Source organism: Podarcis bocagei, assembly GCF_964188305.1.
Source record: "Podarcis bocagei genome assembly, chromosome: 5".
Taxonomy (NCBI): domain Eukaryota; kingdom Metazoa; phylum Chordata; class Lepidosauria; order Squamata; family Lacertidae; genus Podarcis; species Podarcis bocagei.
The window spans coordinates 9,849,459-10,358,045 of NC_138129.1; the positions used below are offsets into that span (position 1 = coordinate 9,849,459).

Genomic DNA, 508,587 nt, shown 5'->3' on the forward strand with positions numbered 1-508,587 from the left:
CAGTACGTTTCCGAGCACAATTCAAAGTGTTGGTGCTGACCTTTAAAGCCCTAAACGGCCTCGGTCCAGTATACCTGAAGGAGCGTCTCCACCTCCATCGTTCTACCCGGACACTGAGGTCCAGCACCGAGGGCCTTCTGGCGGTTCCCTCACTGGGAGAAGCCAAGTTACAGGGAACCAGGCAGCGGGCCTTCTCGGTAGTGGCGCCCTCCCTGTGGAACACCCTCCCACCAGATGTCAAAGAGAACAACTACTACCAGACTTTTAGAAGACATCTGAAGGCAGCCCTGTTTAGGGAAGCTTTTAATGTTTGATGTATCACAGTATTTTAATATTCTTTTGGAAGCCGCCCAGAGTGGCTGGGGAAACCCAGCCAGATGGGCGGGGTATAAATAATAAATTATTATTATTATTATTATTATTATTATTATTATTATTATTATTATTATTACCTTCCTAACTTGCGCTAGCAAGTTCCTTTATGTAGCAGAGTTACAGTCCCCCTTTTTAAGTGCACAGCAGATAGCTGGTTGCAGGCTCGTGTGAGCCTCTCACTATTAGACAATTCAGTCTGTCTCAGATTGAATTGTATGTTCCTGGTAAGTTCCTTTGAATCCCCCTTAAAAGAATAAAGACACGACAATCTTATTCAAAGTCAGTAAAAGAAGTTTACTCACATCAGTTCACAGTTGGATTCCTGAAGGCAAACTTAGTTACAAATATGTACATGTGGATCTACCCCATATGGGGGAATAAGCCCAGTGCTTCTGCTAGCTAAGAGTTAGCAGAGCAGTACTGGCTAAAAGCTGGTCAAATGAAGAAGGAAGTCAAAAAAGAGAGAGGTTGCTGCGTGACTCGTCCTTTTGTTACCTGGACAGGTTAGGTCACGCCCACCTCCTATCATGTGCAAAAGGAAGGATGCTCTAGCCAGGAGGAACAGGAAGTTTTTGACTCGCTAGACCAAACAAATTTGCACTTCTGAAAATTTTACCCTGCAGTTGTTCAGCCAAGAAACGTGTACAAAAATGTATACTGTACAGTAAAATGCATAAGGTATCAGGAAACTGCTTTGTAAAAAAAAAAAGTCTAATTTAGGAGAAATTTGAACTATAATACTGGTTAATTTTCATGAGTTCTTTTTTTTTTAATTGCACATTGATGTGGATGTAGAGAACCAAATTAGAAAAAATGCAAAGCTGAGAGAAATCAAAATGGACAGATTTGCCCATCTCTACTCTGAGGTGCCTTTAGACCTTCAAGACAACTATAATCAACTGAAGAACTCTGTGTGTAAGTGAGCTGTTGCAAATTAACCACCACAGCTCAAGCACAGTGCACATCAATGGGAACAGCTCACACATTGTGACTTAGAGTCAAGCAGGGTTGCCAGCAATCAGGGTGTGAAATGGCTTGCTATTGTGCCTCTATATATATATATATATATATATATATATATATGCTTTCGTAGATTTTCACGGGTACAGGAATGTAGGTTTTGGTGTCTTCGGGTGTCTTCCCGTGTAAGAGTTGGGGTGTCTAGGCGACGTTTCGACGAGGTCTCACTCGTCATCTTCATTTCGGATTTCTAGTTTCTCGTAGGTTCTTGTCAGCTGGAAGGTTTCCTCCCCGTAGAGGTGAGATATTTGCTTTCGTAGATTTTCACGGGTACAGGAATGTAGGTTTTGGTGTCTTCGGGTGTCTTCCCGTGTAAGAGTTGGGGTGTCTAGGCGACGTTTCGACGAGGTCTCACTCGTCATCTTCAAGTGAGACCTCGTCGAAACGTCGCCTAGACACCCCAACTCTTACACGGGAAGACACCCGAAGACACCAAAACCTACATATATATATATATATATATATATGTAGGTTTTGGTGTCTTCGGGTGTCTTCCCGTGTAAGAGTTGGGGTGTCTAGGCGACGTTTCGACGAGGTCTCACTCGTCATCTTCAGGCTGGTGCTTTCGGCTTCTTGTTACTAGAACAGAGCAGGATCTCAGTGTTTGAGTTCCTATAAATACTGTTGAGGGGGTGTGGTGTATAGCCTCCAACGTTCTGGGCAGAGAGGAAGTTCCTAGGTTAATGTGCCTTTTCTTCTTTTGTTCATTAATTACTTGAGGGATATCTTGAGTGATTACTTGAGTGATATTCTGAGTACCACTTAGGAGGGTCATTAGGTGTGGATTAGTTGCTAAAGCTTTCGTGTCTTGACCTCTTGACCTTGTAAAGAGTTTTTCTGAGAAGATGGCTGTACTGCACTTAGTTGTGCTCTGGCTTGGCTTCGTGTATAGGGGCGAGCTGTGGTTTTGTGCCCTGTGCCAGCCAGATCTGTGTAGGGATTGCAGGGGGGTGCAGCATCCGGAGGTGCCGCTATGGTTTGGCTACTGGATGGTGTCTGTAATTTATCTGTGGAGAGGGTCTGGGTTTGGGTCTGGTGTGGTTGATTGGAGATGGCGTTCTGTGTGCCTCTGGTTCTGGTGTCGGTTTTTGTGGGGAGGGCTAATTTCCAGATGTCTGGCAGGCGGGACGTGTCGTCACGCTTGTTCATGTTGTGAGGGTGTTTCTCTATCTCGATGGCTTCCATGATTATTCTCTTGTGGTGATGTTCCATGTTAAAGAGCAATTTGGAATCTGCAAAATTAATTTCGTGTCCTGTTTCTTTCATGTGTTGGTAAAGAGAGGAAGTTTTTTCTTTGTAATTTGGCCACACGGGAAGGAAAAACTAGATAGCTTCCTCACACATCTCAACAGCCTACACCCCAAAATACAATTCACTATGGAAATAGAAGCCAACAACCAACTTCCCTTCCTTGACGTCCTAATCTACAAAAAACCTGATGGCTCCCTAGGACACACTATCTACCGGAAAAAAACACACACCAACCGCTACTTACATGCACAATCACACCACCACCCTGCACAAATAAACTCCGTAGCCAAGACTCTCATCTCCAGAACCAAACGCCTGGCTGACAAAGACCACTTGACAACTGAGTTACAGAATCTCTCAAATGTGTTAATCGCCAACGGATACCAGCAAAACAGGGTTACGAAGCTAATCCAAAAAGAAACACCCCCCAAAAACCAAGACACAGAAGAAAACAATGGCATGGCCCTCCTTCCTTATATCAAGGGCACTACAGATAAAATTAGCAAAATCCTCCATAAACACAATATCAAAACAGCCTTTTGCACCAACCAAAAAATAGCCAATATCCTCAGAAACCCAAAAGATAAAATCCAGTTAGAAAACCAAGGGGTCTATGAAATACCCTGCAAAGTCTGCCCAGCCACGTACATTGGACAAACAAACAGACGAATAAATGCACGTATCGCAGAACACAAGAATGCCGTCAAAAAAGAAGAAAAAACTTCCTCTCTTTACCAACACATGAAAGAAACAGGACACGAAATTAATTTTGCAGATTCCAAATTGCTCTTTAACATGGAACATCACCACAAGAGAATAATCATGGAAGCCATCGAGATAGAGAAACACCCTCACAACATGAACAAGCGTGACGACACGTCCCGCCTGCCAGACATCTGGAAATTAGCCCTCCCCACAAAAACCGACACCAGAACCAGAGGCACACAGAACGCCATCTCCAATCAACCACACCAGACCCAAACCCAGACCCTCTCCACAGATAAATTACAGACACCATCCAGTAGCCAAACCATAGTGGCACCTCCGGATGCTGCACCCCCCTGCAATCCCTACACAGATCTGGCTGGCACAGGGCACAAAACCACAGCTCGCCCCTATACACGAAGCCAAGCCAGAGCACAACTAAGTGCAGTACAGCCATCTTCTCAGAAAAACTCTTTACAAGGTCAAGAGGTCAAGACACGAAAGCTTTAGCAACTAATCCACACCTAATGACCCTCCTAAGTGGTACTCAGAATATCACTCAAGTAATCACTCAAGATATCCCTCAAGTAATTAATGAACAAAAGAAGAAAAGGCACATTAACCTAGGAACTTCCTCTCTGCCCAGAACGTTGGAGGCTATACACCACACCCCCTCAACAGTATTTATAGGAACTCAAACACTGAGATCCTGCTCTGTTCTAGTAACAAGAAGCCGAAAGCACCAGCCTGAAGATGACGAGTGAGACCTCGTCGAAACGTCGCCTAGACACCCCAACTCTTACACGGGAAGACACCCGAAGACACCAAAACCTACATTCCTGTACCCGTGAAAATCTACGAAAGCAAATATCTCACCTCTACGGGGAGGAAACCTTCCAGCTGACAAGAACCTACGAGAAACTAGAAATCCGAAGAGCCACCATCTTATGTGATCTCTTGTTCCTACGCAACTGCCGAGACAACAACTTAATTCCCACATGCTTCCAACTTAAATTCCACTCTAAAACCCCAGCTACCGAAAGGATCCTGAAACGAACTGAACTATCCCTAATCAGAAACGAACTACATAAGAAAAGATACCTACTAAACCAAACCAACAAAGATCTGCTCACTCTTCACCTCAAACTCTGTAACAAAATCCACCCTGCACTCTGGGACAAATGCAAACAACTAGCCGTTTGGAGAGCTGAAACAGAGTCCTCACATAAGACAGACATACACACCAACAAACTCCACAAACTAGAGAAACGCCAGAAGCCCAGCCACCCTCCACAACAACCCATGAAACAAACAGTACATAACATATCAGACAGGATCCTCACCTCAACTGAAACCAAAGTACTCTCCAAAGGTTTCAACTTTGCAGTCGCCCCGAGACGCATCCCCACGGAAAACATCATATGCGGAGTCGAAGCTAGCCTAACCAAAATCAACCCAGATGAAGCCAATAAAATCAGACTTGAAGTCACCAACATCCTCTGCTCCAGCAAACCACCCAGAAGCAATTTACACAAAGAAGAACAGAAAGCACTCACCAACCTGAGGAAAGACAACAACATAATCATTCTCCCAGCAGACAAAGGTAATGCCACTGTTGTGATGAACACATCGGACTACCAAGCAAAACTATCAAATCTACTCCAAGACCCTACCTACCAACCTATAAAAACAGATCCCACCACCTATCTGGAAAAAACCACCAAATCCAAAATAAAAGCCTCTCCTATCAGTGAAGAAATCCAGCTAAGAATCATCCCCAGAGAAAAATCATCCAGATGCCCCAAACTCTACGGTCTCCCCAAGATACACAAAGAAGGAACACCACTCAGACCAATAGTCAGCTCCATAGGCTCACCTCTACAAAATCTCGCTAAATTTCTCGCTAAGCAACTTCAGCCCTATGCAGAATCTATCGCTTCACACGTTACAAACTCCTTCCAGTTCATAGAAACAATAAAGAAGCAAAACCTACATCCCGATGACCTACTTGTGAGCTTCGATGTTGTATCTCTCTTCACACAAGTGCCCATTAATGAAGCCTTGACAGCCATTCAAAACAAATACAATCCCCCCGAATACATCCTGGACCTGACCAACCACTGCCTAACCAACACGTACTTCATCCACAATGGACAAAGATACAAACAGATAGAAGGAGCACCTATGGGATCACCCCTCTCACCGGTCATCGCAAATCTGTACATGGAACACTTTGAAACCAATGCTTTAGACAAGTCAGAACACAAACCCAAACTTTGGCTCAGATATGTTGACGACACCTTTGTAATTTGGCCACACGGGAAGGAAAAACTAGATAGCTTCCTCACACATCTCAACAGCCTACACCCCAAAATACAATTCACTATGGAAATAGAAGCCAACAACCAACTTCCCTTCCTTGACGTCCTAATCTACAAAAAACCTGATGGCTCCCTAGGACACACTATCTACCGGAAAAAAACACACACCAACCGCTACTTACATGCACAATCACACCACCACCCTGCACAAATAAACTCCGTAGCCAAGACTCTCATCTCCAGAACCAAACGCCTGGCTGACAAAGACCACTTGACAACTGAGTTACAGAATCTCTCAAATGTGTTAATCGCCAACGGATACCAGCAAAACAGGGTTACGAAGCTAATCCAAAAAGAAACACCCCCCAAAAACCAAGACACAGAAGAAAACAATGGCATGGCCCTCCTTCCTTATATCAAGGGCACTACAGATAAAATTAGCAAAATCCTCCATAAACACAATATCAAAACAGCCTTTTGCACCAACCAAAAAATAGCCAATATCCTCAGAAACCCAAAAGATAAAATCCAGTTAGAAAACCAAGGGGTCTATGAAATACCCTGCAAAGTCTGCCCAGCCACGTACATTGGACAAACAAACAGACGAATAAATGCACGTATCGCAGAACACAAGAATGCCGTCAAAAAAGAAGAAAAAACTTCCTCTCTTTACCAACACATGAAAGAAACAGGACACGAAATTAATTTTGCAGATTCCAAATTGCTCTTTAACATGGAACATCACCACAAGAGAATCATCATGGAAGCCATCGAGATAGAGAAACACCCTCACAACATGAACAAGCGTGACGACACGTCCCGCCTGCCAGACATCTGGAAATTAGCCCTCCCCACAAAAACCGACACCAGAACCAGAGGCACACAGAACGCCATCTCCAATCAACCACACCAGACCCAAACCCAGACCCTCTCCACAGATAAATTACAGACACCATCCAGTAGCCAAACCATAGTGGCACCTCCGGATGCTGCACCCCCCTGCAATCCCTACACAGATCTGGCTGGCACAGGGCACAAAACCACAGCTCGCCCCTATACACGAAGCCAAGCCAGAGCACAACTATTTGCAGTACAGCCATCTTCTCAGAAAAACTCTTCACAAGCTCAAGAGGTCAAGACACGAAAGCTTTAGCAACTAATCCACACCTAATGACCCTCCTAAGTGGTACTCAGAATATCACTCAAGTAATCACTCAAGATATCCCTCAAGTAATTAATGAACAAAAGAAGAAAAGGCACATTAACCTAGGAACTTCCTCTCTGCCCAGAACGTTGGAGGCTATACACCACACCCCCTCAACAGTATTTATAGGAACTCAAACACTGAGATCCTGCTCTGTTCTAGTAACAAGAAGCCGAAAGCACCAGCCTGAAGATGACGAGTGAGACCTCGTCGAAACGTCGCCTAGACACCCCAACTCTTACACGGGAAGACACCCGAAGACACCAAAACCTACATTCCTGTACCCGTGAAAATCTACGAAAGCAATATATATATATATATATATATATATATATATATATATATATATATATATATATAGGATCTTTGGAAGGTCTGCCCTCCTCAGCTTCCTCTTCCCTTCTCCCAATTAACCTCCATCTCCAGGGCTCAGCGGTGGGAGAGAGCCTATTGGATGAATCACCAGGGACCGCCCCATGACATCACCAAGAGGTTACTTTAGGTTTCAGGTTTGGGCTCTGAAATCTCAGGGTCTGAGATGCTCCTGACGTGGCTCATTCAATAGTCAATGGTGTCTAAATCTCCCTGTAAACCAATCAGGATGATGACCCAATAAGCATGTCACCCAGAAGTCCCCTTTGCTTAATAGCCACGGGAAGACAACGCCCTCACAAACAACAGACGAGATAGGAAGACCATATCGGAGTGCTACAACTTCAGACTGTGGGGGGTGGGCTCGCATGACTGCCTCTTCCTCGATTTAAAAATAAAAAAAATTAAAATCTGCACATAGAATTAAAAAAAAACAACTTTCCCTGGCGCACCAGTTTTCTGTGTGTGGAGAGGTGTATTTATTATTTTGGTACAGCCAATTGTATGTGGCCCCAAACCTGCCTGCAATATGAAGTGGTACGGTTCAGAAAAAGCCCCCCCCCCCAATTCATTTGCTGTTTGGGATAACTAGGCCTCAGGCTAAGCATGTCTCAGAATCACATAGGGTGCGGATATAAATATTTCCAGGACCGCGCCCCATAAAAGAGAGATAGAGAATTTCCATAAGGAAACACATACCGGTATATATGTTATGTATATTATACATATACATACACACACACACACACACACACACACACACACACACACACACACACATATATATATATATATATATATATATATATATATATATATATCAACAATATAAGGAGAAAAGAAAGAGCAGCTACTCCTTTAAATTATAATGTTGTACCAGGCTTTCCACCGGGAGTTGATGGATATCTAATTATTCAGGCAATCTGGCATCAAATGTCCTCATTTCCCAAATCCATGTGGGAATGAAGAATTCACTTATTCAGCCCAAACTCTGGTAGCGTCTTCCGCATTGTTCTTTTGTTCGTCTCTGCAGACTCGCAACAAGAGAGAAAACCGCTTTTGCCAGAAACCGTTCTCTCTCCCCTCTCCCCTCTCGCCTCGCTTTCCTGCTCCACCAACCTTTAATTAATTAGTTCAAGGCTCCAAAGGGAGTTGGGACATAAAGACCGCAGGTCAGTTTAGCTCAGAAGTGTCCGCACCCAATTTGTGGCTCACCAGGGTTTGGGGCGGGAGTTTTCCCCAGCCCTTCCTGGAGATGGCTGGGATTCAATTTGGGACCACCTCTACCACAGATCTAATCCCCCACCCTCCAACATTCTGTTTAGGAAACAAACACTCAAAGGATTTCAAGGGAAACTAAGAAAACCTCGCTAAAACCAGAGACATTCCTGAGGGCAGTTCAACACTTCACACATCAGTGTTATGCATACAGCTTACAGGAAAATAAGGGCAATTTGCTTTTCTCCCTCCCGCACTCCATCGTCACACTCAGAAAGGCTACACCTGTTTAATGTCTGCCTGCCATGCACTCATCCAAGGGGCAAGAGCCCCACCCAAACAAAAGGCTGACGAGTCCCATTCAAATCTCACATTCCCCTTCAAAGCCCCTAACACTCAAAGCAACTAACCCGGTAAAAATCTGCTGAGGCAAAATTTGAGAATTTAAATTTATCTCCCCGGCATCACCGCCTCTGATTTGTTTGATTTTTGGCACATATCCTTTTTTTCAAAAAATTTTTATTGGTTTTCCAAATTTAAAACAAATATATCAACAAACATAAAAAGAAAACATCAAAAAACAAGCAAACAAACAAACATATATCCTAACTGTAAGAAATCCACTTTTGTTTACCTTGTTAGGTGACTTCCTCAAATCCCCCTGGCTGAGTTTCCATATAAATCATTGTAGCAGTTTTCTAATTAATATCTTTCTTTCTTATCATTTTAACTTTTATCCATAGTATTCTACAACATCATATGTTTAAATTCTAGGCCATTTTGGTACTCGCAAGTAATTCTATTTAAGTTATCTTAACATTTTTAACTAAATAATCTTTAAATTTCTTCCATTCCTCTTGATACTCCTCCTCCTTCTGGTCGCAGACTCTTCCGGTCACGTCAGCTAGCTCCGAAAAGTCCTTCATCTTCATCTGCCATTCCTCCACTGTTGGTAGTTCTTGCAGTTTCCAGTTTTTGGCTAACAAAATTCTTGCTGCAGTTGTGGCATACAAAAACAATCTAACATCTTTCTTGGGCAATTCCAAACCTATTATTCCAAGAAGAAAGGCCTCTGGTTTCTTAATAAATGTGTATTTCAACATTTTTTCAGTTCATTATGAATCTTTTCCCAGAAGTCTTTCACCTTGGGACAAGTCCACCACATATGGTAAAATGTACCTTCTTTTTCTTGACATTTCCAACATAAATTATCACTCTTATGGTATATCTTTGCTAATTTTACAGGGATTAAGTACCATCTCTACATAATTTTCATAACATTTTCCTTTAACACTGTACATGCAGTGGGATTTTTGGCATGTATCCTAGTAAAGCCAATCACTGTTTGGACATTGCTTCCTTGATATCAGCTGCTGTTTCAGAGCAGGCTTCCCAGCAGATAATTGTTTTAAACAGATCTTTTCCCTGATCTTCTCTCCAAAGCTCCTCCACACACTAGCCTGGATGCAGAAGAGTTCATGGGCCCTTTATAAATATTCAGTCCCTATCGAGGCAATGATCAAAAACATTTAAGCACAGCCTTCTGGCCTGGCCTGCCAATAACTCACTGATTTTGCCTTTTTAGCTCCTTCAGAGTGCTGCTTTGACACAATAGCACATCTCCGATCTGGGAAGGGGCCTCGGAAGCTATTGTACCAACGCTTGTGTGATTAAGAGACCCAGTGATAAAACCTTGACATGGCAGGTCAAGGCAATCTCGGTGGAAGGGAGCAGGATTCTTTCAGCACTTCAAAAAGATGAATGTCAGTTCCTTTCTGGTGTCACTGGGAGTTCAAGGGTGCGGAACATTTCCTTGGAAAGGGATGTCAACAGACCAGGAAAAATAAACAGCATGTTCTGCTCTTCTGCAGTTTGTGCAGCAGAAATAAGGTGAGATGAAGTGAAGCTTTTCATGGCGTTGGAGACAAAGCATGCTTTCATCTCACATCTGCGCATCAAGGTGCTGCTAGTAGCTTCCTCTTCTTTCTTTGGCGATCACTCGTAGCTGAGTAAGATTGTCTTCCATCAACACGGTTTTAACAGTGAGTCCGTAAGTGACTGTGGAAGCCAATTCTGGATCCACACGTCCTTCCACAGTGGGGACACAGGTTTCCAGGCAGGAGTTGATCACGGTGAGGGTTTGCCAAGCGTGCCTTCCTCTTAGCACGTTTCTCCCTTTCGTCCTGAGTTCGAGTGTCTTCAAAGTCCATGACACCTTTAGTAAAGGCTGTTCTCCAATTGGAGCGCTCACAGGCCAGTGTTTCCCAGTTGTTGGTGTTTATACTACATTTTTTAAGACTTGCCTTGAGAGAGTCTTTGAACCTCTTTTGTTGACCACCAGCATTACACTTCCCATTTTTAAGTTTGGAATAGAGTAGTTGCTTTGGAAGACCATAATCAGGCATCTGAACAACATGGCCAGTCCAATGAAGATGATATTGAAGAATCATTACTTCGACACTGGTGATCTTTGCTTCTTCCAGTACACTAGCATTAGTTTGCCATTAGACGATGCTGGATTTTGGCATCAATGTCAGCCCTTGTGGAAAAATAACTTCCCAGATAGGAAAAGTGATTGACACTTTCCAACATCACACCATTGAGCTGGATTTGTGGCGCTGCAGAGGGGTTGTTTTGTGCTTGTTGGTGCAGCACTTTGGGTTTTTTGGATGTTGAGGGATAGGCCAAGCTTTTCATAAGCTTCTGCGGAGATATTTAGGATGGTTTGGAGGTCATCCTCTGAGTGTGTACACACTTCGTTGTCATCAGCATACTGAAGCTCTATGATGGAAGTTACGGTAACCTTACTCTTTGCTTTCAGCCTACTTTTCAACCAGCATAGCTATCATGGCTGGTTGAAAAATTGGCAACCCTGTCCTAGAAAGGCCATCTGCTCCAAGAAGGTTCTAAGTTGATTGGTGACGATGTCTGCTTGCACAAACTGCACGGCAATTCCTGGCCTCCATTCTTTCAATCTGCAGCTGAGGGAATTGCATAACTCAGGGGCAGCCAAGGAGTTCTTAGACTCCAAATCCCATCGGCCCCAGACAGCATGGCCAATGGTCAAGGATGATGGGAGTTATGGTTCAAAAAGTCTGAGGGGCAACAGACTGGGGAATGTTGACCTAATGGATATTGAAAGCTCCAGCCCTGGATGTCTAGCTTCATCTGAAGGGCAGCATATTACATATCCCTAATGCCACTGAAAGGGCTGTTTTTGATGTTTGATGTTTTATTATGTTTTTATATGTGTTGGAAGCCACCCAGAGTGGCTGTAGCAACCTAGCCAGATGCTTGGGGTATGATAATAATAATAATAATAATAATAATAATAATAATAATGCATATCTATAAATGTATATCTCCAATCCACCTCATGGCCGCAATCTGTGGATTGCCCACCTGTCTAAGATGAAGTCCTGAATTAGTTCAGGGGTGGGGCTAATGTTTAATTAGGATTTTTATTTATTTATTTTTAAAGAAAATGAATTGTCATGAAGGGAGGAGGAGACATACATCTCCTTTCCACCCCCACCCCCACCCCCAACTGACTGACAGCTAAGCGGGGAGGGCTCAATTCTGCATAGTGCTCCTTCACGAGGAGATTCTCTGCTTGTGAAACATTACCCCACAGGATTGATGCCTCCACTTTAACAGCTGTTAGGTTTTGCAGGAAACTGAAGCTTAGAGAAAGCAGCTTGCCTACGGACCCTTTGAGAGCTTTGTGGCTGAGCAAGGATTTGAACCTGCATATCCCAGATATCGAATCTGAGGTTAGATCTACAGTATGCAGGCAGCAGGATGTGGTGTGGACTGCTGGTGTGGCAAAATATACTACAGTGGTAAAGGTGAAGGTAAAGGGACCCCTGACCATTAGGTCCAGTTGTGACCAACTCTGGGGTTGCAGCACTCATCTTGCTTTATTGGCTGAGGGAGCCGGCGTACAGCTTCCGGGTCATGTTGCCAGCATGACTAAGCTGCTTCTGGAGAACCAGAGCAGCGCACGGAAACGTCGTTTACCTTCCCGCTGGAGCAGTACCTATTTATCTACTTGCACTTTGATGTGCTTTCGAACTGCTAGGTTGACAGGAGCAGGGACCAAGCAACGGGAGCTCATCCCATCACAGGGATTTGAACCACCGACCTTCTGATCAGCAAGTCCTAGGTTCTGTGGTTTAACCCACAGCGCCACCCGCATCCCTGCTACAGTGGTACCTCGGGTTAAATACTTAATTCGCTCCGGAGGTCTGTTCTTAACCTGAAACTGTTCTTAACCTGAAGCACCACTTTAGCTAATGGGGCCTCCAGCTGCCGCCGCGCCACTGGAGCACGATTTCTGTTCTCATCCTGAAGCAAAGTTCTTAACCTGAGGTACTATTTCTGGGTTAGCAAAGTCTGTATCCTGAAGCGTCTGTAACCTGAAGCAATGTAACCCAAAGTACCACTGTATAAGAAAGGCAAGTCTGATAACCCACTTTTTAAATTCTGTTCTACATATATACCACTCCCTGCAGATAGAAAACTAACACATCAAGGGGAAAAAGCTGTTGTTCGGTCCATTGTCTGAGGAGCTAGTTATCCACTTGCACAGAGTTTTTGACATAAGAAATCCCCATTTGCTGTCTAAAGAGGTACAGTCCACTCTATCACTGCCACCATATTCTGCTGCATACATAGATATTGCCTTAAATGATCAACTGTTAGATCCAGCTTTGTAGGAGAGAGATGTTCACACAAGATGCATCTCTGATGGCTAACACTGCAGATGCACACATATAAATGTGCTGAAGAAATATGTTCAGGTGGTTCCTGTTTTTCCTGCTTCTGGTGCCTCTAAAATCAATGGGCCGCACACTTGTCAAATGAGACTCTTTGCATCCCTTCGCCCCTCCTCCCCTCAACAGGTTCAAATTAATAGAGACATCTGAAGAAAACAGTGCATTTCCTTCCAGATATCTCCCCTAACATTGTTAGCATTTGCAATTGCAGGAGGCAGCTGTGTCAGGATGATGGCATTTGAGGTTGGCTTGGTTCCAAAGGCTGCGTTTCCCACAAGGGAGCTGGGACAGCAGTCTTCGAGTGTAAAATAGCTCTTCCTGGTTTCCATCATTCTAATGAACATGTCTGCAAAGATAGCTGAGTTTCTCTGCACAGCTGATGGCTTGGGTTTCTTGGCGCATGTGTCCACACATGGGGAGCATCACAGAGTGCAATCACACAGCTGCCAGCTGAATGGCAACCACTGTGAAATCTTCTGGTCTGATGGCTCAGACTGCCATTTTTAACCTCTGGCTGAAATACCTCCCTATTTTCTATTAATTTTGAAAAGCAAATTATTAACTGGCTTTCCACACATATTTTTTTTAACTGCTGCATAATACTTTCAAGTCAGTGAGTTTTAATAAGGTCAGATTTTATTTTTAAAAAATGTAGAAGGACAAGCCTGGCTGAAGAAGAACAAGCATGACCTCTGCAACAGAAAGCATTGCCTCGCTCATGTTTCAAATAAAAACAGTGTAAAATTAGAGCTAACACTGGTGAGGTGTGCCCCAATCTAAAAACAATGAATGACGAATCCTTGGTCAAACATGTGCACACTCTCTCTCTCTCTCTCTCTCTCTCTCTCTCTCTCTCTCTCTCTCACTGAAACACTGCAAATCTTTCCAAAGCAAATTACGGGATGGCATGGTCAAAAATCACTAGGGCATGAAGTGAAAGAATCAAGCAGCCAGTCCTTGTGAAGTCAACAGTGGCATAGCGTGGGTTCTCAGCACCCGGGGCAAGGCAAGTAATTTGCGCCCCCTAACCTGTGGATTTTAGCACTCGAGTCTCTTCCGCGCCCCCCCCCCAGATGTTGCGCCAGGTGCGGCAGGGCCCCCCTGCACCCCCCACGCTACGCCACTGCTCCCACCACAAGTCTTCAGGACAGCCATCCGAAGGCTGGCGCAGGGAGAAGGTCTCCCCGCCCCACCGCCAGGCTTCGGAGCAGCCTTCTGAAGGCTGGTTGCGGGGAGAAGGTCTCTCCGCCCCACCGCCAGGCATCGGAGCAGCCTTCCGAAGGCTGGTGCGGGAAGAAGGTCTCTCCGCCCCACCGCCAGGCTTCGGAGGAGGTCTGAGGACAGTGGGGTTTCTGCTTCCTCGAGGAGGGCCGGCCAAACGCGCCCCCCCAAATGTTGCGCCCGGTGCAGCCGGCACCCCTGGCACCCCCCACGCTACGCCACTGGAAGTCAATGTTTAGACAGTCAACCACCTCCCACTACTCTGCAATGGGAATTAGGACTGCCATGCATAGGAGGGGTCTCATGTGCACCCCTTCTCATTTTCTGCCTCTCCTGCTTCTCTTTATCTATCTATCTATCATCTATCTATCTATCTGTCATCTATCTATCATCTATCTATCTACTGTATTATTTGTTCAGATAGTACAGTGGTGCCTCGCAAGACGAAATTAATTCGTTCCGCGAGTTTTGTCGTCTTGCGGTTTTTTTCGTCTTGCGAAGCACGGTGTCGGGAAAGTTTTGGAAAAGCTTCAAAAATCACCAAAGTCTTCAAAAACCTCAAAAAAGGCTACCACACCGCGTTCTATGAGTTGCTCCTCGAAGTCAAGTCGCAACTGTATTAACGGTGTTAAGAAAAAGGAAACAAACTTGCAAGACGTTTCCGTCTTGCGAAGCAAGCCCATAGGGAAAATCGTCTTGCGGAGCAGCTCAAAAAACAAAAAACCCTTTTGTCTAGCGAGTTTTTTGTCTTGCGAGGCATTCGTCTTGCGAGGTACCACTGTATAAATTATGCTTGATATTAAATGTTAACATTTAATAATAAGTAAAGGTAAAGGGACCCCTAACTGTTAGGTCCAGTTGCGGACGACTCTGGGGTTGCGGTGCTCATCTTGCTTCATTGGCCGAGGGAGCTGGTGTTTGTCCACAGACAGTTTTTCCGGGTCATGTGGCCAGCATGACTAAGCTGCTTCTGGCAAACCAGAGCAGCGCACACAAATGCCGTTTACCTTCCCGCTGGAGCGGTACCTATTTATCTATTTGCACTTTGACGTGCTTTCGAACTGCTAGGTGGGCAGGAGCTGGGACCAAACAACAGGAGCACACCCCGTTGTGGGGATTCAAACTGCTGACCTTCTGATTGGCAAGCCCTAGGCTCTGATGTTTAGACCACAGCGCAACCCGCATCCCTTTAATAATAATAAGAACTAATAATTAATCCATCTATCTATCTATGAACTGTTATTTGTTCAGACAGATAGATAGATGTATTATTAATTATTAGTTGTTGTTGTTATTAAATGTTAACAATAAATATTAAGCATAATTTATAACAGCTTACAATTACAGAATCACAGAAATAAGGTGGGTTCTAAAATATACACCTCAAGTGTCAGAAGCTAGGATAAAGAGGTTCATCTTCAGCGTTTGCTGAAATCTGCGCCATGAAGGTGTCTGATGCACCTCTGTGGGGTGGGAGTTCCACAACTTAGGAGCTGCCACAAAGAAGGCCCTGTCCCAGGCCGCCACCCTGAGCCTCTGAAGCTGGAGGAACTACCAAGAGAAGAGTCTTCTGTTAATCTTAGCACCCAAAAGGTTTTGTGGGGAAGGAGGAGGTCATTCAGGTATTTGGGGGTCTCAGTCACTAAGGTCTTTAAACGCTAATGTGAGCACCTTGAATTGGGCCCATAAACAAACTGGCAACTAGTACAGCTGTTTTAAAACAATCAGGCTGCTGCAATTTGGACCAAACTGAAGTTTCTGAGTGGTCTTCTAGGGCAGCCGCAGGTAGAGTGCATTGCAGTAATCCATTCTAGATGTTGCCAGAGCATCCCTGCCTTGCTGGCAAACCAGATAGAGCTGAAAAGGCAACTATTTATCATAAATCCCATCCCTTGAGGACCAGAGGTGTCATCCGCAGTCCTCTAGGGAGGTTTACTATCTAAAGGGACCTCAGAAAAGGAAATCCCTTGTAGCAATGCACAAAGAAGGTATCTGCCAAGGAGGGTGAGAACTTTACCTGGTTGTTTCCAAAGACTTGCTTTTAACACTTTAGTGTTATTAGCATCATATTTGCAGTAAAAATTTATCACACCTTTTGCTCATGCTCTGAAGCTATTTTTCTCAACATTTCAGGGGTGGCGGGGTAGAAAACAATGCATATGGAAATGCCAGAATTGCCTCTTTCTCTTCCATGATGACTTCAGATGTATGGAAATTCAATAGGAATATGATATCATGTGAATTTGGGGTGCCTGGGAATCCCAGTTGCTTTTTCTTAAAGCTTGTACTCCTAGTATTTCTTTATCATTTAAGAATTTATTGGCTAAAATCTGCGTTGCCCCGGGCAACTTACAATGGGGGGGGGGAATACAGAAAAAGTAAAAATACACCTGCAACTTTTACGTACATCTTTGTCCTTTCCCGTCCTCTTTGGGGGTTTCCCTGGTGAAACCTAAGTAGACACCTTGAAAGCAGGAGATATGTTGGAAGCTGAGCTGGAGGTGGGAAAGTCACAAGCAAGATGTATTTTGGGAAATAAGGTCAGAAGGCAGGACAGGACCAAACAGAATCACACAGAGAGCATTCAAAGTTTCAAGGTATAGTTAAGGGATTTGCTCTGGAAGGAGAAGGCAAGTTAAATTCAAAAGACTCACGTTTTTCTGCTATTAAGGCCAATGATTTACATAATAGATAGACCTTTTTATTATTACAGTGGTGCCTCGCAAGACGAAATTAATTCGTTCCGCAATTCTCTTCGTCTTGCGGTTTTTTCGTCTTGCGATGCACGGTTTCCCATAGGAATGCATTGAAAATCAATTAATGCGTTCCTAGGGAAACCGACTTCAGACCAGGTCCGGGGACAGTCTGTCCCCGGACCTCTTCTGAAGGCTGGGGGGGGACAAGGGCTTTTCTTCCCACCCCCAGCATTTTAAAAAACCCTGGGACAGCGGAGGACTTCTCCGCTGTGCGGGGCTATCTTAAAATGCTGGCGGGCGGCATTTTAAAATCGCTCCGGACAGCGGAGGACTTCTCCGCTGTCCGGGGCGATTTAAAAGCCCCTGGGAAGGCAGGCAGGGGGGACAAAGACTTTCGCCCCCTGCCCGCCTTCAGAAGGTGTTCCCGCCCCCCGCCCCACTTCGGAACAGCTTTCCGAAGTGGGGCGGATGGGGCAGGTGTCCCCGCCCCCCCGCCCCACTTCGGAACAGCTTTCCGAAGTGGGGCAGCGGGGCCAGGTGTTCCCGCCCCCCCTCCCCACTTCGGAAGAGCTTTCCGAAGTGGGGCGGCGGGGCCAGGTGTTCCCGCCCCCCCTCCCCACTTCGGAAGAGCTTTCCGAAGTGGGGCGGCGGGGCCAGGTGTTCCCGCCCCCCCCTCCCCACTTCGGAAGAGCTTTCCGAAGTGGGGCGGCAGGGCCAGGTGTCCCCGCCCCCCCGCCCCACTTCGGAACAGCTTTCCGAAGTGGGGCGGCGGGGCCAGGTGTTCCCGCCCCCCCTCCCCACTTCGGAAGAGCTTTCCGAAGTGGGGCGGCGGGGCCAGGTGTCCCCGCCCCCCCGCCCCACTTCGGAACAGCTTTCCGAAGTGGGGCGGCGGGGCCAGGTGTCCCCGCCCCCCCTCCCCACTTCGGAAGAGCTTTCCGAAGTGGGGCGGCGGGGCCAGGTGTTCCCGCCCCCCCCTCCCCACTTCGGAAGAGCTTTTCGAAGTGGGGAGGTGGGGCCAGGTGTCCCCGCCCCCCCGCCCCACTTCGGAACAGCTTTCCGAAGTGGGGCGGCGGGGCCAGGTGTCCCCGCCGCCCCGCCCCACTTCGGAAGAGCTTTCCGAAGTGGGGCGGCGGGGCCAGGTGTTCCCGCCCCCCCTCCCCACTTCGGAAGAGCTTTCCGAAGTGGGGCGGCGGGGCCAGGTGTCCCCGCCCCCCCGCCCCACTTCGGAAGAGCTTTCCGAAGTGGGGCGGCGGGGCCAGGTGTCCCCGCCCCCCCCGCCCCACTTCGGAACAGCTTTCCGAAGTGGGGCGGCGGGGCCAGGTGTCCCCGCCCCCCCGCCCCACTTCGGAACAGCTTTCCGAAGTGGGGCGGCGGGGCCAGGTGTCCCCGCCCCCCCGCCCCACTTCGGAACAGCTTTCCGAAGTGGGGCGGCGGGGCCAGGTGTTCCCGCCCCCCCTCCCCACTTCGGAAGAGCTTTCCGAAGTGGGGCGGCGGGGCCAGGTGTCCCCGCCCCCACTCCCCACTTCGGAACAGCATTTTAAAATCTCCCTGTGTCCCCTCCCCGAACGCTTCGCTCCCGCCCGCCAGCATTTTAAGATCGACCGGGGCAGGCGGGGGGGGGAGGCAGGCGGGGGGGGAGCAAAGACTTTTTCCCCCCGCCGGCCTTCAGAAGAGGTCCTCTTCTGAAGGCCGGCTGTGGGTGAAAGTCTTTGCTCCTGACCGCCAGCATTTCCCTATGGGCTTTCGTCTTGCGATGCAAGCCCATAGGGAAATTCGTCTTGCGAAGCGCCTCCAAAACAGAAAACCCTTTCGTCTTGCGGGTTTTCCGTCTTGCGAGGCATTCGTCTTGCGGGGTACCACTGTATTTTCTTATAACTCTCTAGCCTAATGAGAGTATTAGGAAAAGGATGTTTCCAGTTAGAGTGGCCTGAATAACATCAAATTCTCCCCAATTCTTTCCAAATTTTGCAGGAAAAGGAAGATGTGCCCCTTCTAGATAGTTTATTACGGCCATAGGCCCACATTCAATACATCATACAGCAGAACAGGTGTAACAAGATAAAATTAATAAATTAAATTACGTTTAAGTCAAGTACATCTCAATCCGTAAGTTTCTAAATTCCATTAAAATAAGAACAATATAGCGCTTAAAGTATCAAAATTATCAATATAAATCAATATTATTTAGGCAAAATCAATAATCATAGAGTAATCCATTTTTCTTTTTATAGGCTAATACTGTTATCAGAAGATGTGCCCCTTCTAATCTTCTCTCGATTGGGAGTGAAATGGCTGTTTGCCAGCAACAAAAACACCATTGCCAAGAAGAGGCTGCATTCTAGTTAGAACGACCTTTCTCTCTCTCTCCCCACCCCCCTTCAATGGCCATTTTCCTGCAAACGACCCAGATGCTCTGTGGCTCCATATCATCCGCTCACCTCGACAATCTGCCCAGGGCGTTTTTAGCCCATAATGTTATGCTGAGAAGTGGGATGGAAAGGCAAGGAGGCAATTGCAGCAAGGATGGCTTCCTGCATGCAAGCAAGCAAGCAAGCTCGCCTTGCCTCTCTCGTTTCACCGCAAACAGGGAACACCAAGCCATTTGCCTCCGCCTCTTCTGTGTCAGTAACACCATAATCTCTCCTGCTCTGCCTGGGCAACAAACAGCCCGGCTTTGCTTTCAGCAGGAAGAATGGATCTGAGGACTGCAATTATTCCAGCGGGCTGGGCTGGCGTCTCTCCTTGCATTGTTAAGGGATGAGGCTGTTCCATTGTGCAAAGAGAGAAAGGCATGCCCATCTCTCCTGGCTTCTGCATCTCCTGATAACTAAAGGTGGAATGATGATGGTGTGGATGGTCCATCTTGGTGTTCCAGAAGCCTGGAATGTGCAGGTCACGCTCCCTGGAGCACACTCATAACTGGAGCAAAAGCTGAATGACGCTGCTGGTTGGGTGGGTGGTCATGTGTCCTCCTTTACAGAAGAGAGTCCTCTGTTTGGAGGACCAGGTGTCAGGAACTGGCCAGATGAAGATTGGTGGGTGCCGTTTGCCCAAGAGTCTCCCAGGGAGGAAAACAAAGATGATGACTTAAATCCAGGATCCTGGTTGTGGAGCACGGAGGAGCAGTCTGGGGAAGGGACAAACTGGGAGGTGCTAGAAGCAGGGGGTAGTGGTCAGGAGAAGGAGGGCCTTCCAGGACAGGATTAGGGACTGTCAGGAGTCCTGGTTCCCAGCTTGATAACTCAGTAAGTGTAGGTACCGTATTTTTTGCCCTATAGGACGCACCGTCCCATAAGGCGCACCTAGTTTTTTGAAGGAAATAAGGGGGGGTTATTTTTTTTCCCCAGGCGTGGGGCTGGGGCGGGGGAAGCCTGAGCTTCCCCCGACCCCAGCCCCCATAACAGGCAACTCTCCGCAAGCCGCGGGAGCCCAGCGCCAGGCTCCCGTGCCTTGCGAAGAGCTGCACGAAGCCTGGGCGCGCTGAGCTCAGCGCACCCAGGCTTCAGCATGCAGGCAACTCTCTGACCCCTCTCGCTCTCCAAGCTTCAGCAAAAGCCTGCATTCGCCCCATAGGACGCACACACATTTCCCCTTCATTTTTTGAGGGGGGAAAGTGCATCCTATAGGGCAAAAAATACAGTAATTGAAAAGGAGGATTTATTGCAAAAACAAACAGATCGCTCCAGACGGCTCTAACAAAGCCTCCGGCATCATTACTCAAGATGACCCTTCTGAAGATTCCTTCCGGCATCAACAAAAGATGTTGAACTTATGACCCTTACATCTCTTGTTTTGCTTCCTATCTAGCAGCCCTCCCATTTGCCGACTTTTGGGACTTACTGGATCAGATCCATCCTCTTCCTGTTCTGAGAGGCTATCTCTGAGTTTGTTCGCACTTCTTTGTGCTTCCTGCAAGCTTTGGCTGTGTTCTAGCCTGCTCTCAGCTACTGCCTTATCAGTCTGCCCTTCAAGGTCAGAAAGAGATGAGGTCTGCAGCTGACAGCTCTCCCCTGCCTGACTAACATCTAAGCCTCCTAACATCTAAGTTCCTGGCTGCTTTCTGCAGTTGGCTGCAAACCTTCGCTTGGAGCTGGCTCGTTCCTGACAGGGACTGAGACTGACAGTGTGAGCACAGGCAGAGAGGAGTCAGGGGTTGACCCTGCTACCCAGCAGTGGGACAGTCCCAGTCCTGCTGGCTCTTCTCCATCTCTGACACTCTGCTCGAGGAGAGTCCTGCATGTTGCTGAGCAATGGGCCGAAAAGGCCCAGAGAAGGAGCCCATCGACTTTGCCTGCTTGGGAGGGGTCCAGAGTGAGAGGCTAAAGGGGGAGGCGGGGCCAGAGGTCAGTTTCAGCAAGGTCTCTGGCCAAATGAGTCAAGTTTAAAGACAAAGAACTATGCGTTGGGAAAGTAGAGACAGACTAAGCAGGCACACACTTCCTCACAATGGCGAGATGTCTTGTGCTTCCATTTAAATTACAGTATCCCCCCACACACACACACCTCAAAAAAAAATTCAATGCTTACAAATTATTAGCCTTTGTTGGAATTAATAACACACACGCAGTCACCTAAAGTGTCAGAATTAATCGACATTGTTACAAAGAAAGTCGGAAAGGGAGAACATTGGGCTACTTTCTGCCATAAAAGTCTCTTTCTGCCATAGATGCGGCCACGATGGCCAACTATCGCCCAGTCTCAAATCTTCCATTCTTGGGCAAGGTGATTGAGCGAGTGGTTGCTGAACAACTCCAGGCACGCCTGGAAGAAGCGGACCATTTGGATCCCTTCCAATCGGGATTCAGGCCTCATCACGGGACTGAAACTGCCTTGGTCGCACTGGTTGATGATCTCCGGCGGGCTAGGGACAAAGGTGAGAGCTGTTTCCTAGTTCTGCTGGATCTCTCAGCGGCGTTTGATACCATCGACCATAACATCCTTCTGGACCGTCTTGAGGGGCTGGGAGCTGGGGGCACTGTCATACAGTGGTTCCGCTCCTTCCTCCTGGGCCGTGTTCAGAAAGTGGTGGTGGGGGATGAGTGTTCAGACCCCTGGGCTCTCACTTGTGGGGTGCCTCAGGGTTCTGTCCTCTCCCCCATGCTTTTCAACATCTACATGCAGCCGCTGGGAGAGATCATCAGGGGGTTTGGGCTGGGTGTTCATCAGTATGCGGATGATACCCAGCTCTACCTCTCTTTCAAATCAGAACCAGTGAAGGCGGTGACGGTCCTGTGTGAGTGTCTGGAGGCGGTTGGAGGATGGATGGCGGCAAACAGATTGAGATTGAATCCTGACAAGACAGAAGTACTGTTTCTGGGGGACAGGAGGCGGGCAGGTGTGGGGGATTCCCTGGTCCTGAATGGGGTAACCGTGCCCCTGAAGGACCAGGTGCGCAGCCTGGGAGTCATTTTGGACTCACAGCTGTCCATGGAGGCACAGGTTAAATCCGTGTCCAGGGCAGCTGTGTACCAGCTCCATCTGGTACGTAGGCTGAGACCCTATCTGCCCGCGGACTGCCTTGCCAGAGTGGTGCATGCTCTGGTTATCTCCCGCTTGGACTACTGCAATGCGCTCTACGTGGGGCTACCTTTGAAGGTGACCCGGAAACTACAACTAATCCAGAATGCAGCAGCCAGACTGGTGACTGGGAACGGCCGCCGAGACCATATAACACCGGTCTTGAAAGACCTACATTGGCTCCCAGTACGTTTCCGAGCACAATTCAAAGTGTTGGTGCTGACCTTTAAAGCCCTAAACGGCCTCGGTCCAGTATACCTGAAGGAGCGTCTCCACCTCCATCGTTCTACCCGGACACTGAGGTCCAGCACCGAGGGCCTTCTGGCGGTTCCCTCACTACGAGAAGCTAAGTTACAGGGAACCAGGCAGAGGGCCTTCTCAGTAGTGGCGCCCTCCCTGTGGAACGCCCTCCCACCAGATGTCAAAGAGAACAACAACTACCAGACTTTTAGAAGACATCTGAAGGCAGCCCTGTTTAGGGAAGCTTTTAATGTTTGATGTATCATTGTATTTTAATATTCTTTTGGAAGCCGCCCAGAGTGGCTGGGGAAACCCAGCCAGATGGGCGGGGTATAAATAATAAATTATTATTATTATTATTATTATTATAGCGCCTTACCGTGCGGTAGAGTGGATGTTGCCCCAATGGCACTTGCTAGGGAGTTAAGTCTCACTTTGCTCACTGGGGGTTGTTCCTGAGCGAGTGCAGTTAGCACAGAGGAGCAGTGGTGTCACCCTCTTGACAGCTGTCATCGCCTCCTGAGTGAGCAGTGCTTCAGATTGCACAGTAGGTGGCATGTTGCACATATATCTCTAGGATCTGTCTCAAGAAGATGGGGGGGAAGGAAAAACCCAGCTCAACTCTTCTTTGAAGGATGAGAAAACCAGCACGTTCAGGAAAGCTAGCAAGCAAGTGGTTCAGCTCATTGTTGCAGAAAGCCAGTTACAGGAAACAAGACTCAGCCATAGGGGAGAGAGAGCAACCTCACTGCTTCATCAAAACGACATGCCCTCCAACATTTCTCCAATGGAAATAAAGGTAAAGGTAAAGGGACCCCTGACCATTAGGTCCAGTCGTGACCGACTCTGGGGTTGCGGCACTCATCTCGCTTAATTGGCCGAGGGAGCCGGCGTACAGCTTCCAGGTCATGTGGCCAGCATGACTAAGCCGCTTCTGGCGAAACAGAGCAGCACATGGAAACGCTGTTTACCTTCCCGCTGGAGCGGCACCTATTTATCTACTTGCACTTTGACGTGCTTTGGAACTGCTAGGTTGGCAGGAGCAGGGGACGAGCAACGGGAGCTCACCCCGTCGTGGGGATTCGAACCGCCAACCTTCTGATCGGCAAGTCCTAGGCTCTGTGGTTTCACCCACAGCGCCACCCACGTCCCCCAATGGAAATAGGGATGTCCTAAGCATTAATAATAGATATATTATTTATACCCCACCCATCTGTCTTCTAAAGGTTGTATAGTTACTTATCTCCTTGGCTCAAGGGGTCGCATAACTCCATACCCTCCAACATTTCTCTGATGAGAATAGGGACTTCCTAAGCAAAAGTGAGACATTCCGGGATCAAATCAGCAACTGAGACGGCTTTTGTAAACCTGGGACCGTCCCTGGAAAATGTGGGAATGTTCAGGGTGGCAGGAGAGGATATCTTGTTTATTGATAGCCTTCCTAACTAGTGCTAGCAAGTTACTCTACTTACCAGAGTTACATTCCCCTTTTTACATGCACAGCAGATAGCTGGGTGCAGGCTCGTGTGAGCCTCTCACTATTATACAATTTGGTCTGTCTTCAGATTGAATAGTACGTTCCTGGTAATTTCCCTTGAATCTCTCTTAAAAGAATAAAATGCCACAATCTTATTCAAAGTCAATAAAAGAAGTTTACTCACATCAGTTCACAGTTGGATTCCTGAAGGCAAACTTAGTTACAAATATGTTCATGTGGATAATCCCAGTCCTAGCTAAAAAGCTGGTCAAACAATGAAGGAAGTCAAGAAAGAGAGAGGTTGCTGCATGACTCGTCCTTTTGTTACCTGGACAGGTTAGATCATGCCCACTTTCTATCACATGCAAAAGGAAGGATGCTCCAGACAGGAGGAACAAGAAGTTTCAACTGGCTGGACCAAACATTCCCTCGCGTATCTTCTCTAGCATTTCAAGGAATGTTGCACTTGACTGCCTCTCATGGATCACATCCCACAGAAAATAGGGACTGTTACGGAAAAATCTAGGTGTGAGGCTGCTCAGTCACCCAGCTCGTCGGGCAGAGCCTGCGGGTCCCTGCGGGATAAAGGAAGGAGTCCAGCTACCAACCAGAGCAAATAGCTGTAGATCAGTTTATTGCGCAACAGGTTCAAAGAGGAATTTTGAACCCCGAGGATGGGGTGACAAAGACTTTTAAAACTTTCCCACCATATCCCAGAATACAGTTCATACAGCATCATTGCTACATCATTGCTACATCACTGACATGTCACAAAAGGGGAGGGTTAGACAGGGGTTATACTAGTTTGGCAAACATGTCCAGACAAGTCCTTGGTACAAGATTAACATACTCAGACATGGCAGGGCAAGACTCAGGTATAAGATTAGCGTAGACAAATATGTCTTAAGTACCCACCACCCAAAAGTACAATAGAACTTCCTTTGCATGTCTGGAGCCTGAGGCAAGTCAGGTGATGAGATTTGGCTTCCCTTGGCTAACAATGAGCCCAGCAATTGTCACCTCTGGGAACTTCCTGGAGTCCTTTTTCAAGTGGAAAATAGCTTTGGAATGGAGGACACTGGCAAAGGAGTTGATTTTATATTATTTTTAAAGTTAGGTAACTTCCCTGAGCTTACATTCAGGGAAAACATTCAAGGATACATTCGGGCATAATATTTGTAACATTTAACTTTAAAGATGTGCCCCCCCCCATAATTTCCGTAACAGGGACACTTGGAGGGTCTGGACTCAGGGGCCACTGCCTGCTACATTCATTCTGGGGTTTAGCACCCTCCATGCAGTTACACCAGGAGTTTACAGTTTTATTTGCACTGCCCGTTAAACCACCTGTTATCCTCAGTTCTTCTTCGTTCTTAAGCCAGAAAGATGCACAGGCATGCACAAAAGTACAGCGGGAGCCTGCAAAGAATGCTCGTTTCGTTTCATTTCCCTCCCTAGATGGGCATCTATCTGGGCTTTGAAAGTTTTTCCCTCTTGTGACCGCCTGTGGCAAATAAACAAAATTCCCAGGGAAGTGGCAGCGGCATACGGCACTCAAACAGCCTCCTGAATGTTATTGTTCTCGGAGTTGTAAGGCGTTGACTACAAACAACCTCTGAATGGCAAAGGGAGAGGGCTTGCTGAAGGCAAGGTGATATTCCCTCATTAAAATACAGTTGTAAGAAGTGTCTGTGTGTGTGTGTGTGTGTGTGTGTGTGTGTGTGTGTTCAAGAGGGTAGAAAGCTCTGCCTTAGTGCAGATCAGAAACCACTTGGAAGTCCTTGTTTGCAAAAGCAGGGGGAAAAGGGAAACATGTATTGTACTTGTGCACAGAGTAACCCCCGGAGAACCGTTAATGCTGCCGCGTGTTAAAAGGAAACTTTTGTTAACTAAGTATGGATCACAACAATTGCATTTTGGGAACATTGTTCGAAATGGGCCTCCTAGGTTGTGCTTGCTGAACAACCAGCTGAAAGGAGGACGCGGAGTTTGTGCCTTGTTACATCTGGTGTTTCTGAAGTATTTTTAGAATTTCTGGTAGCTCACAATATGCCAGGCCGACTTATGCATCATGAAAACAAGGACACCGATTGGCACAATATTTACATATGCTAATATGGAGGTGCACAGAATTAGAAATGATTGCTACAATTTAAATAGAAATATATCTCACTGTAGTTGGGAAGAAGTTGCATGCAGAAAGTCCCAGATTCAGTCCCCGACAGGCAGAGCTGGGAGAAACCCGTGTCTGAAACTCTGGAGAGCTGCTGCCAGTCAGTGCAGGCAGTCCTGAGCTACATGGACCAATGGTCTAATCCGGTATAAAGCAGCTTCCTATGTTATGCTGCTATGACCTAACCTGGTGCTGCTATGACCTATGCTGCTATGACCTAACCAGGTTATGACCTAACCTGGGGAGAAAACAGCAAAGGCCTGGTGAAGAGAGCACAGCAGAGGTTATATCTTCTGAGAATCCTCCGGAAAAGCAATCTCTCAAAGGACCTGTTGATGTCATTTTACCATTGCACTGTGGAGAGCATATTAACTTATGGTCTGTGTGTGTGGTTTGGGAGCTGCACGGCCAGGGAAAAAACAATGCTGTCCAGGGTTGTAAAGACTGCGGAGAGAATAATTGGGTGCACTTTCCCCACCTTGGATCAAATCTACGATAGTGCGCACCCCGGAAATGATCTCTTTTAGCTTCTGCCTGCTGGAAGAAGGTATAGGGTTATAAAGGCCAGGACTAGCCGCCTGAGAAACAGTTTCTACGCAAATGCAATTCTGGTTCTAAACGCAACATAAGGGGTCTCTATAGTATAGTGTATTTTAAAATGGGGTTTCGGAGTTTTTAGGGGTTTTTGAATGTTTTATGTAGTTTTATGTAGTTTTTATGTAGTTCTGTAGTAGTTTTATGTAGTTTTATGCAGTTTTATGTAGTTTTTCAATTTCATTGCCCTGCATGGGACAATGACAATAAAGATATCGTATATCATATCGTATATCATATATCGTATGAAAGACCGACAGGTGAGCTGTGCACCTGCTCAGTCTTCTCTCTAGGTGCTAGCTGTTGATAGGCCCCTGTTGCTCTCTCTCCTTAGGGTGCCTTATTGTTAAATTGGACTTAGACTGAACAACCCATTGGATAGAGAACACCTTCAAATGTCCTCTGTGAAGCAGGAGAAACAGACATCCTATTTACACCTGGTCAGGTAATTTGCCCATCTAGCCCAGTACTGCCAATTCTGGCTGACAGCAGCTTACCAGCATCACAGGGTCCAGCCCCGTCACCTATTTGACCTTATATCTTGAGGTTCCAGGAGCTGAAACTGGGGACTTCTGTAATCTGTGATTCTCCAAGTTGGATCCCCAGCAGTTATTGGACTACAACTCCCATCATCCATACCTAGCAAGACCAGTGGTCAGGGATGATGGGAACACTGTTCACAGGGGTGGGTTCCCCCAGTTGTTGTCGATGGACTCTAAGACCCTCAAGTCCCAGCCAGCATGGCCAAGAATCAGGGATGATGGGAGTTGTAGTTCACCGACATCTGGATGGCCACAGGTCTCTTTCCCTTTGTCTAGCCTTGAACAGCCCTTTGCGTTGCTCAGCCAATCGGCATTTGGAAGACGTCCTGTAAGCTCTCACACAGGCGAGGCTCTTATTGAGAGCAACATGCATCAATATCTACAAAACATCCGATCATTCGTTCTTTTCTTCTGGTACTCCTCAGTTGTTGTTGTTTAGTTGTTTAGTCGTGTCTGACGCTTCGTGACCCCATGGACCGGAGCATGCCTGGCACTACTGTCTTCCACTGCCTCCCGCAGTTTGGTCAAACTCATGCTGGTAGCTTTGAGAACACTGTCCAACCATCTCGTCCTCTGTCGTCCCCTTCTCCTTGTGCCCTCCATCTTTCCCAACATCAGGGTCTTTTCCAGGGAGTCTTCTCTTCTCATGAGGTGGCCAAAGTATTGGAGCCTCAGCTTCAGGATCTGTCCTTCCAGGGAGCACTCAGGGCTGATTTCCTTCAGAATGGATAGGTTTGATCTTCTTGCAGTTCATGGGACTCTTGAGTCTCCTCAGTAGTTATGACTTAGTAACTCAGTAGTTACGACTTATTATCTCCTCAGTAGTTACAACTTATTATCTCTTCTGCGGATTCGGGCTCGGCGCTCCTATTATGCGCTTCACTCTCACTCGGCCCACCTTCTTCTTTCTATCCCATTAGTTCTGCTCCCATGACATAAATGAAGGCCTTCTGTGCCTGATCCTCGTTCTGCCATCAAACGCACATCTGTCATGTTGCTGGGCAGTTCCTGGGTGCCTTGAACGAAGAGGCGCTTAGGGAATCTGCCACAGCATTGTTACACATAACTTTGCCCTTGTGCATGGATGGGTTTTTCCAGTGCTTTCATAGAATCATAGAGGGTTGAGAGGGACCCCTAAGGGCCATCTAGCCCAGCCCCCAGCAATGCAGGAATCACAACTCAGGAATCCCTGACAGATGGCCATCCAACCTCTGCTTTAAAACCTCCAGCGAAGGAGAGTCCACCATCTTCCTTTGGAATGTGGGAATGTTCAGGGATGTAGGAGAGGATATATTGTTTGATTATAGCCTTTCCAACTTGTGTAAACAAGTTCAATTGCAGAGTAACATTCCCTTTTTTAAACTCACAGCGGATGCGTTTGCTCAGGCTCGCTAAAGCCTCTATAATAACTGTTCTGGTATTTCCCCCTTATTCCCTCATAAAAGATGAGACATGACACAGTCTTCTATAAAAGTATAAAAAGAGTTTACTCACATTCTGTTCACAATCGGATCCCAGAAGGCAGACTTAGCTTAGGAAAGTAACATACACCTGGAAACTATCTCATAAGGAGACAGTCCCTTTGACAAAGAGAGCATCTTTGGCTAAGCATTACCTGCACAGGTGAGGCCAAGCCCACCTCTAGTCACATGAAGAGGAAGTCTATCCCAGCCCAGAAGGAAACAGGAAGTTTACCTGCTGGCTGGACAAACATTCCTCCCCGTGTGTAAACATGTTCACTCTAGGAATGTTGTACTTGACTGCTCTTGTGTTTCACATCCCACATGGAAGTGGGCCCTGTCGCTTTACCAGCTTGATCCATGCCAATTCACAGTCTTTAACCATGTCATGAAAAGCTTCCTTTGCTGATTTTGTTTGGGTCGAATTTGTGTTGAGGTGCCATACGACTGAATGGCAGAGGGGGAGCTTTTCACCTGCGGCTTTCAAATGGCTACACCCAGTCTAGGTCCATTCCAAAGTACAGGGTCAAGATCCATTCGAAAGCAGCACATCACGCCACAACGAGAGTCAGCCCAAGCAAAGCCACGGCCTTCCAGTTGAGTTGCGCTTGGGTTTTCCTGGATGTTGTTAGAAATTGACAGCAGAGGGTGCAGACGCGTGTAACCCAAGACGGCGGCTGAATCAGCAGAATGAGCCCTCGTTGGTAAAGATTTATTATACGTTATCAGTAGCATCCACAATCTTTCTGTGATTAGAGCTCCATTGTGCGTAATTATCTCATAGGAATCTGGCTCTTTGATGTGTGTTTCATCCACCAGGCTGAAATACAGTTCAATTTGAGTGGCTTTTTCATGGTTGGGTGGAATTTACATTAATTCTTCTAGGCCTGCAGGGCTGGATTGGACTGTCACTTGTAAGATCATCATAAATATTCATATGTACAGCGTTCTTGCAATGCCGGCAAAGAGGCAATCAAGGAATCCCAATAATGACTAGCTCTGGCGCCATTGTAGGAACAGAAGCCTGTGTAGAACTGATGTAAAAGGTAAAAAAAGTAAAGGAACCCTGGACGGTTAAGTCCAGTCAAAGGCAACTATGGGGTTGTGGTGCTCATCTTGCTGTCAGGCCGAGGGAGCCGGCGTTTGTCTGCAGGCAGCTTTTCGGGTCATGTGGCCAGCAGGACTAAACCACTTCTGGTGCAACAGAACACAGTGACGGAAACAAGAGCACACAGAAATGCTGTTTACCTTCCTGCCACAGTGGTACCTATTTATCTACTTGCACTGGTGTGCTTTCAAACTGCTAGGTAGGCAGGAGCTGAGACAGAGCAATGGGAACTCACCCCGCCATGCGGATTTGAACCGCTGACCTTCTGATCAGCAAGCCCAAAAGGCTCCATGGTTTAGACCACAGCGCCACCCGTGTCCCTTCTGTGTGGAACTGATGTGGAAGCCTATAGAAATTGTGCCTCCCCACATCCAAGAGCAACAACACCAACCACACCATGTGACTCCAAGGTAGTCCTGTGGGTGATTCCAGTGCATGTAGGAGATTCCTAGCTCATTTCCTGGCATCTCCTGATAGGGCTGAGAGTGTTCCCAGTTAGAAACCCTGGAAAGCTGCTGCTACCAGTCAGTGTAGGCAATGCTGGGCTGGAGAGACCAATTGTCTGATTCCCCTGTTTCAATGTGGCCTGTCCATTTTAAAGGAGAAGCGTCTTAACCCAGCTCCGAGTCAGAGCAGAACTGAAACAAGCTATGAGCACTATGCCTATTAGCTCTTCAGAGACAAATAATCTGCCATTGAGAGCTAACATGGGGGAGATCAGGCTGAGCGAGCGGAGATGAAGATCACTTTAATAGCTCTTCTCAAAGCAGCAGCGATCAGGCAGCAGCACAAGACAGAGGAGGAGGAGGAGGCCTCTGTGTAGGTAAAAGCTTTGTTAAAGGGAGGCGAGGAAGAAGCTGAAACGCTGTTGTCAAGCAGTGCCGTGCTTTAATTTCATGCCACATTATGACAATTGGCTCTGCAAAGCACTCGATGTGTGCGACGGCCGAGCTGGTCTATTACAACTCGTGCCACCATGGCCAATGGGCCTGCAAGACTCGCGATAAACCTGATTAAATAGCAATGGGGGGGGGGGAGTTTGATTAATTCAATCTAGCAGCGTCTAGATCCAGTCTATGGGGAGAGCTTCACCCCGCTGCTTCAGCCCTCTGATTCAACTTTGCGAGATGGAGGAATCCTACGCTACTCTGCTTTCACAAAACAAAACAAAAACAAGCATTTGTTTTGCTTTTATTTATTTAATTATTGCATTTATTTAATTATTGCCTTTTCCTCAAAGGAGCTCCAGGTGGTGTACATAGTTGCCCCCCCCTTACTGAATTCCCATAATAATTCTGTGAGCTAGGTTGGGCTGAGCGGTCTAAGGTCACCCAGTGAGCTTCATGGCTGAGAAGGGATTCGAACCCTGGTGTCCCAGCTCCCAGTCCAACACTCCAACCCGTACGGACCTCACAGCATTTTAGGCAGCCACAGGTTGAGAGACCTGTCCAGGCTTACTAAAGGACACAAACCACCACCAGTAATAAAGGCCGGTGTGAAGCTGCAGTTTTAATAATAATAATAATAATAATAATAATAATAATAATAATAATAATAATAATGTGCAAGCAGGAATACACACCACTCAGTCACCTCTTAATTGTGTTAAGGGAAGAAGGAGACTTCTTCCCCCTTCCCACCGCCACTGAGGGATTATGGGAGAAAGTCAATCCCTCTTACTTCAGCCACATAAATCCCCTGTATCTATTTGTCTGCAATTTGGCAGGCTTAATCCGCTCTGCACTTGTAAATTTCATCCACGTTTGCCAAAGGGAGGCAGCCATAGCTGTTTTTAGATTCCACATTATAGTGAACTAGCAGAAAGTACTAGGCATTGCTCGGTAATTCTGTTTAAAAAACAAAAACCCCTGAGATTTATAAATGGGTAATGCAAAGTTTCCTGCCAAATTTTGTCAACACCAGCACAGTTTTAAAATATTCTGTCAGATTCAAAATGGCCTCTGATGTTATCCAAACAAAGACCAAAATCCTCTCCTTGATATCACAAACCATCATGTCAAATTGGGAGATAGAATGGTCAGAGGTGCTCTAATCAGCACAGTTTAAAATGGTTTAGTCTGCCATCTGGATTCAAAATGGCATCCTCCTATGCCATTCAAACATAGACAAAGCCCTGCTCCTCTATCTCAGGAACTAGCATGCCAAACTGAGTGATGATGTGTGTCAATGAATAAAGAACAGCTGACAGACAGACGAGCAGACAACTTTCCAAGGTTCTGTCTAGTTTGGATACCACTGGACGCTGTTTTGAATCAAGATGGTGGACTACATTGTTCCCAGCATGCATTTGGACACCTCTTCAGATATCATCGCCCAATTCTGCATGAAAGTTCCCTAGATCAAGGAGCAGGCTTTTTGTCTACGTTAGCTACCACGGGACACCATTTTGAATCAAGAGAGTCGATGGAATCTTTCTCAACTGCACCAATTCCTTGGTTTCTGAGTATTCCTGAGCAATGCTGAGTACAAGGCTGCTAGTCTCCCATTACATGTAGTAAGGCCGTGAGCATTCAGGCCCTGAATTTCTCATGGAAGAGATGAAGAACTGTTTGGGTACACACCTTGCGATTCAGCAAAGGTAAAAGCAGCCCATGTAGGCTGGTGGCCTGCTAAGCACTTGACAGCTGCCCCTCTTCCAAGGCCCTATGCAGAAAAATCAGGAGGTTTACTTGGGATTCAAATACAGTGGTACCTCGCAAGACGAATGCCTCGGAAGATGAAAAACTCGCAAGACGAAAGAGTTTTTTGTTTTTTGAGTTGCTTCGCAAGACGAATTTCCCTATGGGCTTGCTTCGCAAGATGAAAACGTCTTGCAAGTTTGTTTCCTTTTTCTTAAAACCGCTTGAAGAGGTGCAGTTGCGAATTGACCGTGCTTCACAAGACGAAAAATTCGCAAGGTGAAAAAACTCGCAGAACGAATTAATTTCGTCTTGCGAGGCACCACTGTACACTGTTTTGAATGCGTTATAAACATGCAACACCAGATGGCACCAGAGAGTAAAATAAAAAATTCTATGGGATTTTCTGTAGCATTTTTTCTTCTTTTGTTATAGCAATTTAATTTCTGATTTATATTGGTTTTTTCCTGGGTGTAGACTCACCCAAGAATAGCTGATGGGTTTCATTTAGCTTAATGTTGTTGTTTAGTCGTTTAGTTGTGTCTGACTCTTCGTGACCCCATGGACCAGAGCACGCCAGGCACTCCTGTCTTCCACTGCCTCCTGCAGTTTGGTCAAACTCATGTTCGTAGCTTTGAGAACACTGTCCAACCATCTCGTCCTCTGTCGTCCCCTTCTCCTTGAGCCCTCCATCTTTCCCAACATCAGGGTCTTTTCCATTGAGTCTACTCTTCTCATGAGGTGGCCAAAGTATTGGAGCCTCAGCTTCACGATCTGTCCTTCCAGTGAGCACTCAGGGCTGATTTCCTTAAGAATGGAGAGGTTTGATCTTCTTGCAGTCCATGGAGTTGTCTTAATTGTAGATTTAATGTATATAACCCAAAGTCCAGTACTTTACTGGGGAAACCCAGCCAGATGGGTGGGGTATAAATAAATTATTATTGTTGTTGTTGATGATATTATTATTTTCTGGTCATGTGTTGTTGTTTATTAATTTGTATTCCGCTCTTCATCCAAATATCACATGGCAGTTCACCACATAAATGGAGTATCTCTTTCTCCCTGGAGAGAGAGAAAAAGCAGTTTAGATTCAAAGCACTTTGAATCCAAACTGTTTCCTCTGCAGAGGAAACTGCTTCATATCCCACCCCTCCTTGCTGAGGCTTCAAAGAGGCTCCTGATCAGCAATTACAGCAAATCTTTTTTTATTGGTGCTGAAAGACTGTCTTCCGAGGAGGTTTGCTGCAGCATCTGACTGGCACTTAGTCACCTCCTTTGGCCTTTCACTGGTGTCAGTCACCTGGTTTCATTATGACATCAGATGACTGGCAGGTGGGTACTCTCGTCTACCTGTCAAAGTTGGTCTATGGGGGGTGGGGTTTAGGAACCCAGCCCATGGGCTGGACCCAGGTTGCCACCCCTCTTTTACAATGTTAAATGTTTAGTCCAGGCATAGGGAAACTCTGGCCCTCCAGATGTTTGGGACTACAATTCCCATCATCCCTGACCACTGGTCCTGTTGAAGGAGGTGAGGACAGGTGACCCCACCTAGGCCCGAAGTCACACACACCCCAACCAGGCCTCAAAACTGTCCAAAATTCCTTTCTCTCTTCTAAAAATCCACAGCTAAAGTTTTCCTCTGTTTTCTCACAAGATGCATAGGCAAAATGGGGTCTGCATAAAAGGCGGATCTACACGGATCCTCATGGATCCTCCACTTTTTTAAAAATAATTCCAACAAATGCAGTGTCAAATCACACCTAGAAAGCACGCCTACAAACTGGACTATAAAAAACGTGGATCCAACACTTTGCCGCGCTGCAGTACCATAAAAACATAGATCCGAGGCACGGATCCTCATGAATTCATATGATTTTTATATTGAAACAAAATAAAAACATCATGCTACTGTAGACCACATCTTAGTCTGTAGGAGGAACCAAAAAAATCACGCATCCACTGTTTCGTGGTGCCGCAATGGCGCAAAAACATGGTTAAAAAACACGGATCCTCATGAATCATCATGATTTTTGCACTAGATCAGCCCAAACTCACTTTCAAATTACACATCATGTCCAGGGGCACAACATCCACCACAGAAATCACGGATCCATGGCTTCCTGGCCATACCATGGCCCAAAAATGTGGTTTTCAAGAACAGATCCTCATGGATCCTCACACTTTTTGCATTGGACCAACCCAAACTCACTGTCAAATCACACATCATGTCTAGGGGCACAGCCTGCACCACAAAAAACTCGGATCCACGCCTGCCTGACCACGCCCTGGCCCAAAAACGTGGTTCCGAAGCACGGATCCTCATGAATCCTTATGATTTTTGCACTAGATCAATCCAAAGTCACCATCAGATCAAACATCATGGCCATGGGCACAGCATCCACCACAAAAATCACGGATCCACGGCTTCCTGGCGAAACCGTGGCCCAAAAACGTGGTTTTGAAGCACGGATCCTCATGGATCCTCACGCTTTTTGCATCGGGCCACCCCAAACTCACCATCAAATCACACATCATGTCCAGGGGCACAGCCTGCACCACAAAAATCACGGATCCACGGCTTCCTGACCATACCGTGGCCCAAAAACGTGGTTTTGAAGCACGGATCCTCATGGATCCTCACGCTTTTTGCATCGGGCCACCCCAAACTCACCGTCAAATCACACATCATGTCCAGGGGCACAGCCTGCACCACAAAAAACTCGGATCCATGGCTTCCTGACCATACCGTGGCCCAAAAACGTGGTTTCGAAGCACGGATCCTCATGGATCCTCACGCTTTTTGCATTGGGCCAACCCAAACTCACCGTCAAATCACACATCATGTCCAGGGGCACAGCCTGCACCACAAAAAACTCGGATCCATGGCTTCCTGACCATACCGTGGCCCAAAAACGTGGTTCCGAAGCACGGATCCTCATGGATCCTCACTCTTTTTGCATTGGGCCAACCCAAACGCACTGTCAAATCACACATCATGTCCAGGGGCACAGCCTGCACCACAAAAAACTCGGATCCATGGCTTCCTGACCATACCGTGGCCCAAAAACGTGGTTTCGAAGCACGGATCCTCATGGATCCTCACGCTTTTTGCATTGGGCCAACCCAAACTCACCGTCAAATCACACATCATGTCCAGAGGCACAGCCTGCACCACAAAAATCACGGATCCACGGCTTCCTGACCACTCCATGGCCCAAAAATGTGGTTTTGAAGCACGGATCCTCATGGGTCCTAATGCTTTTTGCATTGGGCCAACCCAAACTCACCGTCAAATCACACATCATGTCCAGGGGCACAGCCTGCACCACAAAAAACTCGGATCCACGGCTTCCTGGCCACTCCATGGCCCAAAAATGTGGTTCCGAAGCACGGATCCTCATGGATCCTCACGCTTTTTGCATTGGGCCACCCCAAACTCACCGTCAAATCACACATCATTCCCAGGGGCACAGCCTACACCACAAAAAACTCAGATCCACGGCTTCCTGGCCACTCCATGGCCCAAAAATGTCGTTTTGAAGCACGGATCCTCATGGATCCTAATGCTTTTTGCATTGGGCCAACCCAAACTCACCGTCAAATCACACATCATTCCCAGGGGCACATCCTGCACCACAAAAAACTCGGATCCACGGCTTCCTTGCCACTCCATGGCCCAAAAATGTGGTTTTGAAGCACGGATCCTCATGGATCCTCACTCTTTTTGCATTGGGCCAACCCAAACTCACTGTCAAATCACACATCATTCCCAGGGGCACAGCCTGCACCACAAAAAACTCGGATCCACGGCTTCCTGGCCACTCCATGGCCCAAAAACGTGGTTTTGAAGCACGGATCCTCATGGATCCTAATGCTTTTTGCATTGGGCCACCCCAAACTCACCGTCAAATCACACATCATGTCCAGGGGCACAGCCTGCAGCACAAAAAACTCGGATCCACGGCTTCCTGGCCACTCCATGGCCCAAAAATGTGGTTCCGAAGCACGGATCCTCATGGATCCTCACGCTTTTTGCATTGGGCCACCCCAAACTCACCGTCAAATCACACATCATTCCCAGGGGCACAGCCTGCACCACAAAAAACTCGGATCCACGGCTTCCTGGCCACTCCATGGCCCAAAAACGTGGTTTTGAAGCACGGATCCTCATGGATCCTAATGCTTTTTGCATTGGGCCACCCCAAACTCACCGTCAAATCACACATCATGTCCAGGGGCACAGCCTGCAGCACAAAAAACTCGGTTCCACTGCTTCCTGGCCACTCCATGGCCCAAAAATGTGGTTTTGAAGCACGGATCCTCATGGATCCCCACGCTTTTTGAATTGGGCCAACCCAAACTCACTGTCAAATCACACGTCATAGCCAGGAGCAGAGCCTGCACCATAAAAATTATGGATCCACGGCTTCCTGGCAGCGCCATGGCCCAAAAAGGTAGTTTTGAAGCACGGATCCTCAAGGATCCTCACTCTTTTCGCATTGGGGCTCCCCAAACTCACCATCAAATCACACATCATAGCCACGGGCACAACTCACAAATCATGAGTTGCACTACAAAAATCACAAAAATCCCCTTACCTGCACCGTTAATGTCACCACTGCAATATTATTATTAGAGCCGATAGGAGAATATATGACTACCGTATTTTTCGCTCTATAGGACAACTTTCTACCCTCCAAAAATTAAGGGGAAATGTGTGTGCGTCCTATGGAGCGAATGCAGGCTCCTTGGCTTCAGCGATAGCAACACGAAGCCTCTGAAGCGCAGAGGGAGCGCTCCCTCCGCGCTCCGGAGGCTACGCGTTGCTTTCGCTGAAGCCTGGAGAGCGAGAGGGGTCGGTGCGCACCGACCCCTCTCGCTGTCCAGGCTTCAGGGATAGCCGCCTGAAGCCTTTGGAGCGCAGCGCAAGTTCCTGCTGATCTCCGAAGGCTTGCGGATAGCCGCCTGAAGCCTGGAGAATGAGAGGGGTCGGTGCACACCGATCCCTCTTGCTCTCCAGGCTTTGCTTCTTTGGAGAGGCACTGCACAATGTTTCCTCTCTGCGCAGCGCCCCTTCAGTGAAGCTGGAGGAGAAATGGAAGGGGCTCCGTTTCTCATCCCGCTTCGCTGAAGGGGCGCTGAGCGGAGAGGGGGAGAATTTTTTTCCCCTTGTTCTCCCCCTCCTATGGTTCGGTGCGTCCTATAGAGTGAAAAATACGGTATATATTGTACCAAGATATGGTTCATCTTCAAGAACAGATCAAATACATGCCAAAGTATTAAAGAGGAGAAAAAATATGAAACTGCTTACATACTGTCAACTAATATCCAGATTCAAGAAAGACTGTATGGCAAACATACAGTGAAAATCAGTGAAAAGATAGAATCTGAGTCCATCATAACAGAGTTCTACCTTCTGGGTAAAATTTATAAACTATTACTCAAATATGACACCAAGCCCGAACAAGCAAAACCTTATATGACAAAATGGATGCAAAAATTTTAAGAGCAGTTCACAGTAGAACAGTGAGAACAATTATGAATAAAGGAATAAAATTTACTGCAAATTAAGCCCTAAAACAAAATTGGTACAGTGGAACCTCGGGTTGCAGACATAACCCGTGACTGAGGCACGTCCGCAACCCACAGCATTCGCATCCTGAAGCGCCACGTCTGCACAGGCACTGGTGCAATTTGGCGCTTCTGCGCATATGAAAGACCCAGTTCTCTGAGTGCATGTTCTGGAAGCTGGGCAATAGGGGCAGTACAGGATTCCTTTTGGTGTACCGACCTCCCCGCTGCACCAAGGATTCCCTGCCTGAGCTGCTTCAGGTCATCGCGGATGTTCTCCTGGAGATACCTAGTTTGGTTGTCCTAGGGGATTTTAACATCCATGCCAACATGACCTTACAGGGGGCTGCTTGGGACTTCGTGGAAAGCATGGCCTCCATGGGGCTGTCCCTGAATAAGTTTGGCCCAACTCATAGTCATGGACATGCCTTAGACCTAGTGTTCACCAATAGTGACATGGGTGATATGACACTAGGTAAAAGTGAAACAAAAGAAGTGCCATGGTCAGATCACTTCCTGGTGCAACTGGACTTCTCTGCGACCCATCCCCTCTGCAGGGAGGTGGGACCAATTCGGATGGTCCGCCCCCGCCACTTAATGGATCCAAATGGTTTCCAGAGAGTGGTAGGGGATGCTTTATCCCATGTTGGTGGCCTTTCAGCTGATTCCCTGGTGGCCCGCTGGAATGTGGAGTTAACCAGGGCTATTGACTGTTTGGCTCCGAAGCGCCCTCTCCGATTGCATGGAGCCCGGACAGCCCCGTGGTTTTCCACGGATCTGAGGGCAATGAAACAATCGTTGAGACGGCTAGAGCGCCGGTGGCGGATAACTCATTCCGAATCTGACCGGACACAGGTTAGAGCTCAATGTCGAGCCTACCAAGTGGCGATAGCAATGGCGAAGAAGACTTTCTTCACCGCCTCTATAGCATCTACAGAAAATAGTAGCAGGAGACTCTTTCAGGTGGTTTGCAATTTAATGGAACCACCTTTAGCACCGGGGCCTTGTAAAGACCCCAAGACCTCCTGCAACGATTTTTCAAATTTTTATGCAGATAAAGTTGCTCATATTCGGAAGGAGGTAGACACCACCGTGGGAGCAGGGGCGGGGCGAGAGAGTGCTAGAGCCCTGTCTGGTCAAGTTGCATGGAATCAATTTCAATCCGTTACCCCCGAGAATGTGGACAGGCTGCTTGGATGCGTGAAACCAACCACCTGTCTCCTTGATCCTTGCCCATCCTGGCTAATAAAAGCAAGCCGGGAAGGGCTGGGCAATGGGCTCTGCGGGGTGGTGAATGCTTCCCTCTGTGAGGGGGCATTCCCAGACCAGCTGAAAGAGGCGGTCATTAAACCGCTTCTTAAAAAAACATCTTCAGACCCGGCCAGTATGGCCAACTATCGCCCAGCCTCAAATCTTCCATTCTTGGGCAAGGTGATTGAGCGGGTGGTTGCTGAACAACTCCAGGCACGCCTGGAGGATGCAGACCATTTGGATACCTTCCAATTGGGATTCAGGTCTCCTCATGGGACTGAAACTGCCTTGGTCACGACAATCGATCATAACATCCTTCTGGACCGTCTAGAGGAGCTGGGAGCTGAGGGCACTGTTATACAGTGGTTCTGCTCCTTCCTCCTGGGCTGTGTCCAGAAAGTTGTGGTGGGGGATGAGTGTTCAGACTTACTTGTGGGGTGCCTCGGGGTTCCGTCCTCCCCTCCATGCTTTTTAACATCTACAGGAAGCTGCTGGGAGAGATCATCAGGGGGTTTGGGCTTGGTGTCCATCAATATGCGGATGATACCCAACTCTACCTCTCTTTCAGCTCAGAACCAGTGAAGGTGGTGAAGGTCCTGTGTGAGTGCTTGGAGGCGGTTGGAGGATGGATGGCAGCTAGTGGATTGAGGTTGAATCCTGACAATAATGAAGTTCTGTTCTTGGGGGACAGGGGGTGGGCTGGTGTGAAGGACTCCCTGGTCCAGAATGGGGTAACTCTGCCCCTGAAGGGCCAGGTGCACAGCCTGGGAGTCATTTTGGACTCACAGCTGTCCATGGACGCACAGGTCAATTCTGTATCCAGGGCAGCTGTCTACCAGCTCCATCTGGTACACAGGCTGAGACCCTACCTGCCCGGAGACTGTCTCGCCAGAGTGGTGCATGCTCTAGTTATCTTCCGCTTGGACTACTGCAATGTCCTCTACGTGGGGCTACCTTTGAAGGTGACCCAGAAACTACAACTAATCCAGAACGCAGCAGCTAGTCTGGTGACTGGGAGTGGCCACCAAGACCATATAACACATGTCCTGAAAGACTTACATTGGCTCCCAGTACATTTCTGAGCACAATTCAAAGTGTTGGTGCTGACCTTTAAAGCCCTAAACGGCCTCGATGCAGTATACCTGAAGGAGCATCTCCACGCCCATCATTCTGCCCAGACACTGATGTCCAGCACCAAGGGCCTTCTGGTGGTTCCCTCACTGTGAGAAGCAAAGTGACAAGGAACCAGGCAGAGGGCCTTCTTGGTAGTGGCGCCCGCCCTGTGGAATGTCCTCCCATTAGATGTCAAAGAGATAAACAACTACCTGACATTTAGAAGACATCTGACGACAGCCCTGTTTAGGGACGTTTTTAATGTGTGACTTTTTAATGTATTTTTATTTCATTTTTTGGGAAGCCACCCAGAGTGGCTGGGGAAACCCAGCCAGATGGGCAGGGTACAAATATATTTGTAGTAGTAGTAGTAGTAGTAGTAGTAGTAGTAGTAGTAGTACTTTGTAGGATTTGATAATCTTTATAGGTCTTTTAAATTTCTAATCTATCTATCTATCTATCTATCTATCTATCTATCTATCTATCCCCTCCCCCGTTTCCCTTTCTGTACTTCCTAATCCTTATAAAATTGAATATATATATATATTTAAAATTTACGGCTCCACAGTTTTCTGGGTCGCCCCATATTCATTACCCAACCACCTATGCTGCTCATGGCCAGATCACTTTGGGGCACTGCCATGCTGTAAAAAGATTCTCATGAAGCACAGATCCCCATGGATCCTTAGGTTTTTTATGTTTGGTCACCCTGAAATCACTATCAAATCACACATGATGTATATGACCACAGAATGAACCACAAAAACCACAGAGCACAGCCAAGGAACAAACACTATATTAAATACTTTAATCCTCATGGATCGGCATGATTGTTAAATGGACTCCACCAAATTATATTGTAAGATCACACCAATGTCCATGGAATGACCGAAATACAAACGCTATCTGAAATGGTTCTGCATTAGCAAGAACATTGAAATAAAATGACATTCATATTCATAGCTTCCACTGTGAAGAACTGCACCTGGAAATTTTTGACACTGCTAAACCTCAAGAATGTCCAAGGCAGAGATTGTGATGATCTTACCTGTGAATGTAAATTATCAAACCAACTAGATGAAGACCACCAAAGTAACCATGAAAAACAATCACCTGTCTTGCGTCAATTCAGCTACAAATGGTTTTGGGACAAAAGTTGGTTGCTTTGCAGGGGTAGTAATTATAAATGGAGGTTTAACTGCAAGTTTTCTTGAGAACAGATTTTGTCAGTGCAAACTTTGAAATAGGGGGTTTCCAACGTGGTGCCCATGGGAATCATGTTGCCTGCTGACAGCTTTCCTGGAGTCCACCACGTGTTTTTAGAAAAAGAACAGGATTAGTGGTGAATTGTGCCCAGCATGACTTCAGATTGTTCATGGTACATTTGATTGACTACAGGGGCATATGAAGGGGCAGCGGGGTGATGGTGCCCCAGGGTGCCATGCTGGGGGGAGAGTGACAGTAAGGTCGCTGTACTGGCTGCCGCTCTTGCGGCAACTGTACAGGCAGCCCCTCTCGCAGCGACCGTATGGGCCATACGGGCAGCTGCTCTCGCGGCGACTGTACAGGCTGCTGCTCGCGTAGCGTCCGTACAGGCAGCTTCTCTCACGGCGGCCGTACAGGCTGTATGGGCAGCCGCTCTCCTGGCGACCATACGGGCAACCATGCATGCACAGTCCGTACAGGACATCATCCAGGACTTGTTACCATATTATAGCTGCCACAAAATCTATCGGCATGCCACCAGAACCAGGGAAGCATTGCCAGTTGCAGCTCACACAGTTGAAGTGAAATAAAAGACAGAAGAGTAGATCAGGAAGAAAGTTCCCCAGACTGCAGGAAAAGATAACAGTAGCTCCAGCATCTGATTCAGTGCAGGCTGCTGAGGGGTTTGACTCCTTAAGATCACCAACTGACTATGAGACACCTGGAAAGCACTCAGCCTCAGATGACCTCCACTCCAAAAGGTGGGAAAGAGGATTTGACAGTGACCGATATTGATTATTTTGATAGCAGCCCCATATTCTCAACACAAAGTGAGAAGTGTTTGGACAAATCACTGATTTGTACATCAGTTCCCCCATGGCACAACTGTACCTTCCCCACACTCAGTCTACAAACCATGGGACTTTGGTTCAGTTGGCAACATCTGTGTGTATGACTATGACATAAACACACCGAAAGGATCAAACTGGATAAATGATCGCATAATAGATGCCTTTCTTGCCTCCAGGGTGATCCTGGCCAAAGAGCTAGGTCACAATGGAACAATTTTCCCACTTACCGTACTTGCCACTTCATGCAGATATGTCAAAGATTGCCAGTGCAAGCTCTGAAGAACTGTTTGAGATTTGGAGTGCTAAAGAAAGATGTTTTGATTATTCCAGTAAATGACAGAGAAGTCCACTGGAAACTGATAGTAATCATTTTTAAAAGGAAGACCATGCTCTATCTAGATTCCAAACATGGATTGAACCACTCTGTGATTGATGCAATAACATCCTTCTTAGCATGTCTGTATGAGATGGATTCAAAATATCCCTATAGTTTTGCGGCTGATCATTTTTTGCACCAACTGATATACCCAGGCAAGGTACCGTAATTCCAGTGACTACGGTCCTTTCACATGTACCATTGCCCATCTGATTGCTTCTGCTGCCCAATTACAGTTCATACAAAAGGATATGGCTGCCATTAGACCCTGGATTGCAAAAGAAATAATACAGTACTGTGGGAAAACCTATTTTGAAGGACAAGACAAATATTTTCAAGTGGAAATTGATGCTGTTCCTCCCAAGAAGAGACAAATCTTGAACGAGAGTTACATTACTGTGTCTCGATCATGCCCAGAGGGATGGAAGGATACACTAACCTATTGCTCAGCTATCCTTGTTTGAAGGCTGCTGGTCACTATGTTTCTTGAAGGAAGGGTGCAGGAGGCCCAGTGGTGACCTAACTATGGCTTACTGTGAAGGAAACTGCAAGGACTGGTACCACTGCTTTCGCATAGGCATTGATTCAAAAGATCTTCCAGAGGTTTTTGTGTGTCCAGACTGTCAATCCACTGTGGCCAAATAGATTTTGAAACTGCGAACTGTCATATTCCACAGGTTGGTATAATACAGCAAAATCCAAACATATAGTTTTCATCATCATGGCAGGGATGGTCCTTTTCCATAGAATTCTTATTTATGGAGTTAGTTTTTATATCCTGCTTTTCTCTACTTGAAGGAGTCTCAAAGTGGCTAAAAATCTCCTTTCCCTTCCACCCCCACAACAGACACCTTGTGAGGTAGGTGGGGCTGAGAGAGTTCAGAGAGAAGTGTGACTGGCCCAAGGTCACCCAGCAGCTGCATGTGGAGGAGCGGGGAAGCGAACCCAGCTCACCAGATTAGAGTCCACCGCTCTTAACTACTACACCACAGAAACGTATCTCTTAAAACTCTGGAGCAAGCTGTTCAGTTCAGCCTCATAGTGATACTGATTTGTGGAGGAAAGGTTGGTGATGAGCAATATCTGTTCCCATTTCCCAACACAGAGACCATAGAGCAGTTTCTTTTGGGGGCTGAACCTGCAGAGTGTTTCTGTTCAGAATTTCCGTGGCAGAAATTGGCTAAGTGCCTTTATAAACATTCAGCTTCTCAAATCGAACCCCATCATGAAACTTTCAGGTGTAGCTGTTGGAGGTGGAGGGCAGAGAAGGTGCTAGTCCTTACCTCCCTCCTCCCAGCCCCATGATCAGTTGCCCAATGGGCTGAATTTCAGGGCTTTTGCATGCAAAGGGCAAGCTTGTTCTTTACTTGTTTAGACTCTTTAAACTTGGAAACAGATATTTGGCTCCATGACCAAAATGACCAAAAGGGTCAGCTTCTAGAGGACTGGAAAGATCATAATTGTACTTCCCCTACCCTCAGCCCTAACTCCGTTGAGTATTTTTCATTATGAGACTGAGTGTTTGGGGCTGATGCTGTAGCATTCTTATCTGGGGGCTTGGTGGAAAAACAGAAAAGTGACCCTCACCTAACTCTCCAATGCCCTTCAACAAGAATGCTGTAGGAAATATTGCTAAGCCCAAAGGGAGGCAAGAATTTGCTTCAGCTCACCTTGTTAATGGCAGAGCAAAAGCTATGCGTGTGTCATTCTCAATCAGTCTACTTTCAGGACTGATTTTAGAACCCTCTTATATCAGGCCACATGGTCACTGGAGCACATGGTCACCCCATTATGCAAACATGACTATCCACACAGGGACCATCTATTTTTGTTTTTTTTCCTGATACTGGATTTTAAGTTACAGTTACATCTTTTAAAACAGCTGTCAGTATATCACACTGTATTCCACTTGCCTTCCAAAGGAACACGTGGCTCTCCCCACATAGCGGGTTAGGTTGAGACTGCTGATCCAAAGTAATCAGTAACTTTTACGGTAATTACAATCCTGCTTTCCCTTGTACCAGCTTACCTTGACTTCAGTAAGGCCTTTGAAAAGGTCCCCCATGATATTATTGCAAAACAACTAGTAAAATGTGGGCTAGACAAAGCTACTGTTAGGTGGATTTGTAATTGGTTGATGGGCTGAACCCAAAGAGTGCTCATCAGTGGCTCACCTTCATCCAGGAAAAAAATGACTACTGGGGTTCCACAAGGTTCTGTCCTGGGCCTGGTGCTATTCAATATTTTTATAAATGATTTGGATGATGGAATAGAGGGTGTGGCTAATCAAATTTGCAAATGACTGCAAACTGGGAGGGGTTGCTAATACACCAGAGGACAGGGTCAGAATTCAAAATGACCTGAATAGCCTAGAGAGCTGGGCCAAAATAATTTCAGTTTGGTTTGCCAGCTCCCAGCTCTTAATGGGGCGGAATAGTCACCTGTAGCCGCTATCAGGAGTTCCGGTGTGATCCTGGATGCTTCTGTCTCTTTGGAGGCATTGGTCACAAATGTAGCCAAACTGGAATTTTTGAATCTATGTCAGGTTAGGAGATTGGTACCGTACCTGTCCCTTTCCAACCTAGCCATGGTGATCCATGCAGTACAACCAACAACCAACTGAATGTGGGCTCTCCACAAAGTCCAAGTAAGAACTCATGCATCTGCATTTTAGACCATTTGGAGTTTCTGGAGCAGTCTCAAGGGTAGCCCTGCATATCTCTCTCTCTCACTCTCTCTCTCTCTATCACATTTATACCCTGCACTCCCCGGCTCAGGTGTACAGCAACTTAAAGTAGTCTAGTCTGCAGGTGACTACTGCATGGATCACCATGGCTAGGTTGGAAAGGGACAGGTACGGTACCAATCTCCTAACCTGACATAGATTCAAAAATTCCAGTTTGGCTACATTTGTGACCAATGCCTCCAAAGAGACAGAAGCATCCAGGATCACACCGGAACTCCTGATAGCGGCTACAGGTGACTATTCCGCCCCATTAAGAGCTGGGAGCTGGCAAACCAAACTGAAATTATTCTGGCCCAGCCATTGGACGCCCATCTTTAATGGATAGAGATTCAGCCGACTCCGTTTCCTCCATCCCAGCACACCCACCTAAAAATTGGCCAATATATCCAGGGTAGCATCTGGCAGAAGATCCATGATGTTTGTGGTCAGATCTGTGGTTATGTACAAGATATTTGAATAAAGGGTGAATTTGGGGTTCCCCAATGCAAAAAGTGTGATGATCCATGAGGATCCGTGCTTCAAAACCACGTTTTTGAGCCATGGAGTGGCCAGGAAGCTGTGGATCCGTGTTTTTTGTGGTGCAGGCTGTGCCCATGGCCATGATGTGTGATTTGACAGTGGGTTTGGGTTGGCCCAATGCAAAAAGCGTGAGGATCCATGAGGATCCGTGCTTCAAAACCACGTTTTTGGGCCACGGTATGGCCAGGAAGCCGTGGATCCTATTTTTTTGTGGTGCAAGTTGTATCCCTGGCCATGATGTGTGATTTGACGGTGAATTTGGGCTGATCTAGTGCAAAAAGTGTGAGGATCCATGAGGATCCGTGCTTCAAAACCACATTTTTGGGCCACAGTATGACCAGGAAGCCATGGATCCATGATTTTTGTGGTGCAGGCTGTGCCCCTGGACATGATGTGTGATTTAACGGTGTGTTTGGGTTGGCCCAATGCGAAAAGTGTGAGGATCCATGAGGATCCGTGCTTCAAAACCACGTTTTTGGGCAGTGGTATGAACAGGAAGCTGTGGATCCTAGATTTCTTTGGTGCAAGTTGTATCCCTGGACATGATGTGTGATTTGACAGTGAGTTTGGGCTGGCCCAATGCAAAAAGTGTGAGGATCCATGAGGATCCGTGGTTCGGAACCACGTTTTTGGGTCACAGTATGGCCAGGAAGCCGTGGATCCATGATTTTTGTGGTGGATGCTGTGCCCCTGGCCATGAAGTTTGATCTGATGATGACTTTGGGCTGATCTTGTGCGAAAATCATGAAGATCCATGGGAATCCATGCTTCAAAACCCACGTTTTTGGGCCACGGTATGGCCAGGCAGGCATGCATCCAAGTTTTTTGTGGTGGATGTTGTGCCCCTGGCCATGATATGTGATTTGACAGGGAGTTTGGGTTGGCCCAATGCAAAAAGCGTGAGGATCCATGAGGATCCGTGCTTCGGAACCACGTTTTTGGGCCACGGTATGGTCAGGAAGCCGTGGATCCGAGTTTTCTGTGGTGCAGGCTGTGCCCCTGGGAATGATGTGTGATTTGATGGTGAGTTTGGGCTGATCTAGTGCAAAAAGCGTGAGGATCCATGAGGATCCGTGCTCCAAAACCACGTTTTTGGGCCATGGAGTGGCCAGGAAGCCGTGGATCCGAGTTTTTTGTGGTGCAGGCAGTGCCCCTGGACATGATGTGTGATTTGACAGTGAGTTTGGGTTGGCCCAATGCAAAAAGCGTGAGGATCCATGAGGATCCGTGCTTCGAAACCACGTTTTTGGGCCACGGTATGGTCAGGAAGCCGTGGATCCGAGTTTTCTGTGGTGCAGGCTGTGCCCCTGGGAATGATGTGTGATTTGATGGTGAGTTTGGGCTGATCTAGTGCAAAAAGCGTGAGGATCCATGAGGATCCGTGCTCCAAAACCACGTTTTTGGGCCATGGGGTGGCCAGGAAGCCGTGGATCTGAGTTTTTTGTGGTGCAGGCTGTGCCTCTGGGAATGATGTGTGATTTGACGGTGAGTTTGGGGTGGCCCAATGCAAAAAGCGTGAGGATCCATGAGGATCCGTGCTTTGGAACCACGTTTTTGGGCCATGCAGTGGCCAGGAAGCCGTGGATCCGAGTTTTTTGTGGTGCAGGCAGTGCCCCTGGACATGATGTGTGATTTGACGGTGAGTTTGGGTTGGCCAATGCAAAAAGCATTAGGACCCATTAGGATCCGTGCTTCGGAACCACGTTTTTGGGCCATGGAGTGGCCAGGCAGCTGTGGATCCGAGTTTTTTGTGGTGCAGGCTGTGCCCCTGGGAATGATGTGTGATTTGACGGTGAGTTTGGGGTGGCACAATGCAAAAAGCGTGAGGATCCATGAGGATCCGTGCTTCGGAACCACGTTTTTGGGCCACGGTATGGCCAGGCAGACGTGGATCCGAGTTTTTTGTGGTGCAGGCTGTGCCCCTGGGAATGATGTGTGATTTGACGGTGAGTTTGGGCTGATCTAGTGCAAAAAGCGTGAGGATCCATGAGGATCCGTGCTTCAAAACCACATTTTTGGGCCACGGTATGGTCAGGAAGCCGTGGATCCGTGATTTTTGTGGTGCAGGCTGTGCCTCTGGACATGATGTGTGATTTGACGGTGAGTTTGGGGTGGCCCGATGCAAAAAACGTGAGGATCCATGAGGATCCGTGCTTCAAAACCACGTTTTTGGGCCACGGTATGGTCAGGAAGCCGTGGATCCGTGATTTTTGTGGTGCAGGCTGTGCCTCTGGACATGATGTGTGATTTGATGGTGACTTTGGGGTGGCCCGATGCAAAAAGCGTGAGGATCCATGAGGATCTGTGGTTCGTTTTTGGGCCACGGTTTCGCCAGGAAGTCGTGGATCTGTGATTTTTGTGTTGCATGCTGTGCCCATGGCCATGATGTTTGATCTGATGGTGACTTTGGGCTGATCTAGTGCAAAAATCATGAGGATTCATGAGGATCCATGCTTCGGAACCACGTTTTTGGGCCAGGGCGTGGCCAGGCAGGTGTGGATCCGAGTTTTTTGTGGTGTAGGCTGTGCCCCTTACTATGATATGTGATTTGACGGTGAGTTTGGGTTGGCCCGATGCAGAAAGCGTGTGGATCCATGAAGATCCGTTCTTGAAAACCACGTTTTTGGGCCACGGTTTCGCCAGGAAGCCGTGGATCCGTGATTTTTGTGGTGGATGCTGTGCCCATGGCCATGATCTTTGATCTGATGGTGACTTTGGGCTGATCTAGTGGAAAAATCATGAGGATCCATGAGGATCCGTGTTTTTTAACCATGTTTTTGCGCCCCTGCGCCCCCCCGAAACAGTGGATGCGTGATTTTTTTGATGCTTTCTACAGAGTAAGACATGGTCTACAATATCATGGTGGTTTTATTTAATTTGAATGAAAAAATCATATGAATTCATGAGGATCCGTGTAGATCCGCCTTTTACCTTTTTCCGGCAAAATGTTATTCTTTTATCAGTACGAGAAGGCTTCAAAAGCTAATGAATAGACTCTGCCAGAGCAAGCCTGAGAACTGACTCTTATCTCACTCTAGCTGCAACATCTTGAACACGCTGAACCGCAAGGCTCCTCAGCCCCTTGGCTTCTCATCCCCTCCTGGGAAGGGCGCCAAGAGAGTCTCAAGAGTCCCAAGACAGGAGCTTTCTGTTCATGCTCAGGAAACCCATCATGGGGCAGGACTCTTGAGGAGGAGGAGAAAGGGGAGGGAACTGGAAGGGGAATATATGCTCTGTGCAAATGGCTGTGAACTCGTGCTTGTTTTGTGAATCTATCACACTTGCTCCTTCTACCAGCCGGATGGTAGAATAAAGCTTTTTCTCTGAAACTATTCCTTGAGTGTCTGTTGACTCCCATTTCCCTCTCCCGGGCGCAAAGCTCTTCTCACCCGAGGCTAAAAAGGCTACACTGTTAGCTAGGGATGATGGGAATTGTAGTCACAAACATCTGGAGGGCCAGAATTTTCCTATGCCTGGTTTAGTCCATACCTAAGGATTCCCAATGCCTTGCTCAGCTGATACCTGCACCTCGGAGCCCTATACGAGTTATCAGAGCTTCTAGGACACAGCAGTCACCAAGATTGGAATTCGCTTTCCTAGAAAGCTATAAATAATGGTAAATAGAAACTATTGCCGCTATCCTCCCCCCCCCCCGCCTCTCTGTTTTAGTGCAGTTCAGATCCTTCGCTTTAAACGATGGCAAGGCAGATTTGCTCCAAATCAGTTTGTTTATGAAAGCAAGCTTTAAATAAATTGCTGGTAATGAAACAAAGAGGGGGAGGGGAGGAAACAGGGTGGCTTTTTTTCCCCCTCCTGCGCTTATGGAACGCTTGTTGCTAAGGGGGGGGGTTGTTTTGTTGTTGTTTTTTAGATCTTTCTTTGAAAGCTGTCATTCCTCCCGGTAAAAAAAGAAAACGCATTTCCCTATCCATTTGTGCAAGCTGTAATTTCCTGCTGTTCTCGCTGCAAATGCATAATGGGAATTGCAAAGGGAGAAACCCATCTTGGAATTGCAAGAGAGAGAGAGAAGCTAAGCCCTTATTGTGCATTTGCCACCAGGGAAGCAGCGATGGGGAGAGCGGGGTGAGTGTGTGTGTGGAGCGACTTGCCTTCTGAAATACATACGAAGGCCTACCGCTGGCGCTACCGTGGTCAAATCAGTTTCAATTTAGGAGGGTCATACCATTATCCCCCCCCCCCCAATCTTGTGCAGATAGGAGCCGGTGGGTAGCTGCAAAACTGTGGACAGCAGAAGCGGCCGAGTCTGCAGGAAGCCACTTTGCGTTTGGGTTTTGCCGGCTCTTGTCAAGCCACGGCAGTGATGAAAACCAGCAATAATTTAATATCACTCAACGCTCGGCTGTGTTAACAGTAATATTGCAAGTAATGCTATTAATATAACGATGCATTAGGAACCGCGTCGCTTTCAAATACGGTTGGCCTCGGAAAATTGGAAGCAAAAGGCCCAAAATAACCTTTAACAACGAATTCTCGGCACTTTGCAAAGCCGCAAAAAACAAGAATCATTGTTTGTGTGTGTGTCTTTGCAGGGAACAAAGCCGTGGCAGTTAAGCTGGTGTGAAACGGAGACAAGTTTGTAGTCTTTGGGCCTACTTCTACCACCTAAAAAAAACCTACTATTCCCAGCTTTGTTCTTCAGCAGAGGTGGGGAAGCTCTGCACAAGCCCATCTGTTGGGCAGGATGAAGCACATGCCTCAGGAGATGGAAGCATAAGAGGGAGTGCCCTGCCTACCCTACTCCTGTGGTGTAGTGGTTAAGAGCAGTGGACTCGTAATCTGGTGAACCGGGTTCGCTTCCCCGCTCCTCCACATGCAGCTGCTGGGTGACCTTGGACTATTCACACTTCTCTGAAGTCTCTCAGCCCCACTCACCTCACAGAGTGTTTGTTGTGGGGGAAAGGGAAAGGAGATTGTTAGCTGCTTTGAGACTCCTTAAGGGGAGTGAAAGGTGGGATATCAAGTCCAAACTCCTCCTCCTCCTCCTCTTTTTCTTCTTCCACTCCCACAGGAACACACACACCCCTTCCAGCAAGAGGGAAGCTTTCCATTGTGTACCGTATCTTCACAATGTATCTACCGTACATTGTGTATCTTCACCACCTCTTGATATCGAGAATCCTTGATAACTTCAGCAGTGGGGTGTGGTAGTTCGAGCGTTGGACTTTGACCTGGGAGGCCAGGGTTCAAAACCCCACTCGGCCACAAAGCTCAATGGATGGCCTCGGCTGGGCAATGTCTCTGGGCCGAAACTTACCTCTCAGGATAGCTGCAAGGATAAAAATATGAGGAGGTGGAAGAACTGTGTACGTGTCAGGCTTCAGGGAATCAGATTCCTTCCCCCTGCCCCCCGCTTCCAGTGGCAGTAGATAAGCAGAACAAAGGAAAAGGAGTCTTCTTACCAGTTAGGAACTTTAATAATCACAGCCAGAGAACAAAGAATCCATTTCCTAGAAATGGCGGTGCTCCCAATTAAGTTTGCTCCCCCCTCCGTACCCAGGGCCGCCTTTACCCGGGGGTGCAAGGGGTGCAGGGCACCCGGGCGCCAAATTCTGGGGTGGTGCTGGGCACCCACCGCTGAAGCCACCTAAGCACATTGTATTGAGCTGCTATGTGGCAGCAGGGTCAGTAGGATCTTTGACACAACTGATCTCGCACCACCTGCCTGCCGGGAGGAGGAGGAGTGACAGGAAAGAGGGAGAGACAGATAGAAAGAGAACTTGCCTATCTAGTGACGGGAGCATAGGCTCTAGAAGAAGAACTCGTATATGCGCGCTCGCAAGGGCCCTCCCAGCTCCTCTAGAAATAAGGCTGCTCCCACAATGAAAGGCTGCCTGATATGGCTCTCCCATGCATGCGCACAATGCCCACCCGTCTCATCTTTCAGACACCTCCCTATGACCGTAAGCGCATGCATGGAGTCTTTACACCGACTCCCAATGTGTTCTTTGTCTTCTTTAGAAAAGCTGGATTTAAAGAAACAAAACAACTCCTTTGGGAGTCGCGCAGGCGTGAGCGCTATTTATCAAATGATAATAGTGACATCAGCATAATAAAAGTTAATTTGGGGGCTAAACTAAATTTGGAGGTGCTGGGTGGATCTTTGCACCCCGACGGAGCATATGCTAAAGATGGCCCTGTCCATACCTATTAATCTACCTCACTCCTACGTCTTCTAATCTGAGTTTGTAGCCTCTGTGTTTTCTGTTCTGCCACTTTCTGAGCTCTCCGGGACTTTGGAGAAAGGGGGTGGATGCTATCCAGAGACTGTGAATCTGTTAACTCTATCTCTCTCGCAGTGTTTTTTCTCCTAGCTGTTCCCCTCTAGTATTTCCCAGCTTCTGCCTTCTGAACTGTGCCCCTCTGCAAACCACTGTTCCAAATCTATGCTGTCCTCCTGCTCCTGGGAATATTCAGGATCAGGGAGAGGGGGAGGCTCCCACCATTCCTCCCCAGTGCAGCCCTCCTCAGCACAGTTCCTGACAGTATACCACCTTGAGCTCCTTTGAAGGAAAGGTAGGGTGAAAACATTGAATAAATGAATGTATAAGAGTTGCAGCCACAGACCTCTAGAGGGCATCACATTACCAATTCACTGGATGCAGTGGAGCTTTGTTCAAAGACAGCCTGTGCAGCACTGTGCTGCTTTCTGTTTGCAAGAACAGTAACCAGATTCTTGCTTTGCAATGACCACGTTCATCACTTATTGGCCTTTTGGCTAAGATCAAGTGTAGGACCACATTTATGTTTTGCAAGGGAAATCAGCGCTGGAAGAACAGCCGGTGTGTTTGTGCGTGTTTGTGTGTGAGTGCAAAGGACCATCGCTCCCATCTTGCTGTCAATAATCCACACCAGAACTACATAATCATGGCGTTTAATTAAACAACAGAGGGGAAAGGCCCATGTATTAATAATGCAGCCCAGCATGTCGGGCTAAATACTATTTTCAAATTCGTAAAGGAGCGCCTCAGCATTTGCAAGAAAACAAAATGTTATTCGCAGCTTAACAAAGTCCTTTCTTCGCTCAGAGTTCTTGCATCCCAGGAGCGAGAGGACGAAAGGGTATCTGCAGGTGAGGGCGGTGGAAAGGAAGGATGGATTTTCAACCCCATTTTTCCTTAGCTGAACAACCAGGGAGGTAAAGTGCCAGATTACCAAACAGGTAGAGTAAGCACCATCCTATGGGCCTCATGCCTTTTAGGGGGGGCCAAGGGGACGCGAGTAGCACTGTGGTGTAAACCACAGAGCCTAGGGCTTGCTGATTGGAATGTCGGCGGTTCGAATCCCTGTGACAGGGTGAGTTTCTGTTGTTCAGTCCCAGCTCCTGCCCACCTAGCAGTTCGAAAGCATGTCAAAGCGCAAGTAGATAAATAGGTACCACTCCAGCGGGAAGGTAAACGGCGTTTCCGTGCGCTGCCCTGATTCACCAGAAGTGGCTTAGTCATGCTGGCCACATGACCCGGAAGCTGTCTGCGGACAAACACCAGCTCCCTCGGCCTATAGAGCGAGATGAGCACTCAACCCCAGAGTCGTCCACGACTAGACCTAATGGTCAGGGATACCTTTACCTTTATGGGCCTCACACCTTTTGGGGGAGGCCGTGACAAGGAATCAAAATAATATTGATTTGATCTTAAAAGAAAATTACAGTCAAGTATTGGGAGATGTTAGGTGTTGAGCGTTATTGTACCTTTCTGTTATTGTCTCTTTCTGTTGTCTTTCTTTCTGTTATTGTCATCTTTCTGTCTCGAGAGACAACGCCTCCAGGGGTGAAGTCAACCCGAGTTGTTTTTGCTATGTTAGCAGCACCAAAGTGAACTCTTCAGGAAAATGCTATTCCTCTCACGGAGCTACAATTCCCAGGGTGCTTAATCAATCATTCCCTCTCTGAGGGATCTCTGGGAATGTCTTACAAGCTGGCGTAGGTGTTTGAGCTGGAAGACCGGATAAAAATAAAGGTATAAATAATGCCAAGGCAACCAGATTGATATAAGTGCTATTTAGTGCCAAGCTGCAGTTGACGCTAAATACACCGTTATTCGCTTATTTACTTAAATTATTTCTAACCTGCCCTTTATTGAAAAACGATCCCAGCATGGGGTACGATGAGAATCAAAACACAGAGCTTAAAACCCACAAATAACATTTCAGTCCCCGTAACTATAAGAAGGGATTAAAAATGCAGTAAATAACAGTGATCATCAAACGTAAAGAGCAGGTTCATCCTTCAAAATAAATTCACAACAACTAACATCCTATAAATGCCCGAGAAATTAGAAAAGGAGAGGGAGTGTCGGTGCCAAATGTACTTCGGAGAAGAGGGCTTTCAGTTCTGGTTGCCTTACTTCAAAAAGGATATTGTAGAATAGGAAAAGGGCAACCAAAGTGATCAAGAGGATGGAGGAAAGGCTGTGTCATAGACTCATAGAATTTGTAGAGTTGGAAGGGACCACAAGGGTCATCTAGTCCAACCCCCTGCAATGCTGGAATATTTTGTCCAGCTTTGGACTCGAACCCGGTGTTATGTATTCAGTGGTCTGTGTTTGCCTGAGCTGGAGTCTGGACTAAGGATTCTGAGCTCCTGTGTTCTGATTCGATACATAATGTCCAATCACAGAACATTTCTGGATTTGGGCCCCTGCCATTGGCCTTTGAACTCTGAATTGTGATTCGCAGCTTGGAAGCTTAGACAGCCATTCACATTGGGAGTGGGAGTGGCCCAGGCTTTCAGGAATGAAATATTTACCCCTGTTTTCCAGTTATGTAGTTCAATAAAGGTTCTTACTGTTATTGCTGTGTCTTGTCTCGTGGGAACCCACCTACACTTCACCCACAACCCTGAGATTAAGGGTCTCATGTTCCACCAACCGAGCTACCCCCTGTCATTTGAGACTTTTTAATTTAGAGCAGGCATTGCCAAACTTGGCCCTCCAGCTGTTTTGGGACTACAACTCCCATCATCCCTAGCTAACAGAACCAGTGGTCAGGGATGGTGGGAATTGTAGTCCCAAAACAGCTGGAGGGACACCACTGATTTAGAGGAAAGTTTGGCCACCAAGTTTGGCCACCACTGATTTAGAGGAAAGCCAAGTTAAAGGTGACAAGATAGAATCAGGGCCGTCTTAAGTATATCCAGCACTGTGGCGCAAAGCTCCCTCCGGAGCCTGCCCCCCCTCCGTTTCCCAGAGTTTTTTAGGGAGGATGGCGTGGCCGGCGGGGCTGAAGGAGGTGGTCAGCGGCTGGAAGGCGGCTCCTCTGGCAGGGAAGAGGCGGAGGCTGGACGCGGCGCCTCCCGGCTCAGCTGGCCACTTCGTGCCGCGGTGGCCACGGCAGACGGAGGCTCCGGGCATGGTGTGGCGTGGCGGAGGCGGGCGAGGGCAGCGAGCTGATGCCAGGAGGCGCCGCATCCAGCTTCCGCCTCTTACCTGTCGCCCTCCAGCACTTGGCGCCCTGCTGCCCCGTGCCTCTAGCCTCTATAGGTAAGACGCCCCTGGATAGAATTACACCTGGCATGGAGAAGTGGACCCAGAAAAGTTTTTCCCCTCTCTCTCTTGAATTCATAAACATCCAACGAAGCTGAATGTTGAAATATCCGGGACAGGCAAAAGAAATTGCTTCCTCCTGCAGCACATAGTTCAGCTAGGAGACTCACTTCCACAGGATGACCGCCAACCTAGATGGCTTTGAAAGAGGCTATGCTCTGCCTCCATGTTCAGAGGCAGCCATGTTTCTAAGTACCAGCCGCTGGAAACGGGGGGGGGGGGGAGAGAGAGAGAGAGACCTTGTGTGACTCCTCTGGTTCCGAGTCCAAGCCCGAGTCCCAGGCCATCACACCTGTGTTACAACCAGTCTAGAAGCAACTGAAAGGAGAATTAGCCAAGGTTTTAAAGGGAGGTAGCATGAATTCCTGAGAAAATAGAGAGAAGGCACAAGATGGGGTCAACAGCATTCTTTATAGCCTTGCTGGTTGGTCAGAGCCAGTGTGGTGTAGTGGTTAAGAGCGGTAGACTCGTAATTTGGTGAACCGGGTTCGCGTCCCCGCTCCTCCACATGCAGCTGCTGGGTGACCTTGGGCTAGTCACACTTCTCTGAAGTCTCTCAGCCCCAATCACCTCACAGAGTGTTTGTTGTGGGGAAGGAAGGGAAAGGAGAATGTTAGCCGCTTTGAGACTCCTTCGGGTAGTGATAAAGCAGGATATCAAATCCAAACTCTTCTTCTTGTGAACTAATCCTGCTTGCGAGTTTCTCACAGTCTTCTGGTTGGCCAGTGTAAGAACCAGAAGAGCCATTGGCCTGATCGAGCAGGTTCTTCTTTTGATCAATAACTGCAGAAAGTGTCTCACAACACTTGTGAGTTCCAAAGAGTAACAACAAGTAGAAGCTAGAGACTGCGCACAGTCGCCGGTGGCATTATCTTGTTGTTGTTGTCGTTTAGTCGTGTCCGACTCTTCATGACCCCATGGACCAGAGCATGCCAGGCACTCCTGTCTTCCACTGCCTCCTGCAGTTTGGTCAAACTCATGCTGGTAGCTTCGAGAACACTGTCCAGCCATCTCGTCCTCTGTCGTCCCCTTCTCCTTGTGCCCTCCATCTTTCCCAGCATCAGGGTCTTTTCCAGGGAGACTTCTCTTCTCGTGAGGTGGCCAAAGTATTGGAGCCTCAGCTTCACGATCTGTCCTTCCAGTGAGTGGTGGCATTATAATGCAGTGCAAAAATGAACTTGCCAGGCTAAGAGACAGGGGCTAATGCTAGACAAGATATTTAAAGCGACCAACCAGCAAGGCTACAAAGAATGCTGTTGACCCCATCTTGTGCCTTCTCTCTATTTTCTCAGGAATTCAAGCTGACCTCCCTTTAAAACCTTGGCTAATTCTCCTTTCAGTTGCTTCCAGAATGGTTGTAACATAGGTGTGATGGCCTGGGACTCGGGCTCAGACTCAGAACCAGAGGAGACTCAGTCTGCACCGAATCCTTTGCCTCAAGCATCATCTGAACTGAGTCTGGGGCCTGATCCTGAAGAGTCCCAGTCTGCACAGGTTCCCCTGCAACAAACACCAGCTGGGCCGAGTCAGGGGCCGGAGCCTGCCCTGGCTCCAGATGCAGGGATGACCTTGTTGCCTTCAGCTGGGCCATCACTTACAGCTGCTCCACTACCAGTTGGGTCAGGGGAGGCTGAGGCGGCCCCTGGGTCTAGTAACATCTCCTGAGCTGCAGAGACTAAGGTCTGAGAGAAAGAGAGACCTGAGTACTCGCAGGAGGAGTGCTCGCCTTCGGGCGAAACAGGGAGGTGAGTCACTGGGGGATCAGGACCGGCCGTTACCCCAACAAATATAAAAGGCTGTCGGACCCCGCCCCAGGTTGCGGGAGCAACGTTGCTGTGTGCTAGATCCTGCCTGAAATCCTGTACCTGTCCTTGCCTGGTTTCCTGCCTTGGCCCTGTCGGACTGACTCCCAGCAGAACCTTCGGATTCTAGTCCGGTCCTGGACCATGTTTCACAGGTTACCCCCAGGCCCAGCGCAACACTGGAGAACGGGGGACTGAGGAGGATGCCCATTGCAGACCTTAAAGGCTGGTGCAGGAAGGGAGGGCACTTTAAGTACAGTCATACCTCCACGAATGTCTGCCCCCTCGATCGTCCATTTCGGTGGACGTCCGCGGCAAACCCGGAAGTACCGGAACAGGTTACTTCCAGGTTTGCCACTTTGTGCATGTGCAGAAGCTCTAAATTGTGTAGAAGTGTGTGCGCAGAAGTGCAAAACTGCTCCACGCAGACGTGCAGAGCGACGCTCTTTCGAGCATCTCTTTCGTCGAGCGTGTGGGGCTCCGGAACGGATCCCAGACGCTCGGCGAGGTACCACTGTATCTAGTTCTCAAGTTGTATGGGTTTTAGAAGTAATTTCTCAGGGACACATCTAAATTATCCATCCATTACTTTCACTTACTTCATATGACTAATATTTCTAATCACATAGTCGTATATCTTGCATCCTGTTTACATTAACAGTGTCTTTCTTGTCCCTAAAAATGTATATACATTAATTGCATCTTGTGCCTTATTATTACATTATATTATAAATAAACTCCATTGTGCAGCAAATTCATCAGCCGGTGGATTTTTGTGAGGACTTAAAGAAACAATTGCAAACTGCTGCAGAAATAAGGTGAATTAAGCTTAACATTGGAGAAATGAGGAACTGATTCAGCCATCCCTAGAGGATAGATTTAATCTATGCATTCCAACTAAAATTGTGTCCCCCTCGCACATGCATTTAGCCCCAGAAGCAACGCTTCCATTGACAATATAACAAACACTGACAATATTCCGTTGTTGTTGTTTTTTATTATGACAATGGATTAAATTGTATTGGCTGCCTCTGAAATCAGTAGGGGTGCAGTGCCTCAATTAACCAGCAGAGGGCTCGGCGACGTGTTTGGCTCTTATCCTTTCTTTCCAATTAGAGGCACACTTCAAAATACTGTACGGGTTACAATGTTGCATTATGACTCCAAATGCATGTATTCAAACAACAACAACAACAACCTGACTCTGCAATTCTCCTTTCCCCTCTCTGGGCAGGGGAACTAGTCCTGGCTGTTTTGCACTTCCCTGGGTTCAACAGAGAGGACAGGGCAATGGTTGCCCAAAATGCGACGCTACAGCTCTTGCTTGAGCTGTGAAAAGAACAGCACAGCTAAGGATCATAGATGCTGTAATGCTACCACCTAGTGAAGGAAAAGGAAGTTGCCATAGGCTTCTGGCAAGTATATCCAGAAGAGACAAAACTATGTGGTTTGTGCTCCAACTGCCACAAGTCGTGAGACAGTATGGTGTAATGGTTAAAGGACTAGGACTGGGGTGGTGGTGGGAAGGTTCATAGTCCTACACAGCCAGAAAGCTCTTGGGTCCCTGTTGCACTCTCTCTGCTTAATGCCTAACCTACTTCGCAGGGTTGTTGTGACAATAAAAATGGAGATGGGAGAGAAAATCCTGGGTTGCATCCACAGTGGTGCTGAGTAACATGTCCCATCAGCGCAGGAAATTGTCTTACATGATCTTCTGGAATTATAGATTTGGAAGGCAAACCAACGGTCATCTAGTCCAACCCCCTGCAATGCTGGATATATACACATTACGATCCAAAATATCACTTTGTGGCCAATTTTCACTGGAGGGTTATTCCACAAAATCAGCTCCATGTGAGTCAAAGGGTCAAAGCATGCAATGCACCTAATGATCCCCAAGCATTTCTGGTTTATTTTAAATGAATGAGATATATATGGATATTATGGGACATCCATTTGTAAGAGCCGGGTCATCCACTGGTCATCTGCACTAACAACCTTGTCAACAGGAATGGAGAACCTGTGTCCCTCCAGACTGGTTGCTGCACCACAACTCCCATCATCCCTGACCATTGGCTTTCCTAACTGGGGCTGATGGGAGTTGTGGTGCAACAATATTTGGAGGACCACAGACTCCTCATCCCTGAACTATAGGATTCCATCTGTCCACACCAGGTGAACAGAGTAATCCTCTAGCTGAGCTGTTCTGTTGGGAGAAACTAGCATGGGGAGGGGAAGAAGGAAACATTATTTTATATATCAAACGTGCCTTAAAAATCATCCTCATTGTGGGGGAAATCTGGGTGAAAATGCCAGTTTATGTTTACTGTACACGTGTATAAAAGAGTTTGTTGTTGTTTAGTCGTTTAGTCGTGTCTGACTCTTCGTGACCCCCATGCACCAGAGCACGCCAGGCACTTCTGTCTTCCACTGCCTCCCACAGTTTGGTCAAACTCATGCTGGTAGCTTCGAGAACACTGTCCAACCATCTCGTCCTCTGTCGTCCCCTTCTCCTAGTACCCTCCATCTTTCCCAGCATCAGGGTCTTTTCCAGGGAGTCTTCTTTTCTCATGGGGTGGCCAGAGTATTGGAGCCTCAGCTTCAGGATCTATCCTTCCAGTGAGCACTCAGGGCTGATTTCCTTCAGAATGGAGAGGTCTGATCTTCTTGGAGCCCATGGGACTCTCAAGAGTCTCCTCCAGCACCATAATTCAAAAGCAAAAAGCAAAAAGAGTTAAGACTCACAAAAGGCTGAATTCCTAGATAGAACACATCTGTGATGTCATTTCCTTTGAACTTCTGTGGCGGGAAACTCAGACAAAGGATTTTAATGCTTAGTATTTCCTCCTTGCCTCAGATTGTCCTCTTCTTCATCTGCCTGCTGATGAAGATGGCTGTGTCATTTGTTCTCTCCTGAGAGCAAACGTCATCTTAGGACATTTTACTATGCAGGAAGTAACTTAAAAGTATCACTGCCTGCCTCGTATTTTTCACTGTACGTTGCTGAATCCTGGCAAGACTTAAATGTAAGTAAACCTATTTTCTTATGCTTCCTATAGTCTGTAGGAGGAAAAGAGGGTGAATCCAGACTGCTGGGGCAATCCGGATAAGCATATTTAAGGCTAAGCAGCCTAGTCTCAAGTTTCCGTTTTACTCTGCAAAGGGATGGTAATATTTTAACTCAGAAAAAAGATCTAAACCTCACTCGAGGGAGAGTGGGGAGATAAATTAGGTTTGATATACCCTCTCCTACTTCTCAAAATCCACCCAAAACTCATAGCCCCTTCAAACAGTGCTAGTTTAATAAGCTCTACCACTGGCTATAGGGACGCGGGTGGCGCTGTGGGTTAAACCACAGAGCCTAGGACTTGCCAATCAGAAGGTCGGCAGTTTGAATCCCCACGACGGGATGAGCTCCCGTTGTTCGGTCCCTGCTCCTGCCAACCTAGCAGTTCAAAAGCACGTCAAAGTGCAAGTAGATAAATAGGTACCATTCCGGCGGGAAGGTAAACGGTGTTTCCGTGCGCTGCCCTGGTTCACCAGAAGCGGCTTAGTCATGCTGGCCACATGACCCGGAAGCTGTACGCCGGCTCACTCGGCCAATAAAGCGAGATGAGCGCCGCAACCCCAGAGTCGTCCGTGACTGGACCTAATGGTCAGGGGTCCCTTTGCCTTTATGTGCTAACAGGAATCTTGGAGTGGAATCTAAGGGTGGAATGTCAGCAGCAGGATGTCAGGGTAGAATGATGCAGCAGGATGTCAGATGCATCCTGTCATGTCTCCCACACCCTTTGGTCTGAGATGCTCTGACACTGCCCACGCTCCCTGTACCACCTTCCCACTTTAGCCAAGATACAGCTATGAGCTGGGGCTTTACTGGGTATTTCACAACTCCTGCCGCCACATTTATTCCTGCTGCCACCACAGATAACTCTCATCTGAACACTTCGCTCCTAACGTAGCCAAGAAGGAGTGTAATGCAACTGATTTATTAAAACCAAACACGGGGTTCAGGAGAACTTTGTGTGGGTTTCAAATGTTTCTATGCCTTCTTTGTTACTTCATTCCAACCAAAACGATGACTTTTGTTCCTATGATGCTAATCTAACCAACCCAACTTCATATTCACCAACTTTCACGGCCATCCTGCACATCTTGGTACTTGCAATTCCACCCTCCGAAACACAATTCCAGCTCTTTCCACTAGTCACCAAAACTCAACCGGTGCATCACTCACTGTCAGGGCGCTTGTCAGCAGCTCCCGGCTGGTTGCCCAGGAAAGTATAAAGATAAGGAAAAGTTTCTTACCGTCCTTTTTTATTTCAATCTTTACAGAAAGAGGCTATAGAGGGCCAGGGACTTCGGTTATAATATACAATTTGATGATTGGGAAAAACTATGGAAAGAAAACTTAAAATTTACTGCATGCACAACGTTAAAGGAAAACGTGATGAAAATGTTTTATAGATGGTATATGTCACCAGTAAAATTGGCAAAAATGTTTAAGACGTGTAACAAGTGTTGGAAATGTAAAGAAAAAGAAGGAATGTTTTATCATATGTGGTGGGATTGCAAGAAAGTGAAAAGTTTCTGGGAGTTGATATATAATGAGCTGAAAAAGATGTTAAAATACACATTTGTAAAGAAACCAGAGGCTTTTCTTTTGGGGATTACAGGAAACGAGATAAGAAGAAAAGACTGTAAACTTTTCCAATATGCAGTTACAGCGGCAAGGATTTTACTGGCCCAGAAATGGAAACAAGAGGAAATACCGACGATTGAAGATTTGAGACTGAAACTGACAGACTATGCAGAATTGGACAAGTTAACTGGGAAAAGTTCATCGAAGACTGGGGGAAATTTGTAGAATATCTGAAAAATACATGTGATGTGCAAACAACGTTAGTGGGATTTCAAGAAGCACTGTGAAATTTGAGGTGTATTGTTAAAAAATAATAGAAGTGGGAGGTAAGACTAATGACAATACTAAGGAGAGGGAATGCGTAATTAAGAGGCAAAGATGGATGATTGTCAGAGAAGCTGAAGGAAGTCAAAAAAGAAAGAATTTGTTTGTTAAAAATTGGATAAAATTGTATATTTGTGTTGTAAATCAATAAAAAATTATTTTTTAAAAAAAAAGAAAAGAAAGAGGCTATAGAACCCAGCCTCTTGAAATAATGACGTTGTCCCGAGTGAATCTTTACCCCCGTCTCTCCCTCTCCCTCATTCGTCATTCCCATCATCTCCTCTATGGGTGCTGACAAGTGCCCTCTGTTTTTGAGCTCTTTGCTCTCCTACTTTCAAGGCTTGCCAGGTTCTGGGAGATGGAGGGTCTGGAATGCTGTCTAATGACAACCTGTCAGCTGGGTGTTGTTCTGGCTCTCCCATGATTTCCCAGCTTTCCCCCTCAGCTGCCTCTAAGCTGCGACCTTCCTCAAACACCTGTTGTAAATCTAAACTGTCTTCCTCTTCCTCGGGATGGGGAGGTGGTCTCCACCATTCCTCCTCTGCTCACTCCCTGACACTCACATTCAAACCTTCACTCACCTGCCATCAGTCCAGACTCACTCTCTTCCCCATCTCACATACCTTAATTTTGCTAGTCTAAATGTCATTATTATATTTTAACTGGAATACATTTTGGTTTAATACATGTGTACGCGACTTTGTATTCAAGCACTAGAACAGGGATCAGCAAACTTTTTCAGCAGGGGGCCAGTCCACTGTTCCTCAGACCTTGTGGGGGGCCAGACTATATTTTGGGGAACAACATGAACAAATTCCTATGCCCCACAAATAACCCAGAGATGCATTTTAAATAAAAACACACATTCTACTCATGTAAAAACACAATGTTTCCTGTGGGCCGGATTTAGAAGGCAATTGGGCCGGATCTGGGCCCCGGGCCTTAGTTTGCCTACCAATGCACTGGAACAGCCTTTCTCAACCTGTGGGTCCCCAGATGTTGTTGAACTACAACTCCCATCACCCCTAGCTAGCAAGGACAGAGCTCAGGGATGATGGGAGTTGTAGTCCAACAACATCTGAGTAGTCCAACAACATCCCCGCCCTCCCCAGCCAAGACCGGGCTCAGGGCGGCTAACAACCAATAATAAAAACAAGTTGATTAAAATACAACTTAAAAAACAAGATTAAAATATAACATTAAAACATTAAGATGCAGCCTTATAAAATAAGTAATAAATGTTGGAACTGTAAGGAAAAGGAAGACACTTTTTATTATCTGAGGTGGGAATGTAAGAAAGTGAAAGGCTTCTGGGAAATGATTTATAATGAGATGAAAAATATGTTGAAATATACCTGTATTAAAAAAAACAACCAGAAGCATTTTTACTTGCTATTGTAGGCACCGACATTAAAAGACAGGATAAAAAACTGTTTTTATACGCAGCAACTACAGCACAACTATTGGCACAGAAATGGAAGCAGGAAGAACTACCGACGAAAGAGGAATAGCAGGTAAAACTGATGGACTACGCAGAATTGGATAAAATGACAGGGAGAATTCGAAACCAGCGGGACCAGAAATTCTTGAAAGATTGGAGTAAATATACGAGTTATCTGAAAGACAATTGTAACCAACTGACTACGCTTGTAGCACTACAAGAAGTTTTGTAAGGAGAACTATATGAAATATTGCAGAAGAGATTTATGTGAATGGATTTTAAGTTATGGATTATTAAAAGTAACAGTTAGGATAACAAATGTAAGATTAAGAGATGAGGTTTGAAAATCATTAGACGTGGTTGGTGGAAGTCTCAGGCTAAAATAGCCAAAATGTTGTATAAGATGAGATGAGGTGATATGTTCTGTTTGGAAAATATATGTAAAAACTAATAAAAAAGTATATTTAATAAAAACTTTGACATAACTAGATTTTCTATAGCACATTGTCCAGAATGAAAGAGTGCCTGTCACCAACCAAACCTCCCCCTACCTTAAGATCTCTAATGGGAGGCCTTCACCCTCTGAGGCAAGATGACGGAGGGTCTACCAGAAGCAGGGCCTTCTCAGTGGTGGCATATTCTCCCAGAGTGTCTTTACTGCACTAGGCAAAGGCCGTTTGATTTTCTGAGCCTTTCAGATACAAATTTTACCTTGCTTACTGTTTTATGCTGTTTTTGTGATTGTCACCCTAGATTTAATTTAAAATTATTTTATTGTTTCATGTGAACCACCCTAAGAATGTAATTGAAGGGTGCTTTTAAAGAAACTTCTAATAAGTAAATCATGCCCCCCTCCCTTTAGCCCTCTTTTCAAAATGCATTTTCCTACAATGCCAGTAGATGTCAGCATGTGACTGCAGATATAGGGAGAGAGCTCTAGGTAGAGAAAGAAAACAGCATTGAAAGCTGGTTTTGCCCATCACTTTGTGAGTAGCCGATAAAGCGTTTGCCTAAGGCAGCATAGATTTGCAACAGCAACTTTATTGCTGGCTGCACCACTGAGCCCAAAAAAGGATGAATTTCACTTTGATACGGAACGGAAGGGGGGGGGGCTCCTTTCCCCTTCCTTCTAGGAACATCCGAGGCCCCGCTTATTCCTATGGCCCTGCTTTAGCCAATCACAGCCATGCATTCGTCCTGCAGAAGCTAGCTCAGGGAGCCCCTGCACGCCTCATGGCCCCCCACGGCGAGAACAATGGATCCGAAACCAGGGACCTCGTAAAACTGTCAAAATCCTGTTACAATGTATCCATTCTGTTTCTGCTTTTGCCCTATAGTACAGAATGGGTTTGAAATCATTGAAATCTTTAGAAATTGATATAAAATCAACCGTAACTCCAATTTCTTCGCTCTCAGTGTCATTCAACTCAGTTCCCCGTGGACTCCATGATGCTATCCCTACTTCCATAATCCCCGAAGCGGCAGGTCACGTACGCAGGAACTTCTTAATCCTGTCAGATCTTTCCCCAAACCTTTCCTCTAGGCAATATTAGGTGGCAGACGATGCATATCTCTGACCCATTGTCTTGCCACCACCGGTACTCAATAAATGTGTATCTATGTATATTTCCCGCTCCGCATGTCCCCCCCCCCCCGTCCCTCATCCGAAAATGCTAATTAATGTAATCCCACCTTTTCATAATGTATTCATGACGTGTAAAGTATATTCATGATGTAACTTGCGAAACCCAACCTTCCCATAATGTATTCGTGACGTTTCATCCACTGTATTCTGGGATATGGAGGGAAATTTCAAAAGTTCATGTCACCCCTTTCTCTCTGTTCAATCTCGCCTTGAACCTGTTGCGCAATAAACTTGGACCTTCTGCAGTTTGCTCCTGTGTCCGGCTGAGCTCATTTTCTTCCGCAGGGACCCACGGACTTAGTCCGATGAGCTGGGTGGCAGAGTAACCCCGCACCCAGATTTTTCCGTAACAACTTCTACACAGCTACCAAAAGTATGGAAGCGTTGCCTTCTTTTGCATCTGATCACTAAACACACACAAAGAGAGGGGGGGATTGCATTGGCCTTACAGCTGTCAATATCTTAGGAACATACAAACACAAAACCTTCTTTATATTGAATCAGACAAATGCTCTGTTTAGCAGAGTAGGGCTTACACTTTCTTTCCCAGCCCTGGGATAAAGGTAAAGGTAAAGGGACGACTCTGGGGTTGCAGCGCTCATTTCACTTTACTGGTCGAGGGAGCCAGCACTTGTCAGCTGACAGCTTCCGGGTCATGTGGCCAGCATGGCAAAGCCGCTTCTGGCGAACCAGAGCAGCGCACAGAAACGCTGTTTACCTTCCCACCGGAATGGTACCTATTTATCTATTTGCACTTTTATCTATTTGACTAAGCTATCCAGCCTCACTTTCCCTCCCAGACAGGGAGGTCCATGCATTGGTAACTTCAAGGTTGGATTACTGCAATTTGCCCTATGTGGAGCTGCCCTTGGGTCTGGTTCAGAAGCTCTAGCTGGTGCAGACTGTGGCGACCAGACTGCTGAAGGGGGTACCTGGCTGACAGCATGTGACATCATTGCTAAATCATCTGCCCTGGCTGCTCATCTACTGCCAAGCCAGGTTCAAGGTTCCTTGCGTTAATTGACCAAGCCATGAACAACTTAGCTCCAAGGAACCTCGGGAATCTTCTGAACCCTTAAATCTCAGCTCAGTCACTGAGATCATCTGCAGGAGTATCGCTGGCCATTCTGTTGATGGGGCTCGTCTGACAGCAACAAGAAACTGAGCTTTAAGAGCCATCAACCCAGTATTGTGGAATACTCTGCCAATAGAGGTTCAGCAGGTGTGTCAAGTTTCAAACATTTGTTCTATTCCTTCAGGCTTATGCAGGTGATTAAGAACACATCTTTCCATAATAGTTCACTGATTTCTGGTTTTAACGTTTTAGTATGGGTTTTATTGCATGGTTTCATGTATAACTCTTGTAAACCACTCTGATTTATTTTTTTAATGAATAGTGGTCTATAAATAAAATAGAAAATAGAAAATACATTCATCAGAGGAAGCTCCAGCAATCTATTATTATTATTATTATTATTATTATTATTATTATTATTATTATTTTAAAAATATACCTTTCAAATTTATACATTTCACTAATTTTATACATTTCACAATCATTTTGACATTTCAAAACTTGACTTCCTTCCCCCTCTTTCTGCAGTTCCTTAAATTTTTAATATCTTCTGCATATCAAAATTAACATAATTTGCTCATTTATTAATCTTCTTTTTTAAAAAAAACAGCTTGCAGGTTATTACAATAATCCAGCCAATGTTTTTAATCTGTTTACAATTTATCTGTAAATATTCAATAAACCATTTTCATTTTTTTATTTTAAAAAGTTTGTTATTTTTGATTTCTTATTCTTTGGGCAAGTTTCGCCATTTCTGTATATTCCATAAGTTTTTGTATCCATTCTTCCTTTGCTGGGACTTCTGCTTCTTTCCTGCAATCTTGAAACTGGTTTTATAGCACACATGTGTTCAAAGCCAGTGGTGACCAGTGGGGTGGGAGGCAGGAAGCTCAGTGGTAGCTAAAATTGAAACCAATGATAGGTGGGTTGGACTAGATGACCCTCAGAGTCCCTTCCAACTCAACCATTTTATGATTCCATATCCATTTCTTTGTTTGGGGCCTGCTTCTTGGGAGAAAAGCAATGACAAACCTAGACAGCATCTTAAAAAGCAGAGACATCACCTTGCCAACAAAGGTCCGTATAGTTAAAGCTATGGTTTTCCCAGTAGTGATGTATGGAAGTGAAAGCTGGACCATAAAGAAGGCTGATCGCCGAAGAATTGATGCTTTTGAATTATGGTGCTGGAGGAGACTCTTGAGAGTCCCGTGGACTGCAAGAAGATCAAACCTATCCATTCTGAAGGAAATCAGCCCTGAGCACTCACTGGAAGGACAGATCGTGAAGCTGAGGTTCCAATACTTTGGCCACCCCATGAGAAGAGAAGACTCTCTGGAAAAGACCCTGAAGTTGGGAAAGATGGAGGGCACAAGGAGAAGGGGACGACAGAGGATGAGATGGCCGGACAGTGTTCTCGAAGCTACTAGCATGAGTTCGACCAAACTGCGGGAGGCAGGGGAAGACAGGAGTGCCTGGCCTGCTCTGGTCCATGGGGTTATGAAGAGTCAGACATGACTAAAAAACAACAACAGCCTCCCTGCTGAGTTCTGCAAGGGGGAAAACTGAGCCTAAGGAGGAGGAAGCTGAGAGCCAGGGCCACCCCCTAATCCACTACCCTGTGTAGTAGTTTGAATTTCCTGGCAAGCAAAGGATCTGCGAGTGGTTCACAATATAGTATGATGAAATACCACCACCCCAATTATTGGAAGCTTTAAACTTATCCCATAATTTGGGCATCCCAAACTCACTTATGCTGGGAAAACTTTTCTAAAATTCTTTAACTTCCCATAATTGATCTTCGGTCAATTGTGGTTAAAGGTAAAAGGTAAAGGTACCCCTGACCGTTAGGTCCCGTCACAGACGACTCTGGGTTGTGTGCTCATCTCACTCTATAGGCCGAGGGAGCCAGCGTTTGTCCGCAGAGAGCTTCCGGATCATGTGGCCAGCATGACTAAGCCACTTCTGGCAAACCAGAGCAGCGCATGGAAATGCCGTTTACCTTCCCACCGGAGTGGTACCTATTTATCTACTTTGACATGCTTTCAAACCGCTAGGTGGGCAGGAACTGGGACCGAGCAACGGGAGCTCACCCTGTTGCGGGGATTCAAACCGCCGACCTTCTGATCTGATCGGCAAGCCCTAGGCTCTGTGGTTCAGACCACAGCACCACCCGTGTCCCCTTCATTTGTGGTTACAATAGATTAAATACTATAGTGTGTGTGTGTGTGTGTTTTGATGGTTGCTAGGAACTGCTGCTCTATGATGAGTGAACTACAGAGCCCAGAATTATCTAAGAGAAAGAAAATACTTGAAAGGTATACAGTGGTGCCTCGCAAGACGAAAAGAATCCGTTCTGTGATTCTCTTCGTCTAGCAGTTTTTTCATCTTGCGAAGCAAGCCCATTGACGGATTAGCGGATTAGCGCTATTAGCGGCTTATCTGCTGATCGGATCAGCTGATAAGCGGCTTAGCGGCTTAGAAAAAGGGCGGGGAAAGGGGAAAAAACCAGCAGGAACTCACAAGACATTGTCGTCTTGCGAAGCAAGCCCATAGGAGATTCGTTTTGCGAAGCACCTCCAAAATGGAAAACCCTTTCGTCTAGCGGGTTTTCCGTCTTGCGAGGCATTTGTCTTGCGGGGCACCACTGTAGTGTGTACACAGCCTTAGATAAGAAATGTTTTAATCCAAGTCTAGAGCAGAAAATAGCAGTTATATCACAAGGATAAAGGAGGATACATTTTTTCTATTTCCTAGTCTGGATTGGTGCCCATTGAAAAGCGAGTGGATTCCTGAGGATGCCCCTACCTTGAAGTCTTAACGGGAAGCCCGATGGGGATATGAAATCACCATCCTAAGTAATATTTGTCATTCCCTGCAGACAAGGCCAGGCCCTACAGAGCAAAGCGGTCATTTCAGACAACAGTTGCAGCAAAATGTCTTGGGTTGGCCCTGCCTGAGGAATGTGGCTTGGCTCACTTACTTGCGCAGGGGCCATGCTAATCTTCTCTGTATCGTTCCAATTTTAGTATATGTGCTGCCGAAGCGAGCACGGCTTGGCTCACTTACTTGAGTCATGCGGAACAATTTGCTGCATGAGCATTGCAGTGCGACGTGCTTGCTCTCTGTATACACAGAAGTAAAGGAGGACGCCACAAGCCATACAACCGAACCATGTTATATGGTGACCCAGTTTGCGTCTTGGTGGGCTTCTCAAAAGCTGCTGCATGGATGGTCTCGGAATTGTGCTAAATGTTTTCTCAGCCCCTTCTAAATCTGTGTTACCGTTGATTCTCTGTTACGGCCACAAATGTCACACTTTTCCAAAGAAGGTAAAACTGTCAAATTGCATCGAGGCAGCTAAGAGCCGACTGACTTTGCAAAGGTCTGTTTCAATTTAGATCTCAGTGAAAGCCAGGAGTCAACAAAAAGGCATGAATTAAATGGGAGCAGACAAGGCCCCGCTTCAGACGTTCCTCTCCAACAGCCAACCACCATCACTAAGCCTCTCCTAAATTGAGATGATCTTGCCAGCTCTCTAGCATTGCTCACTTCCAGTTCCTTCATACGTATCATGAAGATAGTTAGAAAAAGACTTTTCAGTATGGAGCTCAGATTCCCCCAAACTCTCATATTTCTTTTAAATATATATATATATATATTCAATTTTACAGTATACAATTGAATTAAAACATTAATCATAATCATCAGCATTTAGGATTCCGTGAATGCTTAGACTTCCTTCCACCACTCCATGGTTTCCAGTATCAAACTTTTTCTATTGCAACATATATTTTCTCTGTTTTTCTTGAAATAATCCATTTTCACCTAAGTTTTTAATACATTACAAGCGTTACCCAATTCCTGCCAAGGTTTTTAATTGTCTACAGTGTACCCTTAAGTAAATTGTAATTTTTCCCCCATTCCTTATTAAAGCTTCTATTTTTCTGGTTTCTGACTTTCCCGGTCATTTTTGCCATTTTATCGTAGTTCATCATCTTCATCAACCATTTGTCTCTGGTCAGGACTTCATCTTCTTTCCATCTTTGGGCCAGTATCATTTGCGCTGCTGTCATCAATATACATCAATAAACGTTTCTGCTCCTTTGGTATCTCTGCATCTAAAATTCCTAATAAAAAAGCTTCTGGTTTTTCCACAAATGTTATTTTAAACATTATTTTCAACTCATTATGTATCATTTCCCAGAATGCTTTTGTTATCTTGCACATCCACCACATCAAACTCTCATATTTCTGTTACTCAAACTATTGCAGTCACCGAAGAATTGATGCTTTGGAATTATGGTGCTGGAGGAGACTCTTGAGAGTCCCATGGACTGCAAGAAGATCAACCCTATCCATTCTGAAGGAAATCAGCCCTGAGTGCTCACTGGAAGGACAGATCCTGAAGCTGAGGCTCCAATACTTTGGCCACCTCATGAGAAGAGAAGACTCCCTGGAAAAGACCCTGATGCTGGGAAAGATGGAGGGCACAAGGAGAAGGGGACAACAGAGGACGAGATGGTTGGACAGTGTTCTCGAAGCTACAAACATGAGTCTGACCAAACTGTGGGAGGCAGTGGAAGACAGAAGTGCCTGGCATGCTCTCGTCCATGGGGTCACGAAGAGTCGGACACGACTAAACAACCAAACAACAACAACAACAAATCATTTTCCTTGCAATTCTTCGAGATAGAGCAGAATCCACTGGGAAGTTATCCAGTTCAACCACAGCGCATTTCAATGGGGCCTGCATAGAAGAAATTATTGCCCTCCTTGTCCTACTTTTGATGTCAGCTACCAAAGGGAGGTTATGCTTTTCAAACCCAGTCACAAATGTTACAGGAAACCTTCCATGCTGACTCTTACCTTTGTACAGTAGGCTACATTCTAAGGGCACACCTTTCTATTCTCCATCCAGGGAAGAGTGAGTCGCGATCGGATATTTCAAAAACACTCAAGGATGTGAACCAAGGCCAATAAGAGGCATGGCTAAGGAGAGACCTGAGGACCAGGCAGAGGCTTGGAGGGCCATATTTGGCTCCCTGGCCAGATGTTCACCCTGCATGACAGTCAACATCTGAAATTTAGCAAACGTCAACATTGCCCCCTTGTTCTCTGAACACAGCCACAAAATAGACCCTTAACCAAACCAGTTTTGAAGCCAGGTTAGTAAGACCCCTTCCTTTGACTGCAATAGATGAGGAAGTCATTACAAAACACCTGCCCTCTCAGTCCCCACCTAGACTGCAGTGAAAGGGCTTAGGAAGTGTGGTAGCTTTGCTACAGGAAACCACTACAAATCCAGGGTGTGGAAGCTAGAGTGGTGACTGGGAGTGGCCGCCGGGACCATATAACACCGGTCCTGAAAGACCTACATTGGCTCCCAGTATGTTTCCGAGCCCAATTCAAAGTGTTGGTGCTGACCTTTAAAGCCCTAAACAGCTTCGGCCCTGTTTACCTGAAGAACTGTCTCCTCTCCCATCATTTAGCCCGGACGCTGAGGTCCAGTCTTCTGGTGGTACCTTCGCTGTGAGAAGTGAAGTTACAGGGAACTAAGGGCCTTTTCGGTAGTGGCACTCACCTTGTGGAATGCCCTCCCATAGATATCAAGTTGCATAGATACCTATACAACTTTTAGAAGACATCTGAAGACAGCTCTCTGTTGGGAGGTTTTTAATGTTTGATGCTTTATTATGTTTTTATGTGTGTGGGAAGCTGCCCAGAGTTGTTGTTGTTGCTGCTGCTACTGTTAGAATAGTGACAAGCTCATAGGCGCCGACTCCATGGGGCCTGAGGGGGCCCGAGCCCCCTCAAAAATTCGTTTGGGGGGCTCCGCCCCCCCAATAATCTCGGGCGCCCCTCCAGCAGAGCGCCACCGCCGCCCCTCCCCCAGCCCAAAATGCACAGGGTCGGGCTGCATGCCTCCTGCCCTCCCTCCCGAGCAAAAGCTCCACCCAATTTCCTTCGGAGCTGATTAATAGGCGCAGCACGCTCTCCCCTATTCGCTCACGAGGAGGCGGCGCCACTTTATCTGCATATTCATGAGCTTATTTATTATTCATGAGCTTTCCCGGGGCCCCCCAATATTTTTTAGAAGTCCGCGCCCCTGGACAAGCTGGAATGTGTGCAAACTAGAGCAACCAAAATGATTAAGAATTTGAAAAAACAAGCCTTATGAGGAATGTTTGAGAGAGTTGGCTATGTTCAGTTTGGATAAGACAGAGATTAAAGCCATCTTCAAATACCAAAAGGGCTGTCACATGGAAGAGAGAGTAAGTTTGTTTTCTCCTTCTCTGGAGGGAAGGATTCGAACCAATGGCTTCAAGTTACAAGAAAGGAGATTCTGACTAAACATCAGGAAGGACTTTCTGACAGTAAGAACTGTTCGACAATGGAAGGATCTCTCTCAGGAGGTTATGGACTCTCCTTCCTTGGAGGTTTTTAAGCAGAGAAGTTGGATGGCCATCTGTCATGGATGCTTTAGCTGAGATTCCTGCATTGCAAGGGGTTGGACTGAATGACCCTTGGGGTCCCTTCCAATTCCACTGTTCTATTATTCTGTTATTCATATTCCTATACAGTGGTATCTTGGGTTAAGTACTTAATTCATTCCGGAGGTCTGTTCTTAACCTGAAACTGTTCTTAACCTGAAGCACCACTTTAGCTAATGGGGCCTTCTGCTGCTGCCGCGCCGCCAGAGCACGATTTCTGTTCTCATCCTGAAGCAAAGTTCTTAACCTGAGGTAATATTTCTGGGTTAGCGGAGTCTGTAACCTGAAGCGTATGTAACCCGAGGTACCACTGTACTAGTTTACCTAAAAAGAGATCATGGGTTCACTGACCAGGCCAGTAAAATGCTACCTGGGTTTGTAATTCTAATTAAGCTGTAGGGTATTTAAAGAAATACAGTTTAAAAAAAAACTCAGGAAAGCTCTTGGCTGCAGGTCGCAATTCTCCACCGAGATAGGGGGGTCTCTGCTTAGCGCAAGGAAGGCGAGTCTTCAGTTTCTGGGATGCGGCTAAATGGCACTCCTCCTTGACCAGACACTTTTGCCTTCTCTTTTCCTGATGATTTTAAAATGCCATTAATTAAGCAGCTCGCTCTGATTGGACGGCTGCTGAGTCCCGGCGGGCCCCTCGCTGCCATATAATGGGCAACTTGGGCAATGATTAATATCCCGCCCCCGGTCAGGGCACCGCGCGGTGCCAGCTGGCTCCGGAACGAGCGAGCGCATCCAACAGGACCAGCCTTTCTCTCTGTTAGGAGAGAGACAGCAGAAAGCGCGACGAGCCGCCGCCGCCCCAAGCTGGGCAGAGAAGTGGGGAGGCGAAGCGGAGAGAGACACCCCACCCCCGCAGCAACCACCCAAACACTCCGGTTTGGATCCAAGAGGGAATCGGGCGAAGCGAGAGCGCCGCGAAGCCCCCGGCTCCGGATCCCAGACGGCAGCAGGAAGGAAGAGGGAAGCGCGCGTCCGGAGCGCAGGAGCGGTGCGCACAGCTTACAAAGGCGGTCAGCGCCCGATCCCGGGAGAAGACCTCAGCACCTGGACGATCCTCGAGTGGGGCACAAAACCAGCCCTGGAAGGGGCGTGCAGGACTCTCCCTGCCCCGAGGTGAGGCACGGAAAAGCGAAGGGGGCGCACGTCTTCTTCGCCCATCCCGGCGCAAGAGCGCACGCCCCGGGGTCCCGTAAGAGGGCCGCGGGGCTCTGAGCGGAGCAAACCGGGCACCCTCCTGCTCTTCTTCTTCGCGCAAAGGGGTGCACGTAGCTTCCCTCCGGTCCCCGGCCGGCTCGGCGCTGTGGAGAGAGCTCCGACGGGCGGCGCCGCCGATGAGCGTGGCTCCGGGCGCGCAGCTCTTCGCCAGCTCGGCGGAGCTGCCGGAGAAAGCCATGGCCGAACTCAAGTCCTTGGGCGGAGAGTCGTACCTGGCTCTGGCGCAGAGCTACAATCAGACGGCGTTCGCCTACGGCGCAGTGCGAGGCGGCGAGGCCGGGCGCGGGTACCCCGGCGGCGCCGGCGGCCTGGACTTCCATGCCGCGCAGTTGGGGAAGTCGGCGGAGAGCAGCGGCGAGCAGAGCTGCGACGAGGAGGACGCCTTCGACGGCGCCAAGGAGGGCAGCCCGGCGTTTGAGCGCGACGGCAAGCTGAAGGCGCCCGGTGCCCTCGGGGGGACCAAGAAGCCCAAGGAGCAGCGCTCGCTGCGCCTCAGCATCAACGCCCGCGAGCGGCGCAGGATGCACGACCTGAACGACGCCCTGGACGGCCTGCGCTCCGTCATCCCTTACGCGCACAGCCCGTCGGTGCGCAAGCTCTCCAAAATCGCCACGCTCCTCCTGGCCAAGAACTACATCCTGATGCAGGCGCAGGCCCTGGAAGAGATGCGGCGTCTCGTGGCCTACCTCAACCAAGGCCAGACGCTCAGCACGCCCATCCCGACCGCGCTGGCCCCCTTCGGACAGTCGGCCGCCGTCTACCCTTTCACGGGCGCTGCTTTGGCCAGCTGCCCCGAGAAATGCACTGCCTTCCCCGGGGCCACCTCTGGCCTTTGCAAACACTGCAACGAAAAACCTTGATGTAGCCGTTTGACCTTAGAACAAACTCCAAAAAACCCCACCCGACTTCCCTTTTCACTCCATCAGCCCCGCCTTCTTGCCATCAGTTAAGTTGCAATTTTTTTTGCTTCAGCTGCTTTCCCGGCTTCTTTTGCTTTCCATCGTCTCCCCTGTGAAAATAATCCGGATTCTCCTTCCTCACCTTTCCATACACACATGCAAACCATTTCACCGTCTTCCTCAAACTCTCTGTAGATTCCCCCTCCCCCCTTTCCTCTCTCAGATCTGTCATGGATTAATTTTGTGCATAACTTTTTATTGCTACTACTATTATTATTATTCTCGTTTTGAGGCTGCCTTAAGCCAGGCTTTGAAATATGTCTCTATACCTAGAGTAAAAGAGAAGGGGAGGTTTTGGAAAGGAAACTGCAGTGAGAGTCTCTCTGGAATGAACCGACTTGTGTACAAACTATGCAATGTTTACAGAATGCAAAAGTTACTAAAAATGGAAAATATCCTCCAGATATAATTGGCAGTATTTGTACAATCAGACATTCAAATGACACCTAATCTTTCTATTTTATTTTATTTTCATTTTCATTTTGGGTGCCGCTTGTGAAATTCAAGAACGCTTCTTAATGGGTTGGTCAACTTATTTATACACACACACATATTTTTAAGCATTGAACCCATTCTTGGACTTTTGACTACAGTCTTTCTATTGTACGCTGTTGCCTGCTCTCTCTCTCTCTCTCTCTCTCGCTTTTTCTCTTTTTTGCCTGTTTCTGAGCTTTGGCAGGACCACTTTTCAAAGTCGGCCACACATCTTGGTAAACAAGGAAAATAAAAATTCATTGAGCTTATTTATATGTATTTATAATAAATAAAAAGGACATCAGCTAACTTGGGTTCTGTCCTAAATCTCTCAGAAGGTCAGTTTGCTAAGCAAACCAATCCTAAAAAGAGACATGGATGGCACTGAACTGAGTAAATCTTGCACCCTCTTCTTAAATACTGAGGGCATAACCTGGCCAGATTTAAGCCCTCTTGTTGATTTCAGTGGGAGACAATTAAAATGAAGAGTTGATTCTTCCACTGAAAACGAAGAAAATTATACCTGTGCATGCTTACACCCAAGTAACTCCCATTGAACTGTGGAGGACTGGCCGCCTCTTGAGTGAACAGTCATGTAAAATTGTCTGTGTGATTGCATAAATTTGGATTCTGCCCGTAGGAAGCAATTTTTTTCCTAGTAGTTGGTAGTAAGTTTTGCTGATTTTAAGTGAAGTTTTATTGCAAGGAAAAGATATTTTGAATTGGAGTGGGACAGATTTGGGGGGTAGAATGGGACTGAGGATTCTTAACCCCCTGCTCCTTTGCATGGGAAGGGTCCACAGGTCCCTGGCAGCACACCTGCTGTGCATGTAGAAGTTCCCAGGTTCAATTCCCGGCTTCACCAGGTAGGTCAGGGAGAGATCTCTGCCCCAAATCCTGAAGATTTTGCAGTCAGTGTAGAGACAAAATTGGACCAGATGGACAGCTTCCTATGGTCTTACTCAGCAGTAAGTCCCACTGAAGTTTTTAGTTAATGTGCTTATCTTAGCTCTGCACCCTTATTCAGAAACGTTGCACTGAAATCTATGGAGCATCCTTCTAAGTAACTCTGTTTAACACTTGAGTATATATGTTTAAAAAAATCTGTTTCTCTCTGCATTCAAGATCTTTAATCTTCCACAGCTGTACAACCTACAAACCTCAGAAATCCAACGTAAGTACATTTGTGTGACCTTTGTCCATTGGAAATCAACAGTGATTGGACTTTGGGTCAAGTTGCGTCCGAGTGAGAAGCACTGCTTATTTACCTCCCCAACCCCACCCCTTTGCAACTGAGAATGAAACAGAAGTGAGGGTTGAACTTGATGGATCGGCACAGTTGACCAGCAAGTTCTTCCTCCTGGAAGCTGCAGGGTACGTGGAGGAAAAGGGAGATGGAGTTGGATTTTAAGGAGATGGAAACCAACGAGGTGGTGTCCAGTGTCTTAAGAGTACGATCGAGTGATCTACAGGAGGGAAGGCAGGAAAAGATTATGCAGTTCCGTGTGGGGAAGAGCAAGACTTGCACAGCTAAACGTGCGCCATCAGCTGTGCAAAACAGGTTTTTGTGCATAGGAACCAATGATCTTGTTACAGTGCACATTGCTGGGAAGGTTGCATTTCCTTGCAACTCTGTTGTATCTGCAATTTGTTTAACCAACAGTCATGAATGAAGCCTGTAGATTGGGCTGCTTACCTAGATACGCTGCCCAGCCTACAGTTGCAGTCTTGTGCACACTGATTTGTGCTGAATTCAGTGAATCTTTTTCCCAGACTTCCAGCCTTAGACTTGATCTAGTTCATTTAAAGGGACGGTCTCCCTAATCAATACAGCTCAAGGCTGCTGGCAACTGTATTTTTCTTCCTTTACTTGAAATACCATAGTTCTCATTGAAGTCAGGAGGACTTAGGCTTGGCTAATATCTTGGTTTTGAATGGTTTCTTGGACTTCAGGCACACGAGAAATGGCATGTATTACTAGCAAATCGACGAGGCAGTCGATTCAGCCCATTAAAGACTACTATGATTAGCATGTACTTAAATGAGCTGAAATAGTTGGTGCACCCAATAGTCGTGTCTTTGGTCTTTCAGGTCTTAAGACGTGGCTGGTTTGTGGGTCATTGTGTTACCGCCTTTCTAGTATTTGCCTCATTGATAAGTGATGTCGAGTGAACTTTTGAGTGGGGAAAGCGATTGCCGGGATTTGGGGGGATTTTCTGGGGTTTCCAGTGCAGTCATAATAAATACACACTTTGCGATTTGTGTTCAGATAGGAGAAATCTCACCATTCAATGTCAGAGCAGCCGCACAAATTGGTACAATGGAAGCCTCGGGGGCTTGATCTGTCCAGGGCTATTTAAGTTAGAGGTGGGGGGTGTAAGTATTTAAGGTTATTAAACCAATTTCCTGGGCTGTCGCAAATGTTATGCTAATGCAAAAGGGACTCGCAGTGCCTCCAAACCTGCTTGTCTCAAGCATTTAATTTTAATTAATACACTTTTTTTTCCAGAAGCCCTTTTTTTTACCTCATGTGTTTGCAAAAAAAGGAATATGTGATTAACCCTCATTCAGAAAGACATATGGTTTCAAATTGGTTCTTCTCATTTCCATTTTAATTTCTTCATTTTATTCTTCAGAAGCCTAGTTTATCTACATTCTGCCCCACAAAGGCTATATTAAAACAACAAAAACTGGTGGGGTTTTTTTTTGGGGGGGGGGTGTGCAATATCAGATACGTCCATAAAAGAAAGGAAGTGAGAGAAAGGGAAAGAAAGGCAGTAATCATTTTCAATATTGCAGACTGCTGAGATGCCAGAAACATTTGTGTGTGTTTTAAATAGAGGTTTAATTTAGGAGTGAATCATGATGTTCAGATAAACGTTTATTAATTCTGGCACAGAGCCCTAGAAATTAGAGTTAACTGGGATTATTTAAATGCAGAATGTTATTAATTGTTCAACTTTCACTCTTCCCACCCCCTCCCCGCCAAAGAACCGCAGAGTAAAAAGTATTTAAAGAGCCTGGTTTTTAAAAAGAAACAAGCTCTTCTTCTTTTTCAAATCAGCGACTTCTATTAATAACAATGGGATTTTATAATTGCTCTCTTTTTAGATAATAATGACTGAAAAGCTTCGATTCTTCTACAACTGCCAGCTTATGAAAAAACCTCCCATATTGTTAAAAGATGTACTGTCTGCGGCAGAGGTAAAATGGGGTTTTACCATTACATTATTGCAAGCAGAAATGTTGACTGAGTCAAATGCTACTCTGGTCTGGTGGATGTTGCGATCCAGGCAAAATTGAGCCCATTACGTTCAGCTGAAGTAGTTAGGTGAAATTTCTCCCAGTAGAATAAATGGGACTTAAATGTGCTTATCTTTGCAGGTGGATTTCACCTGCCCCAAATTTTCAGAGAGGGGGGAAAGCCTCACATACCTTGACATGCCAGTCTTTCAATGTGAAACCATTTTCCACAAGCAGACCCATGTTCTATGAGAGAATCGTGGTGAGACCTTGGAAGGGAGAATTGGTGATGGATGAGCGAAGGTTCCTCCATTTTCTCGTTGTTCTCTACGAATACCTGTTCTCAGATCTCTTTCTTGCTTTTTACCCAGCCGGCCAGGCTCCAAACCAACTGGTGTAGAAGCAGTGAGGGACTGTGGGTGTGCTTGCAAGGGGAAATCAGAAGGTCTGGGATTTAATCGCTCTCCGTTCCCACCTACTAATTCTCCCAAGCCCACGTTTATCTTGGCAAATGTTTTGGGAACTTCCGTTTGCTCAGAAATAATGTCCTCCTGCTCTGAAGCTGCAGCTTTCAAATTGGTCTACTCTGGAAAAGTCCTGCAGACCTTGCAAGCTTGCCTATGTCTGCTCCAAAGTGAGGCCCATTGAATTCAGTGAGCTTTGCAACCGCTAGTCACTTTGTGCATTTTTTCAGTGGAAATAGCTTTTTCTTAGTAACAGTAAAATCAGTCTCAGCAAAGTCTGAATGAAACAATGGTTTGGGTTTCAGCAAAAAAAATTCAACCATGCTGATGCTGTGAGCTGGTTTTATTTGTATAAATATATCACTGGAACTTGATTAGAATATGAAATGTATTACTGAACATATTGGCAAGATTTGTGTGTGTTTATCTGTGTGTATAGATATGGATTATGTTGTTTGCCCCTCATGTGGTAAATATCAACATTAACATGTGAATGTGGATAATCCCAAACAATTTTTCTGAATGCCCCCAAATACATATATATCTCCCTACTTTTTTGGACATGAACCACTGAAAGGGAATAATTGCTAGCTGTCCACATTCACTGGTATATTGCTTTGTTTTTTTGACATTTGCATAATTCATATTGCGGAGACTAACATATAGTCTTCTTGTTCTCCGTGATGCAGTACAATGCAATATCTGCAATCTTCATTTAGACAGCAATTGCCCAAACTAACATAGAAGGAGGTTTGGGGTGTAACTGCAACTACAGGTAGCTGAAATTGGGACTGTGCTGGATGTGGGCCCCTCAGTTTTTTGACAGAGCCCTCTTTTAAATAAGGCTACAGCCCTATATGTTGGGAGTGTAAGAACTCTTGAATGCTTAGGGTTAGGTGACTTTCTTCCAAATGAACATTCATAAGATCGGGCTTAGATTATGTTTCGGTTTAAGGTAGTAAATGTTTAGTAATGTACTATTGGAGATGCTGTTGCATCCGGCACTGGGAGCCTCCCATCACCCCCAAATAATATTATTATTCAAATTTATATTCCTCCCAAAGGAACCCAGGGTGTCACAGAAATGGTAAAACATCCGAAAGCAATTCCAATGCGGATGCAGACATGGGACATGGTGGAGGAGGGCCAGACTAGGAGGAAACCACAGGTTCCCCATCCCTGAAGTCCATGGTTGTGAATTTCTTTGCACTGCTCTGTTAGCACAGGAAATAGGTGTATTTAAACAAAACAGGCAAGTGTTTTCTGCTATCACACTTTACAGGGCAAGCTTTATCAGGTGGGAAGGTAAAGGAAGGTAAATTTTAAGCATATACCGTATTGGCCTGAATATAAGTCGCACCTCCCTTCCAAAAAAAATTCTGACCTTGACCCGCATATTTGTGAGTGCGGCTTATATTTGGGCCAATACGGTGCTGGAGAGCAGCCAATAGGGAGTTGGCCTCCTTGTTTGATTAGAGCTACTGTTCATTTTGACAACCCTTTGGTCAGGATCCAAAGAGATGGCGATTGTTTATAGGATTAGTATTTCCCCCTTTTTAAAAACCTGCTGTTCTCCATAAGGTTCCAGAGCAGATTGCAATAATTTTTAAAAATGCAATTTTAAAATAAGTTACAGTGATTTGCAGAATAGGGTGGTTCCAGGGGAAAAAAACACAGATTTGCACATCTGGTAGGATTTTTAATCTCTCCCTGGCATGTTGCAAACTGGGTTTCTTTATTTGTCTGTTTGCCATTAGTAAGGAGGACTTGGTGATTTAGCAACAAGAGACCAAAGCACCCCACAATTCCTAAATGTATAGAATAAGTTTTATAGTCTACTGTTTCTAGGGTTTCCTTTTTGTATTATGGGTAGAGAACGGACTAAAAGAAGGCGTATTTTAACACTTAAAAATTAACGTTATTGCAACCAGTTATTGCTTAGTTAGGTGCGTTTGCAGCACCAGAATAATAATGACATATTTTGTGATGGTGTAACGGCTCTTTTTTCCTGTCTTTTTTGCTTGTGCAGTACATCAGGCCAAAAGAGACTGAAGTGCAGCCAAAAAATGCTTCTGATACCCAGTTTAGAGTTTTCGCTTGCGTCCTGATTCCAAACACACTTGCTTTGAAGTGCTGTATTTTTCGCTCCATAAAACGCACCTAGTTTTTAGAGGAAAAGGGGAAAGCCCTGTTTTGGGGGGAATCAGCTCACAGTTGTGCAGCTTCTTTTGCAAAGGGGGAAAGCCCCCTTTTTTGAGGATCAGCTCAAAGTTGTTGAGCTTACTTTGCAAAGGGAAAAAAATCCTGTTTTTATGGGGTTCAACTGACAGCTATGCAGCTTCTTTAGGAAAGGAAAGGGAGCCGTTTCTACAGTTTCCAGACAGATCAGCCAGTCACATGTTGCTGGGGAAACAAACAGCCTCTGTCTGCAGAACATTCAACAATGGAGGACTGACCAAGGGGGCAGGGCTGGAAAGGGGGCCAGCGATCGACCACACATTTGCTCCATAAGATGCACAGACATTTCCCCTTACTTTTTAGGAGGGGAAAAGTGTGTCTTATGGAGCGAAAAATACGATAGGTCCCAATGATTTCAGTGGAGCTCCCTGCCAAGCAAGTATTTGGGGGACCACAAGCTTTTGAAAGGATGCGCTACACAGATGTTTAGCATTGGAAGACTCAAGCAGTGGACGGGCTTCTTCAGATACTAGCTTTCAGATCCGCAGGGTTGTCTCTGTGGATTCTTATTGAAAGCGGTGTCAGCAGATCTATTTCAGAAGTAAAGAATCCCCTCTTCTTTCTTGATAGCTAGTCTTGCTTCTTTCTTGAAGTCCACCAGCTTATGGCCACAGTTTTAGAAAATAACAATAAATGAGCAAGTATCAGGTGCAAGAAGCTGGATTGGGAGGCAGGGGAACGAGATGGGGTCCTAAGGTCTTTTAATCTTTTCACCTTCCTGTGGTACCACTCCAGATCCAGCCTCCTGTGCCTGCAGTTTCCATTGGAACGAACATTCATAGCAATGTTCCCTCTCCTTCCAGGGCAAATAGCAGGCATGGGGTGACACTGAGGTGAATCTGGACTTCTGTGTGTGGAAACAAATAATTGAAGACCCCCGTCCCCATGTCAGTGCCTTTACTGGGACAGCCCTCAATGGCTTCACGGGGGACTGATTGATCAGGAGCTGTTGGCCATGCTAACAAATAGAACTTCCATGTTCAGCAACAGTATATCTTTAAATGCCAGATACAGAGGACAAGCAACAAGGCATGGCCGTGCCCTGTTTATGTGCTTTTCTGTGGCATCGCACCGGCCAAAATTGGAAGCAGGATGCGAGATGGACCTTTGGTCTGAAGACTCCAGCAATACTCTTTATTATAGTCATGTATCATACTTAGCCAGAAGAAAGGAAACTTTTGTTCAAATTATTCAGTAGTGGTCAGACAGCTGGTTAGTAGTTGCTTTGTGCAAATAATTTCTATATTACTGATCCCAGAGAATATGAACTACAAATTAGTAAGGTGGCCTTTCCTACCTGCCTTCTGCTGGTAAAGGAATGTGCAAGCTTCTGAATTACACAGAACTCTTCCTTAGCCTGAGGAAGAGTTCTGTGGGCATATACCTCTTTAGCACCAGGATCTGGGCCAAGCTATTTAGAATGGTTCAGCTGAGTTATATTTAATTGTGACAGATGGAAGTACTCAAAACTTCTTGAAAGACGTGGATCTAGAAGGCCCTGGTTTTTATTTCGTTCCATTTTCTTGCTAAGCCAAAATAGCATATTTTGGCTTAACTTTGAACCTTCTTTCTGTGGGTACTGTACTTGTTAGGGAAGGTTTTGATGTGTTCAAAGGCCACGACACTAAGATTGCTTCCTGTGGAAATGGGTCACCGTGATACAAAAGACATGATTTCACGAGGTTCCCATTGTCTGCAAACACAAAGATCGGCATATGACTCAGTGTGGATACAAACCTTTGACTTTTTAACAACTGGCTGCACATTTGTTAAACCCATTTGCACTTTGGAGCCTTCTAAGCTGGAATCACTGCGTTTAGACAGGAAGAACAGGCTCAAATCTCCCCATCTCATAAAGGATACTGTAGAAGGACGACTGAAATGATAAGAGGGATGAATGCAATGTTCTAGGATGAAAGAATAAAATGTTTCTTGGGGGGGTCTTTTCAGTTAGGAAAAGAAAGGGACTTGGTAGATTTTTGTACTGTAGAATGATGCACATTATAGAGAAAGTGCATCGAAAGAAGTTTTCCTACTTCTCCATAATTCAAGAACTTTGGGTCAGCCAAAACATGGATTAGCAGTAGATTCCTGGTGGACAAAAAAATAAATTAATTAAAATCATGACGGTGTAATTAATTGTTGCCACCACGTGGTGATGAAGGCCACTCACTCAGATGGCTTTAATCATAGAGTTGCAAGGGAAGGTCTTCTAGTCCAGCCCACTGCAGTGCAGGAATCCTACCCTCAGCTGTCCCTGGTTGAGCTTGAACCATCAACCTTCTGGTTAATAGCCAGACTCACTGACCCATTGTGCCGCTGAGACTGTTAAAAGGGGATTGGGCAAATTCATGGAAGGAAGCGCAGTCTATAGGAACTGAGGAAGTTGCCTTATACCGAGTCAGGTCACCGGTCCACCTGGCTCAATATTTTCCACGCTGAGTGGCAATGGCTCTCCAAGATTTAAAGCAGGGTGTGTCTTCCAGTTCTTCCTAGAGATAACAGGGATTGAACCTTCTGTATGCAAAGCAGGTACTCTCCTGTGGAGCTACAGCCCTTCAGTCAGTGATTTCAGTTAGTTCAGGATGATGCTAGGCTAGAACACCCTTGATTGCATGCGTTTTGCATTCCACTGTCACAAATGCACTAACTGGATTCTCTAGGTTGCACCTGCAAAGGTTCTGTTTCATGCCTTCCCTGTTACATGAGGCTTGCAAATAGTCACTGGCCTGTGGCAAGTAAGCCTTGTTTTCAGCTGAGCAGGTGAGGTGGTGCTCCTTTTCTAATTATATGAGAATGAACTACAGGTAAGCCAGAACTGGGTTTTGTGGGCTAGTAAGAATTGATGCAGGCAAGGTTTCTTGAGAGCCAGTGTGGTGTAGTGGTTAAGAGCAGTGGACTCGTAATCTGGTGAACCGGGTTCGCTTCCCCGCTCCTCCACATGCAGCTGCTGGGTGACCTTGGGCTAGTCACACTTCTCTGAAGTCTCTCAGCCTTACTCACCTCACAGAGTGTTTGTTGTGGGGGAGGAAGGGAAAGGAGATTCTTAGCCACTTTGGGACTCCTTAGGGTAGTGATAAAGCGGGATATCAAATCCAAACTCTTCTTCTTCCTCCTCCTCCTCTTCTTCTTCTTTCAGCAATGATATTTTATATAGCGGTTGGTTGGTTGGCTGGTTGTTGAAAGTGGTAGGTTACATAGCTCATATCACTTAAAAACCCAAATAAGGGTTAACTAGCAGGTAAGAAATAAAATTATAAAAGCAAATGGGTCCATAGTGTTACTACCAATTCTTATGACATTTAGGGTTGCCATATTCCCAAAAATGAAAACGTTTTTTGCCTTTTCATTGATTGATTGATTTTTTAATTGTCCAACTTGCCATACATCTGGATTTTCTTGGACATGTTGCCAATTCAGCAAAAATCTGCATGGACACCATTTTGCTGCCCGATTCTCAGACGTATGGCAGCCCTAAAAACGCAAAAGCAAATAAACGTACCTGGCAATTACAAGGATCCAGAAATTAAACATCAGATACTTGCTTTCTGCTGCCTGCTTCCTCTAGTCTTAAATTAATTTATTTGAAGAAAGTACCAAGCAAATCAAAGATGAAGAATTGGGGAGATGTGGGCGCAAACCAGTTCCCGTCTCTCAACCCCTCAAAAATTACAAGAGTGAGAGGGTTTTGTTTTTTTAAAAAAAAACTTTTAAGTGTTTATTTCTGTTGTTTCTTATTCAGGTGGTTTGCACAGTGTAAAGGTAGTTTATTTTTGCTAGGTAAAATCAGTGCTTTTGATGCCGTCTTACAGGAATGTGTATTTCAATTCTTATTGTTGCATACATGGTAAAAAATTGGGGGGGGGGAGAATCAGGAGGTGGATGACCCAGAATGAATTTACTTTAATGAGCTTTTAAATTCCACTATTCAACATGGTTAACTCATGTTGTTGGTTTGAAATTGATTTGTCTATTAACAATTGCTTTCCCTTTCAATTTAAATTCTTTTTTGGGGGGGGAGCCCACTGAATTCGCCCCTTAAAATGGATAGCAGTTACTCAGTAATCCCATCTTGAGAACTTTAATAACTGCCACTGTTGAATAGCTTTAGGGAGATAAGCAAAGGAATAGATGAAATTGTTTAGTAACTACTGCTGGTAAAAGATTTAATCAGGTAGACAAAGAAGAAACTTAAAAGAAAAATAATAACGCAAAAGTGAGTGGCGGGGGGGGTTGTACTTTTGATTTGTAATATGATTCAAGCCTGCAAATCTTTTCGATGCAATTTTTAGCAGGTAATGAGATTAAAGGAAATTCATAATCATAGATGTGGATGGAGAAACTGGTTTCAGAGGATCCCTTGACTTTGACCTGCTTTTTTTTGTAACAGATTTGAGCTGGCTAGGTTCTGCTGCTGCTTCTTTGAAAGAAGATCTGTGTGTACTCCTTAATTGCCACAATCTGCTTCTCAGATAGAAAAAGTGTGTGTGTGTAGAGATTTAAACTTGTTTAAAAGCACCCTTCGAATAAGGAGATAACACCCCCTCCCCAATCCCTGGGAATTATAGGTCTTTAAGGAGGAGTTGTGGATTCACCCAGTGCTTTGTTTCCTGAAAAAAATGTTTAGAGGTACTGCACTCTCATTTCCTACTCATATTGAAATACAGGCCCTCAATGAGGCCAAACTTAGATTCACAAAATGTTTAGGGGTATGCGTACCCCCAGAAAAAAAGCACTGGGTTCACCTCCATCGAAGGAATCACAAAGTATTGTGACAAAGGTAGTTAAAATGAGGCAAAGTATGTCATGGTGGAAGGGACTTTAAAAGTGCTTTCAGAAGGATGTCATTTAGGAGAGGTGGGACGTGTTTTTATCCTTGGTTCGTTATTTCTGGAAGCAGTTAGAAGTCTATGCATGATGTGTGTTGAAGGAGCAAGACTTTGCCTTCTAAGATTACTGCCGTGTTCTGTGTGTGGGTGTGCCTTAGAAGGTGGTTCAGAATTCAGCTGGGGCCTGCGTCTATGCAAGGACTGGCCACAGAACACATCACACCAATTTTTCTATTATTATTATTATTCATATGCACTAGCTTCCCATTTGCTTTCAAGATTACTTGGATACTTGCAAGCTAAGGTTACTTCCAGTTCAAAGTTACTAGAGTAGCCAATGCAGTGTCCTCCAGATCTTCATGGACTCCCATCAGCCCCAGCCAGCATGGTCAATTATCAGGGATGATAGGAACTGTAGTCCAAAACATCTGGAGGACAACATATTGACTATCCGTACCTTAAAGACACCTGCTTCTTGGAGAAAAGCAATGACAAACCTAGACAGCATCTTAAAAAGCAGAGACAAAGGTCCGTATAGTTAAAGCTATGGTTTTCCCAGTAGTGATGTATGGAAGTGAGAGCTGGACCATAAAGAAGGCTGATCGACGAAGAATTGATGCTTTTGAATTATGGTGCTGGAGGAGACTCTTGAGAGTCCCGTGGACTGCAAGAAGATCAAACCGATCCATTCTGAAGGAAATCAGCCCTGAGTGCTCACTGGAAGGACTGATCGTGAAGCTGAGGCTCCAATACTTTGGCCACCTCATGAGAAGAGAAGACTTCCCTGGAAAAGACCCTGATGTTGGGAAAGATGGAGGGCACAAGGAGAAGAGGACGACAGAGGACGAGATGGTTGGACAGTGTTATTGAAGCTACCAGCATGAGTTTGACCAAACCGTGGGAGGCATTGGAAGACAGGAGTGCCTGGCGTGCTCTGGTCCATGAAGTCACGAAGAGTCGGACACGACTAAACAACAACAACAACCTTAAAGCCAGGGCCCTCCACACCTAAGGAGCACCATTTCTTCAATGATCAGTCCTTTGTTCAGTGATCACTCTTCTGAGATAAGGCTATCAAAGGCAATTATACATGATGGCTATGTTCTACCTTCACATTTGGATGCAGGATGTCTCTGGGTGTCAACTGCTGGGAATCAGAAGTGAAGAGGGTGCTGTTATGCTCAGTTCCAACTTGCAGGTTTCTCATGGGTGGCAACAGGGTGCTGGACCATATGGACCATTGGCCTGATTCTGCAGCCAGGCCCTTCTTATGTTCTACAGAAGTGAAATCTGTTGGGGGCAGGAATTTTGCCATTGTGGTACCCATGGCAGAGGAATATCGGCTTAAGGAGATCAACCAGGTTGTTTCCATTATCCAGTGAGTTCTGAGTTCCTTATATCTCGTGCTTTAAGATATAAATGATGCTGTTTAAGGGTTTTTAATACTGATTTTCCAGCTCTGTTCAAGAGAGCTGCTTCCTTGGACGCTTATCATGGTTTTGTTTGTTCTTCATTGAGAAGATAGTAGTGGCATATGAGCTTCTCTGAAAGATGATTTGCCCACTACTGCTGATGTTCCACCACAGTGTGTAGCCACAGGAGAGCACTGGGTGTGCTCTCAATAGACACAGGGCATCCATGTTGCCCAATGGTCTAGGCCAGCACTTTGTAAGAATTCTGTCTGCTCTATAATCTGGAATTTGCTCTAGAATCAAATCAGTATGAAAGGGCTTCTCAGACATTAGCAAGTTTAAAAACTGTCTTTCTTTCTTTCTTTCCTTCTTTCCTTCCTTCCTTCCTTCCTTCCTTCCTTCCTTCCTTCCTTCCTTCCTTCCTTCCTTCTTTTTTAGATTAATGTTTATGCAAAGGTGCAAATAATAGTAAATTTTATTGTTGTTAAGGTTTAAATTTTATTTATTTTTTGCTACAAGGGTGTGTTTATAATGGTGGTTTGCCGGTGCTTATTTGGTAGCCCATGTAGAATCAGTTTAATTTATTAGTGGCGCAAAATGCACATTTACTACTAAATAGATTTTGGACTGGAAGGCATGCAGTGCAGTGATGAGGAGCTTTGACATGTACCATTGAAAAATGACAGTGTGCATATGCATATAATATTCAAAGTGCCGGTTTTGACCTATAAAGCTTCAAATGGCTCAGGTTGCAATACCTCAAGGACCGCCTCTCCCCATATGAACCACACACCCCCGGACCCTGCAGCCATCATCTGAGACCCTTCTTCGTGAGCCCTTTTTCCATGAGAGGTCTGGATGGTGGCAGGGCCTTTTCTGCCCTGGCTCCCCGTTGGTGCAATTCTCTCTCCAAGGGGGTTTGACTGGCTCCTTCCCTCCATATATTTAGGCACCAGGTGAAAATGTTTCTCTATAACTAGACCTTTGGGTGATTGAATATTCTATGGCTTTTTAAATGTGTTTGTGGGACGAAGGTTATTGGTTTGTGCTTGTTCTTGCTTTATTATGTATGTTATGCTCTCATTTTGTATTTTTATGCTGTGATCTTTGGATGAAGGGCAGTATACAAATAATAATAATAATAATAATAATAATAATAATAATAATAATAATAATAATAAATAATTATGGAGATTCCCCAGTACAAAATGCAGTATGCAATGATGTCCATGCCGCAGGATCTGGGCATTGCTGCATGCGCTGTAGTGTTGGCAGGGCGCAAATTTTACATCTTAGAAGAGGCTTTCAGTCGCGCACACTGGAGTGTGCAGGCGCATGAGAAACTTGCACTGAAGCCCCAGGGCGCACAAGGCCTTTGGGGACAGCTGGGTGTATATATTTAATGCTTGCATGGACTGCTGCACTGGAGCTCCCACAGGAGGACAGATCATGTTCGTAAAGCACCAACCGATTATATCAATGAGAACTTCCGGCCTTCTCCCTACTTGATTTCAGTTTCGGCCCAGTTTTCATTTTTGCCAGTCTGCGGCACACGACTAGAATTCCGCCTGCCCCACTGCCTGCTTCCAGGACAGAGCATCCCAGAGAGTCACATGCCTAACCTGTTGTTCCATGAGACACAAAAATATGTTTGACAATTGACAGTTAACAGGGTCACCATTTATCACTGGGCATAGGGAACACAGCATCTTTGGGCAGCTGTTCCTCCTAAGCCCACCGTTCCCCTTTGGGTGCTGCCCCAGATAGAGCTCTCTGCACCCCCTGAGCTAGCCTGCTTGGCTCAGGTGCTGTGAAGGATGGCACCCCATTGCTAATAGCACTGAAGCCAGAGTCAAGCTACCTGTCTGATGACTTTCTGTACATGCAGCGGGAGAGCAACAGCTTGTCTTGCACCCCAGGCCCAAAGATGTGTTGGGCCAGCCCTGACAACTGGGACATTTCACACCCAAGCAGTGGCCCTGGTGAAACTCCTCCAGTTGATATTAATGGCCTGGCTCACATCATTGCCAGTCTAGCGTCATTCTTCACAGGATGGAGGAGTAAGGGTTGCTGAAATAGTCCGCCCAGCGGTTTTAAGCCTGTTGTCTGGAGCAACAGAGAATAGGCCTGCTGCATTGTCTGTGTGACAGCCCTTTGGATATTTTTTGACTGCTGTCATGTCTCCTATTTAGCTTCTCTTCTCCAGGCTAAACATAGCCAGCTCTTCAACTGCTTTCCAAATCCCCCTTCGCCATCCTGGTCATCCTCCTCTAGGCACACTCCATTTTATCAATGTCCTTCTTAAAATATGGTACCCGGAACTGTACAGTGGTGCTTCAGATGTGGACTGTAAAAGGTAAAGGGACCCCTGACCATTAGGTCCAGTTGTGACCAACTCTGGGGTTACGGCGCTCATCTCACTTTATTGGCCGAGGGAGCCGGCATACAGCTTCTGGGTCATGTGGCCAGCATGACTAAGCCGCTTCTGGCGAACCAGAGCAGGGCACGGAAACTCCATTTACCTTTCCGCCACAAATAGGACCTATTTATCTACTTGCACTTTGATGTGCTTTTGAACTGCTAGGTTGGCAGGAGCAGGGATCGAGCAACAGGAGCTCACCCCGCCACGGGGATTCGAACTGCTGTTTAACCCACAGCGCCACCCGCGTCCATAATGGAATAGAATTACTTCTTCCCATGAGCTCAGCATTCTGCTGTTTCTGCTAGCATGGCCAAGATTGCACTAGCCTTTTCAGCAGCCACATCACGCTGCTGGCTCATGTTCCTTAAGACTCACGCAGTGGTGTCCAAACTTTTTTCAAAGAGGGCCAGATTTGATGAAATGAAGGGCCGTGAACTGCCACAGGGCCGGATTAAACCAACCGGCAGGCTGGATTGGGCCCCTGAAGTGGACTTTAGACATGCCTAAGAGGAACAATAACAGCACAGTCCTGTGTATGCTAAACTCAGAAGACAAACCCACTGTTCAGCTGGGCTTATTTCCAGGCCAATGTATGGGACTCCAGCCTGAATGCCTTTCTGAATTCAGCCCTTAACTCCTTCTTCCTCTTCAAACTATTGTGATTTGCAAATCACAGCCAAAAGCAACCTAACTATACTGTCTAGGAACCAGGGCCATAGGCAAACAAACCTATTTTTAGGCCCCTTGTGCTACTGTGGAATTCCTTTTTTATCCCCTAGAGGCTTAAAGAAGATGGAGTCAAGAGGGATCTTTTCCATTTTCCCCCTAAAATAATTTTTGAAACTTATCTCTTATTCTAAAGCTACAGCCCTGAGAACTGTAGACCCGGGTGCAAGACAACAGAGGCATTTTGAAGGCACCATCTTTGAAATGCTTAGTGACCTTTTTAAGAGGGCCGGATTTATTTTGTCAAAACTCTCACCTTTAGGGTTTTGCTCTTTGCTGAAATATGAGATGCTGCATCTGTGTTGGCATTCTGCCAGCTTTTGAAGATTTACCCAGGCATTTCCTTATTCTATTAACTCCTGTGTTTGTTGCTGTGTTGTTTAGGATGGGATTAGTTTATTGTGTCTTTTTATTTATTTAAGGCATTTCTATGGCACTTATTTTAAGGGATGCAGGTGGCGCTGTGGGTTAAACCACAGAGCCTAGGACTTGCCGATCATAAGGTCGGCAGTTCGAATCCCCGTGATGGGGTGAGCTCCCGTTGCTCGGTCCCTGCTCCTGCCAACCTAGCAGTTTGAAAGCACGTCAAAGTACAAGTAGATAAATAGGTACCGCTCTGGTGGGAAGGTAAATGGCATTTCCGTGCCCTGCTCTGGTTCGCCAGAAGTGGCTTAGTCATGCTGGCCACATGACCTGGAAGCTGTTCGCCGGCTCCCTTGGCCAATAAAGCGAGATGAGCGTCGCAGCCTCAGAGTCGGCCACTACTGGACCTAATGGTCATGGGTTCCTTTACCTTTACTATGGCACTTATTTATTTGCATTTTTAAGCAGTGTATATAAAAAGCAATGCACTGGATATGGGACGATAGCTGAAAGAAGGGATTCAATAGCATTTTAGTTTCGCTTTCAAAGAATCCTGATTTGCTGCGATGCACAAACCAGAGATCACAGAGACCACACTGGAAGACACTGTAATCCTGGATTGTAAAGCCAAGGTTTATAACATAATAGTTCAACATTACATGTGGACCAGATCAGTGTCTATATCTGCCAGCCATACAGTTTCCTAAAGGTGCAAAGTGTCCATTGTTAAAAAAAATCATCCATCAGCTGACATTGTCTCTCTATCAAATAATAACCCGAGAAAGCTTAGAGGTTCCATTGTTTGGCATTCAATGCTGTTGGTTATTGAAACATACAGTGAGCATATAAAGATCCCTCATTGGTCCATTTTGCCCGGTAGCAGATTCCCAAGATCCTGTGGAGGCTTTTCTTCGTCTTGCTGACCATCATCTCATTAGCTGGAGATGTTGGGGATTGAACCAGTGACCTTACGTTTTACAAGGCATATGCTCAACCACTGATCTACAGGCCCTCCCATTGAAAATCCCATGAATGGTACTCCATTGTCCTGACATTATCCTTAGTAGCACAATTAAAATAAGGGGGTAAATTTAGAAATGCTACTTAACTAAATGAAAGCAGCAAGCAAGCAATTTTGATTGATGCTATTCTAAACTGAAGCAGGTTGTTGTTGTTGTTACTTTTACAAGCATTAGCAAAACTTATTTGAATATGTATGGATTTAAATTTCCTTTGCTAGCTATAGCATTTTTGCAAGGGAAAAGCACCTTGGCAATGCATTTGGGTCCCAGGGGAGTGCTGTGCTGTGCTGTATTTTGTTTTGTTTTTAATTGCTTTAATGCAGAGAACAATTTTAATTACTTTGTGCAATTCTGTACCTGACTACTCAGAAGTAATCCCCATTGAGTTCAATAGCACTTACTCCCAAGTATAGGATTGCAGCCTAAATCTGTTTGCTTTTTTGTAGTCTTTCCATTGTGCATTACAAAGCAGAAAAGTTCCTAAATCCTGGTTAATGCTGAAAACACTCTGATTACAGTAATTTTGGTAATGTAAATTTATTTGTGATAGGCCTTTTGTTTTTAATCGCCTTTGGCAGTTTGTTGTGAGGGAGGGGAGGGTGGAATATGTTGAAGGATTTGTTGTGCTTTAAATCGCCCGTTTTATCCTTCTCATTCAGTTCCTTTTGTGTAAAGGACCAAAGCATAAATACTCATTGGCAAATCTAATTGAATATTCTCCTTCCAAATGAGGAATAACTACAATGGCAAACTTAGTCAGAGGATAGGGAACCTTTTTTAGGGGGACACTGCATTCCCTGTGGGCAACTTTCTAAGAACTGCATGCAAGTGCTGGGCGGGGCCTGATGAAAAGTGGGTGGAGCAAAGGATGTGACTCTTTGTTGTTGTTGTTGTTTAGTCGTGTCCGACTCTTCGTGACCCCATGGACCAGAGCACGCCAGGCACTTCTGTCTTCCACTGCCTTCCGCAGTTTGGTCAAACTCATGCTGGTAGCTTCTAAGACAGTATCCAACCATCTCGTCCTCTGTTGTCCCCTTCTCCTTGTGCCCTCCATCCTTCCCAACATCAGGATCTTTTCCGGGGAGTCTTCTCTTCTCATGAGGTGGCCAAAGTATTGGAGCCTCAGCTTCACGATCTGTCCTTCCAGTGAGCACTCAGGGCTGATTTCCTTCAGAATGGATAGGTTTTATCTTCTTGCAGCCCATGGGACTCTCAAGAGTCTCCTCCAACACCATAATTCAAAAGCATCAATTCTTCGTCGATCAGCCTTCTTTATGGTCCAGCTCTCACTTCCATACATCACTACTGGGAAAACCATAGCTTTTAGTATACGGACCTTTGTTGGCAAGGTGATGTCTTTACTTTTTAAGATGCTGTCTAGGTTTGTCATTGCTTTCCTCCCAAGAAGCAGGCGTCTCTTAATTTCGTGGCTGCTGTCACCATCTGCAATGATCATGGAGCCCAAGAAAGTAAAATCTCTCACTGCCTCCATTTCTTCCCCTTCTATTTGCCAGGAGGTGATGCTTTGTATATTTCACTACGTTCCAGGGATTTCTGTATGTCCCCTAAGGCAGGCACGTCCAACAGGAAGATCACCAGATGTCTGTAGTAGATCACTGGCAGATCACTGGCTCCCTCCAAAGAAGCTCAACAGCTTTGACCTGAACCCCACCAAAGGGGGTACATCACTGCCGGTTTTTAACTGTGAGTAGATCACAGACTCTTGGGAGTTGGCTACCCCTGCCCTAAGGGAAATGAGTGAAGCCTGGGGGTGGGGCCCTGAGAGCATCTTTTGATCAAGCATGCTCTTCATTTCAGATTAAAGTTTAATGCTCTTTAATATCCCAGCAAGAGACCAGAAGAGATGTTGGGTTGAATCCGTTATCTCCCATGAACAGAGTTCCTGCAGATGCAGGGGCAGCCAATGTGATGTCTTCCCAATGTTGCGGGATCACAACTCCCATCATCCCTGGCCATTGGCCATGTTGACTGGGGGTGATGGCATTGGTCCAAAACATCTTAAGGCTACTAGGTTGGCCACCCCCACCCTAATGGAGCACTCCATTGGAGGAGATGAGCGAAGCAGTTATCAGATTCCTCCAGAACCCTGTGTGCTACCTAGAAAGCTTTTTCTGAGTTTTGAGGGATCCTCCACAACAACATGAGAATTCCTATGCTGGTGCTACAAGGAGAAGGTGGGCTGGTCAAAAACAGCCTCCTCCAACAGAAGCCGCTGTTGGATTGGAGTCCCTTTTGTGAATAGAAGGAGACTTTCCATTCATGGAAGGAAATGTCTGGATCCAGCCTATTATTATTATTATTATTATTATTATTATTATTATTATTATTATTATTATTTTGTTGGTTTAATTGCATATATCATCCTCCCTCCCTCACTTCCAGATTGGATGTGCAAACATGAATAACATCGGCCCAAGAATTATCTGACTGCCAGCCATTGTTGTTACTACAGTGGTACCTCGGGTTACAGACGCTTCAGGTTACAGACTCTGCTAACCCAGAAATAGTACCTCGGGTTAAGAACTTTGCTTCAGGATGAGAACAGAAATTGCGCGGTGGCAGCAGAGGGAGGCCCCATTAGCTAAAGTGGTACCTCAGGTTAAGAACAGTTTCAGGTTAAGAACGGACTTCCGGAACAAATTAAGTTCTTAACCTGAGGTACCACGGTATTATTTTACCTTTTATTTAAACAGCACGACACGGAGGTACCAAATACGTATCAGGGATTTTTCTATGTTGCCGCAACTCTTACAAAAGGTATGCTGATCTCCTTTCTGCCTTTCGTTCATGCATATAGGTATACAGGTAACTTGCAACTTTTGTGCATTTAACTTGTGCACATACAGCTTTACACACACTTGGCACAAAAGAAAAGAAAACCCAAATAAATTTAAAGGGCGGGGTCTGGAGGAAATGACTTTGACAATCCTACCCAGCATTGAACCCGATGTGTTTTGACTTGATGCAGTTTTGGCTTTCCACCCCAGAACGAGCCTGCTGTTAAAATTAAATCTAAATATCAAAAGCATCTGCATTCAATTAAGTTCCAAAGCCAAAGTGAATGCATTTAAGTGGCTGGGAAATCCCATACCTTTGATTTGCATTGGGAGAGAGAATTTGAAACATAGCAGGACCCACCCCCATTCTGCAGGTCTGGTAAGGAGTTGCCATCCTTTCAGCCTTAAGTATGTGAAAGAAACAAGGCTGAAGAAAAGGCATCTCCACCATTTCTCTTCTCTCTCTCCCCCCCCCCCCCCGCCCTCCGAGCCCACTTTTGTCTAAAGTAATGAGGCTATAGTCAATTGCTTCGCAAACGCGTTGTGATTTGGTGTGACGTACAGCCAGGCACTGCAGATCTGTTTAGACTGCCTGCGTTGCTTTAATGAGACGCAGGCAAATCTGGGGTTTCTGTGGCCGCAAACTGCAAGATGCAAAGCACAACGCGAAATGTTTGCTGATTGCCACAAGGCAACTGACATTATAGATTCTTATCGCCACCATTGCAGTGGCATAAGATTCCCCCCACTTTCTAAGATACTCCTTCCCCTCCTCTCCCCCACCTTCTCCAGCTACCGCAAATGACACCGTAGTTGCAAAATCTAAGAAGGAAGCATATTTTAAGCTTCTGTGCTTAAAGCGCAGAGACCTACGCAATTACCATGCTAATACGTTTGCCCCACAAAAAACGGGAAGAAGGAGATATGGGGGCAAGGGGAGAAGGGAAGCCACCATGCTACAGAACCTGAATGCAGTCACCCAAAAAGGTCACCCTCAATTGGGCGACATCACCAGTAGGGAGCTACCAGCATTGGCTTGACGTAGTATGAGAAATGACAAAGAGGCAGGCATATCTCTGCACAAACACTAATCACAGTAATGGTGTTCTTTAAGACTTTACGTGGGGTTGAACTTTTGCAGAGACTGTAGAAATATTTCCCACTTCTCTTGTGATCACCAGCAAAGGGAGGGGTGGGGAATTGCTGTGCACTCATTTGCCTTGAAGCTAGAGGCAGGTCAGTCCATGGTGGGGAAGGGACTAAGTGATGTTTATTTATAACTGCAAGTGCACTTGCATGTGCTGAACAGAAACTGTGTTTAATGCTATGCAAATCGCATAGTCAGGTGAGAAGATGCAAGGCCTTCTCAGTAGTGGCACCCTGTTTTTGGAATGCCCTCCCCCCGGGAGATTCTATTGGCTGCCTTCATGTTGAGTTTTTGGCAAAGCTTTAAGATACAGCTCTCCACTCAGGCCTTTTGGGAGAGCTTTTTGTGGTTTGAGGTCAGCTGCATTGCTGTGGTTTGACAACTGCAGGATTTAGGTTTTCAGTTTCCAATATTCATGTGGTTTTATTTTATGTATTGTGTTAGCCTGCCAGCCTGGGATCTTGAGACTGATAAACAGAATAAACAAACAAAATGAATCGTTCCATGGATAAAGCTAAGCATGGATTTGTGCGTAGAGGCCTGTGTCTGACCACGAGTGACCCGATCCAAATTTCTGTGCTTCCTCTTAATGTGTGCAGAGAGTTTCTGATTGCACACGACTGCCTGTTCCCTTTTTGGAGGGAGCTTTGTGATGCTTTGAGCTTATAGTGCTAGTACTCTTTTTGAAGTGAACGGAGGAAAGCCATGCATGAATGGGAATTGAATTGAATGGTGGGATTTATTTATTACCGGGACTGGGCAACATGTGGCTCAAGATGCTGCTGGAACACCATCCTCCACGACCATCGATCATGTTTGCTGGGGATCCTGGGATCTGCACTCCAACAAAACTGGAGGGTGGCGAGTTCTCTATCCTTGCTTTATGTGCAGAACCGCTGGTTTGGGATGAAGGATCCTTCTTCATCTTTCTTTCACCCACCCCCTCCTCCAAAGTTAATGATTAGGTGTGTCCATCACAACTACCTTTGGTGGCTGCCTGGGGCAGCACTGTGCAAAGGGCACCACGTTTGACTCTTCAGCCAACATAACAGTGGTGAATGGTGCCCATGGGGACTGATAGGGAGTAAGGCAGAGAGACTGACAGTGGGTGGAGGCATAGCCAACTGGAAGTGTAACCCTGGGACTAAGGAAGAGGAGGCTGACAGCCATGCCCTCCCTCTGTGCTGGTTGTAAGTAAGAAGGCATGAGAACATAAGGAGAACCTCCTGGACTAGACCAATGGCCCATCTAGATCGGCCTCCTGTTCTCACAGTGGCTAACCAGGTGCCTGTGAGAAACCTGCAAGTAGCGGACAGAAGAACGCTCTACCCTCCTGTGGTTTCTGGAAATTGGCATTTGAAAGCACTACTGCAACCAACCCTGGAGGCAGAGGTAGCTTTATCCACCATGAATTTGTCTAATCCTCTTTTAAAGCCATCCTTGTTGGTGGTCATCACCAGGATTTAGGTTTGATGAGGCCCTAAGCTACTGAAGGTAATGGGGCCCTTTATATGTCCAGCTGTCCTTTGTCAACAACAAATTGCCGCTGGTTTTTGTGTTGAATATATGCTATATGGTAATTTATGGACCTAATAAGTATCTAAAGCCATTTGCATGTGTTGCCATGCAGCCTGTCTGTGCAGAATGTAGGCACCCTATACAGTGGTACCTCGGGTTAAGTACTTAATTCGTTCCGGAGGTCTGTTCTTAACCTGAAACTGTTCTTAACCTGAAGCACCACTTTAGCTAATGGGGCCTCCTGCTGCTGCCACGCAGCCAGAGCACAATTTCTGTTCTTATCCTGAAGCAAAGTTCTTAACCTGAAGCACTATTTCTGGGTTAGCGGAGTCTGTAACCTGAAGCGTATGTAACCCAATGTACCACTGTATATAGAAATGAGCAAACCAGTGATCTTTTAGGGAGCAGGCTAGCAAGCGGGGCCCATTACTTACATCATAGGAGCCTACACAACACAAATTGTTGTTGCTGTATGTAGGTTTTATTTTATTTGTTTTTTATCTTACATTTTGGAAATGTATATTCCAGTTTTTTTTCTTTAATTTTTTTTTTTGAGGGCCCCAAGAGAGTAGGGCCCTAAGCTATAGCTTGTTTAGCTTATACGTTTTGCTTAGGTCATCACTGCCTCCCATGGGAGTGAGTTCCAGTTTTAATATGTGCAGCATGAAATACTTTTCTTTATCTTTCTTGAATCTGTCCAGACAGGTAGGGGCAGGCTGAGGTTGGTGGCGCGATGCCCCGTTTGCCCGGCCTGCACTACAACAGAAAATACCTGCTTTTTCTGAGCATCACCGGGTGCTTTCAGCTTGAGAACATCAGAGGAGGGATCAGTTGTGGGACTCCTGCCTAAGGTAAAGGAATCAATCCTAAGCGATCAGAAGAGCAGGATGTGAGGCCAGGATGAATGGGGAATAGCTGTGATTCATGGCGCTTACCTGATCTCTCATCACCAATGCCAGGCCTCTCTGAATAAGGTTTCTAGTGGCTGAGTGTCAATTTTCAGAGCCACTCCTTGACCATCTTCAAGGCTATCGGAAGCAGAATGAATCATGCAAAAATCATAAACATTGCAGAATACATTGTGCAAAACAGGAAACATTATTTTGCAGAGCACCTTGTGCGAAACAGGGGACATTGTGCCCATGCTTGTCGTTCACAGTGTTCTGATGTGTGCAGCTTGAAGAAAGAAGCTTTTATTTTGTGACTACAGATATACCTGCATGCATATATGCACACATTCATGAATACGCTGTTCACATTCCTTCTCTCCTTTGATGCACAGTATCAACAGCGTCTGCTGGCACTCTTGAAAATTAAATAAGGGGAAGCTACAGTCTGGGTGGGGGGCAGGAGGATGGGGAAACTCTTGCTGCAGAGGCTGCCGACTTGAAGGCCTCTGGCTGGTCTACGTGCTTCCCAGTGTCCAAGAACAATGCAAATATTCCAAACAACAAGATTTTCTCCTCCAGGGGCATTTTTTTGTTTTTATTGCCATCTTCCCTCAATCTGTTCCTAAAAGATTTGAGGAGAGAAAACAATTTTTCTTCCAGAAGCTCTGTTACTCCTAAAACGCGGTTTTGTGATTCACTCTGGCAGGGTGACAACTAATACAATGCCAGGAGACTGGTTTGAACAAGGAGAGCTTATTCCGGCAATGCTCAGCATCAGACGCTTGCAAAGAGAACAGCCGTCTTCGCTTCCAGCGGTGGCTGGTTATAATATGCCGAGTTTCTCCTGGTATGGTTGGTTTCCTCCCAGAACAACTTGACTGGCTTTTTGCTCTCTTTTTTCCCCTTTCTCTCCTAGGGCCTGACAGCTGCGCAGGCACTTTTTAAGGTCAGAATCCTGCTTTCTCTGCTTGTGGAGAGCAGGGCACAGGGTGGTAAAGTCCTCTCAAAGCAAGCTACCTTCACACCAATTCCTTTCCTTGTTTACTATTCTTTGGCCTGAGAGTGGTGCAGGGAAGGCCAGTGTTTCAGGACATTGGAGAGCTCCATGGGAGCCACTACAGTGGTACCTCTGGTTGCGAACGGGATCCATTCCAGAGGCCCATTCACAACCTGAAGCGAACACAACCCACATCTGCGCACACATGGGTCGTGATTCGCTGCTTCTGCGCATGCGCGTGACGTCATTTTGCGCATCTGCGCATGCGCGAGCAGCGAAACACGGAAGTAACCCTTTCTGGTACTTCCGGGTCACCGCGGAATGCAACCTGAAAACGCGCAACCTGAAGCAAACGTAACATGAGGTATGACTGTATTATGGTGGCGTACACACTAAACATTGAAAGCACATTTCCCCTCCACCCCAAAAATATTAAAAAGCAAACAAACCAGGAGCTAGGGATTGTAGCTCTGTGACAGTAAACTACAGCTCCTTAGGTTTCTGATAAGTGGAGGATGCGCTTTAAATGTATGGTGTGTATGCAACCTATAATGTGCAAATCACAGAACTGTAGAGTTGGAAGGGAGGACCCCAAGAGTCACCTAGTCCAACCCCCTGCTGTACAGGAACCACAGCTAAATAATCCCTGACAGATGGCCATCCAACCTCTGTTTGGAAATCTTTCCCATTTTCTTACTAGTCCATTGCTTGCACTGGTGATCTAGCGATGGGGAGAATGAGGTCTCAGGTGAGGAGGCAGCCAGTCGTGGTCTCTCAGGATCTCAGGAAAGGGTGGTAGCTTCCAAGAGGCGGTTGCTGTGCCTTATCTTTCCCCAGCAGTGGTAATTACAAAGAGGATATTTCTGGGCTCTGGGACAGTGGAAATGGGTGATGGGAAATATAGGTTCATGAAATCATAAAATTGTAGAGTTGGAAAGGACCCTGAGGGTCATGCAATGCAGGAATCACCACTAAAGTATCCATCCTAGGTGATCATCCAACCCGTTTAAAAATCTCCAATGAAAGAGAGTCCACCACCATCCGAGGGCATCCGTACCACTGTAGATTTTTAACTCCATGATCTGTAGGTTTTTAACTCCATGATCTGGGAACTAGTAGTAGTAGTAGTAGTAATATAATTTATTATTTGTACCCCGCCCATCTGGCTGGGTTTCCCCAGCCACTCTGGGCGGCTTCCAACAAAGACTAAAAATACATTAAAATGTCACACATTAAAAACTTCCCTGGATAGGGCTGCCTTCAGATGTCTTCTAAATGTCAGGTAGTTGTTTATCTCTTTGACATTTGATGGGAGGGCGTTCCACAGGGCAGGAACCACTACCGAGAAGGCCCTCTGCCTGGTTCCCTGTAGCTTTGCTTCTCTCAGTGAGGGAACCACTAGAAGGCCCTTGGCGCTGGACCTCAGCATCTGGGCAGAACGATGGGGATGGAGACGCTCCTTCAGGTATACTGGGCCGAGACCGTTTAGGGCTTTAAAGTCAACAGCAACACTTTGAATTGTGCTCGGAAAAGTACTAGTAATCTTGCATATACTTCCACAATCCAAGCCGTAACAGCAAAGTGCTAAGTCACCCAACTTTTCTGAGAAGATGGTTTCTTAGAAAGGTCTTCTCCATGTCAATGAGGTGAGCTGCATTGCCACTATCAATTTTGAAAGGTAAGTTGAAAAGCGTCTTGCCTCTTTGGCACTGCAAGTGCCAAGCTTCTAAAAGGGTGAAAGGATGATAGCTAGAACCCAGTAGACAGAATCAAGGTCCAAACCGAAGCATAATTGTTGCTGTTAAGTACTACAATTTATTGAGCAAGCAATCTACAGTCACCTGTTTAATAAACAAACAGCAGTGGTGAGAGGAGCAACGGCAGGGATAGGAGGTTCTGGTGGTCAGCAGTGGGTCTCGGAAAGTTCCCCTATATCCCTGGAATGAGGATACAAAGGAGCCGTGCATTTTAACTATTAAAAAGGGGAAATATTGAGTGTCAAAGCCAATGTTCTGAACTCGAAGACAGCTAGAAATAGGATGTCAGCTAGTTAGCTGGGGTACAAGCACTGCTTTTGCAACATCTCTTTCTGAGAGCTGATAGGACTGTGCCATTTTGCATGCAATGTAGACAAGGGCAGGCAGCGAAATGCAATGAATTCTGGCTGGATGTACAGGACTCTCCCAAATTGGAAAATGATAGGTTAGGGGGAGAGAAGCAAATGAAAGGTAAGATTAATAGCATTTATCATGGCAGAGAGACTAGCAGTTTGCTAATTAAAGATGTTAGAACATAGAAGCAGCCAAGGATCAGTGGCTTTTAATGAGGATGGTGTATGGTGATTTAGGTCTAATTTTCTGCTTAATAAGGCTGGTTTAAAAAGTAATTTTGTTGGGATGTGACTCTCCTAAACCTGTTCATTATCAGTGCCGGGGCTTCACTTCAACACTTCAGGAAATGTTGTGTTTAATTAATATTGTGTCGGCAAGTGGACATGCTGACAGATGAAGGGGGGGTGGAATTGATGAAGAACTTTCAAGGACATTGACTTCATTAAGCGGCTTCATTATGGCCCTGAATAACTAGCTAAATATGTCGTTTAGAGAGATAATGTGCAGCTCTTCAAGTACGGGGGGTTGTACTTGTTGTTGATAAAGAATGTTGCCCAAATAATTGCTAATGCAAGGGAAACTTATATTCAGGTCATGGCATAGTAAAAGCCCAGCTGCTGGAACTGGCCAAAGGCCCATCTAGTCCAGTATGTTCTCAGAGTAACCCACCAGATGCCCATGGAAACTCGCAAGCAGGTCCTGAGTGCAAGACTACCCTCTCCAGCTGTGATTCCCAGCATCTGGTGTTCGGATGCATACCAAGAGTGGAGGAGGAACATAGACATTGCGGCTAGTAGGCTTGGATCGCTTTGGCTCTGTGGCTTCCGTCTGAGCCCAGAGATGCAGCCTGTTTTGGATGGGGTGGGGGCTGGCCTTGAAGCATCAGGTTCAGTGTGGGGGCTGTTAGTTTCTGTGTGTTGCCACTGAGCACTGCTTTGGAGTCACAAGACTCTGTTTACATTCCACACGTTCCATTCTGTTGGAAGTCTCACCGATGTGACGTTAGTGGTTTCCTGTTCCTTTGTTCCTTTGTTGTTCAGTTGCTCTCTGCTCTCACAGAGAGAGGGTGTGTTTTTTGTCTGCGTAGTTAGGAAAATAAAACTCCTAGCAATGTAGCCCAAACCTCTCGTCTCTTCCCTGTGCTGGAAACTCTGCTGAATGGGGGGTGTGCCTGGAGCCTTATCAGAGGCTCAGGTCGTCAATCACATCGAGGGTGATTCCGAAGCACTCAGCCAGAGGAGGATGAGCTTTAGCAGCTCGGTCGAATGGAGATCCCGACAGGGGAACCCCTGGATTCAGCCTCACACCCGGATATATTGGTGGCGTGGAATGCTATAATAATAATAATAATAATAATAATAATAATAATAATAATAATTTTTATTTATACCCCGCCCTCCCCAGCCAAAACCAGGCTCAGGGCGGCTAACACCAAATATAAAAACAATTGATTAGAATACAGCTTAAAAAACAAAATTAAAACACAACATTTAAACATTAAAATGCAGCCTCATTTCAGCGGAACTCAATCAAAAACTTTTTTGGGGATAAAAACGTCAAGTCTTCACCAAGGCTAACTATCCAGACTGGTCCTACATGGGCCAGAAATAAGCCAGGGAAGTCCCCAAATAGGAGTTCCAACACAGAAGGAGAAAGTAAAAAAGAAAGAGGGGGAGGGAATCAAATTAATTCCAAGCCAAAGGCCAGGCGGAACAACTCTGTCTTACAGGCCCTGCGGAAAGAAATCAGATCCTGCAGGGCCCTGGTCTCATGAGACAGAGCGTTCCACCAGGCCGGGGCCAGTGTTGAAAAGGCCCTGGCTCTGGTTGAGGCTAATCTTAGGCTGGTGTACCAGCTGCACCTGCTCCTGAGGAGGTCATAAAATCACAGTTAGAAGGGACCCTGGGGGTCATCAAGTCCAGCCCCCTGCATTGCAGGAACCTCAGCTAAAGCATCCATGACAGATGGCCGTCCAACCTTTGATTCCCCTTTAGTCCCAATAACTCAACACTCTCCCTTTGGCACAGCGGCCGAATCAGGCTCATTTGCTAGGCAGGAAACAGTGGGATTACAGAAACTCAGAGACTTCTACACTAATCAAAACAGAAACAAAAAACCCTTACAGCTCCAGAAATAAGTTTTATATTGGGAAATATACCATGTGGCTGGTTAGGGATACACCAGATTGTATATTTTCTAAATCAGCCAAGGATTCAAGAATTAATGCAGCTTAAATAGTTCTAAGCAACTACTCAACTCAACCCACTGGGAAAGGGAATCATCTCCCAACTATATAAAATCCTTGGGGGCCAGATTTGTTGACCCTGTGGCTCCTGCTGCCCAAGGCGATTGACTCACCTTGCCTTGTGGATGGGCTGACCCTGGAGGGGGGGCGAGCCAGAGGGATGGAAGGAGGGCTAGCAATGAGCTCAGACTTCTAGAAACAGACACCTGACCCTCCCCTGGGCAGAGAGGGAAGGAGAGAGAGAAAAGGAGGTGGCAGAAAGAGAGTAAAAAAGAGTGTGTACCTCCCACTTTTTGCTCCTCTCCCTCCCACCTCTTGTGAAAGCCCTAGGGGTAGTCAACATTTGGGTGCCAATGGGCATAGTCAGAATTTTGAGAAAGTCCCACAGGGGTGTAGAATAGTGGCATCAATGCAGGAAAGGATGAGCTGGTGCATGTTAGAATTCCTGCTCCATGATTGCAGTCATGGGATTTTTGTCTCCACAGAGTGGGAAGTGACAGAGGCAGGATGTTTGTGTTACTGTGTTCCGTGAAGTGGTACTATTGTCCTTTGTTCTTTTTCTCTTTGCTGCCTGATGCTAGAGAGAGAGGGAGCCATGTTGCAGTGCTCCGTGTGTGTTTATATGTAAATAAAGTAGATTAGCCAAAATGCTGAGTTCTGTCACGCGCATGATGCACAAACTCTGCGGATCCCTAAGTGTGCCAGTGTCTGTTGGCATCGGTCGCTGTGATGTTCAGGCTGAAGAAAGCTTTTGAAGCTCCCAAACGAAAGACCAGGAGGGAGAGAAGATGCCAGTCGGGCATATGACTCTGCCAGGGTCCTACTCGAGTGTAGGCTGAACTCCTGACAATGCAAACATGAGCTGAGCAGGAATTGCAAACAGCCTGCCATGCAGTTTGAATTTTTTCTCCAGTGAATATTTTCCAAGACCTTTTGTGGGCCCCAGAGAAGGTTCTGTCAGCCTCGCTGGCGCCCATGGGCACCATTTTGGTTACCCCTAGACAGTTTGCTCCCAAGGGAAGGCATCCCTCCAGAGAAAAGTTCCCCCACAATGTTTTGCAAGCCGGGGGGTGCTTGCAACGTTGTTTTGATGGTTCCCAAAGTTAAACACAACACGGATGGCAAGAATTTGAGGCAAAGTTTGCCTGTCGCAATAATAATAATAGCAGGCACAGAATTATAATGGACCCCATTGGAAATAGTCATTATTAATTTACAAAACATCTAAAAACATGTGAGACCAGAAAATTGCTACATAATTTGAGACAGATTTTAGTTCATAGTTAGCCTTTCCTTTAGTGTGTACCAGAATCTCAAGAGTCAGAAAGAAAAGGGAGGTAAATACTGGGTTTTCTCTCTCTACGAAGCTCCCAGTGGAGATTCTTGTAAGCAAAGTGTATGTACATTATTAAAAATCATATTTTATGTTACCCACCGGACATAAAGATAATCAGAAAGCTATCTCCATAAACAGAGGGTTATTCATAATCCCTAGCATGGCATTTCAATTATCAGCCGATGACGATGTGACATTATGGATGGGGTTGTGATTAAATTTTCTTGTGTAATGACCCTAAGTAAATCTTTGCAATTTTCATTTTGTGGAGATTTAATATAGATCAGTGGCCTGTTGTTTGGGCCCCCCTCGTTTAATCCGAAATCACTCATTAAATTGGGACCAGCAACCCTCTGATTGCATTTCATGGGCCTGAGCTATGAACTTAACATATTAAATCTGCATTCCAGATGGATGTAAACATCTGTTCTCATTATGGTTATTGGTGTTAATCTCAAATGCTGACCTGCTTCTCCTAACATTATGCATATTAAATTTGATACAAAGCGGGAAGAAATCAAGAGTCGTGTCAATACATCAGGACATGAGGTAGTTAACATACCTTTGCAGCAGCGTCTCCTGACATGGAACACAGAAGTGGAGAAGTCTTAGGAAGCAGACTCGGACTCCCATGGAACAATGTGCTTACTTGCTCGTCCGCTGCAACCGCCTTGGCTTTGCAGGATAACGGAGAGCTTGAAAAATTGCACGGGAGCCAATTCTTTTTCGATTGGCTAATAAAGATCGAGGGTCATATTACAATGTGGAGCAGCGCTGTGGAACTTATCTGTGTGCTGTGATTAGCTGTAATTATTAATCCCAAGGAAAGCAAGATGAATCGATTCTGTGCCTTTTGAGAGGGAGGGTAATCAGTGTTCGAGCCTTTGCAACGTCCCTGGCTCAACTTCAAGGCAACCCATTTTATTTCAGCACTGGCTGAGTGTCTAAACTGGGGCATGGCCCCTCTTGCCCCCCTCCCATCGGCCAATACAATTACTTGCACCCATTTTACAGATCCACGGTTATGAAGCACCCATTTTGCCCCAAACAACTTGGTTACGCCCAGTGCGTGAACCCAGTTTACCAGATCCAATGCTTCTTAAGCCGAATATCGACAGTGTTTCAGGAGGAGGCGCAGTCATTAGTAAACCCGTCATTAGTAATTAAGACAACTTCATTCAGAGGAGAGCCACCACCCATAATATGCAGCGCAGCTAATGATCACGGATTGTTTTTGCTTTTGGAAAAAGTTCTCATCCAGATTGGCTCAACATGCCACCGCACAGCCAGATTTGGCAGCGCATCAGATGGAGCAGTGTGACTGAGCTGCTTGTTGCCTCGAAAACGGGTGCTGAAGACAGTCGCTGCTATCAACGCATCCGCTTCAAAGGAGATGAGAGAATGGGGAAAGGGGGAGGGAAGGGAGGTGCAGCGAAGTTTGCCCATGAGGGCAATGCCGGATCATTCGTCTTATGAACTGGTCTGGCCGCTTGACTTGTTAAAGAGATTTTTTGCACCGCAGTCTTAGTCTGCTCAGAAGTTAAGCCCCATTGAGTTCAATGGGGTTACTCCCAGGTAAGTGGGGACAGAATTGCAGCTTTAATCAGGCAGGCATTGGCTTGTTTGCTACGTTTATCTGTCACCTCGCCTTAAAACGCTCAAGGTGTAATCTTGTCATTTGCTATATCGTACGGCGCTTTTCTTATCGCTTGCTTCTACGTGGCTTTCCATAAAGGCCCCCAAGGAAGCTCGTAAAGGTTAAAATGCATAATTTTGAACTATGCAATCAAATGTGACTTGCCGCAAATTAATTTGAAACAGTGACGTGGATCTGATACCTGTTGTTTTTTTTCCTAAGGGAGAGATGCCGCATGAAGGTCCACTACAATCCACTTAGCTATCGTAAGAAGCTCAGTGAAAAAGAATGATCTGTACCATGTCAGAAGCAGGAAGAAGCCTCATGTGCCTTCTGGGAGAGGGGGAGAGGAGTTGCAAAACCAAGGTGCCACCGCAGAAAAGTCCCAGTCTTGTATTCCCACCAGCCTATCCTAAAACAATGGCAGGAACTACAAAATGATGCCCCTGGCAAATATCTCAATTGGCTGACAGTCTCATATGGGGCAAGCTAGGAAGCTATCTTATACTGAGTCAGGCCATTGGCCATTTTTTTCCTACAAAGCATGTGGTCTCCTGCTGAGCCACAGTCCTTCAGTTCACAGCCCAGGCTTTTGGTGAAGTGAGATAAGGTGGTGTCTTTCTTTAGTTCCACCCCTTGCCACTGGACCATAATCTTATACTACTGCTTATATATAATTTGTACTGTGGGTTTATATTTTTAATGGCTTTGCACTGACCCTAAGACTGGAGTGAAGGGCAGAAAATGCATTTTCAAAAACGACTAAATTCAAATACGTGGAGGCTCCCAGCAATGTAGGGCTCGAACAAGACAAACCAGGAACCAACGTCTCTCCAGTAGCATAGGAGTGATCCGTTTTAAAAACTTAATCTTATCAAGCTGGAAGTACTTTCTAAAAGTTTTTACTGTCTGGTAAAGGTAAAAGCTGATGGGTCTTTATGGGTGAGGATTCCTAGTCTTTTGGACTTGTAGTTCGAATATCTCTACACATTAATACGCAGAGCAGTGCATCATCCCAGATCTTAAAGCCCAGGAAGGAATGTTGCAGGTTTCATATGGTACAGTGGTCCTTGGCTGCAGAAAAGGGTTACATGATTGAGTGCAAAAACTCCCTTCCTTTGGAAACTCAGCACATCAGGGACACAATCTGTATAGCCTAGACTTCTCCTTGACATTCTGTTGCTATATTTCTTTGGGCAGGAACATTTTTATATATGTATGTGTGAATGCACAAACACAAACACACACACACACTCATGGGCTGCATCCAACCTTTATACTCTTAAAAAAAAATAGACTCCTATCCTATCTCCCACATATCACACGGTTGGGGTGTTATGCTACATTTATACAGATGCTGCTGTTGATCCAGTTTGGCTCTGAATCTTGGGGTAGATCACGGGGGGCGGGGAACACCGTAAGTAAGTCAGAAATTAAATTGTTATAACAAAAGAAAAAAACGTTATGTAAAAATGGCATAGAAGTTTTGTTTTCTCTATGGCACCACCTGGTGGTGCATGTCTATAACGAATTCAGAATGTCGTCTTTTGACTAATGTAGCTGAGTCTTTGGTCTCTCCAGACCAAGTGCAAAACAGCATCCCCTACACTACTCTGGCACTCGTTAATCAACTAAAGCAGTGGTTGATTAACCCACCCGTTGAAGTTTGCAGTCTTCCTGCTTCTTCTCTCACGTCTGCCTTCCACAAGCCCCGTCTTGCTCTATATACCTTTGTCTCATCTGTTTTATGTAGATCGCTTCCTCACCAAATGAGAGCACATCACTTCTCTATTCTGTTCCGTGCTAAGTAAATGTTAAAGACCCAGTTGCAGCGGTGATGAAATACACTCTGTCTGTGCGCTGTCACCTGGCATCCACCACATGCACACACCAATGGTGTTGTGCGTTCAGCAATATATGCAAATGAGATGCGGATGTCGAGGTCATTGCCGGCTTCCAAGGTGGCTGCAGGCCAGAACAAATTGCCCAGCCCTCCTTGACAGCATATGGGGGAGGAAAACCAGTTGAGAGACAATAAACCAACAAACAAGCCTTGGAAAGAGTCGCTGGCCACTTCCCAGAATCGGTTGCCAGGGAGATCCCAGCCGACAGAGCCTTTCTGTGTGTGGGAAAAGGTTCTTGCTGCACCTTCAAGGGCAGCTAGTGAATCTGTCTTCCTCCGTTAGATGACAAAGAAGAGGTTGCAATTAAGTGTTAGTCCAAAGGAGCCTTTGTAGCTGCCGGCAAAATGGATTGGAAAAGGCTTTAATTGGTTGTTAACGACTATTGTGGCTCGGGAGCTAAGAAAGCCGAAGCTGTCAGGCGTAAATCAAATGTATCAGCCCAATAAATCTCCCCTCTATGTGACAGTTCGGGAGCCAGCACTAAATTAGAACGGCCACTGCGTGCAACTTCGCTCGGCGGCTGTTGGTGGCAAAGCAGAGAGGGCGGCCGTTGCTCCAACCAAAACACTTGCCATTCTGCTAATGCCTATCATTATTGTGATGGATAGAGCCTTCCGTATCATGTTTTGCAGTTGCCGACACTCTCCGAGCTTCACTAAATTACCTTGCCTTCCAAATGTCATCTGCAATCAGAGGAATGAAATTATCAAGAGTCACCGGCAGGGGCAACACAAACTTTTGACATTGATAAAGACGCTCAGTAGCCGTACAATGTGGGCTACAGAGGCCAGTGGCCCAGATGTGGTTGCTGGTGCTGGTTTCTGGGCGATGGAGATAGTTTGAGAGAGCCCATGTTGCCTGTCATGGCTGTCAGGTGTGATTTCCTGTAGCCACCAGCTCTGCTATTTGAAGCAGGGGGGTCCCATGTTATTCAAACTGAGATGCAAAGACCACAAACCAACAATCCTCTGGACCTGGGAACAAGATACCCCCAAAGACCCTGTGAGCCTGTCCACTCTGTAACTTCTGCATCAGAGGACCAAATCCAGGTGCCACTGCCTTCTGAGTTAAGACGGATAGAGTCTTTTTGGTGGTGGCACCCCAGTTGCAAAATAGAACTCTCACAAAGACATTTGGGCCAGCTCCTGTTTTTCTAGCATCTTTGGCTCCAGGCAAAGAAAATTTTGTGTTCCAGCAGGCATCTTAACAATTCTGATTTTATAGAATCATAGAAACATAGAATTATAGAGTTGGAAGGGACCCTGAGGATCATCTAGTCCAACCCCCCTGCAGTGCAGGAATATGCAGCTGTCCCATTCAAGGATCGAACCTGCAACCTTGGCATTATGAGCACCACACTCTAACCATCTGAGCTATCCAGGCTTACATTATAGTTTTAACTAGAGCTGTGCGCTTAAACGGTAGTTTTAAATATATCGTGGTTGTTGTTGTTGTTTTTGAGTTACTGTACACAGCTTAGAGGCAAATGTAGTTAAGTGGGGTATAAATAAAATAAATAATAAATACCCAAGCTTTGAATGGTTAGTTTTCTTCCTGCTTTTTCTCTGTTTTTATTGCTGCTGTACTTGCTGTTTTTTTGCTATCATTGTTTTTCAAAATTGCTGAAGCCCATGTGGGATGGGCATGCCCAGTTGGTGAACACATTGTGGACTAAAGTTTTCCATGAAACTGATCCTCACACCACCACTTCCTGCTTTGACCATCACAAGCCAGGGAGTCTTCTCTTCTCATGAGGTGGCCAAAGTATTGGAGCTTCAGCTTCAAGATCTGTCCTTCCAGTGAGCACTCAGGGCTGATTTCCTTCAGAATGGATAGGTTTGATCTTCTTGCAGTCTCAAGAGTCTCCTCCAGCACCATAATTCAAAAGCATCAATTCTTCAGCGGTCAGCCTTCTTTATGGTCCAGTTCTCACTCCATACATCACTACTGGGGAAACCATAGCTTTAACAATACGGACCTTTGTCGGCAAGGTGATGTCTCTGCTTTTTAAGATGCTGTCTAGGTTTGTCATCGCTTTTCTCCCAAGAAGCAGGCGTCTTTTAATTTCGTGACTGCTGTCACCAATTGATAGCACTACCCTCCATCAATTTGTCCAATCGTTTTGTAAAGTCATCCAGTGACTGTTGACGGATCTGTTTCTCTGGAACAGCATGTCCACACTACAAATGTGAACGTGCATTGTATGTTCAGAGTTCCTTTGCTTCGTTAGGCCCCAGACAATGCCTCTGGTTCATAAACACATTTTTTAGGCTCTCAGGGATAGCTGGGGGGGGGGCTTGCATTTTGCAATTCCCCTTGACCTGCCTTTAGCGCTGGCTATGGTAAGAGGCCCTTTTACACATTGCTCCTCTGTACACCTGTCTTTGCAGTGGCAGCAGGAGTGTGAATACATATACAGATATATTGATTCTATAAATCCCCTGTTATTATCTTTTATCGGCAGTAATAAATGTCCATATTAATTAACTTAATGGTTTTAACTGCAGTAATGACTTTGTATTAAACTAGTGCTCATTTCATGTTCCCCTATAAAAGCTGCAATAATAAAAAATTTGTCTGCAGTATCTTTTTATTTTTTATTTTAAGTTTCCATTGTGCTGAAACAAAGCAAATCACCTGTTCAGATATTCCAAACTCTTAGATCAGGAGATTAATTGGGCTGGAATGAGATCTCCTTTCATTCTGAAATAAAAAGCAGGATTCGGTTTCAGAAAGTTTTCGAGCACCTTGCTAAAGGGCAGTTTTGCCATCGTCACCACCAATAATTTTCTTTTTAAAAAAAACCAAAACCCAGCGGCTGATCCTGTCTCATTAAAATCGAGGGGAATGGGCTGTTTTATGTTCAAATGAGTCAGTTTGAAATCCGAGGAAACACAAGATCTTTAGGCAGATAAGTTTTTTTTTTGTTGTGGTTGGTTGCTGACATCACAGGTTTTAATGTAGATTTACAGCAGGGATTGAGGAACCTGTGGCCCCACAGCTGTTGTTGGACTACAATTCCCATCATCCCTCACCTCGGACCATGCTGGCTAGGGCTGATGGGAGCTGTAGTCCAACAAGATAATAATAATAATAATAATTTATTATTTATACCCCGCCCATCTGGCTGGGTTTCCCCAGCCACTCTGGGCGGCTTCCAAAAGAATATTAAAATACTGTGATACATCAAACATTAAAAGCTTCCCTAAACAGGGCTGCCTTCAGATGTCTTCTAAAAGTCTGGTAGTTGTTGTTCTCTTTGACATCTGGTGGGAGGGCGTTCCACAGGGAGGGCGCCACTACCGAGAAGGCCCTCTGCCTGGTTCCCTGTAACTTGGCTTCTCGCAGCGAGGGAACCGCCAGAAGGCCCTCGGTGCTAGACCTCAGTGTCCGGGTAGAACGATGGAGGTGGAGACGCTCCTTCAGGTATACTGGGATGAGGCCGTTTAGGGCTTTAAAGGTCAGCACCAACACTTTGAATTGTGCTCGGAAACGTACTGGGAGCCAATGTAGGTCTTTCAAGACTGGTCCCCTGGCTCTCCATCACTTATTGAAATAAGATTAAATCACCCCATGTTTTATTTACAGTTTGGTGTGGTGCAGTGAAGATCCCCTGCTGGGTGACTTGCAGCCTGTGCAGTAAACTCTTTGCAGGGAACAGCAGTTTTTTGTGCAAATAGCAGCTGGGAGAGGGGCCATTCCCAGAATGAAAGCAGGGTAGGCTTCCCAATCCAGGCTGGAGGCATATTCCATTTTCACGCCCTGTGCCTGATTTTGCATCGACGTAAAAGTGGATAATTTAATCCCACTTGTTTAAAAATAAAAACCATATTTAGCACAAGATGTGATTTGGCCCTTTGATACCTTTAAAAAAAATAGTTTTATTTGGATCGCCGCGAGCCAGGTACTTACTCTGGCAGTTTTATGTAAATATTTTTTTAAGTGCTGCATCTGCCAGAATGAGAGCTATGCACTCCCGGGTTGCTAATTGTAGGTTTTAATTTGGCTGTAATGATCGGTTTGTGCAAATTAAGTAGTTGCTGTTACGCAAGCCCTAAAGAGTTGGGTGTAAACTAGCACCGTTTGGGGGCTGATGTGGGCGGGGATGGGACTGAGACGCTGTTGAATTCAAAAATGGAGAGTGTCATGACCAGATGATGATTTTCACTTGAAAGTTGATTTATTTAATCCACCTAGAGGGTTTTTTTGGTGAGTAGGGTAGGGGGCACTGGGGAGGAGTTGTTTATTATTATTACAGTGGTACCTCAGGTTAAGAACTTAATTCATTCTGGAGGTTCATTCTTAACCTGAAATTGATCTTAACCTGAGGTACCACTTTAGCTAATGGGGCCTCCTGCTGCCGCTGTGCCGCCGGAGCATGATTTCTGTTCTCATCCTGAAGCAAAGTTCTTAACCCGAGGTACTATTTCTGCGTTAGCGGAGTCTGTAACCTGAAACATCTGTAACCCAAGGTACCACTGCATTATTATTATTATTATTATTATTATTATTATTATTATTATTATAATTTATATACCGCCCTATACCAGGAGGTCTCAGGGCGGTTCACAGAAAAGATCACAATATATAAAATCAAAATAACCCAATACCACCACTCCCAAAAGACCCACATTTTAAAAGGGTATAGGATGTCCACCAGGTCAACCAAAGGCCTGATTAAAAAGAAATGTTTTTGCCTGGCGCCTAAAGGTGTACAGTGGTACCTCGGGTTAAGTACTGAATTCGTTCTGGAGGTCCGTTCTTAACCTGAAACTGTTCTTAACCTGAAGCACCACTTTAGCTAATGGGGCCTCCTGCTGCTGCCGCCACACGATTTCTGTTCTCATCCTGAAGCAAAGTTCTTAACCTGAGGTACTATATCTGGGTTAGCGGAGTCTGTAACATGAAGCGTCTATAACCTGAAGTGTATGTAACCCGAGGTACCACTGTATAATGAAGGAGCCAGGCAAACTTCCCTCAGGAGAGCATTCTGTAGATGGGGAGCCACTGCAGAGAAGGCCCCGTTCTCGTGTTGCTACCCTCTGGACCTCTCAAGGAGGAGGCACACAAAAGAGGGCCTCAACCCAAGAAGGCAGTGGTCCTACAAGGTTTGGGAACCCCTGCAATAAACAGACCCTCCAAGTGTCCCTATTTTCCAGGGACAGTCCCAGAGTACAGAAGCTGTCCGGGTTTCTGATTTGATCCCAGAATGTCTCACTTTTCCTTAGGTAAAGTTAAAGGGACCCCTGATCATTAGGTCCAGTCGTGACCGACTCTGGGGTTGCGGCGCTCATCTCGCTTTATTGGCCAAGGGAGCTGGTGTACAGCTTCCAGGTCATGTGGCCAGCATGACTAAGCCGCTTCTGGCGAACCAGAGCAACACACAGAAACGCCATTTACCTTCCCGCCAGAGCAGTACCTATTTATCTACTTGCACTTTGATGTGCTTTCGAACTGCTAGGTTGGCACAAAGCAACGGGAGCTCACCCTGTCTTGGGGATTCAAACCACCGACCTTCTGATCAGCAAGTCCTAGGCTCTGTGGTTTAACCCACAGCGCCACCCGCGTCCCTATTTTCATCAGAGAAATATTGGACTGCATGGTAGGACTGCATTTTCATTGGAGAAATGTTGGAGGTTATGGGAGGATGTCAATGAGATAAAAAATAATGTCAGCTTATATTATGGATGTATTGTTGGTCACACCCTTTGGCTAGAACAATAAACCTATGAATTCGGACTAATAATAATTCATGTTCTAGTTGTTATCTTAGATGGCCTAGTCCTTCTCTTCCCGACCCCCTCCCCAAAGAGCATGAGTATTCACTTTTCACTGACAGGCCCTTCCTAACCAATCTTCCCAAGGACCAGGTTGTGGGTCCCTTAATTGTAACGCTCCTGTCACCCTCATAAATACTGAATGCTCCTTCCGAGAGAGGCAGAGGATTCTCTTTTAAGGCACAAAGCACAGATTTCCCAGCTGAAGCTATTATATTCCACTGCCAGTGCCCACCGCAAAAGAAGCGACCACGGTTCAAAATATTTATCGACACTTTGTAGAATCGGGAGAATGCTCAGTGACAGATGGACATCCTCTTTAAAAACCTCGGCGTATGCAAATCTCCATACAAAAGAGCCCAGGACGTTTTTAATTTCACACTCTTTGCCTCGGGACATGTTTTGAAAATCCCCACTTACCCAGGTCCTTTGCCTTTTTATCAGTCAAACGCCTTAAGCGCTGTGTCAGTGTGGACATCTGGCCGCGTGCTGGGGGAGGGGTTTTTTGGAAACAGTGGTGGTGGAAAGGGGAAAGTCTTTATTTGCTAAAATATTTAGAAATGTGACAGGGGTTTTCTCTGGGGACGGCGGGCGCCCAAGGCATATGCTCCAGCCCAAACAATGGTGAGATCAATATCTGAGCGTGGTCTGGAGTTTACGAACAGAAGTATCACAAGATCCCTAATCTGTCAAGGATAACACTGGGCAACAATTTTTTACTTTTTGAATGTTGTCTAGATTTCTGCAATTGATTTAGGGTATTTTTGCACTGCTGAATCAGGAAATGGCATCCGTTTCTCTCCATCAGGTCAGGTTTTTGTGCTATGTTGATTTGAAAAAAATCAGATCTTGTGACAAAATCGATTACATTTTTGTGGCATTATCAGCTGATTTTTGTCAACATATCATCCTAAATATGTTTTTAAGAGAAAAAAATGTTTTTCCAACAACATATATTGATTACCTGATAGAAACATTGATTACTGTAAGCTGAATGGTGGGCATTGATAAAGGTAAGTACATGTAAATTGCATGTTGCTTCACCATTTTTCAAACTTCAGGGCTTGAACTTCCGTTTCTTGGAACTCCTGGAATGCTCAGCGGCAGGGAGGTCTCTCTTCAGAGTCCAACAGTAGTCAGCCATCATGACTTCGTTCACTGAGTTTCTGAACTCTGGATCTCTGGTGAGCTGACGGATCTGAGGACCGTCAAAGATGCCAGCTTTCAACTTCTCCATGGTCAATCCTGGAAAAGCCTGGCACAAGTGAAGCAGTCACCATCCTTGTCCAGAGCCTTGGTGAACGCTTGATTAAGCCGAGCTTGATGTGCAGCGGTGGGAAGAGTATTCTGTCTCTGTCCACCAGAGGGTCGTTGATGACGTTCCTTTCTCTGCAAGGCACCAATTCCTCCTGCACAGACCAGTCCTTCTTCGTGTAATGCTGAGCACGGTCCCTACTATCCCACATGCACAGAAAACATGGGTACTTGGTGAAGCCAGACTGTTGTCCCAACAAAAAGTTCACCATCTTCAGGTCAATACAAATAAACCACTTATGCTGATCATAACCAATTTTCTCCAGCACATACTTCACCGCTTCATAGTTCCCCTTCAGTGCAGTCGAGTGAGCCAGGGGTATAGAGGCAAACTGGTTGCCGTTGTGTAGCAGAACACATTTCAGTGATTGCTTGCTGCTGTCAATGAACAGTCTCCAAACTTTGGGTTCGTACTGTGGCACTCCAAGCTTGAGCAGAAGCTGCACAATATCTGCACAGTACACCAAGTCCTTCTCTTCCAAGAAAAAATGGAGGTACTCTTGATGCCTGTTGCGGAAGAAGCTGATGCGAGCACTGACAGAGAGGGGTTTTTTTCCCCTTCAATCTGGATGCCAAATCATTCAACTCCTTTTGGGAAAATGGATGTGGAGCATCATCTTCAAGAACCACTTCTTCTTCTTCGTGTCCTTCAACACTGGAGGCATCTTCGTCACTAATGTCAGGAAGTTCTCCGAAGATAGGCACTGGAATATCATAGAATCATAGAATCATAGAGTTGGAATAGACCACAAGGGCCATCGAGTCCAACCCCCTGCCAAGCAGGAAACACCATCAGAGCACTCCTGACATATTTCATCACAATGAGCTACAGGACGACGTGCTGATTGAAGATCAGAATTAACTTAGTTTTGATCCCCCAACTTTATGCTTTGCCGCACCAATTTATGGAAGATTTCGAGGTTTTATGACTTCAAACTGATCCCTTTTCGACATAATCACCCAGAACTATCGGACCTGAATACTTCTTGTCATTAAAATAATCATTTCCAATCAAAACAATTATTCAACATGGCATTTTACCCCCACCAACTTCTTCTAAAATGCTCCACACAAGCGTACATATGAACAAAAACGTAAAAAACCGACATGTGGCCATAGCTCAAAAACTTGACCTGACTGAGTAAAACCAATGTGATTTTTGGATTCAGCACATCAGATTCATCCTAAATCAACTGAAAAAAACGCAGACAACAAATTTGTTGTTGACCAGTGTAATGCATGTCCCTATTCGGGCACAAGACTGAACCTGGAGACGGAATTCTTGAGCCGAGCAAAACTAGCCTCTTAAAATCTGCCACCTCCTGCTCAGGTATCACATTTGCAGAAGTTCCTGGCCGGGCTGACTATTTGGCCTCAGATCCATAATTTCTTCTCCTGCCTTCCACCCCTGACCAATTTTTGGCTGCAGATGCAGTGATGTAGAGGAGCAGGCAGTGCCAAAGGACCGCTGCTTAGTTTGCAGCAAAAATGATGCTGCCCTCTTTTGAGATGCTATCTGTCAATCCTGTTTTTCCACCCCATTCTTTATAATCACACTTTCATCCAGGGATGTTGAAGAACTTACAAAAAAAACCATTCAGTCGAAAATCTAACAATAGCATGTATCAAAATCACCCTCCTATTAGTTATAAAAAGTTAAAAAGACCCCTGACCATTAGGTCCAGTCATGGCTGACTCTGGGGTTGCGGTGCTCATTTCACTTTATTGGCCGAGGGAGCCGGTGTACAGCTTCCGGGTCATGTGGCCAGCATGACTAAGCCGCTTCTGGCGAACCAGAGCAGCACACGGAAACACCGTTTACCTTCCCGCCGCAGTGATACCTATTTATCTACTTGCACTTTGACGTGCTTTCGAACTGCTAGGTTGGCAGGAGCAGGGACCGAGCAACGGGAGCTCACCCCGTCACGGGGATTCGAACCACCGACCTTCTGATCGGCAAGTCCTAGGCTCTGTGGTTTAACCCACAGCACCACCTGTGTATACATAACAGTATATACTTTTGTCCTCATTTTCCCCCCTTCCTCCCTCCCCTTTAACCCCTCCCCCCAAAACTTCCTCTCTTCAAATCTTTAACCATGTGCACAGATTATTCATTCTAATTTGGATGCTTGGGTTGGCTTCCCCCGTGCTATACAATTCTTATAACTTGTCCTTTTTGTTCAAAATCCTTTGACATTTGTTTTCCCATGTATCTTCCGTCATTACCTGTTCAAATATATATCAGACTGTATATATTCAAAAACATAGTCATTCCATTTTCCCATTGTCCATTTATGCTTTTCTTTCCATCCTAATGCAATAACAAGCATACCATATTTGTCAATCCTCACAACAGTCCAAACACAACACGTAGGCTAATAGTTATCATTCAATCATTCAAATTATAGGAATAAGCCAATCAAAGTTCATATGTACAGTATAACAGAGTGGCAGTGAGGACCGTCAAGCCGTGTGTTCAGAACAGATGTTTAAGGACAGTCTCACAATAGCCTTTCAAAAGTTTCAACGTAAGATGTCTCAAAGCCTCAAAAGTACGGTGTCTCCGGAATGATACTACTGTTTCGCAATAGTCTTCATCAGCTGGAAATAAGATACAAGGCATACAACCGATGAATGATAACAAAACTAAGCCACCTGCATACACATTGTAAAATAAAGCAGAATATACAAAACAGAATATATATAAAAAAGGTACATGCCCGATATTTTTCAACAGAATATATAAGTAAGATTTCAGGCCAAAGATAGAAGCTTCTCTTTTTTAAAAAAAAAGATATTTATTGAAGTTTTACAAATTATATCAAACAAAACAATACACACAAACACAAACAAGAAAAAAAAACAAGTATAATTTCAGAGCCTTATTTTCTTAAAACTTAGTTCACCGACCTCCTCATACCTCCCCTTTCTGCATTCCCATTTTAAATATTTAATTCAGCAAATCCTCACCCTTAATTTTATCTAATTGTCAACCTTTCTTTTCTTTTAACTTAATCTTTACAGCTGTACTCAATTTAATTTCTAAAGCCGCATCATTCTAGCACACATTAGATAGATAGAAGCTTCTCTCAGGGAAACAACAACAACAGCAAACAGAGGGAGAGGTGGGTTTATATATTAGCATGCACATGGGTTAAATTTCCACTTTTGTTTTTTTTTTGGGGGGGGGGAATCGCTTGGATCTCTTTTCTGTGGCCATCCGTAATGTCACAAAACAGTGAGCAAGCTTTTGAGTCCTCCAGAACTCTTCATCAGGCAGGGAGGGGGGAGGAGAGACAGAAGAAATACAGCTTTGTACTGAAGCTATAATGGCCACAAGAAGAATGGCAAAACAAGTTGATGGACTATGCTGAAACTGCAAAATTAACTGGGAAGCTTAGAAATCAAGAAGACAAAAACTTTAATAAGGAATGGAAAAAGTTTATCATTTATTTATGAGACCACAGTAAGCAGGTGGAAACGTTGGCAGGATTTTAACCATAGCTGTAAAGTAATGGAAAGTATGCATTATTTAGAAGGATTTAAAAAAATGGATAAGTATTGATATGCAGTTGTAAATAATACCATTAGGACCCATGGCAGGGATAGGGGGAAGTCAGGAGGTTCAGAGTAATCTTGATATTTGGATTCGGAACTGTTTTTTGTTGTATGTTTACGCTTTTTAAAATCAAATAAAAGAAGGAGAAGAAGCTATAACGGTCACATACACACCATACATTCAAAGCATGTTTAAAACATACAGCACCTCCGTGAATTCTGGGAACTGTAGTTTGTTATGGGTGCTGGGAATTGCAGCTCAGTTGTGGTTAAACTACAGTTCCCGGGATGGGGTTCCTATGTGCTTCAAATGCAATGTGTCAATATGGCCATGTCTGCATTGGTCAAAAGTTTATTTTGTTGTATGGTCTTAGAAATGTTTCATGAATGGTCATTTCAACCTGTGAACTGTGGACTGGTGGGCTTTAGAAACCCACGAAAAACTTACCTGCTCTGCAGTTAGAGCAGAGCTTGTGCATTTTGAACGTGTATCTTTTAACCCAGCCATGCTTTAGGAGGGAAAACCAACTAAAACACAAGGTTGGATCGTTGGAGCAGCTGGAGGGAAACCCCCCCCCAAAAAAACCCCCAACCCATTGGAGATGAAAAAGTTACGTTAGTGAAGCATTAAATCTTCTCCTAAGCAGCAGCATGAAGAATTGGGATTGAATGCTCCCAACTGAATAATCAATTTTCAGCTCTTGCCTCCTCAGTGCCTTTATGCAAAATGAGTTACCGGTAAGTCACACAAACCAGTGTTTCCAGGGTTATAGAATTGGGGGGGGGGAGGTTCTGGGGTTCTGCTCCCCCTTAAAGAATATTCAGACTGTAGCCCTTAAATATACTCGGAGTCGTACATAACAAGCCCTTTTAACTTACAAAGGGGGGGGGAGATAAAGTTTGCAGGAAATTTCTGCTCAGTTGGGGAACATTTCTGAGAAGTCCCCACCACCACCACCCAAAAATGTTTTTCTTATAATTTGCAAACTTCTATACTTCTGCCTTTGGAATTTCCAGTGTGGTTTCCTGTTTTGCTTCCAAACAGATTAATCACTAAACCGCTGGCTTGCTATTAGAGGGAATCATACGCAGCAGAGCTTTCCAAACTTTTCATGTTGGTGACACACTTTTGAGACATGCATCATCTTGTGACACAGTAATTCAGTTTTCACTAGCAAACCAGAGGTTAAGCTAACCCCTTTCCAGCCCCAGAAGGACCACGGGGAGCGTTTGTGACCACACCTACACACTGCAGTTGACACACTAATGTGTTGTGACACACGATTTGGAAAGATATACAGATAGTAGCTATGGTGGCAATGAAAGTTTAGTAAAATGGGCACAGCAGGTCACTGAAGCTGCAATCTGGAGATTCTGATTTTGTAATAGGAATGCGTTAAGTGAACAGGTCCCTGATCAAGTTTTGATATCTTTTTTCAAAATCAACTTCAGTATGAAAACCATCCACACACAGAGCTGTGCCTCAGTTTATTTATTATTTCCACTTCATTTATTTCCCACCTTTTTCTCCAAAGAGTTCAGCCAACCTGCTTATCTAGAGCTCAACTACAAAGCAACAGTAACAACTTTCTGTAACTATCCAATCACTGAAAGTCACTTTCAATTCCTTATTTGCATATGGGGACCTGAGTGAAAACTATCTACAGTATCCCCCTGCTGGCCCAGGGTGAGAACTTCAGTACATAACAGTTATCCCCTTCCTCAGATAATCCCCACAATGGCCCCAATGAGGTAGGTTAGGCTGAGGGGCAGTGACCGGCCCAAAATCTTCCAGTAAGCTGCATGACCAAGTGGGGATTTGAACCCGAGTCTCCCAGGTCCTAGCCTGACATTCTAATGACTACAAAGGGTGAGGCCGTTGTGAGTATTGTGCCATCCATAGGGTTCTGCTTGCATAGTTCCTGCAACAATGAGGGCTAGAAACACTAAAAGTCAAGATTCCCAAAAGTTGTCATGTGCAAACTGGAAGATTCCATGCCAGTTCCCAAATTCTGTGTGTGCAGAAGCATGGAAAGCCACTAAGTGTTGAGAGATATCCCAAACAGCCAAACTTACTCACTTACTTTTCCTTTAATCAAAATGTGTTTCTTTTTGTCGTTCACCCGCTACTTTTTATGTCGTATTTATCTCTGCTTTGTTTCTCCAGGACAGCTGGTCACTCTATTTTTATAAAGTATTAATATGCTACCAGTGATATTTGTGTACCCAGATCTTCTTCTTTTTTTGGTTTTACCTTTAGATGTTCAACAGCATGAATACTCTTATTTTTTATTTAAAACTAATTTGGAGTTCTTACTCTCCAAGGGGCTTCTAATCACCAAAAAGAGCCGGAGGCTAAAAATGATTGACAGGAAAACGTAGCAGCTTCTGAAAAGTAAATTGGCTATTTGACAGAGCGGTATACAAAGGAAAATGCTAAATGATTATTATTTATGAGCTATTATGGGAAATGCTATTAGCATCTGTTTCCCACATGGGCAAAAACACCTGTCAGACATCAGGAAACTATAAAATGACGCACAGTTAAATAGTTACTTTGTTTTAAAAAGCCATTAAAATTGAATGTCAGCGAAAACTTAGGCAAACATTTGTCTTCAAACAACTTTTAATCTTGAGCTTCAAAACAGAGCAACCTACCACATTTTAATTTCAGGAGGCGCAGAGGAGAAAAGATGTTTGATGGCACACTCCAATACACAACAAATACCCGATGAAAGGGAAACAGTGGCATCCCTCCCCAGAATTTCATAAACAGAAGGAAAGAGCAAGGTCAGACCTTGGCAGGATGTTTCTGTATAGACCAGCCAGGAAGTGAACATGTCAAACGATAAATGACCCTTCAGATAACTCACCTAATCTCAGCAGCCAGAAACATCATTGATAAACATTGGAGAGACCTGTCAGGAGTAAGCATGGACCAATGGTACCAAACAGTATGGGAAACAGCCTTATTAGAAAAATTAACCAATAAACTGAGACTGACACGGGGACAAATGGAAGAAGACGCCTTCACCCTGGTATGGCTCCCCTTTATCACATACACAGCCCAATAAGACAACGACAAGAATCCACCAACAGCATATGAATCAATCTGGCTAACCTGATCCAAAAACACTTACCCACCCCACTCGCACATGAAAACAAAGTCCACCACAGTCAATCACAAACGAACAACCACACCCTAGGCCAACCCCAACCTCTCTCACCACCAAAGGAACACAAGCGAATAGCAATGAGAACCTATACAAGCAACACAAAACTCCACACATACATTAAGTAAAATAGAAACATTGCCACCCCACCCCACCCCTACTCAAGATGGCCCCCTAACCTCTTTCCCCAAAGTGGTGTAGTGGTTAAGAGCGGTGGACTCGTAATCTGGTGAACTGGGTTTGCTTCCCCGCTCCTCCACATGCAGCTGCTGGGTGACCTTGGGCTAGTCACACTTCTTTTGAAGTCTCTCAGCCTCACTCACCTCACAGAGTGTTTGTTGTGGGGGAGGAAGGGAAAGGAGAATGTTAGCCACTTTGAGACTCCTTCGGGTAGTGATAAAGCGGGATATCAAATCCAAAAAAACCCTCTTTTCTTCCTAATGTAACACTAATGTCTCAACAGGTAAAACGGATTTGTAGAAAATGTAACTTGAAAAAGAGACATTGCACATACTTTTGTAAATCAAGAAATCTTTATTTTTAAAAAACAGTTTTAAAAAAATGACCCTTCAGATCTCTGTGGTTCCCCTTCGACTTTCTGGCGCACCTCAGTCTCTATGGTCAACTGAGCACAGGAAGATACTTTCTCCTGAGCCAGACCATGGGTCCATCTAGCTCAGAAGGTCTACACTGACTGGCCTTGGTGCCTCCAAGGTTTTCAAGGAGGGGACAGTCCCAGTCGTACCTGGAGATGCCAGGGATTAAACCCAAGACCTTCTCCATGAAAGGAGAGGTGCTCTACTGCTGAGCGAAGACCCTTCCCAAATACAGAAGGAGGGTGTTGCCTTCTGCATTGTCTCCTCCAACTGCAGGATTGAAGATGGCGATAATACCTGGGAGCTTCCATGTGCAAATCAGGGGATGTTCTACTTAAGAGCTGAGTCGAAATTTCCTGAAAGATATTTTCATACACTCCAATGCCTCATGGCAAAATCTGGGACACGACCTTCCCGGATTCCATCTTCCTGGTTTTTTTTCTCTTGAGAGAACGGCGGCCATTTTGGACACACTGATCTCACACAATTGCGCACTGCGATTCCACCTTATGGCAAAATCTGGGACACAGCCTTCCCGGATTCCATCTTCTTGTTTTGTTTTTTTTTCTCTTGAGAGAACCGTGGCCGTTTTGGACACACTGATCTCACACAATTGCGCACTGCGATTCCACCCTGAAAAAGCATGGGGGGTGGGAAATCACAGCATGAAATTGTGAAGATCACGGCATCCAAAATGGCCACCGTTCTCACATGAGGAAAAAACAGGATGCCCCAAGTTTTCTGGGACACTTGCATAATATGTGCTTTGGGGGAAGGGGCCCCTCAGATTTCTCTTTTTCTCATCCTCTTGAAAAAGAAGAGCAAGTTGCAAAGGTTGTGTGATACTAGATCTGGTGGTTTGTGTTTAGAATCACTGTTCTGTAGAGTTGGGAGGGATCCCAAGGATCATTTAGTCCAACCCCTGGCAATGTAGGATCCACAGCTAGGGGGCAAAATCCACATCTAGGGTGCAGCAGCAACGAAACAAACTTTGGAGTAGGGGGAATAAAGAAGCTTTTCTATTGACACTGGTAAAAGATAGCCTCACCCCAATAAACTATCTGAGAATTTCTTCTCCCTCTGGAGAGATTCTGGTGACAGGCTCCCCTCAGTTTCTTGGGCTCCAAATAAAGTGATGGATTTTGAGAGGCCATCTGCCCCCTGCTGCAGAATCCCTCAGCTATGGCACTCTCCCAAACAGCTTGTGGTACTATCTCATGCACAGAGCCCACCAGATGGAAATGTCTGGTGGGTTGAGAGATGCCACGCAAGACAGACACAGCAAACATGGTGCCCTACAGGTGTTGTGAACCACAACTCACAGGTCCACGGCACCTCAGCTTTCACCGCCATATCCAGAGCAATGTCCATTGGAATCCCGAGGACTTAAATACTATTATCTTGTGCTCTATCCGATTTTTCACTCCCAACCACCCGACATTATCCTTCGTGTTAAATGCCGCCGGCAGCATCGGAAATGGCCTTTTTTACACAAGGAGAAACCCATTGCAACACCAGTAAAAATGCCAAGGAATTACAGCATAAAATATTGCCTGTCGACTAAAATTATTTAGTGTTATTAACATTGATTGCCATTGATGGATACTGTGAGTGATTCATGCCTGTGTGTGTGTGCTCCTCCCCCCCCCCCCCACACACAACTTCTGCAGCAAAGTTTAAGCTTTAAATGAAGTGCTCTTTCCTTTTTCCCCCTTACCTTGTTGTCTTAAAGGGACGGTAACAGACAACATTGACTGGTAGCTGTTGTCACCAGCAAGTAAGCCCATGGGATGGGGAGGAACCTTGACGTGTGTGTGTGTGTGTGTGTGTGTGTGTGTGTGTCTTTTAACCCACAGCTGGCCCTGCACACTTGCTTTGCAAATTTAAGAGACATTGATCGTTCTGCCCGGACACTGAGGTCCAGCGCCGAGGGCCTTCTGGCAGTTCCCTCGCTGTGAGAAGCCAAGTTACAGGGAACCAGGCAGAGGGCCTTCTCGGTAGTGGCACCCGCCCTGTGGAATGCCCTCCCACCAGATGTCAAAGAGAAAAACAATTACCAGACTTTTAGAAGACATCTGAAGACAGCCCTGTTTAGGGAAGCTTTTAATGTTTAATAGATTATTGCATTTTAATATTCTGTTGAAAGCAGCCCAGAGTGGCTGAGGAAACCCAGCCAGATGGGCGGGATATAAATAAATAAATAATAATAATAATTATTATTATTATTATTATTATTATTATTATTATTATTATTATTATTATTATTATTATTGATGGACCACAGCATTGCTTGTGGGGAGGGGAGTTTTAAAATGTGGCAGTAAATGACTGAAGCCAGCCCACTTCTGGGTTGTACACACTGAGCTAACATCTGCGCATTGCCAGGCATCTTCAGCTCTATTAAGTTGTGGGTGAACATATCAGACGACACAGCGATTCTTCAACAGCTCTTGTTTATTCACAGGCCAGAACTGAACTGAAGGGTTCAGCCAGCTTGCTTATATAGAGCTCCACTAGAACGCAACAGTAACCATTTTCTGTAACTATCCAATCACTGAACGTCACTTCCGATCCCTTATTTGCATATGTGGACCTGAGTGAAAGCTATCTACAGTATCCCCCTGCTGGCCCAGGGTGAGAACTTCGGTACAAGCTCTCTACGTCGTTTTACAAAAACAAAGAGCACAAGCAAGAATGCAACCAATATTCTGCTCTGCCTGTGCGTCACTGGTGAAGATTGGAGGTGCTGGGCAAACTATCTTCTGTGAAATGTCTATTGTACAGTGGTACCTCGGGTTAAGAAGAAGAAGAAGAGTTTAGATTTGATATCCCGCTTTATCACTACCCGAAGGAATCTCAAAGCGGCTAACATTCTCCTTTCCCTTCCTCCCCCACAACAAACACTCTGTGAGGTGAGTGAGGCTGAGAGACTTCAGAGAAGTGTGACCAGCCCAAGGTCACCCAGCAGCTGCATGTGGAGGAGCGGAGACGCGAACCCGGTTCCCCAGATTACGAGTCTATCGCCCTTAACCACTACACCACACTGGCTCTCCAGTGAACTTAATTCGCTCCGGAGGTCCGTTCTTAACCTGAAACTGTTCTTAACCTGAAGCACCACTTTAGCTAATGGGGCCTCCCGCTGCGCCACTGAAGCACAATTTCTGTTCTCATCCTGAAGCAAAGTTCTTAACCCGAGGTAATATTTCTGGGTTAGCGGAGTCTGTAACCTGAAGCGTATGTAACCCAAGGTACCACTGTATCTGCTTTGCATGCAAAAAGTCCCTATTTCAATCCCTGACATTTCCAGTTAAAAGGGTTAGGTAGCAGGTGAGATGAAGGATTCTTGACATGAGATGCTGGAGACCCGCTGCCAGTCAGAGTGGACGATACAAGGCCAGATGGACGAATAGTCCGGTCTGGTATAAGGCAGTTCTCTGATTTGCATCCCCTGCCACAGATAGCAGCAGCTGCTGCCTCCACCTTGTCCAGCTCCCGCTGCTCCAAAGTCAGAAGTCCCCTGGGCAAAAGGTTTGGTTTGCCGCACTTGTCTCTCACTTGATCTGCTGTTTTCCCTTTCAGATGAAGCACTTCATTCATTTAGTCCAACTCCCATTTGGAACGCGGCTTCCTTTTCATGCCCTCCTATCAAGGACACCAGGGGAGTAAGGCTTAAAATCAAAACAGAAAGAGGGCATGGTGAGATTGAAGCAGCTCGTTTGTTTTAACAAACAAATAAGATCCTTTAAAGAGGGAGAGAGAGAGAAATAGAGTGCAATTTAAATACAATTAGATGGTTTTTCGATCGCTTGCATTATTATTTTTTGCTCCCATTTAGGGTTTTGCACATCAGCCTGAAGAAAGATCTTTGTCTCTATACTCTTTTGAGCTTCTGTTTTGTTTTAAATATATATGTGGTCAATATGCATGTGAGATATAACGCAGGGAATTATTTGAATGTTGCTACCTACAAATTTGGCACTAACTCCCTCTAATAGCAAACTCAGGTGGTGATGTGCTGATGCTTTGGGGAGGGACATAAAATTGCACCTCTCTCTCCCCCCCTCCCAGTCTCTAAATAGAAATAACATGGAGAAAGGGGGGGGAATTATCCCTCTCGCATAACACTAGAATGCAGGGGAACCTAATGAATGTTGGAAGATTCATATATATATATATATATATATATATATATATATATATACATATACATATATATATATATATATATATATATAAAATTTAAACAAAACCTATTATCTTAATACATATCATCCTTAATACCCCCATTTCCCCCCTCCCTCCCCATAAAGTAACCCACTCTCCCCTCCCCCCCTGACCTCCCTCAGCTCCAATCTCTGGTTTCTCTACAAATGCTATTCTCTGCATGTTACAAAACTGTATAAATCCTTAATTTATCTGACTGGTTATTGTCAATAAAAAGTTTGTGAGTGTTTATTCAAAACCTGCCAAGGAGTCCAGTTCACTTTGTTGTTTCTTTAAGTACTTTGTAAAAGGTTCCCATTCATCTTTAAAGTCACAGTTATCCCTGTCCCGTAGTTTGTGTGTCAATTTTGCCAATTCTGCATAGTCTATCAGTTTCTCTTGCCATAGTTCTTTAGTCGGGGTTTCCTCGTTCTTCCATTCTTGTGCTATTAAGACTCTCGCCGCCGTTGTCGCATACATGAAGATATTTTTCAGCTTCCTTGGCAGGTCTTTTCCTACAATCCTTAACTAAAATGCTTCAGGTTTCTTAACAAATGCTAGATGGAACATTTTCTTCAATTCATTGTATGTCATTTCCCAAAACTTTTTAATTTCATTACAATCCCACCACATATGATAAAATGTCCCCTCCTTTTCCTTACACTTCCAACACATATTTGAACTGGTTTTATACATTTTTCCTAACTGCACTGGAGTCATATACCATCTATACATCATCTTCATATAATTTTCTTTCAGCAAAGAACAATCTATAAATTTTAATTCAATTTTCCATAACCTTTCCCAATCTTCCAGCATAATGTTATGACCTATATCTTGTGCCCAGAATGTTGGAAGATTCAAGACGGCTGAAAGAAAGTACTTCTTTGTACCACCAATACTGAAACTATGGATTTCACTCCTACAACAGTCAGTGAATGCTACCAGATAAGATAAGTTCACAGGGGCGCCGACTTATAAAAAATATTGGGGGGGCCCATACCGGGGTCCTGCCGCTGGTTCGCTCGGGTAGCCGGGAGAACGCAGTTCGAGGTGGCGGTGTTGGGGAGAGACCCTCGCTCAGGGCGCCACTAGACTTGGCGGCCGGCGGCCTATCTGGGGGGTTTTGGAGCGTATTTCGGCGGAGCGATTGGGGAGGAGGGGGCTTGTTGCCGGATTCTTCAGCTGAGCCGGAGATCCGCTGCTGGGGGTCCCTGGGCCGAGTTGTGAGCACGGCCTGCTGAAGGGAGATCCAGCCGATTGCGCGACGGGGATGGCCGGGGCTCTCCGGCTAGGGCGCGCAGCTGGCTGGCTGGCGAGGGAGCAGGTGGGGAGGAGGCGGGGGTCCTCACTCTCTTAGGAAACGCACCCGCGCGCCCGATTGCCACGAAGTCCGAAGGGTGCGTGTGTGGAATTAAAAAGCAAAAACGAGATACGGGCAGGGCAGGCAAAGAGTTTTCTGCAAGAGGATGGAGGGCAGGTTGAAGAGAAAATCACTCAGGATGAGACAGTCAAATCAGCCATGATAAAATGGGCTCAGGATATTGGGTATAACATCATGTTTGAGGACTGGGAAAGGTTATGGACCACCGGAATGAAATTCACGGCATGTAATGCCTTGAAGGAAAATATTATGAAAATGATTTATAGGTGGTACATGACCCCAGTCAAGCTTGCAAAAATATATCACCTGTCTGATAATAAATGTTGGAAATGTAAGGAGGCTGAAGGGACATTCTTTCACCTCTGGTGGACTTGTCCAAAAGTGAAGACCTTCTGGGAAATGATCTATAATGAGTTAAAAAAGGTATTTAAGTATACCTTTCCCAAGAAACCAGAGGCCTTCCTCTTGGGCATTGTTGGCCAGAAAGTGTTAAAGAAGGATAGAACTTTCTTTATGTATGCAACTACAGCAGCAAGAATACTTATCGCAAAATATTGGAAGACACAAGATTTGCCCACACTGGAAGAGTGGCAGACGCAATTGATGGACTACATGGAACTGGCTGAAATGACTGGCAGAATCCGAGATTTGGGAGAAGAAACAACGGAAGAGGACTGGAAAAAATTTAAGGACTATTTACAAAAACAATATAAGTTGCATGAATGTTAAAAATTTACACGATTCGGAAACTATAGCTTCAGCAATTAGATTTGGGAAACAGGAAATTATATTTTAAGTAAGAAAAGGTCAAAATCTAAGGTAATACTATGTTTAATTTAAGATATAAGTAACTGATGAAAAGTATGTTAAATTTAGAGGTATAGTATTTGAAAAGTACAAAATAAGGTACGAAACAAGGTAATAATTTGCTGATATCTTTATTATAAAGAATGCAGGGTAAGGGAGATGCGAGGAAGTCCAGTTAGTTATATAAAAAATGTGTTGAATGGTTGGTTTTCTTTTCTTCTTTTTCTTTTTTCTTTTTCTTGTTCTTTTACTTTTTTCTTCAGTGTATGTTTCTAACTTTGTATTTGAAAACTTAATAAAATATTTATATATATATAAAAAAGAGAGAAAATCCTTTCGCTTTTCTGGGGCGCAGGGAAGTCTCAAAGCCGGAGGTTGGGGAAGGGATCCCCTTTGCTCTGCCCTCTTCTCTCGTCTTAGATTCGCATGGGGGTCCCCGCCCGAGCTTGCCTGGCCACCGGGCCACACAAGGGCCGCGCTCTACGCGGCACACCTTGCTAGCCGCGCAGCTGTCCTCCGCGGCTGCGGAGCGGCCCTGCGCCGGTGCCCAGCCCCTCTGGGCGCCCGCTGCGCTGCCAATGACAAGCGGGCGACGTCGCGGGCGGGGAAGGCGTCGCTTTCTTTCCCGATCCTGCATCCTCCCAGTCTTCCAGCCCTTTTTTGGGTTGGAAGCTCGTCTCGTTCGCCCTTCTCCTTTCTTCACCCTGCGCGCAATTTTCCTCCCTCGTCTCCCTCCCCATTTCTCCTTCCTTCCTTCCTTCCTTCCTTCCTGACTGGCTGGCTTGGGCTCGGGCTCGGGCTCGGGCTCGGGCTCGGGCTCCGGCTCCGGCTCGGGCAGCCACAGCGTCGGCGGTGTTGGCGATCGGCGGCGCGGGGGGATGGCCCTCCCGGGGGAGCCGGCGCTGCTCAATGGGGTTGCCAAGGAGACAGGCCGGCCGCCCCCCTCCCCCGGCCCGGCGCCCCCCGCCGCGCCGGTGCCCGTTATCGAGCTGGTGCGCGCCGGGCGCCCTATAAAAGCCGCGGACGCGCCCACCGCCGCCCGAGATTATTGGGGGGGCTGAGCCCCCCCAAACGAATTTTTGAGGGGGCTCGGGCCCCCTCAAGCCCCATGGAGTCGGCGCCTATGTAAGTTCATGAAGGGTAAAACTGTCATAGAATCATAGAGTTGGAAGGGACCTCGAGGGTTATCTAGTCCAACACCTTGCAATGCAGGAATCTCAGCTAAAGTATCCATGGCAGATGGCCATCCAACATCTGCTTAAAAACCACCTAGGAATGAGAGTCCACAACCTTCCGAGAAAGACCGTTCCACTGTTGAACAGCTCTTACTGTCAGAAAGTTCTTCCTGATGTTCAGCCGGAATCTTCTTTCTTGTAACTCGAAACCAATGGTTCGAGTCCTCTCCTCCAGAGCAGGAGAAAACAAGCTTGTTCCCTCTTCCATCTGACAACCCTTGAGATGTTTGAAGATGTTTGTTTAGTCATTTAGTCATGTCCAACTCTTTGTGACCCCATGGACCAGAGCACGCCAGGCACCCCTGTCCTCCACCGCCTCCCGCAGTTTGGTCAAACTCATGCTGGTAGCCTCGAGAACACCGTCCAACCATCTCGTCCTCTGTCGTCCCCTTCTCCTTGTGCCTCCATCTTTCCCAGCATCAGGGTCTTTTCCAGGGAGTCTTCTCTTCTCATGAGGTGGCCAAAGTATTGGAGCCTCAGCTTCACGATCTTTCCTTCCAGTGAGCACTCAGGGCTGATTTCCTTCAGAATGGAGAGGTTTGATCTTCTTGCAGTCCATGGGACTCTCAAGAGTCTCCTCCAGCACCAGAATTCAAAAGCATCAGTTAAGTCAGAATAGAGCAGGACTATTAATTCCCTTATCTGGACACTGTCAATGGCTTAGGCCTGTTGGCTTAGGCCGTCACTATCGCAGAGGCAGATTTAGAGCAGCGCAACCAGTTTTCTTGCACTGGGCTCTTTACATTTTTATCAGTTGCAGCTTCTGGACCAATCCCAAGGGCAGCCCCACATAAAGTGCATTGCAGTAGTCTAGCCATGAGGTTACCAATGCATGGACAACTGTGGCCAAGCTATCTCTCTCCAGGAACGGCTGTAGTAGCTGTCTTACCAACCGAAGAGTTGAGATTGTTTTTTGGCTTTGCACGGGATGAGAAGCAGAATGATGGGTTGTGACGAACGCTTTCCAAATCACTGCCTCCTCACCGAGCGGCGGTAGATCATCCCAGCGATCGGGGCTGACGGAGTCTCACTTTGAAACCCCCCTCCCTCCCTGGCTCTCTCTCTCTTTATAGACCCTAACCTTTCCTTCTCCTCGTCTTCCTTTTGCTTCTCGAAAGTTGGAAACATCTTTTGTATTCCGAAAGGCCAAAGGGCCGAAGTTTGCCTTTTAATTAAAATGCATATTCCGTAATTAAAGGCCCCATAACACATGAAGGGCATTCATTGAAATACGATGGGTGACATAGTCATTACCCCGCTGTTAATTACTAATTAATGAAGCTATTTCAATTAATAGCTTCCCCACTGTCACTCTCGCTTTGACAGGGCTCCGTGCTGCGAAGCAGTGGCAGAATCACAGACAATCATAACTCCTGGAACATCACCAAAAGGCCTCTGTTGAATATTCATGTCAGAGGACTTTAACAGTTTTCAATTAAACATAATAAAGTAAAATCTCCGTCAAAAGTGTATATCAAACATGTGTCAGCTCCCCGCCCCTCCTGCAACACCACTCTGACTTCTCTTTCGACGGCTTTCCCCCGGCTTTTCAAAAATAACTAGCAGGAAAGGGGGGGGGACTATTTCTTCACCTCCTTTGGCACCTCAGGCGGAGTGGTAAACACACTGAGCTGCCACACAGCGATTCAGTTTGGCTTGTATGGAGATGCATTTTAAAAAAACAAAACGAAAAACACCCGAGTCGCCTTGTTTTTCTTTTGCCTTATGCCAGGCTTCATCAGAAAAGCTTGTTGAGCCAAGCCCATGTAGACCAGCACCCTGTACTCACAGTGGCCAACCACATGCCTGTGGGAAACTCACAAGCAGGATTTGAGAACAATCCTGCCCTCTCCCCTCAGCGGCTTCCAGAAACTGTTTTTCAGAAGTACTACTGCCTTCCAACTGTGCAGGCAGAGCATGGCCACCATGGCTAGTAGCCTTGTATAGACTTGTCCTCCGTGATTTTTTCTCAAGCTTGGGTCTTCAGCTGTTGTTGGACTACAACTCCCATCGTCCCTAGCTAGCAGGACCAGTGGTTAGGGATGATGGTAGTTGTAGTCCAGCAACAGTTGGAGACCCAAGTTTGAGAAACACTGGTTTATTCTATTGTGGTTTTACCTTTCTGTATGATTTAAGTTACGGTTGTTGTCAGAGCTGCCCTAGGTCCCAGCTCACAGAGGACCAACGCCAGTTCGTTGTTATATACAAAAGTCTTTATTGAAGTTCATTTTCACTTCCATAGCCGCGGCGTGCAGCTCTACGTCTGAAACTCTAGACCGCTGAATCTCCGTCTGAATCTCCTCCCCCCAGACACCAGTTTAAGACTCTAGCCTTGCTCCACCTCTTCCTTTGCTCTTTCCTCCTCTGGCTCCGCCTGTCAGCTGGGGTCTCGCCCTTCCTAGACTCTTCTGACGCTGAGTCCCCTGAGTCTTCCCCCTGCCTCCGGCGGGCTTTAGGACCTGGTTCCCAATCCGGGTTTTCTGCTGTCCCACGCGCCTGTACATTCGAACTTGGCGCGCGCGCCCAGCCGGCAACCTTCCTCCTGACCGTTACACTGCTCCTGTCACTGCTTCCCCCTTCGGGGAGGCTAGCTGGACCTGACCTCCCCTCCGTTCCCCCACTCTCCGATAGAGGCGTGGTCAGCCCTGACTCACCTTCTCTCCCTGCTGGAGGAGACGCTGGCCCTGACACATGGGACTCTTCCCCCCCACTACGCTCTGGTGGGGAAGCTGGTCCTGATCTCCAGCTGCTGCTTTGGGAGTCCCCGCTGACCCCTTGTTTCTGGTGCGTCCCCCCTGGGCCCCCCCTTGCCCTGACCATCGACGCCTCCTTCTGGGAATCTTCTGATTCGCTGGAGAAGCTCATGGAATCTCTCGGGTCACTGCCATACTCCCCTACACTGCCCTCTGATTTTCCCCCTTCGCTCTCCATTTCCTCTCTCCCCTGTGCCTCTGCTCCTGAGCCCCTGACAGTTGTAAATATTTTAGCGATAAATTTAGCTGCTTCTTTTTTTTGTAAACCACTCTAAGGTTCTGTTTTATTATTGCAATTAAGCAGTATACAGTCGTACCTTGGTTTTTGAACAGAATGCGTTCCGGAAGTCCCTTTGACTTCCAAAATGTTCAGAAACCAACTGGCTTCCGATTGCACAGGTGCACTGGAAACAATAGTGGAAGCCACATCGTACGTTTGGCTTCTAAAAAAAACGTTCAAAAACCAGAACACTCACTTCTGGATTTCGATCGATTGGGAGCCGAAACGTACAAGTATCAAGGCGTTCGACAACCAAGGTACGACTGTATAATTTTTATGAAATAAATAAATATGTGTCTTTGACTGCTCAGCTGAATGTCCCATGGCCAACTCACATGCAAAGTTACCATACCAGTGGCTCAGACACACACACTCAGGAGCAATGTGGTCTTCTAGTTTCCTCTCTGTCCCTGGCCTAGGAGACTTAAAGTAGCATCTGTGTTTCTGCCGTGGCTTATCCAGTCTCAGAGAAACCCTCCTCAAATGTGGCCAAGTCTAAGTGAAGATTAAGCTAATTCTTTTCCTCTTCCCCTGCCCTGTTGGTCTCCGAGGTCTCAATTAGGTGGGACTTTGGCTTAATCTCTCCTGGGATATATTTTGCCTGTTCCGATCAATTATAGGGGGCAATTTTATCATGCGCAAGCGGAAAGCTCAGGGGAAAGCAGATTTAGTTACACCTTGCCATTAACCTCAGATGCTTCTTTCAAAGCCACAAAGGGGCTCAAAGGTTTCCCACATTGCTCTTGGGATGCAATGAGCCCTTGCAGTGCCCTGATCGATCAGGAGGCAGTGGGCCAGGCAAATTATCTTTCCAGTTCCTGGTTTTTATTTTAAGCCAGACCCCCTCCCCAATCCTTGGGTTTATTACAATCCAGGAAAAAAATGCGGGGCACATTTTCTCCTCTCCAAAATGAACCCATTCCACGATGCAAACTCCCCAGGTTTCCCTTGTTGATGTGGATGAATTCAGACAACCTTCCCTCCTTAACTCTATACCAGCTGCACGTCACTGAACATCCTAACTCCAGTGGAGAAGCTCATATAAGGAATTCTGAGCCTGAGTTGAGCAGTTCTTATAGTTCCCAGTTCTCCAGAAGATAGAACACTATCTGAGGCTGTTTCATTGTTGTTGTTGTTGTTGTTTAGTCGTTTAGTCGTGTCCAATTCCTCATGACTCCATGGACCAGAGCACGCCAGGCACTCCTGTCTTCCACTGCCTCCTGCAGTTTGGTCAAACTCCTGTTGGTAGCTTCGAGAACACTGTCCAACCATCTCGTCCTTTGTCCTCCCCTTCTCCTTGTGTCCTCCATTTTTCCCAACGTCAGGGTCTTTTCCAGGGAGTCGTCTCTTCTCATGAGGTGGCCAAAGTATTGGAGCCTCAGCTTCACGATCTTTCCTTCCAGTGAGCACTCAGGGCTGCTTTCCTTCAGAATGGAGAGGTTTCATCTTCTTGCAGTCCATGGGACTCTCAAGAGTCTCCTCCAGCACCATAATTCAAAAGCATCAATCCTTTGGCAATCAGCCTTCTTTAGAATCATAGAATCATAGAGTTGGAAGAGACCACAAGGGCCATCGAAGTCCAACCCCCTGCCAAGCAGGAAACACCATCAGAGCACTCCTGACATATGGTTGTCAAGCCTCTGCTTAAAGACCTCCAAAGTAGGAGACTCCACCACACTCCTTGGCAGCAAATTCCACTGTCGAACAGCTCTTACTGTCAGGAAGTTCTTCCTAATGTTTAGGTGGAATCTTCTTTCTTGTAGTTTGGATCCATTGCTCCGTGTCCGCTTCTCTGGAGCAGCAGAAAACAACCTTTCTCCCTCCTCTATGTGACATCCTTTTATATATTTGAACATGGCTATCATATCACCCCTTAACCTCCTCTTCTCCAGGCTAAACATGCCCAGCTCCCTTAACCGTTCCTCATAAGGCATTGTTTCCAGGCCTTTGACCATTTTGGTTGCCCTCCTCTGGACACGTTCCAGTTTGTCAGTGTCCTTCTTGAACTGTGGTGCCCAGAACTGGACACAGTACTCCAGGTGAGGTCTGACCAGAGCAGAATACAGTGGCACTATTACTTCCCTTGATCTAGATGCTATACTCCTATTGATGCAGCCCAGAATTGCATTGGCTTTTTTAGCTGCCGCGTCACACTGTTGGCTCATGTCAACTTTGTGGTCAACCAAGACTCCTAGATCCTTTTCACATGTACTGCTCTCAAGCCAGGTGTCACCCATCTTGTATTTGTGCTTCTCATTTTTTTTTGCCCAAGTGCAATACTTTACATTTCTCCCTGTTAAAATTCATCTTGTTTGTTTTGGCCCAGTTCTCTAATCTGTCAAGGTCGTTTTGAAGTGTGATCCTGTCCTCTGGGGTGTTAGCCACCCCTCCCAGTTTGGTGTCATCTGCAAATTTGATCAGAATTTGATCAGGATGGTCCAGCTCTCACTTCCATACATCACTACTGGGAAAACCATAGCTTTAACTATACAGACCTTGGTTGGCAAGGTGATGTTTCATTATGGTCACTTAATTTGGGTATGATACCACTCAAGGAAGGGTGACTATATCCATTTCCATTTCTCTCAGTGTCTCATAAGTTCAGTTCTCCAAATTTCCAAGTCAACTTGTGGGTGTGGGTGCATGTTTTTAAAGTTCTCCTGAAAATTCATCAGGATTTAAGTACAACTTTCTCCTAATACTGTATGCCATTTTGCCTAATACACATATTCCCCCCCGCACACACCTAGTGAATTTTTGTATGTTATCTTCCACTAATATATGCATTTTTAGGCACACTTTACTGTAGTACATGCAATTTTGTACTCATTACCTGACTGGAGAACAGCACTGCAGCATTTTGGCTATTGTTTGGTTCATGTGTTGTTTTTGGAAGTGCAGATTAGATCTGTTATCTTGAAGGGAAGATGGGATACAAAGGTCAAAATAATATATATTTTTTTTAAAAAAGTGGGGGGAGACAGAAAGAATAGTCAATTCCTATTATTATTATTATTATTATTATTATTATTATTATTATTATTATTATTATTATATTTCTATACCACCTTTCATCCAAGGAACAGAGGGTGGTTCGCAATACAGTGGCACCTTGGTTTAAGAACAGCTTAGTTTATGAACAACTTGGATTAAGAACGCTGAAAACCCAGAAGTAGGTGTTTTGGTTTGCGAACTTTGCCTTGGAATAAGAACATGTTTCGCTTCCTGTTGAGTGTGTTCCATTTGTAAATTGAGTCCCCCGCTGCTATGGGAAAGCACGCCTTGGTTTAAGAATGCTTTGGTTTAAGAATGGACTTCCGGAACAGATTAAGTCCGTAAACCAAGGTAAAGGTACCCCTGAGTGTTAGGTCCAGTCGCGGACGACTCTGGGGATGCAGCACTCATCTCGCTCTATAGGCTGAGGGAGCCAGCATTTGTCCACAGACAGCTTCCGGGTCATGTGGCCAGCATGACTAAGCCACTTCTGGCAAACCAGAGCAGCGCACGGAAATGCCGTTTACCTTCCCGCCAAAGCGGTACCTAGTTATCTACTTGCACTTTGACGTGCTTTCGAACTGCTAGGTGGGCAGGAGCAGGGACCGAGCAATGGGAGCTCACCCCATTGTGGGGATTTGAACCGCCGACCTTCCAGTCAGCAAGCCCTAGGCTCAGTGGTTTAGACCACAGCGCCACCCGCATCCCAAACCAAGGTACCACTGTATACAAACACAAAAATATACAACATAGTAACAAACAAAAATAATAACACACACACACAGTTTAAAAGGCCGTGGATTGTTGAATTAGCCTGGGAGAATAGGATTGTATTTGCTTGGAACCAAAAGATATGTCACGAAGGCGCCAGGCGAGCCTTCCTGGGTTGCTTATACAAAGGTTTGATCCGAAGACATCAGTAAGCCTGATAAACAAAAGATAAATCTGCAAGACAGTCATCCCTTTTAAAACCAAACTTGCACCTTAATCAAAAAATACAAAAATGCATATCGAGAGTGCAGAAAAGCAATCAATCCACTGCCTGCAAGACTTACAGTGTAAGTAGCTAATGTCCGTCTTGGTTTCCCATAGCCTTATCATCTCTTCTGATCCTTAAATGTATTTTCACTGCCTTGAGTTGTCTGTGCCTGGGTATTATTGAGCGGGGGCAGGAGAGGGCTGGCTTGGTAAATCTGGTATTAAAGGTAGCTTTCAATTGGAACATTTCACTGTTATTAAATGGGCTATGAAGAGAAGCAATTGTGCCATGCAAAATGATTTGCAGTTAATCTAATGTGTCTGACTGGTTGGTTGTTGTTGTTGTTTTTATAAAAAAAACCTTAATCTTATGCGTGGAAACAATCTAATTTCTTTGTTGGTGTGGGTCATTGTTTAGTGCAATATTTATAACGGATTCTGCTGCAAATGCCCTTCTGTGCCACAGGATACAGCGTGCACAGTAATCTAAAGGCCAAACCAGACATTTGAAACCGGACTTGAATCTACGAGAGAGTAGAAGTGACAGGCGAGGCGGTCCTCATCCCTGCTCATGTTAGTGTCTGCTCCAGGTGCACCTCCAGGTAATACTGTTTGAAATACTGCCTTCTGTTTGAAACCTGGAAAGCTACTGCCAGCCAGTGTCAACAAGCCTGGGCTAGATGGACCAATGGGCCGTCTCCGTGAAAGGCAGCTTTCCATGGCAAGAGGTAGAGCACATCCACTCTGGAGACCCACTGCCACTCAGTGTAAAAAACTTTTTTAAAAAAATATTTATGCTTTTCAAATTTATACATTTCACTAATTTTGCAGTCATTTTAACCTTTCAAAACTTGGCTTCCTTTCCCCCCTTTTTGCGGTTCCTTAAATTTTTTAATATCTTCTGCATATCCAAATTCATTTAATTTGCTCATTTATTTATCTTCTTTAAATATATACTCTTATGAAACTGCAGGTTATTACAATAATCCTGCCAATGTCCTTATCTGTTTGAAATTTATCTGTAATTATTCAATAAACCATTTCCATTCTTTTATAAAAAGACTGCTAACTTGATTTCTTTTTCTTCCGGTAAGTTTTGCCATTTCTGCATATTCCGTAAGTTTTTGTATCCATTCTTCCTTTGCTGGGACTTCTGCTTCTTTCCATTTTGGGGGCGAGTAGCATTCTTGCTGCTGTAGTAGCATACATAAATAAGTTTCTATACAGTTTCGGCAGTTCTGTCCCTATAATTCCCAAAAGAAAAGTTTCTGTGGATTTTTTTTTTTGTTTTTTTAACAAACATTATTTTAACCATCCTTTTCAATTGCTCAGTATAAATGATGTTGAGTGAGATGAGTCTGACTCTGTGACTCTGTGTAAAACGATTTCCAACATCCCACACTTTCTTCAGAAAATTTGCTCGGGAAGCGGCTTACAAGAGCTTCAACCTCAATCCATTCAACAATGGATCCATTTGGCAATAGAAGACACAGCGGGTCACTGACATTGCAGGCTCCAGGCATCTACAGCAATAATAATAATAATAATGATAATAATAATAATGATAATAATAATAATAATAATAATAATAATAATAATAATAATTTATTTATACACTGCCCATCTGATTGGATTTTCCCAGCCACTCTAGGCAGCTTCCAACCAAATATTAAAAACAATACAGCGTCAGACATTAAAAACTTCCCTAAACAGGGCCGCCTTCCGTTGTCTTTTAAAAGTAAAATAGTTGTCTATTGCCATGACATCTGCTGGAAGGGCGTTCCACAGGGCAGGTGCCACCACCGAGAAGGCCCTCTGCCTGGTTCCCTGCAACCTCACTTCTCACAGTGAGGGAACTGCCAGAAGGTCCTTGGCGCTGGACCTCAGTGTCCAGGCAGAACGATGGGGGTGGAGATGCTCCTTCAGGTATACAGGACCGAGGCCGTTTAGGGCTTTAAAGGTCAGCACCAACACTATAGACTACATAACCCATCATCCCTGGCTTTTGGCTGTGCTGGCTAGGGAGTCTGCAGGTGGAGCCCAACATCCTTTCAAGGGCACTGTGTTGGCCACCCCTGCCATAGCATCTGTTGTATGCCAGCCATTCATGGGCAGAGCCAAGTTTCCGGTGCCTGATGTGTCTGTGCTGGGAAGTTCTCGAGAAAAACCGTGCCACTCCTTTGTTTGCTTGGAAGGCCGCCCCAAGAGGAGGGTCACAACTGAGACTTCAAAAAGACCTGAAGATCCTTTCATTGACGGCGCTTCCCCCTCCCTCTGATCACAGCCATGGACTGGGAAGGTGATAAATTAACGGTTTTTATAGGAGACGTGATGGGGAGGTGGGGGGGGGGTGCAGGGAAACAACATGAAAGGAAGTGAACAGCTGCAATGAGCCTGAAAGCCAACAATGGAAAGTCCCCTGTCAATGGCTGCCTCTTTTCCATTAATGAGGATTCAGGACAGGTTCCTGGTAGCTTTATAATTCTTTGTATAGAAAGTCATAACACAGATAATTGCTACACATGTACCTTGCCGACGTCTCCTGTGATTTTAATTCTCTCCTCTCCCCCCCCCCCCGCCCCTTTTCCATCAGACCCGGAATTAACAGCAATTTGTTGGAGAACAGTTTAATGACAACGTGGTAATGTGCTACTCAAGATCTTGAGTTGACTGTGCAAGTCCTGGTGAATTTCTGCTGTGATCACCGTTCCTAAGCTCCGCATGACTTCTGAGTGTGCAAAATGCTTTAGAGCTCCTCGGTTTTATTGACTTAGGAGATGCGTCCTTGCGGCAAAACGCCCTTGACAGTCTTGAAGGTGCCGTAAGACTTGTGTCTTCTCTACAATCAAACCCACGGTCAGAGGCAGAGATGCTTCTGAATACCAGTTGCTGGAAGCCACAGGAGGGGAGAGGGCTCGTGTTCGAATCCTGATGGGGGTGGGGGCATGTTGCCACAGGCACCTGGTTGGCCACTGTGAGAACAGGATGTTGGGACTAGATGGGCCACTAGCCAGATGCAACAGGCATTTCTTATGCCCTTATGACACTAGAAGGCATAGGAAGCCACTGCAGATGTACTCAACCCTACTACAATATGTACGCGGTGAGTTGCAAAGCTTTAGCATTTAGCTTGAATTATAATGCGCTGTTTGTCCAATTATTAATAATACTGTGGCACACCACCCTGATCTCCTAATGGTGCAAGACTAAACGACAACTCTAAGCCCATAGAAAATGAGACTGTTGTTACTCCACAGAGGGGTGTTAGGAGAAGAAAAAACCTGCTCCTTTTCCCTTATGGAACCAGCTCCATCTGGTACGCAGGCTGAGACTCTACCTGCCCATGGACTGCCTCGCCAGAGTGGTGCATGCTCTGGTTATCTCCCGTTTGGACTACTGCAATGCACTCTACGTGGGGCTACCTTTGAAGGTGACCCGGAAACTACAACTAATCCAGAACGCAGCAGCCAGACTGGTGACTGGGAGCGGCCGCCGAGACCATATAACACCGGTCTTGAAAGACCTACATTGGCTCCCAGTATGTTTCCGAGCACAATTCAAAGTGTTGGTGCTGACCTTTAAAGCCCTAAATGGCCTCGGTCCAGTAGAAGAAGAAGAAGAAGAAGAAGAAGAAGAAGAAGAAGAAGAAGAAGAGGAGGAGGAGTTTGGATTTGATATCCCGCCTTTCACTCCCTTGAAGGAGTCTCAAAGCAGCTAACATTCTCCTTTCCCTTCCTCCCCCCACAACAAACACTCTGTGAGGTGAGTGGGGCTGAGAGACTTCAAAGAAGTATGACTGGCCCAAGGTCACCCAGCAGCTGCATGTGGAGGAGCGGAGACTCAAACCCGGTTCCCCAGATTACGAGACTACCACTCTTAACCACTACACCACACTGGCTCTCAGTATACCTGAAGGAGCGTCTACACCTCCATCGTTCTACCCGGACACTGAGGTCCAGCACCGAGGGCCTTCTGGCGGTTCCCTCACTGTGAGAAACCAAGTTACAGGGAACCTGGCAGAGGGCCTTCTTGGTAGTGGCGCCCTCCCTGTGGAACGCCCTCCCACCAGATGTCAAAGAGAACAACAACTACCAGACTTTTAGAAGACATCTGAAGGCAGCCCTGTTTAGGGAAGCTTTTAATGTTTGATGTATCACAGTATTTTAATATTCTTTTGGAAGCCGCCCAGAGTGGCTGGGGAAGCCCAGCCAGATGGGCAGGGTATTAATAATAATAATAATAATAATAATAATAATAATAATAATAATAATGGGGCACCCAAGAGCCCATATAGAGTCCTTTTGTAGGTTCTTTATCGGTAGGAGAAAATAACAGAGACCAACCAGAGAATATTGAGAAACAAAGCAGATAGTAAGCCTGATCTTTATTAAAGCTGTTGCAACAGGGTGCTCCCCCCAAAAAAACACACAGGAGGGGGGAAGGGACCCAGAACAAAGCTGTGCCCGCCCTTATACAGACTTTGAAATTGCCCACCCTCAAACTCCAGACCACCCCCAGAAACATCATACATACATCATAGAAGGCGTGTAGCCCAGGACCACTTCCCCCAATACAGTGGTACCTCGGGTTAAGAACTTAATTCATTCTGAAGGTCCGTTCTTAAACTGAAACTGCTGTTCTCATCCTGAAGCAAAGTTCTTAACCCGAGGTACTATTTCTGGGTTAGCGGAGTCTGTAACCTGAGGAACCACTGTACAGCATACATACATCACAGGGGGCGGTCTAAAACAGAATCCTGAGTGTGTTGTTTATCTCCTGTCTGCCATTTACCTGATTGCATTCTCTGGGTTTTGGCCACTCTTTTGTTATTATAACTACTTGATTCCTGAATCCAGATCACGGGTTCACCCTATTCATACCTTAAATGTGCCCCTTAAGGCACAGAGACAATGGGGAGATTTCCCATTTCCTTCGACCTTGCAGAGAAATATTTGAGGTCAATTTGGGAGAGAGAAAATGGTTTCAGGACTTCTCCGTGGGTTTCAGATATGTGGTTTACATATTTAATAATAATAATAATAACAACAAATTTTATTTATACACCGCTCTCCCCGGGCTCAGGGCGGCTAACACCAATAAAATCACAGTAAAAAATAAAAGGGGGGGGACAAATTTAAAATACAGATTAAAATGTAATTTAAAATGCAACCTCTTTTTAAAAGTAGCCGATAGATCAAGACCATAAGGGGAAGGAAACATAAGGGTCAGATTGAGTCCACACCAAAGGCTAGGCGGAACAGCTCTGTCTTGCAGTCCCTGCGGAAAGATGTCAAGTCCCGCAGGGCCCTAGTCTCTTGTGACAGCGCGTTCCACCAAGTCAGGGCCAGTACTGAAAAGGCCCTGGCCCTAGTTGAGACCAATCTAACCACCTTGCGACCTGGGACCTCCAAAACGTTGTACTCTGTGGGGCATACCAGGAGAGGCGGTCCTGTAGGTACGTGGGTCCTTGGCCGCATAGGGCTTTAAAGGTCAAAACAAGCACCTTAAACCTGACCCTGTACTCCACCGAGAGCCAGCGCAGTTGGTAAAGCACTGGATGAATGTGATCCTGTGGCAAGGACCCTGTAAGGAGCCTCACTGTGGCATTATGAACATCTATTTTATATATAAGGTAAAGGTACCCCTGACAATCAGGTCCAGTCATGGACAACTGTGGGGTTGCGGTGCTCATCTCGCTTTACTTGCCAAGGGAGCCAGCGTAGAGCTTCCGGGTCATGTGGCCAGCATGACTAAGCTGCTTCTGGCGAACCAGAGCAGCGCACGGAAACGCCGTTTACCTTCCCGCCAGAGCAGTACCTATTTATCTACTTGCACTTTGACGTGCTTTCGAACTGCTAGGTTGGCATTACCTTATAAGACCTTAAAATTCTTACAACAGGGGGAAACAGGAGCAAAGAAGGAACTATGAGGTGTTTGGTCACAGTGTCCTATGCCAAACTGGTTCCCTCCAGAAGTTTTCGACTACAACTCCCATCAGCCCCAGGCAGGTTGGGCTTGCTGGGAATTATAGTTCCAAACATATGAAAGTAATCCAGCTAGCAAAGGCTGCTCTAAGCAATTATCAGCTCAAGTCATGTAAATTTAATGGAGATCATCTGCAATGCAGACTTAGCCTTAAGCAGCCAGTTTGACTCTGAACTCTGTGATGTTACAGCCTTTCAGAAGGGAATTCAACAGGAGTCTTGAAATCTAGACTTGGGTTGACCCAGATCCCAGTTCTTGCAGCTCCCTCTGTTGGACTCTGCATGTAGCTGTTTCTCTGAAATGCATGGAAAAGTAACCCTCCCCTGCAAAGTAATGTGTGCATTATATAGATGTCTGTGTTGTTACAGTAGAAATGAGGAAAAGAATGGCATTCAAAGCCCCAAAAATTAGAAGAGGAAAAACAGGCTTCATATCCCCCACAGAGAGAGAGGTTGAAGCCAAAATACAGTAGCAGACACAGAGCCAACTAGGAAATGCTAGCCTGCGTCTAAAGAGGCAGAACTCCCATTTAATTGCAGTGAGATTTGTACAAAATATTTTCATTGTGAGGCACATTTGCATATCCACACACTTAAAACTGCTTTAATAATTCCATTTCCACAGGGAACCCTGGGCATTGCAACTTTCTCGGGAGAGAGGTCTCCAAACGAAAACAATCAGAGGGAATCAATGGCCGTTTAAAACCAATGAAGGTTTGCATTGCAGCTATTCCGGCAGTTTCCCAATCCTTCAATCCCAGTCCTTCTGCTGCTGTTTGCACGCAGGTAAATTTACTCACGAGGAGGCACCGCGGCACACCGCTTGAGAAAGGCATGTTTCTGTGTCTACTTTTATTAAAAAGTACAGATGAGAGATGAGGAACCTTAAGCCCTCCAGATACTGATCTCATCAGACCCAGGCAGCATGACCAATGTCGAAAGATGGGATTTGTAGTCCATCATCCTCAGAGCAGCCACCTCAACCCTGGGATAGATGCGGTACCATGCCAGTTCAACTTACAACACAGTTGTCCTTGTTCTTAAGAACATTCCCCCAAAGTACGCGTAGCGGCAATCAGTCCTGAAGGGTATAATTTGTCTGGTCTCTCACCCCTTGGCATTCCGGTTTACCGTGTGATGGGCAGAGCTCTGACACTGACTCTTGCTTCCTGAGTGGAGGACAGAGGGAGGTGTGCAAGTCTGGAAAGAAGCCAGCCAAGGTAAAATGTGCATTCACTGCTACTCCTACTTTTGCTTCTGGTCCCGCCCATCACTGCCAAGTGGCCCCTGGGAGGCTGCTTAGCAGGGTTATGCGGCCCTGAAAAAGATCCTGCACTCCTGAGGCACAGTTATAATGAAGTATCAAAAAAACAAAAGCGGCTCATTATGGGCGTCCAGATTTCGCACGCGATTCAAATTCCGCTTAATTGAATTCCTGCTTTATTATTGGCAGAGCGACACAGACCTTGCTCATTTAAAGAAGACGACGGATGGCCTGGTTTTGTCTCCTTTATTTTGGGCTGATGAGATTCAGCCAAAAACACCAACAACAACCCAAGCCTGGCGGTGGTTCTCTTTCAAAAACCACCTATGGACCAGGGGCCAAAGGATCGCTGTCTCAAAAGGTGCAGACCATATGAAACACCTGTATAGATCGCATCCATGTAAATAAATGCTACATTTGCAAAAGGAAAACAAATGAGGTCATTTGAACACAACTGGTAGCTGCCATTGAGTGTAACTGGAAGGGGACCCTTCCAAGTATAGCAACGTGAAAATACACAGGACATTGCAAGGAACAAACAGCTGCTTCTCACCCTCTCTGTCTATAGTACAACCTAGCCGCAAGTCCTGATGCACGGACATGTTGAATTTGCCCACATCGTCGTCTGCTAGTGGTGGGGAATAGGAGAAGACATGGGACATCAGGGTTTCAGGACACAGTAACATGTACTAGATGTTGCTGAACTACAACTCCCGACACCTCTGGGGATGATGGGACTTGTAGTTAATCAACATCTCAGAGACCAAAGGCTCCTCACAGCTGCACCAGATGTTACTAAGAAGTGGGCGGCACTAAGACACACAGCTGTGCATTAACCATAACATTAACTTAGGCGTTTAACAGAGCCACAGAGGTCTCTGAGAAATTCAAACTTTGCTTGTCTGCTAGTTCCTGGAACATTCAACGAGTCGTCTTGGGATCAGACTTACAAGGTAGTATTCCACCAAGTTTTACTCAAAGAAGGCCTAATAAAATTAATGGGCCTAGCTTAGTCATGTTTAGTTATTTCAGTGGGTTCACTCTGAGCAAATGCTGCCCATGCTGCAGAAGGGCACCGCCATATTAAGTTTTTCAGACGGAGCGCTGTCTGCAGAATTCTTCCCACTGCTAGTGTCAGAAACATGGGCCAAAACCATCCCTGAGCCTGACTTCCAAGACGCCCAGATTTTTGCTCCTTCCAACAACTTAAGGCACAAGAGGGTGAGTTAAGGACTAACATTCAGTTCTTTCAACATTCTCAGTTCACGTAAACACCAATAAAATATATAAACAGGCAATCTTGTAGAGAGAAAAGGTAGAGAACTCAGGATTTTACGGTGCTTTTTCCTTGACTTACACCAACACATTTTCCATCTGATCCTTGATCTGGGCTGGGGAAGAAGTGTCAAACGGCTCTCTCCCAAGAAGCCCAGGACACTATTTTATGCTGAAGGCTCAGAGCTTTCCTGCTCCTCTGCTTCTTAAAGGGACTCTCATAAGACACACTATGGATCCACATTCCTCTTTAAAATTCCTGAGGCTACTACCTCACAAACCTTGGAAGAAAGTGAGAGCCAGCAGGAAATCTATATGGCCTCACTGCATTATCTATAAAACAATCTTGCAACTACATTTTGTCTTTTGCACGAACCTCTAGCAAGCTCTCCACTAGGGGCTATGTCCTCATTTCTTTGCTTATATAACACAGCACACAACCTACAATGAACCAAAATCCCTACATCCTATTAAAATACAAATGCACACACACACACACACAACAAACAATTAGCAAAACTGAATGGTTCTGGAATGAAAGGGGGAAATTGTTGCCTATCTCTAGTGACGTTACAGGTACTAGCCAATTCCACTTCAACCTAGACCAGGGTTTCCCAAACTTGGGTCTCTAGCAGTTTCTGGACTACAGTTCCCATCATCCTTGACCACGGGTCCTGCTAGCTAGGGTTGATGGGAACTGTAGTCCAAAGACCCAAGTTTGGGAAACCCTGACCTAGACAAAAATACATTAACAGGACCAATGGGAGGAGCCAGAACCCACATGGAATCTGGCAGGTTTATGGGCAGAGTCTGGCAGAATCCAGAGTTTACTGACTTTTCAGAGCCTAGTCCTGGTTTTCTGAGAGGACATGGTTTTACCAGTCAAACCAGTTAAAATGCTGACTTGAGTGGCAAGCCTAAGTTCACATTTTCCTTAGAGATTAAAAAATAAATACTGGTGTGTGCAGGAAATATATCCTTGCCTCCCAACAACAGGAACTCTTCCCTGGAGAAAACTGTCAGGATTTAAGAACTGAGAAGAAAGAAAAACAACTAACCCATTATTGCTCACATACACGCTCTCACACAAAGCCATTATCTGGAAGTCTCGTGGTTAATGGCTGGGAAAACTCAAATTGTGTTGGGTCATTTTTGATAGGAGACCCGCCAACGAGGGTCTCTGGAACACAGAATCAAAATGGTACAGAAAAACTGCAGGTTTCACACACACTTCAGCTGTGACCTGGAGGACCAATGTTAAGGCTGCAGAAAACAATTTCTCTTTTTAACGGGCAGATCAGGCCTTGACTCTGCTCTTCTTGGGACTACATTAAGTAGCCACAACTCTGTTGCAGTGGGTGGTTGTTTGCAATTTGAACTACGTTTCCAGTAGAAAGAGAACCCGTTTGCAATAGCAACAGAAGCTTGTCAGTATCGCCATCCTTCCGGACAGCTTCAAAAGGGGAAAATGCACATCGATGGAACTGAAAATATCGGTAAGCCACTGGATATCCATTTGTCAATTTCTTCATTCATTCTTCATCCATTTCTTCATTCATAAAAACTATCTCGATGTCCAGTTTAAATTCTGTGTTCTCCCATTCCAGACTTTGTGTCCTGTCTAAATCTTGGCCCCTACAGTTCTACAAAAGCAGAGTCTGTGTCCACTCTGTGGGCTTTCCCAAAGATGAGGAAAGTGCAAAGTCCAAAGGCGTTTACTGCTGCCACGAGATTGAAAACAGATACCCATGAACCAGTGATTTCGATCAGATGTCCAGCTAGGTACACACAAACAACACCTACATGCAGAAAGAAAGGGAACAGATTGGCAATTTAAAAAAAAAATCCATACAATTAGCCTAAAGGTAAAGGTAAAGGGACCCCTGACCATTAGGTCCAGTCGTGGCTGACTCTGGGGTTGCGCCGCTCATCTGGCTTTATTGGCCGAGGGAGCCGGCGTATAGCTTCCAGGTCATGTGGCCAATATGACTAAGCCACTTCCGGCGAACCAGAGCAGCGCACGGAAACGCCATTTACCTTCCCACCGGAGCGGTACCTATTAATCTACTTGCACTTTGACGTGCTTTTGAACTGCTAGGTTGGCAGGAGCTGGGACTGAGCAACGGGAGCTCACCCCATCGCAGGGATTCGAAACGCCGACCTTCTGATCGGCAAGTTCTAGGCTCTGTGGTTTAACCCACAGCGCCACCCGTGTCCCACAATTAGCCTATTGGGGGTTTTTTTGCTCACTGGGTAAAAAACCAAACCAAAACCAAAACACCTATTGATTGGATTACACCGGCTTACCTGAAAGATCTCCTGAACCCACTCAACTGCTTTGACCTACAGAACAGTCACTTCTACAAACCTTGCCATTTCTACGTGTAACGTTATTACGTAGATTTGTTTGAAAACCGCTGATGTGATTTATATTTACATTTTAATCTGTTTTTAATGTTGATTTTTATCAGCATTTTTAAAATTAATATACCATTTCATGCAAACTGCTTGGAAGGTTTTTGTAAATTGAGTGGTATGTAAATCTCGATAAATAAAAATACAGTAAAATAATGCACTGCAAACACATTGACTATCTTTACACTTAGGCTGGCGGTCCCTCCCATCCCACACCAAGGTTTTAAGAATTGTTCAGTCCTTGATTTATTTATTTTTTACAAGGGGAGCACAGGTAGACAGGGCCCTTAAGGAATTCCACAAGCTCCAAATCCAGCTCCACTGATATTTTGGCTAGGTAATGACCAAAACCCCTTACTCCACTCCTCCAGTAGCTAAGGAGCTAACAAAGAAGTCTGGGGCTCCCTTTAATTCAATTACAGTTGTACCTTGGTTCTCAAATGCCTTGGTACTCAAACAACTTGGAACTCAAACACTGAAAACCCAGAAGTGTTCCGGTTTGTGAACTTTTTCCAGAAGCCAAACGTGCACCATTTTGAGTGCCACACTTCCATTTTGGGTGTTACACTGAGGTCTGTCTGTTTTTGCTACTAATTTTGCATTTTTGTAACTGCATGGAACCCAGTTCAGTTGCTGATTGATTGATTGATTGAGTGACTGCAGTACATTGTTTACTGCTTTCATTTTATGTATCAATGATCTCGTTAGATAGTAAAATTCATGTTAAATTGCTGTTTTAGGGGTTGTTTTTAAAAGTCTGAACGGATTAATCCATTTTGCATTACTTTCTACGGGAAACCGTGCCTTGATTTTGGAATGCTTTGGTTTCGGAACGGACTTCCGGAACAGATTAAGTTTGAGAACCAAGGTACCACTGTACATAAATTATTTGTCAAGGCTCCCTGGCCATCAGAGGGCCAAAAGCCCCAGGGTGGGTTCTTTGTGCGAAGGGATAGCTTAACAAACCAGTCCTTTGTGTGGATAGACTCAATGGAAGACTTAATGGAGCAAATTCCTGAACAATCACTTACCTAATAAGGCCCCACCGGTATTTGCCACACCTGTGGAGAAAAAGGAAACCGAGGGATGGCTTTGGGGGAAAAAATGCACAATGCATTTAATCCAGGGTTGGAGAACCCTGCAACTTTCTAAATGTTGTGTAGACTCTCAAACTCCAACCATCCTCAGCCAGCATGGCCAATGATCAGGGATGATGGGAGTTGTAGTCCAATTACCTGGAGAGCACCAGGTTGGGAAAGGGTGCGCTGTTCCTTTCTCTAACCCCTTTGTCTGGGTTGAAATTTCACTTAAAAACAAGGGATGGCCTTTTACTTGCAAGCGTATCAGTCTGTACTGCTGGGCGTGGGAAAACGTCACAAATCCCATTAATTTTTGAATGGTTTTTTTTACACAAAATCTGAATTGAAAAATATTATTAGGGGGAACCATGGAGGGAGGGGAAGTTGCAGATGGAATGATTGACTGCTAAACTTGAAATGTTGCTGAATTGCTTATTTGTTATAATAATAATAATAATATTAAAAGCTTCCCTGGACAAGGCTGCCTTCAGATGTCTTCTCCAAGTCAGATACAGTGGTACCCCGCAAGACGAACGCCTCGCAAGACGGAAAACCCGCTAGACGAAAGGGTTTTCCGTTTTGGAGGCGCTTCGCAAAACGAATTTCCCTATGGGCTTGCTTCGCAAGACGACAGCCCATAGGGAAATCTCCGGGACAGCAGGGAAGCGCAGCGTGTCTTCCCCACTGTCCTCGGACCTCCTCCCGCCGCCCGGCATCGGAACGAAGCTCCGATGCCGGGCGGGGGGGCGGGGACACCTTCTCCCGCCGCCCAGCTTCGGATGGCTTTCCTGAAGACTTGGGGTGGGAGGAGGGTTTTCCTTCCCACCGCCAACATTCAGAATGCTGTTCTGAATGTTGGCGGTGGGGAGGAAAAACCCTCCTCCCACGCAAGCCCCGGGAACAGAGAGAAAGCGCTGCGCGCCTTCCCTTCTGTTCCCGTACCTGTCCTGAAGGCTTGCGGTGGGGAGAAAAGCCCTTCTCCGCACCGCCAGCCTGGCAAGCGGTTTCCCTAGGAACGCATTAATTGATTTTCAATGCATTCCTATGGGAAACCGTGCTTCGCAAGACGAAAAACTCGCAAGAAGAAAAAACTTGCGGAACGAATTAATTTCGTCTTGCGAGGCACCACTGTAGTTGTTTATTTCTTTGACATCTGATGGGAGGGCGTTCCACAGGGCGGGTGCCACTACCGAGAAGGCCCTCTGCCTGGTTCCCTGTAACTTCGCTTCTCGCAGGGAGGGAACTGCCAGAAGGCCCTCGGAGCTGGACCTCAGTGTCCGGGCTGAACGATGGGGGTGGAGACGCTCCTTCAGGTATACTGGGCCGAGGCTGTTTAGGGCTTTAAAGGTCAGCTCCAACACTTTGAATTGTGCTCGGAAACGTACTGGGAGCCAATGTAGGTCTTTCAGGACCGGTGTTATGTGGCCACTCCCAGTCACCAGTCTAGCTGCTGCATTCTGGATCAGTTGTAGTTTCTGCAGCCCTGGGACACCCCAGTTCTCAGGAAGTCACTTAAGAAATGAGGACCTGAGGTTTATTAATGGATGGTCCTTTCTTATAAATTACTGGAATACTAACAGTAGGTAAGGCTGAACCTTTTAACTTTTCTTAACTGGGGGGGGCACAGGTGTCCCCCCCCAACTGTGGTTGAATCCTGTGCCCCACTGACCCATTTCCACTGGTTCATGCAGCTCATATGCTGACATGTGATCTGTACAAGCTCATCCCCCCCATCCCTACGCCCTGAACTGGCTTTCCCTCTTGATCTCTCAGGCTACATCTCCCCCAAGTCACTTTTCACGCAGTTCTTCTGTTATGTACTGGGTTGAATAGGATCCAAAATGCAGCAGTCTGATTGGTCCTAGAACAATAAGATTCAGAATGCAGCATTCTGATTGGTCCTAGAACAATAGGATTCAGAATGCAGCAGTCTGATGGGTCCACAGGAGCCACCCTATCCAGCTCCAGGTGGAAGTGAATCCACAACCTGATTGGCCTACAGGAGAATCCTGGAATTAGCCAATCACGTGGGGCCCATTGTGTAAATAATGTATATAAAGCAGACATTATGGGAGAACTTCCATTCCTCCTCACCACTATGAGCTGAATAAAGAGCATGAAATCCACACTCGACTCCGAGTATATTTCATCTTCTGTAACAAAGCCTTCCCTAACTTACTTTGGCTCCCCTCTGCTAGAACTTCCACGGCCGCTCCATGATCCACAAAGCTGGTGATGCTTACAATTTGGCATCTAAATGCATGAGTGCAAAAATTAGGGCTGCCATATGTCCTCTTTTCCCCGGTCATGTCCTCTTTCTCAGGATTAAAATTTCTGTTGGGGCGGTTTTTAAAAATTTGGCCAAACGTCTGGGTTGTTTTTTGTTTCGTTTCATTTATGGCAACCCAAGAAAATCTTAAAATAAAAGCAATTTTAAAAGCCCCGCGTGTCACGCCCCTTGCCGTTTTTCATGAATGGAACAGGAGCGCTCTGCAGCTGACCAATTTTCTGTCTGGTGCAGAAATGTGAAGACACCAAAATTCCTATTCATCCCTATCTAATACAGGAATGCCAGTAAATACCACAGAAACTGGTTCACTTTTCCCGGCCTCTGATATTGAAATGTGATATTTTGTTTTCCTTGTTGAATATAAAATTTATAATATATAATTTATCCTCACCAAACAGCAAGCCAGCACACGAAGGAGCCAGGTCTTGTATATTGACTGAGATGCCACTGTTCAGGGGAAGGAAAGAAGAGGAAAGAATATGAACTGAAACCAAGGCTGGGTGAAGGAAGCTGCGAATGAGACAGCTGCAATATTTGAGAAGCAGCTACCACATTTATAGCACTTTTGGTTGCAAACCCACACTTCCTGTTTCAGAGAGTGGCATGACTGAGAAAGCAAGCGACTATTTATTACAGCGGTAGGGAACCTTTTTGGGATGGACAGGCCAGATCTTTATTTTACCCATCCCTGCAGGCCAGCACTGGCAGGGGGGCAAAACTACTTACTGTATTTTTCACTCCATAAGATGCACTTTTTTCTTCCTAAAAAGTAAGGGGAAATGTCTGTGCCTCTTATGGAGGAAATGCGTGGTCCCTGGAGCTGAATTGCCCAGGGGCAAAAAGCAGATCATGGTTTTTTTTAAGAAAGAGGGAAGTGGGTATGGAAACAAAGTTGCTGATCGGCAAGCGATCAGGAGGGAGATAAGGCTGTGGGTAAAGGAGGCTGCCTGGGAGGGGGGAGGTAAAGACTGCAAACCTGCAAGGAGAGGAGACAGGAATACTAAAGCAATGAGGAGAGAAATTAGAAGAAAAGGAGGAGCAAAAAACTGCTCTAGCTAAGGAAAAGACACTAAGGCAAACAAGAGGGAAGGGGGTGTTGAAAGGAAACAGCTGATCGGCAAGCGATCGGGAGGGAGATAAGGGAGGCTAGTGATAAAGGAGGCTGCCTGGGAGGGGGGAGGTAAAAGCCCATGGATCCTCAGGATTTTTGCACTGGGTCTCCCACATTCACCACCAGATCACATAGCATGTCCATGGCTGCAGCCTGCACCCAAAAACCACATGCATCCACTGTTTATTTTTTTTCTTGTTTTCCTCCTCTAAAAACTAGGTGCGTCTTATGGAGCGAAAAATACAGCACTTTCTTTCGCATCATAATGGTGTCAGGTGATTGACAAGCAGACTGAACAACCCACTTGTCAAAGTTGGCCCATGCGGGGTGGGGAGATGTTGGAATATTCTGGAAGAAACTTGAAAAATAGTCTTGAAAAAGTTGCTAGGCAACGGATAATTTCCCCAGCAACAGGTGTCCTTATTATGATCAACTAAGTTTGGGTCAGTGTAAGTGAGCATGTGAATGAGTCAGCATTAGGTCTCTGGCTGGATGGCTAAAAGAAAGAAAAGATTATGTTTCTTTCTTTATTTTTCTTTATTCATGACCAGTGTAAAGCTTTTGTAAATAATAAAGACTCTGAGAAACAGAATCTAATAGTGTTTATTCCTGTTACGGGAATTTTACTAAGAGCATGGGTAGGCAAACTAAGGCCAGGGGGCTGGATCCAGCTCAATCTCCTTCTAAATCCAGCCCGCGGACGGTCCAGGAATCAGCGTGTTTTTACATGAGTAGAATGTGTGCTTTTATTTAAAATGCATCTCTGGGTTCTTGTGGGGCATAGGAATTTGTTCATTATTATTTTTTCTCCAAAATATAATGTGGCCCCCCACAAGGTCTGAGGGACAGTGGACCGGCCCCCTGCTAAAAAAGTTTGCTGACCCCTGATTAAGAGAGAGCTGGAATGCTGCTGCTGCTGCTGCTGCTGCAAAAAAGTAAAAGATGCAGGAAACATTTTCTGGAAAAGGAACCCTGAAGAAAGAAATGAAAACCCAGGAGTAGACGCTCACGTACCAGCAGGAGATACTATCCAAGCAGGATTGAACTCCCCACACAGTTCAATCCTGCTTTCTGCAAGCTTTGGGCAGGCCAGACCGTTCCCAGCAAGGATTGACTAGGGCAGTTGAAGCAAGCATGACCGAACTCTTCTCCTGCTCTGGAGGGTAGGACTCGAACCCATGGCTTCAAGTGGCAGGAAAGGAAATTCCGACTAAACGTCAGGAATAACTTTCTGGCAGTAAGAGCTGTTCCACAGTGGACTTCCATGAGAGGTTGTGGACTCTCCTTCCTTGGGAAGTTTTTAAGCAGAGGTTGGATGGCCGTCTGCCATGGATGTTTGGCAGAGATTCCTGCATTTCAGGGGGTTGGACTAGATGATCCTTGGGGTCCCAACTCTACGATTCTATGATCAGCTGATGCCTGGGGAGCTCAGTCCTGCCTTCTGCAGCATTGCCTCTACCTGCCCCATACCTGACGTCGCAGGTGAGGACTTGGGGAGAACAGCCTCGCAGAACTAATTGGGGAGGCCTGGTAGGCTGCAATTGTCTCGCAAAACGAAGGTTCCTGACTCATCACATCTTTCTTCCAAGAAACGAGCGCAGCAGAACCTCACAACTGCCTTGCGAGGCAGGCCAGGCTGAGGTCCAGCCAGCACGTTCCATGGCTGGCCAGGGATCTGAACTCAGGTCTCCGCAACCCAATCCCACCACAATGGCTAGCCTCTGGGGTCCCCAAGAGCGGTTCTGGACTGAGAAGGTGTTCCACTATTACCTGTGGTTGAAGGCCTGTAGTCCCACGCAGGCCGACGCAAACACAACTGCATGGCAGAAACTGTTCGTGTGACCTATGCACAGGGCAAACATGCTGGAAACCCCTGAGCCGACGACCTCAAAGGAGAAGAAAGTCAAAATACCAAATTTAGCTGGCACGGAATTTAGCACATGGGGTGACAGCAGCTTCAGCTATCGTTACCTGACCACTGTTTCCCAGCCACCATTGGGGCCAACAAGCCACTATCTGTATCAAATTCTGAACAATGGGGGAAGCCAGCTAGCTACTCCTGCGAAGGTTAATCAGAACAATGTGCCACGGGGTTCAATGGGACATAGCAAGTTTGTCAACCTAGGCCAATATTGCCAACTCGGACTGGCAGCAGCTCTTCCCCACATTTAACTTAAAGGTAAAGGTAAAGGTACCCCTAAGGACGCGGGTGGCACTGTGGGTTAAACCACAGAGCCTAGGACTTGTCGATCAGAAAGTCAGCGGTTCGAATCCCCGCAACGGGGTGAACTCCTGTTGCTCGGTTCCTGCTCCTGCCAACCTAGCAGTTCGAAAGCACTCCAAAAAGTACAAGTAGATAAATAGGTACCGCTCCGGCGGGAAGGTAAACGGCGTTTCCGTGAGCTGCTCTGGTTCGCCAGAAGTGGCTTAGAAATGCTGGCCACATGACCTGGAAGTTGTACGCTGGCTCCCTTGGCCAATAAAGCGAGATGAGTGCCGCAACCCCAGAGTCGGTCACGACTGGACCTAATGGTCAGGGGTCCCCTTTACCTTTTTAAGGTACCCCTGACCGTTAGGTCCAGTCGTGGATGACTCTGGGGTTGCACGCCCATCTGGCTCTATAGGCTGAGGGAGCCGGCGTTTGTCCACAGACAGCTTCTGGGTCATGTGGCCAGCATGACTAAGCCGCTTCTGGCGAACCAGAGCAGCACACGGAAACGCTGTTTACATTCCCGCCAGAGCGGTACCTATCTATCTACTTGTACTTTGACGTGCTTTCGAACTGCTAGGTGAGCAGGAGGAGGGACTGAACAACGGGAGCTCACAGGAATTTGAACCGCCGACCTTCTGATCGGCAAGCCCTAGGCTCTGTGGTTTAACCCACAGCACCACCCGCGCCCCCCACATTTAACTTACTACCCAGTAAAGGCCCAATTGCATATGAAGCTCACTGTATTGCTTCCAACCATGCTGTGTGTTTTGTAATTTAATTACAATGGGAATTGTGATTTTAACTAGGAAAGCAGTATATGGGGCAGGGATGTATAATCTCCCCCCAACCCATTGCAGCAAAATCCCCCTCCCCATCCTGCAGTTATGGGTTGGTGGGAGCAACTATCATGAGTGCCAAAATCAACTCCCCTCTGCATGCCTGTAATTACTTTTTAAAAAATCACAATTGGAAGGGGCGTCCTTAGACCTCATGTGTCCTGAGAAAGGCAAGCAAGAAGGTCAGAGCACCATAAGTTATTCTCTCCTACCTCCTTGCTTTTAACAGCACAAGAAATACCCTCTAAGGAAGGCCAGATGAAGAGATAAATGATTAGCCCCAGGTAATACAGTAAGTTACATGGCTGGGCCGGGATTTCTACCCAATGAAGTCACTGGGTAAGCCTATCTTCCACTTGGCCATCGGAACTTTATCTCTTCCTTCTCTGCACATCCACACCAAGGGATAGCTCAGTTGGTTGAGCACGAGACTCTTAATCTGAGGGTTGTGGGTTCAAGCCCCATACTGGGCAAACGATTCCTACTTTGCAGGGGGTTGGACTAGATGGCCGCTGTGGTTCTCCTTCCAGCTCTACAATTTCTACACCCAAAAATCTGCTCTGGGGGGTTCTGCCAAGCATTTGCGGAGGGTGCGAGGAGCACTCGGGGGAGGCAGGAAAGGAAGGGGAAGTTTCATTCCACAAGCAGAAGTTGTGAGGCTATCTTTGAAGGTGACCAGTAACTACAACTAATTCAGAATGCAGCAGTTGGACTGGTGACTGGGAGCAGCCGCCGAGACCATATAACACCGGTCTTGAAAGACCTACATTGGCTCCCAGTACGTTTCAGAGCACAATTCAAAGTGTTAGTGCTGAGCTTTAAAGCCCTAAATGGCCTCGGTCCAGTATTTCTGACGGAGCATCTCCATCCCCATTTTTCCGCCTGGACACTGAGATCCAGCGCTTAGGGCCTTCTGGCGGTTCCCTCACTGCCAAGTTACAGGGAACCAGGCAGAGGGCCTTCTTGGTGGTGGCACCTGCCCTGTGGAATGCCCTCCCTCCAGATGTCAAAGAGAACAACAACTACCAGACTTTTAGAAGACATCTGAAGGCAGCCCTGTTTAGGGAAGCTTTTAATGTTTGATGCATTACTGTATTTTAATATTTTGTTGAAAGCCACCCAGAGTGCCTGGGGAAGCCCAGCCAGATGGGCGGGGTATAAATAATAAATTATTATTATTATTAACAGTTTTGTGGGCTTCAATCCTGTGTCTCCCTGGTCCTCACTTGGCATCCTAAGCCAGAGTCAACTAACTAGTTCCTGCTAGCAGAAGCCCACACCACACAATGACTTCCACCAGGACAAGGGCCTTCTGTTTCCTCCTGTGCCCCCTCAATTGGCTCTTGGGGAGGTAGGGGTCAGGAGAGAACCCCCCGCAGAAGAGCCAGCCTACAGGAGGAGGAGAGAGGAGATCATCTCGCCCGGCAAGCAGGAACGTTTGTACCAGTGCAATGCTGAAGTCCTCCCTCCGTCTTCTGAACCACCTTGACTGTAACGCAAAGAACAGACCTTGCAGATCTCCTCGCACAAGGAAACGTGTTCCTGTCATGCCAACCTGTTTGCACATTCATGGTCTTTTTCTCTCACCTGCATGAACTTACGGACAGTGATTGCTTTATATCCTGGAAGGGGAAAGAAAGAGTGGAGCAGCTTAAAGAACTGAGTGCAGCAGCTGTCCTGAAATATCCAAAGGGCTGTTACACAGAACAGTTTCTGCAGCCCGAGGGCCACATTGCGTCGTTCAACCTGGACACGGAGGTCCAGCTCTGAGGGCCTTCTGGCAGTTCCCTCACTGCGAGAAGCCAAGTTACAGGGAACCAGGCAAAGGGCCTTCTCGGTAGTGGTGCCCACCCTGTGGAATGCCCTCCCATCAGATGTCAAAGAAATAAACAACTACCAGACTTTTAGAAGACATCTGAAGGCAGCCCTGTTTAGGGAAACTTTTAATGTTTGAAGTTTTATTCTGTTTTTAGTGTTCTGTTGGCAGACACCCAGAGTGGGCAGGGTATAAACAATAAAATACTTCTTCTTCTTATCAACTTTTTTGGGGCAGGACCGGAGGCAAAAGTGGGTGGAGATTGGATTAGAAGTTTCAAGGCATGCCTTCGCTTATTATAAAACTAAAACACCCTAAAAGAGCAATACAGTGGACGCTTGAGTTGCGAACATGATCCGTGAGGGATGCACATTCACAACCCGCAGCTGCGCACGTGCGGGTTGCAATTTGGAGCTTCTGCGCATGTGCAAAGCGCGATTTAGCGCTTCTGCGCATGCGCAACCGCTGAAACCCGGAAGTAACCTGTTCCGGTACTTCCAGGTTTCAGCATCCCGTAACCCGAAAAAACACAACCTGAAGCGTCTGTAACCTGAGGTATGACTGTACAATTGTGGCAGACGATGAAAAATTGATGATAGGTTTCTACCTGCCTCTCCTACGAGACCCCATTTCTGGCGATGGGTTATACTCTTCCTGGCAAGAGTCCTGTGCTTTTTAAGAGGCACGCAAGCCCACAACAAGCAGAAGTTCTGCAGGTGACGCTTTGGAATAAAAGCTACACCTGTTGGATTTTCATCCATGCCTCTGCCCAACCACCAGCATGGAGAGATGAAAGAGGGAAAACATCCCAAGGGATTGTTACCTTGCTTGATAAACTGGTCGGAAAGGAATCCGCTGAACAAGCTTGTCGGGATCGCCACCAGCCAAGGCACAACATTAAATACCCACCCCTGAAAGGAGAGAATAGGAAAACATGAACACACACACACACACACACACACACAGTGCCAGTCCACTAACAGAGGCCTTGAGAGTGCAAGAGAATATGGATCAAGATCTGGCCCTGAATCAGGCATCTTCGAATGTTTACAAGAACATGGCCTGATCTTGCATGGCCCCTGTGTCAGAAGCCTCTTGGGGTCGTGTGGTGCTGGCACAACAAGCAAACAGCCTCAGACCAAGTCAATTTCTTTGGCTATTTGGTTCAGCGCTGTCTCATGGCCTTAGGTTCCCATATGATGGTGGACTACAACTCCCATCATTCCCTAGCCAGCTTAGCCATTGCTCAGGGGTGGTGGGAGTTGAAGTCCAACAATATCAGGGGACCCTCGGTTGAAGAATGTCCCATCTTTTAAAAATTTAATAACTTCTATACCGCTTAATATATTTTTAAAAAATATGTTTGTACAGAAAAGCGGAAGCAACAACAAACAGCATAAACGAAAGTATTATAGGAATATGCAGTTACATATAAATATGTCGTACTACTACGAAGTGAGCAATATATAAAAATTAGGGTCCGTTCACTTTCCTTTCTGACACACCCTCCCTCTCAGCCTCTGGGTTCTCAGCCAGGGTCCAAACAAACTCTCAGCTCCGCCGCCAAAGAGTTCCTGGATCTTTACCTCAGTCAGCAAAATGTCTTCAGCTAACCCTGTTTTTAAAAATCATTGCTGATTGAGCACCCGTTTATCAGAAGAATTCATTTGCTGTGTGCACATCTGAACAGAAGGTGGTGCAGTTTTACCACACTGAGTCTTCCGACAGAGGATTAAAATTCACAGCCCCTGTATTAATACAATAGGGTTGCTATATTTCAAAAAGTGAAAATGAGGACAAAAAGAAAAATCGCCAAAATCTTGACCTATGTCCCGGTTTTCATGGACGTTTAAGCAATGCTGTTTCTGACTGCCATATTCCGGCTGTGTCCGGGTAATTCCGGACACATGGCAGGCCTAATTATACAATTATTAAGTAACAGCAGAGTGCAGACAACAGGACATTTGCAACAAATGCTTACCGGAGTGTTTTGTGAGCATGAGCCTAGTGTGATGTACACTTGTCCAATTCTGGACGCTTCTTTGAAAGCACCATGTGTGCACTAGTGCAACCGTAAAAACTAGGGCAACCAAAATGGTCAAAGGCCTGGAAACGATGCCTTATGAGGAACGGCTAAGGGAGCTGGGCATGTTTAGCCTGGAGAAGAGGAGGTTAGGGGGTGATATGGTAGCCATGTTCAAATATATAAAAGGATGTCACATAGAGAAGGGAGAAAGGTTGTTTTCTGCTGCTCCAGAGAAGCGGACACGGAGCAATGGATCCAAACTACAAGAAAGAAGATTCCACCTAAACATTAGGAAGAACTTCCTGACAGTAAGAGCTGTTCGACAGTGGAATTTGCTGCCAAGGAGTGTGGTGGAGTCTCCTTCTTTGGAGGTCTTTAAGCAGAGGCTTGACAACCATATGTCAGGAGTGCTCTGATGGTGTTTCCTGCTTGGCAGGGGGTTGGACTCGATGGCCCTTGTGGTCTCTTCCAACTCTATGATTCTATGATTCTATGTGGTTTGCAGTTATTTTAAAAGATGCAAACCTCCTCTTCTTGCAGCGCAGCTTTAGAGACCACCTGAACCCTTAAATCCCAGCTTGATCACAGAGAGATCATCTGCCAGAGCATCACTGGTTGTACCCCCGAGTTGGTAAGGCTCATACAACAGAGCCTTCCGTGTCCAACCCTCTGGAATGCTCTTCCATGAGATTCAGCAGGGAATGTCTCTACACGAACCTTGAGACAGTTGCTGAAAACTTTTCTGTGCCACCAAAGTATACGCAGACAATTTTGGATAAACACATCCTGTAATATTTGATCTGTTTTACTTTTTTGGCATAATTTTTTAATCAAAGCTTTTTTAAAAACGAAACAACAAGATAGCAAACCTAATCTATATAAAAACAAAAGCATAAAAAGAGAGCAAGAAAGGGGGGGGAAAGCAGTTTCTACTGTTATAAATGGCTCTGATTTTTTTACCCATGAAACTGTGGGTATACAGGTGTTTTTTAAATATAAATGGATAAATAAGTAAGACGCATAAGCAAAAAGAACACCACCTTAGAGATGTTGCAGAAAATAGGAATTATTATTAATTTAGAGTATTGGTTGCTTTCCATGTAAAGTGTCTCGAAGCGACTTACTGTTAGCGTAGGGGAAACTCTTTCGATTGCTACTAAGGACAAATCTCTTGGCCCCAAAGGTCATGCGTGTCCCTTGAAATTTGCTTTTATGTTTTTATGTTCCCCAGGGTCTTGGCAGCGACTGGGACAAGCGAGGGCAAAGATCTACCTCTGCGAGTCCCACCCCTGCCCAGCACACTCTGGATGGTATCATGTGACATGTCACATGGCCAGGCCCCCTCAATGTGGGAGGGGGGCAAGTCGCCACCCCTGCCAATCATCAACATTTCTCTGATGTAATTACTAAATGAAAAATCAAGGCCTTGAGACAAAGTGTGATGGCCTGGGATTTGGACTCAGATGCTGAACCTGAGGGATCCCAGCCTGCACAGGATTCCCCGCCTCCAGAACCAGCTGAACCGGGGCTGGGGCATGAGCCTGAAGGGTCCTCACCTGTGCTGGATCCTCAGGTGCAGGCATCAGCTGAGTCTGCTCTGGCTCCTGAGGTGGTAGAGGACCCATTGCCTGCAGGTGCTCCACTCTCAGCCCCGTCAGGGGAAGCTGAGGTTGCCTCTGGGTCCGGTAACCCTCCAGCCTCTCCTGAGCTGCAGAGGCTCAGGGCAGAGAGGCGGAGAGAACTACTGTATTTTTCGCTCTGTAACACGCACTCGACCATAACACGCACGTAGCTTTTAGAGGAGGAAAATCCGTAGGCATGCCACCCGTAGGCATTCTCTCCATAACACGCACAGACATTTCCCCTTACTTTTTAGAAGGAAAAAAGTGAGTGTTATGGTGCAAAAAATACGGTAAGTTCCTGCAGAAGGAGTGCTTGCCTCCAGGCCAGGAGAGGCGAGTCACCAGAGGATCAGGGCCTCCCCATGCCTTGGGGCAGATAAAAGCTGGCCAGCCCCAGTCCCAAGTTGCGGGAGCAACATTGTTGGTTACTGTCCTGCTTTCCCGCCTGAGCTCCTGACCCGCCCTGGCTCCCTACTTGCAAGCCTGTTCCTGACTTCACCCGACTCCCTGCCCTGCACCCAGCTTCAGCTACTATGGACTGCCTCCGCGTTGAACCTTTGACCATGGACCAGACTTGGACCCCGCCTCTCGGGTAACCCACGGGACCAGCACACAAAGGTTGCCTTAATGCAACAGTGATGGGGAACCTATGCTCTTCCAGATGTTTCTGGACTACAACTCCCATCATCCCTGACCTCTGGGCATCAGCTGGGGCTGGTGGGAGTTGCGTTCAACCATATCTGGAGGGCCACAGGTTCTTCCAATCCTACTTTTAAAGGGGCAGGCAGGAGTTGCCACTTGGGAATCCTACTGACAGCTGGAAGCTCTGTTTATGCTTCTGGGAGCCATTCACAACCTCTCGACTGTCCTTCTCTTTCCTTCTTATCCACAATGCCAGCTTACTTTGGAATCAGGAAAAGTCTCCTTGAAGAAAGTCGGAAGCCAGGAGAGGAGGGTGAAAAAGGAGCCAGCCGCACACAGCTGAGCTGTGATCACTGCCCTGGGGGGAGATATACAGGAGAAGCCACAGTTAGATGTGGTGGATCATTAGGGTATGCACAAAACTAATAATAATAATAATAATAACAATATTTTTTTACTTATACCCCGCCCTCCCCGGCCAGAGCCGGGCTCAGGGCAGCTAACACCAGTAAAATTACAATAAAAACATTATAGGAGAGGAAAAAAACAACAATTTAAAATACAGGTTAAAAATACAATTTAAAATGCAGCCTCATTTTAATAATAGCCCATAGATCAAAACCATAAGGGGAGGGAAACATAAGGGTCAGACTGAGTCCAAACCAAAGGCCAGGCGGAACAGCTCTGTCTTGCAGGCCCTGCGGAAAAATGTCAAGTCCTGCAGGGCCCTTGTCTCTTGTGACAGAGCGTTCCACCAAGTCGGGGCCAGTACTGAAAAGGCCCTGGCCCTAGTTGAGACCAATCTAACCACCTTGCGACTTGGGACCTCCAAAGTGTTGTCATTTGTGGACCTTAAGGTCCTCTGCGGGGCATACCGGGAGAGGTAGTCCCATAGGTACGTGGGTCCTAGACCGCATAGGGTTTTAAAGGTCAAAACCAGCACCTTAAACCTGACCCTGTATTCCACCGGGAGCCAGTGCAGTTGATAAAGAACTGGACGAATGTGATCCCGCAGCAAGGACCCTGTAAGGAGCCTCGCTGCGGCATTCTGCACCAGCTGGAGTTTCTGGATCAGCTTCAAGGGCATACACATACACGTAGTCAAGGAAACTGAGCAAGTACTATAACTGGCAGCTCAGGCACAGAGCATGTGCAGAACAGGGATGGGGAAACTTTGGCCCTCTGGCTGTTGCTGGACAACTACTCCCATCACCCCTGACCACTGGCCACATGGGGCTGAGGCTCCTGGGAGATGGAGTCCAACAATACCTGGAAGGTCCAAGGCTCTCCAGCCATGATTTAGAAGGTCTCAGGTTTGGTCCCTAGTATCTCCACTTGAAGAAGACTCAGGTACAGAGGAAGAACCTCTCCCTGAGACCCTGGAGATTTAACTGCCAGACAAAATAGATGACATGGGACTTGCTAGAAGGACAAATAGCGAGATGGGATATAAGCAGGGATGTTGGAGGATTCTGATGGAATAAGATTTCCGCTTGTTTGTTCTATGTCCAGAAAGGAAATCAATCTGGCAAACATGATTGATATTCACTGTTGTTGGTGCCTTCGGTCCACAAACAATATGCAATTGATTATTCCAACACACACACACCCACAACCGTTTGAATTATGTTTCATTTGCACTGGAATGAATGGGGTGGAGTAACATAACGACAATGTAATTTGAGTACAGTGATACCTTGGGTTACATAAGCTTCAGGTTACAGACTCCGCTAACCCAGAAATAGTACCTCGGGTTAAGAACTTTGCTTCAAGTTGAGAACAGAAATCGCGTGGCGGCGCGGCAAGCCCCATTAGCTAAAGTGGTGCTTCAGGTTAAGAACAGTTTCAGGTTAAGAACGGACCTCCGGAACAAATTAAGTACGTAACCAGAGGTACCACTGTACAGGGGAATGTTGGTTCTTGAACTTAATCCGTTCTGGAAGTCCGTTTTGACTCCCAAAACGTTTGAAAACCAAGGCGCGGCTTCTGATTGGCACCGGCGCCCCAGAAATAATAGCTGATAGCTGCATTGGTCGTTTGGCTTCTGAAAAACGTTCGAAAACTGGAACACTCACTTCCGGGTTTTCAGTGTTTGGGAGCCGATTTGATTGTCAACTAAGCCGTTCAAGAACCAAGGTTCCACTGCAATTAATTATGTAATTTCATCATAGTGGAAAGTGAGACAAATAATGGTATTTGACAGAAGATGAACTGAAGTGGAAGGGAAACAGTGCTGCATGCGACAAATCCAGGATGGAAAGGGTAACAACATCATTTTACCCCCTTGGTATAAGGCAGCTGCTGATGTATTCTGAACTGTGGGGTGGATGTGGGGTTTACTGGGGAAAGTAGAGAATCGGACAAACAGCAAGCTACCATGAGGAGAGAAACTTACTTTTAAAGAAATTGAAAGCAGAGGCAGCTGAGCACCAGTCACGGCCAGAATGGAAAAAGAAGTAAAAATGATTTGTAGGTGGAAGCAGTGCAAACGTAGCCCTGTTCACATATCTCAAAGCATAGAGGCACCAGTTGACTCTACTCCAGGCATCCCCAACCTGCGGCCCTCCAGATGTTTTGGGCCACAACTCCCATGATCCCTAGCTAACAGTACCAGTGGTCAGGGATGATGGGAACTGTAGTCCAAAACATCTGGAGGGCCGAAGGTTGGGGATGCCTGCTCTACTCTGCTTGACTTCTGCTTCTTTGCTAGCCTATCTGGAGAACTCTTCGCGTGGTCAGGAACCCCACTTGCATGAAGGGCCCCCACACATATAGCTGTATTAGCAAAGGTTGGCCTTTATGAGAACTGGACGGATGAATACATGGCAATGACTTACCATACAGGGGCCTTTTTGAATATCTGTTTCCAAGGCACTTTGGTCTGTTTGGATAAGGAGAGGCCCTTTGCTAAGTCTTCCAAAGGGATGATGAGTTCTGCGTAAAGTAAAGAAGACATATCTAAACGCAGGGCTTAATAATATCCAGAATCAATGCATACAGGGGCTGAAACGGACGTATATAACATTGAAACATTCTCCCTATCTATTTGCATTAACAGAGAACTATCTTTTAACAAGAACCTAATTCAAACCTGCCTTGTCATAGTGCTGGCTTCTTTCGATTCATTTTCTAGCAATTGCAAAGCTTATTTTGCTCATCCTTCCCACAATCCCTTATTCACACCCTGTGCCAAATGCCACTTTAGTCCACAAATGCCACTTTTCTGCTGCTCCAGAGAAGCGGACACGGAGCAATGGATCCAAACTACAAGAAAGAAGATTCCACCTAAACATTAGGAAGAACTTCCTGACAGTAAGAGCTGTTCGATAGTGGAATTTGCTGCCAAGGAGTGTGGTGGAGTCTCCTACTTTGGAGGTCTTTAAGCAGAGGCTTGACAACCATATGTCAGGAGTGCTCTGATGGTGTTTCCTGCTTGGCAGGGGGTTGGACTCGATGGCCCTTGTGGTCTATTCCAACTCTATGATTCTATGAGGTCCACAAAAGCACACTTCAGGTTTCTGATGATCAGCTGGGAGGGAGGCCTTGCACTGAAAGTGTCATTTACCCTTTCCATTCACGAGGTATTTGCGCATGCAGTAAACCCACAGCAACGTCAGGGCCCCCGAGAAGTAGAAGACACTCTTCCAGCCATACCAGTCGAGCAGCAGGGACCCGGCGGCCCCCATCATCAGCGTCCTGGAAGGGGGAGGGAGAATTAGGACAACAGGAGGGAAAATGGGAGTTTCTGCTAACCAGGCAAGGACTTTTCCCACCTGCCTGACCCCACCCTCCGGCCTTCAAAAGGGGGCTGTTTCCTCTGCGAGAGTCATGGGGGTGGGTAGAGTGAATTTTGCGAATTCAGCAGGGCTGTTTGTTCGTTAACGCTGTTAATACTGTTTTGTGGATCATGAGTGCTGTAATGCTTTGCCAGTTTTATTGTGTTTTTAATATTCTGTTGGGAGCCAACCAGAGTGGTTGGGGAAACCCAACCAGATGGGCGGGGTATAATTAACAAATAATAATAATAATAATAATAATAATAATAATAATAATAATAATAATTTTTGATGGATTTTTCGGAGCTAGCCGACCTGACCGGAAGAGTCCGTGATCAGAAGGAGGAGGAGCACCAGGAAGAATGGAAGAATTTCAAAGACTATTTACTTAAATATGCTAAGATAAATTGAATAGAAATGCTTGCAAAGAAATAGATAGGCTAAGGATTTAAATATATGAAGTTATAGAATAATATGTTTAAAGTAAAGATGAAAAGAAACAAAGATGTTAAGAGGATTAAGTAAATTTTATGAGATTTTGTTTTGGAAAACTGTTACAATGATATATAATGAAATTCAGTCAAGGGAATTTGAGGAAGTCACTTAACAATGTCATTAAGATTGGAATAAGTACAGATGATGCATGTTTGTTTGTTAGTTTAAAATTTTGGAAAATTTATTTAATAATTTGAAAAAAATAATTTATTTTTTTTATTATAATACAACTTTTCTTGCGGTTGCGCTGTTTAGCCTCTTTTTTATTTTACTGTCAGGCTGCAAAAAAAACAGACTTGGAGAGGCGGGAAAAGGAGCATGAGTAGTTCAGTCAGTAGAGTAAGTCTCAGGTTTGAGACCCAAATTGGGCAAAAGATTCCTGCACTGCAGGGGGTTGGACTAGATGACCCTAAGGGTCCCCTTCCCATTCTACGACTCTACTAGTAGAATTTATCTTGTAACTTACCCAAACTGAGATCCTGTCCCAACCGTGCTGTATGTGAATGCCCTTTCGTTCTCCCGCACTTTCCGGGAAAACAGGCTTGCCAAGGCAGGAAAGTAAACCCCTAATAAAAGGTCGAGAGGGAGGAAATTCCGTTATAATCAGCAACAGGTTTGATGCAGGTCCTGTGAACGCTACACAGCTCCTCTTTGCCACTGATTGCCTAAGAAATTTGTCTCTCTTTTTTAATTCCACACCCAACAGAGTACAGTGGACGCTCGGGTTGCGAATGTGATCTGTGCAGGATGCATGCGTGGGTTGCGATTCGGGACTTCTGCGCATGTGCAAAGCGCGATTTAGCGCTTCTGCGCATGCGCGACTGCCGAAACCCGGAAGTAACCCATTCCGGTACTTCCGGGTTTCAGCAGTCCGCAACCTGAAAAAACGCAACCTGAAGAGGACACAACCTGAGGTATGACTGTAATGGTGCTGTTTGTCAACATTCTGTTGCTGGCACCTTTCCCTCCCAAACCTTGGATATTGTGAGCACTGCCTGTCCAAACGTTTGCCAGGAGGGGCAAGCAGGGCTTTTTTCTCCACATGCATCTTTGGATAAAGGTTGACACATGCTGTGTGGGATGTGATACATAAGTAGCAGTCAAGTACGACATTCCTTGTTTTCCTAGAGTGGACATGCAGGGGAATGTTCAGTCCAGCCAGTCGAAAACTTCCTGTTTCCTCCTGGCTGGGACAGCTGGAGAATCATCTACAAAGTAACAACACCAGGCAGGTGTGGCAAGGTGTACAAGAATTAACAGGGTATAAATCCAAGGACTCCCTGGCAGACGAGGGAGGGGCATCCCTCGCAGAGGATTTGAACGCCTTTTTTGCCCGTTTTGAAGTAACATCTGCAGCAACACCTGCTGAGGCTTTACCAACACCACCACCACTCCCTGTGAAGGCTTTGCCATCATCACCACCATTACCATCATCAGTACAAAGGAATGTAGTAGTCTCTGTGGAGAAAGAAGAGATGAGGAAGGTGTTGAAGGGAATCAACCCAAGGAAGGCCACAGGGCCAGATGGGGTAGCTGGAAGGGTATTGAGAGACTGTGCAGATCAACTAGCAGGAGTTTTCACTGGGATTTTAAACCGATCCCTAGCCCAGGCTATTGTTCCATCCTGCCTAAAGTCCTCTATTATCGTCCCAATAGCAAAAAAATCTAACCCGGAAGATCTGAATGATTTTCGTCCAGTAGCACTCACACCTATAATCATGAAGTGCTTTGAAAAGCTGGTACGAAATTATGTCATTGCCTGCCTACCAGAGGGACTGGACACATTCCAATTTGCTTATAAAACAAAAAGATCGACAGAGGACGCTGTGGCGATTGCCCTCCATGCTGTCCTTGCACATTTGGAGCAGCGGGGGGGGGGGGGGTATGCCAGACTGCTTTTTTTAGATTTCAGTTCGGCATTTAATACCATTCTACCACAACGTCTGATGTCTAAACTGGAAGATCTGGGGCTTCCGTTATCACTTTGTGGGTGGATACTGGACTTTTTGTCAAACCGCCCCCAGAGGGTTCGGTTGGGCCCTTATACCTCTAATATGCTTAAGACTAACACAGGAACACCACAGGGATGCGTACTCAGTTCGCTCCTTTATATTCTCTACACGTACGATTGTGTCGCTACTCACCCTAGTAATAGGGTTGTCAAATTTGCAGATGACACAACCGTGATTGGGCTCATCTCTGAAAGGGAGGGTGAAACGGATTATAGAGATGAGGTGGAGCGGCTGACAGAGTGGTGCAGAGCTAACAACTTGCTCATAAATACAAGGAAGACAAAGGAGCTTGTGGTGGACTTCAGGAGACAGAAGAGCAACGTCCAGCCACTCTTGATTGATGGGGTCTGTGTGGAGAGGGTAACAACGTTCAGATTTTTGGGCATTGAATTACAAGAGGATCTGTCCTGGAGTGTCAACACAAGGGGGCTTGTGAAGAAGGCGCAGCAGAGACTGTACTTTTTGAGAATACTAAGGAAAAACCATCTTCCGCAGAAACTGCTGCTTGCCTTCTATCACTGTGCCATTGAGAGCGTGCTCACTTATGGCTTATGTGTGTGGTACGGAAGCTGTACTACCCAGGACAGGATGGGGTTGTGCAGGGTTGTTAAGGCAGCAGAGAGCATTGTTGGCTGCCCACTCTCCACCTTAAAGCAGATTTATGCCACAAGGTGCCATAGGAAGGCACTGGACATAGTAAAAGATCCATCGCATCCTGGTCACTGTCTCTTCGAGTTCCTGCCGTCGGGACGGAGATACAGGACGATGAAGACAAGAACGAGCCGTCTTAAGAACAGCTTCTTCTCCAGAGCGATCTCGGCCCTGAATGGGAAGCCCGGACTTTGAAAGTCATCTAATCTCCCTTGCTGTATTATACTGTATTGTTTAATTAGTGTTTTTATGGAGCAGTCAAGTAATTTCGTTGTCCCTGAAGGGGGCAATGACAATAAAGATATTATTATTATTATTATTACTTCCTTTGCATGTGACTGGAGGTGGGCGTGACCTTACCAGTCCAGATAACAAAAGGACAAGGCACGCAGCACTCTCTTTCTTTTTGACTTCCCCCATCGTTGGAGCAGCTTTTAGCTAGATATGCTCTGTTGACTTTCAGCCAACAAAGGACACTGGGATTATCCCCATATCGGAGAGCTCCACATGTATATACTTTGTAACTAAGTCTGCCTTCTGGGATCCAACTGTGAACAGAATGTGAATAAACTACTTTTATATATTTTACACAAGATTGTGGCGTGTTTATTCTTTTAAGAGGGATATAAGGGAACTTACCAGGAACCTAATAGTGAGAGGCGTACACAAGCCTGCAACCAGCTACCCGCTGCACGTTTATAAGGGGAATGTGAAGCTTTTTTAAAAAAAAATCAGTTAATATATTTGCCATCCTCCAAGAAAATAGCTGTTTACTTGGCTGTCTTCCAATAATAATAATAATAATAATAATAATAATAATAATAATAATAATAATAATTCTTCATTATTTATACCCCACCCATCTGGCTAGGTTTCCCCAGCCACTCTGGGCAGCTTCCATCAGAATATTAAAATACAATATGTCCCATGTCATGAAGGCTGAAATTTCAATTCAATGGAGCAGGGTCAAGATATTAACTGATATGCATGAAATTTCAGATATAGCTATATAATTCCTAGTGTAGTAAAATAAGTCCTTTGGAGCAGGCATTTTTTTTAAAAAAAGTTTTTTTTATGAACTGCCCTACTGCTAAGTAAAGGAACCTGCTAGCGCAAGTTAGAAAGGATATTAATAAACAATATATCCTCTCCTGTCTCCCTGAACATTCCCACATGCTGCAATGTGCATGCTGCCTGCAAGCCCTTTTTGGCAAACGGTCATGACGTGATACGAGAGGTCCAGGTGAATGAAAGAACTGGTGAAACATTTTAGTTAGGCTGCACTTTTTTGTGGGTGCACCTAAGTAAATTCATTCATTCATTTCCTTCCTTCCTTTTGATTGGCTGAGCTCCCACAGCCTGTTTCTTGGGAATTTTGGGACAGTCTTGGAAGTAGATCGTCTCACCTTGCAGCAAGCCCATAAGGAACCGGGAGAAAGCGATGAGAACCAGGTGAGCAGAGCCGACATAGGTGAGCAGAGGGGTGATGGTCGTGATGGAGCCCCAGACGGATGCAGAGAGAAGGATAACTTTCACTCCTCCTATCCTAGAAAGCAGAGAAGAGTCAGGGTACCGGCCCCAAGGGTGCTTTCTACACTCCAGGTCCCAAGTTCCCAACCTTACGCCTATGCAAAGCCCGCAAGTAGGACCTAAGTGCCACAACTGATATTCAGAAGCATGCTGCCTCTAAAAGAAGGATATAGCCTTCAGGCAGGGTGGATAAAAATCAATGATTTTTTAAAAAATTAAAAATCGGATTTTTAAAATTTAAATCAGTTTTTTTTAAATTTAAATCAGATTTATAAATAAAATGCTTTTGGAGGAAAAAGTTTTCTAAAGATAGTTTTCTATTTAAGTTACATTATAGTCCAAAGGAAATAAGGATTTGTTTTAAGTTTTTCATGTGTGCTAAAACTCAGTCTCAGTTTGTTTTTAAAAAGTTGTTTAACCACATCAGTTAACAAACATGGATATACATGAAATAATGCTATTGCTTTAGTTAAATAAGTTGTTTAAATTGTTATTAAGGAAATGATTATTTTTCTCCTTCCAATAAAGTGCAGCAGAAAAGTTGTCCAGATATAAACAGTTATTTAACCTCACAATAATTTCATAATTATCTGTCTATGTATTTCTAACAGTATAACCAAATCAGTAATTTTTGATATAACTGTAAAAACTATTATTCCAAAAATGAAACCTTCATCTGATTGTATATATTAAGATGATACCAGCAAGAATGAGTTTTTCTGTGAAAAAAATGACTTAAATCAAGTCTTACGGACTAGTGATTTAAACTGATTTGATTTAAATCAAATCCACCCCGCCTTCAGGGTTAGTAGCCACGGACAGCTGCCACTGTGGTGTAGTGGTTAAGAGCAGTGGACTCGTAATCTGGTGAACTGGGTTCGCGTCTCCGCTCCTCCACATGCAGCTGCTGGGTGACCTTGGGCCAGTCACACTTCTCTGAAGTCTCTCAGCCCCACTCACCTCACAGAGTGTTTGTTGTGGGGGAGGAAGGCAAAGGAGATTGTTAGCCGCTTTGAGACTCCTTAGGGTAGTGATAAAGCGGGATATCAAATCCAAACTCCACTCAGAATCCAAGTGGCGAAATAAAAAGTTCTAAATCTAGCGGATTTCAAATAAGCGTGGCTCTTCCCTTCGGCTCTAGAAGGGGCACAGTGCGAGACAAGGCATACCGATCGCTCAGGTGGCCTCCGACGATTTGGGTCAGACAGTAGCCCCAGAAGAAGCTGCTCAGCACGATGCCCGACTGCCTCTTGTCCCAGTCGAAGTGAGCGCTCATGGCGGCAACAGAGATGGGGAGGGCGACCCTCGTGCAGTAGAGCAAGCAGGTCCCAAGTAGCAACGCTACGGTCCATATTCGAGACTCAGGCCTGCAAACATCAAGAGAAAGGAACACTCCTTTAAAAAAAATGGCTGTTGTTGTTATTTATTATTATTATTTTATTTTATTTTTTTAAAGTAATATTTATTGAAGTTTTACAAACATTAGAAAGTTTAAACTTAAAAATTAAGGACAAAGAATAACCCTAATATAATAAAAAAAAAGAATTACAAAAATAGAAAAACAAAACACATGAAAAATACAAAATAGAAAACAGTTAACACAAAAAAAGGAAACGAAAAAGGATCAATAATTTCATATCATATACTTCATTTACTAGTTTCCTGACCTCCTCACACCTCCCTTTTTGTATTCCAGTTCAGATATTTAATTCAGCAAGTCCTTACCCTCTATCATTTATCCTTATTATTATTATTTTTTATACCCTGCCCATCGGGCTGGGTTTCCCCAGCCCCTCTGGGCAGCCGCCAACAGGATATTAAAAACACGATAAAACATCAAACATTCAAAACTTCCCTAAACAGGGCTGCCTTCAGATGTCTTCTCCAAGTCAGATAGTTGTTTATTTCCTTGACATCTGGTGGGAGGGCGTTCCACAGGGCGGGCGCCACTACCGAGAAGGCCCTCTGTCTGGTTCCCTGTAACTTCACTTCTCACAGTGAGGGAACTGGCAGAAGGCCCTCAGAGCTGGACCTGTGTCCGGGCAAAACGATGAGGGTGGAGACGCACCCTTAAGGTATACTGGAGGTATACAATTCAACACTTTGAACTGTGCCTGGAAATGCACTGGGAGCCAATGTAGGTGTCTTCCCAAAAACTCATCCCAAACTCCCCAAAAGTGTCATGGCAATCAGCAAATGCTAACGGGGGAAGGACTGTGAAATCTGGAAGCCCATAGTCATGAACCGGCACATGGGTGGTGGATACAGATTCAGTTGTTCCGACTCAAGGAATGAGGCAGTTGAGCAGCTCGGCAGCTGTATCCATGACTGAGCAGCACAATCTTACTCAGCTACCAGTGATCGCCAAAAAGAAGACGACTTGGCAATGCTTTTAAACGCCTCTGCTGTTACTTCTGTGCTGTTTGCAACTGTCTTTACTGCATTTCGAGCCTTGCCATGAGACATGTGCGTGAAAGGCGACTTAATAATTTTCCTGCACTGGAAAGAGGGGCGGACTCAGTAACCTCTGAGGTCCTTCCTGACTCTTACGACTTTGCAGAGGAACAGCCGAGGACGAGAGAGGTTGGCTTTCCAGAGGCAAGATTTGAAGCAGGGGCTTCCTGACTTGCAGGCCGGCTGTCACCTCCCCATCACCCTTTGTGCCTGTTACACTCAATCTGATTCAGATCACATAGCGCAGGCGAGGCAGGTTCCCTTCAGGGCCTCGGCAAGTCCAACTGGTCTCCCTTCCCGTAGCAGCTCCTCACATTGTCACAGGCCTTCAAAAGGCCTGCCACTCACCTGTCATCCTGAACTGAGCTGGCACGGCGGCCCCAGCAGTGGATTAGCAATCCTGACGGTAACTTGGCATGGCGCCCAAATCCTTTCCGGGAGGGCAAAATGAGAAAGCGCTCGCTCCTGCCTCCCGCGAACACAGTTCTTGGCAAGGGATGCCTTCTCCGACTCCACAGCCATTTTGAGCGAACAAAATTGATTTATAATACATTAGCAAACCTGCTAGCCAGTTAGTTGCAAATGGAATACAGGTCCGTATTTGTTTATTATTAAGCACTGTAGATTTCCCTTAATAGCCTGGGTTTCCCACTGAGGTAGAAAGGCAGAATTTAAGAGCTGGACACCTGCCTTTTTGCTTTGCTCTGCTGAATAAGACCCATCTAAATGGGGACTGCAACTAACCCAGGTCATTTGTCCCAGTTCTCATGAAAATATTTAACTCTCATCATCATCATCAAGAATTGCTGAATGCCTATAGCATACATTGCAGGCAAAATACCATGTGCAATTGACAATGATGATCACCATTAAGCCATGTAAAAATGGTGTGTATTTTTTAAAAATTTCTATGTAATGTACATTTTTAAATGCTGGTTTTATTTATTTTTTGATTTTTTACCCCAAGGACTTCCTGCTTTTAGGCTCCTGGCTTTGCATCGATCGTTTTAACGTATGTAAACTGCTTAGAGGTTGGAATGTTTTTCAGTTAAGCAGTATCCACACATTCTGTTAAATAAAAATGAAAGCAAGCAGCGAAGCCGATTTATAATGTTTAACAACCAGCAACCAACAGGACAAATATTTTTCCAGCAAGAAAAGAAGGGTCAATTCCACTCTCAGCATTAACAACTCTCCCCCCCCCTTTATTTTTTAGGGTCCATACAAGCACGTGGGGAGTTTGCTATCTGATTACCACGTCCATTATGGTGGCTTGACCCAAAATGTCTCAGAATGGGAGTCCGGGTTTTGACAAAAGAACTTTAACTTTCCTGTTCTGGCTCTAGATGTTCCCTGAATAAGCGCGTCCACCTGCAAGGATGCGGTCCAAAGGGGTTGCTTGGCAGACTGTGCAAGAGAAGCAACACAGTTCTGAATTTTGAGAAAGAGGGACAGAGGAAGACCTGTGCGCTGGCTGAAACACGGAGAGATCACAGTGAAAGAGGGCAATTACGACATAATTCTCCGTTCGAATTGCAAACACCAGCTTGACCCCTTGCACACATTTTACAGGAGGGAAAGGGGGAAATGCAAAAGGCATTATAGATTACTGTCTCGTTTTCCAAATACTCTGGGTAATAGGATCTTGGCCTTCCTTAGGAAACCAAGGCATCTTGGGTCTGTTGACAGTCTGTGGACATTGTGGCTTTAATATCATCCCTACTCCTTAGCCTTATACCCCTGTCTCCCTGCCCTTTTGCTTAACATCCAGCGCGATGAAGGGCTCTGCAGAACTCGTATGTTTGCTCACAAAAGAACTCCGGCATTTTGGTTGGTCCTCCTGTCATACATTTGCACCCTGCCTTTCCTCTGAGCATCTCAGAACGTTCGAACATGGCCTTTCGCCAATCCGCCATTTTATCCTCCTAACAACCAACACTGCAAGGTAGGCAGAGAGGTAGCGCCTGGCTAAAAGATCACTCAGCACACTTCATGGGTGAAAGTACGGCTCCACCGTCCATTTTAGATTCCGCCTCCCCATGGACCAATACAGTTGCGTATTAAGAAAGAAAGTCATTTTGTGAGAAACCAAGTTACAGGGAACCAGGCAGAGGGTCTTCTCGGTGGTGGCACCCGCTGTGTGGAATGCCCTCCCAATGTTTTTCTCTCCCAAAGAGAAAAACAACGACCAAACTTTTAGAAGACATCTGAAGGCAGCCCTGTTTAGAGAAGCTTTTAATGTTTAATAGACTATTGTATTTTAATATTCTGTTGGGTGGCTGGGGAAACCCAGCCAGATGGGCAGGGTATTTGTTTATGTATGTATGTATGTATGTATGTATGTATAAATAATAAAAGCCCATTGCTCCCAAATTCCAGGCTACAAGACACTTGGGTTCAGCGTTCAAAATTCGCCAGGTGCATTTTCCACCTTGCTACTGGCCACTTGCGACCAAGTGAAGATACCCAGGAGCCAGGAAGATGCATCTGGAGGTGCCTTCCTAGGCATAGCTGTCAACTTTTCCCTTTTCTTGCGAGGAATCCTATTCGGAATAAGGGAATTTCCCTTAAAAAAGGAGAAACGTTGACAGCTATGTTCCTAGGGACACTTGGATCTTGACTGTTTTCACATGCTAACAACCCATCCTGTAGAATTCTATCCGTTATATTTTTATCTGCACAATCGGAATGAATTTCGGGAACCAAAATGTCATATTGAAGAATACGACTTCCAAGCCGCCTGGCCACCAATTGGCAACGGGACATTCCGTTCTGGTGACTGTAACCCTGGTTTAAGGAGCCATTTGGTGATATAGATCTTGAGTTTCTAACACTGCTGGGGTTGAATGAAGGATTCCGCTGGTGCAAGAGGACTTCCTTTTACTCTTCTACCCCCCACGACCCCTTTCCAAATCTGCTCTGGGGGGTCTCCCAAACGCCCAGAAAATATTTTGAGAGGCAGGGACTGGGAGGGACAGGAGAGGAAATTCAAGTCAGCTGCGTGCAGAGAACTCTGGAGCTGTAAGCCTTTGACAAACAGCCTCCTTCCCTGTTTGTCATAACTTCTTCCCACCTTTACGCAACAATTAACTAACCAGCCTACGTATATTTATCATGTTGTGGAGAATGATTAACCAAGCCTTGACCATGCATTCAAAAACAGCTTAGAACCGCATTAGCCCTACTGGTTTGTCAGGCTCAGTCCACGTCTACAACAGAGGCAAAGGATCCAACTAAATCGCTGTATGAGTGGGAATGAGTTTTTCAAGGTCAATGGCGCCTATGCCTACACTGCTCCCAAATTTGGGGCAACCAACTATCAGAGCACATTTGTGGGGAGCCTAGGGAAGGACTGGGAGTGGGACGTTGTTCTGCTTACTCAATTATTTAGTGTTATAAGCAGTGCTTTTTTTCTAAAAATGTTTGGGGGTACTGTACTCTCATTTTTACTCAAGAAAATCACCATTTTGTAGTTCAAATCAGGAAAAATAAATAAACGGGGGGAAAGTACAAAGATTCACAAAATGTTTTGGGGTATGTGTACCCCTGCGTCCCCCGAGGAAAAAAGCACTGGTTATAAGAATTTCAAGGTCTCTGTATAGAATATTAATATATGCACACATATCTAAATATATGAACCATGTGTCTGACTAGGTTTGTTATTGGTATGAGCTTTCGTGTGCATGCACACTTCTTCAGAAGTGTGTTGGTCTCTAAGGTGCTACTGGAAGGAATTTTTTTATTTTGTTTCGACTACGGCAGACCAACACAACTACCTACCTGTATCTAATAGTATGGGAAAGCTATCCTGAAGCCATTTTGACTCTCAAATATTCCTCTGCAGTAAGGGAGGCAAATGGGGAAAGCCTTCCCATTGGGCCTTTTGCTTGCAAATCGTGTCCTAGGGGCGTATTTGTGTATGAATAGGGTGAGCCTGTGACCTGGATTCAGGAACTAACCATCACAAAAGAATGGCCAGACTGCCCAGGTAATGCAATCAATGACCACTATCAGGTATCCTAGAACAGTGTTTCCCAACCGGTGTTCCGCGGCACACTACTGTGCCGTGAGACATCGGCTGGTGTGCCGTGGGAGGGAGGCGGGCGAGAGGCGGCGGCGGCGAGGATCCGGCGGGGGTGGGGGGAGCGGGGGCCGTCGCGCGCAACCGAACTCACTTGGCGCGCTGCCGGCTTGTCCTCCTTCAACCCGGGTCGGGCCAGGCCTGCTCACGTCCCCGGATCCCCTAGCAGCAGCCGCACGCTCTCCAAAAGCGCAACGCTGCGCGCAACCGCTCGGCCAGCTGGTGCTCTGCGACTCCGCCCTTTCCCCTCCCAGCGCCGGAGGGTTCGCGCGACCGCAGCTGTTCCCTTTCGCAGCGCGCGGGAAACAATTCCAGGCCGATTGCCTTGTGCCGAAAAGCACCGCCTCTCCTTCCAGCTCAGGCCCGGGCCGCCGGCTCCCCGAATGACGTCACGGGGGCGGGGCTTTAATGGTGGTGTGCCGCGAGATTTTTTTCCGGTAAACAGGTGTGCCGTTGCCCAAAAACGTTTGGGAAACACTGTCCTAGAAGACAGGATTTCTGCTGTAGATCGTCTCCTTCTGTGATGTCTGTATGATGCTTCGTGGGGGAGTGGGTCTTGGGTTACAGGGTGGGCAATTTCAAAAGTCTATATAAGGGCCTGCACACCATTGTTCAGGGTTCTCCTCCCTCCAGCGTGGTGTGTGGGGACCCTGTTGCAACCGTTCCTTGAATAAAGATCAGTCTTACTAGCTGATTTGCTTCTCAATATACTCTGGTTTGCCTCTGTTATTTTCTCCTACTGACAGGACACCCACTTAAGGACTCTATACGGGCTCCGGAATACCCCATAAGGGAAAGGGAGCAGTTTTTCTTATAACATTAGTTAGCATCAACCAAAGAATCTGAGTTCTAGACCAAAGCTTGGGGTGGGTGGATAAGTGTGGAAATTATGAATTATGAATTATGTGGAAATTATGAATTACCCCTTTCCACCGACTGGCTACATTTTGGAAATCTGATGCAAGCCTTGGTCGTGTTTAGTGTTACAAGAGAGAAAGCAGGCAAGGAGGTCTTGACAAAAATTTCAACCTGTTCGAGGGAAAGGTACCCAATTTGGAAGTGGGTAGGAGTTATAAAAGGGACGCAGGTGGCTCTGTGGGTTAAACCACAGAGCCTAGGACTTGCTGATCAGAAGGTCGGCGGTTCGAATCCCCACGACGGGGTGAGTTCCCGTTGCTTGGTCCCTGCTCCTGCCAACCTAGCAGTTCGAAAGCACGTCAAAGTGCAAGTAGATAAATAGGTACTGCTCCGGCGGGAAGGTAAACGACGTTTCCGTGCGCTGCTCTGGTTCGCCAGAAGCGGCTTAGTCACGCTGGCAACATGACCCGGAAGCTGTACGCTGGCTCCCTCAGCCAGTAAAGTGAGATGAGCGCCGCAACCCCAGAGTCGGTCACGACTGGACCTAATGGTCAGGGGTCCCCTTTACCTTTTTAAGGTACCCCTGACCGTTAGGTCCAGTCGTGGACGACTCTGGGGTTGCACGCCCATCTGGCTCTATAGGCTGAGGGAGCCGGCGTTTGTCCCTTTACCTATAGTAGTTGTAGCCAGACACAAAGCATTGCTTAAGACAACTGGTTTGTTGCTTTTGAAAAGGGGAGCTTTGCTAAGTCTGTCGCAGGAAAAGCAACGCAGTAGTCTTGTGACATCTCAAAGACTTAAGCCACATTCCCACCAAATGTTTAAAGCACTATTGATACCACTTTAAACAGCCCGGGCTTCTCTCACCAAAGAACTCTGGGAGCTGTAGTTCATTATGGGTGCTGGGAGTTGCTAGGAGACCCCCCTTCAGAACTACAATTCCCAGAGTGGTTTAACAAATGATTCTCTCTCCTTTTTGGGAACTGTAGGCTTGTGAACGGAATGTGTTAACGTATAAGGTTTTATGCATGCAGAGGAAAAGGGAAAGAAAGGACTAATTTCGGTGTGCTGTCCATTAAATATTGGGGCAGGAAGCAATTATGACAGCATCTTACTTGCAGAACGGACTTTAACTTTGTGATCCAAGATACACCATTTCATTTGTTCTACGGGGTTAAATCCAGTGCTTTCCCCCCTAAAAACTCAAGAAAATCACCAGTTTATAGTTCAAATCAGGAAAAATATATACAGTACAGTGATGTAAACAAAATCTACTCCTTTTCCCTTATGGGGTATCCAAGAGCCCCTATAGAGTCCTTAAGTGGGTTCTCTATTGGTAGGAGATTAGTTTACCTGGGCAGCCTGGCCATGCTTTTGTGATGGTAAATACTTTAATTCCTGAATCCAGGTCACAGGCTCACCCTATTCATACACAAATACCCTAAAGACAGGTAAACAAAAGACAATGGAGAGGCTTTCCCCTTTCCTTCCTCCTTGCCGAGAAACATTTGAAGTCAATTTGGGAGAGTCAAAATGGTTTCAGGATTGTTCTCCTGTACTATTTCAGACATGTGGTTTACATACTTATGTATGTGTTTGCCTTGTAAATTTAGGGACATTTAATCTATGTATTTGAGACCTTAAATTCTTACAACAACCGTAAATGGACAAAACTACAAAGATTCACAAAATGTTTAGGGGTATGCGTACCCCTAAGTCCGCCTCCCAAAGAAGGCTGATCGCCGTAGAATTGATGCTTTTGAATTATGGTGCTGGAGGAGACTCTTGAGAGTCCCATGGACTGCAAGAACAAACCTATCCATTCTGAAGGAAATCAGCCCTGAGTGCTCACTGGAAGGACAGATCCTGAAGCTGAGGCTCCAATACTTTGGCCACCTCATGAGAAGAGAAGACTCCCTGGAAAAGACCCTGATGTTAGGAAAGATGGAGGGCACAAGGAGAAGGGGACGACAGAGGATGAGATGGCTGGACAGTGTTCTTGAAGCTACCAGCATGAGTTTGACCAAACTGCGGGAGGCAGTGGAAGACAGGAGTGCCTGGCGTGCTCTGGTCCATGGGGTCACGAAGAGTCGGACACGACTAAACGACTAAACAACAACAACAAGTCCCCCCAGAAAAAAGCACTGGGTAAGCCTAAAGTGTAGCTTCCTAGAACTGTTTAAGTGTTTCTCTGTTCCTTGGGCACACTTCGTTGGCATGAGGATGGGCACTCCGCACATGCCCCAACAGAATAGGGATCTCCGAATAACCACTGGCACCCTTAACAATCTAGAGCTCTCAGGATTGTATTAAAGATAGCTTAAAAAACAAAATTAAAAGATCTCAGGTTGGCTAATCAGGGGACCTTTTTAATTGATCTGTGAAGTGCCGTAAGCCCTGCAGTTCCAATTTCCATTGTCTAATTTTCCATTGTCTTGGAAGCTGTTTCCTAAGCTCACTAGAAGGCATTCGGATGACTTGAAGGAGTGGCTCATAGCCTACTTAATGAACCCTTTCTCTCTATACACAGGTCACAAACCAGAACAACAACACTTTAGCTTGTTATGCTTGAGTCGGAGGCCTACATTTGCCAGACTAGTAAAGCCTTGCCAAAACAAACCCAGGGTTTGTGGAAATGCCCCAAACAAATTAGATGTGAATTAAATGGTTTGAAAGCGCTGTACTTTTCACAGGTACAAGCTAAGCTTTTTACAGCCCAAGTCCCAAGTCAGAGAGGCAAGTTTCAGCCTTAGCTCTTAGCACATTCAAGAGGGCCAAATCATAATTCTTTTTAATTCTAGCCTTAAAAAATAAAAAATAAAAATAAAGACTAACATTTGCATTTCTCTGAAGCAAATGCAACTTTGATGCGTAAGAAACAGAAAATAATGAACTAAAAGTGAATAATGCATGTTGACAAAATAAATGCATGGAAGCAATGCGATTCATTGGGGGAGGGATAGCCTAATAATAATAATAATGTTTTATTTATACCCCATCCACCTGGCTGGGTTTCCCAGCCACTCTGGACGGCTTCCAACAAAATATTAAAAATACAATAAAATAGGTTTAGAATCATAGAACTGTAGATTTGGAAAGGATCCCAAAGGTCATGTTGCCCAACCCTTTGCAATGCAGGGATAACAGCTGAAGAATTCCTGACCGCCAGCCACCCAGCTCCAATGAAGAGGCTGCGTTGTGCTTATCTACATAACGTCTTCAAGAGCCCCAATATTTTTTGGGAATCGAACCCGCTGTTTTGCACGGCACTTGTAAATAATATAAAATGACTCCACATGACAATTGCAAAGAAAGGGAATTGAGGGTGGAATAATAAGCTGTGGGCAAATCCGAACGAAATAGCTTTGAATCACATCCGGCAATAAAGAAAAGGGAATATGCGGCCAGCTTCAGAATCAAAGCATTGCATAATTTATGTGCAAGTTTTTTATGTACTTCTGCACAGTACAAATTAGTACCAGAGCTTAATGTTCTGTCATGGGACAGGGAATAACTAACCACACACCACAGGGAGCAAAATAGGAGTTTGGGGAATACAGTGCTCATAAATCCACAAACAGGAACTGTAACAGAAAGGAGAGAAGAGGACTGCCACACAACCATTTATTATGGGGACTCAGTGTTGGCTCAGGAATGCAAGTTTTTCGCTGCACCCACAGGTTCCCACCATCGTCAAAATGACACCCTGGTTCTTCCCCCCTCCAATCAGCCTCGGCCCAGTATACCTGAAGGAGCGTCTCCACCCCCTATCATTCAGCCGGGACACTGAGGTCCAGCTCCAAGGGCCTTCTGGCAGTTCCCTCCCTGCGAGAAGTGAGGTTAACAGGGAAGCAGGCAGAGGGCCTTCTCGGTAGTGGCACCCGCCCTGTGGAATGTCCTTCTATCAAATGTCAAAGAAATAAACAACTATCTGACTTTCAGAAGACATCTGAAGGCAGCCCTGTATGGGGAAGCTTTTTAATGTTTGATGTTTTATTGCATTAATAATAATACAGTGGTACCTCAGGTTACATACGCTTCAGGTTACAGACTCTGCTAACCCAGAAATAGTGCTTCAAGTTAAGAACTTTGCTTCAGGATGAGAACAGAAATCGTGCTCTGGTGGAGCGGCGGCAGCAGGAGGCCCCATTAGCTAAAGTGGTGCTTCAGGTTAAGAACAGTTTCAGGTTAAGAATGGTCCTCCGGAACGAATTAAGTACCGGTACTTAACCGAAGGTACCACTGTAATAATATTCAGATGGGAGCCACCCAGAGTGGCTGGGGAAACCCAGCCAGATGGGTGGGGTATAAATAAATTACTATTATTCAGATTTAGCCTTTTCATGGGTCCCCCCCACACACCCCATTTATCGTATTTTCTGCAGAAATGGTTAAATCCAGATTAAATAGGAAATGGGATGGCATTTTGGGGCAGATAGTCCTTGCACGAACCATGTGTGTATTAACAGTGCTACCGGTATATAGCTGTGTACTCACCTTACGTTTATTTAATGCACATTCCCGCCCCTGCCCCCGCCCCCGCCTCCTGGGAAATGCAGTTTGTTAAGGGTGCTGGAAGTTGTAGTATAAATTACAGTTCCCAATATTCTTTTTTTTGGGGGGGGGGTGCTTTAAATGTATGGTATGTGCACAAGCCTAAATGCACAGTAAACAGCCATGTGGAAGTATCCCAAGAGAGATAGAAAGAGATGCAGCTGGAAACCACCATTTTTGAAAGTTTTCCTTCTGCAGTTTGCTTCCTCCAGGTCTGGCACAGGGTGGCCTCCCCAAAGTTAATGATGCTGAAACTTACCTGGACCAGTAAGAATCAGCGCCATCCTTTTTCATGCCCTCCTCCGTGGTCTTCTGCTGCTGCTTGAGATGATGGAGAGAGTGCAGATCAGCCCCGCACACCTGCGCTCCATTTTCCCTGACACTCAGGGCCATTCAACTTTTTATTTTTTAAAAATAATAATCAGTACAAAGCAAAAGTCCTCTTGTACTACGGCTTGCCGCCGCTGCCGAAATCTACGAAGCAACTGGATGCCAGCGAACAGATGGTGACACCCGCCCCCGGGGAATAGGGGGGGGGGGTCCAAAAAAAAAAAAGCGCGATGCTTTTGCTATTATTTTTTATGATTCAATGACTCGTTTATTGGGCATGCTGACTGAATTTAAAAGCGGGAGGGGAAACCCAACCACCGGCCCCTCGGCCAAGTGAATCCATTCGCCCTGATAGTTTGCTGGCAGAGGAAGCGAAAAGCTGCGCGCGGCGCGTTTGGGCTGGCGAGAGGAGTTTTTATTTCGCCCTTTTGCAATAAGCACCAAGTCCACGTGTCACTTTTTTCAGCGTCTCCTCTTCCTGTGTGGGGATTTCTGCAGGAAGTCTCGCCGCAGAAGGTCGAGGCTGCTCGGGGGCGATGCTTGCAAAAGGAGGAGCCCGGGAGAGACGCGTTTGCAGACAGATGCAGAAGTCGGAAAAGGCCAAGGTCTCGCCGGAGGCGGAGATATTTCAAGAAGCAGGTCAGGATGATGCTATCCAAGATCCGAAACAAGATGCGTTGTTGTGCTGGGCGATTTGGAGATCGCGCGCGCGCGCGGTTTTGCTCTTTCGTTCTTTTGCAAAATCTATTGCCGAGCGCGCGAAGCAGCGTCTCCTTTCCCGTCCCTAGAACTTTGCGCTCTGAGATTGACGTCTCCCTTCTCTCTCCAGCAGCGCCTTTTGATCCTGTTCGTCATGTTTGCAAACAGGATCCGGTGGAGGGATCGACGGATGGTGGAAATTGCCATGGGCTTCGGCACCCGCAAACAGAAAACTGAAAGCAGATGCGTAAGAGAGGTTGTGCCCGCGCGCCCGCGCGCGTCTCTGCTATTGCTGGTTCTCTCTGAAGCCAGACTGTGCAAACTTAGTACATCAAGTCAGTGCTGCCCTCTTTGAAGAAATGAAATCAAAGGAAATACAGTACGCACTTCCCAGAATGGGTGCAAGACACACAGCCAATCAAATAAAAAAAAATGACAGCATGTTTCAACTTGTTTACCAAATCTGCCACTTTGGAAAAAGGAACTGCTGGGTAGGGTAAAAAGTTAAAGGGACCCCTGACCATTAGGTCCAGTCGTGGCCGACTCTGGGGTTGCAGCGCTCATCTTGCTTTATTGGCTGAGGGAGCCTGCGTACAGCTTCTGGGTCATGTGGCCAGCATGACTAAGCCGCTTCTGGCGGACCACGGAAACGCCGCTTACCTTCCCGCCAGAGTGGTACCTATTTATCTACTTGCACTTTTTTGGTGTGCTTTCGAACTGCTAGGTTGGCAGGAGCAGGGACCGAGCTACGGGAGCTCACCCCGTTGTGGGGATTCGAACCACCGACCTTCTGATCGGCAAGTCCTAGGCTCCGTGGTTTCACCCACAGCACCAACCACATCCCCGCTTGGCAGGGTAGGGTAGTGAACTACAATTGTGTTGCATATATATTTATTCCTCAAATCAGTAAAGGTGCTTCAAAGTGGTTTACAACACTATCGTGTTTTTTCTTTTTCTTTTGTAGGAAATCTCTGGAGCATTTACTGTGGTGCATCGTAACAAGTTCAAGAAGAAAATAAAATCGTGTAATAATTTAGGTAAGAGGTTGTTTTTCCGGCTTTCCGATCCGATACAGAGGTCTCCCCACTTATGCACGCTTGATTCACTCCAAACCCAGGTGAGGGTGGCCAGGAAATAATTAAAGAAATCAGTCTAAACTGCAGAAAGGTGTGACAAGGGCAAAAATGACCGAAAAAGTTGGAAAACTGCAGAAATGTTGTGAAAGGGGCAGGAAAACAGCAATCCCAGGAGATTTTGCATCCGTCTTTGAGGCCTGTGGAGAGTTGGAGCTTGAGAAATGTTTGGAGGGAGCGATTGTGGCGGAGTTTGGCTTTTTAGATGGGTCTTCCACGCTGTACGCAATTTTACATATTCATGCGGTAACCAGGAACGTAACCCCTGAGCAAGTGGAGAGACACCTGTATTTATTGTAAGCAGGTGAAAACATGGTTACTGGACACTGCCCTAATTCCCTCCATTTTCTACTCGTTTTGCCCGTTGAATTGAATTGGATCGGCTATAAATTTGCCACATTTAACCCATGACAGCTCTTTTTTTTTTTAATAAATTTTTTATTGAATTTTCAAAATTTACACATACACAGACAATACACAACACAAACATACAAACACAAAACAAACACATGTAATTTCAAATCCCTAATTTCTTAACCACTTTCCCTGACTTCCCCACACATCCCCGTCCTGCATCCCAACTCCTATAGTTTACTCAGCAAGTTCTTATCTCCCACCTTTACCTTATTAATATTTTACTTAATTCTTCTTAGTTAACCAAATTTAAGTTATAAACCTCAATTAAACCAAAATACACATCCTTTACATACTTTTCTAAGGTCGACCCCATTTCCCTTCCACAAATTTCCCAATTTTTATATTATTTACAGAACAAAATAACAGAAAACAACATATAATTATATACCCTTTGGATTCCCAAACTCTCACCCCCCCCTTTCCCGGTCTCAATCCTCAAAAAGTATCCATCAATCTGTCCACTCTCAGCCTGGATCCCTCACGTCCGAGGCCCTTAAATCTCTTTCAGTCCCTCTCTGCCGGTTTTGTTGGTAGTCTTTTATAGTAGACATCAAATCTTGGAGAAGCTCTGTCCCAATGGGGTCTGTATTTCTTCCAACCAGACCTCCGTATTAAAAAATGGAGCCCGAATCCTGTTTCTTGTTCCTTTTAAGTCCAAATGTCCCAAAAGCTCCAGTTTTCACCTTGATCAAATTTATAAACCATAGGTCTTCCGATCTCCCCATGGGGAGAATCCTCCAATCTTCATTCTCAAGTTCAAACCAAATTTTCATCATCCAGGTCTTGTTTTCTTTATAATCAATTTTTACAGGCCACTGATTGTCCTTTTTCACCTGCAACTTTTCAGCTCCTCCTTCCCACTCCTCTGAGTCTGCACATATCTCTTTTTGTTCAACTGCAGAATTTTCTTGAGTCAAGTCCTTGGGGCCATCAACAAGATTATTTACTTTCAATTTCAAAGTCAAAACATCTGTAGCCATAGCTACACTCTGATCTTGTAATTTTCCCATGAGAAAGAACATCCTTTCCAACTCAGCCTGTAATTTTCCATCTGCAGCCATTGTAATGTCTCAGAACCCCCTCTAGAGGGGTTCTGGTTACTTAGTATTCTTTCTCCAACAGTCTGATTACTTTGTTCTTATTTTTCTTTATTTTCAACAGCTTCAAGTTAAATGTATCCAAAATAACCAGCAGAAATAACAAAAGGCAAATTCTTGTAACTTTGACAGCTCGTTTGACAGCTGTCAAACTCTTTATACCTCCTCAACAGGCTCTCTTGCGTATCACTCCCGGGTCCCGGGGGGTTGCGCCTCAGCTCCTTAAAATCAGTTCTTATCCTCCAGCAAAATACTTATAGTGCCAAATCGTGGAATTAATAACTTTTATCTCACAGAGAGAGAAGAGGTCTCTCGACCTTAGGTTATCCAATTCTTGCTTTAAATAGTCTACAAAACGGGGGGCGGACTTCCTTTTAACGCATCCCCCGGTCGTGCCGAATTTAAAAGAAAAATTTAAAGTCCAATTTCCGTACTACTCACGGGTTGTTACTTTTGCAGCCCAAATATTCAAGGAAGAAGTCAGCGCTCTCCGGCCATGGCTCGCGGCTTCACTCCGTAGAAGAAGCGATACACTCACAGCACCACGCCACTCTCCGTCACCCGCTCTGAAGCCTTTAAAAAGGCTTCTTTGCTGGTCGGGGAGGGCGCAAATGGTGCCCGCCGAGTTACCAGGTCCACAGGCTTCCGTGCCTGTGGTTTCTGAGGGTCCCCGCCGCGGCAGGACCCGTCTTCCACGAAGCCGATTCCCTCTGGAGCTCGGAGGGAATCCGCCATTTGCCGATCGCGCTAACCCGGAAGTCCTAACCCATGACAGCTCTTGGGCCAGTTGAGTGAACATCAGTTGGAGGCTTATAGGCCAAGTCCACCATCCAGAAAATGTGCATTGGCTGAGTCTGCCCACATATCTAAATATAAGAACCAGGTGTCTAAAATAGTATGAGAGAGCAATCCAGTCAGACTTTCTCTAGTGTAAATGTACACAGTTGCAAGGATCCCAAATCCTCAGTGTTTAGGAAATGAAGGCTTAGGCAGTAATAGAGTCATTTTGGACACATGAACTTAAGCAGGTCTTATGGCGGATACTGAACCATGCGCAAGTGGTTTACTCAGAAGTATAGCTTTGCTTTCTTTGCATTATATGTGGCCCGTACGTTCTTAATATATGTAGAAAAAAACAAATAAGGCACTCTCACCAATTAGGTTATCTTCATATTTAAGACTGCTAATTTGATCCATGTGACAAAATTATAATTGACAACCACTTTTGAGCACGTAGCTCTTAAGATTTTAGGAATGTCATTGTGGGATAGAATAAATCAAATGTACATACTGCTTACAAAAATGTAGGTTTTACCTTTTTTACATTCTCTTACACATTTGGAAATGTGTACTAGTCCCAGCGCAGGGATGTTGCTTAAATTGACTCAATTAGTTATCCTAAAGGACAAAGTTCTTTTGCAGTCACATTAAATTCTTTGCTTAGTCTACAGCTAAGGATCATGCTGCACCCTTGTTGAAAAAGTGTTTTACATAATAGTGTTCTGTATGCACACTCTTCCATTGTCATAATAACCTCTCATCCTCTTTGAAGAGAGTTCTAATCTGCTTGAGAAATAATGAGGGGAGAACCAGGATATTGTAGCTCTCGCAGGTTTAATGAATGCAGCATGCATAGCTGTCATGTTCTATAAAATCTGTACCTTCTTTAAAACAAGCACTTATTCCCAGAGAATCCCACCCACCCAATCACATTTTGAAACAGATCCTGTTTAGTCTCAGCTGATCTCAGAAATACAGCTTCTGGACTGTGGCACTTGTGACTCCTGGGTTCCAGTTCAGCATGCTTTGGGTGTTAATTCTTCCTCTTTCTCACAATAGTTTGGCTTTTAGGAAGCTCTAGCATTCCGTGCAGATTGCCTTCATGTCTTTTCTACTGCTCTAGTCCATACTTTTATTATATATTATTTTAAATGGCTCTATCACACGTTGAAGGGCCCCTTCTTAAGGGAATTTTTAAACTATAAATCAAAGAGCGCAATAACTAGAGAGAAGGAAAATAGGAACTGTGTGCCTTTGGAAATGCTGATTTTTTTTTTTTAATGTGGCTTTCATTAAAAGGAAAGAACATTGGTGACTTACCTGTAGCCTCAGCTCAAAGCTAGGTATGGGTTTATTCTTTTTCTGTCTTCTAAAATATTCCATGAATGTGGTCTTCACTGAGCCAAGAAATCTACGCTAGGAATGTTGGTTTATATGGAAATTTAAGGGGATTGTCAGTTTAGAGCAATATATGGGGTAGTATGGCCCCCTCTGGTCCCCACCCTGCACTCAACTCTCACTTGTGGCTCCTAGAAGCTGTCAGCATGTGACAGCAGCCACCGGGAGCAGCTTTGACTGGCCAGCTAAACCAGGTGAGGGTAGCCAATGGGTCTCAAATCCTAGGTGAGTTTGGGACTCCCCTGCATGTGAAGATTGAGCGGATGAGACTAATAGTGGGTCCAGTGGTCAAGAAGACAGTTTCTGCCCCTGCTGTAGAGGGAAGTGAGGGGCAGATGGGGCTCATCAACCTGGGAAGGAAGAAGGAAAACTGATCCTAAACCTCTGCTTCCTTTGGGAGAAGAAAGGGCTAAGGAGTAACCTCTACACAAATCCGGAGTGGAGTCCCTAAGATGGTTGGATTGCGTCTTGTACAACTCCTGCAGCCAGGCTGGTGCCAAACGTATTACTCTGCTTTCCTTTGGAACACATCAGAGAGGCTGAGAAGGCTGCCTTGTTGTCTGGGCAGCCCAGAACCCCCATACATACTGTTCAGGCTTAAACACCATGGAAGGTCATTTTGGTGTTGCTAACGCAGGGGTTTGACTTCACTCCCAGAAGTGCACTCTGTGGTCTCTCGAAACAGATGGAAGCCAGCAACACTACTTCTTAACTATGGAACATATTCCTCATAAACGCCACAGGTTGCATCCAACGCTGCGTTGCAAGCTGAATGTATTTTTGTTTGTGCAGCAGAACACCACCTCTTCCTCCTTCCCCCTGCAGCATGCTGCACTGCCCTCAAGTTCTGTTCCAGAGCAATGGAAAAAAGTAGGTCTATAATCCAATTAAATATGTCTTAAGACTATAAAACTCATACAATTAAATCAATTAAATTTTCATATAAGAAAAAAAAAAGTTGTCATCACCAGCCATGCACACGTGTTTGCCTTTTAAGAGAGTGCTCATCATACACTTTAGTATTTGCTTTTTTAAAAAATTAAATTTACTCTAATTATCACTTTTTAGGTCATAAAAATATCACTTGATTAAACTAAACATTGCCACACACAAAATCATTATGCAAATCATCACAATTTGATATATAAAGGTCTTAGAAACGAAAATTTTCTTGATATGAAATTCGAACCTTGTTGAGGAATATTAATATTATTTCAAGGGTACACACAACCCTGCCTCCTCTACAGTGACTGTTAGCAGTTACTAAGTGTGAAGGAGTGGGAGGCATTTAAACTTATTTTCCACACATACTTTTTATGACAGCATTTCAAAAACACAAATGTAAAACGTATTGTTGAAAGTGGTATTTAATGCTAAGCAGTTAAGAGTGGCGATCTAACATTATGGAGCTAACAAAATTGCAACCATTCATCCATAGCCACCAGGATAAGACATTTCTCATGCATATGACAAATCCATTTACGTAGTGAGGGCTGATTCCTGTGTACAATATTTCATAAGTTATGGTTCACAGCCTCCCCCATTTGAGAATAATTCAAACTGATTATATTATATTTTGTATATGCAAACTATTTTATATACACATGAATATAAAGATCTCTAAAAGTACCATTGGGATGACGCCCTTGAACTTTCTGTAAAATGCATAGCTTTTTTTCATACCATTTTAAATATTTTCTCTCAAGTTACCCAAAAAACTTTACAGATTAAAGCTGCTTCAGTGTGTGATATTTTAAAAAACCCCAAAGGAAATAAATCTCAACTGTCATATTTAAACCTCTTGGGGAAATCTCACATATTTGGCTCTGAAATTAAATGAATTAAGTAAGCTAATGGAAGTTCCAGTTATCTTTGCACTCTTGGAAGAAACCTTGTGCTCTAAACACACAGGAATCTTCTTAAGCAGGGTTGCAGTGCACTATTTCTGGTGCAGTGACCTGTTCAACTTTGTGCTGAAAGCTGAAACTCCTAACATTTTCCAAACCTGCACTTTTGCATCCAACAGCCAAGAACAGGAAGAAAAGCTAGTTATAGTTGAGGAAAGGTTTAGAGCCATTTCACTTTCACTGTTTCACATTGTCCTTAAAACAAAAGATCTTTATCCACGCAAATTGCAACTCTCTGTTCTCGGTTAAATGCAGCTACAGGTCATTTAACAGGAAACATCTGTCAGGAGCAAAAAGCTAGCCCATGACACTAAAAGTCAGGTGGTCCGTTTTGCAACTGTGTGGCATCAGAGCTTCAGTTGGTGAAGACGGACTATATTCAACTAGACTTGTGAAACTAGTATATCTCAAAAGCTTGCACAAGAGTGCCTTCTCTAGAGCCAAGCTTCATACAAATGCCAACAAGTTTTCACAGTAATCATCAGCAACTATGGGCGCACATTTCCCCAGGAACCTCTCCCAAACAATTTCCATATATTCCTATGAGGTTTGCATGGAAGAGATTCCAAGTATGAAATTTATTGTACTAGCGAGTCCCAGTGACTAGCTAAGCATGCTAGAAGCCAAATCGTTTTAGGTTTATCATCTACCCACTAAGCTTAGGTTCTGAATGAATCATCTAAAACGTTACTGAATTGATTGTGCAAACCGGGAGGAAGCTGCTTTCGTGTAAGATTTGCATGGGAGGCTTGTGCATGTGTCAGAATTAAAACTACAGTGGCCAGATAGCCACAGGACTATAAGCAGCATTATTAACAGCTTTTCTACTGAATTCTGCCGTTTCCTCAACAGCCCTGCTGGCAACTTAACTGAATGGGTGTTTTGTATCGCCATCTTTGAAATAGCAAGGGTTAGTGCTTAATACTAAACAGCGGAACAAGTGAACATTCCTTTAAGACAGTCATACATGCGATGCAGCACCCCACACCTTAGCAAAAATTACAAGGCAGCAACAAAATAAGAGGGACTTCGTGGAATTACAGGGCCTTTAGCTGGTGTAGAAATAAGCTCTATCACCGTGATTCAAAATACCAGATGGGAATTCCAGGATGGAAGATTTGTAAAATTACAGTTCTCTTTACCCAAGGCAGGAAACTTGATAAAACCTCCACCATCATTATTATAAATTACAGCCCAAGAACTTCCATGCTATTTCAGTGTATCGGCATTACATCAGACGTTTCTTCTAACTGGAAATGGCCCCGGCCATAACAACAAAGCTGAGTATTTTATACCCACCCCCCAAGACACACTGTTGGCATTAAGGATGTAGCTACCACCCACACCAATACTACAGCTGGTATTATTATTATTATTTAAAAATAAACAAAACCCCAATGAAAGAAAATCTAATTACCAAGTGATTTCATGTATTGTTTCAGAGGCATATTTTTGTCATTCTTGAAAACTATAAAATAAAAAGCCTTTATTGTCAGCAATACTTCGAAGAGAACTAGGCCCATCATGAATATAACATTCAGCCCCATATAAATAAGTCACCAAGGTGTGAAAAGCAAGGGAATTATTTCCAATTACAGCGTACAAGCTTCCTATGCTATACTCTATGCAGAAAAACAACATTGCCATGAGGTTTACAAAATGATCACTTCAACCAGTTGCTAGTTTATAAATAGGGAATGCATATTTGGCTATAAATTAACACAGAAAATAGTCAATATTCAAGTGAGAGACAGGTTAACTGGAGAGTTGCCAGGAGCTTCAACATTAATTCACTGGCCACCGAAATGTTTCAGTAGCCAGACATTACAAACCTTCAGCACAGTGTATATATATATATATATAAGAAAGACTTGGTTTTTTGCTTAAAATGTATGACAGTGCATAGCCTAAGTCAGATGGTCAAAGTGATAACAATGCTTCTCAATGCTGATCTGCTGCATTTTAAAAAGGGACCCATCTCCCTTTAAGTATGCTTGCCAAGAAAAACAAAAAAACCCACACAACCAAATTGCAAAGTCCTGAACTGTAGTAAAAATATTTCAGTCACAGACTGATTAAAAATGTATATAACTGTGCAGTTCCGAGTGTTAAATGTCCACCTGCACATTTTACTTGGGTTCCTCAATTGTCCCCTTGCTGAGGTCTGTCATTTTGGGATATTTTACTTTCTTCTGGTCCAGCTCGTTCTGAGCCCACAGTAGTAATTTCAGTAATTTAGCCAGCTTGGGTGTCGACTCACGATTTTCATAGTCTAGAACAGCTTGGTTAACTTCGCTCCAAACCTAGAGAGAGATGAGCAACTCAGTTTAGCACAATATATGCATATGTCACAGAGAGTCAACGTGATCCACCAACAGTTTTTGACCTGAAGGACTAAATTCCTCCGCAGGTATCATGACCTTGTGCAAGCAACTAAATATCAGTCTCAAGCCCCCCCCCCCCCCCGGTAAAATACGAACTATAGAGCTGCAGGATATTGCAGAGCACTTTGCAAAATAGAAATATTATAAAAAGTAATCGTCTTTTTCAATTTCCAAAGAAAGAGGTCATGCCAAGAGGCTCTTGGTGGCCATTTCCCAGCTCTGTAACTTCCTTTCAACAAAGCTCAGACGTTAGTATCAAATTCCACAAAAACATCAGCATTTAATTGAAGAGTGTTCCTCTGATAAAAATAAAGCTCCTTATCAAAACCTCAGTATGGGTCTTTTTGAGATAAAGGGAGTGGTAACTTAGAAAGCCTACTGGAGTGGTAAAGGTCATCTATATTTTCCTTTTTCATCCTGTTAGAATAAAACAGAACAAAAGTAACTTCTTGTTCTAATGTTCACCAAGTAAAAGTTGCTCCCAGCAACTGACCAGCTAAAGCTGCAATTACACTACACCAGTGTGCACTACACCAGTGTGCACTACACCAGTGTGGTGTAGTGGTTAAGAGCGGTAGTCACGTAATCTGGGGAACCGGGTTCGTGTCTCCGCTCCTCCACAAGCAGCTGCTGGGTGACCTTGGGCCAGTCACACTTCTCTGAAGTCTCTCAGCCCCACTCACCTCACAGAGTGTTTGTTGTGGGGGAGGAAGGGAAAGGAGATTGTTAGCCGCTTTGAGACTCCTTAAATGGAGTGAAAGGCGGGATATCAAATCCAAACTCAAATCCAAACTCTTCTTCTAACCCCCCTTACCTGGGACCCATTTAATTTAATAGGACTTCCTTCTGCGAAGACACATTGTGCTGTAAAATGTCAGTTGATCAATCCAAAGATTAAACTGGTTCAAGCTTGCTTTTTCACAGAACATTTTAAAAATGCTACTCATCCTCAAACTTTGGGGCATAAGATGAACTAAAAATCTAAATAAGCTAACTGAAAGCCACCTGCAAACTTTCAGAAAAAAGCCACGTGATTTATTACAAAAGATGATGAAAAGTGAAAAACTGTACAGTCAGCTTTTCTTTATAATGTAATAAAGGGCAAATCTTAAAATTGCCCTTTTAAGAGGCATGCAACATCTAATTTTAGTTACAAGGGATTAAGCGCAATTACTTTCTGTCTCTGCATCATGTTGAGCAAGTCTCCAAAAGGTGATTCTTCTGGGTTATCGAAAGCAAGCAGGGCAAGAGTGCGCTCCATCTCAGTCAGGCATTCCCGGCTCTCCTCGCCTTGTTCCGCTAGCTGCGTCTGAGCAAACTCCAGCGCAGCTTCTGTTTCACGCTGCCGAATCAACTCAATTAAATGCTGTTGCTGCACCAGCCAACCAAATAAAGGAAAGAAAAAAGAAATAGGGAGACCGTACAGAAAAATTAAATGCAGTTCATTCAGTTTCACTTGATCAATGTTCTTCTAAAAATATGTCAGCTGAGCATTCAAGTGAAGCCTTTAAATTAGAAGTTGGGAACTAGCTACTGAAAGGAGTGTTAAAAGCAGCAATGTCAGAGAAAGCAGGTTACATTTGCTAGCATGACTTTTCCCTTGCTTCCCTATTTTAACTATGGTTTAATAGTATGCCTGAACCAGCACTAACAGTGGTTAACGGTAACTAGTTTCCCTCTTAAAACAGGCGCTACAATTTTCTTCAGTTCCTGAAGTATCAAATTCAGGATACTTCAGGTTGACTAAGACAACAGTTAATAACATTGCAGATACAATGCTAAACAATGGTTAAAGCCCCCAGGAGAAGGAAGTGGGCATACAATTCTGCTGCCTACTCCTATCTACACCAGGCCAAAGTGTGTTAAGAATGCACGCCATACATACAGGATACCGAAACAGAAGAAGAAAAGGCTTTCTGAATATAGCAACCTTCCTTCACCACTGTCAATTAGTTTTAAATGTAATCAATGCCAGTTTCAATGTGAATCTTACCTGTAAGTGGAAGTAAAGGTACCGGTTCGTATCTAACAATTCTGGGTGAAGGCTGTTGATCAGTGCAATGGCTTCCTGAATCTGGCCTTTGAGGATCATCTCTCGAATTTTTATTCTTTCATCCAGGGTCTCTAAATCAACACTGGGCTCAATTCCAGACTCCATCCGAAACTTTTCTGCTGCCTCTTTGAAGCCTTCTGAAATGCAAAAAGAAACTGCTTGCAGAAAATGGAAATCCAATCAATCATATTTGTATGTCACCTTTCCAAAATTAAGGCAGCTTACAACATTAAAAATCACATAAAGAAACATAGCAAAAGTAGTCATAAACAATAAACAAAACATCAAAAAGTGCAAAACCAATCGAACAATACCTGCATAAATGGCTTAACTGGAACAGTACTACACTCAATATTTCTATAAATCCAGTTTCTTAAAACAGGATTCATCTAATAAATTGACAAAGGCTTCTGCTTGGTCCCAACTGGTCAGGTGTGCTGTCAGGAGAACCGCCAGAACAGTGTGCAGGGGGAAAGGTTAGTAAATTCTTGCAATACACAAATACTCCCAGGATGTCTCAAATGAATACCCATACATGGTTATTGTGGTAACTTTATTTTCTAAACCAGCTGACTGATTACCTGTAACAAGGTAGTTCATGATCAAGCGGTTCATGTCAGCTCTCTGGATGTGCAAATTATTAAGTTTTTCCATCCACTCGTCTTTTGTGATTTCATCGGGTTTTTCGGCATAACTCATTCTTGTCCCTCACTAGGAAGGGTGAGGGAAAAAACAGAGGCAAGATAAATTACTGTGAGTGAGCAGATACAAGAGAACAAGCAAATACCTCATTACTTTTCCGAGATGGCTTTTACTGTTCACTGCAAAAACAGCAACCAGAGACAGTAAACTTATGCACGTCCTGATTTCACAGCTTGTACTCCATCAGGACAGCAGCTCAGTTTAGAGCACAAATGTTCTGTATGCAGAACATCCCAGGTTCTATCCCCCTGCCAGTTAAAACATTCTCAGATAAACAAGGGTTCCGGCTGGAACACAGAACAGCCACTATCAATCAGAAGAGACAATTCTGGTCTAGATGGTCTAGTAATCAGTCTTGGCATAAGCAAACTTTCTATGCATAGATCAGCTGGCAGGGGTGTGCGTTTGAAGACTAGAAAGAACTAGGAAGCACAAATCATGAAGTCAGGATATAGGCGAGTTGTCCCAGATATTAAAGAGGGAGTAGGGGAAAAGCAAACCCACTTGTTACGGTATATGCAGGGGTCACATATTTAATGAGCAGTTCTACCCTAAAACGTGGCGTAACTATAGAATGGTTAGTACATCTTATCAAATGCTCATCACAGTACCTGCACTGTTAATTACAATAAAAACAGCACTACATCTTATTATTTGTATGTTGTAAACATTTTTATACGTACACAGTTGTAATTCTATCAGTGTTTATTGTTTTCAATAATTGTTTATATACTTTGAGATTGTTTTTATCTGTAAGCTGCCTTGAGTCCCATAAGGGAAATAAATATATAATATATATAAATATATAAATAAATATATATATAATAAGAGTAGTGCTATCGTGACATGTAGTGGCAAGCACCTAATCATTATTGGCATTTATACATGTAGTGCTTTTTGAGTGTACAAAGGAGTTTTATATATATCCTCACAGTAATTCTCACAACAATCCTACAAAGTAGACAAGTGTCTTTACACCCCCGTGTCACAGAACAAAGGCTGAGGAAAGGTTGGCTTGAATATTGACACACATTGACGGAGCTGAGATTTGATTTTCTGGTTCACAGCTCATCTTCTGATGACACATTACTAATTAGAACAAATGGCCATGGCACATATATGAAGGCATCTCAGATCTGCTTTCGCACCTAGCTGTTCTTGCTGTTCTCTCTTAACTTTGTCATGATCCAAAAGCACTTTTCAGACTATCAACACTGCAGAGATGGGGAGAACTGGGATCAGGGTAAGTTTCAGTGAGGCTTTGCAGCAACTAAAGATACATATGCTATTAGTCTCACTGTTAATAATGGGTCCTGAGCAATCACTCCCTCAAACACTAAGCTTCCTGTTTGTAAAATAAAAGAACTAAGTCCCATGTTTATTTCTTGGAAGGACAGGTAAATAATCTTGGAATTGCTATTAAGCTGTATGGTTTAATCCCACCCTTTTTGGGTGCACGAAGGCTGAACACCAGACTGAAAACTGGTGTCTTGCTGCCATGAAATGTATCTTACTCAGTCTAGATGATTCCTTGACAAAATTTTAGGTTTAGTCACTTTAATTATCACTCACTAGCAACACTACCACCTCTGTACAGTCTCATTAGGTCTTCAAGGATAGCATAGGCTGAACTGAAAAAACTGCTGAGGACTGTGTTGTAAAATATACACCTCGTAGGAGTCTCCAGTGATGAGCTAACCGGAAGCCCTTTAAAGATAAAGCTCAAGCAATGTGTCACAATAAACACCTAAACGGAACTGCTGCGGAATCTATTAGGATAGATGCATCCCTTTGATACAGCTCCATCCAGAACTGAAACTGCTTTCCTTTTTCCAAAGCTCTGTTAAAAACCAACACATCCCTAATTAAGACACGTAACATCCGAGGATGGTTACGAAGTTCACGGGTAGAGAAAAGATCGGTCTTTCTTTTTTCATTTTGCTTGCACGGTATATAGGTTCACATGTGTACTGAGTGCCGAACGCTCTGGTTTCCGATAGAACACAAACAAAAGTCACTCCGAATATGAACCACGTGTGTTGTTTCTGGGTAAAACCGAAACGTAAAGAAAACCTTTCCCCTCCTCCCCCCCCCAAAAAAAAGGTTCAGAACGAGAAGCGCCTTTTTAAAACTTGAGAAGAAGAGGCGCTCCAATCCGTTTCGCACAACGCAGGAATCGGGTCCAGTTTCTCCCTTTCGTCCCCCACCCCTTTTTTTTTTTTTTTTTAAAAAAAAGGGTTCCATGAAAGCTTGCATTTCCTTGAAATAAAAAGGAGAGTGTCGGGGGAGCAGCGCACAAATAATAACAATAAAAAGAAGCGAAACCCCGAAGCTTGTCCCTGCCCCTTCAGGGAAAGTGCGAGACAGGCGCGAAGCGGCGGGGGGAGAAAGAAGGGGAAAACCCCAGTAAGGAAGAAGAGGCGGCGGCAGAGTCTCCCGCGACATGAGCTGCCCGCCCACCGCTCCTCCCGGCCGCGTCTCGGGGCTTCCTTCCTCTCGCCCGCCGAGAGCAGGCCCAGGCGGGGGCGGACCCCTCGGCGCCACCAGGCAGGCCTCACGCCGCCCCAAAATGGCTGCTTCCCCCTCAGCCGCCGCATCCCGCCACGGAGAAGGCCTCCATGCCCCTTCACGGGGTGCCGCCGCCGCCTTTCCTTCCCCCACCCACAGGTAACCCTCTCCCCACCGGCGCCGCCATTTTACTCACCGACCGAGCTCGCCGCCGCCGCCTCCTCCTCCGCCGGGCCTTCAACGCCAGGCCCCGTCACCTGCTCCGCCCCCTCCTCCCTGCACCGCTCTCGCTCCCGCTCCCCCCCCCCACACCCCCGCCGCCGGCCTCTCGCAGGCCGCACCTCTCGCGAGAGCTCCGCCAAATCGCCTCCGCCAATCGCCTCCGAAAGGTCGCGTGGATCATAGAGACGAGGGAGAGGGGGGATCGGCACTGAGGGGAAAGAGGGAGAGACGGTCTATAGAGAATGGGCGTCCTAGAACGGCCTAAAAATCGTAGCGTTTGAAGGCGCTGCAAGGGAATCTTTGGCCCGGCGTGGGATTCGAACCCACGACCCCGTGATTGAGAGCCCCATGCGCTACCGGCTGATGCTGTTAAGTTCTAATTTTTAAAAAAATAATAATTCTCAAGCGACATACAAAAAGGAAACGATAAAGCTGTTTAGTAAAAACAGTAAAGCAGCATTATAGAACCTGATGACTACAGGTGCAGGTAATTCATTCTGATGGAAGTGGTAAAGCCTGGGTGAAAAGACGTCCTTCTTGTGGGAAGGACATAGCTCAGCGTTAGAACTAGTGACTTGCATGCAGAAGGTTGGAGAGTCATTTCCAGGTGTGTCTAGTTCGGGCTGGCAAGGTCCCCTGCAAACTGAGTAGATGTTATTGGGATGCACATTGAGGAAGTGCAGGTCCCTAAGAAGAATCCCAAAATGCTTAGAAGAGCTATCCAGCAGAAGCCTATTTGCAATTCTGGCAACAAAATTGTTTCTATCTGTGGTTGTGTCTCCACCCTGTGCACCAAACCAGTTTCACAGGTTCTTCCACGACTGATTGGCTAAGGTGATTTATTTACGGTAAGTCTTACAAATAATTACACTGATATTCATCAGTATCAAACTTTATTTCAGTCACAGACCAGCATAAGATAAAACACATGGATAAACGGAACACATAGGACTTTAAACAGTAAAAAATAAAAACTAGTAATTAAGAGCTAAAGGTAAAGGGACCCCCCTGACCGTTTAGTCCAGTCGTGGACGACTCTGGGGTTGCGGCGCTCATCTTGCTTTATTGGCTGAGGGAGCCGGTGTACAGCTTCCAGGTCATGTGGCAGCATGACTAAGCCGCTTCTGGCGAACCAGAGCAGCACACAGAAACAGCGCTTCCCTTCCCACCAGAGCGGTACCTATTTATCTACTTGCACTGCGTGCTTTCAAACTGCTAGGTTGGCAAGAGCAGGGACCGAGCAACGGGAGGATTTGAACCCATCGCGGGGATTTGAACTGCTGACCTTCTAATCGGCAAGCCCTAGGCTCTGTGGTTTAACCCACAGCACCACCCAGGCCCCAATTAAGAGGTGATTATATCAGTAAAATATCAGAGCCATTTACTACTATTACACAAAAAACATTTTTTTAAAGTTACAATCAGAAATCAGCTATTATGGAGAGAGGTATTCTTCTTTGCCTTATTTTTTATTTATAAAATAGTTATACGTGTACCATTGAGCAAATGATCTGCTACTCAGATAGCCCACTCATCAGCATCCATTGTTAATGGTCAAGCTACACTAAAAGCTTATGGGAGGATTTAGCTAATCATGTGTTCCATTTTTGTCCCTATAATGATTTTGCATTTTTGTCCCTATAATAATTATGCTATTTTAAACTGGTGCAACACTTTAAAGATAAAATAGTAAAAATGTAGTTTGCTTCCTTTTGTCAAGTTACTTTTTGTGCAAGCATATGAAAGGTAACTTTTCAGTTGCGTTATCTACATACTCTTTAGTTTCCAGGTATAGGTCTGGTAGAAGTAAAAGGTTAAGAAGGTTAATTGTAAAAGGATTTCAACTGTTTCCCATGTAGCTGCTTTTGACATATATAAAAACAACACATTTACAAACCTCCCTATACAGGGCTGCCTTCAGATGTCTTCTAAAGGTTGTAGAGTTTATCACAGGCATAGGCAAACTCGGCCCTCTGCATGTTTTGGGACTACAACTCCCATCATCCCTAGCTAACAGGACTGGTGGTCAGGGATGATGGGAGTTGTAGTCCCAAAAAAACATCTGGAGGGCCGAGTTTGCCTATGCCTGTCCTAAGGGAAAGTGGGACATTCTGGCATGCAAATCAGAAACCTGGAGGGCATCTGTAAATCCAGCACTGTCCCTGGAAAATACGGACACTTGGAAGGGCTGAACCTATAACCATAGCTGTCAACTTTTCCCTTTTCTTGCAAGGAATCCTATTCGGAATAAGGGAATTTCATTTAAAAAAAGGAAAACGTTGACAGCTATGCCTATAACCCACCCGTAATGGAAATCCAGAACGCTTCTCAATACTGTAGAGTGGTACCTTGGTTGAAGAACAGCTTAGTTCATTAACAACTTGGATTAAGAACGTTGCGCCACTTCCTCCTCCCGCCCAGAGGGGGCGCTCGACGCCCTTCCTTGCCGCTCTGCACTGCTCTCCCCACCAGAAAGACCCTCTAAGTTTCCGCTCTCTCTGTGGTTCCTTCCCCGCCCGGATTACCTCTGGGCGCCTTCCCAACTGCCACTGCGTGCGACGGAGCAGAGCGTCCTCCGCTCCCCCCCCCCGCAGCCCAACGCGCACCGCCTCGCGCGCAGCCACCTCGGGCGGCCATTTTGGCGACGAGTTCCTCTCAGCCTCGGCGCGGGCGGAGCAACAAGTCTGAAGGGAGCCGTGAGGGAAGGAGAGAAGGAGGCGGAGGGAATGGAAATGGCGGACGCCGCCGCCGCTCGTCTCGGCTGAGGCCCAGGGAGGGAGAGAGGCGCCGGCACCGAGGCGGGAACACGCTCGCTTTCTCCCCCACCCCGTGTCTTTTTGCCCCCCCTATTTTTCTTCGAGCCCCCTTTTTCCCTCCTCTACGGTGAGTGAGGGGCAGCCGCTTCGGGCCTGGCTGGAAAATGGAGGAGGAGGAAGGCGGCGGGCAGCGCGGGCGGTGGGTGGGGGGGCGGCGGGAGGAGCGACCTCGCCCCTATCTCGCCCTTTCTCCCCCAACGGGGGGGGGGGGTTAGGTCGGGATCAGGGCCTTTAAAACCGTCGCTCGTGCAAACCCCGCGGTGTGAGACCACAATCGGGTGACGTCGGAGGGCTTCGTGACGCCCCCGGTAAAAGGCACCCCCCGACACTTGAACGTGGGAGGCTGTTGTTGTTTTGGGGGGGGTGGAGGCGAGGGAGGGGCGCCCGAGAAATAGCTCCTCGCCTGACGTGTGATAACGTGGTCACCAAAGAGAGGGAGAGAAAAACGGAGGAAGGGCGAGTTTGCGGTGCCCCCCCCTTTAATTACAGGCCTTCCGGGCAATTGTTTCAGAATCCGCTTGGCGTGTTAGCAGTACTGTAGTAAGTAGACTCCGGCCCCCGCCGCTCTAAACCCTGCAATTCGTGGTTTGTGGGAGGGGGCATCATCTCTCCCTCCTCTTTATTGTCTAACAGGAAGAGTGACCTTATTTGAGCTTGCCGGCCTGTTTTTCGGTGGCGAGCCTGACCACACCTTCCTTTGGTTTTGGATTAAGAATCTGATTCTTCCTCTGGCTGCTTTTGCAGCGATCTTTACCTTCACTTTATTTCGCCAGCGGTAGCCGCCTTTCCCTTCGCTTGCACGTGTGAAGCTTCAGTTTGTGGTTTTAGTTAAGGTGATCACGTTCCAGGGTTGTGTGTGTGTGTATTATTTATTTTCACACACACATATGGTGATCACGTTGCAGGTATATATACATACACCTGGAATGTGATCACCATATGTATGTGTGTGTGTGTGTGTGTGTGTATGTCATCGTAAACGCAAGCCCTGTTGACTTAAGCAGAACTTAATACATAGGTAAGCATATAGAGGATTGTAGCCTAGGGCTAGAATCCTGTACACACTTACTTGGGAGTTAGTCTCATTGAATTCAATGGGGTTTACTACTGAATAGGCATAGAATTGCACAGTGAATAGTTCAAAGTGGAGGTTACGACCTCTTGCCTGTTCGGTAATTTCGATTTTATTTTTATCTGGAAGGCAGTTCCTGCCCACCAATGAAGCTGCCTCCTTTAAGTGTAGTCAGTCTCCCCTGCCCATTATAAATGGTTTCAATGCCTTACTATTTTGTGTGCTTAGAATTTGGCAAAGGGTAAAATTCTAAATTTTGCTCCAAATACACTGAATAATATAAAAAATGAGGTGTTTCAATAATAGCATGGTTAGGGCAAGTTGTATGCATAACACTTTCGAAAGGGAGAACTGGACATTATTTTTGTTACATTAAGATACTTTTTAATACACGTGTGTAGCTAGATTCCAGTTAAGTCTGTTGTGGCAGGCCTTCATAAGCTTCTGCACAAAAATAACAACTGTATGGTTAATAATACCTAAGAATAGGATTGAAGCAGTGCTTTTTTCTGGGGGTACGCAGGGGTATGCATACCCCTAAACATTTTGTGAAACTAAATTTGGCCTCATTGAGGAGCAGTATTTCAATATGAGTAGGAAAATGAGAGTATCGCTAAATATTTTTTTAGGAAAAAAGCACTGGATTGAAGAGCCTAAACTTCTGTTCCATGCAATCCTATAAGTTCCATTGAACTATTGTATCATAGTCATGTATAGGATTGTGCTATAAAAGAGCAACTGTTTGCATGCAGTGTTTGAAATTAGCCAGGCGTGTTTTGCGACTAGTGTGGGTCCAATTGTGACCACGCAGAGATCTCTGGATGCCAGGTTATTCCTGGGGGAAAGCAAAATGTCACTTCGAGAAGGATCAGAAATATTTTCCTTGAAACTTGATTTGTTTTATTCTGGATTGTTTTATTTGATGTTTTAATGGGTTGTAAACCACTTTGAGATTTGTTTTTTTAAAATATAAAGTGTTATAGAAATGAGATTAATTATAACAACCACCACCCCCATCGGGTGCAGGGGGTGGCGCCTAAACAATCCATTGTGGTGACTACAACCTTGGTTTAAGGTGCAATTTGACAATTAGCTTATATATCTGAGTTTCTAACATTGTGTGCTTACTCAGGAGTAAGCCTCATTGTGTTCAGTGTCTTCCTTTCCCCAATAATATGTATTTTGGATTACAGTCTAGTGCTTACAATAAAGTGTGTGAGAACTGGAAGAACTGGCAGTTTTCCAGCAGTAGATAGGTAGATAACTCAGTTGTAGGATACAGTTTTTACATTCTAAAGTCAAGTGACTTTAGAATCCTTATATGTTACCTTTTTAACTTCTGAAGCTGATTTTACTATACTTCGTAATACTAAACTGTGTGTAGTCTGCTGTGGTAATGGAATGGAAAAGCTTTAATTTAATTTTTCTTTCCCTATTTTGGTGCTCACTGGTTTTTAAGGACAGTAAAAGTCTAAATTTTACTTCTTTAAACATCCCAATAAGATGACCCACCTTGAATTTGGAAATGTGTGGAATTCAGTTCAGGTCATTAATTCATATTGACAGAACTCCTATTCTGAGAAGTTCAATTTTGCTTGTGTGTAATTTCTTTTGTACTTTACGGTTCCTTCTGGAGCAGAAGGTACATTTCCATCTTGCTGTCCTTGGCATCATATGATAACCCTACCATGGTGACATACTAGGTCATTATGAATTTCATAACAATGCAGGTTTCACTCCTTTTAGTATTGTTTCTGTGGTAAAGTAAATGGTAAATGCCTTTGAAGGGGTTTATTTTGCTCAATGCCCAGCAGTAGGTATAAGATACCAACTTTTGTTCATGTATAGTTTGACAGTTTACCATTCTGTCTGCTAGTGCTTCATTGTTGCTTCTCCTTAGATATATCCTATACTGTACTGTAGTAATTTCTCTCCCTTCTTGCAATTTCTGGGTAGCAAATAAAATCATTTTATCTTCTGTACTACTATTAGTACACTTCTGATGTTGCATAAATGTATAATAGTATTACTTAACTTTGTATATTGATATGATTACTCAAGATGGCTTTGGGTCCTGGTCTCAGATTGTGCTCAGGGTTGCAATTCAGCAGAAGTGAAGAGAAAAATGTTCTATGTAGAGGTTGTTAGGCTACATCTGTTTTCTCAGACATTCTCAGGCGGTTAATTCTTAGTACAGCCTCTGGATATCTTTTTGTATATTTTAGCTGTATTGTTTTATTGTACAGTGGTACCTCGGGTTACAGATGCTTCAGGTTACAGACTCTGCTAACCCAGAAATAGTACCTCGGGTTAAGAACTTTGCTTCAGGATGAGAACAGAAATCATGCAGTGGTGGCGCGGCAGGCCCCATTAGCTAAAGTAGTGCTTCAGGTTAAGAACAGTTTCAAATTAAGAATGTATCTCCGAACTGAACTAAGTTCTTAACCCAAGGTACCACTGTATTGCCCTTATTTTTGTAAACTGCCTCATAATCATTCTGGTGAAAGGCAGTATATATGTTACTTTATATAAAAGTATTCATATTTTTTGAACTAGCTTACTAGTATATGTTTTCAGGTGGAATTAATCCTGGATGTATTACATATATTTCTAGGGGCATAGGAATAAACATACTCCTTTGACTGCCTTGGTTAGAAGAGTTCTGTAGTGATGTATAGGGATTTAAAATATTTTCCAGCCTAGGCCAATAGTTGTGTCATGTAAAATTTAAACATTGGGCATGCTAATCTGTAAGTTGTTGGTTCAGCTCTCAGAACTGAACCACCACACAAAAAGCATTGGCAGCTGAAGCTTCTAAATCAGGGCTAGGGAACATGTGGTCAACCAGATTGTTGAATTACATGTCTCATCATTCCTGACTATTGGCCATTCTGCCTGGGGGTAATGGGAGTTGAAGTCCAATAACACATGAAGGGCCTGCATTAAAGAAATCAACTTGGGCAACAGGACTTCTGGTTAACTCTTCTTGCCCTGCAGTTGGCTGTATGCCCCCCAAAATCTGCTTTGCAGGGTTTCTTAACCCTCCTCAGCAGATTTGTGAGACTGTAGGAAGAAAGATATGAAGGAGTGTGAGAGAGCAGGAAAAAGTAGCTCTGAGAGCTAGAAGGTGAGATGGAATTGATTTTTGCAGCTGGTTTGAAAATAGGATCTCTGACAGAGTCATCAATCTCACATGCATTGGATAACCAAATAATCCAGCCAGCAGATGCCATGGAGCCACACCCTAAAATTTTTAAATGATAGAACCTGGGGAATTTAAATAAAAACAATCCGAACTATCCAATTCCAGTGTACCACTCTTTCGTTTATTGTCTTCTCTCCCCTCCAGTCTCCAAATTGCCAGCTCTCCCGTGGTTGTCTTGAATTATCCCTGCAGTGCCAAACTTGACTACCGTATTTTTCGCCCCATAGGACACATCGGCCCATAGGACGCGCCTAGTTTTTTGGGGGGGAAATAAAGGGGAAAAAATTATTCCCCCCCAGGTGCGCTGCGCTAAGCCTGAAGCTTGGGGCGTGCTGAGCTCAGCGCGCCCCAAGCTTCTGGGTGCCGGCAAGGTCTCCGCTAGCCGTGGGAGAGCCACGCGACTTCGTGCGGCTCTCCCACAGCTAGCGGAGCACTGCGCTAATCCCGAAGCTTGGGGCGTGCGGAGCTCAGTGCGCCCCAAGCTTCTGGGTGCCGGCAAGGTCTCCGCTAGCTGTGGGAGAACCGCGTGGCTCTCCCACGGCAAGCGGAGCACTGCGCTAATCCCAAAGCTTGGGGCGTGCGGAGCTCAGCGCACCCCAAGTTTCTGGGTGCAGGTAAGCTCTCCGCTAGCCCTGGGAGAGCTGGGTCTCCCACAGCTAGCGGATAGCTTCCTGAAGCCTGGAGAGCGAGAGGGGTCGGTTCGCACCAACCCCCCTCGCTCTCCAGGCTTCAGCGAAAGGGATGCACACACATTTCCCCTTCATTTTTGGAGGGGAAAAAGTGCGTCTTATAGGGCGAAAAATACGGTACATTAGTCAACTTCTCATTGCTTGCTCTCCAGAAAACTTTCCTCGGCCAAAAGAATTGTCCTCTGTCCTGATTTTGGTAGAGCAGACATCGCTATCATTTAGTTGACCTTCTCACAGTTCACCACATATCATTCTGCGCCATCCCTCTTTGTTGTAAATACGGGAAAATTATAAATTATGTGTTCTTTTCTCTCCAGTTCACAGTATTATACTCCACATTTCTTGGCACATGGTGCTACTGATTAAAGGGACTAGTGGTGGAAGAAGCAGATGCTATGGCAAGAAAGATCGCAATTGCTGGGTTAACTCCATTGCTCTTCTAAGAAACTTAGATTTTTTGATCTGAAAATGGTTTAGTAATTTGTTTAGCTTGTGGTAGCGTTGTTGCAGGCCACACTCAGACCCCAAAGTGTTCACTCTGGAAAGGCCCATGTTCGACAGATTTATGGCACTCAAAATTCATGTCTTGTTTGAATTTATGCTGTTTTGCCTATTGTTATCTCTGGATGTCTGCATGGTTCTCCATGATCAGTGTGTTTACTTGTAAATACAGAGGTATTACAAAGATACCATATGTCTCCAGTGTTCACTCTTATTGTTAGGAAGCAAACCTTGAGCTTTCTACCACTTGAGAATAGTACTAGTTCAAGGAATTTTGCTTCCTGAAGCAGAGGCCAAGTAGGGCCCTCCTGCAAGCTGTTTGGGCCAGCACTTTGAAAAAGACCACCACTCAGGAATTGGTACTGTGTGAAGCAGGCTGCTTCATTCTGTTGTGCCCTGCTTGAGAAAGTGGAGCAAGCAAGCTCCCCTTGTTATAATGGTACGATTGACTAGAGAATGACCTGGGATAAAGTGAAATATAGTGAAAATATTTTGTAACTTAGAAGCAGAAAATAATTTGAGGTATTTTATATGAGATATCTAGTGTATTGTTCTTTTGGTGAGGCTGTACAGCATGCATGATAGAGGCATATACAGTAAGTCATATCTCAAATAAGTCTGGTGCAGAATGGTGCCTTGGCAGTAGTTTTTTTCTGAGAAGTCAAAGTTCAGTGACATTTTAGGAAGGAAATAAGTATTATTCAGTTTTGTAACAGAATGTAAAGGGCTTATCAGGTGATTACAGAAAGAAACACCATCACCTTAATCATTGAAACCAGAGAGACTTTATGGGCTTTGTGCTTTTCTCAGCACAACTAAACTAGAACCCCAGACATGAGAGAGTTTACTTTAAGTAAATTTGATTCAGTGACCCTTGCTTAGTTTTAGTGTTTAAGCACTCACTAAGAGATTTAAGTTGGGGCTGGAGCAATTGGAGGTAGAATTATGTTGGAGGAAAGTAATAAAATCACAGGAGAGTTGAAGGTTTGAATTAATAGTACAACCATACTATCAAGTCTGAAACAGCTTGGGAGACAGAGGATAAGATGAGGGAGGTATCACTGAAAACCTCCTTCCTCTCTGTTCTGCTGAGAGATTTTTTTGGTCAGTGGATGGTTTCCGTTGAATACAACCCAAAGTGCTAGATTTGTTTAGGCTTCTGTTAACTTATTGGGCCTCGTGCTGGTAGAACCCATCCTGCAACCTTAGGGTGAAGGGTGGGTAATTAATAACAACACTTGTGGGATGAAGCAGCAAATAATTATTTCTCAAAATCCACATCACATTTCTGCATACACCACAAAAGCAATAGAGATGGAAGAACAAAAGGAGGAATAAGATACGTGTAAAGAATGCACACTGTTCTCATCAATAGGCTAAGCATTTCCACAAATTATAGTTAGATGGGAAAGCCTGGGAAAAAACGGGGAAAATTGGGGGAAAAACAGGTCCCCCCCCAAAGTGTCCCCCCCAGAAAAAAGGGTCTGGAATATTCAAACTATATCAAACTCTCCCCCCCCAAAAAAAATTTCCCTGATTTTTCCCAGGCCTTTCCATCTGTATTCCTTCCCCATCAAATAAATTTCAAAGATTAAAGAATCTTAAAACACTATTTTTTAATTTATTGTTTAAACTTGCTATACTGTTTATCTGAGTGAAGTCTGAATATAACTCTTTATTATTGGAAATCAAGGAAGTGTCACAATTCACTGGCAAAGGCCTACTCTACTTCGCAAAACCTGTGTTAGGCATTACAAATATAGGCCATCATAAAACATCCATATATCAAAATTTAAAATATATACAAATAAACAGCCATGTAAAAATATGTAATAATGGGGATTTTCGTTGGCGTTTCTTCCTGCTAAATAGTGCCATTCATCGCTGTAAGAAATAATTTTTATAAAAACTCAGTCACCCTTGCTGGTTACTTCCAGGTTAATGTCAGACAGATAGAATTTGATATTTTCATTGTGCTGAAACGGGGATAGCACTCATTTGCGTAGCTGGTTGTACATACATGAGTATGTTCACGTCAGAGTGCTTGGTGAAAGGGACCTTCCAGGTGGATTGTGCTAAGTGTGGACAATGTTTTCTCTGATCTTGGAACATTCACAAAAATGTCTTCACTTTGGAAGAAAAGCTCATTTTGCCTATTAAGCTGATTATTTCTTTAGCTTATTGAAAGGATATTTGCGTTGACTTTGAAGAATTACATGTATTCAAAACAACCAACCAAAACACTTCAAATGAAATGGACTAGAATAAAATAGCAAGTGCAATATGATATGTAAGGTATGTTCCTTTGCATTTCCACTAGCATGTTAGCTGGTGTAAAAATGGCACATGAGGATATAGGGAAAAATCAGTTCATTTAAATCAATAGGGTGCTATAAGTTTATCTCAAAATGCTTGCTAGCATGCTTGTTGTGATTAAAAGTACTTAACATAGTTTAGCAGCAATGTCCCAGGGAGGTGACACCTTGAACAAAATATGCACTGAAAGCTTTGCAAACAACAACAACCCAATAAAAGCAGTATACTAGGTGCACACTTCATATATTGAACTAAAGTGTATGGAAGTGTATAAAAAAATGAACTGGCTTTTTAACAGAGGATATTGGAGGATCAGCTGCAAAATTTATAGAAATTGCATAAGCTGCAGGATTCATGCACAAATGAACTGTAGTAAGGGACAGTAACTTGCTTTGTGCTATTTTTTTCAACCTGTTTCCCTTTGTAATGTGTACACATTCTGTGTACAGGTCTCTGGTCTTTATATACTGTATTGCTGTGATGTAGATGGCATTAGTGTGAGAATGGTACTGCATCATAGTGCGAAATTGTATACATGAGCAGTCTCTTTTTTTTTTGTATCTTCCACTTATTTGATTGTCTAAATCCTAGATATAATCCCTGCCAGCCTTCAGTTAAAGAATGTTCATGTTAGAGTTAGTCCCTGTCTAAAATTCTGGAGACAAAAGTTTATTGTGGTTTTCTGCCACTTAGATGTAGCAGAACTTAGTTGGCTTAATGATGTCACTGTATGAGTTGGATATTGATAGTTCCATGTTTCATAAGGGTTATTGGGAAATTAAAATCTAGGCCAAATTTTCTTTCTGGAATTGTTGAATGTCACTGTGAACTAAGGATGTTTTCAGCAGTTAACTCTATCCACAGCCTGCAGCTTTAGTCAAAAAACTTCTGCCGCAGCTTTGCACAGTTTTGGCTCTTAGCCGCCTTTGGCAGCAGTCTACAGCATTCCATCATACCCGGTTGTAACTATCTCTATTGTTTTGGCAACATCTGTTTTCTCTGGAGTACTCCACTAGAGTAACAAGGAGTTAAGGAAGCGTGTGAGGGAGCGAGGGTGATGTTGGAGGCCAGGACTATAGATTGTGGTGCTGGAACCCTCTTGGCTGGGAGCTTTGAGCATTACAAATGACATAGCAAGTGTCAGAATTTGTAGTTGCTTTATTTTGCTCACCACCTCCCTTCTTCTGAAGAGTTAGTACAGACAGATAAAGGGTTCTGTAATATATCCATTAACAGGCTAATGTGTGAACCTACCGTTGTACCAAGCACTATTTGTGGAAAGTTTTGGTTTTTGCTTTTAGCTCCACTTTCCCCCCGTTAGATTTTTGAGTACATTGTACTGTAATCATGAGAGTTCTTCTTGCAAGCGTTATTCTACTAGCATGTTACAGGAAGCAGAATGTCATTGTAAACGCCACTAAAGTCTGTATAGGTTGTTGATAGGAGGAATAAAAGAAATAACCTTATATGTTGAATTTGTGGACTGACTACTCACCATTCATGCACATTTCAGTGTGCAAAAAATAACAATCCTTCTTCAGAGCAGCATCTGACCAGTGCAGAGCCAAGCTGAGAGATATACCCCAGCTGTGCATGGCCAAATTGGCAAGCCCTCAACATTCTTTCTTACAGAAGCGCATATTCTCTTTCCCCCTTCAGCTTCTAAGATGGAAGCATGGCAGGTTGGCTGAGTAGTATCCCCCTGCCTCCCACATCCATCTTTGATGTGGACAGAGTGGAGGGAGTGGTGGTATGTAGACTTGCTTCTCCCCTCATCTAGCTTTGAGCTGGAGTGGGAAGGAAGAGGCATGTTGACTTGGCTCTGTGCAAGCTGCATGCTCCAGAGAGCCTTGTTTAGGGTGAACTCTCCACTGTGTGTATAGATCCTGCTGAGCACCGATACATATTTTTATATGGCTTGTGTGTGTATAGTTGTATTAATTGTATTAATAGAGTTTTATGCACTAGGGAAATTCATTATTCAGGAGACAAAAACATTACAGGCATTTTTGATGCATTTTTGTGACATCCTTAGAGAAAGAAACTCCTTAAAGTGTGGTAGATCTTTGGTGACGTCTGTCCTATTGCAATGTCTAGGATAGGATGTTAGAATAGCTTACATAATGCAATATTTGATTAAAATGCTTTCATTGCTCATTTCTGCCCCCTCTTAAATTAGGCTTTTTTTGTTGAATAGCATAGCTCTTGATGATCAGTGGTTTTTCCTATGTACTCTATGAAAAGATTTTAAGCAGTGATGAACAACCTCTTTGCAGTTATACCTACCATAGTACTTTCTCTTCCACCAGTCTTGCTAGAATGCATTTTTACTTTGTTTACATAGGGTCTACCTTTTACTTTCCATCTCCATGCATTATATTTACTTAAATTCTCCTAAGCATTTCTAGCTATTTCCTAACAACGAAAATTTTGAAATGTTTGCTGATCTTTGGGTTACACTGTTGGTGAAATGGGGAGAGAGATATAATGCAAAAGATCAGATCGGCTGTGGACACATTCAGCTAACTGTGAAAAGGTTGACAACTTAAGAGTCTATCTTCAGAGATCCACTGCTCAGTTTTGCTGGTGAAAATAATATACAGCAACAAAGGGATGAAGACTTTGCGTAGCTCGGCTGCTTATTTTCATGTTTTTTCTTTTAACTGCTGTTCCAAGATCTTGGCTAGAATGAAAAGATTGATGTATTTCAAAAAAGCTGATAACTGGGTTGGCAAAGTCTGGTTGTGTTATGATAATAGCGACAATGAAGAAATAATACTTTTGTGTGGCTACGGAAAAAAGAAGTCAAATACTTAAAACTAATGCTCTTTTGACTAATGCTGGATGAGTTTCAATAGAAATATAACTAGAAAAAACTAGACACTTGTCACTTAAATCATTCCAGTACTTGGTATACCATGTGTTTTTGGTTGCAAAATAGACATCTATGCACAAATGCTGTGTTGGTAATTCCCACAAGTCATACTAAGAGAAAACTAACATCTTATTGCTTAATATAGTTTTATAGCTGTGATTGCTCTTGTAGCATGTTAAAATACTTGGCTTGCTTCTGTGAGTGTTTTTTTTGTTGCAAACCCAGAAAAGCAATAAGGTTGTGAAGATGTTAGGGTGTTTGTTGCTTTATGTTGTGAAGCAGGGCTAGAGCAGAATCCTATCCTGGTAGGTTTCTAATTATGTACTGTAAAAGAGTCATTTTATTTTGTTATAAATACTGTGCATGATTATAATTATACAGTACTGTAACATGAGATGTTTTGATGGTGGCAGCATTGCTTTGTAGACACTATTAGATTGATAGTGTTTGATAGGATTCTCCTTTCTTCCTTTCTACATAGATTGATTTAATGGTCATGATGCACAGTTTAGTGTTTCTGTCACATTACTTTCAAGTTAACAATCTGATGATAACAGGTCATATTCCTAATAATTGCAGCACTGTTGAAACTGAGGGATGCTTCAGAGGCAGATTGGGCGATAGGAGATGGGTTCTTCTAACTGATAAAATTCTGTTAGGCATGTGCAGTCTATTAAGTATATACAAGTAACTCTTTGAGATCCCAGCCATGAATTTTAGCTATTTCTTAAAAATACACATTTCTTAAATAAGCTTAAAACAAAATCAACATATAATACAAATATTCTAAACCATACAGTGTATTTTCAATTCTCTTCCATTGCCATTTGTAAAACGGGGGTGGGGGTTGCCTGTTTTTTAATCCAAAAAAGAGCTTTGGCAGAGTAAGCAGATGTTACAACTGATATTTATTATAATTCCTACTGGCATGGATTGTGAGTCGTCATATGTGCTAGAATCCAGGGAGTTTCGTCCTGTACTCAGATGGGTGACTGCTAAGCCATACTGTGTGATCTTGTACTCTATATTATCTCACTAACTGAGCTCACAGCAGTGTCATGTTTCCCAAATTTATGTTAAGAAAACACGTTTGGTCCAACTAACATCAACTCTAGCTTTTGAAAAGTTCTGAACAATTAAGTTTTCCAGTAAGTGATCCTAAAGTAGTTGCATATGTATTCACATATTTTGCCATCCCTAGTCTCTATGCATATATTTCAGTTATTGAATTTATATCCCATCCTTCCTCTCACATAAAAAAACCTATTCCAGTACAAATGTAGATATATTTCTGTAGTCAAAAGATTGTGATCAAAGGTTCTGAAATATATTGCAACCCGACACATTAGTGTTATAAGAACCTTTGAATCTATCAGAATACTGATAGCATAGAAAGGAAGGAAATTGTATTTATGTTTAGGAAAAATGGCTGTTTTAAATGGAAAGCCACGAGAATCAGTAATGTCACATTGGTATTGCTTGGAATGATTTAGATCAGTCATTTTATATCACCCTTGCTTGTCAGCTGCTGTGGAGGGGCTGAGCTGGGAAGGGCACAATAGATATGTGGGTTGGCCAAGGCTGCTACTCCATTTCTGGTGTTTCTGCTGCAACTTGCTCTTAGTGACCCCTTCACATTATGGACCTACTGATTAATAACACTTCTCTGTGTTTTGCATCTAGTATTGCAGACACTGCAATCTCCAGTGCTGCTTTTAAAACTTAATCACATCCCCATATGATGTAATTGGTTAATAGTTATTTGAAGCTTGCAAATCCTAACACCATAGACAATGTATATGCAGGTCAGTATCCAACATGCCAGTTGGGGAAATTACTTATTTGTTTGAGCAAGAGTTCAGGGTCACAAAACAAATATGCACAAAACTTAGGTTGCTAACTTGATAATGTTAGAAGAAAGAAATAGAAAATATTTTCAAGTTAGTGAACGCTTTCTACCAGATGGTTGTTAGAAGCAGACTGGAGATGTGACTAAAACATTAATAGTTGATTATATGTAGGTTTCCTTGAGCTTGCAGTGTAGCTTCAGGAGCCTTGAATAGGATCTTCCTGATTTGGCATTTATGTAAAAGGGAACATCTGTAGGCAAGCCTAGCAGTGCTGGAATTGAAGTCTGCCTTTTGTTAAGAGTTCTGCTGTGCATTAATACTGTAACACCGATCCCAATTTCCAAGTGGTGAGAGACTTCAAGGGTTATTCTTCAAGTGGTTATCCTGGGTTTGATTTCCTTAGAATAAGAGTCACTGGAGTCTGCAGTGTCTCCATGTTGTGTGATTTTATTTACACACATATACAAACAGCAATAAGTTTGAAGGGCTTAGAGTCCCAACAGATCTTGTTCTTCTATTGGATTTCTAGGGAGGGTCCTGAAAGCCATAGCTTTGGTTTAATCACAAAGAGCAAGTCAGGCCTCTGTGTCTTCCTGGTTCCAGAGGACACGAGGCAAAAGCTAGACCCTGACTTCTTATTCTTCTGCTGCTAGGGTGCCTTGGTCTCCAGCCTGGTGAGGGATGGAAGACCTACCCCCTCCTTCTGGAAACAACACTAGTTAGTTGTTTCTATGACACGCATCTGTACATTATCAGTTCTTTAGACATAAAAATGGATGACTTGGTCCAGGCTTCCTCAGCCTCGGCCCTCCAGATGTTTTTGGCCTGCAACTCCCATGATCCGTAGCTAGCAGGACCAGTGGTCAGGGATTCTGGGAACTGTGGTCTCAAAACATCTGGAGGGCCGAGGTTGAAGAAGCCTGACTTGGTCAGTCCCATTCACTTGACTATCCAATGCAATCACCAATCATGTAACAGCACTTATATTCACTCTAATGACACCTTTGTGCCTGCGTCCACCCAATTCAAACCCAAGATCCCCCTCCCCTCATTGTGTGTATATATATGCTTGCAAAATCGGTAAACCTTTTGAAAGCTGTTTACCTTACCTTTTGAAAGCTGCTTATAAATAGGCCTGTTCCCTGCAGCATTTTTTGTATGCTTCCCTTGCTCTCTTGGTTTGGGGGAGTTTGAGAAAAGGGGCCTCTGTTAAGTCTTGTGGGAGTCATCCACATGTGGTAGCTGACCCTGCTCAGCCAGCTTATTGTGTTTAACATACAATATTATCCCCTTGCTCCAGGGTAGAGTAAAATTGCAATGTATTCTCCAATGCAGTGGAGGATTTCCAGCAGAAGGAAGTGAGCAAATTGTATGCCAACTGCTCTTTATGCTAAAGTAATGTCTAATTACTTTCCCCCCAAATTAAACACATTAGGGGTTTAGTGTATAATATGCGTTCTTTGCATAGTGGCCAATTATTCTGTCATCTAACTGATGGGATATGACTTTTAGTATTATTAAAGTATAAGCTGATGATTAGGCTTTTAGTTTTGCTTTAGAATTAAAGAGATACTTTTATAAAAAAAATTGAACAAGAAATGATTAGCCAACTTTTCCCCTCTTCCTTCTGGCAGATCTTTAAAATTGCATGATGTGTGATGAGTTGGAGCTTCTTAACAGGGAGATTGGGAGGTTATTACAAAGCAGCAACGTGGAAGGAAGCTCCTTAAACTCAGAATCTCTTCAGCCGTCAAGCTCTGATTCCTGGGATGTAGCCACTGCTTCAAGCAGTGAAACACAAGGCAGTTTAGTAAAGGTATCAAATACCTTATTGTTGTTACAGGGCTCCCATGATAACTTGTCCTATCATAGTAGACTTTATTTGCATAGTATTTAGAAAGCCATCTAGGATATATGTTGGCACACATTATCTGTAAGTGGTGTTGAATTATAATGTTGCTTAAAGGTTGATACAATTCAAGGAGGAATACTTATGCCCTGTTTATTTGAGAAAGAAACATTTCAAAAGTCTATGCTAACATAGACTTGGCGTGCCTGGCGTGCTCTGGTCCATGGGGTCACGAAGAGTCGGAAACAACTAAACAAAACAAAAAAATGCTAACATAATTTCCCCTGAGGTAACCAAATAATAAGCCCTATCTTAAAATGCAGTTTTAGGGAAGAATTATCCTTTTGCGTATGGCATAATATCTGAGAACATAAATAAATTGAGAGAATAAAATTGCATTTGATTTTTCTGTAGCATTTTTTGTAGTTGTTAGAGCCTAGCTTTGTCTGAAGATGGCACTTACAACAGTTTGGGCCATATTTAATTTAACCCCCCCAGTCTCTTTTTTTGTTTTCTGCACTGAACAAATGGTATTGACACAGTATTTAAAGTGCTGTCCCTTTAAATGAGATGGGGTAGAATCTTCAAGCTTTTGATTTCTGGTGGTTGGGATTTGTCAGTTGGGCAAATCCCTGTGTGGGTTAGAGATGGAGAGAGCGAGATCTGGCAGCAAAAGCTCTAGAAAGAAAAACTCAAAAGTAAGCAATTGAAACAAGGGGATGTTTTAATACTGAAGATCTGTTCAAAAACCTTAACATGTAACTTGTTCTTCAAATCATCCCTTAAACAGGAATACCCATATTTTATAGTAGGATGAAGAATTTTCTTTTGCAAGTATTCGTTCTATGACTTCACAATAATTTGAAGCTATAAATTACCTTAGTACTCTTTGATTTATAAAAATACCTGTGCCCAATTCCATTCCTGTAAAACACTGATAGAGGCAAAACTTTGAAAGTTGTGGTCGAGTGTAGCATTCACAAATGGTTAATGCTTAATAGGTTTCATCCTGTATGTAATGTAATGAAATTATCCCCTTTAAAAATACGTTGGTGTAAGTTCTAATAATTTAGTTAATGTGAGCAGGATCTCTTATTTCAAATGGGTAAGAAGTGATAATGCAAGTGAACAACGATCTAAATACATTTTTTGTAACAGGCAGCCAAACCAAGCGCAGCATTCCTGGTTTCGGAGTCAACAGGATGGCATCAAGATGAACTTTGTGCTTCTGACTTCCCCAGAACAGCCTGCACTGTAGGGCTTATGCTGAGTGACTTGCTTCTGCCCTCCAGTGATTCTTCCTTTGGTTTAAGTCAAGAGGGAGAAAAAATACTGGCATCCTCTAATGCTATGTCAGGTAAAAGCATTTAGAGGATATTGGAGCCTATTCTATTTCATTTGCTTTTTCTGGAAATTGGGATCCACCTTCTTATTTCATAACCTTTCTTTACTATCCAAAGTAAACATATATTAAGATCTTAATTATATACTGTGTTCTGTTGTATTGCAGTCTCTTCAGAATTCTATTGTACTTTATTTTTCTGTGTATAGGACAATGTTGTTTGCTAAAAAAAAAAATAGTCAAAAATTAAGGGGCGTCTTATACATGGATGGTGAATGCACAGGAATTAAACTGTCCCTTCCAGGTGCCTGGCTTGGGCAATCCCCCAAAAAAGCTCAACTTTGGGCGATCTTGGGTGTTGGTGGGGCACGCCTCGCTGCTGCCCACACGCCCCCCCCCGCTGCCCCAGGCACCAGTGGGGGTTGCTACGCTGTTGCCAGTGCTTTGAGTGTTTAATAAAATGTCGAAGTTGTTCCGTTTGATGTTTAAAATGTTGATTTCTTAATTTTGGGTTCAAAAAAATAGGAGTAATCTTATACATGGGGGCATCTTATACACGGGAAAATACAATAATTATGAAAGCAAGTCCTAGCTGTGTCCACATTGCTGTGTGACATTGTGTCATATAACATGTTTGTGGAGTTTTGCGGCTCAAAGCTGGGGACTTTGTTGATAATTATGCAGGGGACAGTTGTCTGAAGAAATTCAGTTCTGAAAAGATGGAAGTCCAACTTGAGTAGGCTTGCTGTAAGCAGAATAAATTATGGAAATAGTGTTATGGCACACCCAGTACGAAGATTGTGTAGGGCTGTTACTCATTTCCCTGCTATTCCATAGGACAAAAGGCAGATTTTTCCAATATATTGTGAACGAGTCTTGCCTAGATTCAGTATCTCAGGAAGTCCTTTAATGGAATGTGCTGTCTCTCTAATACTGTATGGGGTGACTGGTGAAAATTGTCAGGGTCCCAGTGGGCATGGAAAATGTAGGAAGGCAGACTTACAGACCAGTTTGTGATGTACGGAACATGCTTCCTATTCAGGCACCATTCTTGGATTATGAGCAGTCGCTGGAGTGCCGCTGGTGTGTATAGTGCCGCTGGTGTGTATGGTAACAGTTTCTCTATTCAGAGTAGCATAACTGAGGTTATAGGTAAAAGGGAGACCGGAAAGCTATATGGTTGGTGTCTGTGTCCAGGCAATGTGCACTAAGTCAGAATCTCTGGCGTGGGCAGGGGAGCAACTGGAAGTACCTTGTATTATGCTGCAGCACACCAGAGTACTGCTCGGTTGTTTCTGGCAGACAGCGATTGTGGAGTTGGGAAGAAGGCAAGTGTGGGAACATGTTTGAGCAAGTGCATGCTTTAATTGTCTAACCTGTTCCCTTCAAGCTATATTTAATGTAACAGGCAACATACTTTGGATTCCACACATGCTAAAATAAACACAATGGTGCATTCATAGGGTAGGAAGCTGCCTTATACAGATCAGGCTGTTGGCCCATCTAGCTTGGCATTGTCGATAGTGACTGGTAGGAGCTGTCCACAGTTTCAGACAGAAGCATTTCCCAGCTCTACCTTGAAGATTGACCCTTTAGACAATATGTGTGCTGTATTCAAAATACGCTGTATCTGTAGGACCGTTACAAAGTTCTGCTTTTTTAAGAGTCATCAGCTGTCTAAACCCCTTCAGGACTCTTTCCAGGTCTCATCCCTCATTGGCCCTGCTTCACACCCAGGGTGTTTCTGTCTAGTTGCGATGTGTCCTTGAATGCTGATGAAGTCTCTAGCTGCTTGCCTGGATGGATAATAGAGGGTGTGTGTATGTGTCTATAGAAAGTAGTCTACTCCAAAAACAAACCTACATTAGTTGCTGTACCCATTTTTGTCTCTGTCCCCACCTGTGATCCTCAGAAGGGAATGTCGCTTCAGGCTGAAAAAGGTGCCCCATCCCAATCTAAATATTTTAATGAAATAGCTAATTTGCTTTTCCATGTTTATCAGATTGAAAGTAAATCAGTGTTAAAAACCTTTTGTGTTTTTTCTTTTTCAGGGGTGACATATGGGAGTAGTGTTATCACTGGTGTGAAAGAAGAGAATCTGGAATCTCTGGCACTGGATTCTGAATCTAATATGGAAACCCGTTCTCTTGGTAAATTATTTTGTTTTGGAAAGTGTCTAACCTGAGTAAAGCTTCTAATTGTAATTACTTCCATTTCTGATTATTAGGCTGTGAGTACTATTGCTTATATAGCCAAAACTGTACCACCCATTCACAAGAGATATATATTGGAAGGTTTGGTGGTGACCTCAAGGTTTGCAGAAGTACAAAAGTATTTTTTAAAACAAAATAAGTAGCAGGAAACAGCCCAGTGAGGATTGAGCATGTGCACTGGTCACAGAATGCTGATTGGTGGGGAAAGGCAAATGAAGTAGCTGGAACCTCAAACACCTGACACTGAAACCTTTTGTTAAAGGTACCAGTTGCCTATACAGTGGTACCTTGGTTCTCAAGTTTAATCCGTTCTGGGAGTCGGTTTGACTCCCAAAACCGTTCAAAAACCAAAGTGCAGCTTCTGATTGGTCACAGGAGCTTCCTGCACTCAAGCGGAAGCCGTGTTGGATGTTAGGCTTCCGAAAAATGGGTTTGCAGTGTTTGAAAGCCAATTTGTTCGGGAGGCAAGCCATTCGAGTACCAAGGTACCACTGTAATAATACTGATCATAGTCTGCATTGATTTGCAATGGAAGTTAATAGTTTTAATAGTTATTGGTCTCTGACTCAACTCTTAAGAATAAGAATAATTTATTTATACCCCGCCCATCTGGCTGGGTTTCCCCAGCCACTCTGGGCGGCTTCCAACAGAGTATTAAAATACAATAGTCTATTAAACATTAAAAGCTTCCCTAAACAGGGCTGCCTTCAGATGTCTTCTAAAAGTCTGGTAGTTGTTTTTCTCTTTGACATCTGGTGAGAGGGCGTTCCACAGAGTGGGTGCCACTACTGAGAAGGCCCTCTGCTTGGTTCCCTGTAACTTGGCTTCTCACAGCGAGGGAACCACCAGAAGGCCCTTGGTGCTGGTCCTCAGGGTCCAAGCAGAGTGATGGGGGTGGAGATGCTCCTTCAGGTATACTGGACCGAGGCCGTTTAGGGCTTTAAAGGTCAGCACCAACATTTTGAATTGTGCTCGGAAATGTACTGGGAGCCAGTGTAGGTCTTTCAAGACCGGTGTTATGTGGTCTCAGCGGCCGCTCCCAGTCACCAGTGTAGCTGCTGCATTCTGGATTAGTTGTAGTTTTCGGGTCACCTTCAAAGGTAGCCCCACATAGAGCGCATTGCAGTAGTCCAAGCAAGAGATAACTAGAGCATGCACCACTTTGGCGAGACAGTCCGCGGGCAGGTAGGGTCTCAGCTTGAGTACCAGATGGAGCTGATAAACATCTGCCCTGAACACAGAATTGACCTGTGCCTCCATGGACAGCTGTGAGTCCAGAATGACTCCCAGGCTGCGCACCTGGTCTTTCCCCATTCAGTTACCCCATTAAGGACCAGGGAGTCCTCCACACCTGCCCACCTCCTGTCCCCCCAAAAACAGTACTTCTCTCTTGTCAGGATTCAACCTCAATCTGTTAGCCACCATCCATCTTCCAGCCGCCTCCAGACACTCACACAGGACCTTCACCGCCTTCACTGGTTCTGATTTGAAAGAGAGGTAGAGCTGGGTATCATCTGCATAATGATGAACACCCAGCCCAAACCCCCTGATGATCTCTCCCAGTGGCTGCATGTAGATGTTGAAAAGCAAGGGGGAGAGGACAGAACCCTGAGGCACCCCACATGAGAGCCCAGGGGTCTGAACCTCATCCCCCCGACTTTCTGAACATGGCCTGGGAGGAAGGAGCGGAACCACTGTATAACACTGCCCCCAGCTCCCAGCCCACTAGACGGTCCAGAAGGATGTTATGGTCGATGGTGTCAAGAGCCGCTGAGAGATCCAGCAGAACTAGGAAACATATATATAAATAGATGTAAACTGCTTTGATATTTTTATGATAATAGCGGTATATAGATATTTTTAAAAATAAATAAGTAAAACTTTTCAGTTACTCGACTCTCATTTACTGCTACAGAACATAAATAATTGTATCTCTTGTATTCAGGGAATGTCCTATTCGTTATAGGTCAGCATTCCCCAACCTGATGTATTCCAATGTGTTGGGCTACAATTTTCATCATACTATCCAGGGTTGATGAGAGTTATAACCTAAAGCATTTGTAGGTTACCAGGTTGGGGAAGATGGATCCAAGCCAATAGACAAATGGCTAGTTGTACTTGTGAATTCATAACCCTGAGCAGACTTTTATATAATAGGCTGAGTAATATGTTGTCCATTCATCTTGATCATAGTCTCCACCTACCCATTGCCAGGATAGGTAGCTGCTATATTGGTGAGCTGACAGTCATTTGTTGATTAAGCCTAAAAGGAAAGAGGCGCGGAAAAACAAGGTGTAATGGACAGATAAACTTAACACTATGCCCTGTTTCTTTTTTTTCTTTTCAAAAGATATTTATTAAAGTTTTTAAGATATAACAATGAAAATGAAAAATAAAAAAAAACAAAATACAACATAAAAACAGTTAAAAAAACAAATAATTTTCCATAACGTATCTTCCTTACGCTTATTTCCCCAGACCTCCTCATACCTCCCTTCTTTGTATTCCACTTCAATTTGTTAGTTCAGCATATCCTTACCATTCAGCTTTTACCCATTTGTAAACCTTTTTTTCGCACTATGCCCTGTTTCTACTATAACCTTGCACTCTGTTTAGTTGGAATTTCATGAGGAAGTATGTTTTTGCTCAAAAGTTCAAAAATGAAACATACACAAGAAGAAGTGTAAAACATGTTACTGTTTATGGGAAGGCAATTTTAAAATCCATGTTTAAAATATGCAATTCTTTGTATCATTTCTCTTCAACATCAGCTTTGGATGACAAAAGTGAGCAAAGCAATGACGATGAACAAAAAACAATTAAACCCACAAGTAAGGAGTTCAAGAAAACTTGGGGGTTTCGGAGAACTACAATTGCAAAGCGTGAAGGTTTAGGGGATGCTGAAATGGACATCACCGAACAGTCATCTCCACAGCAGCAAAGTCTGGCTCTTAGGCGTAGTGGGCGACAGCCCAAACGCACTGAACGGGTAGAAGAATTTCTTACAACTGTAAGGCGCAGAGGAAGAAAGAATCTTCCCACAGCTCTTGAGGACTTGAGCGAGCCAGCATCCTGCCATGTAACTGACATTGAAACTGCTTCTGAAGGCAGTGTAGAAAGCATGTCAGATGTAAAAGCCATGTCTCAGAAGTGTCACTCCAAGGACATTAAGGGCCAGCCAGCTGGGAAAGGGAGAGCCACTAAAGAACATGACTATGAGGAAAGGGAGGATGATTCATCTGACAGTGATAGTGATGGCTTAACACTGAAAGAGCTACAGAACCGTCTAAGAAAGAAATGTGTCGAGCAGAAACCTACAGAACTAACTCTGAAAGAGTTACAGAATCGCCTCAGGAAAAAACATCAAGAACAAAATCCTACAGAGACAGTTGATGTTCAAGCAGGCAACCAAATTAAGACCGAAATAGCTGTAAAGCAAGAACCAGAAAGTATAGGCAATACCAAGGCTGGAGATCAAGGAACAGTTCCCAAAGAAATGAGTGAAGCAGTTCAGGTTAAGAAAGAAGGAAGATCTCCTGCGCATACTGGGGATGAACCTGAAGAATCCAAAAAGAGGAAATCAGAGTCTGAAGTTTATGATCCTAGTACTCTGTACTGTATCTGTCAGCAGCCTCACAACAACAGGTATTACCTACTTATTTATTTCATGAAATTTATACACCGCTTGATTGTAAAAAAAACAACCCCTCAAAGTGGTTTAAAAAAGATAAATGAGGAAAATCAAGAAAAATTCACGCCCATACTTTATAATATACAGAAGTTAAAATAGTTTTTCACAAACTCCCCTGCACCCCGCCACCAAATAGTTTCTAAAATAGCTACAGTGGTACCTCTGGTTATGAACTTAATTCATTCTGGAGGTCCATTCTTAACCGAAAACCATTCTTAACCTGAGGTACCACTTTAGCTAATGGGGCCTGCCGTGCCGCCGGCACGTGATTTCTGTTCTCATCCTGAGGTAAAGTTCTTAACCTGAGGTACCACTTCTGGGTTAGCAGAGTTTGTAACCTGAAGTGTTTGTAACCCGAGGTACCACTGTATAGTAGTTGGATAAAATCTTTAAACATGAAATAGACAGTTTTGAAATTTCTGCTCTTAAGAGACAGTCTATTATGTACAAGAACTTTTTATAGAGGTTTGAAAGTTTTGAGTGATAGAGGGATAGTTGTTGAATGCAGTTGAGAGAGCATGTATATGGAACTTTCAAACAACAATTTAATTTTGTGTTGCTATGAATGCACAATTTAAAATACATCTGCTGTGCTACCACATGGCCCTTCACATACATCTACCACTGTTATTCAGTCCCAGTAGTCTGAGGTACAGAAGTTCTAATTTAGGGTGGAAGCGTTCATATGGTCTAATCAGTCAAGAGGGAAGTAGTACTCTGAATTTTCAGGAAGGGGAAATGCAGTTTTGGGAAGGCTTGTTATAGGATCATGGAATCGTAGAGTTGGAAGGGACCCGGAGAGTCATGTGGTCCAACCCCCTGCAATGCAGGAATCTCAGATAAAGCAACCATGACAGATAGCCATCCAACCTCTGCTTAAAAACCTCCAAGGAAGGAGAGTCCACAACCTCCCGAGGGAGCCTGTTCCACTGTTGAACAGCCCTTAACATCAGAAAGCTTTTCCATAAGTTTAGTCAGAATCTCCTTTCTTGTAACTTGAAGCCACTGTTGTTCCTGAGTAGTCTGTAGGAATGCAAAGGTGACAAAGAAAGACAATTGTATATGGGTTTAGCAAAGCAGTGGGAGTCATGTAGGGGTGAAGGCAGTGTTAAATTGCAGCATTTACTGAGACATTTGGGCGTTTAATTATGTAAAGAAAAGAGTTAAATGGGATAACGAATAAGCTTTTGTCTGATTTCATATAGATGTGGGATCTTTTTTATTTACTGTTGTGGTGGTGATATAACAAATTTTATTGGCTGTATTTGATTGTAATCAGATTTTGTAAAACTGAAGTATTTCACATTAATGATATATTTTTGCCAACCCTTTCCTTTTTTAGGTTTATGATTTGTTGTGATAGATGTGAGGAATGGTTTCATGGAAACTGCGTAGGGATTTCAGAGGCTCGTGGGCGACTCTTGGAAAGGAATGGGGAGGACTATATCTGCCCAAATTGCACCATTCTGCAGGTGCATGATGAGACAGTTATGGATGCAGACCAACAACAAACCATGTTGGGACAGGTAACAGGTGATGGCACAGAGCTTACAAGCATAGGAACTGTTGAGCAAAAGTCCATTGAAGACCAAGGAATCAAGGGACGGATTGAAAAGGCTGCAAATCCCAGTGGAAAGAAAAAGCTCAAAATATTTCAACCAGTGAGTATTTAATTTGTAGTGACATGAGGCTAAGTGTGTTTCTAGTGCAACTGTTCTGGTTCAGAACTGAAGTGAAAGAAAAAGTCACCCTAGGTATAATTAAATTTTGTATTTTTTGTATGTTAGTTATGGTATTAAGCAAATACACTACTTAGATATAGGTAATTCATTATACTTAGTGAATCAGAATACTAATATATTTTAGAAGAGGAAATGGGGAAGTATTGCTCATTCTTAGCTACTTTGGTTGCATCTGCATGCTTTTCTGTCATTCTGTCTTAGTTCTTCCTTGCTATAGGGCTATAACTGGATGTTTGTTTGTTTAAATGTTACCAAGTTTCTTAGACATTACATTAACAAAATGCTTTCTCCTTTCTCTCTATTTCCTACCCCCTAAGTATCTCCTTCCACAATTGTCCTATTTATCCTGTATACAAAGAAGGAAAAGGTGGGGTGAGGGAACAACATATTCGTATGGAATAGTTATAGCACACACACCCTGCTGCATGAATATCAATTTAAGATATGGAAGAGCTATCCATAACCATAATTTCTTTTTGTCTTGTGCTTCAGTTATTTTAAAAATAGGGAACAGATTATTATGAAAGCCTCTGCTCATTTCTGAATCTCAGAAGTTGCTAATTGCTTCCTAGGTTTCTGTATATCAGGAATAGGAAGTCTTTGACCCTGCAAATGTTAGTCTGCAATTCCCATCATCCCTAACTATTGGCTATTTTGGCTAGGTTTGATGGAAGTTGGAGTCCAAGAATATTTGGAGGATCAAGCTCCATGCCTATCAAGGCTATACAGTGGACCCTCCGGATATGAACTTAATTCATCAAGGGGGTCTGTACTCACCCCGAAAAGTCCATATCCGGTGGCGCCGCTTATGCGCATGCACACGGCGCAGTAGAGCACTTCTGTGCGGTGAAACCTGGAAGTATACACTTCCGGGTTTGCCACGTTTGTAACTCGAAATTACATCACCCGACGGTAATATAACCTAAGGTACCACTGTACATGATTTCAATTTCTGTTGTTAATTTTGTTGTAGAGTTGATTAGATGTTACTAGAGAGTTCTGGCATTTTTATTGCAATGTGCCATAATCTAAATCCTTTTTCTGTTGGTCTTGCCTGAAAAGGCCCAAATCTACTTTCACTTTATAAAATAAGTAAGATTTATAAAAATAATCCGCATAACTGTTGGGAGATGAATTATTAAAGCAGATCCTTCCTCCACACATTTGATGATAAACCAGATGACAGCACCAGATTCTGGAGGCAAATTATTATAGTAGACAAATTATGCAAATTTCACTTAATCTTATACTATACGTGATCTATAACTCCATGAGTAGAACTTACCATGAACTAATATGGAATTTGCTAATCCCTAGTTTCTAGTAAAAACATAATTCAAGACATACCTATTCTGGAATAGATTATCAAAGTGTGGAACATACCATAAATTGGGGTGGAGGAAACAGAACAGAGTTGAGAGATGGGAGACCAACCAAAGAGTATTTAGAAAGTGAGGAATGGAGTACAGGGGGATGCAAAGGGAAGGAGAAATGTCCCAAATCAAATGAGATGTCTGCATTTCAGATTATCTCTTTACTTTCCCTACACTCATTCCGATGAGGTTCAGGCGAGGGCCCCAGTCTTCCAGGGAGCCTTGGTGGGGGGAGAGAAAGGGTGGAAAGCATTCTTTCTGTGAACTCCTTTCATTCACTTATGAATTCACACTGATTAGTCTAGATAACAGCTCACCTTTACGTGGGAGGAATCCTCCCAGAAGGCAAAAAGTAGATTCCACATCCCCACTGGCCTTGCTCGTAGAGGTTGTCACTGTGTCAGAACTTAACGTTACCCTACTTAGTCAAGTAGACTTGACTACTTCTAAAAAAACAAAAACCCAATTCTAGAAATCTTTTTAGAATGTACATCCAAACATACATGCAGAAACTTTGAGTAAGAAAAACACGTATAGATTGCAAAATGTAGACAGTCTTTAGCACATGAGCACATATCAAAAAGATAGAAACAGATGAAAAATAGAAGAGCAAACCACCATTAAGAAAAGCAATTCTTTAAAATATATCTGAGCCTTGTCAAAGTGCATGTAAGACAGCTCTGTTTTTAGCATTGTTGTGCCAAAATCTTGCCAGTGATAAAGAGGTTAAACATTTTTCTTTTCTCTTTAAATTTCTTGTGCTGTTCCTCAGGTAGTTGAAGAGCCTGCAGCAGCCAGTTGCATTGGCCCAGGGTGTTCTAATGTTGCTCAGTCAGGTTCTGTGTACTGTGGTCATGAATGCATTCTCAAACATGCTGCAGCCACCATGAAGTTTCTAAGTGAAGGCAAAGAGCAAAAGCCAAAAGAGAAGACCAAACCAAAAGTTGAACGAGCTGTTGCCATAAAACCTCAGCCTATGGTAAGTTTGAATTGTTTTTGAAGTAAATAGCCCTTCCCACACCACACACAGAGGGAGATCTTGGAGGAACAGACATTTTGTAAAATAGAAAAAAAATCATTTGCATGGTAAAAGATCCAGATTTTTCATCAAGTTATTTTGAGTGCTCCCTTCATGAGATCTCATCATTCTATCTAACTAAGAACATAATATCTTTGCTGGATCAGAACAAATGCCTATCTAGTCCACCATCCTGTTCCCTCTGTGACTTATGAGAAATGCACAAGCAGGGCATTTCCACTGTTGTTTACCTTAGTATGGTAATTAATTTTCTTCTTGTAGTAAATAACCATTGATAGCCTTATACTCAAGAAATTTAACTAATTCCCATTTAATAATAATAATAACAATAATTTATTATTTATACCCCGCCCATCTGGCTGAGTTTCCCCAGCCACTCTGGGCGGCTCCCAATCAGTGTTAAAAACAGTACAACATTTAAAGCAGTCCATGTTGGTTATTATCATACTTCGATGATTTTATACTGTGTGAAGAAGTATTTCCTTTTGTTTGTCCTGAATCTTCTATCCATTTAGCTAATTTGAATGATCACAACTTCTGGTGTTGTAAGGGGGGGATCACATTTTCCATCCTAAATCCCACCACCACTGTTCCTGTGAGAGCAGCATTATCATATATATGTCTGCTTTCCTTTGCAGAATCATTAAAAGAACTGCTGTCTCCCCTAAGAATATGCTGTTTTATAACACTAGTTACAAAGCAATCTACAACTTAGATTGTTAGCCACATTAAGACCAGAGGGTATCAAAAAAAGCAAAACTCTAACATTCCTTGAAAAAGACATTTGATATGCCGCTGGCACACACAGGTTCAGAATTGCAGATTAGTGCCCCATTTGATCTCATTAAGCTGATGCAGTTCTCATAATGGCCTCATACAGAGGTTCTTGCTTATAAAAGCATACATGAGAACAGGGATCAACACACTAAGCTGTGCCTCACTGTTGCTCACCAACTCATGGAGAGCAAAGATCTACGTTTTTAATGGTCCTAGCAATAGCATAGCAATTTATTGCAGAATAGAGAATGATTTTGAAAACATTTGCCCTGTGCAGTCACTTGATCATGAGTGCACTAAACTCAATCTCTTCCCTGTCCCCTGCTGTCACCCACCAGTTCAGGGAAGCGAAACCGCTGAAGTGGGGAACTTCTTGTACTCATGGAGGCTCCCCAAAAAAATTAGAACCACGGTTAGGCGCAGGTTGTTCTTTGCTTCAGATCCTTTGCACCCATGTTAATCCATGGGTTGGTGGAACATCAGCTACAAACATGTGCTCAACCACCCATTGTGATCTGCATTCACTTTGCTATAGTTGTGTATTGTGCATACTATTGATTCCAAGCCAGGGTTATAGTTTCTGGAGGTGACATGCAGAGAAATATAATATGGAATTTTGTTGTATGAGATGTTTGCAAGTTCTCTAATACATAACGAACTGACCTCTACTCCTGTGTTATGATGACTGTATTATTGCAATACTTAGTGATTAAGGTTCTGCTGGTTACACAGGCCGGTATCAAACCTCTCTCCGCACAGAAGAGACCAGCTCCTGAAAAAAGAGAGATTATCATGAAGAAAACCGTGGCAGCACCCGTAAAGACCGAAGCAAATACTCAGACAGTTGCTAAAGAGCCAGCTTCAGAAAGCAGCACACCATCCTGGGCAAGCGATCATAATTATAATGCAGTAAAGCCAGAAAAGACTCCTGCCATTTCATCATCACTGTTGTTCAAATGTATGTATTTCATAGGGATATACCTCTGCAATCATTACACTTTCCTTGAGTACCTTTCAACTTTTGACCCTGTTAAATTAGAAAGGGGTTTTAATTACGGTCTTTTCCCATCTTCAAAGATTTGCACACATACCTCTTAGGGAGAGTTTCAAGGCTCATATATAGAAACGACAACTTGGGGTTTTCTCTCAGGTTGTATAAAATGGCACTTAAGCGTATACTTGCAGGTTAACAAACCCATTATTTTTCATAGATGATAGGTATGTTCTAATAGAAGGTAGGTAATGATAAACATTTATTTGTTTCCTAAGTTTATATAATGTACAGAGTAACTGTTTCGTTCACTTTCATTTAAGTCCCTATCTGCCTTTGCATTATGACTTAGGAATGTTAGGTCTACAAGGTTTCTGAATGATTCAGATGGATAATTTACATGCACACACAACCACACAACTTTTAGGTATTAATTTTGGGGAGTTTTGGGAGAGGCTGATCCTCCTTCCAAGAATGTGACTTACATGAAATCATGTCAAGACCCATCTTAAACCATAGGGATTTTTATCTATGAAAGGTATGTGTCAGAGGCATTCGTCAAGGTAGAACAATAGGAAGAGAGTTCTCACCTTGAATGTCACAACTTTAAAGTATTTGAAGAACATTTTTGGCAACGTTTAGCTTATAAAGGTAAGTAAGTTAGCGCTTTGCAATGTAAAAATGATTGTTCTCTTAGGCCTGTTTTACTTCCTTCATTTAAACAGTGTTGCAGGGGTTTTTTTATTGCATGGCAAAAGGTAAAGGACTTAATGCTCAAATGTGTCAGACATATTTGTAATCCCCGATATAAGGCTCTGCATCAGTAACAGTAGAAAAAGACAAAACTCTTAGGTCTGCTACTAAAATAACAGTCTCTAAATGTTTGCTTGATTTCCACTGGAAGATGGCTTTGGTGAAACCCTGAAAGAATGGAGTTCCAGGGCTTGAGGAGAAGCCACCTTTCATTTCGGCCTGCTTTCATTTTGGGGGGTTTGACCAACAAAGTAATGCCTTTTGCTTGTCAGTGGCAGCCAAGAGCAGGAGGACTTGGTATCTAAGGCATGTAGGATTCAGACACCTTTATTTAAAACCTCCCGTGGGTTTGTTTCTCCTTGTCACTTTCATTAACCCAGCCCAGCCTTTCAACGAAATCTACGAAGCTTGCTAGTCCACCTGCCTGCACATAGCCCTATGGGTCACTTCTGGCACAACAGTCTGAAAGAGCCAGTTATCTTCCAGCTTACTAAAGCTTCCTTACCTAGTCACTTCAAGGCTACTTTGCCAGGCAAGTGGCTATTGAGAAGCCTAATCTCAGCAATGTCTATATCAATTGTACATTAACTGGTACATTAACAAAATGTGAGCATTTTTGTGAAATGCCATAACTAGCGGGGAAATTTAGAGTTGGAACTATCTTTTTGTCGTTGCTGTTATGCTTGAAAATGGACATATTCATTTAGTTTGCATTTAGTGAAGAGCTTTCACCATCTCTAGAAGCTACTCCCACTTCAAGGTAAGTTCTATGAATGTCTTCAAGTTATTTGTATCACTGCTAAACTACCAAATATAAATTCATTCATTGAAACGACTCCTTTCTCTTTCAGTGGTGGAGGTTATCCAGGAGTGGTTACTCCTCCCCCTTTCTTGGGAGGCAGTGTTATACAAGATTTGTATCTGTAGACTGATTAGTCCTGGCACTATGTGGGGTTGGGCATGTACAGAAGTCTTATTGATCATCACCTGATGGAGTAGATCTGGATCTCACATACATTACATGAAACTTCATTCATTTCCTTTCTGATCTCTGAAAAACACACTATTATGGTAGACAGCAATAAGCTCTACAGCATTAGAGACATGGCACCCTACTATGCTCCATCTACTCTTGCATGTCTTTGCACTCCTCAGAAATATCTAAAGTACTTATGGCCGACCCCATGCTGATTGGATGCTCGCTGCACTGTAGTGCCTGGTCGTGAGTGTTCATTTTCCCGAAAAATGACCTTAAAAACATCATCACACTCTTAAATTAGATGTTAGTAAAGGGAACTTCTTAGATAACTGCACTAGTTTCCTTTCATAATAGCTATAAGTTACTCTAGAGTTACTTTAGAGCAGAGGTTCCCAAACTGGTCTGCAGGCTTCATTGAAGTGGTCCATGACATGTCTCCAACAATACAGTCTAGCACAGTGCATCACAGTCACTACAACAGAGAAATCATTAAGTAGTCCTCCAAGACCCTCAGTAATTTTCAGGTGGTTTGTGTCTGTGTGGGGGGGATTTGGGGAAATGCTGCTCTAGAGTAATTTTGTACAGTAAGGTCCTTTTCAGAGTTCTGCTCAATACTTCACCCAGCACCTAGTGGGATCCTACTACACATTAAGCGAACACATGATACTGCTGTTCTGAGGAACTTCAGATGCAAAGAATAAAGGAGACACCATGCATATTGCTCTGGGCAAAACAATAACACTGTAGGGAGGAAAAGGATTCCCTGTTGCTCTAGTATACCTTGTAGGCTGATAGTGTACTATGGGGAGGGGAAGAAGTAGCTTCAGCATTATATATCCTATTACTGTGACAGGTATCTTACTATAACATCAAATGTCCCTTATCCATGATTACATTAAAAAAAAATTTAAAAAATATGCTCGTAGGGAGAGGGTTGGGAATTAGCAGATCAAGTTCTCAATTTGGACTTCTAGTCCTTGGCTATTGAGTCACTATCAGTGATTCAATGAAACTGTTCAAGTACCGAGGATGGGAAGCCGTGTTCTTCACCCGAACATTCCTGTCACACCTTTGTCACTGTTTACAGGTACTCAGCCACTGGAGGCAAAATTTCTGTTACTCAGAAAAAGTGTGGGGTTTTCTTTCAGTCTTATTAGAGCGATTTATTGTGGGTTATCCCATTTTACCCTGACGACAGCTTTGTAAGGCAAGTCAGGCTGAGAGATAGTGACTTCCCGGTGAATGTTCTAATTGAACAAGGTTTTGAACCTGAGTTCCCCACATTAAATTCAAAAAGTTCAGCTATTTGACTATGCTTGAATTTATTTGTTTCTTAACAGCAAACAATATACAATCATTCCCTGCTTTATGAGAGTAGGATGGCAAGGAGAATTTCAGATTACTTAAACATGCTGTTCAGTACACAACTTCAACATTAAAAACACAGCTATAAAACCAAACCTGTATTGCCACAATTATGTATATGTGTCTATTGCGATAGCATTTTTGATGCAGCATTTTAATGCAGATCAGTAGGGAATTCACTTACTCTGTCATTCTGAAAGTATGATGGTGTCATACATTGTCATGCAGTCTTGAGTTGGCTGCAGGACAAATGTAGTCACAAACAAAGAATGTGGAATTAAAATCCAAATAATGGGACAGAGTATTTCAAGTGCTGGTAAGAAACTTCTTATTACAAAACCAATCCAGAAATCCGATGGATGAACCTTCTGCCACCTACTGGGCAGGAAAGAGATAAAGTTTCTTAATTTTTGTTGTTCTTAGTTGATTCTGACTGTCTAGAATCAGAACACTGATGATAGGATTTAAAACTAACATCTCATTTCAACACACCATCTGCTTTTCCTTTGCAGTTGAGAAAAACAAAATTGATAGATTTACTGGCCACAATGAAAGCTTTAATGTACTTCTTACTTCAAAACACAATTTCATTGTAGCTTTTATTTCTCTCTGTAAAAACTAGAATATTAATGAGTCACTGGGAGTTGAAAATGTTTTGACAGTGGAAAGCTGTGAAAGAAAAAGCAATAATGAAATTAGGGGAAGTATATATGACAAGCCCTTATAAAAATAACATCTTACTAACACACCACCTATCTGATTGGGTTGCACCTGCCACTTTGGGTGGCTGGGTCCATAAGCAAAAAGGAATTCAAAAAGAAATTCTAGCAATGAAATGGTTAAATCAGTATATAATTGGTCCTGCTTTAAGCTGCTTTTTCTAATAAGTCAGGACTAGTCTTAAATACTCCCTTCAGCCCTTCCTTTTCATTAAAGTTGGTTTTAAAGTGCTAGAATGCTTTAACATCACATTGATCTGCACTGAGGTCAAGCGTAGTGTCAGAGTGCTGTTGTAAACTCCATTTCTCAGGTAGTAGTAATCCATTAAAAGCGCTTAAATTGAAGGAAGTAATTAGTCTGGTGAGAAGAGAAAGGGGCTGGCAACATCTCAAGATGCAGCCAGGATATTCTAAACAGTAGAGGAAGCATATCACTAATTTTTCTTCAAAATCAGAACACCTTGAAGTTCAATGTTTTCTCATTGTAGAGCTTTTTCAGATGAGAATTGCTGAAAACCAGAGAGGAGTAGTTATGGGACTAGAAAGAGTATGAGTACTCTATTAATCCAGCCTTGTTAATTAGTGACTGAACTGCAAAAAAACATTTACTCATGTGAGGGTTTCCTTTTATGAGTAAAAAGGCTAGTAAAAATGTAGGAGGCTGACAGAGGAGATGTTTGTTGACAGCCTTCCAACACTGACAGCCCGGTTGATTTATATGCTAGGTGTACAAGAAAGGACTGTGCCTCCTGTGCAAGCAATACAAAAGTCTACTCTCTAGGTATTCTGCTGCACTTCTGTGCTGGCAAAGGAGGAAGGGGCTTTCCTTTTCCCACAGCCAGGGTAGAAGCTAGTAAAATTGCAACAAATTGGTCTGGAGGGAATTTTGTGCCCTTGCCTATGTGGTATTCCTTATCACCAGGGGCAGCCAGACAAGTGCTTAAATATAAGAGTGTTCTAATCACTTGAGCATTTGTTCTGATCAGAGCAAGTCATATTTTGTGCCCTAGAGCATTTGCAAGATGTTCCATGCTGGGTAGGTGTAGGAAACTAAATACTAGCCTGGAATTAAAAAGATGATTATATAGAAGTTAGGGTAGTGTGCAGAATCAGGGGCAAGTTCTTACCTGAAGAAAGTCTCTTGTGTGAGAGCAGTGACCCAGCTCAGGTAGCAGGTATAATTCAGTCATTTGGGGCTGTCATGTGTCTACCTCGTCAACTCTTTCTTCGCTAATCAAATATAAAGGGAATGTAAGGTTCCTTCCTACTATATATGTTTTGAGTTTTTTATCATCATTACCTTAAACTGGCTGAGTGACTAATTGGAACTCTTCCTCCTCCCCTCCAAATAAAAGGGGTTCTCCGTGCTGATGTCTTATACTTCCAGTATTACAGACAAAGGAGCAGATCTGGACTGCTGTGTGGCTTCTGACTGTGCCTGAAAGCAGTGAATGGGAGCTGAAGATGCCCTCCGTGGAGCTACATCTTCAAGATCTGTGCAAGAAGACTTAAGCGGTGGGCTGCACCACATATTGCAGGGGAGGTGTATAAGCTGCAGAAGCATCCACTTACCTGGGTTGGGTTTGGGAGAGTGTGAAGATTTTTCTTGTCCCACAGGCCAACTGATGAGATTCTAGATGTCCAAGGAAGGCATGCTAGACCTTGCCAGGATAAGTTTCCATAGAGCTTGAGCACCAGGGCTTGCCAATTCAATGTCCCATTTGCAATTGGTGCCATCTTGGATGATTCAGAGGAAGAAAACCGTCCTGAAAAGCGGCTATCCTTCCCTGCCTATAGTAGACCACTCCTGATAAGGCTGGTTAAAGTTCATCACACAGCATGTCACAATTACCCAGCCAAGTTGAAAACAGGTTCATCACTAATCATTTCTAAAAGGCTATATCAAACACACATGAAGCAATGCCTTATATTTATTTTCTGTACAGCACTGCGTATAGACAGCATTAATTTTCCTTCAGTTCCCCTTTTGTAAGGCTGGAGAAAACTAATTCACCCATATCTAGAATATGATCATGGTTAAAATGCAGAGAAGCTGCCTTAATCAAGTTATACGAGTTCGAAACCTGATTGTAGGCAGCAGCAAACAGTTGCAGTTTACATTTGTTCCAAGTGGGGAGTAGTACAACTGAAAATAGTTTGAACCAACAAGCAGTCCTGGGTGACTTGAATTGGGCAAATGCTCATAGACTTGCCTCACTATTACAAAGAAATCCTGACACAGATGAACAGCCTGTCCTAACACTTGCGAGTCCAGAATCTGGGTTTAAAGCAAGCCTTGCTTTCAAGCCTGATTTGATGACTCTAGAGGGGTGGGCAATGCAGCGTGTTTTGAGATGGGGGGGGGGGCTTAGATGCACTTTAGAAGATGCTTAGTGGGTCCAGAAGGGGAACCAGGAACAAAAAAAATTGATACATAATACAGATTTAAAAGTATAACAGGAACTATCTTCCTCCAACTGCAGACAGGAGGATTTGAGGCAGATTTTGGTGACACATCTAGGAACCAAAGATTCAGGGCTACATTAGGGCGCTTGAGTGTCTTTCAAGCATGGCTCTACATGCTGCTGATGCTCTGAAGTGTTGCATTCATCTCCCAACAGTGAACATGCGGAGGCAACACTTGAGTTACAGTTTGTGGTAAGTAATAATGTGGAATGGCTGCAGCACCTGCTGATCTTTGCCATTTATACTATTCAACATTATGGAAGTGCTTGGAATGGGTTTTGCTTTTTGAGGGTTTAAAATACCCCTCCTACAAGCCTCCACACCCATCTTTTGCACTGTGAATGGGGGCTTGGGTACTTCTTTATTTACCTGGAGATTGTTCATTCCTACAAGAACATTCCACTTCCATTTTCTTAAATGGACTGGATGTTCTCTGTTAAAGAGAACATTACACACTCCATAGCACAATTCTGTAATAGTGCTGCATATAAATATTGACAGTGCATAATAAAAAGTTAGGAAAATCCAATGAATACTAGAACTGATTAGGCATATGTGATTAGCAGCATATGAAAATGACCTCAAGTTTGGCCCGCTGATAAGACAGTTTGTCTATGCAGTTACTAAGATCTTCCACACACTACTGGTGAATTACTAGCTTAGCCTTCTATTTCAGTTTCCCTGTTCAGCAAAGGGAAAACATAGTAAATTCAGTAAAAAGCCACCTTGGCTTTTAGGGGAGTTGGAATGAGGGCAAACTTCTCCCCATTCTGACCATCTGGTTTCTTGAGACCAATAAGGCCTGCAGAGGTTCCCATCTACTTTTAGCCTTGCACAAATCGGCAACCCAAGAACAGCACACAAGATTCTCTTAAGCCACTCGCTGGGAAACATTAGATTATTGCAAATTGTGCCACACGGAGACTTGGCAGAAACTGCTTTCTCAGAAATCTGCAATGAAATGCATTTGGGATTTTTGTACATTTTAGCTACAGCAAACAAAACTAGCACAATCCATGTACTAAATTCTCAAATCAACCTAAGCGGAGCTCGCATTGACAATCCTCACGATGCTTACCAACTATCTCACTCGTGATACAAAATCTTGCTTCTTGCCAGAAGATGCCACCTGAGCCCTGTTACTGCAGTTTACATTTCATGTGGTACTAAGAGAAGACAACTGGATCATGGGGTTGATTTGCCCTATTTCATCCAGTTACCGAGGCAGCAGTGTAATAACAGGCTACCAGTGCAGTGGTTACCAAAGCATTTTGGCCCTAGCTTTATTACTGAAATTTTGCATTGTTGCATGGTATACAAATAATATGGGCAGCAATGTTTGAAAAGCAGTCATGTGCAGGTGTTGTGATGCATAATCATCTCAACAGATCTACTAACCGCCTGTGTTTTGCTGAAATGGTTTCAAATTGGTATTTCAGGTAGGGCATTCTTAGCGCACATAAGCTCCCACAATTTGGCAAGAACAGTGGTGCCTCGCAAGACGAAAAACCCGCTAGACAAAAGGGTTTTCCGTTTTTCGATGCGCTTTGCAAGACGAATTTCCCTATGGGCTTGCTTCGCAAAACGAAAAAGTCTTGCAAGTCTTGAGGATTTCCCCCCCCCTTTCGCTAAGCCTTTAATAGCCGCTAAACCGCTAATAGCGCTAAGCCGCTAATAGGGTTGCTTCGCAAGACGAAAAAACCACTAGACGAAGAGACTCGCGGAATGGATTAATTTCGTCTTGCGAGGCACCACTGAACATGATTGCCATTTCACAAGGAGAAAATTAGATTCATGCCTTTGTTTTAGATGAGGTTTTTTGTTCTGTTTTTTAATAAAGTGCTCCTGGTTTCATCTGATGCAGATTATTAAGTTAGCCATTTCAAAGATTTGGTTGTTATTTTTTTGTAAGCAAAGTCAAATTTCTAAGTCAAATGTAGGCGCTCTGAACTGAATCTGCAACAGTGGTAGTTCACTCAAAACTACTTCAGAAAGGTTAGCTTTTCTGAAATCATTAGAGAATCGTGCAGTAGAAGACAAGATGGGGAGTCATGTGTGGACTGGTAGGTGAGCTCTGAGGTGATCTATGCGAAGCAGCTCCATATACATACCACAACAGACAGATACTTCTTTTCATGAGGACTAGAAACTTGATTAAGCTGAAATTTCTAGAAATCTGAAAAATACACTGGGTGTGATTTTGTGATTTTCATCCTTGCCGTGAATTAGTGTCACTGGGTAAACCTGGAAACCACATTTAATCTGATTGTTACTATCATATCTAAAGTGAATACTTTTTGAAGAAGCCATATATGATGAATAGGTATGCCAAGTTCTAGACATGAGGAAGATTTAAATTATATAACCTTTCTGCGCCCGCCCGCCCCGGTCAGCCTTCCATATAATGTTTTAAAATCTCTGTTTACTGGCTCATATTTTTGTGGTATTCGCTTACGAAAGATACATATGCTTCGTGATGATGGTATACGGAACCTGACTATATATGGGCTTGCAAACAAAGGCTTAAACATGTGTACCACATTATGTGCCTACACAGATGATGTGCTTGGCCACCCTCAACATAGTCATGTGTGCTATTCAGCAATTAAGGAAAGGTGGTGTGTTCTTTTTCCCTTATGGAAGTAGCCAGTCTACCAATGAAACTGCTAGGGATGTTTTGATATTTTAGGTAATTTGAGGGTAATTGCTGACCAGCCAACTGGCATTTCCAATATTGGAGCATGTAATGTTGCATTCATTAATGGAACACACTGTTCAGTTGCTAACCATAGGACTTTAGATTCATTTGTGACTAGTTCCATCACTCCTTCTAAAGTGAAAGAAGATCCCCTCTGGGGACTATTGAATCACTTCCCAATGTCTCGGTATCGTCAACATGAGCTTAGTGTAGAATTGTTAGCTTGTGGGAGATAAGGACTTGATTACAACTACTTTCTCCTCTGCCACCTAAATCCAAATTACATGAATATCCTAATATGGGCCCTGAACAAACAAGATTCCAAAGAAGGATGGCAGAGAGCCTACTGGCAGCTTACTCCTTTCAACAGAATGACCAACGTAGACTAATTTTATGGCTGGACTTTCCAACATCTTATGGTGTCATCAAATGAGAACTGCAAACAATAGGGGTACCAGAACTGCAGTACCAATTGTTAAGCCTGTATGCATATGCCCCCATCTAGGGTCTGCCTGCACACTGTAAGGAATTGGCAGTCATTTTCTATTGAACGCCTCTTGCAACTGATGGAAGCAAGTTGGAACCTGTAGTTGCACACATCAAATTCTAATGCTAACCCAAATTTCATTGGGAAGGAGCAGATTTCCCTACCCAAATGCAACTTGATGAGCAAGTCTAAACTTCATATCCCATCAGTAAATCTACAATGAATGGGCTGAACAGGTTTCTCTTAGCCTTCTTTGCCTGCCTTCTTGTTGCCTTACCTAATTTACAGGACATCTAAACGTAACTCGGGTGTCCCATTTTTCCAGTGAGCATGTGCATATCAACAAATTGCAGTATGGGCAAATCTGGTCATGCTGCTTTAGTATATATGCAACTATGTTTTTCTTTTGAAAGGTACTGGCAGGCAGACAAACCCCATGCCTGGGGGGAGGGTGTAAAATAAACCAGTGTTGTGTAATTGGCACTTAAAGGAGTGTGGTCTAAACTGGCTTAAATAAGATAATGGTACTGGAAGGAAGGTTAGCAGGATGTAAGTGACACACATACAGAACCGGGGGGAAACCTCTTGCCTTCTAAACGCTGCATTACAGCTCCCATCCCTGACCATTTGTGATCCTGGCTGGGGCTGATGGGAGTTTGGAAATGCCATCTTTGAATGATCACAAGTTCCGCAGCACAGTATAGGAAGGGACCAAACTTAGTACTAAGGAGTCAACAACATACAGGGATTTTTTCAAAAAGCAAAACAAGAATGACAAAGCTGATTTAAAAATATTAAATGGCATATTTAAATTGGTTTTTTAAAAAAAATCTAATGTGCTATTGATTTCTGCATTTTAATGTTTGTTGAATTGAAATAGTGATAATTAATCCTGTGCATAGGCATTCCTGTAAGCTTCAACCCTATAAATACCCTATGCTCTAGCAAGTAGGCAGACCTCTCTTACCTATGTCTTTTATGTATATAACAGGTGCTACTACTTTTAAGAGATTGTTTTTACTGCATAATCAAGCCATATATTTAAATAAGCTGTATAAAACTTCTGCGACTTTTAAGATTCCCATCCAGCTGCAATCTTCAGTATTAAGCCAAAAGCTAGCTACTGCCTACAGAACTGATGGTGGTGAGTGCATGCCTTGTGCAATAGCTATGAGTAGAATGCAATCACTTCCCTTTCCTATCTGACTCTAGAAATTCTATGCATTTCCTACCACCACCACCACATTCCTGAATAATGTACATGCATGAGCTGTTTGTGGTTTTCTGGCTGTAATACTATACATTTCCTTTCTTTGGGGAAAGTTGAACAAAACAGAAAAACCAAAACAGGAAAGTACTTCCTGCCTTTCTGGGGGGGGGGGTTCAGCTCAAATGTTCTAGACTAGGTGTGAGGAATGTTTGACCCTCCAGATGTTGCTGAACTACACATCTGATAAACTGCAGCAAGCACAGCCAATGGCCAAAGATGATGGGAGTTGTAGTTCAGCAACATCTGGAGAGTCAAAGGTTCTGACACCTGGTCTAGACAGTGAGCTGTTTTTATGAGGGATTCTGCTATGTCGGAATACCATCACACAGATCCGAACAAATGCAGGTCACTAAATGGCACTGCAAATGAATGCTGTGTCCAAGACGGCTTAAACTATCCCCTTTGATTTTATGCAGGCTCTCTTTGCTTGAGAACCGCATTTACAGCCACAATTGGATGGCTTTCAATTTTAGGTGAAATAGAATTCCGTCTTTTATATGCGCTAATTAAAGTTTCTGGTCACTTCCCCCTAAGCTATACCTTCAGCTGCATCAGTGCTTTTTTCAACAAATGACATGTATAAAGATAAGTCTACTCACTATGAGCCTAGTTTTTGACTATATTCATGCAATCATGGCCATGTGTAGGTTGCTGAGGCTAGACCCATGAAAAGTTGGCAAGAATTCCCTGACTCCCAAGTCGTACCGTTTGTCCATTAACTCCACTTCCCCTCAGATGGATGTTTAACAGATGCACAAACAGTTTTGATTTCCTATATGAGGGTGGTCCAACATGCAGCCCGGGGGTTGCATGCAGCCCTCAAGGCCATTTTCGACAGCCTTTGGCAGTGTTCAGGACTTCTTAAAGTGACTCAAGTAGCTGGCTTTTTTTTTCTTATTGCTGTGAGGCACACAAGAAAACAAACGGCAAAGGCGCTTGTCTCTCTCATCCCCTTCAAGGCCAAACGGGCCAGCCCTCCCCTGCTGTATCCTCTAACCTTGCCCAGGATTGCTCTGGACAACAAAATAATGTATTAATGTGAGAGAGGTATTTTCCACACACAGATAATGAACAACTGGATACATCCACATATATAAGGCTCAGTGAACTTAACAGCATTTGCTTAAGTCTTGCACTGCATTTTGACCACACATGGAGTTATAATCCTATTTTGCGGATCACAGCCTAGCACACTGATTCAGCGCATACTAACTCAGGAGCATAGCTGTCGACCATCCCTTATTTGGCGGGAAAGTCCCTTATCCCAGCACCGTGTCCCGCTGCTGTCCCTTATTGATGATGTCCCTTAAATTTCCCGGGTTTCAAAGGAAGCAGCTCCTCTCCCTGCCAGCCAGGGAGGCTCCAACTGTGTTGCTTGGCTGCGTTACTCACCCAATAAGGAGTCTAAGAATGACTGGGGGTGGAGCTTGCATGCCTTGTGCCGCTCAATTCGGCCATGTTGCCTGGAGACTCACCTTTGCTCAGCACTTCCCAGCAGAGAGGGGATGGTGGTTTTCCTTGTTGCATCCCCTTTGCCGGGTTGCTGCGCTGTGGGAACCACTGCTTGAGGTTTCGTTTGGCTGCTGGCTGGGCTTTCTGCCTTTGGCTCAGAGGGAGAAGGTGAACATACCCGTGCTGGGAAAATCCCTTATTTTGGCTGCTGATCCCTTATTTTCAAGGCTGCTGGCCCTTTATTTTCAAATCTGTAAGTTGACAGCTATGCTCAGGAGTAGGTCCCATTATGCTTATACTTAAATATACTAATGGTGTATATTAAATAATATTAGCTATACTGCAAATACTTAAGTAACAATATAAAAATTTGGTTCACTCTGGAGCCTCTGGTTTCTGTGTCAAAGTACTCTTGCCGCACACTTTGGGAGGTTGGACCACTCTGTCCCATATTATGGACTAGAGTAATCCGTGCAGACTTGTGGAGTGGAATGTGAATTGTACAGTTAATATAAGTAATTGTCTAGATTTGTGTTAGTCTGGTGTAATATCCTTCTGTATTAAGATTTGCTACAATTTCGATCTAGGAAAATTTTATTTGGGTTGGTGGCTATGGAAAAGGTCAGTCCTGCATTTCTTCCTACTGCTCAGTTCCGTAAACTCCACAGCAGACCCCTGCTTGGTATAATGTGCACCTGAATGATATTTTTTCATACTTTCGACTTGATTTGTGGCATACTTGCCCAAAAGAATGGTCACCACTTAGTATTCAACTTACGAAGACCACTAAAACCATGTGTCAGTAGAAGTGATTTTATAAAAGCAGCTGCAAGTAACAGTTATTGGAATTTGTGAATATAATTCCCTTAATTCTGCATATGGTGATCACCAGCCTTTGAGCATTTGCAGGCAAACACTGTAAAGTACTTTGCCCCAAAATGTCTGGATGGAGCTGTTTAGTTGGTATGAAGATGTGGACACTGGCTAGGATAGGATGGAGTCCCCCTTACAGTAGCAGCTAGCCGTGTCTCCAGGTAGCTGCTTAGTCGGGCACTTGGGGAGCTACCAATACGATTGTCATGCAGCTACTGTGCTATCGCTGTTGATCTTCCCTCTTCACCTTCAAGGCCTCAAAGCTTCCTGCCCACAAACAACAGATCAGGGCTGACATCTGTTGCAGCCGTTCTCTCTGCGCACTTGCCCTGGACTGCAGCTCTGCAATTATACTTGTTTTCAAAGCCCCCAGCCCTCATTTCACGAATGGGAACACAACAAGCCTGCAGGCAATTTGAGACCCCATCTGTTCTGGAGTGTTTTTCTCTTGTGTCGTGCCTGAGGATACAGCTTGTTTGTTTTTCTCTGTCCCGCTCTTATCCTCCAAGACACAAAATATGTACGTTGCTGTGGCAATGCACAAGTATGGGCAGTAACAGGAGAAAAGAAGGCAGAAAAATCAGGCCAAGCACACATGTTGGGATTTTATGTTTGGCTATCTATAGTCTGCTCTCGAATCAGGTATCCTTTCTCAGTATTTGCTCATCTGTTGCTCTTGGGTTCTTAGGCGATTTTATCTCCCTAAAGCTGGATCCCTGCCTCCAGTAGTGTTTTTCTTGCCCTTTCCTTATTTGGGGCTTTCAGTGGTCTCCTAGTCAAGAGACTAAAAAGGTCTACATCATCTTTACTTCATGAATTCTGCACCAGGCGATTCCAGACCACACACTTCAGCCCTCATTCTTAAAATGTAGCATTTGAGTTACTTTCATGGGAAGGGTTTGATACTACATAAAAACACAGTAAAACTAGTACGGGCCCTTGTATTCATAGGTTGCAGGAATTTCTCAACACATCTTGACAGGCTGGGTGGGTGGTTTTTTATGATGAAATACATGTGCTTCAGAATTGTTAATGCCAAATAACCCCCGGGACCTTATGAAGAAGGGCAGGCAAGAAATTGAATTAATACCTTACTTTGTATGCATAAGCAGGGAAGCCCATAGTGTGTTGTCACTCCGTGGCTGCTGTAAATTCCTCACAAGTCTTCCACCCATCACAGCTGGCATGGTCAGGTACCTGGAGGTTAAAATAAAAGAGTGAGAAGCCCATGATGAAAAACTAGGTTCTTAGTTACTTCAACTCCCAATTGCTTTGGTAGATTTGTTTATGCTACAGTTGAAGAAAACAGAAAGCTTGCTACTGTGCGGCAAATGCCTCCTGTTGTGTCTAATCATTTGCATAGCGGCTTTTGCAGATATGCCAGTATTTTTCAGGCTGTCAGTGTTCAACTGCTAAAATGTAAAAAATAAGAAGAGGTTAGATCCTGTTAACTTTTCAAATGTAAAACCAACAACTTAAACTAAATGCAAGTTTCAGTAGGAAAAAATTAAAGTCTTAATCCTGCATTTCCTGAGAGAACTTACTGCAGCCCTTGGGAGACTCTGTGTCTCTTCTATAGAGAACATTCGTTACACAAAAAGAGCATCTCAGGATATTTGTTTATAAGAAGGCAAGCTCAAAAGCAATTCCTGAAGGTGATTATTTTTCCTATACTGTATATGGTATATCTAACATTTTCTGTATATGTTTTATAACTTGGAATCACAGAGCTGCAGAGTTGGAAGGGACCTCAAGGGTCATCTAGTCCAACCCCCTGTAGTGCAGGAATCCTGATCATAGCTGTACCTTGGTTGGCTCAAACCACCAACCACCTGGTTAACAGTCAGACACACTGAGCCATTGTGCCATTCTTCAAACCAGTTTGTGCGTAAGAGCAGAGTTATGTTTCAATAAGACCCTATGCCAAACACCCACTTCTCCCACACTAGACATCAGAGGTGTCTAGTTTATATGCCACTTTCCCACGGTAAACTGTACAAAGTGGCTGCCAGTATTACTCAATTATAAAAAGGCAAAACATTTTTTGCCAAGGGTGCGTTGTCTACATGATTTAAGGTATATCAACAATAAGGTACAGAAACTTGATTTAAAAATAAGAGCTGGGCTTTTCAGAATGCTGCAGTTTATATTCTGAGCTTATCTAGAATTTGCAAGTACATAGAGTCCTGTGTTTGCTCTATGCTATTACCAGATTCTAATTTATTGCAAAAACGAGTGATGATAAAAAGCAGAGTGATCATATTCCTCAAAGGAATCCTCGTGGAGGAGCATCCCTGGGGATAAGGGGAACACTTAGTGATTTGTGTAGATTAGGAAAAGAGACTACTAGGAGTTCCAACGGGGCAGCTACAATTGGCTTTGAAGCATGGAGGGGACAGGGATTTGGGAAGAGCAAATTATGTACAAGTACCAAAAGGAAAACTTGAGTAAGAGTAACTGGGATGAACACATCAGATGCTGCATCTCCAATCTTAAGAAGCCTAATTGCAGTGAGTGAACAAGTTATCTGTTTCTGAATCTATTGGTGTGCTAAATCAAAAATATTGGGCGAAACTAAAGTTTAATAGGTGTAAAAAGTCACCATTATAGTCTAATGAAGTACATATTTTTATTGTCTCCATATGAAACGTAACTTGCAAGTTTTGAAACTCTAAATTTAAATTATTTAAATGCTAAAGATTTGACTTTTAACTTGGAACCATAGGCATTAAAATTTGTCTTTCTAGGAACCTGGTTTTATTGGACCACTGTTCTGCCATGTGGTTATTTAGTATGGGATGCCATGGTCAGAGTGCTAACTCAGTGTCAAAGGTTTGTGCTGTGCTGCTGCCACAAGCTGACCTTGGAACAAACATAGTTGTGTGTGTAACTCTATGGGTTGTGTCCAATTGGTGTCCTTACAAAAAAGCTTTTACTGCTAAAGAAAGGCAAGGTAACAATCTTAGATTACAAAACATTTCTGTGGTTAAATATTCCTTTCTGAAAAGCAAGTTCTGTATAATTTTTCAGAAGTATAAACATTATAGTATAAACATCGAGATTATTGTGTTTATCTCCTATTGCTCTTGAACCTCTGTAAAGAACTATTTATAGTAAAGGCATAGTATTCTCTTCAACAGGAGTATTTATTCACTTATTTCAACTAAACCACATGAAATAGCCTAATCACAAATGCAAACATTAGTGGCTCTTCATTTCAGGTCTTTTCTCAATCTGGCAATAAGTGCCATGCCATTCACAATGCTATCATACATATAGATACGCCGACTCGATCGAGTGGACAGAACACTAGCTCACCATGAGTATTTTAAATTATCTGATGTGGTTGGACTCTGATCCCATCCAGTATGCTAAACATTAATGAATGCAAAGTTTTACTCCTACTGTAGTAGTTTACATGAACTCATTTGCTCAAGATAGCAGCACTTTGCAGAGGCAGCAGCAACAAAAGTCACAAAGATTGTTTATCTTGGAATAACTAAAGTACATTGCTATATGCTGCATGACAGAAAGAACACACTAAACGTGAGTACATGATACCTAATGAATTTCTAGAAGAGCAGATCTCTCATTCAATCTTACTTCAGAGATATTTTACTTCAGAGGTATTTAAATATAATTCCTCTAATGAGAATAGGTTTCAGATGTCTTGTTTAGAGATTTTTAGCAAGTATGGTTTTCAGCTACCAAAATTACGGCCTGTATTTTAAGATGCTGCTTTAAAAATGATGACTGAAAATTGCATAATAACAAACAGTTCACACTACATTCCTTCTGTTAATGAGTGTTATACTGTTCCTCATTCCAGCCATTGTCCAGATCTATTCCATTGTTAATAGAGGTTATTTTTCTTTTGAATGTGAGTTATTTCACATGTGCATCTATATATCTAGATACCTTAGTTTCTATAGTTTAAATAGAACCTTGCAATTTCATTTTAAGGCAAATGTTTGTTTTCGAGGGAGGCACTTATTTACAGAAAACACTTGTGAATATCATAATATGTTACAATCCTACAAGTTTCTTACTGAGCATGTGTTGAAATGCTAGGAAAGTTGTGGTCGATTGCGGCCACACATATACAGGTAGGAATGAAAGCTGATGTTACGATGCAAGAATGATGTTACAAGCAGAATTCTAAAGTGTTTCAGGTGAAATGATGCTAGGGGAGAGATGTAATAAAATCAGATGCTATTCTAACAAGTGCTCTTCTGAAACGTTCAGCTTAAGTATTTGTTTTGATGTGTTGTGGCCATTACTTCACACTGATAATTCAACATATCTGATACAAGTATAATAAATGTTAGAATTGCTTGCATGATTTAGAAAGTGCATATTCTTTCTTTTCCTTAAAAAAAAACAACAGCTTGTATGCCTGAGCCTTATACTTGCTGTTTTGTATATGTGTTAGCTCATGTGTGCAATCTTTGAAGATGGATCTACTTTTGTTTTAAAAGTGTGAAAAACATGTATTCGAAATAGCTTTCTTTTTGATATGTTTTCTCTCCTTAAGAGATTGTACCCTTTCCCTTTGGGCATGATTCATTGGGCATGATTCATTTGCATCATGGGCACAGCCCATCTCTCCCTGTGTCTTGCAAGTTTATTGTGTCAAATCAATTTGTACAAAAATAAGGCACCTTCTTCATAAAACCAATATAAGTTTCTATCACTTCTATAAGATAGTTTTAAACAACAAATATTGTTTGTCCATAATCTAGCCTAAATTGATCTTCTTTAATCTCTTTATTTTCATTAAAAAAAATTACGCACATGTTTGGCTTACTGGATCATGTCTCTTGTTGAATTTTTGCAGCACAGCACCTGTTGCAAAAAATATAATTTATTGTGTTTTGTTCCTGATAACAGCACAGAAAGAGGAACGTAAGAATGAGGATAAGCCAGCTGAATCTTCAGTAGCATCAAAGAAAATGGTTGTGTCAACTACTGCAGCGTCTCAACCCACTTCTGCAATGTCTACCCAAAGCAGAAATCTGCCCTTAAAGAAACCCTCTACATTTACTAGTCCTAAGCATCCAATTAAATACTCTGCTGCAGGTTTCAAAGGGGTGATACCTAAGAAATCTTCACTTTCAACTGGTCCACCTACATCAAGCAATGTGTCATCATCAAAGCCTTCACCTTTGTCCTATGGTACATCCTCAGTTTATAAAAAAACAATTTCCTCTTCAAGCATTGGTGGAGGACTCAGGAAGCCCATGGTGTCCTCTGCTTCTTCAACAACTTCCTCAGCTACACAAGCAAAATCTGCAAGTGCTAGTCAATCACAGCCTAACTCTCAAATTCGCCAAAATATACGAAGATCCCTTAAGGAGATATTGTGGAAAAGGTAGGCACTAAGTGCACTTGCTCTGTGAAAATAATCTCTATAGTTTAGGATAATCATTAGATTTAATGCTGCGTGAACAGTGATATTCATCTCTTTTCACCTTTCATAGCACTTTAGATAATGTATCTGAAATACGTTTAGTGCTAAAATAGTTGTGAATATTTTTGACTGAGAAGGAAATACCTTAGTAAATGTCAACATTTCTTGAAGGTTTTAAACAAGAATAGAAGGCCCCAAAGGCAATCTTACTATCTTGAAAACTAGATTTTTTTTAAAAAACCATGGTATTCGCAAAACAGATAAGCACTGTCCAATATAAATGCATGTGCTCATCACCAGTTTCCCAAACTATCATTAGTACTTTAAGCAGCAGAACAATCCTCCTGAGTACATTATATTCAGAGGATGTTGCAGCAGTGGATAGTGGGAATCAAAGAAGGAAAATTCATCCTTGAATTAAGTAGGCCATTTTTGAGACTTGAAGATTCTTCCTGCATGTAGGTAGATCAAGTTACTTAGCAGTACTGTCATTTTTGACTCCCTTTTCTTTCTTTCCTAACTCTTTCTTTTGGCAGAGTAAATGATAGTGATGATCTGGCTATGACAGAGAGTGAGGTGGGAAAGATTGCACTGAACATTGAAAAGGAGATGTTTAATTTATTCCAGGCTACAGACAATCGGTATAAGAGTAAATATCGCAGCATTATGTTTAATCTGAAGGACCCTAAAAATCAGGTTTGTATGAAAGCGAATGAATGACTTCTCTACAGCCTTTTTTTTTTAAGTGGACAGCCTTTGATTTGACTGCATCATTTATTTTATAGCTCTTTTTGTAAACTGCTTTGAGTTTTCTTTACAATCAAGAGGATTGTAAATTTTATTGGGGTAGGGGCTTTGGAAGCATGAATGGCTAAAACTAACAAGCTTGGGGCTTTTTGGTTTAGAAAAGAGGCAAGGGAATATGATAGAGATATATAAAATTCTGCATGTGGAGAAAATGCCTGTGGAACGCTCAGTCCCATCTATTGTTTGTGCCCATTTCTGATACAGACATGCTTCAAATTATGTTGTAGACTCTTAATATTTTGCTAACCTGGCAATATTTTTTTAAAAATGTATTTTAAATATTTCATTCTATTTACACTTAAGACCTTTTAGAAGGAATTCATGAACTGGATGACAGCATTTACTTGCCTATTGGAAGATTCTCATTTGCTAGTTGTGTAAGTAGTTACTGCTCACCTCAAATCACTCCTCTCTCTTTAGGGACTTTTCCATCGTGTTCTTAGGGAAGACCTTCCTTTGTCAAGGCTTGTAAGAATGAAGCCAGAAGAACTCGTATCCAAAGAGCTATCTACATGGAAAGAAAAGCCAGCCAAAGCAGTAAGCAATAAATTTTTGAGGTGTTTATTATGTAAGGATGGTTGATGAGCAATTCCAGATGATGTGGTAATTGACTACAGATTAATGATTAAAGTCTAGATCACTGACTTTGTGTATGTATACAAATCGCATTATTGTTTTCATAGGTAATGGCAGCTAGACGTAAATCTTTTGAAAACAAGAAGTCTGCTGTAAAACAAGAACCCATCCCAGATGCTAATATGGAAGATTCCCCACCAGTGTCTGATTCAGATGTAAGTATAAGCCACTTAAGGCACTGGTTTACAATTAATTATATAGACCATTTACCAAAATTTAGTTATTTGCAAGAAGATATTGTATAATTTAAAATGTCATTTTTTAAGATCTCAATTATAGTTTATCTGCTTGCTTGCCTTTTTTTATTTTAGAGGGCACAATCCAGTAATGCTCTATAGCAGCTTACCACACACGCTGCACAATTCCTGCAGTACTCTATACTTATTCTGAGGTACATGTACACAGTATTGTTTATATTATTATTATTATTATTATTATTATTATTATTATTATTATTATTATTATTATTATTATTATTATTTTGTATACTGCCCTTCATCCAAAGACCTCAGGGTGGTTCACGTCATAAAATACAGAATAAAACCACAACGAACATGATGAAAACAAGAATAAACCAAACCAATATCCCACCCACCACTGTACACTGTAGTACACTGCCTATTACCTGGAATGTTGCTTTGGCATGGTTCCTATTGCAAAGAGACCAATGATAAACAGGCAACCCCTTATTTGTGCATGGCTGTGTTTTGGGTCATTGTGCATGAGAGCGGAGCACACATAAGCTTGTTCCCACCCCGTTTTCCTGCCACTTCTGGGTCACCACAATGCACACGTGTGTGAATGTCAATTGTTTGTTGCGCGTACATTAATTAATTTGCCCAAAACAGGGGACCAGCACACTTTCTGTTTCCCCACTTGGGTGCTGACGAAACCTGTGGTGCCAGTAATGAATTTATGCAAACCTTATAAGGATCTCTTTCTGCATATGAGCTTGCACTTGTTGAAAGGTCAAGTTATGTTAGATTTTAGTAGTATCAATTGCTTTATTTTTTGGAGCTGTGGATGTTTGGTTTAAAATCTGTGCATATCTACAGGAATTTGCATGTGTATAGTTGAAATGAGCCTGATACCAGCAAATCATACCATTGCCTCAATTCCTTTTTAGGAGCAGCAAGAGGCAGATCGAGCAGCTCCTGAGAAAAGCAGCGCTCCAATTCTTGATGTTTTCAGCAGCATGTTACAGGACACAACAAGTCAACACCGAGCCCATCTTTTTGACCTGAACTGCAAAATCTGTACAGGTATGCACAGGGATTACCAAGGCTGTGTGAACACCCACGTGGTAGAAATGCAAAGCAGAAATCTAAATTACCATATCAATTTTGTTCTGAGTAAACCCAAATCTGGCTGGAGCCTCAGTTATACAAATGGCCAGACTTTCTTCTTACAGTAAAATAAACTTTTTGCTTTTATAAATTAAAACAGCAACAAGCAAGAAGTGATTTCCTGTCTCCAAGGGAAATATAGCACCATGTCCATGAAATGACACAGATTCACAATGTTACATGTTATGTTTTTTTTTACCATTTAGGTCAGATGTCAGCATCTGATGAAGAACCAGCTTCAAAGAAACTAAAATCGTCCTCTGTTAAGAAGGTGGAACCAAAGCCAGAAATGAAGTCAAAATTTGAAAGCTCAACACCAACAGATGAAGTGGAGGCTGCAAAGGAAGAGGAAATGGAGACTGCTGCAGAACCTGTTGTTGAATCTGTAGCTGAAGTAGTTCCTCAGCCAAGCATAGAAAAAGCTTACATTCCTTTAACACAAGGACAAAGCAATCCATTATCTTCTCTACCCAATGAGAGCTCTCTCTACCCCACATCTTATGCTGGCGGTGTTATCACTACTGTGACAGTCTCTGGGAAGGATCCCAGAACAGCCATGAGCACTTCGTCAACCTCTGCTTCTACTGTGACCTCTGCATTGCATCCCACCCTGGCATCTGACAAAGGTTCTGTAGGGGAAAGTAAACCGGAAATATCCAGAAATACTGTAGCAGCTCCAAAATCAATATTAACGAAGCCATCATCATCATCGGACCCAAGATACTTGGCAGCTCAACCATCCCTAAATGTTAGGTATGTGTGTGTCAGTCTGCAAGAGGGTCACTAGCCCTGTGCTATTGTGCAAAGGGGACCATGCAACCCAGTGGTGTGTATGTGTATCTAGGTGCAGGGGGAGCCTTCAAATTCCTTCTAAGGAAGGAAGCTTCCCAGAGTGAGTGGGGGGCAAGGTGGGTGGGCAAGTTAATGGGCATAGCTAGGTCCCCCCCCCAGTGGGTGGCTCCTTGCTGTCCCCCAAGTGTGCAAGGAGGAGAAAAGCTCAGATCAAACACCCTTGCTGCCATTGCTATGCAAGTACTCTGATGCTAAGTGACAGTGAGGGATCATTCTTTGCCTCTCCTCAAGATGTGAAGGAGGGATAACTTGTGCTAATCTCGCAGAAGCCACTAGGAGGAAAGGACAGCAAAGCCATGAACAGGAGGATTTTTTACCACTTCTGCATACTTTGAAGATTTGCCAAGTCGTATTTTCTCATGTAGCACACTTCTCAACCTCTAGTAGCATTGATGCACAGGAGGAGCCAGTGTTTGTAAGAACTGGGGAACGTGGAGTCACACACTGCCTTCACTCAAGGCAGGTTTATGAACTTCAGTGTCTCTCCATGCTTGACCCACTCTTTCATGCAAAAGAGAATCGGTCACAAGTCTTACAATATCAACTCAATCCCTAATAATAACAGGAATTCTATTCATGGGTTAGCAAATTAATGGTCCGTCTTTTGTGATCACTAGCCTTCCACCGAATGTGCTGGAAGTCTTAAAAATTGATTTCTAGCCCATTAATTTAATTTACTAAAAGTATATTTCATAAGATTTAGGATCAATTGATGTGGCATTTGAAAAATGTTGGGGTTGCCTGGGATGGAGGGGCATTTGTAGAGATACAATTTGTAGAGCCACTCTTGACACAATTCTCCCTCCTGGGTTTTCTGTTTTGCAGTATGTCGGAGATACGGTCCCCTCAAGAAGGAGATACGTCTGTCTTTCTCTCTCGCCTTAACACCATATGGAAAGGCTTTATCAACATGCAAAGCGTGGCCAAGTTTGTCACCAAAGCTTACCCTGTCTCTGGATCCTTTGACTACCTCAGTGAGGTGCGACTTTGAAGTGCTTGTGCTTTCTGTGTAAACTATATCTAAAATCATATTTCTAACTAAATTTGCTTTGCGGTAAGAGGTTAGCTATGTAATATGTTACTATGTTTACTCAACATGATAACTTGAAAGCTAAGCAAATTGACCTATTGACCTATTAACATTTTCAAATTTCATTTAGGTAAGAGTTTTAATAACTCACTGTTCAGACAGTGGACTGACTGCAAATAGTGTAGCAGTGTAGCATAAGAAATCGGACATAGATAATGTGTACACTGACTTGGCAACCATTTCATGCGGGGCTTCTGTTCCCAGCCCCTGCGTATGCGGAACACAGATAAGCAGCCCCTGCTCCATTATGTCCCCATTCTGTCTTCTTCTGGGTCCAAAAAGACCATGTGTCAGTGATCATACGTCAATTGGATGCACCTAAAATGGTCACCACCTCTATTGTATCGGGCAGCAATTTATTTAAAAAATAATAAAATAGTATTGGTGATCTGTAAGTACAATGGTACCTCGTGTTACGTACTGTCTCCCTTACGAATGCTTCGGGTAACGCACTCTGCTAACCCGGAAATAGATGCCCCTTGTTGTGAACTTTGCCCTGGGATGTGAGCGGAAGTCACACTCCGGTGGCGCGGCAGCAGCGGGAGGCGCCATTAGCGAAAGCACGCCTCATGTTACAAGCGGTTTCTGGTTACGAATGGACCTCTGGAATGAATTAAGTTCGAAACTGGAGGTACCACTGTAAGGGGAAAATAGGAGCACTGAAATGGCATGCTGGATATTCCATTAATACTTCATATCAGTAACTGATAAAGCACTGTTTATCATTCTCTGTTAATTACACTCTTGATTTTCATTTTGGTCTGGTGGTGAGAAGCAGTGATCTGTAATAACTGAACACACAGTGAACAGTAACCAGGAAGTGTGACACTGTTAACTAAGTGATGATTGCCACTGTCATGGGATGCCTGCAATATTCAGTGAGCTCCCAGTTTCCTGTATTAAACCCCAAAAAGAAACATAGGAAGGAAGTTCAGTATAGTTTATTATCAAGTGTCAAACCAACAACCGCAGACTGTTCATAAATTCCATTATTTGAGGAAAAGCCACCTTGGTTCTTGCATACATTCAAATAGATTTCACGTATTGCTCTGCATTGTTTGTGTAAGAACTGGTGGGAAGGTGGGGAGTAGAACAGTAGCTGAAACAGCTGTATATCTTTCCTGCCTTAGAGGAGGAAGATACTTCAGTGTATTCAACCTTTTTAACAAAAACCTACGTGTGCTCCTTTTATGGTCAATACAAACAGGGTGCTTGGAATTTTGATTCCTGTGCACCAACAAATTCTGTCAGTGGAATCAGTGTATCTTTCTTCCTGTGTTTTGAAGCAGGGATAGGAAGACGCCTAAACTTACGGATGTAAGAATAACCCTTTTTCCTCCTAGTTTGGAAAACAAGTATGTTACGATCTTAGGCTCAGTGGGCTATGAATATGATATAGTAGCAATGTTTATATGCTGAATTCTGAGACAAACTGTGGTTAATGCAAACAAATAGAAATATGTTTGCCCCTTCAACTATAGATAAGACAGCTTTATAAATATAAACACATTGTGCCTCAACAGCATGTTTTAGTGACAATTAAATTTTTACTCTATGAAAATAGGCTAGGAATGTTTTGTCACAATTTTCAAAGCTACTTTTTGTAGCTTTAATGTGCAAAAGTATTACTTCTTTATGTAAAAGCTATCTCTCACAGTGCTCAGATGTTACTGTCTGAGCCTAATATGAGAGGGAGTGAGCCTCAGGTTCTTAGCACACCAGCAGCCAGCCTTTCCAGCTCATTTTCCTTGTACAAAAAGTCATGTTTGACCCATACAAATACTGCGTTCATCAGTTCCCAAGATCTTGTGGCACCTATCCTCCTTGATGTAGACAGAACATGTAAATAAAAGCAACATCCTACTACAGTGTCAGACATTTTTCTTCATTCCCAGATAAGAAACTATAGTAGGGGTACCCAAGGGTGAGATGTACTCCCTCTCATACCAGATTCAGAAAGGAACATATGAATGAGCTGTGGTTTGTGGAATTAAAAGGGGACTGTTTTCTGCTAGCAGTTTGAAAATCGAAGTGGAAGGATAAACAGAATTGTGAACATAATGGCCATAGCTACAGTAAAATCACAGTATACCGTATTTTTCCATGTATAAGACTAGGCTTTTTTTAAAAAAAAAAGTCAAAAATTAGGGGGCGTCTTATACACGGATAGTGCCAAGGGTGGACTGGTGATTGGTTGTTGCTGCAAAATTAGGGGGCTTCTTATATATGGGGGCGTCTTATAGATGGAAAAATATGGTAGCTTCTATTTATATTCTGTTTCTATTTACTTCCAGTAAATATTCTATTTACTGGAAGGTGTGGGGCAATATACTTTGCCCTCAAACTGCCCTCTTCTCACATTATGTAATGCTTCTTATCTAGGATTTACCTGATACAATTCATATTGGAGGGAGGATCTCACCGAAGACAGTATGGGATTATATTGGCAAACTGAAATCATCTGTGTCAAAGGTACTTTTTAAAAACCCTGTTTGGTAATGGTGAAAGAATTGAACTTTATTTGAAATAATAATTGTGGATGGGATCCAGTGAACTATATAACTAAGTTATTCTACCTAAGGGAGGAGGACACTGCTGGTTTGAATTTATGGTACAGCAGCAACTCCTAATGTTTTTCACACGTCTCTTTTGAAATGTGAAGGAGACTTCTTTTTTAAACATGGCATACAGGCCTATTCATCAAAATAAAAAGATAAAATTGCTCCTACCTAACCCACCTGCACCCCAGCACCAGTTTGGATTCTTGTCAGTAATTTGCACCTGAAATTATTTAAGATAAGCAAAATACAATAATGGCTTTTCCTGCTGGCTGTTACTTCCCTTCCACATACTCTCACCACTTCTTCCCTGCCCCAATCGGTTCTGTGTTAGTAACATTTCAATTTCCAGCACAGCATAAATTATCACTGACTTCCTATGAGCCATCAGAGTAAGAATCCTTACTAGATCTAACCCTAAAAGTGTTTTAATAAAAAAAATTCAGCAACCTTAAATAATGTAGAGTAAAATTATATTGATAATTTTACATAATCTTTGCTTATTTGATGGCAGTGAAATAAGGCATTTTTTAAAGCTGCACCATCTTTTGGATCACCAATATAACTCCATATTTACTGCTGCAGACCCTGTAATGAGTGTCTGAGGCCCTTCTTCATGTGCTCCTCCAAGAGAGGTCCAGATAAGTGGCCACACAAGAGTGGGCCCTTTCTGCAGTGTCTCCCTGTTTGTGGAATGCCATCCCCAGGAAGGCTAACCTGGTGCCTTCATTACATATCTTTAAGTGCCAGGCAAAAACATTCCTCTTTTCCCAGGCCTTTGGCTAATTATACAATTTATGGCTTTTAAAACTGTATGTGGGAGGGGGGTGTTATTGCTTCCGTTTGTTATTATGGTATGTATTTTTGTAAACTACCTTGTGATCCTTAGATGAAGAACGGTATAGAAATTGAATAAGAATAATTCTGAAATTATTACTTCAAAAGTGAAGTGATGCCATGTTGCCCTCACTTGCTATTTATTTAGCAATAGGTTGGTGTTTGTCCTTTATATTTTTGTATTATAGGAACTATGTTTGATCCGCTTCCATCCTGCGACAGAAGAAGAGGTGCCTTCCTACATTTCTCTGTACTCCTATTTTAGCAGTCGTGGCCGATTTGGTGTTGTTGCTAATAACAACAGACATGTCAAGGACCTCTATTTGATTCCTCTCAGTGCAAAGGATCCTATTCCATCCAAACTTTTACCCTTTGAGGGACCAGGTAAGCAATGAATTGTAGGAAACCCAAATACTTCTGCCCTTCTATGTTGCAACTATAAATACCATACCAGACATCATTCATAACACACACTTCAGCTGGATAAATGTAGGAAGGAAAAGTACCATGTACCGGTCGATTGCAGTATGTCCCTGGTTGATCGCGGGATCATGCCCCCCCCCCCCAAAGCTCAACAACTTTGATGCTTTCCCAACAAAAGCTCAGCAACTCTGGTCAATCCAATGGGTAGCTCACTGCCATTTTTTAATAGATCGCAGCCTATTGGAAGTTGGACGTGCCTGCTATATACAAATCATAGTTTGGGAAATTGGGGGACATAACTACAAGAACTTTGATCTTTTAAAAAGGCACAGGGAGGTTAGTTAAGTTGGTACGCAACATGACATGCTCCAAATGAGCAGAAGTGGTCAGCATCTTTGAACAGAAGCAAACACAGAAAGCCCACGGAACATCACTGACGTTGAAAGGTAAGATTGTCATTTGCAGACTATATTATAGGTGTGCTTGAACTCCTACAATCAAAAACTCACAAGATCTCAAGATTTCAGCACTGAGTTCGCCCAGTGGTGTGAGGAATGTCCCAAGGAACTCAAGCTTTCATAGCTGAAAGAGACACACACATAAATAAGCTGTAGTTACACACTAGTCCATCTGCTGTCTTGACACTGATAGATTCATTGCCCCAGGGAAGAGAACCACAGTCTCTGTCTTATTTCTAGAGGGAATGCTGTTTTTCTATCTAAAACAGATTTTAATCAAACAGATACTGCATACTAATTAGTCAGAACTGATTAGAAATAAGGTATGGTTTATTTCAATACTATATTCTTGAGCTTCTGCACTCTCAAGAGGTCACCCTGCTATTTATGTATGTTATCCTTCTGAATAAATAACCACACAATACTGCACATATGCTTGTAAGGAAATTCTCTTCGGCTCCAGGATAAATCACAAGAAATTTCCATTTTGACTGGAAAAAAGACTTTCATCCAGTCTCTTTAGTTTGTGGCAAACAAACTGGGTAGGGGAGAGAAAATTGAGGTTTTCTCCTTTTGTATCTAAAGTAGTATTTCTTGTAACTTTGAATCTTGAACTTCAACCCCTTTCCATTTGTGTATATTGCTGAGGATTCTCAGGAAAAGTCTATGGCACATACTCATTTTACAGGCCTGTTAGGCATAGCTGTCAGCCTGTTGGAACTGAGATTACAACTTAGAAGTTGTAACAAATCTGACACTTCCCCACAACTGTACATTTCATGTTTTGGTTATGGCAAACTAACTTCCTTGAAACCGTACCAGTCATTTAAGGAACTCCGTATAAGCTTTTGATAAACCCAAGCATCCCTAGAGCACCGTCTGAAAACCATACTAACATAGGGCACACTCTAAAATCCTATAAACAAAGAACCTTATTTCAAACCACTTGAATCTCAAAAAAGAACCACAATTTCAAAATATGGACTGCCTGAACCATTTTTTTCAGATTCCACGTTGCTCTTGATTCTGAAGGCCTAGTTAAATGTTCAGGGGAAGAGAAGTCTTCTAATAGGGTTGTGACAACTCAGAAAGCATGTGAAATTTGTTTGAAAGCACCCCCATCATAATCCTCCTTGATGACAGCATACACATACTTCTACCAGCAGGTTTTTTTTAAAAAAAAATAGAGGACACAGTCCAAATCATAATTTCCTGTGTGTTTTTTGAGGTGAGTCATATACATGAAGCCTATTAGAACCTTTTCGGATAAGTTGTCTCAGTTCTCAGTATACGCGGACATGTACGGGGAGAGGTATAAAATCTGCTATCCATATATTTTAATGAAATTTACTGCTCTTATTACATGATCTTAATAAAATGTATTTTGTGCAAAGTGGTCATTGTCTCTTTCAATTCAGATGTTTTAGTGGCTGTAACCATGTATTGGACTCGGTCTAATTAGTAGAATAAGTCTTATTTTATAGTGACACCTGCTAGGCAGCTAAAAATGTTATTCACACACATAGTTGAGACATATATTCTGTATCACAGGATCAATTCTGGGTTTCAGACTGCTGCTTTACCAGGCTGGGACAAAATATTTTAACAAAACAAATATCCTAAAGTATTTCGGTATTAGTTGGTATCAGTTATTCAGTAGCGCTTGCTCTGATATGTTTAAGATGGAGACTACAATATGCTTGACAGTATAATCCTCTACATATCTACTTAGAAGTTAATCCTCTTCAATTTCATAGGATTTACCTAGGACTAAGTTTGGTTTACAGAGGTTCTAGGTGAAATGGTTGTGACATACCTAGTGGTGATCATAAATAGTAGAGCTGGAGTACATCATGTGAATTCCTCCTCTGTGCCTGGACCATTAGATGACTGTGCTGCATGGCAGACTTCTGTTCTACAAGAAGTCACTTCAGCTGAAGTCACAACCAAGAAAGAAAAAGAAAACATAATTTGTACTGGAACTGAAACATGTTAATGTCACTAAACTTTAGGAGTTAAAAGTTGTAATTAGTTAAATCATTCTGTGTTTGGTGAAATAAGCTTCATTGCTACCTGCTTTTTCTTCTCAATTAGTAATGGGGAATGGAAATATGGGAAATGGATCAGAATGGCTGTCCCAGCCCCCACTCCCCGCAAGGAAATCTGCAGTGATATTGTTCCAACCTACATGAATTATCACAGCTCCTCCATCATCAGTCCCATGTGTGTGATTCACATACCTGACACTGCTAAGCAGTAGAATGTCCAAGAAGCACTTGGTCTCTTATCTGACTGTTTCTTTTCCTACACTGACTAATGCAGGGCAGGGGAGGTGGGATAACCTAGGTGGATCCTTCAAGTATATGGCCCCATGCAATTGCCACAATTGCAACAAGCATGCCTTCTTGGAATCAGGTTCTATTCACTAAAAACCTTTTCAGCACTTGCAGACATTTATGCTGAAACTTGATGAAGATTTTCTATTTTGTTCCACAGACCGTTTTGACTTACATATTTTCAAACACTGCCAGTGTCTCTTTCCCCCCAAGGAAGTTAGCATGTTCTCAAATCTACAAATGAAATCATTGAGTGGTGGAATCGGGAGTGGATATCTGCAGAACTCATCTCCATACACTATTGAAGCTTGGTGTTTCTTTCAGCAAAAGCTTAATATTTTAGTCAATAGGTATTCCCTAGCCCAAAGCTAGAAGAATATTAAAAGAAGAATATTGAGTATCTTGGTAATTGGAAGGAAGATCTTCGCAGTGAAAAAGCACCACTTGTACCTTTGATGCATTATTTATAATACAGTACTATGTGCAGTCCGGATCATCAACATGAGACTCTCAGGTGCACATGTGCCTACAAGAGCCTTTCCTGCTTCTCGAATTAAGACTTGAAGAAAGCATTCAATTCTAGTCAACAAAATAGGGTCCTGTGCATGTTTGGCCGTTCATTCTCTCTCTCGTGTGTGTGTATTCCCCACAACTTTTCCAATATGCACATTGCTCACTGGTCCAAAATGATTGGTGACTCCAAAGAGAAGCAATATTTACAGGGCACCACACCCTTCCCACAGCCTTTTTTTTTTTTTTTACTGAAATTCATTTTCTGCTTTACTCAAAAGCAACCATAATAATCATACTGCTTACTAGATAGCCGGCGCTTGTTGGTCAGGCTGAGCACAACTAACAATGAGGGATTGTGTAAACCAGTCTTAGTACTGCTGCCAATTCCAATTATGGATAAGGGACATTACGGTGGATGCTCGAGTTGTGAACGTGATTCGTGCGGGAGGCACATTCGCAACCTGCAGCGCACGCGCGGGTCGCGATTCAGCGCTTCTGCACATGCGCAAAGCGCGATTTAGTGCTTCACATGCACAAGCACCGAAACCCGGAAGTAACCCGTTCTGGTACTTTTCGGTTTGGCGCGGTGCGCAACCTGAAAACACACAGCCTGAAGCGTCTGTAACCCAAGGTATGGCTGTATTGAGGTTCAGGTAAAGAAGGCTGTAAAAAAGATCACTGAAGTAGCCCTACAGCTGCTTAATGAGCAGCACTGGTTTGCACCTACAGTGGTGACAAATCTGTTATGAAAACTTGCTTTATAAAAATTATTGGTTTTCTGTCAAGAAATAAGCGTTCAGGGCTTTTTAAAAGTTTATGGGAGTGATGACATGAATGTCTTAATTTCTTAGAAACAGTAAGCCTCCATATACTTACCTGAATTCATAATACGGGCAGCAGCAACTAGACAGGAATTGATAAGTTTCCCTTAGGGGTCATATTTTTAATATAGTTTACATTCTTTCCTCTGATTCATATTCAGATCAAACTAGGAATATAGTTTACAGTAAAAAATACTAGTGGTTTTTTTTAAAGGACTAGCTTTTTTTTAAAAAAAAATATTTTTAACCTTCATCCAGAAACAAATTTGGACACACTTTCATTTTTTTAACTAGGCTCTTACAAGAACCTAAGATGAACCTGCTGAATCAGGCCATTGGCCCATCTAGACCAGCATCATGTTCTCAATGGGGCCGACCAAATGCCTGTGGGATGCCTGCAAACTAGACCATGAGCACAACAGCACTGTGCCCACCTTAGATCCCCAAGGAACTGGTATTTAGAGCCATAATGCCTCTGACTGGAGGTTGAATAGAGCCACTGAGGCATGTAGCAGCCATTGATAAACTTTAATAAATAAATAGGCTTACATGGTTGCTCATTATGCCTCCACAAAGAGTATAGTCTCTTTGTCACGTTATCCCCAATAGTCATTGCTTGTAACCTGGCTTGCTTCATGTTTCCATTATCCACAGAGGCTAAACAGCCACACAGAAGCTGCTTTCTTAAGTAGTGGTTTTCAATTTTATAGGGTTTGTATTTATAAGCTGGTTTATAAAACATTTCTGCCCACCCTTTCTAAATTAACTAGGTTAGTTACTTATAACCAGTTATTTAATACTTCTTAGCTGTGCACAAGAGATTGTAGTTAACTAATGCAAAATCATTTTTATTTCCATGTAACTTCTCACCTACATCCCCATTGGTTTTAAAACTGGGTTGGCCACCTTGAGAGCAATATAAGTATATATAGTTTGAACCCAGTAAGCCTAGCTCAACACTACACAACACTTTTGAATGCCAGCATTACAGTAGAACTGCTCAGAGTGTCAAAAAAGTGATGGAAGGAGAAAACACAGCTTGACAGAAGTGTAGGTGGATTGTTCTGAGAACACCAAAGTTTATGTGGAGTACCACAGATCTTTGTAAGATTAATAGGCAAAAGCTGATCAAATTGACCATGAAAGATTAGGCACAATTCTCTGCATGGTCACTCAGAAGTGTGCCCAGTGAGTTCAATGGGAATTACTCCCAGGTAATGGTGTAAAGGACTGGAAGATAAATTAATCAGAACAGTTAAAGGGATGCAATTGACAGCTTCCTTTGGAATTACAAACTAATTTTTTTAAAGGTCAGAATAAACATTTTTCACAACCATGTTTTTTTTAATGTGGAGTTATTAGTAATGATCATTCTACATTTATTCTTTGCTGCTCTAAAACATTTTGTCTTCTAAAAGTACTTTACTATTTCATGCAATACATTTGTTAAGTCATTGGTTTTTATCCTTAATCAGCAGACTTTCTGAACACATGCTACGTTTTAAACAGCCAAACAATTTATACTTTTCAACTGAAATGCCAACTTCCTTCATCTTAAGAGAAACAAAGTGAAGTTTTTTCCTATTAAATATATTTAGGGCAACTTAAGTTAATAAACATGATCAGTGTTAAGATCAAAATCTTAAAAAGTAATAGTAATGGAAATGATTAGTACTTCAGCTTTACTTAAAGATCACACACAAAAGAGAATTGAACACAACCAACTAAAATGAGAAAATTAAAATAATGTATTGACTGTCAAAATGTAGAGTAGTAGCCACTCCAGTAATTATTACTTTAGTGATTGTGGGAGGCATCTGATGGGCTAAATCACTGGGATTGCTAGATGAAAGTATTGGATATAATGCAGAGCTAAGGTATAAAAAGACTACAAATTTGGAAATAATGCATCAGTTGAATATTGTACTTGCCCTTATCTTCCTCCAAATGATAATACATTTAATGCAAATTGGAAATAAAATTATTCTCAGAAGATGAGATCCTTCATCCTCATTACTTAGCACTCTTCTAATAAATTGAAATGGACTACTTAATATTTGATCTGTTTTACTGTAACCTATTAGGGTGTGAGCTATCATGACATTTAACTATTCTTAAGACTATATTATTCATATACTCTTAACTATATTCCTGAACGTTTGCACAAGTGGGCAGAATGGACAGTAAAATTGGAGTTGAGGAAAGAAAAAGCAGTGCATTATCAGACTCATCTACATGACTGTCCAGTTCTTAGGGCTGGAAACTCTGTTGTATGTATAGTAATGTAAAACTTAAGCGCAACCTTATGAAACAGAACAACAGTGGTTTCCAGGGGCTTTATTGTTACTCGTTTTCCATATATAATAGTATGAATGGTAAAAGCCTAGGTGTGTGTATATTCTATTTGTTGACCTAGTGATACTAACCTTGTAAGGTTAAATCACTATTGAAACATTTAACTAAACTGGAAATTGCTGGATCTCTCTCTCAGCAGTCTATTCCATAATTACCTCTGTTCCATTTCTCCTTTGAGTAATTCTATATTTCCCCCAGTCATTATGCAGTGCTTTGTTAACCATCAATATGACTTACAGAAAGATCAGATGTTTGTATGTCTGCTGAAAGTAGGACTGGCAAAACTGGTGGTAGTGGTGGTGGTAATGAAACAACAACACCCTACTCATTTGGCTGTTGATTTGTTAATTATTTGGAAATCATAAAAATGCACAGTTTTCTATTACCCTCTGATAATTTATATAGTTACTTGTGGAATCCTAAATTTGAGGATTCCACAAGTAACTAATAATAATAAGAGCCACTCTTTATTAAGGATCTAATCAGTCTCTGAAAGGTTAATTGGTTAAAAAATACAGCAGCCAAATTACTGGGATTCCATTTAGAACTCATCATACCCTAATTCAGGGTGCTCATGCTAGTGTTTAAAGCCCTAAACTACGTCCCAGTGTCTAAAACACCTTATTTCCTACAGATCCTCTTGGGTGTTAAGATCAGCAGAGAGGGCCCTCTTGATAGTTCTGCCACCCTGGGTGGTGATGGCCTGGGAGAGGGCACTATGTGGCAGCTGCTAAGTTATATAATTCCTTCTCCACAGAGATGCATTCAGCACCTTTTAAAAATGCAGTTTCTGGTGCATGATGAAGACACACCACTTTACCCTGGCCTTTGACACCTGAGATATATATTTTTGGTTCCCACCCTATTATTTTGATTGCATTTGTTTTAAATTGATATTAATATTGTGCATTACATTGCTGTAACCTGACATGTGACCTTGTGGGATGGATGATAAATTAATAATGCTCACCTGGGAGTAAGTACCATTGGACTTAATGGGACTTGGTTGTGGGTAGGCATAGGACTGTACTGCAAGGGTTGTGCTTTGTAGATAAGTGACATGCTCCATGGAGGAACATCATAGGCATCATGTACATAGGCAGAGAAGTTCAACTGGCTACCTCCTTGCTGTCCTTCGGACAGCAGATGAAGTCATTCTTATTCTAACAGGCTTTTTGGTACTGACTGTTTTTAAGGAAAGGGCTGGTGCTGTGAATTAAATAGTTTCCCCCTCCCCTAAGTTTTTAGCTGTTTCTTTTTTATCTGTAAGCAGCCTTGAGTATCTGTCTGGGGTAAAGTTAGGATGATGATAACAACAACATCATCATCATCAAGTGACAATTATCCGTTTTACTACATAAAAGCATATATTGGTTTCTCAGTAATATTGAGAAGAAAATACAGTTTTTGATTTAGTTATAGTCTGATAGTTACTTTAATGTGCTGTTTTCCACTAATTATTATTACATTCATTAAGTAGAGTATGCATAGTGTTCTGTAACATTTTTCACATTGTTTGTTACCAATCTTAGCAATGACTGATTTCAAGCTTAATTTTTTTTAAAAAAATCTTACATGAAATCTTGTTTTGTCTTACAGGTCTTGAATCAGCACGTCCAAACTTAATTCTTGGATTAGTAATTTGTCAGAAAACTAAGCGACCTGCAGCTGTACTGGAAACTGAAAAGATGGAAGAAAAGAAAAGCAGGATTCAGTTGCAGGAAGAAACTGAAGTATCTGCATACCCTAAAGGCAATATGGCTTCTCAGCAAGAGAAAAAACCTTCAAAATTCTCTCTCTATACTGGAGAAACAACTGTCAGTACAACACCACCTGGATCTCCTCCACCTCCACCCCCAGAGCCAACTTCTGTGTTAAAAATATTGTCATCAATTAAATCTGGAAGCTCAGCCACTGTTGCACAATCAAGTGCTTCTGTGTTGGGAATTAACACAGCTACTGCATCTTCTACTGCTTCCTCATCTTCAAAATCAGCCACACCACTTGATCACATCCTGCAAACTCTTTTCGGGAAAAAGAAATCTTTTGATCCTGTTTCCAAGGATTCTGAAGGTGCTCAGACTGAAATGCAAACTGTTGGTGAGGAAGGATTACCAGCAGCTCCCATACTTGATCCCATTGTGCAGCAATTTGGACAAATGTCGAAAGACAAAGCTATAGAAGAGGAGGAAGATGACAGGCCTTATGATCCTGAGGAAGAGTATGCTCCACAGAAAGCTTTTGAAATGCAAAATTCTGAAAGTGGTCTTGAAAAAAGATGTGAAACTTCAGAGCAAGAAGATGAAGCCTATGATCCAGAAGATGAAACTATCTTAGAAGAGGCAAAGGTTACTGTTGATGATTTGCCTAATAAAATGTTTTCGGAATCTAAAAGCCACTCCTTGACAGCATCATCTTCATTTGTGCCCGATGTATCAGCTCCACCATCTTTGGTAGAGCAACAGAAAATGTTAGAAGAATTAAACAAACAAATAGAAGAACAGAAAAGACAGCTGGAAGAACAAGAAGAAGCCCTCAGGCAACAACGAGCAGCTGTTGGTGTATCAATGGCTCATTTTTCAGTTTCTGATGCTTTGATGTCACCACCTCCAAAATCATCTCTAGCAAAAAATGAGCTATTCCAACATGAAAAACAAACTACTGAAAAATCTGAATTGCCTGCATCCACAAGTCAAACTCAATTGTTAAATCAGGGAAGTGATCCTAGACAAAGTAGAGATCCCAGACAAGCTAGAAGGATTCTAACAGAGTGTAATGAAAGTGCTGACTCTAATGTAAAGCAGCATGTTATAGAATCTCCTACAGTACAAATTCCTCCACCCAGCTATGCAGGTCCATTGCAAACTGCACTTGACAAAGCAGATAAAACACTGATTTCTGCCCCTCATCCTAGTCATAAAGATACATGGGTTACTAGTGAAAAAGCTTCTGTTGTGTCTGAACAAGATGTGCCCACTATCAACCCTGAAAATGCCCCACAGGTTCACCAGGAAACTGTAAATAAACCAGCTTCTATTGAAACATCTACAACTGCACCTGTCCGTAAAGTACTGCTACCCACCCCTGTCAATCCATGTTTCCTCCCTACTTTCTCTTCACCTAACAGTGTTCAGTCTATAGCTTGGTCAAATGAATCTCAAGAGAAAAATGTTCCAGGGGTAGCAAGGGATTCTTTCCCAAGCCCAGTGTTCCCATCTCAGGAGAAAGCTCCTGGTCATTTTGAAACAGAAAGAGGTCCATCACATTATGAAGACCAAAGAAATCCACAGCCTTGCCACTTTTATGAACAAATGGAGTCACCCACAATTAAAAATGATGAAGAAAGAGGTGGGCCCCCATTTTCTTCTCTTGGACACAAAAGCGGTCCTCCATTAATGAGTGGTGCTCCAGATTTCCATGGACAGAGGGGTCTACCACAACAGTTTACTGAAGGGCATAATCCTCTACCAAATAATGATGGACAAAGAGGGCCTCCACCCAACAGGTTTGGAGCCCCAAGAGCACCTATCCCTTCCTTATTTTCTGCACAACATGGACCACCACCACCACATTTTGGTGATAATAGGGGCCCTTCACAATCATTTCCTGATGGGCCAAGAGAAATTGCACCTTCTCAATTTGAAGAGCATAGGGAACCTCACATGGAACACAGGGATTCCCAATATGCAGATCCCCAATATCATGAGATGAGTGGTGGTCCTGGACAATTTGAAGGACCTGAGCCTCCGCAGTTTATGGGAAATAGAGGACCTTCACCCTTTCCTTTTGGGAACCCAAAAAGGCCTCCACCAAATCAATTTAAAGGTCAAAGAGGAGGCCCGTCACCTCAGTTTGGAGGGCCAAGAGGTCCATCACCTAACCGTTTTGGTGGTTCAAGAGGTCCTCCTCCAAATCAGTTTGAAGGACAAAGAGGACCTGCTCCAAGTCACATGCCAGGACCAAGAGGACTTCTACCACCACCGTTTGAAGAACGGAGAGGGAGCCCACCACCCAGGTTTCCAAATCAGAGAGGTCCAGCACCACATCAGTTTGGAGGACCAAGGGGACCTGCACCTGGTCTATTTCCAGAAAAAAATGAACCTCCCCCAAACAGACATAATTTTCCAGGACAATCTCAGCAAGGTATGAAGCCAAGCCCCAGACCACTCTTGGATCTTCCAAGTCATCCACCTCAGCACAGGAAAGAGATGTGGGATGAAACTGGACCACCTGCCTCTCATCCTAATACTTCAGGGCAGGGTTCTGAGACAGAAGCACAGTGGTCAGCATCTGATTTTCGAGATGGCCGAAGTAATGATTATAGAGCTCAGACTTTTGAAGGGAGACAAAGAGAGAGATTTGAGGGAGGTAATAAGGAAAAAATACTAGAGCAGTCTGATCAGTCAGATAATCGATCAAATAGAGTAACGGATGATAGACGACGAGATCGTGACCACAACTGGGCTTGGGAAAGGGACCGTGGCAGAAACTGGAATAGGGGGAGAGAAAGGGAATGGGAGAGACATAAAGAAAAAGACTGGGATAGAAACAGAGAGAGAAACTATAACAAAGACAGGGATAGAGATTCAGAACGGGGGAAAGACTGGGAAAGAACCAGAGAGAGAGCCAGAACCAGAGATGGAGATACTTACCGAAGACGAGACAGATCAAGAAGCAGAGACCGTGATTATGACAGATTCAGGGACAGAGAACGAGCTCGAAGTAGAGACAGAGAAAGGGATAGAGAAAGAGATAGAGACCGTGACAAAGACAGAGCAAGAGATCGCAAGGACCGGAGTAAAAGTAAGGAGTGCGATAAGGACTCTAAGCAAGAAACACAAACTGGTGGCCAAAGGGCATCACATGCAGAAGCTTCTTCCGCTAAGCAGACATAGAAACATAATAATTCTTCAATAATGAGCCACATGAGGAAGAAAAACATGACTCTTTATTACTTGTACATATTGTATATTCTGATCGTTAGGCATAGTTTGGTAAAACCTGTTTCACAAATGAGATTTTGGATTGTAAATGCATATATTCATATATTAAGCAGGTACATGCTGGACTTGCTACATTTTGTTCGCCTCCTCCCTCTATAAGATATGTAAGGCACAATCCTTTCCCGCATGGGCACAGTGCCTGAGTACTGTTTTCCCCTAGCCTTGGACCATTGCACTGCCTGCTAGACCAGGGGTCTGGGACCAGGGGATCCAATATTCCATCCACACAGAAAAACTAATGCCTATAGCATTACAGTTCTAAAATGTTGCTTTTTCCTACTTACTTTGTCTTTAAATTTCCATTTACAGAAGTAAAAATGGGAACTCTCTTCAATGAGCACATTGCTTTTTATGGATGTAAAGTTATGTTTTCCACTAACTTGAAATGTAATTTTATGAAAATTTAAACAATATCTTAGAAGCCATACCATTACATCTTAAATATATAGTATTTTGGTGTTTCAGTACAGTAGTTCCTACATTCAGGAGAGCCCAACATTTCTGTCCTGAGCTAATTAGGGCAGGATTTTGTGTATTTAAAGAAAGATTGCTGGGGAGCAGTATTTCTAGCAGCTGGCAGAGTATTTGAATAATAAACATTAAGCTTCTAGGTTCATTATCTTCCTTTTTACATGAGGGCATTTTGAGTTAGATTTCAACTAAGACAAAAAAAATGCCTAAGTAACCATATTTCCTGTTTAGTTTAAGGTTTTTAATGTTGAATTTGTACAAAAAGTGTAATTGATTAAAAATTAATGACACCTCTATACAAAGCAACTAAACTTTTAAAACATACTTATTGGAAAACATTTTATAAATGGTTCAAATGACTGACTGAAAAGAGAGTAGTTTGCAGATCTAATCCTTTGTGCAGAATAAATATGGATAATTTAAGCAGTTTGACTTTTCCAGTGCTTAAAGGAAAATATTTGGACAAGTTGTGTTAAGTACCTTTGAGTCTTACTAATAACAACGGGAGACATTTAAGTATGTAATAATTGCCCCATTGAAATATGTGGAGCTTAAAAGTGCTTAAATTAGGCTAGAATACATCCTCAGTCCTGTTCTTGCCACACTCATGGCTATCTTGATAACATTGGAAATAAATATTTGTGTAAAAAATGGAGTAGTAAAACTGATACTAACAAATCTGCTTTAAAGAGGAGAGCTTTTCACTGTGAAATAATGCAGTATACTATTACTTTTCCTGTATCTTTCAAGTTCATAATTCAAAAGAATACATGGGGGGAAATCCTACCAGTTTAACTGAATTTATGCACTTATAGTTGAGCAGTTACTTTGATATTTTTATAAACATTTTGCAAATGTAAAAATAGATTTGTAACATTGGCATTTTCAGATCTGCATTTCAAGTAGCACTACTCCTATAAATAAATCACTACAGATTTACACTTTATATTGGTACATCTTACACTTTAAACATCAAGGACAAACTGATTTAAACAATGACCTGTATGCAAAACTCTTTTGCAAAAATATTAAAAAGAAAGAGGTAGTGTAGAACATAAATATCTACTATGATGTAATTTTTCTATTCAAAATGTTTCTAACTTAGATATATATGAAAGTATGCAAAATCAAGTGTTTGTTTAGGTTTATTTGAAAGGGGTTTCTGTAAATTGTATTTTATATTTCAGAATATATCACTGTACATTAAATGTGGAACTTCATAGGTTTTTGTTACTGTAAGTCAAATAAACATCTAAAGAAAGCCGTTGTATCAAAATTTTCATAGGAACTGATAGCAGAATCTGCCACACTAATCCAAATACACTACTCTAATGCTTCAGTTTCTTTGGATGGTTGATTGCAGAACAGGGTATCTCTATTTTGAGAAGATGCAAGAGGAATGGGTAGTTGACTTTGCAACCACTAGATGAGCTCTTCAGCCAGAGATCACTTAGTAAAACGAGGAATACATCACTCAAATTGTTTAACAACAACAAAAAAGTATGGTCATTTGGTTGGCTGTTGGCCAAACAGTCCTGTGACATGATGCTCAGTGCTCTGTCTGCATGTCAGTACAGCAGTCATGCCTCTCAGTACTACACTGAACCCAGGTCTTCCCTTGCACTCATGCAGCAATTGATGCAACCCCCAGTGCTCTTTATTGGAAAGATGTCGTTTCTCTACAAAACTGTAGCCATAAAGTATATTTGAGAATGATCAAGGTACTTCACTCACAAAACAAAATAATAATAAATTCCTTCCAGTAGCACCTTATAGACCAATTAAGTTTGCTATTGGTATGAACTTTTGTGTGCATGCACACTTCAGATACGCACACGAAAACTCATACCAATAACAAACTTAGTTGGTCTCTAAGGTGCTACTGGAAGGAATTTATGTGTTTGTTTGTTTTGACTACGGCAGACCAACACGGCTACCTACATGTAACTCACAAAACAGATACTGTACTAGGAAAGCCTCACCTGGGGGATGGCTGGCATTTGTAAACCTATTATTGAAAGAGGATGTGTGAAATGTACCCCCCCCCATGACCATTGTACTTTTACATTAACAATAACTGAAATTTGGTACACACATGAGCTGTATGCAGAGCTCCAAGTTTAGGCTGAATTTATGTTTAAGGGAATGGGATTACACCACTCATCCTGTCCTTTGAATGTACATGTTCAGTGCAGAAGCTAAAGGGGTGTCCTTCCTGTATTACCGGGGGGGGGGGGAGTGTGAAAATGTGGAGTTTACTTTGCTGAGTCAAATCTTGGCGCACAAAAATATAGATTCCAGTATTCCAGCACAGAGTAAGCCAAACCCTATGGAATATTGCTTTGAATATCTCAGCACATGGTTAAATTGGGCTGGGAAGTGGAGGAGGTGCACCACTGCCTGCCAATAATAATGACAGTTTTTAGAGCAAAGTTGGGACACATTGGCATATGATATGGATCTTTGATTACAGAATGCGAGCTAAAAGAATTCAATGGTTTCAAGAGTCCCTAAAGTCTGCTCAGAACTGCTGCAGTGATAAAGGAGGCTAAATACTTCAAACAATTCGTCCTGTACTTTTACTCCAGATCTGAGCACCCTCATTTATGTAGCCAGAACAACAGCTGTGCAAAGAGGCAGAGCATGTAAAATGCTGATAGGCTGTTGAGAGGGGGAAATTGAAAATAAGTGGGAGGGGAAAGGAGATGGGAGTGGCTGGAAAAAACGGCATGGTTGAATACCATAGGTCAGGGGTCAGCAAACTTTTTCAGCAGGGGGCCGGTCCACTGTCCCTCAGACCTTGTGGCGGGCCAGACTATATTTTGAAAAAAAAAAGAACGAATTCCTATTCCCCACAAATAACCCAGAGATGCATTTTAAATAAAAGGTCACATTCTACTCATGTAAAAACATGCTGATTCCCAGACCGTCCGCGGGCTGGATTTAGAAGGTGATCCCCCTGGGCCTTAGTTTGCTTACCCATGCCATAGGTGCCAACTCCCTGGGTGCCCGAGCATCCACAAATTTTGGTGCCAGGGCCATGCACGCCACATGGCACCCATGGTCTCGGGGCCAAGCTGCCACTCCTGTAAGATACGTATGTTCTTCTGTGATAGATTTCAAACATTTTGTTTTCTTGCACAAAAGAGCGATGAAACACAGCTGACTTACAGGAATTGGCTACCTCTTATTTAGTAGAAGGGGAATGTAGGATTAAAACAGGCAGCAGGGCTGTTTCACATACAGTGGTACCTCAGATTACATACGCTTCAGGTTACAAACTCCGCTAACCCAGAAATAGCACCTCGGGTTAAGAACTTAATTCGTTCCGGAGGTCCGTTCTTAACCTGAAACTGTTCTTAACCTGAAGCACCACTTTAGCTAATGGGGCCTCCCGTTGCTGCCGTGCCGCCAGAGCACGATTTCTGTTCTCATCCTGAAGCAAAGTTCTTAACCTGAAGCACTTTCTGGGTTAGCGGAGTCTGTAACCTGAAGCGTATGTAACCCGAGGTACCACTGTACATTTATCATTCAGTAAAGCATTGGGTGGCAAATTTCCTGCCCTGCCCAGTAGCCATCACAGCCTGAATGCATCAGGACACTGTAGCAGCTGAAATTACCACAAATACATTTTAATAGTGGCAATTCACATGTTCACCTGCAAATTGTCAAGTATTAGGTTTTGCGATACTGCAGCAAGCTAGAACTTACCTTTCCACCCAGCCATCGCTATAGCAAACTTTGGTGGGAAAGTATGGATAGGACTGTCATCCAAATGAAGTCACCAAGAAACAACGGAGCTATCCATGTACTTGCAGAAGCCGCAAAAATCCACAAAATAAAAAAATCTTCAAAACAGCCCAGTGAACTAGCCAGCAAAAGAATTAGATGCAGCTGACAGCATTATGTCAGTAATATATTCTATAATACATGGAAGTCCTGAGAGGAAATTGTTCTTTTATTTTTGCAACAACTGTAAAGTTAGGCTAGGAAAACCTAAGGGGAAAGGTGATTTCTTTTGCAGATAGGTACTTAAGAGAAAAGAATTTAGCATAAGTAACATTTCCTCATTGTGGAACAGCTGCCTCTTCCAGAAGTTTAACATTTAAAAGTAACAATTATGTAAATATAAATGGCAATGCATATATTTATTTAGAAGCATTTATGCTGTATGCCGCTTAATATTTCAAAACTCTCTTAATGAGTTTGAACTGTTCTTGGCTTTTATCCTAGAGATTCAGGACCAGCCCAAACTAGCAAAACGGAACGAATTATTTTTTTTAATACTCAAAGCAATTAAGTAAAACAAAAGTCATATTTAAATGTGTTATGGTTCAAAGGAGGGTGCAATATGTGATTCAAAAAAAAAAGTGTATGTGTAGCCGGACTTTTGCAAATTAGGGTTTACAATCCCGGGAATTTAATCCCATTTTCTGAACAGATCTGCAAGAAGCGAAACCTGCCTTTGCAATTGGACGCAACGGCATTCATGGGTTTTTGTTTTTTTAAATTTTTCAGTGTACTGTATATCCTTGTGGGAAACGCAGAGGATAATTTATGATTTGATGTGATTTCTATACGGCTTTATGCGGTTTTTATTTTATTTTTAAAAAAATCTTTTGTGTTGCCCAATATGGAGCGGGATGCTCTGGATCAACGATCCAAGGGGATCTTGTCCTTGGAGAGATGCTGCTGCTGCGCCCAGTATCTCTCCAAGGAACCCCTTTACCTAGGAGCAAGCCCCGCAGGATTCAGCGGCGCTTACTTCCGAGTAGACATGGATTGGATTGAGCCCCTCATGCTTAAGGGACAGGCCCGCCGAAGCCGACGGGGCAAGAAGCTTCGGCTCCCGAACGCCTCACGTCCCTTGGCTTCCAACGGGCCTACTCGAGAGGAGCAGCAGGATTCGAGTCTGGCCTCCAAGCCCCCCAAATAACGAAAGTAATGACCGCGACTGGCAGCCCTCCACACGTAGGGAGTAAGTACCTCGCACTGTGGGGAGCAGCCGCTTAAGGAAACCAAACACTTGAGGGAATGAGGCGAATGTTTCATTCCCTCAGTATGTATTCATTCTTCGCAGGTGAAGAACCTGCGGCCCGTGAGGCGCCATATTGTGTGTGGAGGAAGCTTTATAACGACGGCGGCGGGGGTGACTTAATGCCCCCCCAAAAAAAAACCCCGTCCATTACATGCAAGCTTATGACGGGGGAATTCGCTTCCGATGGCAGGGAATAACGTGGAGGGATTTTTGTGTTTTGTTGTTTGGGGGGGGGTGGAGAGCAGAGACCGTGAGGTAGAAGACATGGCTGACGACAGTTGAACCCCCTATCCCTAAAGGCACTCGCTGAGGGAGCTGGCGCGGCCGTTGCTCCCTCGGCCTCCAAGGAGGCGCGGGCGGGGCTTCCCAACGCCCCTCCCCTCCGCGGTTTATGGCCGTTGGAGGGGTGGTTTGGGGAGGCGGGGCTTCGGGCCCCCTCGGGGAGCCCAGGGGCCGTTTGGAGGCGGCGCGAGGGCTGAGAGGCGGGTGGTGGGCGGGGCCGCCCTCCCGTCGGTTGCTAAGGGGGTGCGTGGTTACCTGGTTTGGGCCTGCCCTCAGAGGTGGGCAGGTGGGGAGGCTGGCGGCATTGGTTACCTGCCTGGAGCTGGCCAGGTTTCCTCCCCAATTCGCATCCCACTCCCAGAAAGGAGCTTTGATTGCATGCTTCACCTGCCAGTGGAGAAGGGGGGGGGGTGTCTCATTCAGAAGGGGCTCAGTCCCTCTTTCCCTTTGAAAAGTTTGATTGCCAGGGGCTGAAGACACCCTCTGATTTTTTAAAAAAAATATTATATTATGCATTTTTAAAGGGTGGTGTGCAATTATCTTGTGCTTTCACTTTTTGGCTCTGGGTTTTGAAGTACTCTGTGCTCCTTTTAAAAAAAGACTAGGACCCCCTTTCCCTCCCCCAAACCCATCCACACACACATCCCAAGGGAGGATTGGATATTTCATTTGGCAGCTTTTAACTTCAGGCACTTTTTGGAGAATGTAATGTTTCAATTTTTAAAAAAACATTGAGCCACTCATATGCTTTGGATGCCATCGATGTTTTTTAGCTGGTGATAGCGCTGTCAAGAATTGGGAAAGTTAATGTGCAGAGGATGTAATGGAAGCATAAGGCAATGCAACAACTGTTTTGTGCAGGCTAATCAGCGCATCTTTAAAAGCACTGGCTCCTGATTGCACCTATTATTTGCAAAGTTTTGCTGCACCAAGCTGGTGGTGTTTACTCCCTGTTCATTCAGCTTTCTGAAGACTTAGAGGCATTGGTATTTGCCAGTATCATGTCAGACTCAACCTCCAAGGTGTCCGAAACTTCCAACCCTCGGGCTGTGGTTACAGATCCAGCTTCTACTGCTTCTGCTGCTGAAGGCCCAGCAGATTCCTCTTTTGGTGAGCAAAACCTGAGCTTCACCACCACGGATCTCAGCCTGGTGGAAATGACAGAAATAGAATACACACAACTTCAGCACATACTCTATTCCCATATGGAGGCGCAAGCAAATGAAAATGAAGCAGAAAATAGGCTGAATTCAAGTTCCATCTCCACTAACAATCCTGCAAATCAATCACAATACCTGTCATCATCTACTAACAGTCTAAGTGGCGTTTCATCAAACAGTTCTGGAAACCAGTCACTTTATCCTATTATCTGTCAGTCTGGTTTAGCCTCTGACAGCAATTTCATGGGTCCTAATCAGTGTCTAGGGCACATTGACTTCCAGGAGCTAAGAATGATGTTGCTCAGTGAGTCTAGCATCCCTCCAAACCAAGCTGAAAAAACTCCTAATAGTAGCTCTGTGGAGATTACTGGGCAGAGTTCAATTAAAGCCAAACATAGTGAAAACTTGGGCGGGCTAAATAAAGAAAATTTGCCTGTGGAAAATTCAGCACCAATTCTTGAATCCAGAGCCAAATCTGCAGTCCGTGTTCGATTGGAAGACAGATTCAACAGTATCCAGGCTGAACTTCCCAGATGTCAAGAAACCCAGGAAACTGGAGTAGCCATTAACAAGTGTGTTACATTTTTATTTCCTTTAATCTCAGATTAATCATGTATATTAACTGTGGCCTCTGTCAATCGAACATACTAGGGTGCATACCCAAGATGCTTTGCATTTATTAATAAGGAATAATTCCAATCTGTAAGTTCTAATTTCTATCAATTAAAATTGTGTGGATTCACCGTTTGATACATATATACAAAGGGGTGGATAGGCAAGAGTAATTGGTAGTAAGTGATTTTAGACCTGTCTCCAATATTCCTTGACTATATAATGTGTGCGTCCTAGATCTTGCCTGATGTTAGAAAAACTAGCATTTAAACTGAGCCACACTATAGCGTATATGTAAGCTTTCAGGATGTTCCTCAAGTTCTTTGGATCTACATGATTTTTTTATCTCCTGCACTTTCAGTTTTGCTGCTATACGAAGACCACTAGAGTGCAAGCTGTGGCAAAATGCCAATTACTTTTACTTTTGAGGAAGCTCTAGCTCTGGATCTCCTGTATCAAGTGGGGGATTATACCAGAGTAGGAGGGTCATGTGTACTGAGTGAAGTCTTCTGTTTGAAGGGCTTCTGGTTCAAATGTGTTTAATTATAAATAAGCATTAGAAAGGAAAGCAGAGGTATTGAAGTTCTGCATCAGTAGCAACTGGAAACAGACTAAGCAGGCACACAAGACACCTAGTCACTGTTTTGTGAGATTTTCATATAAAGATTGCATTTGTATTGAAATTGTGGTAATTATTTTTAAATTTGCATTTTTGCATATAAATTAAAAGATGCAGCTTATGGGCAAATCTGTTCTCCTCTATTGTGGTGGTGTATTTCATCCTTTTGGCAATTCATAAGTTGCCACTCTAGACCAGGTGGTCTACAAGGCCCCCTCCAATTCTTTGATTCTGTATCAATTCTATATCAAACTGTAGATTTTAAGATTTCAGTGTCATTACATTATCCACCTGTGGATGGATCCATCAGCATACTCACACTCTAAAAACTGCAGTGTGCAACTTTTCCAGCAACTTGCTTCTTTTATTTATTTGTGACTGGCATCATTTGATGAACATGGTTAGAGCCAAGCCTTGGCTGGTGGATTTATACTGCACTTTTCTTTTTACAATAACCCTAAATTCTGAGTGCCCATGAAGTAAGCCCATAATGCTGAACTTATAGTTGCAATCCCACCAGCGATTGCTACCATATATCACAGCATTGCAAGTCAGTACCAAACAACCAACCCAGACTTCCTGTCCATGTACCCAAGGGCCACTCCACACCATGTGCCAGCAAAGCTGGGTTTGCTACACAACAGGGAGCTGCAGGCAGCCCAGGTGTATGATGTGTCCTTTCTTTACATATAATAAAAATGCAAATGTTTCATCACACTGCAGTTCATCTGGCCACAGACAGGTGGTGCTGTGAACTATAGTGCGAAAAAGGTGGTGGATGGGTGGCCCAGGCAGGCTTCAGAGGGACAGTCAGAACAGGCTGTAGCAGTTCCCCAGGAGCTTCCCTGCTCTGCTGGCTCCTCCACTTGGCAGCTGTGGGGTTCTTGCTCCCATGATCCAGAGCCCCAGGCTAGTTGGTGCCACTCCAACTTGGGGATCTTCTGCTTCTGCCATGGCTGATTAGAAGCATGGTAAGGTCTTCTAGTCTGCTGCTGTTGCCACCAATTAAAATGAAGTTGGCCTGGATAAAGCAGCAGCAGATCTTCAGCCTGACCTGCTGCTACTTCTGGCCTCCTTCCTTTGCCTGCTAGGCCAACTCATCATCCCACCTGGCTGTGCCAGCAACATGAGGTGGAAAGGGGAAGATCTTAGGAGAGCTGAGCTCTTTGCTTGAGGACGGGCACATGGTTTCCATCCAGTGGAAACCGCTTCTCCCAGCGTTGCTCCTGGAAGCTGCCCCACACAGATGCTTTCTACCGTTGACATAGGAGATGGAAGGCAGCTGTGCTTGGAGGCTATGAAAGCCTTTTGCAATCCTACCCCCTTTCCCTGTTGCACCTCTAACATCATGGGTGCAGAGGAGAAGGGGAGAGGATTGCAAAGGGCTTTGCACATCAGAGGTGCAAAGAAGTGTGTGGGAGGCTCATAAAGTCTTTTCCCATCCTCCCCTTTTCATCCTCCAAGGTTGCAGCTTGAAAGGAGGAATGCAGAGAATGAAGAATGCTGCCGCTGCTGCTGTAAAAAGCAAGAGAGAATCCTGCTGTTTAGAATACAGGCTACTTTCTGTCTTCGCTCAGCTCCAACTCCCATTAGCCCCAGCCAGCATGACCAGTGGTCAGGGATGATGGGATTTGTAGTCCATGGACATCAGAAAGGCTGTAGGTTCCCCATGCCTGAATCATTAGTTTATATGTCAAAATATATGTTTGAGATGGGTTATATTAGAATTCTGAACCTATACTGGGTTGTCTACTGATGTGGAAGATTATGCAGCAAAATGGCTATTCTAATCCAATCATTTCAAATAAGTGCCTTTGTTTATTCACTCCTTTTATAGTTTAGTAACTCTAATTCGCCATCCTTCAGAAGTGATGGGTGTTCCTCTCCACCAGCAACAGAACAAATGTACCACATTAGTGAAAAATAAGACTGCTGCTACTACGACTACTGCATTGCAGTTTACATGCCCACTGTTTAATCCAAATGTTGCTTCTCCTGTAACTGGAAATGCAAACCCTTCACAAACACAGGTTGGTATTTTTGAATTATTATTATTATTATTTAAATTGCAGCCGTTTGGTTTCAAAGCTTTATATTAGTCATAGTAAAACTTCTGAAGAGAATGCAGTAAACAAGAGAATTGTCAATCTGAGTTTTGAACTGTAAAGTTATCTGACACTTGTTTCATGTTATTTGGTGAAATAAATTAATTAGCATTGGCCAGGATATGAAGAACCATTAGTCCAAGTAGACTTTAGACTTGTTTTTCTTGAGCAGAAAAAAATGGCTTCTTATCTGTTCTTGAATTCATGTCAACGTCTCTGTCTTCATTCTTTAGCTTCTACTGTAAAGTTCTTTCAATTCCTTCTTATAATCGTGACACTTATCTTGAGTTGTAATCTTATTTTTTTATAACTCCCATTGCTCTTTTTCACTTTGATTTGTCAGTATTTGGAACAACCCTCTCTTCCCAAAATTGGAAATTTGCATCTTACATAAACCTTTCTAGACTGAAAGCTATTCAGATGAACTATTTCTTTGCCGGTCTTTTAAAACCCATACCTTACTATAATACTTTGTGAAGTTGGCAGTGGTAATAGCCTAAGAATCATAAATGGTATTTATATTAGGATGAGAGACAGAGCTAAAGTCTACATGCCAGGTTGTATTAGCAATGAGATACAAATTGTAAAGCACTTTATTCATTGACCAGGGCTTTATAAATTTCAAAAAGTATTGCAATGCCTAGCCTAGAGCTAATATAACAAAAATATGAGCATCATCCAATATCTAGAGCTACATTATAACTATAAGGAATGTGATCCAGGGGCTGATCAGCACAAGGTTTACTTCTAGTGCAATGGAACTTCTCCCCTCACCCTATGAACCCCTAAATCTGTTTTAGGGGTTCCCACAACCTTCCAGAGCAGTTTTAGAGAAGGCATGGGGTGTGCTTGGGAGAGGAGAGGGAAGATTGTCACCTTGCACAGAGAGGACAAAGTAGTAGAATTCTGCCCCCAGTATATGAGAGGGCCAATTGTAGTTAAAATTAACAACTTCATGACTAAAAGGGCAATCCTAACCATGCCTACTCAGAAGTAAGATCTATTTAATTCAGTGGTGCTTACTCCCAGGTAAGTGGGTTAGAATTTCATTAAAATTAACCATTTCATTACAATTAACCATTCCATGAGTAGCAGCAAATCCAAACTCAAGATTGGAATAGGCAGTTCTTGGGCTGCACTAGATGAGACTTTTCTGAGTACAGTGGTACCTCGGGTTACAGACGCTTCAGGTTACAGACTCCACTAACCCGGAAGCAGTATCTCGGGTTAAGAACTTTGCTTCAGGATGAGAACAGAAATTGTGCAGCAGCGGTGCGGCAGCAGCAGCAGGAGGCCCCATTAGCTAAAGTGGTGCTTCAGGTTAAGAACAGTTTCAGGTTAAGAATGGACCTCCAGAACGAATTAAGTTCTTAACTCAAGGTACCACTGTATGTGGAGTCATTGGATGGTGGAAGGAGAAGCTTAGCAGGAGCAGCACCAACGCAACTTTAGGACTACAATGCCTGTATTGTTCAATAAAAGGGGAGGATGGCCAACATGATTTACAGTTGGCTTCATTTCATACTGATACATACATTTTCTTTTAGAGCTCTGGAGCCTCTGTTCTGGAAACAGCCAAACATCAAGATCTTGGGTTACCTCGAGCTTTTTCTATTTGTTACCAGCAGGAAATTGAGGCTACAAAACAGACTGTTGGGCCTAGAAATAAGGCACTGCCTGAACATGTTTGGATTAAATTAGGAGGTAAATTGCTGCATTTTGACTGTTTGTTGTCAAGTAATTCATTCTGATTTGTTGTTCAAGTAATTCATTCTGATTTCTTAAGTTAGCTTTTTTTTCAGAGAAGAGTAATCAAAGTATCATGCTTCTGTTTGATAATATGCTTAATAAAAATGCATTCGCCAAGCATTTAAGGCCGCTTAGCTGTCTTGGAAGCTAGGAGGAAGCCCATGTAACAATTATATTTTGCATGGGGTGGTTGGGTGAAATGGGGTTTTTAGTGCTATGCGTGCCCTTGGATGAAGTAACAGAACTGGAGGAAGTAACACAGAGCTCCAGAGAGAAACTGGCAAACAAATCCTTGGCCAGCCTTTTGCTGCCTTTTCTGAGATCCAGCTGTGATGGGCACTCCAGGTTCTAGACCTTTGAGGCTCTGAAGCAGAGAGCCTGGGGCCAACCTATGTATGTACCTTCTCATGGCACTTGCTGTGCTGCATTACATAGAAACGTTTCCACTGCCATGTTAAGCAAGTATAGCCATTAACTGAGGTCTTAGTTTACTAATCATAGGGATTAATTTAAACAGTGGGGCAAATTTTAATTAGCAGGAGTGCTAAGAGATAAAATGCCCACTTGTTTATCTTTAAGGTTACTTTGGTTTTGGTTTGGTAGTAAAATAGGGAACAACAGTGTTTGCTTATTTATTTAATTGCAAGGTCTCTCAATAATAATAATAATAATAATAATAATAATAATAATAATAATAATAATAATAATAATAATAATTTCCTTCAATAGCTGTACTGATGTCTTTGCTAAGCTGCAATATTATTTAAGGGTTATTTACATGTAAATGATAGCCATGTTCAAATATATAAAAGGATGTCACATAGAGGAGGGAGAAAGGTTGTTTTCTGCTGCTCCAGAGAAGCGGACACGGAGCAATGGATCCAAACTACAAGAAAGAAGATTCCACCTAAACATTAGGAAGAACTTCCTGACAGTAAGAGTGCTCTGATGGTGTTTCCTGCTTGGCAGGGGGTTGGACTCGATGGCCCTTGTGGTCTCTTCCAACTCTATGATTCTATGATTCCATGAAAAAGCAACTAATTATTGATCCACCACAATTATTTTAGTGGTGGACAGCCTTAGAAGCAGTAAACCAAAGCTGAGCTTGATACAAGGTGAAATTTCAGATCAACCATACAATTTACTTATGGCAAAAAGAATTATTATTATTATTATTATTATTATTATTATTATTATTATTATTATTATTATTATTATATCCCGCCCTCCCCAGCCGAAGCCGGGCTCAGAGCGGCTAACAACAATAAAAGTAACACAGTTTACATAAAATCACAATCAATTAATTGAAATGCGTTCTAAAATCAATTCAATTCAAAATCAAATTAATGGCAACCATTGGGCTAGAGTTCTGTGAGGATTACTGAAGGAGGGGGTCAGACTGTGCCTTGGCCAAAGGCCTGGTGGAACAGCTCTGTCTTGCAGGCCCTGCATAAAGATGTCAAGTCCTGCAGGGCCCTAGTCTCTTGTGACACAGCATTCCACCAGATCGGGGCCACGGCCGAAAAAGCCCTGGCTCTGGTTGAGGCCAGCCTAACCTCCCTGTGGCCCCGGATCACCAAGATGTTTTTATTTGAAGACCATAAGGTCCTCTGTAGGACATACCAGGAGAGGTGATCCCGTAGGTACGAGGGTCCTAGGCCATATAGGGCTTTAAAGGTTAAAACCAGCACCTTGAACCTGATCCTGTACTCCACCGGGAGCCAGTGCAGCTGGTATAGCACCGGGTGAATGTGATCCCGTGGTGAGGACCCTGTAAGGAGTCTCGCCGCGGCATTCTGCACCCGCTGGAGTTTCTGGGTCAGTCTCAAGGGCAGCCCCACGTAGAGTGAGTTACAATAATCAAGTCTGGAGGTGACCGTCACGTGGATCACAGTGGCTAGGTCAGAGCGAGAGAGGTAAAGAAAAGAAAAATGGCAACACATTTCTTTTTCCTCTTGTTTTGCAAAGGAGATGCTATATGTAAGCAAACAATAAACAAAAGAAGTCGTAGTCGAATACACCCTTTGGACACCAATGTGCAGCGCAAACCTCTTGGTGATATTCAGAATGTGTGTGATACCCAAAACTCTGGCCCAGCTCATAGCACTTGGCAAGCAACACAACCAACCCAGAGCACACAAAGTGGAACTCAAGGTGGTACCTCTCAGCGTCGGGAGAGACATAACCGGATGGAAAGAGACAGAAGGTAATTGCTAGCGGTGGCCTCTGAAAAGAACACCCTTTTGTGTTTGGTTCTTAAGTTATCGGGTCTATACGAATGAATTTGTTTCAATGTTAATTTGGTGTTGATTTACATGCCACAATGTCATATATGTGGATATTTATGACATTGATATACTGCCTTTCTGCCAATGTACAATAGAACATATATCAAATAGTGGCTCATACCCCAGATACTGTACAAAAAGAGTGGGTGGAGTATGGAAAGGGAGGAGGAAAGTAACTAAATTTGAAGGAATGGGTTTCCCAAACCCAATACCGACTGTGAAGGCAGTTTGAAAACTGCACCAAAATCCCTATTTTTCCTTAGCTAAAATCCATTAACTTGAGCTCTGAGTCAATGTATAAACAAAAACCCGGCCGTGCTCAGAGCCCTCTCCTTTATCAGTTTGTGACGGCAGGGATGACCTGACTGCACCAGTAGAACAGAGAAGACACAAAGCACCTTATCTTATGTGCTGACCACAAAGACACACAGAACCAAAGTCTGGGAACAATGCCAGAAGCGTGTTCTCAGAGATGATGACCTCTTCCTCCAAGATAAGAGTAGGAAGAGGAAGATCATTTTATGGTCAGGAGTGCAGGAAGGAAATCCCTTTTATGGTTAAGAGTGCCGGAGCAGGAACATCTGTGATGTCAACCTGCGTGTACAAGCTGACGTGGCTGGGGAAGGGGGAGAGGATGTCTGGAGGATATATATACTGCATGAAACTTGTCATTTCTTTGGACTTGCTGTGGACTTGATCACGCAAGTGCCTTCTGCTATCCAGAGAGCAGAATAAACTCTTTCTTTGAACCAACCTCGGTGTCATTTGACTTCCTTCCTCCTGTCCCAGAGCAATGCAGACCCAATCGGTGAACTCCAATAAGGCTACAAATTAAGATATTAGCTGTTATTTCCACTGTCCGAGACAGTATGCCTCTGAATATCAGTTGCTGGAAAATGCAGGAAAGGTGTTGCTGTTGCACTCAGTTCCTGCTTACGGGTTTCTCTCAGGCATCTGGCTGGCCACAGAGAGAACAGATGCTGGACTCGATGGGCCTGATCTAGGAGGCTTTATGTTATTTATGTTCTTATGTGGCTTCAATCACAGTCAACTTTATAAATATTTGCAAAATTTTAATACAAACCTTACAGGCTCACGTCCTATAACCAGAAAACTTAGGATTGATTTTAAGGATCCTTATGTCAGTACACTTGTGGTCTTTGATTCAGCATTACAGGGAGGAATAATGAGCATTTTGTAAGCCCGGGAAACCTATTATAACATGTGCGACTGATGCTTTGCCACTATCTTCATCAAATAATTGGCTTCTAAGTTGCTGCACCTAATTAATAAATGTTTTATGTTACCGTTTCAAGCACTACTAGAACTCTCCATGTTGTATGCAATTCTAGGCGCAGAATCAGGATTTGTTGCGATGAACTTAATCTTCTGGTTCCATTTTGCACTTCGGATACTGACAAGGCAACAACTTTACAATGGACAACAGCATTTCTAAAATATATTCAGGAAGGACATGGGGATTCTCTGAAAAAGGTCAGTAAGTTTCACATAAATGCACAGAACAAAATGCATTAAAGCAATAACCAAATGCCTCGTGGAATTATGATAGGTAGCTTGACCATTTACTCCAGTGGATACAGGAACACACATCTTCAGTGGCCCATGATCTTAAGCAGGCTACAATCTCAGCCTCAGCCTTTAACTACCCCGTTCATTTGAAAAATGAGGATGAAAATAATCCTGTCATACATCACAAGACTGTTGTATGGAAATCTAAACCTTATATATCTATTATTAAATATTATTTGGACATGCTCTCAACATTTTGGAAGTACTATATTGCAAGCAATGCCCACCTAGTATTTTCACTTCAGTTGGCTCCCCCCAGGTTAAATAGCTCCATCTGGACACCAGCTATTGTGCTGACAATAATGGAAGGGCAGCTCTTTATTTCTGGAGCTGCTCCACTCTGAAATAAATGTGTGTTTTGTTTTTTAGATACCTTCAAAAGTTTGCTAGGATAAGCTAAAAGTTGCTTAGTAACCTCTCCTTTAGGGATAGCTGTGTGCCCACACTTTCCCCAAGGTTTGCTCTTTCACAAGTCCATATTGTAATTATTCTCTGTGTCTGCTTTTTAGGAATTTGAGACCGTGTTCTGTGGTAAAACAGGCAGACGACTAAAGTTAACAAGATCCGATTCACTAGCAACGTGCTCGACACAGGAGATTACTCAGAATGGCACACCTATGGAGATAAAATAGTTGGCTCTCTATAGTCAAAAACTGGTGTAAAGGGTGAACATGCAAGGATTTGTATGAACTTTTAATTCAAATTAACCTGCTGGACTTCTCTTATGACTTACTGTACTTTGAAAAATACATAAGTGTTAAAGAAATGACACACTTTATTCCAAACAAAGAAGAAAAGCAAGACACCAACAACATTTATTTATTAGTGCTGCCCTAAGAAAAGCATTGCACCAGAGGGAAGTAGAAAACAGCAGTACAAGCTAGTAACCCATTTTCTATATTTTTGTTTGTTTGTTTGCCAAGTATAATATAATTCAGATGTGTCAAACAGCAGCTTGTTCTTTTCAACCTTGTACACACTTGTACTGATATAGATAATTGTTAGAATGTCGTAACAACCAGTTTGGAAAAAGAAGAAATGTAACTAGTTTATAAATTATATAAAATATAGTAACTTGTATATAGTAACTGAGATTTGCCTTCCATTTCAAAATGTTCATACCTGTGAAACTAAAATATATAGAAAAAGCTTTTTGACAGTGTGTTATAAATACACTACTATTCAAAATATGTTTTGCATTCTCCAACGATTTTTAGTGCAGGATACAGTCAAGGAATTATCTGCTGCACAAATACCCACTGAAATGAACAGGAGAAATACAGCTGTGTGCTCTGGTGCAAATCTGATTTATTTCAATTGGGCTTCCATACGGAAAAAAAATCCAGATAATTGCATGATTTCAGTGCAAAAGTGGTATTTTGTAAACAGTACATGATTTTTAAGTGCACATAATATTTTCTTTTTTAAAAAAGACTAGTATTAGCAGTATGTGTTAGGAAAGCTGAAGCATTTGAGAAATAGTATATTTATTGAATTGAAAGTGGCTTCATTTATCTATCAAACAGATGATGCCAGTAAGTATTTCTTATACAGAACTCATCCCCAAATAAATACTGTTTAAATCACGGATATTCACATTTGTGTAGCACCTTTATTTCCAATCAGCAAGGGGAAAAATAAAAGTATTAACAAAACAAGCCTATAATAAAACAGGCAAACACAATGTTACAAAAAAAGTGATTTTTTTTCTTTAAAAAAAATTACAATAATGCATATACTAATTTTGGGCAGTGTTCATCTGTAATGTAAAATGTCATTACTAAATATAATATGGAAATGTCTGAAATTAACCCAATGTAAGAGAGAGATACATTCTACCTCATATAGAATTTATTGGGGGGGGGGGAATTACTTGTGGTACATATCTAAGAGATAAGGCCATTTGGCAAGCTCTGTGTACCGCAATGCATTTGTGGTTCCCGTTTTGCAGAGACTGTTCCCTATGCTGCTGGGACAAACCACCCTTGAAAACTGGGAGGATCTTCAGAAGAGACTTCTGACACAGTATAGAGATCCGCCTTAGGAAAACTCTGGTGTGCGCATATAGAGGGGCTCTTTGGATTGTGTCCATCGTATGAACAATCAGGGTTGTCAATAGTTCTATCTGAATAATGTTTATTTAGCCCGCTACTTCTACATTTACTTGACACAGTCCAACGAAGCATGCCAACTTAGCTGGATGGAGTTGTTCCTGGTCAAGTGATGAGGCTATGTGTGCATAGCCCTGGCTAGATAATTGTGCCTCTCGTTTATCTGACCAGGATTATCCCTCTGCAGCCCTGGCCTCAGCGCTCACGCATAATAAGGTTGGAGCAGAGTTTACCATTAACAGAAACTGGCGCAGGTTCGAGCCATCCTAAAAATTGCATAAAACACAGTCCAGTTGATTTGTGGTGGTGCTGGGGAAAACACCTCTTACATCAGAATAAGTGGGGAAGTCTCTCTTCAGTGGGGCAAGGAGCAAACAACAATATAGTGAAAATTGGGGAACAATTGTAGGGGATATAGTACAAATTTCCATCTGACGATTTCCTGTTTCATTGAACTAAAACAAAGTCTCCATTTCATTCATTCTTACAGGAGAACTGCCCCTCCAAATTTTTCAAAGGGTGGTTTCCTCTTCACGTATGAACAATTTGCTTAAATACTCCGTACCCTTTTTCTGACTTCCATTAAATGCAGTTTTATGACTTTTTGGATTTTCCTCCAGCGACAGCTCCCATGCAGGCAGATGTATCACAGATTCCTGGAGTTCCCTGGACTCCAATTGCACCTGGTCTTCCAGGATCCCCTGGCAACCCAGGTTCACCTGGAGAGCCATCCCGGCCATCTTTACTAGTCCCTGGGACACCTGGCGGACCTTTTCAGGGGGGAAGAGATAAAGGTTCGGCATGATATTCTGCACTTTCCCCTGGATAAAATGATTGGTTGCAAAAAATAGTGCTTGCTTAGATGGGTAACTTCCCGAAAACCACATGTACGCCACCCTGAGTTCCATGACAGAAGATAGATTTATTATAAAATAAATAAATAGAAACCTTCCTATGAGGCAAGGAAGAAAGGGCTACCCCTATGCTATCCATATAATCAGTTATCAGTAATCGATATATTCAATATATATTCATATATGCTTACACGAATCAAGGATTACAGTACTTTATAATCCATTTTGAATCAAAAGGGAAGCTGTGCCTTAGCTAACTGCAAACTGCTTGAAACAGCAAAGTTAGGAACCAACCTTTCCCCTAAAAACATCTGTGTACCCCGGACAAAGGGGAAAGACATGAATCAGAGATTCTGGTACAAATTCCCCTCAGATACAGGCTAAATTAATCCACAGAACAGGAAGAGCAAAACCACAAAATGTCCAAGCTCCCTGTCCTGTCACAACTAGGGGAAAGGTTAGACAGAGCGTCACTGGGAGCATCGGAAAGCAGAACTGGAACCCTGCGCTTGACCAGTGCTAGACCAGGAGCTAGAAGCGTGACAACTGCTTGCTGATTGGCTGATTTTTGCTGACCAAGTTATGAGTCCCTCATGATTGTCTTATGATCTATGATTTGCTGTGATTTGCTCAGGTATAAAGACCCCTGTATTTCTGTCAATCGGGGTCCCAGTTCTTTGGAAGATATTCCAACTGGGTCCTTATTGCCTGGCAATAAACTTCACCTTCTTATTCTCCATTGCTGCGTCTGTTTGATCCTTATTTTGCACTTTGCAAAAACCACTAACTTTCACGTGCTACACCTACATTGCAGTCAATGTGAAAACACCCCCCCCAAAAGCTGCTGTTTGCATCAGGAGGGAAGCTCTCATTGGCATCAATGGGCAGTCCCCGCCTCCCATTGCAAATAGCAGCAGAAGGTGGGAAACAGTTTTTAAAAAGAACCACCCCTATATACAACAATGTTGAGCAGAGTCATCGGCCCCTGGCAGCTGTTTTTAGTGTTTTAAAAAGATATATTCAGAGGCAAATCAGTATTCTCTCCTCCAAGGTAAATCAAACCTAAGATGTGCTTCCCTTGCTTACTTCTCACGGCTCAGGGAAGTGGGGAGCACACAGTTATATCAGCACCGGGTCAACTTACCTTGAGGTCCCTGATCTCCATCTGGTCCGTCAACACCTTTCCCCATGGCACCTTTGTCTCCCCTCTCGCCATGGTCACCTACAGTGTCGTAGCAAAAGCATAAACGACTTCAGTTGAGTAGTGGTCCAACAACATATGGAGATCCAAGTTTGGGAAACACTGGGCTAGAAGTTTCTCACTACTGATGCACTTGTCTGCTATACAGTGGTGCCTCGCAAGACGAAATTAATTCGTTCCGCAAGTCTCTTCGTCTTGCGGTTTTTTCGTCTTGCGATGCACGGTTTCCCATAGGAATGCATTGAAAATCAATTAATGCGTTCCTAGGGAAACCGACTTCAGACCAGGTCCGGGGACAGTCTGTCCCCGGACCTCTTCTGAAGGCTGGGGGGGGGGGACAAGGGCTTTTCTTCCCACCCCCAGCATTTTAAAAAAACCCGGGACAGCGGAGGACTTCTCCGCTGTCCGGGCGATCTTAAAATGCTGGCGGGCGGCATTTTAAAATCGCCCCGGACAGCGGAGGACTTCTCCGCTGTCCGGGGCGATTTAAAAGCCCCTGGGAAGGCAGGCAGGGGGGACAAAGACTTTTGCCCCCCCCCAGCCTTCAGAAGAGGTCCTGGACCTCTTCTGAAGGCGGGCGGGGGGCGAAAGTCTTTGCTCCCCCACCGCCTGCCTTCAAAAGGTGTCCCCGCGGCGGCGGGAGGTGTCCCCTGCCCCCCGCCCGGCTTCGGAGCACCGGGAGAAGCGATCTCCCCGCAGCCCCTTGCTGCAAAAGACGTCCGGGGGAAGCGGGGAAGAAGCGCTTCGCTTCCCGCTGCCCCCGGACCTCTTCTGAAGCAAGGGGCTGGGGGGAGATAGCGATCTCCCTGCAGCCCCTTGCTGCAAAAGACGTCCGGGGGAAGCGGGGAAGCGAAGCGCTTCTTCCCCGCTTCCCCCGGACGTCTTTTGCAGCAAGGGGCTGCGGGGAGATCGCTATCTCCCCCCAGCCCCTTGCTTCAGAAGAGGTCGGGGGCAGCGGGAAGCGAAGCGCTTCGCTTCCCCGCTTCCCCCGGACGTCTTTTGCAGCAAGGGGCTGCAGGGAGATCGTTATCTCCCTGCAGCCCCTTGCTTCAGAAGAGGTCCGGGGGCAGCGGGAAGCGAAGCGCTTCTTCCCCGCTTCCCCCGGACGTCTTTTGCAGCAAGGGGCTGCAGGGAGATCGCTATCTCCCCCCAGCCCCTTGCTTCAGAAGAGGTCGGGGGCAGCGGGAAGCGAAGCGCTTCGCTTCCCCGCTTCCCCCGGACGTCTTTTGCAGCAAGGGGCTGCAGGGACATCGCTATCTCCCCCCAGCCCCTTGCTTCAGAAGAGGTCGGGGGCAGCGGGAAGCGAAGCGCTTCGCTTCCCCGCTTCCCCCGGACGTCTTTTGCAGCAAGGGGCTGCAGGGAGATCGCTATCTCCCCGCAGCCCCTTGCTTCAGAAGAGGTCCGGGGGCAGCGGGAAGCGAAGCGCTTATTCCCCGCTTCCCCCGGACGTCTTTTGCAGCAAGGGGCTGCAGGGAGATCGCTATCTCCCCGCAGCCCCTTGCTTCAAAAGAGAAGACCCGCTGTCCCCGGGGCAAGCTTCGTTTTGCGAAGCAAGCCCATAGGGAAATTCGTCTTGCGAGGCAACTCGAAAACGAAAAAACCTTTCGTTTTGCGAGTTTTTCGTCTCGCGAGGCGTTCGTCTTGCGGGGTACCACTGTATTATTTATCGGGCAAGTTTTATACGCTGCTTAATCAACAAAAACCTTTAAGCGCTTTTATTAAGATAAGCTATGTTGAATGCTGCATTGGAGGCACTGGGCAGAAAAGCAGACTATAAACAAGAAATGAGGCATTTGTAGTATTGCCTTACTCCCAGAGCTCTACTCTTGCAAACATATGCAAGCCTGAACACTGCATTTCCACCCGTGACCGTCCTTCAGTTTATCCACTGGGAACACATATGGTTGTCTTCATAAATTGGTAGATTCCCACATTATTTGGGAAGCACCCAACTTGATACAAGCTGCAAACCTGGGAAGCAAGCCCCACTCAACTCAGAGGTGTTTATTTCCAAACAGGCAGGCACAGGACCGAGTTTGCGGTCTTTCGCTGGCACTCGCTGGTCTGCTTCCGGTGTCAATCTGACTCACCTCTAGGACCAGGATCTCCTAGGTCTCCTGGTGGTCCTCGGTATCCGGGTGGGCCACGAGCTCCAGGGTGCCCAATAATTCCCGTTGCCCCAGGAGGGCCTGGGGGACCAGCAGGCCCGGGCCGCCCCGTCATTCCAGGAGCGAGGGGCTTCCTCAAGTTAGCAGCTAACTGTGCAATTTGCTCTGGAATTGAAAACAATAACGGACTGGTTTCAATATCATCAATTATACAAGACATCCAAAATAGACAAACAAAAAGGTTTCGCCAGAGAGACTTCCAGATTCGAAGCCAATATAGTAAATTCTAAATCTAAAACACTCTCCAAAGCATACCGCCTCCTCCTTGACTAGGAAGGAGGATGAGGTCACTGCAGCCATGGTTAAATGGGCGCAAGACTTTGGGTACAAGATAACCATGAGACAGTGGGAACATCTGTCGAAAACAGCTTGGAAATTTACAGCTTGTTACTCACTCTTTAAGAGAGAACTTCCTTAAAATGCAACATCGGTGGTATCTAACCCCTTGGAAGCTCTCCAAAATGTATAAAAGTGTACCAAGCAATTCTTGGAGGTGTAAAGAAAAACCAGGTAATCTATATCACATGTGGTGGCAAGGTAAAGAAATCGAGGTGTTCTGGGAGGATATCCATTCTGAATTGGAAAAAAATGTTTAAAAAAATATATTTCAGAAAACAAAACAAAAAAAATGAATTGTATGCTGCCTGGGGCTGATGAGAAGTGGAGGAAGCAGTTTGGGGGGACCAGTATGTATGAATCTATGTACACTTTTAGGACAAGTCCATACATTTTTCACCGTTCCCTGGGAAGAGGGATTGACCACTCAGGGAATGGCAGCTCTGTGGGGCCAATAGGGGTTGCCTAACAACTCCCAGCACCTGTAACACAATACTATTCCCAGAAGTCTTGAGGCGGGGAGACATTGCTGCTTAAAGTGGTTTCAAATAGCTTTTAATGTATGGTGTGAATGTGACACATCCCTTGGGAAGACAGGTGAACTGATGCCAGTGTCCTGGAAGAAGCAAAGATCACCAGTGTCGAAGCAATGATTCTTCAGCATCAACTTCATTGGACTGGTCATGTTGTGCGGATGCCTGATTATCATCTTCCAAAGCATCTACTCTATTCTGAACTTAAAAATGGAAAGTGTAATGCTGGTGGTCAACAAAAGAGGTTTAAAGACTCTCTCAAGGCAAATCTAAAAAAATGTAGCATAAACACTGACAACTGGAAAACACTGGCCTGCGAGTGGTCCAATTGGAGAACAGCATTTTCCAAAGGTGTCACAAACTCAGGATTGAAAGGGAGAAACATGCTAAGAGGAAGGCATGCTTGGCAAACCCTCACCATGATCAACTCCCACCCGGAAACCTCTGTTCCCACTGTGGAAGGACGTGTGGATCCAGAATTGGCCTCCACAGTCTCTTACGGACTCACTGTTAAAAGCATGTTTATGGAAGACAATCTTACTCGGCTATAAGTGGTCAACAAAGAAGAAGGAGATCTGAGATTCAATCCCAAATATTTGACTTGAAGGGCCTTAGGTGCCAGGACCAGAGAAAAACTCCCAGCTGGGATCCAGGAAAGCTACAGTCGGAAGTCAACAACTCTGGGTTAGATGGACTCATTTTTTATCTTCTCACCACTGGCAATTCCATTCAGAGAAATCACATTATCTGGTTGCCCAGACTCCGAGTTACATACTCACCACGGATCATTCCACCACAGAGTTCTCTTATGTGTTGCTCACTGGCTTCCTTGCCCTGGAATGACACAAAGATATTATGAAGCGTACTTTTAAAGCAACAATTCTTCAAACAACTACGCTTCCTTGTCTCACACATAGGAATGGTACATCTATGTCCTACTGCAACACACAAATATGCATCTCCTAAGCTAGAGGGTGTTTTCTTTTCTTCCATTAAGAACTATTTTACATATGTGCAGATCAATTTCATTCACTGATTCAGACTCATACACGGGTGCTTCCAGACTGCTGCCGTTTTCAGATGGGAATTAATCACACCCTGGCCATTCAGGAGGTGCCATTATAGATGATGGGGAGCTCTTGTGCAACAAACCCACTTCTCCAAAAGATCAGAATATTTGCAAGAATGGAAATGGCACTGAAAGTGTGGGATGGTACTTGCTTCAGTGCAACATCTAACCTCCCCACGAACAAATCGGAAAGAATGCTCAATAAATAGCCGTCATTTTTCAATCTCCTCCACTTTGCAAACAAATCAGGGTGAATCCTCAATAATCAGGTCATCTGCAAGTGCCCCAAGATGGTATTTCAATCAGCTGACAATCATTGCTATGAGGAATAGTGAGTAGAGAAAGCAGAATGGGAAAAACTGGAGAAGGCTAATGAAGGGAAGGGTGAGACGGCAAAAGAGTTGGACAGGCTACTTACTGGAGGACCTGGCTTCCCGGTGATCCCTGGGATGCCTTGTTCGCCTTGCAAACCCAGCTTGCCCGGGTGTCCTGGAATTCCTGGAACTCCCACTGTTCCATTGGGACCTTGAACTCCTTTGGGGCCCAGCTCGCCCCTGCTTCCTGCCTTCCAAAGGAAGAAAACAGAAAGACAACCATCAGTCCTAATATGTTGGTCCCAGGCTCTGAAGGCACATGATGCTGCAACTGGGGCTGGTTCCGGGGATGGTCAAAAGACTACCCATCCCATTTTGATTTGAAAGGAAGGAAGATGGGGTGCAAATGGGACCAATAGTGGCTTCACTCCCTGGGCAAATCTTTTTTTTCTTTCTATCCCGTGTCCTTGTCCAGAGAGACTCACGGGGTCTACCAAGCAGCAAATAGGAATACACAGAATAATTTTACAACGAAACAATATATGAATCTTACCTCCCCCTTTTGCCCAGGAGGGCCGAAAGGACCCTAAAGAAAGAGCCAAGAGAAACAGACAATGAATATTCTGAACAAGTGGGATCTGTAACATGGTGTTACAGCTAGCCAGCCAATCCCTTTTCCAGATTCCTGCATCCTGATCTCCATCTTGGTTCCATAGTTCTACCTATAACAGTCAGCATTGCATGCCCCGTGATCTTAGGTCCTTACTGGGTTGGGTTTTTGTGTAAGTCTTGTTTGTTCTTCTTCTGCAAACCTTTGGGCTTCCTCAAGTCCACTTAAAGTGCAGTTTTGGCTATATTCAAAGAATGGATTTGCTATTAGCAGTGCTTTTTTCTGGGGGGATGGAGGGAGACATGTACCCCTAAACATTTTGTGAATCTAACAGGAGAGGAAACTAAAAAATTTAGTTTCTTCTTTAGCACGGTGAATCATCAGTTCTCACCCCCAATGGCAGTCTCACTTCCTGTCACGGTGTTTCCTGAGTCTTAGACGGAAGCAAGCGTTTAATGTGTGAAGTAGGAGTTGGAATCTAGCACAGTGATTGGTCAGTTTCACGGTTGCTGAAAGGACGACGTTTGGCGATGGACACCAACAGCAAGCAGAGGAATCGGGAATATGTTAGTGCACACAACCTCATGCCAATGTGAGCTGTCAGCTGTGTAATATGAGGTAATGCATGTTCTTTGTACTTTTGTCCATTTACCCTATTTATTTTTCCCAATTTGAACTACAAAATGGTGATTTTCCCGAGTCAAAATGAAAGTACCCCTAAACACTTTTTAAAGAAAAAAAGCATTGGCTTTGAGTATGTAGTCCTGGTGATATAAATCCCAATATTAGTGCTATACTGTTGCATCCTTCCATTTCCAGTTACTTGGCGGAAAAGCCACACTTTTGTCCTCTCCTGTATCTTCTTTGCACCAGTTGACCACTGGAGGAGAGTTCTTTCCCCTTTGTCGTGGGATAGTTCATAGTAGGCTACAAAGCTTAAGAAATGGGGGGGGGATTTATTTTTGAGGCTAAACCCGACTTGAGATGCTATTATCCATCTTCTAGAACCGCTGGACTCATCCTTTTCATGCATTAGGAGGTTCTGCAAATTAACGCCACCTACCAACTCTCCTTTGTCTCCCGGAAGCCCATCTGCTCCAGCGATGCCCTTGAAGAAAAAACAAGAACAGCAATAGGTACTGCCATTACGTATTTTATTTATTTTTTAAAAATCTCAAACTGTGCTGCTTTCTTCTCCCGTAAAAAAGGAGATTCCATCTAAACATTTGGGAAAGCTTTCTGACAGTAAGAGCTGTTCAACAGTGGAACGGTCTCCCTTGGGAGGTGGTGGACTCTCCTTCCCTGAAGATTTTTAAGCAGAGGTTGGATGGCTATCTGTCATGGATGCTTTAACTGAGATTCCTGCATTGCATGGGGCTGGACTAGATGACCCTTGGGTCCCTTCCAGCTCTATGATTCTGTGCTCCCAGGCTCCCTTATTGGGAGCTTTATTATTTATTTGTACACCTTTATAGGGGACGCGGGTGGCGCTGTGAGTTAAACCACAGAGCCTAGGACTTGCCGATCAGAAGGTTGGCGGTTCGAATCCCTGTGATGGGGTGAGCTCCTGTTGCTCGGTCCAACCTAGCAGTTCGAAAGCACGTCAAAGTGCAAGTAGATAAATAGGTACCGTTCCGGCGGGAAGGTAAATGGTGTTTCCGTGCACTGCTCTGGTTCGCCAGAAGCGGCTTAGTCATGCTGGCCACATGACCCGGAAGCTGTATGCCGGCTCCCTCGGCCAATAAAGCGAGATGAGCGCGCAACCCCAGAGTTGGTCATGACTGGACCTAATGGTCAAGGTTCCCTTTACCTTTACACCTTTATAGATCGCTGGACTATTTACTGAACTCGAAAGTGGGGTGCAAAACTGATAAAACACACAACATGAAAACTGTTCAAAACTACCAAAAATCTGTATGGAGGTCCTTGCATCAGTACCAGGGAGAGCTGGATTGGCAGACATTTGGATTCACTCTGGCTCTTACAAGCTGAATGTGGAAATTTATTATTATAACACATTCCTTTTATCAAAGAAACTACCCAGAAAATGAACCTGGGTGTTGCTAATAGTTCTCTGAGGGCACTCTGCAGTTGATGAACTAAGATGCTATTTTGCATCAAAGTTAGGGCTTACCGACAGCTTCCTTCTGCCCCACTGCTTTGCCCCCTGGGGGGTGGGAATCGCTCTTTAGCAAGTCAAAATTCAGAGTTTTTCCGGATTGCTGTTTGTTCCCATCTATTGCTAAAAGAACAGGTTTTCCTTTGGAAAGGAGCAGGGCAAGACGGAAACCTCTCAGACCCATGCTTTGTATGCATGGCGCAAGCAGATGTGTGAACAAGCCCTTAAGCCTTGCATGAAGGGACCTCTTTCTTCAGGGCAGCTGGTCTTGCGCAGGGGTAGGCAACCTAAGGCCCGTGGGCAGATGTGGCCCAATCGCCTTCTCAATCCGGCCTGCGGACGGTCCGGGAATCAGCGTGTTTTTACATGAGTAGAATGTGCCTTTTACTTAAAACGCATCTCTGGGTTATTTGTGGGGCCTGCCTGGTGTTTTTAGATGAGTAGAATGTGTGCTTTTATTTAAAATGCATCTCTGGGTTATTTGAGGGGCATAGGATATCGTTCATATATTTTTAAAAAATATAGTCTGGCACCCCACAAGGTCTGAGGGACGGTGGATCGGCCCACGGCTGAAAAAGATTGCTGACACCTGGGTCTTGCGTGATACACACCATTCTGGGGATCTTGAATGTGCCTGTACTCTGTTCAAGCAAAAGGTGGCGCCAGTTGCCCAGGTATGAGAGAAAGCCTAGCAGCTATACAGAGAATGACCAATGCCAGGAAGAAGCAAAGATCACCAGTGTTGAAGCAATGATTCTTCAGCATCAACTTCGTAGGACTGGTCATGTTGCACAGATGCCTGATTATCGTCTTTCAAAGCAACTGCTCTATTCCAAACTTTAAAATGGAAAGCATAATGCTGGTGGTCAACAAAAGAGGTTCAAAATAAAAAATTAAAAAAGGAACGGAAATGTTTCGAAGATTATATGTTAAAGTATCGTTCTAAGAAAGATATGCTAATATGCCTAGAATAAAAATGTAAAGTATATGCATGAATTGGAAAAGAAAAGAGATAAAAGAATCCAAATAACGATAAATTTGGAGAATGCAAGGATAAATGTGGAGATAGAGATTTAAAGAAGTCGAATTGTGGAGGAGGGAAGCTGTGGGTGAGTGAGGGGGAGTACTATACAATAAGTATGTTTGTTTTCAATTATTTTGAACTGTGTCCCCCCCCCCCAATTTCATTTTTCCTTTTCTGTTGGTGTTCTGTTTTTGCTGTATTATTTAAATAAATAAAAAAAGAGGTTCAAAGACTCTCTCAAGGCAAATATCAAAAAATGTAGCATAAACACCGACAATTGGGAAACACTGGCCTGTGAGTGCTCCAACTGGAGAACAGCTATTACCAAAGGTGTCATGGGCTTTGAAGACACTTGAACTCAGGACGCAAGGGAGAAACATGCTAAAAGGAAGGGACGATTGGCAAATCCACACCGTGATCAACTTCCACCCGGAAACCAATGTCCCCACTGTGGAAGGATCCAGAATTGGCCTCCGCAGTCACTTACAGACTCACTGTTAAAACCATGTTTATGGAAGACAATCTTACTCGGCTATGAGTGATCGCCAAAGAAGAAGAAGAAGAAGATCCACCTCTTACCTTCTGATCATTTTTAAATATTTGAACCAGACCCTAAGTTTGAGTGGGGATGGGATGGGATGGAAGGGGAGGAGAAGGGACAAAGAAGATACAGATACGGGCACAGATGATTGACATTATAGCTTACCTGGTTACCTTTTGGTCCAGAAACTCCACCAGGGCCCTGGGGACAAGAAGAAAGTTGGCACAACAATGAAGCAATTTTATGGATAAAGACATAAGAAGCTAACCAGGTGCCCCAATGGGAATCCTGCACAGGTTGCTTCATAGGTTATAGAAAGAGATCAGGCTTGCACCTAACCTGTAACATGCACAATGGCATCAGGTCTTTTTCATTTTATTTTCCTACCCCTTGTGCACGCTTGCAGAAGTATAGTCAGGAGGAAGGGCAAAACGTGGCACCTTCCAGCAGGGAAGGTGTGCCATTTGCTCAAATGGATTTTTTTAAAAACCCAAGTGATTAATCAGTTTTAAATGCCTTAATTGGGTGACAGCATCAGTTTCCCTTAGGGCTGTCCACGCCCCTCCCCTGATCCAGGCCCTGAATAATAATAATAATAATAATAATAATAATAATAATAATAATAATAATAATAATACAGTGGTACCTCTGGATGTGAACGGGATCCGTTCCGGAGCCCCGTTCGCATCCTGAAGCAAACGCAACCCACGTCTGCGCGTCTGCACGTGCGCGGGTCGTGATTCGCCGCTTCTGCGCATGCACGTGACATCATTTTGATTGTCTGTGCATGTGCGAGTGCCGAAACCCAGAAGTAACGCGCTCCATTACTTCCAGGTCGCCGCAGAGCGTAACCTGAAAACGCTCAACCTGAAGCATATTTATCCTGAGGTGTGACTGTAATAATAATTTATTTATATGCCACTCATCTGACTGGGTTGCCCCAGTCACTCTGGGCAGCTTGCAACAAATTGAAAACAATTAGCACGCTAAAACATCAAACATTGAAAACGTTCCTACACAGAGGGCTGCCTTCAGATGTCTTCTAAAAGTCAGATAGTTGAAATCTGGTGGGAGGGCGTTCCACAGGGCGGGTGCCACTACTGAGAAGGCCCTCTGCCTGGTTCCCTGTAGCTTCACTTCTCACAGGGAGGGAACTGCCAGAAGGCCCTCGGAGCTGGACTTCAGTGTCGGGGCTGAACGATGGGGGTGGAGATGCTCCTTCAGGTATACAGGGCCAAACTGAATCAATTGAGATGGGGGAGCAGCCCTAATGCTTAATTAGGGTTTTAAAGCTCCTGTAAACGTGCATACAGGAGGTGCCTTCTGGACCGCACTGTAGCGAGCAGGAATTGAGTCTTCTGCTCACTAGCTGTGAGGTGCTTCACTTGCTATCAAGAAAGAGCTTCACCTGCAGCAAGGAGGTGGGTTTTGCCGCGCATCACTCTGCAGGCAGAACGTCCGCAGAGGAGAAACCCCACACGATGCAGGCAGGTGTTGCAATTGTTAGAATATTCTGTTCTACCTTAAGAGGAACAAGGTATGACTGTTGTGTGTCACATGCCTGTTTACATTCCAGCACAGCTTGCTGGGAACTTCCGTTTTGTGTTTAGCTTTTGCTTATGCTGCTTGCTCTTAGACACGAAGGGAGGAGACACGTTTTTCCTTTGTCCTGATGTATGCTCACAACCGTCTCCTGCCACTTCTGTTGCGCAGTGTTGTTTACTCTGCTGAGTGTTGCCTGCTCTAGCTTTTGAAGGCTTCTGAAGCTGTGGATCACAGTTTCATGCTGATCCAAGGACTGGAGATAGCCCGGCTTACGGCCGGTGGGCTGGGGACAGCTGGGGGCTTGCCAATTGCCCCTGCTTCCTTGGATGCATCCCAACAGCAATGTCATCATTTGAAAGAAGCATTCCCTGTCCTATCTTATGGGATGCTTCGTTTGGAACTTTGGAACTCCCTGCCTCTTGAGACCAAGCCTTCCCTGCACGTATACCTGGGAATAAGTATCATTGAATCTAATTGGACTTAGGTCTACGCACATGTTGATATGTTAATATGGCAACCCTACATAGCAAAAATAGTGCTGTTATTTTGTGTGAAGTTAAGTAGGCTGCTGTTCTCAACTTTCCCACTTTCTTTATAATAATAATAATAATTTATTATTTGTACCCCGCCCATCTGGCTGGGTTTCTCCAGCCACTGTGGGCGGCTTCCAACAAATATTAAAAATACATTAAAATGTCACACATTAAAAACTTCCCTGAACAGGGCTGCCTTCAGATGTCTTCTAAATGTCAGGTGGTTGTTTATCTCTTTGACATCTGATGGGCGGGCGCCCACCACCACAGGGCGGGCGCCACCACCAAGAAGGCCCTCTGCCTGGTTCCCTGTAGCTTTGCTTCTCGCAATGAGGGAATGATGGGGGTGGAGACGCTCCTTCTTTCTTACCCTTTCACCAGACCCGCCACGGATTCCGGTGGGACCAGGAAGGCCCGGCTCCCCACTGGACCCTTTACGACCCTAAAAAAAAAATAATAAGCAACAAAGGCATTTTACCACAAAGCAACAGAAGCAGGTCACCGGGTGGAGTTGCTATGCTGGTTTCCCAGCAAGAGGTTTTTACTCAGAGGGTGAGGAGGTCAGCGTGGTGCAAACGCACTGACGGAGCAAAGCCAGTGCTGCATTATTAAGGGTGCTGGGAACGATAGATCTGTAAGGGGGCAAACTACAGTTCCCAGAATTCTCTGGGGGAAGCCACGTGCTTTAAAAGTATGAGGTGGGATTTAACATAGATGTTCCACAAGTGGAAAGAGGTCCACTCATGCAATGGGACTTTCCTTTCCTCCCTCTCCCACATGCCTCCTAAATCTGCTTTGGAGGATTTTGGGGAACCCAAAGCAGGTTTGGGGGCCATGGAGGGAATGGGGAGGAGTCTCATTGTGAAAGTGGACCTCATTCCACTCATGAATTCCCCACATTGAATTCCACCCATGGTGCATATGCAGCCTATGTCTGTGGGGGCCCTTAATGGGTCACAGCACTGACAGCTGCCCCATCTTACTGACCCCTAACTCCAGCCACACTTAGTAGATAGGTAGCCGTGTTGGTCTGCCATAGTCAAAATAAAAAAAATTCCTTCCTGTAGCACCTTAAAGACCAACTAAGTTAGTTCTTGGTATGAGCTTTCGTGTGCATGCAAACTTCTTCAGATACATAGATGCACACGAAAGCTCATACCAAGAACTAACTTAGTTGGTCTTTAAGGTGCTACTGGAAGGAATTTTTTTATCCAGCCACACTTGGAAGGGACCCAAGATTAAAAGGCATTTGCCAGGGGTGAGGAGGAAGAGAGGAAATGTTCTGTTGTGTTGCATGTGGCCTTGAGTGAAGTCAAAGGGTTGTATCCAACCAACTCCTACTCAGAGTAGACCCACTGAAAGCAATGAACCTAAGTTAGTCATACTTATGAATGCTGAAGGGTTTCTTTAATTTTTAGTTTTCATTATTGTTCCACAAGATGTGTATGTCTTTAAGGGCCAGAGCAAATAACTTGACCTAGTTTTACAGCTGTGAAGCAGTATAGCAGGTGCTGTTATGTTAATTAAACTACTGGGTATAGTATATAAGGGTGGTGCTGTGGGTTAAACCACAGAGCCTAGGACTTGCCAATCAGAAGGTTTGAATCCCCGCAAAGGGGTGAGCTCCCGTTGCTCGGTCCCTGCTCCTGCCAACATAGCCATTCGAAAGCACGTCAAAGTGCAAGTAGATAAATAGGTAAAGGTGGGAAGGTTAACGGCGTTTCCGTGCGCTGCTCTGGTTCGCCAGAAGCAGCTTAGTCATGCTGGCCACATGACCCGGAAGCTGTACGTCGGCTCCCTTGGCCAGTAAAGCGAGATGAGCGCCGCAACCCCAGAGTTGGCCACGACTGGACCTAATGGTCAGGGGTCCCTTTACCTTTTATAGTATATAAAGAGCAGTACCTAGCTCTCTCAGTACCCTGGTGGATGGGTCATGCTTACTGATATATTGTAAAAGGAGTTTTTGTTTTTGTTATTAAAACCTAGCAAAAGTTACTTTTGCGTTCCTTGTAATGTGTGGTCTCCCCAGCACGCCTTCTGCAGCGCAACTAATCTGCAAATAGCCAACAATTACTCTGCATAATAAGTCTACTCTGAGCAGGACTAGCATAGAATATCCCCTCTACCCAACTGTTCTCATAAGATAGCTTCCCCAATTGTGCCCCACTTATCTCTTGAAGTCCACGATGCAGAGAAGCTTCCTCAGCTGTGTGCTAAGTTGTTGCTGTTGCTTAATGGACTCACCTGAAACCCTCTCACACCTGGTGCTCCCATGGGGCCTTGCAAACCAATTGGTCCCTGAAAAGGAAAGAAATGGTATTTGCATAGCTGTCAACCGTCCCTTATTTGGCGGGAAACTCCCTTATCCCAGCGCCATGTCCCGCTGCTGTCCCTTATTGATGATGTCCCTTAAATTTCCCGGGTTTCATGCTCGCCCGGCTCAAGAGGGAAGTAGCGGCTCGGGGTCCTCCACCATGCGCGAGAGAGCGCACACGAGCTGCCGCGTCTCCGTCTCTCCTTTTTCCCTCTCAGGGGCGCATCATGAGGAGACAGGTGGCGGCGGGTGGGCAAGCAGCCCCTCTCTTGTGAGACTTCCGCCGTGCTGCTAGGGGAAGCCGGAGGTGGCAGCGGCAGCTGAGGAGGCAGCCTGAGGGAGGAGGAGGAGGAGGGGATGGGGAGGGACGCAGAAGGGTGGCGCTTCAGCGGCTGCCACGGCTCCGCAACCACCTCATGCCGGGCTTGCAGGTGGCATGGGTGAGAGTCTCTCTCCCTCCTTCCCTCTCTCTCGGGTGGTGAAGGTCCGATGGAACTCCTCGCACCAGGACGACGGCAGCCCCGGCGTGCTGCTTAGCATACCCTCCAACCAGTGCAGCATCTTAATGTAGTGATTTCCCCCTCTGCATCCCTTTCATAACTCTTTCATAACTGCAAAAGCAGCATGGCTCCATCAGTGCCGGATTTATGTATAAGCTAAGCAAAATCCCTTATTTTGGCTGCTGATCCCTTATTTTCGAGGCTGCTGGTCCCTTATTTTCAAATCTGTAAGTTGACAGCTATGGGTATTTGTGGCAGCATGACCACTTTGCGATGCTTGGGGCGAGCAGAAATCTCCAAAGAGGGCTCTCCCACTCAGCTTGAAGATAAAATACCCTAGGAAGGTAGAAAATGACAGGCCTTGAAGTTGCTCTGGACAGGAGCAGGCCCAGTCATCTCATGGTCATGGTCTTCCCTACAACAGTGTTCTCCCTTGGGAATCCTCCAGACAACTTGTTTATCGAACAATCATTCTGATTTGCTCACACAGAGCTTACATGGAGGTCAGATTATTATGGAGCATTTATGTCGTGAACAGAAGAAGGAGAAGAGTAGAAGAGGAGTTTGGATTTGATATCCCGCTTTATCACTACCCGAAGGAGTCTCAAAGCTGCTAACATTCTCCTTTCCCTTCCTCCCCCCACAACAAACACTCTGTGAGGTGAGTGAGGCTGAGAGACTTCAGAGAAGTGTGACTAGCCCAAGGTCACCCAGCAGCTGCATGTGGAGGAATGGAGACGCAAACCCGGTTCCCCAGATTACGAGTCTTCCGCTCTTAACCACTACACCACACTGGCTCTAAGATCTGCAGATCAAGGGCAGTTTACAAATTTATTTATGGCAACAATGGAAAAAAGAGCACGCCCAAAGGGTTTTTTAAATAGACTAAAGCTTTGGAAGAAGAAAATCAATGAAATTTGTACCAACAATGATCAGAACTTTGCGCTAGTAAGGTGAAAGGAAAGGAAAGTTTTTAATATGGATTATTTCTATGGTTTGGCAAAGTGAAGAGTAATTTGGTTTTCTATGGGAAATATAGTCAATAAAAGGAAGGGCAGGGATTGAAATATGCACAGCCGATGGAAAATGATCTTAAGTAATAAATTGGCAAGTAGATAAAAATATGTTTTATAATGCAGCGAGAGAGGGAGAAGGACACAAGTGTAAGAAAAGGTGGGAGATCAACTTTTAAATATGTATTAAATTTAAATTAATTTGATGTATATTCGTTAATTTTTTTGAAAAGCAATAAAACATCAGCAAATTTAATATTTAAAAAAGAAATGTTCTGATTTGTTTCTGCAGAGTTTACACAACGACAAAGCCATCATCCTGAATTTATCTTGACTTACTTGCTTGGTGGTTACAAACTTTCCTATCAGCCATTCACACCGTTCACACCCTCTTACACCTTTTCAGTGTACAGTGGTACCTCGGGTTAAGTACTTAATTCGTTCCGGAGGTACGTTCTTAACCTGAAACTGTTCTTAACCTGAAGCACCACTTTAGCTAACGGGGCCTCCTGCTGCTGCCGTGCCGCCGGAGCACGATTTCTGTTCTTATCCTGAAGCAAAGTTTTTAACCTGAAGCACTATTTCTGGGTTAGCAGAGTCTGTAACCTGAAGCGTATGTAACCTGAAGCGTATGTAACCCGAAGTACCACTGTATTTCCTATCCACAAAAAGTTTGCCATCTTTCTTTTTTTAAAAAGTGGATTTGTTGCACCAGGGTGAAAGAATGCTTCAATCCATTGTGCAAACCTAAACTGATGTGTTTGAATTCCCTGCTGCAGAATGCTGTCAGGCCGGAGGCAACTTTGGAAGAATTTGAGGAGCACCGTGGAAGAACAATACATGGAATTTGAGCATCCTCTCTGCCCTGGGTAGGAAACAATCTGAGCGCACTTTGAGACTTTCACTATTTTCAGATGGGATTCCATCACAAATCAACAATGCACGTTGTGTAACTGTAGTCAGTTGGGAGTTTTTGCACAAGAAAGTCGCTTCCCCAAAAGATCAAAATTCTTGCAATAAGGAAAGTGATGAAAAAAATGCCTTGTGGATGACAATGTGGCAGCATCTACAAGTTGGAATAAATGCTCAGTAAAGAGCCAACATTGTTCAATTTGCCTTGCAAGCAAATCAGGGTGTGTCCTCAATAAACAGGTTGTCTGCAAGAGCCCTTAGGGTAGAACGTGCTTCTCAAGCAACCATCACCACATACAGTTTTCCTGTTATTTTCTCGCAGTTCTCCAGTTACCCTTTTATTCCTTCGCTTTATAATTATGAGTAAGGAGTATGGTTTTCCAGCTTATTTCCTTCCCCGTGGAAATGCCTTATTCTGCTGCTTGATGACTGGCCCAAGGCACTCGCAAGAAATCAGCTAAGATGCCCTGTGTGCGCGATTTTGATCAAATAAAAGAGAAGAAAGAGATTTAAAACACACAAACATACTGCCTGCTGTGAGTCAATTGCTAGAGCTCATTAGATGCAAAATGAAAACAAATATTTACCATGAGCTGAAGACTCCAAATTAAAGTGGCTTCTAAATGCTGTGATATTTTAAGAGGAAGGCAATTGACAGGCAGATGTTGAAAAGTTCACCATCCATTATCCTTTCTACTCTTAACTTAATTTTGGTAAGCACTGGGTAGGAATCGCAGTCACAGAGAGCACAGGACAGGTGTATTCTGGGGCGAAAGGAGATGGACTCCACCTCGATGGAAGTTTAGCATGTGACTAAGATGAGCAATAATGCTTTTAAACGGGATTACTGGTTACTTACAGAAGATCCCCTTGGACCAGGGTCGCCTCTCTCCCCAGGGATCCCACGATCTCCCTGAGAAAAATAACAGAAGGTCATATGTGGTACATTTGCAAACAATCCAGTCCCGCTATTCAAAGCCGTTGTTCTGTGTCAGGTGTGGGCGGGACGGACCCACATGGAGATCTATCTGCTGGTGGATCTCAGGGAGGTTTGCAATAGATCTACAAGGGTTCTGAGCTCAAATGGTTGCAAAATTTTGCAGTGTGGCGTCTGTCCTGCTCAGGGTGTTCCAAGGAAACCAGAATTCTCTATTCCACTTCTAATTCTCCTGCCAACACATGGTTTTCTGTCTTATCTTCTGTCCCTCACCCCAGAAACCGTGAGTCAACCTTTCATTGAACACAGCCATTGCTGAGTTTGCTGGTTCCTTGCCCCCTTTTCGGTCTTTCCCCTAGAGATTTTGTTGCACTCAGTAAGCCTCAGGAGAACTGATAGCGCTCGCTCTCTCTCTCTCTCTCTCTCTCTCTCTCTCTCATGTGCGGGCAGAGCCGTTTTGGACCTGCACCTGCAATCTGTATGTCAGAAACAGAGGGAATGAAGATGGCTCTGAGCTCGTCATCAACAGTGAAGCAGAGCAACCTGGAAGGATGAGTGTTATCGACAAGCATGGAGCATGCATGGATGAGATACGTACAGGTATACCTGGCTCTCCTGAAGGACCGGTTCCTCCCATCTCTCCCGGAACGCCCTACCGGAGGACAGAGAATGAAAAGTGACCAGGGCGTTCCATTAAGTCTGCGTTTCCATTTGCAAAAGTTCGCCACCCAGTCAGATGGGGGACAGACCCCCAGGCTAGCTGTCAAATACAGGTGAGCAAAGCTGAGGAGATGCTGTGGTGGTCTTACCGACAGGTGGCGACCCAGGACAACCTTTGGTGGCAAAGAGTATCCATGACAGAGTAAACACCCCGGCTTAAAGCAACTCACATACTTCCAAGGACGTTAAATAAAAGGCCTTACTTACTGGTTGACCCTTTTCGCCTTTAGTTCCAGGTCTTCCAGGTAGTCCCTGAAGGGGAGAGTCATCAGTGTCAGAAAACATGGAAGCAACAGAGAATTAAATTCACCACTGAGTGTTCTAGAAAGCAGGAAATGGTCGGCAGCCCTACCCAAGCTGTTGATGTGGTTGGACATACATATACAACACCTCAAACTCCTTGGACGAATGTAATAAATATATAAATTGTTCCCCCCACGAAGATGTTTTCTGTGGAAGAATACTCACAGGAAGTCCATTTGGCCCTTTTTCTCCAGGAACACCAAAGCGAGCTGCATCACCCTGTAAAATGCAAAATAATGTGGGTGTGCGGGTTGTTCAGCCTATTGGAGCATTAACATCAGCAGAGAAATTTAAAAGAGGGTCCAGCAGTTCAGCCCATTGTACACTTCTGTAGAATATTGCCCTTTCTTTTTCTTTTGGGGTTTGGGGTTCATTTCAAGCCAAGAGTTTACTTAATGACAGTAAACTGGCACCACACAGTAGAACCATTGAATACAATCTTAGAAAATAAGTGGGGTTTTAAAGGCTGGTGGCAGCTGTGCTATGTGAACATGAGTTAGAGATGGGAGAATCTATTAATTTCTGTTTTTCTCGGTTTTTTATTTTCCCTTTTCTAAGCTTCAAAAATATCCTACCCCTTCCTCCCTTCCTTCAGATTTTAAATAATTTTCCCCCACAATATAGTAAAATAGTGACTACAAAAAATACGAATCAAGTAAGTAAAATACTGAGTTTTTCATTTATCCAACTTGATGTGCAGTTCTCCCTATTTCCGTATCAGCTTGCTTTTTTTTTTAAAAAAGGAGTCCTCACGAAAATTCATCAGCATGTTTCTGCCAATACAGTGGTACCTCGGGTTAAGAACTTAATTCGTTCTGGAGGTCTGTTCTTAACCTGAAACTGTTCTTAACCTGAGGTTCCACTTCAGCTAATGGGGCCTCCTGCTTCCACTGTGCGATTTCTGTTCTCATCCTAAAGCAAAGTTCTTAACCCAAGGTACTATTTCTGGGTTAGTGGAGTCTGAAACCTGAAGTGCCTGTAACCTGAAGCTCCCATAACCTGAAGCATATGTAACCCGAGGTACCACTGTATACACATCTTTAAATGTACCCCCCCCCCCAATATACACATTTTGGCAAAGCAATTGCATAATACATTTTTGTACATGTTACTGAATCTTATTTCTACACCAGCAACAAGGCAATGTCCTGGCTACACCAGGGGCAGCAGTCTACTTCAAGGAGTGTGTGATGGCTCCATGTGGCGCACAGAGCCCTGATCTCTGGGGCAGTGGGGTGGGAAGTGGCCAGGAAGCATAAAAGAATGGCCAGGGGGTTTTCCACAGATGTCTGACTGGCCACCTTAAGAAAAGGAGGCTGGACTTGGTAGCCTTTGGGCCTGATCCAGCAAAGCAGTTCTTTATGCCTTGGATGCTGCTTTTCAACAGATTTTCTTTATGTCCTTTTTCTTGGGGGGGGACGGACGGACAAACTTAGTTTTATTAATTTCCACCTTTGAACTGTTTAACATGATATACCTTTGTTTTCATTCAAGCATATGATGAGCAAGCATTACGCAAAAAATAAGAAGAAAACAACAACAAACGCTCAGATAAGCATTTCTGAATAAACTGACAAATATATACCAAAATCATTGCAATTGTTACAGATACGAAATTGCGCATGGTAATGTGTATTGCTTAGATTGGCAACCGTAAATCAAAGGTATTTTGCACCAATAACAATTAGAACATACAGGAATTTGCAGGAAGAGGAGAGGGGAAAACGTTAAACTATGTGCTTTGTGCATACTTTGACAGGGTTCGTAAACAGGACTACAAACCTTCTCACCATCGAGTCCATGAGTCCCATCTCTTCCATCTTTTCCAGGCATGCCCTGAAATAGTGGAGGACACCATGTTTAAGTGGGGGGGGGGGGGGCGGCGGCGGCGTGGAATTAAATAAACATCACAGATACCCCTGTCCACCCAAGACCCTTAATTGTTTAGTTCTGCCTTTAAGTGCAGCGCCCTCGCCTCTCAGGATAAATTACCAGTGTTAAAAGAAAGAACTGCTCCTTTTTCCCTTATGGGGTATCCAAGAGCCCGTATAGAGTCCTTAAGTAGGTTCTCTATCGGTAGGAGAAAATAGCAGAGGCCAACCAGAGAATGTTGAGAAGCAAAACAGCTAGTAAGCCTGATCTTTATTAAACTGTTGCAACAGGATTCCCCCATTCCCCCCACGCAGGGAGGGAGGGAGAGGAACCCAGAACATTGGTGTGCAAGCTCTTATACAGACTTTTGAAATTGCCTACCCTGTAGCTCAAGACCACCCCCCAAAAAACATCATACATACATCACAGAAAGAGGTGGTCCCCAGCAGAAATTTGAGCGTGTTGCTTCTCTCCTGTCTGCCAGGATACCTGATAATGCCATACAGTGGTGCCTCGCAAGACGAAATTAATTCGTTCCACGAGTTTTTTCGTCTAGCGAATTTTTCGTCTTGTGAAGCACGGTGTCGGAAAAGTTTTGGAAAAGCTTCAAAAATCACCAAAAACCTCAAAAAAGGCTACCACACCGCGTTCTATGAGTTGCTCCTCGAAGTCAAGTCGCAACTGTATTAACGGTGTTAAGAAAAAGGAAACAAACTTGCAAAAAACGCAAGACGTTTTCGTCTTGCGAAGCAAGCCCATAGGGAAATTCGTCTTGCGAAGCAGCTCAAAAACAGCAAAACCCTTTCGTCTAGCGAGTTTTTCGTCTTGCGGGGCACCACTGTATCTGATTGCCTTTTCTGGGTAGCCTGGCCATTCCTTGGAGATGGTCAATACTTAGTTCCTGAATCTCTTGCGCATATTGATACTGTGCTCAGCTTAACAGATACTTGCCAGACTGTATTTACAGGGAGGTGTAAGTCCCTACAGTCCAAAGACAACTGGAAAGCTTTCCCCATTTTCTTTCGATCTGAAGAGAAACCAGAGTATTCCCCCATTTTCTTTCTCCTTGCAGATAAATATTTGAGGTCAATTTGGGAGAGTCAAAATGGCTTCAGGATTGCTCTCCTGTACTGTTTCAGACACTATATTTATGCATCTGTGTTTGCCTTGTACATTTATGAACATTTATTCCATATATATACTGGTATATGCTGTCTTTTTCGCCCTTTGGGGGGGAACCGGCCCATAGGGCGCACCTAGGTTTTTTTTGGGGGGGGGAGGAAAAAAAATTATTTCCCCCCCAGCCCCCAGAACAGGCTGCTATCCGCAAGCCTTGGGAGCCCGGTGGGAAGTCGCACCGGGCTCCCAAGGCTTGCGGAGAGCTGCCCGAAGCCTGGAGAGCAAGAAGGGTCCGTACGCACCGACCCCTCTCGCTCTCCAGGCTTCAGCGAAAGCCTGCATTCGCCCCATAGGACGCACACACATTTCCCCTTCATTTTTGGAGGGGGAAAAGTGCATCCTATAGGGCGAAAAATACGTTATATAAGACCTTAGCATTCTTATAACACCAGTAAGTTAGGCTCCATCTGCACTATGTGTTTAAAGCTGTATCGTTCCTTTTTCAACAGGCATCCCCCAAAGAACCCTGGTAACTGAAGGGTGTTGAGAGTTATTCAGAGACCCCCTACTTACCCTCACAGAGCTACAGTTCTCAGAGTGGTTTAAGGGCCAGTCTGAACTCTGAGAATTGTAGTTCAGTGAAAGGAACAGAGGGTCACCTAACAACTCTCAGCACCCTTAAGAAACTACAGTTGCTGGGATTATTGGGGGTGTGGAGGCATGGCTGTTTAAAGCGGTATGACACTGATTTAAATGCATAGTGCAAACAGGGACTAAGAGAAAACGAGAATGCTAGTCACCATACTGAGAGACACATTTCACGTCTCCTGAAACTGTGACTCAGGATTTAGATGATTAAGTGGCATGCAAATCCTGTTCAATAAAAGTAATATCTTGAGCTTCAGGGTCACCATATCTCTACCAAACAGGGCACGCACGTTCCCTTGCTATGAACTTAGCACCAAAAATAGCTTCATGTTAACGATGACAGCAAGACTTACAGGTTCTCCTAAGGGTCCAGCAGTTCCTGGCGTTCCTTTGGGTCCTGGTCTGCCCTAGGAGCAGAGAGCAAAAAAACTCTTAACAAGCATTACTTGTGGCCAATGAAGTATCATCAAAACATATGAACCTACCCGGGCCCCGAGATCATCTTCTGATGCCCTTCTTCATGTGCCTCCTCCTCGAGAGGTCCAGAGAGTGGCAACACAAGAACGGGGCCTTCCCTGCAGTGGCTCCCCGTCTGTGGAGTGCTCTCCCCAGGGAAGTTTGCCTGGTGCCTTCATTATACACCTTTAGGCACCAGGCAAAAACGTTCCTCTTTAACCAGGCCTTTGGCTGATCCGATTTACATCCTATGCCCTTTTAAAAAGTGGCTCTATTTTGCGGAGGGATGTTATTGGGTTATTGTATTTATTTTGATTTTATATATTGTGATCTTTTCCGTGAACCGCCCTGAGACCTCCGGGTATAGGGCGGTATATAAATTCAATAAACGAAAGATAAAATAAATAAATAAAACAAAGAGAGGGGTGAATGCTGAAAGGAATCTTCCTTCAGAAACAGATAGGTAGCCGTGTTGGTCTGCCATAGTCAAAATAAAAAAATTCCTTCAAGTAGCACCTTAAAGACCAACTAAGTTAGTTCTTGGTATGAGCTTTTGTGTGCATGCACACTTCTTCAGATACACAAGAAGTGTGCATGCACACGAAAGCTCATACCAAGAACTAACTTAGTTGGTCTTTAAGGTGCTACTTGAAGGAATTTTTTTATTCTTCCTTCAGAAGTCTTCCTTACAGCACTAGCAAAACTTAGAGAATGCAGTGGAGCCTTAAAGGCTGTGTCATTCTCCGTGAGACACAAGAGCCATTTCTCTTAGTAATTATTCTTTTGATGTTTTAACATTTCTTGTCGTCCTAGTTCTCTCTGCGCTCCAGCACCTTTCAAATATAGGCAGTGGAACAAAACTCTTAATGGAAAAAGGTAATGTTAAGTAAAACAACACATACATAGAAATAATATAAATAATGATGATGGTGGTATTAGTAAGTATAGTAAAAAATAGAAATGTACTTACAGTATCGCCTTTGGGTCCCCGGAACCCCTGAGGACCCCGATCTCCACGAGGCCCCTGAAATGAAAAAGCAGAAAAAGCCTTTTGTCATTCTATTTTGCAATGGCCCGGGCCATTTTCACACATTAATAATAATAATAATAATAATAATAATAATAATAATAATAATAATTTATTTATACCCCGCCCATCTGGCTGGGCTTCCCCAGCCACTCTGGGCGGCTTCCAACCAAATATTAAAATACAGTAATACATCAAACATTAAAAGCTTCCCTGAACAAGGCTGCCTTCAGATGTCTTCTAAAAGTTTGGTAGTTGTTATTCTCTTTGACATCTGGTGGGAGGGCGTTTCACAGGGCGGGTGCCACTACCGAGAAGGCCCTCTGCCTGGTTCCCTGTAACTTGGCTTCTCGCAGTGAGGGAACCACCAGAAGGCCCTCGGCGCAGGACCTCAGTGTCCGGGCAGAACGATGGAGGTGGAGACGCTCCTTCAGATATACTGGACCGGGGCCGTTTAGGGCTTTAAAGGTCAGCACCAACACTTTGAATTGTGCTCGGAAGCCAATTGGGAGTCAATGTAGGTCTTTCAAGACCGGTGTTATGTGGATTTGGCGGCCGCCCCCAGTCACCAGTCTAGCTGCTGCATTCTTAGTTTCCGGGTCACCTTCAAAGGTAGCCCCATGTAGAGCACATTGCAGTAGTCCAAGCGGGAGATAACCAGAGCATACACTACTATTAAGTTGTGTGAAAGCCAACCAATATGCTCTGGAAACATGAAGTCTGGGGAGAAAGACGCATCTGCAAGCAAATATGTGTCTATTCAAGGAGAGACAGGATTATCTATGCTCCCTGGTCTTTCAAGATTTTGCATCCTTTTGTTTCATTCCTACTTGTCCAGTCTCGAATTGGTGACAAGCCCCTGTGACCCAAACTTATGTAAAAATATCTTAAAAGAATTTATCATAGAAAATGTCTTTTTAGGATCCCATTTTGAATCTTGTGCTAGTTTAAAACATATATACTCACATTTTTTGATTTATTTTATGTGCCAAATGCAATTTATCTGCAGCATTCTTTGGCTACATGCATTTTTTAAAAAGGAATATTATGGAGTGGACCCCGATTTTCATGCTTAAAAGTAGACCCACTTAAATTTAAGTCCCATTGATGTTCTGCTATTCCAACCATGGAGAGATTTGGCTCCAGCTCCCATATGCTCTGGGAAGTGGGTGGCGCTGTGGGTTAAACCACAGAGCCTAGGACTTGCTGATCAGAAGGTTGGTGGTTCGAATCCCCACGACGGGGTGAGCTCCCGTTGCTCGGTCCCTGCTCCTGCGCACCTAGCAGTTTGAAAGCATGTCAAAGTGCAAGTAGATAAATAGGTACCGCTCCGGCAGGAAGGTAAACGGCGTTTCCGTGCGCTGCTCTGGTTTGACAGAAGTGGTTTAGTCATGCTGGCCACATGACCCGGAAGCTGTACGCCGGCTCCCTCGGCCAATAAAGCGAGATGAGCACTGCAACCCCAAAGTCGGTCACGTCTGGAACTAATGGTCAGGGGTCCCCTTTACCCCTTTACCTCCCCATATGCTCTATTAAACCATTTCCATAAAAAAGTGTCATATTTTCATTCATTCCTGTTCCACTAGTGGATGTGGTTTTCAAAACTTTTCTCCCCCATTCATTTCATTTAGCAAAAATAAGGAACCTCTAAATTTAAATTTATTCAAGTTGTATGATGAAGTTGAATTTATCTTTCTGTCTGAATAGTATATGGTTTAGGTTCACCACCCATTCTTGCTCATGTTCAGGGGACCATATATTGGCTTAATAATATGCAGAAAAAGCAAGATCTCTCCAATTAAACATAGTTTCACATTTCAGCCAAACCAGGAAACTATGGTTACCAGCTTTGGAAGAAGCCAGGTTCCCTAAACCACATTTTGAAGTATTTTTAGGATCTTGGCTTATTCTGAAGCTGGAAACCACATTTTCTGAGTTTGCAGGAACCTGGAAATGATGGCTAATTGGAGACTTCAGCACTGTAGTCAGAGAAGAGCAAAGGGGCTTATATGCGCGGGCAGAAATCATGTTCATATCTTGATTTATTAAGCCAAAATAGGGGTGTCCCAAATAGAGCAGCAATATTTGTTGCTTGCTCTGCTGAGTTTTTCTTTTGATTCCCCTTTTCTTGAAGTTTTCCCTTTTCTGGATCTTTGCTTGCTAGAATTGCAAAGTTCTCAATGCTGCCTAGAGAGGGCACTGTCCTGTCAAAAAACAACCACCAAACACTCAAATCTACTCCGTATTTCAGAAAGTTGCTTGTCTGTTCTCTGTGCAGCTTTTAAGATCTTGTAACCAAACTCTGCACGACGGTTCCTGAGATCAAGGAGCAGGTTTTCATCTACGTTTGTGAAATATACTCAAAGTTGAGAGTGGATTTCATGTTCTTTATTCAGCTCATAGTGGTGAGGAGGAATGGAAGTTCCCCCAGAAGGTCTGCTTTATATACATTATTTACACAATGGGCCCCACGTGATTGGCTAATTCTGGGATTCTCCTGTAGGCCAATCAGGTTGCGGATTCACTTCCACCTGGAGCTGGATTGGGTGCCTCCTGTGGACCAATCAGACTGCTGAATTCTGGGTCCTATTGTTCTAGGACCAATCAGACTGCTGCATTCTGAATCCTATTGTTCTAGGACCAATCAGACTGCTGCATTCTGAATCCTATTGTTCTAGGACCAATCAGACTGCTGCATTTTGGATCCTATTCAACTCAGTACATAACAGTTTGGATGCAACGGGACACCATCTTGAATTATGGTGGTGGGCTGAACTTTTCAAAACTGCACTGATCTTAACCACTGGTTTCCAAGCTGCACAAGTTTCTTTGTTTAGAATTCCTGAGCAACCCTGGGTGCACAGCTGATAGTAAAAAAATGAAGAGAAATAGGCCTTGTTACATCTGGAAATACCCACGGGAGAAACCTAGCAATATAAAAAGAGGCACATACCGCTTTTCCTGGGGGGCCCGGAAGGCCGGGAGGTCCTCTGAAACCAATTGTTCCCTGAAAACAAGAAATGAACTTGGTCAGACCTTTGCCTAGAAGAGAGACTTGTCCTTAATAAGCAAATTATTAAGGACAAGAAAGCACACAGAACTTTTCATGCATTCTCTGACCTTCAGCAGCAGCTTCCAACACCCACCCACATAAAAAAGAGGTGTTATTGCCAGTTTACAGAAAGTACAGAAAGTATTGATCTGATGTGTACAGATCTTTCCTTTTCTAATTGATTTAAGAGGGTTCTGGAAGCTTCTGGAAGCTTCTCTGTGTGAAAGAAACAAGCCGAAAGTTTGTTATTTTTTGGGTTATTCCTTCAAAGAAGCTGAGTACAGATGGTTTAAACTGGTTCTGTTATCTCTTCTGCAAGGTAGAGATAATAGTAGAGGCCAAAAGGACCCTGGGTTTCACTCACTTTCTCTTTCCGTCTCTCTTTTGTTCTAGTGTGGTGTTCTGTACATAGTATGTTTAGTGTTAAGGTTTAGTCTTATAAGTTAAGTTCTAAGTTTATTATTAAGGGAAATGGTTGGCGCTGTGGTATAAACCACAGAGTCTAGGGCTTGCCGATCAGAGGGACGGCAGTTCAAATCCCCACGACGGGGTGAGCTCCCGTTGCTTGGTCCCTGCTCCTGCCAACCTAGCAGTTCAAAAGCACGTCAAAGTGCAAGTAGATAAATAGGTACCACTCTGGCGGGAAGGTAAACAGTGTTTCCATGCTCTGCTCTGGTTCACCAGAAGTGGCTTAGTCATGCTGGCCACATGACCTGGAAGCTGTACACCGGCTCCCTCGGCCAATAAAGCGAGATGAGCGCCGCAACCCGAGTCGGCCACGACTGGACCTAATGGTCAGGGGTACCTTTAAGTTTATCAAGTCTGCAGCAACTGGATTTCTTATGGACAGTGCCAATCCTGAATATATTAGATTTGTGACCATGATGCTCATTTGTCTTCAGTAGCAGTAAAGCTCTGCTGGATGGAATATTAATTGCCTCTGGTCTATTTTTGGGGAACCCTGCAACCTGTTTATGTTTTCACTCTGCGAACTATACATTGGAATCTACTCTGGATAAATATTGAGTAGACTTTCAATGACAGTTATGCCCGATCAAGGATGAATCAATTCCAGGCAAGGGCAACCCTTGAGGTGGGCATGGCGAGAGGCACAGGCTGGTGAGACAGCCAAGGGCGAAACAGACCATCCTGGGGGGCTGCCTTTGCCTCATGATCTTGAGGTTCCCCACCTCTCCTGCAAGGTAAGCCAGTATTCTGCGAAGACTGACAGGCAACTGCTTGCCAAAGGTGGCCTAGTTGCATCAGAGGCCAAGGAAAGGTCTGAAGTAGGGGAACCTTTCTCATGGTCAATTTCCACTCTCTCTCTTTTTTTTGCTTTTTTAAAAATTAACGTTCTTATGTCACATATGTATACATTATCATATTACAGAGCATATTATAATATATTTTCCAACATGTATACAAAGTTTATATACCAAATTTATGTAGCTAAAGAAAGAAAAAAGTAAAAACAAAGACATAAAGCCATTTCAAAATAATATTTGTACCAACACTACAGACTTCCTGTCAATCTCGTTGTATATTCCTTCTTTTACAAATGAATGTACTCTTATTATTGTATATTTCTTTACATTTTATCTAATACATTCCTATTTCAATATGTACCGTATTTTTTGCCCTATGGGAAGCACTTTTTCCCCTCCAAAAATGAAGGGGAAATGTGTGTGCGTCCTATGGGGCGAATGCAGGCTCCTTGGCTTCAGCGATAGCAACGGAGGCTTCGCGTTGCTTTTGCTGAAGCCAGGAGAGTCGGCTCTTTGAGGCTGGCGGTAGGGAAAAGTAGCGCTTCCCCCCACCGCCAGCCCCACAAACTCGGGTGGCAGCAGGAAGGCGTGCGACGCCTTAGCGCTGCTCCCCGACCCGGCTTTGAGGCTGGCGGTGGGGGAAAGCAGCGCTTCCCCCCACCGCCAGCCCCACAAGCTGCGTCGAAAAGCCCGCAGGAGCCACACAGCCTTTAAGGAGCGTGCCACTTTTGGGGGCTTTTCCCCAAGGAGGGAGAAGGGACTGACTGGCCGAGTCAGTCCCTTCTCCCTCCTGTGGGCTTTTGTGGGGGATGGGGTAATTCCCCCACCTCCCGCAAATGCACGCAGAAGCCGCGCGCTCTTGGGGCCTTCTCCCCAAGGAGGGAGAAGGGACTGACTGGCCGAGTCAGTCCCTTCTCCCTCCTGTGGGCTTCTGTGGGAGATGGGGGAATTCCCCCACCTCCCGCAAAAGCATTCAGAAGCCGCGCGCTCTTTAAAGTCTGCGCGGCTTCCGCTGGCTTTTCTAACGGGGGGGATTCCCCCATCTCCCCCACCTTGTAGAAAAGCCCGCAGGAGCCGCGCACCTTGTAGAAAAGCCCGCAGGAGCCGCTCTTGGGGGCTTTTCCCCAAGGAGGGACAAGGGACTGACTGGCCGTTTCAGTCCCTTCTCCCTCCTGGTCGAAAAGCCTGCAGGAGTCGCGTGCGGCTCCTGTGGGCTTTTGCGGGAGGTGGAGGAATTCCGCCACCTCCTGCAAAAGCAGGGAGAAGGTCTTGGAGTAGCGCACAGGCTGCGTGCAGCCTGTCCTCTGCTCCCAGAGCTTCAGGGGGGGGGGTGAATCATATTTTTCCCCTTGATTCCCCCCCCCCGAAAACTAGGTGTGCCCTATGGGCCGGTGCGCTGTATAGGGCAAAAAATACGGTACCCTTAATCTTGTTTCTCAACTCAATTTCTCTCCAACGTCAATCAACATCAATTTCCACTCTTACTCACACGTTACACAGAAGCGCTGGATTCGAGAACAGCCTTCTTTGGTGCAAGGGTCTGAGAAGAGTCAAGAGGAAAGGAAGCTGGACTTACCCTGTCTCCAACAGGCCCCACGGGGCCAATCAGACCTCTTAACCCTCGTGGTCCCTAGGAAAGAAAAGTTTTGATTTATTGAGAAAACTCAGGATTAAATGAAATTCTGGAAGCGGTATGCAGGCCAAGGCATTGTTTGGTGGGAAAAGACAGAGATCAGAGTCGGGGGCTATTTTTTGTGAGCTGGGCAGTACTATGGGCAGAACTATGCCCAGAGCATTTGGAGTAAAAAAAGAGATGCTGGAGTGAAAAGGAGGGACTACCCAGAGGACTGTGTCTTAAAAACAACTAATGGAAAACAACATGGAATAATTTTTTTGTCCCTTGCAGGATAACAGATATATGGACTATGTTAAGTAAGATAGTGAGTCGCACACCAGTGGTTGATGGCGAAGATAAGGGCGGTTAAGATCGGAACTATGAAAGTGGAAAACAACAAGGAAGAAAAGCAGAAAACAAATGAAGGACATCTCTCGATATCCAGAACGTTTGAAGCCCCCTTTTGAATTTATTTATTTTAATTTGGAATGTTTAATTGGCTGTATTTTTTGTTTAACGATTCGGTATGATTGGAATTGATTTGTCATTAATTGGAAGGTTTTTAATTGAAAACGAATAAAGAAGAAGAAGAAGAGTTTGGATTTGATATCCCACCTTCACTCCCTTTAAGGAGTCTCAAAGTGGCTAACATTCTCCTTTCCCTTCCTCCCCCACAACAAACACTCTGTGAGGTGAGTGGGGCTGAGAGACTTCAAAGAAGTGTGACTGGCCCAAGGTCACCCAGCAGCTGCTTGTGGAGGAGCGGAGACGCGAACCCGGTTCCCCAGATTACATGACTACCGCTCTTAACCACTACACCACACTTATTTAAAAATAAATAAAAATGGTGGCCTATTTTACCTGCAAGCCAACAGTTCCTGGGGGTCCTGCAGGACCCGGGGGCCCTGGTGAACCCTGGAAGAAGAGAACAAGAAATGAATGGTGCAAGGTGTGTTGACAAGGTCTACAGAAACCCCTCCTGTGGCTTCCAGCAACAGGTATTTGAAAGCATCGCTCCCTTCAACTGTGGAGGAGGAGAACTGCCACCATGGCTGGTCAGCATTGAGAGCTCTCCTCCATAAAATTGTCTAATCCATTCAAGTTGGTGGCCACCACAGCTTCCAATGAGAGCAAACATCCAAGCAGGGACCTTCAACACCTAAAACACAGTGGTTTAAATGGCAGCAGAAGGTAATGGAATATGCAGAAATAGTCAAATTAACAGGGAAAATTCAACAACAGGGCAAGGAAACATTTCAAAAAGAATGGGAAAAAATTATGTTGTATATATGAAAGATGAGATGAAATAGTGAAACCAGTAGAATTGGAAATAAACCTCATAACGGGAAAGATTAAGAAAAGGGATGGATAATGAAAATAATAAGCAAAATGTATAAGGAAACTAATATAACAAACAGTAGTTGTACATGAAAACAGACAGACAACAAGAATTGTATAAACATGAGGACTTATTTGTTTATGGATATACTATGGACAAATAAATGAAAATGAATAACAATATACAAAATGGAAGAAAATAATGCGATAAAATTATATGTGACATAAAAAAACAGAAGAAGGAAGGAGGGAAGTCAGCTCTGAAGAGCAAGTATAAATGTAAAACGTAATACAATATGTGTATGTGGAGTATCCAATTGAAAAACTAATAAAGATTATTTAAAACAAAACAAAACAGTGGTCTTTCCGCTGCCACACACTTCCCTTCCTTGCAATTCATCTCTTTCCCAAGTAACATACTCCGACTTTGCTCCTGTATCCCACCATTTCTATGGAACGGGAGACAACCAGGGGAGGTATTCTAAGGAACTTTCCCCACCTCTGGATTGGGATACTGAAGTACTCTGCGCTCCCCCCCCCCAAATACAATTGCCACCCCCCCAATTGTGCCTTAACCTTAACATGGTGGAATCACGTGTCCCAAATAACATTGCTGTATACACATTGGCTACCAATTCAAGCCACGGGCCGGATTTAGAAGGCGATTGGGCTGGATCCGACCCGCTGGCCTTAGTTTGCCTACCCATGATTTAACCCTTGCCAACACCTGGATTGCTGTAGAAATTCTCTTGCAACCAAAACAGTGGCCTCATTACTGGACAGGAGTATCTTTTAGGAACAAAACCAGTCATCCAATGATCTGTAATATACTCACTCCCCAGAAAATTTACTAGAGACGGACAGATCTGTCCATTTAAGTTTCTTTCAGTTTTTCATTTTCCATTCTCCACATTTCCAAATCACTTTGCATTTATTATTAGTATTATTATTACTATTATTAAAAGTCCTCATGAAAATTCATCAGCATTTCAGTTTTCAGGTTTGTGAGCAATTTTGCCTAATAGACATGTTTCTGGAACATGTAATACACTTTCATGTGCTGCTTGCCTTGATATAGGCATTTACATGCACGCTTTGCAGAAATGCAAAATTCGCATACATCATTTGGACACATTGATTGGCTGGAGAACCGCACTGTAAAATCTGGCGAAGTGCAAATGTCAAAAGGTGGTGATGTTTTGGCGCACATATTACTGTTTCAAGAAAGTGCAAATTAAGTAGGTTAACCTTCAAATGCAAAACTGGATTTAATTTCTCTCGTATCCCTACTCAGCCCGCACAGTGTTACTCAGTACAGCTCATGCTTTGGGCTTCTAACACCTGAACGGGAGGATAATAGCACTGGCAGCCTTGTCCTCCAAAAATCTGCCTACACTGACTCATCATTTTTATAATTTGGCATTAACTAGCCGAATGTTGTTGAAGTGTGTATTTCAGGGATGAATATTTCAACTGCCCTGGGATTCTTACGTTCTCTACCCTCTCCTCTTCTTGGACTCAGCTACACTCATCAATTATAACATTATAAATGTGTTATAAAAAGTCACACCAGATGGCGCTATAGAGCAGAAATCTGAAGTCAACGATCATTTCCATTGTGAGCTTTTATAGCGTTTCTTTTCATAGTGGTTTTCTTTTTTATAGCTGTGTAGATCCAGCCCTTGACTGAACACTCTACACAGAAAAAATGTAACAATGCCTAACATCCAAGGCTGGGCATGGAACCTGATATGAAACAGCAATTTATTTTCTTAATTCATTCATCTCCCATCCCTTAAGCCTACTCCTCACAACACTGTTGATTCCAATCTATTCTGGCTGATCGACAGCTCGATTTCCTTGAAGCTTTCGCTGGGAACAAAATTGACCCTTAAGAAAAAAGGTGTGTTTGTGTTACCTTCTCGCCATCTTTGCCTACTTCTCCAGGCTCGCCTTTATAACCCGTATGCCCCTAAAAATAAAACCAGAGTAATCAGTATCCTATTACTGTAGGCATGTAGTTTGTTTGGGTCAAAAAGGTGCACAGACAGCTTTTAGAAAACCAAACTGTATTCAGTACAGTGGTATCTCTGGATGTGAACGGGATCCGTTCCGGAGCCCTGTTTGCATCCTGAAGCAAACGCAACCCGCGTCTGTGCATGCACCGGTCATGATTCGCCACTTCCGCGCATGCGTGTGATGCCATTTAGAGCATCTGCGCATGCGTGAGTGGCAAAACCCGGAAGTAACGCGCTCCATTACTTCCGGGTCACTGCAGAGCACAACCCGAAAATGCTTAACCCGAAACTACTTCAACCCAAGGTATGACTGTATATTCACTGAGAAACATTTCACAGAGTAATAGTGAGTATATACATGTTGTGTCAGGGAACCAGCCAGCAATAAATCACACAGATTAAGCAGTGGGGGAGGAAGCCGCTCAGCCACCTGGGGCGGCACGCCCAGGGGCGGGGCTAGCTGCCCGTAGGGGCAGAGTGAGGGCGGGACAAGCCACCCATAGGGGCAGGGCGTACCACGGAGCCTCCGGAGTCTGTCTGCCTCCTCCCACTCAGCCGCCCTACAACTGGGGGGAAGGCAGTGGGCGGACTGTTTGGGCAGCACAGAGCCTGCGGGCACCCAAGCCACCGCATCTCTCCCAGGAGAGGTGCATGGCTCGGGCGTGCTGCAGGCCCCACAGTGAGTGCTGCCCAGCATTTTGTCACCCCCCTCAGTGGTGACACCCAGGTTGGCCCACATTCACCACAACCCACAATAAAGTTAACTCTTTATTAGAACGAACAAGGCCTGTTCAAGGGTGCCAGGCCTAATGAGCACAGCAACTCTTCTCAGTAAGTCTTGCCTCTATGAGGCAGTTGTGGGGACTGAAGGCCCCTACCTTCCTATAGCTTAAGGTTACCAGATTTTTTTTTCAATGAATCCAGGGACACTTTTCAACTTCAATGGGTTTTGATTTGTAAATCCAGGGACTGTCCCCGGGAAACGGGGACGTCTGGTAACCTTACTATAGATGCCCAAGTCTCCTCCTCTTCTGGGTCCTTCCCAAGCAATCAGAGACTATGCTGGAATGGCTATTTCTGCTCCTCCCTCTTCATACCTCTCCTGGTCCTGGGAGACCAGGGAGAAGGGGAGCTTGTTGCAGCAGGAGGGGGAGACTCCCTGGCTTCTTCACCAGCCTGACTCATCTCTGCCTGGTGGCCTCCCTCCTCTCCTACTTCCGCCTTTGCTTCTGGACTTCTTTCTGCCACACTCTCCCAGCTCACTAAGCCCTGTTATCTCTTCAGCTTCCAACCCCTCCTCCTCCCAGTCTGCTCCCTCTTCTCCCTCTGACCATTCATCACTGTCCTACCACCAATCCCTGAGCTTTGAGCCTTCGTCCCTTGGGGGTTCCCCGGATGGTGCCACCCCCATCCCTCTGTGTCCAGCCTGTCTGCGACATCTCGGCACGCCATGAAAACATTTTTATTTTTCAGCAAGTATTTCTGGAGCATTAATTATATCCAGTTGCTTACGAGATACTCTGATGTTCATTTTCCCATTTCGTTCTGTTCTAAACCGCTTAGAAATTTATGGTTACATATAATTCATGTATAATTTAAATTAGTAAATTAATCATTTCTGCACAGATACAGTCTGTACAAACCCATCGGGGGGAAAGCCCAGTGCTTGGGAAACAAATAATTGGGTCCCTCTACCTGGGTGTTTCGAATCCCTGCGATGGGGTGAGCTCCCGTTGCTCAGTCCCTGCTCCTGCCAACCTAGCAGTTCGAAAGCACATCAAAGTGCAAGTAGATAAATAGGTACCGCTCTGGCGGGAAGGTAAACGGCGTTTCCGTGTGCTGTTCTGGTTCGCCAGAAGCGGCTTAGTCATGTTGGCCACATGACCCAGAAGCTGTCTGCGGACAAACGCTGGCTCCCTCGGTCTATAGAGTGAGATGAGCGCCGCAACCCCAGAGTCGGCCACGACTGGACCTAATGGTCAGGGGTCCCTTCAACTTTACCTGGCTGTTGTCTACACACTGACTAGCACTGACTCTCCAGGGCCTCAGACATTCCAAATCTGGAGATGCTAGGAATTCAATCTGGGATCTTCTGCATGTGAAACAGATGCTCTGCCACTGAGCTATGGCTCTTTCTCAACAAAAGCTTGCCCCGCCTTTTTCTCAAAACCTCCACACAAGGAGAATCCACAGCGGAATTCAATGTTACACTAAGGTGATCATTTCATCATTTTTGCTTGCTGGACAGAACAATCTCCCATCTCCTCCTACTGTGTGCTGACCCTCCCAGAGCAGATTTGATAGAGAGGAGAGAGGGGCAGTGCTCTTTTCCCGCCCCCTTAAAAAAATGTTTAGGGGTATTATTTTGACTCAAGAAAATCACCATTTTATAGTTCGTATCGGGGGGAAATAAATACAGTGGTACCTCTGGTTATGAACTTAATTTTTTCCGGAGGTCTGTTCTTAACCAGAAACTGTTCTTAACCTGAGGTACCACTGTAGCTAATGGGGCCTCCCACTGCCACCGCACTGCCGGCACACGATTTCTGTTCCCATCCTGAGGTAAAGTTCTTAACCTGAGGTACTACTTCTGGGTTAGCAGAATCTGTCACCCGAAGTGTTTGTAACCCGTGGTGTTTGTAACCCGAGGTACCACTGTACAGTAAATGGACAAAAGTACAAAGATTCACAAAATGTTTAGGGGTATGCGTACCCCTGCATAACCCCAGAAAAAAGCACTGGAGGGGGTTAGAGGTCCATTGCACTAGTGGGACTCTGTCTATGGCTACACAAACAAAACATTGCATTGTACATTCAATGCACCTGAGATCTTGCGTTTCTCCTACCCAGGTCAGGTGGCCATCTGTCATGGATGCTTCAGCTGAGACCCCTGAGCGACTAGATCAGTGGTTCTCAACCTATGGGTCCCAGATGTTGTTGGACTACAACTCCCATCATCCCTGACCACTGGTCATGCTGGCTAGGAATGATGGGAGTTGTAGTCCAACAACATCTGGGGACCCACAGGTTGAGAACCCCTGGACTAGATGATCGTCAGGGTCCTTTCCAATGCTACAATTCTGATTCAGTTTGGACCTGTTGAATATTCTATACCCCTCAAGAGCACTTTCCCACAAACTAATTTAATTCCAGAGATCAAAGCTCATTGCAGATCGATACTGCATCGTCTCACCACCTGCCATGGATGGACTTGGTCCTAGAGATATCCCCACCTCCTTAATGATGTTGTGGGTGGGCATATGCTAAGATCACCACTGGCACTTGCTTCTACATACACCTTCTGGGAGGGGAAAGTGTGGATAACCAAATTAAGGGGAGGGTTTTCAAATGTGGGTTGTTACATCACCCACCCTTATAGACAACAGGATCTAGAATCCATCTAGATTGCAAGCAGTGTGTTGAAGATGAGCATGTATGATTCTGTATCTAGGAAACCTACTTATCTGGGCTGCAGTTGGGTTATGCAGCCTGTGTTTCTCTTTACATTACGTTAGGCAATGGCTACTCTAAGTTCACCAAAGAGCATTCCTCACCTTGAATCCTGGTATCCCTGGTGGTCCTGGAGGGCCAGGTGGACAGACAGCTGGACACTGTACTCAAAACAAATGGGAAATATAATATAAATATAACACACAACCAGATTCAACCAGAACAAAAATAATTAATCCACGAGGGGAGAAGGCAGTGATATTAACAAGCCTGGAAATTTCTGTTACTGTGTTTCATGGACAATATTCAACTCTAGATCGCTGGTGGTTAAGGGAAATTCAGGATTTGGTGAAACTGGTTAAGCCGATTGCTTATTACAACATTTCAGCAATTTGTTTGTTTTTTAAATAAAACAACAACAAGTCTGCATTTCTTTGTTACAAGAGTCACAATGCATCAAATAGCAGTTTTGCACAATGTGGGGATGTTACATCCAACTAAGGTTTACTCAGAGTAAACCCACTGAAATTAATGGGCCTAAGTTCTTTTCATCAATACCAATGGGATTACTTGAAGTAGGACTAGCACTGGTTAACCCACTGTCTCAGTTTTTCTACTGAGTGAAATTAAATGTGTTTTTTTTTTTAAAAGAAATACAATGGACGAATAAAGTGTAAGGAACTGTACAAAAGCAGGAGAAAGGCTGTGCCACGCCTTTAGCTGTAAAATGGGTCAAGGCAGAGGTTTCCTGTGAGGAACCACTGTTGTGGCTGTTTCTGAGCAACAGGGATTTGCTCTTCCTGGGAAACACCAGGGAATGCAGTTCTGTAATACAGTCATACCTCATGTTACGTTTGCTTCATGTTACGTTCCTTCAGGATACGACCTGTGGCGACCCGGAAGTACCAGAAAGGGTTACTTCTGGGTTTTGCCACTTGCGCATGCGCAGACATGCAAAATGACGTCATGCACATGCGCAGAAGCGGCAAATCACAACCCATGTGTGCGCAGATGCGCCGCTGCAGGTTGCGCTCTTTTCATGTTGCGAAAGGGCCTCCGGAATGGATCCCGTTCGCAACCAGAGGTACCACTGTAATAATAATAGATTATTATTAAATCCTACCCTAACTCACTATGATGGGATGCGGGTGGCACTGTGGGTTAAACCACAGAGCCTAGGACTTGCTGATCAGAAGGTCAGCGGTTCGAATCCTTGTGATGGGGTGAGCTCCCGTTGCTCGGCCCCTGCTCCTGCCAACCTAGCAGTTCGAAAGCACGTCAAAGTGCAAGTAGATAAATAGGTACTGTTCCGGCGGGAAGGTAAACGGCGTTTCCATGCGCTGCTCTGGTTCGCCAGAAGTGGCTTTGTCATGGTGGCCACATGATCCGGAAGCTGTACGTTGGCTCCCTTGGCCAATAAAGCGAGATGAGCGCCGCAACCCCAGAGTCGGCCACGACTGGGCCTAATGGTAAGGGGTCCCTTTACCTTTAACTCACTATGGCTTCTAAGAACAGTAGCTTGGGGCAGCTTTGGCCAGCCTGGTGTCCTTCAAATGTGTTGGACTACAACTCCCATCAGCCCCTGCCAGCTGCAGTTCAACACATCTGGAGGGCACCAGGTTGGTGAAGCCTTGTGTCCTGGGATACCTCAAAAAGTAAAGTCCTTTCCCCTCCCCCTCTTGCCCCCAGCCATGGTCTTCTTCAGCCTCAACTTATCTTAGTTCAGAGTCAATGGAAATTGGGAGAGAGATGTTAATGGTAGTTTCTTTACAAATCCACGGGACTTAAAGCAAGATATTTTCCTTGGTATTTCACCCCTTCAAAAAAAGTAATAATAATGTCATTTCACAGCAAGGTTATAATTTTCTATTAGCTTCTATAGGATGCTCTTTTGAAAATGGAAAAGAAGGGAGGGGAACGCTGTCATTTCCCATCCAACCTCTAAAAAGGTTTTCCAATAAGGCGGTTCAAGGAAATTATTAGCTTCTCCTTGAGGACTCCAATTAGAAAATGAAGGGAACTGTCATAACAACAGATGCGGAGCGCTGAAATGTCACTTTGCCGACTCGCATTAATGTCATGTTTGTTTCAACGCAAAGAATCAAGACTTTCTTGTGCGTGCTCAAAGCCCACAGAACAAACAGCTGCCCTGCCCATGGAAACAAGGTGCTGTTGTCAACCACGGACCAAATTTGACCATTCCTATTTCAAAGGCATGAACAAAAGCGATGATTTAAACGAAGAGGAAGAAGATGCTTGTGATTTGATGAAGCCGTCGGCACCAGTTGTGCAGAACCAGTGCTCACCACCAGGGCATTCTTTGTGTATTTATTTATATGCCACTACATCACAAGTATTTGTCAAAGCTGTTTACAAAGGTTAATAAAAAAAAAGAACATGCAATAAAAGCGCAAGGACTTTTAATAGCTTGTATGGAGAAACAGAAAGGTTTTCTGCAGGCATTTAAAAATTGGCATCACTCAATTGTAATTCTTATTTTTTTTACAATTAGGGATTGTAAACAAACAAGCAAACAAAACCACCCTGAAAGTCATTTCCAAAGAGAATAAAACAGAATTATCAGTAAAAACCAGTAAAACATTCAAAGGATTGTCTACACAAAAATCTTTTTAGCAGGCGCCAAAAAGCGTACAGTGAATGCGCCTGCCTGGTGTCAACAGGCAGGGAATTCCAGAGTGTAAGTTCTGTCACACTAAAAGATATATAGAGCTTAAGCATTTGTGCAGTTGGAAAATAACTCAGACAGTTTGATAGGTGTGTAAAAGGAAACAGTACCTGAAGGTCTCCATTGCCGTCGGGCATAACTCCAGGAATACCCTGCAACAAAGAGTGTGGGTTTTAAATATGTCGCCAATACATGCCAAGGGTAACAAAGAATATATTTGAATTCAGACAGGCTGCAAGCCGCTTTTATTGTGTTCCGTTTGAGTGTCTAATCAGCTCTGAACAATTTGTAATTTTTATTTGGAAGATTCAAGAGCTGGAAATAATAAAAACTGCATTTTATTTATTTATATCCTGCCTTTCTCCCAGTCGGGACCCAAGATAGCTCTCAGCACAAATGAAAAATAACATTATTATTATTACAGTTACAGATAGGTAGCCGTGTTGGTCTGCCATAGTCAAAATAAAAAAAAATCCTTCCAGTAGCACCTTAAAGACCAACTAAGTTAGTTCTTGGTATGAGCTTTCGTGAAGTGTGCATGCACACGAAAGCTCATACCAAGAACTGACTTAGTTGGTCTTTAAGGTGCTACTGGAAGGAATTTTTTTATTTTGATTATTATTATTGTTATTATTATTATTTAAAAAACCAGCACTGAAACCCCTAAAAATGATGGAAAGGAAACAATATACAACACCCAATCTCAGAAGACTTTCACAACAGCCAGTTGATGGCCAAAACTGCCAGTGAAAAAAGGCAGGGGGGGGCAATCTAGCCTTCCATGGGAGGTATTTCCACAATCTTGGAGCAGCCACCAAGAAGGCCCTGCCTCAGGTCCTCACCAAACGTACCTGTGGAATAGGACCAAGCGATATATGGTTTTCAACATTGTGATGTATCACTAGCTAAACATCACAACATACCGATATATCACAATGTCTGAAATAAGGACGGAGCTTGGTAGAGGCGATGTCTGGCTTCACGGTTTTCCCCACATTGTGATTTTTGCATAGCGCGCACACACATGCACGATTCGTGATATATTGCCAGGTCAAAAATTATGAAACCAATATCACCATATGGACTGAGAGCCAGTGTGGTGTAGTGGTTAAGAGCGGTAGACTTGTAATCTGGTGAACCGGGTTTGCTTCCCCGCTCCTCCACAAGCAGCTGCTGGGTGACCTTGTGCCAATCACACTTCTCTGAAGTCTCTCAGCCCCACTCACCTCACAGAGTGTTTGTTGTGGGGGAGGAAGGGAAAGGAGAATGTTAGCCGCTTTGAGACTCCTTCGGGTCGTGATAAAGCGGGATATCAAATCCAAACTCTTCTTCAAACCGCTTTTGGACAATACAGGATATTGATACATCACTCAGCCCTACCATGGGGGTGGCAGGACTGAGAGAATGGCGTCCTCAGAAGATCTCAAAGCCTGGGCAGGCTCATAGAGGGAGATACATTCCTTCAGTGAGCTTGGACCCAAGCTATAAGGGCTTTGTAGGTCATAACCATGTCTCCGAATTGTGACCAGACTCGCAGTCAGTGCAGCTGTAGCTAACCAAGTGTTTCTGTTCTCACTGTAACCAGAGAACTGGCCACTGCAGCTTTGACCCACTGAAATTTCCAAACGTTTTTCGAAGGAAGTCCCAGTTAGAGTAATAGTAATCCAAATGGGGCATAAGTTGTCAGGAGCTTGTCCTACTCTCGAGTACGACTCTGGCAGAGACACATGCCTGACTGGCATGTTCTCTCCCTCCTGGTCGATTGTTCGGGAGCTTCAAAAGCTTTCTTCTGCCCGAACATCACAGCACCCGATGCTAATTAATAATAATAATAATAATAATAATAATAATAATAATAATAATAATAATAATAATAATAATAATTTATTTATACCCCGACCATCTGGCTGGGTCCCCCCAGCCACTCTGGGCGACTTCCAACAAAACACTAAAATACAATAACCTATTAAACATTAAAAGCTTCCCTAAACAGGGCTGCCAACAGACATCAGCACACTTAGGGATCCGCAGAGTTTCGCAACTTGCGTGACAGACCTCAGTAACTGAGCATTTTGGCTAATCTTCTTTATTTACATATAAACACACACGGAGCACTGCAACATGGCTCCCTCTCTCCCTAGCATCAGGCAGCAAAGAGAGAAAAAGAACAAAGGACAATAGTCCCACTTCACGGAACACAGTAACACAAACATCCTGTCTCCGTCACTTCCCACTTTGTGGAGTCAAAACATACAACGTCATGTGAAAGACAAAAAATCCCATGACTGCAGCCATGGAGCAGGAATTCTAACACATAAGTAAGGCGGTGTATTATCGTGGCACGTCAGACATCTCCAGGAATGGACCATTTTACTCACTGCCCTGCTCAGCAGGCTAATGCAATCCAGCCCATAGTCAACTCATCTGAAGTCAGTCTAAGCACGCCAGATCTTACTAGGCTGCAAGAAAAAATAATGGCTCCAAAAGACAAGTCACATGCTACGAGGGGTGCTTGACCTTTCAAATAAGTGCCACATTTTCCCGTGTATAACATCGTCTGTCCTCTCGCCGACAGAAGCCGCCAATCGCCCGCCCAATTGCCACATCGACAGCCAATCAACTCCAGCACTTGCCACAGCCACCAATAACACACCCAATAGCCGCTGACAATCGCCGGCTCACAGCAGGAACCAATCAAACATCTTGTCCCCCCTTTAGGACTATCCATGTATAAGACGACCTCCACTTTTTAGCATAACTTTTAAAGAAAAAAAACACTAGTCTTATACACAGAAAGGTACGGTACTTTTTCACCTCACCCGAAGCACAGGGCAATCTGTGCCTCCATTCCATTATTGTGTTAGTATTCACTGAACAGCACTAATGTGCATTGAAGTGCATTACAATTTTTCATCGGCTGTCAGCAGCAAAAGCTATCGCTTTCCTGAACATAATGCTATTGCTAAAGAACGGGCATCCCTTGTGGGTTCCCCTGAAAGGATACAGTGATGGGCAGCTGAGCCGGCAATTTTCCCCAAGTGCAATAGCATGATCTGAAAAAAAAAATCTAAACTTACTGGTGGTCCTGGGGGTCCCGGTGGTCCAGCAAAACCAGGAAGTCCAGCTGGTCCCTAAACAGAATGAGAAATAGCAAAGGTTTCAGTGCAGGTACAGCCTATTTATATTTGGGGAGAAATGATTTCCAGCTTGCAGATCTGGGAGAAGATTTTGAAGAATCAGAGGTTAGACATAAAGGCACCCCAAATTTATGAAATCCCATCAACATGCAAATTGTGGGTAGCCTCCATGGCACTCAATAAATCTTAAAAAGGTTTCTGATTCTTGAAAATGAGGAGAGGATTTGTCCTGCAAAACTCTGGGGGAATGGATTAGCAATGATTTTATGACACAGTGCAAAGAATGCGCACTGTGGTGGGTTTCAAACAAGCCAGCAGTTACCAAATAAGATCTATTTAAATTAATGCACCTAGGTTAGTCAGGCCCATAGATTGCAATGGGTCTTCTCTGAGTAGGGCTAATATTGGAGACAACCCAATACATGGAACACAGGCAAAGGCTGCCTGTACAAGTCTTTGGGCTTTGACTGATTTGCACATCTCAACCATTGGTTACACAGCCAATGTCGAATGCACAAACACTCCTTATATAGTCCATTTTCCTGGTGTAGAATTTATACGACCTGTTCACATCGTAACTGTCCCCCACCCTGCCCAGATTATATGCCTAGTTTATTTTGAGGTTTCCAAATACCGGAAAATAGGAGAAGGAGGGGGTCAATTTTCGTCACCTTCCCCTTTGTGGCAGGACACAGACTGGGTCTCCCAGGGTTCCAAAATGTGCTGAACACCTCCGCAGGTATAAAAATCACCCCACAAGTCTTCCACAATTTGGAAGGTGATGGAAAAAAGAGATAAAGGGGGCAGAGCTAGCATGTTCGCCCGCACTAGCCTCCCTGACATTTTTGCAGTCTCCAACTAATGCATCCCAGCAGCGCAAGGATTTTTATTTGCACGACGGGAATTTATTCCTTCTCCTCCCCCCACTGTGTTCACCCCACATGCTTCCCAAATCTGCTCCAGAGGGTTGGGGGGGGAGACCCCATAATAGATTTAGTGGAGGGGGGTGGAGAGGGGGCAAAATCCTGTGGCACCATCAGAAATCCTTGCGCTGATATGTTTTACTTGGTGATATTTTGCACACATCCCCATATTTGGATTATCTGAATGAAGATCTTGTTGCATTCTGTGTTTACTCAAGCACACTGATGCTCCAAAGCCACTCTTGCAGTGGAAATGTTGCCGGGGACTTAATATTTGCTCTCCCGGTCTCTCCGGGCTTTTCTGATGCAGCAGCTTCGCACAGCCAATCCCAACAACAATTTGGGCAGGCAAACAGTTTGATCTCCCTGCTGTGACTGTTATGTGAGGCCAAAGGAGGTGGATGCCGTAAAGGTGAAAGCCCAGCCTGGCTGGGAAAGGATCACATGGGAGCCAGAAGAAAAACAGAAGAGAACAGGATACTAGCGGCAGGAAGTCTTGCACAGTCAAGCTCACTGAGTGGAAGAGGACTCCAGGAGCAGGGGAGTTAATGGCCAAGACGGGGGACAAAACAAAACATTTTTCAGAGGCCAAGTGCCATGCTCCATCCCTAAAGCAGGGATCGCCAGCTTTTGCAGCAGGGCATATTTGCAAACTGGAGAAACTGCTGTGTGCAAACAGATTATGAAAAACAAGATAAAACATCAAACATTAAAAACTTCCCTAAACAGGGCTGCCTTCAGATGTCTTCGAAAAGTCAGATAGTTGTTTATTTCCTTGACATCTGATGGGAGGGTGTTCCACAGGGCGGGTGCCACCACCGAGAAGGCCCTCTGCCTGGTTCCCTGCAACCTCACTTTTCGCAGGGAGGGAACCGCCAGAAGGCCCTCGGAGCTGGACCTCAGTGTCTGGGTTGGACGATAGAGGTGGAGACGCTCCTTCAGGTATACTGGACTGAGGCTGTTTAGGGCTTTAGAGGTCAGCAGCAACACTTTGAATTGTGCTCAGAAACCTACTGGGAGCCAATGTAGGTCTTTCAGGACCAGTGTTATATGGTCTCAGTGACCACTCCCTGTCACCAGTCTAGCTGCTGCATTCTGGATTAATTGTAGTTTCCGGGTCACCTTCAAAGGTAGCTTCTTTCAAGCTTCTTTTCTGGGTGGGATGGTGGGGAACCTGGCAAGTACTGAGGAAGGTCTCTGTGGGCATGTGTGTGCCCATGGACACCTCCCTGGAGAACTCTGCTTTAGGGCATTCTGAGCGCCGCTGAGTTATCGTTAAATAAGGTGGTTAGCTGTAAAGAAGGGGAATTATGTTATAGGGGGGCAGCTTATTCCTTGGGTACCCAAAGGCATCCCAGCTTTGCACTGGGCCGTCGTCATGCAAAGGAAGCTTCAAGCAAGGTTGATGCTGCAACCCTGCATTCTTCTCACCACAAACAAAAATTGCACAAACCACCTCCATGAATTGTTTTTTTGTGTGGCTGTTCCCTTCCAAGCAGTGCTGGGTTTAGGGCGGTTCCACAGTACAGGCCGCCGAGCCGAGGGAGCACAAAATAACAATAACAGAAAACCTACATTTATATGAGTACAGACTGAGAAGATCGATAAAAAGCCACTGTGCCAAAAGGAGTTATTGTGAAAATAAAAAATATTTCCGGGGGGAAGGGGACAAAGGTTGTGCTCACTCAGGATGCCAAGTGACCAAAATCTGCCTCTGTTTCAAGAGCTGCTCCCTTCTCAGCCACGCTAAAAGGAGACGCAGCTGCCAAATTTTGAATCGATTCAGTACTTGGCTCTGAGAGGGCGCCATTATGCTGGCAGGCGTTGCTTGTAAAGGAAAGATTGCCACCTGGTTGTTTCGACATACAGTTGCAAGACCTGAAAAACGCAGGGCTGAAAGGCAAGAGGTTTGTCCCTTTGGGGCGCATCCTGGCATGGGAAATGTCAGAAGGAAGAGGAACTCACGGGTGGTCCTGGATATCCGTTTCCACCTGGGAGCCCACTGGGGCCTGGAGGTCCCTGCAAAAGAGAGAAAGCATGTTATATGAGCCAGAACCGTAGGACAGGAGCTCTGAACATCCAAGGTATTTGAATCATCTTGCGAAGGAGCTTTTTCTTCCTTCCAATCCAATCGATCATTTATTGCGTTTGACTAAAAGCCATTACAAATTCAATTACGGATCCAGCGAGTCAATTAAAACCTGTTAAATATATATATATCCAGAAATATACATCCATTTACAATAAGTAAAATTTATGAATCACCTGCACTGTCTACAGCGTTGTCTTTTATATAGCTAGCGTGAATACTTTTAGCTGCTTTAGCAAATAGGGCTGTTCTGTATGGCACAACTGGATCACAATCAAATAGGGGTGCGGGTGGTGCTGTGGGTTAAACCACAGAGCCTAGGACTTGCCGATGAGAAGGTCGGCGGTTTGAATCCCCGCGACAGGGTGAGCTCCCGTTCTTCGGTCCCTGTTCCTGCCAGCCTAGCAGTTCGAAAGCACGTCAAAGTGCAAGTAGATAAATAGGTACCGCTCCAGCAGGAAGGTAAACGGCGTTTCTGTGCGCTGCTCTGGTTCGCCAGAAGCGGCTTAGTCATGCTGGCCACATGACCCGGAAGCTGTACGCCGGCTCCCTCGGCCAGTAAAGCGAGACGAGCGCCGCAACCCCAGAGTCGGCCACGACTGGACCTAATGGTCAGGGGTCCCCTTTACCTTTACCTTTACCTTACCCCACAAATACAAAGTCTTAAATGCCTAAAACTGATGCAGGCATTGTTTGAATATGGAGAGCTGTGAAGGCAGTTTTCAGGGAGGCAAAGGTAAGCATTGAGCTCTGGTGTGGTTAGATTTCGGCAAATAGTACCAAGCTGGTCTTGCTTACCGGAGGCCCTGGAAGTCCTTTGCCCTGAAAGTGAGATCAAAATTACATTTTAAAAATAGAAGATTCATAAAAAATAGACCTTGTTTGAAAACCCACTCTCTCCTCTCTTTACCCTTCCCTTTATTCAAATATAAAATGTGCAGTTTTAAAACATTAGCAAACTATTTTGCCCCTTTCCTGCTAAGGGAATGGATATTCTTACACGGATGTAAGAGGCTGTAAAATCAATGTGTGGTTTTGTTAAGTATAATTGTTTAATGCACATTGAAATGGAAAATAACTCTATAATGTGCCTGCATGTATACTGTGAAGCATGGCATGGAAATTTCCACTGAAGCTGCAGAGAGCCTAACAGGATAATCATTAAGTGGGGCTGTATTTCTGCTGGCTCAGTCACAAGCCGAGAATCCCATAGGTCTATGCATACGCTTTGTTTTCCAGCTGCTGAAGAGAATGGACGTGCTAATCTCTCCGGTAAAACAGCCACAGGCTAAATGGAGGCTGTTTGAGGAGAGATATAGCTTTGATTGTTTAGCTCAAGATGCAAGATGCTAGTAATCTAAAAGGTTTATACCTATGCTGGGATCAGTATAAAGAAATAGGCAACTATCTGAATGTAACTTTTATTGTTTCAAGTTGTTTGGAGTTAAAGTTCTGCAAGTAAAGTTTCTGAACCATATTTTTGGACTGGAGAATTTTTACTTCAAAGAAGAGTCTGTTTCTATTCATCCAACAGCTTGCATAGGTGCAATATTAATAACCGCAATAGGTTTCTCATCCAATTGTGGTGAGTGCCCATAACTGCCCGTCAGGAAGAGCAAAGTGACTTATCCTTTGAGCCCAGTTAGACAAACACCCACCATCTATTAAATGATCATCTGAGGACCTTGCTGGCCTTGCTACATTTGAACATATGTCTTATAATTGTCAATATTGTTCAGCTGTCTGTCAGGACATTTGGGTGCCATATATCGACTTGTAGGTTTAAACTGAGATGGATATATTGATGGTTTTTGTATTATTATTGGGAGCCGGGGTTTTCTTTTTGCCTTTTCGCTTCTTCCTTTCGTTAAATTTGCTATAAAAATAAATAAATGTCTGCAATTGCGCATGTTAGCTGTTTAATGGATAGGACCAACTCTGACCAATGCAGGACGCACAGTTCCTTCTTCAGCTACAAAAACCAAAACAAAAACACATGCGGTCCCGTCCCCCCCCCCCCGAAATGATCCAGGGTGACAGAACATCAGTTCACATCATGATGTCACATTAACAGTGGAGACAAAAGGCAATACTGTGAACTATTGGCACAATATCTTCACAGCTTTCCGCAGCGATGGCACAAGATTTATTAACAAAATGGGATTTTGCACCTTTATAACTTTTATGAGCTGGTCCAAATCCTTGCTGATTCCAATGGAAATAATATTCCTAATGATTTTGCCACCCCAGTAACTGTGGCCAAATGTACCCATCTGTTGGCGCCGGCTAATTTTCAGGCCCAGCAGACGTTGAGTTCGAAATTGAACACTGGACCAGATCTAGCATCTCCTCTCCCAGCTATTCTTGGACACACAAAGCTTCCTTGTGCTATGTAGTCTGGTACTATCTGCTATGACTTCCCATTTTTCAGCTTCTTTAAACAGGAGGTGCTGGGACCACCTGGATCAGGGGACGGCAAGGTTTACCTTGCCTGGGCCGGTTTACTCCAGCGGAGATCCCCCCATAGGCCAGACTGCGCACGACCCCACGATTTCCGGCGTCTACACCTGCGCAGACGCAAATTCCATCGTCTGCGCAGACATGATTTCCAGTGCCACGAAAGCGAGTCCCCGTGCCGCGCTGATTTAGCACAGCTCGCAGGGACTCGCTGAGTGGGTGGCTCGGTTCGGGGGCTGGTTAAACGACCCCCCCCACTTGTGGCCCATGGGCCTTAGGTTGCCGACCCCTGACCTGGATGCAAAAGGTGTGTTCTGCCCCTTAGCTATGCCCTTGCCTTATTCCTGCGACTTCAGAAACAGCAGCACGAAGGATCCCCATTGACATTGTACTACGCAGCAATGTACATGAGGCACAACCTACTCCATACTTATATGCAAGAGATATAAAATTGTAGGTTTACTCACGGCTGGTCCAGCTGGCCCCGGAGGTCCTATGGCACCCTGCCAGATTGAAACATTAAAATTAGCGCTGCACTGAATTTGGATTCCACTGTGAAAGTTGCCATTTAGGGACTGATGTCAAAATGACCACAGAAACACTGCATTCTGCTCTTTCATGAGCACCTCTTTGCAGTCATGGTTCCTCTAATTTTGTTTCATTTTTATTTGTTTGTTTTTGAATTTATATGCCACCTTTATCTTCCAAGGAGGTCTCCTCTCCATTTCATCTGCAAAACAACCCTGAAAGGCCAGTTAGGTTGAGAGGCGATGACTGGCCCAAGATCACCCAGTGAGTTTCAGGGCTCAGTGGGGATCCTAACCCTGGTCTCTCCCAGGTCATAGTCCAACACTCTAACCATTACACAACACTGCTGCTCCTGCTTTGGGAGGTGGGGAAGTGGGAATTCACGCCCACTGCCCAACCATCTGAGAAGGTGCTCCCAGCCTTGTCAAATGGTGCTGAGCACCGGTGGTCACAAAACCAGTTCTACGCTGTGCATAATAACTCACAAGTTGTTGGTGCAGAAAGAGACTCATGTCGCCTTGCACAACTGAATGCACACCCCAGTTCAGTGTGAATGGGTGACCCTCTGGATGCCAGCATTGCCCATTTGCACTAGATCGCTTTGAACCAGTAGTGCAAAAAACAACACCCCCCCACCTCTTCATGTTGATGCTTTTGGATGTATAGAGATGCAGGTATAGATCAATTGCAGGAAATAATAAATTACATATATGTTTGCCCTCCCCTCCCTTTCAACTCAGTAATAAGAAGTGATCAGGCTTGCTAAAAAACATAAAACAGAAAAATCAGTTGCACCCATTGGCCTACTGAAAAAACTTTCTGACCAACGTCACAAATTCACACCAGGCAGAGTTGTAACTCTCCTCGTTTGCTTTATACCAAGGCAGAGGGTTCTCTCTGTTTTTTGAATATTTTTTAATTAGTTTTTCAACATAAACCCAATAAAGTGGTACCTCGGTTTCCGAACATAATCTGCTCCGAGTTCCAAAATGTTTGAAAATGGAAAACTCAATACGAAAAATTCAACATGGAAGCCGCGTGGCATGTTCAACTTCTGAGATGCTTTCAAAAACCGAAGCATTTACTTCTGGGTTTACGGTGTTCGTAAACTGAAATGTTTGTCAACGGAAATGTTCGAAAACCAAGGTACCACTGTAATAGCCAAATTATAATAGTAACGATTAATTCCAAAATTATCAAAATTATCAAAATGTCAATCAACTTCCAATTAATGCATTTTAGTTAAATTGGCTCCCCGCATGGTGGACTGGGTGCAATTTCCGATCTTGTATCACTGCGTTCCATAATCTTAATTAATATCAGTTACATTTCAGTTATAATAATAATCCCTTAGTCAACGGCTGCATAATTAATGGTTTCCATCCATGATGTTACACTATATAAATTTGTAAAGCTTCAAGTGAGGAACTCAAACTGTTATCTTTATTCTGCCCTGCATGTGAAAACTGTTATGTGCATGGAGGTCATGTGACTTGTATGGCAGCACAACCCGGAAGACACATGTCCAAATTTTGCGCTGGGGCATGTCAGAGGGTATGGTAGCACCATTCACATTGCAAGAAAGGAGATTCCAAATAAACATCAGGAAGAACTTTCTGACAGAAAGAGTTGTTCTGGTTGTGGACTCTCCTTCCTTGAGAGCCAGTGTGGTGTAGTGGTTAAGAGCGGTGGACTCGTAATCTGGTGAACCGGGTTCGCGTCTCCGCTCCTCCACATGCAGCTGCTGGGTGACCTTGGGCTAGTCACACTTCTCTGAAGTCTCTCAGCCTCACTCACCTCACAGAGTGTTTGTTGTGGGGGAGGAAGGGAAAGGAGAATATTAGCCGCTTTGAGACTCATTCAGGTAATGATAAAACGGGATATCAAATCCAAACTCCTCTTCTTCTTCTTCTCTTCTTCCTTGGAGGTTTTTAAGCAGAGGTGGGAGGGTCATCTGTCATGGATGCTTTAGCTGAGATTCCTGCATTGCAGGGAGTCGGACTACAATGACTCTTGCGTCACTGGGTCTTGGCAGATGAAAACTAACAGGCACAGGAGGAGTTCAGCACCCCTCCTGCCCGTCATTTGCAAAGCGCCTCCCCCTTTCCCGCCATTGCTATAATATTGGCAAGCATGTCTCTGAACCCTGTTTGAAGATGTAAGTGCCTTTAAGCAGGGATTTGTCACAGCAACGTAAGGAGAGACAGCTAGATGGGCAAATGGCCCATCTAGTCCATCATCCTGTTCTCATAGTGGAAAATCGGATGCTTGTGGGAGGCCTGCAAGCAGGATTTGAACACAAGAGCATTCCCCTTTCCTGCGGCTTCCAGTAACTGGGTTGTTGTTGTTTAGTCGTTTAGTCGTGTCCGACTCTTCGTGTCCCCATGTACCAGAGCACGCCAGGCACTCCTGTCTTCCACTGCCTCCCGCAGTTTGGTCAGACTCATGTTTGTAGCTTCGAGAACACTGTCCAACCATCTCGTCCTCTGCTGTCCCCTTCTCCTTGTGCCCTCCATCTTTCCCAACATCAGGGTCTTTTCCAGGGAGTCTTCTCTTCTCATGAGGTGGCCAAAGTATTGGAACCTCAGCTTCAGGATCTGTCCTTCCAATGAGCACTCAGGGCTGATTTCCTTCAGAAAGGATAGGTATGATCTTCTTGCAGTCCATGGGACTCTCAAGAGTCTCCTCCAGCACCAGAATTCAAAAGCATCAATTCTTCGGCAATCAGCCTTCATTATGGTCCAGCTCTCACTTCCATACATCACTACTGGGAAAACCATAGCTTTAACTATACGGATCTATATTCCAGTAACTGGTACTGAGAAGCATTGCTGGCTATGACCGTGGAGGCAGAACAGAGATATCCTGTCGAAAGCTCTCTCCTCCATGAATTTGGCCTTAAAAAAGGGACTTGGTTTACGAAAACATCTGAAAAGCTGTTGCTTGATTTGGAGTTCAAAAGGAAGGGCACCCTGGCATTCTGCATACCACACCAAAACAGATTAGTAGGGTTCCCCCCCCCTTGTTAAATTTAAAGACAACCCTCGAATCAAATGGACAGCTTCTGAGAGCTCAAAGCCTTAATTAATTCCATTTCCACCCCCTTAAGATCAGGCTGTAATCCCATCAAGATCAACTTTGTTTACAAATGCCAGCTTAGTTATAGATTTTTAAAAGCTCGGTTATGCACATTTTTTTGTTCCTGGACTACTTCCTGACAGATCCTAAACTAGTCTTTTACAGCGCTGGCTGCTTGGAAGGAAAGAGTGGGTTGTTGTCCTTCTTAATGGCTGAAGAAATGATGAGTTCTCAGGGAAAGCTTGGTAATTCTTACATCAAATCTGCTGCAGACCTCGCACAAATCCTGAGCTAGAATCCCTTAAAATATGGAAAGTAATTCACACACTGGTTAGCTGTATGTGCAGTGGGTAATAGCAAAGTTGGGGGACCTGTGGACCTTTCCAGATATTGTTTAGCCTGGATAAAAGGAGACTGAGAGGAGAGATGATAGCCATCTTCAAATATCTAAAGGACTGTCACATGGAGGATGGTGCAACTTTGTCTTCTCCTGCTTTGGAGGGTAGGACTCAAACCAATGGCTTCAAGATGCAAGAATGGAGATTCCGACTAAACATCAGGAAGAACTTTCTGACTGTAAGAGCTGTTCAACCATGGAACTGTCTCCCTTGGGAGATGGTGGACTTTCCTTCCTTAGAAGTTTTTAAGCAGAGGTTGGATGGCCATCTGTCATGGATGCTTTAGCTGAGATTCCTGCATTGCATGGGGTTGGACTAGATCAGGGTTTCTCAAACTTGGATCTCCAGCTGGTTTTGGACTACAGTTCCTATCATCCCTGACCCCTGGTCTTGCTGGCTAGGGATGATGGGAGTTGTAGTCCAACAACAGCTGGAGACTTGAGGTCGGGAAACACTGGACTAGATGAATCTCAGGGTCCCTTCCAACTCTACGATTCTATTCTCCCATCAACCCCAGCCAGCACAACCAATGGTCAGGGATGTTGGGACTTGCAGAAGAACAACATCTAGAGGGCTGCACGTTCCTCACCCCCATTCTAGATCAACTATCCCAGGGGCAGGGGACCATTTTTATCCTGAGGGTCACATTCACTTCTGGGCAAACCATCTGAGAGCCACATGGCAGAATTGGGTGGAACAGTTAATTGCCAATTTCACCTTTTCTGAAGGAGAACCCAGCAACACCTAGAAGACCTCAGGCTTCCCATCCCTGGCAGGCAGATTAATATTGCCATTCCACTTTGGTCAATGAGCTTGCTTTTGCCCCAATGGTCCTTCAAGTTTTTAAAAGTTCTGGTACTTACTCTGTCCCCTGGTGGCCCTACTGGTCCAGGTGGGCCATCAGATCCCGTTAAACCCTGACGAAGAAACAGCAGAGAAAATATTAACGTTTTCATTTATGAGATTTCTTACCCATCCTTCACCACGAGGTCCAGAGGCGGGATACGACAACTGACAAAATTCAATATTAAAACCAGTCTTTAAAAATTATAGCCAAGAGAACAGAGTGGGGTCCTTTTTTAAAAAAGAAAAGAGAATGACTATATTGAAGAACACACAGAGAGAGATTTCCCCCCATAATTTGAGCGCTGGGATGTGAGCAAAACATGCTGGGAATTGCTCTCACTAATGAGGAGGGCGCAGGAAGGAATATTCAATACTTACATCTACTCCCGGAAGGCCAGGCAAGCCGGCATTCCCTGCTTTCCCAGGCTTCCCTGGTGCTCCTTTCGGCCCCTAAACCAGATTAAGAGGCAAGCACTGTTAATATAACAACCACAGAGACATAACAGGATAGCATGGCTTCAGCGTTGGCACTTTCTCAAAGCGTGGACTCCACTGCATATATGAGCGCGGAATTTCTTTCAAGTCTCGGAATTGGAATCCATGCTTGACTCACACCAGCAGGAAGGCTCCCCTCAGCGGAATTCTATCCCTGCAGCCTGCTTAATGAGTTGCTAAGTATTTCTCAAGGCTCTGAGCACTTCTCTGCTGTGGGATGTGGAAAAAGAGAAATGGCTTTGTGCTCCCCAGATATTTCTCTGCAGCCCCACAAGCTCCAGAGTGGTTCTCAAAGGGTGTGGTGTGCCACATGGCTGGAGGTGGTGGCAAGCATGGCAGGAAGACCCAAGGGCAATCAATATGCCAAGGGCACTTCCCGGCCAAAGGAATGTGCACTGCAGATAGCTAAGTATTCGTTGCCAAAGATAACACAGTCGCTTCTACAGCTCTGGGTAGATACCGTATTTTTCGCCCCATAGGATGCACTTTTCCCCCTCCAAAAATGAAGGGGAAATGTGTGTGTGTCCTATGGGGCGAATGCAGGCTTTCACTGAAGCCTGGAGAGTGAGAGGGGTGGGTGCGCACTGACCCCTCTCGCTCTCCAGGCTTCAGGAAGCTCTGCGCAACCCTCGGGAGACCGGTCTCCCGAGGGTTGCGCAGAGCTGTCTGCAGTCCCGGGCTCAGCGCAGCTCTGCACGGCCATCGGGAGTGGGGCGCGAAGTCCCACCCGGCTCCCGATGGCTGCGCAGAGCCACCTGCAGTCCCGGGCTCAGAGCAGCACTGCGCGGCCATCGGGAGTGGGGCACAAAGTCCCGCCCGGCTCCCGATGGCTGCACAGAGCCGCCTGCAGTCCCAGGCTCAGCGCAGCTCTGCGCGGCCATCGGGAGCCGGGCCCGAAGTCCCGCCCGGCTCCCGATGGCTGCGCAGAGCTGCCTCCAGTCCCAGGCTCAGCGCACCTCTCCCCATCGCCAACCCCACAAGCTCGGGAGACAGTGGGGAGGCGGAGCGCGCCTTCCCGCTGTTCCCTGACCTGGTTCTTCCAGCCCCGCACCTGGAGGCGGTGCGTCCTATGGGGCGCAAAATATGGTAATTTATTACGGTCAGAGACCAGCTTATAAAACACACTTGGGGGTACAATCCCAGAAGGAAAACAAACATTTAAAACAATGTACAACAATAAATTAAAAATTTGTAAATGCGATAAGCGTATAGACACTTAAAACTTTAAGATAAGCTACCGCAGAGAGATGACCCAGAGTCACCCATGGAACCGAGTTTGGGGATTTTCTTAATGAACTAGTTTGAGTCAGGGGATGGTCTGTGCGTACAGATCTGTACACAGAATCTGGCGACCATCCAGGTCGTCTTACGATCTTTGCCTAACAGGAAAAGGTCGAATTTTTGCTTTTCCGGGAGGTCAGCGAGCCTCACCAGCAGGGGATCAATGGTCTCACAACATGCCTCTTGATAAAAGGGACATCTAAAAAACAAGCGCTCTGGGCTTCCTATCTCCCCCAATGAACAGGCGCAAAGTTTCTGAGCATATGGGGCTTTTTTAAAGGAACAGCTCTGGGTATCAATGCGCACCAATCCAGCGGCTAGGCAGCTGTGCCCAGGTCCACGCTTTGTGGAGCAGTGGCAGCAACAGAGGACCACTTGCTGCAGCCGGAGACTGCGCCTTTGTGGAAACTTCCTCTGCTCATCCCTTTTCAGTCCCCTCCTGGTTCTGGGAAACAGTGGTGCAGGAAAATGTGGGGAAGCATCCAGCCCTTCACTTGCCTGACCTGCGTGTTCTTCCTCCTGTGCTCCACCCCCCAGCTCTGAAGCTCCCCCTGCCTCCGAGTCTTGGCTCCTGGGTGGTACAGGTCCCCCACAAACCACTGCCCTCCTCTTGCAAGTCAGACTCCATGCTCCCTTCTACTGCTGCACCCTCAACAATGCCCTGCCAGTCCCTGGCACAATATTATACTTTGGGAACGATCCGTGTTCTTATGCAGCTGTATTGTTCTATGCTTCCTGTAAGTCCCGTGATCATATTCTAAAAAAAAACCTGTGATATAAATCAAGCACTGCTAGGATATCAGGCTTCAGGGAATTGCCTTCCTCCCCCTGTGGCAGTAGATAAACAGAACAAAGGGAAAGGAGTCTTCCTACCAGTTAGAAACTTTAATAATCATAGTGAGAGAACAAAGAACACATCTCCTATAAATGGCGGTTCTCCCAATTAAGGATCACACCCTGAAATATACTCGGAGTCCTGTAGTGATTTCATGCTCTTTATTGCAGCTTGTAAAAAAGGGATGGAATTGCCCCCCAAACCTCAGGCTTTTATATACATTATTTACACAATGAGTCCCATCTGATTGGCTGATTCTGCTTCCCTCCTAGAGTCTGATTGGTCTTTTCCTGCAGGCCAATCAGTTGTTGCGTTCTATGATCTTACCAGCCTAATAGGCTGATTAACTTCCTCCTGGAGCCTGATTGGTCTTTTTCTGCAAGCCAGTCAGTTGTTGCATTCTAGGATCCTACTTGCCTATTGTTCTAGGATCCAAGCTTAGTACATAACACCCCCCCTTCTGTCCCTATTAATCTACATCACTCCTGCATCTAGTAATCTGAGTTTATACCCTCTGTGCTTTCTGTTCTGCCACTTTCTCAGCTCTTCTTGACCTTGGGCTGAGCGAACGAATGCTGTCCAGAGACTGTAAATCTCTTAACCCTCTCCCCCTGCAGTGCTTCTTCTCCTAGCTGTTCCGCATCCAGTATTTCCCAGCTACTGCCTTCTGAACTGTGCCCCTCCGCAAACCACTGTTCCAAATCTATGCTGTACTCCTGCTCCTGGGAAGATTCAGGATCAGGGTAGGGGGTGGCTCCCACCATTCCTCCTCACTGCAGCCCTCCCTGATGTAGGAGTTGTTTCTTTTCATTTCCCAACAAATTTCTTATCAGTAAAAAAAATTCGGTGTTGCACAAGCAGATTTTTATTCTCAAAGTGTGGCCCAGGGAAAAAAGCTTGATAACCACTGAGCTAGAGGCTCTCAAGTTTTTCATCCCTACCTGTCCTCCTTTCAGAAATAAAAGTTACCGGAAGCTGCTTTTATTTCCCAGACAAGTGTGTTCCTTGGTCCTTTGCTGTCACTACTCCTCCTATACCCTTTGCCCCTGATTCTAGTCCCTTTCTTGTACCACAGATGCTTCTGATCATTCCTTGGGTCCATCTATCTCTGTAATGTCTACACTGACTGGTAGCAACACTCTAGAGTTTCAGGGTCTCTCTCAACCCTACCTGGAGATGCTGGGGACTTGAACCCGGAACCTTCTGCATCAACCTCATTACTATTATTAACTTTTTTATTATCCATTGATATTACTATTATTATTAAAAATTTGCATACCAGCCTTTGACAAAAGACCACGGGGCAGTTTTACAACAGAGAACACAAAGCACAATGCGTAATGTGATACCTATGCAATATTCAGATCTGAACAGTTACAGAAATAAAATCACAATAAGGAAAAATGCACAACAGAAGACAGCTTCTCATAAAATGCAGATTCTCACTGCAGCAAATAAATAAACAAGGGAGGAGAAAATGGGCAGCGGGGTATCTAAAAATACAGTAACGGAGCACACTTGCAGAATCTTACCTCTATCCAAAGTAGCTCTTAATCCCAGCCACCCACATAGAGCATCTGCATGCAAAGTCTCTGATCTGCCACTGAGCGATGGCGCTTGTTGGACTCCCCCAAGGACAACATTAAGTAATGTTAAATGAGCAAATACTTACTGGTGGACCAGGCAAACCAGGAGGCCCAGGCTCTCCCTAAATATTTTAAAAGAAAGCAGAATTAAGAGTTAGGTTCCTATCTCCACTGTCAGCTGCCATATTTACACCCAATCTTTCCCCAGCCCCATTAAAAGCACATGAAGATTTCCTGTAAGTCCGGATGCTTGAGTACTTGCTAGAACTTCACTGTCCACTAAGATTTAGGAACTCCTAAAGCATCATTTTGGGACGCGGGTGGCGCTGTGGGTTAAACCACAGAGCCTAGGAGTTGCCGATCAGAAGGTCGGCGGTTTGAATCCCCGCGATGGGGTGAGCTCCCGTTGCTAGGTCCCTGCTCCTGCCAACCTAGCAGTTTGAAAGCACATCAAAGTGCAAGTAGATAAATAGGTACCACTCCAGCGGGAAGGTAAACGGCGTTTCCGTGCGCTGCTCTGGTTCGCCAGAAGCGGCTTAGTCATGCTGGCCACATGACCCGGAAGCTGTACGCCGGCTCCCTCGGCCAATAAAGCGAGATGAGCACCGCAACCCCAGAGTCGGTCACAACTGGACCTGGACCAAGCTAAGCTGGGTCTGGTCAGAGCACAATTCAAAGTGTTGGTGCTGACCTTTAAAGCCCTAAATGGCCTCAGTCCTGTATACCTGAAGGAGCGTCTCCACCCCCATCGTTCAGCCCGGACACTGAGGTCCAGTGCCGAGGCCCTTCTGGTGGTTCCCTCACTGCGAGATGGGAGGTTACAGGAAACCAGGCACAGGGCCTTCTCGGTAGTGGTGCCCACCCTGTGGAATGCCCTCCCCTCAGAGGTCAAGGAAATAAACAACTATCTTACTTTTAGAAGACATCTGAAGGCAGTCCTGTTCAGGGAAGTTTTTAATGTTTGATGTTTTATCATGTTTTTAATATTCTGTTGGGAGCCGCCCAGTGTGGCTGGGGAAACGCAGCCAGATGGGCAGGGTAAATATAATTTATTAATTAATTATTATAATAATAATTATCATCATCATCATCTGGATGGGACACCTCCTGGGAACCCTATCGTTCCCCTTGCAGTCCACGAGAGAGAATATAAATGTAAGAAAAATGAACCAGCCTGCCCACTGTGGGAGAAAGGACGAGGCAGACCAGGTGTGGGGAACCTCTGGCCCTCCAGACGCTACTGAACTACAACTCCCAGCAGCCCCAGCAAGCATGGTTAATGACCAGGGATGATGGGAGCTCAGCAACACCTGGAGGACCAAGGGGTACCCACAACCTGATGCCTTTGGTCTGATCCTATGTCTAGAATAGTAGAGTACTAGAAGAGTATGGACTCATCCAACTCCAGGGGACCTGCTGAATCCATCCAATCTAACTTCTTGCCTGATGGATGCCTAGATTACTAAAATACCGTATTTTTCGCTCTATAAGGCACACTTTTTCCCTTCTAAAAAGTAAGGGAAAATGTGTGTGCATCTTATGGAGCGAATGCAGGCTGCACGGCTAAGCCAGAACAGGGAGAGGGAGCGCTGTGCAGCACTCCGTCTCGCTGTGCAGCGCTCCGTCTCGCTGTGCAGCGCTCCGTCTCGCTGTGCAGCGCTCCGTCTCGCTGTGCAGCGCTCCGTCTCGCTGTGCAGCGCTCCGTCTCGCTGTGCAGCGCTCTGTCTCGCTGTGCAGCGCTCTGTCTCATTGTTCTAGCTTCTGGCTTAGCTGCGCAAAGCCTCCGGAGGGCAGCGGGATGAAGCCACCCTGCTGCCCTGCGGAGGCTTCACGGGCTGCCCCAGAAGCCTCTGCAGGGCACGGGAATGAAGGCTCCCCGTGCCCTGTGGAGGCTTCGCACAAAGCTAGAACGGCTAGAGGGAGCGCTGCACAGCGCTCCCTCCAGCTATTCTGGCTTTTGGATGGCCCCGCGAAGCCTCTGCAGGGCACGTGGATGAAGGCTCCCTGTGCCCTGCAGAGGCTTCACACAAAGCTATCCCAGCTATCCCAGCGGCTATCCCAGAAGCCAGAACAGCAAGAGTCTATCCCAGAAGCCAGATCCCTCTTGCTGTTCTGGCTTCTGGGATTCAGAAATTTCCCCCTCTTATTTCCTCCCCCCTAAAGTAGGTGCGTCCTATAGAGCGAAAAATACGGTAGACTGCTGGAACTGAGGTTGGGGTAGGTGTTGGGTCACAGAATTGGAGAGTTGGGACCTCAAGTATCATCCAGTCCAACCCCATGCAATGCAGGGATTAAAGCATCCATGACAGATGGCCTTCCAACCTCTGCTGAAAAATCTCCAGTGGAGGAGATTCTGCAACCTCTTTTTAGGAATTTTAAATGATGATATTCCAAAAGACAAAACTAAATTTTTCCTATTCGCGACATTTGCAGCAAGAATCCTGGTGGCTAAGTATTGGAAAGGAAATCAGTTACCCACTAGGGGAGAGTGGTTATGTAAGCTTTCAGAATATTTAGAATTAGCCAAATTGACAGATATAATAAGACAAAAAGTGAAAAAGGAATGGGAGTGTCTAAATGAATACCTTAAAAGCCAAGGTTCGAGGACAGAAATCTGGCTGAGTCTGGAATAACCTTGTGAAGTGAAAGGATAAGAAAGAGGGATTTATATCTGGATGCTAGGATAGAGATGATAAGGAAAACAGGAAGACACAATGAGAGGTAAGGGAGGTGCTGTGGGATTGGTGGAAGTCAATGTTTGTTTTTCTTTTTAGTGTTTATAATATTAACTTGTAAGATATGGATTTGGGTTTTTTGTTTTGTTTTTTTGAATGTCGTTTTTTGTGTTTTGCGTACAGTGGTACCTCAGGTTTAGTACTTAATTCGTTCCGGAGGTCCGTACTTAACCTGAAACTGTTCTTAACCTGAAGCACCACTTTAGCTAATGGGGCCTCCTGCTGCTGCCGCGCCGCCACAGCACGATTTCTGTTCTCATCCTGAAGGTACTATTTCTGGGTTAGCGGAGTCTGTAACCTGAAGCGTATGTAACCCGAGGTACCACTGTATTGTTATTTTTTCAAAAAAATGTGTTGTTGTTGTTGTGGGGAAAATACTAATAAAATTTATAATAATTTTAAAAAAAAAATTTAAAAAAAGATCTTCCTGGATCTCAGAGGTTGGCAAGATCATCAATGTGTGTGGACATCTGATTTCTCACCCTTAGGTGGCAGCGTTTTAAAACCTGTTCTTCCTTGACTGCTCCCATATCATAAAGCAAAGAGAGCGCGGGGGGGGGGTGCAGGTTGGTTGCTTGGCTAGCATCCTTCTGTCTCGGGGGGGGGGCAGTGGAGGAGTACACATCGAAATGAGGCTACTCTGCAAGGTGCTGTGCAGGTTGCAGGTTGCACCTGGGACCGCCAGCAAGGAGGAGCATGCAAATGATCAGCCCCCTCATTTTTGAAAATATAAAAATCCACCTAATAGCCCAAGTCTGTCTTGACCCTTTGGCCTAAAACAGGTTCCTTGGTAGGTGGAAAACAGGAAAGGGGGGAAACTAAGCTGTGTCCATATTAATAAAGCTGGAGATTAATTTTAGGTTAAAACAAGATCCACACCAGGTAGCTTTACTCACTAATGGCTGGGAATGTTCGTTCAGAGAATATAAGTTGGGAAACTGTGTGTGTGCAGCTACTCACACAGAGTCAGTTAAGGTTTGGCAGACAGCCAGAAGGCAATCTGAAGGAGTAAGTCTGCCTGGTGATAACAGAGACATGGAGACCGCTCCCTGATTGGTCAAGCTCTCTCAAGGGAGTGACAATTAATGGCCTACTAACTGAAATGTGTTAGTTCAGGAGTTCAGTGTTCAGAGTTCTGTGTCAGTGTAGGAGTTGTGAGTTGTATCAGAGAGAGCTAGCAAAAGATCAGTGTTCCGTTCCTGTAAATAGTCCACTGTATATAATAAACACCTAACTACAAGTTCCTGGTTCCTGCTTCATCTATCCTGTCTGCAGCCAAGTTGCCAATTGCTTTTGTGAACTCTGCGTTTACTCTGCTAGGTCCGGCCAAGGTCCTGCAACTAGTCAGAAAGTTGCGAAATACCAAATAGGTTTTGCCAATAATATATTCCTCTCATTGGCAAGTTTCCCTCCTTGCTTTGCTTGCCCCCATGAAGAATTCTGTTGAGCTGAAAAGCTTGCATGCTGTTTTGTGACACATCCGCCTAATAAATAGGTTTGGCCCTAATGTCAATTTTGGGCACATCATGTCAAATGCCCTCACCCTGAACTGGATTCAGCATTTTGCCTTCAGCAAATAATCACAGAGTCAGAAGGGATCTCTGAGGGTCATCTAGTCCAACCCCCAACAACACAGGAATCTTTTGCATGTGACGTTGGTGGTCACCTGCTGACTTCTGATCATGCAATTAAGCCTGGAGTTAGCTAGCCCGGGCGTCGGGCGTTTGGGCAATCTGGCTTAGTACTGTCTATACAGACTGGTAGCAGCTCTGCAGGGTTTCAAGCCAGAGAAACTCCCAGCCCTGCTTGGGGATTGAACCCAGGACTGTCTGCAGGTGCTGAGCTCTGGCAGAGGGGTATGTTAGGTTCAGCGACTTGGCCTGAGGCTTAAGTACCAACCAACTCACCACATGCTGACATTTAACATCTTTTAAAAGTGGCTACCCTGTGGTTCCCAGTCCTCTGAATCCCCCTTCCTGATCCTCCATAGAACAGACAAGAAGAAAAACATTTTTTTGAGGGGGGGGGGAGTCAGAATTAATCAATCAGCTGCTAATAATTATATTTAAGGGTGCTCAGCAAAAATCCCTTTTCGCAAGCTTGTTTATTTCTATGAAATCTGTATCATATGATCACATAAAAGTCAAATACATTTAAAAAATGGATTAAACCCCCCCAAACACACACACACACACTATAGTTTTTAATGTCAGTTAAATCAATTCCCATTTGACAGCTGTTCTATTCTTAGGAGCTAAGCTAAGCAATTACCTTGTTAGATCATGACAAGAATATCAGTGTGTGTTTTTTTGGAGGTGGGGATGGGAAGGGTTTATTGTACAAAACATTCCTAGAATCATAGATTTGTAGAGTTGGAAGGGACCCCTGAGGGTGATGTAGTCCAGCCCCCTAGTTCACAGCTCACGTGAGCAGAACAATGCTCAGAGGGCACTTTTGCTGGCGGAAGTGGAAGGCAGTTTCCTCCTTCCGTCTGAAGCTCACTGCATCTGAAAATCTGCTCAGGAGGGCAAGTGACTCTATGGAACAGTGTCGGGCAAGAGTTTCCTGCCTTTCAGGGCATTGGGCTAAATGGCCCCTTCTGACTCCACAGCATAGCTGTCAACTTTTTCCTTTTTTGCAAGGAATCCTATTAGGAATAAGGGAATTTCCCTATAAAAAAAGGGAACAGTTGACAGCTATGCTCTACAATTATATGATTCTATGAAACAGGGAGGGGCGCGGGTGGTGCTGTGGTCTAAACCACTGAGTCTAGGGCTTGCTGATCGGAAGGTTGGCGGTTCGAATCCCCCCAACGGGGTGAGCTCCCTTTGCTCTGACCCAGCTTCTGCCAACCTAGCAGCTTGAAAGCACGCCAGTGCAAGTAGATAAATAGGTACCGCTCTGGCAGGAAGGTAAATGGAATTTCCGTGTGCTGCTCTGGTTTCGCCAGAAGCAGCTTAGTCATGCTGGCCACATGACCCTGAAAAACTGTCTGCGGACAAACGTTGGCTCCCTCGGCCAGTAAAGTGAGATGAGCACAACAACCCCAGAGTCGTCCACGACTGGACTTAACTATCAGGGGTCCTTTACCTTTATATGAAACAGGGGCTGCAGAGGCAATGGCTGCAAAATGCCCTTCTCCTTTTCCTGCAAAGGGAATACAGCTTTTTTGCCTTATGCCTTAGGTCTACCCAGTTCAGTATGGCCAACACTGGCTGGCAGCAGCAGCTTCTCCAGGGTTTCTAGCAGAGTTCTCTCCCAGCCCTACTTTGAAATGGCAAGGACTGAAGCCAGGAGCTTCTGAGGGCAGGCAGATGATCTGCCGATGAGCTGGAGACCCTTCCCCTTTCTTCCTCCGGTGGGAGCATTTACTAGATCCCGGTAATGCCGACCCAGCCCAAAGCATTTATGCTCCCAAGGCAACAGCGAAACGAGAAGCTGTTTGTGGTGGTGCATGCTGGGTTCTCCAAAAACCCTGCTGCGTCTCCCTGCTGTTCCCGGACCTGATCTCCAGGCAGGCGGGGGGGAGAAGAGCGCTTCTCCCCGCTGCCTGCCCCACCACTCCTGGGACAGCAGGGAGACGCTGCGTCTCCCTGCTGTTCCCGGACCTGATCTCCAGGCAGGCGGGGGGGAGGAGAGCGCTTCTCCCCGCTGCCTGCCCCACAAGCGCCTGGGGGGAAATAATTTTTTCCCTTTATTTCCCCCCAAAAAACTTGATGCGTCCTATGGGCCGGTGCGTCCTATGGGGTGAAAAATACGGTATATGACATCGCCTGTTTATTGAAACAAGGCATTCACTCAAAAATTCAACCTAGCAAGTAATATTCAGGTTTAATTCTATGAAGGATTATTTATCAGGGCGTGGGTTCAAGCCCCATGTTGGGCAAAAGATTTATGCATTTGTAAGGGGTTGGACTGGATGACCCTCACGGTCCCTTCCAATCCTACAAATCTGTGATCTCGGTGCTTCATTTTGCCCAGCAAGAAGCAGAAGAATGTTCAAGAAGATGTGGTCATTTTTCGCCCATGTTCTTGACGAACTAGATGTTCTGTGGCTGGAGGAAAGATTGCTTAAGACTCTCTCAGGGAGGAGAGATGAAAGAGGCACATTCTGCACTATAAATAGCAAGTCTTCAAGCCAGACAGGTTAGAGGTTGACCCATCAGTAATCCTACTCAGCCTATTAGGTTGGCCCACCAATGCTCCGCCCACTTCTCCCTCAAGCTTGGTCCAATCCCGGGCTGCTCAGATACTTACATCTATGCCATCTTTGCCAGATGTTCCAGGAGGTCCTCGTGGTCCTGGAGGTCCTCGTGGTCCTGGCCTCTGGGAAGGGAAGCAGGAGAAACGTGAGGCTTTGCATCAGGTGAAATGTAAGGAAATAGATCAAGAAGTTCATGGACAACCAGAGACTTCTATTTTTATATATATATATATAATTTTTATTGATTTTAACATATAAATTATAAAATGTACCACAAAATTTGTCACTTATACAATCTTTTTAGACTTCCATCAGCACCTCTGATGATCCACCGTTTTAACCACTTCTTATGCATTTCTTAACTTTATATTGCCTTCACATCTCTTAACAACCAGAGTCTTCTAAATCCCCTTCTGTTTGGGACAGGCATCTAAGGAACTCTTTGAGTGGCGACCTAACCAGCTCAGATGCTAGGGAGACAAACCTCCAGCCTTCATTAAAACATGTTACACAAATTTCCCCTCACCCTGTTTCTGGGGTTAGCTTTTGTGGTTACTTTGAAACAAGCACACATTCAATTCCAGACCCTTCATTTAGTGACACCCTTTCAGAAATGAGACCCCATTCCACAACTATAATTTATCACACTTGTATCCAGGGCCGGATTTCGGTTTGATGAGGCCCTAAGCTACTGAGGGTAATGGGGCCCTTTATATATCCAGCTGTCCTTTGCCAACAACAAATGGTCGCTTTTTTGTGTTGAATATATGCTATATGGTAACTTATGGACCTCATAGGTATCCAAAGCCATTTGCACGTAACAAAATATGTATTTTTTCAAAGTAATTGTTTTTTATCTTATATCTTGGAAATGTACATCCAAGGTTTTTTTCCTTTAAAGTTTTTTGGGGGGCCCCAAGAGAGTGGGGCCCTAAGCTATAGCTTGTTTAGCTTATACGTAAATCCAGCACTGCTTGTATCTTCTGTTCTCGGCTTCATTCCACTTGATCCTAATCACCACTATTATGGCAATCACTTATGCAGAACAACTCAATTGGCATCATAGCTGAGTGGGGGGGAGTTGAACCTCGGCATTTTATTTAATTGGTTTAAAAGATGCATCATCATTAAGTGCCAACACCAGGATGGTGTATATTATAAAATACATTTTATCAGCCATCATTAAAAACAAAGGCAACTACAAACAGCTCGTATCCCTGTCCTAAACACTATCCCTATGAAATACAGATTCCCCGACCCGCAATTGGTTTCCATCTCTCACCTGTATGTTCCTGTTGGCTGTCTATTTCTAAACTTTCAGACAAATTTGCGGCTCAGCAGATTCAAAAGGATTTCTCTCCCCCCCCCCCCAGTGGCTAATGGGTCAAAGCCCTTCTTCCTTTGCAGCACAGAATTTATAGCGCAGAAAAGATTAGCAAGCACGGTTCCCAATTACATTAATTGCACATCTTAACCCTACTGAGTTTTACAGAACCACTTTCCAATGTTGTGTTGGCGAATTACAGTTAACATTACAACAGTGTGCAAATTGCCATCTTTATAATATGTCTATAAGGTGGAGACATAGGGGTCTGCAGTCAATTTCTGTGAGCTGTGTCAAATTCTACTCAATGAATGCACGCACTGTTTGGTGCTAAGGTTGGGGGGGGGGAGAGAAATGCTATAAATGCTTTTCTATGTGGAAAAAAAGGCCCCAGAGAGTAACTTGCAACCAGGCATTGGTCAACAAAGCTTTCTTTGTACAGCAAGGTTTGCTCACGGATGGGACAGGACGACTCTAGATTCCTGAACCCGGCTGCAGACAAACTTCACTGGCAACTTTAGAGAAAAGAATCCCTTTTAATTCCCCCATAATTCAGTAATTAATATTCCTTGCAGGGTGCTCTTTAGGAATGGGACCTCTGCTGGATGAAGGATTTGCCATAAGGCTATTATTTCCCCCTTAAAAGTTAGTTCAGAGGAGATCAACTGATGGGAAAAGGAGGGGGGAGCTCACACCTCCAAAAAGGCTGAAAATACAGAACACTGGAGTTTTTGTTCTGTCTGAAACTTGGATTCTTTCATGTTAAACAAAACGGTTACTCTCCAAGTCAACTCCCCAACATCTTAGTGTTAATATCTTATAGTGAGGAAAAAAGTGTCTTTGTTTTAGAAACACGTAAAGTTTAATGAAGTTGATTTATGACACGGACCGTACAATAGCATTACAAAAATCATATAGATGAGGTAGATAATATAGATAACAGCTCAGTTTTCATAATCACTAAAGACTCTTCGAATCACAGCCCGATTCCTAAGACCAAGACCGCTCTCGTATTCTGCTATCTGGACTGTGCAAACGAAAATGTGAGCATTGAAGATTAATTGCTACTCAGGGAAGTACCACACCAACCCAGATAGAAGTCTTGCTGCTTTCAGGCTGAAACCTCACAGACCTATCTATACATAACGGAAAAGTGATATGGTCTGTCCTTTTCTTTTTGGGAGATGTGGATGATTGCTCCAGAAGATGGAGCTCAACTGCAGCTGGGAAGCTCTGTCCTTTCGAAAAGGCAGAAGGAACAATCCTTACCTGAGCTGAGGAGGAGGCCAAAAGCTGAGAAAGAAGAAGTAATCCGAGGGCTGAGAACCCAGCCATAGCCGTCACAAATTAATTCCTCTTGGCTCCAGAAGCCTTCTCCCCCTGCTGCCTATTATTCCTTCCTGTGCTTTTCAGAAACTCCACTCCTGAACGAGTCCCTTCCACCGCCAGGGAAACCTGTGCCTCCTGTCTGGAAGCGAACCGACACGCCAGCCAAGGAGGCAGAGGGGGCTGGACTCTGATGGAGAACGAGACCGGGCCACTGAGAAAGGGGAGGAGGAAAGGAAGAGCTGGACACCTCCATTCATAACTCAATATATTTTTTCCAGCTTGCTGGAGAATAGCAGCGGAAGGGGCCCAGGCACAGGGGGAGTGTTGATTTGCTTGGGTTAGCTGATTTAGGCTACATCCACACCATATGGACGCGGGTGGCGCTGTGGTCTAAACCACAGAGCCTAGGGCTTGCCGATCAGAAGGTCGGCGGTCGAATCCCTATGACGGGGTGAGCTCCCATTGCTCGGTCCCTGCTCCTGCCAACAAAGCAGTTTGAAAGCACTTCAAAGTGCAAGTAGATAAATAGGTACCACTCCGGCGGGAAGGTAAATGGCATTTCCGTGTGCTGCTCTGGTTCGCCAGAAGCGGCTTAATCGTGCTGGCCACATGACCTGGAAGCTGTACGCCGGCTCACTCAGCCAATAAAGCGAGATGAGTGCCACAACCCCAAAGTCGGCCACGACTGGACCTAATGGTCAGGGGTCCCTTTACCTTTACCACACCATATATTTAAAGCACTATGATACCACTATAAACAATCACTGCCTCCCCCAAATAATTCTGGGAGATGTAGTTTGTTAAGGGTGCCAAGAGTTGTTAGGCGAACTCTATTCCCCTGAGTTGTAATTCCTAGAGTTCCCTGGGAAGAGTAGATTAAGTCACCCTGGTAATTGTGGCTCTGGGAGGGGAATAGAGGCCTCCTAACTCTCAGCACACTTCAACGGCAGTGCCCAGAATTATTTGGGGGAAGCTGTGGGTTAAATATATGTTGTGGTCGATCCATTTGGCAATGCAAAAAGGCCTTGATCTCTCTGACACCACTTACATGGAAAAACATTAACAGGGTGTTAGCTGGGTGACCCAAGGATGTATCCATGTGAATCAGAGTCCCACCATGATTGGAATGGTTGCAGGGGTCATATCCAGAACAACTTAACTCTCACATTTTAAGTTCATCCATTAGAATTTGTACCCATGGATAAGCAGGACAGCGCTAGTGCACAAACCGGCAACAAGAGTTCAGACATACTTACTGATCCCTGAAGCACTATTTCTGGGTTAGCAGTGTCTGTAACCTGAAGCGTATGTAACCCGAGGTACCACTGTACTAGCATTTTATTTTGTTGCTTTCCTAAAGATGATTATTAGCATGGCATTTGTATTTTTCACAGCTGCAGCACACTGGAAAAATTGTGAGGTGTGCGATTTTGGGGTGGGGATGCTTAGGTCCAGCAGTGTACACTCAGAGTGCCTTATCAGATCAGAGAGAGACTTATCCAGGCTCTGGTAACCTCCTGGTTGGAGAAATACCTGTTCTACGTAGTCTGGAAACTTCAGCTGGTCCAGACCTGGGCAGGCATCGCACCACCGCTTGGTCATCTGCACTAGCTTCCAGTCCCTTTCCATGCCCAATTCAAAGTGTTTGTCTTAAACTTTAAACCTGGATTGCTGGACGTTCCCATTGTCCCAAACCATTGGACATTCTGGGTGGGGCTGGTGGGAGTTGTCAGCCTACCTGCAGCTGGAGGGCCACTGGTTCCCCCAACACGCTTTAAAACCTATGCAGCTTGCAGTGAGGTTATCTGAAGGATTGTGGCCTCCTGAATATACCTGCCTGGCCCCAAAGACCTTCATACGAGGCCGCCTCTCACTTTCTCCTATTGCACGGCAGACACCCTAGAGAGGTTCACCTGGTGCCACCGATCTTATGGTCCTTTTGACACGTAAGACCATTGGGAGACAATCACTTCCCCTTACTGGTTTTACATTGCACTTAACGCTGTCGTGTGCTGGCTTGTATTCTATATTGTGTTGAGATTGCTATAAGGTTCTGATTGCATTTATTTGCATGTTTTGAATTAGAAGTTTGCAAACCACCCAGAGGCTTTGGTTGATGGTGCGCTATAGGAATGTCACCAAGATGCCTTCAGCTGCATTGAGGGGCAATGCCAGTCACTAGAGACCCCCCCAAGTCCCGTCTTGCTAACTTTTTAGACTCTCCTCATATACAGTGGTGCCCCGCAAGACGAATGCCTCGCAAGACGGAAAACTTGCTAGACGAAAGAGTTTTCCGTTTTGGAGGTGCTTTGCAAAGCGAATTTCCTATGGGCTTGCTTCGCAAGACGACAATATCTTGCGAGTTCCTGCTGGTTTTTTTTCCTTTCCCCCCTTTTTTCTAAGCCGCTTATCAGCTGATCCGATCAGCAGATAAGCCGCTAAAAGCGCTAATCCGTCAATGGGTTTGCTTCGCAAGACAAAAAAAAACGCTAGACGAAGAGAATCACAGAACGGATTCTTTTCGTCTTGGAGGCACCACTGTAGACAAGTAGTTAAGCAGCAGGAAGCAAAGTGTGAGAATAAACTGACAGTTCTCCCAATGGAGATGTAGAAAGAGGAGTCTTCCAACGATCAGTTTTGAGATCTGTGTTTTTTAACTTGTTCATAAACCAAAGTCTATGGGGGGTATATGGAAGAAAACAACTGTTGTTCCTTACCTCTCTTCATTTAAGAACATGAAATCAGACTCCTCAAAACATTCTTCTCCCTGGAGACCTTTGCAATATTGTTTAGCTTAGGCTTCATTCTCAAACATGCCCAGTTTAATGATGAAGAAAAGAAACTAGAAGCTCTTAACTAGAAGTTAGGAACTTTTATTTTAACAAAGCAAGATTAATTTAACAAATAGATTCCTTTCGGACCGTCTAGTAAATACTGGAAAATTTGCCCACAAAGTGGCATTTACTTGCTCAAAAAATGATTTCCGTTTCGAAACCAGAGCTATTTGGAATCATTTATAAAGTAAAGGAGAAAACCCACACACATTATTTGAGAATTCAGAAGATCAAGTATGCAAGTCAACAACTGGGGGAGTTTCATCTCGAAGCCTTTGTTGTCTGTCCCCAGTGAAAACAACCCATTTAGAGGTTTTGGGCTTCATAAACAAGTATACAAAAAAAGAGGAACCAAAACACACACACACACACGGGCAGTAGACTGGTGCTGTTCTGATCAACTTGTAAAAAGGTATGTCCTTTTAACTGCCTCCAGAATCAGTGGAACCACCTCATTCTTATCCAGGATAAAGCTATTCTGCTTCTAGATCTGATACAGAATTCACACTCTCCGCAGATTCAGGTGTTTCATTCCTATCTGCCACTCCTTCTGCCTTTCCTTCAACGCTTCCCTCTTCCTGTCCTGGGCTTTCACCACCCACAGCCTTCTTTTCACTGAATGGCAGAGTTTCGCCGGCCTGCAATCTCTTGACTTCCAAGGCAGAGTTAGTTCCTTGCTTGCCAGACTGGGCTGGCGCACAGCTGTCCGGCGAAAGGCTCGACTCGGCGTTAGTTTTGGAATTAACCAATAAATCCACACCCGGCGTTTTACAGTCGCTGTCTGTAGGAGTGTTGCCAATTGTTTCTGTCGCATCGTGGCAGGCTCGATCCGTCCTCTCGGTGCTGGCAGAGTTTATCTGGCTCTCAGAGGATGCCACCTTGATGCCCGCCTCTTCAGGTGTCCCCAAGGCACTGCCTTCCGATGCCATCTCAACTTTCCGTCTTTTTCTCATTGCGTCAGTGGCTTCCGTCTCCTTCATGTACCCACCATCCATACCACCTCCTTGAGGCAGCAAGGGGCAGGCCTTCTCCTCTGTGAACAGAAGGCCGTCGATCCCCTTCTGACCAATCACAACCTCTCCGAGGTTGGCAGAGATCTTCTCAATGTCGGTGGGGCTTCTCACCACCCTGATGCTTTCCTCGCTCAACCTGCTCATCTCCAGCTTCCTCTTCTTGCATTCCTTCAGACTTTCACCGGACGCTCCGCTCTCACCCTCGTCCGCGGGATCCTGCCTTTCCAGCTGGGGAGGCGAAGAACTTGGCGCTCCATCGTTCCTCCTGCCCTTCTGTGCCCCACTTTCAGCCTCCTCCACAAGATCCTGCCTTCCCAAGTTGACTTCTTTCCCACCGTCCTTCTCCGCCTCTGCTGTTAAGAGCCCACGTTGACTCGCCTTACCTGAAGCTTCGTGTTCACCTGCAGGACTCGTTTGGGGTTCCAGAGAATCTCCGACCTGCAATCCATCGGCACGGATACCAGAGGAAGGCTCTCCCTCGATAACTTTGCTAAGGACAGAGTCACTGGATGAAAACCCCAGCTCATCATCACTTTTGGATACAGGCTCCTCAATCAGATTATTGGTTGTTTGGTCTACAGCAGGGCAAATGATGCCTGTCTTGTCCAGCAACTCATCCTGATCGTTTTCCATGCTCTCCCTCCTTGCAGGCTCTTCCTCAAGTCTCTGGCATGTTCTATGCTGCTGCTCGACTTCACTCTTTCCTGCAGTCTCCTCTCCGTCCTCACTCTGCTCCCCCTCAAGCCGCTCGCTGTTCAGGAATTCCGGGGACCGGGGTTTGAATCGCCGGAGCTTCCTGTGCGGCCCCCAGACAAAATCCCGCTTGGGCGTGAAGTGCCGCCAGGCGAAATGGACCAGCTCCTTCCGCTGCTGCTTGTTCCGGACAGTGAACACAAAGTAGTCCAAGGCACTTCTCAGCACCCGCGGGAGCTCCTGGTGGACCAGGATCTCCGTCAGGAAGAACTTCACCAGGTGCATCTGGTAGTTTTCGTAGCCCAACTCTCCCAAGCACTTCAGGATGCGAGTGATCCGTAAATTATTGTGGCTGAACCTGAAAGGGGGAGAAAGAAGGGGAAGTAAGTCTCACATTGTGAAGGCAAATGACTAGCTCGGAAGGGAGCTGCTATCCAAATATCCTACAAAGGACATTCCCACTTACTTTTTGGAATGGAACAAGCCAACAGTGAAGTTACAGGGAACTAAGAAGAGGGCCTTCTTGGTAGTGGCACCTTCCCTGTGGAATGCCCTCCCATCAGATGTCAAAGGAGATAAACTACAGTTGTACCTTGGAAGTCGAACAGCCTAGTTCTCGAACATTTTGGCTTCCCAACAATCGAAGCCCAGAAGTGACTGCTCCAGTTTTCAAATGTTCTTTTGGAAGCCAAACATCCAATGGGGCTTCTGATTGGCTGCAGGAGCTTCCTGCAGCCAATCAGAAGCTGCGCTTTGGTTTTTCAACATTCTGGAAGTCGAACGGACTTCCGGAACGGATTCCGTTCAACTTCAGGTACAACTGTATCTGACTTTCAGAAGACATCTGAAGGTAGCCTTGTATAGGGAAGTTTTTAGCGTTTGATGTTTTATTATGCTTTTATATCTGTTGGAAGCCGCCCAGAGCAGCTGGAGCAACCCAGTCAGATGGACAAATAATAAATTCTATTATGCTTTTATGCAGAAACTCTGGTTGGCAGGATGTTTTTGCCTTGATGGCGCTCAGCCTATCAAGCACAACTCAGCTTAAGTAGCTGGTGTTCCCATGCAGGATCCCAGACCAAGAACTGGAGGTGGAGAACAGCCCAAGTTCACTCACAAACCCACTGCAAAATCCATGGATCCTAGCGCAGCCCATCATCTCACAGAGCATTCGTGTATTGATGGCTACCGGCCATGATGGTTATGTTTCAGAGGCAGTAACGCTTCTGAATGTCAGGAATCACAAGCGGGGAGAGAATTGCAAGCAGAGACGGAAGTGTTGCACTCGTGTCTTGCCTGCAAGCTTCCCATGTGCATCTGGTCGGCCTTTGTGGGAACAGGATATTGCACTAAATGAGGCATTGGCTTGATCCAGAAGGCTGTCCTGATGTTCTTGAGACTAATACAGAATAGCTCTTTCTATGCAAGCACAGCACAAAGCCAGCTTCACTCAGCTTCATTCACATTTGGTACGATATGATGATACCTTTATTGTCATTATCCCATAAACAACAACAAAATTGAAAAAATCTACATCAGACATTGAAAAACCAACAAGCCTGCTATCCCAGCCTGGTTAACCCCCTAAAAACTCTGATACCCCATAATTAAATACAATATACTCCCACAGAGACTACCTTACACTGTGTTTAAAACCAAAATCGCATTTGGATAAAAACTGTTTCTCAGGCGGCTAGTCCTAGTCTTTATAACCCTGTACCTTCTTCCAGAAGGCAGAAGCTGAAAGAGATCATTTCCGGGGTGCGCACTATCCTGTGCTATCTCTGCAGCTTTCTTATGGCACCTGGAAGCATAGATTTGATCCAAGGTGGGAAGAGTGCACCCAATTATTCTCTCCGCAATCTTTACAACCCTGGACAGCATTGTTTTTTCCCTGACCGTGCAGCTCCCAAACCACACACACAGACCATAAGTTAATACACTCTCAACAGTACAATGGTAAAATGCCATCAACAGGTCCTTTGAGAAATTATTTTTCCGGGGGATTTTCAGAAAATATAACCTCTGCTGTGCTCTCTTCATTAGGTCTTTGCTGTTTTCTCCCCAGGTTAGGTCATCTCTCAACTCCATTCCCAGAATGATGACTGCAGTAGCCAAGGGACTGCAGTGCAGGCCACTTGGTGACTTTTATGCACAAGTCTGTCTAGCAAAGCAACTCACTGGTTGAGGTTCTCGAATCTCTCTCTCCAATTCTTTGCTCGTCGCAATTCGCCCGTTTTCTCATTTAGCAGCTCAATTCCATAGAAGTCCAACATGAGCTTGTAAGCCCTGACGAACCTCGCCATGACTTCCTTCGATTTCTTGAAGGCCTGAAATACCCAATGGGCAGGACACAAAACGGTTGTTCTTTATTGAGGACTTCATTGTTTCGTTCTACTTGAAAACTGCTTTGAGGTTTTAATTACAATCCAGAGGTAAAAATATACAGTGGTACCCCGCAAGACGAATGCCTCGCAAGACGGAAAACCCGCAAGACGAAAGGGTTTTCTGTTTTGGAGGCGCTTCGCAAGACGAATTTCCCTATGGGCTTGCTTCGCAAGACGAAAGCCCATAGGGAAATCTCCGGGGACCTCTTTTAAATGCTGGTGGTGGGGAGCAAAGCCTTTCCCCCCCTCCGGCCTTCAGAAGAGGTCCAGGAAGGCCGGCGGGGGCCGAAAGGCTTTGCTCCCCACCGCCAGCATTTTAAAAGCAGTCCGGGATAGCAGGGAAGAGCTTCCCGCTATCGCGGACGGCTTTTGAAGGCAGGCGGGGGGGGGCAAAGACTTTCGCCCCCCGCCCGCCTTCAGAAGAGGTCCAGGACCTCTTCTGAAGGCGGGCGGGGGGCGAAAGTCTTTGTCCCCCCTGCCTGCCTTCCCAGGGGCTTTTACATCGCCCCGGACAGCGGAGAAGTCCTCTGCTGTCCCGGGCGATTTTAAAATGCTGCCCGCCAGCATTTTAAGATCGCCCCAGACAGCGGAGAAGTCCTCCGCTGTCCCGGGGTTTTTTAAAATGCTGGGGGTGGGAAGAAAAGCCCTTGTCCCCCCCCCCAGCCTTCAGAAGAGGTCGGGGGACAGACTGTCCCCGGACCTGGTCTGAAGGTGGTTTCCATAGGAACGCATTAATTGATTTTCAATGCATTCCTATGGGAAACCGTGCATCACAAGACGAAAAACTCGCAAGAAGAAAAAACTTGCGGAACGAATTAATTTCGTCTTGCGAGGCACCACTGTATTGTGAAACATTTTTTTTTTAAATTAAGCACTGTTCATTTAAACTTTTTTGCTTATTTGGTACTATTTTACTGCTTGATTTTGTGGGTGTTGTTTTTGACCTATGCAACCTGCTGCAAAGGTAAAGGTAAAGGGACCCCTGACCATTAGGTACAGTCATGGCAGACTCTGGGGTTGCGGCGCTCATCTTGCTTTATTGGCCGAGGGAGCCGGCGTACAGCTTCTGGATCATGTGGCTAGCATGACTAAGCTGCTTCTGGAGAACCAGAGCAGCGCATGGAAATGCCGTTTACCTTCCCGCCGGAGCGGTACCTATTTATCTACTTGCACTTTGACGTGCTTTCGAACTGCTAGGTTGGCAGGACCAGGGACCGAGCAACGGGAGCTCACTCCGTCATGGGGAGTCGAACCGCTGACCTTCTGATTGGCAAGTCCTAGGCTCTGTGGTTTAACCCACAACACCACCCGTGTCCCTAGTGCAAGATGCTGTATGAACAGCTATACATTTTAGAACTGAAACAACAGCAGCAACTTTAGAAGTTGGCCAAGGTGTTCCATCAAGGAGCAACTCAACACCCTTCATTCTGGTGCCCTCCATGTATTTTGAGCTATAACTCCCTTCAGTCCTGATAGCTAGCAATGCAGGTTGTGGGTCACCTCACTGTGTGAACCAGAGGCCTATCTCCATCCTCTGACCAAAAGCTAGAGGGAAGACACCTCTGCCAATTCCTGGGTGACTGGTGCTAGCGTGGAAGTAGGGAAATCGAGACAGGTCTTATGGGCCCCAGCATTCATACCGCCAAAGCCACTACAGTCAAGAGTTGCTATTATTTCATAAATGGGTGTAAAAAGAAAGCAGAAAACTCAGAATCCATTTCCCCCTCCCTGTGGTTTTAAAGCCAATGTTTAAAGGGCAAGAGGACTCCTACCTGGATTTCTTGACAGGTGAGAAGCCGCGCGCGCCAGTTCCTTCCCGGCTCACGCAAAGGAAATAACCTGGAAGGAAGTCAAACAAAGAGGGGAATCAAGTCTGCAAAGAAAACAAGAATTTAGCCCAGAAACAAGCAGGACATCCCAACTGCTGAGAGGCACAGAATCCAGCATGGTGCCCCTCAAGATATTGTTGGACCCCAACTCCCACCGCCGCTGCCCAGCTTCCTGGAAGGTGGCTGCTGCCGCTGCAGCAGGAAGGTTGATGGGGTGCAAACACGCTGGCAGGAGACCAGATTGTTTCCACCAGTGCAGTTGCACTGTGCTGACTTCCTTGTCCTCTCATCCCTTCTTGCAAGCAACAGTGACCCCTCTTGGTCGGGAACGAGTATAAAGATTCTGCCTCGCCTGATGAGCAACTTCTGGAAGCAGCCATTGAGAAGAGACAATTATCCCCCTGGCTCACGTTTTCTTCCCAACTGCCCCGAGTGTGACAGAGCTGCGAGGATTCTTCCGCATTGCACAGACACCTTAACTTCTGCAGAAATACCCAAGAGACCCTGATTAAGCCTGAAAATGGGTCAGTTTATTTAGATTTGACCCAAGACTTCAGGAAGTTGGCTACACATTAAAACAGAGGTCTGCAACATGGTTCCCGCAGGTGCACAGGTGGCCTCAGAGGCCTTCCCTGGTACCCCCCTAACCCCCAAAGTTAGGCTTGAGAGGAGGATACACTATTAATGGGATCTGCACCGGCTGGCAACTGGTTTAAGGTTTGTATTGCTGGAATATCAACCCCCAAACTGCCTAGGACCTGCTCACATCTTGCCAGAGCATCCTACCCTTAGACCAACACGTGACACACTTGTGTGAGTGCCACACACCCCAAGCATTTTGTTTAACAAGTAACTGGAGCAGAGCTTTGCATCAGCCATCGGTTCAGTGCTGAGGGCCTTCTGGCGGTTCCCTCGCTGCGAGAAGTGAGGTTACAGGGAACCAGGCAGAGGGCCTTCTCGGTAGAGGCACCCATCCTGTGGAATGCCCTCCCACCAGATGTCGAAGAGAAAAACAACTACCAGACCTTTAGAAGACATCTGAAGGCAGCCCTGTTTAGGGAAGCTTTTAATGTTTAATAGAATATTGTATTTTAATATTCTGTTGAAAGCCGCCCAGAGTGGCTGGGGAAGCCCAGCCTGATGGGCGGGGTCTAAATAAATAAATTATTATTATATCATCATCATCATCAAAACCTTGAATATGCATACAGCACAGGGAGTGATGCTTTTTAACGTTACGCTCATTGGTGGGTGAGGGCACGAACCGTGGTAGCCCAAAACACGCCTATGTTTCTAGAATGCAAGCTGCAATTCACTATTAACAATATTTGATGGAAATAACCTTGTTTTTCATTGCAGTCCCGCCCAAAGGAAGTCTGTTACAGCCCCTCTGGAAGATGCTCTGGCTCAGATTTTGGAGAGCCTCCAAAGAAGAGGAGAAGGGGAAAGGAAAGAACAGGAATGTCCAAAAACAGAAAACAGCCTACAGCACTCCCCATCCCCAAGTGCCATTAGAATATCTAATGGGGGCCACTTACCACTGGATATATGAATGGTTTTCTTCCAGAGTGACATAGTCGTTATGCCACATCTCAAGGAGATCTTCAATAAGGAGGCCTAGAAGAGGATGGGAAACATAAGAAGGGTCTAAAATTAGGCACAGCATCTAAATGGAGAGATTCCCCCACTGTTATTAATTGAATTTATACACTGCCCTTCCTCCCGAAGATGCCCAGGGTGGCAAACAGATACTCAATTCAAAACAAAACCCAAGCAGAACTTTCAAAAACAGCTAAAACATTCCAAAAACAATTAAAAACATCTAAAGTCAGTTGCAGTTATATAATAAACAGCAATCCTGGGGATGCCAGGAATAGTATTCTGCAGCCACCAAATGCCTGGGCAAAAAAAAATGAAGGACCCCTGGACAGTTAAGTTCAGTCAAAGGGGACTTATGGGGTTGTAGCGCTCCTCTCACTTTCAGGCTGAGGGAGCTGGTGTTTGTCTACAGACAGCTTTCTGGGTCATGTGGCCAGCAGGACTAAAATGCTTCTGGCACAACGGAACACAGTGATGGAAAACAGAGCACACGGAAATGCCGTTTACCTTCCCACTGCAGTGGTACCTATTTATCTACTTGCACTGGCATGCTTTCGAACTGCTAGGCTGGCAGGAGCTGGGACAGAGCAATGGGAGCTCACCCCATCATGGGGATTCGAACCACCAACCTTCTGATTGGCAAGCCCAAGAGGCTCCGGGGTTTAGACCACAGCGCCACCCACGTCCCTTTGACACTGGAGGGAGGGAGATTCAGAATGGGCAAAGCAGCTTCTTCACACAGTGCATGAACTGTAGGACTCGCTGCTACAAGAGGCAGCGATGGCCACTGACTTGGGTGTCGTGAAAAGAGGATTAGACAAAATTATGGAGGACAGAGCTAGCAATTGGCTACCAGCCATGACGGCTGTGCTGTACTGTACTTCCACAGGTCATATGCCTCTGAATGCCAGTTGATGGAGGCTTCAGGAAAAGAGAATCAGAGTTGGAAGGGACCCTGAGGGTCATCTAGTCCAACCCCCTGCAATTCAGGAGTATGTCCCATACGAGGATTGAACTTGCAACCTTGGCATTATCAGCACCATGCTCTAACCGACTGAGCTATCCAGGCTGAGAGTACTTGTGTCCGCCGCTTACAACCCTGGAGAGCTGCTGCCAGTCCGTGTAGGCAATACTAAGTTAGATGCGCCAATGGCCTGACTTGATACAATGCAACTTCCAGTGTTCCAAGCCATGTGGATTTCCCAGGCAATCTCCACCACTCAGGGACTGTAGGAATTACTGCATGGCTGACCTATCCTGTGTATTGTGAGGAAGAATTCATAAACACCTGCGGGAGAAACAGGGGCCTTTTGCCCCGGAAAAAGAGAGAATGAAACCTGCTCCTTGCAACAGCAGAATGCAACGGGTTCCCTTTGACAGATTTAATTTTGCCTTCCAGGGGGAACAGCTGTAGGAAATATATACAGGCCTTCAATCATTTCTGCAGGGAGGGAACAGGCATAAATAAATAGCATTCTAAAACCGAATACAGTTCATTCCCCTGTCAAGGGCCAGTGGTGGGGGGAAAGCAACCTTATAAGACCTAACATTTGCCTTGGGGAAAAGAGAGAATAATATCAAAAGACATACCATTAGGCTGAAAACTCATCTCGTTTTTGTAAAACCTCAAATTCCACATTTTCTCTTCTCTCATTTCTGTTTCTTCCAAGCCCTGAGGAAGGAAGGAAGGAACATCAGTTGTGGATGTGAATGATCTCTCACTGAGCTACCCCAGGAAAATGTTGACCATACACAACCTGTTGCGTGCCACACCCCTTTAGCAGACTTAATTGGGACATAAGAAATAGCCTTTTCTTTTTTTGGAACCAATGATTTCTTTGCTGGAGAGAAGCTCCCATCACTCCTGGCCATGGGCGTGTGATGCTGACTGGGGCTGATGGGACTTGCGAGTCCAACTTCTGGAGAGCACCTGGTTGGCGACCCCTGATTGGGAGGTTTCCTTTCTAAATTAAGCGCCATTCAGATCTTAGTTACATGGATCACTGGGGGCTTATATACAAGATGGGCGTACAATAAATGAATGGCACAGCCAGCTAGCAGTCTCTTGCTATGAACAATGATCAACACACTCTTACCGGATAATGTTGCCTGTATTTCTGCATATCTTTTGCTGCCATCCAGTTGCGACCAGCTGTGTTCTAAGAGAGAGGGGGGGGGGCGAGAGTTAAGGGAGGGGATGTGAAGCTGAATTATCCCTACAAAAAACCCTCCAGGCCACCACAAAAGCCAATGTAGTCCTTCCATATTGACAATGCAAAGTGCAAAGTTACTTAGATCGAAGGGAGCAAAATTCCAGAGAAGCCTGGATAGCTCAGCTGGTTACAGTGTGCTGCTGAAAACGGCAAGGTTGCAGGTTCGATCCCTGTATGGGACACCTGAATATTTCTGCACTGTAGGGGGGTTGGACTAGATGATCCTCAGGGTCCCTTGAAACTCTAGAATGCTATGAAAATCTATTTTAGATGCAGTGTTCATGTTTAGTGGACGATAATGATAATAATAATAATTTATTATTTATACCCCACCCATCTGGCTGGGCTTCCCTAGCCACTCTGAGCGGCTTCCAACAAAATACAGTAATCCATCAAACATTAAAAGCTTCCCTAAACAGGGCTGCCTTCAGATGTCTTCTAAAAGTCTGGTGGCAATTGTTCTCTTTGATATCTGGTGGGAGGGTGTTCCATAGGGTGGGTACCACTACTGAGAAGGCCAAGGATTGCTCTGGGCCCTCCAACCCGACCCACAGCAAACCATGGCTGTCTGAACCCAACTCACCCAACTTCCTCTGAATAGGCCTGATTCGGCTCAGGGTGGGGCTGAATCTGGTGCACAGCCCTAGTGATGTGGATGCCATGGGGAGAGAATGCCAGTGGCGTGCTTTGCCATGGGGGTTATAGCTAGATGGCACCAACCCACCATAAGTTTACTGAACACAGGGCTGCTTTGCTAGAAGAGAGGTTGAGCGCTCCGTCTTTGAGCCTTGGGCTTCCTGCTCAATTGCCAACCTTGCCTCCTTGTATCGACTCTCTGCACAGTTTGCAAGCAGACTTCACCATGGCACAGACTTTATTTTTAGTATCCCACATCATGGAACAAGAAGTCAGGTTCCATGAATAGTGAAACCTCAATCGGGGTAGCTGAATCACTGCATGTCAAATGGTTTACTGGTTCACTCCCACCATGCTCTCAAGTGATATTTTTACGGGAAGCCATCCCCTGAGAGTGCTCCTTGGCCGAGGGCCACAGCTCAGTTGGATAGAGTGTGGTGCTGATAATGCCAAGGCTACAGGTTTGATCTCCATACGGGACAGCTGCCTATTCCTGCATTGTAGAAAGTTCGACTAGAGCAGGGTTTGCCAAGCTTGGGTCTCCAGCTGCTTTTGGACTACAACTCCCATCATCCCTAGCTAGCAGGACCAGTGGTCAGGGATGCTGGGACTTGTAGTCCAAAAACACCTGGAGACCCAGGTTTGGGAAGCCCTGGACTAGATGAACCCAAGGGCTCCTTCCAAGTCCAAGTGAGTGGAACAGGAAGTGTAAATTTGACCCTTGGGCTGCAGGTTAGTTTCTATATGCACGTGTGCGTGCACACACACACACACAACCCTCTCTCTCCCCCATGCCTCCACCAAGAGGCATTAGTAGAGTTCAAGGAGGACAAGTTCCAGCCAGGCAAAAACTTATGGGGTGGAATGCAGGGCCAGTGACAGGTCTGGGCTGGGGACAGTTCCAAGGGCCAGACAGAGAGACATTTGCTGCTCATTGTTGAGGCTCCTCTACCCTCGCACTGGATTACTGAAGAGAAGAGGCACCCCAATAACGGGAAGGGCAACAACATCCACACAAACACATGCTGCAGGAGAAAGTCCATGATGCCTCCTTATTAAGGGGACAAGTGCAACTTTTGCACCACTCTCCTCTACAGTACAGTGGTACCTCGGGTTACATACGCTTCAGGTTACAGACGCTTCAGGTTACAGATTCCGCTAACCCAGAAACAGTACTTCGGGTTAAGAACTTTGCTTCAGGATGAGAACAGAAATCATGCTCTGGTGGCGTGGCAGCAGCGGGAGGCCCCATTAGCTAAATTGGTGCTTCAGGTTAAGAACAGTTTCAGGCTAAGAACGGACCTCTGGAACGAATTAAGTACTTAACCCAAGGTACCACTGTACATAAGTTTGCAAAGCAACTACGCTATTTGATGTCTTGCCTCCTAGCCTTCCTCGTACAGAGTTCATAGAGGGTGGCTAACAAAGGTCCTGCAAAAATTAAACGGGTCTTAAGGCGATGCCTGAACAAAAATGGTATTGGAGAGGTGGGGCAACCAGAGGGGAGATTGGGGTTTTGAGCCTCATAAGGCTTTATAGATCAAAACCAACACTTCCAACCGAGCCTGGAAACTAATTGGTAGCTACTGGGCCTAACAAGCTACTTCAGCGTTTATAGTTTAGATTCTCTGCAGCTCAAAACTGGTCCTTCAGCTGAGGAAGGCATGAAAACAGCAAGACCACCAAACTTGCTCACTTGCATTGGATCAAAGAGCCAAAGGCCACAGGAGAAGAGCACACAGTCCAATTATTTAAAAGGCACAAAACTTAAAAAAGAAAACACCCACCGTGCGTTTTCTAAAGCTCGTGGAGGCAAGGTTTGGCCGTTGCCACTCCTGCAGAGAGAAAATAGGACTTTTAAAAGTTTTAGAAACATTTAGGATATTGGTATCAACAGTTAGAACAAACGCATTTCACCAACACCTGACAAAAAACCTCTTCATTTGGTTCATCGTGGTTCTTCGTTATTTCTGGGAATATTAAGCAGTCATAGAATTGCAAGGTCAAGAAAGGAGAGTCATATCGGTGGTGCAACTCCTATGACTACTACAGTGGTACCTCTGGATGCGAATGGGATCAGTTCCGGAGCCCCGTTCGCATCCAGAAGCGAACACAACCCGCGTCCGCGCGTCACCGCTTCTGCGCATGCGTGTGATGTCATTTTGACCATCTGCGAATGCGTGAGTGGCGAAACACGGAAGTAATGCGCTCCGTTACTTCCGGGTCGTCGCAGCGCGCAACCCAAAAATACTTATCCCGAAGCTACTTCAACCCAAAGCATGACTGTATCAGAAAACTAAACAAGAATCAGTGAATAGTTTGTGGCAGTCTTTTCCAACCTAGAATCCCACCAGATTTGGGGACTACAACTCCCATCAGCCCTGATTGCTGGCTGGCACTGATGGGAGTTGTAGTCCCAAACAACTGAAACGCGCCAAGTTGAAGACGATTGGTGTGTGGAATAACTCAGAAATAATATTTCTTTATTACTTGATGACAGTTGCATCTGAACAAATGGCTTCACGGGCACCGTTTTTCAAGAACTGCATTCAATAGTTCTGGTAATGGGCCAAGAGTAGAAAATTTGCTTTTCTGGCCAAGGAGTGCCACGGCCCAGTATACCTGAAGGAGAGTTTCCACCCCCGTCGTTCAGCCTGGACACTGAGGTCCAGCGCCGAGGGCCTTCTGGAGGTTCCCTCACTGCGAGAAGCAAAGCTACAGGGAACCAGGTAGAGGGCCTTCTCGGTGGTGGTGCCCGCCCTGTGGAACGCCCTCCCATCAGATGTCATGGAAATAAACAACTATCTGACTTTTAGAAGATATCTGAAGGCAGCCCTGTTTAGGGAAGTTTTTAATGTTTGATGTTCTGCCGTATTATTTATATTCTGTTGGGAGCCGCCCAGAGTGGCTGGGGGAACCCAGCCAGATTGGTGGGGTATAAATAATAAACTATTATATTATTATTTACCTGGAACATCCCAGCCTGGACCAAAGAAAGTTTTAAACTTCATGAAAAAGCAGTCAATTAATTTCATACCTGGAATGGTTACCCCCCTTTTTAATTCATGTTCGCTTATTAATACTTTCTATTATGTAACTCTATTATGTAATGGGGATGTTTAACTCCCAGTATGAGAACTGGATGTGGTTTCCCAAGCAATTTTTGTGGGTGACCCAGCCCACTAATTTTGACAGCAGCAGCAGCAAAAACCAACAACACAGATACAGAACTGGGAGGTGACTCTCCTACTCAGCTGATCTGGGTGAATCAGCCAAAAAGCAGACAAGCTCCAAAAAGCAGATTGGTATTAAATTTGGCATCTACACCAGCAATCCTGACCTTCTCAGGTTGCTTCCTAAGAATCAGTGCAAACTTAGAAACTGAAATATGATAGTGCCTTACACAGGCACCATTATATTTCAGTTTTGTTTCTTGCAAGTTGCACAGCAAAACCAAATCCAAATATTAGTTTCCATTTCTCTGTTGTGGGAGATGCAAGATATACCTGAAGGAGCTTTCTTGTGTGTGTGTTTCTTTGTGGCTGATTAGCTGCTCTCCCTGTGCAAAGGTCAGAGGGGGCAGGGTTTCTGTTGAGGCAGGTGATTAGCTGTGGGAGGAGCTTATCAGAGCTTGCAGCGCAGCGCAGTTTGATCCATCTTTTAGATTTAGGGGAGCTAGTCTCAAACGTTTGTTGGGGGAGACCTAGGTTTTTTTGGGAGGGTTATATGTCCTGTCTTCACTCTTTTTAAGATGGAGGACCACTGTAGCCACCCCCAACGACACGTTTTCAAGATGGAGGGTGAAGGAACAGCTGCAGTCGCCTACGGTTCCTGCGCAATGTTTGCCATCTTGCCAAAGGTTGCAGGCAGCTTTACCTGCAGCAATTGTATGTTGATTGCCGTCTTAGAAGACAAACTCCAGCAACTGGAGGAACGTGTAGCTACGCTCCAAAGAATTAGAGAGCTGGAGCTCTTCTTGGAAGCAACAGAAAACACCGTCTCCACCAAGGAGGAGACAGGGGACACTCCTGAGAAGGAGGCTAGTTCACCAACACAGGTGCCAGATATATGGAGAAACGTGACTCAAAGAAGTAGGAGGCCCAGAGTTCGCTCTGATTGTTTAGAAATACACAATCGCTTTGAAGTCCTCTCCCCTAGCATGGAAGACGAAGAACAGACTCCATTTGAGGATCTCTCCCTCATTACAGTCGATCAGGTATATGAAGACGAGCAGCAAAGTCAGTCCTCAGGGAATGTGCAGGCGACCTTGGAACGGACAGCTCATGGAAGAACCCCGACCAAACCTAAGAGGAGGCGTATAGTGGTGATAGGGGATTACCTACTGAGGGGGACAGAAGCAGTGATCTGTGGGCCTGACAAGATGTCTCTGGAGGTGTGCTGTCTCCCTGGGGCTAAGATCCAAGATGTAACTGAACGACTGCAAGGAATCATAAAACCCACTGACAAATACCCCTTCCTCTTGGTTCATGTGGGAACCAATGACACTGCAAGCAATAGCCTCCAGAAGATCAAAAGAGACTACGAGGCTCTGGGCAGGAAATTGAAGCAATTAAATGCACAAATTGTCATCTCATCTGTCCTCCCAGTTGAACGGCGTGGCCCAGGGAGAGAGGGGAAAATAGTGGAAGTGAACAGCTGACTTCGCAAATGGTGTAAACAGGAACGATTTGGATTCTTAGATCACGGACTGCAGTTTCTTGAAGATGGACTTCTGGCAAGCAATGGGCTGCACCTCACAACAGTTGGGAGAAATGTTTTTGCCAAAAATCTCAGAAACCTCATCAGGAGGGCTTTAAACTGACTAATGTGGGGGAGGGAGACAGTGCTCCTGAAGGTAGGAGTCTATCAATTGATTAAGATGATCATCCAAATGTCATAGACCAAATGGAGCAAACAGCACACAGACCTAGTGGTGGGAGGAAAAAATCCTTAAATAAGAGACACGGGGGAATGATTAATGGACTTCAATGTCTGTACACTAATGCGCAAAGCATGGGAAATAAACAAGATGAGCTTGAGCTCTTGGTACAGCAAACTAAATATGACATAATAGGCATCACTGAAACCTGGTGGGATAAGTCCCACGATTGGAATGTAATAATGGGGGGATACAATCTATTTCAGAGAAACAGACCAGACAAGAAAGGAGGAGGAGTGGCGTTATATGTCAGGGATGTGTATACCCGTGAAGAGATCCAAGATTTAGAACCTCAAAGCCAAATTGAGAGCATTTGGGTCAAAATTAAGGGAGAGAAGAATAACAGTGACCTCATTGTGGGAGTTTACTATAGATCCCCAAGCCAAACGGAGGACATAGATGATGCCTTCCTGGAACAGATGGCCAAGCATGCAAAAGGAAGGGAGATAGTAGTAATGGGGGACTTCAATTACACGGATATTTGTTGGATGTCAAACTCAGCCAAGAGCAAACACTGGCCTTGCAGACAACTTCATTGTCCAGAAAGTGGGAGAAGCAACAAGAGGAACAGCCATTTTAGATCTGGTTCTAACCAATGTTGATGACCTGGTTAGTGGGGTAGAAGTGGAAGGATCATTAGGCGCGAGTGATCATGCTCTTCTGAAGTTTACTATACAGTGGAAAGGAGCAGCCAAGCATACTAGGACTCAATTTCTTGACTTTAAGAAAGCCGACTTCATAAAACTTAGGGAAGTGCTGGGTGAGATCCCATGGACAGTAATACTAAAAGGAAAGGGAGTTCATGATGGCTGGGAGTTTGTTAAGAGGGAGATAGTAAAAGCACAACTTCAGGCAATACCAATGAGACGGAAACATGGAAGGTGCCTAAAGAAGCCAGGGTGGCTATCTAAAGAACTTCTAACTGAGTTAAGATTAAAAAAGGATGTGTACAAAAAATGGAAAAGGGGGGAAACCACCAAAGAGGAATTCAAACAAATAGCCAGCACGTGTAGACACAAAGTCAGAAAAGCTAAAGCACAGAATGAACTCAGGCTTGCTAGAGAGGTTAAAAGCAACAAAAAAGGCTTTTATGGGTATGTCCGTAGCAAAAGGAAGAACAAAGAAACAGTGGGATCACTCAGAGGAGAAGATGGTGAAATGCAAACAGGGGACACAGAAAGGGCTGAACTCCTCAATGCCTTCTTTGCCTCAGTCTTCTCCGATAAAGAAAACAATGCCCGACCTGAAGAATTTGGAGCAAATGATTCAGCAGAGGAAACACAGCCCAGAATAACTAAGGAGATAGTACAAGAATACTTGGCTAGTTTAGATGTATTCAAGTCTCCAGGGCCAGATGAACTGCATCCAAGAGTATTAAAAGAACGGGCAGATGTGATCTCAGAACCACTGGCAGTCATCTTTGAGAATTCCTGGAGAACAGGCGAAGTCCCGGCAGACTGGAGGAGGGCAAATGTTGTCCCTATTTTCAAAAAGGGGAAAAGAGAGGACCCAAATAATTATCGCCCAGTCAGTCTGACATCAATACCAGGGAAGATTCTGGAGCAGATCATTAAGCAAACAGTCTGTGAGCACCTAGAAAGGAATGCTGTGATCACCAATAGTCAGCATGGATTTCTGAAAAATAAGTCATGTCAGACTAACCTGATCTCGGTTTTTGGTAGATGAAGGGAACGCAGTGGATGTAGCCTACCTTGATTTCAGCAAGGCATTTGACAAGGTGCCCCATGATATTCTTGTAAAGAAGCTGGTAAAATGCGGTCTTGACTATGCTACCACTCAGTGGATTTGTAACTGGCTGACTGACCGAACCGAAAGGGTGCTCATCAATGGTTCCTCTTCATCCTGGAGACGAGTGATTAGTGGGGTGCCACAGGGTTCTGTCTTGGGCCCGGTCTTATTCAACATCTTTATCAACGACTTGGATGATGGACTCAAGGGCATCCTGATCAAATTTGCAGATGACACCAAACTGGGAGGGGTGGCTAACACCCCAGAGGACAGGAACACACTTCAAAACGACCTTGACAGATTAGAAAACTGGGCCAAAACAAACAAGATGAACTTTAACAGGGAGAAATGTAAAGTATTGCACTTGGGCAAAAAATAAATAAATAAATAAATAAAAATGACAGGCACAAATACAAGATGGGGGACACCTGCCTTGAGAGCAGTACATGTGAAAAGGACCTAGGAGTCTTGGTTGACCACAAACTTGACATGAGCCAACAGTGTGACGCGGCAGCTAAAAAAGCCAATGCAATTCTGGGCTGCATCAATAGGAGTATAGCATCTAGATCAAGGGACGTAATAGTGCCACTGTATTTTGCTCTGGTCAGACCTCACCTGGAGTACTGTGTCCAGTTCTGGGCACCACAGTTCAAGAAGGACACTGACAAACTGGAACGTGTCCAGAGGAGGGCAACCAAAATGGTCAAAGGCCTGGAAACGATGCCTTATGAGGAAAGGCTAAGGGAGCTGGGCATGTTTAGCCTGGAGAAGAGGAGGTTAAGGGGTGATATGATAGCCATGTTCAAATATATAAAAGGATGTCACATAGAGGAGGGAGAAAGGTTGTTTTCTGCTGCTCCAGAGAAGCGGACACGGAGCAATGGATCCAAACTACAAGAAAGAAGATTCCACCTAAACATTAGGAAGAACTTCCTGACAGTAAGAGCTGTTCGACAGTGGAATTTGCTGCCAAGGAGTGTGGTGGAGTCTCCTTCTTTGGAGGTCTTTAAGCAGAGGCTTGACAACCATATGTCAGGAGTGCTCTGATGGTGTTTCCTGCTTGGCAGGGGGTTGGACTCGATGGCCCTTGTGGTCTATTCCAACTCTATAATTCTATGAGCTTCTCCACCCCCTCCGTTCAGCCCGGACACTGAGGTCCAGCTACGAGGGCCTTCTGGCGGTTCCCTCCCTGTGAGAAGTGAGGTTACAGGGAACCAGGCAGAGGGCCTTCTCGGTAGTGGCGCCCGCCCTGTGGAATGCCCTCCCATCAGATGTCAAGGAAATAAACAACTACCAGACATGTAGAAGACATCTGTAGGCAGCCCTGTTTAGGGAAATTTTTAGTGTTTGATGTTTTATCGTGCTTTTAATATTATGTTGGGAGCCACGCAGAGTGGCTGAGGAAACCCAGCCAGATGGGTGGAGTATAAATAATAAATTATTATTTTCTTGCGGCCCTTTCATTCTCTTTTCCCCTAGGCTGAAGAAACAGAATAGGTCTACTCACCTTCAATATCCAATGGGAATTGATTTATTAAAAGGAAGGCTGGATAAGCCTTGTTTGCACATCACACTAAACTGTAGTTAAAAACAAAGCATGGTTTAATGTGAATGAGCAGAGTGCTTTCATTTGTTCCTCCCCTGCTCCTGTTGAGCTGGGGCGGGAACAAACCAGAAGCTGGCCGCACTTTACTGCTCATGGTTTGTTTCCCTCTACACATGAGAGCTGGTTCACACGTAATATGATACCAGCCTGTGGTTTCCTCCCTCGCCAATACTGTGACAGCAGGAGCAGGGGAGGAGCAAAGTTTTGTGCAGCATGCAACAAAAAGCTGGCCATTTGCATTAAACCACAGCTTATTTTTAACTATGGTTAAGCTTTAAAGTGACGTGTGAAAATGCATAAAATAAGAAGTAACAGACTTATTTTTAAAGTTTCATAACTATGCAACTATCGCCTAGTAAATTTATTTTTATTTTTTTACCATGGTCTTAATTGTTTCATCTGCTGGGTTTAAGGTTTTTTGGGCTGTGTTTTCTGCTTTGTAATGTAACGTTGGTTTTAAGAGTTTTATTGTGAAATGCACATCATCGTTGCTTTTTTATCATACTGTACATCATCATTCTGTACCTTACTGTGAATGCTCCCAAGAATTCGGCTGGATGTGTGGTATATTAATGTAATAATAATAATTTATTATTTATACCTCGCCCATCTGGCTGGGTTTCCTCAACCACTCTGGGCGGCTCCCAATCGAATATTAAAAACACAATACAGCATTAAACATTAATGTAACGAATGAGAACGGTGATTAATGTTTTGGGTTCCAAGTAAAACACAAAATGTTTCTATAAACTGCTGCATTAGCCAAGCAATTAAAAGACGCCTGGCCTAGAACCTTTCTTCCCGGGGGGCAAACTTTTCTATATACGAACATTTATATATTTTTTAAAAATGACGAGTGAGCTTTCAGAAGTGCGACCGCACATCTTCCGCATTCTGAAGCAGAAGGCTTCTGCAATGCAAGGCCTGCCATTGAAAAATCTGGCTTCAAGATGCCAGTTAAGCCAAAAACTGCTTTGAGCGGCCTTAGGCAAACTCCATTGCCCAGCTTCCCACAACCCTAGCCCAGGACAGAAAAAATATAAATAAATGAGAACAACCACTGAGGCCGTTCCTGCAATTAGGAGGAAGGAACAGGACAGTTAAAAACACATTTGCACCCTCCCCAGCACCACTATAAGCGCTTAATAACAGTATCTAGCCATCGCCCAACTTCCTGTATCCCCGCAGGTTTGGAAAACGCTGGACAAGAGACCCCTTTACAAATGCACTGATCTGCAACAAGACGTGCGCCTGACCCTTTGAGGCCGAGGAAGACGGGAGCAGCGTCCCGTGGCCGGCTGGCACTTTCTCAAATATTTTTGATCGTCTAAGAGGGCTTTTCGTTTCTGTTTCCTCGTTTTCCCGGGAGGGAGCGGTCGAGTTACCTAAGGCGAACCGTAACAGTGATCTCCCTTCCGATCACGCCGCCCCTCCCCACAATAATAGCCGCAAACGAGCCCCTTCTAAAAAACAACACCACCACGTTGGGAAAGAAATCGTGCGCTGCAACCTCTCCAGTAAATGGATTTATTTATATGCCCTAAACAGGCAGCCCTGTTTAGGGGAGCTTTTAATGTTTAATAGGTTTTTTTTGTATTTTAATATTCTGTTGGAAGCCGCCCAGAATGGCTGGGGAAACCCAGCCAGATGGGCGGGGTATAAATAATAAATATTATTATTATTATTATTATTATTATTATTATTATTATTATTAGCGCGCGCGCGCACGACCCCCCTGCCTCCTTCTCTGCAGAGACCCGGAAGGGATCAAAGGCCACTTCATATCCAACCCCCCCCAATCCATAGGCAAAGACCCTCACCTGGCTACCGGAGGGCGACCACCATCCTGGGCTGCTGCTGCTGGGCTGGGGCTTCTCTTGAATTCCTGCGTCTTTGTCAGCGGCTGGAGTCGCCCCCGAATCCTTCCTCCCCACATCTCCCTCCAGTTGCCTTCCACCTTCTTCTTCTCCTCCTCCCTCCTCCTCTTCTTCCTCCTCTTCCCAGGTGGAATCGTACTCCCAGAATCCTTCCTCCTCCTCTTCTTCTTCCTCCTCCTCCTCTTCTTCCTCGCCTGCCCGGTCCTCCTCCTCCTCCTCCGTTCCCCACCGCCATTCCGCCATCCTCGCCGAAGAAGACGCGCACAAGAAAGGAAACCGAAAGAAAAGCGGATGCAGCCGCTGCACCGGCGGCGAGGGAGAGGAGGAGGAGGCGGAGGCGGTGGCGGCGATGCAAAGCGAAAGGCACGTGGGAGGAGGAGGAGGCGGGGGCGGCCGTGGGTGGCCCCACCCCGAGCTGCTCTCTCATTGGCCGGCGAGCTCTCCTTCCGAACGTTGGGGAGCCGATGGAACGCGGGCGCAGACTCGAGACTATTTTATCAATGACGGCGCCCGTCGACCGGGAAACGGGGGGCGACCTTGCAAGGCTGGCGCCGCCTTAGCCGCGCGCTCCTCCTCGTATATACGCCTCGCGTATTTTCAATGCGTGCGGATGGCGGGGCTTTCCCGCTCTGTTCCCTTCCCAATACTGTATACACACAGGGTGTGCAGCCTCAGGTCACAATACTAGGAGATATAATCTACTGGGACTAAACCGATGTTTTTGTTATTTATCCATAGCCATTCTGGGATTATTTCTTAAACGAAGAGTGGGGTTCAAAATGTTAAATCATCTTTTTTCCTGTGATTATTACCACCACGATGCTATGAATTTTTTTGTTTTTGATGTTGTACGCCACCCCGAGATCTTTGGATAAAGCTCAGCATGTGAATTAATATTTTATCTGGAGATTGGGGTGTTCAAAGTGCCGTACAATGCAGTCAAAGGGGGTGGGTGATAATGGTTGAAAAGGCAAAACACCCCACATTTTAGCAGTAAAGCAGCTCATCGTCCCCAAACATTCCAGGAAAACCATCACAAACAGCCACTTTTTTTCCTAAGACAGTAGGAAGAATATGGATAGGTATGGTAAGGCTGAAAGCGTGGCATCCTAGGGAATGTTGAGGTAGGCAATTGTATTATAGGATTGGTGGGTCGGTTTGGATGATGCCTGGGGCCCCCAACCAGGCCTGTGATTTTGCCTCTGTAAGATGGCAGTATGTAGTAGAAGGGACTGCTGAAATAGCAGTCAGTGGTTTGTTTGTTTGTCTTAATTTGCATGCCTAAGAGAGTTGGTCAAAAACAAATGTGTTAAGAGCTGCCATACGCCTGGGTTTCCCTAGGCATGTCCGGGAATTGGACTGTCAAAATGTCGTCCGGGCAAAATATCTGGGAAAACCTGGGTGTATGGCAACTAGGGCGCAAAAAAGAAAACCACCCACCCACTTTTGGGAATATGGCAACCCTAGATGTGTTGCCATAGAAACTAGCTAGGTAGTGATGCTTTCAGGAGGAGCATTTGCCTTTTCCCCTCTCATTTCACTGGATGAGGAGTAAGAGGCCAGGAGCCAGCTTTTGTCTAGGCCTATTCTGGAGCTGGGCCGACACGGCGGCTAGACTTGCCCTGTGTGCTAAAACCAAAGGTGTGACTTTATGGGGAAGCCTCTTCTCCCCAAGAATCCTCATGGGGAAAGGAAGATCTTTTGAAGTGTAAATGTTGAGACCTGCCATCTCATGCTCAAGTTGCATATATATGGTTTTTATACCCTAAACACATCAGCGTCTCCAGCGACTTTCATTTCAAGGAGACCAACCCCTGCTGAAGCGCTGGAACCCTTGAACTCTCCTACCACTCAGAGACTGGGGTGTGTATAACAAGATTACGGCTTTCCTTAATTTTGAAAAAAGTGTTATGCTTAGAGGTACCTCCTTTTGTGGCCCCTGAATCTTCCTTGTCAGTTAGTTTCACTGATGACTCATAGCTCCTAGTATCTCTCTGTATGGGAGGTAGGATTATATCCACTGCCTCACCATACTATGAAAACCAAAGTATTTCCCTATGAACAGACAATACAGGCCATGACTGCCAGGATCTGTCCAAGGTTTAGCAAGAACTTGAATTTCCCACTTGATTATGAAGCTCACTGGATTACCTTAAACCAGACACATGCTGTTGACCAATTTATCTTACAGAATCAGAAGATAAACCAGGGAAACAAAATAGTTGTGATTATATTATTTGTTCCATCCTAGATGATGATGATTTTATTAAATTCATCTGTAGATCTTAGGGCAGTTCACAACATAAAATTACAGTATAAAACACACACTCTCTCTCTCTATATATATACGAACAAAAACAATCCACCGACCCCCCCCCCCCCACAGAGAGATTCAAAAGGACACTGGATGTCAGTCAACCAAAGGCCTGGTTGAAGATATCATCATCATCATCATCATCATCATCATTATTATTATTATTATTATTATTATTATTATATTACTATCTCCCATCCAGCCACTGACCAGACATGAACCTCTTTAGCTTTAGCCTGAATCATGTTCTTTTAAAATAAGCTACGTGCAGACCCCACATCTTCTTCTTTCTTTGGTGATCGCTTGTAGCCAACTAAGATTGTCTTCCATGGACATGGTCTTAACTGTGAGTCTGTAAGTGACTGTGGAGGCCAATTCTGCATCCAACACGTCCTTCCACAGTGGGGACATTGGTTTCTAGGCGGGAGTTGATCGTGGTGAGAGTTTGCCAAATGTGCCTTCCTCTTAGCTTGTTTCTCCTTTTCGCTGTGAGTTTCTACTTCTTCAAAGTCCATGACACCTTTGGTAAAGGCTGTTCTCCAATTGGACCGCTTGCAGGCCAGTGTTTCCCAGTTATCAGTGCTTATACCACATTTTTAAAGATTTGCCTTGAGAGAGTCTTTAAACCTCTTTTGTTGTCCACCGGTATTTTGTTTTCCAATCTTAGTTGGAAATAGAGTAGTTGCTTTGGAAGACGATAATCAGGCATCCGCACATGACCTGTCCAGCGAAGCTGATGTTGAAGAATCATTGCTTCGACATTGGTGATCTCTGCTTCCTTCAGTACACTGACATTTGTTCGCCTGTCTTCCCACGTGATGTGCAAAATTTTTCGGAGATACTGTTGATGGAAGCTTTCGAGGAATTGGAGATGGCATTTATAAGTGGTCCATGTTTCACAAGCAGGCAGTAAAGTTGGTAGTGCAACAGCTTTGTAAACAAGTATTTTGGTATTCCTGCGAATGTCCCAATCCTCAAACACCTGAGATTCAATCGTGAGAAAGCTGCACTCGCAGAGCACAGGCGATTCTGGATTTCAGCATCAATGTCGGCCCTTGTAGAAAGATAACTGCCCAGGTAGGAAAAGTGATTGACAATTTTCCAACATTGCACCATTGAGTTGGATTTGTGGCGCTGCAGAGGGGTTGTTTTGTGCTTGTTGGGGCAGCGCTTTGGTTTTTTTGGATATTGAGCGATAAGCCAAGCTTTCCGTAAGCTTCTGCGAAGATATTTAGGATAGTTTAGCTAAACAGGGTATATTAATAAACAAGCAAAAATAATGCTGAAGCATACATTATATGCGGAAAACAAGCCACCCTCCAGTTGGCTGTGCTGATGTTATCTATGCTGCTAGAATTGTAACAAAATCAATAGGTAAATCAGAGGCCAAGCTGCATTTTAAGATGTTGCACTCACTGCTGCTACAGCATCATCAAAGACAGGTGCCCAAGCTTTCCTTTCACCAAAAAACTCGAAAAGGAACAGTCAGCTTTCTCTAGAATCGACAGAAATGTCTGTGTCAGATCTTTGCTTCTAATAGGAATTTACACTACGTGCACACTGGAGAAGAAGAAAAAGCTGAACCAATAAAATTTACTTGACCATTTGAAAGGCTCATACAGGTTATAAAAATAAATTCACAGGCATCTTAAGGGACCGGCTTAAATTATTGAATTGTTCTATCTAGGCTTCCACAGTTAGTCAAACTATATTAAAAGAACTTTGTCAACTTCAATATGATCTAGCAGTGTATAAATCTTCAATGTTGGCCTTTCCCCAACTAAGGCTCCAGAAGAGTTTAAAATAATGTCGTCAATGTTTTGGTAGAATCTAGGCACTTTGTGCTTAAAACCTTATATGATCTGAATATATATATTATAAAAACAGTTAAAATGTGTTCATTTTCCAGAACTTTGCATAATTTGTGGACTCGTTCTAGAATGGAGAATGGGTACTTGAGCTCTTGCAGGACACGGCATGTGGAGAGCCTGAGAAGTAGGGAGTTAGCAATTCAGGGTACTAAAATTCCACACTGTTGAATACTTAAGCCCTTTTTAGGCAATGCTCCTGAAATAAGAGCCTCTCTCTATATATATATGCACTGCTGTTCGTACAACACAGGACAGCTCACCATGTGCACCCCGTTTTAGCTGCTCCGTTCTCCCATTGAAGTGAATGGAAGAAGCCCTTGCATTGAAGCAAAGGTGAACTGTTCCAGAAACCCTTCCTGCAATTCCTATCCTGGAAGTCAAGATAACCCCACAATTAATTGGTAGTTGCTGTAACAATGAGCTCACAGATGTTTATATTCACTTGCTTGATATAAGCCAATTGGCGTGCTTTGATGCTATCCTTATCTGTGGAGGGCTTGGGGTGCTGGGCTCTGAGCCCAGAAAGTGGAACTGTCTGTAAGATTAGGGCATTTGCACCTATGTCCTCATCTGGTGATGGGAAGTCCTGACCCATGACGTATGCTACCTTGTGTATAAAGAATGTATTAATGTCTGCTTGGACAAGCCATCTGCTTGCTGCGGTGTCCGTCCCATATCTCTGAGAGGCCTGGCAGGCTGATTTGCTGCAAGTCTACAGCTTTCTTTAATAAAGAACTAAAACTGATCCCTCTGGTGTTTTTAACACCCTTCTTTGATATCCTTGTACCAAACCACTCCCACAAGTCCTCCTTTGGGCTGGCGGTTCACAGCAGCCCTTGTGTACAAGGTGCTTGGAGTAAGCATGGAACTGTTGGATTGGGCAACTGCCATCAAAATTATCAGGGCTGGGGGTGGGGGGTGGGAAGCAATTGTTAGAAATCTTGATCCTCTGTTCACACATCACACTCCATGTGCAATTCAAAAGCACATGATAGCAACTCTGTACCATGGCCTTCATTATAATTACAGAACAGCCTGACGCTAAAGTTCATCTTAGGCCTAATTCTCACAGATGAGATGGAAAAACCTACAGAGTTTTATTTCTTCATCTGATGTTTGTGATGAATCTTAGTTAAGAAGCTGGGATACAGAGAAGACTGAGTCTTTTCTAGAACAAAGCTAACTTGGTATATGCAGTAGAATGAAAGTGTTTGCTATATCCCTGATAATTAGGATGAGAGACACTGCAATATGAAGCGTGGGCTGGAACTCTTTATTGCATAGCAAAGGATAATACAAATGCATAACTCCGTAGCTTTTCAGCTACCTTTTCATTCCTTTGCTTGTTTTGTTTTTCTTTATAAAATACATGTTTCCCAACTTCACTAAAATAAGAGGAAATTTTACTATCTGATCATCAGGAAATGATGAATGACTGGATCTCTGGTTTTAGCAACTTTGCATACAAATCCAAAACATTAAGTGAAAACTACTTTTGGAAGTAGAGTAACAAGACAAAATTATCATTTTCAACACTTCCATTTAAGAACTCCTGGCAAAAATAACGTTTTGTTTTTTCAAAAAAGGGAATTAAATAATGCATATAAAATACATACATACATATATATATTTGTCCCGATCTGGCAAATGCCTCTCATGCAAGTGATTTCACTTACTTGAATGGAAGTGCTCACATTGAAGACTTTGCAGCTAGGACATTAATATAGTACAAGTGGTTAAGACAAGAGTCACCATTTCTTCTACTCTTACCAGTTTGTGCTGAACCTTCCAATATACATATGACATTTTCTTTTAAGCCTCCTTAGAGAGAATATGTAGCCCAGATATGAGGAAATTGTTCATCCTGGTTTTAAGATGTTTAATGACCTTTGTTCTGCTTCGGCAATCTGAAAAAATAAATGTATACCTCCAGTTTGGAAGAGGCAAAGCTGATCATAATTTAAGCAAAGAATGCTCCTTCTTCATTTTGCAGGCGGTGTGTATTTTTTGCATGCTTATTCAGCCAGAACCAGTGGCATTTGGAACTAATTCTCACAGAACAGTAACCGACTTAAGACACTTATTACGTCACTAAAATTAGCAGCTGCAGCTCAAGATACAAACATCACCCAAGGTTGAAACCAGCCATTCAAGAACCATGGTCCTGTGTTTCCATGAATGGTTGTTCCAAGAGGGATGTTTAATACGTAGACTGGAATTCAATGTTGCGTTCTTCCAATCATTCTGTCTCCGCAAGCATTACAGCTTGCCAGATGGAATGATCCCCCCAACTCCCCGCAAACAAGAAATTGGGTTCTCATTTTGGAAGGCATGTGAAGGAAGGAGAGCGGGAAAAGTCCCACTGTGTAAGCAGCAGTCCTTGTGCTGGGCTTCCCCTAATGGGGCTGGATAGGTGAATCCCATTCAAGAGTGTGCAACTGGTATGTAAAAAAAAAAAAAAAAGCCACATCCTGACTTTTTCAGTAAACACACGTTCTTAAGGCTGCCAGCTTCCCATGCATCCCAAAGTTGTAAGGCTAAAGATACTGTTCAGCTCCTTTCTGCTGCTCTATGCTAACCAATAGAGCCCAGGCATTTATCTCTCATTTCCACCCGCATTGTGCTAACTAGACTCTAAAATCTCCTTGCTGCCTAGGCTCCACTGTTCAAACATGCTTATGCCTTGCTCGGCCACTGCTTATGTTCTGCGCCGTTTTGCAGCACTTGGACTGGAAGGATTGCTATTTGCGTTCAAAACCTTCTCAGTGACTCTGTTCCGCTTTCTCTTATCTGCTCCTTCTTTGGATCCAGATTCAGACGAGCTTCTCTCTTTCTCCTTACTGCTTGGTTTCTCAGATGCTTTGGCCAGGCTTCCCATAGAGGCATATACTGAAAGAGAATTAAATGAAAGATTATGCATCAAATGGCATCCATCGCATTATGGCCATGATCCAAGGCAGAGTCAGGTGCATGCAAGCCCTGCCCAATGGGCAGGTGGATCAACTTTTTTTAAAAAGGAAATACAAGCTCTTTGCAGAAGCACACTCAACTCACTTTAATTATATTGGCAGAAATTATAATAACAGAAAAATGCCCCTCATTAAAGCTACAAAACAAAATATTAAAGGTCTGATCTGGAGTTTGTCTGCCCCATGAAAACACCTCTCAGCCCCTGATCTTGGGGTTGCCTTGGAACAATATTCTGAACACTTCTGAAAGAACTGGGGATGCTCCCAGGAATCTCATGATCACATTTTTGCAAACCACTTTGATGTTTTCCCTTACAATTATGTGGTATATAAATTTTATGAAATAAAAAATAAAGAATCATGAAAGCATAGATGGAGCAAAACTGAAGGAGCACTTCCAAAAACCAAATGCGCTGTTTCAATATATGTTCACTGGTTGTGGCAATGCATTTGAAGAAATCCTTAGCTCTGTGACTATTAGAAGTGCACCTGAACCTTTCCAAAAGAATGAAGGGAATTATCTTCAAGGCGCTTTCAAGAAGGTTCTCAGGTATCCGGAACATGGGCACCCCTGACCCCCACAAACCATAAAGACACTGCCAATCAAAACAGCAGGCCCAGGGCAAAAAAAGATCATGCCAAATTATTATTATTAATTAGGTTTACTTGGCACCTTTTCCTACAAAAGTAACTCAAGGTGACTTAACAAAAATAAATAAAAAACACATACATTTACAGCCAGCATAAAACAAAAAAAGAAAAAACATAAAAACACAATTCGGAACTCATTCTTGTGAGAATCAGAATGTGGACCTCTTTTCTCCCCACTTCTGATTTAGAACTAACCCAACTGTAGAGGAACCGGCTATATTTCACAATCCAGTAGCGGCTATTTTCTCTGTACTATCCTACCTTGTTAGAATATGGTAGCTGGAACCAGGACCCACATGTGACGTGGCTGAAAATCAGATCCCAGAACACTGTGGCCCCATTAGTTTGTTTAAATTGGTTTAATTATGAATGACTCTCCACCCCAGATTTCAACTAGAAATAAGCCAAGAAATAAACCCTTGGCTTATTTCTACTTTGCCACTTGTGGTTTGTTTGAAACAAAACAAGTCACAATCTGAGTTTTAGTGACAAAAAGCAGTGTGCTGGAGATCAGTGCAGTTGCCCAGGGTGGTGGTAGGAAGGAACATTTGTGATTAAACCAGAGATCAAAACAAACTATGGCTTAAGAGTGATGAGCGAACCAGGCCTATGGATGACACATCATTTTCATATGCTAAAATGAATAACTCATACCTTCTTCAGGACCTGCATGTGATTCCATCTCTTCCTTTATCTCTTCTTTCACGTCATCTTCAATCATCACTTTACCTGTGGGGATGATTATGAGTGGAGTGACGGTGAAGATGGCACTGATTCAAATTCAATTTCCTCTTTACTTCTCCAGGCATGCTCATGGCAGCAATATGCACTGAATTAAAGGGATCAGTCATTGCCAACAGCCCCCGGTTCCCAATAAGGCTATTTTAAATCACTTAGGAAGCAAAACTAGATTGTTTCAAGCAGTAAGCTGACAACAGCGACTGAAGTAGAAAAATGCAGAGAAATGATAAGGGAGCTATCATCCAAGCCCAGATGGTGTTTTCTTTTGAAACTTGTGAATATAAATATGCTAATTTTTTCATACTGAGAGTACATCCACCTCAACCATTCCAGGCACTTAAAAATTACCTCTGCAAATGAGGTGTAAAGGCTACTGATTTTGGGGTGCAATCCAAATCTCAACCCCTTGTTGGCAGGAATGTGTAGAGCAGCATAGCCTCAGCTACATCTGCAGCCCAGCTGCTCATAGCGACAACTGTTGTTTTTTCTGGGGTGTGTGTGTATGCGAGCAGGAAATCCCCATACCAGCTCCAGGTTCCAGATCAGGCCTGATGCCATTGGGTGACAGCAGTGAGACTGTCTCAGGATCTAGCAGATCCTGGGCTGTTTGGGCCAAATTCCCTCCCTGCTCTCAAAATATCCTATATCAGGGCTTTCTACTGGCCAACGCTGGTGAGGATTCTGCCAGTGACCTCCCACCTGCCTGTTCTGCAGCTGACTGACTCAGCAGCCGGAGTGAAGGGCCCCTTTTCTACTCAACTGAACCACCCCCTCAAACTGACATAAAGGGGGCTTGGACTGCTTTGTTAGTATATATCTGCAAACGATTGCATTTTGTTTTTCTTTAATTTTAAACAGAATGCTCTTCCCAACAGACAGTTCTGTTAAAACCTAGCCATACCCAACTGATATCAGTTGAATCATTTTCTAAAAAATGTGAACACCCACAACCCAAATTCAGTCCAGATTCCATCAATATTCGGTCTCATTATTCTTTTGCTGCTTACTAAAGCACCAAACAAAATTGTTCAAATGCTGTAATCAGGCTTTTGAATACATTTGTGTCTGCTTTCCATTTTTCTTAAATAGAAGCATTAAAAAGCAATCCAGATTTGAACATCTTCACAGACTTCATCCAGGCCTTTGGCTAAGTAAACAATCTCTGGCCTTTTAAACTATGGGGGTGTTATTTTTGTTTGTTACTATGACATGTATTTTTGTGTTTTTATATTGTAAACCGCCCTGTAATCTTTTGATGAAGGGTGGTATATAAATTTCTTCTTCTTCTTCATCCAGTGTAGTGGTTTAGGCTGCAATCCTATACACTACAGGCTAGCCAACTCCTGATGTTGCTTCGCTACAAGCCCCAGCATCTCCTGCCAGCATGGCCAATGATGATTCGATTTATTATATTTCTCTGCTGCTTTTCATTCAAATGAATGCCAAAGCAGCTCACAAACAACAAATCATAATAATAACACAATAGGACATGATGGCAGTTGTATTCAAGCAACATCTGGAGGGTTTGTACACTTCCTCAGGGCTACATCCCTTTAAACTGAATGGGATATATTTCTTTTTAAAATCCTATGCATCCTAGTTGGGAAGGCAGCCCCAAAGAACCCAACAGGACTTACCACTGAGTAAAAAGGCATCAGAGTATACTGAAAGAGACTGGGTCATGAAAGAGTAATTCCTAGAATAAAATCTTGCCTGTGGTATATAAATAGTAAGTAGTGTTGTTATTATTAAGACTGCTTTGGGGTCTCACCTTCTTTTACCTCTTGAATAATTTCTTCAGGGAGGCTGAAGTTTTTTTCTGAGTTGGGGAAGGGAAGAATCTCAGATTCATGCTTAGAAATGTTTTAAAGAGAAAGAAATCTATAAATAATTTGGTTATACCAACAATTCAGATTTTCTAAACCAAGGGTGGCTAACATGGGGCCCTCCAAACATAGCTGGACTACAACATCCATCATCCCTGACATAGCCCACAATGGCCAGGGCTAAGGGGAGTTGTAGCTTAACAACATCTGGAGGGCCACAGGTTAGCCAACCATATGCTAAACAAATGCAAAGGTAATTGTCATCACATACAATTTATAATTATTACCCAACAACAACAAAAGAAAATATTGAAATGACCCTTGCATTTCAGGGACAACAAAGAATATATTTTATTTTGTAATGAAATTGCATAATAAAACTACAGTCATTTAAACCTATTCATCCAGAACTAAAGAAACAAAAGTCCCTGCTTAAATTTTTTTAACGAGTGTTTCAGATATGCAATTTGGCATGTTCCAGGCAAGGACAGAATTGGTGTCAATTAGAATGCACAGAGCTGCCATATCAGATTCTGCAGTTATTTAAAAATGCACATGTTTAAAAATTTCATTGGTCAACTACACCCAAGCAAAGCAGAATAACATAAACATCGGTGAAATCAATGTTTCAGACAATCAACTGGAAGAATAGATAATACAAATTAAACACAGCTGCTGTCTATTTGGGTTCTTGTGTATTACAATGATAAATAAAAAAGAAATATCAAAGATGGTATTTCCTTTCAGCAATGGTTTTGTGGAAGGAAGTGAAACAAAATCATAGAATCATAGAGTTGGAAGAGATCACAAGGGCCATCGAGTCCAACCCCCTGCCAAGCAGGAAACACCATCAGAGCACTCCTGACATATGGTTGTCAAGCCTCTGCTTAAAGACCTCCAAAGAAGGAGACTCCACCACACTCCTTGGCAGCAAATCCAAGACATTTTTTCACTTGTACCTTGTATGAGAACTTTGGTTCTCCTAGAGAACCGTGCAGATTCTCATGCAAGTTACTGATCAGTTAAGGCACCTTCCTGGGATCATACGAGGCCTTTATGACAAACTGTAACCCTTAGTGCTAATAAGGCCTAGTTGCTGTGGACAGCAACCATGCTAACAAGGATAGCAAAGATTTAGGACATATTGCACACTGTAACCCTATCTCAAGTTGCCAGGACCAGAGCATCAAACCAAACATAACCATGGCTTTTTTAGATGTTGTACTGTGTGAGCAGCTTCCACAGGCCAGATGGATGCCTCAGAATTCACCTGAAGGCAGGAAAAAGCCGTTCACAAGGGATCATCTCCTTAGGCTTTATCTGCACCATACAGAGGGAATGGGAGGATCAAAAACACAGCAAATTGTTTCCCTTTAATCAGGAGATCATGCACTAATAGGGGACACAATTGTTGAATGGTCTCTTTAAATTTGAAGGTTCATTATTGTTCCACAAGATGTGTCTCTTTAAGGGCCAGAGCAAATAACATGACCTAGTTTTACAGCTGTGAAGCAGTATAGCAGGTGCTGTTAAGTTATGTTAATTAAGCTGTTGGGTATAGTATATAAAGAGCAGCACCTAGCTCTCTCAGTACCCTGGTGGATCATGCTTATTGATATATTGTAAAAGGAGTTTTTGTTATTGTTATTAAAACCTAGCAAAAGTTACTTTTGCGTTCCTTGTAATGTGTGGTCTTGCCAGCATGCCTTCTGCAGCACAACTAATCTGCAAATAGCCAACTATGGTACCCGATTCTGCTTGTGGTACATCTGCACATAGGGTTAGGCCTCTGACCTGTGGAGCATCTCAGGCACCGGCCTCAGCTTCTTGGTTGATGACACTTACCAGCGCTTGCATGTCATACATGGTGCTTAAATGGTCCCAGATGACTTTGGAAGAAATCTGCCTCCCGATATTCTGGCTGAATTTATCTCGGATGCAGATCATGTGAAAATGGCGATTCACACCTGGAATGGCAGAAGAGAGTGAGAAGGAGAAAACATACAGAGAGAGGGGTTGGGTTTTTTTTAAAGACTTGTTTAAAATCCTATAAAGCACTATGCACCCTGACGGCACTATAAATAATGACCAAAATCTGGCCCCACCCTATGCCCTTCCTTGCACTAACACAGATTATTTCAGACTGTGAAGTCCTAGGGGCAGGGGTCCATCTTAATGACCTTTATCTTTCACGCTGATCACAGAATTATAATGTTGGAAGGGATCCCTAAAGGTCATTTAGCCCAAGCCTGTGAAATGCAGGAATCTCAACCAAAGCATCCATGACGGGGTTACATACATCTTCAACTAGGGAAACAAGTGTTTGCAAGCTTAAAGCACACTTGGGGGGTAGGAGGAATCCAGCCCTATTTAACACAGTGAACATTAATTCTGGGTAAAAAAAGAGAAAAAAGCACTATTTTGTAAAACGAATGTTAAAAGAGCACTTTAACCATCTCAGGCTATAAAAGATCACAACTAAGCGATCGAACCATTTTAAGTCTATGTACTTTTTTTTTAGTAGGAGGGTGCAGGAAATGGCTTCGAGGGGACTCCATAGATGATAATAATAATAATAATAATATCTTTAAATTTGCACACCGCCCTTCACCCGCAAATGTCAGGGCGCTTCACAGCCTATATGTAGCGTGCGTGTCCCGTCCCCCCAGCCCTCTCTATATGCCCTTTCTCCTGACAGGCGCCACCCCGCCTTCAGCGCTCTCGTCCGCGGCCGGCGCCTCTACTCGAGCCCGAGGCTCGTTCCGCGGCCTACGCCCCATCCCCCCACCCGCCGACTTCTCCTCACCGACGGGCTTGTGGCCCAGCATGGCGTGAAAGAGGCACACCTCCACCTCGGGGCTCCACACCACCGGCACCGGCAGCGGCGGCGGCGGAGGAGGGGGAGCCGCCGCAGCCGTCATGACGGTCATCGCCGAGGCCGCTGAGGAGACGCTCGACGCCGCCGAAGCCGCTTCCTCGGGCGCCGCTTGCGGGGCGGGCTCGGCCGACACGGGCGCCGCAGGCCCTGCGGCCGGGCAGGGGGCCTTCAACCCCGCGTCTGCCGCTGCCACCGCCGCCGAGCTCTCCGCTTCGCCCATGGCCGCCGCCGCCTCCGCGGAGAGCGGGCCGGGCGAGAGCGGAGCGTCCCCTGTCGGCCGCCCTCCCCGAGGGAAGCGACCGAGGGCGGGAAGCTGAGGGGAGATCCCTCTCCGCGGGGGGAGAGGAAGAAGGTGCCCCCGGGGCTCAAGGCCTTGCTCAGGACCCGGCCTCTTTCTCCCCCATGCGTCTTCTTCGAGCGGGAAGGGGGGGGGGATTGCACTCTGCGCCGGCTCAGGAGCGCTTTTGCGTGTTGTGTGCACCACCACGAGGAAGCAAGCATGAAGGAAGGAAGGAAGGAAGGAAGGAAGGAAGGAAGGAAGGAAGGAAGGAAGGAAGGAGGCAAATAGACACAGAAAGAAAAGAGAAAGAAAGAAAACAAGCAGACACTAAGAAAAAGCAGAAAACAAGCAGATAGACAAAGAAAGAAAGAAAGAAAGAAAGAAAGAAAGAAAGAAAGAAAGAAAGAAAACAGGCAAATAGACATAGAAAAAAAAAGAAAACAGGCAAATAGACACAGAAAGGAAAGAGAAAGAAAGAAAGAAAACAGCAAATAGACATAGAGAGAAAAGAGAAAGAAAGAAAGAAAGAAAACAGGCAAATAGACACAGAAAGAAAGAAAACAGGCAAATAGACACAGAAAGAAAAGAGAAAGAAAGAAAGAAAACAGGCAAATAGACACAGAAAGGATAGAGAAAGAAAACAAGCAGACACAAGAAAGAAAGAAAGAAAGAAAGAAAGAAAGAAAAGCAGATAGAAAGGAAGGAAGGGTTCGGACGGGGAGGTACTCTTTTCCCTTTATTTTTGTTATTACATATACCTGGCATGGGAGATTGTGGACTCTCCTTCCTTGGAGACTTTTTAGGCAGAGGTTGGGTGGCCGTCTGTCATGGATGCTTTAGCTGCACTGCAGGGGGTTGGGCTGGATGACCCTCAGGGGTCCCTTCCAACTCTACATTTCTATGCCAGTTGAGAAGCCTGCCATGGAAGGAATTTTATCCCCAGAATCAGTAAAAGCTTGGCATTAAAGTCAGGATGAAGCTGGCATAATCTCTCTCTCTTGCTGACTGACACACTCCTTCTCACGTGTGTGAGAGCGATAGATTATGTCAGATTTATCTTTGTTTTAATGCTGAGCTTTTACTGATTCTGGGGATAAAATTCCTTTCCTGGCAGGCTTCGCGAGCGGCATGTGTATGCAATAACAAAAAGAAAGGAAAAACAAGGGAAACAATGCTTTCGTTCCCCTGTTCTTTATTTCTTCTCATTGTTGTGCATACAATTGTGGTAAGAGTGCTCCTGAGCAGGCGCAGAGTGCATTTCCCTCACCATCAAACAGCTCTGAGGGCAGTCTCACTGTGTGGGAGAGTGTGTGTGTCTTAGGGCTGCCCCTCTCAAATATTACTGTACTGAGTTTTAATCAGTGGCTTGATGGATTAAATAGGTGTAAATCTGCATTCAAATAAAACAATAGGCAGGGAATGGCTTTCCATCTTTTTTTATGCAGACTAGGAGTCTAACTTCTCAGCCCTCTGTTTGAAGGGCTGTCTCCCAAGAAGGGAGAATGGGAAACGACCTTGAAATTTCTTATCCACAATAAGCATTTTGATAGCAACTGAGCAGGCATTCATGTCTCCTGGCCGTAGACTTGAGGTTTATAGTTTGTATTGAAATCATAGCACTTGTCTGCATCCTTATGTTACGTTATCATACGGAAGTTCCTTGCAAAACTGTTTCATCTTTGTGATGCATTCCCACTTTCGGTGGTTACCTAAATGCAGGCATGTGTGCCAGGCATGCCCGATCTCAGAAGACCATCTCCTTTCCATTGTTGTTGTTTAGTCATTTAGTCACGTCTGACTCTTCGTGACCCCATGGACCAGATCACACCAGGCACTCTTGTCTTCCGCTGCCTCCCGCAGTTGGGTCAAACTCATGCTGGTAGCTTCGAAAACACTTTTCCAATCATCTCGTCCTCTGTCATCCCCTTCTCCTTGTGCCCTCCATCTTTCCCAGCATCAGGGTCTTTTCTAGGGAGTCTTCTCTTCTCATGAGGTGACCAAAGTATTGGAGCCTCAGCTTCAGGATCTGTCCTTCCAGTGAGCACTCAGGGCTGATTTCCTTCAGAATGGAGAGGTTTAATCTTCTTGCAGTCCAGCTGGTAAAATGCGGTCTTGACTATGCTACCACTCAGTGGATTTGTAACTGGCTGACTGACCGAACCCAAAGGGTGCTCATCAATGGTTCCTCTTCATCCTGGAGAAGAGTGACTAGTGGGGTGCCACAGGGTTCTGTCTTGGGCCCGGTCTTATTCAACATCTTTATCAACGACTTGGATGATGGACTCAAGGGCATTCTGATCAAATTTGCAGATGACACCAAACTGGGAGGGGTGGCTAACACCCCAGAGGACAGGATCACACTTCAAAACGACCTTGACAGATTAGAGAACTGGGCAAAAACAAACAAGATGAATTTTAACAGGGAGAAATGTAAAATATTGCACTTGGGCAAAAAAAATTAGAGGCACAAATACAAGATGGGGGACACCTGGCTTGAGAGCAGTACATGTGAAAAGGATCTAGGAGTCTTGGTTGACCACAAACTTGACATGAACCAACAGTGTGACGCGGCAGCTAAAAAAGCCAATGCAATTCTGGGCTGCATCAATAGGAGTATAGCATCTAGATCAAGGGAAGTAATAGTGCCACTGTATTCTGCTCTGGTCAGACCTCACCTGGAGTACTGTGTCCAGTTCTGGGCACCACAGTTCAAGAAGGACACTGACAAACTGGAACAGTGTCCAGAGGAGGGCAACCAAAATGGTCAAAGGCCTGGAAACGATGCCTTATGAGGAACGGCTAAGGGAGCTGGGCATGTTTAGCCTGGAGAAGAGGAGGTTAAGGGGTGATATGATAGCCATGTTCAAATATATAAAAGGATGTCACATAGAGGAGGGAGAAAGGTTGTTTTCTGCTGCTCCAGAGAAGCGGACACAGAGCAATGGACCCAAACTACAAGAAAGAAGATTCCACCTAAACATTCGGAAGAACTTCCTGACAGTAAGAGCTGTTCGACAGTGGAATTTGCTGCCAAGGAGTGTGGTGGAGTCTCCTACTTTGGAGGTCTTTAAGCAGAGGCTTGACAACCATGTCAGGAGTGCTCTGATGGTGTTTCCTGCTTGGCAGGGGGTTGGACTCGATGGCCCTTGTGGTCTCTTCCAACTCTATGATTCTATGATTCATTGGACTCTCAAGAGTCTCCTCCAGCACCATAATTCAAAAGCATCAATTCTTTGGCGATCAGCCTTCTTTATGGTCCAGCTCTCACTTCCATACATCACTACTGGGAAAACCATAGCTTTAACTATATGGACCTTTGTCGGCACCTTTGTCCTTTCCATTACAGAATGGAAATGCAAACTTTGAGACAGTCCACCCTGTTGATTTGATTCATCGGAGTTTGCATTGAGTCTCATTCAAGAGAATGCGATTTTAGCAGGCAGGCAATACAGGATCACAATTTTAGTTACTATTGCATTGGTGTTCCTAGCCTGCTCACTGTGGTGGTGTTGTTTTTTTAAAAAATTAAAGTGCTTACTGAAGTAAGTACTGTACTTACAGTAAAAATAAGCAAGAATATACATAAAGATTGAGAGAAAAGAAAGCAAAGAAAAATATAGAACACAGTTCTATTTTTAAATAAATTAAAGCTTCCCACCCACTTACAAAAGCTATGTATGGTCAATGGACTGGTGAAAAAAATAATGTTTTCATCTGATGTCTATAGATACATAACAACATAGGCGCCGACTCCATGGGGCCTGAGGGGGCCCGAGCCCCCTCAAAAATTCGTTGGGGGGGCTCCGCCCCCCAAAAAATCTCGGGCGCCCCTCCAGCAGAGCGTCGCCACCGTCCCCCGCCTCCTCCCCACCTGCTCCCTCGCCAGCCAGCCAGCCGCGCGCCCTAGCCGGAGAGCCCCGGCCGTCCCCGTCGCGCAATCGGCTGGATCTCCCTTCAGCAGGCCGTGCTCACAACTCGGCCCAGGGACCCCCCAGCAGCGGATCTCCGGCCCAGCTGAAGAATCCGGCAACAAGCCCCCTCCTCCCCAATCGCTCCACTGAAATACGCTCCAAAACCCCCCAGATAGGCCGCCGGCCGCCAAGTCTCGTGGCGCCCTGAGCGAGGGTCTCTCCCCAACACCGCCACCTCGAACTGCGTTCTCCCGGCTACCCGAGCGAACCAGCGGCAGGACCCCGGTATGGGCCCCCCCAATATTTTTTTATAAGTCGCCGCCCCTGCATAACAATGGAACCTGGTGAACTTCCCTGGGGAAAGTATTCCATAAGCAGGGAGCCAACACTGAAAAGGCCCCGCTCTCATGCTGCCACCCTTCAGACTTTACACTGAGGGGGCACATGAAGAAGGGCCTCGGTAGATGGTTGTAGGGACTGGGTTTCATATGGGGAGAGGTGGTGCTTGAGGTTTTGAGGTCCTGAGATGCATATAAAAAGGCTTTATATGTCAAAACCAGCACTTTGGGTCTGAAAACTAATTGGTAGCTACTGCTAGTTGGGCCAGGATTGGTATTGTGTGCTCAGACCGTCTTGCCCAGGTGAGCAATCTGGCTTCCGAATTCTGCACAAGACTTGGCCTGGAATGCAAAGAACTGACAAGGATATGTTCTCTGTTAGTAATAGTAGTTGTTTAGTCCTTTAGTCCTGTCCGACTCTTTGTGACTCCATGGACCAGAGCATGCCAGGCACTCCTGTCTTCCACTGCCTCCCGCAGTTTGGTCAGACTCATGTTTGTAGCTTCGAGAACACTGTCCCTCCATCTCGTCCTCTGTCGTCCCCTTCTCCTTGTGTCCTCCATCTTTCCCAACATCAGGGTCTTTTCCAAGGAGTCTTCTCTTCTCATCAGGTGGCCAAAGTACTGGAGCCTCAGCTTCACGATCTGTCCTTCCAGTGAGCACTCAGGGCTGATTTCCTTAAAAATGGATAGGTTTGATCTTCTTGCAGTTCATGGGACTCTCAAGAGTCTCCTCCAGCACCATAATTCAAAAGCATCAGTTCTTCGGCGGTCAGCCTTCTTTATGGTCCAGCTCTCACTTCCATACATCACTACTGGGAAAACCATAGCTTTAACTATACGGGACTTGACATCTTTCCGCAGGGCCTGAAAGACAGAGCTGTTCCACCAGGCCTTTGGCCAGGACACAGCCTGACCCCCTCCTTTGGCAATCCTCACAGAACTCTAGCCCAATGGTTGCCATTAATCTGATTTGAGCTGATTTTATAATGAAATGATTTTAGAATGTTGTATATTTTACTGTTGTTAGCCGCTCTGAGCCCGGCTTCGGCTGGGGAGGGCGGGATATAAATAAATTATTATTATTATTATTATTATTATTATTATTATTATTATTATTATTATTATTACAGACCTTTGTTGGCAAGGTGATGTCTCTGCTTTTTAAGATGCTGTCTAGGTTTGTCATCGCTTTTCTCCCAAGAAACAGGTAGTAACTGACATTTCTTATCAGGTATATAATACAGACAGATGTGGCAGTACAAAAGCTTGGATTTAGGGTATTAAGTGTTACTTTTTGTGGCATGCATTTACCCCTTTCTGCTTAGTGTAAGCAAATTGTTCCAATAAGTGCTCACAGTAAAAGCAGAATTATTACTCTATAATCCACATGTTATGCCCTGTTCCTCTGTTTCTTTTTCTTATTAGGCATATAAGCAAAGCCTCTATTGTTTAGGAGATCAGTTGCTCCCATGGCTGGTTATTAATTTGAAACCTTAATCCACCATCTGACATTAGAATAAATAACCAGCACAAATAAATCTGGTATCTTAGAAACAGACTTTGGGGCGCTAATGAACTCCAAAGGATGCATGCTCCATTTTTGCCAAATGATCTTAATAAGAAGTCTGGTTTTTTAAGGGGAAACAGGCTTGTTGCAGAAGTGTTCCAAATCAACTTTAATTGCACAACCTGAATTTGTGGGTACATGACCGAATCCCACCAGAAAACAGCAGCAGCCTGGAAGGGGGGGAAAACAGTCGACAAACACAACCCCTCCACTTGCAACGAAGGGTAATTCATACTTCGGAAGAACTTGCCTGTCAAGGTGACAGTTTCCTCTAAACACTTAAAACAAGTTAATGAAGCCATGGGTGAGTCAGCTAAACATCACAAACGGAGAAACATCAGACTTCTAAATGCAGAACGCTAAACGTAAACGAAGCGCTCTTGTTTATGAATGTGCAATTTATCTGAATTCTAGACAGGAGTGCAAAATGGAAGGGATGGGTCTGCAAGTCTTTTATGTCAGAGCTATGAGCATCTATTTGCTGCAGATGCTATATTTTAATGTAATTCTGTGTCATATGCTGACTGGGTTTTTAAAGTTCACAGTTCATAATTTCTTTCTCGGATAGATTACCACAGTCTCATTTTACGCAGCCATCTTTGAAGCTTCCATCCTAATGCATATGACATTTTAAGAGATGCATTATCTTTTATTCTGCTCCCTCCAACATATTTTACACCTCTCTCGGGACCACTGTTGCATTTCAGTGAAATATTGCACAGCAGTAAGGAATTGATCTATTTTGCAGTATCGAAATTCAGAATGCATCACTTGACAACTGCACAGAGAAGTTAATAAATAGAAAAGGAAAAATCCATAACAAATAAATACAGCTTTGTTTTCAAGCACCCAAGAAGTTTAACATCTGACCTTACTAGTGTGGTGTAGTGGTTAAGAGCGGTAGTCTCGTAATCTGGGGAACCGGGTTCGCGTCTCCGCTCTTCCACATGCAGCTGCTGGGTGACCTTGGGCCAGTCACACTTCTCTGAAGTCTCTCAGCCCCACTCACCTCACAGAGTGTTTGTTGTGGGGGAGGAAGGGAAAGGAGAATGTTAGCCGCTTTGAGACTCCTGAAGGGGAGTGAAAGGCAGGATATCAAATCCAAACTCTTCTTCTTCTTCTTCTTACTAGGTCTAATGAAGGACTGCTATACAGGCACTACAGTGCTAAAACTACTCTTAAAAAAGACAAGATAGTATGGCAGTGCTTCTCTTTTATTTACTCCTCCCTTGGGGTTACTCTCAACGTAAGAGATAAAATTAGAGGGTGGTGATGGGTGACTGTAGGGTGCGAAAGGGGTTTCATGTGCATAATTTAGGTGGCTGTTACTAACCTTGATGAATGCAAAATGGGCATTCAGGCAAAGCCACAATTCAAAAAATCCAAACCACAAAGCCAGCATTGCAATAAAATATATGTAGTATTCTTTGACCTTGCATACTGAACTGAGCAAAGTGGGTTGTGCCTATGTTGATTGTAATAAATGGATTCAGGGGTACCTGGATATGCATAGCATCAGTGATCTGAATTGACACTTAATTATAATTAGTGATTTAGGTTCCAGAGACCAGATCTTGCTGGAAGCTCATATCCCCTAGGCGCTGGCTTCCTAATCTCAGGTATATGGGCACTGTCCATGGTGATTCATTGGTAGGAATCACCTCTTTTTATTTCATTTGTCTCCGGCCAACCTCTGGTGTGCATTAGCATGCTAACCTGACATTGGCTTAGCTCCAAAGGAAGGTAGCAGCAATTTGTGTACACTACGCCTTTAAAGCCCAGTGAAAACCCATTCCCCCCCTAGTTTACTCCTCACAGAGTTACAATTTTCAGCAACCTTTGACAAACTACAGTGCTCCGAATTATTTGAGAGATAGGTTTTGAATGTACAGTACTTTATAGTGTGTGCACAACCTAAATCCACACTGGAACCAGAGGAACTTAAGTTAATAATGGCAAACTTTCCATCTTGATTTCAGTGGGACCTAACAGCATCTGCAAGGACGCGGGTGGCGCTGGGAGGGCGTTCCACAGGGCAGGCGCCACTACCGAGAAGGCCCTTTGCCTGGTTCCCTGTAACCTCACTTCTCACAGGGAGGGAACCGCCAGAAGGCCCTCGGAGCTGAAGACTTTTATGAAGGTGATGGACTCGGGGAGATTTCTTACAAATAGCTGTTGCACCCAGAGCCCATCTTTTAAGACCTAACACTCAGATTCCAAAAGAACTTAACAGGGTGTGTCAGTGGGACAACTCTTCTGCAAGGCAGAATCTGCTGCTACCATGATGCCAAGGCTTCTTGTAGCTGTGTGTGTGTGTGTAGATTGTAAGTACTGTATTTATACAGGAATGTTAATGTTTCATATGAATTCGCAATGGTACAGTGCAGGGCTACCCAATCTGTTGGTCTATGGTCCATCAGTGGTCTGTCAGCTTCATTCAGATCACCCATGGTGTGCCTGTTGATTTGTGGTTGTGGCCAGGAGACGGCCCACCCATTATATGAAACTTTCATATTGATTTTTAATTGTATTTTCTTTGTTTCTTTTAGTCCTTAAATCGGATTTAATGGCATTACGACTGGGATTTTATGGAATTCAAACTAATGCAATGTATAATAAATAAAAGAAGCAATAAAAACACGATTATAAACCATTGATCATCCAGCACAACACATTACAACAGGAGAAAAAACTATTAAGTGGTCCGCCAAGACCCTGGGCAATTTGCAAGTGATCCACGGGGAAGAGAGTTTCGGAACCACTGGGATAATGTATTTATGTTTACCTTTTCAAATATAACTCACTTGGAGACCTTGGTAAGAAGTGACTAAGTAAATAATAATACAGTACTCCAACCTGAGACTAATTCTAGATGAATAATGAGTGTTAGTTGTTGCCTTTAAAGGTTCCTTGGTTTAAAATATAGGCTTTTTATTTATTGTTGAATTAAGGCATGGGTGGAAAGTTTAATCTCAGGAGGATATGTGATGCAGTCTAAAGTGTTTTGGCTTTCCATTGTTGCTGCTGGCAGAGACCTAGGAAGTCCCCCCTCAACACTTCTGCAGCTGGCATTAGATGTGACGGGTAAAATTTACTACACTGATTATTGTTTTTGCACAGGTATTTGATATATATTCCAAAATCGCTAGACATCTTCTAAGCCGTTGTATTGTTCCCCTTGCATGTGCAACTTCTCAAGAAACAAGAAACAAAGGATGCCTCTGGACTGTTGCTACCTTATTTTTTGCTCTGTAAGACTCACTTTTTCCCTCCTAAAAAGTAAGGGGAAAATGTGTGTGCGTCTTATGGAGCGAATGCAGGCTGCGCAGCTATCCCAGAAGCCAGAACAGCAAGAGGGGTTGCTGCTTTCACTGCAGCGATCCCTCTTGCTGTTCTGGCTTCTGAGATTCAGAATATATTTTTTCTTGTTTTCCTCCTCCAAAAACTAGGTGCGTCTTGTGGTCTGGTGTATCTTATAGAGCGAAAAATACGGTATTTTGCAGAAGCGATTCAGTTGCATCCTGGAACTTCAGGTTTATGCTCCAAGCCAAGTCCTCCCTCTCTGTCTTCCTCACCCAGTCACTCCCTTCCACTTGTTGTTGTTTAGTCGTGTCCGACTCTTCGTGATCCCATTCCACCTTCCACCTACCTACCCTAAATATCTCCCTTCTTGTTCCCATGGGAGAAATAGAAGAAGAGAGGGAGGTCTCTCTCCTCACCTGGCCTGGCATGCTGCCATAGAGTTAATCCAAGTGCTAGGAGTGATGGGAACTGTAGTTTTTCCATTAGGCTTAGGGAACTTGCCCCTGAGCAAAAAGCTGGAAAATGGGCGTTGCTATATGGACTGCAAGAAGATCAAACCTCTCCATTCTGAAGGAAATCAGCCCTGAGTGCTCACTGGAAGGACAGATCCTGAAGCTGAGACTCCAATACTTTGGTCACCTCATGAGAAGAGAAGACTCCCTGGAAAAGACCCTGATGTTGGGAAAGGCTGAGGGCACAAGGAGAAGGGGATGACAGAGGACAAGATGGTTGGACAGTGTTCTCGAAGCTACCAGCATGAGTTTGACCAAACTGCGGGAAGGAGTGGAAGACAGGAGTGCCTGGCGTGCTCTGGTCCATGGGGTCACGAAGAGTCGGACACGACTAAACAACAACAACAAGAACAATATGTGTGTTGGGGGGGGGAACCTGTGGAGAGGTTGGGGGTGTGACAGTGAGTGGGCTTGGTGAATGGTGTTCCCCTCCTCTTCCATGAACCCAGTGTTAAAGAAATGCCCTCTTCCTTTTTAATTGAGACTACCTTTGATTTGGACCCTTAAGTTCTGCTTGTTCCAGACCCAAGTGAGAGGCCAAATGGAAAAAGCCATTGGTATGGATTGTCCCAAAGGCACAATTTATTTAAGATTCATTTCAGGTAAGGATACATAATGTCCTCATTAGAACTTGATAGATAAACCTATCAGTCAGGATTCTCACTTCGCTGCACTCTGACGGTTTTAATGAGGTACTGTTGTGTGCTAAAAGCACCTCTTAATTATGCTATTAACAGTAATGATGCTCATCAAACATGATGAAGACAGGCCTTTCCCCCCCTTTTTTTGTTTTGCAAGACTTTACAGGTTATGCACTTCTGACTTTCAGTTATGTGAACTTGACCTGAGTTATAAACGGACTGGTGCTTAAAAGTTTTAGTTTTAACTTGAGGCCAAAGCTGCGTTACAGCAAATGCATTTAATTGTAGCCTTGTTCTTAAGGTGGAGGGCTGATTTAGAAAGAAAGCTATTAGCGCAAATAAGCAGTGGAAGAGATGGGTGCATCCTGTTTCTCTGCTCCAAATTGCCCCTCCTATGAAAGCGTCAAATGTATGTTTGCTCCAAAGACTTCCAAGGCCCAGATTTAAGCATCTCTTCTTCATAGTGCCAAATAAATCTTTTCTGGTTACTGGTAGTTCTGGCATTGTGTAAACGTGGTGCTTTGATCCTTAGCATAAAAAAAAACTACCTTAGCGACCAGGTTTGATTCCTTCTCCTTTCTTTGCAACTTCCCTGGTGTGTTTTATAACAGACTGTATTAGCATTGATGTCCTGATTTTCCATAATCAGCTCAGAACATTCATTTGCTGCTTCCTGTGATCAAGGTGGGATCCTTCAAAGCAATGCTGCTCTAATGATTTTCATTACCGGACAGCTTGTTCCTTGCCACCGAATCAAAATTTATAAAGCTGCAGCTCTCTGAGGATGATTGGATTTCCTGATTGCAATATATTACACTCCCTGTAGAGTTGAATTATTTCTTCCATTTTGGACATGCTTTTTTTCTTTAAAAGGGTCCTCCTGGTGGTTCAGTAAGTTACAGCCCAACTTTTGGACCTGTAAAGTAACAAATCAGGAGCTAAGATATGTTGATTTTAATGTACCCATTTTCCTTTTTGCATTGGTTTATTTTTCTAATGCTAATCTAGAATTTTTTATTCCCTTGCAGGTCCCTTTGCTGAGTCACAGTGAACTGCTGAAGTAAGTTGCCTTCCGGAACCTAATGATCATTAGAACTTGATGATGATTGTTTTGTGGAAGAATGGAAGCCTATTTTTGGATTATCTAAGGAAATACTATAGTATCATGAGCAGGATCTGAACTTTGAGCAACAGAAGGAATTAGAGATAGGATGCAGCAAGGGGGAGAAATAAAAAAATACCATGGAAAACAGGGCGGGAAGTCATCAAAAGAAAAAATAGGTGTATGTGTGAATTTTTTGAAAATTAAATAAAATATAACTGGGGGGAAATGAAGTTGGCTTCCTGCAGTCACTGAAGTTTGACCCTATAACTTTGGGGTAGGCAATGTGATTCCCTCCAAATGCTGTTGAACTACAACTCCCATCCTCTCTCACCACTGACCATGCTGGTTGAGACTAATGAGAGTTGTAGTGCAGTCCTAAAGCATCTAGAGGGGACCCTGTTTCCCATTCCTGCAATACATTGCTTTGTTTTGGGTCATAATAGGGACCATTAGCTTGGTGGACATTGACCCCGCTCTCCCCTCAAGCACCTCCTATGGTAGTAATGTAAAGGTAAAAGGTAAAGGACCCCTGGATGGTTAAGTCCAGTCAAAGGCGACTATGGGATGTGGTATTCATCTCACTTCAGGCCAAGGGAGCCGGCGTTTGTCCGCAGACAGCTTTCCGGGTCATGTGGCCAGCAGGACTAAACCACTTCTGGCGCAACGGGACACCGTGACAAGTGCCAGGGTGTACCTTCCCGCCACAGTGGTACCTATTTATCTACTTGCAGTGGTCTGCTTTTGAACTGCTAGGTTGGCAGGGGGTGCTTAGCAGTATCCAGTTGGACTGGTTGCATGCAGAGAAATGGTGGGAGCAATGGCGGAGGAAGGGGGTGCGGTCTGACCAGGTGTCATCACTGAGGGGGGTGACAAAATGAGTTTTTGGTTTTTTTAAGGGCTCATGAAACTTTTTAGGACTGACGTGGTGGCTTAGGCGCCTGCAGGTTCCCGCGCTGCCTGAAACGGCAGTGTGGTACTTGCATCTGCTGACTGCCTCTCCCTCAGCTGCCCTACAGCTGAGGGGGAAGCGGCGGACAGGCTCCAAGTGTCGGAGAGGCTCGCCCCGCCCCCATGGGTGGATTGCCCCACCCCCAGCTGCAGGACACGCCCCCTGACAAGGCACCCGAGTGGCTAGCTACGCCGCTGAGTGGGAGGAACCACCAATGGAAGAAGGCTCAGAGTCCCAGTGTCAGGCTTTGGGGAATTTGATCCCCCCACGGCAGGCTGCCAGGAATAGACAGACAAGGACAGCTCTTACCAAGTATTTTATTCAATATTCACAGAGAGAGGCTTAGAAATGTAGCCTCTTGCAGTAATAGTGTTGCTCCAAGTAATTTCTACCCCTCCTTCTCTCCTCAATGATCAACAGCACCCCCCCCCCTTTTATGGTGGTCAGTTAGGACCATTTGCCTCTTAGCTCTTTGCTCTCCTACTTTTTTAAAAAAAATAAATGTTTTTATTAGGAATTCCAACATAACAATTTTACCAAAAATAGATCATCCACATTATTTCCCCCCCCCATTTCCCCCCCTCCAAAGAAAAAAGAAAACCCGAGACTTCCCTCAGCTCCTCTCTCTGGTTTCTCGACACATAATTTTATCTGCGTGTTATAAAATTGTAAAAATCCTCAATTCATCTATCTATGTATTACCAATAAAGAGTTTGTGAATGTTTGGAGACTTCCGGGTCTAGCGCCATCGACTAATGGCGGATTCCCTCCGAGCTCTGGAGGGAATCGGCTCCGTGGAGGACGGGTCTTGCTGCGGCGGCGACGCGGGGACCCTCAGAAACCACAGGTGCTGAAGCCTGTGGACTTGGTGACTCGGCGGGCACCATTTGCGCCCCCCGACCCGCGAAGGAGCCTTTTTAAAGGCTGCGGAGCAGGGGACGGGGAGTGGCGTGGAGCTGAGAGTAGACCGCTACCTCCACGGAGTGAAGCCGCAAGCCATGGCCGGAGAGCACTGACTTCTTCCTTTGATTATTTGGACTCTAAAAGCAACACCCCGTGAGTAATACGGAAATTGGAATTAAAAATTTTTTCCTTTTGAATTTGGTACGATCGGGGGAGACGCTAAAAAGAAGTCCGTCTCCCCTTCATGTAGACAAATTAAAGCAAGAACCGGATAACTAAGGTCGAGAGACTTTACTTTTCCATGGGATAAACGTTATTAATTTCACGACTTGGCATTATAAGTATCTGTGCTGGAGGATAAGAGTTGATGTTAAGTGTTAAAGTGCAACCCCCCGGGATCCGGGAGCGATCCGCGAGAAAGCCTGTTGAGGAGATACAAAGAGTTTGACAGCTGTCAAACGAGCTGTCAAAGTTCGGAAAATTTGGAAAATTTGGTTTCTGTGATTTCTGCTGGTTATTTTTGATACATTTGGATTTTAAACTGTTGAAAATAAAGAAGAAACAGAAACAAATTAACTTGACTGTTGGATTAAAGTTGGAAGGAATACTAAGTAACTAGAATCCCTCTAGAGGGAGTCCTGAGACATTACAATGGCTGCAGGTGAAAAAATACAGGCTGAGCTGTATAGAATGTTTTTTCTCTTGGGAAAATTACAAGGTCAGAGTGAAGCTTTGGCTACAAATGCTACAACTTTGAATTTTAAAGTAAACAAACTTGCTGATTGTGTCAAGGACTTGATGCAAGAAACCTATGCAGCTGAAAAAGAAGAGATATGTGCTGTTTTAGAGGAGGGGGAAGGAGGAGCTGAAATGCTGCAGAGGAAAAAGGAGAGCCAGAGGCCTGCAAAGATGGACTTTAAGGAAAACAAGACCTGGATGATGAGAATTTGGTTTGAATTAGAGAAGGAAGACTGGAGGGATCTCCCTATGGGGAGATCTCAAGACCTATGGATTACAAATTTGACCAAGGTGAAAGTTGGAGCTTTTGGGACATTTGGACTCAAAAGCAATAAGAAACAAGATTTGGGCTCCACTTTTGAATATGGAGGTCTGGTTGGAAGAAACATAGATCTTTTTGAGACAGAGCCTCTCCGAAACCCTATGGCTAATGTGATGGGACGATGAGCTGCTTGTGCGTAAAATCCTTGTCCCTCAGAGTTTGGTTAAGTCCGCAAACCTCTGTCTGTAACGGAGCCCCTTAAGCATGGCTCCGTCAGTCGCTGGCAGATTCCGACAGTGGTTGCTTTCGGAATCTCTTCCAACATAAAAGCTCCTTAACGGAAACGCGTCTTCTGGACTCACGTCGTGACAGTTTCCGGCGAGGAGTGGGTGTCCCTATAGGAGGTCCTGAAACCTCCCCACTGTTTTCGCTGGAAGTGTCCCTGAGCCATTCCTCCAGCTCACTTTCCCTCGGAGCTCCTCCTCTCCCCCTGCTGGTTCCCTCTTCAGGTGCTGAGTCTCTCCCAACCTCTGTGAGCCCTTCCACCTCCCGTCCTTCCGATGGCAGTTCCCTGACAGCTAATATAAAGGACTACCAACAAAACCGGCAGAGAGGGACTGAGAGAGATTTGAGGGCCTCGGACGTGAGATCTCCAGGCTGATAGCCAATAACTGAGAGATATTTTTGGGATCGAAACCGGGAAAGGGGGGTGGGGTGAGAGTTTTGGAATCCAAAGGGAGTATAACTATATGTTTTCTTTTTGGTATTTTGTTTTGCAATTATTACAAAAACTGGGAAATTTGTGAAAGGGAATTTGGGTCGACCTTAGAAAAGGGTGTAAATGATGAGTATTGGGGTTTAAATTGAGGTCCATAAGTTAAAATTGGTCATTTAAGATGAATTAAGTATAACATTAATAAGGTAAAAGTTGGGGATAAGAACTTGCTGAACTAATCATGGGAATTGGGATACAAGAAGGGGAGGTGTGGGGAACTCAGTGAAAGATGTTAACAAAATAAGGATTTGAAATTATACTTGTTATTTGTGTTTGTTGTGTTATGTATGTCTATGTTTTTGTGTCTGTCTTAAAAATTTGTGAAAATTCAATAAAAATGTGTTGTTGTTTTTTTAAAAAAAGAGTTTGTGAATGTTTATTCAAAACCTGGCGAGGAGTCCAGTTCATTTTATTGTTTCTTCAAATACTTTGTAAAAGGTTCCCATTCATCTTTAAAGTCACAGTTATCCTTGTCACGTAGTTTGTGTGTCAATTTTCCCAATTCTGCATAGTCCATCAGTTTTTCTTGCCACAGTGTGGAGCAGCTGTAAGTGATGGCCCAGCTGAAGGCAACGAGGTAATCCCCGCATCTGGAGCCAGGGCAGGCTCCGGCCCCTGACTCAGCCCAGCTGGTGTTTGTTGCAGGGGAACCTGTGCAGACTGGGGTTCTTCAGGATCAGGCCCCAGACTTGATTCAGATGATGCCTGAGGCAAAGGATCCGGTGCAGACTGAGACTCTGGTTCCGAGTCCCAGCCCGAGCCCTAGGCCATCACACTACCAATGCCTACAAGCCATCACAGCTATGATTTACCTCCACTGTTGGAGTCAACAATGTGTCTGAATACCAGTTGCTGGAAACCACAGGAGAGGAGCAACTCTGGTCCTGCTTGCAGGCTTCCCACGGGAAGTAAAGTTGACCCTCGGCCACCCCATGCTTGAGCCCTGCACCCAACTCAAACCCTGTTATGGTTCTATTATCTTCAACTTTTGTTAATGGACTGTTGAGCTGTTTGACAGTGGAATGGTCTCCCTTGGGAGGTTGTGGACTCTCCTTCTCTGGAGGTTTTTAAGCAGGGGCTGGATGGGCACCTGTCATGGACGCTTTAGCTGAGATTCCTGCAATTCAGGGCGGTTGGACGATCCTTGGGTTCCCTTCCAACTTTGCAATCCTATGATCCTATGATTCTATGACTAGATCAGCCTTTCTCAACCTGTGGGTCCCCATATGTTGTTGGACTACAACTCCCATCACCCCTAGCTAGCAAGGCCAGAGCTCAGGGATGATGGGAGTTGTAGTCCAACAACATCTGGGGACCCACAGGTTGAGAACCGCTGGACTGGATGGACCACTGGTCCGATCCAATAGGCCCTTACACTGTTCTTTTGTTCCCAATGTATGAAAGACCCGTTTCCTCTTCCTGCTCAGTTCCTGCCTTGCCAAGTAAATACAGCTGCAACTGCAAGGATGTCACAACACCCTCGTCTCAAAACTTTCCAGAAGTTCCGCCAAAAAGATTCTCTGTCTGCATATCAAGTACTGATTGAATGCTTAACATTATCCACTTTTTTTCTTTACTGTTCTTTCCCTCTGCTATTGAAAGTGTACAATTAACATATGTAAGGTCAAGCATCACTTATCAAAGTGCTATTGTTTGAGGGGAACTCTTGTCCGTCCTCCCCGCAATCTCCCCCTTTCTTGAGCTCAAAGCAGCATCAAAAAAATGGTGTGCTCTTTGAATTGAAGGCATCAGCCATGTGCACATTTCAAGGCAATCTCTGGGTAAATGCTCTCAGTGAAATCCTTACACAGTGACCCAGGTGATGAGCATCGTTTCAGAACTGAAATAAGATAAATGAGATCCTCATCTGAAGTAAAAAGCTCACATCGCTATCATGGATGCCTGTCAAAGAAAAAGAAGCAATATATGCCTGTCATGCCCTTATTCTCCTTTCAATTATTTAGCATAATTACTCCCAACAGTGTTCAAATTGTCATTTCTCAGAATTCGAAAATGAAACGAGCAATTGCACAGTACTTCGAAAAATAAAAGGTAGTCATGTTGATCCAGAAGGGAAAAAAAGTCTGAAATCCACAGTTGGACAACGCCTTTATTAAGACCAACCCAAATGTTCCTACTGTGAAAGCACTGCCAGCCATTTTGTGGAAGTGTTGGGTTGTGTAATGCCTAACATTTAGAAGACATCTGAAGGCAGTCCTGTATAGGGAAGTTTTTAATGTTTGATGTCATATTGTGTTTCAATTTGTTGGAAGCTGCCCAGAGTGGCTGGGGTAACCCAGTCAGATAGGCATCATCATCATCATCATCATCATCATCATCATCATCATCATCATCATAAATAGTGAGGCTCTTCTGTGCTGAGAAGGGTATTCACAGAAAGGTAAAATGTTCAGCTTAATAATGTGGTAATTAAGGAGAAGTAGAAATTTAATCGGGACTCTATTCTGGTTGGACAAAAGGTTGGGAAGGGAAGTGGAAATATTGTTATGAGGTAGCTGGGGTTTTTTTTTTGTATGCTGTATGAAAAAGCTCATGTTTTATATGAATTTTTCTCCCTCCATTGCATAATGTATTTATGTTCCTTTATCTGTTTATGTTCATGTTAGCTGCACCTTGCTTGGGGACTTTTCAGGCAACAAGTGACTAGTAAGTTTAACGAATAATAAAAACTATAAGTAAAATGTGAGTCAAGTTGGAATATAACGTAGTTAGCAGCTGGAAAAGTAAGAAAGGTCTTTAAAAAAAAATAGAGGTTCATCACCAGAAAGCAGAAAGTAGCAAGGAGAAAGCTGCCAAGGGACCCAGAAGCTGAACTGAAGGATGCAAATTGATAAATATTAGCTTGATAAGGGGAATGGTTTAGAATAGCTACAGCTGGATGTATTCTCTGTTTAATTTTATAATGAATAACTTCTCAAACTGTGAAATTAGTCTGCCCCCCCATTTTTAAAATCATTTTATCAAAAGCTGCTGAAATTCTTCCCTTACTGAAACTTTTAAAGAACAGCATAGTTTTCTTTGTTTTTAAAAAAACTGAGGCCTTATAATCCCCAAGTGCCATTTTATGCTATCCAGTACAGGGGTTGTGTTGTGCCAGCTAAAATCTGAAAGATTAGATGGTGGTTTAGTGCAGGTGGCCAGAGAAAAAGAAAACATCCACTTGGTGGCAGCGGTGAGAAGAGGGAAAAGGAGGGTTCCCACGCCTCCATGCCCACCTGCAGCCCTGGCTCTCAGTCACAAAACAGTAAGAAGAAAAAAGTTTTGTTATGTGTACAAAGGGGAGGGAGATGTTGGGTCAATTTAGTCGTATCGATTTGTATGCTTCCAGTGTGTGTGTGTGTGTTATGTTGTTGTCTTGTTCCCTCTTTTCCCCAGAATACACTTAGAGCATCATCATTGATTGTTGTTGTTTAGTCGTTTAGTCGTGTCCGACTCTTCGTGACCCCCTGGACCAGAGCACGCCAGGCACTCCTGTCTTCCACTGCCTCCCGCAGTTTGGTCAAACTCATGCTGGTAGCTTCGAGAACACTGTCCAACCATCTCGTCCTCTGTCGTCCCCTTCTCCTTGTGCCCTCAATCTTTCTCAACATCAGGGTCTTTTCCAGGGAGTCTTCTCTTCTCATGAGGTTGCCAAAGTATTGGAGCCTCAGCTTCAGGATCTGTCCTTCCAGTGAGCACTCAGGGCTGATTTCCTTAAGAATGGATGGGTTTGATCTTCTTGCAGTCCATGGGACTCTCAAGAGTCTCCTCCAGCACCATAATTCAAAAGCATCAATTCTTCGGCGATCAGCCTTCTTTATGGTCCAGCTCTCACTTCCATACATCACTACTGGGAAAATGATAGCATTGTCTCACACTAATTGTAGCTGACCTGTAGGTAAGTCTCTGTGAACTGAAAAAAAGAGACGTTACGTGTACCTTTGTTGTCCATGGAAATATTTCGATAGAAACAATTTTTTTAAAAATTGATTTTGTCCGAATTCTTCATCGGTTCCCAAGGAAGACACCGGGGACACAAGGAAATATACATAAAAGCAATGATCCTATACCTATGTACAATGATCCTATATACCACTGGGGGAGATCCTTTATTAGACTGGTGGGCAGAGACAGAGACAAAGGTGGTCAGGCAACAGGTGTAAATTTTATGTTTGTAAAGTGGTCTAGTTTCTACAAACACTCACACAACTCTTTGTATCCTCCATCCAGGGGAGCCTTTATTCCTATGAAGCTAATTATAATCAGTTGCAGAATTTCCCAACAGCGAAAATATTTTCTCTTATCATTTTAAACTTCCCCATTATCACACAGAAGCAAATTCTATTTCACATCATGAAAAGCGTATTGGCTGAATTAATGGATCGGAGGGAAGGAAAATGAAAGTGAACTAAAAAAAATATTTAAATATACTTTTATAAAAAAAAACCCGAAGCCTTTTTGCTGGGGATAATTGGAGAGGAAATCAAAAAGGAAGATCAAACACTCTTTCAGTACGCGACAGTGGCTGCTAGAACTCTAATACCGCAGAATTGGAAGACATAAAAAATCCCAACTATAAATGAGTGGCAATCCAAACTATTTGATTATTTAGAATTGGCAAAAATGACACAGAAAATAAAAAATCAAAAAGACATAAAGTTTAACAAAGAATTGAATAAATTTATGACATACATGGAAACAGAGGTAAAAAATCTAAAAATTACAGTAGGTATGACGTAACACTTGTGATGTAAAGAGTTTCTTAAGGAAAAGAAACTGCAGATAAAAAATCATATAATATATTCTGAAATCGAGATGAAGGGAAGTCAATTAGTGTTGTGTGTTTTTTAGTAAATGTAACCTAATTTGTTGATATCTTATGTTAGGAGATGTTTTTTTCTTTTGTTTTCTTTATTATTATTTTTCTTTTTTATGTATTTCTTTTTTGTGTGTATGTGTGATGTATGCTTTTTTCGTTTGTTTTAATGTCTGATGTAGCAAAACAAATTAAAATCAATTAAAAAAAAAGTGGGGGAGATGGGGGGGAGCCATTCATAACCCCAAACCTTTTGAGCTGTAAATAATTATCGCCATGTGAGTAACTCAGGTTCCTAGCACGCAACCCAAAAAACCGTCACTGCATCCCACCAGAGCAACATTTCCCAAAAGCGAAAGAGAAACTCTTGAGGGAAAGTTTGTTTTGTACCGAAAGAGAAACCTGCCTGAATTCAATGGGAATCTGGGATTCAGAACTTGCTCTTACGTGTTTCTGAAGGCAAATGAATAGAAATAAATCAGAATCAGAAGATACAATAGAAGCAGTTATATTGCAGAGTTATATTCACTGGAAAGTTTGAATTCAATAAGGCAGACTCCTAACAAGGGAGGATGCTAATGAGTTTGAGACTTTATGTATATGTCAGGCACCCAGTGTTAAATCTTGAGAGCTGTGGTTTGTTAAGAGTGTTGTTGGGAGATACCCCTGTCCATCCTATTTCTCTCCCAAAGCTAAAATTCCCTAGTGTGGGGTTTTTTTTGGGGGGGGGGATTAGGGTCTCCTAACGGCTCTCAGCACCCTTGGCCAACTAGAGCTCCCAGAAATCTTTGGAGAAAATCAAATTACAGGCAATGACTGATTTATGTGCGTCCAGTTGACACGGGACTATACCTACGTGACCCAGAAGTGGCCGGAAAAGGGAGTGGGGCTGGGGGTGGAACATGTGTGATGACCTGATTTGCAACCCCCACACAAATTGGTGGGTTGATTATAGTATCACAACTCCCATCATCCCTGACCACCAGTTAGCTAAGGATGATGGGAGTTGTAGTCCAACAACATCTGGGGACCCAAGGTTGAGAAAACCTGCTCTAACCACCACACCTCTGAAGAGGATGTAATTTGGTCTCAAGGCGACACACTTTTCCTACAGTGTTTGAGAACGAGTGACTCCATCAAAATCTTGCAAATGTTATTGTGTTCTCAAATCAGAGACTACATATGAATTAAGCCGAAATCTCAAGATAGTGGAGTATGTGTAAACACAACCTGTGTGCCTCTCCCCTGCGAACTCTGTTATTTACAGGATTTCATTGCCTCCAAATACTCCTGGTATTGATTGTATGCTAGGCACACTGTGTCATAGGAAGCGAAATTTGAGAAAATATATTATCTTCTGAAGGTTACAATTGCCTTCAGAAGCCCAGTCCCTGGGAAGTGTCAAAATGCTCTGCTGGAGTCAATTTTGATAAATGGCAAATATATGATAAGCTCCTGCAATTTCCTCCTTGTGATCCACGTGGCAGCTTTGTTTTAGGAATGCAGGTGCTCTGAGCTTCCATCTCCCTTAACAATAAATGGAAGCAGCAGGAGAGCCAAAAGGAAAACAAAACACTGTGTTCCCTTAACAACAGCAGCATCTCTGACAGATCAGAATCCCAGAGGACTCCTGCATAACTGCTAACCTAAGATATGACATTGCCCAGGAGCTATAGACCTGTAGGGCACAGAGGCAGCCAAAGTGGGGCTCTCTATATGTTGCTGGTAGGGAGGGGTAGCCCTGGAACCAGCGTCACTGCCACTTACCTGGAGCAGGAGGGGGGGGGAGTCAGCAGGGATACACCTGGTGCCCTTGGGAGCAGCAGTAAGCAAGCTTACGCCATCTTCCAGGTGATAGCTCTACACAGAGCTTAGGTATGCTTTTTCACTTCTCTAATTAAGGAACAAGGGACGCAGGTGGCACTGTGGTCTAAAACCACAGAGCCTAGGGTTTACCGATCAGAAGGTTGGCGGTTCGAATCCCCGCGATGGGATGAGCTCCCGTTGCTCAGTCCCAGCTCCTGCCAACCTAGCAGTTTGAAAGCCTGGCCAAAGTGCAAGTAGATTAATAGGTACCGCTCCGGCGGGAAGGTAAACGGCGTTTCGGTGCGCTGCTCTGGTTCGCCAGAAGTGGCTTAGTCATGCTGGCCCCATGACCCGGAAGCTGTACGCCAGCTCCCTCGGCCAATAAAGCGAGATGAGCGCCGCAACCCCAGAGTCATCCGCAACTGGACTTAATGGTCAGGGGTCCCTTTACCTTTTATCATATCACCTCTCAGTCATCTCCAGGCTAAACATGCCCAACTCCTTCAACCATTCCTCATCAGGCTTGTTTTCCAGACCCTTGATTATATTGGCTGCCCTTCTCTGCACACATTCCAGCTCATCAACATCCTTCTTAAACTGTAGCGCCCAGGGCTGGACACAGGACTCCAGGTGTGGGCTGACCAAGGAGGAATAGAGCAATGCTATTACCTCTCTTGATCTGGACACTACACTTTTGTTGCTGCAGCCAAGAATTTTCTTTGCAGCCATCCCTCTGCCCCAATCACTCCTAGGTGCTGGACTTCACCTCCCTTAAGCCAAAAGCTCGGAGTAGCCAAGTTATAGCGAACCAGGCAGAGGGCCTTCTTGGTAGTGGCACCCGCCCTGTGGAACGCCCTCCCACCAGATGTCAAAGAGAACAACAACTACCAGACTTTTAGAATACATTCGAAAGCAGCCCTGTTTAGGGAAGCTTTTAATGATTGATTACGGGGTGAGCTCCCGTTGCTCGTTCCCTGCTCCTGCCAACCTAGCAGTTCGAGAGCACGTCAAAGTGCAAGTAGATAAATAGGTACCGCTCTGGCGGGAAGGTAAACGGTGGTTCTGTGCGCTGCTCTGGTTCGCCAGAAGCGGCTTAGTCATGCTGGCCACATGATCCAGAAGCTGTACACCGGCTCCCTTGGCCAATAAAGCGAGATGAGCGCCGCAACCCCAGAGTCGGTCACAACTGGACCTAATGGTCAGGGGTCCCTTTACCTTTACCTATTACTGTATTTTAATATTGTGTTGGAAGCCACCCAGAGTGGCTGGGGTATAAATAATAAATTATTATTATTATAATATTGTTATGAGCTCAAAAGGGTCGAAAACCTCTGCCTTAATGTCACAATGTGTCAGTGTCACACGTCAGAACCAAACACATACCCAACACGGCATGACCAAGAATATTTGCAGTGAAAAGGAAGCGCCTATCATCTTCTTGGAACTCAATGGCTTAAAAATGATGTATTAATGGGTTGGTTGTGACTGGAAGACTTTCAGCCGTAATGGTATAATAACCCAGTCTGTCGTGTCTTACAGTGGCCCATGAATGCTTCCAATTTTGCATAATTTGTGCACCAGGTCACTGTGCCATTCAATTCATGTGAACGTAAGGTCTCCACCCATTCCATCAAGCAAGTTACGCAGTGAGAAATTAGTAGAGTACAAGGGCGGATTCAGAGAAGAAGAGAATATTCAGGATGAAACCAATCTAATTAAGGCAGCATTTCAAAATCAGGCTCTTTGTGTGACACAAGTATGTGTTTCGCATCAAAAACTGGGAGCGGGGAGTTGAACGGCCAGAAATTAAAGGCAGGGTGGACTGATGGACTTAAACTGGAAAGCCACACTTGTGAGTTGAAAACATTTGGCTTCACGGCATGTTGAGTTGTGCAGCAACTCAAACTATTTAAGTCAAACGTTGACTAACTTTCATGGCCCTGACTGCAAACATTACTTTGTCATTTGTAACCATATCTGGGCAGAGCCATGGGTTATTATTTATTATTTTTTTTATAAAGTTTTGCATGCCGTGGCTCACAACATAAAAATATAAAAAGAGAAAACAAAATATATAATAAAAGCAAGAAGAAGAACAAAAACAAGCCCCCCTGCAAAAAACCCCCACATTTATTATTATTATTATTATTATTATTATTATTATTATTATTATTATTATTATTATTGTTATTATTAGGCCATAAAATGTTTAATCAGCCAAAGGTCTGGGTAAAGAGAAATGTTTTCGCCTGGTGCCTAAAGATATGCAATGAAGGCACCAGGCAAGCCTCCCTGGGGAGAGCATTCCACAAATGGGGAGCCACTGCAGAGAAGGCCCCGTTCTTGTGTTGCCACCCTCCGGACCTCTCTTGGAAGAGGCACACAAAGAAGGGCCTCACATGGGGACTTCTGGGTCCAGGATTATGTTGCTGTTGTACTGCTCCTTCTGTCTCAGAGTGGCACTATGAATTGGTGTTTGATACACATGTCACAGACTGATTTCTAACCACAAGATCATTGATCCCGGCCCCCTGCAGGAAAGAGCCTTTTGTAGGTACCATCTCACCAGGAGACCTTTTCTGTGTGATACAGGAATTGGGCCTCCAAGTGTTGTGACACCTAACCTTCGGAACTGCCTCCTGCTACATATCAGACAGGCATCCTTTCCATTGCCCTTTCTGCACCAGTTGAAGACCTTCCTTATTACTGCATGTTCTCATCCAATAATAATAATAATAATAATAATAATAATAATAATAATGGTAATAATAATAATAATAATTTATACCCCGCCCATCTGGCTGGACTTCCCCAGCCACTCTGGGCGGCTTCCAACAAAATATTAAAATACAGTAATGCATCAAATATTAAAAGCTTCCCTAAACAGGGCTGCATTCTAAAGTTGTTCTCTTTGACATCTGGTGGGAGGGCATTCCACAGGGGCGGGCGCCACCACCGAGAAGGTCCTCTGCCTGGTTCCCTGTAACTTGGCTTCTCACAGGGAACTGCCAGAAAGCCCTCGGTGCTGGACCTCAGCATCCGGGTAGAATGATGAGGGTGGAGACACTCCTTCAGATATACTGGACCGAGGCTATATTTGACTAGAAATCATTTTTGTATATGAGTGGCTTGTGGATATTTCACCCCTCCCATTGCAAGAATCTCCTGACAATGTTTTCAGAAAGGAGGGGGGAATCTGCTCATCGCTTCTTCCGCTCCAGCCTGACTCTGTTATAGTCTGAGTGTTATCTGTGTAGAGATAAGATGACTGCTTAAGCAACTGTAACACCTATGCAGTCCAGTAGTCTCCAGTAATCTTTAGTTTCTAGTTTATTTTAGTTTGCAGTAGCTGTAAAAGAAGTTATGCTTCAGAGCTGTCATTCGTGTAGTTCATACTCTGCTGTGCTCTACTGACTTTGGCACTGAGTTTGGTCTCACAGCTCAAAGTTGTGAGTCCATTGCACTTAGACCTGCTTCCCTGCAGTGGAAGGTCTCTGGAAGTGCTGTCCCAGCTCGCCTGGCCCAGTCAGGGCTGAAGAGGTTGAGCCCAGTCGTTGGTGTTAAGTTGCGGGTGAACATATCAGACGACACAGCGATTCTTCAAACAGCTCTTCTTTATTCAGAGGCTACAACAGAACTGAACTGAAGGGCTCAGTCAGCCTGCTTATATAGAGCTCCAGTACAACGTTACTGTAGCAACGTTCTAAAACTATCCAATCACTGAACGTCACTTTCGATCCTTCATTTGCATAACTATCTACAGTATCCATCCAATCACTGAACGTCACTTTCGATCCTTCATTTGCATAACTATCTACAGTATCCCCCTGCTGGCCCAGGTGAGAACTTCAGTACATAACAGTTGGCACCGGCTCAAAGGCGAAGCTGACATGGCTAAGGAGTAAACCCTATACAAAGCCGGAATGGAATCCCTAATGCGCCTTGTACGCCTCCTTCCGGCAACTCCTGCAGCCAAGCTCGTTCCAAATGTATCGCTTTGCTTCCTTTAGACCACATCATTGAGCCTAAGAAGGGGGTCTTGTCAACTGGGCAGCCCAAGACTTCCATGCCCACTGCGCAGGCTTGTGCCCCGGGGTGGTCACTCTGGGGTGGCTAACATGGCGTTTTGACTTCACCCCTGGAAGCAGACTCCATTGTCTCTCAAGACAGACGAATGCCAACAACACAGACCGTGCTAGTCCTCCCCCCTTCAGATTCTAATGCCCTTTTTTATTTTGACAAAGTAATAATAATAAATAAATAAGAATAAAAATGTGCACCATGCCACTGAGACCATGCCATTGTAACTATCCAACCTCCCAAAAGTTCAACACCTCTTGCAATGGTTTGACCTATACATTTTTGCTAACTTTACCAGTGTCAAATGGCATTTGGCCTCTGTCATATTCTGAACACACATCTCTTTGCTGTGGTCTTGGCCGGTTAAGGTATTTTAGCGAGACTCACATCTTGTTTAATCTGCACTGCTTTTGCTTGGCATTGCTGTACTTGAGGAAAGATGATGGGTTCATCCAGATTGCTGTTTGTGCTGCATTTCCACGCACAGATCTGGACTTTAAAGTTCCGTGTCTGAGTATCCCCCCCCCCCCGTTTCTCCAGTGCTTTGCCCAAGAAAATCCACGTTTTATTGCCGAATTTGAGCAAATGACAATTCCTGTACCTGGAAAAGGTAAAGGTAAAGGGGCCCCTAACCATTAGGTCCAGTCGCGGACGACTCTGGGGTTGTGGAGCTCATCTGGCTTTATTGGCCGAGGGAGCCGGCGTACAGCTTCCGGGTCATGTGGCCAGCATGACTAAGCCGCTTCTGGCGAACCAGAGCAGCGCACGGAAATGCCGTTTAGCAGCATGACTAAGCCGCTTCTGGCGAACCAGAGCAGCACACGGAAACGCCGTTTACCAGCATGACTAAGCCGCTTCTGGTGAACCAGAACAGCGCACGGAAACGCCATTTACCAGCATGACTAAGCTGCTTCTGGCGAACCAGAGCAGCGCACTGAAATGCCGTTTACCTTCCCGCCGGAGTGGTACCTATTTATCTACTTGCACTTTGACGTGCTTTCGAACTGCTAGGTTGGCAGGAGCAGGGACCGAGCAACGGGAGCTCACCCCATCACAGGGATTCGAACTGCCGATTTTCTGATCGGCAAGTCCTAGGTTCTGTGGTTTAACCCACAGCGCCACCCGTGTCCCTGTACCTGGAAAGCACGGTGTAAAAGGAAGACTGGGTATAAACCTTAAAAGGTTTATAAAAACGATGGAGTTCCAAGCAGGTTGCTGCATTGTTATTCTAGCTGCAAGGAAGTTTTTTCTGTAGAAACAGCAACTGCAGCAAGAGGGTGACACAGTCTTTTAATGTATCGGTCAAATCGTGCTTAGTTGTCCAAGGCCATTTTAGTATGTGTGATGATGAGGTTGCTTAAACCGCTCCTAGCAAACCACACAAGTCCTGCTGTGTCTTCTCTTACAGGATACAAATCTGCAAATGAAAGCTCTCCCACGTAAGGTGCATAAATCCATACTTAAACGGAAACTTCAACCAATCCTACCAACCTTGCATATCTGAATTTACAGAAAGAAATTTAAGATGTGAGGAGCTGGATGGATGAAAAGTACAGGTATTGGACTATATGGGTCATTGGCCTCATCCAGCAACGCTCCTTTTATGTTGTTATATACTACAAAACCAGTAAAGCCATCCCAGGTCTATGACCATGTAATAAAATGTGTATTGTAATTCATTGTGGGCTTTTTAAGGGTTTTTTAAAAATACTTTTCAAGTTTATACATTTCATTAGTTTTACAATCAATTTAACATTTCAAAATTTGACTTCCTTCCCCCTCTTTCTGTGGTTCCTTAAATTAATTTTTTAAAAAATATCTTCTGCATATCCAAATTCATTTAACTTTCTCATTTTATTATCTACTGTAAATATATACTCTTATGAAACAGCAAGTTATTACAACAATCCTGCCAATGTTTTTATCTGTTTACAATTTATCTGTAACTATTCAATAAACCGGGACGCGGGTGGCGCTGTGGGTTAAACCACAGAACCTAGGACTTGCCGATCAGAAGGTCGGCGGTTTGAATCCCTGCGATGGGGTGAGCTCCTGTTGCTCGGTCCCTGCTCCTGCCAACCTAGCAGTTCGAAAGCACGTCAAGTGCAAGTAGATAAATAGGTACCGCTCTGGCAAATGGTTTTTCCGTGCATTGCTCTGGTTTGCCAGAAGCAGCTTAGTCATGCTGGCCACATGACCCGGAAGCTGTACGCCGGCTCCCTCGGCCAATAAAGCGAGATGAGCGCCGCAACCCCAGAGTCGGTCACGACTGGACCTAATGGTCAGGGGTCCCTTTACCTTTTTATTCAATAAACCATTTCCATTCTTTATCTATTTCTTCTTCTTCGGTAAGTTTGCATTTACTGGGACTTCTGTTTCTTTCCACTTTGGGGCAAGTAGCATTCTTGCTGTTGTAGCAGCATACATAAATAAATTCTTTCCACTTTGGGGCAAGTAGCATTCTTGCTGTTGTAGCAGCATACATAAATAAATTTCTATACAATTTAGGTAGTTCTGTCCCTATAATTCCCAAAAGAAAAGCTTCTGGGTTTTGTTTTTACAAAAGTTATTTTGAACATCTTTTTCAATTCATTGTATATCATTTCCCAGTAAGCTTTAACCTTACCACAAGACCACCACATATGATAAAAAGAACCTTCTTCCTCTTTACATTTCCAACACTTGTTTGATTTAGGTTTATACATGCTTGCCAGTTTACTTGGTGTTAGATACCAACGATATATTGTGATTCATTGTGTTGTGTTCAACCCATCAAGACTGTCCCATTTGCTTCCAACGAACCAACCATTTTATAACCCTTTTCACATTCATTTACCCTCTGCAAGGCACTGAGTGGCACGTTGGGCTGAGAAACGGTGAGATCTGCAAATTGTGCGAAATTTCTGCCTCATCCTTATGTGACCTGCAGCCATAGCAGAGCACCAAGCCTTGGAGAGAGGAGAGGGGACCCCTTTCCTTTGCCCTGCCATCACCCCCAGGGTGGCTGGGAAGGAAGGAGGGGGGAAGCTGGGCAGGCTTGCTGTGGCGTTTGCCCTCCTAGGTGTCTGACATCATACTGGGTTCATAAGGAAAGGGTTAATAAATTGTAAAATGACTAACCAATAGGAACCCAAGGGGAGGAGTTAGAGTTAGAGTTGTTAAGAAGTCAGTCTGGAGTTAGAGAAGAGAGAGAGAGGATAAGTCTGTGGGTTGGGCTAGTCTGATGTCAGAGAGTGAGAGAATTTGTTAAGAGGAGCCAGTCAAACAGTTGATATAATCAGTCAGAAGGTATTAGGAAGGTATAGGCCGGTAAAGAAACTAAAGTTAAGAAACTGACAGGAATATTATCTGAGAAACCATAAACTTGTTAATGTTTATAAAATAAACTTGTTTATTTGGTTCAGTTTTAACAACTGTCTGGACTCAGTGTTTTACCCAAGAGTAACGGGTTGCTGGCAGCAGGGAAGCGAGTACAGTGGTGGCACAGGGATCAATAGACCATTAAACGTCCGGGGACCCTGTGTGATGGCCACACCTGCAAGTTGGTCTGGGAGGATTTAGACAGGGGTGAGGAATCTCAAACACGAGGGTCAGATTCAGCCCTCCAAGCCACATCCTTCACTGGAACCTCTGAGAAGCCCAAATCCCTCAAAAAACTGCCTATTTCTTTGGTTTTTGTCTAGCTGAAATGCATCCCTGAACTGCAATTACGCCTCTTGCTCACCTGAATGGAGGAGAGAGAGACATGTATAGATGCATTCACCCAATTGGACCAGCATCCACAGAGTCCTCTGTTGGAACAAACCCACTTCCTGACCCAAAGAGATTGTCTTTGGGGATCCTGCCATCTTCCATTGTGTGGACATGATAATAATAATAATAATAATAATAATAATAATAATAATAATAATAATAATAATAATAATAATAATTTATTTATACCCCGCCCATCTGGCTGGGTTTCCCCAGCCACTCTGGATGGCTTCCAAAAGAATATTAAAATACTGTGATACATCAAACATTAAAAGCTTCCCTAAACAGGGCTGCCTTCAGATGTCATCTAAAAGTCTGGTAGTTGTTGTTCTCTTTGACATCTGGTGGGAGGGCGTTCCACAGGGTGAGCACCACTACCGAGAAGGCCCTCTGTCTGGTTCGCTATAACTTGGCTTCTTGCAGTGAGGGAACCGCCAGAAGGCCCTTGGTGCTGGACCTCAGTGTCCGGGTAGAACGATGGGGGTGGAGACGCTCCTTCAGGTATACTGGACCGAGGCCGTTTAGGGCTTTAAAGGTCAGCACCAACACTTTGAATTGTACTCGGAAATGTACTGGGAGCCAATATAGGTCTTTCAAGGCCGGTGTTATATAGTAATATGACCAACCGTTTGCCTGGAGTGGTTGGGGGGAAAGTGTTTGGGGCTTTGTTATATCTGCATTTTTAGAAAATTGCATCTGGGATGGGAGCTTGAGCTGTCAAGAGATGGAGTGGTGGACCTAAGTGCCAAACATTGGTAATTAAACCTGCCACCCTTCCACCTGCACCTTCTTTGTGTTCCAGTTCCATGATCTATGTCTCTGTACATCATCTCAGTCTTCAATCTGGCCTTGGGGATGTAAGAAATAGTTGGACTGAGCTTTAATGATTTACACAGAATAGGACTGTGCTGTATATCATTCCTTACACCACAAGGGCATCTGCTGGAGCCGCACACATGACTCAGTGAGAAGCGAAGGAGCATAATTGTTAAAAGTTTTATGGACACATCCATCCCGTTGAGACACCTTCTCAAACACAATCACACAAGAAGCAGAATGAGAGTCTACAGGAGAGCAAACTTGGCCTTCTACCAGACCTTAGATGGAACCTGTTATGTGGGGTTACCTTTGAAGGAAACTACAACTAATCCAGAATGCGGCAGCTAGACTGGTGACTGGGAGCAGCTGCCGAGACCACATAACACCGGTCTTGAAAGACCTACACTGGCTCCCAGTACATTTCCGAACACAATTCAAAGGGTTGGTGCTGACCTTTAAAGACCTAAACGGCCTTGGCCCAGTATACCTGAAGGAGCGTCTCCACCCACATCATTCTGCCTGGACACTGAGGTCCAGTGCTGAGGGCTTTCTGGCGGTTCCCTCGCCGCAAGAAGCCAAGTTACAGGGAACCAGGCAGAGGGCATTCTCGGTAGTGGCACCCACCCTGTGGAACGCCCTCCTACCAGATGTCAAAGAGACAAACAACTACCAGACTTTTTGAAGACATCTGAAGGCAGCCCTGTTTAGGGAAGCTTTTAATGTTTAATAGACTATTGTTTTTTAATATTCTGTTGGAAGCTGCCCAGGGTGGCTGGAGAAGCCCAGCCACATGGGCGGGGTATAAATAATAAATTAATAAAGGAGAAAGAGATGAACTCGCTAAACTATCTGGTGATTAGATTTCTAAGATGCAGGGGAAATGTGCTAAATCTTTGCATCTTCCCATTTCCCTACCCTAGTCCTAACTTTACGCATTCCTGGGATAATCGTCAAAAGTCATTTCTTGGCTTCACTCACAGTAATAGGATTTGCTTGTTTGGTTTATATAAAATGATTTTGGGGGAGGTAGCTGGGAATACAAAAAGCTAGCAAAGGCATGGCATATCTTCTGTAAACAAAGTTTTTGACATATGCTTAAAACAGAAAAGGGAAGAAATCATCATAGGTGCACAGAAATGAACATCCTTTTTTCCAGTTATTGAGGTCAAGAATTGATCAGTCAGCTAATCAATCAAACACATAAATCTAGAGATGCATCTTCATTTAAAGAGGTGTGCTCGTTTGGGGGCGGAAACTCACTGATTTTTGCTTGACAGTGATACAATAGACATAATAATCTGTTTCCTTCACTGAGTCCGTGTCTAAGATGTCAATCAAGTCACCCTGTGCTGAGTATGGTGTTTCTGATGGAATAATGCCACCATGTTAACAGATCAATTGGATGGGGTTTCAGAAACCAGAAAACCACCTTTCTCTTCCTAACTAGTAAAAACTTTCTAACAATTTAAAATATATCATTCCAATTTCAAGGAATGATGTGGTACATACATAGAACCAACCTTTGCATGCAGATAAATCAAGCTAGACAGGGTAAGATTTTTGCCATTTCTGACCTCAGGGGTGGAAGATTATTTGTTTCGAATGCTTCCCAGCATAAAAATAATTCCCTGCATGATTTATTTTATTTTATTTTGTTTAGACAACTGTATCCAGACATGTAAACACTGATGTGTTCTAATCCCTCTTTCGTTTGTGGTATAAATTGTTTTTAAATGCTCCTAATTGTTTTTAACCGTTTTATTGATAATTTTAATATTTCTTGTAAGTAGCTTAAGAGGCCTCTTTGCGATAAAGTGGCATATACATTTTGCTATGCAAAAAAATGAAATACATTGCGGGATCACCCTTATATCCCAGCTTGATCAGCGATGCAGGTGTGTCATGAAATGAAACTGGGAGATCTCTCTGCGGCTTTCAAGACCATGCCTTCCCAAGTGACCTGGTTTTAACCACGGATGGTCCATATTGGGACCCCCTTTCCCCATTCCTGTGGGAGTTTCCAGAGTGCTGACCTGGGACAGCTTCCTTAGGTATATAGGAAGCCTAGGAACTCAGGAAGCTGTCTTATATTGACTCAGACCATTGTTCCATCTAGCTCAGTGTCTGTCCAGGATTTCAGGCAGGGGTCTCCACCTTCCTGAAGATGCTAGGGTTTGAACCTGAGGCCTTCTTCATACAATGAGTGTGGGAGTGTTAAGGATAGTAGGAGAGTAGTATTCTGGTAGAATCGGAAACAAAAGATGAGGAGGTCAAAATCAGTCATGATCAAATGGGCACAAGATATAGGGCCTAATATACAATCTGAGGACTGGGGCAAATTGCGGAAAGTAGATCTGAAATTTACAGATTGTTCTCTTTTAAAAGAAAACGATATGAAAATGATGCACAGATGTACAGTACGGATAGCAAAAATGTACAAATGTACAAAACCGGGTCAAATACATGCTGGAAATGTAAAGAAAAAGAAAGTACTTGACTGTCATAGCCTAGGACAGGGGTAGGCACCTAAGGCATAGGGGCTGGATGCGGCCCAATCGTCTTCTCAATCTGGCCTGTGAATGGTCTGGGATTCAGTGTATTTTTATATGAGTAGAATATGTCCTTTTACTTAAAATGCATCTCTGGGTTATTTGTGGGGCCTGCCTGGTGTTTTTACATGAGTAGAATGTGTGCTTTTATTTAAAATGCATCTCTGGGTTATTTGTGGGGCATAGGAACTCATTCTTCTTTTTTTAAAAATATAGTCCAGCCCACCACATTGTCTGAGGGATGGTGGAACGGCCCACGGCTGAAAAAGGTTGCTGGCCCCTGGCTAAGTGCTTCCATCAACCCCTTCTAATGGTTTTATGAATTCCTTTCTAATTATGCATTTTATTACTATACTTATTGTTTTAAATCCAGTCTTACGTCAGCTAATCTTAATACTTCTCACAATAATTTGGATAGTCCTCCTTACAAAACTTCTTGCAATCCTACAAGCGATGCTAAGTGGTTACAATGGTCTTTCAAATACAACATGAATTTCATCCAGTTCTTTAGGAAAGCCTGGTCCCGCTGGTTACGAATTTCCCCTCTGTGTCTTACCAGCTCGAAGTATCCCATCAGTTTTATTTGCCACTCTTCTTTTTTTGGCACTTCTTCTTGCTTTCCACCTTTGGGCTAATAGTATTCTTGCTGCAGTGGTCACATATAAAAACAGTTTTTTAAAAATCATTTTTATGAATCTCTGTACCTACCATACCCAGTAAAAGAGCTTCTGGGTTTTTTTGGAAATGTATATTTCAATTTTTTTTTTATTTCGTTATAAATCATTTCCCAGAAGTCTTTCACTTTTTTACATTCCCACCACATGTGGTAAAACGTACCCTCTTTTTCTTTTGTTAACGGAAAAATCTGAGGGCTCTCTTGGGCAAATGAAGACACCGACCAGAGCAAGTCAGAGCAAAACAGCAGCCAGTAGGCTCGGTCTTTATTTAGAAAGACTGTCGCGACAGGACTCCCACCGCCCACAAGGTGAAGCAAAATGGAAGCCCCGAACAAAGGGAGACCCTAACTTTTATTAGTTGCTAATCCCCTAAGCTACACCCTCAGAATTACATCACATTTACATCACGATTATATTAAAAATAGGAGGAGTTGGGGAGGGGCCGCGCAGGTAACCCGAGTGTCCTGACACCTGGCCGGAGCCCCCTTCCCCCTCCCCGCATGAGTCATATACAGAAACAAAAGAAGAGGGCGAAGTTTCCTGCCCCCTGAGGAGAGTCCGATCATAGTCCTTTGTGTGTGTCTGCGCGGAATACACCAAGGTATGCAGTTCATTGTGTCTTTGATAGCCTCCTGTCTGAGCCCATCACTGATGGCTATCAAGGTGGTCACGTCTAGTAGGAAGGAACACAGAGTACGTGACCGCTCGGTTAAGGGATTATGGCCGCTTGATTTCGGACCACCCCCCTTTGATAGCCTTTGTAATATCCAGCAGAATAAAAGTGGTCCGGTGAAAATCCGAAGCACGGCTGATTTTTAGTGAATTTATGAAGAATATTGTCCTTGAAGTTCAAAACACTTTCGCCTTCAGGAAGCGGCTTGCTACATTTTGATTAGATCAGTCACGGTCAATTGAACTCGGAAACCTTGTATTGAGAGCTGTCAAGGGAAAGGGGGGGAAACGGCAGTAGCCTGCAGTACCTGCGTGGCCGCCGAAAGGGGCGCTGTTCGGTAATGTTGATTGGCTGAGGCGGGCGCCGATTGACAGCAGAATTTCGGCCGGCCGGTCTACTCACAATAAAATAGGGCCGTGCGGAGCGCTATGGCGAGAAGCTGTCAAACTAGCGCTTCCTTATTTACGGAAGGCTTTAAGGGATGGCCCTCTAAAGGGGGCATCTCCAGGGTCGGGGGGGGAGATGTGTGCGTGTGTGAGTGTGGTGCTTGTGTAACACGTGTCTGTGAGTTGGGGGGGGGGGGTTTTCCGGCGACAGTTCCCCCCTTCGGAGATAAGATTGCAAAGGCAGGGAAGCCGTGCAATCCTTTTCTCCGCATAATCAATAGAGGCTTGGGATGTCATACCTAGAGTCCAGGGTCCGGAGGTTATGCAAAGGTCCCAATTCGATGGGAGTTGACTGGATCTCTGCCGTCGGTGGCCTATAGATGGTGGTTGATCGCGGACGAAGGGCAGGAAGACAGGAGCCGCAAGTTTGACAGCACATCGGGAAGCAGTGAATCATGCAGCAGAAGAAAGCAACGCAGATGGCAACAGTGATCAGTATTAAGAGGCCGTTCCCCAGAAGTTGTTTTATCCAAGTCGACCCCGGTAGCCAGCTCCAGAGTTGAGTGTCCGACAGGCCCTCATGTTGGATATCTCTAAGTTTATCGGTCAATTTGTAGATGTTATTAAGGTGTCCTGTGATGTTCAGGGTCTGGTCAGTGACGTGCGTGCAGCATTCGGTTCCTATGAGGGCACAAACCCCTCCAGTCGAGGCGAGTACGTAGTCCAAAGCAAGGCGGTTCTGGATCGAATTTTGCCTGACCTCGGTTAGTTCAGTTAAGATGGATTGGGTAGCTGCATTGGATTCCTCCATAAAGTTCAGCAGTATGTCAGTCAGTTTAAGGATGTCAACGTGGTTTGAGCCGGCCCCATAGGCGGGAAAGAGGGCTCGGCCGTAAGTTTCCCCGTTGGCTGTAACATCGGAGAGCTCCGACAAGTCTTTTGCTCTCTTATTTCGCCTCTTTCCAGGGGGAAGCTCTTGGGTAACGCGGACCCCAGGTAAAATCAGTCCAAGGTAACAGGTGCCACGGGAGTGGGGGCTAGCCCATACGTAGCCGCGGTGGCCACAGATCCAGAACAACCCTTGCAGGCACGAGTCTATGCGCCCAGTATTGAAGGTGCGGAAGAAACACTGGGAAATTGGGGAAGGGTCCCAGGGATCAGGCAAGTTCATCACACGCTTCCATGCGGACAGTAAAGTAGGGTGGGTAGAAGGGTTGCCTTGGTGCCATAGGGTAACTCTGCCGCTTAAGGTAATATCAATGGTGTACTTACAGGTACTTTCACCGATGACTTTGTCGTTGCCGCTGAATTTTCGGCAGAGGTCGCCTGTAGCGGGTCCGGTGAGGTAGATGTACTGGTGGGTTAAGTTCACAGCGGTCAGGTTCCAGGACCGTACATCAGCGGAAAGATGTTCCAAGGTGAGGGGCACTCCAAGGAATGGTATGCCACTGTGGAGGTGTGAGGGAGCGTTGGCGCAGATCCAGCATTCGTTGGTGGTTGTTTGTTTTGCGATTTGGGAGATGAGTTTCACATAGGTATTGGAATGCCAGGTGGACAGGAGGTCGTTGTTGTTGGGGTCTTGGGACATTGACAGTTCCCCCCTTTGTCGAGGTGCAGTGCCGGCAGGATGAAGGGGGTCTTGGCGCAACAAGTAGGTCAAATTGGTGGTTAGGCCTCCGCATCTCTGCGGCCCGGTGGTGTCCCATTCTGCTGTAGGCGGTACAGAGTGATGCCATCCTTCTAGGTATGCTTTGCCGTCCCAATTGGAGGCTAATCCAATATCCCAGACGCAGCAGTACCTTCGGAGGCAGATGCCTTGTAAAATGGTTCGGCGGGGGGTGGAATCTACCCTTTGGCAGTAAAATCCGTGGATCAAACGATCAGTGGGGTGGTTCTGGTCAGTATAAACTGATTCTCCACCACCGTTATCGAGGGCAGTCCAGTTCAGTGATTGTTCAGGTGTACCGTCTGAGAAAAGCACGTAAGAACCATTGAGGCAATGGGCACGGTTCCAAGGGCCGTCTCTGGTAAGGATGAGTTTCCCTAGAGGTCTGAACGATGGTGAGCGAACAAAAAGTTCCCAGGCTTGGTGTGTGTCGAGGACAGGTGAGATGGAGTGTCGAAGGAGGACGCGGGTCTCTGGTAGGCAGAATTCAAAATCTCCAAGGCGGTCTAGTGTCCCTTTTCTAACCATGTCGACAATCCCAAAGCCCAGGTATTTGTATTCAGTTTGTAATCCAGGACAAGAGGCATGTGTGCTCGTGGTGTTTTGGGAGAGTACGGTGGTGAGATGAAGGAGGAGTAGGATGGGTATGGTGGTTGTCATAGTCGAGCTGTCAAATGAGGAGCGGCGGACGGTGGAGCTGTCAAACTGCAGGGCTGTCAGATGAGGAGCGGCGGACGGTGGAGCTGTCAAACTGCAGGGCTGTCAGATGAGGAGCGGCGGACGGTGGAGCTGTCAAACTGCAGGGCTGTCAGATGAGGAGCGGCGGACGGTGGAGCTGTCAAACTGCAGAGCTGTCAAATGGGGGGCGGTGATACCTTGCGGAGTTTCAGGCGGATGGGGGGTTTATCCTTTTGGCTAGGTGTAGTGATGAGTTCGGAAGACCACAATGTTGATGTGAGAGGTGAGTCAGGTCCGGTCTGTTGGGCCCGATTCGTGCCCCGATCTGGTCCGGTCTGTTGGGCCCGATTCGTGCCCCGATCTGGTCCGGTCTGTTCGTTGCAGTTGTCATCGTCTGCTGGTTGGCGTGGGACGTGGTAGGGCGAGTCGTCCGGTGTGGGTTCAGGTGGCAAAGCCGGCTTGCAGCGGGTGTGATGCAACCAGGCTGTCTTTTCCGCTACCTTAACAGAAGTTGGAGTGGTTAAAAGTACTTGGTAGGGGCCCTCCCAGGTGGGCTGTAGGGGTACCTTGTGATATGTTTTTACTAATATCCAGTCCCCTGGTTGATACGGGTGGATGTTTTCGTCTAGGGGGATGTTTTGGTTTGAGGCCGCGTATCTGTGGAGGCGAATGAGTTGTCTCTGTAGGTGTATCACATATTGTGTTAAGTCTGACTCGCCTACTTCCAACTCGGATGTTGGAAATTGGGTATTATATACCGGGGAGGGTCTACCAAAGAGTATTTCATAGGGGGATAGGTTTAAGTTTCCTCGGGGACAAGCTCTGAGATTATGTAAAACTAAGGGGAGAGCGTTGATCCACTTGATTCCAGAGTCTTTACAAAGCTTTCCTAGTTGTGACTTTAGCTGTTGATTCATTCTTTCAACCTGGCCTGAGGATGGGGGATGGTATGGGGTGTGCAGTTTCCATTTGATCCCTAGAGCTGTCGCGACTTGTTGAACTATCTCTGAGGTGAAGTGGGAGCCTCTGTCGCTATCTATATGTCTGGGTACCCCGAAGCGTGGTATTATTTCGTGTAGTAGAGTTTTTGCAACCATTTGGGCAGTAGCTCGGCGGGCTGGGAGGCATTCTACCCATCCAGTCAACTGGTCAATGATGACGAGGGCGTGTTTATAGCCTTGACAAGGGGGCAAATCTATGAAATCAATTTGAAGACTTTCAAAAGGGACAAAAGCCCATGGTCTGGCTCCAGGTGGACTTCTGGCAGTATGCTTAGGATTAAAGGTTTGACAAGTGTGACAGTTCTTTACTGCCGTCTTAGCGGCAAGGGCCAGTCCGGGGGCATACCAGCAGCGTTGAACTGAGTCTATAAGCTTGTCTCTTCCCCAGTGAGTACACTGATGGAGAATTCTGACATGCTTGGGTACCCACAGTCTAGGCATTATAAGTCTCTTGTCGGGAAGGTACCAGATGCCATTCTCAAGGATAGCTCCGTGATCTTCCCACCCTTGCCTTTCTTCCGGGGTGGCGGTTTTATACATTAGGTCAAAGTCTATGTCCGATGGAATTTGGGGTCCCTGGAATTCATTATCTGAAGTTAGTGGTTGAAGGGCTGCTTCTTGTGCTGTGTGATCTGCGCAGCGATTCCCTGTGGATACTGGGTCTTTTCCCTTGGTGTGAGCTCTGCAGTGCACTACCGCTATTTCCTCGGGAAGGTGTATGGAATCCATAAGGCGCTGCACTAGGGGCGCATGGGCGATCTTAGTGCCTGCGGCCGTTAGGAAGCCCCTCTGCAGCCAGATTTGTCCGGTGGCGTGAACTAAACCGAAGCAATATTTGGAGTCTGTGTAGATTGTTACCCTCTTTCCTGCTGCTAACTCGCATGCCCGGATTAAAGCGATGAGTTCGGCCGCCTGTGCACTATACTTGGCATGGACAGGGCGCGCTTCCAGGATATCAGTGTCACTAACGACCGCATACCCGCTTTTCCGCTCTCCTCCCACTACTTTCGAGCTCCCGTCAGTGTACAGTACTAGGTGGGGGTTATCTAAAGGGAGATAGTCAAGGTCTCCCCGTGGTTTCTCGGCATGTCGTACCACTTGGCTACAGTCGTGGTGTGGGGTTCCGTCGTCTGGAAGGGGTAGGAGGGTTGCGGGATTGAGGGAATTTACTCTTTTAATGGTTACGTTTGATGGACTTAGGAGGATAGCCTCATATCTATTCAGTCTCTGTATCGTGAAGCGTTGGCAGCCTTGTAGGCTAAGAAGGGTGGCCACCGCATGGGGAACGTTTACAGTCAATTCATGTCCCAAAACCGTTTCTTGGGCTTTTTCTAGAAGCAAGGCTGCAGCGGCTACGGCTCTAAGACATCCTACATTTCCGAGTACCGTAGTGTCGAGCTGTAGGCTGTAATAAGCCACAGGTCTGTTCCTCCCCTGGAACGGTTGTGTAAGGACGCCTGAGGCTACCCCTTTGTTTTCGTGGACAAATAGAGAGAAGGGCAGTCTATAATCTGGGAGTCCAAGAGCGGGCGATGACCTTAATTCCCGTTTGATGCATTCGAAGGCTTCGAGTGCCTCTGCAGTCCATTGCAATTGGTCTGGGGCGCTATCATGCGTCATTGCAGTGAGGGGCCGAGTGAACTCGCCATAACGGGGGATCCATGCTCGGCAAAATCCACTCATTCCAATGAAGCCCCTGAGTTGTCTCTTGGTTTTTGGAAGGGGTAGTCTGGTTATGGCCTCGATTCTATCGGTGGTGAGAGCACGGGTACCTTGTCCGAGGATGTGGCCAAGATATTTTACCTCCTTTTGGCAGTATTGTATCTTCTTTGGGGATACTTTGTGGCCTTTATGTGCTAATATTGTCAGGAGAGTTATAGTATCTGATTTACAGGATTCCAAATCTCGTCCACAGAGTAAGATGTCATCTACATAAAGTCTGATGGCTGAGCCACCCGGAAGGTTCACATCAAGGAGATCTTGGTGTAATATGGAGGAGAAAATTGCTGGGGACTCTACATATCCCTGGGGTAACCGGGTCCACGTTAATTGGCCTGTTTGCCAGGTAAAAGCAAAAAGAAACTGGCTTTCTGGATCCACGGGGATACTGAAGAAAGCGGAGCAGAGGTCTATTACGGAATAAACTACAGTTCCTTCCGGGATGGTGCTTAAAAGGTGGTGTGGGTTTGCCACCACGGCGTGTCTGGGAATAACGAAGGAATTAATCAATCGAAGGTCTTGCACCAAGCGCCATTTTACGGGGTTGGTATTCGGCTTTTTGACTGGAAGTAGGGGGGTATTACATGGTGAGGCACAGGGAACTAGAACTCCCATTTTTAGAAATTCATCGATCATCGGAGTGAGGCCGTCGATTGCTTCGGGAGGTAGGGGATATTGTTTAGTGCAGGGAAAGGGTAGGTCTTTCCTATAGTTGACTTTTACTGGGGTTGCGGACTTTAGAAGTCCGACGGAGGTTGATTCAGTTCCCCATAGCCAAGAAGGGACACTATTTAGAATTTCAGGAGGAAGATCAATGGGTTTGTTGTTAGCTTCTTGCAGGACTCCTTGGAAGTTGAATATGGAGTCGTTTGGCATATGTAAGTAAATTCCTTCCTGGCCGCATTGAATAGTAGCATTTAGTTTACATAGCAGATCCCTACCGAGAAGGTTGACTGGGCTGGAGGTTAATAGGAAAGTATGTTTAACTGATAACGGTCCAACGGAGACTTTTGCAGGTTTGGATAAAGGGCAATTTCGGGGAATCCCATCAAGCCCCATGACGGTCCTAGTTTCTTCGCCCGGGGGCAAATGGCTATTCGTTAAAGTTGAGTAGGTGGCCCCAGTGTCCAGGAGGCAATCGTAGGACTGCCCATCAATTTGCATGGTGCACATGGGGTCGGTGGAGGATAATTGCAAGACCGGGCAGAGGAAGGGGAAGGAGGCGGGATCTGCTTCTAATTGTCAATGTGTCTGATACTCTTCAACCACCATTTCGCGAGTTGGGTTTGCAGGTCGTCCTCCCTGCACGAAGGGGTTGGCAGCGTCGTGGGGTTGGTTTCGTGGTCGCGGCAGGGGTAGCGAGGGTTCAGCGCTGGGTTGCGTTAGATTTGAGGTTTGGATAGGTCCGTATGGAGGAGTAGGTTCCCTGAATCTGGGGTGGGCATTTTCTGGGTAGTATGGTCTGGGGTTTTTGTACTCGACCTTTCTGGCTCCGGTTCGAAGGGGGCAATTTCTCTTTATGTGCCCTACTTCTTCACAGTGGTAGCAAGTGCGGTCTTCAAATAGTTCGGACCCCCCTGGTTTAAACCTTTGTTTCGGGGTAGGTATTGCGGCTGCATAAGCTAACACCCTTGGGGAATCAGGTTTTTGGTCTTTCTTTTTTCGTTCATCCCTCGAGTTGAAAACAGACTTTGCGATGGAGAGAATTTCACTTATGGTTTTTCCATCATATCCTAAGTGAGAGTTTAGAGCCTTTCGAATGTCGGCCGTAGCTTGGTCTTTAAAAAACCCTTTTACTATTACCTCGTGTTGAGGGCTCTCCGGATCAATTCCCCCCCAGGTCTTAATGGCGGAGACTAGTCTAGAGTAGTAATCAGAGGGGTGCTCATCTGGTCCTTGAAGGATAGCTTGGACCTTGGTCCAGTTTACTGTTCGCTGTCCCGCAGCTTTAATGCCGTCTAGGATGGCCTTCTTAAAAATTTTTAAACCCCATTTGCCATCCTCTGTGTTATAGTTCCAGTCTGGGTCGTTGATTAGAGTCTGGGCGGTCAGCGGGGCCATGTTGGTGGGGCGATCTGGCTGGTACCCCTCCCGGGCGAGAGCCTCTCCCGCCTTCGCTAATATCTCTCTTTTCTCTGCCTCGTTAAAGAGGGCCCCAAGCAGCATATGCACATCTGCCCAGGTGGGGTTATGGGTGGAGAAGATGGTGGCCACCTGGCGGTGGCATTTGTCGGGGTCGTCTCTTAGGGAGGGCATCTTGTCGGACCAGTTCATTAGATCCGAGGTAAGGAAGGGCTGGTGAGTAAAGACCATGCGGGGTGGGTCTCCTGCCCTGACGGGGGGTATTGGTAAGGCCCGTAGTGGAAAGGCACCCTCCACCTCTCCGTTTTGCAGATTATCCCTGTTCCTGGTTCTACTGGAGACGGGTCCCTCTCCTCCTTCGGTTAAAAGTTGCCCATTGAGCAGGGGTCCGAGATTTAGATCTAATTGGTCTCTTGTTACGCTGGATGAGCTTGAGGAAGGGTCGGGGGTTGGTTGTGTATTTGGCGTGCTTTGGGAAGGTGTAGCGGCTGCAGGGCGCGGTGTATTCTCCCTTGGCCCTGTGCCCCCCCCACCAGCTCCCCCGGCTCCTGTTCTATCCGCCGCCCCGGGTCTTGGTGGTGGAGGTGCTTGAGGTTCGGGGTAGTAAAAGGGGATGAGGGTCCTATCCAGCTGTTCTTCCTGAGCTCTGATCTCATCGTATGGGGGGGGTCCGGTTGTTTTTAAAACAGCCATTTGTCGGACAATTTGTGCTTGCTGCCGTTGAAATAGTTCGCGGGCTTCAGCGAAGGCATTTAGGTAGTACAGCTGCCGGGGCTTTTCGTCAGCCAGGTAAGTTTTAAGTGCTTGCATCTTCAGTAAGTTAAAGGAACCGTGGGGCGGCCACCTGGAAGCTGGTTCTAGATGGTGGGTGAAGGCAACCCACGAGGTGTTGCAAAGGTCCCTCAACTTGGACTTCGAAAGTCCCTTCCTCCCTCTCAATTCCTTCCAGTTTAAAAGGACAAATTGGAGGGGGGTGTCAGAGTCCTCCATCTGGCGGGAAGGCTTCGCGAAAGCCTTGTCGCCTGGAGGAGTCCAGTCGGAATGTTTAGAAGCCTGGGCTCCCATTCTTCCTATGTAAGGATAGGGGTAGAAACACACACACAGGGGAAGAAATGATGGGAAGGGGGGAAAAAAAAGAGGGGTAGAAAAAAATTCCTCAGTGTTTGGAATATCTTTGACTATCACAGTTTTCACCTATCTCCAAGTAGCAGTTTCAAGAAACCTTACACGTGAGTACAAACTACGGTCACGGGACTCCTGGCCCGAAAACCTTTACCTCGGGACTCCTGGCCCGAAAACCTTTACCTCGGGACGCCTGGCCCGAAAACCTTTACCTCGGGACGCCTGGCCCGAAAACCTTTACCTCGGGACTCCTGGCCCGAAAACCTTTACCTCGGGACGCCTGGCCCGAAAACCTTTACCTCGGGACTCCTGGCCCGAAAACCTTTACCTCGGGACGCCTGGCCCGAAAACCTTTACCTCGGGACTCCTGGCCCGAAAACCTTTACCCCGGGACTCCTGGCCCGAAAACCTTTACCTCTTCCTTTCGCGCTGCTTCACAGGACTAAACCCTAGTGTGGGGCCCCAAATTGTGAACCACCCACTTTTCTTTCCACGACAGCCTCCTGCCTAGCCTTGTGACTAAGTTCGGAATTCCCTACTGAACGCTTGCGCAGTGCAATGCCAGATCGGGGTCCGAGAAAATTCAAAGGTTGAAAGGAAAACAAACGACCTTGCGTTCTCACGTACCCGGGTCATCCCTAACAAAGGTCGCCAGGCAGGAGGGGCGGCTTCGTTTGCATAGTTAAGATAGGGAGAAGTAAGAGAATATTTGAAAGATGCCTCCGGACAACTCCGAGAGAGGGACGTCAGGAAAAATAGTAGAAGAGCCACGCTTTCCCGGACTCAATTCCAAGACGGAAAACGGGGGAGAAAAAGGAGAGAGGAAGAGATTAAGGCGTTCCTGGACGACTCCGAGAGGTTACGCCGGAAAACCAGTAAAAGTACCACGATTTCCTTGGCCGCTTTCCGAAGGGGAAATCGTGGAGAGAAGGAAAAGTTCCAGAAACGTTCCCGGCCGACTCCGAAGGGCAACGTCAGAAGTGAAAGAAGAAAGTCTGGCTGTCGTGGAGATATTCCCTTTCCAACCCCCCTCCCTCTGTATTTCACTTCAAACCATACTTACGTTCGCAGATGTCCCCCGTAGATCCCGGGATCCTTCCTTAGCCGGCTTTACCTCGCCTTTGCTCTCTCTGGTTGGGCTTCTGGTGACGGTTGATTACCGCCCGCAAAGAGGAGGCAGGGAGAGGAAGAAAAGGATCCCCGGGCTAAGGTTGCCCGGTGGCGCCCGATCCCCTCTATCTCCCCTCTCACCTTTACAGGAGAACCAAGTGTCCCTGAGTCGCGGTCGCCAACTGTTAACGGAAAAATCTGAGGGCTCTCTTGGGCAAATGAAGACACCGACCAGAGCAAGTCAGAGCAAAACAGCAGCCAGTAGGCTCGGTCTTTATTTAGAAAGACTGTCGCGACAGGACTCCCACCGCCCACAAGGTGAAGCAAAATGGAAGCCCCGAACAAAGGGAGACCCTAACTTTTATTAGTTGCTAATCCCCTAAGCTACACCCTCAGAATTACATCACATTTACATCACGATTATATTAAAAATAGGAGGAGTTGGGGAGGGGCCGCGCAGGTAACCCGAGTGTCCTGACACCTGGCCGGAGCCCCCTTCCCCCTCCCCGCATGAGTCATATACAGAAACAAAAGAAGAGGGCGAAGTTTCCTGCCCCCTGAGGAGAGTCCGATCATAGTCCTTTGTGTGTGTCTGCGCGGAATACACCAAGGTATGCAGTTCATTGTGTCTTTGATAGCCTCCTGTCTGAGCCCATCACTGATGGCTATCAAGGTGGTCACGTCTAGTAGGAAGGAACACAGAGTACGTGACCGCTCGGTTAAGGGATTATGGCCGCTTGATTTCGGACCACCCCCCTTTGATAGCCTTTGTAATATCCAGCAGAATAAAAGTGGTCCGGTGAAAATCCGAAGTACGGCTGATTTTTAGTGAATTTATGAAGAATATTGTCCTTGAAGTTCAAAACACTTTCGCCTTCAGGAAGCGGCTTGCTACATTTTGATTAGATCAGTCACGGTCAATTGAACTCGGAAACCTTGTATTGAGAGCTGTCAAGGGAAAGGGGGGGAAACGGCAGTAGCCTGCAGTACCTGCGTGGCCGCCGAAAGGGGCGCTGTTCGGTAATGTTGATTGGCTGAGGCGGGCGCCGATTGACAGCAGAATTTCGGTCGGCCGGTCTACTCACAATAAAATAGGGCCATGCGGAGCGCTATGGCGAGAAGCTGTCATACTAGCGCTTCCTTATTTACGGAAGGCTTTAAGGGATGGCCCTCTAAAGGGGGCATCTCCAGGGTCGGGGGGGGGAGATGTGTGCGTGTGTGAGTGTGGTGCTTGTGTAACACGTGTCTGTGAGTTGGGGGGGGGTTTTCCGGCGACACTTTACATTTCCAACATTTATTATTTGCATCATACCTGGGTCTTTGTTGTTGTTGTTTAGTTGTTTAGTCGTGTCCGACTCTTCGTGACCCCATGGACCAGAGCACGCCAGGCACTCCTGTCTTCCACTGCCTCCTACAGTTTGGTCAAACTCATGCTGGTAGCTTCAAGAACACTTTCCCAACCATCTCATCCTCTGTTGTCCCCTTCTCCTTGTACCCTCAATCTTTCCCAACATCAGGGTCTTTTCCAGGGAGTCTTCTCTTCTCATGAGGTAGCCAAAGTATTGGAGCCTCAGCTTCAGGATCTGGCCTTCCAGTGAGCACTCAGGGCTGATTTCCTTCAGAATGGATAGGTTTGATCTTCTTGCAGTCCATGGGACTCTCAAGAGTCTCCTCCAGCACCATAATTCAAAAGCATCCATTCTTTGGCGATCAGCCTTCTTTATGGTCCAGCTCTCACTTCCATACAGCACTACTGGGAAAACCATAGCTTTAACTATATGGACCTTTGTCGGCAAGGTGATGTCTCTGCTTTTTAAGATGATCTGGGTCTTAGCCTGATGCTTTTCCTTCCTGGATGTTTTCTTCAACTCGAGAACTTCTTTCCTGGTTCCCTTCAGTGTCATCCTGATGGTTTTCCATAACATGCTAATCTACTAAAATGGATGACAGCGGAATGGGGGGGAAATATACTACAGGGAGAAACATAAGGTAACTTGAAGAAGTGCGGGAAGCATGACTCCAAATATTAATAATGCAATCAAATGATGTTTAGAAAACCATTGCATGCATTAATGACTGTCCTCAGCATTCTGTTCAATGAACATGACTTCATGACGGGTGTGTCTGAACATGCTGTGACATCAATTTCTAGATGCTGGCAATAATCGGCGTTCTGTTTCTGCACAAGAAATCTTTCTATTTTTAATACAAGTCACCCCAGGTGCAGTTTTCTCTGTTTAATTGAACTTCCAGTTATTATTACACATCACAGCCAGGTGTGCTTTATTTTTCATTAATGTCAGTGTAAAAAAACCACACAAATAAATAAAAATGAATGGGAACAACCAGAGATCCCTGCGGTGAAAGGAGAATAGGATGAAGGCTTCTTTTAAGAGATCTGGGGGTGGAGGAAATAGGTTCATCTAAGGATCAAGGAGGGACGCGGGTGACGCTGTGGGTTAAACCACAGAGCCTAGGACTAGCTGATCAGAAGTTTGGCGGTTCGAAACCCCGCAACGCGGTGAGCTCCTGTTGCTCGGTCCCTGCTCCTGCCAACCTAGCAGTTCAAAAGCACGTCAAAGTGCAAGTAGATAAATAGGTACCGCTCCAGTGGGAAGGTAAATGGCGTTTCCGTGCGCTGCTCTGGTTTGCCAGAAGCGACTTAGTCATGCTGGCCACATGACCCGGAAGCTGTACACCGGCTCCCTTGGCCAATAAAGTGAGATGAGCGCCGCAACCCCAGAGTCAGCCACGACTGGACCTAATGGTCAGGGGTCCCTTTACCTTTACCTTTAAGGATCAAGGAAAGATTCCCCTCTTACCTCTTGAAATCTGGTTTTGAACACATACATACTCTTATAAGGACATAACTAATACCGTTTCACTCCGATTGGACAGATTTTTGACCTCAAAGCCCAATGAAAACATTTGAAAGCTTTGCGGGGGGAGGAGTCAATGTGTTTCATTCATACATACAATGTGTGTATCTATGGTCTCAACTTGGATTGGTGTATTGCTGCAGCATGCCAGTGGGACCTATAGAGGGCAGTATGCCTTAGGAAGATAACCTTGGTTATCTGAAATGAAAGAGAATAAATAAACAGACACCCACAATAGTTTGTGGGTGTGGCTTTCAATGTTTGAAGCACAACTATGCATACAGTTCCGTCCCCATTCACACGCACACAGGCATGTCACTGAGAGCCAGTCCACGTACTTCTACCCATAACTCTCACACAGAGGCATCCCCTGCCAATATCTCCATGGCCCTTTTTCACACACACTCCCAGATTTCTCCCTAAGTCAAATGCACTCTCCCCCCCCCCCGCCATTCACTGACATCTCAGGAGACCGTGGAGGAATGCACCTTTGAGGGTGAGGCCAAGCTGTTGGGCGGTTGCAGCTCCGGTTGTGGCTGCAGAAACCGATAGGGGAGAGACACGTTTTGTTGCAGTGAGTATAGATGGTTTAAACTGGTTTTGTTATCTCTTTCTGCCAGGGTCATGCTGACTACAGTATAATATTGAGGCCAGAAGGAGCCTGGGTTTCACTTTCTCTTTCTGTCTCTCTTTCTTTCTGGAGTGGTGTTCCATATGTAGTGTTAAGGTTTTAGTCATAAGTTTGTAAGTTTAAGTTAAGTCTGCTGCAACTGGATTTCTTGTGTTCAGTGCCAATCCTGAATGTATTGGATTTGTGACCATTCTGCTCATTTGCCTTCAGTAGTAGTAAAGCTCTGCTGGATGAAATAAAGGTAAAGGTAAAGAGACCCCTGACCATTAGATCCAGTTGTGACCAACTCTGGGGTTGCGGCGCTCATCTCGCTTTATTGGCCGAGGGAGCTGGCGTACAGCTTCCGGGTCATGTGGCCAGCATGACTAAGCCGCTCCAGGTGAACCAGAGCAGTGCACAGAAACGCCGTTTACCTTCCTGCTGGAGCAGTACCTATTTATCTACTTGCACTTTGATGTGCTTTCGAACTGCTAGGTTGGCAGGAGCAGGGACCGAGCAACGGGAGCTCACTCCGTTGCAGGGATTCGAACCGCCGACCTTCTGATCGGCAAGCCCTAGGCTCTGTGGTTTAACCCACAGCGCCTGGTCTATTTTGGGGGAATCCTGCAACGTGTTTAAGTTTTTATTCTGCCAACTATACATTGGGATCTACTCTGGATCAATATTGAGCAGAATTTCCAATGACACTATTTCAACCACACTAGTTCATCTCTCCCATTTACTCACCACAGCACACACTGTCAATGACAAAGGCACCTGCGTACAAAATGCTTGTGTGCTGTGTGGGATTTACATATAAGCTAAACAAGCTATAGCTTAGGGCCCCACTCTCTTGCCCCCCCCAAAAAAAAATTAAAGGAAAAAAACTGGATGTACATTTCCAAAATAAAAGATAAAAAACAAATAAAATAAAACCTACATACAGCAACAACAGTGTTTTGTGTTGTGTAGGCTCCTATAATGCAGTGTTTCCCAACCTTTTTTGGGCAAAGGCACACTTGTTTCATGAAAAAAATCTCGAGACACACCACCATTACAGCCCCGTGACGTCAGCGCGCAGCGTCACGCCGGGAGGGACATGAATTGCTAGCAAATTACATAATCACCTCCTTGAGGGCTGGCTCATATTCTCCGAAGGCAGAACCCCATTAATTAACAGGACAGACTCACACCATAGCCAAGACGAGGGGGGAAAACCTCAAGCATGCACAGTCATGCACATGTGGGGGCTAAATGAGGACGAAGACCGGGCAGAGAGCAGGGTTCAAATCACCCCACCTGGCCAGGACAATCCCTGGGTGCTCCCTTGGGCCACTCGCCTGACCCACCTCGCAGGGCTGTTGTTGCGAGGATAACACGGGGAGAACCACGCGCGCCCCCGGGAGCTCCTTGGAGGAGAAAGCGGGCGATGAATGCAATGCATGAAATATATGAGAAGCGACCAGGTTTTGCAGGTGAGGGGCCCCCGCCAGCCTCCGCTTCCAACACCCGGCGCAACGACGCCGAAGTTTCCCCCCGGGCTCGGCTTGGGGAGCAGCGCTGCTCCCCCCCGGCTCCCCTTCGCCCTCCCGGCTCTCTCTGCCGCCCACTGGGGACCCCCCTCACCTGCCAAGTCCGGAGCGCCGGTGGAAGTTGCATGCATGCATGCAGGGCGCCGCGTTGCCATTGCATTGCACTGCACTCCATGCAACGCCTGCACGCATGCATTGCCTTGCACGCCCGCCAAGGGGTCTCCCCGCGGTCCGATGCGTCCCCTCCAGCGCGGATGCAGCATTGCAAAAATAAAACCCCCCGACGCAGCCCTACCTGGGGGGCAGCCTCCTCCTCCGCTGCTCCGCCTCCGCGGGGATCCCCGGGCTCCATTCTGCCGCCCGATCTCCGCGGGGGTGCAGGCAGGCTGCACGGGGTCTGCGCGGAAGAGCCCCTGCCCACCCGGCCGCCGCCACTGCGCTCATTCCATGGCCGGGAGAAGAGCGCTTCAAACAAAACGCCCGGCCCGCCAGGCCACGCTGGGAAACGTAGTTTGCGCACCCCGCGCGGGCGCGGAGCCCAAGGGCGAGGGGACTACGGATCCCGGCAGCCCCCGCGCCGGGGACGGAGGGGAGAGGCCGGGTGCAGGGATGGAGGGACGGGTGGGTGAGCGAGCGAGTGAGTGAGTGGCAGCCGCCAAGCCTTGGCCGAGAGCCAGGAAGGGCCTCCCCGGAGGAGGAGGAGGAGGAGGGAGGCGCAGAGCGGGAGGGAGGGAGGGAACCCCAGAGGTCATCTAGTGACGGCGCCCCAATTGAAAATTTGACTTTTAAAAAAAAAAAATCGAATTTTTTAATTTTTCCCGCGGCACACCAGGCAACATCTCGCGGCACACTAGTGTGCCGCGGAACAGTGGTTGGGAAACACTGCTATAATGTACTGTATTTTTACATGTATAAGACTAGGTTCCACCCCCCCCCCAAAATAATGTCAAAAATTAGGGGGCGTCTTATACACAGATACATCTCCCCCTCATTTTCTCAAATCTGATATCCCCAAAATAGGGGGCGTCTTATACATGGGGACGTCTTATAGATGGAAAAATACGGTAAGTAATGGGCCCCACCTGCTTGCTCATCTCTCTATATAGGGTGCCTACATTCTGCATGGACTTTACATTCTATATGGACTTTTCAACAATTACTTTGCTAGAATACATTTTTTCTTATGTGCAAATGGCTTTAGATACCTATTAGGCCCATAAATGACCATATAGCATATTTTCAACACAAAAAACAGCGACAATTTGTTGTTGACAAAGGACAGCTGGCCAAGGAGTGTGGTGGAGTCTCCTCCTTTGGAGGTCTTTAAGCAGAGGCTTGACAACCATATGTCAGGAGTGCTCTGATGGTGTTTCCTGCTTGGCAGGGGGTTGGAGTCGATGGCCCTTGTGGTCTCTTCCAACTCTATGATTCTATGATTCTATATAAAGGGCCCCATTCCCTTCAGTAGCATAGGGCCTTATCAAACGTAAATCCAGCCCTGCTTGTGTAGATTCCTGCTAACAAATGTGACATATACTCCAGCCTTTTGTTGTCATTTTTCCAGTTGTCTGACAACCCAGCAATGAAATACCCTCTTATTAGGCCACCCGAACACAGCAAGGCCTTTGACACCAGCATTGCACTGCATCAAGCCGGCCTGGATCAGCTCCGGATGAGACAGGTGGGACGTCTGACTGGTTAGTTGAACACCAGTGTGACAACCTGGCCATCTGATCCTGCAGGAATGCGCTTCCCTGCAATCATATTAGCAGATGTGAGATTGTAATTGAGCCAGGCAGGCTGAGGTCTTGTCAGTGCTAATTCAGGATTTCACACACAACCAGAAAGACAAATGTGTTAGGAAATCAAGCCTTATCAGGAGAAACTGGCCACTCTCCAGGCACCTGGCTTGAATCCCGGTTGACCTCCCTGTCTGCATTCTCCGGCAGGATTCAGGCTAGGTCACGATCGGCGATCCTTCTCAAGCGTGAGAAGAACACACCACCCTTCCCCCCAGGCAGGGGAAAGAGATAGACAGAAATGTATTTACATGCCTTTATCTCTGTCTTTGCAGCATTACAGAGAAACACGTCTGCTCTCTTCAAACGCCATCAGCAGAGAGACAAACTCCACCTCCTGTACTTCCTGTACAGGTCAAATTACACTCTGAGCTAAATCCGGTGCTCAGCTCTGTGATTAGACTGTCCCTTTGTTCCCACGGTACAGTCCCAACATTCCCATTATGTTTTGCTTTCCAGCCAGCTGCAGCTCGCTGCCTCATTGCATCTATATCGTAACAAAATGACAGTAAGAAAAGAAAAGAAATGAAATGAAATGAAATTATAGTCTGCTCCTCAGGGCTCACTAGTGTAAGCCTCCTTTGTCAAGGGGTGTGTGTCTGTGTTATCAAGGCTGAACAAAGCAGAGCTAAATTAATATAAAATAATTTACACATATTCGAGTCAATGGAGCTGGTGAGAAAAACCGTTCTTTAAAATTATTAAGCCATCTATGCAATCTTTTCTTTCTTCCAAAGTCTACTGATTTGATATTATCATTGTGGGTTTGCGGGGTCAGTCTGGATGATGTCCCTTCCAGTTATTGGGGCCCTGTATTCAGTGATGGTTAGATTTAAGCATGCTTCTTAGGACTCAGCTGCATTAGTCAAAAAACAGGGCTTTGACTGCGTTATAAACATGCAACACTAGATGGTGCTGGAGAGCAAAAAAAATTCTTTGCGATCTTACATAATGTTTTTTTCCTTTTGTTATAACAATTTAATTTCTGACTTATTTATAGCTTTTTTCTTGTGTGTAGATCCACACTTATTTCTCATTTGGCTACTTAGCTGATGTTATTCAGCACCACGTAGCATATATGATTTAATTTGCACCTTGAATATTCAGAATTTTGAAGAGGGCCCTTTAAAGACCAACAAAATAAGGTCCCGAGCAATAGCGAAGGCATGAATTCAAATGCTCTCCACTAAGTGGAGAGAGATTCTTAATCACATGGCATTAATTTCACACTGAAATTCTTTAACTTTAAGGTAAAATGTTCCTGAGGCTCAGTTCTGTTGTTGAAAATATGACATTGATAAGCATTTTTGTGAGCAAAATCTCCTTAGGAAAATTTTGAGGAGTAACAAATTTGCAAGAGACTCTCATCTTCCCCTTTTCTGACCCTGACTATTGTTTGTTGGCTCACCCCCCCCCCCCAGAAATAATTCACAATAGGTGGTTGGTGGAAACAATGTTATTGTTTGCCGTTTAAAGTTTTGTTGAGCTTTTGTTTGATGGAAAATGCAAATTGAATTTCCTTCCTTCCCTTCTTCCCCATTATAATACTCCTACCCCTTCTCCATTGAAGAAGAAATGTGTGTGTATGGGGGGGGTGCGCCCCCCACTAGCTAGTGCATAACAATCAGGAGTGCTGCAAGTACTTTGGTATAAGGAGGATATCAACAGACAACAAGTTTGATTTAGCTGCATAAAGTAGAAGTCTATCAAATGCATGGGAAAAGCTCACCCGGGTTAAGGCAAAAATACAACCCTTCGTAATAAATCTAGCAGTCAGCTGAGCTATGTATTCAAAGTACATTCAGGTTACATTCAAATTACATTTAGGGAACACATCACAATTAAAGTAATCAGCCGGCTTTGTGTATCCGAAATGAATTTTGAAACCATAATTTCCGAAGCTTATGAATCATTCCTTCTAAAGCGTCGTGCAAAGCTCTTTTCTGCAGCCCATTCAAGCGAGCAATCATTGTGCCTTCAATTCTCAAAGTTAAGAGCTGAGTGCGGAACCTTTTCTATTGAAAATGGCATCGTCTGCACACAAGGGGGAGGCTTTGGCAATTCTGGAGGAACCCTAAGCTTTGCAGAAGTACCAACAACGTTTAGGTAAAGGTAAAGGGATCCCTGACCGTTAGGTCCAGTCGTGGCCGACTCTGGGGTTGCGGCACTCATCTCGCTTTACAGGCCGAGGGAGCCAGCGTACAGCTTCTGGGTCATGTGGCCACCATGACTGAGCTGCTTCTGGCGAACCAGAGCAGTGCACGGAAACGCCGTTTACCTTCCCGCTGGAGCGGTACCTATTTATTATCTACTTGCACTTTGACATGCTTTCAAACTGCTAGGTTGGCAGGAGCAGGGACCGAGCAACCGGAGCTCACTCCGTCGCGGGGATTCGAACCGCCGACCTTCCGATCAGCAAATCCTAGGCTCTGTGGTTTAACCCACAGCACCACCCGCATCCCTACCAACAACATTTAAGAAACCCGAAAAGCCGCTAAGTGTGCTCAGTTGTCGCAGAATATCGAGCGTCTGGTGGTTGTGGTGGAAGTGAGAAAACTAGGAGAGGGAAGTAGAAATGGAATATCTCAGAGGAGGGAGGGTGTGGCTGGCTGGCATCTTGAACAGGAAAATGCATAGTGCTACTGCAACATTTTGTTGCAGGCCACACTTGTAAACATGGTGCAGTAGCTAGAGAGTTAGACTAGGACCTGGGAGCTCAGGGTTCAAATCGATGCTCAGCAACAAAGTTCACTGGGTGACCTTGGGCCTGTCATTGTCTCTCAGCTTACCCTGCTTCACACGGCTGTTGTGAGGATAAAACCTTGAGCTCTTTGGAAGAAAGTGGGATACAAATGTGAGAAACGAAACCAAAAAATTCAAAACCCTAGAGCTGGATTTCATTGTCTGGAAGAAGCCAGGCTCGATTAATATATTAATGATGCAGGGCTGCTGGTGGGAGAAAAACAAACGTCTTCTGCATGATCAGGCCCCATGTCACATCAGGAATGTATGCACAGTGATGGGAAGTGTTGCTGGCCACAGCTGCCACATCACCAGTCAGAAGCGGTGCTGGATTCAGACTACGAACTGGATCTTTCGAAGCGTGTGCTTATACCTAGAACGCGAACAGCCACCTATGAAGAACAAAACAGCCCATGCTGGATTGTCACTCCAAGGTTCCAGGGGTGGCAAACCTGTGCCTAGGCTAGGGATGGCTGAATCCATCAATTTTGGTTTCTCTCTTAAGTTGAGTTCTCCCCAGTTCCACATGTTTTCATATATGCTGGAAGCTACCCAGAGTCCATGGAGTCCAAGGCTGATCGCCGAAGAATTGATGCTTTTGAATTATGGTGCTGGAAGAGACTCTTGAGAGTCCCATGGACTGCAAGAAGATCAAACGTATCCATTCTGAAGGAAATGAGCCCTGAGTGCTCACTGGAAGGACAGATCGTGAAGCTGAGGCTCCACTACTTTGGCCACCTCATGAGAAGAGCAGACTCCCTGGAAAAGACCCTGATGTTGGGAAAGATGGAGGGCACAAGGAGAAGGGGATGACAGAGGATGAGATGGTTGGACAGTGTTCTCGAAGCTACAAACATGAGTCTGACCAAACTGCGGGAGGCAGTGGAAGGTAGAAGTGCCTGGCGTGCTCTGGTCCATGGGGTCACGAAGAGTCGGACACGACTAAACGACTAAACAACAACAACCCAGAGTGGCTGGGGCAAAACCATCAGATGGGTGGGGTACAAATAATAAATTATTATTATGGCCTCCCAATGTTTCTCACAGGCTCATATAAGTTCAGCGCAAACAGGTCGGCCTGGTGAGCATTTAAAGTCCTCAACCCTAATTTGTGGGTTGCCATCTGCTTGGATTTTATTCTGATCCTGATCTGATTTTGGGATGTATTTTAATTGATTGCTCGATTTTATGTTAATGCCTTATACATTTGATGTTAGCCGCTCTGAGCCTGGTTTTGGCCAGAGAGGGTGGGGTATAAATTATTATTATTATTATTATTTTTGTTGTTGTTGTTATTACATAGAATTGTAAAGTTGGAAGGGACCCCAAGGGTCATCCAGTCCAACCCCCTACAATGCAGAAATCTCAGCTAAAGCATCCATGACAGATGTCCATCCAACCTCTCTGCTCTAAAAAACCTCCAACCGATAGTCAGTGTGTGATTCACACCCACCGAAACAAGTCCTCATGAAAATCCACCTGTATGTTACTGCAATTTCCCCCAATATGCATACCTTTGTACATGTATACATACATACGTATTTTTGCAAAGCAGCTTTCCCTCATAAAATGCATCTCTGCATGTTACTTTCACTAACTTTACCCCCTACTATATATGCATTTTGATCTGTACACGTACCTTGGCTGGAGAACTGCATTGCAATGTTCGAAGAAGTGTGAATTTCGAAGGGTGGCTGTGTTTCAGTTCACGTAGAGTTTCAGAAAGTCAGGGGAGCTGACTTGGGCCCCAGATTACGGGTGTCGAGTGCGTGTGCCACCAGAAGTTGGGTTCTGAGTTCTTGGAAGGCTTCGGCCAGCATCTCCGGGGCCTTTCAGACATGAGCCCCAGTGCTTTGCAAGGCACTGGAAGTTGTGTCAGGGGCCCTGTGGTCTGGGTGCTGAGCCCCCTATAGTTGGCACCCCTGGAAAGCGGGAACTGGGTAGGCTTGCCACACCACCATCCCTACTCGTGCCCCTGCAGATGTTACTGGACTCAAGAAGAAGAGTAGAAGAGTTTGGATTTGATATCCTGCTTTATCACTACCTGAAGGAGTCTCAAAGCGGCTAACATTCTCCTTCCCCTTCCTCCCCCACAACAAACACTCTGTGAGGTGAGTGGGGCTGAGAGACTTCAGAGAAGTGTGTCTAGCCGAAGGTCACCCAGCAGCTGCATGTGGAGGAGCGGAGATGCGAACCCAGTTCACCAGATTACAAGTCTATCGCTCTTAACCACTACACCACACTGGCCCAAGCACCACACTGACTCAAACTCCCATCAGTCTCAAGTACCATGGCGCAGGAATGGTGGGAGTTGCAGCTCAGCAACATCTGGAGGGCCATAGCCTCCTCATGACTGGTGTAGTCCGCTGTTGGTCATCCCAGATGTTGTTGGACTATGCAACCTTATTTATTTATTTACATGACCAAAGCAGAGAGCGTTAGCATGTTTTTAGAAATGTTGTAAGCCGCCCAGAGTGACTGGGGAAACCCAGCAAGATGGGTGAGGTAACAACAACAACAACAACAGGTTTTTGTTGTTGTTGTTGTTGTTGCTATTGTTACGGCTAAAATCTGGGTGCGGGGTAACTCTGCCACCCAGCTCATCGGACTAAGTCCGTGGGTCCCTGCGGAAGAAAATGAGCTCAGCCGGACGCAGGAGCAAACTGCAGAAGATCCAAGTTTATTGCGCAACAGGTTCAAGGCGAGATTGAACAGCGAGAAAGGGGTGACATGAACTTTTGAAATTTCCCTCCATATCCCAGAATACAGTGCAAAATACATCCCAGTTACATCATGAATACATTAAGAGGTTGGGTTACACAGATTAACATATGGAGGAGGGAGGGGGGAATATGCAGAGAGCTGGATGGAGGAGGGAGGGGGGAATATGCAGAGAGCTGGAGATATGCGCAGATAAGCACATCCTGAGAAGACAATGGTCCATGTTTGCATAGTCTGTCACCTGGCATCGCCCGGAGGAAGGGCTTGGCAGATGGAAATAAATGGATATATTGTAGTGAAGAAGACATGCCCCCCCCCTGTTCCGTATCACTATGCATGGCTTCATTCTGCTCTTTTGTCCTCTGGAAACACGGTGGATTTTGACTAAATGTTAGGAAGAACTTTTTGACAGCAAGAGCAGTTTGGCAGTGGAATGGGCTACCTCAGAAAGTGATGGACTCTCCTTCACTGGAAGTTTTTAAATGGAGACTGGAGTTCTACCTGCCAGGGATACTTTATCTGTGATTACTGTCATGCAGGGGGTTAGTTTGGATGACCCTTGTGGTCCCTTCCAGCTCTATAGTCCTACACTACTAAGCAGGCCATCTGCAATATTTGCTGCCACCCTAAATCAATGCGGCAAGCAATGCAGTTAACATGGTTACCATCCCCCTCCTCCCCCCCTTTTAAAATATAAAAGACACTTCAAATTTGGGTTGAATTATTTTCCTTCAGCGGATGATTTCCATCAAGCAGCCTGTAATACATAGATGTCACTTCATTTCTCTGCCCCACAATTTTAAGTTTTCGGTGACAAAAGAGATGCACCTTTTTTTTCAAATATTCTGCCTCTTTGTTCCATTTTGTAGCTGGGATCTGACTTGTCTCTGAGATTATGCAAAAAAAGTTGGCGCGCCCCGACTTAATTGATAGAGATACAAAAGGAATCCTGCTAATGACACTTTGATTGTGAGTTTTAAAAAGAAGAGAAAGTCACAACTTTTTTTCTCTTTTTTTGATGAGCTTGTTGCTGCTGCAGGTGTTGTCGGTCCTTCTCTTCAGCAGTGCCTGTTTGGAGCATTGGACTTTTCAGAAGAAGAGAGTGTGTCACAGCAGTACCTGTCAAGAGGGCGTTGTTGTACGAAAGGATTTACAATGACATGCATTTGTTGAAGGGGGTCGTTTGTTCCGTAGCTGTGAAGAGCATCAAACTCCTCCAGTGGAATAAAAAACCCAGCATTTATTTGCAGGTGCTAATGGACATTTCTAGTGTCTGAAACTTTCCCTTGCAAAATCCGTTACAAAAAGCCCCCCTAGAAATCTCTCCTAGTCAATAGAACTATGGAGTGTGACATGTCTCTGTATGCTCAGATTATGAGCTGGGTTCTCCTGAATATGCCTCATAGAAGACCATTGTTCACTTTAACTCAGACACAGTTCATGCTGCTGAACCTTGGCCAGGAATGTCGGTAACTAAACAGGTGTGTTGTCAGGGTTATACAGAATTCCTTTGCAGGGCTCTTAATATAGGCCACAGGCAAGATTTCTCTGAGTTCAAAGGAAGAGGGGTATGTGGGGACTTCATTTACTGAAACTGAGCACAATTAATGCACTGTGCTTGAATACAACACATATATGCACATAGGAAGCTGTCTTATACCAGTTCAGAACACTGGTCCATCTAGTTCAGTATTGTCTACACTGACTAGTAGCAGCTTTCCAAGGTTTCAGACTCAGGCGTCTCTCTCAGTCCCAGAGATCAAATATGGGGCCTTCTGCATGCAAATCAGGTGCTGTACCTTGCCCAACACATGCTCCGTTAAGTATAATTGTTTAATTCACACTGAAATGGAGAATGTCTGAATGTGTATTACTGAAAGCTTTTCTGTGGTGCTATATTAAGCTCTCTGAGCTCCTAGATGGTTTGATAATCAACTGTTATTATTCTCTGCTAGCTAACACGGGAGTGTTTAACCTTAGATCACATGAAAGGTATTCAATTGCAAATCACCCATTTTCAAGGGAGTTGCCTTTGGTCTTTTGTTCCCAGCCAGAGTGGGAGTAAGATGTGATAATGAGGCTGTCTAGGAGCTACTTTGCCTTAGGCAGGATGTGGGCTAATGCAGGCTGGAACAGGAGAGAGAGAGGCACAGTTTTGATTTCTGGAAGAAGTACAGCTATTTATAAGATGCTTAACCTATGCTGGACATGCATGGAATTCTTTGGATGTATCTTTGATTGTTTTTGTTCTGCTTGAAGAAAGTTTAGCAAGTAGAGCTTTGAATCAAATCTAATGGGTCTGGACAATGTTTTGTTCTGAAAGGAATCCGTTTTTATGCATCCAGTTGCTTCAAGCTGCTCGGTATTAATATCTGCAATTTATTCATGACTCTTCCCCTGTAAACCTGTCACTAATGAAGCCATGCTGGTGTGAACAGCTAGGGAGGGAACAGCCAGTGAAATGAACACAGGGGAAAACAAAACAAAACCCTTCACTGAGCACTAAGCCAGTAATGTGAACACACCCTTAGAATTAGGAGCAAGACTTTCTCAGCTGGCTGTCTTTCTGCTCTAAATTGCCTCCATCCTCAGTTGCTTTTCCACTTGCCTGAGGGAAGTCCTTGATCTTTCCCCCTTGCAGATGGGAGGGGGGGGAACACCCTAAGGAGTGGGCTTTTGAATCATAGAATTATAGAGTTGGAAGAGACCACAAGGGCCATCGAGTTCAACCCCCTGCCAAGCAGGAAACACCATCAGAGCACTCCTGACATATGGTTGTCAAGCCTCTGCTTAAAGACCTCCAAAGAAGGAGACTCCACCACACTCCTTGGCAGCAAATTCCACTGTCGAACAGCTCTTACTGTCAGGAAGTTCTTCCTAATGTTTAGGTGGAATCTTCTTTCTTGTAGTTTGGATCCATTGCTCCGTGTCCGCTTCTCTTTGAATAGGAAAAGGGCCAGAGGGAAGAAGTTGATCTGTCTTGGGGTGTGTGTGTGTGTTTGTGTTTTTGTGAAAATGAAGGAAAATAAATGCAACTGGCACGTGACGTTTATTTATATATATATTTATATATATACTTATATATATGCTGATCTGCTCACAGATCTGTAGGTAAAGTAGCATGATCACCCAAATTTGCCACAGACAGAACTGGCTGTGAATAGTTGAAACATCCCTCTTTTTTTCTGGGTTGTAGTTCTTTCTTTCTTTCTTTCTTTCCTTCCTTTAAGGTCATACAGGTTTATTGATTAAAAGAGCCCTTTATATAGAATTCATTCCATTTACACACGAAATATCCCATGCTAAGTATAATTACACATTCTGAGAAATTTGTTCTCAGAACTATATCTGCTAATTAAAAGCTTGTCCTGAATAGCAAAAATAACTTAAATATGCATCTAAAAGGCTAATAACTTAAAACTTGGTTCCAATATTAAAAACACTGCAAAACATAAGGCAGTAGACATAGTGCATAGTCATAAAAACTGGCAAGAGGAACAAGGCAATTTTGGTGCAGTTTATAGCTCCCACTCTTTAACAGCATCTTATGTCCCATTAAACTTTAATTAGTTTAATGCTTATCAAATGCCAACAGTGTCCTTCAGCTCTCTATATTGGACAAACAGGCCAAACCTTACGCCAAAGAATAAACGGACATAAATCTGACATCAAGAATCACAAAACAGAGAAACCAGTAGGAGAACACTTCAATCTCCCAGGACATTCTATACAAGATCTCAAAGTAGCTGTTTTACTACAAAGGAATTTCAGAAACAGACTGGAAAGAGAAGCTGCTGAATTACAACTCATTACCAAACTTAAAACAATGGAAAAACCTGGGCTGAACAAAGACATTGGATTCTTATCTCACTATACATGACTAAACCATTTCTCACCTCCTCACCCCTTGCCTTCTCCTGTAAGACCTATTACAGTCGTTAAGAGTCGTCAACAGGCTCTCCCAGCTATCTGCCTATCTCCCATTCCCACCACCCTTCTGAGTAACACCCCTCCCCACCTTCTCACTATATAGAAGGATCTGGCAACTTCTGTTTCAGTGTATCTGTAGAAGTGTGCATGCACACGAAAGCTCATACCAAGAACTAACTTAGTTGGTCTTTAAGGTGCTACTGGAAGGAATTTTTTTATTTTGACTATGGCAGACCAACACGGCTACCTATCTACTACTACTACCTCCAGCTGCTCAGTGATTAGAGCGTCTTGATTAGAGCTTCTTAACCCTTTAATACCAACACCCCCTCTCACTCGTAACACTGAGCTGTACCAACCTTAATTCAAATTTAAACCTGAACAGAAACATTTATGAGATTGCGGACTCAAAGCTTTTGTAAAACCGTCTGCGAGATTTTCTTGGCTTGGACAATACTTTAGTTCAATTTAACCTTGTTTTACACTTTGGCATACATTTTGATAACGGATATCCAAATGTTTTGTGTGTGCCTTGAATTGACCTGATTTAGCTAGTTTAATACAAGGTTGATTGTCTTCCCACACTCTGATAGGTAGGGAACATTCTCCAAACAATTCTTGTACCAGTTGCTTATAAAATTCCAGTTCTCTACATACATCTGATAATGCATTGAACTCAGATTCAGTTGAACTTAAAGCTATAAGTGATTGTTTTCTTGATCTCCAACCAATTAGTGCATTTCCAAATTTTATCGCCATTCCTGACACTGATTTTCTATCTGGTCCAGCATCAGCCCAACTGCTGTCAGCCCAACATTCAAGTTGTGTGCTGCCCTCTGCTGATAGTTTTAAGCGAAACCTTTTGGTAGTTTGGAGATACCTTAAAACTCTTTTTACTCCTTGCCAAGCATGCATTGATGGTTTTTCAGCTTGTCTACACAGCATGTTGACAGCATATGTTATATCGGGCCGAGTCCACTGTGCAATGTGGAGTAGACTGCCTATCGCTGACTGGTAAACCCCGGGATTACAGAACTCTGCCTGTTGCTCAGTTTGAGCATCCTTTGTGTAACTTAACTCCATTGGGGTTTTAACACCAGCACAGTTGTCCATTTTAAACCTTTCCAGCAACTGCTGGATCTTAGCTTCTTGGCTGAGCCAATAGTTCCCATCTTCATCTTGCTGAATTTTAACTCCTAGATAAACAGATACATTGCCTAGTGATTTTATCTGAAACCTTTCTCCAAGCTTTGTGGCAAATTGTTGTGCAAGTTTATCGTCCTTTCCACTGTATAATAAATCATCAACAAATATCAAGACTGCTTCTTGTTCACATCCCGAGCCTTTTAGATAAAGACACGCATCTGCTGCGCTCTTTCTGAACCCCATGCTCTCTAGAGCATCGTTTAAGCAGGAATTCCAATTACGGGCAGACTGTTTCAACCCATAAATGGATTTGTGTAAGCGCCAGACCTGGTTTGGCTTGTCTCCTTCAAAACCTGGTGGTGGCGTCATATAGACTTCCTCCTGTAAGCCTGCATTTAAATAAGCCACATTGACACCAAAATGAAACAGCTTATTTCCCTTCTTAGCTGAAGAGGCTAAAAGCATTCTTAATGACTCCGATCTTGAAGTAGGGGCATAGATTTGAGAATAGTGAACTCCTTTGCGCTGTGAAAACCCTTTTGCATCTAGTCGGGCTTTATATTGCAACTCCTCAGTAGTTGTGGGCTTTAAACGATATACCCATCGACAACCTACAGCTTGTTGGCCTTTTGGAAGCTCTGTACTTGTAAACACACCGAGAGACTTCATTGAAGCCATCTCTTTTTCCATTGCTTCCTGCCACTTTGCGGCTTCTGAGCTTGGAAGCTGTTGTACCTCTACATAGCTATCTGGCTCACACTGTGCCATATTTACGTATACACTTGTCACCTTAAACCGCTCTGGCGGCTTGCCCTTTGTGGCACGTTTTGACCTGCGCAATTGCTCCTCTTGTGCCCCCTCTGACCGTTGGCTGTCAGAATCTGTCTCAGACTTTATGTCTGGACGTGCCTCTAGGGATAAAGACCTCCGTTTAGATACCTCCCCTGGGCTTGGTGTTGCAGGCGACCTGCTTCGCTTTTGCTGTCTGCTAGGCCTAATGACTGGTGATGTTGGAACACTTTTAGATTCTGGCTTTTCTACCTTAGGAGAAGAACCTTGTGCCTGGTCAGAATCTGCATCTGAACCATGTGCACCATCCCCTTCTGGCTCATCACCCTCTGGACTTTCTTTCTCAGCATAAATGCCTAAATCATCTCTCAAAATGTCAGGGTTGGCATGTAAGTGAGTCCATCCGGATTGCTCACAAAATTCAGCACTCCTACTGAGGACCACTCTTGTAGTATCCCCATCTGGGTTCACGAACCTCCAAGATTTGGCATGTGGTTCGTACCCACAAAAGATGAGTTTCCTAGCCCTTGGACTTCCCTTTTTCCTTAACGCTTTTGGGATAAGTACATAGGCTTGAGATCCAAACACCCGAAAGTAATTAACTTTGGGCTTCTTCCCATATAAAGCAAAATATGGCGTAGTATCAATTACCGAATTATATACTCGGTTCAGAACATGAGTAGCCGTCTGCCAGGCTTCCGCCCAGTAACTTTGAGGAAGTTTAGCATCAAACAACAGAGTTTGCCAACTCTTGCAGAACCCTGTTTTTACGTTCGGCCACGCCTCCTTCTTGGGGGGAATAAGGTGTAGACAGACGATGCTTAATTCCCTTTTTCTTAAAGAAATTCTGCAACACAGACCCGGTAAATTCTGACCCTCTGTCTGTTTGAAAAGCAAGTACTCTAGTACCGAATTCAAGTTCTACTGCATGAACCCAATTTTTAACTGTTTCTGCAGTATCTGCTTTTGTTTTGAGAGGAAAAAACCATGTAACCTTTGTTTTGTCATCTGAGAGACACAGTGCATACCTCGAACCTCCCATGCTAGCAACAGGCATTGGGCCACATAGGTCCATATGCACAAGTTGGAATACTTTGTCAGATTTCCTATTTGAACTGGGATAGCTGCATCTATGAACCTTCGCCCTTTTGCATGCAGTACAATCCAAATACTTAGTACATTTGTTCAATTTGCACCCTTCTGATAATTCAGGTTGTCTTTTAACATACTGAAAATTAATATGTCCCAAACGGCGATGCCATAAATGAACACAAGAATTATGGGTAGGCGAGTTCACACAACCAGCATGAACCTGTTCAACTTCATCTGGACTTGTCTCAAAATAATATAACCCATCTCTGCATTCCACCTGCAAAAGAGATACGTTATTCTTTGAAATAGTGCAAACCCCATTTTCAAACACAGTTTTAAACCCATTTCTATCAAGTTCTGACACAGACAAAATACACCCCTTCATTCCCTTTAGCACGTAGGCATCAATTTCTGTTTGCAAACACTTCAAAAACACTGTGCCTACGGTCTCTAAGGAACGTTTAGTTGAATCTGCCATTGTCACAACTTTAAGGGTTTGCAAATGTCTGCAATTCTGCAAACGGACACTAGATGGCGCCACCAGGTGATGAGATGCATCACTGTCGATCAACCAGCGTAGATTGCTGCCTTGGCCACGCCCTTGCATCAACGCCATTGCTGAAGCCATGTGCTGTGTGCTGTGGGAGTAGCCACGACCTCCTCCTCTTCTTCGACGTCCCCTGGAGCTCCTTGTCTGGTAACTAGGGGCAACGGCCTTGGTGCTATCTTGACCAGGTTCACGTGTACAATTCCTGATTAAATGGGAAGAGGAACCACAGCGAAAACAGTGTCTAGCTGCGAAAGCATTTACTGTGTTGTCAAACTCAGCATCCCCACTCTTAGGCACAGCATAACTCCCCTTTGAAGACAAACCTCTTTCTCTTTGCCTTTTATCCTGTTCATCAGCAAGTCGAGAAGAAATGTATTCAAGGGTTAATTCAGATGAAGGCATAGCTTCCAAAGTTAAAGCTAGAGTCTCATAGCTTTTATCAAGAGAAGACAACAAAATGTATGACTGCTGCTCCATAGAGAAAGGAATGCCCAGCTGTCTTAGTTGATTAAAGGCAAACACCATTTTGGCAATATGTTCTTTCACACACGCTCCCGGTTGGAGGCGTAAATCAAACAAACATCTTGTAGCGTGGATCTTGGCCCCCGCAGTGTTTCTGGAATTTAACCGCTGCAGAACCATCCAGACCTCATGCGTGTTGTTTAACTCAGAAACATAAGGCATTTGCTATGGTCCCACTGCCAAAACTAGTAGACCTTGGGCTTTCCTGTCGCGTTTCTGAGAAACTGCCGCTGCTGCTTTGTCTTCTGCAGACGCGTCTGCAGCTGCCTGTAAAGGCGGTGCTTCAGTACAACTCCACAACTCTTTTGCTTGCAACCAAACCCTTACTCTAGCCTTCCAATCTTGCCAATTTTTCCCATTGAGTCGCGTAAAGGGGACAGTAAAACTTTCCTGGGACTCTGCCATCCTCCCTGGGGCTTAGGAATGATACTCACAGACCTGTAGACCGTCTCCCAGCTGCTGAGGTGGCTCCTCGAGGAATAAGGTGTCTTCCAGCGAGTACAAACTGCGCAGTGCCTCTTTAAAACTTTTCCTAGGCACGTTGCAGGACTCAAGCTGCTTTGAAGGCTTTCGTTGTCGGCAACCGCTTCTGTCTTCGCTCCAGTCCTTGCATAAATCACTCTTAACTGCACTCCTTATCTCCTTCTTGACGTACTAACATCCATAACCTGTCCCATTAAACTTTAATTAGTTTAATGCTTATCAAATGTCCAGTGCGTTTCCGATGCGACAATGTTCCATTACAGCAGAGCTTTTCGCACAGCGACTCAAGAAGGGCTGGAGAGTCAGCATCTTTTCAATAAAGGAATCTTGGAGCAAGCGGTTTGGAACTCAAATAAAAGGTTTATTTACACAAAACAAAAAACTGGTGAAGAATCACACATTTCAGCAAACACGCCCCAAAAGAAAAGAAAGGGAAGGGGGAAGGGGGGCAAACACACGAGTGAGTTGACTATTTATACAAACTCACATTCCTGGAAGCCTAACTACCTCCAGCTGCTCAGTGATTAGAGCGTCTTGATTAGAGCTTCTTAACCCTTTAATACCAACATCTTAGAATTGCACTGGATTGAAGCTTTATATTGTATACACCTGTATCTTACAGTCCTATGTTGTACAGTAGTATTTTCAAATTCCCACCTAACTGGAAGCCCGAATGAGAGCTTTATGTAAAAACACTACTTTCCCCCTTTTATGTGGGATGCACTTCAATGAAGCATTAGCTATCGAGGTATACTGGTTTCTGGACCCTGTAACTTGGATGCTCTTCTTTCAAACACTGCAACCATCTGCTTAACAACTTCACCAAAGAACCGTGTGGCGAGCTGAGAACGTGGAAAGGAACGAAACTCAAAAGAAATGGAAAAATCCAAGGTACATTTTCTTGGGTTATAGTCAGGGCTGGATTTAGGTTTGATGAGGCCCTAAGCTACTGAAGGTCATGGGGCCTCTATATGTCCAGCTGTCCTTTGTCAACAACAAATTGTCGCTGTTTTTTGTGTTGAAAATTTGCTATATAAATTCAAACAAACAAACAAACAAACAAACCTTTATTGTCACTACACCACCTGTGTGCAGTGAAATTAAACAAGCCCCCCCCCATACACTCAGTCTTGTTCGCAAAGTCAGAAGTCAATTGCACCACTATTCCCCCCACCCACCCATTCAGCAGCCCAACAGCTCACGGATAAAAACTGTTCTTTAACCTGTTGGTGCTGCTGACTATACTTTTGTATCTTCTGCCCGAAGGTAGGAGATTAAAGAGGCGCTGGCCGGGGTGTGAGTCATCCCTAAGAATTTTCCTCGCTATATGGTAATTTATGGAACTAACAGGTATCTAAAGCCATTTGCACATAACAAAATATGTATTTTATCAAAGTAATTGTTGAACTGAAATACAATTAAGAAGAAGCATATTAATAGTGAAATACAACCCTATATATAGAAATGAGCAAACCAGTGATATTTTAGGGAGCAGGCTAGCAGGTGGGGCCCATTACGTACATCATAGGAGCCTACACAACACAAAACACTGTTGCTGGATGTAGGTTTTATTTTATTTGTTTTTTATCTTATATTTTGGAAATGTACATCCAGTTTTTTCCCCTTTAAATTTTTTGGGGGCACCCAAGAGAGTGGGGCCCCAAGCTATAGCTTGTTTAGCTTATACATAAATCTGGCACTGGTTATAGTTCTTGAAACTAATTTCAGAGTTATTGGAGAGACTATGAACTTTCATGAACTTTCAGCAGAAATTGCAGGGAATGATTAAAGCCAAAATAAGCAGCAAGTGTTGAGAATAACTATCTCAAGCAGAACTATTCTTAGTAGGTAAATTGTGGATAAAAGCAGCGCGATTGGCTGGGTGTTTAAAAGTATGTTCATTTTAAATGGCACATATTCTTCCGTTCTGAGGAATTTCCCTGTAGTGCACTTTCAGTCTTATAAATCTAACACCCTACTCATAAGTACTTGGTGGGAGAGGGAAAGGACCTCTGGACGATTAAGTCCAGTCAAAGGCGACTATGGGGTTGTGGTGCTCATCTCGTTTTCAGGCCGAGGGAGCCGGCATTTGTCCACAGACAGCTTTCCGGGTCATGTGGCCAGCATGACTAAACCACTTCTGGCACAACGGAACACCGTGACGGAAACCAGAGCAGCGCACAGAAATGCCGTTTACCTTCCCACCGCAGCGGTACCTATTTATCTACTTGCACTGGCATGCTTTCGAACTGCTAGGTTGGCAGGAGCTGGGACAGAGCAACGGGAGTTCACTCCGTTGCGGAGATTCGAACCGCGGACCTTCTGATCGGCAAGCCCCAGAGGCTCAGTGGTTTAGACCACAGCGCCAACTGCTGGATTGGCTCTGCCATTGTAGCTGCACAGCCCTGCACTCACTGCACCATCCAGATGAGTGGCAGCAACGCTATTTGGCTGGGGGAAGTCCTGCTCATTCTTGCTCAAGCTTCCCTGACAGACACATCAACACTCCAATAGGGCTGCCCCAAAACATTTACTGAGGCAGAGCAACAAATGCCCCTTCTGAGTGAAGGTACACAGCGTCAAAGGCTAGCCAAGTTCCTTTGGTATTGTAGCTCAGGCAGTAAATCCCTCAAGTGCCTCTATCCCCTCCCCACCCCCCATTGCTATTAAAATGCAACAACAATAAAGTAACTAGCTAAGATTTTGCTGCCCGTTCATGACACTCAAAATCAGCTACCTGACGCAGCTGCCAACCTCTCCCTAATGATAGGGTCGGCCCATCAAAGCAAGGGAGGCTGGGAGAAGCTATTTTAAGTTGTTCTTTTATAACCTCTTCTTTTTCCCTGACAGAGACTCAAGGCAGCTAACAAATATAATAAAAACTGCTAAGAACAAATTTAAATTTAAAAAATCCAGCTGGACAGAAATTTTACCCCTGAAAAAGAGGATGTGTCCTGGAAAAAGAAGGCACACGGCAACCCTAATTGATCCGTTAAAAACATACGGGCAATTATAAGAAAAGCAGCACAGCACAACCCCCTCATTAAAAGCAGTCAGTTCTCCTGTTGGAACAAGAAAGTCTTCATCTGCTGGCGGAGGGACAGCAAGAAGGGAGCCTGTCTAACTTCTCTAGGGAAGGAGTTCCAAATTCTGGGAGCAGCCACCAAGAAGGCCCTCTCCTGTGTCTCTGTCATGCGTTCCTGTGAGGGTGGTGGGACTGAGAGAAGGGCCTTGCCTGAAGATCTCAGAACCTGGGCAGGTTTATATGAGGGAATATGTGTTAGGATATTTCCGTTCCACCTTAAAAGGGAGCAGGCTTTGTGAGTCTGCGTATTTCCTGTTCACAGGATGTTTATGTTTTCTATTGCTTTCGTTTCTCTCTCTCGGTGCCTGAACGCTGAAGCAGGCGGTCATGTTTTTCTCTGTTCTGACTAACGCAGAATAAACTTGTAAAAATGCTCTCCTGCGTGCATCTTTCGCTGTGCATTATCTGCTGATAAGAGCGTGCATCAGCCCTAGAATGTGGCAAGCTATTTCTGGAGCTCGTGTCGCTAATTGCTGATACTGTGTGTCTACGGGAGATCGATGGATGTCCGGAGGCGACGTAGGGCCATGACGGACTTTGCCTCCCTGGCAGTATCCCAACAATATGGTCTTTCAGAGAGCTTGGACCTAACCCACACTGGGCTTCATAGGTCATAACCAGGACTTTGAATTGCACCCGGAAACCGACTAGTAGCCAGAGGAGCTGTTCTAATACGCTCCCTATAACCATCTCCATTCAGCAATCTGGCTGCCGGTTTTCAAGTCAGCAGAAGTTTCCGAGCACTTTTCAAAGGCAGTGTCACGGTCCGGGTTACAGGCAGTCAGAGCCCCGGCTTGGTACTGCTGGGTAGAGGTCACGAAGCAGGAATCAGCAGTCCAAGGGTCAGGAAGCCAAGAGTCCACGAATCAGGAAACCAGGAGTCAGGAAGCCAAGAGTCCGAGGGTCAGGAAACCAGGAGTCAGGAAGCCAAGGGTCCAGGAGTCAGGAAGCCGATGCACGGCTAGGTGGGTAGCGTGATGCTGTGGCAAAGAGCCAGAGGTAAATGCCGGTCTTATGTAACCCTCCCAGCCCTTGCCACCAGGTGCTACAAGTCTTCTGTCAAGCCTCACCTGGAGGATGCGGACTATTTGGATCCCTTCCAATTGGGATTCAGGCCCCACCATGGGACTGAAACTGCCTTGATCACGCTGGTTGATGATCTCCAGTGGGCTAGGGACAAAGGTGAGAGCTGTTTCCTAGTTCTGCTGGATCTCTCAGCGGCCTTTGACACCATTTACCATAACATCCATCTGGACCGTCTAGAGGGGCTGGGAGCTGGGGGCACTGTTATACAGTGGTTCCGCTCCTTTCTCCTGGGCTGTGTCCAGAAAGTGGTGTTGGGGGATGAGTGTTCAGACCCCTGGGCTCCCACTTGTGGGGTGCCTCAGGGTTCCTTCCTCTCCCCCATGCTTTTTAATATCTATATGAAGCCACTGGGAGAGATCATCAGGGGGGTTGGGGTGGGTGTTCATCAGTATGCAGATGACACCCAGCTCTACCTCTCTTTTAAATAAGAACCAGTGAAGGTGGTGAAGGTCCTGTGTGAGTGCCTGTATTTTTTTAACATTCGATTGGAAGCCACCCAGATTGGCTGGGGAAACTCAGCTGGATGGGCGGGGTATAAATAATAAATTATTATTATTATTATTATCATCACCTGTGCGGCCGTGCCTTGCCCTTCCAGGCCAAATTCAGGAAGGCCCCAGTCCTGCGAGGCCCTACCAGTCACAGGGCCTGGCTCCTGCACGCACTCCTGACAGGCAGCCCCGTGTAGAGTGAAATTGCAGTAATCCAAATGGGATGTAACTAAGGCATGTCTCCCTGGAACATCAATGAAGTGTTAAGGAAGGCCATGGTGGAAATTGAAAATGGGGAGTCACCAACTCAGTTGCATGATGTGAAGGGACTGGGGAGGTCTCAGCTCTGCTAGACCTGGCTGGGGGCATGGGGGCCCTGGCATCTGGTTTAGGATGAGAGGCAGCGGCACACAATTCAGAAAGAGTTGGTCCCAAGAGTATTAAAAACGGGCAAGCAATTTCAGTCACTGTTTTTGAACAGGCTCCATTGGCAGAGCTAGATAAAATAAAATGTAATTCAGGCACAGGTTTAGCTCTAATGGCAGCCCATTATTCTATGATGCATGTACATTAAGTGCAAATTGCAAGTTAATATTGTCCCTGCTGCCTAGTTAATCTAATTCAAAGTGATGAAGCTGGCTCCACGACCTGATATTTCAGGCTGGGCTTTGTGAAGCCCCATTTGAGCTTCCTTTAAAGGACAAGCATCTAGACTCCCATACTGTAGTAATTTGGTGATTACAGAGTTAAATATTCTCCAATTATTATGGGCTGGAGCTGGGGATGGAAGGACCTGTCTGTTTCGTTTCTCCCAGTTTCTTGTTCTTCTGATCTTAAATTCGCTGCTCCCCATTTTGCAAACAATCAGCTGCTCGCAGAAGCTCCCTGCATGATTTAGAACAGTACGTTTTGCATGAGAAGCTTCTATACGCCTTGTTTGCAAACCGGGCAAGGGATATTTATCGAGGGGTGCCTGTGTGAATTTAATACGGCAAAATGATTTGTGTCACAGATGCAAGCTTGCCCATCTCAGTGCCTAGTCTGTACCTCCTTCCTCCTACTTTCAGGAGGGGAAAAATGATAATAATAATAAAAAGAAGACGACGAAGGAGCTGTCCTAACCCCTTAAAAGAAGTCAGCCTAGTTTCACAGCACGTGAACTTCCATCTGATAACAGCACGGCTTGGGACAGATGGCCAGCGAGGAAACAGCTGTTCACTTGGGGGAGAGCCTATCAGCAGCAAGCATTCTCCCCCCATCCCGTGTCATACGGTGAATCTCCTCGGTCATAAGTCCCTTATAAATGAGCTGATTGTGAGTGTCTCAAACAGGAGAGTGTGTCTGCCGGGCACGTAGATCTGCTGCGCTGGCAGATTTTCCAGGACATGTGCATATATTGGGTGTTGCGGGGGGAATGGAGGAAAATGTGTATTGCCTCTTTGCAAGCATCCGTTCTGCTAGGCTCATGCCGACGGTGCATTGCGAACCTCCTAACATAACAGCAAAACAGAACAATAAAATCAGGTGACAGGGCGGGGCGCTGACAGTGGCTTGGAAAAGGGATTAGCCCAATTTCATTTTTTGGTTTGTTTTTAAAATGATATTTATTGAAATTTTGCAGACAATAAAAGATTACAAAGTTAAAAATAAGAAATAAAAAAGAATAATAATAATAAAAGAAAAAGAGATACAAAAATACAAAGACAAAATACATAAAAAGTAAAAAAAAGAAGAAAAAGAAGTTAAAAAGAAATCAATATTTTCATGTCTTATATTTCATTTACTTGTTTCCTGACCTCCTCACACCCCCTTTTTTGTATTCCAGTTCACATGGTTAATTCAGCAAATCCTTACCCTCTATCATTTATCTTTACTCAATATCTTAACCTATTATAACTATATATTTTCAACCATTGTCAATCCGTATTTACATATTCTTGTTAATCTTTTTACCAATACCGCTTATTTTCAATCCAACATCCCTTTAACATTCATTAATTTTACAGTATTTCTGCAAGTAGTCTTTAAATTTCTCCCAGTCTTCTTCCACCACCTCTTCTCCCTGATCTCGGATTCTGCCAGTCATTTCTGCCAGTTCCATGTAGTCCATGACCTTCATCTGCCATTCTTCCAGTGTGGGTAAATCTTGTGTCTTCCAATACTTTGCAATCAATATTCTTGCTGCTGTTGTAGCATACATAAAAAAAAGTTCTGTCCTTCTTTGGCACCAGTTGGCCGGCTATGCCCAAGAGAAAGGCCTCTGGTTTCTTCTGGAAGGTATATTTAAATACCTTTTTCATTTCATTATAGATCATCTCCCAGAAAGCCTTAATCCTTGGGCCCAATTTCAACTACTGGATTCAATGCAGCGGGAAATAAGGAAAGAAGAATCTGGGGCAGGTATAGGGCCCACCATGAGTGCACCTGAAACCCCCTTAATGCTTGCTTATGGGGTATGCATGGACATCCTATTAATTAATGTCCTATTCAATTATTATTATTATTATTATTATTATTATTATTATTATTATTATTATGTTTGTAACCCACCCATCTGACTGGGTTGCCCCAGCCACTCTGGCTGGCTCCCGACACATATAAAATCATAACAATACATTAAACATTTAAAAACTTATGAAAGAATGGAAAGTGTTTATTGAATACTTACACATAAACTGTAAACAGATAAGAAGATTGGCAGGATCATTGTAATAACTGGCAGTTTCATAAGAGTATACGTTTAAAGAAGGTGAAAAATGAGCAAATAAGTTAATTTGGATATGCAGAAGATATTAAAAATAAATTTAAGGAACCGCATAAAGAGGGGGGAGGAAGTCAAGCTTTTCAGTGTCAAAATGACCATAAAATCAGTGAAAGGTATAAACCTGAAAAGTATAAATAAAAAAATAAGAAAGTAAATGAAATAAAATGGACATTAAAAAACTTCCTTACACAGGGCTGCCTTCAGATGTCTTCTGAAGACTGTATAGTTACTTATCTCCTTGGCTCAGGGGTCGCAGAACTCCATGCCCTCCAACATTTCTCTGATGAAAATAGGGACATCCTAAGGAAAAGGGGATGGAAGTGAGAGCTGGATCATAAAAAAGGCTGATCGCCTAATAATTGATGCTTTTGAATTATGGTGCTGGAGGAGACTCTTGAGAGTCCCATGGACTGCAAGAAGATCAAACCTCTCCATTCTGAAGGAAATCAGCCCTGAGTGCTCACTGGAAGGACAGATCCTGAAGCTGAGGCTCCAATACTTTGGCCACCTCATGAGATGAGCAGACTGGAAAGACCCTGATGTTGGGAAAGATGGAGGGCACAAGAAGAAGGGGACGACAGAGGATGAGATGGCTGGACAGTGTTCTCGAAGCTACCAGCATGAGTTTGAACAAGCTGCGGGAGGTAGTGGAAGACAGGAGTGCCTGGCATGGTCTGGTCCATGGGGTCACAAAGAGTTGGACACGAGTAAATGACTAAACAACAACAACAAGGAAAAGCAGGACATTCTGGGAAAAAATCAGGAACCGGGATGGCTTCTGTAAATCCGGGACTGGAAAATAGGGAAATTTTGAGGATCTGTTCTTATGAATAACACAATGCACAAATTCCTCACTCTCTTCCACATAAATGTTAGTCCCAGATACTCCTGTTAGGATTTCAAGGCTGTGTGTGTGTGTGTGTATGGTCTTGTTTTATTTTTTCACCAATACGTTTATCATTTCCTAGCCCTGCGGGGCTTGCTTAATGCATCCAGTTCGTAGCGAACGAAGCAAAGTGGATGACAGAGAGCTCTAGGGTTCAACATATCTAGCTGTGAGTGTCACTGGAAATTGGTGCAAGGCAGGAACAGAGAGTGACAGGCCCTTGATAAAACGACAAGAATTTTAAAGGGCACTGCGATCTTGCTAACACAATCTGGCCATTTTGGACCAGCCTGGCTAATGTTAATCTAATACGGAGACCTTTCCCAGCAGGCTGAATTCATTATACTTAAAAGCAAAATCTGTCTTTCTGTCCATCTATCCATCCATTTTCACTGTACAGTGGTACCTTGGGTTAAGTACTTAATTCGTTCCGGAGGTCTGTTCTTAACCTGAAACTGTTCTTAACCTGAAACACCACTTTAGGTAATGGGGCCTCCTGCTGCTGCCGTGCTGCCGGAGCACAATTTCTGTTCTCATCCTGAAGCAAAGTTCTTAACCTGAGGTACTATTTCTGGGTTAGCGGAGTCTGTAAACTGAAGCATAGGTAACCTGAGGTACCACTGTACATACATGTGCTACTTTCAATGTTCAGGGGCGAGTGTGGATTATTGGCATCATTCATGCAGCACAGGGATGCTTGGCCAGGCTTAGGTAAAATCTCCAAGGTTTGCAAAAAACCTTTAGGGGGAAAGGGGGGGGGGAGTCCCAGAAAAGCAGCTCAATGACAACTGAGCATGCTCAGTAGCCACAGACTGTAGAGTCACTTATACATCTAGCAGTTAGGATTCCTGGTTTTCACCCAGGTGGCCTGGGTTTGAATCCTGGCATAGGAGCAGTTTCTTGAGCTCAGTGTAGCTCAGGCAGTAAAGCAACAGACTCTTAATCTCAGGGTCATGGATTTGAGCCCCACATTGGGTGAAAGATACCTACACTGTAAGGGGTTGGGCTAGATCAGGGATAGGCAGCCTTAGGCCCTCCAGATGTTTTGGACTACAATTCCCATCATCCCTGACCACTTGTCCTGTTAGCTAGGGATCATGGGAGTTGTAGGCTAAAACATCTGGAGGGTCGAAGGTTGCCTATGCCTGGACTAGATGACCCTCAGGATTCTTTCCAACTCTACAATTCTATGATTCTATGTACCGTATTTTTTGCACCATAACACTCACTTTTTTCCTCCTAAAAAGTAAGGGGAAATGTCTGTGCGTGTTATGGAGGGAATGCCTACGGGTGGCATGCCTACGGATTTTCCTCCTCTAAAAACTACGTGCGTGTTATGGTCGGGTGCGTGTTATAGAGCGAAAAATACAGTAGTTTGTTAAGGGCTCTGAGAGTTCTTAGGAGTTGACCCGTGTTTCCCTCACAGAGCCACAATTCCCAGAGTTCCCTTGGAAGAGGGATTGACGATTAAACTGCTCTGAGAATTATGAATGCGACTCTCACCTTAGTACAGTAGGCTGGATTCCAACCTTGTGAAAGGAGGACGTTTTCTATTTACAGACCTCTCCATCCCCATCCAGAAAAGCAAGAGACATTGTCATGGTCCAAGGATACATTCCGGTCTGTCAAAGGCACACAGGGCATGGGTTTGGCCCGGGGTGAGTCCTGAGGGCTGAATGGAGAGGCTCAGAGGACCACATTTTGGCCCCTGGGTCGGAGGTTCACCACTCCTGTATAGCCACTCTTAAAATGCCAGAATCTTATATCTTAAAAACCTAAGAGAGCTCTGTCAATCTATCCAATGCAGTTAGGATAGCGCCCCCGAGAGCTTGAGCTGAAAATGAAATTAAAGTGGCCGAGGAAAGGAATGAGGCTGATATTTCCAGTCCTGATGAAAAGCATTTCTCCAACTTACACCCACAGTTTCCAATTGCCTGATGAAGCTGATTTGGGTTTCTTTTGCCCATCATCACTCCAGCATATCTCTGGTGTTTCAAAGTTGCCCTAGAAAAATGAATGAGAAACCTCTAATGGATAGTTTGTGGCGGGTGAAGGCTATATTGAAATAGATATTCCAGTATACAGGATATTTCAATATACAGGAAGACTATGAAATAGCAAGGAAAGATAAAGGCTGAGTAGGATGTGCAATCAATTCCAACAGAGAACATGCCATGCCTTCATATTTATTGCAAGGGAAAGTTAGGGAAATTCAATGCATTGCAGCATTTTCTTCCCCAACCCTCACTTTCCACAAGCAGTTAGTTTCACAAGGACCAGCTGATTCTCCTCCAAGAAGGTAATATGATTTACATATAAGTTAAACAAGCTATAGCTTAGGGCCCCACTCTCTTGCCCGTCCCCCAAATCCACTATTAATATACTGTACTTCTTCTTAATTGTATTTCAGTTCAACAATTACTTTGATAAAATACATATTTTGTTATGTGCAAATGGCTTTAGATACCTATTAGGTCCATACATTACCACATAGCATATATTCAACACAAAAATAGCAACAATTTGTTGTTGACAAAGGACAGCTGGACATATAAAGGGCCCCATTATCTTCAGTAGCTTAGGGCCTTATCAGATCTAAATCCCGCCCTGGTGATATCACACACACACACACACACACACACACACACACACACACACACTGGTACCTTGGGTTACAGACACTTCAGGTTACAGACTCTGCTAACCCAGAAATAGTACCTTGGGTTAAGAACTTTGCTTCAGGATGAGAACAGAAATTGGGCAGCGGCAGCAGTGGGAGGTCCCATTAGCTAAAGTGGTACCTCAGGTTAAGAACAGTTTCAGGTTAAGAACATGTAGGAATAACGAGGACGACGGGAGGTTGAATGCAGGTGAGCTGTGCAGAAGCACGCTGGCAAGCATGATCCAAGCAAGCTGCCGACTAGCTCTGCAGAGGCTCCTTTTATTAGCAGAAGTCAACAATTGAAACAGTAGTGAAACCACTCTGAACATGACATATTTCCATCTAAGCACATTGCTAGCATTAGCAAATACACGTGTCAGCAGGGGTTTCCCTAATATGTTTCCCCCGATACTTGATTACGTCTGCGTCCCCCATCATGCTCCAGCCAAGCGTTATGTCTAGTAACCAAATCTGTGAGAGGACAAACGGTCAGGGGAAAAACCCTGTTTTCTAGCCAAGAAGGCAAAAGGTCAAGGAGCGTGGGCACAACGCTCCTTGGCACACTGTTGCATGCCTGGTGTGAGGTTTGCCTCAGCACAAGCGAAGCATCACCTCCACAAGAATGGACCTCCAGAACGAATTAAGTTCTTAACCCGACGTATATATATATCATATAAATATTTACTACTTTACTGGGAGCAGAGGAACTGGGGAGAGCAGGGGGCCCTCAGTTGCAGTGGTTCAGCATAGGGCAGTGGCAGAACATGTTCAAACTGTGCATGTTTAAACGCACACATGCTAGGGGGCTGGGCACAGGGCATGGAGGGAGAAAGGAGCCCACCACACTCCAGCCCAGCTCTTGCAGCCAGTGCAACACCAGCCCCGAGCTGTTTTGCAAGGCTGCAATGTTCCTGGCCTCACAAGGCGGCCCAGGGCCCTGTACCACTTTGTCAGGCTGGGATCTGATCAGATCCCAGCCTCACAAAGCCAGACCCTCCAAGTGTCCCTAGTTTCCAGGGACACCCCTGATTTAGAGAAGCCGTCCCAGTTTCTGATTTGATCCCAGAATGTCCCACTTTCCCTTAGGATGTCCCGGTTTTCATTGGAGAAATGTTGGAGGGTATGGAGCTGTCCAACCCACCAGCTGTCTGAAGGCAATCCACTATAGGGAAGTTTTTTAAATGTTTTATTGTGTTTTTCTATATGTTGGAAGCTGCCCAGAGTGGCTGGGGCAACCCAGTAAGATGTGTGGGGTATAAATAGTAAAAGTATCATTATGTAATAGGAAGTCCCTATTTTCACTGGGGAAATGTTGGAGGGTACGCAAAGCAGCTTGAGGAGGGTGGTATGATACAGGAAATAAAAACAGAACCAGCAACAACCTAATTTATTTCCTTTCTCCTCTAATTATTCTGCTCAACAAAGAACATGACGTTTCACTTCTAATAATTTCAGTCCATGTCCTGCCAGCCACAATGTTTGCAAAGGAGTCATTTGTTTTCAAACCCCTTTGTGCCTTTCCACAAAGCTGCCATCCCCTAGTTTGCTTTTTCACCTGTTTAACTTTTATGTAAAGCTAAATGGATAAAATCACGCCCACGCCCACCCCGCTAAACACAACCGCCACTTTCTTGGCAGACATGCTGCCAAATGATTTACCCAGTTGCATTTTTATTTTTTGCTCTGATTCTCTCTTAATTGGCCCCCCCCCCTTCAACCTCTGTGTCTTGCAGTAATAAAGTGTTGGGTTTGTGTGGTTTGTATTCTGGTCTTTGCCCTACAAAAGGTTGAATTTCACAGATATTTCACAGGTATCTGACAGACCACCAGAACCAAAATATGTTGTGGATTGTTCATTAATTAAAGGTAAAGGGACCCCTGACCAGTCGTGGACGACTCTGGGGTTGCGGCACTCATCTCACTTTACTGGCCGAGGGAGCTGGCGTACAGCTTCTGTGTCATGTGGCCATCATGACTAAGCTGCTTATGGCGAACCAGAGCAGCACACGGAAATGCCGTTTACCTTCCCGCCGGAGCGGTACCTATTTATCTATTTGCACTTTGACGTGCTTTCGAACTGCTAGGTTGGCAGAAGCAGGGACTGAACAATGGGAGCTTGCCCCGTTGCGGGGATTCGAACCACCGACCTTCCAGTCAGCAAGCCCTAGGCTCTGTGGTTTCGACCACAGCACCACACACTTCCCTTGTTCCTTAATTAGAGAAGTGAAAAAGCATGCCCAGATAGAAGCTGTGATGGGAATAAGAATGAAAAGAGTAATGCCCTGATTCCTGTGTATTGCAATTCAAGTATGCAGCACCCCAGGGCATCCCAGCAAAGGCAAAGTTTGTGTACACTTTCCAAGACCCCACCTAGGCCTCCATCTCCGTTCAGCTGGGTTATATGAGCTCTAGAAATCACCCATTACCTGTAATATCCTGCTACACTGTCTACATGCTTTTAAAAAAAGTTTTGAAATAAATTGCAGTTGGAGAAATATTGTTCCAATTATTTTTATGGCACACCTCCAGGTTTATTTGTATTCCTCTGAGTCCCACTATCACTTTCTTTTAACTTCTTCTACTGAGCTATATTTGGTTTCTATTCCCCGCTTCATTTGATTTTATGTTCCTAAACTGAAGTTTTATTCATTTGCTCCAAAGCATATGCCCTTCAGACATTATGTTGAATGCGTGGGTGGGCATGTGAAATTCTCCAAGTTTTGCGACCCAGTTCTTTGACCAAACAATCATTACCAAAATGCACATATCAGGGGACAGTTTGATTATAATGCATATATTGTTGGAAACAGAATTGAAAATGCAATAAACTAAAATTGCTTGCAAAAAGAGGTCTATTAGCCAAAACTGCACACAAAATTGTGTTTTCGTTAGGAGAAATTTGCACTAAAATGCTGACTAATCTTCATGAGGATCGATCGATCGATCGATAGATAGATAGATAGACAGAGGTGTGTGTATGTGTAAATTGCAAATTGCTTCAGAACTGTAGAGAACTGAGTTTAAGAATAAAAAAAAGAGAAACAGAGAAAAGTAGAAATCAACAGATTTGTCCTTCCTAGCATTCAGCTAAATCTTGTGCTGATTTTTTAAAAATAATTTTATGTGCAGGACTTTGACTGATTTTAATATGATTTAGTATGATTTTAGTATGATTCAATAAAGCAAGTAAATGTTGTTGTACTTACAGAGTTCAAGTCTGTTTTGAGACATGAGAGATGGGCAAGAGAAGCCAGAATCCAATGATGCAAATAAATTTATCATTATTATTTTTAGCTGCCAATTTGCAGAGTACCAGAGGGCAGCCCCTTGCTCTGGGGACCATAGGTCACGGGGGAAACGAGAGGAAAACCTGCACCCCAGCGATAGAATATTCACATTGAATGCAGACGGTCTGGAGTTCGATCACTGGCAGGGATACTTTTGCCTCTAGCCCTGCTCACCCCTGGCATGTGGCCCCTGGGAGGTTGCCCAGGAGAAAATGTGGCCCCTGGACTCAAAAAGAGTCCCCACCCCATTGCAGAAGAACAATTAACAGCTAGTTTTATAAATGCACCACATAACATATGCTGTTCTGTTTCTTAGGAAGGAGTACCAGCATAGCTATGTTAGCGTATAATTAACCAGATGGGTAGAAAAAGAACCAATTATTAGGAGGTTGTTATTTGACGACGTACTTGGCATAATTAAGCTGACTGGCTGTCATCTGAAAGAAGAATGGGAGGAGAGGAAACAAATAGATTCAGGTTCAAAGATATTGGTGGATGAAACCAGGGGGACTTTGTGGTTTTCCTTGGTGGGGCTGGACAGCTGGAAGGTGCACATGCCTGGGCAATGCCAAGGCTCTGCCAAGGTTTTCGGGAAAGCTATTCCTCCCCCAGTTGCAGCAAGAGCAGAGAAAACAAGGAGAGTCATTTTTTAATGAGTTTCATTCAATCCTAATAGCGAGAGACAAAAGAACGCAACAAGCCTTAACATGGCATTGCTCCAAACTGGGCTCCTACTCCCCCTTTCCCAGCAACAGCATCTCCCCTTACGGTGGCTGCTTGTGGCCAAATGTCTCTGATTCCTTTGTTCCTGCATGCTTAAGGAACGCCGAGTTCTGGGAGAAGGGGGATCAGAAATACTCTCCAGTGACAATGTGTCATCTGGCTCGGCCCAGTATACTTGAAGGAGCATCTCCACCCCTTGTTCTGCCCAGACACTGAGGTCCAGCTCTAAGGGCCTTCTAGCTGTTCCCTCACTGCGAGAAGCCAAGTTACAGGGAAACAGGCAGAGGGCCTTCTCGGTGGTGGCACCCACCCTGCGGAACGCCCTCCCACCAGATGTCAAAGAGAAAAACAACTACCAGACTTTTAGAAGACATCTGAAGGCAGCCCTGTTTCGGGAAGCTTTTAATGTTTAATAGACTATTGTATTTTAATATTTTGTTGGAAACAAAAATCTGGCTGGGGAAACCCAGCCAGATGGGTGGGGTATAAATAATAAATTATTATTATAAATTATTATTAATGGCTGCTCTGTTGCAATTCCCCCCCTTCTTCTAACACTTCCCAACTATTTTGTCCATCTCTTTCTGAGCTGTGTCCTTCCTCATCCCTCTCAAGCCCCTGCTGTATTTCTTTTATTTTTTTTGGGGGGGAATAATATTTATTACTTTTCCAACAATTTAAACACTACAAAAAAAGAACAATACAATACAATACAAAAACACTACATAACACTAACACATTAAACTAACAAAACAAAACAAAAACAGTTTAAAACACATCAAACAATTTCAATATCTTATCTTTCATTCACTTATTTCAATGACCTCCTCACACCTCCCTTTTTGTATTCCACTTCTATTAATTGTTTCAGCAATTCCTTTCCATCTTCCTCTGCTTTCTATCCTATAATTATCCTAACACATTCTAACCTTATTTTCCCCTTTAATACTCTATTAATCTATTTATACTTAATTCCTTATAACATATCTACTAAAGCCATATAACTTCATTCCAACATTTTTCTAACATTCATTAATTTTAATTTTACAGTATTTCTGTAAATAGTCTTTAAACTTTTTCCAGTCTTCTTCCACCGACTCTTCTTCCTGGTCTCAGATTCTGCCAGTCATTTCCGCCAATTCCATATAGTCCATCAACTTCATCTGCCATTCTTCCTGGGTGGGTAAATCTTGTGTCATCCAATACTTTGTGATGAGCATTCTTGCTGCTGTTGTTGCATACATAAAAAAAGTTATATCCTTCTTTGACACCAATTGGCCAACCATGCCCAGGAGAAAGGCCTCTGGTTTCTTCAGTAAGGTATATTTAAATACCTTTTTCATTTCGTTATAAATCATCTCCCAGAATGTCTTAATCCTTGAAGCCCCTGCTGTATTTCAATGCTGCATTCTTCTTCTCCTACCACGTCCGGGGTGTGTGTGATCTTCATCACACTCCATCCGTCTGCCCTCTTGAGACCAATCCCTGACAGACAAGGATTCCCTCTGATGCATATCAGTTGTCCTCTGCTCTCACCTGTGGCTCCTAGAAGCTGTCAGCATGCAACAACACCCACACCCCAGGAAACTGACTGGCCAGCTAAACCAGGTGAGGGTACCCAGTGGGTCTCAAACCCTCAGTGCGTTAGGGACATCCCCTGCATGTGAAGATGGATTGAGCAGATGAGACCAGTAGTAGCTCCAATGGTCAAGAAGGCGGTTTCCGCATATGCTGTAGAGGGAAATGAGGGGCAGATGGCGCTTGTCCATCTGGGATGGTAGCCTGATGTCAAGGACTGGACTGAAGAGGAGGAGGAATGGTAATCACCTCCCCCTTCTCCTGTAGCTTAAGGTTACCAGATTTTTTCAATGAATCCGGGGACACTTTAAATAAATAAATACTGCACTTTCGGGGCGTTGATGCTGCAGTGATGGCGGTGGCTGAGAGGCAGCTGTCGCCTTGACCTCAACAGCTACATTTCCCCTTCCTCCGAGGCTTCTATCTCCTTTCTCCATGAGCCTGGGCAGCCCCTGAGTTGTTTGTTCTTCGGTGGTGGTAGTGGAGAAGCGGTGCGTGGTGGGTCAGGCATGGAAGGCGAAGAAAGAGGGCCGAGAACGGTGGCAGTGAGGCTCGGGCAGCGCGATGCCTCCCTTCCCATTGGAGCAGCCCCAATCCCATTCCTACTTGTGTGCAAGCAGGAGGGGGTGGGGATCCCTCAGCTGGGAAGGGAGGCTTCCTGTTGCCTAACTGCGAGATCCCTGCCCCCTCCTGCTTGCACGCAAGTAGGAGATGGCAGGCTGCTCCGATAGGCAGCATGAAGCCTCCCTTCGCAGCTTAGTTACTGGGGTCAGGGAAGGTGGAGGCAGCCCGGAAGCGGCATCTGAGAGCCCCTGCACAACCATCATATAGGGAACTTCCGAGCAGCTCCTGAAGCCAGCCAGAGCCAACTGCTCCGGGCTGCTGAGACTGCCGCTGCTGCTTTTCCCAGGGGCATTAGATGAAATCCAGGTACATTCCGGGGATGGAATTTGTCCGGGGACTTATCCGCAAATCCGGGGACTGTCCCCAGGAAACGGGGACGTCTGGTAACCCTACTGTAGCTTCTAGAGAAGAGGAAGGTAGTATTGAATTACAGCAGGGCTTTGAGGAAGATCACAGCTCAGAGGCAGATGAACAGAAGAGTTGGGAGGTGTTAGGAGAAGGGGGTGGGGAAGCAGAGTCAGAGCAGCCAGCCGACACATTATCACTGGAGAGCATAGATGACCCACCTTCCCCTAGAACGCTGCGTTTGTTAAGAGTGCAAGAACAAAGGACTCAGAGACACTTGACCACGGGCGGCCAGCGTAAAAGGAAATGCTGTTGCTTGGAAAGGAGGGGGGGGGGAGGAGCTCAGTGTGAGCGATGCCATTAATGGAGGATGACTGGATTTCTTTGTCTCTCACCGTGATGACTGAATAAACTCATTAGTAAGGACTCTCTTTGTTTCCTCCTTGCGTCTTGCTTCCACCGGGGGAGGGAGAGAATTCCCCAAGCCTGACACCCAACTAGGAGAAAATAAACACTAATCCTAAACTTCTATTGCCTTGTGAGACGTTTTTGGTAGAAGAAAATGCTGAGGAGTAAACCCTACACAAACCTGGAGTAGAGTCCCTAAGACAGTTGGATGGTGCCTTGTAAACCCCTCCTGGAAATTCCTGTAGCTAAAATGGTGACAAATGTATTGCTCTTCTTGTTGGGATATTGATGTTTCGCCTAAACAGATGTGTGGAGCTGTTGTATGTCACATGTCTGTTTACATTTCAGCACAGCTTGCTGGCAACTTCCATTTGTGTATAGCTTTTGCCTTATGCTTCTTGCTTGGACACGATGGAGAGAAGACATATTTTTCTTTTGTCCTGATGCTGAATAAAATGCTTGTAAATACGCTTTACACAGCCTCTCTCTGCCCTTCCGTTGCAAAGAGTTCTTATCTCTGCTGGCTTGCCTGCCCAGCTTCTGACAGCTTCTGAAGCTCAGGTTGCAGTTTATATGCAGAACCGAGGTCTGGAGTTCGACCGGCAACCGGCCAGTGGGCTGGAGCCAGCTAGGGGCCTGCCAATTCCCCCTGTTCCCCTGGATGCATCACAACACTTCTTTCCTTTGGACCACATCAGCAAGGCCGAGATGGGGTCTTGTTGTCTGGGCAGCCCAGGACCTCCACACACACTGCCCAGGCTTGCGCTCCAGAGAGGTCACTTCAGTGCTGCTAATGCAGCAATTGGACTTCACCTCCAGAGCAGCACTCCATTGTCTCTCAATACAGATGGTTGCCAACAACATCAACACAAACCACACTGACATTACTAGCTTCTAAAAAGGAGGGGGGTTGTGGTGGGGAAGAAGCAAAACAGATCTGCAGTGAAGTTTTGAAATTATTAACAGCAAACTCATGCTGAGTTATGACAGCTATATAGCCAAAATGGGGCTACTCATAAAGTAAAAGGAGCCTTCAACCTGCTCAGAAGAAACATGAGTGCAGCAGAAGTAGAGGGGAAAACATTAGAGAAATGAATCCCTTCAGAAAAACAGCCCCATGAGGACTCAGAAAGAGTTGTCTTTTGGGAGTGGGGATGAAAAATGTCAGTGTGGGACTGGGGAGGTGGAATGGAATGGAGTAGCTTGCATGAGGGTGTGGATGGCTAGAATACTACACAGGAGCACTCAACACAGCACCTTTATTTTATTTTTTTGCATGTTCCACTTGTTTTTTTAAATACTTTATTCCCTGGTAAAATAATACATTTGAAAACAGCTTCCAAAAATAATCAAGTGTGCATTTAAGTCTCAGCGCTCAAAAGTTAGAGTTAGTCCAAACGGATTGATCAACTGAAGTCAACTTTCAATGCCAGCTGTTCTCTCTGTCTGCATCGCTTCAAGAACAATCCATTAGCTGCTTCTGGAAGAAATGATTGAATCAAACGACTGAAATGTGCAGGCTTGTGACACTATTTCACTGTTAACAAAAATGGACAAAGTGTTTCTGCAATCAGCCAGTCATATACTCATTAAGAAAGTTCTCTGAACTGTCCTCGGTCCACCATCAGCAGTGTACAGGAGAGGAAACCTATCTCTGTTTCCTGAGTGCACTTGCCCTACTTCTCCCTCTCTCCTCTTTTTATCGTGGTAAAATGAGGCACTGTAACAGAAAATGTATATCAGTATCCTCTGACAGCAGGAATGGAGGAGGGTGTGATTGCCTATTTCCCTGTTTTGATTTTCTTGGCATGCATTACTTGTCCCACTGATTAAAAAAATCTGTATCGCAATTCCAAGGCATCTCCCATGATCTGGTTACCATGGAAGATGATCATCAAATGTCATATTTGTACCTATCACTTTGAACCTGAGATGACCCCTGCTGGATCAAGCCAAAAGGCCCTTCTCCACCAGCATCCTGTTCCCACGATGGCCAAGTAGATGCCTGCAGGGAACCCACAAGCAGGACTTGAGTGCAACAGCTCTCTGCCCACTTGCAATTCCCTGCAACTGGTATTCAGAGGCATGTTGCTTCTGACAGTGGAGGTACGACATAGAGGTGGGGGATAACTTTGATTCAGTTTGCATTTAAAGGTGAAGCTACCTAATCTGTGCCTTCCAAAACAATGCAGGAAGTAGAACACATACCCATCATTCAAAATTCATGCTTCTCTGAATTTTGTAATGCGGTTCTCTAGCCACGTATTGTGTACAGATCTGGACTTCTAGGAGAAAGTGTGTATAACCATTCACATAATGTATTGCATTAGGAAAATTGCACTGTATAAAGGTCTGCATTGGGGAACATTGCATACAGAATGTGTGCACCACGAGGAATTTTGCAGTAAATTTTGCTGGTGGATTTCCTTGACGACCTTTTGAAAAATAAAAGTCAAAGTTGCAAACTGATGCGGTAATGTGGAGAACTGAAGACTTAGAAACTGAAATTGACAGATCTACCTATCCCTGGTAGAATGTGGCTGTCGTGTCTAGTGGGCACTGATCTTCTGTGAATTTGTCCGATCCTCCTTTAAAGCCATGACTACATTTCGTGTGAAGAACTACTTGTTTTTTGGCCCCATTGCAGACAGTGGGGTGGGATGTTGTCCCTCACATGACCTCTACTAGGCTGCATTGCTGTTGCTTAATAGAAGGAGGAATGAAATGGCAGCAAGGTCAGTGTGGTGAGAGCACCCCAGCGAGAGCACTGGGTTGGCTCTGCTGATGTGTTTGCACTGCACCAACCTCACCTCTCCCTCTACCGCCCAGTCAGCAGCGATGTGACCAACTAGAGGTCAGGTGAGCAGTGCCACCCCATCACATCAACCTGCACAACTGCACAAAGCCACCTCTTCTCACTCAGTGTCCCTGCTATAAATCTCCTGTGTCCAAAGCTGCTTCACTTGCTCTTCCCATCCACTGCATTTTGGGAATGTGCATCATGTTTTACTGGTAGACCATTGATTATTTTTTGGCGAAACAAGCCAGAGAGAGGAAAAAATGATACTGTAAGTGCCTGAAGGGTTTTTTTTGTTTTTGTTTCGTTTCCTGTTGCTGTTTGGAATGTATTTGGCAAAGGAGGAAGCAACAGCAGTCTATTTATTTTTCTTTCTTTCACTGTGTGTTTTATTCCTGCATTCAGTACCTCTATCCTCCTTTTTGTTGTTGTTTTTTTGTAATTTCTAGAGGATCACTTGCAAACTGCATCTTTGCAGAAAAGGCTGTACTAAGCAGAGCTTGATATGATCCAGCAAGTCACTTCAAATATTCTTATGGCCTTAGGCAGGAGTGGGTATTCAGGATCACTTAACACAGATTCCTTACATCTTGACTGTTGAGAGATCACGACTCTTGCATGGTAAATGTAGAACACGTTGAGATTTTAGCAAAAGCAGGCCACAGCTCCCAGCCACATACCCTGCCCTATGTGATTGGTCACTACCTATTTCCCCCCTGCTATATTATATAAACTTCTTTCTGGCAGAAAATCCAAGGATAACGTGGGAGGCATCCGTGAAGTGGCTCCCTCCCATATCAGCATTGCTATAGTTTCTAAGAGATGCAACAATGGTTCAAGAAGGATCTGCACTGTGGACTTCTCATACCTGTTTGAATGTGTCTGATGTCACAGAACAGGTAAAATTATCATATCCTCCAAGAGTCCTTCAAGTGCCCAAACAACCACAATGTGACCTCTCTTCCTCCATCTTAGCTTTGCTGCCTGTATCACGCTGCTAAGGGTGGTTAAAATGGTTGCCTCTATATCTAGTTAAAGCTATGATTTTCCCAGTAATGATGTATGGAAGTGAGAGCTGGACCATAAAGAAGCCTGTTTGCTGAAGAATTGATGCTTTTGAATTATCGTGCTGGAGGAGACTCTTGAGAGTCCCATGGACTGCAAGAAGATCAAACCTCTCCATTCTTAAGGAAATCATCCCTGAGTGCTCACTGGAAGGACAGATCCTGTAGCTGAGGCTCCAATAATTTGGCCACCTCATGAGAAGAGAAGACTCCCTGGAAAAGACCCTGATGCTGGGAAAGATGGAGGGCACAAGGAGAAGGGGACGACAGAGGATGAGATGGTTGGACAGTGTTCTTGAAGCTACGAACATGAGTTCGACCAAAGTGCAGGAGGCAGTGGAAGACAGGAGTGCCTGGCATGCTCTGGTCCATGGGGTCACGAAGAGTTGGACACGATTAAAGGACTAAACAACAATATCTACCCTTAGGTCTTTCGAGCAAAGCTTCTCCTGTATCAAGCCCTAGCCAATACTTCATTTTGGTTTTGCTTACTCCAGTTTTGCTCTTTTATTATCATTCATGTTTAAATTTGGTCCACGAAATAAGATTTTCCCTATTTTGCTGAGCTTTTGTGTGTTTTTTTGTACTGATCCAACTACAAACATTTTGCAGTTTGGGGATACAAAATATAACATGCAGGAAAAGAGGCACTCTTAGAAACAAACGATAGATAACGATTTCAGTTTGGGATAATGGAAGCAGGTTAACTAATGGCAGAGCCCCCTATGGTTCAGTTAAAAAAAAACTATGATCACATATGCAGCGTTCATTAGAGTCCACGCCTCTTGAAAAATTGCCCAAATTAGTGAGAGACAGAAAGTATCAGCCTAGCTTGGTGCCAATGAACATCAGGAATGACAATGTTATTAACATTCTGAGGTCAACGCTGTCGGCTCCAATAAACCATTCATAATGCACAACAAGTCTCTTGCCTTCTGCAAATTAGAGCTGAGATATCACCTTAGCCCATGATTGCTTTGAACTTGCAAAAGGACCAAAGGAAGCACATCTATCTGTTTAACCATGTTGTTTTATTCGGTGACCTGGTTGTGCAGAGAATCTGAATTAATTTTGTGTTGTCAATCTCTGCAGGGTTTGCAAAGATTTTCGTCCTGCAAATGCAAAGGACTGGGGCAGAGGGATCGTTGCAGCTGTGGACTGGTTCACACATGCATTTGCAGCATGAAGACACCATGTTTGATGACTGGGTGGCTTCTGTAGCACTGTGCCAAGCTCCTTGCTGCTTCACCAGTGTTGTAGTGGTCTGGGGTTGCAAGATGTGTGTGTCCTGTTGCTATTTCTGCAGCAGGATCCCTGTCTGCAGTATACAAGGGCCATCAAAATACCATAAAAGGGAGCCTTTTAGCCACTTTTTGATTGAAAGCTAAGCATTTAGGACCACTGACAACACAAGGTGCTTCAGTTTCAAGAGACTAGAGTGCAAATTCTGTTACGTCCGATGGAACTACACTGAAAACATGAGTTCAGTCACTCCAAAAGAAGATACTGGAGCACTCCAAATCATTTACTCATGCATGCGCACAGAAAACGGCAGATCTAGCTTAAAGGTAACACATGGAGATGAGCATTGATTGTTGCAATGCATCCCCAATCATTATTACAGTGGTACCTTGGTCCTCAAACATAATCCGTTCCAGAAGTCCATTCCAAAACCAAAGCGTTCCAAAACCAAGGCAGCTTTCCCATAGAAAGTAACGGAAAACGGATTAATCAGTTCCAGACTTTTAAAAACAACCCCTAAACCAGCAATTTAACATGAATTTTACTATCTAACGAGACCGCTGATCCATAAAATGAAAGCAATAATCAATGTACTGTACTTTGCAATTTGCCCCTGGAGCTACAAGCAGCCACAGGTGTGTGTGTCTGTGTCTTGAGGGTACCTCCTTCCTCCCTCTTTAACCTTGGCCTAATTCAGATTGCATCTCTTGCCACTGTTGAAACCTGTTAAAAAAGAAAGCAGGATAATCCCAAGCATGTTTAACATCATTTTGTTTTGTTTTGTTTTACTTTTCCAGCCCCATAGAACACCAAATGTAAATTCTCTCCTGCATATGCCTTTGGGATCAGAACTGAGTGCCTCTTCCCTTGACTGCCAACTCAATTTGCCTCCCCTAGAGATTTGACTGCTGCACAATTTAATAAAGGAACTGACTACGCTCTATGAAATAAAAGTAAGGAAATAAACAGTGCTTAAGGTAAGCAGGACTATTGATTTATGCCTGGCAAAGCATCCTCTTTCTTGCTCACCATATAATAGATCGGCTCTCGCTTCTATGTCTCCTTGCTGGTTAGTATTCTAGTGCCAAACAGCAAAGAGGGAAAGTGGGATTGAAATCAGAACAAAAACAGTGGTGATTCAGACACACCAGCCTTTCATAATGTCACTTTATTCCTCCTGTGTTGATCAAGATGGTGCGGCGAAGTGGGGAAAACAGTACCTTGGAAGTGGGAGAAATACATAGACAGGCAGGTCCAATAACTTGCAATCATGAATGAGAAGCAAATCGACATAGGGCACAGCACAGAGAGCCTCTTTAGGTGGCATTTGGTCCAGCTTTGCAGAGGAGAGATGCCAGAGGTGTTTGAAATTATGCATTGTGTGGGGAAGGAGGATAGAAAAAAGTTCAGGATGCATCACAGCCAAGGGCGAGATGCTTGCCAGCAGTATCCCCATCTGCATAACCTGGTGGAAGGTGCTCAGATGGCGTGTTCCAAGGGCTGAACCACCTCAGGATCCACAAGATCCCAAGCTACTCTCACAGCTGGCAGCAGACAACAGAGGGCCTGTTCTGGGCCTGACAGCTGCATCAGTCTGAAGCTGGTGTAAGGATTGGGCTCAATCTGCCCCTTCAACTCATGATGTACAGGTGGTATTTAACACCAGTGAAATTGGCTAAAATGTATACAGTGGTACCTCGGGTTACATACGCTTCAGGTTACATACACTTCAGAAATAACGCTAACCCAGAAATAGTACCTCGGGTTAAGAACTTTGCTTCAGGATGAGAACAGAAATTGTGCAGCAGTGGCACGGCAGCAGCAGGAGGCCCCATTAGCTAAAGTGGTGCTTCAGGTTAAGAACAGTTTCAAGTTAAGAACGGACCTCCGGAACGAATTAAGTACTTAACCCGAGGTACCACTGTAGAACAAAAAGTGAATGTTGGAAATGTAAGGGAAAGGAGGGTACTTTTTACCATATGTGGTGGACATGTAAAGTGGTAAAAGCTTTCTAGGAAATGATATATAATGAGTTAAAGAAAATATTTAAAAACACTTTTGTTAAAAACAACAACCCAGAAGCGTTTTTATTGGGTATAGTGGGTAAAGAGATAGCGAGACAAGATAAAAAATTGTTCTTGCATGCAACAACTGTGGCAAGAATTTTGCTAGCCCCAAAATGGAAACAACATGAAATACCAACAAAAGAAGAGTGGCAGATGAAATTGATGGACTTTGCAGAACTGGCGAAACTGACGGGAAGAACCCAGAACCAGCAAGACCAAGCATTCCAAAAAATTGGAATAAATCCATATTATATTTGAAAGTCAACTGTAAACAACTAACATCACTAGCAGGGTTATCTGAAGACTTGTAAGATGAAATTGCTACCTATTCAGGTCGAGTAGTGTAACATTTTAGGTAATGACATAACAAGAATAGGAAAGGAAGCGAAATGTAAAGATGCAAAGTTTAATTTTGTAAACCACTAGGCGGGAGGGATGGAAGTCGTTGGGCTCAGTTGAGCCAAAAAGATGAAATAAGACGATATGATGTTACATAATGTGATTATATGTAAAACTAATAAAAATTATTATTATTTTTTTAAAAAAACAATCTGCCCCTTCAACTGCTGCTGTGAGTGGCCAAGCCGGGATGCAGTAATTCTGCCATTCCACATACCCTTGGCAGTGGGTTGTTCTGTTAGTCCTGCTTAAAGTAGATTCACTGAAATTGATGCAGCTCAAGATAAGCCCCTTTGCTTTCGATGGGTCTGCTGTGTATCACAGGGGGTTGGAGGAGATGAGACTTTGGGTTCCTTCCAACTCTGCGACTCTATGATTCTACTCTAAGCATGTCTGGATCCAATTCTCTGTGGGAACAAAAAGGAACCATATACCGGAGATCAAAGTGTTTGAATCTAAAGCTCAGTTTATTTTGCTACATTTAAGGATTTGGAGATCCAAATCTGCTATGCAGTAACAGAAGGAAGAGGAGAAGGAGGAGGGAATACTCATGCCAGACTCCACGTTACCATATTCCAGGAAGTCTTGCATTGTTAAGCAAGTGACACATAGCTACTCCAATCCCCAGTTAAAGTCTTTGTGAGCCACTCTCAAGTACTTATCATCATTATGTGACAGGTTTCACTTGAATAGGTATATGCACCACTCCTTAAGGCTGCAGGATCTTCTGAATAATGAACAGATTCTGAGCAGGGACGAAACAGCTCCTGTCTGAATATAAGCCCTTAGTAGTTTGTGGCTTGGGTGAATTTTTGGTTGCTTGTTTTGATACTGGAGTGTGGGAAAAATCAGACCCCTTCATTTTTGCGGAGTGTGTTCCTTAGGTTCTGTTTGGCTATCAGCATCTGTAAAGTAAGTTCTGTAGAGGGAAACATGCATGCGGGAAAACCAAAGCCAGAACACAGCAGGGAACACATACTTCTTCAAAGAAATGTTTATCCTGAGTCCCCCCCCCCTTGGTGTCAGAGATCAGGCTGAGGAGTACTACTCTGATGAGGAATGGTGGGAGCCTACCCCTCTCCCTGCTGCTGGCCAGGATCCTGAAACTCCACAGGAGCAGGGGAGTAGTATTGACCTGGAACAGTGGTTTGCTGAGGGGCACAGTTCAGAAGATGATAGTTGGGCAGAACTGGGAGGTGAACAACAACAAGAAGAAGAACAGGAAGAGAGAGAGCTAACTGACTCTCTCTCACTGGAAAGTATACAGCCTCTCAGTCCCAAGGCTAGGAGATTAGATAAGGTAGCTTCACAAAAAGCACAACAGTTGAGAGATCAGGTGGCTAGGAGATGAGAGGACGGAAGTGACAAGAGGGAAGTGGGCAGAACTTAATTAGGAGCACCTGCACTACAAGAATGGTCGTTTGTTCTTTTGCTGCATTCATTAAATGTTTCTGTTACTGGTAAAAGACTGCTTGCTCTTTGTACTGCTTATCTATGGCTAAGGGGGTAGGAAGCCAAGCCCCGAAGCCTGACACTTGGTGTGTGTTTCAGGAGAAATCTGCACCATAATGCTGATTAATTTTCATGAGGATTTAAAAATAAATAAACCAAAAATTGCTGCTGAATTGCAGAGAACTGAATTTAAGACTGGAGAAACTGAAATCAACAGGTCTGCTGATCCCTAATCGAGGCCACAATATTTAAAGGATGAACTTCTCCTCTGCCCCATCCCCAGCTGAGGTCTTCAATGGAGTCCCTGCATTGTGTTTTTCTAACAGTGACTTATTGGTACTGGTGAGGCAGGAGCCCGGGAGACTTACAGTAGGTGGAGCCAGAGCTGTTGACAGGCAAAGCCAACACATCCTGTTGTTGTTTAGTCGTTGTTGTTTAGTCGTTTAGTCGTGTCTGACCCCATGGACCAGAGCACGCCAAGCACTCCTGTCTTCCACTGCCTCCCTCAGTTTGGTCAAACTCATGCTGGTAGCTTCGAGAACACTGTCCAACCATCTCATCCTCTGTCGTCCCCTTCTCCTTGTGCCCTCCATCTTTCCCAACATCAGGGTCTTTTCCAGGGAGTCTTCTCTTCTCATGAGGTGGCCAAAGTATTGGAGCCTCAGCTTCAGGATCTGTCCTTCCAGTGAGCACTCAGGGCTGATTTCCTTAAGAATGGAGGGGTTTGATCTTCTTGCAGTCCATGGGACTCTCAAGAGTCTCCTCCAGCACCACAATTCAAAAGCATCAATTCTTTGGCAATCAGCCTTCTTTATGGTCCAGCTCTCACTTTCTCCCTGCTGAGTTCTTTGAGGGCAACATTGAGACTCAGGAGGAGGAAGTTCCTGCATTGGTTGCAAGTAAGGATATAGACTGTGCCCCATTCTCCCTAACAAATCAGCCTCCACGGTCTATACAGCCCATCGTTTTGCCATTCCTAACAAAACCATCAGGAGGCTTTACGTGCATGTTATTTTTCACCAGAACCTATCTATACCCCATGCTCAGTACATTTCTTGACCCATTTCACACCAGCTTCTGTGTTCTAGTCAAGAAACAATTTCTCACTGTCGAAAGTGTTCTTTAGCCAGCTCTAGAAATGTCACCCTTAGGAAACTATCAAATCTACCCCCCGCCAAAAATAAAAATAAAGCCTCTTCAGTTGACACAGCACCACTAGCAGTATTTTATAATTTAAACATTCTTTCTTCTTGGTAAGCTTATAAATGCTAGCATTGCTGGGCCTTCGGGGGGAAGGACGGGTTAAAAATTCTGAGCAGAATAAATAAAGCTTCAGACAGTGGCGTAGCGTGGGGGGGTGCAGGGGGGGGGCCGGCCGCACCAGGCGCAACATCTGGGGGTTAGGGTTAGGGTGCGCAAATCCACGGGTTAGGGTGCGCAAATCCATGGGTTAGGGGGCGCAAATTACTTGCCTTCCCCGGGTGCTGACAACCCACGCTACGCCACTGGCTTCAGATGTTGCTGCTACTGGAGGTTCATGTTGACAGCATGAAGAAGGCTGATGTCTCATTAACTCAACAAGTAATGTGAGAAGCACCTTCATTATGACTGGAGGAGTGGAGGCAATAATCATGGTGTATGTGCATGTACGCAAGGCAGGAGGGCATGGAGACATGAGAACATAACAAGAGCCTGCTGTTTCAGGCCAGTGGGTCATCTAGTACAGCACCCTATTCTCACGGTGGCCAAGCAGTGCTCATGGAGAAGGTGGCGGAGATCTAAGGATTGGGAAACTGACCACCTCCAATCTCTGTACATAAATTGTGCTTCGGCAAGCTCCTTTGTGCAGGGGGCTCTCTGTGCTTGTGAAGACCTCCTGCAACTTCTGTAGGATGCTGTTTGGAACAGTACCTGCCTGTCAGGGGTTCAGAGACAGAGGCACAGGTGAGGGGGGAGACGGAGAGCGATGGGGAAGAATCCCAGGACAGTGAGGAAGAGGATGACAATGACTTGAGGTCTTCCATGAGTCTCTCAAGTGAATCGGAGGATTCCCAGAAGGGGGCGCCCCTAGTCAGGCCAAGGGGGGTCACAGGGGGGACCTGCCAGGAGCAGGGAAGCAGCAGGGAAACCCCGAGTGGGAGTGGGAGATCGGGGCCGGCTTCCCAGCAGGAACGAAGTGAAGAGAGTGGAGGTCCCAGTGTGACACACGGAGCGGAGCAGGAAGGAGACAGGGGAAGGAGATCGGGGCAGGACGTCCTGCCGGAAGAGGCGGAGAGTAGTACAGGGAGTAGTGTAAGTGTCAAGAGGAAGGTCAGGGGTAGCAAACGCGCGCCAAGTTCAAATGTGGAGGCGCGCGGAAATGGAGAGAGCCCGGAGGAGGAGCCTGGCCCCAAAGCACGAAGGAGGGGGGAACAGGCATCTGAGGAATCCGCTTCAGGAGAGAGCAGGAGGGAAGGAACCCAGGGGGGCAGAAAGACCCTGCGGAAAAGGAAAGACAGGAAGAGGTGGACTAGCACAAGCCTCTTAAGCTGGTGTAGGGGCGGGACCGATTCAGAGGGGACTTCAAATGTCTAGGCTAAGAGACGCGGGGCTGCGCGCCTCGGTTGTGGAACCAATAATGAACTGCAATAAACATCCTTGTATATAAGAAGAACCTGGCGTTGGTCTTTTGTGAGCTGAGACCTGAGGCAGCCCTGACAGTAAGTCCCCTCTCAAAGATACGCAAAAATTTTTTTTGCAAAGCTCACGAAGTTTGGCAGCCATGAGTATGGAGCAGCAGATAGCTGAGCTACGCAACGCAGTCTCCCAGCTTACCACTGAGGTAGCGATCTCCCAGAAGAGGGGGGAAGAGGCGGAAAAGCGGTGCCAAGATCTGCAAGCCAGGTGGGATCATGCATGCCAAGTGTGGTTCCTGGGGGCCAAAGCTGCTGGAGTAGCACTGGGCAGAAGAGGAGGCAACTTGGTAGCCCACTTCGATGGGAACCTGAAGCAGTACCCCAGTTTTAGAGCAGACGTAGAATATGCGTTGCATTTGCTTCGCGACGACTTTAAAGATGAGGAGGAGAAGGTGGGTTTCATTGTGTCCCACTTGCATGGGGAAGCGAGGGCTTGGCTGCGCAATCTGTGGCGCGAGGATTGCCCTGCTCGAAGGGACTCTGATGAATTTATCAAATGCATGGATGCTTGCTTCCAGTCTAGCGTGGATGTGGATGTAGCACGCCAGCAGATGCATGGTTTAAGGCAAGGCAAGGCTTCAGTACGTCAGTACCATGCTCGCTTTTTCGCCTTGCTGAATGTGCTGCGATGGGAGAAAGATTCTCTGGCAGTCAGAGACTTGTTTTGGGAGGGGCTCTCTGGCCCTGTGAAAGACGAACTGGCAAGGGGGGACAGACCTAAGACCCTGGCAGACGTGGTGCAGCGAGCGCTTGCCATTGGAGTACGCCATGAAGAACGCCCTTGGCGCAATGAGGGGGGTAGCCAGCTTCACGCACCGTCTAGAGTGCCTCCTTTCTTTCCCAGAGATCTAGGACGTACGCGTCCCTCACCTCAGCTGCAGGCAGGGGAGGAACCGATGGAACTGGGGAGTGCAAAGGCTCAGTCAGCGGCCGGAGCCCCAGCGTCCGGAGCAGTCAAGACAAAGCCTCCTAGAGGGAACAGGAAGTGTTACATCTGTGACAGTGGGACGCACATGGCCAAAGAGTGTCCCCAGAGGCTCCGGCAGCACACTGCAGCCTTGGCAACAGTAACTGCAGCAGCACAACATGAAGAGCAGTTTCAGGGAAACGACAATGCCTGGCTGGAAGCAGAAATGCTGGGGCACAGCCAGGCGAGTCAGTAGGGCAGTCCCCAGCGCTTTTGCAGCCTACAGACCCCCTGCCACCTAAGCCAGTGGTGCAGCTCACTGCAACTCTCCAACTACCTAATGGACGCACCCTAGAAGTCCCCATTACAATTGACAGTGGGAGCAATGCAGACTTCGTGGGGGTGCACTTCGTCAAGCAGCATCGCATAGAGCTCCTACCAGCCACGCTGCCTTTGAACGTCGTCACGGTGGATGGCAGGAAGTTGCTGGGTGGGCAGGTGGTGCAACAGACGCCACCCATGGTGATGCAGATTGGCAATCACCGAGAAATCATCAGTTTCAACGTCACTCGCCTGTCAGACACGCCTATAGTGTTAGGCATGAGTTGGCTGGATAGGCACAGCCCAACCATGGTGTGGTACCAGCGGCAGCTCACCTTCGGCTCGTCCTACTGCGCGCAGCATTGCATCCAGACCGGTCAAGAGGAGGAGGGCCCAGAGGAAGGGCAGCAGCTGAGGCTCAGCATGGCGCAAGCTGTACCCCTCAAGTACAAGGGGTTTTTGGAGGTTTTCTGCGAGAAGGAGGCTGACCAGTTGCCACCCCACCGGCCCTACGACTGCGCAATTGACCTCTTGCCAGGGACAACGCTACCGACTGCGAAGCTGTATTCCATGTCCGAGGACGAGCTGCAGGAGCTCAAGGAGTTCATGTTGGTTTCTGCTTTCCTTCACTGTGCAGCGAAAGGGCTTGTCACGAGACAGGTGTTTACATTCCACAGTCTGTACTGTTGGAGTTTCTCACGGGAAAGGGAGGCTGGATGTGACGTACACTGGTTTCCTGTTTTTCACTGTGTGATTCTCTCCGAGCTGTTGAGGAGAGAGGATGCAGTTTCTGCTCCGGCAGAGGCAAGATGTCTTTCTGTAATATATCAGCTTTGAACTGTAAATAAAAGCAATATAGAGTATGCAGCACGTACTCCTCATCCTTCCACTGGCCGAGAGACTCTGCTTTAAATCAACACGTGGTTATGGGCTCCAGAAGTCGAATCGGAGTGCCGGCAAAGGATCGGTATGCAGAGGGACAGATCGGATCGGCATCTGCTCTGCGCGTAAAAGTGATTGATGAGGTATGTGCTACTGCTCCGGGCAGCCTGCCAGCTTCTGGTTAATTGCTTTATGGCTGGGCTTTGAACTTTTAAAGCCGTTCTTGCCGGGAACAGGCAAAAGGCTCCCAGGCTCAAGTTACTATGCTGGGGAAATCGAAAGTAACTTTTAAGTGCGCTTTTGGAATGAAGCAGCTGCAGCAGTGACGCAGCAAGATTTAAAGCAGCATATATGACGCTGAAGGCTAATGCCAGAGTCATGATGGCCCTTCAGGATGCTTGTGGGATTCCTAAGCTCAACAAGAAGAATTATGCAGACTGGGTTCTATATGCAGAGGCAATTCTGCGGAAAGAGGGTTTGTTTGAGGTGATTACAGAAACCCCCCCAGTTCCAGTTACAGATGCATGGGAAGCTAAAGATTCTAAAGCTAGGGGAACGCTTACATTGATAGTATCCCCAGAAGAGCTCTGTCTATTGCGTGATAAGACCTCAGCCAGAGAAATTTGGGATGCTTTGAGAGAGGCTCACTTAAGGACAGAAGCTGGATCTACTATGTTTTACTTTAACAAGCTGCATAATATGGCTCTTGCTGAAGGTGGAGATGTGCGTTTACATCTGATGGAGATGCAAAATCTAAGACATGAGCTGCAACAGAGAGGACTCAACTTTCCAGAGGCTGTGTATTCTTTCATGATACTACAATCTTTGGGTTCAGGTTGGGAGTCTGTTGCAACCCAGATTGCTGTGCAGCCAACCGCTCAGCTGACAGTGGACTTTGTAACTGCCGTGATATTGAATGAAGCAGATCGCCGGGGTGCTAGCTGCATGGGCAAGGGGGAGTCTTCACAGACGTCATCCCTTAGTGCAGTGGAACCACCAGATGGCGCCAAAGCTTTGAAGGCAGTGAAATGCTACTCGTGTGGACGTCTAGGCCATATGAAGAGGGAATGCAGATATCCCAGGGCCAAAACAGAGCAGCGCAGCGAAAGCTCATTGCGTGGAAAAGGCCAAGGCAAAGGCAAAGGTCCGGTGTCTAGGACAACGCAGCACAAGGCTATGGTTTCACGCTTCACTCCAAAGGTTGCAGAGGTTCAGAAGACGTCTAGATCTTTCTTCGTTGTTGATTCAGCGGCAACTCACCACATGTGCAATGATAAGAGACTGTTTGTGTCTTTTACACCGCAGGAAGGTGCGATTCACCAGGCGGATGACCACACTATTCACAGTAAAGGCTACGGAACTGTTGTTCTTCACAGTTTGGACTTATCGATACAAAATGTGCTTTACGTGCCAGACGCCAAACATAATCTGCTCAGCGTTGGACAGCTGAATGAGCGGAACATTGACGTGTCCTTCAAGAACAAGAAGTGCATCATCACAAAGAAAAATGATTATGTATTGCATGCTGAATATGTTGATCGTTTGTTTGTTTTGTATTATGATGATGTTGAAAAGGATGACACTTGTTGCATTGCAGGTTCTAACAAAAGTTTGCATGCAGAATGTATTCATGATTTTCATAGAAAATTTGGTCATTTGCATTTTGAGGCAGTATCTAAAATGCCTGCCTTGGTTGAAGGTATGACAATTAAACCCTGCAGGTACCACATGAAGTGCAAAGCATGCGCAGCAAACAAGGTGAAAATGGCTGCGAAAGGTAAGGTGTCTAGTAGGCAAGCTACAGAACCATACCAGATTGTTCATGCTGATTTGGTTGGTCCACTAGCGCCCTCTTTGGGTGGCAATAGGTACTTCATGGTTCTCATTGATGCATTTTCTAGGTATATTTTTGTGTACAATCTCAAGCAGAAATCAGAGGCTTTTCCTAGGTTCAAGGAATTCTGTGCTTGGTTGGAAAATGTGCATGGTAAGAAGATAAAGACTCTTTTCAGTGATCGCGGGGGAGAATTCACTTCTCAGCAGTTTGAAGCTTTTCTGACTGAGAAAGGAATTCAACACGATTTGTCTAGTCCTCGCTCGCCATGGCAGAATGGACTTGCGGAACGGGCAAATCAGACATTGCTTCAAGGGTTAAAAACCTTGCTGCATGATGCCAATCTTCCAGAGAGTTATTGGGCCGAATCTCTCTCGTGTTTTCTTTACAGTTACAATCGCAGGTTATCTTCAGCGATTGGTTGTACCCCCTATGAGAAGATGTTTGGCAAGAAGCCATACATCAAACACATGAAGATTTTTGGTTCGGACATGTGGGTTCACTCACCACAAAACTCCAAGTTAGACAAGCGTGGATTGCATGGTATCTTTCTAGGTTATCAGAAAGGGTCTTACAGAATAATGATGACTGACTCCAAGACAATTAAGCTCACGAGAAGTGTTGAGTACAATGCAAAGTGGGGGGAGAATGTGGGAATTTTCCAATGTTATCCTGTTGATGGTGATGAGACTGAGGATAGTCAAAAGCAACCACAACAACCCACTGATGAAGGTTCTGAGTCTGAATCTGAAACTGAATCGGGTGATTCAGAGGATTTCAAGAGTGCGAAAGCCTCTATGCGACCCTCTGAAAGCTCTGATCAAGAATTGGAGGAACCATTGTTCACAATAGGTCGTTTTTCTCCTAAGAAGGAAGAGGAGAGTGTTGAAGACTTAAGGCTAATTCGTAGGTCACAAAGAGCCACAAAAGGCAGACCTCCAAAGAGATTTGCTGATGAGTTTGCTACAATAGCAGTAACAGCTGTTAAAAGCTCCAAGAAGGTATTTGAACCTTCAAGTTTCCAAGAAATCCAGGGTTTGGATTCAAAGGAAGCTGAGCCATGGTTAAATGCCATGAAGGCTGAGCTTGATTCCTTAGAAAGGAACAAAACATGGGAACTAGTTCCAGTAGTTCCAGGAATGAAACTGCTTGGAAGCAAATGGGTCTTCAAAGCGAAGACAGATCAAAATGGCAAGATAGTCAGACACAAAGCCAGATTGGTAGCCAGAGGTTTTGCACAGGTACCAGGTGAAGACTATCACGAGACCTACTCACCCACAGTGAGATATGAGAGCATTAGGCTTATGCTCAAGCTAGCTGCAGAGGAAAATCTACACATTAGTCACCATGATATTAATACAGCTTTTCTGTACAGATCTCTAGATGAATCACTTTATATGCTTCCACCTGATGGCGTACAGGTAAAACAGGGATTTGTTTGTGCTCTGAAGAAATCCCTTTATGGTCTCAAACAAAGTGCACGGTGTTGGCACACAAAACTCACTGAAGTATTGTTTTCTCTAGGTTTTCAGCAAGGGAAAGCTGATCCATGTGTATTTGTCAAAGAGGAGGGGCAAAAGAAACTGTACTGTTTGTTTTATGTTGATGATTTATTATTCTTTTGGAAAGATGTCGCAATGTACAATAACGCCCTAGCTCAACTGAAAGAGCACTTTGACATGAAAGATCTTGGTGAGGTAAACAACTACCTATCTCTGGAAATAGAGAGAGATCAAGATGGTAACATTCTAGTACACCAGTCACGGAAAATTGCTGATGTGTTAAGTAAACTAAACCTGATGGATGCTAACCCTGTAGACACACCGATGACAACAGGTTATCAGGTAGATGACACTGAAGAAGCATTTTCTGACACTACACTGTACAGAAGTGTGCTAGGCAAGCTAAACTTCATTGCCAGATGTTCAAGACCAGACATTGCTGTTAGCTGTAATTTGCTAAGCAGACAAGTCAACAATCCTAGTGTCAAGGATTGGAAAGCTCTGAAACGCATAGCGCGGTATTTGAAAGGCACTATGCATTACAGACTGAGACTTAACAATCAGAAGTCTGGTGGTCTTGAAATATTTGCAGATGCAAGTTTTGGAAGTGACACTACAGACAGGAAAAGTACGTCTGGAGTTTGCTACATGTACAATCAGGGTCTGTTTGATTGGTCATGCAAGAAGCAAACAACAATTAGCTTAAGTACTTGTGAAGCTGAACTGAATGCACTGTCTTATTCACTTAAGGATTGTGAATGGTTAGTACAATTGTGCAAAGATATGAAAATTCCTGTCAAATGTCCAATCCAGGTTTACCAGGACAACAAAGCATGTTTAGCTTTGCTGAAGTCTGAAGGTTGTAAGCAAAGCACAAAGCACTTGCAATTAAAGTTGCAGCATGCTAGGGAATGTATTCAGAAGGGACTCGTAACGGTGTCCTATATGCCAGGTAATGAAATTCCTGCTGATGTATTGTCCAAGATTATATCAAGGGATCAACACTGTACCTATGTGCAGAAGTTGGGTTTGTACTGATATTGTACGAACACGCTGCCCAGTGATGTTCACAGAAAGGGGGAGGATGTTGGTTTCTGCTTTCCTTCACTGTGCAGCGAAAGGGCTTGTCACGAGACAGGTGTTTACATTCCACAGTCTGTACTGTTGGAGTTTCTCACGGGAAAGGGAGGCTGGATGTGACGTACACTGGTTTCCTGTTTTTCACTGTGTGATTCTCTCCGAGCTGTTGAGGAGAGAGGATGCAGTTTCTGCTCCGGCAGAGGCAAGATGTCTTTCTGTAATATATCAGCTTTGAACTGTAAATAAAAGCAATATAGAGTATGCAGCACGTACTCCTCATCCTTCCACTGGCCAAGAGACTCTGCTTTAAATCAACAGTTCATAGCTCACAACCTGCAGCGGGGATTCATCCGAGAATCGAAGGCTGTAGGGGGCAGTCCTGTGTTTTTCGTGAAGAAGAAGGACACGCCCCAAAAAAGGCTGATCGTGGACTATCGCTTCATAAACTCGAAAACAAAGCCTGCAGCTTTCCCCATGCCCAAGATTGACGACCTGCTCGGGACGGTGCGGAAAGGAAAGATCTTCACCAAGTTGGATCTCCGCGGCGCATACAATCTCATACGCGTGCGAGAGGGTGATGAGTGGAAGACGGCCATGTTCACACCGTTGGGCACCTACGAATACAGAGTTATGCCGTTTGGTCTCCAAAATGGCTCCCACTTCTTCCAAGCTTTTATGCATCACATGCTAGTGGGACTCCTCTACAAGAAGTGCGTATGTTTCCTCGACGACATTCTTATCTTCTCGGAATCGCCGGAGGCTCACGAGAGCAACGTTAAGGAAGTCCTGCAGAGGCTACGCGAGCACAGGCTCTACGCCAAACTGGAGAAGTGCCAATTCGACGTGACGGAGGTGGATTTTCTGGGCTATAGGCTGTCCGACAGGGGACTAGCCATGGACAGCGCCAAGGTCCGCGCGGTGTTGGACTGGAAGAGCCCACGAACACGGAAGGAGGTCCAGAGGTTCGTCGGTTTCGCCAACTTTTACCGCAAGTTCATCAGGGGTTTCGCCAGGGAGACGGCAGCTATCACGGACACTCTCAGCTCCAAGAAGAAGAAGTTCACCTGGACAGACCAGGCGGAGTAGTCCTTCAGAAGACTTAAGAGTCTCTTTGCGTCCGAAGAACAGCTGTTACACGTGAATCCCGGCAGGCCCATGAGGGTGGAGACTGACGCATCTGACAGAGCGGTGGGGGCCGTCTTCTTGCAGGAAGACCCGCAGGGGTACTGGAGGCCCTGTGCTTTCTACTCCCGGAAGCTCAGCAAGTCGGAACAGAACTACACCATCTGGGACAGGGAGCTGCTGGCCATCCACGCAGCTTTCAAGGCATGGAGGCACTTTCTCATCGGAGCCAAGCACACCGTGCAGTTCTGCACGGACCACAAGAACCTAGAGTACTGGCGCACGGCGAAGCTACAGAGCCAGAGGCACATACGCTGGGCGGAGTTCTTTGCGGATTTCGATTTCAGGATAGAGTACATCCCAGGCGACAACAATGTCATAGCAGATGCGCTCTCCAGGAAACCGCAGTATCTCGAGGAAGCGGCACCGGCGGCAGCCAGGCACATTTTTGCACCACAGGCGTGGGCGTGCGCTTCAGCCGCCGTGGACCTGGAGGTGGTGCGGCGCGCGCTGCAGGCGGATCCGTTCGCACAGTCCAAAATGGAAGAGGTGCGGAGAGGCACGGCGAAGGACGACGAGTTCCAGATACGCGACGGCCTGCTGACCCGTAAAGGTGCTCTCTACGTTCCGGGAGACGATCTCCGCGCGAAGGTTCTGCAGCAGTTGCACGACGCACCCAGCGCTGGCCACTTCGGCAAGGAAAAGACGACGGAATTAGTGGCCAGAGACTTTTGGTGGCCCCAGATGCGAGGGGAGGTCGCGGAGTACGTCGCCAGGTGTGACACATGCCAAAGGTCCAAGCCAGTGCACCAGAAGCCAGCGGGACTGCTGGAACCGCTGGAGACGCCACTGCAACCGTGGGAGCGGGTGGCGCTGGACTTTGTCACTGATCTGCCCAGTTCGCGAGGCAAGACGGCGGTGCTTGTGGTTGTAGACCTGTTCACCAAGATGGCGCATTTCATTCCTTGCGCGAAGGTGGCGACAGCGGAGCAGACCGCCAAACTGTTCATCGACCACGTATTCAAGGTGCATGGCTTGCCACGGTCCATTCTGTCCGACAGGGGGCGCCAGTTTGTGTCCAGCTTCTGGCAGAATCTCCTAGGGATTCTGCACGTCAAAATCAACCTGTCGTCGGCGAGACATCCGCAGACCAACGGCCAAGCGGAGAGGGTCAACGCGATCATGCAGCAGTACCTGAGATGTTACGCCAATCAGCGACCCGCGGCTTGGGTGGATTACCTGCCGATGGCTGAGTTTGCCTACAACAACACGAAGCACGCGTCGACGGGGGTGACGCCGTTCTTCGCTAACAATGGACGGCATCCCAGAACCTTCCCGGGGCTCGTATCGACGGGGGAGGGGGCGCCACAGGAAGCCGACCATTTCGCAGCAGAATTGCAAGAGGTCCACGACGAACTACGGAGACATTTGGAGCTAGCCAAACAGGCCTATAAGGTGCAGGCAGACAAACACAGGAGGGAGGGAGAAGACATCCAGGTGGGAGACTGGGTATGGTTAGCGGCCCAAGCAATGCCGGCCAAGTCGTTAGCTAAAAAGAAGCTAGGACACAGGCAACTAGGGCCGTACCAAGTTGAGGCCAGGATCAATCCCGTAGCGTTTCGACTGGCCCTCCCCGAAGGTTCCAGAATGCACCCGGTCTTCCATAGGTCGGTGCTCACCCCTTACAGGGCCCCACACAGATTTCAGGAGTCAGGGACGGCACCAGAACCGAGCAGAGAGTCGCCCAGGAGGGGGAGGTCACCTAGGGACGAACCAATCAACGAGGTCACAGAGATTCTGGACTCGAGATGGGGGGAAGAGGGAGTAGAATATTTTCTCGCCAGGGAGGGCGCCCCGGCCAGCGCCAACAGTTGGGTGCCGGACTACGCTTTGGACGAACCCCTCCTCAAGGACGAGTTCCATGCCCTTTTCCCACACAGGCCCATGCCAGCACAGTTTTTCGACGATTGGCTTTTTTCGCCCACACTTTCCGCCAGCACCTTCCGAGGGTTCTCCTCCGCAGAGGAGACGACGCCAGAGTCGAGCCCTCCAAGGGGATCGTGTTCGGGGGTGGACACCGACCCTTCTTACTGGTGGGACGACCAACCAGAAGAGGACTGGCGCGCGAGGTGGCGGATGGGTCCTTGGCAAGCAGACCCCACCCAGGCAACAGGGGGAGGGGAGGACGTGAACATGTTGGGAGAGGACCATGGGTTCGAGCACACAAACAATGAACTGGAAGCAGAGGAGATCGACGTCGACGACCTGTGTCCGGCAGCGACCTCCGCAACGACGGAGCCCCCGGAACCTGTGCCCGAGCAGCGGGAGGGGGGAAGGGGGGGCTTCGAGGGGGGGATGGATGTCAGGGGTTCAGAGACAGAGGCACAGGTGAGGGGGGAGACGGAGAGCGATGGGGAAGAATCCCAGGACAGTGAGGAAGAGGATGACAATGACTTGAGGTCTTCCATGAGTCTCTCAAGTGAATCGGAGGATTCCCAGAAGGGGGCGCCCCTAGTCAGGCCAAGGGGGGTCACAGGGGGGACCTGCCAGGAGCAGGGAAGCAGCAGGGAAACCCCGAGTGGGAGTGGGAGATCGGGGCCGGCTTCCCAGCAGGAACGAAGTGAAGAGAGTGGAGGTCCCAGTGTGACACACGGAGCGGAGCAGGAAGGAGACAGGGGAAGGAGATCGGGGCAGGACGTCCTGCCGGAAGAGGCGGAGAGTAGTACAGGGAGTAGTGTAAGTGTCAAGAGGAAGGTCAGGGGTAGCAAACGCGCGCCAAGTTCAAATGTGGAGGCGCGCGGAAATGGAGAGAGCCCGGAGGAGGAGCCTGGCCCCAAAGCACGAAGGAGGGGGGAACAGGCATCTGAGGAATCCGCTTCAGGAGAGAGCAGGAGGGAAGGAACCCAGGGGGGCAGAAAGACCCTGCGGAAAAGGAAAGACAGGAAGAGGTGGACTAGCACAAGCCTCTTAAGCTGGTGTAGGGGCGGGACCGATTCAGAGGGGACTTCAAATGTCTAGGCTAAGAGACGCGGGGCTGCGCGCCTCGGTTGTGGAACCAATAATGAACTGCAATAAACATCATTGTATATAAGAAGAACCTGGCGTTGGTCTTTTGTGAGCTGAGACCTGAGGCAGCCCTGACACTGCCTAATTTTGTGATGCTTCTCTGAATCCGCCTCTGCCAACCTGGTGACCTCCAGGTGTTTAGGATTACAATGGCCATCTAATCCAGGCTTACGATGCCTTATGAGGAACGGCTAAGGGAGCTGGGCATGTTTAGCCTGGAGAAGAGGAGGTTAAGGGGTGATATGATAGCCATGTTCAAATATATAAAAGGATGTCATATAGAGGAGGGAGAAAGGTTGTTTTCTGCTGCTCCAGAGAAGTGGACACGGAGCAATGGATCCAAACTACAAGAAAGAAGATTCCACCTAAACATTAGGAAGAACTTCCTGACAGTAAGAGCTGTTTGACAGTGGAATTTGCTGCCAAGGAGTGTGGTGGAGTCTCCTACTTTGGAGGTCTTTAAGCAGAGGCTTGACAACCATATGTCAGGAGTGCTCTGATGGTGTTTCCTGCTTGGCAGGGGGTTGGACTCGATGGCCCTTGTGGTCTATTCCAACTCTATGATTCTATGATTCTAGGCTCATCCAAAACCTATTCTGGGTGAGCCCAGAAGAAGTACTACAGAACAAATGAAAAGATAAAAGAACAACTGTTATCAGCAGGTGTGTGTACACACACACACACGCACACACACACACACACACACACACCAGAATGCTCAAGGGAAGTAATAGTAACACTTTGTTCTGCCTTGGGCAGACCACATCTGGAATACTGTGTTCAGTTCTGGGCACCACAATTCAAGAAGGATGTTGACAAGCTGGAACATGAGCAGAGTGTTAGGATACAGTTCCGTTTCACCTTTAGAACAGGCATGTGGAGTTGTTGTATGTCACATGTCTGTTTACTTCCAGCACAGCCTGCTGGAAACTTCCGTTGTATATTGCTTTTGCTATGCTGCTGTTTTTTGCTTGGACACGAAGGGAAGCATACAAGTTTTTCTTTTGTCCTGCTGCTGAATAAAATGCTGTAAGTATGCTTACACACGTCTCTGTCCGCCATTTCCGTTGTGAAGATTTATTCACTCTGCTGATAGAGCGTGCTCAAGTTTCTGAAGGCTTCTGAAGCTATGAGTCACTGATTGATGCTGTTCCAAGGGAGGCCGGAGTTCGCCCGGCTGCCGGCCGGTGGCTGGAGCCAGCTGGGGGCCTGCCTAATGCCCCCGTCTCCCCGGCAGCATCCCAACACAGAGGAGGGTGACCAAGATGATCAAGGGTCTGGAAACTTAGCCTTATGAGGAATGGTTGAGGGAGCTGGGTATCTTTAGCTTGGAAAAAAAGAGCCTGAGAGGAGATATGACAGCCATCTTCAAATATCTCAAGGGCTGTCACATGGAAGAGGGAAGAAGCTTGGAAGAAGGGGAGAGCCAGTGTGGTGTAGTGGTTAAGAGCGGTAGTCTCGTAATCTGGGGAACTGGGTTCGCGTCTCCGCTCCTCCACATGCAGCTGCTGGGTGACCTTAGGCTAGTCACACTTCTTTGAAGTCTCTCAGCCCCACTCACCTCACAGTGTGTTTGTTGTGGGGGAGGAAGGGAAAGGAGAATGTTAGCTGCTTTGAGACTCCTTAAAGGGAGTGAAAGGCGGGATATCAAATCCAAACTACTACTACTACTACTACTACTACTACTACTACTACTACTACTCTTTTTCTTCTTCTTCTTCTTCTTCTTCTTCTTCTTCTTCTTCTTCTTCTTCTTCTTCTTCTTCTTCTTTTCTCCTGCTCTGGAAGGTTGCTGGTGGTGGCAGTGGCTTTCAGTGAGATCACGCTGATATCTCATGAGATCTCAGCAAAATCTTGTGAGACCTTGCTTGAATCTGCTGCCATTGCTATTGCGGCACAGGGGCTGCTGCATAGCCCAGGTAAGGAAGGTGGTGGGGCGGCGGCACAGTGATGGCAGCAGTGCTGCACCTTCCTGGTTTCCTTTGATGGCGAAATGGGACATGTGGCCCCATATAATTCACATGGACAGATGTAGCATGTGAACTATTCCATGGTGGATTTAGACTGCGGCACATCCTATGATCACAGTGTCACCTTTATCCAGCTCCTGCAATTGCTCTTTAATTTATGCAACTTATATGGGTGGGGAATAATAATAATAATAATAATAATAATAATAATAATAATAATAATGATTCCGTTTCTACAGTATGCTTGTATGCTTGCCGATGGGAGTGCATACTCAAGGATGGCTGGGACAGCTTGCATGTTCAAGAATAAGAACATAAGAAGAGTCTTATTGGATCAGAACACAGACTCAGTATCCTGCTTCCTAGGGGGACCAACAATATCTCTCCAGAGAGCCAATGAACAGAGAATGGAGGCAATAGGCTTCTCCAGCAAAATGGTATTGTGTTTACTAGTTCTTTGCATTATTGCAAAGCATTGCAGCACAGTTTGATAAATGGTTTCTCTCTCTCTTATCATGGTAATATGCACAATAGACAGAAGCTACTGCCCTCCACTCCATCAAAATCTGCAACGTGATTCTTCACTCCTTCCAGGAATGCGCTCTGAAGTGTATTTTCTTTTCTGATTTATTGAATGCCTCCGGTATCAGAGATTGGGTTAAGAGAAGTTAATGCAATAAAGTGACATGTTTTCTTTTCCTTCTGTTGTTCTCCCCCACCCTGTTTAGAAAAGAAATCAGCAAAGTGAGGAAGGGAAACTTAATGTTTGTGTAACTGGATTTTATTGTTGTAAACTAATTAGAAGCCTGTTTTGGGGAATAAATAAATCTTTTCAGACAGGGATCCGGGGTGGAGCTGGGATGGTCTCTTTAGCTTCTGACAGGAATCTGCCACCTATGAGGGTAATAGGAGGATATGCCCATCAGGGTATGGCAAGCATGGATGGGAGGAATATTTTGTTGGACCTGAGAATTTCCTTCATAAGTAAGGTCAGCCAGGCCAGCTGCTTTGGTAACAGCCCAGTGCCATGACTATATCTGTGACTGATGCATGTCAGCTCAGTAGTGTTTGCTGGTAAATTGGTTAGCCGGTTGGCATTACTTGTCTGGTGCTAAATCTTGAATTGCTGGACTTATTTTAAGCAAGGGAGACACTCTGTACTTGTATGTATCTGTGTGTGTGTGTGTGTGTGTGTGTGTGTGTGTGTGTGTGTAAGGGTAATGTGTGAATGAGACAGAGCAGATGGTGGAGGGACTGGGTAGATGCAGCTTTCAAACTATCAACTCTGATATTAACCAACCAACCAATCTTCTTCTTTTTTTAAAAAAACCCCAAGGTAATTTGTTTCTGCAAGCAAGCAAATGGCTTCCAAAATGACCGTAACAGATTTGTGTGAAACCAAGGGCAGTTTATGGCTGATGCTTGCCAAGGCCAAAGCAGTGAGCTTGGGGCAGGATATATAATTAGTTATTTGCAAGAAGTGAATTTGAATAGGGTCTAAGGGATGATTTAAACATGGCACCAGTCACAGGGAGGGATATGCGAGAAGATGCTTCCAAGTGGTAAGTGGATCCAGGCAAAGGGTGTCGAGAGTTGCCACCCAACCAGTACGTTACTGAGCTGAGCAGAATTTTATCCCCTTAGCTTGTTGCTAGAATTACAGATTGCAGATTGCCTTGCCAAATGCAAGATGGTTCTTTTAAAATTAGATTCAGAAGCAATACAAACACAAGTTGGTAAGAAGATTACAGATTTTATTCTGAACATCAAGTAAAATATGCATTACCAAGCAGCACTTCAATCTGCCACTGGGAAGTTCAAAGAAGTGGTGAAGGGACCCCCTCAGATAGTCTTCCTTTACACAACCCTCTGGCTATGAGTCTGTGTACAGCTTGTCACTGCCATGCTCAAAAACTGCCCTCTTATGGCCACTACAGGCTCAGCTATGAGCCACTGTACATCAAAGACAAAAAGCCAGGCCATACATCAAAGGCTTCTACTGACCAGTGCCATTTGCCAACAGACCACACATCAAAGACTTTTTTTTACAAGGGATAGAGAAAGTAATAATTACAAGTAGGTAGCCATGTTGGTCCGCCGTAGTCAAAACAAAATAAAAAAATTCCTTCCAATAGCACCTCAGAGACCAACTAAGTTTGTTCTTGGTATGAACTTTCGTGTGCATGCACACTTCTGCACATGAAAGCTCATACTAATAACAAACTTAGTTGGTCTCTAAGGTGCTACTGGAAAGAATTTTCTTTAGAAAGTAATAAAACATATATAACCAGAGCCAGGAAGACATAACCAGAGCCAGGAAGAGTTGACCATGTCAGATCACTAATCTCCTCGAAATCACAATAATCTTCTGGAATAAGTTTCCCATACACAAAGCCACAGGGTGGGGAAATGCAGCAGAGCCATACAGTGGTACCTCGGGTTACATACGCTTCAGGTTACAGACTCCGCTAACCCAGAAATAGTACCTTGGGTTAAGAACTTTGCTTCAGGATGAGAACAGAAATTGTGCTCTGGTGGCAAGGCAGCAGCAAGAGGCCCCATTAGCTAAAGTGGTGCTTCAGGTTAAGAACAGTTTCAGGTTAAGAACGGACCTCTGGAACGAATTAAGTACTTAACCCGAGGTACCACTGTATTCTGGAATCTCATGCCCAGAAGATCAGTGACTCGATCAGACTGGCCCAAAAATTACATCCCCACTGGTACCAGGTTAAAACATTTTTATTTGCATTTAAGATGCTTATGTTTAGACTGAGCTGTAATTTTAAGGTTTTAATGCTACCTCTTATTTTGCTAATTTATTATGAATGTTTTCTTGTTTTTGCCGTGTTTCTATCTGCTATGAATAATTTTATTGATGTGCATTGTGGACCACTCTGAAATACATTTAGATGAAAGACAAACCAGAAGTATATTTTTATGAATTTTAAACTTCAGACATTTTTTATTACATATTAAATTTATCGATCACTTTTAAAACCAAAGTAACTCTAAGCAAAGGGACTTGAATAATCACAATATGTCCCAGTATTCTTTAAAAAGCCTCTATCCTTGCTCAGATCTGTTGATTTGGTACCTCCCTAGTTTCACCAGTTAACTCAGGTTGGCTAGAAATATATTAAGTAATTAAACAAAGACAAAATATTTCTTCATGCATTTCATTTTATTTGTGAATTGCTTTCCATGAAACAGAACCAAGAGTAAAAACACATACAAAAACAATTTCAATCTCAGTGCAGATGCAGCCTGGGATAAGAATCTTCACATAAAAGCTTTTCAAAAAAGGAAGATACTCAATGGCATAGAGAAAACAATAGAGACGGCCCCTGCCTGATGTGCAATGGGAGGCAGGTTCAAAGGTCAGGTGCCACCACGCTAAAGGCCAGAGTCTCACATTGTATGGAACTGGCCTCCTGATGAGAAGGTATCTGCAGGAGACCCTCTCCTGCGGCGTGCAATGAATGGTTCTGTATATAAGGGGAGAGATGAACTTTTTGGCATTGTGCTCCAAACATTAGGCTTTGCACACCTTGAATGTTGCCTGGTAGCTAATTGGCAGCCTGGGCAATTCTTACAGCTGCAACATAGCATGGTGGCAATATCCTGCCTCGTGAGATCTGTCATTGATCTTGCAGGAAAATCCGTCCCTTGAGCATGCATGTGCTGTGACACGAAGGACAGTGGCTTCACATCTGTGTTGGGTACATGTGTGTGTGTTGCAAAGACCGAACACTTTGTAAACAGAAATGCATACACTCTGTGCTGGATCAGGCCAATGGCCCATCTAGTCCAGCAATCCTGATCTCACATTGGCCAACCAGATGCACACTTCCCTGCTGTGGCCACCAACAACTGATATTCAGATGTATTACTGCCTCTGACCATCTGCTTTCTTCCAAGATGCCCTGCAACCCACCCACCCACCCACAATAAATAAATTACTTGGAAAATAAATATAACCCAGGTGGTTAAGAAAGCCCAACAGAGACTCCATTTCCTCATAGTATTGCAGAAGAACAATGTCAATCAACATTTGATTATCTCCTTCTACCGGTCAACAATAGAAAGTGTCCTTTCATACTGCGTCATGGTGTGGTACGCTGGTTTGACATCATCTGATAGGAAGTGCCTACCGAGGGTGGTGAATACAGCACAAGATATTATGGGCTGTCCCGTGAATCCGCTGGATGAAATAGCAGAAGAACGTTGCCTCAGGAGAGTGAGGAAAATTCTCAGGGATGAGTCACACCCTGGCCGGCACTTTCTTGATCTCCTGCCCTCAGGCAGAAGATATAGAAGCATGATTAGTCACACCAACAGGGTAAAGAACAGCTTCTATCCGTGGCCTGTTAGGCTGCTGAATGAAAAGATAACAACAGGGCAACTGACTTTCGGGTTTGGTGGGTGTTTGTCAGTAAACGAGGGGAATTAAGACTAAGAGAGCTGAGTGAGGGGTGCTCGTGTAATCTCACTGTATACAAGTTGTACAAGTGACAATAAAGTATTTCAATTTCAGTTTCAATAAACCCCAAGCCTCTCCCTCCCCTGTTGAATGACTGCCTGCCATCTCACCCCAGGCCACTTCCTAGAATCTAATGCTGCCTTTTACTCTTATCATTTATCTTAGTGCTAAGCACCACAGCGCTCAGATTGGAGATAAAGCCCCTCCATAAGAATAAATGGCATCTCTTGATAAATAAATGGCAGGGGAAAGTGTTGCCTTTTACTCTTAAGGAGCAGGCAGAGGGCTTTATCTTCAAACTTAGTACTGTGGTGCTCAGCACTAAGAGCAGAGATAAAAGACACCCCCCTGCTCTTTACAGAGGCTCTCTAAACACTGAGCTAGATGAATCAATAGTCTGACTTTCTCTAAGACAGCTTTGTAATTATGGGATGCCTGGCCTTCAGACTGGGCATGCACCTTTTCGGTGGCTTTGCAGTCGCTTGAAGTTTAACCTGTATTATTGCCAGAATAGAAATGTTTTTCTATAGCATTATGTAGCCGCTCCCTAAGAAAGGAAAGGTTTTGTAAACTGGAAGAGGGTTGTTAATGATAGTAATAGTAACATTACTAATAATAAACACAGGCATTTGATGTTCCATAGAGCAATAAATGGTTGACACCTGTCATGGGTGGAACTTATTCAATTCTTCTTCAAGGAAATTTTAAAGAACACGAGACTTCCTCCCTAGAGTGAAGCTTAATGTGGCATAAATTGAGATGGGGTTTGTGTGTGTCGGCATCTGCCCTGCACAAATTGTGTCTGTGGTGGAGGATTTGGAAAGCAGATGAGATAAATACATTCATTTACCCTTTTAGAATTAAGAATGGCATGAGGGTAATGAAATTTCCTCAACAAGAGTGAGCAAAATGTACTCCACATTGGAGTAAATTTGAAGGCATGCACTATAGTCCCGTTCGGCTGTGATCCAATGGATGATTTCACAGGTGTCAGCCATAGCCCAAAGTGCATTTAATCAACTTTGGCTGGGTTGCCAGCTGTGACCCTACTTGGGGGGAAAACAACAACACAATCTAGCCAAATATATCTATACTTCATTAACATCCACGTTAGATTGCGTGACCAGGTGGTGACAGCCCCACCCCCCAGGGATCATAAGGAAGGAATAAAGACTCTGACGACATTATATGGAATTAAAATTAGGCCACAACTTTATTAAACTTCCGAATGTAGGAAGACCTTGGCTTAGGCCTTGGGCGTATATCCCTCCCAGCCCCCCAGCTGGGGGAACTGGGGCACCTCAGGGTAAATGGGATATGGGGGTGCTCTGCGAGACGTAAGTGTAGCAGGTAGCCCAGCCCATATCCCTGCATGCAGGGTAGTTCACTGACAACCTTTCAGTGTAAGGCCAGTGACACCCATATATAAAACCCCTTTAAGAGGGAATCACCACTTCACACACCCCCAATATAGGGAAGAAAAGATGAAAGGATTCCACCCAAGGCCATAAACCACCAAAGTTGTGATGAATTGCTACAGGGAAGACAAAACCTGCCAATGCAGGAAAATTCCTTTCCAGTCCTTCAACAGCGACCAGTCAGACCGTAGCAGCGCCCACTAAACAGGAAGAAAAAGTTAACCTGCAAACAAGAAAACATTAAACAAAGGGAGGGTAGGGAGGGTGAATCTCCAGAGCTGACTGCCTTGCTATTGTCGGCTCCACTCCCTATTTATAAATGGGGCTGGCCCCACCTCCCAGCAAGAAACTTGATTACGGAAGCTGGGTGTGCCGCTCCAAAAATTAACACTGAGAGGCAAGCCAGCCCCTGTTTGCCAGTAAGCTCCCTGGGAACTGTAGCACCACGCGTGATCCTGCAAAGGGCACCCACAATGTAAACGTGAGTGCTCATTACGGTAATGCACTCTATGTGGGACAACCTTTGAAGGTGACCTGGAAACTGGAATTGGTTGTTATACTGGATCATTTAAAACTGGTCATATTTAGAACAAGTTCCCTTTTGTTTCTGTTTGAAGTTTCATTCAACTTCAGAGGGGCATTCGGGAAGCAAACCCTTGAAGTTGTAAGCAGCTAGTGGAAGCATGGGGGGGGGGAGGAGGAGGAGATTTTTATCCAGTGCTTTTTTCTGGGGGGATGCAGGGGTACGCATACCCCTAAACATTTTGTGAATCATTGTACTTTTGTCCATTTACTGTATTTATTTTTCCCAATTTGAACTATAAAATGGTGATTTTCTTGAGTCAAAATGAGAGTACCCCTAAACATTTTTAAAGAAAAAAAAGCACTGTTTTTACCTTTCACTAGGTGGATTGGGGAAACTACAGATTTTCTGCCTAACAGTTTTCATGGCTAACTGGAACTAGTGAAACTGGGACCTTGGCACCAGCTTCACAAGAACTTTCCTGGGGAGACTTAAAAGTTCAAGATGGAACAATACCCGGTTCTTCACATTCGCTCTGTGTAAACCAATGATTACATACATCTATGTTGTTTTTTACACAAAGTTGTTAAAAGTGAAAACCAAAAAAATAAAAAGTGAAGAAAATCTTGGGACCTGCAGTTTACTCCTTAAAGAGCTACAATTTCCAGCACCAATGCCAAACTACAGATCTCAGGATCTTTCTTTTGGAGTGTGCTTTAAATATGTGTCATGTACACTGCTTTGGACTGTGACTGAGCGTGTTTGCTTATTTTTTTTACCTGCATTGGATTGTTATAAGTATACACTGTTTTCCAATTTGCTATAACAAGCGAGAGCTGGACCATAAGGAAGGCTTATCACCGAAGAATTGATGCTTTTGAATTGTGGTGCTGGAGGAGACTCTTGAGAGTCTCATGGACTGCAAGAAGATCAAACCCCTCCATTCTTAAGGAAATCAGCCCTGAGTGCTCACTGGAAGGACAGATCCTGAAGCTGAGGCTCCAATACCTTGGCCACCTCATGAGAAGAGAAGACTCCCTGGAAAAGACCCTGAAGCTGGGAAAGATGGAGGGCACAAGGAGAAGGGGACGACAGAGGACGAGATTGTTGGACAGTGTTCTCGAAGCTACCAGCAGGCAGTGGAAGACAGGCGTGCCTGGCGTGCTCTGGTCCATGGGTTCACGAAGAGTTGGACATGACTAAACGACTAAACAACAACAACAATAACAAGCGAGCAACAGCAGAGAGTGGGTGGACTCCTCTAACAAAGCTGTACTTACCACTTCATTTGGTGTATGTGGGACCCAACCATTTTTCCAGCTCCCGCTCAGCCTGCCTCTGCAACTGGACTCAGTGTCTTTTAAGTGACAGCCTGTAACTGCACACCAGTTCATGCTGATAATTCTGGCGAGCACCCAGGGAACATTTGGTTTAATTTAATTTAGTTTTGAGCAGCATATCCCTCCAGGAGCTTTGCCCACTTCACGCTTCGTGTGTGTGTGTGTGCTTTGCAACCAAGAACTGCCGTACTAATAAATTCCCCTAGTCTCTTGCTGAGCGATGGCCTTTACTGCCGCAACCCTCTCCATAAATCCATTGCAGCCTGATTTGCAATTCAAGCACAAATGGGACTAATGGGGAGAGGGTATCAGGTGAAAACCTTGTGCATAAATGAAACCGCAAATTATCTTTGTCTCATGGAGCCAATCTTCTCCAGAAGCACGACAAATTCTTAGGGAAACTGTGAATATGCTTTTCTTAACTGAAATGAGAATGTGGGCCTAATCCAGCTTGTTAGGAATACAGGAAGCTGCCCTCTGCTGAGTCAGACCATTGGTCCATGCTGCTCAGTAATGTCCAGACAGACTGGGGATAGCTCTCCAGGGTTACAGACAGAGAATCTTTCTCAGCCCCATCTGGAGATGCCAAGGATATGAACCCAGGACTCATCTGAATCCATGTGCTCTACTACCGAGTTCCTTGCTGTCTGATGGGCAGAATTGCTTTGTCTTTTGTTCACAAGGAAAGGCTTGGCAAGCATAGTTACCGTATTTTCCCGTGTATAAGACGAGGTTATTTTATAAAATAAAAGCATCTTAAAAAGCAGAGGCATTAACTTGCCAACAAAGGTCCGTATTGTTAAAGATATCTGGACCATAAAGAAGGCTGATCGCCAAAGAATTGATGCTTTTGAATTATGGTGCTGGAGGAGACTCTTGAGAGTCCCATGGACTGCAAGAAGATCAAACCTATCCATTCTTAAGGAAATCAGCCCTGAATGCTCACTGGAAGGACAGATCGTGAAGCTGAGGCTCCAAGACTTTGGCCACCTCATGAGAAGAGAAGACTCCCTGGAAAAGACCCTGGAGTTGGGAAAGATGGAGGGCACAAGGAGAAGGGGACGACAGAGGATGAGATGGTTGGACAGTGTTGTCGAAGCTACCAGCATGAGTTTGACCAAACTGCAGGAGACAGTGGAAGACAGGAGTACCTGGTGTGCTCTGGTCCATGGGGTCATGAAGAGTTGGACACGACTAAAGGACTAAACAACAACAATGAAAAAATTATGCTAAAAATTGGGGGTCGTCTTATACACGGATAGTGGAGAGGTGGGGCGAGTGACTGGTGGCTGTTGCGAGCAGGAGATTGTCAGTGGCATTTTTGCGTGTGATTGGTGGGTGCGGCAAGGACCGCTGGCTATTGGCTGCTGTGGCAATTAGGCGGGCAATCGCCATTTGCTTTCGGTGAGCAGGCAGACTATTGGTGGCTTCCTCAATGTGCACACGATTGGCTGTTGCGGTCCTGCTGGTGATTGATTTTCGGCACCCCCCCCCGCCCCAAAGCTCAACAACTCTGGGCAATCTCCCCCCATTTTCTCAATTTGGAGTCCCCCCAAAGATGGGATGTCTTATACACGGAGGAGTGTTATACACAGAAAAATACAGTACATAGGAATATAGGAATCTGCCCTAGGAGGTCCCTATTCCCTCCCCAGAGCTATAATTCCCAGAGTACAGTGGACCCTCCAGTTATGTACCGCTCTGGGTATGTAACATTCAGGTTACAAACGCAGCAAACCCAGAAGTGTATACTTCCAGGTTTTGCAGCATGCGCATGTGGAGAAACGCTCTGTGTATCGCACATGCACATGCGCAGAAGCGGCGCCTCTAGTTACATTTTTTCCCGGGGTGCGCACAGACCCCCAGAACAAATTAAATTCATAACCGGTGGGTCCACTGTAGTTCAATCCCTCTTCACAGATAACTCTGGAAATGGTAGCTCTGTGAAGGGGATAAAGGTAAAGGTAAAGGGACCCCTGACCATTAGGTCCATTCATGACTGACTCTGGGGCTCATCTCGCTTTTTTGGCTGAGGGAGCCGGCGTACAGCTTCTGGGTCATGTGGTCAGCATGACTAAGCCGCTTCTGGCGAACCAGAGCAGCGCACGGAAACGCCGTTTACCTTCCTGCCGGAGCGGTACCTATTTATCTACTTGCACTTTGATGTGCTTTCAAACTGCTAGGTTGGCAGGAGCTGGGACTGAGAAACGGGAGCTCACCCCGTCACGGGGATTTGAACCGCCAACCTTCTGACCAGCAAGTCCTAGGCTCTGTGGTTTAACCCACAGCGCCACCCACATCCCTTTTGTGAAGGGGATAGGGGTCTCCTAACAACTCTCAATGCCCTTAGCATACAACACTGGTACTGTTTCATATAGTGCCAATTAGGTAGGTTCACCTGTAAACGCAAACTGAATCAAATTTCTCCCATATCCCTAGCCAAAGCCCATTCATTTATCTCTCATTTTGTGAAGTCATAAGATTTGTACAAGTCACACAGTTATTCTTGCTTTTATGGAGCATTGGACGCAATTTCAAAATTGCAATAAATTGGTTTTAGCTGTTTGCCTTTTTCTGCATAACAGTGAGAGTGGGGGAAGACCATCAGGAAATAACAAAAAACAAACAGATGCAGAATGCCAAATGCCAAATGCAAGCTCTCCCAACATTTTCTGTCGCCAGTTGCTAAGATACTATGAGAGACAGGAAGAAATTATAAGCAAGGAAATGCACAACGTGAGTGCAATAAAATTCCAAAATGATTGATTCAAATGTAAAAGACATCAATCGCTATTACACATTTATGCACACAAATTTCACATGTCATACAACGGCAAGATAAAATTTAAGTATCTAATATGCATTTATCAGGAGTGTGCACAGGCCCCAGGATTCATATCTGTGCATTTTTTAAAAAAATATTATTAAAAAGCTGATCTGTTTGAGTCATTCTGTGCTCTGTTTGCTTTGATCTGCTTAGTGGTCCTCATTCAGTGTAATGGGGAATCCAGAAATGGCTAAAATTTTGTCCTTTATGGCCAAAATGGATGAAATTTGCAGGCATGAAATGCCACTTCACTCCAGAGTTGACTATGCTTTCCAAACTGCAGACAAATGGGTCCTGTGTCTGTATAGGAGGGAGCAGGTGTTTGCCTCTTGCTCTTTCTTACCTTAAAATGAGCCAGAGGTGGCAAAGTGGTTTGTATTCTTTCTCACACATTTTTAAAAATGCTGCAGTTCCACATAGGCCTCTCCTTTCTGGTGCTTTTTGCATCCTCTAATACAGGCATAGGCAAACTCGGCCCTCCAGATGTTTTGGGACTACAACTCCCATCATCCCTAGCTAATAGGACCAGTGGTCAGGGATGATGGGAGTTGTAGTCCCAAAACATCTGGAGGGCTGAGTTTGCCTATGCCTGCTCTAATAGGCCTCACAGGTGAGGCAATATCATGTGAAGCTGCTAGAATACTACGTGGGTTTCTGGAGACTTCTGGTCCTCCCCGT

General features: G+C 44.9%; 8 protein-coding genes and 3 long non-coding RNA genes across 17 annotated transcripts; 5 read left to right on the forward strand and 6 right to left on the reverse strand.

The window, feature by feature from the left end:
* The first annotated feature begins 27,477 nt into the window (after positions 1-27,477).
* Positions 27,478-55,352, forward strand: LOC308588455. Its single transcript, XR_014008783.1, has 3 exons — positions 27,478-27,607; positions 29,671-29,868; positions 53,591-55,352. It is a non-coding gene; the product is annotated as an uncharacterized lncRNA (long non-coding RNA).
* Positions 55,353-74,080: 18,728 nt separating this feature from the next.
* BHLHE23 (basic helix-loop-helix family member e23) lies at positions 74,081-76,443 on the forward strand. The gene has a single exon (XM_081196707.1). It carries the CDS (start codon positions 74,868-74,870, stop codon positions 75,609-75,611), a length of 744 nt encoding a protein of 247 aa, XP_081052833.1. The 5' UTR covers positions 74,081-74,867; the 3' UTR covers positions 75,612-76,443.
* A 69,571-nt stretch (positions 76,444-146,014) lies between these two features.
* On the reverse strand, positions 146,015-183,913 carry SLC17A9 (solute carrier family 17 member 9; the record flags this gene model as incomplete). The annotated part of the gene is made up of 13 exons (XM_081196447.1): positions 146,015-148,859; positions 150,507-150,536; positions 153,236-153,291; positions 155,726-155,841; positions 158,591-158,625; positions 159,643-159,730; positions 163,371-163,467; positions 165,947-166,043; positions 166,675-166,805; positions 167,847-167,946; positions 171,450-171,589; positions 172,743-172,940; positions 183,780-183,913. 13 exons carry the CDS (start codon positions 183,911-183,913, stop codon positions 148,696-148,698), a joined length of 1,386 nt encoding a protein of 461 aa, XP_081052573.1. The 3' UTR covers positions 146,015-148,695.
* A 437-nt stretch (positions 183,914-184,350) lies between these two features.
* LOC308588377 lies at positions 184,351-192,656 on the forward strand. Its single transcript, XR_014008674.1, has 3 exons — positions 184,351-184,489; positions 185,514-185,586; positions 189,693-192,656. It is a non-coding gene; the product is annotated as an uncharacterized lncRNA (long non-coding RNA).
* On the reverse strand, positions 190,726-199,250 carry GID8 (GID complex subunit 8 homolog). The gene is made up of 5 exons (XM_081196732.1): positions 199,125-199,250; positions 196,300-196,429; positions 195,659-195,855; positions 194,840-195,037; positions 190,726-193,584 (listed from the first exon to the last, which is right to left on the reverse strand). Exons 2-5 carry the CDS (start codon positions 196,415-196,417, stop codon positions 193,411-193,413), a joined length of 687 nt encoding a protein of 228 aa, XP_081052858.1. The 5' UTR covers positions 196,418-196,429; positions 199,125-199,250; the 3' UTR covers positions 190,726-193,410.
* A 2,525-nt stretch (positions 199,251-201,775) lies between these two features.
* DIDO1 (death inducer-obliterator 1) lies at positions 201,776-269,730 on the forward strand. Of its 6 annotated transcripts, none has more exons than XM_081195942.1 (18): positions 201,776-202,033; positions 216,109-216,290; positions 217,482-217,680; positions 219,717-219,815; positions 222,650-223,523; positions 224,912-225,230; positions 227,457-227,663; positions 229,233-229,458; positions 247,444-247,924; positions 248,500-248,659; positions 249,191-249,307; positions 249,454-249,561; positions 250,533-250,668; positions 250,959-251,505; positions 252,430-252,583; positions 255,077-255,166; positions 256,278-256,473; positions 264,595-269,730. In XM_081195942.1, exons 2-18 carry the CDS (start codon positions 216,123-216,125, stop codon positions 267,888-267,890), a joined length of 7,377 nt encoding a protein of 2,458 aa, XP_081052068.1. In that variant the 5' UTR covers positions 201,776-202,033; positions 216,109-216,122; the 3' UTR covers positions 267,891-269,730. The 6 variants fall into 6 exon arrangements, with proteins under 6 accessions (XP_081052068.1, XP_081052073.1, XP_081052070.1 ...); XM_081195947.1 differs by lacking the exon at positions 264,595-269,730 and adding an exon at positions 257,977-258,363; XM_081195944.1 differs by lacking the exon at positions 216,109-216,290.
* On the reverse strand, positions 220,732-273,447 carry LOC308588361. Its single transcript, XR_014008637.1, has 16 exons — positions 272,181-273,447; positions 264,571-264,675; positions 258,787-258,904; positions 257,022-257,094; positions 253,102-253,331; positions 250,952-251,087; positions 249,167-249,278; positions 247,348-247,433; positions 243,649-243,750; positions 234,880-235,098; positions 234,435-234,745; positions 231,600-233,257; positions 229,164-229,272; positions 227,002-227,130; positions 224,440-224,592; positions 220,732-221,359 (listed from the first exon to the last, which is right to left on the reverse strand). It is a non-coding gene; the product is annotated as an uncharacterized lncRNA (long non-coding RNA).
* A 182-nt stretch (positions 273,448-273,629) lies between these two features.
* Positions 273,630-285,502, forward strand: TCFL5 (transcription factor like 5). Its single transcript, XM_081196342.1, has 6 exons — positions 273,630-275,521; positions 278,018-278,210; positions 279,833-279,989; positions 282,003-282,240; positions 283,675-283,816; positions 284,422-285,502. The coding sequence occupies exons 1-6, from the start codon at positions 274,791-274,793 to the stop codon at positions 284,542-284,544; spliced, it is 1,584 nt and encodes a 527-aa protein (XP_081052468.1). The 5' UTR covers positions 273,630-274,790; the 3' UTR covers positions 284,545-285,502.
* On the reverse strand, positions 284,702-354,565 carry COL9A3 (collagen type IX alpha 3 chain). Of its 2 annotated transcripts, XM_081196204.1 has the most exons (33): positions 354,409-354,565; positions 353,301-353,547; positions 350,761-350,829; positions 343,855-343,890; positions 339,950-340,021; positions 339,589-339,642; positions 335,189-335,224; positions 333,063-333,086; positions 332,141-332,194; positions 329,193-329,246; positions 326,226-326,267; positions 323,534-323,590; positions 319,880-319,933; positions 317,485-317,538; positions 316,585-316,638; positions 313,645-313,698; positions 310,635-310,688; positions 309,562-309,615; positions 307,352-307,405; positions 305,735-305,788; positions 305,474-305,518; positions 305,145-305,198; positions 304,469-304,522; positions 301,115-301,168; positions 299,241-299,312; positions 296,958-296,993; positions 294,172-294,216; positions 293,052-293,084; positions 292,603-292,749; positions 291,895-291,949; positions 290,169-290,351; positions 288,022-288,099; positions 284,702-286,793 (listed from the first exon to the last, which is right to left on the reverse strand). In XM_081196204.1, the coding sequence occupies exons 2-33, from the start codon at positions 353,364-353,366 to the stop codon at positions 286,618-286,620; spliced, it is 2,028 nt and encodes a 675-aa protein (XP_081052330.1). In that variant the 5' UTR covers positions 353,367-353,547; positions 354,409-354,565; the 3' UTR covers positions 284,702-286,617. The 2 variants fall into 2 exon arrangements, with proteins under 2 accessions (XP_081052330.1, XP_081052329.1); XM_081196203.1 differs by lacking the exon at positions 354,409-354,565 and having other exon boundaries at positions 353,301-353,650.
* A 1,652-nt stretch (positions 354,566-356,217) lies between these two features.
* On the reverse strand, positions 356,218-377,116 carry OGFR (opioid growth factor receptor). Its single transcript, XM_081196146.1, has 8 exons — positions 376,679-377,116; positions 368,352-368,399; positions 365,812-365,874; positions 365,306-365,387; positions 363,655-363,733; positions 362,060-362,126; positions 360,082-360,230; positions 356,218-358,258 (listed from the first exon to the last, which is right to left on the reverse strand). The coding sequence occupies exons 1-8, from the start codon at positions 376,976-376,978 to the stop codon at positions 356,668-356,670; spliced, it is 2,379 nt and encodes a 792-aa protein (XP_081052272.1). The 5' UTR covers positions 376,979-377,116; the 3' UTR covers positions 356,218-356,667.
* A 5,056-nt stretch (positions 377,117-382,172) lies between these two features.
* MRGBP (MRG domain binding protein) lies at positions 382,173-390,392 on the reverse strand. The gene is made up of 5 exons (XM_081196704.1): positions 389,914-390,392; positions 388,953-389,074; positions 387,053-387,134; positions 385,195-385,269; positions 382,173-383,809 (listed from the first exon to the last, which is right to left on the reverse strand). The coding sequence occupies exons 1-5, from the start codon at positions 390,203-390,205 to the stop codon at positions 383,619-383,621; spliced, it is 762 nt and encodes a 253-aa protein (XP_081052830.1). The 5' UTR covers positions 390,206-390,392; the 3' UTR covers positions 382,173-383,618.
* Between the last annotated feature and the right edge of the window lie 118,195 nt (positions 390,393-508,587).

Bases quoted from the DNA above. Each gene is read 5' to 3' on its own strand.
- BHLHE23 (XM_081196707.1), top strand. From the start codon at position 74,868: ATGAGCGTGGCTCCGGGCGCGCAGCTCTTCGCCAGCTCGGCGGAGCTG.
- GID8 (XM_081196732.1), bottom strand. From the start codon at position 196,417: ATGAGTTATGCCGAAAAACCCGATGAAATCACAAAAGACGAGTGGATG. The intron at 195,856-196,299 runs GTAATCAGTCAG...TTTGCATTTCAG, and splicing joins CATGAACTACCTTGTTACAG to AAGGCTTCAAAGAGGCAGCA. The intron at 195,038-195,658 runs GTAAGATTCACA...TGGCTGGTGCAG, and splicing joins ACCTTTACTTCCACTTACAG to CAACAGCATTTAATTGAGTT.
- DIDO1 (XM_081195942.1), top strand. From the start codon at position 216,123: ATGATGTGTGATGAGTTGGAGCTTCTTAACAGGGAGATTGGGAGGTTA. The intron at 225,231-227,456 runs GTGAGTATTTAA...GCTGTTCCTCAG, and splicing joins AGCTCAAAATATTTCAACCA to GTAGTTGAAGAGCCTGCAGC. The intron at 255,167-256,277 runs GTACTTTTTAAA...TTTGTATTATAG, and splicing joins TGAAATCATCTGTGTCAAAG to GAACTATGTTTGATCCGCTT.
- TCFL5 (XM_081196342.1), top strand. From the start codon at position 274,791: ATGTCAGACTCAACCTCCAAGGTGTCCGAAACTTCCAACCCTCGGGCT. The intron at 282,241-283,674 runs GTAATTGCTAGC...ATGCAATTCTAG, and splicing joins CGGATGGAAAGAGACAGAAG to GCGCAGAATCAGGATTTGTT. The intron at 283,817-284,421 runs GTCAGTAAGTTT...TCTGCTTTTTAG, and splicing joins ATGGGGATTCTCTGAAAAAG to GAATTTGAGACCGTGTTCTG.
- COL9A3 (XM_081196204.1), bottom strand. From the start codon at position 353,366: ATGGCTGGGTTCTCAGCCCTCGGATTACTTCTTCTTTCTCAGCTTTTG. The intron at 310,689-313,644 runs GTATGTGCCTCT...TTTTCATTTCAG, and splicing joins CGGGCCCCCCAGGAAAAGCG to GGGCCTCGTGGAGATCGGGG. The intron at 296,994-299,240 runs GTAAGAAAGAAG...TCTTGTCCCCAG, and splicing joins GTGGCGGGTCTGGTGAAAGG to GGCCCTGGTGGAGTTTCTGG.
- OGFR (XM_081196146.1), bottom strand. From the start codon at position 376,978: ATGGCGGAATGGCGGTGGGGAACGGAGGAGGAGGAGGAGGACCGGGCA. The intron at 363,734-365,305 runs GTATGTCTTTTG...ATCCTCTTCTAG, and splicing joins GATGAGTTTTCAGCCTAATG to GCCTCCTTATTGAAGATCTC. The intron at 358,259-360,081 runs GTGAGTTGCTTT...TCCCCCTTTCAG, and splicing joins AGATTCGAGAACCTCAACCA to GTTCAGCCACAATAATTTAC.
- MRGBP (XM_081196704.1), bottom strand. From the start codon at position 390,205: ATGGGCGAAGCGGAGAGCTCGGCGGCGGTGGCAGCGGCAGACGCGGGG. The intron at 389,075-389,913 runs GTGAGGAGAAGT...CTGCCATTCCAG, and splicing joins GCTGGGCCACAAGCCCGTCG to GTGTGAATCGCCATTTTCAC. The intron at 385,270-387,052 runs GTGAGACCCCAA...TCATCCCCACAG, and splicing joins TATTCAAGAGGTAAAAGAAG to GTAAAGTGATGATTGAAGAT.